This window comes from Callithrix jacchus, chromosome 19 (genome assembly GCF_049354715.1).
Source record: "Callithrix jacchus isolate 240 chromosome 19, calJac240_pri, whole genome shotgun sequence".
In the NCBI taxonomy this organism is placed as follows: domain Eukaryota; kingdom Metazoa; phylum Chordata; class Mammalia; order Primates; family Cebidae; genus Callithrix; species Callithrix jacchus.
The window spans coordinates 9172447-9619995 of NC_133520.1; the positions used below are offsets into that span (position 1 = coordinate 9172447).

Sequence of the window (447549 nt, forward strand, 5' to 3'; positions counted from 1 at the left end):
TCAAGTGCGTGGTTTGGAAAGGCCTTTATATCTAACATTATCAGAATCCCCCTGCTGAATTCAAGTCAAAGGACCAAAAACGGACATAAGAATTGCCAATGAAACCCTTCCATTAATGAATACATTTTTACATATTGCCTAAATTCTCACTATATTTGTTATAACATAAACTGTTTTATACCAACTAGACAAAACACTAAGTTATTGTATATGGTTTTAATTTCCTGGATCCAGGAATCTTCCAGTTTAATCAAATTCGACATGGACTCATTTAGTGACTACTCAAGTGTTTACGTGTTCTTCAACAGATCTGTCTCAGAGACCTTAAAACAATATAGTACATTTGATTGTTTCAGTTGTTAAAAGATATTTACAAAAACATATTTTACTTCAACATGTATGCAAAGGTAACCTAACAGCTACTACACTATCATTAAATATCTTTGCTTTACAGTGTACATTCCTGAATGAGATAAGCAGTTCTGTAAATGACCTATCAAACTATAACGTAGAATATACATACTTTCTGGTAGGCCGTATATTTGATAACTGATAACATCAGAAGTAAAAGTTTCACAGCATTAGTGAATAATAATCCCTCTCTGTGGCTCAGTTCCTTTTTATTTTAATTGGTGCTAATGAAGTTTTGAATCTGAATCTATTTCTATGACTGACAAAAGTTCTCTTCATTTGATTTCCCCCCTATCTGTTTCTTTACTGGTCTCAAATTACAGATTAAAGTAAAGCACTTGGATTAGCTGTGCAGATGTCTCTGGATAGAAGTATGACAACTTCATTCTCAATTATCCAGCAATTACTTTTAAAAGACTATTAAATACTTTATAAATAAAGTATGAATGGCAACAAGAAAGAATTCAACCAATGTGGTTTCCCTCTCAAAAAGTGAAAAGGTTGTATAAAAGAAATAATGAACTGCCACACTGGATAGGAAAAACTATCTGAAAATCCTAGGAATAATCATGCTTCCTAACCATAGTGACGTAGTGAATGATAAGAAGCACTTTGTTTGTTGAACTCTCCACAGGGTTACACTCAGAGCATGAATGCTGTGCATGTGTTCTAGCTCCGTTTTCACTGATGAGTTACTTAAGGCCTGATTCTCATCCACCTCTGTAGGACTCTCCGATGTCGAACTCTCTCTTGACCAGGAAGGAGAAGGCCTAATGCAGGAGGGAGCGGGTAACAGAACACTGGGCTTTGCGAACAAACCCACACACCTTTGGAAGGTGAGAAACATTCTGTTAACCTGTATCCTAAAGGATGAGTCTGCTATTGAGCACGATGTGTATGTCTAGCCAAAACCCTAGACAGAATCTTAAGAATATAAAGATATACACAAAGAAAAACTCAAAAGCAAAACTGAATATAAGTTATAAATAAGAAAATAAGTAAATCTCTCAGAAGTGTTCAGTGAAGAAGTGATGATCTCTTACAGGGACTTTGCCTCATCATAGAATGAACTAAGATGAGTTGTCACACACATGAGACTCCCTGCCCCACCACCAAAAAAACGGTCCCAAATGAGCATTATAAAATTCACCAGAGGAAAAAAAAGTAAAGAAAGTTACGTACCTTTTACACTAACTGTAATATAGGGATCGATGCACTGCCCAGCATCTTTCAAACCAATTTTCTCAATTCGGATAGTGAGCAATGTCATTCCTGGTTCCGATGGCAACCTTGGTAACAAAGTACCTGGCAACAGAGAAAAAGCAATAAAGCTCCTGTCATTTCAGAGTAAACATTTTAACAAACACAGAGAAGACACAGTGTTGCTCGTAACTGACTTAGTTACTAGCCAGGCATTATCTTGGTTCCCAAACTCCCAAACACTTGGCATTACTCTTTTCAAATATTTACTAACACACAAGAGAAATCTGCACTTCCGTGTCTCACAGTCACCATTAAATCAGAAATTACTCAAGCTTGTCAGAAATTCAAGTCACTCTAGGAAGCCCCATTATAAATTACCACATAATCAATAACTCATATACATATGCATATACTTTGTATATACTCATTTATATAATATACTTTGCATCTCAATATGAAGTGGTAGAACAAAGAAAAAAACTTTTTAAATATTTGTGATATTATCATAACGTTTGAGAAATATAACACCAGGGCTGATCCACAAATCCTTTAGTTACTTTGTTTTTTGACACAGGGTCTCACTCTGTCACCAAGGCTGGGGTGCAGTGGCATAATTACAGCTCACTGCGGCCTCAACCTCCCACGTTCAAGCAATCCTCCCACCTCAGCTTCCAGAGTAGCTGAGACTACAGGCATTTGCCACCAGTTACTATTGATGGAGAAAATAATTCACAACTCAATAGTTGTGTATTTAATTGAATAATTAATTGTACAGTCTAATTTCCCATTCTTTTCCTTATCAACATTGAGGCAAAAAAAGAAAAACAACAACAAAAAAATCACCGGTTGGAATTGCAGAGAAGTTCAGATCGATTTTAGAAAGAATCACATTTTTAGAAATTGCTTCTTCCGATCCACCAACTTTTTAAAGATTTCTAAATTTTCTCGATAGATTTTATTCTTTTCTTCACAAAAGTCTTATATTTATTTTGTTGGGTTTATTATAAGGTACTTGATATTTTCTGATACTATCATAGACATAATATTTCATTGAGCACTTATTGCTTAGAGAGATAGGATTACTTTTTAAATAATATCTCTGCTGGGAGAAGAAGTGATTTTTATGTACACATTTTATACTCAGGAAACCTACTCTCTTATTAATACTAATGACTTATCTACAAGTTTTCTTGCATGTTCTAAATACATATTCATAACATCTGCAAATGAAGAGACAGGTTTCCCCGCCCTAATTTTTAGATTTTATTTTTTTCTTATACTAGTACACTGGCCAGCACTTCTAAAGCACTGTTGAGGAAAGGAGATAATAGTAGACACCCTTGTCTTGTTCCTGATCTGAAAAGGTAAGTTTTCCATTTTATCACTAAATATGACTGAGGCTCTAAATGTCATTACAGTTACCTTTTATCAGATTAAAGATGTTCTATTCTTGGTCTGCTAAGAAATGTTTAAAATAATGAATGAAATTAGAATGTAACTGAAAACATTTTCTACATCTATTGAGAAGATGAGATTTTTGTCCTTACTCTGCTAATGTTAACTACCCTAATATATGTATCTTGTTGATTTCACAATATATTCGGGAAAAAAAAATCACTCAACACTTCATGGAGATTTTCCTAATTATTTTCTGCGATATTCCATATATTGGCTACTTATTCAGCCAGTGTTCGTATGGCACTTAGGTTGTTTCTAATATATCACTATCACCAAAAATGCCTCAATAGAGAACCCTGTATATATGGAAGGATTTTTTTTTTTTCCCCATTATTGGAGGTGAACCTTCAGAGTAAATTCCTAGGAACAGGATTGCCGAACTAAGAGGAACTGTCTATTTTTGTTGCTGTTGAGCTATTGCCGAACTCTCCTTTAAAGGGACTATTACCACTTTCTATTCCCACCAGTGATGAATGAGTCCATTTCCCTACTGCCTCAGCAACAGTTTTAATTTGAGTGTCTTTCATCATATGTGAAGTTGAGTATCTTTTAATATGTTTAAGGGCTATGTTTAAGGGTTTCTCCATGTTGGTCAAGCTGGACTCGAACTGCCAACCTGAGGTGATCTGCTTGCCTTGGCTTCCGAAAGTGCTGGGATTATTGGTATGAACCACCGCACCTGGCCTTTTATATTAATTTTTAGAGAATATTTCCCATGATCAGTTTTCTCTAGTTCTCAGTATACATTTATATTCCTGGAGATGGGAATGTTTAATAGCCCCTCTGAGTTTGGAGGCTTATCTGATGTAAGGTGAGACCCTTGGATTAAGGATGCTTTACGGACCTCAGAGATAACTGAAAGACAAGACTATCTTTTACAAGGCCAAGGACAATGAATAGGGCTAGAGGTTAGGAAGTTCTGCTCATGGATTCTGTAGTGGGGGAAGGTGGGGTTGAGACAGGGCCTTGCTATGTCACCCAGGCTGGAGTGCAGGGGCACCATCACGGCTCACTGCAGCCTCGACTTCTTGGACGAAAGCGATCCTCCCACTTTAGCGTCCTGATTAACTGGGACCATAGGCACACACACCTGGCTAATTTTGTGTGTGTAGAGATGGGGTTTCCCTATGTTGCCCAGGCTGATTTTGAACTCCTGGGTTCAACTCATCTTTCAAAGTGTTGAGATTACAGGTTTAAGCCACCATGCCTGGCCCGTGTATGGTTTTTTGTTTGTTTGTTTTTTGATGAAACGTTTTTATTCATTTCCAAGCCCAAACTACATGTGTATTTTTCAGGAATGATTAAAGTTTAGGGATTGGGGCTGGGGAGGGAGAATAGAGATGACCAGACTTCACCTTCAAATCTTCTGTGGGATGAGATAATGAGATAACAAAAGAAACCAACAGGCCGGGCGCGGTGGCTCAAGCCTGTAATCCCAGCACTTTGGGAGGCCGAGGCGGGTGGATCACGAGGTCGGCAGATCGAGACCAACCTGGTAAACATGGTGAAACCCCATCTCTACTTAAAATTACAAAAAATTAGCTGGGCACAGTGGCGTGTGCCTGTAATCCCTGCTACTCAGGAGGCTGAGGCAGGAGAATTGCCTGAACCCAGGGGGCGGAGGTTGCCATGAGCCGAGATTGTGCCATTGCACTCCAGCCTGGGTAACAAGAGCGAAACTCAGTCTCAAAAAAAAAGAAACCAACAAAGAAACCTAGGAGCCAGGCCTCCCAAACCTCCACTGCTGTAAGAGACCAGCAGCAGACACCCTTCGTCAAGGGTCCCTTCCTCAGCCTCTTCCAGAGTCCTGGAGGCAGTTCCCTTCTGGATAACTTTTATCTGGAACAGAGCCTCTTGTCAGTAGAAGAGTCTTGGCCTGGCACGATTGCTCACACCTGTAATCCCAGCACTTTGGGAGGCTGAGGTGGGCAGATCATTTGAGGTTAAGGAGTTTGAGACCAGCCTCGCCAACATGATGAAACTCTGTCTCTACTAAAAATACAAAAAATTACCTGGGCGTGGTGGCAGATGTCTGTATTCCCAGCTACTCTGGAGGCTGAGGCAGGAGAATCGCTTGAACCTGGGAGGCAGAGGTTTCAGTGAGCTGAGATCGTGCCACTGCACTACAGCCTGGGCAACAAGAGGCAGACTCTGTCTCAAAAAAAAAAAAAAAAAGTCGTTATTCGGAATAAACCTTCGTGTACTATCAGGTCATGCTCTCAGGGACACATGGGGCTGAATAGAATATTCTCTTCAATGGAGAATGAGACAAGTACACAGAGGAGGTCAGCCCTGGCTTTTTAGTGGCCAAGGGACTTGTGTGTATCACAGAGTAGAGCAGCCTTCAGTGCTGGGTGGGAGCGCATGCTTGCAGAAGTGGGGTCTGTGCACTCCTGAGGGCTGCCTGCGATTCACTCCAGGAAGGAGGCCTTGACAGCGAAGATCCTGAAGGGGAACGGGGACGCTTCTGTGCCATGAGGGGGTAATAGGAATGATCTGGCACCCTTTATGATGGCTGTGAGGAAAAAGAGAGGATTAAATAGCTTTATCCCGAGGTTAGGGGAATGAAGCTGGAGGGCTGAATGAGGGATGAGCTCACATCACGAAATGAAAAGCAGGAAGCATCTTCAAGGGCAGGGTTGCTCCAAGCCTGTGCTTCGGGACCTTGCACCTGGTTAGTATGGAATCTGCCCTGCAAGGTGCCTTTGGGCACGTACTCGAAGGTGTTCACGTCCACCGCAGCGAACACACCCCACAGCAGCCAAGGCCCTTATCAATGAGTCAGCAGGACACTGGCGACCCTGAGGGCTCGCAGACGAGGGGTGTCTGGGTGAATCCCACCTTTGCGCGGGGAGGGGGTCTGCGAAGATTGACATCCAGACACGCCCCCTCTCCTCTGCAGCGCCCCTCTCTGCACAGTCCTGTCCCAGAAGCAGAGACATCGGCTCGTGGCCACCTGCCAAGTCAGGCCGAGGCCGCGAGGGAGGGGAAAGGAGGAAAGGAGCCGCGGGAAGCGGCGCACGGGCTGTTCAGATACTGCCGCCGCCACTCCTTTAGACTCTGGCCGTGCGGGGACTGGCTGGGCTCGGCCTCGAGATATAAAAAGCGGCGGAGCCGGGCCGGCGAGACAGCCCAGGAGGCGGGTACCGGTCCTCGCGGATCCGCGCCGCGCCCCCACCTGTGGCTGCGCGCGGGGCGGGCTGTGCTTCCCGGGGCGGCGCCCGGTGCCAGCAGCTAGTGGCGAGATGGGCCGCTATTCGGGCAAGACGTGCCGGCTGCTCTTCATGCTGGTGCTCACCGTCGCCTTCTTCGTGGCGGAGCTGGTCTCCGGCTACCTGGGCAACTCCATCGCGCTGCTCTCCGACTCGTTCAACATGCTCTCCGACCTGATCTCGCTGTGCGTGGGCCTGAGCGCCGGCTACATCGCCCGGCGCCCCACCGGGGACTTCCACGCCACCTACGGCTACGCCCGCGCCGAGGTGGTGGGCGCGCTGAGCAACGCGGTGTTCCTCACCGCGCTCTGCTTCACCATCTTCGTGGAGGCCGTGCTGCGCCTGGCCCGGCCCGAGCGCATCGATGACCCGGAGCTGGTGCTCATCGTCGGCGCCCTGGGGCTGTTGGTCAACGTGGTGGGGCTGCTCATCTTCCAGGACTGCGCCGCCTGGTTCTCGTGCTGCGGGCGGGGTCGCGGTCGCCGCCTGCAGCAGCGTCAGCAGCTGGCGGAGGACTGCGCTCCCGGTGCTTTCCGGGGACCCCAGGGCCCGGAGGACCTGCGGGGCGCATCGGCCCCGACAGCCCCCGGCTTGGACTCGGCCGTAACCCTTCGGGGGACCTCGGTGGAAAGAAAGCAGGAGAAGGGGGCGACCGTGTTCTCAAACGTAGCCGGTGCCTTTCGGTTGCATTCTCTGGACCGCTTGGCCCTTCCTTCCTCCTCCCACCCGGTCCCTTTCCCTTTCTTCTCACCCCACGTCCTCTTTTTCTTCTGCATGCTTTTTTTTTTTTTTTTTTTTTAAATTAACATATTCTCTATCCTTTCTTTTTTCTCCTGGATCCTCGGGTAGCCCTAGTCTCTTTTCCCTTCCCCTCTTCTCTCTATAAAAGTATTGATTTTCTTTGGAATCAGTCATTATTGGGCAACAGGCAGCACTCTCCAACCCCTCCTCCCTCTCGTTAGTTGCTATCTGAATTTTGTTTTTCTCCCTTTCTCTTTGCCCATCTGTTTGTACTCTTGGGTGTTACAGGTTTGGGGGCTGCAGGTGGGCTCCCATTTGCCCTTTTTTTGTTTTAACTTAAAAGGATGTGTGTCTTCATTATCAACCCAGCACCTCTGATAAATCAAGAAATTACAATCATTCTGAATGTATGTGCTAAAAATATCTTTTTTTTTTTTTTTTTGAGACGGAGTTTCGCTCGTGTTACCCAGGCTGGAGTGCAATGGCGCAATCTCGGCTCACCGCAACCTCCGCCTCCTGGGTTCAGGCAATTCTCCTGCCTCAGCCTCCTGAGTAGCTGGGATTACAGGCATGGGACAACGTGCTCAGCTAATTTTTTGTATTTTTAGTAGAGACGGGGTTTCACCATGTTGACCAGGATGGTTCTTAATTTTAATGTATCCAATTTCAGGTTCTCTCCTTTTATACAGCGGGTGCTTAAGAAGCATTTTTCTATCCCAAGATCATGAAGACTTGCCTATGGTATATTCAAAAGATTTGTTTACCATTCAGATTTAGATATATAATTTACCTAGAATTAATATATGAACATTGTGTAAAGTTGGGGTCAGGTTTCATTTACTTTCTAATATGACTGACCAACTGACCCAGCACCATGTATTGAAGACACCCCAGTACTCTCCTGTGCTCTTTGTCATAAGTTGTGTCCACATGTACATGGATCTGTTTGTTTAGCCTTGTGTCAGTACCACACTGTCTTAATTACTATAGCCTTATAGTAAGTCTTTGAACACTTTTTAAAAAAAATGTTTCTTTTCCATTCATGGGGTACATGTGCAGTTTGTTACATGAGTCAATTGTGTGTCACTGTGGGTTGGTGCGTGAGTGATCCCATTAGTCATGTAGTGAGCATAATATTCAGTGAGTAGTTTTCCAACCCTCATTTATTCCTCATTTATTAGTCCCCAGTGTCTGCTGTTTCGTGTTTATGCTCATGTGTACTCAGTGTTTAGTTCCCACCTATGAGTGAGAACATGCTATATTTGGTTTTCTGTTCTTGTGTTACTTTATTCAGGATGATGGCCTCTAGCTGCATCCATGTTACTGAAAAGGACATGATCTCATTCTTTTTCATTCTTTTTATGGCTGCATAGTATTCCATAGTGTATGTGGACCGTATTTTCTTGATCTAGTCCACTGTTGATGGGACAGTGGACTGCATCTAGGTTGATTTCATGTCTTTGCTACTGTGAATGGTGCTGCAATGGACATAAGGCTGCATGTATATTTTTGTTCATGTCTGTATCAGTCAGCAGTTATTTTCTTTGAGAACTTAATATATCTCGTTCCTTTGTCTTTCATCTTTTGCTCTTTCTGTTGAAATGTCAGCTGTTCTACCTTCCTGAAGACAATCTTCATTTTTTTTCCTTTCCTTTTCTTTATATCTTCAAACATTTTTTTTTTGAGATATCCCCATAGCCTTTGGTCTTTCACAGCTGTACTATATATACCTAGAGTGTATTTCTCTTTATTTTTTCTGTTTGAGGTTTGTAGTTTTTGAATCAATCAGTTGCTTTTTCTTTTTTAAATCAGCTATTATCTCTTCAAGTATTGCTTGTTTTCCATTCTCCTTCTTTCCTTCTAGGTGTATTCATATGTTAAATCTTCTCACTGTGCCTTTCATATATCCTATTATCTGTTTCCCATCTCCTTATCTTTTGATGCTTTATTTTGAATATTTTCTTATGATTTCTCTTCCAACTCATTATTTTCATTTCAAGTGTATGTCAAAGCTGTCATACTCAGTAGTGAAGTTTTGTATTCTAATTATTTTACTTTTTGGTTCTTCAATTTTTGTTTCTTCAGGTACATGTATACATATTTTTTTGAGTTCTGTGCTGAATTTTTCGTGTTTTTTATCTTCTTGAACTTGTAAACTTATTTGTTTTAAAGAGTATCTCTGAAACGATAATAACTGAAGTCCTTGTTGATATTTATATACTCTAGGTTTTTTTTCTTGATTTTTTTGTTCATGTCATGTCGTCTTCTGCTTATTTTTGATTGTATGCTTCACATTTTATGGCATGATTTTTTGTATAAATAATTTGATGCTAGACTGATGTTATTTTTATGGCAGAGAAGATATCATCTTGCTTTTCCTGGTTATCCAGAGGGCACTAACAATGCTGGATCATCTCAATCCAATGTTACAGACTGAGAGGATTCGTAGCTGGATCGCTCTTCTATAAGAATCTATTTACATCTGATTTACACTTATCTGTCATTAGTTCTAGCACTGTCTCTAGATAGTGATGGATCTTTAGTGCCAACAGCTTGGCAGGGCAGAAAGAAATATCTGATAGAGTGGTGCTGTCTGCCATATTACTGGTGAGGAACCAACAGTCAGACAGGGTAACTTGTTAATAGACACACAACTTGTAGAAAGCACCTGGAACCTGAGTACTAGTTAGCTTAGCCCCAGCATTCCCGTGCTGACAGACTATCAAGTGCTAGATTCTCAACACCTGACAAAGGCAAAACCTGAATCCATAAAAGTGTGAGGAGGATACTAATAACCTTCCAAACCACAGAAGTGCAGGCTCAGGCTCTGCAGCGATTCGAAAAGGAGCCCTTACTGCTAAGGCCTAAGCCGCCTGAGCCTGGAATGAGGGGCTCGGAGTGGACAGTGGAATGGCGGGACTCAGTCTTCCTCGCTGCCACTTCTTGAGAGGTCCTCCTATTGCTTCTCCTCACTGTCGTCGTCACTCACGACAGGCTTGGCTCTGGACCCTCGGCTCCGCCGCCGCCAGCCGCCCTTCAGCCCATCCTGTGCTTTCTCCTTCCGGCCAAGCTTGATCTTCATTTTGACAGACCAGACTCAGATTCAGAGCCTTCCTCCTCGCCTCTTCCTCCTCCGCACTCTCCTAGCCTTCCCTGTCATCCTCCTCAATTTTCTGCCGCACACTGGTGAAGACCGACTGCAGGACGCTGTAGCCTTCACAGATCAGGGAGCCCTCCAGGCCGGAGGTCTGCGCGTTCTGGCACAGCAGCATGACGTCCTTCTCCAGGTCGCCGAGGCGGCGGTATCTGTGCTTGCGGATGGGCTCCTTTATCATCTTCAAGTCCACGGGCTTGCGGATGAGCTCGTAGTACTCTCGCAGCTCCTTTCGCGAGGGCAGCTGGACGAAGACCTCGCCGAGCTGACATCCACTGCTGCTGTCCTTGTGCTTGATCACGGCGTCCACAATCTTCTTCATCTTCTTGGTGAAATTGGGGGGTTCGGGGAGAGCCTCTCTGCAGGCGGCCGCCCGCACTTCTTCTGCTTCTTGCTCTCATCGTCACGGTCGCAGCTGCTGGTGCTGGTGGTCGCTGATGTCGCTTGAGCTTCCGTGGTGATTTCTTCGGCCGGACCTCCTCTTGCATCTCCTCCACCATGCTCTTCTCGATGGCCTTTGACGCACGTGTAAAGAACTGAAGGCTGCACTGCTGGCTGGGCCATGGATATCGTTTCCTGTCGTTTTCTCGAGCTTCTCCCTCAGTGAGTCGCTGTGGTCCATCTCCTTGCGGTGGCTGGAGCCGCAGCGGAACATCTCCTCCTCCTCCTCCTCGCAGGTCAGCAGCTCCACCTCCGTGTGGTCCCTGATCCACGAGGGGAGCTCGTCCTCCTCCGGGACGCGCGCTTCCGCTTAGGGTGGCGGTGTCGAGCTTCCTCGCGCCTGCGCTCCAGGTCCATGCGTATGAACCGATCAAACTCCTCCTCGTGCCGGGCGACCAACGGGTTGACGGTCTCATGGTCCGCACTTCGTTTCCTCCTCTTCCTGCTCCAGGATGGCCTGCAGGAAGGCGCATGCTCATGGCTGGAGGACTTCCGGTCCAACATGGCGGCCTGGGTCACCGGCTGGTTCGCGGTGAGCTCGTGCTTGTCCGCAGCCAGGATGTTCTCCTGCACACTGTTGACGGTGCGGAGGCGGAGCACGCGCTCCTCCTTCTGCTGCCCTGTGTGCTGGACTTGGTTCCGTGCTCGCTGGTCCTGGTGAGGCTTCCAGTCGCTGTGGAAATGATCACAGTGTCGGCTGACTGGAAGTTCAGGCCGAGCCCCCCGCCACCCGCCCGGGTGCTGAGCAGGAAGATGAAGTTCTCGGAGCTGGGCTCGTTGAAGGTTTTCAGCAGCTTGCCCCGGTCCTCCAACCTTCGCGGTTCCATCAAGCCTGAGGTATTTAAAGCCGCCTGCGATGCGCACAGTAATCTTCCACGATGGTCATAAGGAAGGTCATTTGGCAGAAACAGCAGCACTTTGTGGTTGGTTGCTCGGAGTTTGGGAGGATTTTTATGGAGAAGCTCAAATTTCCCCAGGGCTCAGTCCAGTCCTTGGACGATGCCCCCAGTGAACCCCAAGTACTCAGAAAAGGACTCGCTGTGCTGGAACAAGGAGGGGTGGTTGCAAATCTTCCTCAGCTGCATGATGGTGCTCATCAGGGTCTTGGTGCCGTCCTTGCCCTTCTTGTCCTTCTTGGAGCCCTCATCAGCGGCACGCCCTTGGCCTGCATGTCTCGCTGCAGCGCAGACATGTGGTATTTTATGATGTACTCCAACTTTTCGGGCAACTGGGCTCAACTTCCTTCTTGAGCTGTGGGAGCAGGAAGGGCCGTGGCATAAAGTAGCTTTTTCTAATTCTGTGAAGAAAGTCCATGATAGCTTGATGGAAATAGCATTGAATCTGTAAATTACTTTGGGCAGTATGGCCGTTTTCACGATAGTCATTCTGCTTGTCAGTGAGCATTTTTTTAATTAAATCTGTGTCCTCTCTTATTTCCCCAAGCATCGGTTTGTAGTTCTCTTTGAAGAGGTCCTTCCCGTCCCTTGTAAGTTGAATTTCTAGGTATTTAATTCTCTTTGTAGCAATTATGAATGGGAGTTCACTCATGATTTGGCTCTCTGTTTGTCTGTTATGGGTGTATAGGAATGCTTGTGATTTTTCCACATTGATTTTGTATCCTGAGACTTTCCAGTTTTATTTATTTAACTTCTTCCCATTACTTCTTTCTTCCACACTCTCCTCACCCCTTAACATTAATTTTTCCAATCCCATCAAGGCTCAAGAGGATGTAACTTAAACAACAACAAAAAACAAACCCACGCATTACCTATCCGTGTGAATGCTTTTGGTCTGCTTCTGAAAGTGTAGAGAAAAAAATGTACATTTTTTTTCGAAATGAAAAACAAAAATATAAAGTTGATCCAAAGTCTTTTTTATATTGATAGTTTTTGGGAAACGGGTGGTTTTTAGTTACATGGCTAAGTTTTTTAGTGGTGATTTCTGAGATTTTTTTGTGCATCCCATCACCCATGCAGTGTATACTGTACCAAATGTGCAGTCTTTTATCCCTCATCCACCCTCCACCCTTCCCTTTGAGTCCCCAAAGTCCATTATATCATTCTTATGCCTTTGTGTCCTCATAGCTTAGCTCCCCCTTACAAGTGAGAACATATGATATTTGGTTTTACCTTCCTGGGTTGCTTTACTTAGAATGATAGTCTCCAACTTTATCCAGGTTGCTGCAAATGCCATTACATCATTTCTTTTTATGGCTGAGGAGTATTCCATGGTGTGTGTGTGTGTCATATTTTCTTTACTTGTTGATAGATGGGCATTTTGGTTGGTTCCATATTTGTGCAATTGTGAATTGTGCTGCTATAAACATGCATGTCCATGAGTCATTTTCATATAATGACTTCTTTTCCTCTGTGTAGATACTCAATAGTAGGATTGCTGGACAAGTGGTAGTTCTCCTTTTAGTTCTTTAAGGAATCTCCATACTGTTTTCCATAGTGATTATATTAATTTACATTCCCACCAGCAGCATAGAAGTGTTCCCTTTTCACCACGTCCACACCAACATCTACTATTTTTTTATTTTTAAATTATGGCCATGCTTGCAGGAGTAAGGTGGTATCGCATTGTGATTTTAATTTGTATTTCCCTGATAATTAGTAATGTTGAGCATTTCTTTCCATATTTTGCTGGCTACTTGTATATCTTCTTTTGAGAATCAGCTATTCATGTTCTTTGCCCACTTTTTGATGAGATTATTTGATTTTTAAATGCTGATTTGTTTGAGTTCCTTAGATTAGTCCTATGGTAGATGCATAGTTTGGGAATGTTTCTCCCACTCTGTGGGCTGTCTGTTTATTCTGCTGATTATTTCTTTTGCTGTGCAGAAGCCTTTTTGTTTAATTAGGTCCCATCTATTTATTTGTTTTTGTTGCATTTGCTTTTTGGTTCTTGGTCGTAAACTCATTGCCTAAACCAGCATCTACAAGAGTTTTTCTGATACTATCTTCTGGAATTTTTAGGTGTTAGATTTAAGTCTTTGATCCATCTTGAGTTGATTTTTGTATAAGGTGAGAGATGAAGATCCAGTTTCATTCTTTTACAAGTGGCTTGCCAATTATCCCAGTACCATTTTTGTGTGTGTGTGTGTGTGTGTGTGTGTGTGTAGGTTGTCCTTTCCACACTATGTTTTTGTTTGCTTTGCTGAAGATGAGTTGGCTGTGAGTATCTGGCTTTATTTCTGGGTTCTCTATTCTGTTCCATTGGTCTACATTCCTATTTTTATAGCCTTGTGGTATTGTTTGAAGTGGGGTAATGTGATGCCTCCAGGTTTGTTGTTTACTTAGTCTTGCTTTGGCTATGTAGGCTCTTTTTTGTTCCATCGGAATTTATGATTTTTTTTCTAGTTCTGTGAAGAATCATCATGGTATTTTGATGGAAATTGCACTGAATCTGTAGATTGCTTTGGCAGTATAGTGATTTTCACAATGTTGATTCTACCCATTCATGAGCACTGTATGTGTTTCCATTTGTTTGTGTCACCTGTGATTTATTTCAGCAGCATTTGGTAGTTTTCCTTGTAGGGATCTTTCACCTCCTTGCTTAGGTATATTCCCAGATATTTTATTTTATTTTGCAGCTGTCTTAAAGAGGATTGAGTTTCTTGATTTGATTCTCAGCTTGGTTGCTGTTGGAGTATAGCAGTGCTACTGATTTGTGTACATTGAGATTTTGTATTCTGAAACTTTGCTGAATTCATTTATTAGACCTAAGAGCTGCTTGCACAAGTCTTTAGGGTTTTCTGGGTACACAGTCATATTATCTATGAACAGTGACAGTTTGACTTTCTCTACCAATTCGGATGCCCTTTCTTTCTTTCTTTTGTCTAATTGTTTGGCTAGGACTTCCAGTTTCACGTTGAATAGAAGTGGTGAAAGTGGGCATTCTTGGTTTGTTCTAGTTCTCAGAGGGAATGCTCTCAACCTTTCCCCAGTCAATTTAATGTTTGCTGTGGGTTTGTCATAGATTACTTTTATTATCTTCAGGTATATCCCTTCTGTGCCATTTTTGTTGAGGATTTTTATCATAAAGGGATGCTGGATTTTGTCAAATGCTTTTTTGTGTGTCCATTGAGATGATCATATAGTTTTTGTTTTGAATTCTGCTATGTGATGTATCACATTTACTGACTTGCATATGTTAAACTATTCCTGCATCCCTGGTATACAAACCCATTTGATCATGGTGGATTATCTTTTTGGTATGCTGTTGCATTCAGTTAGCTGGTATTTTGTTGAGGATTTTGGCCTTTGTGTCCATGCAGGATACTGGTCTGTAGTTTTCTTTTTCTGTATGTCCTTTCCTGGCTTTGGTATTAGGGTCATACTGACTGCATAGACTGCTTTAGAGAGGATTCACTCTTTCTTTGTCTTTTGGAATGGTTTAAGATTGGTACTAATTCTTTGAACGCCTGATAGAATTCAGCAATGAATCCATCTGGTCCTGGACTCTTTTTTGTTGACAACTTTAAAAATTGCCGTTTCAATCTTGCTACTAGTTATTAGTCTGTTCAGAGTTTCTATTTCTTCCTGACTAAAGTAGGAGGGTTGTATATTTTCAGGACTTTACCCATCTCTAGATTTTCTAGTTTGTGCACGTAAAGGTGTACATAGTAGCCTTGAATGATCTTTTGTATTTCTGTGGTATTGGTTGTAATATCTCCTCTTTTCATTTCTAATTGAGCTTATTTGGATCTTCTCTCTTCTTTTCTGGTTAATTTCACTAATGGTCTATCAATTTTGTTTATCTTTTCAAGGAATCAGTTTTTGGTTTCATTTATCTTTTGTATTTTTGTTTGTTTCAATTTCATTTAGTTCTCCTCCGATCTTTGTTATTTCTTTTCTTCTGCTGGGTTGGGGTTTGGTTTGTTCTTGTTGCTCTGGTTCCTTGAGGTGTGACCTTAGATTGTCTGTTTGTGCTCTTTTAGACTTTTTGATATAGACATTTAATGATATAAACTTTCTTCTTAGCACCACTTTTGCCGTATCTTAGAGGTTTTGTGTCACTAGTTATTCAGTTCAAATAATTTTTAAATTTCCATCTTAATTTCATTCTTGATCCAAAGATAATTCAACAGCTATTTAATTTTCGTGTATTTGTGTAATTCTGAGGTTTCCTTTTGGAGTTAATTTTCGGTTTTGTTGTACTGTTATATGAGCGGATACTTGATATAATTTTGATTTTCTTAGATGTATTAAGATTTGTGACATATCATATGGTCTATCTTGGAGAATGTTTCATGTGCTAATGAAAATAATGTAAATTCTGCAGTTGTTGGGTAGAATGTTCTGTAAATATCTGTTATGTCCATTTGTTCAAGGGTATAGTTTAAGTCCACTGTTTCTCTGTTGACTTTCTGCCTTGATCACCTGTCTAGTGCTGTCTGTGGAATATTGAAATCTCCTACTATTGGTGTATTGCTATCTATCTCATTTCGTAGATCTAGTAGTAATTGTTTTATAAATTTGGAAGCTCAGTATTAGGTTATATATAAGATTGTGTTTTCCTGTTAGACTAATCCTTTTATTATTATATAAAGACCCTCTTTGTATATATTTTTTACTGTTGTTGTTTTAAAGTCTATTTTGCCTGATTAAAGAAGAGCTATTCCTGTTTGCTTTTAATTTTCATTTGTGTGGAATATCTTTTTTAACCCCTTTAAGTTTATGTGAGTCCTTTGTATTAGGTGAGTCTCTCAAAGACACAGATACTTGGTGGATTTTTATCCATTCTGCCACTCTATATCTTTTAAGTAGAGCACTTAGGCCATTTACATTCAACGTTAGTGTTGAGATGTGAGGTACTGGTCTATTCATTATGCTAGTTGTTGCCTAAATACCTTTTATTTCCATTGCGTTATTGTTTTATAGGCCCTGTGAGATTTATCCTTTAAGGAGGTTCTGCTTTGGTGTATTTTAAGATTTTATTTCAAGATTTAGAACTGCTTTTTAACATTTCTGATAGTGCTGGCTTGGAAGTGGCAAATTCTCTCAGCATTTGTCTGAAAAAGATCTTATCTGTTCATTTATGAAGCTTAGTTTCACTGGATACAAAATGCTTGGCTGACAGTTATTTTGTTTGAGGAGGCTTTAGGTAGGATCTGAATCCCTTCTGGCTTATAAGGTTTCTGCTGAGAAATCTATTATTAATCTGATAGGTTTTCCTTTATAGGTTACACGACGCTTTTGTCTCACAGCTCTTAAGATTCTTTTCTCCATCTTGACATTAGGTAACCTTTGCCTAGCTGATGATCTTTTTGTGATGACTTTCCCAGGTGTTCTTTGAGCTTCTTGTATTTGGATGTCTAGATCTCTAGCAAGGCCAGGGAGCTTTTCCTCAATTATTCTCTCAAGAAAGTTTTTCAAACTTTTAAATTTCTCTTCTTCCTTAGGAATACCAATTATTAGCTTTGGCCATTTAACATAATCCCAAATTTTGGGGGGGCTTTGTTTATTTTCAAAAATTTTTTTTCTTTGTCTTTGTCTGATTAGGTTAATTTGCAAGCCTTGTCTTTGAGCTCTGAAGTTCTTTCTTCTACTTGGTCTAGTTTATTGTTAAACCTTTCTGGTCCATGTTGTATTTCTCTAAGTGTGTCTTTCATTTCCAGAAGTTGTGATTGTTTTTCTTTATGATATCTATTTCTGTGGAGAGTTTTTCATCCATACCCTCTATTGTTTTTTAAGATTTCTTTAAGGTGGTTTTTATCTTTCTCTGGTGTCTCCATGAATAGCTTAGTAATCAAGCTTCTGACTTATTTGCCTGTCAATTCGAAGATTTCTTCTTGGTTTGGGTTTATTTCTGGGGAGCTCATCTGATCCTTAGGGGGTTTTATAGAGCCCTATTTTGTTGTATTAACAGAATTTACTTTTCTGGTTTCCTCACATTTGTGTAGACTATTTCAGTGGAAAAGTCTGGAACTCAAGGCCTTCGGTTCATATTCTTTTTCCCCCTGAGCTGATCCCTTGGTGTGATATTCTCTTCCTTTCCCAAGGGATGGGGCTTCCTGAGAGCCATACAGCAATGATTATTATTGCTGTTCTAGGTGTAGTCACTCAGCAACGCTGCCAGGCTTTGGGCTGGTGCTGGGGAATGTCTGCAAAGAGTCCTTTGATATGATCTGTCTTCAGGTTTCCCAGCTATGGATAGCAGCATAGCTGCTGCTCTGTGTAGATGGCAGGAGAATGAGGTAGGCTCTGTGAAAGTCCTTGATTGTAGATATGTTTAGTGTGCTGGCCTTCTCCAATGCTGGTTTTGCTAGTAGTAAAGTCATGGACACACTGAGTACCACTGGTTAGCCAGGATGTTGTAGGCCTTGGACTTAGTAACTGTTTTCTTCTTTCTGGGAGTAGGGTTACTCTGTTAAGAGTTTCTGTAATGGTCTCCAGACAGGAGGTGGCACTTTCAAGAGAATATCAGCTGCAATAGTAGGAGGAGGATCTAAGCTTGCCCTTAGTTGACCAGGGCAAGTATTTTGGTTTCTCAGGTGATGAGTGGAGCCGTAAACCTCCCAAGAGTTTATGTCTTTTGTGTTTGGCTACCAGGGCAGGTAGAGAAATGCCATCAGGTCAGGGCAGGGTTAGACGGATCTGTGCTCAGGTTCTCCTTGGGTGGGGCTTGTCACAACCACTGTCAGGGGTGGAGGTATAGTTCTCAGGCCAATGAAGTTATGTTCCAGAGAGGATTAAAGCTGCCTCTGCTGGGTCATATAGTTTGCCAGAAAAGTGGGGGATAGTTGGTAGTGAAAGGCTTCATCCAGCTGCCATGCAGTTGGTAGGCAGTCTTGCTCCTGCAGTGTCCTGCTCAGACCTTTTTCCAGGCCTTATGCTTCCCTACTGAGAAAGCAAGCATAGCTTTCAGGCCTTGCCCCTCCCTTTTTTAGCTTTTTTTTATTAGAGAAAGCTAATAAAAATGGACATCCTAGCAAGGAATAGGATCTTCTCACCTGACTAGTTCTCTGTGTGGCTAAAGACACTCTGGACAATGGAGATTATGGAGAATTGGATTATGGATCAGGAGTCTGGGGTTACATGGAAGGAACTTGAAATCAGTGAAATCCTTTAAGACCCTGTCTTCATGTTGAGAAGAGGAAGGCTGTCATTTTCTTTTTTGTCTTATTATTTCTGCTTTAAAAAAATTGCTATTGTTTATATCACACACCACAACAAAAGGAAAATTTTTCTTCTGGTCCAAAAGGGCAAATGGCACGATGGTCTTTGTTCTAAAATAGGAGGATATCATCACCCAGACCAGAACATTAAAGAGGCAATGCCTTCTCAGAAAATTACTAAGGATTGTATCTTCTGAAAACATTGTGATTTAAATTTGATTATTAAATTTGACTTTTTAATCTGTTTTTCAATCTTTATTATTTATTTATTTATTTTTTTTTGGAAGGGAGGAAGGCAGGAAGGGAGGGAAGGAGGAAGGGAGGGAGGAAGGAAAGGATGAAGGAAGGAAGGAAGGGAGGAAGGGGGGAGGGAGGGAGGGAAGGGAAGAAAGGAATTCAAGCAATGAGAGAGACATTGCTGACCTGGATCTAGAGGTTTACAAGTGGATTTCTTTTTTTGAGAGAAGGAAAGAAAAAAAAATGAGTAAAGGAGAGAAAGAAAGAGGAAGAGAGAGAGGGAGGGTGAATGGAAATATTGCTTTATTCTGAAAAAAAAAAAAAAAAAAAAGGGTATTAATAATGGCCAATCAGTGTTTCATTTAAACCTATGAGTAGGTGTGATGTGGTATTGACAAGAATGTATATTTTATGTATTTGAAGTGGAGAGCTCTATAAATATTTATTAAGTTTACTTGTTCTGGAGCTGAGTTCGAGTCCTTGATATCCTTATTAATTTTCTGTCTCATTGAATCTACGTCTCTATGTCAATCTTTATTTTTAACAATACAATATAAATGTATTTATATATAATCATTTTCATGTAGTATATTCATGAATGTTCATAACTTATTTAATGACTACCTTATTGATATATATTTAGATTATTTGCAGTTTTTGGTTATAACCAAAGTTATAACCAAGCATTCTTATACCTGCAGCTTTATCTATTTACTTTTTATTTTATTCTATTTTTTTTCATTTCTTTTTTTTTTTTTTTTAAATTGTACTTTAGGTTCTAGGGTACATGCGCAGATCATGCAGGATTGCTGCATAGGTATACACGTGGCAATGTGGTTTGCTGCCTCCATCCCCCCGTCACCTACATCTGGCATTTCTCCGCATGTTATCTCTCCCCGACTTCCCTACCCACTGCTGTTTCTCCCTTGCCCCCCACCAGCAGACACCTGTGTGTGATGCTCCCCTCCCTGTGTCCCTGGGTTCTCATTGTTCAACACTCGCCTATGAGTGAGAACATGTGGTGTTTGATTTTCTGTTCTTGTGTCAGTTTGCTGAGAATGATGGTTTCCAGGTTCATCCATGTCCCTACAAAGGACACAAACTCATTATTTTTCATGGCTGCATGGTATTCCATGGTGTATATGTGCCACATTTTCTTTATCCAGTCTATCGTCAATGGACATTTGGATTGGTTCCAGGTCCTTGCTATTGTAAACAGTGCCGCTATGAACATACCTGTGCATGTGTCTTTATAATAGAATGATTTATAATCCTTTGGGTATATACCCAGTAATGGGATTACTGGGTCAAATGGAATTTCTATTTCTAGGTCCTTGAGGAAGCACCACATTGTCTTCCACAATGGCTGAACTAGTTTACACTCCCACCAACAGTGTAAAAGTGTTCCTATTTCTCTACATCCTCTCCAGCATCTGTTGTCTCCAAATTTTTTAATGATAGCTGGCATTTTTTAAAGTTCTAACTGGCATGAGATGGTATCTCAATGTGGTTTTGATTTGCATTTCTCCAATGATCAGTGATGATGAACTTTTTTCATATGTTTGTTGGCCTCATATATGTCTTCTTTTGAAGAGTGTCTGTTCATATCCTTCACCCACTTTTGGATGGGTTTGTTTGCTTGTTTGTAAATCTGTTTCAGTTCTTTGTAGATTCTGGGTATTAGCCCTTTATAAGATGGGTAGATTGCAAAAATTTTTTCCCATTCTGTTGGTTGCCGGTTCACTCTAATGATTGTTTCTTTTGCTGTACAGAAGCTCTGGAGTTTAATTAGATCCCATTTGTCTATTTTGGCTTTTGTTGCCATTGCTTTCGGTGTTTTAGTCATGAAGTCCTTGTCTGTGCCTATGTCCTGAATGGTTTCGCCTAGGTTTTCTTCTAGGGTTTTTATGGTGTTAGGTCTTATGTTTAAGTGTGTAATCCATCTGGAGTTAATTTTAGTGTAAGGTGTCAGGAAGGGGTCCAGTTTCTGCTTTCTGCAGTTGGCTACCAGGTTTCCCGACACCATTTATTAAACAGGGAATCCTTTCCCCATTGCTTGTTTTTGTCAGGTTTGTCAAAAATCAGATGGTTGTAGATGTATGGCGTTGCCTCCATGGCTTCTGTTCTGTTCCATTGGTCGATACCTCTGTTTTGGTTGTTTGACTTTTTACATGATATTTTATAGATGCTTGTCACAGGCATCTTCAGTGAGAGTTCAGTCCTTATGTTAACTAGGTGCTTTGAAAATTAAATGTCATGAACAAGGAGTACATAAGTTTTATCCACACTTTTAGGACAGAGTTTAATCAGGTATCTAAAATGCAAACTCAACAGATAATATATACATATACACCTATGATAATATAGGCACTGCTAGTTTTTACTGTTTTTAATTCATCATACTTATTATTAAATTTGCATATCTGGTACATATCTCATTTTCTCTGTCATCCAAATACTTTTTGAGCACATATTTCTTTGTGCTGCCAAAATATAATAAAAACGATATACTTGATAATGCTTTGCATTATTTTGGGATAATTTTTAACACGATTTAAGTTAACGATACTGCTTAAACTGGCTGCAATACTTGGTAGATGGTAGATAACAAATGAAATGTGTCTTGAAAATCTGGCAATAGAAAATCTTTGCAGTCTGCATTTCACACAAATAACAGGTCACGGTGATACCATTGATTTGCTTGAATTGAATTACATCTGGAGGTAGAAATTGTTGTAAAATATTAAAATGCATATACAATTTATTTTAGCTGTCAGTTGATTAGCATTTGAGGATTAATGGGTTCCTCCAAGCTTTTAAAAGAAAGACTTTGAAATTATAAGTTTGGCCAGGCAAGGTGGCTCATGCCTGTAATCCCAGCACTTTGGGAGGCCGAGGTGAGAGGATCATGAGGTCAGGAGATCGAGACCATCCTGGCCAATATGGTGAAACCCTGTCTCTACTAAAAATACAAAAAAAAAATAGCTAGGCGAGGTGGTGCATGCCTATAGTCCCTGCTACTCGGGAGGCTGAGGCAGGAGAATTGCCTGAACCTAGGAGGCGGAGGTTGTGGTGAGCTGAGATCGTGCCATTGCACTCCAGCCTGGGTAACAAGAGCGAAACTCTGTCTAAAAATAAATAAATAAATAAATAAATAAAGAAAGAAAGAAAGAAAGAAAGTCTGGATTGTAGCCACTGCTGGTTTCTTAGCTTTGAGAACTGTGCAGTGGTAATGTTAAATGGTTATAGTGGGGGAAGCTGGGTAAGGGGTATATGTGAGCTCTCTACTATCTTTGTAACTTTTCTGTAAATATAAAATTATTCCAAAATAAAAAATTCACTTTTTTTTTTTTTTTAAAAAAAGGGACATAGCAGCTAGCTTAAGGAGTTTTTATTTACCAAATCTGGACCAATTTTAACATGAAATTGGTATTATAAATCAATAAATTCAGTTAAGGGTCATGAGTTTGTACTGAGGTAAATGAATGGATAAATAAATAAATTGGAGGGACAAAAATGTTTTTCCTTTCATTATATTGCCAATTCATAAATGTAGGAGGAACAGTGAATTTAGCAAATTATCAATGGATGCTAAAACTAGTGATTGAAAGTTTGTTGATAAACAGTTATTTGCATAAAATTAAGGTATTTACTTGCAAAGGAAGTACAAAGGGGAAAACAGGAACATACTTACAGTTGAAGAAAATTGTTAGATGTTCATGAAGAATCAACATTAATGTGACCAAAAATGGACCAACTGGTGTTGTGTGCTCCTGGAAATGATGCACTGAGGGAACCACATCACTTTCGTGGTTTTCTTGTCCCTGCAAAATGCATTACCTGAATCTGAATCATGGAGAAGATCAGAAAAACCCAAACTGAGAGGCTGTCTCCAAAATAACTGGCTTATATTTTTTAGAAATTTTAAGGGTAGGAAATGAAAAAAATTGGCTAAGGAATTGTTTTGGGTTAAAAGGGACTAAAGAGCCATAACAGATAAATACATGATGTGATATAGAATTGGATCTTGCACTGGTTGGGGGCTATTAAAGGACATTATTGGGACAATCAATTACATATGACTATTGGCTGTGGATTAGATAATAGTATTAGTGCCAATTTTCTTGATTTTGATAGCAATGTTTTAATAAAATACACAGACAAGCATTTTATTAAAAAAAGATATACCTCTTGCTGCTTTGTGGAGAAGGGTCTGCCGGGGAGATAAGGAGGAAGCAGGAAGCCATTAGGAGGCAATTTTAATAATATGAGCAACAGACAAATGAGGCCTGGTGCAGGCTCATGCCTGTAATCCCAAAGCTTTGGGAGGCTGTGGCAGAAAGTTTCCTTGAAACCAGGAGTTCAAGACCAGGTAGGCAATATAGTGAGGCCCAGTCTCTACACACAAAAATAAAAATATTAGCTAGGCATGATGGCACGTCCCTGTAGTCCTAGCTACTCAGGAAAATTGCTTGAACCTAGAAGTTTGAGGTTGCACTGAATTATGATGGCACCACTGCAGTCCAGCTTTGGTGACAGAGTGAGACCCTACTCCTAAAATATAAAACAAAAATTAAAAAATGATGCTTTTTTATAGTTGGTGGTACTTGCAGAAATGGTGAGAAAAGCTTGTTCTCTTTGGAAAGTAGAACCAAAACGGTTTGCTGATGGATGGGCTGTGGATGGCTGAAAAAGAGACAAGCATTTTGGCCTGAGCAACTGGCAGAGTAGGGAGACGGAGGGGCTGTCACTTAACCAAAAGGGGAAGATCCTGAGAGGAGAATATTTTGGAGGTGGAGGAAGATCAGGATTTTAGTTATTACACATTGCAGCTTGATTGCTTTCACTCAAGTGTAGCTCTGATAATCCCATTTCCCTGGCTGATAAATTTCATTTTTTCAGTAGTTGAGATGTTACCACCAAAGAACTTGGCATTCGAAGTCTTTCTCAGCTTGGTCCCACCAAACTTTATAAAGGCAGTATTTGCTCTTCTGCTTAGTGTTCCTTTTATTTCAGTCTAATAGAACTACCTGTGATTGTTAACTTTTCTCCTGTTGGTGTTTCCCAAAGTAAGGTCTATATATAGTTGTTGATCTGAATAGTTGCTGTAAATTATAGTGGTGAAATATTTTCCTTTTTATAGTTACACAGTAATTTTAATGTATATTAGAAAATAACACTAGTTTATCAAACCTGTGATTTTATGAGTATTATTATTAGTACAAATCTTGGGAAAATAGTGTATCAATTTAAAGTCAATATAAAGAAAAATATTGTATAAGCTATTACAAAATAATACTATGATGAAGGTGGAACATGAAAACTTGGAGCTGGAGAAATAGAAATACTGTAATGTTAGGGGATAATTTTTAAAATATGTTTTATTGGATAAAATTTTAAATACACTAAAAATAGAATAAACTTGCAATTCAGCTTAGACTTGCCTCATGTCTAGGTTGAAGGTCCCTTTGGCTCACCACAGTCTACTCCAGCTTTGTCAGCTAGGAGAACCCTCAGGAATTCAGTGCCCCCAAACCCCTGTTTAAAAATGAAGAGCTTTCAAATAGCCAAAACAATCCTTAGCAAAAAGGACAAAGCTGGAGGCATCATGTCACCTGACTTCAGAGTATATACTACAGGGCTACAGTAACCAAAACAGCATGGTACTGATATAAAAACAGACACACAGACCAATGCAACAGAATAGAGAGCCCAGAAATAAGGCTGCACATCTAGGACCATCTGATCTTCAACAAGGCTGACAAAAACAAGCAATAAGGGAAGAACTCCCTATTCAATAAATAGTGCTGGGATAACTGACTAGCCATATCCAGAATATTGAAACTGGACCCCTTCTCATACCACATCCAAAAATCAGTGCAAGATCGATTAAAGACTTCAGTGTAAGACCTCAAACTATAAAAACCCTGGAAGACAACCTAGGCACTACCATCTTGGACACAGGAATGGGCAAAGATTTCATGACAAAGATGCCAAAAGCAATCACAACAAAAGTGAAAATTGACAAATGGTATCTAATTAAACTAAGGAGCTTCTGCACAGCAAAGGATACTATCAATTAACAGAATAAACAGACAACTTACAGAATTGGATAAAAGATTTGCAAATTATGCATCTGACAAAGCCCTAATATCCAGCATCTAAAAGGAACTTAAACAGATTTACAAGAAAAAACAAATAACCCCATTAAAAAGTGGGCAAAAGACATGAACAGACACTTTTCTAAAGAAGACATACATGTGGTCAGCAAACACATGAAAAACAATATCACTAATCATTAGAGAAATGCAAGTCAAAACCAAAGTGAGATACCATTGCACACCAATCAGAATGTCTATTATTAAAAAGTCAAAAAATAACAGATGCCAGTGAGGTTGTAGAGAAAAGAGGACAGTTACTGTTGGTGTGTGTAAACTGGCTTAACCATGTGGAAAGCAGTATGATGATTCCTCAAAGAGTTAAAAACAAAACTGCCATTAGACCCAGCAATCCCGTTACTGGCTATATACTCAGAGGAATATGAATCATTCAATCATAAAGACACATGCGTGTGAATGTTCATTGCAGCAGTGTTTACAATAGCAAAGACATGGAATCAACCTAAATGTCTATCAGTGACAGATTGGATAAAGAAAATGTGGTACATATACACCATAAAACACTATGCAGTTATAAAAAAGAACAGGATCATGGCTTTCATGTGAACTTGGATGGAGCTGGAGGCCATTATTCTTAGCAAACTAACACAAAAACAGAAAACCAAATACTACATGTTCTCACTTATAAGTGGGAGCTAAATCATGAGAAGTCCATGAACACAAAGAAGAGAACAACAGATACTGGGTCCTACTTGAGGGTGGAGGGTGGGTTGGGTACTAGGCTTAGTACCTGGGTGACAAAGTAATCTGTACAATAAACTCCCATGACTCAAGTTTACCTATATATCAAACCTGTACATGTACGCCCAAACCTAAAATAAGGTTTAAAAAGTAAATACATAAAAAGGAAAGACTTTGAAGCCAAGAGTGGTGGCTCACACCCATAATCCCAGCACTTTGGGAGACTGAGGCAGGAGAATCCCTTGAGACCAGGTGTTTGAGACTTGCCTGGGCAACATATTGAGACTCTGTCTCTACAACAATAAAATAAAAATTTAGCCAGGCATGGTGGTATGTGCCTAAAGTCCCAGCTACTAGGGTGGCTGAGGTGGAAAGATTGCTTGATCCTGGGAGTTCAAGGATGTAGTGAGCTATGATTGCGCCACTGCATTCCAGCCTGGGTGACAGAGTGAGACCCTGTCTCTAAAAATAATAATACTAGTAAAAATAAAAATTAAAAAAATGAAGGGCTTTGGATACTCATCAAAGAATTTAAACTTGATCATATGATAAAGGGACATTGGTGAAATTATTTGAAAAGAGAAATGATGAAAGGGTTACATTTCATTTTAGAAAGGACTCAGTAATATGAGTAGTATAATAACATAATGGCTGAGATGGTTGGTGTAAATCTGGGGCATATAATTTAAATGGCACTAATTATTAAGAGCCGTATCTTGCTATAATGCAACCATGGTTCCAATTAGAACTTAGCAGGGGAAATGCTCACTACCTCTTTACTATGGTGGACATGCTGGGGAGAACACTGGGTGTGGAGTCAGGCAGCTTCAAGCCTGTAAGACACCATATCCATATTTTGCTATTTTTTAGCTATATGGCCTTGGGGAAGTCATTTTAATTATTTGAGTTTTTCTTTCAGTTTCTAAGCGTAGTGTTTTCAATACACATCTATAGAGATAATAACAGTTATTGCAATGATGGCAATATTCTAGAAGCATTCTGCTCTCTGCAGATGCACCACTTAGTAAGTTAGCATTCTTTTACAGTGCCTCCCTCCCCCAACCCCTGCCCCAAGCCTATGTTTTCTCACTTTGGTGGGTGAGGAGATAGAGGTAACTACGGAGATGTACTTTATCATCAGTGAAAGAAGGGATAAATAACAGGAATTTAAAGCTTTGGTCTGTGAGTGTTTTGCTTCAAGGGATTCAGCAGGTTACCCTCTGTGGATTCCTGATATGCATATGGAAATAAATAAAGCCTGTTAAGGGAGAAGATGACATCTTTGAAGTTTCTTCTTTTAGCTGGCAAAAATAAGAACACATTTAAACGTATAGCAGTAACCCTCCTGGCATGTTTCTCACAGAGAAGCAGTGAAATCTTGGGAATATGATGTCTTTGGAAAGGGAGAACTTCCTCAATCAGAGGACATAAAACACTAATAAGCATTTGGTAAATTTAGGAAATCAACTTCAGCTTGGGAATTCCAAAAGGGAGCTCATTTTGTGGGGTAGAAAGAGATTTTTCCAGGGCAGACCCTTAGTAAAAGGAACTTCTGATTTTAAGTTTAAAAGCTTCAAGGGACTAATTCAAAGTGGAGAAGGAAAAGTTATTTTTATAATTCCTGCTAAGACATTTGCATACTGTAAGCCAACTGCTTGTTGGCTAATAGGGTTTGAATTTTTGAATCTGTGCGCTTTTTTTTTTCATTTCTACCACTGAGTGAAATTATTCCCTAAATCAATTTCTGTGAAATACGATGAAATAAATGTAAGCCAAATTAAATTTACTGGATTAAATCTTTATTTTTAAAGGGGAAGTTATAGTAGTTAGTAAAAAATTACATTTTTTTTAACTTCATAAAAAAATAGGACAGAAAGGATTTGGTAACTCTAAACTTAGTAAAAAGTGCTTCTGACTGGTTATATTTTGGCGCCTTCAGGAAACTCATAAGTAGCACTTGGTAGAAATAATCTCAACATAAACATTGCAGGGGTAAACTATTTGGCTGGATTCATCAGAGATTATCTTAATTTAGGCCTGACCAATCAAATTCGGTTTTGCGGATTCTAGAATTCATAAAGCTAAGCAAACTGGGTCAAAGATTGGAAATTTGATTTGATTTATCAGAAAAGTGTAGCTCACCATAACTTTTACACTGGTGCATGTGTGATTCAAACTGCAGCACTCTCCTCACCCCCCTAGCAGAGGCAAATCGCACCTTATCACTTTCTGGTCTATCAGTGATTCTCCAACAACTACAGCTAAGGTAAGTAGGTTGAAGCTCTTTAATGTGGCCAACTCCACCCCAGGCTGCCACTTTAGCTTGTCTCCCTTTGCTCATTGGCTTGAAGTTGACTCTCCAGGGTGGTCAAATGACTGGTAGTTCTGAACACATAACTCAGTATTTGACATTTTTTAGTAGCCTCATCATGTTGGCCAGGCTGGTCTCGAACTCTTGACCTCAGGTGATCCACCTGTTTCTGCTTTCCAAAGTGCTGGGATTACAGGCGTGAGCCACCATGCCTGGCCAATTCTTATAATTATACCTTTTATCATCTAAGGATGCTTAGGAAAGCTATGGGACTTGTTCAGGCTTTCTTCTGGGGACAGTGACAGGACTTAGTTTCAGGATGGACTTGAGGAGGAGGTAATGAAAGGATAAAGTTGTGTTTTGATTACATCCAGCTGTGGTCCACTCATCCCATAAACCTGTTAGTATGAGCAGAAAGAATGATGAAGTTCTGGTCAACAGTTTATTTAAAGTCCTCTGTCATAGGGCAGCATCCCAGGAACTGAAGAAATTAAAATTAAGCAGACTGAGTAGCTGTCCTTCCAGTGTTCATAGTTTAGTGGGAAGCAAAGCGCAGGTTGTCAGTCTGTGCAGCAGTGTGATCCCTGCAAGTCTCCCTGCCACTGATTTCTCCCCACTTCAGGCCCCCTTGTCCTGCCATGAGAGTTATGAGCCCAAATATGTTTACCTGTTGATTAAAGACCCTGGGCACCATCTGCAGTCCCCAGCATGCTCACTGGTTTTGAGTACCAGGGCCCAGTGGGTGAAAGCAGGGAAGGAGACTTAGACTTAGGTGTGAAGCATTTTCATGTCAGATCAATTACTGAACCATTCAAACTCCAGCTTCCTAATCACTAAATGGAGATAATAAAATACACCTTAGATTTGTGAGAATTAAATGAGATATTTGTTAAGGGTTCAGCAGAGTGCCTGCACGTTGAAGTGCTTCATAAATGGAAGCTATTGTCATTTTCATCTGGATCAACTGGCCTCTCTGCACCTCTCTTGTCTTCTCCGTCATGTATTTGAAACCCTGGATGGGCCTCTAATGAGTATAGTCTAAAGAGTATCTTTATGGTTAGATGCTTCTGCGGGGAAAGAATATTAAAAAGAAAATTTTTAAATAGTAAACTAAGGAGTAGTGCATGACATCATTCTTAATAAAACAAGGTTAAGGAGTCCAACTGGAAAGGTTTATGACTTTGTAGTAACATGTTTTTTTTTGTGTGTGTGAATATACCAGTGAGATTAGGGTGTGTCAAAGACATTTATGTTTTGTAGTAATGGAGTGATTTAACTTTTGCTTTGTGTATGACGTCCATAAAGCTAATTATAGCTGACATTTATAACAGTTGATCAATTTGGTAAAATGGAAAGACACTAGAAAGAATTAAAGAGTAAAAATGTGGTTATTATTTAACATTCATTCATCAGATAATCTTTAACTGCTCCTGCCAATCTGATATATGAGAGTTGATTTTTCCAGAGGTAATTCTGAGGCTCTTGATAATAATATTTTGTTTTCTATTGTGATCAGTGAACATCTTGCCTCTTCAACAGATTGCTTTGGTCTTCAGGACAAAGATTGTCTCCTCTACTTCATTTTTTTTTGTTCCATGGTGATATGGTTTGGTTGTGTCCCCACCCAAATCTCAACTTGAATTGTATTTTCCAGAATTACCACATGTTGTGGGAGGGACCCAGGGGGAGGTAATTAAATCATGGAGTCGATCTTTCCTGTGCTATTCTCCTGATAATGAGTAAGTCTCATGAGGTCTGATAGTTTTATCAGGGGTTTCTGCTTTTGCTTCTCCCTCATTTTCTCTTGCCACTGCCATGTAATAAGTGCCTTTCACCTCCTGCCATGATTCTGAGACCTCTCCAGCCAGGTGGAACTGTAAGTCCAATTAAACCCCTCTGTGTTCCCAGTTTCAGGTATGTCTTTATCCTCAGTGTGAAAATGAACTAATACATATGGAATTAGATTAGTTAATAATTACTCATTTACTTTGCCTGGTGAGTCTTGAATAATCAAAACTGGTTTAAAATAAGTTCACAGCATTTTTAGTGTTAATTTTTTTTTTTACATGTTTTTTGAACATAACTATTTAAAAATTGTCAATCTGTGTATTTATGAACCAGAACAGTTCATTCTCAAGTCCTGCCATGTAACAGGGAGTTCCCTGCATTCTTTTTATTGTTATGGCCCATAGGAGACCTGATGAGTAAATGGCATCCATCCTCAGACACATCTTAGCATTTGGATTCACACACATTCTGAAATTCAGAATTAGTACTTAATGTTAAATTCTGATACGGAAATGTGTGCCCACTGAGAATTCTACTGGGTTTGTTTATAGAAAATAAATATTAATTTTGTTAAACTGAATGCATTTGCATTTCTTTCCCTAAATTACCACCAGCTTGCTTAACAAAAGAGGCAAATAACCCTCAGTTAGTGATTTCTATTCTCCCCAGGATGCTTTTCATAGACTCTTGTGTGTGTGTGTGCATGTGTATGCTATTTATACATATATATAAATTTTTTTTGTATCACTTTACAGTGTCACTTGAAATGAGGGAGCTCTCATTTATATATATATTTTGGCTAATTTTCATTGCACTGTCTGCATAGGTGACTGACTTGATGAGACAATTTGTCAAACACACACAAAATGCTATATAAGGCCAAGGCTTGATTGGTTTGATTTATAAAGTAGAACAAATCACTTTTACATTCAGACCATTAATTAGACAGCAAAAGGAAAAGTAGGTGAAAGCACTCAGCTTCCTGAGGTCCTTATCCCACACACTAGAAAGGTACAACAATGAAACAAAAAAGAACAAACAACAGAAATACAACTAAAAGGATTCTCCTTTGCTAAGGAGCCAATTCTAAACTATAGTTTAATGAATTTATATCCTGCATCTCTGCTTTGAGGGAGGCAGGCCAAAATTCCTCATAACTCATCAGAACCTCTGAGGCAATGAGAAACTACCTTGTAACAGCCCCCAGAAGATTGAGGGAGGTGAATGGGTCTCAGCAGCTCATCTCAAGCCTCCCCTGCTCTCATGTTCAGGGAGGAGTGTGAGACATTCATTGAAGACATAGGTGAGCCACAGCCCAAGCCTTTGCCTGCATGGCCCATGCGGACACTACAAGGCCAACAGGGCACCATGGTGGAGTCATCTCTTACACCATCCTTTTGAAGCAGCCATCTCCTACGATGATCAAGTCAGATAGATTGTAGCAGGAACTCTCACTCCATTTTTTGAAGACTCTACCTTGTCTTGCTTGCCCAAATTTCTCGTAGCTGCTTGAAACCTACAGAGAAGTTTTCTTATGAGCAGATCTCAGTTACGAGGATAGCTTAGATCCACTCGATCACTCCTTACACTTGATTCCAAGAGGATGCTCAATGTATTAAGAAAGTAAAGCACTCTCTGAGTGCTTTGGTGCAGATTTTGCTGTAGAAGGCTTTAGTTGGTGAGCACAGCCTAGTGTTTAAGAACTTAGACTCTGCAGTTGGATGGTTCTGCCATTTACTAGAAGGGTGACCTTGAGCCAGTTATTTAACCTCTGTAAGGCGGTATTCCCTCATCCACAGCATGAAGACAACAGCACAAGAAACTTGAAAGTAGTGCAGGTAACATGCTCAGAATGGTATCTGAAACTGGGTAATACCCAATAAAGGTAGCACTATATGTTACTGGGAATCTATTGGTGCTGAACTCTTTACTGAGCAATGGGAAGAAAGACAAGGAAAAAAAACCCCAACATCGTAACTTACCGTATAGTTGAATGAACTGAATACGGACAGTCATAAAATAGCCTACCGATGAATATCAACCATGGTCTTTGCAAAGGAGAGGTCAACAGTCATAAAATTCATCCTTTGATTGGACTATGTTTAATTGTAGTTCTAAGTTGGCCCAGTAACTTGTGGATAAAGGCAGAGAGCAGTGGGTCACTCTGTAAAGGCTACCACCAGACTGCTGTCCACAAAATCTCTTTGTATAATGGTTTTGGCCAGGCGTCGTTCACTTACCTTCATTTTCCTTTCACAGTCCAGCCTGAGGAATGCCTGCAGAACTGGTTTGATCATTTTGACTAAAACAAGTGGTCATTTCATGTCCTATGGGATGCTTGCTGAGGACATTAAACACAGGTGTGTGGGGATAGAGGGTGAAAGCACAGCCATTTTCTAATTAGGAGCCCCTTGGTTCCCTGAAATGCATTCACATGGAGTGAACCAGACGCCCCTGTCTGGAGCTCTGTGTTCAACTCAGGATCCAACTCTCAGTGGAAAATTAAAAACAAAGTCATTATTATATATTAGATTTATTAAAAATGCAACTATTACCAAGAGCCTGTGGGCATGTGTGGAAAATGCCATAATTAAATTAAGTTAAATTAAATCCAGCAGTTAGAAGTAACATTTTCCACTAAGGAGGAGGAGGAAGAAGGAAAAAAAATAAGCCCATCAGGGAATTCCAAACCAGAAAAGTGCAAGAAGTGGCCAGGATTCTTCTAGGAGAAGGAAGATGTTATAACTGTTATTATTATTATTATTATTGCTGCCCTGAGATAATGGAAAAGTAATATATAAATTTGGACAAGATTGGAACTTTTCAGGCATTGGGAAATCATGTTTATTTGGAAGAAGGTGAATAACATTAAAACCAGAAGTGGATGGCTACTATTATACAGAGAAAGTTTATTTGTAGTGATTATCTTGAGTCATTATTCCAATAGTGACTATCAAGTCAGAGGCAAAGCAGTGCTCTTTCAATTTTGCCAAGGTCAGGGAAGGGTAAAATTGTCTGCTGGCAGTTGCAGCTGTCAGGCTTTGTTGCTAGAATTGGGTTGTGTTTAGATGATAGGTGATGGTTAAAGCTGGAGCTTTAGTCCTAGCTTTAAGACGAGCTATGTTTCTTGTTTCCATCCACATGTGGTAGAAGGAAGGCAGGAAAAAAGGCAGAGAGTTAATGTGATGACCCTATATGTATCTACACTTAGTTTTTTTCCTTTTTTGAAATACATTGCTACAAAGAGAGTTGCATGGTCCCTGCAAAGGCCTCTAAGCACGTCTCCATGTCCCTTCAGAGGCAGAAGCTCTTTAATTGGTTGGATTGCTGGATTACCACCTGTATGGCCCGATTCATTGGCCTCTTCTGCAAGATCAGCATTGGCTACAAGTGTGCTGCTTTTTCAGCAATGGGGATAGTTCTGGGGTATGTTTAACAAATGAAGTGGCCAAGGAAGCTTGAGGGCGAGGTCAGAGCCTTGCCACTGCTTTGGAAATGGCAGCTTTCTAAAATGCATGGTCAGAGGAATTTCCTGGCAGCAGCAACTTATTCTTGTGTTTGGTGGCCATGGACTGTCTGGCTACCAGAAATGTTCCACAAGTATCTGCTATCAAAAACTTTAATTTTGTCCTATACCTGGAAAATTTGTCATCCTTCTGGATTTTACCAAGGTTATGTTTTTGCTCCCATCTGGCTTTTTCTGATTTGGTTGAACTTATTGGTCAATTTGAACATCAGATTTGATTGATCTGATTTATAATTGGTCAAATAGTCTCATTCATGTCAGTCAAAATGATTGAACCATTTGCTTGAAGGTGAGCCTAGGTTGTCCCCAGGCTGCTTGGAGACTTTGATGGAAAGCTCTGAGGTCCAGAAAGAGTCCTATCCTGTGAATATGGCATACTTGGGGCATTCTGCACAAGGACTGGTTTCACTTTGCTCAGGAAGGAAGCCTGTGAGAACTTTTAATGATTTTAGGATTTTTTTTTTATGGTGAACTCATTGATTACATTCTAAAACTCTTGAGGGATGAGGGAGATGGTAAATTCTGGCACCTAGACTGGCTAGCCTTGTAGTCAGTGAGGCTCTTTGGCTCTGGAGTCATGCTAAGTTTATCTCTGTCTATGAATAAAGACTTCTTGAGTCTATGTAAAAAGGGGTTGGCTTTTTACATAAACTTCCATAAGAAGTTTTTCCTGAAACTATGGAAATCAGAGCCTTATTTAATATAATATAATTTAAATGCCACACACGCTCTACCCCTTTTACATGCGTAGAACTCAAGTGCCAATCTCCAAGCCTTGAGCAGGTCTGCTTTTATTCTTGTGCAGGTTTTCACAGGGTATTACTGTCAGGGGGGGTGGTCTGGCTGGTTACCATGATCTGAACCCTGGTTGCACCGTAAATTTTTTCTTGAATTTTAACCAAGTGGCAGAAGTCAAGTGCTGGAGTGCAAGGGGAATCAGATACTTAAAAATCATGTTTATCTGCTTGGATCAGATCTGCAAAACCACCCAAAAAGCCAACCACCCATTCCATCTGCCACATAGTGCAGGGAAAAGAATTGGTTTCACTTCTATAGAAAAACCATATTATTTCAAGAGACTTTGGAAAATTGCAAACAATTCTCAGAAGTTTCTTTGTAATATGACCTCCACTTCTCTCCACAAAAAACATAGGAAATACAGGACGATAATATCAGGAAATATAAATGATTACCCTATAATATATATATTTTTTCTGTGTATGTTTCTTTTTTTTTCTTGTTTTTTTTTCGTTTTCTTTTTTTGAGACGGAGTTTCACTCTTGTTACCCAGGTTGGAGTGCAATGGCGCGATCTCGGCTCACCGCAACCTCCGCCTCCTGGGTTCAGGCAATTCTCCTGCCTCAGCCTCCCGAGTAGCTGGGATTACAGGCACGCGCCACCATGCCCAGCTAATTTTTTGTATTTTTAGTAGAGAGGGGGTTTCACGATGTTGACCAGGATGGTCTCGATCTCTTAACCTCATGATCCACCCGCCTCGGCCTCCCAAAGTGCTGGGATTACAGGCTTGAGCCACCGCGCCCGGCCTTCTGTGTATGTTTCTAATGCCAATATGAGGAATGATGGAGAGGAAATGTTAATGTGGCATGGTGGCTCCATGTGGATGATTTGCACTCCGATGACCATGTGAAATCAGATTGCCAGACGCAAACTGGGGTCCAGACACTGAAATATAGGACACGGAATGGAATATCAGAAAATTCCATGCTGTTTCTAAGGAATTGTACAATTTGCAAAATATGCTGATAATATTTTGGATTGTGGCATCTCCGTGTCTACTGCTGTGTGTGTGGTTGAGTTGGAGTTTATAGGAGCACAGCTTGAAAATGTGTGGCTGACCACGGGAGAAAGCAGGCAGCTCTACAAACCAGCAGCTGAGCAGCCTTCCGGATGGGTTGGAGGAAGGACTTGTGGGGGTGCAGTGTGGTTTGAGAAAAATCAACATAGCAGTAGAAGGGTGAGACGAAGAGTAAAGGAGAAGCCCAAATAACATTTAATACAGATAGTGACTGCATATAAGCCCTGAATGAAATGATGGGAAAATATATTGTTGCTAATTCATTGGCTGCTCATTACTGGATAGCCAATTTCAGTAAAGTCTTTGAAGTTAAATGGTAACAGAACACCTAAATATCACCAACCAACCTTCATCCTAAACATGTGAAATGGCTCTGACAAGGCAGAAGGCAGAGCTGATCTATGTTAGCATGAACATAGTAACTTAAAACACTTACATACATTTTCTTTGTATCATGCCATTTATCAAAAAGTCCAAACATGGTTTTGAACACGGCTTCTGGTTTTGTTTCTCAATTCTGTGGAGGAGATAAGGCATATGGGAAGAAGCATGGACTTGGACAGATCTGGATCTGAGTCCCAAATCTACCATTTGTTAGCTGCCAGATTCTGAGCATACTGCTCAAACTGTTTGGGACTTAGATTCCTTATCTTCAAACCAAGGATAATAATAGGACATACCTTATTTATGGTTGTGAGGATTAAATAAAATGATGGCTCAAGAGCACTAATTTTTATTTTAATTTTATTTATTTATTTATTTATTTTTTGAGACGGAGTTTCGCTCTTGTTACCCAGGCTGGAGTGCAATGGCGCGATCTCGGCTCACTGCAACCTCCGCCTCCTGGGTTCAGGCAGTTCTCCTGCCTCAGCCTCCCAAGTAGCCAGGATTACAGGCACGTGCCACCACGCCCAGCTAATTTTTTGTATTTTTAGTAGAGACGGGGTTTCACCACGGTGACCGGGATGGTCTCGATCTGTTGACCTTGTGATCCACCCATCTTGGCCTCCCAAAGTGCTGGGATTACAGGCTTGAGCCACCGCGCCCAGCCTAAGAGCACTAATTTTTATTTTTTAAACCATAATCTACAGTACGACATACTGTTGTTTTACATTTTGATTTGGTGTTCCTAGATGTACACACACACACAGAGATGCATATGACTTTAACAAAAATTATGTGAAATCTTTTTTACATTTCTTTTTTTTTTTTTTTGAGACGGAGTTTTGCTCTTGTTACCCAGGCTGGAGTGCAATGGCGCGATCTCGGCTCACTGCAACCTCCGCCTCCTGAGTTCAGGCAATTCTCCTGCCTCAGCCTCCTGAGTAGCTGGGATTACAGGCACGCGCCACCATGCCCAGCTAATTTTTTGTATTTTTAGTAGAGACGGGGTTTCACCATGTTGACCAGGATGGTCTCGATCTGTTGACCTCGTGATCCACCCACCTCGGCCTCCCAAAGTGCTGGGATTACAGGCCTTTTTTACATTTCTATTTGGTGTTCCTAGATGTACACACACAGAGAGAGAGACACATATGACTTTAAAATTTCATGAAACAATGCTTACTCTTACTAATGATACACTCTGATAGTTTCTGTTCTATTCTATTTCACATTTACAGAAATTCTGGTCATGACCCACTAAATTTATTTTACAACCCACCAAAGGGTCTTGACCCATAGTTTGAGAAACATGAATTCGGCACACAGAACAGTGTCTGGTACACAGTCATTGACCTGTAAGGAATAAACACTGCTCTGGGGAAGGAATGATGTCATGTAGTAGGTTTACTGAGGCATAATTCTTTGGCCAAAGGAAGTTGTAATAAAACGCTAAAAGTTTCTTAATGAGAGTAGCGTGAAGGTTGCCAATATGATAAAAGCACTTTCTCCCTCTCCTCCTCCTTTTTCTGATTAAGGCACCAAATGGAAAAAAGTGAGGCAAAGAGATTGAAAAAATTAAAAACAAAACATTATAATCTTTTTCTTAAAATAATTTAATTAAAATGTCTAACTTGAAGTCCGATTTCAGAATGGTTGATATTGACCATTTTGGACAATAAATATTTAAAAGGGAGAAAATCCAAGAAGGTTGTTTATATACAGTTAACTAAAAGCAGAAAAAAGTAGGGCCTGTTGAGTTTCTATCCTAGATGATGGTAGAACATCCTTTTCTTGTCTCTTTCCTTCTGCATAAACAAGTAGAACATGGATTCAGAGCGAAGGAGACGTTAAAGGTATGGTTGGCGTATTGGTTTTCTACTACTGTCATAACAAATCGCTACAAGTGTGATGCTTAAAACGACACAAATTGATTATCTTACCATTTCCATGGGTCAGAAGTCTGGGTGCATCATGGCTCAGTTGTCCCTCTGCTCTGAGTCTCCTAAGACTGAAATCAACATGTTGGCAGGGCTGCTTTCCTTTCTAAAGTCTTGGGATGAATCCACTTCCCAGATCCTTGAGGTTGATGGCCCGATTCAGTTCCTTGCAGTTGTAGAATGGAGGTCCCCATTTCCTTGCTGGCTGGCCACCGGGGACCAGGCTTTTCTCCTAGAAGCTGCTCCATTCCTCCTCATGCTTCCTGTGGGGCCCCCTCCAGCGAGTGGTTTGTGAGTCTCCAGTGGATTGAGTGGTACCTGCAGAAGGTGGCTGGGCTTGAGCCCTTTTGATGCTACTTCACTTGAGAGAGCTAAACACAAGATAAGGGGACGCCGTCAGCAAAGGGCTGTGAGAGATGGAGCATGAGTGACAGGATATGGGAGGATAGAAGAGGTGAAGCCAGAGTAGCATTTCCCATGTCAACAAAATGTGTAGTCAGAAGGCCCCTTCAGTGCTCTCCAGTCAACATATTCATGAGCCTCACAAAAGAGTCGGATTTGGATGCCTGTGCATGTGCCCAGCCTTAATGGCCAGTCAGGGTTGGCCAGAGAAAGAATTTCAGTGACTCCAGTTAAGTAAGGAGCTGTTTGCTGTTCACCAGTCTCCTGTATCTCCCAGTCTCCCGTATCTCCCTTCCCTGTTCCCATCACCAAAGAATCCAGACCTGAGCATGGAGGTGGTGCGGTAATAAAAAGAGCGTCATCCTTCACTCTCCAAGTCCCTTAAGCCATAGGTCTGACTCTCAATGAGGGAGAGGAAAAGTTTTGAATCAAATATGAGTCCAGAGTTATTAACAGGATGGGACTGAATTTTAATAACTGAAAATAACTGAAAAGTTATGGCACTCGTCCAAGGTGTTAAAGGATTTACTACTGAGCGGGGAAGGAAGATTTGACAGAGTGTGAATGGAAACAGTGATTAAAAATTTTTGTTTGTCTTTCACTGATTTGAAATTCCAATTCCTCAATACAATGGTTACAAAATAAATGCAAAACAGAGGGAGTGGGCTATGATGGTGGCAAGTACTTTTCCTTTCTTGGACAACGTTTTGTTTTTTCTAGACGTCATAAACTTGTCTTAATTATTGGTTTGCTTAAGTTTCTATTTACATATTACCAATTCACCCTCAACCACTTTCTTCAGCTGTGAAAATCTCTTTCAGTATGTTGGAGAACATAATGTGTTCTGTTACATTTACCTTGCTGTAAATGTAATCTCTTTTAGATCCCTTCTGACCTGTTTCAATTTGAGCTGGTTGCTCTCTAGGCCTGCTTCAGAGCTGTCAGCTTGTGATCTCTCAAGAACATCAAGAACATTTTTTCTGGGAATTTCCTTTTATGGTGGATTCTCTAGTTTTTTTGTATTTTTTTTTCTTTTTCTAAATTTCAGGTCTTACATTTTTTTCTTCTTCTGGATTTACTACCTTGTTATGGTGGAGCACTTTCTCCAAGAAATTCTGAAAATCATTGCATGAGATGTTTGTTTTCGAGAACGTGCATATTATACATTTTTAGTGTATTTGTGGTAGTTTGTTTTCAAAATGGCATTAATTTCCCACTCTGTATTTATACCGTTAGGTCCAAAGTTTATTTGCCAAACAGCTACACTAATTTCCCTCTCTGTATTTATACCTAATGGTATAAACTGTCATACCATTAGGTATAAACTACCACCACAAGTAGACTAAAAACATTTTTGATATGCAAGTTCTTAAAAATAAACACCTCATGCAATGTTTTCCAGAAGTTTCTGGAGAAAGTGCTGCACCAAAAGAAGGTGGAGCAACCATACTGACTGCCTTTGACCATGGAATAACAGCAAGTAAGAAGCCAGCAGAAATTGAAAATGCTTGCACATTAGGGCATGCCCTCTCTTGTGCTCTTTGCGAACTGAAAGTACCATGGGAGGATGATGGGCTAGTTTGCTAGAGGATGAGTGATTATGTGGCACAGAGATACACTGTATCAAGTGAGGACCTCTCTTCCCTCTACCTTAGACCAGCCAGCCTGCCAACATGTGTATGATGAGGTTGTTCTAGATCATTCTAGATCATCCAGCCCCCCATAGAACTGACCTGACTGCAAAGATTTGCCAAGCCAGCCCAGACTGGAAGAACCATTCAATTGACCCACAGAATTATAATAAATAGTAAATGTTTTGTTTCCTTTAAGGCACTAAATTTTAGAGTGATTTGTTATTACCACAAAAGCTAGCTGATACCTAATCCTGACCATTCAATTGATAGTTTAGCTGGATAGAGAATTCTGCATTGAAAATTATTTTCCTTTAAATGTTTAAAGGCATTGTTTCATTATCTTCTAGTTTCCAATGTTGTTGATGGGAATTCTTTTTTTTATTTTTTTTTTATTTTTTTTTATTTTTTTATTTTTTATTTATTTATTTTTATTTTTTTAATTTTTTATTGGATTTTAGGTTTTGGGGTACATGAGCAGAGCATGCAAGACAGTTGCATAGGTACACACATGGCAGTGTGCTTTGCTTTTCTTCTCCCCTTCACCCACATTTGGCATTTCTCCCCAGGCTATCCCTCCCCACCTCCCCCTCCCACTGGCCCTCCCCTTTTCCCCCCAATAGACCCCAGTGTTTAGTACTCCCCTTTCTGTGTCCATGTGTTCTCATTTTTCATCACCCACCTATGAGTGAGAATATGCGGTGTTTCATTTTCTGTTCTTGTGTCAGTTTGCTGAGGATGATGTTTTCCAGATTCATCCATGTCCCTACAAACGACACGAACTCATCATTTCTGATTGCTGCATAATATTCCATGGTGTATATGTGCCACATTTTTCCAATCCAGTCTATTTTTGCACAGACTTCTTTTTTTCCTCTTTGAAAGTTGTAAAGACCTCTTTTTTTTTTTTTTTTTTAATTTCACAATGATATGCCTTAGCTTGTGTCTCTTTCCATCTTCATCTGTTGTGCTGGGTGGGCACTTGATGAAAATGGGTACTTTCAATCTGAAATTTGTGCCTTCTAGTTTGGGATTTATTTTTTCTCTTTTGGTGAATTATTTAGCTGATGACTTCTACTCATCTGTTTTCTGTGTTCTCTCTGAATTTATCTCTGGATACCAAACTCCTTGGGTTGTACCTTAGATTTTCTTATGTGTTTTTCCCCCCTTTCCATTGCTTTTAATTTTTGCTCTATTTTCTGGAAGATGATCATTAAGGTTTAAAAGACTGAGGTGTTAGAAATCTATTAATTAGACTAACAATGTATTTTGACAAGCATCCCCAAATTCCCTAGACTTTGGAAGAGAAGGCCATCTGAAGAAGCCATTTTAGTTGTTCTTCTGGTTCCAAGTACAGCTGTGTCCAAACAAATGGAAATAGCTTGAAATATTCTCTCTTTCTCTGACAGCCTCCAAAGGGAAGCATCATAGAACCTTAGGTTTATAAATATTTAGGGTTGAATGGACAGTTAGTGATTTATTGTGACACTCTTAGCAGTCGAGGGACTGAGACTCAGAATAGTAAAATGGCCCTCCCAAGGTCACACGGTTGGTTTGTGGCAGAGCAGGAACCAAAATCCAGTGCTCTATATTTTAAGTTCAGTTTTCTCTGCAAGAACCACATTATCATTCACAATCCCTGTGGAAATTTCTTCCTTGCATCTAACTGAAATTCTTCAATATGTGTTTGAATCCCAGTTTCCTACTGTCTCTCCCAAGAGTGATGAGTGTTGGCCATTGTTCCTGGCAGTAGAAAGTCTTTGTCTCTGTTAGCTGTATGCTGTATTTTCCTCTGCTGGGATGGGGCGATGTCCATTTCACATTTGCACTCCTCTGAAGTTAACAAGAATTCTCAATAATAAAAAACAAAACTGGGAGTTACTGCTGTTTGCAGTCATTTCTTAAATACTTGCATTGAAACCAAGATTAAGGACTGGTTCCTGTATGCCCGTAGGTTTCATGCAGATGTCCCCTCTCCGGGAACAGCCTATTTCATAACTGGCTGAAGGATTGTTTCCACCCTTCAAAACTCTCGCCAGGTGGACAATTCAATTGGGGTCCAGAACTTTAAATGGTAGCTTTGTCTAGGGCAATCCTTTCCCTACCATTCTGTGCCTTAGTTTTTATATTTATTAACATTCTACTCATTTTGAGTTGGGTTTTCTAAACATGCATGCACTACCTCTGTGTATACAAATAGAATTTGATATACCCATGCCTCCTCCTCTTACCTCCTCCCACCTCCATTTGGGTGGACCTTTTGCTATTTAAAATATGCGTTATCATTTAAAACCATGAGTGTATTATTTGATAAATATTTTTAAAAGATCTTTAGTCCAAGAGTCATTTGGTTTTGTTTCGGAATTGGGAAAGGACCGGGCTGCAGTCCAGCCACTCATTATTAGATGTGTTCCCTCTGATATATGAAGACAGCTCAGGTGGCTGTAGCTCGGCATAACCAGAAGAGGGCACGAGAGTCTAAAGAATGAGAAGAGGACCTGCCATGGAAACAAACTCCTCTTTGTTCACCTCGAGGCCAAATCCTCAGATGATCTGTAAAACCTGGCAACTCTCAAGAACAATAGAGGGACGTGTATTAAGTGACCAGCTTACTAGTCAGATCATCCAGAGGAGAGCAGCGGACTGCTGGGTCCAAGATTTATAAGCTGCAATCTTTGGCGAGTCGGCTGACCTCTCTGAATCTTTTTCTCCTCTGTAGAAATGGGCCTGGTATTGCCCATCAAGCACCTGCCTGTTTTCCTTCCACCTTTTCCCAGGGGTTGGTTCCAACGCCTAATGCCACTTTTTTCTCAATGCAAAATGTCACTCTGCTGAGAAACTTTCCAGATCCCGTCATCCTCGCTCTCATACTACTCTGCCCTGACCTGATAGTCTTTCTCTGGTTGCGTTTTTCTTGTTTCCAAGGCTGCTTCCCTCATTTGACTAGAGCTCTTGCAGGGCAGCTACTGTGTATCTTTCTACCTGGTGTTCAAGGAACAGAGGAATTCTAAGCATTTATCTCCCTCTTTTTTCCTCCCTCCCTTCCTTTATTCATTTATACAGGTTTTTGCTGCAAACATCGGGATAGGCATTAGGGAGGATATGGTCCTTGCTCTCATAGGCTTGCAGGTTAAAAATGTTTTGGTTAAAACTACTAGCATGAAAGAGTAAGCATAGCAGCCATATGATTAGTCATTGCATTTACTGAAATAAGCAATTGCATGATGTACAGAGAGAAGACATACCTAATTTGGTACATATTGGGCCTCAAACCACTCTTGGCTATAAATGTAAAAAAGATGTTTCTAAAGTAATATAAAAATATGTACAAGGAGGCTTGTGTTTTACTTAATCAAGAATGAGCAGGTGAAAGGAATTTAAAGTTCTAATAGATTCAAATATGCCAGAGGAGAGTGGAAATCCATTGTGCTGTGTGAAGAATGGTGCCGTTAGTGGTCAGGAATGGGGCTTTGGGGTTAGAGTGAGCCAGCTTCCTCACTTACCTACCTAGGAGGGCAGGCAAGGTGCCTCACCTTCCTGAGTCCCAGCTGTTTATTTGAATAATGAATAGAAAATAGGAGACAGTTGGCCAAAGATCAAGGATAATGCCTGGCACATGAGAAAGCCCAGGGACAGGTCGGTCAGCCTTTACTGATTGTGATAATCCTTCTTTTTTGTAATTGACTTCACCTCATTCAGTGACTTCCTACAATGAGGATGAGCCTTAGAGGAGGTGCCTGAACAGCTCAAGAATGGCAGCAGATTTTTCAGTTTAACAACCATGCTTGTTTGGTTTGAGGATCTTACAATGCAGCTGTAGCGTCCTCCCCTGAGAGTGAGAATAGACCCCCCAGGGTGGCTTGGTTGTCACCAAGATCTGGTGCTGCCCTTCTCACATTCTAACTCATTATGAGTCAACCGTCCATTAATGCATCTGAACAAATTAGCTTTGATTTATAATTCTATCTTGGGAGGTGGCAGAGTCCCATAAACTACTTTACTGCTTCATTGATGATCATTTGTGCCAAGGGAAACAAAGGAAGAAAAGAATCAGATTTAAGCACAAGTTTTAATCACACTCCACGTGTAGAAATGCAACAAGGAAGCCAGCCTTTAGAAATGACCGTTATTACAAAATGTATTGTGTGTCTGAGGCTTTGCAAGTGTCTCTGCTAGGACAGTATGATTGCAGAGGTGCATGGAGGTTAAATACAACTTCGGAGCAGCTTCACAGTGGTTTGTATGGCTGACATGCCTTTAGATGCCAGGTGGCTTGCTGGGCAGGGAAGGGGACCCAGTGGAGGTGCTGAGGTTTTCACACCTATCACAGGCTTCTTACTGTGAGTGTGGAACTTACCAGGGCTAGGTCTTCTAGGCTGCAATTTCCAGATGATTGGAAGTTATGTGGTGATGGTGGCCATTGGTTATTCTGGATTATTATGAAGAATCAGGGAAGACATTATTTATTCTTTTATTGGCTTTTCCAACATATGGCAGGGTTGGGTGTGTTGCTCTCTCATCTCCAATAAAGAATCGGCTTTCTCTTGGCCAGCAACTCTTGTGCGTAGGAGGCTGAATGCCTTGTTCTCTTGGGAAAGATTAACTTAGCAGCCAGGATGAGGAATCCAGCTATGCCTGGACAGGGTGGGGTCTCCAGGGAGTAATGTGAGGGAGAGAGAGGGATTAGACAGGAAGACCTGGGCTCTGGTGAAGTTAATTTTTAATATTTACTAAGGATCCCAGAGTTTAAATTGATAGCTGCATGATGTGTTTGCACCAAGTAAGCCAAATGACATCCCAGGAAGCTGTGTGACACAGGGTTTTGCAGTCATTTGAACACAGAAAAGGACCAGGAGCATTCAGACACCACACAATACCCAGTGGCACAGGCTTGGGATAGCAAAAGAACCTGTACTGTGGATTCATTCATGACTTCATTTGAGCGCAATGACATTATAAGGCACATTAAATTAGTGTAACTGATAGGAATTTTATTGGTTTTAAATTTTATTTACAAAGTTTATTTTCATTTCTAGTTACATTTTTGATCAATATTTGTACTTGTTGAGGTAAGGTCATGATAATAATAAGTAAACACCAGGAAATTAAAAGTTTTTTTTCTTGAATGAGTTCATTCATTACTCATGTTTCAGAAAGACTAAATTAAAGGATATTTAAGAGGGTGTTTTCTTATATCAAGATTAATCAGAAAAAAAGATCCAGTATGAGTGATATGGAATAGGGGGTTTATTATGCGACCCTTTGCAATGGTGGGAGCTGGTGAAGAAGTCTAAGGAGGACTTATCTTTGTGTCTGGTCTGATGGTCTGGTCTAAGTTGCTGGACTTCTGCAGAGCTGGCAGTTGGGGGATGATAAACAGGGCATGAAACAGCGCAGAAGACAATGAGCAAATGCAATTGAGAGGACAGTCTGGAAACTATAACCATCCTCTACCACCTCCAAACCTGATGTGCAGAACCTGAAGCAGGAAATGTGGTGGCAGCTGGGACAGCTGCAGGTTTGGCTGCAGGCTTCCACTGACAAGGTGACCCCACAAATTTGCTGCAACAGCCTCTGGTACCTACATCGACCTTCAGAACAAAATAGCCGCTACTTCACTTCTGCTGTCTGAATCTCGGGCAAACTTCTCTTGATGTTAACCCTAGCCTATACCAACTCTAGGAGGAAGTGTTGGGAATCTTAGTTCAAGATTAGTTAAGTGGATATAGTACAAAAGCCATTGCAATGATTTAATTTCAGCTATTCCTGGGATGAGTGTTTAAGCAGAATCTATAACACAGAGTATATTTAATTATTATTGAATGAATAAATGATTTGATGAATAATATTGAGGTTAAATGAGTCTCTTATGTCTTGGTGATCCCAATTTTGCAGTTTGGCACAGTGTTTGGTGTGTATTTGGCGCTCAGTGAACCTCTGTTTACTGTTACTGAATAGCATGGCAGGATGAGCAATGGTGCAATGGTTAGCCAGTCAGGAGGCTTCAGGGTGGTACAGGTGGCTACTACTTCACTGTTGGGGCCTAGAGCAAATCATGCCAGCTCTGTGGCCTTGGTTTGGTCTAAGGGACTGAGATGAAATAATCTCTATGTAACCTTTTTGCTCAGAAGTTGCACAGTTCAGAGAGTTTATCAGATTGCTTTTTAAATGGAGGGAATGTTTCACAAACTGGGTGTTTGATATGGGGAATGAGAGTTAGAGAATATGAGTGATCATTAAGCGAAGGAGGACTAGGTGGGGCCCCTTTGGGAGCCCTGGAATCCATCAGTCTGCAGGAAGACCTACCTGGAGAGTGCTTGATAGGAAGAATAAGGGTAGGTGCAGCTGGGAGTTGCGAGAGAGCTCAGGGCCAACTTTGCCTGTTTGAAAAATTGTGCCTCAACTGGCTCTGCTCCGTAAAACGACCTGACTCGATTCAAGTCTGGCTTCTCGGTTGTGTTAGTTTTCCTGCAGAGCTAATTTCCTCTGCACAGAGATCTTCGTCCCATAGCAAGTGGCAGTGTCATCTGAGGTTCCCAGGTTTCCGGGGATAGAGACCCTTGCCTTGAAAAGCCTTCTTTCTTGGCTTGGGCACCAAGCTCTTTGATCTGTCTCATTTCTGCCAGGTGCTTTCATGCACATGCTATTTGAACTGAGCTTGGCTGATGGCTCTAAAGTTTTAGATGAAAACAGGGTGGAAAGTCCTTTTTTTTTTTCTTTTTCAAATATGTGAGATAATTTGTAGTCTTCTGAGCATGAGACAAGAAAAGTCTTCAGTTTAGGTCATGGTAAGTGATAAAAAGCCATGGTAAGCTCATTTCTGTTTTAGACAGAATAACCATTTCCTTATGCATACTCCACCCTGGCCATATCCCAGGACCTTAGACACACGAGGTCCAATTCAAGCTAAATTCTACAGTTTATCTAGAACTTGAAGTCAGTCATCAGTTATTTACTGAGTTTCTACACTGTTGTTTGGCCAAGTAGGTGCTGGAAGAATCCTGAAACATAATTAAACATAATGCTTTCAAATAACTAATCATTTTCTTGGAAATAGAACAAACACATGAACAATTAGGAAATGACTGTGCATGACAGGTGGCTCTAAACATGGTAGGGCTCCGGGAGAGAGCTTTACAAAGCTATGTGATTCGCAGAAGAATTTTCTTTTAGGTGATTGGCATGGAACAAGGCTTTTAACAATTGTCAGAAAAAAGGAAATGTGTTTCATGTTGGAGATGGGAGTGACAAAGAGGTGATAAGAAGACTTGAGGGAAGACAGAGGAGAAATAGATAGAATGTTAGATCTTTACAAAGTAAGACTGCTGTATGTTTTCTCTCTTTTTAACATTAAAAAATGAAGTCTTTATTTTTAAGAGCAGTTTGAGGCTTGCGGTAAAACTGGATAGAAAGTAAACTGTTTCTATTTACCCCTTGTCCTCACATACCCATGGCTTCCCCCTCTATCAACATGCCACACCACAGTGGCACAACCTCTGTATGTTTCTGTTCTCATCTTTCCTTGATATTGCCAGACCCTTTTTTTTTTTTTTGAGACAAAGTCTTGCTCTGTCGCCCAGGCTGGACTGCAGTGGTGCAATCTCAGCTCACTGCAACCTCTGCCTCCCGGATTCAAGTGATTTTTCTACCTCAGCCTCCTGAGTAGCTGGGATTATAGGCGAGTGCCACCATGCCCAGCTAATTTTTGTATTTTTAGTAGATCTGGGGCTTCACCATGTTGGACAGGCTGGTCTCGAGCTCCTGAACCTCAGGTGATCTGTCCACCTTGGCCTCCCAAAGTGCTGGGATTACAGGTGTGAGCCACCACACCCAGTCCAGCTAGACTCTTTTAAGATAAGATGCTGAACTGGAGTTTAGGTGCTGCCTGGCACAATCCCAACTTTGAGATATGAGCCTCTGCTTTTGGAGGATATTTTCCGAAGAACTATTGTCTGAGACAACCAGTTTAGATTAGGAATCTAAGCCAAGAACCAAATTCCTAGAGCCCCTTCTATTTTTCTGGTGCAGACCTGTGCATATTGCCTCCTTCCCCTCTAGCAATTCAACATTTATCGGTTAGTGTGCTGAAAGAACTTCGCAGGTGGCAGAACTGAACAAAAAATATGCCTTTTTTTCCCTCCCATAAAAATACCTCTTTACTTTATGCCTTTCCATCATCTCATGTAGCTTTCCAAAAAATGAAACACGTACATAAAGACCAACTACACTCAAAATGCTGAGTGGGTCAGGGAGAGACTGAGATCTTGATCATTAACCAAGGCTCTGTGGAGGAATTAAGTTGTTTGACTCGTAGCTTCAGGCCTGGTGAATTAGGTAGTATTTCATTTCAATCCTTTATGGGATTCAGGCTGCCAATATCTAGGCTTTGAAGTGGTTTCCACCTCCTATGATGTAACTGGATTCCCTTTGCTCAGCCCGAAGAGGCGTTCTTATACTCCTTTCCCCCAAACCAGTCACCAGTGGTTTGCCAGCATGAGTCTGATGTGACTTCTCCTCTGGTTTCCAGCAATTCTCCCGCAAAGTCTACATTTCCTGCCCCGATAATTTAAGAAATGAAGATTGCAATACATTCTGCCTGTATGTGTGTGCTTGTGTGAATTTGGTGGGTGGTGGCGGGCGGGTGGCGGGTGCTGGGCTCCTAGCAAGTGCTGCAAATTTCAACCCTCAGAATTTAACTCTTCCAACTCAACTTGGGTTTAAGAGTGACTCTGCTAGCCCTCTTTCTTTGTTTTGGGCCATTCACACTGGTACTGGCTTTACGGACTCTTCAGTTTCCATTAGAGGAGAGTTGCCTTACCCTTTGTTTGGCTGATCATTGAAGAAAATGGGAAAAATTTTACTGGAATCATAGAGAAAGTCTTCGCTCCAAAATATTTCCGAAAGTTACAGATTGATCTTTCACCTGTCTACTCATTTTCCATGTTGTGAGAAATAGTTCGTATTGAGGCTTTTCTGAGAGATAGAAGCAGGCTGTCTATATGTCACTTTCCTTTTGAGTAAGGCCCCCACCAGAAAACTGTATGTTGGGATATCTTTTGTCTCTTGTATAGATGTATTCACTGACTTCACCATAGTACTCTACCTCTAGCCAACACTGAGAGATATATAGGGACAACTGTATGAAACTTTATTGTAAGAAAGCTTTTGAAACATTGTCCTTCATCATACATCGTCATTCTCAGACCAGGAAAGTCAGAAAACAAGCAAGTTAATAAAGATTCTATCATGTCTCAAATATGCTTCTTCTAAACTGTGGTTCCTTAGGAGGAACAATTTTATAATAGATACAAAATCTCATTGTATTTGTTCCTGCTGACATAAAATTTGTAATTGCTTGTACCTATGAGTTTGATCTCAGATCTAATTGGCTTTTACAATTTTATTTATTTTGATTAATTATTATTTTTTTTAGAGATAGGGTCTTGCTTTGTCGCCCAGGCTGGAGCATGGTGGTGCAGCCTCAGTTCACTGCAGCCTCGAACTCCTGGGCTTAAGAAATCCTCCTGCTTTGGCCTCCCAAAGTGCTGGGATTATAGGTGTGAGCCACCACACCTGGCCTGATTTTGATCTTAATGTAAGAGTGACATATCTTGTAACTAAAGCTAATGGTACCTTTTTTTGTCAAAAAGTCTTTGGCTGGTTCATAATCATAATTTACTGCATTTGACCGACAGATGCTCATTTGTTTAGTGGCTTATAAAATGGTCTGGGGATAGTAAATGGTATTTATTGGAAATGCTTTGCAATTTGGAGGTTAAATTGTGTTTCTTCTATCAACTCAAATTATTCTGTCTAGGTCTCTTCACACTAGGTGGCAGAAGGCGCTCGTGGAGGAGTCTAATTTCTTGACACAGGATTTTGATTGCTTTTGGGGGGCAGGGGCACTGAGGGCAGTCATAAGTCAGTTACTTATAATGGACACTGAGATGTCCTTCTCTGGTGAAGTGAGCAAATGTGCAGCTTAGGGGATGGTCTCTGATTCCGAACCTGTAGCCTCACTTGTCTTTCTGTCTCGATTCTTGCACCCAAGAGACAGAGGTGAGAGCAGGGAGAGGGAAAGAGCACTTTCCTATTTCCTTTTATTAAAGTCACCAGAATTACATTTAACAAATCACAAGAGAGATGAGAAGTTACAAGCTGTTGTGTACCCTAAATTGATCTGCCACTGATGAGCTGCAGGAGACAGCCGTCTCTGTCGTGGCCCATGGGGCTCTCAACTGTGTTGATGGATGCCAGGTTAGCAGTGTTCTTGCTTGGAATTCTGCTTACATGTTGCTTTTGGACCACTTCAGTTGTTTAGTGAGCACGGTGAGAGAGCATGAGAATTGGGTGGTGGTGGTGGGGGGTGCTGCAGCCTTCTTCTTTGATTTGTTCTTGTCTTGGGCAAATTACTTAATATTCCTAATACAAAAGTTTCCTCATCTGCGAAATGGAGTAGTACTTTATAGTGTGTCTTTGAGAATTAAGGGAGATGATACATCTAAAGTGTTTGGCACATGGTAAATAGATAATATATGTTTGTTTTCATTGTTTTTTTGATCAAGTCGAACTCTATGAATGAACTTAATTTCATAACTTATAAGATGATAGTTTTGAATAATATATCTGATGTTTTGTTAGCCTTCAAAACTTAAACATTTGTGTAAAATGTGTGCACTGTCTATGTAAGTTTTATATCACTCATAGGGCCTCACGCCTGGATGTGTACCCAATGGTTAATCATGTGTTTATTAAGTGCTTATTGAATTTTGGATAAATAAAGAACATAAGGAACTATGCTTCTAACATGATTTATTTTACATATAAGAAGATGGTTAGAACAGAAGTAATATTCTGTTTGTTCCTTCTTGTTCATGCATTTAATCATTATATTTAAAATAATGAATATTTGTGTGCCAAACCATTACTACATCCTAGGAACTGAGCAAGAAGCCAGCAGGTATAGAAAGCGTTTTTTTTTTTTTTTTTGTGTGTGTGTGTGAAATAAAAAGAGCTTTATTGTTCCCTCTGAGGGATTAATGCCAGGGAGTGAATGGTCCCCATACCCTCCAGCCCTGGGGGAGGTTGACAGAACAGTGCCAGGCAAGGCATGGCCCCTCCAATCCGAGCTGGACTTCTAACCACTGCAGCCATCACTCAAGCTGAAACGAGCAGTCCTGGTTTCATGTTGTCAATGACCTGCAGCCATCACTCAAGCTAAAATGAGCAGGGAAGTTTCATGTTGTCAATGACCTGACTTCTGGGTAGGAGACAGAAAAATGCAACGTGGTGCCACAAAACCCAAGTCTGCACAGATTCCATTGGAACCAAGGGTGAATGAGCTTTTTGTATCAGTAATTGCAAGCTGTTTGATGTAGCTAGTGTGTAGGGTGCTATGGGGAGTGGTCAGAGATAAACCTACTTACAAATATTTTCTAGGGTCTAAAGTGTTCATGGGCTGTCAGAATGGCCACGTTTGAAATGTGGATAAAGTTCAGAATTTTAAATTAATGAAAATATATTGACTTTATAATTTTACTGAAACTTTGATAGAAATGGTAACAACTGTACTGCATTGTACAGCTCATAGAACTTAGACATTATCTCATTTGATTAATCATAATAGTATATTTAATGAGTCCATATTATTTAGCAGGTACTATGTTGACACATGACATATGTTATCTCATTTATTCTTAATTAAAATCTTTCTATCAGGAGCCCAAGTTTACTAATAAGGGGTGTAGGTTAGGAGTAACCAGCTTAAGCTCTGTGAGAGCAGAGATCGTGTCTATCCATCTAGCCCTCTATCTGGCATGCTGCCTGGCACCTAGTAGGACTTTAAGTGATGTTTGTTGACCGACTAGATAATATGACTTGTTCAGAGTGGTAAACCTAGTAACTAATGGAAAAGAGTACAAAGGTACTTGATTTTGACAATTTAGTTTGACATGATTATGGCCAGTGGAAGTCCACTTTTTGGTCATGTAGGAGAGAATCAAACTCAGTATATGTCCTTTTATTCATTGATCCTTGATGGAAAGAAATGCACCCTTGGTAGTCAATTGCTTTTCCTTTGTCAAGGATGCTGACTCTGGTGAGACAGTCCTTAACTGTGCAGGAAAGGCTATCAGTGGTTATGTTTTTGAGGAGTCTAACGTTATATGTGGATTTTTGACTGCATGGGGCGTTACTGGCCTTAACTTCTTGTGTTCAAGGTCAACTTTATTGTTTCTGAGAAACCTTTCTTGTTTTTAGTTTGATCCAATAACCTCTAGTCAAAGATGTTCTATTATTGTGTCAGCTTCTGATCTTGGGAGTTATTTTGGTTGAGGAAGGGTCATCAAATTTTGGGAAGCCGACTTCATGACTAAAGAACATTTTTGAGACTTTTGAGTTTTCTTCCTTTCAAAATAATGTTTTTCTCCTGAATAAACTTAACTGAATAAGTCAGCCAATAGTTACTGATAGCTTACTCTGTGTTAGGTCCTATAATGGGTACTGAGGATATAAAGATGGTAAGACAGCTCTTGCTTTCAAGGATAAGAGGGGGAGACGAACTTGTAGGTGGATTACTGTTATACTCAGTGTGTTTAAGACCCTCAGTGGGAGAACATGAAAAGGCTTTTGGATACACAAAAGAAACAGAAACAGGCCGCAGTTGCCTTCCCAGCATTAGCAACTGGAAACTACTGGGAGGTAAAGAGGGGGAAGACCTTGTAGGAGGAGCAAAAACATCTACTGGGTATGAATGGGTGAGAAGGCTCAAGTCACACCAGCAGTAATCTGATACCTCTTTCTCATCATTTTGATTGGCCAATGGCTCGCCAGATTTTAGAACCAGATTTAGCTCTGTATGTATTATTTCTGTCCTTTTCGTATTCAGCAGCTGAAAGAATGCAAGTCCTTGTTGACTTGGATGGCCTCAGGTGGAGAAGCTGAAGCCTTTCTTCTTCCATTCATGGTCCACTGATGTATGATACCTTCCATGGTTGTTCTTGGTCTGGGCTCTGAGATGCGGATTTATCTTTGGCTATTAATCTTTTTTTTTTTTTTCTCTTTTGTGACAGGGTCTCACTTGCTCTGTTGCCCAGGCTGGAGTGCAGTGGAGCAATCATAATTTACTGCAGCCTTGAGCACCTGGGCTCAAGCAGTCTTCCCAACTTACCCTCTGATAGAGCTGGGACTACAAGTGCAAACCACCACAACTGGCTAATTTTTAAATTTTATTTTATGTAGAGACAGGGTCTTGCTATGTTGCCCAGGCTGGTCTCCAACTTGTGGCCTCATGCGATCCTCCCGTCTTGTCCTCCCAAAGCATTGGGATTACAGACGTGAGCTGCTGTGCCCAGCCTGGCTATAAATCTTCAATTGTATTACTAATTCTTCCTTCAATCTCTGATTCTCCAGTTTTCTTTGTGTTTATTTTGTTGTTCAACACATCATTGAGATTATCTCCATTTATTCTAAGAATCTGGTAAAAAGGTTGATGCAAATCTAAGTACAAAAACTGCTGGGCAGAATTATCTACACCTGCTATCAGAAAGTGAGGGAATCCCTGGAGAAGCAGGTGTGCCATCAGACAGTTAACAATCTGATCAAGTCTCAGCTCTTGATCCCCAAATTTAGTTTAGTTTAGCAGACAGAATCCATGACATAATAGACCAATGTTAAGTCTGAGGATGCCAGATAATAATTTGCTCACAATTAGAAGCTAAGGGCAGGTGGTAGCCATTCAGCAACCCTGAAATGGCAAAGTTAGGGAATTGGGTTTTGAAAAGGGTCACCCAAACACTTTCTTTCCAAACATCTGCAGGTTGTTAGCTTGATTTATTTTGAATTAAAAAATCTTTTTGAGCTGGCTGACAGCTTATTTTAATTCCCAGCTGTTAAAATGTTTCAGCAATTGGAATTAGGGGCCGTGCCATTGCTTTTGATGTGGTGGAAGCCAGTTCAGCACTCAGGTACACCTGGGGGACCTGCCCCTTCTCATCATGGCCCTCCATAGTTTTATTTTCTTCTGTTTAAGAGCTTGGTGCTTTGAGCTCTTTGTTTACGATCTAATTACTTGGGTCTTGTAGGACTGGTGGCCAAGGGAGTTTAGCTCATATTCCAGGATGTGGTGGCTTTTATCCAGCACATAGTGCTTTGTGGCTACCTTAGATTCCTTCAGTGACAAGTTGGGGGATAAACAAATACACAAATAAGTGTATATTTAATTAATATTGCCCCCTCCTTTCCCAAAATATGCTGAAGTAAACTTTCTACTCAAAGCTGTGGTTTCTATAAATGTTTTCAAGATTTTTTGTGCGGATTTTTGGCTTGGTAAAGGCCCATTTTCCCTGGTTTGGAACGAGTGCCTCTCTTTTTTGCTGTGATTTTGGATAGGGGATCTGGGGACCCAGTCTCCTCTCCTGATCCCACTTGCCACAAACAGCTGACACCACCACCAGCATCTATCGGTTCTGGCCACTCCTAACTCCCCTAAAATGCTGTCTGATCATTACTATTCCTTTTAATGTCTGATTTCCCCAAGGAATTATCTACACTAGCTACTTTCCATCTGCAGATTCCCTTTATGCCTGGGTTTTTTCAATCCCTCTGAGGCTCACTCTATGCTCTGCTGGACAGTGGGCTCTCAAAGGTCTTGTCTTGTCTTTCTTTCTTTCTAGAGCATGCTTTTATTTAAGTAACATTTTTCTCAATTAGAGAAGTAATATGGCTTGTAATATCAATTTAGAAAACAGAAAAATATAAAGAAAAACCATTCATAATCCTGCTTTCTAAAAATTATTCATAACATTTAGTTTATTTCCAGTTGAACATTTTCTCTGCATATGTGCATATATTCACAAAATTGAGCTCCACAGGATCTGTAGTATTCATTGTTTTTCAGTATCATGAGCACTCAGACCATTGGAGAATCCTCATGAACAAGGCCTTGAGCATTCATGACCTTTTCATTGGATCTCAGTGTTTTTGTTACCTGATTTTTTTGCTTATTGCATGACCTCCATGTATCTGCATTAGGGAAATTATAAAACCAACACCTAGAATATGACATATTGGGACATTAAATATTAAAGATTTATGGCTTTATTAAGTGGGTACTGAGAAATCCAATCCTGTTTTTTAAGCTGTAAAATGAAGGAGCAGATTAATCCAAAGATGAAGAAATGAATGGAAGAGGCCATTTTGAAGACAGTCACAGTAGTCTAGGTGGAGATAGATATTGACAGCATTAATGAGGCCGGGCGCGGTGGCTCACACCTGTAATCCCAGCACTTTGGGAGGCTGAGGTGGGTGGATCATGAGGTCAAGAGATCGAGACCATCCTGGTCAACATGGTGAAACCCCGTCTCTACTAAAAATACAAAAAAATTAGCTGGGCATGGTGGCGCATGCCTATAATTTCAGCTACTCAGGAGGCTGAGGGAGGGGAATTGCCTGAACCCAGGAGGCGGAGGTTGCGGTGAGCCGAGATCGCGCCATTGCACTCCAGCCTGGGTAACAAGAGCGAAACTCTGTCTCAAAAAAAAAAAAAAAAAAAAAAAAAAAAAGAAAGCATTAATGAGAATAATGATATAGATAATTGAATGTAAAGCAGAGTTTGGAGAGGCATTGAAGGAGTCAAATAGGTAAGATCAGGGGAATGATAAAATACCTAGAAGGAAACTGAAGAGAGATGCCTTTCTCTAATTATGTTCTTCATTTTTGACTTTGTATTGCTATTCCTGTTCCCTCTTTTTAGTATCCTTTTTTGACCATCTCTGTTTATTGAAATCTACACTTTAAGTTCTGGGGCACATGTGCAGGACGTGCAAGTTTGTTACAAAGGTAAACGTGTGCCATGGTGGTTTGCTTCACCTATCAACCCATCACCTAGGTATGAAGCCCAGCATACATTAGCGATTTCCCTGATGCTCTCCCTCCCCACGCACTCCCTGCCCCAACAGGCCCCAGTGTGTGTTGTTCTCCTCCGTGTGTCCATATGTTCACATTTGAAATCTATGCTTTTTATCAGGACTCTTCCTTTTCGTGAAATCTTTCTTGATTACCTCAGGCAGATATTATACCTCCAATTTCTTAGAATTCTGTAATACTTTCTGTATCTCAACTTTTGTCTCATTATTTTAGGGGAATGATCTCTTCAGCTGGAGTTGGGTAGACAGTGTGGTTCAGGCTTTAGATGAAGGTGTAGGAATAAGAAAAACTCAAAGAGGTAATTGAAAAGTATAAGATTACATGACCTAATGACCAAGATGAAATTACAAACTCCATTTCATGTGCGGTCTGAATTAAAAATACTTTAACTTGTGACAAAGTTTTTAAGTTAGCTCCTTGGGAGCTTTGTTAAGATAAAATGTATAGAAGGAACTCATCCTTTGGTAAGACAACACGTCATAGTTACCATGTCTCTCAAGGAACTGAAAGGGAGTACTGATTCTTTTTTCTGGAAATTTAAGAAAATTATATTAAACAATTTTTCCTTCCTTCCTTCCTTCCTTCCTTCCTTCCTTCCTTCCTTCCTTCCTTCCTTCCTTCCTTCCTTCCTTCCTCCCTCCCTCCCTCCCTCCCTCCCTCCCTCCCTCCCTCCGTCCCTCCCTCCCTCCCTTCCAACATGGTCTCCCTCTGTCACCCAGACTGCAGTGCAGTGGTGTGATTTCAGCTTACTACAACATGCTCCTCCCAGGTTCCGGCAGTTCTCCTGCCTCAGGCTCCCCGGTAACTGGGATTACAGGTGTGAGTCACCATGCCTGGCTAAATTTTTTTTGTATTTCTAGTAGAGACAGCGTTTTGTTATGTTGTCCATGCTGGTCTGGAAGTCCTGGCCTCAAGTCATCCACCTGCCTTGACCTCCCAAAGTGCTAGGATTACAGGCATGGGTAACCACGCCCAGCCTACTATTGTTTCTTGACAATCTTTCCTGAAGAATTTATCTTTTTGTGGCTGAATATGACTTAATTTGTTTTCTAGAAAGATGCATTTATACATTTATACAAAACATATTGGTTTTCCACTAGGCTTTTCTTTTTCTAAAGACCTTCAAATCTTAAGAGAAATATGACATTGAGTATCAAAGGAATATATTAGAGAAAATAAATTTTCCCTGCCTCCAGCCTTCCATTTTACATTTGGCTAAACTTTGGGAATCATCTTAGAAGAGTCGGGTGGTATTTCGAGTGAGATTCTCCCAGATGCAGTTTAGTTGGGAATGAGTCACATGGGTGCTTTCTTAATGCTATGTGACGACACATCAGCACATGAAGATGACTGAATTTTCTGTTTCCTCTTTCTTTGCATTAGCACATTATTTACTTTGTCTCTTTTTCAGTGATGAGTATCTAGCTTTGTCTTTTCACTTCCTTTCACATTTCAAGGCTGTTTTCACATTCAGAATTGATTAAAAATGCACATTTTTCTGAAAAATGCTACTTTCACCAACACATTCAATGATGCTGTTCAGAGTTCTGGGATGGAGTTTAAGAGGATATATTTTCAATGTCTACCACCGTCACTCACTGTCTCTAGAGGATGTAGGTACAGTTGGGCTGTGGATTATACTTTAAAAAATTCTGGACTAAAGGAGCTGATTGAATGTTATCTTTTATTACAGTATCTCTTCCCCAATTGCCTTGGCTCAGTATGTGCAACCACTAGATTTAGATTTGTAGGTTTCTTCCAACGCATTTATGTTCCCATTCATAGTTTACTATGTATCAATGGAGAGGATTCTCTGAAATTAACCTCCTTTTATCACTTCTAACCTCTTATTCTTGGGTTTTGACCACTTTGCTTACTCAGGGATTCCTCAAATAGCATTTTTAAAAAGTGCTCTAAAGAGTAAATTAAAGAAACACTTTTAATGATATTCAGTTATCTGGTAATGATTTGGACTTAATGATCCTGAAATTCTATAACTCAATAAAATGCATTTATGATGTTATACGTCTATATTTAAATTACCTATGAAGATTTAAATCACAGCAAAACTTCTTTTTCTCAGAGAATGCACAGTGGATGTTGTGAATTTACTTTTCGTTTCTTTCCAGCATTTCTTTTCCCATTTTGTTTGAGATAATTTGTTTTTATAATTTGACATATTATTTTGGTGTTTGCTGCTTAGATATTGCAACTATTATGGGTAAGTGAGCTGGCTATTGACATGGTTTGCCACTTATTATAAATAAGAAAATCAAGACAAGTCAAATTGTGAGAACCTGCTAATGATGAGATTGCAGTTATGGTTGGATATACATCAAGGATAGGGGTAGCTAGCTGCTATTTATTATAACACTGTACCAAGTGTGTTACCTTTGGTAATTTCATTTTTTCTCATTTTATTCTTATGTAATCATGTGAGTATAATCATTCTAGTGTTACAGAGGAGAAAACAGAATCTTGGAGAGTAACCTGCCTTAACCACACCAATGTAAGTAATAGAGGCAGAGCACGAATCCTGGCTTGCTTGACTTCAGAGTCTCTGCTTTCTCCACTATACTATGCTGTTGTGATTCTTAATTCATTTACTGTATGCCAACTCAATCAAAATAGGTTTTGTCCAGTGGAAACTCTTTATATGATACTATATTGGTGGATGCATGTCATTATACATTTGTCCAAACCCGTAGACTATAAAACACCCAGAATGAACCCTATTGCAAACTATAGACCTCAAGTGATAATGATGTGTCAGTGTAGGTTCATCAATTGTAAAAAATATTCTGCTCTGTCCAGGTGTGTGGATAATGGAGGAGGCTATACATGTGTGGGAGCAGGAGCTATGTGGGACCTTTTTGTACCTTCCTCTTAATTTTGGCATATATGTATTTCTTTTTCTTTTCTTTTTGAGACAGGGTCTCACTCTGTTGCCCAGGCTGGAGTGCAGTAGCACAAAATGCAGCAGCAGGATTCTCCCACCCTAGCCTCCTAAGTAGCTGAGACTACAGGTATGCACCTCCATGCCTGGCTAATTTAAATTTTTTTTTTTTTTTGTAGGGACAAGGTCTTAGAATGTTGCCCAGGCTGGCCTCGAACTCCTCAATAAAGTGATCCTCCCACCTCTGCCTTCCAAAGTGTTAGAATTATAGGCATAAGCCACTGCCCCTGGCCTAAATATATATAATTTTTTTTTTGAGACGGAGTCCTGCTGTGTCATCCAGGTTGGAGTATAGTAGCACCATCTCGGCTCACTACACCCTCTGCCTCCTGGCTTGAAGTAATTCTTGTGCCTCAGCCTCCCAAGTAGCTGGGATTACAGGCAGGTACCACCATGCCTGGCTGATTTTTGTATTTTTAGTAGAGACAGGGTTTCACCATGTTGGTCAGGCTGGTCTTGAATTCCTGACTTCAAGTGATCTGCCTTCCTCTGCCCCCCAAAGTATGGGGATTATAGGTGTAAGCAATCACGCCTGGCCAAAAATATTTTTTTTTTTAAGATTTTGTTCTGATTCTGATGGAGAATGGACTCTTTTCTAAAGTTAACAGCAGTTACTTAACTGGTTAGTGCTAAGTTAGGCATAGCTCATAGTTTTTAAGGTGGCATATATGTGAAAAAAGAGGGGAGGCGGACAAAATCAAGACAGCAGAAGTAGCTGTTTGAGGGATTTTGGAATTCTTGACTGACACTCACTTCCTGGGACAGTCCTGATTTTGCTGCTCTTTCCTCACCTCTTTCTTTTCAAGACTTACGCCCTGCACACTAACCCTAGCTCTAACCCTTCCTGCTGATGGACACCCCATTCACAGGGCGGCAGAGACTAGATGTGAGGAATAGAAAGAAAAGCAGTTGTTCCTTGATTGTTCCTATGAGTTATACATTCAGGCTCTTGGTTGGAGGGCTCCGATGTGAAAGCCTGGCTTCAGATCCACTGAGAAAGTAGCATGACTGAAGTGGTGAACTGGAGATGAAGTGGGGGTGGCCTACCATGAGGACTAATTTGTTCTTTAAGTTTATCTAATGGTTTGCAAGGGTGGAAATATCTCTGGGGAAATGTGATGGATTCTCCTAGGAAACTCACTTCACCAAATAATTCTTTTGAAACTGTTTTCAGAAACGAGACAAGTGGCATGAATCTATTTACAAAGAGAATCACCTCTGTGTCTGTGACCCGAGAGGCATTCCCGTGGTGATACAACTTGGACATTTGTTCAGGGGGCCAGTGCTCATGCTGAGTGATTTTCAAAGCTGTATGAGGGCATTTATCAGGACTTTAACTCTAGGTACTCTTTCCCACGGTGTGAAGACCAAGAGAAGGGATCCTGGGATCTCTTCCCTGGCCCCAGAATGGGAATTCAAGGGGAAAAGGTCACCTATTCTTATCCCACAAAAGAAAACTTATTCATCAGTTGTCAAGCAAAGGAGCTTCAGAGTCCACATGTAGGGAAATTGCTAAGAGCTTATCGGTAGTATCCACCTCCCACCCCAACCTGTGGCCACATGGAGAATGATGGTGGGGGCCCCGGATCTTGTCCTACCGCAGGTGAAAAGCGGGGGTGGGGTGCTTCATTCTGAAGGGCTCCTTTGTTAAAATTCCTTCCAATTCCAGGAAAAACATGCACTCCAAAGCCATTGTCTTTTTTGCTTCTTACTAGGGGACTTCCAGGAGAGAGAGAGAGTGAGAGCGAGAGCGAGAGCGAGAGCGAGAGCGAGAGCGAGAGAGAGAGAGAGAGAGAGAGAGAGAGAGAGAGAGAATGAGAGGAAGAGAGAGGAGAAAAGATGGCAAAACAGCTGCAGTGAATTTAGTCACCTCTCCAATTACTTTTCTTGTTGCAGAAGATTTCACATCTCAGGATTTTCTTTCTTGTCCTCTGGACTGTTGATACACTCAAGATCATAATAACCCTTCCATCACAGGTTAAAGACATGGCGGGGGCCTGGGTTTGGCGGGAAGGGTAGAAAATTCTATTTTAAAGTCCTGTTCCATTGTTTTACCCGCAATTAAAACTTTTTGTGGTCCCCACCCTGTTTATGACAGCAGGGACTGTGAGGCCACCCTGCTGTGAATTCAATCCAGCCTGACCAGCTAGGACAATGATCATATGAATTAATGGGTCTTGATAGACCTCAGTTACCCTCTTCTCCCCTCACTGAGCGCAGCCCAGGCTTCAGTGGCTGCACGTGTGAGCATTTACTCCCACACTCTACTCAAAGCACGTGTTGAATTCATTGCATGTGTGAGCCACACTGCTGCACCTGTGTTCTGGAGCTAGCACAGTAAATGTAGCCATGCACCTTTTTTGGGTGTCAGAGGACCTGAGGCTGCTCCTCTGCCCCAATGAGGGGCTCTTTTTTCTTTCCTCACATCTCTCCTTCTCTGTGAAGTTGGAAGCACGACTTGAACCCAGCCTCTTGGGAGAGGTGAAATGTTTTGCTTTGGAACAGCCGAGGTTTGCTCATGGAAGCGGTGGAGGTGCTGAAGTCACAACCTCATGGTGTGTATGATGCTGGCGTTTCTTAGTAATAAGCCTTGCTGACACATCCCAGGAGAGGAAGTTAGGTTAGGGTAAGGCAAGTGAATGAAATTGTTTAAAGGCTGCCACAGATGAAAAAATTAATTGCACTTTATTTAGGGTTATGATGTCCTCTTTCCTGGGTTAATCCAGAGGCAGTGTGGGATTAGGGCTCCTTAACGTATACCTGGAAGATTTCGTGTCAGAGGAAGGTAGGATGGGGGAATCTGTAGGGTCTGGGCTGTGAGCAAGCATTGAGAGTTGAAATTGAGCCTCACAGGGAAAGCCTTCCTTATCTCCCATAACTGGGAATTATGCTCGTGTCTGAGAAGGAGAGGCCTCCTAGATGCAGGGTTTACTGTACAACTGAAGGACAGCAAGGCTGATGGTCACAGGGATGTAAAAGTGCTTTGCATTCAGCAGTCACTTAATTAGCTATTCAATGACTCAGTTAAACTATTTTGTGATAAACTTTGTTTGATAGGCTGTTGCCCTGCAGTGGTTGGCAAATATGCTCATTTTTGAGGTTCACAGCTGTCTCTCCTTCCTAAGTTTCTACTCAGGCATCACTCAGCTCCTGGTAGGTGTGAGATGTGATGATCACTATAGGGTAGGCAGCTTGGAAGGAAGGATTGGTGAGCAGTCTTTTGCTTTGAGTTACTACTGCATTGTAGGCCAAATTCCTCTAATTTTTTTTTTAATGACAGAATGTAGATAGTGATATTGTTATTTCCTGTGAAGCTAGAATAACCCAGAATACTAAAACCCCTTGGGCAAGGAAAGCAAACACAACTCAAGACAAACCACTTGCACGACAGCCTTCAAACGGTGATTTAGATTTAAAAAGTTAAGGGATCTTGAAGACCACATATTCCTTGGGAAAAGCACATGATCTGGACAGTCCGAAATGCATCATCAGCCCCTTGGAGGAGGTCAGTGACCCATGTTATGTTAGGTATAAAATTCCAGGTTGGTGGTATTTCGTGGTGCAACTCCTGAGGGCTCCTGCATTATAACAATCTTCAAATGGTTTGATCAAGTTGAGAGTGAGAATTAGAGAAACAAAACTGAAGATTGTTTTTTCTCTCTGAGTAATGAGGCTCTTGGAGGAAAAGCTTATTCTATATATGGTTTTTATCTTCATTTCCACTTCCTGATACCCAGATCTGCACAGGGAGATCTTTAACCTGGATAGCAGTGTGCATTTCTAATTCAGCCTCAGGGTAGTCTCCTACTGTGTATATGAGATGTTGAACACAAAAAGAAATCACCTGAGAGTGGAAATTGTGGAGGAGGCTGGGCCAGATGCTTGCCTGAGTGATGAGCTGCAGATACCAGCTCAAGTGGAATACAGTCAAGGGCTGGTACATGACTCCAACATCATTGAATTTCCTTTTTGTCCTGCCAGTGGACATGACAGCTGAGGATAAGGTGGCTGGGAGACCATGAGGGACCAAATGTGACACAAGGCAGGAGTCTTTCGTGGGCTTGCCAGCTGGTTCGTGTTTCCTTATGTGGCAGGAGCTTTCTCTGGTAGGGCAGAAAGACAATGAGATCTCTACACGATTTTATGGATCAGTTTTCACTTTCCCAGATGCAAAGAGAGGAGCCATAATTACCTTGCATATGTTCTGATAGTATCCCTTGGGCAAGTGGAAGGGGTAACTCACAATAGATAAACTCGGCTTTTGCTCCAGAAATGTCTTCTGCATCTGCAACAAGGGGGTGTTGAGTGATGCTACAGGCAGCTGGAAGGGCTCATTTATTTGACCTAATTATTCCCAGTGTAGACCTGACTCATCATAACGGGCTCTTCTTCAAAGGAAATGAGAGCCAGATTGTCTCCTTGGCAGCAATGGAAAACAAATGCTATCCACAGAATGGCTGTTAGATTAAAAAAAGGTGCAACTTGCCTTTGGGGCCAGCTGGTGTTTAATGATGTTACCAAGAATAGAGGACTGGAAAGAGAGTAGTGTCAAATCCTGACATTCTAGCTTTCTAAAAATGTTCTTCATAAAATTAACTTACATTGGATGCCATGAACAAAAGTAACCACATACTCAGAATCCAAGGAAAAATGGAAGCCTTGGGATGTTTTTATTAATAATTGACAAACTCTCTATGGGTACAATGGAGGACTTTTCACACAGAGACCTTATTATTTCTTAATCCCTTTGGATTCTCTATTGAAGGATTAAAATGGTCTTTTTTTCCTAAGGGATGGAGAAATGGAGAAAGAGAGTTGAAATAACTCTCCTATTGCTGTCAAGCAAATCAAACACAGAATGGGGCCAGCATGCCACATTCCCTCTGCAAAGCCTTGGAGTGAAACTGCATTGGCTCAGTGGTGCATTTCCCAACATCGCAACTTCATCTCGGATCATTGCAAATTGTCTATATGGAAACCTGGGTCCAATGAGAATCATCATTTAAATTTTCCCTGCTCCCACTTTTCTGCTTTACAGTGGTAGCTGAGTATGTCCTACCCCTAAGGATATGGGAAAGATGTGTACTTGACTGATTGATCCCTGTGACATAGTCTGACACTTTGCTTTTGTTCAAGAATTCTTGAAGCACTGGGCTGCAATGATGCCCCCTTGATAGCACTGTTCAAAAGTTGACCTGTGTTTGCTGGAACCTCCAAGAACACTGTGTTTGATTTGAGCCGGGATCCTGTCTTGGAGGAGGAGAGGGAATCCCACAAACTACTTGTAAAGAAGATCCCATTGTTCAGTCAAATCCTCTGACACTGTAGCAATCCATGCATGCAGTTGCCGTTGGCATTCTGACACGTGTACATAGTGTTTTCATCTCCTCCCTGGAGTTGGGGCCAAAGCCTGAGGTTCCTTTCGACACCACCCTGAAAAAACTCTGGATTTGTGCTCCCCTCTGCTCTGCAATAACATAACAGCTCTGTGGTGTGGCCAATGTTTACCTAGTTGGTGGGAGGACTTTAATATCAAAAGGAAAACATTTTTTCCGCATTCCACATAGGTAAGATGTGGTTTGCTGTTCTTCAGGGCAGAAGATGTGGGGTGGGGAAGGGATGAAGAAAAGAAAAACATTCCCCCCCATTTTTTTTTTCTGAAATTTTCAGGGCTAAAGTGATGGGTCAGGGTAGGTGAGCAAAGAAACGAATCAAGCAATGGGGGAAGATAAAAGATAAACAGACTTTGTTTTAAAGAGTCACAGCCATGACTGAGCATATGTTTCCTTTGCATTCAGTTCCAAAAATAGATTATTAGTAGTGAGAAGCAACTGGTTTCTGATGCTTATCAGAGATCAGCTAATATCATTTCCAACTGTTGGGGTTAGATATAGGGTAGGCTGTATATCTAACAGAAAGAGATTACTAAGCTTCGTGATACCTTGGATTATATTTCACAAAGCTGTTTTCTGGCCAGATAAAGCAGTTAGCTAAGTAAGAGGAATTTGCCCACGGATAAAAGGGGCTGGTAACTTGTAGTGATCATTGTAGATACTCTCTGTTTTAAACAGTGTGAATCTACTGGCAGTTTATCAGTCATTGTGGAACAGGGTTATGAGTGAGTGAGGGATGAGTGGGAGGGGACACACTGCAGACCAATTGGGTGAAGAAGCGGGTGCAGTTGGGAATGAAAATCAGTGCTCTGCTTTTTCCATAGACCCTACAGATGGCAGCTTGTGGGCTAGAGATTCCCTGAACCTCTAATGCTACCTAGAAACCTGAAGAGGCTGAGGGTGCCCTGTTCTTAGGGAAAGAACAACCTTGCTCTAAGTTGTGTTGTTACATGATGTGTCGGTTTGCTTTAGTTTGTTAGTTTCTCAAGAGTAGAATCTGCCAAGGATATTCCCCAGAATCTGCTCACTTACTAGAGAAACCAAGAGAGTCCTAGCAGCACAGCGGGATCAAGAAGGTTGAGAACAGAACTGGAGGTGAGAATATGGCCACAGGAGGCTCCAGGACTAAAGAAGTGCACTGATTTGACTTATTTTCTGGATGTATGGAGTGCCTTTACTTCTCTTTAAAAAAGGGGCAGTGCTAGTGGTATTGACATTTCTCGAAATGTTCACAAGTCCTTACTATAGACCTCAGGGACTTGCAGTGATCTATGAAGACTGGATATGCTTCAAGTGGAAGGTTGCTAACTTTATTTTGGTTCCTAGGGCTAACATCCCACTTTATGGATTGTCCAAGTTAAACTCTAAACAGCTGTTAGTCCTTTGTACCTCCCCAGAGCTCAGTCTTTCAGTTGACTGCTCATTGCTGAGCCCTGTGCCGTGCACTCTGGGAGTGATACAGGAATTCTCCTCCTTAGGCAGTGATTTGCAGAGGCTGAGTAGGTGAGGGTGTGAAGGTGTGTAAGGGTATGGGCTGATTTTTTTTGTTTTGACCAGGATCTCACTCTGTTCCCCAGGCTGGGGTGCAGTGGCATGATCATGGCTCATGGTGACCTCAAACTCTTGGGCTCAAGTGATCCTCCAACGTCAGCCTCCCAGTAACTAGGACCACAGGTGCATGCCACCACACCAGGATGATTTTTTAATTTTTGTAGAATCAGGGCCTCACTATGTTATCCAGACTGGTCTTAAACTCCTGGCCTCAAGCAGTTCTCCTGCCTTGGCCTCCCAAAGTGCTGGGATTACAGAAGTGAGCCACCATGTCCAGTCTGATTTGTTCCTTTCTAATGTAGCTTTTATTCTGAGGTTGAGGGAAACAATATTGTGCAGTTATTAGTACATTCTATAAATACTTATTTGGCATCTATCCTGTGTCAGTCTGAGATTCAAAGTTTAATAAAAGACAGAGAAGCCATCAAAGAGTTTATCCTTGGTTCACATTTCTGTCCTCTAATGGACTCAGCTTGTCAAGCATAGCATTATTCCTATTTACTTCCCAATCTCTGGCATCTAGCATATACCCTGGCTTATGATTGGTACTCAGCAAGTATGGAAATGCTGTACAACAAGAAGTTTGCATTGATATTTTTCTTTTCTTTTCTCTAACAACTTTGCCTCACACCTAACAACTGGCTGTTTTTTTTTTTCTATCAAAATAGAACATTTCCCCTCTGAGTGGCTTATTTATCACTGTGCCTCTTACAGTTACTGTGAGGAGAAATAACCCTTTCCCTTTTCGGCATGACTGCCTTCCTGTTAGTACAGATTATATCCCATAGAAGCAGAAACTTTTTGTTCTTTTGTTCACTGCTATATCCTCAGCATCAAGAATATACAGGAATTTTAATGATTATTTGTTGAATGAATATATAAAATTGAAATCAGGAAAAAGGTCCTAACTATATGAGTCAGGTTAGGTTAAGCTTCGCTGCGATAACAAACAAACCTGAAAATCTCAGCACCTGAGCATATTAGGTTTAGTTCTCTTTTGCACAAAGTTGACTGTGAGTCCTGTAGCCTTCCAGGTCAGCTCCTCACCCAGTGGCAACTTAAGGATCTTGCCTGATTACATCCTGTAACTACCTAATCCGGAACATGCAGCTTTTGAGTTGCTGTATTATGGGAAGATAGGTACAAAGGTTGCATACTGATTCAAGTGCTTTGATTTGGCAATGATTCATGTTTTTTTCTGTTCAGTCTTTTGCTCATCAAATATGGGTAAGCCTATGAGTATTTGGTGAGCATGCCACACTAAGTATGTTATTCAGTGTTTCCTAAATGGTGCTGTAATTACATGGAAAAGTAACTTGGTGTCCCCTACTCACCGTTGCTACTTCATTGCAGACCAGTCAATTTCCAAATGTCATTTGCCTGAAGTCCATCTTGAGAAGCCAGACACTGCTTAGGCTCTAGCATAAGAGGCTCTCAGTGGCAAGTAACTATGTTATGTCAGGCCGGGATTCAAATTTTAATAAGACATATAGCAGTCATGGAAGAGTTTAAACTATTTAAATTTCTGGCTCCCAACTGAATTAAGCTTGTCAAAGGCAGCATTGACTCAACCAGTGACTCAGAGAGTTGATATGTAATATAAATACCTCAGATTCCTCACTACTCTGGTGAGATAGCCCTGAGGTGCATTTTCTATACTACTTCCCAGAGATGCCATTTGGATTAAACTCCAATTATCCACAGTGGTAACTTCCTTTATTGCCATCTCCCCTTCCCTGTCTCATTTCCCTATTTCCCAACTCTCCTGACCTTGTTTCTTGGAATTCTGTCTAAAATTAACTATTTGCACTTGAGTCCATGTCTTTGGGTCTGTGTATGGGGGAAACCCCAAACTGAAAGAGAAGGTTAGAAGGTTACCTAAATAGTTCTTGGTGTGTGTGTGAGTGTGTGTGTGTGTGTGTGTGTGTGTGTGAGAGAGAGAGAGAGAGAGAGAGAGAGAGAGAGAGCGACAGAGAGAAAGAAAGAGAGAAATTCATACAGATTTGGGAGGGGGCCTTAGGGAGGTCTCTTCCTCCACCATCTGCACTTGTAGAACCACTTAGGTAGCTAGAATGAAAAAAGTGAAGGAATACAAGTGAGGGGAAAGTAGAATCCCTGAGATACCAGAAACATTTTCTATTCTGTGTACTTAAGCACATAAAGTCTGGATCCTACTGTGAAATTATTGGCTACCTGAAGTCTCGGGGAGAGGAATTCCCAAAGGCATTCTAAAGCAAGCACTTCCTGGGCAGCCAACACGAGACCTGTGGTAATTGGAGCCTTGTATTTCTAAGCACTTCTCAGTGGGATTCCAGAAGGGGTGTAATTGGACAGGTTGACAAGATGCTATGGCTCCTCATAATTGCAACACAAGGTCCAGAGTCCAGGCTGGGCATGGTACTGACGGAGTAAAGCCTGTGGTTAATGGTCTTCCACCTCTCCTTTTAGTGACCTCTACTTTTTTTTTGGTGATCTCCTATTCACCAAGGGTCATGTAATGGTAAAGTGTCCTTATAATTTATCATCTAAACCAGGGCACTTAAAAAAATTACCTTCCCAGTATTCCAATGAGAAAAACCAAGAAGTCATACAGGGGCTCCAGAGGCCAGTAAGTGGCGGTGCCAGTATTTAAAGTAAGATTTGGGTGCTTTCTTACTGCACCACCCATGTTCAGTGTTGACACTGACCAGGCGCTTCCTGGCAGGAGAATGGGACTGGGGTACAGGTGAAGAACATGCAAGATTGTTGCATAGGTATATACATGGCAATGTGGTTTGCTGCCTTCCTCCCCATCACCTATATCTGGCATTTCTCCCCATGCTATCCTTCCCCAGTTCCCCACCGCACTCTGTCCCTCCCCCAGTTCCCCCCTACAGGCCCCCAATGTGTGATGCTCCCCTCCCTGTGTCTATATGTTCTCATTGTTCAAAACCCGCCTATGAATGAGAACATGCGGTGTTTGATTTTCTGTTGTTGTGTCAGTTTCCTGAGAGTGATGGTTTCCAGGTTCATCGATGTCCCTACAAAGGACGTGAACTCATCATTTTTTATGGCTGCATAGTATTCCATTGTGTATATGTGCCACATTTTCCCTGTCCAGTCTAGCATCGATGGGCATTTGGGTTGGTTCTAAGTCTTTTTTATTGTAAACAGTGCTGCAATAAACATATGTGTACATGTGTCTTTATAATAGAACGATTTAGAATCCTTTGGATATATACCCAGTAATGGGATTGCTGGGTCAAATGGAATTTCTGTTTCTAGGTCCTTGAGGAATCGCCACACTGTCTTCCACGATGGTTGAACTAATTTACACTTCCACCAGCAGTGTAAAAGTGTTCCTGTTTCTCCACATCCTCTCCTGCATCTGTTGTCTCCAGAGTTTTTGATGATCACCATTCTAACTGGCGTGAGATGGTATCTCTATGTAGTTTTGAATTGCATTTCTCTAATGACCAGTGATGATGAGCATTTTTTCATATGTTTGTTGGCCTCATATATGTCTTCCTTTGTAAAGTGTCTGTTCATATCCTTTGCCCACTTTTTTTTTTTTTCTTGTAAATCTGTTTTAGTTCTTTGTATGTTCTGGATATTAGCCCTTTGTCAGATGGGTAAACTGCAAAAATTTTTCCCATTCCGTTTGTTGCCGATTCACTCTAATGACTGTTTCTTTTGCTGTGCAGAAGCTGTGGAGATTAATTAGGTCCTATTTGTCTATTTTGGCTTTTGTTGCCAATGCTTTTGGTGTTTTAGTCATGAAGTCCTTGCCTATGCCTATGTCTTGAATGGTTTTGCCAAGGTTTTCTTCTGGGGTTTTTATGGTGTTAGGTCTTATGTTTAAGTGTTTAATCCATCTGGAGTTAATTTTAGTGTAAGGTGTCAGGAAGGGGTCCAGTTTCTGCTTTCTGCACATAGCCAGTTTTCCCAACATCATTTATTGAACGGGGAACCCTTTCCCCATTGCTTGTTTTTGTCAGGTTTGTCAAAGATCAGATGGTTGTACATGTGTGGCATTGCCTCCTAGGCCTCTGTTCTGTTCGATTGGTCTATATCTCTGTTTTGGTACCAGTACAATGCTTTTTTGATTACTGTAGCCTTGTAGTATTGTTTGAAGTCTGGTAGTGTGATGCCTCCATCTTTGTTCTTTTTGCTTAGAATTGACTTGGCTATGTGGACTCTCTTTTGATTCCATATGAAGTTTAAGGTGGGTCTTGCTCTGTAACCCAGACTGGAGTGCAGTGGTATGTGGGCATGAGCATAGTTCACTGCAACCTAGAAATCCCAGATTCAAGCAATCCTTCTGCCTGAGCCTCCCAAATACCTAGGACTATATGTGAGTGCCACTATTTACAGCTAATTAAAAAACTTTTTTTTTAGAGATGAGGTCTTGCTATGTTGCCCAGGCTGGTTTTGAACTCCTGGCATCAAGTGATCCTCCCACCTTGGCCTCCCAAAGCCCTGGGATTACAGGTATGAGGCATAGCACCTAGTCCCAGCACCTTTTGTTGAAAGGATTATTCTTTCTCTGCTCGATAGCTTTTACAATTTTGTCAAAAGTCAGTTGTCCACATGTGCTTGGGTCTACTTCTGCACTTGCCATTCTGTTCCATTGATTATTTTGGTTTGTTTCCATCAATAGGACACTGTGCTGATTGCTATAGGTTTATAATAAATCTGAACCAAGATAGTTTCAGTCTTCCAATTTTGTTTCATTTCAAAGTTGCTTCAGGTCTTGATTCTTTACATAGTCATATGAATTTTAGAGTCAGTTTAATAGTTTCTACAGAAGAACCTATTGGGATTTTGATAGGCATTTTGTTGATTCTGTAGATGAATTTGGAGAGAGTTGCCATCTTGAACCTGTGAACATGCAACTGGAGCACCTTTGAGAATGAAGGAGGACAGTATGAGTACACCAGGGCGGTTCTGGGTGGATTGGGAATTACGTTCATCCTACCTGGTGCCCTCTTGTCACTGCCTGTGATGACATCTCACTGGTGGCATGGTTCCCAGAACTCTCATTTACTCCTGTTGACCTCAAAATTTATTATGTTTCCAGTGATTTTAAGTATATTCCTGGCACAAATATATCAATAAATAAAACCTTAAAATCACAGTATCCCAAGGGACATTTTCCTTGCATGACAAAAGTGACAGTGGATTAGCCTGATAAGTCAATCCCTAGTAAGAATTATGTAGCCTATGTATTATTCTCTTACTCCTTCTTTCCACTCTCCAGTGCATCCAACACATATTCGTAGAGCACGTGTGTACTGGATATGATGCTTGGTAATATTCTTTAACTTTTAAAAATGAACTTTGAAGGCAGGTTAGTGGGAAGGGCTTTAGATTATCTTTAAACATTAATCTTTCCAAATTAAATAACAGATGTGAAATGCCCAGTACTGTTTCTGATTCATACAAACCCCCCTACAAATTCCCCTCCCTAGGAGCAAGCACATCAGACTCCTGGACAGTCTCTGCAGCCAGCCAGGAAGGTCTTTCCTGGGGAGGGAGAGAAGGATGTAAACCCTGATCTTCCTATATTTGGGGTCGATCAAAACCAAAACTCATATAAAGTTGGCAAAAGAAAACTCAAAATATATTGTGGCAAAAAATCTGGATGAGTTCTTCTTGGTGTCACTGCCAGCAATCTTGCAAGATACTTTGGGACATGACCTTCATCATTCTTTGCTGTCATACAATCAAGGGTCAGGGCTTGGGTGGAACAAGGAAGAAGGTGGTAACTTTGAAGCCCTTGCCATTCTTGTGGGCAGGAAGTATCAAGAATGTTATCCAAAAATTCTCTCTGCTGAATTTTGAATTACCGTGACTTCATGTGTGTGTCGTCTATACTATGCTCCTTGGGATGCTCTGAATCCATTCAGGTGGTCAAGATGATAAGCTCAGCTGGTTAGGCTATGGGGCTAAGGAAATCAAGCTCACAGCTGCAGTCTCTATATGAGCACAGTTAACTCGGCACACAAAGTAATCTGTCCAAGTCCTCAGATTGCCTCACTAACCCCCACCAGCTGGCTTGAAAGTACGTGCCATGCAGGGCCTGGAATATGGATGGCTAAATCACAGGCTCATCCCCAGTCCTGGCGAAATCCCCATGGAGGAGGCCCTCCAGACGTTAGAAACTGCTTGTTAGATTCTGGAACTGTTCATTAATCTGGCAGCACTTCACTTCAAGGCCTGGTGTTTATCTTGAAGTAATTTATGAGCGACAGAGGATTTTGCATTGTTTTAAAAATTGGATGTTGATAGTGTACCAGCCTACTTGATAAATGTCTGCTGGAATGTAGAGTCCACTCAATGGGACTTGAGGGAGGAGACCATGGGCCAGCCAGTGGGGGCTTCAGAGGTTTAGTTATTCATTTAGAAACTTCTGCTGAGTGCTTTCCATGAGCCAGGCACAGTTTACATGCTGGGAATTTAAGTTTTCGTTATTTCCACCAATGTTTTGTTGCCTGTTCCATGCTAGGCATTGTGCTGGACCCTAAAGCCTCAGCGGAGAATGAGGCACGCTCATGTCTTCAAGGAGACCTGAGCATGGGGCAGGTCATATTTATTTTGTGCGATGGACTTTTTTGGCAGCCTGTTGAAACCTGTGGAAGCCTTCTCAGAACAATTTCAGAGGCATACAGTAAAGCACATGAGATTATAAAGGAAGCCAGTGGTAATACAGTACAGTTGTCAAAACATTAAACAAATACATCAGTGCTAAGTGCTAACTATTGAACATGTAAACCATGGTTCATGGCTGTTCATTGCCTCCTTCTGAAGGATACTGCCACAATCTCAGCTCCTGCTGCTGGGGTGGTCCTCGCCTCGTGTCTCTATACACCCAGACACAGCTGAGTAAAGACAGGGAAGCACTAACCTGATGCTACTGTTCCTAAGCAACGGAGATGCTATCACCAGTCAGAAAGAGCTGCCTCATCAGAGCATCACTCTGAGGCAGTGTAGTTGGAAAGCAGAAAAAATTTTGGCACTGGAAGGGAACTGAAGATGAAGAAATACGGAAAGTGGACCCACGTAGAGCTGCAAGTCATGATGTGTCTGAGCAAAGTAAGGCTACAAGGAAGCTAAACCAGTGAACAGGCAGAAGCTACTGAAACAGGCAGAAGCAAGTGATTCAGTGACTTGTAGTGGGAGAGAGGTAGACTAACATGAAGAGAAGCAGAAAAACAGAATAGCAAGGTGGCAGAGTGGTGAAGGGCAGAGCCTTAGAGAATTCAGAAATCTTTCTTCTGAAATCCCTTGAATTGCTTTGGATTCAGAAGAATCATTTATTTATTTATTTTATTTTTGAGATGGGGTCTTGCTCTGTTGCCCAAGCTGGAGTGCACTGGTGCTATCATGGCTATGCAGCCTCCACTTTTTAGGCTCAAGAGATCCTCCCACCTCTGCCTCCTGAGTAGCTGGAACACAGTTGTACACCACCACACCTGGCTAATTTAATTGTTTTTTTATAGAGATAAGAGTCTCCCTATGTTGCTCAGGCTAGTCTCAAACTCCTGGGCTCAAGGGGTCCTCCTGCCTCAGCCTCCGAAAGTGTTGGGATTACAGGCATGAGCCACCAAGAACAACCAATTCAGTTTTTCCTAGGGAGCCTGGTCGTTTGTGTGTGTGTGTGTGTTTTTTTTTTTGAATTGCACTGAAGACTAGTTTCCTGGCTGACATTCCCATTTCCTTTATTACCATGCAGATTCTTATAATAATCTTTCATTTCCTGAGGCAACTAGAGTGGATCTCTGTTTCTTGTGATCAAAAGAGTCAAATCCAAACATGGCAGGGTAGGGGTGAGGACAGTGAGGCCATCCTACTCCACCTCCAGCAGCGGGTGTGGACAGGGACTGCTTCCCAGCTCCCTTCTAAATTGATTTTGGATTTGTTAGAAGTTACCCAGTTAGTTCAAAATTTTGGCAAAATATGTCATGGTTTATTAAAATACTGCTTCTTTTTCATGTTGTTGACATTTTAATTTCATTACACTGTGGTATTTAGGGTAAAAGCTTTATTTGGTATTTTAGGAGAAGGGTATGGTGAAAGAGAAAAGTCGTATCTTTAAAAAATTCAGGGTAATTAAAAGTGATATTGAAGTGGCCCTGCTGTCTGGGGTAAATTTGCAAGGTTCATTGCCTCATGCCAAGGAATTCAAGGACACCGACACGTGGAGTGAGGTTAAGAGCGGAGGTTTAATAGACAAAAGAAAGAGAAAGGAGAACAGCTTTTTCTCCTGGGAAAGAAAGAGGCACCCCAGTGGGACTTCCAGCCCATGGCAGATTACACAGGGTTTTATAGACAGGCTTGAGGAGGTAGTGTCTGACTTACATAGGGCCCAAAGATTGGCTGGACTAGACGTGACGTTTATGTAGCCCAGGGTCAGGGTAGGAGGGTTGGGGGAAGTGTTGAAGCTAGCCACCCCGCCAAAATCTGATTATGCTAATGGAGTCTTTGCCTGGCCTGGGCCATGCTGTCTACTCCTGACTGTACATGTAGTTGGCAAAGAGAAGGGAAGATGGAGCCACCATGTTGGACATGTCTGTCTCCATGTAGCTCCTTTCCTGTTGGCACAACTGCCAGAATTCACTGGTACGAGCTTCTAGCCTGCCTTTCTATGTCTGCAGCTCGATTTTAGAGGCTGCTGTTTCTTAGAAAAGAAAATGATTTGGGGGCTGCCTTTCATTAAAAGGAAAACCTTACCAAGGACTCTTGTATCCTCACTATCTGCCTAAATAATTTCTTTTTAACTCCTATATAAACATTTAATAATGAAATCTTATTCACGCCTTGTTCATCTGGTAATGGATAATAAGATAAGAAGAGCCGATAATGACATCTAAAATGTTGCATATGGATCACTTAGACTAGAAAGTATTGCCCATCCTATGTATGAAGGAAGAGGGTATTAGAAGCAGCAGGGACTCATTTATTTATCTATTGAGTAGCTACTATGTTTTCAGGCAAAAGCCAGACAGATATTCCCCCAAGGAGCTTACATTAATAAACAGGCAGTACATTTTTTAAAAAGCTAATAGATGAGATGTGCTAAGAAAGCTATAAAGAGGGATATAGGAGAAGAGCATAGGAGGAAGAGGAAGAGCCATATGAGTGAGCCAGGTGGTGAGTACCATTGGCTTAATAGCAATTTATGGAATGCTCGCAATGGACCAGGCTCTGTGCCAGTGCCAGCAATACAGCAGCGGACAAAATAGGCAAAAATCTTTGTCTTCATGGTGGTTATCCTCTAGAGTGAACCAGGTCCTATTGTGCCTGTAAATCATAACGAAGGGTTGGGACTTTTGTCTGAAGGTGATAGGGTGCCTTTGAAGTGCTCAAAGCTGGGAAGTGACACAATCAGATTTGCATTTTAGAAATACCAGCTTTGAGGTCAGTGCGGAGATGGCTGGGACAGGGTGGTCTAGAAGCAAGGAGACTGCTCAGAAGCAGGTGAAAGAAAGAAGATGCTGTTCATTATGTAGACAGTAAATTAGGCTGGAAGTGAAAACAGTCATTCTGGAGATACTAAGAAAGTACAGTGGACAAGGTCAGATCATGGACAGGCAAAATATCTAGACGGATACAGAAGTATACTGTCAGGTGTCTGACTTCAAATACTGGGTGGATATTGTTGCCATATGTTTTGTTGGCATTGCAGGCGGAAGAACAAATTTTTGGAGAAAAATTAAATTGTATCATTCTTTTCCTTGATGCAGTTTATTCTTTATTGAGGAGACAAATGAGCAAATAAAACCATTTCGTCAGCCAATGTACTAGTCAGGGTAAGTTAAATTTTGCTGTGCAAATAACCAACCATCAGAATAGCAGCTTAACACAACAAAGATTTATTTTTCTCTTATGCTACATATCTAAAGCAGACAGGGTTGAGTGGGGGTCTCTTTCACCTTGTAGTCACTGGACCAAAGCCTATTAATATATGTTCCATCTTGACACACACATCCACTGAGACATAGTTAAAAAAAGAAAGAGAAGTAGCGAATTGCACACTAGCTCTGAAATCTTCTGTCTGGAAATGGTTTGAATCACTTCTGCTCACATTTCATTGGCCAAAGCAAGTCATAAGGTTATACCTAATTTCTAAAGAGTGAGGAAGTGCTGTCATTCTGTGTACTGAAAGGAGGAAGACTGTTTGTTCTTGTTATTGCAGTCTATTACTGGTGCACAATTTCAGTTTGTCCTTCATTTACAATAGTCATTTTGATAGCTTGGTTAAAGTGGTATCTGCTAGACTTCCTCACTGTAAGGTTATGTTCCCCTTTGTAATAATAAATACATTGTATAGAGTTACTTTGAAACCATGTAAACTTACCATTTCTTATCAAACTTTTAATTAATATGTGAAGAGACTCATGATTTCTGTTTAATTAATACCCAAACAGACTCATGGCTATAATTTCTAGTCTACTAAGTGATCCATACGCAACCTCAGATTTTAAAGGTCATGGTTGCCATTGAATACTCGTGGTATTTTCATAGTTTCCATTGAGTATTCATATTCAATGCTCATATTCAGTGGAATACCATGAAAATATGGAATACCATGGAAATACTCAGTTTCCATTGAGTATTCAATGGAATACCCTCAAAATACGGAATACTATGAGTATTCATTGGATTATTATTGTCATTATTTATTGATGCTCAAATTGTCCCAGACTTGATTTAGTCAGTGGGAGCCTTTCTGTCTGGCTTCTATGTCTTTTGGTCCTGGCCCTCTATTCTTTGAGTACTTCCTTGCTCTAGAATGAGCTTATACTTTTCTTGCTCCAGCTCTGGCTTGGGTCCAGCCCTTTCTCCAAGCAGCCCTGATTGTTTAAGGTGGAGAATGGTATTAGAAGAGAAGATTGGCTTGCTTGGTGTGCTGCTTGCTATTGGGGTTATGCTGCTCCCATGCCCTTTCAGGGGACAGAGCTATAGGATAGATGCATGTATGGACACATACACAGACATTCAGATTTACATCTATACTTGTATCTACCTTTATGTTTTGTGTATATTTCAAACCATAAACTCACATTGATGCCTCATATTCCAATTCAAAACCACAGAGTATATTTTGATTTTTTCTCTCTCTCACTCTTTCTCTTTTTTTTCCTATTTACAAATCCTTTCTTTTCCATTGAGACCGTTGGTCCTCATATTCTAACTTGTTTCATAAGCCTCCCCTTTACTCCCTTACCCTGTGTAACTAAACTCTCACGGTTGCTGCTGTCCCCTCTTTCGCATCAGAGCCCTCCTCCCACACTGGCTTCTCCCCTCAGGTAGGTACTCTCCTCATTCTTCCTGGACTCTGACATCCCAGACCAGGCCCCCTCTCTTATCTGCACCTTCCCATTCTGATGTCCCCTTAGGTAGAAGCTCCTCACTTTTCTTGGGCTCTGTATCCTACTAGGTATCTGTTTGCAGTCCATTTCTACAGGGAATGTGTAAACCTGAGGATGGGTTGCTGCCAAATGAGAGTTAGAAACTTAAGTTTTCTGATTCCCAGTTTTTTTCTCTCTCTCAGTTTCCTGGCATCAATACCAATTAATGGAATCCATAGAGGCTTGCTGTGGTTCTCTTTCTCAGTTTTAGTCCCCAAACGGATTTATTTTGGAAAGCAAATATAAGTCCATTTACTCATTTCAGAGTTATCTAAAAGTGAAAAATGCTATTATTTCAGCAGTTCAGAAATTCTTTAAATGCTTTTTTGCCTTTGAATTTCTCAAAAGCAACTTTGTTTGGAAATTTTAAACTTGGCATTGCTGGTACCTAACCCTGAGTGAGGAATGTGTGCTTTGCCTTGTCTGAAGAAATTTGGTTTTGAAATAACAAAGTTATGGATGTTTAAAAATATTGCATGGAACAGACACTGTGGGTTATTTTCCTCTGGCTTTGAAACATACTGTATATTGTGAAGCTGGTAACTTTCATGGGTGGAGGAGTTTAATAGCATATACTTAACTGATGCAAATATGAGATCATTTTATAAGCCACATGGGGATCTAGTTGAGGCATCTTTTCAATTTTTACTCAGTAAATTCACTTGATCTCTGAATAACTTAGAATCCTGGGGCATAGTGCCTGTGTACATATCACATGCTCAGTAATTGTTGAGCTGATGTGAATTGAACATGCTTGTTCTCATTTGGCTACACATTTCGCCTCCAGCTCCAAGTGGCTAACTATGGTCTGGGAGAGAGGTTGACAAATTACAGTCCATGGGCCAAATCCAGCCTGCCACTGTTTTTTTTTTTTTTTTTTTTAAATGGCCTGCAGGCTGAGAATGGTTTTCACATTTTTAAGTTGTTGAATAAAAATGAAAAGAAGACTAACATACTATGATGTATGAAAATTATGTGAAATTCAAATTTCAGCATCCATAAAAGATGTTTTGTCAGAACACAGCCATGCTCATTCATTTATGTATTATCTAAGACTGCTTTCATACTACAACAGCAGAGAAGAGTAGTTATAACAGAGACTGAATGACCTGTCAAGCTTCAAGTATTTACTATCTGGCCCTTTACAGAAAGAGTTTGCTGACCCATAATCTAAGAGACAGAACAAACATTTTCAGTTCCTTTTTAAGATTTCCTGCTATAAAATTTAAGGAAGAGCCTTTTTGGGGGGGGGGGTGAGGGGAGCTTAGTAGATTTACTGTATTGTGCAACATGTGCAATTTTCTACTGTATTCATTGTGTACTATATACACTAGCACTAATAACAGATCATTTCTATAATCCTAAAAAGAAATGCAATACGTATTAACAGTCAGTCCCAGTGCTCTCTTCCTTCATATTCTCTAATCTACTTCCTGTCTATATGAATTCACCTACTCTAGATTCATATAAATATATATACAATATAATTATTTCATATAAAAATTTCATTAAAATGTTCATACAGGCCGGGCGCTGTGGCTTAAGCCTGTAATCCCAGCACTTTGGGAGGCCGAGGTGGGTGGATCACAAGGTCAAGAGATTGAGACTATCCTGGTCAACATGGTGAAACCCCGTCTCTACTAAAAATACAAAAAAATTAGCTGGGCATGGTGGCGGGTGCCTGTAATCCCAGCTACTCAGGAGGCTGAGGCAGGAGAATTGCCTGAACCCAGGAGGCGGAGGTTGTGGTGAGCAGAGATCGCGCCATTGCACTCCAGCCTGGGTAACAAGAGCAAAACTCCGCCTAAAAAAAAAAAATGTTCATACGGTATGTAGACTTTTGTGTCTAGTTTTTTTCAAAGTTCATCCATGTTCTCATATATAGTAGTACTTCATTCCTTTTTTACAAGGCTTTTTTTTTTTACTTTCTGCTTTCATACTTCTGGCCTGCCTCCTCTTTGACATTTGCTTGAATTCCAACCTAATACCAGTAACAGAAAATATTGTGGTAAGAACAGAAGTGTAAAGTGTGAATTCAAATATAAATCATTTTTTAAAATTCTTTCCATTTTGTTAATTATACTATTTCAACATTAAATGACTAATAAGCATATTATAAGTGGAGAATTTTGGATGATAACATCTGTTTTATACATCTCCAGGTTTATGTCTAATTGGTGCATTTGTTTTTCTTTCTCAAGATCTTTATAAGCTCCAGAAAGATAGCTTCTTTTGGATTTCATATGCATAGTGTATTAGTTCATTCTCATGCTGCTATGAAGAAATACCTGAGACTGGGTAATTTTTAAAGGAAAGTGGTTTAATTGGCTCACAGTTCTGCAGGGCTGGGGAGACCTTAGGAAACTTACAATCATGGCTGAAGGTAAAGCAAACATATCCTTCTTCAGATGGTGGCAGCAAAGAGAAGTGAGGAACTAAAGGGGGAAAAGCACCTTATAAAACCATCAGATCTCATGAGTACTCACTCACTATCAAGAGAACAGCATGAGGATAACTGCCCCCATGATTAAATTATCTCCCACCATGTCCCTCCCATGACATGTGGGGATTGTGGGAACTACAATTCAAGGTGGGATTTGACACAGAGCGAAACCATATCGCATAGTGTAGGGCACAGGACTTAGAATCACAAGTGTCTGATGGTACTCTTTCTGCATCTGCATCCCTGAGCGTTATTGGACATATTCATACATTTGTAATAATGACAAATCTCAATTGGATACTCCACCCTGCCTGATTATCCTGCAGACATCTCTAGTAAGTTCACTTTCTCATTCTCATCCTGAGTTGGTTGCCTCATCCCACACTTCACAGAGAACATGGAAAGAGCAGGATGAGAGGTCCATAATTATGCCTTGTGTACCTGCATGTGTATCTAGATGATGATACAGATCATCACCTAACAATGGGTCTCTTCACCAAAGGTAATATTCCTTTTATTTCTCTCCTGGATCACATTGCTCCTTGCCTTCTAAAGGACTTGGCTCCTCATTTACCATTTCCTTGTTTTCACTACCAGTTTTCCTCCTCTTCTGCATCATTCCAATCAGCATGAGCTAGTTTTAATAAGATCCGTGTTTTAAATGCCTGCTCTTCCCAAGCACTTTTCTTTAATTACTGCCTCATGTCTTTGCTGCTTTTAAGAGACCTGCTAAAACTGTTGTCTGTGTACTTGTTATCTTCACTTTCTCATGTCCTATTCTATTCTCCATCTATTCTAAACAGATTCTGTTTACCACCACTCATGACACTTGTTAAGGTCCCTCGAGACTCCATTTGACCAAATCTATCTGATTACGTTTTTTCCTTACTTTGCCTACCAATCACACACACTGCATTTTTCACTTTACTTTTAAAACACTTTCTTCTCTGGTATTCTTGGATACCACACTCGTCCAGTTTTCTTCTGACATCATTGCTGACTTTTTCTTCTTTGACAAGTCTTTGCAAGGATTGAACATCCCAGTCAGAAAATAAAAAATCTGAAATGCTTTAAAATGTGAAATTTTTGAGCACGGATATGATGCTCAAAGGAAATGCTCATTGGAGTATTTTGGATATAATGCATATATTCTCAAATCCCCTGAAAATTGAAATCCAAAATACTTCTAGTCCCAAACATTTTGTATATGGGATACTCAACTTCTACCTGGTCTCTGCTTTCTCCACAATAGGTGCAACAGTACTTGGCATAGAGTTGGTCTTGAAGATGACTTATGGAATGAATGAGCTCACCAACCTTGTTCCCATGTTAACATCTTTGTATTTGCGGCTTCGCTTGGAAGACTTCCCCACCAAGCCTCTACTTGGCTTCCTCATTGTCATTGTTCAGCTTTCAATTTGAGTCACTTTGGAGCAGGCTATCCCTGCTAGCCTTCTGCTTCCCATTCCCACCCCCGTGACTGTCTAGGACGGAAGTGGGCAAACCTTTTCTTTACAAAATCGGATAGTAAATATTTATGGCTTCTCAGTCCATCCAGCATTTGTCAGGACAACCTAACTTTGTCATTGTAGTGTGAAAGCAGCTGTTGATACTTCCTAAATGGGTGAGTATGGCTATATTCCAATAAAACTTTATTTACAGACACTGAAATTTTCTACATGTCATGTAGTATTAATCTTCATGAAGAGACCCATTGTTAGGTGATGATTTTCTTGATTTTTTTTCAATCATTTAAAATGTTTCTTTGTGAGCTTCACCAAAATAGGCAGTGGACTGGATTTGACCCAGAGACTGTGGTTTGCTAACTCCTGCTCTAGTGCGTTCCCTCTTCTATCTTCATTATTAGAAAATTATGTTATTTATTCATTTGCTGTTGTAATTTGTTTTCCCTTTCTTAGAACATGGTCACGTTGAAAGCAGGAATTCTTCCTTATTTACTATTCTATCCTCAGAGCCTCCAAAACTGCCTGGATGCCTCCTGCCCAGGCTAGAGCTACACCTGCCAGACCTTGCCCCTCCCCGTAGCCCTTTCTCTTCTAAGGCTTATTTTCTTTCCTCTTCTATATTGATAGCTTCCCTCTTAGCAATTCAGGGTTCATCTCAGGAGAGGGAGTCAGTAAATTTGGCATCTGATTGGACCAGGAACTGCAGATTTGAGTGTGGAGAGGCCCACTTATCTGGATTATAGCTGAATCCCAGCATCTAACTGTTTTGATTACATCCTGTTTATCCCAGTGGTAAAGGAGGGATCCCCCTCCACATAGGGTGAGATAGTCATGCATGAGACATTTGACACTGGGCAGATTAGTGTGATGGCAGTTTAATAGTCACATACATTCCCTCTGGAGGTGGAGGACACCGCCTGCTATGCGGGGCCAATGGGGTTGCACTTGGGAAGAATGAGCTGGCAGGGACTGGGAGGCAGGCTTCGTAGTATCAACAGGGTGAGGTGACTTGGTTAGCAAGTGAGCATGTGATTGGCTTTGTTGAGTAATTCATGGGATGTTAGTGACATCAAATCCACGAAGTTGAAAACTGGATAGGGTAAAGATGATTGGGCTGGTGGGGAACCAGCAGAGTGGGGTTCCTTTCCTGCTGGGTTGGGTATATCTGGTGAGGGCAAGAAAACTCATGGGTAGGTCTTTTGGGACCTGGCTCAGACCTAAAATGTAGAGTGCCACCTTGACATCTTTGAGCCAAGATGTCAAGGTGGCACTCTACATTTTAGGTCTGATATACTAGCACCAAGCTTGGAGCAATAAATATTTATTGAATGAGCGAAGGATTTTTTTTTTTATATTTTATTTTTAGAATTTATTGAAGGATTTTACTTAACCTTTATTCGTATCTGTATGTACCAGCTCCATACTTGCTAATGAGGACAAAAAGGGGATTGAGATGCAATCACATTTACATGATAGGGCTCTGACAGTTATAACAGAGAGTGATAAATGTTCTAATGAATTCAGGTCCCAGGATTTGTCAGAATGCTGATGATAAGTCAATGTATGGGTAGGATGGGAACAAAAAGAGGGAGTTGAACTGAATCAGTTCCACATTTTTGTTCTCATCCATTCATCCAGTATTTATTTAGAGTCTATCATGGGCCAAGCTAGGCAACTAAGCTTTTGTTTTTAACCAAACCCAGGAGACAAGCCACAATCGTTGAACACAGAAGAAGAATTGGAATTAGCATATGAACAAGAGTACACTAATGTGGTCTAAATAGTCTTCCTGAGAACTGTAGGAATGTGGGCAGCACATGTTCTCATGTGAGTGTGGCAAGTCAGGGACACCTTGGAGGGGCGTTTGGAGTTCAAGGCAGTGATGGACATGGATTGGCAGGAAGGAGAGGTAAGGCAATCCAGGCATGAGTCATTCTATGGTTGATTTCCTTGCTAAATAGATTCTTTCACAGGGAAGAGTCATCTCTCGTCCAACTACTTTCCTCTGTTAGATTTGCACAGCCATAGACCACACTGTGTCTTTGTTTATGGGGATTATAAGGCTGTGTTTGCAGCTGAATTTTAGTCAGGCAGAACCTCTCAGCATCCAGAGCCTGGTCTTCAACATAAAATGTGGGCAGGAAATGGGAACCATAACCTCCTGGCTCTCCTGAATCAACTTATTTTGATAAGACTCTCTAGTCCTCATTTCGCTCTTTGTGTGCTGGAAATTTGTATCTGTATTAATTTGTCACATATTTATTGAGTGAAGGCTTTGTGCAAGGCAAAGGGCCTCGGTCTGGGTAAAACAACAATAACAACAACAAACAGATCCCTGTTTTTGACAAACTTGCAAGGTAACAGGGAGAAATAGCAACAATAACAAGATAGCAAATAAAATTCTGTGTAAATAAAGTATAAAATACTGAATCTCAAACCCAGAAAACTATGGGGCTGAGTTTTGATTCAGCCTTCTATTTGCTGTTAGACCTTAGAAAGTAGCTTAATCTGTTTCTTGGCTCCTTTCTAAAATGGGAATAATAGTTCAACCACTTCATAATGTTAGTGTGAGGATGAAGTTGTGTAATATTAAATATTGTTAGGGGAGAGTATGCACATAGTGGTCAATAAATGTTAGCCCTTATTATTATTGTTATTATAATTATCATTGTGACAAAGACATGTTTGGTATGCAGTGTGTATACACAGGGTGGATAACTAATAGGGAGGAAAGGATTCATGAAAGTTTTTCCATAACTGATGGCACATGAATTGAATCTGGGAAGAAGTATAATGACCATTGTTAAAATGTATTGAGTGCTTATGAGAGGCCGGGGATTGTTCTGAGAACGTAACACGGATAATCTCTGTTAATTCTCGTTACCCTCTGAGGTATATGTTACTATTATCTTCATTATTATAGAGGAAAGACAAGTAGAACTTAACTAAGCAGAGAAAGGACTTTGGGGAAGGCATTTTAGACAGTGGTACAGAGATCCAAAGGTCTAGAGATATGAAAGATGAGCAGGTTAATGGAATTGCAAGCAGTGCAGTGAGGCTAGAACAGCAATAAAAAAAGATTTGTCGGCAAATGGTATGAGATGAAGGTGGAGAAATACGCAGGCCAGATTATTGCTCTCATCCCAGAGGCTCACTGGACCCCCAACTGAACATGGCCCAGCACGCTCTCTAGCAAAGCTCTGACCATCCACTGCTTTATTTTATTTTTATTTCTTTAATTTTCCATAAGTTATTGGGGTACAGTTGGTATTTGGTTACATCAGTACATAAGTTCTTCAGTGGTGATTTGTGAGATTTTGGTGCACCCATCACCCGAGCAGTACACACTGCACCATATTTATAGTTTTCTATCCCTTGTCCCCCTCCCACCCTTCCCCTCAAATCCCCAAAGTCCATTGTATCTTTCTTGTGCCTTTGCATTCGCATAGCTTTGCTCCCACATACCAGTGAGAATATACGACATTTGGTTTCCCATTCCTGAGTTACTTACTTTGAATAATAGTCTCCAATCTCATCCAGGTCACTGCAAATGTTGTCATTTCATTCCTTTTTATGGCTGTGTAGTATTCCATCATATATAAATACCAGTTTCTTTACCCTCGTGTTGATTGATGGGCAGTTGGGTTGGTTCCATGATTTTGCAATTGTGAATTGTGCTGCTATAAACATGAGTGTGCAAGTATCTTTTTCAAATAATGGCTTCTTTGCCCCTGGGTAGATACCCAATAGTGGGATTGCTGGATCAAATGGTAGTTCTGCTTTTAGTTCTTTAAGGAATATCCACACTGTTTTCCGTAGTGCCTGTACTAGTTTACATTCCCACCAGCAGTGTAGAAATGTTTTTTGATCACCACATTCACGCCAACGTCTGCTGTTTTTTGATTGATTATGGCCATGCTTGCAGGAGTAAGGTGGTTTCAATTTGCATTTCCCTGATCATTAGTAGTGTTGAACATTTTTTCATATTCTTGCTGGGCATTTGTATATCTTTTTAGAATTGTCTATTCATGTCCTTAGCCTACTTTTTGATGGGATGGATTGTTTTTCTTCTTACTGATTTGTTTGAGTTAATTTTAGATTCTGGATATTAGTGTTTTGTCAGATGTATAGATTGTGAAGATTTTCTCCCACCCTGGATTGTTTCTTTACTCTGCTGACTGTTCCTCCTGCCCTGCAAAAGCTCTTTAGTTTGATTAGGTCCAGGCTACTTATCTTTGCTATTGTATTTGCTTTTGGGTTCTTGGTTGGGAAATCCTTGCTTAAGCCAATATCTAGAAGTATTTTTCCAATATTATATTCTAGAATTTTTGTAGTTTTAGGTTGTACGTTTAAGTTCATAATATATCTTGAGTTGAATTTTGTATAAGGTGAGAGATGAGGATACAGTTTCATTCTTCTTCATGTGGCTAGCCAATTATCCCAGCACCATTTGTTGAAAAGGGTATCCTTTCCCCACTTTATATTTTTGTTTGCTTTGTTGAAGATCAGTTGGCTGTATTTGAGTTTATTTCTGGGTTGTGCATTCTGTTCCATTGGTCAATGTGCCTATTTTTATACCAATACCATGCTTTTTTGGTGACTATGGCTTCATAACATAGTTTGAAATCAGGTAGTGTGATGCCTCAATATTTTGTCTTTTGCTTAGTCTTGCTTTGGCTATGTGGGCTCTTTTTTGGTTCCATATGAATTTTAGAATTGTTTTTTTTCTAATTCTGTGAAGAATGAAGGTGATATTTGGATGGGGATTGTGTTGACTTTGTAGATTGCTTTTGGCAGTATGCTGCTCATTTTCACAATATTGAGTCTACCCATCTATGAGTATGGGATGTGTTTCCATTTGTTTGTGTTGTCTATGATTTCTTTCAGCAGTGTTTTGTAGTTTTCCTTGTAGAGGTCTTCTGACTCCTTTGTTAGGTATATTCCTAAGTGTTTTATTTTATTTTTGTAGCTGTTGTAAAAAAGGTTGAATTATTGACTTGATTCTGCTCAGTCACTGTTGGTGCATAGAAGAGTTACTGATACATTAATGTTGTATCCGGAAACTTTGCTGAATTCTTTTTATCAGTTCTAGAAGCTTTCTGGAGGAGTCCTTAGGGTTTTCAAGGTAAACGATCATATCGTCAGCAAATAGTCACAGTTTGACTTCTCATTACTGATTTGGATGTCCATTATTTCTTTCTCTTTTCTGATTGCTCCAGCTAGGACTCCCAGTAGTACTATGTTGAATAGGAGTAGTGAGAGCAGGCATCCTTGTTCTGTTCCAGTTCTCAGAGGGAATGTTTTCAACTTTTCCCCATTCAGTGTTATGTTGGTTGTGGGTTTGTCATAGATGGCTTTTATTACATTAAGGTATGTCCCTTGCTTGCCAACTTTGCCTAGAGTTTTAATCATAAAGCGATGCTGGATTTCGTCAAATGCTTTTTCTGCATCTATTGAGATGATCATATGATTTTGTTCTAAATTCTGTTTATGTGGTATATCACATTTATTAATGTGTGTATGTTAATCATCCCTGCATCCTGGTATGAAACCCACTCAGTCATGATGGATTACCTTTTTGATATGTTATTTGGATTCAGTTAGCTAGTATTTTGTTAAGGATTTTAGCATCTATGTTCATCAAGGATACTGGTCTGTAGTTTTCTTTTTTGGTTATGTTCTTTCCTGGTTTTGGTATTAGGGTGATGCTGCCTTCATAGAATGAATTGGACAGGGTTTCTTCTTTTCCTATATTGTGGAATAGTGTCAAAAGGATTGCTACCAATTCTTCCTTGAATGTCTGGTAGAATTGTGCTGTGAATCTGTCTGGTCCTGGACTTTTTCTTGTTGGTAATTTTTAGATTACCATTTCAATCACACTGCTCATTATTGGTCTTTTCAGGATATTCAGTTCTTCCTGATTTACAGGTCATAGCTGTAAAATCTTTGCCTAGACCAAAGTTCTGAAATATTTTCCCTGTTTTATTCTAGGAAAGTTGTATTTTTTCAGGAATTTAGCCACCTCTTCTAGGTTTTCTAGTTTATATGCATAAAGGTGTTCAAAGTAGATCTTTGAATGATCTTGAATGATGATTTGTATTTCAATGGTGTCCGTTGTAATATCTCCTCTTTTGTTTCTAAGTGAGGTTATTTGGATTTTCTCTCTTCTTTTTTTGGTTAATTTTGCTAATGGTCTATCAATTTTATTTATATTTTCAAAGAACCAGCTTTTTGTTTCATTTATCTTTTTGTTTGTTTGTTTGTTTCAATTTCATTTAGATCTGCTCTGATCTTGGTTATTTCCTTTCTTCTTCTGGGTTTGGGTTTGCTTTGTTCTTATTGCTGTATTTCCTTAAAGTGTGACCTTAGATTGTCTGTTGTGCTTTTTCAGACTTTTTGATGTAGGTGTCTAGGGCTATGAACTTTCCTCTTAGTACTACCTTTGCCATATCCCAGAGGTTTTGATAGGTTGTGTCATTATTGTCATTGAGTTCAAAGGATTTTTAAATTTCCATCTTGATTTCATTTTTGACCCAGTGCTCATTCATTAGCAGTTTATTTTCCATGCATTTGCATGGTTTTGAAGGTTCTTTTTTGGAGTTGATTTCAAGTTTTATTCCACTGTGGTCTGAGAGAGTGGTTGATATCATTTCAATTTTCTTAAATTTATAGAGGCTCATTTTATGTCCTATAATATGGTCTATCTTGTAGAAATTTTCATGCACTGTTGAATACAATTTGTTGTATTCTGTGGTTATTGGATGAAATGTTCTGTAAGTATCTGTTAAGTCCATTTTTTCCAAGGTATAGTTTAAATCCATTGTTTATTTGCTGACTTTCTGTCTTGATGACCTGTCTAGTGCTGTCAGTAGAGTATTGAAGTCTCCCATTATTATTGTGTTGCCATCTATCTCATTTCTTAGGCCTGTTAGTAATCCTTGTATAAAGTTGGGAGTCCAGTGTTTGGTGCATATCTGTTTAGGACTGTGATATTTTGCTGTTGAACAAAGCCTTTTCCCATTATAGTGTTGCTCATTGTCTCTTTTAACTGCTGTTGCTTTAAAGTGTGTTTTGTCTCGTATAAAAATAGCTACTCCTGCTCATTTTTGGTGTCCATTTGCATGAAATACCTTTTTCCACCCTTTTAAGTTTATGTGAATCCTTATGTGTTAGCTGAGTCTCCTGAAGACAGCAGACGGTGGGTGAGTTCTTATCCATTCTGAGGTTCTGTATCTTTTAAGTGGAGCATTTAGTCCATTTATATTCAATGTCAGTATTGAAATGTAAGGTACTGTTGCTGTCAGCATGCTCTTTGTTGTCTGTGTACTTCGTTTTTGTTTTTTAACTTGTATTTTGTTTTATAGGTCCTGTGTGATTGAAGCTTTAAAGAGGTCTGTTTTGATGTGTTTCCAGGATTTGTTTCAAGATTTAGAGCTCCTTTTAGCAGTTCTTATAATGGTGGCTTTGGATTGGTGAATTCTCTCAGCATTTGTTTGTCTGAAAACAACCCTATCTTTCCTTGATATATGATACTTTGTTTCGCTGGATACAAATGAGCACCAAAAGGTATTTTAAACTAAGACATATTCAAAGAAACATTTGAAAGGAAAACAGATGAAAGCATCAAATGAATATAGAAGTATAACACCAACAGCCTAACACTTAAGTCATGTCCATGATTTAGGGCAGGTAGTTGAGCAGGTGCTGGAGCCTTCTAGCTCTTAGGAACTCTAAAGGCACCTAACCAGGTGGGTGACACATTTGAAGATAGGCCGGATTCCCATGGCAGCTAACACTCTTCCTGTTTGTAATCCAAGAAAGAGAAGCTCACTAGTACTTCTCTTCTCCCATTCCCTGTCCAGTGCACCACTGGGGACTATCCTTAACAGCATCTTCTATATCAGTGATTTGGACTTTGATTAAACTTTATCTTTTTACTTCCCCTTCTTCCCCCTGTTTTATAAGACAGACATTATTTCTGGGGGTAGTGTTCAGGGTCGGGGACTTTTCAGGGTGCCTGTACTCAGTCTGATGGTGAGACCAGGACATCAAAAATTTTGTCATTTGCCTGGGTGACCTGATGCTTATAAAAATGTATATATCTCTCTCTACCTTCATGCTGACCAAGCTTCAGTTCCTCTGAGAATTTTATGCCAAGAAAAGGCTCATCTTCTAAGAAAATAACAATAATATTAAACAGTTATCTCTTGAAGGTCTGTGATAAGCAAGATGCTTTACACATCTTTAGTCAAGGGACGGTTTTCTTCATTTTTCACATGAAGGAACTGAGACTCAGAGCTTTTAAATCCCAGGTCTTCAGTCATACAGTATCTATCAGACCTGGGCTTTCAGACCCCAAAGTCCATGCATTCTGGACCACAGTGGAGCTGCCAGCATCTTGTTATAGAACACTTTGGAGTTCCCTCTCTTGATATGACTGAAAGTAACTCTGGCCTTATTTAATTATTTATTGAGATGAAGTCTCAGTCTGTTGCCCAGACTGGAGTGCAGTGGCATGCTCTTAGCTCACTGTAACCTTTACCTCTTGGGTTCAAGCAATTTTCCTGTCTCAGCCTCCTGAATAGCTGGGACTACAGGTGCCCTTCACCCCACCTCACTGATTTTTGTATTTTTAGTAGAGACAGGGTTTCACCATTTTGGCCAAGCTAGTCTCAATCTCCTGATCTTAAGTGATCCTCCCACTCTGCCTCCCAAAATATTGGGATTACAGGTGTGAACCATTGTGCCCATCCTAATTTAATGTTCATGCACAGTAATTCTTGTCTTTATATTTCTTGTTTAATTATCTCTCTTCTTATATCCTAAATTATTTTTCACCTCTCTGATTTTGTTTGTGACACTCTTTAAATATATATTGGAGTCTTTATTTCAGTCTGCCTCAAATTCTCTACTTTTTTTCGAGATTTGGAGTTTAGATTATAAATAGATGACTAATAAAAAGTCATCTCGTCTTCAGGTCTTTATTAAATTAATAAACTTCATTGGTGCTATTGAATTTTATGGGGTATTCATTTGCCATGTATTGCCTCATATTGCATTTAAATTTCCATTTAGCCAGAGGCCAGACTTTTAGGCGAGACACCTGAGAGCCAAGCCTTCTATTCTCCCTCTCTCACTCCATATGCAAGTAGTCACTTGGTTCTCCTGACTCTACTTCTTATCACCTCTATAACTCTCCCCTCCTTCCTCTCTTTTGTAAGCAGTTCTGGCCTTTGACGTCTCTCCACTGTTGCAACTACTTTCTGACTAATCTTCCTTCCTCTAAGCACTCTTTTCTTAGTACAGCAATCATCTTTTAAAAAATTTATTTTGTATTTTTAAAATTTTTAAGAGACAGAGTTTCACTCTGTTGCCCAGGCTGGAGTGCAGTGGCACCATCATAGTTCATTCCACCCTCGACCTTCTGGACTCCAGTGATCCTCCTGCCTTAGCTTCCTGAGCAGCTGAGCACCACTGCACTTAGGTAATTAATTTTTGTAATGTGCCTATCTGCTGAATTTTTCTACTTATTGTTTATACTGCTCTTTGCTGATCATGTGTTTATGATCAACAGATAAGAGCAACCATCTCAGTGAAGCCCACAGAATCATCTGAAATCTTGCCCCTACTTAACAGGTCCACATGGCCTTTTAATCCTCCATCACAAGCTCTCTGACAGCACAAAGGACTTCAAGCTATTGTGGTCCCAGAGGATGCCATGTGTTCTCACTCTCCGTGGTTTCCTGTGTGTTGTCTTCTCTGTCTAAACTGCTGTTCACCCTGAATGACCCACTCAAACAATTCTGTTTGTGAAGCTTTCTCTGCACCTCTTTCTGCCTCACATATATCCCGTATATTTAACCAGTCCCTCTTTTATGCTCATTTTATATGTTGGCTTTTTAATTTTTATTTTTTATTGTTTAAAATTTTACTTTAAGTTCTGGGATACATGTGCAGCACATGCAGGTTTGTTACATAGGTATACGTGTGCCATGGTGGTTTGCTGCTTCTATTGTCTGTCAACCCGTCATTTAGGTTTTAAGCCCTGCATGCATTAGGTATTTGTCCTAATGCTCTCCCTTTTCTTGCCTCCACCCCCGACAGGTCCTTGTGGATGAAGTTCCCCTCCCTGTGTCCATATGTTTTCATTGTTCAACTCCCACTTATGAGTGAGAACATGTGGTGTTTGGTTTTCTGTTCCTGTGTTAGTTTGATAAGAATGATGGCTTTCAGCTTCATCCATGTCCTTGCAAAGGACATAAACACATTCTTTTTTGTGGCTGTGTTCCATGGTATATATGTGACACATTTTCTTTATCCAGTCTATCACTGATGGACATTTAGGTTGGTTCCTGCAATAAACATACGTGTGCGTCTATCTTTATAGTAGAATGATTTATAATACTTTGCATATATACCCAATATTGGGATTGCTGGGTCAAGTGGTATTTCTGGTTTTAGATCCTTGAGGAGTTGCCACACTGTCTTCCACAATGGTTAAACTAATTTACACTCCCACCAACGATGTAAAAGCATTCCTCCTTCTTCACAGCCTTGAGATGTTGGCATTTGTTAATGCATCTGTCTTCTCCATGAATTTGTGGGTTCCTTATGGGTTTGGGAGCAATGTGGGCTAGGGTAGAGTCTACAATCTGGTAGCTAGTAGGCCAGATATGGTACCTAAAATATATTCAAAATACCTTTCATAGCATTTAAATTTCTTAAAAATTAGTTGCCCACTTTGAAAATTCAATTGATTTCATATGGAAATCAAAGCTGCTGGCTTTTCTTTAAACATGAGAAGATCAGCGTCCCAGATACCTTATTTGTACACAGCAACTCTCAGTTGGAGCAAGACAGGTGGCCTCATGTTTGCTTCTCTGGTTCAGATTCTATATCTGGTCCACTGGAGGCATTGGGGTATGGAAACCTTGAAGCAGTAAGGATAGGGGTGCTGGAGCTGACCTCGGCTCTAATTCCAGCTTTCCTGTTTACTGGATGTGTTACCTTGGGCAAGTGTCTTAACTTCTCCAAACTTGAGTTTATTCATCCTTAAAAGGTAAGCAGTAGTATACTGAAGGATTTTGAGAAGTTTAAATGGGAAGATGAGCAAAGAACACTTGGCATATAGTAAGCATTAAATGGTACCTGCCGCTTTGATATCATGATTGTTGTTATTTTGAATAAGTATCAATGAATGAACATGAGTCTTGCCGTCTAAATGCTAACCAGGTCTGACCCTGCTAGTTTCTGAGATCAGATGAGATTGGGTACATTCAGGGTGGTTTAGCTGTAGACTGAACATGAATCTTATTCCTCTAACTATGCTGCACAGTTTTTGAGGCCAGAGAACAGGACTGTTCTTTGTAAATAATTTGTAGGCAAAATTTGATATGTGGTGCCCTTGTGTCTTGGGGGTAGGCAGTATAAAAGAAGTTTAAGAAACAGTCAAGCAGGTCTGTCCCTTTAAGATTTCTCTGTGTCCCTATGGGCAGAGCTTATAATTTCTAGGTCTGTAGAAAAGTTTAAATGTCACTTTCTCAGGGAAGCACTGGCTAGTGCCCCAGAATAAGTAATATTCTCCTATGACATGTTCTTATACAATTTTGTTCTTCTCCCTTGCGGTGCTTTAACCATTTTGATTAATAATTATCCTTAGTGCATATTTCATCCATGAGACAGTACAGTCCACAGAGCAACGATCAGCCTGTTTTTCATCGTTGAACTACTGGTGAGCTAAGCACATAGTGGTTACTTGGTAGAAGCCATAGATGGTAGTAGAACCATTGCTCAGTTTCCTCATATGTGCAGTAAAGATAATAATACATACCTTGTGGTGTAGCTATGAAGATTAAGTACGGTAGTTAAGGTAAGATCCAGAGAATAGTGTTTGGCACATAGAAATACTTAGTAGTAATTTGCTGTTCTTATTTTCAGCAAATATTTATTGAATTTTCATGAATAAATGATTGCATGAATATACTCTTCCTTGTTGAGCACACAAGGGAGAATGATCAGATAGCACATACACCTGTGTTCTGGTGCAGTGTCTATCAGAGGAAACTTCACAGGGGCAGGGCCAGAACCAGGTCTTCTGGTGCCCATGTCAACTGGTGTGCAATGATCTATCATGAACCAATATTTGACTCCAGGAAAGGGACTCTGGCCCTTGGTCTTCTGCATTTACATGATATTTTCCATGTCACATATTGTATTTGTGTGAAACATACCTGGAACTGACTAAGCCCATGGGTGGCCAGGACCATTGGAACAGGCAACCTCTGTTTTAACAATAGAGCTCGACGAAAAAGAAGTTGGTTGGGGTTTCAGTGGCCTGGACAGTAAGGCACTTTGGAAGTTGGGAATGGCCTGGGCTGGGTCTAAGAATATTAACCAATCTGATTGAAGGCCCGGTTTGGTTTGGTTTGGTTTTTGTCTCTCTCTCTCTCTCTCCTTTCTTTCTGCCTTTTTTTTTTTTTGACAGAATCCTGCTCTGTTGCCAGGTGCCAGGCTGGAGTGCAATGGTGTGACCTCGGCTCACTGCGACCTCTGCCTCCCGGGTTCAAGCGATTCTCCTGCCTCAGTCTCCCAAGTAGCTGGGACTACAGGTGTGGGCCACCATGCCCAGCTAATTTTTCTTTTTTTTAGTAGAGACTGGGTTTCACCATGTTGGCCAGGATGGTCTCCATCTCTTGACCTCATGACCACCTGCCTTGGCCTCCCAAAGTGCTGGGATTACAGGCGTGAGCCACCACTCCCAGCCTTCTTTTCTTTTTGAAACAGTCTTGCTCTGTCACTCAGGCTGGAGTGGAGTATAATGGTGCCCTCTCGGCTCACTGCAACCTCTACCTCCCAGGTTCAAGTGAGTCTCCTGCCTCAGCCTCCGGAGTAGATGGGATTACAGGTGCATGGTACCACACCTGGCTAATTTTTGTATTTTTAGTAGAGATGGGGTTTCACCATGTTGGTCAGGCTGGTCTTGAACTCCTGACCTCGTGATCGCCTGCCTTGGCCTCCCAAAGTGCTGGGATTACAGGCGTGAGCCACTGTGCTTGGAAAGCCTGCTTTCTTAATGGGCAGATGAGAACAGTAGTTTAAAGCCTGATTGATTAGAATTGAATAGACTATAAGACAATCGAGGAGCAGGGATTCCCTAGTAATGGTGATACTTACAGTCTGATAGTATCTTTATCAAGGTTATAGTCAATTGTCCATTTTGCAACAGGATCCCAAGAATTACTGAAGACATGTTCTAGCTTCCAGAAGGAGCCCAGCAAGTGCTTGACAGGAACTCCCACCAGGTGAGTTGGGGGCAGAGAAGAGCTCTAGTGTCAGGTGAAAAATTGATGCAAAAAAAAAAAAATGAAAACAGCAGCCTTGTCTCAGTATAGAAAGGAAGATAGTGAGGGAATATAGCTGGCTGGAAAGAGGTGGCTGATGTTGAGTAGCCATTTAAGATATGCTGGCCATCAGGAACAGGTCACCAAGCAGCACATGCCAGGTCCTCCCTCTGTCCACTTGTCACCTCACATCCCCAAATGACAGCAGGCATCCAGTAGTAAGTACTGGCCTAGGGATTGGCTGAGGTTGAGCCTCTAAGTTTCATTACCCTTGCTAATCACTGGTGAGGATGGAGGGAACTGACCACCTCAACTTTGACTCCCACAAAAGCCATATTTCAAGATGTGAGAGTCCTCCTCTTTTCAGGCCCATCCCTGCGTGTCTTGCTGTCTTATCTTTTATTGATAGCTGTATATCTATCTATATCTATATCTATATCTATATCTATATCTATATCTATATCTATATCTATATCTATATCTATATCTATCTATCTATATCTGTATCTATATATATAGATATTGCACAGCCTTGGAGATGACCTCTCCTGGTCATCAGTACAGAAGGTTGTCTTCCTGGCTTCTGCATTCAGATGGAGCCAGGAATGACCTGTTAGCTCATGATCAAACCCAGTTCCCAAAATATCTTTACTTTCCATCCCCAAAAGATTGAGAGAAGCCTCATTAAACCCTCAGAATCTGTGATGTTTGAGTAAACATGAGCTGTTGGTCCATTCCAAAGTCACTCTTAGCAGGGTGAAGAGCCAGTTGGGATTTGTGTGGGGGTTGCAGGCTGAAAAACACTGAACAAGGGGCTGGCCGAAGTTCCTCTTCGGAATTTTGTCAATTACAGTGCTCAAGTCCTTGGCCTTTGATTTTATTTTTTTCTCTTCCCTTAAGGGAGTGAGGGCTAGTTAAAGCAGTGTTTCTCAAGCTTGAATGTACATGAGAATCACTGACAGTTTATTTATTAAACTGCAGTTGCAGATTCAGTTTGTCTGAGGTTAAGATCAGGGTCCCGATATTCTCTCCCTCCCTCCCTCCCTTTCTTCTCTCCCTCCCTTTTTCTTTTTCTCTTTTCTTTTCTTCTTTCTTGGTCTTTTTCTGTTGCCCAGGCTAGAGTGCAGTGGTGTGATCCTAGCTCATTGCAGCCTCAACCCTGTCATCTTCTTGCCTCAACCTCTCTAGTATGATACTTTGTTTCTAATAAGCTCTTAGGTGATGGCAATGCTGTGAGCCCTGCCACAGTTTGAGAGGCATGGATTTAGATTGTAGTTTACATTTATTAGCCAAATTGTTGCTTCAGAAAGAAGCAGACAAGCCTAAATCAAAGTGGATGTATTTGTAGAGTGAACAGCAGGCATTTTAATAGAATCAGTTGACTGAATGGTAGAGTCTCATTGTAAAGTGGATTTGGCTTTTTAAGTTATAATGAGAGAAATGCTTTAGTATAACTTTTAAAAGGAGGGACATCATTTGACCTGCCATACAACTGAAGTAGTATTCTAAGGAGGCTCTTTAGAAATGAAACTTCTCAGATGGATTAAGGTTTCCATTGCAGAAACTCCTTTTGAATAAACGTCCTCAAATTTCTCTACTTGAGAAATATAAATTTCGCGGGATGCAAAAATTGTGAACAAAACTGTTGGAGTGAAAGAGATGAAGAGGAACATATGTAGGATTGTAATGCAGCTTGGAAGGCAAAAACAAAAACAAAAACAAAAATCCAAACAGAAAACACCCAAACCCAGTGGGCCTGCCATTTAGATCTGAGCCAAAAGAACGGGCTTGAGATCAATCATCCCGAAGCCTCTACGTTCTGAAGGCAGGAGAACGGCTAAAGTTAGCATGTGCAGCTTCCTGCACACTGGGAGTAATCTAAAACAGATATTCTCCAAAGGACACTTCCAATGTTTCCTGGCCCTGGGCCAGACACTTCAAAGCTTCATTATCAGTGAATTGGTCCCTCTGTTGGGAAAGCTGGGCGATGTTCTGAGGAAATGTCAGCTCCTGGTCACAGTTTCCTCTCATTTCAGTGCATGGAGGTCAGAGGCGCTAAGGGCTGCCCACATTCCACCGGCTGTCCAAGTTTCCGACTCTTAACTGTGCACGTTGGAGCTCGTTTTGTCATGAGTTAGCATGCTATCTGAAGGGAAACTGGGTTTGAAATGATCTCTGCTAGCAGATGGATGATTCCTCTCCAGAAATGTGACTCTGCCAGAAACCTCTCACGTTTTCAGTGAAAAGAGTGCAGACAGATTCCATGTCCTTGGCTTTTCAGTTGCTCCTGGTTGAGTTGGTCAGTTGTCAGCGTTGGGCACCCCTGTGGCACTCAGTATTATTACATACAGAGTTTAGCAAGCTCACAGGACAGGGAATCTTAAGAAGTCTATTTTGAAAATTTGAGGACGTCGCATATTTGTTTCCACAGTTTCTTGAATTCTGAGCAGTAGCACTTGCACAATAGACGTGCGCCATGGAGCTGATATTCCTCAACCCCAAGAATTCCTTCATTGGACACCAAATGTCGTCTTTGTAGTTTAGTTCACACATTGCTATAAAGAAATACCTGAGAATGGCAATTTATAAAGAAAATAGGTTTAATTGGCTCACAGTTCTGCAGGTGGTACAGGAAGCATTGACACATCTGTAGATCCCCAGCATCTGGAGAGGTAGCAAGAAGCTTTTACTCATGGTGGAAGGCAAAGTGGGCACAGGCAACTTACCTGGCAGGAGCAGGAGGAATGGAGAGAGCGGGGAGGTGCCACACACTTTTAAATGACAAGATTTCATAAGAGCACACTCACTGTGATCAGGACAATACTAAGAGGGATGATGCGAAACCATTCATGAGAAATCTGCCCCCATGATTCAGTCATCTCCCACCAGGCCCCACCTCCAACATTGGTGATTACAATTCAACATGAGATTTGGTGATTACAATTCAACATGAGATTTGGTGGCGATAACGGATCCAAATCACGTCAGTGACTTAAACATGGCATAAAGATGGGATTGCATTCACATAGCAAGCCGGCATCCTAACTCTGGATCCAGGTACAAAGCTGTTCAGAAGGGTGTTAGGACAGCTGGATTTCCTCTCCTGGCCTTAAGGAAGTACCTCCGTTAACATGACTAATTGGGATCTGGGAAATTGTTCTGTTGTTTCTAGAACTAGTTGATTCTTGTTTTGGAGACTTGAGAGGAGAGGAATAAAAAGGGGGCACAAATGGTGAGAAAAATTGCTCCAACCCAGGTAGTACCCACCTTTTGATTCTACGTGGGCTTGAATGTCACCTTGAGTGAAAAGGAAATGTGCCTGAGTGGACCTAGTGTTATCTGCCATTGTAAAAACTTTTGCCAGCATTTTGGGCTGTTTAGTAAGTGTGTCAGCAGGGCCAGTTCTTGGAAAAATTAGGTTTGTTTTTGATGCCTATTTTTCATTCTCTTTCTGCAGTAAGGTATTAGTTGATAAGGCTTAGGGTGTGGTAGCTCTTGGGGATATTTGCATATTATTAGAACACTCTTGTTTTTTGAAATAAAAAATAATTTTATTGAGGTATCACCAATATAAACTACACATATTAAAAGAATACGATTTGATAAGTTTTGACATATGTCTATATATTTGTGAAACCATCATCACAATACAAATTGTGAACACATCCATCACCCCCCAGATTTCCTTATGCTCATTTGTAATGTCTTCCTGTCATCCCTGAATCTCCACTGATCTGTTTTTTGTCATTATAGATAAGTTAGCATGTTCTAGAATTTTGTACGAATACAATACATTCTCTATTTTGGTGTGGCTTCTTTCACTGCAGATAATGATTATTCGATTTATTCATGTTGTAGCATGTATCAATACTTCTTTCATTTTTATTGTATCAATATGCCACAATGTGTTCATGCATTCACCTGTTGATAGACATTTGCGTTGTTTCCAGCTTTTGGTCACTACATTCTGCTATGAACATACTAGCCGCTATGAACATTCTTGTTTGTTTTGTATGAACATATGGTTTTATTTCTCTGAGGTAAAGACCGAGAAGTGGAATGCCTGGATCATATTGTAGAAGAATGCTTAACTTTGAAAAAATAGTGCCAAATTATTTTCCAACATGCTGGTTCTATTTTATGACATACTCCTACCAGTGCTTTCAAATCCTCACCAATCCTTGGTATAGTCAGTCTTTTTAAATTGAGCCACTTTAATATGCATGTGGCTATATCTTACTGTGGTTTTAATTTATGTTTACTTATGACTAATGATGCTGAGCATCTTCATGTACTGCTTTGCCATCTATATTCCTTTATTGATGAAGTGTCTGTTCAAATAGTTTGTCCATTAAAAAATGTGGGTGTTGCTTTATTAAGAGTTCTGTATATATTTTGGATACAAGTACTTTATCAGGCATATGATTTGCAGATATTTCTCCAAGACTAACGCTTTTTTTTCGTTCTCTAAACCATGTCTTTTAAAAAGTAGAAATTTTAAATTTTGATTAAGTTCTAATTATCGCTTATTTTTTCTTTGATGGATTGTGCTTTTGGTGTTGTATTTAAGAAATTTTTGCCTAACAAGGTCAAAAGGATTTTCTTCTGTGCTTTTTTTCTACATGTTTTGTAGTTGTAGGGTTAGCATTTGGGGCTATGATTCATTTGAAGTTACTTTTGTGTATGTTATAAGATATGGATCAAATTTTATTTTTTTGGCATGTAAACACCCAAGTGTTCCAGCACCATTTGTTGAAAATACCATTCTCTGTCCACTGAACGGTTTTTGCATTTTTGTCAAAATCAACTGTTTATGTATGTGAGGCATGTATGGAACATATATCTGTTCCATTGATGCTTATTTCTGTTGAAGCCAATACCATATTGTCTTGATCACCTTAGATTTGATGAGGCTTGATAACAGATAGTGCTAGTCCTCCAACTTTATTCTTTGTCAAAGCTGTTCTGCCTATTCTAGGTCCCTTGCATTTCCAAATGAATTTAAGAGTCAGATTGTCAGTTCCTACAAAAAGAGCCTGATAGGATTTTGATTTGGATTGCATTGAATCTACACAGTGGGGATAATTGATATCTGAAGAATATTGAGTCTTCCAACCCATGGGCATATTATATTTTACCATTTATTTAAATTTGGTTTAATTTCTCTCTGCAATGTTTTGTAGATTTCAGGTATTGCAGATATTTCCTAAGTATTTCATATTTTTTTATTGCTATTGAAGAGTGTTTTAAAAATTTTTATTTTGAATTTTTTTGTTATATGATAGAAAAACAGTTAAGTTTTGTACATTGATCTTGTGTTCTCTAACTTTGCCCAGCTCACTTTCTACTAGCTTTTTTTCTGTTGACCTCATTGGATTTTCTACATAAACAATCATGCTATTAGAACGTTCTTTAAGACTAAAAAGATTTCAAGACCAATACTATTTTAAAAGCAGATTTTTTTTATATGAATATGTGATCTTAATGAAAGCAGCTCATGGAGAAAAGTGAGTACTTTAGCAATTCATTACTGATGATGGTTCTTTAGAGCACCAGAAGGTGATGAGTGGCACAGAAGTTTCCTTGGCAGACACGTGGATCCTATATCTTTGGTTTCTTGGCACAATAGTTGACTGTTTCACTTTCACTTGCTCCAGCCCAGTCTAGTGCTGGACTGTAAATTTCATTTTATAGTCATATTTTATGTGCACTTAGAATACCTCTACAAACCACACAGGAAAAACCTATATACATAGCTAGGTGCTAGCACACATTTCAAATTAATTATGGCTTTCAATTCATTGATAGTGAGTTATGACCTTTTTAAACATTTTAAGCTGCTTGTTTTATCAAAGGGGAGATAAAATTGAAGACAAAAGAAAAATAGCAATGGTACATCTGCATCTTTATCCTTTCTTTGCAGTCCTGCAGGTTTTTTTTTTTTTTTAAAATAAAAGTTCACTTTTTTAATTCTCTCCTCTGGGGAAGGGTTGCAGAGGGAGCTAAACCACATGGTGAAAACTCATGTGAAGACTGAGCTTTTGATGTGTTTATTTTTGCTGGTTCAGGGAGGCATGGCAATTGACTGGTGGAATTGCTTGCCTCCCAGATGGTGTAGGCAGAAGCATTACTGAACATGCATGCCCTCACCTCATTCTCTCACACTTAGACATGTGCTGCCTTGTGTTACCTGCAGAAATTCTCTGACCTGCATGTATACTCCACATTCCTCACCCCCCTCTCCTTTCCCTCATCCTCCCTGGCTCAATGTATCTCAATGTACTTGTTGATAATACTGCAGACTGTCAGCATTGCTCATGTGTGTGGTTCTAGAAGAAAAGGCAAGATTAGAAAACTCCTATACGTGTGTTTATGACAACATTTTAGACCTAGTGCCCACCATCTCCAAGACAATGGAAACATGAAGAAAGGCTATTGAATGGTCAGGTAGAGAACTAATGACCATCCATTGAGCATATTATTTGTGAGGCAAGGGTAGGGGGAGTGACAGGTAGAACAAGAAAGTCTTTCCTAGCGTTCACTTATTCAGCAAATATTTTTGAGTGCCAACGATGTGCTAGCCTTTATCTTAAGTGCTTTGGATATCTAATCAAAGATAGGGGAGAGGGATGACAAAGAATAAATAATTAGTGTAACAAGCAAATTATGTAGTGTATTAGAAGGTGAAAATTATATGGAGAAGAGGAAGAGCAAGGCTGGCTCTATTGCTTTTCTCCAAATAATTGGACAGAAAAGGGAATCCAGAGAGGAATCTGGAGAAGAGTGAAAAATGATTACAGTTTTGAATAAGGATTGCAGAATGATATTTAAGCTTGAAGGAGGTAAGAGAGTCAGCCTCACAGAAGTGCCATTTTACCCAGTGTGAGTACTTTAAATGGGACAATGCCTGGCATGTTTGAAAAATAGAAGTGGCTAGTGCTATGAAACTGAGACATGGTCAAATCCATCTCAGCCTCTGGTAGCCCTAAATATGAGAAGAAGCCTAGCTGGAGACTGGAGGATGGGTTAGGTATTTTCTTTAGGCCCCTCTTGTCTCCAGTATTGTGGTTTTTGACAGCTTTTGCCAGGAGGGCACCAGCTGGTGTTTGTTCACACTATGTGCTAACTTCCAATCTCTAGCTATTTCACTAAAAAAATAATTAAGAGTGAACAGTAATAGAAGCGTCAGACGTGGGAAAAAAAGTTTGAATTTCGTTGTAAAGGTATTTGGAGCTGTGTTGGATGGGGTGGTGTGGGGAATGTGTGTGTGTGTGTGTGTGTGTGTGTGTGTGTGTGTGTATGTGGATGTGTAGATACCGTTGCTGGACAACATTTCTGAATATTCTCAGTAATGAAAAAACTTTGGCCTTTTGTCAAGATCCAAGTCTGGTGTATATGATGGGTAGAAAAAATAAACTGTAATGAAGGCAACAACCTTGGGTGAGCCATAACTTTGATCTGAAGGCTATTTGCAAAGTGAAGTTTCAAATGATTTTAGCACGAGCAGGGCATTTAGGATGCATGTGGTTGCCTAAGGACTACTTTAAAGGGATACTGACTTGGGAAAACAAGCTTGATCCTTAAGGAAGGAAGACGACCTTAAAAAAATAACAGAAAAGGCAGGATTATTCGTTCTCAAAATGTGGAGTAACTACAGTATTCTGTTTTTTTAAAATGTGAAGGTGTTGGAGAAGGTTTTGAGGTGTTGAAGGTCAGATTGGTTGAGTTCAGGTCATCTGCAGGGTGAGGAACAATGCCTCCATTGCTGTATGTGTGTATTTCTTATTATTAGAATGCTATGACTGTTGTCTATTTTTTTTTTTTAATTTTTTATTGGATTTTAGGTTTTGGGGTACATGAGCAGAGCATGCAAGACAGTTGCGTAGGAACACACATGGCAGTGTGCTTTTCTTTCCTTCTCCCCTTCACCCACATTTGGCATTTCTCCCCAGGCTATCCCTCCCCACCTCCCCCTCCCTCTGGCCCTCCCCTTTTCCCCCCAATAGACCCCAGTGTTTAGTACTCCCCTTTCTGTGTCCATGTGTTCTCATTTTTCATCACCCGCCTATGAGTGAGAATATGCGGTGTTTCATTTTCTGTTCTTGTGTCAGTTTGCTGAGGATGACGTTCTCCAGATTCATCCATGTCCCTACAAACGACACAAACTCATCATTTCTGATTGCTGCATAATATTCCATGGTGTATATGTGCCACATTTTTCCAATCCAGTCTATTATCAATGGGAATTTTGGTTGATTCCAGGTCTTTGCTATTGTAAACAGTGCTGCAGTGAACATTCGTGTACATGTGTCTTTGTAGTAGAACGATTTATAGTCTTTTGGATATATACCCAGTAATGGGATTGCTGGGTCAAATGGAATTTCTATTTCTAAGGTCTTGAGGAATCGCCACACTGTCTTCCACAATGGTTGAACTAATTTACACTCCCACCAACAGTGTAAAGTGTTCCTTTTTCTCCACATCCTCTCCAGAATCTGTTGTCTCCAGATTTTTTAATGATCGCCATTCTAACTGGCGTGAGATGGTATCTCAATGTGGTTTTGATTTGCATCTCTCTGATGACCAGTGACGATGAGCATTTTTTCATATGGTTGTTGGCCTCATATATGTCTTCTTTCGTAAAGTGTCTGTTCATATCCTTTGCCCACTTTTGAATGGGCTTGTTTGTTTTTTCCTGTAAATCTGTTTGAGTTCTTTGTAAATTCTGGATATCAGCCCTTTGTCAGATGGGTAAACTGCAAAAATTTTTTCCCATTCTGTTGGTTGCCGATCCACTCTAGTGACTGTTTCTTTTGCCGTGCAGAAGCTGTGGAGTTTGATTAGGTCCCATTTGTCTATTTTGGCTTTTGTTGCCAATGCTTTTGGTGTTTTGTTCATGAAGTCCTTGCCTACTCCTATGTCCTGGATAGTTTTGCCTAGATTTCCTTCTAGGGTTTTTATGGTGCCAGGTCTTATGTTTAAGTCTTTAATCCATCTGGAGTTAATTTTAGTGTAAGGTGTCAGGAAGGGGTCCAGTTTCTGCTTTCTGCACATGGCTAGCCAGTTTTCCCAACACCATTTGTTAAACAGGGAATCCTTTCCCCCTTGCTTGTTTTTGTCAGGTTTATCAAAGATTGTATAGTTGTAGATATGTTGTGTTGCCTCCGGTGCCTCTGTTTTGTTCCATTGGTCTATATCTCTGTTTTGGTACCAGTACCATGCTGTTTTGATTACTGTAGCCTTGTAGTATAGTTTGAAATCCGGTAGTGTGATGCCCCCCGCTGTGTTCTTTTTGCTTAGAATTGACTTGGCTATGCGGGCTCTCTTTTGGTTCCATATGAAGTTCATGGTGGTTTTTTCCAGTTCTGTGAAGAAAGTCGATGGTAGCTTGATGGGGATAGCGCTGATTCTGTAAATTACGTTGGGCAGTATAGCCATTTTCACGATATTAATTCTTCCTAACCACCAACATGGAATGTTTCTCCATCTGTTTGTGTCCTCTCTGATTTCGTTGAGCAGTGGTTTGTAGTTCTCCTTGAAGAGGTCCCTTACGTTCCTTGTGAGTTGTATTCCAAGGTATTTTATTCTTTTTGTAGCAATTGTGAATGGCAGTTCGCTCTTGATTTGGCTTTCTTTAAGTCTGTTATTGGTGTAGACGAATGCTTGTGATTTTTGCACATTGATTTTATATCCTGAGACTTTGCTGAAGTTGCTTATCAGTTTCAGGAGTTTTTGGGCTGAGGTGATGGGGTCTTCTAGGTATACTATCATGTCGTCTGCAAATAGAGACAATTTGGCTTCCACCTTTCCTATTTGAATACCCTTTATTTCTTTTTCTTGCCTGATTGCTCTGGCTAGAACTTCCAGAACTATATTGAATAGGAGTGGTGAAAGAGGGCATCCTTGTATATGCCAGATTTCAAAGGGAATGCTTCCAGTTTTTGCCCATTCAGTATGATATTGGCTGTTGGTTTGTCATTAATAGCTTTTATTACTTTGAGATACGTTCCATTGATACCGAGTTTATTGGGGGTTTTTAGCATAAAGGGCTGTTGAATTTTGTCAAATGCCTTCTCTGCGTCAATTGAGATAATCATGTGGTTTTTGTTTTTGGTTCTGTTTATATGGTGAATTACGTTGATAGACTTGCGTATGTTGAACCAGCCTTGCATCCCCAGGATGAATCCTACTTGATCATGGTGAATAAGTTTTTTGATTTGCTGTTGCATTCGGCTTGCCAATATTTTATTGAAGATTTTTGCATCTACGTTCATCATGGATATTGGCCTGAAGTTTTCTTTTCTTGTTGGGTCTCTGCCGGATTTTGGTATCAGGATGATGTTGGTCTCGTAAAATGATTTGGGAAGTATTCCCTCTTTTTGGATTGTTTGAAATAGTTTTAGAAGGAATGGAACCAGCTCCTCTTTGTGTGTCTGGTAGAATTCGGCTGTGAACCCGTCTGGACCTGGGCTTTTTTTGTGTGGTAGGCTCTAAATTGCTGCCTCGACTTCTGACCTTGTTATTGGTCTATTCATAGTTTCAGCTTCCTCCTGGTTTAGGCTTGGGAGGACACAGGTGTCCAGGAATTTATCAATTTCTTCCATGTTTACTAGTTTATGTGCATAGAGTTGTTTATAATATTCTCTGATGATGGTTTGACTTTCTGTGGAATCTGTGGTGATTTCCCCTTTATCATTTGTTATTGCATCTATTTGGTTGTTCTCTCTTTTCTTTTTAATCAATCTGGCTAGCGGTCTGTCTATTTTGTTGATCTTTTCAAAAAACCAGCTCTTGGATTTATTGATTTTTTGAAGGGTTTTTCGTATCTCAGTCTCCTTCAGTTCAGCTCTGATCTTAGTTATTTCTTGTCTTCTGCTGGGTTTTGAGTTTTTTTGATCTTGCTCCTCTAGCTCTTTCAATTTTGACGATAGGGTGTCAATTTTGGATCTCTCCATTCTCCTCATATGGGCACTTACTGCTATATACTTTCCTCTAGAGACTGCTTTAAATGTGTCCCAGAGATTCTGGCATGTTGTGTCTTTGTTCTCATTGGTTTTGAAGAACTTCTTTATTTCTGACTTCATTTCATTGTTTACCCAGTCAACATTCAAGAGCCAGTTGTTCAGTTTCCATGAAGCTGTGTGGTTCTGGGTCGGTTTCTGTATTCTGAGTTCTAACTTGATTGCACTATGGTCTGAGAGGCTGTTTGTTATGATTTCAGTTGTTTTGTATTTGTTGAGCAATGCTTTACTTCCAATTATGTGGTCAATTTTTGAGTAGGTGTGATGTGGTGCTGAGAAGAATGTATATTCTGTGGATTTGGGGTGGAGAGTTCTGTAAATGTCTATCAGGTTTGCTTGCTCCAGGTCTGAGTTCAAGCCCTGGATATCCTTGTTGATTTTCTGTCTGGTTGATCTGTCTAATATTGACAGTGGAGTGTTAAAGTCTCCCACTATTATTGTGTGGGAGTCTAAGTCTCTTTGTAAGTCATTAAGAACTTGCCTTATGTATCTGGGTGCTCCTGCATTGGGTCCATATATGTTCAGGATCGTTAGCTCTTCTTGTTTTATCGATCCTTTTACCATTATGTAATGGCCTTTTTTGTCTCTTTTGATGAGAATTGCAACTCCTGCTTTTTTTTTGCTCTCCATTTGCTTGGTAAATCTTCCTCCATCCCTTTATTTTGAGCCTTTGTGTATCCTTGCATGTGAGATGGGTTTCCTGGATACAGTACACTGATGGGTTTTGGCTTTTTATCCAATTTGCCAGTCTGTGTCTTTTGATTGGTGCATTTAGTCCATTTACATTTAGGGTTAATATTGTTATGTGTGAATTTGATACTGCCATTTTGATGCTAAGTGGCTGTTTTGCTTGTTAGTTGTTGTAGATTCTTCATTATGTTGATGCTCTTATAACTTTTAGTGTGATTTTGGAATGGCTGGTACTGGTTGTTCCTTTCTATGTGTAGTGCCTCTTTTAGGAGCTCTTGTAAAGCTGGCCTGGTGGTGACAAAATCTCTGAGTACTTGCTTGTTCGCAAAGGATTTTATTTTTCCTTCACTTCTGAAGCTCAGTTTGGCTGGATATGAAATTCTGGGTTGAAAGTTCTTTTCTTTAAGAATGTTGAATATTGGCCCCCACTCTCTTCTGGCTTGTAGTGTTTCTGCCGAGAGATCTGCTGTGAGTCTGATGGGCTTCCCTTTGTGGGTAACTCGACCTTTTTCTCTGGCTGCCCTTAGTATTTTCTCCTTTATTTCAACCTTGTTGAATCTGACGATTATGTGCCTTGGGGTTGCTCTTCTTGCAGAATATCTTTGTGTTGTTCTCTGTATTTCCTGCATTTGAGTGTTGGCCTGTCTTGCTAGGTGGGGGAAGATTTCCTGTATAATGTCCTGAAGAGTATTTTCCAGCTTGGATTCATTCTCTTCGTCCCCTTCTGGTACACCTATCAAACGTAGATTAGGTCTTTTCACATAGTCCCACATTTCTTGGAGACTTTGTTCATTCCTTTTTGCGCTTTTTTCTCTAATCTTGGTTTCTCGTTTTATTTCATTGAGTTGGTCTTCGACTTCAGATATTCTTTCTTCTGCTTGGCCAATTCGGCTATTGAAACTTGTGTTTGCTTCGCTAAGTTTTCGTATTGTGTTTTTCAGCTCCTTTAATTCATTTATATTCCTCTCTAAGGTATCCATTCTTGTTATCATTTCCTCATATCTTTTTTTAAGTTCCTTAGTTTCTTTGCATTGATTTAATACATGTTCTTCTAGCTCACAAAAGTTTCTCATTATCCACCTTCTGAAGTCTAATTCCATCATTTTGTCACAGTCATTCTCCGTCCAGCTTTGCTCCCTTGCTGGTGAGGAGTTTTGGTCCTTTCTAGGAAGCGAGGTGTTCTGGTTTCGGGTGTTTTCCTCCTTTTTTCGCTGGTTTCTTCCCATCTTTGTGGGTTTATCCGTTTGTCGTCTGCGTAGTTGCTGACTTTTCAATTGGGTCTCTGAGTGGACACCCAGATTGTTGATGATGAAGTATTTCTTTTACTTTCTTTTCCTTCTACCAGCCTAGCCCCTTCGCTGTACGACTGCTGAGGTCCACTCTAGGCCCTGCTTGTCTGGGGTGCACCTCTAGCAGCTGTGGCACAGTGAGGGATGCTACCCGTTTCTTTTTCTGCTATCTTAGTCCCAGGATGATGCCTGCCAAATTTCAGTCTTTTGGATATAGAGGGGTCAGGGAGCTGCTTGAGGAGACAGTCTGTACTTTTTTGGAGCTCAATTGCTCAGCTGTGAGCTCTGTTGTTCCTTCAGGGCTGTTACGCTGCTATGTTTGATTCTGCTGCAACAGACCTCATTAAAAAAACCCTTTTTTTCTCAAATGCTCTGTTTTGGGGGGTTAGGGCTTTATTTTTCGATGTCCGATGAGGTGTCCTGCCCAGCTAGAAGGCAGACTAGCCACTGTTTGGCTGCCGAGGCTCCACCCTGCTGTTGTGTGATTCGCCCTGTTCCTGCAGGCTTTGCTGTGGTCTCCGCCACGCCCTGCAGCGGAGTCTCTTCGTTGTAGCGTGTTGCCTCGGCAACGGCAGGCTGCGTCAGCAGTGGGCGTGTATCTCAGTAGGGACGGGTTGCCTCAGCAACCAGGCTGCGTCAGCAGTGGGCGTGTATCTCAGTTGGGGCGGGTTGCCTCGGTAGTGGTGGACTCCCCTCCCCCACAGAGCATCTCGGATCGTCTGCTCGGGATAGTTTGAAATCGCGGTTTTGTTCGTCCCACTGGGTGTCCCAAATGATCTGTCCCTGCAATCCCCTGGGCTGGCCTACTGTCCAAGTCTCGTTCAGTCTCAAGTCCAGCCCTCTCAAGTCTCAGGTTGCCAGTTCAACAGGACACCTGGACAAGCGCGCCCTGTGGGGATTGCTGGGTAGGGCCGGCCGCCGCCGCTCCGGCTGCCGGCTTCACCAGGCAGACCTACTGCCTGGCGTCCCGTGTCTTTTTTATACTTGGGAGTTTCCCCATTCTGTGGGCAACAAAAATCAGTCTGGAAATGCAGCTCCGACTCACTGTTTGCAGATTCAACGAGAGCTCCAATCCTGGGTTGTTCTCACAGCGCCATCTTGAGTCCTCCCTCGTGTCTGTTGTCTATTTTTATGAAAATTTGGTGAGTCTGTAAAGGAGGTGTGGTGGTAAGGATTTTTTTTTTTCCATAAATATTTGTTTAATGTTTACTGTGTGTCAGGCACTGTGCTTGGGGATGTGCATGAATTAGCTCTTCTAATTTAATCTTCCTGGCTGCTCTTTCTGGAAGGATGTACCATACGAATCCTGTTTTGCAGATGATTAAAAACAAGTCTTAGGGCTGGGCATGGTAGCTCACGCCTGTAATCACAGGACTTTGGGAGTCCAAGGTGGGTGGATCACTGGCGACAAGAATGAGGAAGAGTCATGGTTCAGGTCAGAAAATGGCACTAAGAAAGAGATCATGAAATGACTTCAGGTGAGAATCTGTTTTATTCATCTGATACTTGGTCTTAAGCATGGATGAACATGTCGTGATGTTTCCAAGTGGGCCACCAGGTGGTGGGACTTAACACAGCAGCCAGAATTTAGAAGTGAAGAGTTGGGGGCATGGGGCATTGGGGTGGGGAAACTGTCCAGCTGTACCAGTTCTGTGGGGCTTAAGAGAGTGTGTTCAGTAAGTCAGAGTCTGTGAACCTTGGGAGCAAACAAACCAAGGTAGCATCAAAACTAGATTCTTTGTGTTTCTTGTTTTTTCTAGCCTATCTTAGCATTTCATGAAAAGATTTTGAAATTTTCAGCTATGCTAAGGGGAACCAAAAGTGCTGACAGAGAAACAACTGATCACAAGGGCCAGTAAAGTAGTGGTAGCAGGGATTAGAATTACAGGCTCTGGCTGGGCATGGTGGCTACACCTGTAATTGCAGCACTTTGGAAGGCCAAGGCAGATGGATTGCTTGAGTTCAGGAGTTCGAGATCAGCCTGGGCAACATGGTGAAACCCTATCTCTACTAAAAATACAAAAAAATAGTAGATGGCATACCCCTGTAGTCCCAGCTACTTGTGTGGCTGAGGTGGGAGAATCTCTGAGCCTGGGAGGTCACGGATGCAGTGAGCCGACATGGTGCCACTGCTCTCCAGCCTAGGTGACAGGTTAATATGCTGTCTAAAAAAATAATTAAAAAAAAAAAAATAAATGAGAGGACTCTAAGAGAAAGGGCAAAATCCAAGAGAAAATCAAGGAAACATGTTTATTCATCTCTTCTCACCTGACAGTTTGCTTTCTCAAGCTAAAAATCTCAAGTTGCAGTTCTGGCATTAGTTTTTTTAGGAAAGCTGAGATTGATTTACAAGATCTCGCATCTTCAGTTGAAAGTCAGACCGAGTTTCATGTCCAGAAATGTAGCTTCCTCTAATCTGCTGTTTCACTTTCTACAGTTTCATTTACCTGTAGTCAATGGTGGTCAGAAAATGGAACATTCCAGAAAAAACAATTCATGACAAAATCTTGTTCCATCCTGCTCTGTCTTCCCCAGGGAATCCTCCCTTTGTACAGTATCTCCATGCTGTAAGATCCAAGTTAAAAATGAGTCCATGAAATTGTGAAGAAGGCAAAAGAAATTCTGGTTTTGCTGTCACACCTCAAACTGCAAGTTACAAACATGGTGCGTTATGGGTGCTCAGTTAAGATGAAGAAGATGTTAAATTTGTGTGTGGAAGACACAGCTGGAAATGTGTTCCTACTGATGGCAATTAGATTTGGTACTATCCGTGGTTTCAGAAATCCACTAGGAGTGTTGGAGCATATCGCCCTGGAGATGGGAGAGACGCTGTGCTTAACCTGATGAGTCTCACACCCAGAGCTTGCTATTTGCATACAGTTCTCTATTATTGATGCATTTATTCACAGATTCACCATCAAGAGGGTTTTTGATTAATTGCTTGGCAGTGGTAGTTTGTCCTGGCTTACAAGAGGTGATCATGTGTATTTTCCCCCTACTCTTGTTCAGTACCATTGCATGGTTGATTGTGATTGCCCATGTTGGGAGTGTGATGCTACAGAAACTGGCAAACTGTACCAGTCAGGGTTTCCCCACCCTCAAAATCTGTATGTTAAATGTTTACCAGTGCAATATTTGTCCTAGTGCTTTTTTCACTTTTAATAGAATAAAATAAAAACATTTTTCCAACAGGTTCACAAGGTACAAAAATATAAAGCTACTAAAAATTTTTGTTATTTGGATCATTGTTCAGTTTCACTCACAAAACAAGAGAGGCATTTGATCACAGTTACTAAGAGCCATTTCAGAATTTTATGTGAATTTTGGTCTCATGTTCCTTTGGGTTGTGTCGTGCAAGATTTGGAGTATTTTTTTGAAGTGAGAAAACCCTGGACTTGGATCTTAACCAACTATCTTTAAGATGGGTGACAACAGAAAAGTTACTTAACTTTTCCAAGCGTTAGGTTTTCTTCTGTATGACATTAGAATGAAATATTTTTGTAGCGCTCTAACACTGTGATCTGTGATTCCATAAACACCTTCAGTAGGTATTAGTACTGTTACTCAGTTTATGCCATGAAAGTATTAAGGGCCAGCTTACGTTTTACTAGAGTATACAGATGTGCTTACATTTTTTTCACAGCTATTATGGTATCATACAATAGCCAAACATTTGACTAGTCAAGCCCTTCCTTTTTTGAATGGTGGCAGAGGAATTCTTTTAAGTTCCAATGAATAATTATTTAGCATTAACATCTGAATCATGGGAACCGTGCCTGCTTACTCCACTACTGATTGTCACCCTGTGAAATGGAGGATAGTAAAATATAAATACACATGGTTTACAGGACAGTAGAAACAAAGAAGGGAAGTTTTTCCATATTAATTTCCCTCTTTCTATACCCAGGCCTCTTCTCAGGCTGAACTTCCTTCTTCAACCGTTTTGGCGTATCAGTTGCTGATAATGACCTAAATCCAGGAGGGCACTTTAGTGAGGATGCCTGCTATTGATCAAAGTTGTATCATCCAGACCAACAGTTCAAAGATTTCTGACTTCCTCCCTTATCTTAGCAACTTCTCTGTTCTCCATCACCCCCATCCCTCTTCAGTTCTAAGTACATACTTGCAGTAGTCATTCCATTTTTTCCTCTCTTCTCTGGCTTTGCAGGTTGTTAGTCCATATATTGTATTCTCATTCTAAACATCCCAGTGTCCCCTTTTCTTTGCATTCATGTTGTATTTTAGTGTGGGCAGTAGATTTTGCTGTAGCCTTCTAATTATTTCATTTGTGTTTATTTTGCATTGAAAACTGTCTGCAAGCTGTCTGATACCTTCTCCTCTACAACTTTTCCAAGTGTTAATATCCTCATTTGTAAAAAGAAAAAAAGAGGATACTAATACATTTCTTTTAGAATTGTGTGGATTAAATGATATGATGTATGAGTATGTAGGGACCCATAACATGGTGTTCAGCACTTTGTAGGTATTCAACAGATATTAGCTATTTCCTCTTCCTTTGCTGTTCTCCTTTATGCCTAAGACAAATTTTTTTTTTTTTTTGGGACGGAATTTCGCTCTTGTTACCCAGGCTGGAGTGCAATGGCGCGATCTCGGCTCACCACAACCTCCGCCTCCTGGGTTCAGGCAATTCTCCTGCCTCAGCCTCCTGAGTAGCTGGGATTACAGGCATGCGCCACCATGCCCAGCTAATTTTTTGTATTTTTAGTAGAGACGGGGTTTCACCAGGTTGACCAGGATGGTCTCGATCTGTTGACCTCATGATCCACCCACCTTGGCCTCCTAAAGTGCTGGGATTACAGTCTTGAGCCACCGCGCCCGGCCCGCCTAAGACAAAATTTATCTACAAGTAAGCATTCAGAAAATTCTTATGGGGCCCATAATTATAACACCTGTATGGATAGTACTTATTCTTCCCCAGTCTTGATGTTTCTTTTTGTGTTGAGAGATTTCTATTAGTAGATCAACCTGGTTTCACATCTCCCTTAGGAAGGTGTGATGTATTGGTGAATAAGTTTTAGACGAAGAACTTTAGAATGGGGAAGAAAAGAAGTTTGTGATGAAGAACAAGACAAAGAAGTAGCTCAGTCCCTTTTTGCCATGTGTGTGTTTGTATGTGCGCGTACACACATGTGTAGCAGGGAGACATGCAAGGTAAAAGGAGATTTGACTGCTTATGAGCACATCGTGACCTGCTCCTTCATGCTGAAAGTTTTACAGCGGCAAGCTCCTACATGAGGGGTCTTTGTTTTTTCAGCCTTATACATGCCTAAGTCTGGGATTCAGTAAGAAAGTGTTCATTGTTGCTGCAAATGGGAGTCACATTCTTCAATATGAGATTGATCAAAAATTAAAGTGGTATTTTAATCTACATATACTACTCTTTTGTGCTTCTCTATTAGATCTGAAATTGGGTATGAAAATAGCATTTTTTTTTTTTTTAGAAACAAGTCTTTCTAATATCTCTAGCAATCTGTTCTTCCAGTTTGTGTAATATAAAATTATACCAGTCCCACAACATCCTGTTTCTTGTATCCTACTTTAAAAAGCCTCTTTCATATGAATTTGCAAGTGTTCCAGTGGAAGCCATAATTAATTCATTTTTTTTTTTGTAAATCATCCAAAGCACTCTTTATTGCTGTGACTTCTCAAAGATGGATGTCTCTCATTTAGCATCTTTCTGAAAATAATAGCTTGTTTTTGAAATTTTTGGTACACTTCTACCCTGTTGATCATTAGAATCACAATTGCTGTATTTTTCATCTTTCTATTACTTAAAAATTCTTTACATAAAAATTCTCATCTTCATCTTCTCCAGATGACAAGATTTCATTATAGAACATGGTTAGAGGCCAAAATTCCTAACTTTTGAGTGACTGTAAAATACTTCAGCAGATTCTTTTATCAGTTTCCCCTGATTCTGACTCTTAACCTCTGTGTAGGGTCACAGAGAAGAGGGAATGAGAAGGAGGTAATGATTAAAGAAAAGGCAGAAGAGATGGGCTAGATTTCCAAATAGGCTTATGACAGGGATTGGCAGAGAGAGATTTTTCTCTGTGCTAAGGTGCTTTTTCAGAGCTCATTGAGTCCTGGGACAATTGATCATCTTCATGTGACACTAGTGGGGAATGAATCAACATCAGTTGTTGGAAGGAGGGAGTTATCAAGCACACAGAAGTGTCAGTTCCGAGAGACAGACTGCGTGGCATTTTGACAGAGAGTAAGAGTGCCAATGAGCCACCAACTACAGAGCTCGATAGTAAGCTAAAGGAGAAACACCAGGGTTTTCACTCTCTTCTGAGTGCTGATGTGTGTGTGTGGGAGAGCACTTCTCAGAACTGAGTTTGGGGAAAAATTTATAATTGACTCCAGAGCAGCTGGAGCAATTTGTATTAGGGGCTACTTTTTCTTTCAGAACCATTGTGCTGTCCATTGCTCGTAGGATCCAAACACTGGGTTAATAAGAGGTCAAAGAATGCCAATTACAGGAGCACTTGGCCTATCCTACTTATGGGGTCAGCTATCAGACTTCCACTTCATCAGCCCTGCCTATGAAAAGCCAACAGAAATGTATTCTCAGGGTCATATTAATTTGTGAGTTAATTAACAGTTTATTCACTGAGCACATTTTGGACACTTGGCATTGGGCTTGATGATGGAAATATAACAAATTCATAAGCTGTGGCTCTTGCTCTGCTTTTGAAGGAACTCTCAGGCTTCAGGGGAGGCAGAAATCTAAACAGCTACGCCAGAAGCTCATATGAATCAAGAACAAAAGCTCATGGAAGCACAGAGGAGAGATCAGACTCTCACACAGCATGAAGACAGATGTGGTGCAGCTTTTTCAGGGGAAGAGTGACCAGCAATGTGTGCCATTTCTAAAATGTGCCTACGAGTTGAGTATCATTGAAATTTGCACTGCCTGTTTCGTTGAGTTTTCTCATACTGAGGAAACTTCATGGAACACATGGGTGTTAAGACAGTCAGTTGTGATCACAAATGACTTTAATATCTTACTAATTACTGTACCATCTAAATAAGTGTGTCATAAAAAAATAGATGCCTGTGAAGGAATTGCCTGAAAAAAATGTGATTGACCCAGATTATTGTAGTTGCGGAAAGAATTTCATTTTTCAAATATATTTCTAAACCATGCCCAAGCTTATCTGGGTGAACTTCTGGCAAGTAGCAAAGAGTAACACTAGCTCGGTGGTGTCTGGGAGTGGTGAGGCTTGAGTTGTTTAGGAGAAATAGAAGATACTTATTCTCCAGACACTTCTTATCAGATGCAGAGTTGGAAATATCCTGATAAATCTGGTGCTAGTTAAACATCCGCTGCATGATACACTCCCATGGGAAAAACCTACCCTTGAGAACTTGGGCTTTTTATTTGCTTTGAGAACCTCAATTGCTAACTGTACAATTCCTGGAAGCATCTTGACAGCATGAATTGATTATGAAGATGGTGTAAGTAACACTAAGGTTTCAGCGCGTTGGTCATTAGAGTTCTTCATTGTGAAAAGAATGGTTGGGACATTTGTTTAAAGGATAATGACATGAAAGAAACACCATTTTTCCACCAAATCTACAAAGGTTACTGTGGCATTACCTGCAAGAAGCTTGCACAATATAGCAGGCTTTAGACACATCATATTGTCATCAATGTTTCCAGAAGTAGCCACTGAGAATGGACATGACCTTTATTTTTGTGATAGTGAAAATGTGGCAAGTGGCTGGGCATGGAGACTAACATCATCTCAGCATTTTGGGAGGCTGAGGCAGGAAGATCACTCGAGGCCAGGAGTTTGACGCCAGCCTGGGCAACATAGAGAGACAACATTTCTACAAAAAAAAAGGAAAGAAAGAAAAGAAAAAAGAAAGCATTTGAAAATTAGCTGGCTGTGGTGGCTGGAGGTGGAGTTGGGAAGATAGCTTGAGCCCAGGAGTCTTAGGCTGCTGTGAGCCATGATGGTGCTACTGCACTCCAGCCTGAGTGATGGAGTGAGACTTTGTCTCTATTTAAAAAAAGAAAGAAAGAAAAGAAAAAGAAAAGACAAGGCAAATTATTATAAACATGGAGGCCAGGGCATGGTTCTGTGATTGAAGTACTGAGTAGAAGGAAGAAAAATATTTTTACCAACCACTTAAATATATATATAGATATATAGATATATATATAGATATATGAATATGAAATCATTTAATCCTCACAATAGCCAGTTAGACATCATCACTGTCGTTCATGAAGGAGGCTGAGGCACCAAAAATTAATGAATTGAGTCAGGGATGGAAGTGGAAAGGACACTGGACCAGACCTTGGAACCAGGAATATAAGCCCAATACTTATTTCTTGGCAATGTGATATCATGTAAGTTATTTAGCCTCCAATGTCTGTGTCTCATGTTTCAGTTTAATAATTAGAAATATAATAATTCTAACAAGAATATATTAGTGTACTAGGTTATACTTTATGAATGTTTTTCATATTTATTATCTTATTTGTTCTTCGCCTAATGTCTGTGTAGTTGCTGGGATAGTTGACACAAAATAGTGGAAGTGCTGGAGTTCTGGGTTCAAATCCTGGCTCTGCCTTCATCTGCCCTTTTGAGATTCAATCTCATTTTCACTACAGTCAAGACAGTAATACCTATTTGCAGCACTATTGTGAGATCTGCAAGAGATAGATACGGGTAAGCATGTTTAACAAATGGTAGTTCCTATTAAGGCCCCATTTGAAAGATGAGAAAAATAATACTCAGATATTCTATCAGTCCCTCAAAGTTTCACACAACATACTAGGCAGTGAGGTAAGGAGTTAGAAGCATAAGCTTTGAGTTAGGTAGATTTGGGATTTAATTCTGGCTTTATTTCTTATAAGCTCTGTGACCTTGGGCAAGTTACTCAATCTGACCGAAGTTTAGTTTTTGCATATGTACAATTATCTGTCAAATAATCATAGCTTCTTTAGTGGGTGGGTGATGGAGAAGATAAAATAAAAGCACCTAGCTAAGTGTTGGTCTTTTCCTTCTTTACGCTCCCTCCTTTCCTTTCTTCCTTCTGTCCTTTCATTTGTAGTCTGGTACATGCCCAATACATTTTAGGAGATCAGATATTATCTTTTTTAGAGGAACTAACTTGATGTTGTAAAAAGCCCACAGGATTTGGAGTTGAACATGTAATGGTTCAGGTTGAGGAGTCCTGATCTGACCCCCTCTAGCTCAGTGATTTTGTGCGAGTCACCTCACCAGACCATCAGACCCACTCACTTGTTAATGATCCTTACCATAAAGGGCCACTGTAAAGAGTACAGAAGGGGGATGATGATTTGGATGGTGCTTTGTAGTGTCATAGAGCTAGAGAAGTGTTATATTTATGAATATGGATTTTGGGCACTAGGCAATGAATTAGAAGACGTTTTTGTGAGTAAGTACAGGAGACCTAGATAGCAAAGTTTTTAGAACAAAAGGCAAATCCTATCTCAGAGCAGAGCAGTGGTTCAGCTCTTATCACGTTACTGTCTTTGATGGTATCATCAGCTCTGTCCTTCTCTGCACCTGGTACTGCCCAGACTTACCAAAAGGAATCTGTAAGTCCATATGCACATATGGATATTCCCAACCAATGAATTTTAAAAGTAGATTTACTATCATTACTGTTACCAAAGTTTTTGTCCTTCAAAAGAAGCTCAATGGCAGCAAATGCTAGAAGCTACTTCACTTGAATGGAGCAATTCTCTGGTGGCAAGGACTGAGTCTTACTTATCTTTGTATCCTAGTGCCTAGCACAGTATGTTAGGGACTTAATAGATGGTCAATAACTGGTGTGAATAAGTGAATGAGTAAACACATTTTTTTTCATTGACTTAGCACTATGCCTAGTTCCTCCCTTTTGAAGCCTACAGAGTTCAGGTGTGGTCAACTTGACCTCTGGTTTCCTTTGTTTTTTTCGTGTCAGTTGATCTGCCTCCGGGCTTACAGAGCTCTTTGAAGAGTATCCTGCTCCCTTGGAGTTGTTTGTCTTACTGACTTTTCCCCTCACAGGATGATGATATCACTTGAGAAATTCAGCTCTTAAAAATTTCATCTCTTCCAAAATAGGAAACGAGCTCATCTCAGTCAAGCTGTATGCTGTTATAATATCTCAATAATAGCCGGCCCTACTATCCCTTTTGTCTTTAGTGTTAAGAGAAAGAAGCAAAGCAACAACCCAAAGTGACCCACATGAAACATCTCAGTAGTTTTCAGCACTCAACTTAGTTATTATCACATCTCATGGGACAAAGCCTTAGGCCAAATGTGGGAAAATGGTCTCTTAAGTGGAAAAAATGAAGAAAGGGAAAAAATGAGATCAGTGAAAATAAATACAGTACAAAACTCCAAGTGATTCAGTTTTGTTAAAAGTAAAGTGATGATAGGTAGAGGGAGTGCACTGATTGTGGGTTATTTTCTAAAACCCCAAACAAGGGATTTGGAAAGCTGAAAGGCAAATCTGTCTCTTAAATTTGCCCAGAGACATCTTGCAGAGAGGACTAATATCTGTAGCTATTTTGGGAAGGTCACCTATTAAACAAGAACCTTGTGTGCCAAATTCATGTGGGGCTAGCACTCAAGGTCATGGACAGTCATGAATCAAAATGTTCCCAAATGTGGATTGTCTGCAGCCAATTGGAATCTGGTGAAATTTCTTCAGGAATTAGAACACCATACTTATCCCTACAGCCTCCACTGATGTCACAAAACTGCCAAGGAGCCCTTCAGTGGATCTCAAATCTATCCACACATTTGAATGGCAGATCCATTTTATTCCAAGGAATGTTCTCAGGAGCATAAATATGTGGCCCAGATGCTCACATATTCTTTTCTGAGTGGGTGGTTGTGAAATGCATGGTGTGGTGGTAAAGGTCTAGGCGCCTGACAGTTCTTGAATTTGGAGTTGGGCCAGTTGGTGCATTACTCAGTGTTCTGGGGGCAGAATACTGGGAGTTTGGTGTCATATAGCAGGTTAAAACATGGCTTGAGAATCAGACATGTCTCTTTCAGTCGCCTGCTGGTTAAGTGGCAGAGGACAAGTTAAGTATTTTGGAACCTATCACCCTGTTTAAGTAACATGAGTATGATATTTAGATCACAGGATTATGGGATTATTAAACTAAATTATGCATGCAAAAAGTGTCTCGGACTGAACTTGATCGGAATAAGTAGTAGATGTTGTTATTGTTATTATTCGTCAGCTAGAGAGCTGGGAAGAGAAACAGGGTCACATATAGGAGGTGACCGAGAGGATGTTCTATTGCTTTTGTATTTTCTTTTTATGAGGAATCATTGAACTTGCATTGTTGAAACATTGTCACAACTGGAGTTTTTAACGTTATTACAAATAGAATAGCATTGTGTCACTCCTTGAAACATTGATGCAAATGGAGTGTAGGTTCCAAGGCAAACCCAGAAGGTTGCTGAAATCATGTGTTTTAGCAACAAGATTTTGCTTCGTCTCTCTCTTCTCATTGCCAGTGTAAGTGATTTAATTTTTGTGAGCTGCTTTAGGAGATTTATCATACTGTTTTTATGGGCAAATAAATTCCCAGCTACAGACAACTGGAATATAACTTATTTGTGTGCTGGAGGCTTACAGTGCTGGTTAGAAGTACTGGTTAGAAGGCTTTTAATTTTGTTGGAAATCAGTACTCATTATGCCTGGTGAGTATTTTTATTTTTTTAATCCTTCAGGAAATTTCTATTGCTTTGGCCAAGTGGCTGGAGGGAATCTCAGCCTTTACCACAGCTACCTTTCGCTTTTCTTCTCTGTCTCCTTCCTCTTGTTCCTTTCCCGGGATCTTGGGTATGGGCAAATGAGCCTGCTTCAATGGCTTCTATGTGGGGCTACTGTTTTGATGCTGCCTTAAAAAAATGTCAATTTAATACTTTTACTAAGGAAATATTTTTATAGTAACCAGTTGGTTACTTAAGGTTAAAGTTATTTAACCAGTAACCTTAATCTAATTCATGGAGTAAGGCTATAATATTTCCCATTTCCATGTCCTCCCATTTTCTCCTCATCTCAGCCAATAATAGGTATTACTGTTGTTTTTAATTTTTTGTCTGATAAATTTTAAGTGTTATTTTCTTGCTCTTCCTAATGAATTTGTACCTATTTCCACATGTTTTATGGCTATTTTGATGTTCTTTTCTGGATTATCTATATATCCTTTGCCTGTTTTTTATTTAGTTTGTCTTCCGGACAATTTGGAAGAGCTTTTTTTAAATAAAAAAACTATGGACATTAGCCTGAATGTGTTCAGTTTGGTGAACAAATGGTCTCTCTCTTTCTGAGTTTCCAGTCTTGTTAAAATGGCGTCATCCAGTCCTATGCTGACTTAGATGACTTAGACTAGCTTTTCTTGCAAGATTGTGTTTTGCAACATATGTTTAAGCCATTAATCCATATGAAATTCAGCTTTGTATGTTGTATAGAGGACCAATTTTATTTTCTTCTGGATACTTGGCCAGTTATGGCAGCAGCATTAATTAAATAATCCACACCTTCCCATGCCTTGATTCTATTTTTACCTCTTATTTGTACTGGGATCTATTTCTGTATTTACTGTTCTGTTGTTGTGATTAATGTGTCTATTTCTACCATTATCAAGTTGATCTGATTATATTGGTTTAATAGTGTGCTCTGTATCTGTGTTCTCTTCTCTTCCACGCTCATTTATGTTCTTCGTAGGCATTCATAAATCTATATAAACTTTAATAGTTATCAAATTCCAGAATAACCCCAGCTTTGGAGATTCAAATTGGAATTGCTTTACATTATATATTCATTTGGGAGAGATTAATTTTTTAATAACAAGAAGTATTTTTACTCAAGAACCAATGTAAGGAGAAATGCAAATTAAAAGTAAGAAGCTTACTTCTCTCTGTAAAAATAAAGGAAGAGACTTCTTCCCTGTATTTCTTTCCTTTCATAATTTTTTTATGAAATTCTCTGTCCAAAACAGTTGGATATGTGAGTCTGGAATTGAAATGAGAGGTCTGGGCTAGATCTATAAAACTGGGAGTCATTGGCATATACTATTTAAAGCCATAATAATGTTTGAGATCACTAATCGAGTGCAGATGAAGGGAAAAAAAAAGGATGAATATTAAGATACCGGGGAGTGACAAAGAATGGCTAGATTACTGAGAAAAACTAGAAGATTATAGTTTTTTGGAGCTAAGTGAATACAGTATGTATTTCAAAGAGGAAGAATGATCAGCCATGTCAGTGTTGCTTACAGGCAAAGTAAGTGGATGTTGGATTTAGGGACATGAGAGTCATTGATGATCTTGACAAGAGGTCGCCAATGGAGTGGAATGTTTGAGGTGAAGGCTTGATTAGGTCATATTTAATGCAAACTTTGAGGATGACAATTAAATATAATGCATGGTTCTCAATCGAGTCCTGGATTTAAATACCACCATCACTATCACCATCACTGATATTGTCATCACTATCACCAACAGTAATCAAAAAATCTATAAAGGACATTTTTGGGGAAAATAGAGAAATTTAAATAGGGACTATAAATAATATTGTAGCAATGTTAAATTTTATGATAGTGATTACTGTATTACTGTCCTATTTGTAGGATATACATACTTAAGCACTTAAGGAATGACATAATGTTTGTAATTGACTGAAATGGTTCCTCCAAAAGAATGTATATTTGTGTTTGCATATACTACACACATAAATACATATATATGTGTATATAAAATATGTATTTGTTTATAAAGACTAAAGACATATGAAAATGTGGCAAAATATTAATAATATATGTAGATGGAGGATATATGGATTTGGCAATAAAGCCGAAGGCAAAAAATACAAGGCAAATTTCAAGAAAAAGAAACTAGAAGTTGTAAGAAAAATGTCACACAAGTAGAATTTAAAGATAAGAATATTAAAAAGAATGAATAAGAACATTAGGTTAACAAAGGTACAACTTATGAAAAAGATAAAATAGTGATAAACCTGGACTTAAATCTATATACAAACCTATTGTATATAGGTTTGTATATAGATTTAGATTTGTATATTGTAAACCTATATAGTATATAGGTTTTATATTGTAAACCTATATAGTATATAGGTTTTATATTGTAAACCTATATACAAACCTATATACATCATAACAAAAGCAGCATTTTGTTATTCTATGCTGCTTCAATGAGCTTGACATTTTCTAAATAGTTGCAAAGAAAAACATTGAGAATGGAAGAAGAGGAATTGGAAACTGTGTATAATTTACGTTTTTATCTAGTTCACAAGTAAAGATACTAGATGGGAACATCAATTGCTCCTCTTCAGTAAAAGGCAGGAAAGTGGAGTACATGAGTACGGATTTCAATAGATGCTGATAGAAATTTTCTTTTGGTCGTTCAACTTTCTTAGTGAAGTGGGAAATAAGATCATCAGCTGAACAGAAGGATGGGTGAGGCTTAAGGAGAGAGGAGGTCTGAAGTGGGAAAGTGAAAGCACGAGGGAAGTGCAATTACTGATTAATGTTAAGGGGCCACCTGAGGTTCAACCACAAACAGACTTAAAGTAAGACCAGTTGGTGTGGCTGTGTGTTTTTCCTTAGTCAAATTCAGATATGTGGTTGAAGGTATAAAAGTTGAAGTGGATTTAGTCAGAGGTGCAGTTTCCAAAGAAAGGACAAAATTGGGACAAGAATTGTCGAAGGTGTATGCAAGGGCATGATTCTTACCACTCTCGGAGTAAAGCTGGGAGAGAGGAGTGAGGCCTGGTGGCAAAATTGTATGATCAGTTGACTGGAGATCCTGTTGAGGGAAAGTGATAAAAGTTGGATACCAAAGAGAGTTACCTGGAAAGAGAGGAGGTGGTGGTCAGAGAGTAGGAGATATGAAGTGGAATTTGGATGGGTTAAAGTTATTGCCAGTAGTGAGCTACTCTTGTGTTTCTGGAATATCTTCCTTACTCATAGTGTATTATTCATTGTATGATTGCTAGATTTCTATTACACATTTAACTTATATTTTGTGATGTATATAGGTTTATCACTATTTTATCTTTTTCATAAGTTGTACCTTTGTTAACCTAATGTTCTTATTCATTCTTTTTAATATTCTTATCTTTAAATTCTACTTGTGTGACATTTTTCTTTCAACTTCTAGTTTCTTTTTCTTGATATTTGCCTTGTATTTTTTGCCTTCGGCTTTATTGCCAATCCTTCTTTATTATTTTTAAAAGTATGTTTCTTATAAATAGAATATAGCTTTATTTTTGTATTTTAGCTTAACCTGTCAGCCTCTTTTCTTGGTTTGTTGTTGTTTGTTTGTTTTTGAGACAGGATCTCACTCTGTCACCCAAGCTGGGGTGCAGTGGCATGATCGCATCTCACTGCAGCCTTGACTTCCTGTCCTCAGGCGATCCTCCTACCTCAGCCTTCTAGGTAGCTGGGACTACAGGCATATGTCCCTGTACTTGGCTAATTTTTTGTAGTATTTGTAGAGATGGGGTTTTACTATGTTGCTCAGGCTGGTCTCAAACTCCTGTGGTCTCTATTTTTTAAATGGGAGAATTTAGTTCTTTTCCATTGATTGTAAAGACTTATATACATGCCTTGTCCTCATACATCTTCCATTCTCTGGATGCTGGACACTGTCAGATGACCGTTCCACTTTGTGGGCTCCCTGAGGCTCAGGTCTGGTTGTAGGTATGCCATGCTACACTGTTAGAGAGGAGGCTGCTGGAGTGTCTTTTCTCCCAGGTCTAACCTTCCAGCCTCAGGGATGAGGACTCACTCCATTCCTTTAGCTTCTATCTAGATTTCTTTAGGCCAACTCTCCAGGGAGAAATGCCAGCCCCAGTTTTCTCTGCTTAATTTTCTTCAGAGTCCGAGGTCTTTTTTACACCTGAGTCATCATGAGCTCCAGCAGCAGTTTGGCTCAAGAGCTGTGTACAGACTGGAGTTAAGAGTGGAGTAGTTGTGAGGTGAATTGAGGGTGTCGTTTTCTGAATGTCTTCTAAGACCTGCCATAGATGTTTATAGTGGCAAATTTGTATTCAGTTTTGACATATCTGGTTTACCACACACTAGGGTTGTATTTTGAGAAAACTCTCAGTTGTCTTCTATTCTTTATATACTTCGGCTCATACTTATACAAAGTGTATAACTGTAGTTAGCCCAGTAGGGATACTGAACATTAATAAAATCAGAAAGAGAAAGTGGTTTATTTTTATGGTCAAACTGCTTGGTATTAGTTTTTAGAAAACACTCTTCAAGTACTTTATGCCCTCATACTCTTTAGACCAGTCAGCGGCTAAGGAGCAGTGTCAGAATGTCCTACTTTGGCTTGGGAATTTCTTCTTTCTGTATTTTCTAGGAGTCTATCTGCCATAAGCCTGTCCATTCTGGGACTATGACAATGGTTCTTAACTGTGATTGTGTATCAAGATCACTTACAGATTTTTTAAAGATACATATATCAGGGTTACATTGGCTGTAACTTAGTATCTATAGAGCTCAAACTTATTATTGTTTTTGGTGAAGACTCTTAGGTGACCAGTATGTTCCAGGGAATTACCTTCTCATCACTGCTACGCTCTTTTTCTTTCTTATTCCCCCTTTTCCTAAATACGCCAAGTCGCTGACTTTCATTACTAGGGCATTTCAAAGGCTTGAAGAGTTTTCCACATAGGCGGGACCTCCCTAGTCTCAGAACATGCATTCACTCTCCACCTACTGCACTTAGCATTATGAATTTGTTCTCTAGGGTGTGGTCTCAATTGTGGAGACAGATTGACCTTCATTCCCTTGTATGTAGATTTCTGGAAGTGGGAGCAAGCATGGAAGCTGAAAGTTTTGAGCAGTAAATGTCCCTTTAATTCTATGTCAGATAGCTTCTATTTGTGCCTCTGGATTCATTCTCTACTCTTATCTTCTTGCTGTCTGTTCCAGGAAGCTGAGACCTGTGTGAACTATAGCAATCCATTCCCTTGTTTGATGAGGTTGGGCCAACTGGGAGCCCTGGCAAGAAAGCAAGGTTGGTATATTCAGTTCCCATTTTCCCTCTTTGTGAGGACCTTGAATTGGCTGTGACCTCAGCTGAAGGTCTCCTTTCAACGTGGCTTTCTTTACATTGTATTTGTCTTCTGGGTTTCAGCCTTCTGTCCTTTCTCTTGCTCCTCTGGCCTAGTAGTAGTAATGGCTATGTGACTATCTTGCTCTTTTCTGTATCTGACTTATGTTTTTTCAAATAGCTCCATTATAATTAAACTTTTTGCCCTGTCTTGGGTGTGTCATCTGGTTCCTCGTAGGATGCTGACTGATCCTCCCTATTCCGCTTGTTAACAATGACCCTGATCTCCCTGCTGCTTGGGAGGAAGTTATAAAAATGACAGGATGGTCCTTAGTCTTTTTAGAAGATACTGTGGTGTGTTGCCCAGACTTCCTTTTTCAAGACTTAAATACTCGTTCCTCCAGCTGCCAAGAGGATGGGTGGCTGAGTTCCCTTCGGAAGACTGTCCTCCACTGAAGAGAACTGCCTCTACCAATAAAGCCTTTCCTGGGGCATCCTGTATCCGTTGACTACTCAAATGCAAAGTGACGATCAAAGACACGGCTCCTCATGACAATTTGGGATGACTGTGCAGGGCCACTTCAGCTCTTTTGTTGTGGCTGTCCAGCTTTTCCCTCTGCCCAGTCTTTCTTCCTTCACTCCTCTATAAGTTTTGATCCTGAGCATTCTAACCAATAAGCTTCCCGCAAGCAAATCTCTGAATTAGAGTCTGAATTCCCCAGGGAGTCCAGCCTATCATAGTCTTCAATCTGCACTCCCCCCCAATTGTCTTCCTGAGCTCTTTCTGCTTGTCCTCATCCCTATCTATGGGAGCAGACCTGGAGGGTCTTCATTTTGAAGGCATTTTCCAACACAGATGAAGGAGTGATACAAACATAAGGGAAGACCAATGCGTGTGAGTCTAGGCATGAAAATATACAGATGACTGTGTGTGGGGAATCCCTTAGGGTGTCTCAAACTTCAAGATACATAATGAAATTCCTGGAAAAAACCAGTGTGGAGAGAGGAAAGGGAACTAGGAACAACAAAGTATAAAGAAAAGTAGAAAGAGATGATGGTTAAGTGGCCTATTTGAAGATTTGTTTTAAATTACATGTTATTTTGATTTTTAGAGATGAGGTCTTGCTATGTTGCCCAGGCTAGAATGCAGTGGCTATTCACAGGCATGACAATAGAATACTATATACTCCAACGGTCCTCAAGTGATCTTCCCACATTAGCCTCCCAGGTAGGTGGGATTACAGGCAGGCGCCACCATGCCCAGCTTTGGGGGATTGCTTTTGAAGGATAGCCTGTCCCAAGAGGGATTCAAGATGTTCAACTAAATAAAGCTGTGTATGCTGTCCCATCACCTGCTAAGGTCTGGCTAACCCAGATTTGTAGGTCTGACTTCTGCAGTAAATGAGACATAGGAATGGCAAGGGTAAATTTCCTTTTCATATTGGAAATTTGGTCTCTTTCTAAAGGGTGAATTCTGAAAAACAAAGCTCTTTTTTCTTAAAGTGCTTATGGAAACTTCTTTGAGGAAATCATACATTTTAAAGTATTGAGCAGAAAAAAGAGTACACATTTTTCATTTTAAAAGGGCCCAGAACAGAGCCAAAAATGAGCCTGTGATCCAACCCTACACTGGTTTGGCTGGATTTTCAAGTTTATGAGCAAACCACCAATTTGTCACCAAAAGCAGATGGGTAGCATTGGACTCTTCTAGCCTGCTGTCTATTTCTGGGAAGGCAGACAGAGTCCCTATTCACCGCCTGCTTGGGAAAGCTTTGAAATCCTCCCCCACAGATAAAATCATCCTCCTCGAGATCCTTCTGATGAGTTTGCCTCCCACCCAGGAGAATAAATTTTGGCCTAATGGTGGTTTAAGCTGCAGTGTGGGCTTGATTAAGAAAAACGTCTATTACCAGTCAGATTTAATAAAAGGCAGTATGCTTTGATTAATAACTTGCAAAACATAATGTGTTGTTGAAAGCTAGAAGGGAAAGGTTAGGACCACTTCTCAAAGGTGCTTGGAAAGATCATTGAATATATTTCCCCTATTCAATTGCCCTTTATACTGAATCTGATTTCTGGACCTTACAAATTCTATATACTAGAAAAATACTCGACTTGCTTGATAGTAATTTAGGAGGGTTTGAGATTATTTTCTTAACTAATTTTTCCATAGCAGGAATCCAGTACCCTCAAGTATAGATAATGGGTTGTTAAGGCTTTACCTTTAAACTCTCTATGCCCTCATTGTCATTTACTTGATTTAATTTTTATAGTCATTCATTTTTACTATATTGCTTTGTGTCTCAAAATATTAATATTTTCTCAAACATTTTCATTATTGACAAATAATTTGTTTACATTGATAATTAAATAATGATCTATTTAATGTTTGTTTTCCATACCAAACTATAAACACCAATGATTGATTTATCCTTATTTCATAACATAGTGCCAGCATATAATATGCATTACAAAAATAGTTTTTGAATAATGGAATATGTTATATAATGCATTATAATTTACAAAATGTTTTCACATACATTTTCTTATTTTGAGTTTTATGAAGTACTGTTTTGTATAGTTTTTCTATCAGAAAGAGGTCCTGATTCAGACTTCAAGGAAGGGTTCTAGCCAGAGCAATCAGGGAAGAAAAAGAAATAAAGTGTATTCAAATAGGAAAGGGGGAAGCCAAATTGTCTCTACTTGCAGACGACGTGATAGTTTATCTAGAAGATCCCATCGTCTCAGCCTCGAATCTCCTGAAACTGTTAAGCAACTTCAGCAAAGTCTCAGCATACAAAATCAGTGTGCAAAAATCACAAGCATTCCTATACACCAATAACAGACTTAAAGAGAGCCAAATCAAGAATGAATTGCCTTTCACAATTACTACAAAGAGAATAAAATACCTAGGAATACAACTAACAAGGAATGTAAAGGACCTCTTCAAGGAGAACTAGAAACCACTGCTCAACGAAATAAGAGAGGACACAAACAGATGGAGAAACATTCCATGTTCAGGGTTAGGAAGAATCAATATCGTGAAAATGGCCATACTGCCCAAAGTAATTTACAGATTCAATGCTATCCCCATCAAGCTACCAACGACCTTCTTCACAGAACTGGAAAAAACCACCTTAAACTTTATATGGAACCAAAAGAGAGCCAGCATAGCCAAGTTAATTCTAAGCAAAAAGAACACAGCAGGAGTCATCACACTACCAGACTTCAAACTATACTACAAGGCTACAGTAATTAAAACAGCGTGGTACTGGTACATAAAACAGAGATATAGACCAATGGAACAGAACAGAGGCCTCGGAGGCAACACAATATATCTACAACTGTCTGATCTTTGATGAACCTGACAAAAACAAGCAATGGGGAAGATTCCCTGTTTAATAAATGGTGTTGGGAAAACTGGCTAGCCACGTGCAGAAAGCAGAAACTGGACCCCTTCCTGACACCTTACACTAAAATTAACTCCAGATGGATTAAAGACTTAAACCTAAGACCTAACACCATAAAAACCCTAGAAGAAAATCTAGGCAAAACCATTCAGGACATAGGAGTAGGCAAGGACTTCATGACCAAAACACCAAAATCATTGGCAACAAAAGTCAAAATAGACAAATGGGACCTAATCAAACTCCACAGCTTCTGCACGGCAAAAGAAACAGTCATTAGAGTGAATCGGCAACCAACAGAATGGGAAAAAATTTTTGCAGTTTACCCATCTGATAAAGGGCTAATATCCAGAATTTACAAAGAACTAAAACAGATTTACAACAAAAAAACAAGCCCATTCAAAAATGGGCAAAGGATATGAACAGACACTTTACAAAAGAAGACATATATGAGGCCAACAAACATATGAAAAAAATGCTCATCATCACTGGTCATCAGAGAAATGCAAATCAAAACTACATTGAGAAACCATCTCACACCAGTTAGAATGGCGATCATTAAAAAATCTGGAGACAATAGGTGTGGAGAAATAGGAACACTGTTAATACTGTTGGTGGGAGTGTAAATTAGTTCAACCATTGTGGAAGACAGTGTGGCGATTCCTCAAGGACCTAGAAATAGAAATTCCATTTGACCCAGCAATTCCATTACTGGGTATATATCCAAAGTATTATAAATCGTTTTACTATAAGGACACATGCACACGAATGTTCATTGCAGCACTGTTTACAATAGCAAAGACCTGGAACCAATCCAAATGCTCATCGATGATAGACTGGACAGGGAAAATGTGGCACATATACACCATGGAATATTGAGCAGCCATCAAAAATGATGAGTTCATGTCCTTTGTAGGGACATGGATGATCCTGGTTACCATCATTCTCAGCAAGCTGACACAAGAACAGAAAATGAAATACCGCATGTTCTCACTCATAGGTGAACAATGAGAACACATGGACACAGGGAGGGGAGCCCTACACACTGGGGTCTGTTGAGGGGAATAGGGGAGGGACAGCGGGGGGTGGGGAATTGGGGAGAGATAGCATGGGGAGAAATGCCAGATATAGGTGAAGGGGAGGAAGGCAGTAATCACACTGCCACGTGTGTACCTATGCAACTATCTTGCATGTTCTTCACATGTACCCCAAAACCTAAAATGCAATAAATAAATAAATAAATAAAAAAGAGGGTTCTTAGCTCTCATGCAAGAAAGAATTGGGGTGAGTCCATGGAGTAAAGTGAAAGCAAGTTTATTAAGAAAGTCAAGGAATAAAGAATGGCTATTCCATAGGCAGAACAGTAGCATGGACTGCTCAACTAAGGATACATCTAGTTATTTCTTGATTATTTGCTAAACAAGGGGTATATTATTTATGAGTTTTCATGGAAAACGGTGAGCAATTTCTGAAGATGAAGTTTTCTCCCCCTTTTAGACTATATAGGGTAATTTCCTGACGTTACCTTAGCACTTGTAAACTGTCATAGTGCAGGTTGGAGTATCTTTTAGCATGCTAATTCATTTTAATTAGCGTATAATGAGCAGTGGGGATGACCAGAGGTCACTGTTGTCGCTATCTTGCTTTTGATGGGTTTTGGCTGGCTTCTTCAACACATGCTGTTTTATCAGCTCGGTCTTTGTTACCTGTATCTTGTGCCGACCTCCTGTCTCATCCTTTGACTTAGAATGCCTTAACCTCCTGGGAATACAGGGAATACAGCCCAGTAGATCTCAGCCTTATTTTACCCAGTTTCTATTCAAGATGGAGTTGCTCTGGTTCCAACGCCTCTGACAGGGTCGATATTGCCATATCAATTTCACCAGCAAGGACACTGAAACTTAGATTAAGTGGTATACTTATGATTAAGTGGTGTACTTCTGGTCACAGGACTATGAAGCAGTAAAGAAGTGTTTCTCAAAGTGCGGTTCCTGAACAAGTAGTGTTAGCATCACCTGGGAACTGCGTAAGTTATGGCAGTTATGTTTTATAGGAATTAGTCTTTTTTGTCTAGGATGGGGGATTTAAGTGTGTAGAGTTGCTCGTGTTTAGTAGTGTTCTAATTCTTTTAATGTTAGCAGGGACTTTAGGGATGAGACATGGGAACAACAAGGATAAATTCCATTTTCATTCCTCAATTTGGCAATTTGTATCTTCTCTCTTTTTCCTTTTTTAGTCTTTCTAGATGTTTGTCACTTCTGTTGATCTTTTCAAAGAACTAGATATTTGTTTCATTAGTTTTCTCTATTGTTTTTCTGCTTTCAACTACATTGATTTCTGCTGTTATTTTTATTATTTCCTTTCTTCTCCTCCCTTTGGGTTTATTTTGGTCTTCTCTCCTAGGTTCCTGGAGTGGAAATTAAGATCACTGATTTGAGACTTTTCCTTTTTTTTTTTTTGACATGATTTTGCTTTGTTGCTCAGGTTGGACTGCAGTAGAGCAATCATAGCTCACTGTAGCCTTGACCTCCTAGGCTCAAGATCACCTTGCCTCAGCCTCCAGAGTGGCTCATGCCTCTAATCTCAGTACTCCTGGCCTCAAGTGATCCTCTTGGCTCTGCCATGCAAAGTACTGGGATTAGAGGCATGAGCCACCATGCCTAGCCTTTCCTCTTTTTTTAATGTAGGCATTTAGTGCTAGAAATTTTCTTTCAGCATTGTTTTAGTTGCGTCCCATAGATTTTGATGTAATATTTTAATTTTAATTTGATTAATTATATGTTAAAAAATTCTTTGAGACTTTTTGTTTGGTTTTAGTTTTTTTAACTGACAAATAATAATTGTATATATTCATGGGGTACATAGTGCTGCTTTGATACAAATGATGTACAATGATTAGATCAGGGTTAGCATATACATCACCTCAAATATTTATCATTTCTTTGTGTTGGGAATGTCCCATAACCTCCTTCTGGCTATTTGAAACTATATATTATATTATTGTTAATTATCGTCATCCTACAGTAACAGAGAATGCTAGAACTCATTCCTTCTATCTAGTTATAATTTTGCATCCTTTAACAAATGTGTCCCTATCCTCCCTTCCCGCTCTACTATTACTGTCTTCTGCTCTACTTTTTACTTCCGTGAGATTCACTTTTTTTTTTTTTTTTTAGTTTCCACATATGAGTGAGAACGTAATGTTTAAGTTTTTGTTCCTGGCTTATCTCACTTAACATGATGTCCATCAGTTCCATTCATGCTGCTGCAAATGACAGGATTTCATTTATGTTTATGGCTGAGTAGTATTCCTTGGTGTACATATACCACGTTTTCTTTATTCATTCATTTGCTGTTAGACACTTAGGTTGGTTCCGTTTCTTGGCTCTCAAGAATAGTGCTGCAGTAAACATGGGGGTGCAGATGCCTCTTTGATATAATGATCTCCTTTCCTTTGGATAAATTCCCAGTAGTGAGCTTGCTGGATCTTACGATACTTCTTTTTGTAGTTTTTTCTTTTTTTTTTTTTTTTTAATTTTTTATTGGATTATAGGTTTTGGGGTACATGAGCAGAGCATGCAAGACAGTTGCGTAGGTACACACATGGCAGTGTGCTTTGCTTTTCTTCTCCCCTTCACCCACATTTGGCATTTCTCCCCAGGCTATCCCTCCCCACCTCCCCCTCCCACTGGCCCTCCCCTTTTCCCCCCAATAGACCCCAGTGTTTAGTACTCCCCTTTCTGTGTCCATGTGTTCTCATTTTTCATCACCCACCTATGAGTGAGAATATGCGGTGTTTCATTTTCTGTTCTTGTGTCAGTTTGCTGAGGATGATGTTTTCCAGATTCATCCATGTCCCTACAAACGACACGAACTCATCATTTCTGATTGCTGCATAATATTCCATGGTGTATATGTGCCACATTTTTCCAATCCAGTCTATTATCAATGGGCATTTGGGTTGATTCCAGGTCTTTGCTATTGTAAACAGTGCTGCAATGAACATTCGTGTACATGTGTCCTTATAGTAGAACGATTTATAGTCTTTTGGATATATACCCAGTAATGGGATTGCTGGGTCAAATGGAATTTCTATTTCTAAGGCCTTGAGGAATCGCCACACTGTCTTCCACAATGGTTGAACTAATTTACACTCCCACCAACAGTGTAAAAGTGTTCCTTTTTCTCCACATCCTCTCCAGCATCTGTTGTCTCCAGATTTTTTAATGATCGCCATTCTAACTGGCGTGAGATGGTATCTCAATGTGGTTTTGATTTGCATCTCTCTGGTTTCTCTTCAGATCGTATAAATCTTTCGCCTTTTTGTAGTTTTTTGAGGGACCTCCCTACTGTTCTCCATAGTGGCTATACTAGTTTGCATTCTCACCAACAGTATATAAGAGTTCCCTTTTCTCTGTATCTTCCTCTGCATTTGTTAATTTTTGTCTTTTTGATGTTAGCTATTCTAACTGGGATGAGATGATATCTTATTGTGGTTTTGATTAGCATTTCCCTGATGATTAGTTATGTTGAGCATTTTCCATTTTTGTGCCTTCTTTCGAGAAATGTCTATTCAGATAATTTGCCCATTTTAAATCAGATTGTCATTATTACTATTTTTGCTATTGAGATGTTTCAGTTCCTTGTGTATTCTGGATACTATTCCCTTGTTGGATAAGCAGATTGCAAATATTTAATCCTGTTCTATAGGTTGTCATTTTACCTGTTGATTTCTTTGTTCTGCAGAAGCTTTTAGTTTTATATAATTCCATTTGTTTATTCTTGCTTTTGTTGCCTGTGATTTTGAGCTCTTATTCATAAATCTTTACCCAGACTGATGTTCTGAAGCATTTTTCTTATGCTTTCTTCTAGTAGTTTTATTGTTTCAGGTTTTACATTTAGGTCTTTGATCCATTTTGAGTTGATTTCTGTATGGGATGAGAGGTGACAGTCTGGTTACATTCTTCTGTGTATGGGTATTCAGTTTTCCCAGAACCCTTTCCTCATGGAGTGTCCTTAGCATCTTTGTCAAGCATAAGTTAGCTATCAATGTGTGGATTGATTTCTTAGTTCTCTGTTCTGTTCATTGGTCTATATATCTGTTTCTATGCCAGTATTATGCTGTTTTGGTTACTACAGCTTCGTAATGTGTTTTGAGGTCTTGTAACATGATACCTCCTTGTGGTTCCATAAAAATTTTAGAATTTAAAAAAATTTTTCTGAAGAATATCATTGATATTTTGATAGGGTTTAACTTGAATCTGTAGATTGCTTTGGGTAGCATTGTTGTCTTAACATTAGTTCTCTAATTCATGAGCATGTGATGTCTTCCTGTTTGTTTTTATCCTCTTAAATTGGTGTTTTATGGTTTTCCTTGTAGTGATCTTTTACCCCATTGGTTAAATTTATTCCTAGGTAATATTTTGTAGTTATTGTAAATTAGATTACCTTCTTGATTTCTTTTTCAGCTTGTTCATTGTTCATGTATAGAAATGTTACTTATTTTGCATATTAATTTTTTATTCTGCAGCTTCACTGAGTTTATCAGTTCTAAGAGTTTTTTTGGCAAAGTCTTCAGGTTTTTCTATACCCAAGATCATGTCGTCTGCAAACAGGAGCAATTTTACTTCCTCCCTTTCAATTTGGATGGGCTTTATTTCTTTCTTTTGCCTTATGGTTTTGGTTAGAACTTCCAGTTTTATGTTGCATAAGAGTGGTGACAGTATGCCTTCTTGTCTTGTTCTAGTTCTTAGAGGAAAATCTTTCAGCTTTCCCATGTTCAGTAAGATGCTTAGCTGTGAGTTGGTCATATATGGCCTTTATTGCATTGAGTTACTTTCATTCTATGACTAATTTACTAAGAGGTGTTTTTTAAAATCATAAAGCAATGTTGAATTTTATCAAAGGCTCTTCCTGCATCTTTTAAGCTAATCATATCATTTTTGTCCTTTATTTTATGAATGTGACTGTGATGTTTATTGATTTACATGTGTTGAACCACTTTGTATTTCTGGGAAAATTCCCACTTGATCATGATGAATTATCTTTTTGAACTGTTGAATTTGGTTTGCTAGTATCTTGTTGAGGATTTTTGCATCTATAGACATCAGGTGTATTGGCCTGTAGTTTTCTTTTTTGACTGTGTCTTTTTATGGTTTTAGTATCAGGATTGTGTAGGTCTCATATAATAAGTTAGGAAGAATTCTCTCTGCTTTAATTTGCTATGGAAAAATTTGAGAATAATTGTTATTGATTCTATCTTAAAAGTATGATAGAATTCAGTGGTGAAGCAGTTTGATCCTGGACTTTTCTTTGTTGAAAGACTTTTTATTACTGATTCAATGTCATTATCTTGTTATTGGTTTGTTCAGGTTTTCTATTTCTTCTTGGTTCAATCTTGGTTGGTTATATTTGCCCAGGAATTTATTCATTTTCTTCAGGCTTTCAAATTTATTGGAATATGGTTATTCATAAATGTCTCTAATGATTTTTCGTATTTATGTGATTTGTGTTGTAATGTCTTCTTTTTTTGTTTCTGAATTTGTTTATTTGAGTCTTCTTTCTTTTGTCTTAGTATAGTTAATGATTTGCAGTTTTGTTTATGTGTTCAAAAAACCAACTTTTTGTATTCAAAAAGCCTTGGTTATTCTATTTCTGCTCTGATCTTTATTATTTCTTTTCTTCTCCCAATTTTGGGTTTGGTTGTTCTTACTTTTGTAGTTCCTTGAGGTGTCTCATTAGGTTGTTTATTTGAAATCTTTAGTTTTTTGATGTAGGTATTTGTTGTTATAAAATTTCCTCTTAATACTGCTTCTGCTGTGTCCTATAAGTTTGGTGTGCTGTGCTTTTATTTTCATTTGTCTCAAGAAATTTTAAAATGTTATTCTTATTTTTTTCCTTCTCCCACTGGTTATTTAGGAGCATGTTGTTTAATTTCCATGTATTCGTATGGTTTTAAATGTTCCTCTTATTATTGATGTCCAGTTTTATTGTATTGTGATCAGATAAGATACTCGATATGATTTCAGTTTTCAAAAATGTTTTGAGACTTGTTTTGTGGCCAACATATGGGTAATCCTGGAGAATGTTTTATATGCTGATGAAAAGAATTTGTATTCTGAAGATGTTTGGTGAAATGTTTTCTAAATGTCTGTTGGGTTCATTTAGTCTATGGTGCAGTTTAAATCCAATGTTTCTTTATTAATTTTCTGTGTAGATGATTTGTCAAATGCTGAGAGTGGAGTGTTTAAGTCCCCAGTTATTATCATATTGAGGTTTATCTTTCTCTTTAAATCTAATGATATTTGCTGGATATATCTGGGTACTCCAGTGTTGGGCATATATATTCACAATTGTTATTTCTCTTGATGAATTGATTTCTTATTTTTATGTGATGTCTTTTTTTGGTCTCTTTTTACAGCTTTTAATTTGAAGAATGTTTGTCTGATACACGAACATTTTTTCCTACTCTCTGTGATTTCCATTCACATGGAATATCTCTTTCTATCCCTTCACTTTTCACCTATTTGTGTCTTTATGTGTGAAGCGAGTCTCTTGTAGGTAAAATATGGTTGGGCATTGTTTTCAACCCACTCAATCAGTTTATGTATTTTAAACAAGGAATTTAATCCATTTGTATTCATGGTCATTATTGAGAGGTGGGTTCAGTTTTATTATTTTCTGGCTGTTTATATGTTCTTCATTCCTTACTTTCTCTTAGTATTTATTTTTTGTAGTTGTGTAGTTATCTGTAATAATAAGGTTTAGTTTCATTGCCTTTCTCCTTTAGAATAGACTCTACCAGTGAATTTTATGATTTTGCATGTTTTCACCATGGTAGTTTTTTCCTTTTCACTTTCAGATATAAGAATTCCTTGAGCATTTGTTTTTAAAGGTCAGTCTGGTGGTGATTAACTCCCTTAGTTTTTACTTGTCTATGAAAGATTTTACTTTACCTTTATCTTTAAAGAATTGCTTTGCTGGGTGTAATATTCCTGGTTGACTGTTTCTTTTTTTCCTTCGAGACTTCGAATATAACATCCTGTTCTCTCCTGGTCTGTAATATTTATGCTGAGATATTTGTTGTTAGTCTAATGAGGATTGCCTTGTATGTGACTTGATACTTTTCTCTTCTTGCTTTTAGAATTTTTTTTTATCTTTGACTTTTGACAATTTGACTATAATCTACCCCAGAGAGGAACAATTTGTGTTAAATCTATCAGGGAGTTCTTTCAGCTCCCCAGACATGGATGTCCATCCCTCTCCCAAGACTTGGGAAATTTTCTGCTATTATTTTAATAATTAAATTTTCCTCACCTTTCTCTTTTTCTGTAACACGCATAATACAAGTAGTTGTTTGCTTAATGGTATATCATAAATCTTGTTGCCTTTCTTCCTTTCTTCTTATCTTTTCTTTTCTTTCTCTGCTCATGTTATTTCACAAAACCCATCTTCAAGTTCAGAAATTCTTTCTTCGGCTTGGTTAATGTGCCTTTGAATCTCTAGAATGTCTGTTTGGTTCTTTTTAATGATAACTGTCTCTTTGTTAAATTTCTTATTCAAATAATGATTTATTTTCCTGATTTTGTTGAATTATTTATCTGTATTCCCTTGTATCTCACTGAATTTCCTTAAGATATCCAGAATTTACAAAGAACTAAAACAGATTTACAACAAAAAAACAAGCCCATTCAAAAATGGGCAAAGGATATGAACAGACACTTTACAAAAGAAGACATACATGAGGCCAACAAACATATGAAAAAATGCTCATCATCACTGGTCATCAGAGAAATGCAAATCAAAACCACATTGAGATACCATCTCACGCCAGTTAGAATGGCAATCATTAAAAAATCTGGAGACAACAGATGCTGGAGAGGATGTGGAGAAATGGGAACACTTTTATTCTGCTGGTGGGAGTGTAAATTAGTTCAACCATTCTGGAAGACAGTGTGGCGATTCCTCAAGGACCTAGGAATAGAAATTCCATTTGACCCAGCAATCCCATTACTGGGTATATATCCAAAAGACTATAAATCGTTCTACTATAAGGACACATGCACACAAATGTTCATTGCAGCACTGTTTACAATAGCAAAGACCTGGAACCAACCCATATGCCCATCGATGATAGACTGGACAGGGAAAATTTGGCACATATACACCATGGAACATTATGCAGCAATAAAAAACGATGAGTTTGTGTCCTTTGTAGGGACATGGATGAATCTGGAGAACATCATTCTCAGCAAACTGACAGAAGAACAGAAAATGAAATACTGCATATTCTCACTCATAGGCGGGTAATGAACAATGAGAACACATGGACACAGGGAGGGAGCACTACACACTGGGGTCTATTGGGGGGAGGAGGGGAGGGACAGTGGCGGGGGGGAGCTGGGGAGGGATAGCATGGGAGAAATGCCAGATGCGGGTGAAGGGGAGGAAGACAGCAAATCACACTGCCACGTGTGTACTTATGCAACTATCTTGCATATTCTGCACATGTACCCCAAAACCTAAAATGCAATTAAAAAAAAGACTGTTCTTTCAAATTTTTTGGCATTTTATATATTTCCTTGAGATTGGGATCTGTTACTGGAGAATTACTGTTTTCTTTTGGAAGTGACATGTTTTCTTGCTTTTTCATGGTTGATGCATTCACATGTGGATTTCTATGTATTTGGTGGAAAAATTGCCTCTTCCAACCTTATTGTATAGGTTTCATAGGGAAAACCTTCCTATGAATGAGGCTTGGATTGTCAGTTTAGTGCATATGTGTTGGCCTTGGTTATAGGTGGATACTGTAGTGTAGTGTCTGTGTAGTTTCTTTAGCTGTAGTCCACACTAGTGGCATTTTGGAGTTTCTTAGTGGCCTAGGCTGGAAGAGTATATGTGGTGATGGTGGTTTGGCTTTGCTAGGAGTAGACTTGCTGAGCTGTTTCTCAGATTGGGGCCACATATGTGCACATGGTGGGGTGGCCTGCTTGGGGTCTGGCTCATTGAAGTTGGGGCCATAGGCTTGTTACTCTGGCTCTGAGCAACTGTCTTGAAGATGCCTGCTCAGGGGGAGTCTGCAGGGCTGTTCCTCATGCCTGTCGTACAGTTGCATGACTGCTCAGGTGGCCTGTGGGTATGTCTACTGGGTTTGAGCCATTGGCCTGTTTCTCAGGCTCAGGACATGGCTGCATGGCTGTTCAGTTGGCCTGGAAACATGTTTTCCAGGGGTGGCTTGCAAGGCTATTTCTCAGGCCCAGGACAAGGTCACATGGCTTCTTCGCTGGTCTGGGTGTTTCTGCTTGGGGGAGGCCCATGGGTGACCCTGGGAGGCAGGCACAGGACTGCTCAGCTGACCTGAGGTATATCTGCCAGGGTGGCCCATGGGCTGTTTTTCAAGTCCAAGATGGGGGGTCTTAGCTGCTTGGTTGGCCTGGGGGCATGTCTGCTACGAATGGCCTGGGGGACTGTTTCTCAGGCCCGTATTGGGGTTGAAGGACCATTGGGAAGGCTAGGGATGTGTCTGTACTGGGGTGCTGTGGGGCTGTTTCTTAGGTCCTCAGCATGGGTATGCAGCTACTCCACTGGCCCAGGGGCATATCACCTGGTTGGAAGCTCCAGGGCCTCTCCTGCTTGTGGGAGGGTACAGCAGTTGGGCTGGCTCACAAATGGGTTTTCTGTGCAGTGATGAGAAACTGTTCCTCTGCGGTGAAGTGCATGTGGTGGGGGTTGATTTTCCTGCTGTGCAGGACCAGACTCAAAGCCAAATCCTTGGCCCAAGTTCTGCACAGCTAAGGTTGCTGTATTGAGCCACCTATGTGGGCTTGGCACAATGAAGATAAATCCTTAGAGCTGGAGAAATGCAATGACTACTGGTTCCCCAGAGCAGGGGACACTCCAGAGGTGGCTCTTCTCCCAAGGTGATGCTGTACTACACAGCAGCTTAGCTCACGGGAGGTGGGCGATGGAAATGTACACCTTGTGCTCCTAATCTGGGACAATACAGTCATGTGAATTTCTGGTAGCTCTCCAAACTGGGCTCAGTGAGTGTAAGGACTGTTGGTTCTTCCATTGTAAAGACTGTAGGTATGAATTTTGGTGGTAGTGGAGGCTGGTGGGGATTTTCTGATTACCTTTTCTCTGCAACTGGAAATCCCTCCTGACTCTAGGCAGATCTGATCCAAGCAGGGGTTTGGGGCTGTAGAGGTCAGGTGTCTCCACCCTTTCTGCCTGGATTTCCAGTTGCCACAGGTATGTCTCCACTCCCCTGCTGTACTCCAGTACTCTCCCTTCAACATTCCTGTGAAATCTGAGCTGTTTATTCATTGCTTTCGTTCTTTCTTACTGAGACCTCCTTTCACCCCATGGATTATTTAGAAGTATGTTGTTTACTTTCCAAGTTTTAGGAGATTTTCTTTTTTATTTGTCAATTTCTAGCTTGATTCCACTGTGGCCATAGGACACACTGTATAGTTTTAAATCTTTTAAATTTTTTGTGTTTTTTAATAACCCAGAATATAATACCCTTAAAGATGTGAATTTTTCTGTTGTTGGATGGATTGTCTTATAAATGTTAAATTCTGTTTGTTGATGGTGCATTCGTGTGCTTGGACTGCCATAGCAAAATAACACAGACTTGATGGCTTAAATAGCAGATATTTATTTTCTCACAGTTCTGGATGCTGGAAATCCAAGATCAAGGTGCTGGCATGTTTGGTGTCTCTTGAGGCCTCTTTTTGGCTTGCAGGTGGCTGCCTCATTTCTGTGTCCTGATCAGGAAAAACTCTCTGCAAATGTGTTTTTTCTCTACTCTCACACCACAGCATTCATCAACATAAAAGACCTCTGTAAGCAAATGTGTGTGGGTTTTCCCCCCACACATTAAGCAGAAGACACCAATTCAGTCCTGACACTGTCTACTCAGAAATAGTGTTATATTCCACAGGTTGGGGACTGAGTCTCCCAGACTGCCACCCATACCCCTAGATACCAGTTGCAAGTCTGGGCCTCCAGAAGTTCTGACCAACTGGCTTCAAGTTGGGGTTCTCATGATCCACTCTTTGAGTTCAATTAATTTGCCAAAGTGGCTCATAACTAAGGGAAACACTAGTGTTTACTAGTTTATTGCAAGGGATATCACAAAGGATACAGATGAAGAGATGCATAGGGTGACCTATGGTGGAAAGGGCACGGAGCTGCCATGTCCTCCATGGGTATGCCACCCTCCAGGAACCTCCACATGTCCAGCTATCTAGAAGCTCTCTGAACACACGCCTCCTGGGTTTTAATGGAAGCCTTCTGTCTCTCAGGGTTTTAGGTGGGACCCTCACAGGGAGAGTGTTAAGACTCAGAATAAGAAAGGTGGGAGAAGATTGCAGTCCTACATTGGGGCAGGTGAAAGGAAGGCAGATAAGAAGTTCCATTTCCTGAGGCCTGCCTCTGAAGCCTAACACACCCAACATTACAACAAAAGACAGTAACAAGGGATATGGGAGTTATAAACCAGGACCCATGGATGAAAACATATATATATATATATATATATATGTAAACCTATAAGTATATGTATACCTATGTATAGGTATACATATATATAAAGGCTTCCATCTATGGGTCCTGGTTCATAATATGTATAGTTTCTATGTATCATAATCTACATCTATCTATCTATATATATGCCGGGTTCATGTATATGTAGTTCCTATATATCATAATACCACAGTCTCTCATGGCCTGTTTTGTGCCCACACGCATCCCTGGTGTGTGTCTCACTCTGTATATCCTAATCTTCTCTCCTTATACGGATACTAGTTAGATTGGATTAAGGCCTACCTTGACAGCCAACTTTTGTTAATTACCTCTTTAGAAAATCATATCCGAATTAACCATATCCAAATATAGTCACATTCTAAGGTGCTGGAGGTTAAGCCTTCGAAATACAAATTTTTGGGAAGCACAATTACAATTCAGTCCATACTCCATGGTTTTGTTGAATTCTTATATAGCTTTTCTGATTTTCTGTCAATTGTTGAGAAGAGGGTGCTGAAAGTTTCAACTGTAACTTCATGTGAATTGATCCTTTTCTCCTTTCATTTCCATCAGTTTTTGCATTCCATATTTTCCAGCTTCATTCTTTGTTGCATGCACATTTAAGGTTGCTCTACCCCCTTGGTTCATTGACCCTTTTCTAATAGGTAATATCCTTCTCTGTCTTGGTAATTTTCTTTGTTTGGAAATCTATCTGATATTAATGTAGTCACTCCTGCTTTGATTAATGTCTCAATGATGTACAGTAATCTGTCTTTAGCCATGACTTCAGTTACTCATGAGCAACCGTGGCCTGAAAATATTAAGACATTTTGAGAAAGAGAGAGAGAGACTACATACATACAACTTTTACTATAGTATATCATTATAATTGTTCTATTGCACTGTTAGCTAATATTGTTTATTATTGTACCTAATTTATAAATTGAACTTCATCATAGGTATGTATGCATAGGAAAAAACATAGTATATTTAGGCTTTGGTAATAATCCACAGTTTCAGGCCTCCACTGGGGGTCTTGGAATGTAAACCTAATGAATAAGACGGAAGTACTATATGTTTTTCCACCCTTTTACTTTCAACCTGCCGGTATCACATATTTGTGGTGAATTTTTTTGTAGCACGTAGTTGGGTTAAGTGCTTTAATCCACTTTGACAATGACTGTCTTTTATTTTTAACTGGCAAAAATAGACCAATTTACATTTTATGGAATTATTGCTATATCAGGGCTAAAATACGGTTTTTTATTTTTTGTTTTGTTTGTTTACTTTATTATCTTCCTAGATTTAAGGGGTACAAGTGCAGTTTGTTACGTGGATATACTGCATAATGATGGAACCTGGGCTTCTAGTGTAGCCATCACCCAAGCATTTTACGTTGTACCCATTACGTTGTTTTTCATCCTTTAACCTTCTGCCACCCTCCCACCCCTCCAAGTCTCCAGTGTCTATTAATCCACTCTCCATGCCCATGGGTACACATTACTTAACTCCCACCTGTAAGTGAGAACATATGGCATTTAACTTTCTGTTTCTGAGTTATTTCACTTCGGATAATGGCTTCCAGTTCCATCATGTATAATGCCAAGATAAACATATAAGTGCCAATATCTTTTTGATATAATGATTTCTTCTCTTTTGAGTAGATATCCAGTAGTAGAATTGTTTGTTGGGTTGAATCGTAGTTTTGTTTTTAATTCTTTGAGAAATCTCAATACTGTTTTTTATAGAGTTGTATCAATTTACCTTCCCACCAACAGTGAATAAGCATTCCCTTCTCTCCACATCCTCAACCGACATCTGTTATTTTTTGACTTTTCAATCAGAACCATTCTGATTGGTGTAAGATGGTATTTCATTGTGGTTTTAATTTGCATTTCTCTGATGATGAGTGATGTCAGGCATATTTTTCATATGCTTCTTGGCCATTTGTATGTCTTCTTTTGAAAAATGACTGTTCATGTCCTTTGCCTACTGTTTAATGAGATTATTGGTATTTTTTGTTGTTGTTGAGATGTTTAAGTTCCTTGTAGATTCTGAATATTAGTCCTTTGTCAGATGCATAGCTTGCAAATGTTTGCTCTCATTCTGAAGATTATTTGTTCACTCGGTTGATACTTTCTTAGGCTGTGCAGAAATAAGCCATCTCATCTGCCTATTTTTGTTTGTGTTGCATTTGTTTTTCAAATCTTAGTCATACATTCTTTGCTTAGGCCAATGTCTAGGTTTTCTTCTAGTATTTTCGTAGTTTCAGGTCTTGCAGTTATGTTCACATTATTTTTTGCTTTTCTGTAATTATTTCTCCTTGACCTCCTGTGAATTACTAGAAAACTTTTTAGAATCTCATTTTGAATTATTTATAGAGGTTTTAAGTGTATCATTTTGTGTAAATTCTCAAATGGTTGCTCTAGTTATTACATTGTGTATACATTACTTAACAGAGTCTAATATTGCCATTAGTTTACCATTTCAAGTGAAGTGTAGAGACTTTATCTCTCTTTACATCCCTTTGCCCTCTTCTCTTTGTAACTTAATTATATAAAGAATTTTCTTTATATACATTTAGAATCACATAAAATAGTGTTATAATTATTGCTTCAGCAGTCAAATATAATTTAGAAAAGTCAAGAGCAGAAGAAAACCTGAGTGAATTCACCCATATTTTTATGTACCTCACTTTTTCTTCCTTCTTATATTCCAAAATTTTTTATTTTACTGTTTAAAAACTTTGGTTAGCCTTTCTTTTAGGGTGTATCTGCTGGCAGTAGTTTCTCTTGGTTTTCCTTTATCTGAGAATGTCATGACTCCTCCTTCATTCCTGAAGGCTATTTTCGCTGGGTATTGACAGTTCTTTTCTTTCAACATTTAAAAAATATTGGGCCCTTTTTTTCTAGCCTTCCTGCTTTCTAATGAAAAATCTGTTGTCTTAGAATTGTCTTCCCCCTATTGCTCAGGTGTAGTTTTTCTCTGTGTTCAAGATTTTCTTCTTTGTCTTTATATTCAGAAGCTTAATTATGATGTGTTTCGATATTGATTTGGTTGAAATTATTGTTTGGCCTTCATTAAATTCTATGAATCCATAGGTTTATGTCTTCTCCCAAATTAGGGAAGTTTTTGGCCATTATTTCTTAGAGTACTTTCTTTAGACCTACCCTCTTTCTTCTTTCTTCTTATGGCTTTGATGACAGATTAGATCTTTTGTTGTAGTCTCACAGATTCCTAAGGCTCTATTTGTTTTTTAAAATTCTATTTTCTCTGTTGTTAAGATTGAATAATTTCCATTGGTCTACCTTCTAGTTCATGGATTCTTTTCTCTGTGTCTTCTATACTGTTATTGAATTCATCTTTTGAGTTTTTATTTTGTTTATTGTGTTCTGGAATTCTCAAATTTCCATTTGATTCTTCTTTATGTCTGCTGTTGCTCTGCTGATACTTTTATAGATTTTGCTAATTTTATTTTTTCATTTTTTTCGAACATCTTCATAATTGATTGCTGTAGCACTTTTATCATGGCTGCTTTAAAATCTTTGTAAGAAAAGTCTAGCATCTCTACTATCTCAGTTTTAGCTTTTATTGATTGTCTTTTATTAAACTCAGTTTGAGGTTCTCCTGGTTCTTGGTGTGGTGAGTAACTTTTTTTTACTGAGGTCTGGATAGTTTTGTGTTGTGTTATGAGACTAGATATTACTTAAACCTTCAGTTTTAATTGGCTTTCTATGTAACACACTGCTGTAATTGGTGTGGAGTGTTACCTCATTCTTTCCAGGTGGAAGTAGAAGTCCAGGTTCCCATCTGGCCTTTGTTGACATCTAAGGTAGGGAAGTTACTTGTTATTGCTGGCTGGGCTGGAAGCTCCAGCTCCCCATATGTTCCCCACTGACACCATTGGAAGGGACCCTGTAACTGGCTGGAAGAGATAAATGCTGGCTCCATACTTGGCTTCCTCTGATGTTACCTCAGCAGAGTCTTGGGTGTTTCATCATAGCCTCATACAGGTGGAAATCTGGGCTCTCCACTTGAGCTTTTCTTGCACAGGCATGGTGGGGGCCACCATTTTTCCTGTGGTGCTTGGCTGGAGTAATATGATTAATGTCTAAAAATTGCTGTTGTTGTTTTGCTGGGCTTTCTCTTGATTGTTTGGCTAGAAGGGGGACGCTTTTGTTGGAGCTCTTTTGTCTGGACCTGTTTTCGTTTCTGGGTTACCAGCTTCCTGCAGCTCCAAGTCTGGTATATAGGAGGATAAAAAGAAAACCCAGGTAGCTCACCACTGTGTCTCCTCACATCATGATGTCCCTAGGTGGTCTGCCTTCTCTCCTCCTATTTTCTTATGCTTATTTGACTTATAATATACAGGTCTTTTAGTTCTACTTAGTGGGAGAAATAGGGAAAGTCCATCTACCCAAAGTTCCTGAAAGGGGAAGTCATCTAACTATGTTTCTTGATATAGTTCTTTCCCTGAAGGAGAGAAGTGGGTTTTTATTTTCAGACATAATGTATTTTTTAAGAAAGTATGCCTAAATAAAAGTGCATTCCATGTAATGTTCCCAGTGCGTTGACTGTAATATTTGTGCAACATAAGCATGTCAGGATTTTAAAAGTTGACATTTTGCCTAGGTTCTCATGCTTCCTTTTTATGCATATAAAGCATTTACATCCTTTAGTCAGTTAGCCAGGAGTGCCTGTTGCCAATAGGTCTCTGATCTCAAGTAATTCTGGTTGAGAAATAGTATCCAGGAAGATGTTTAGATTTGTTCATGGAAAATAGATAAGCTTTCTAATCGACTAACATATAATCAGATAATAGAACAGCTGGGACTACTGTTGGGCCATGAGTGATTAGTAAAATTTAATTAGTGGTGGAAGAAAGGGAAGACTTTTATGTTCCAGGGAGTTGCTTAAGCGAACAAACTCTTTGAATGATAATTAGGTAACAGAACTGACAGGAGCATTCTGGACTGCCCTGTGAAGAACTCGTTAAACAAACTAGTTCAGTAGAGATCTTAATAGCTCACCCATCAAGCCTTCTGGCTTCCATAAAGACCACTTCAACACGGTGTAGTGAAACACTGAAATAATAATCTGTTCACCTAATATAGCAAGAAGCATTACCCAGAGAACTGGTAGAAGCACCAAAGTTTCCTAAGCTCTTGTGCTTCAGTCCTTTCAGAGAATGGCCCTTTACTTTCTCCAGTGACATTCAGTGGTGAGCAAGAAATATTTAATGCCAAGAAGTTTTTGTGACCCAGTCTGACAAAGTTAGTTTATATATCTCCTTCTTTCTTCTTCTTCTTTTTTTTTTTTTGAGACAGAGTTTTGTTCTTATTGCACTGGAATGCAATGGTGTGATCTCGGCTCACTCGCAGCCTCCACCTCCCGGGCATAAGCAATTCTCCTGACTCAGCCTCTCGAGTAGCTGGGATTACAAGTGTGTGCCACCATGCCTGGCTAATTTTGTATTTTTAATAGAGATGAGGTTTCTCCATGTTGGTCTGGCTGGTCTCGAACTCCCCACATAAGCTGATCTGCCCACCTCATCCTCCAAGAGTGTTGGGATTACAGGCGTGAGCCACCACACCTGTCCTCCTTCTTTTTTAAGTACTAAATTTTCTACACATAGAGGTGTATTCTCATTTTACTCCTTAGCAGTGATGCAAGACCTCAGGGCATGCATGTTAGTATGCTAACTTTATCCGTGTCTTCCTTTTCTATGCTGCCATGATTATCCTTCATTTTGGTTTTATTATACTGTTTGCTTTATGTACATTTCCATAGTTATTTAAATAAATTTTGAGTATGGATCCCTGTGTCTAATGTCTAATGGTGTGCTGGTAAATATTAATTACACCAAAAAAGATATGTATATATTTTTATCTATATCTATATACCCATACCTATAGTCTTAGTTCATTTTGTGCTGCTATAACAGAACACCTGAGACTAGGTAATTTATAACAAATGAAATTTTATTGGCTCATAGTTCTGGAGGCTGGGAAATCCAACATCGTGGCTCTAGCTTCTGGTGAGGATCTTCTTGCTATGTCATCCCATGACAAAAGGGAATAGGGCAAGAAAGAGAAAGAGAGAGAGAGAGAGAGAGAGAGAGAGAGAGAGAGAGAGAGAGAGAACAAGAAGGGGCCAAACTTGTCCTTTTATAAAGAACCCACTTCCACGGTAACAAACCCACTTTCATGATAACAAACTTAAACAATTCATGAAGGCAGAACCCTCACGACCTATTCACCTTCTAAAGGTCCCACTTCTTAACACTGTTGCTTTGGAAATTAAGTTTCCAACACATGCTTTTGGCTGAACACATTCAAACCATAGCACATATATATGTGTGTGTGTTGTATACATACATGCTTATGTGCTTTTATTATAAATATTACAGATATATGGATGTGTAGCACACATTTACAAATAATATATACAATATATTTTATTATAAATTCCATATAGCCAATTGATTCTTAAAGATTCAGTTCTGCTGATTTTTGCTGAACTCTTGTGTCTTTAGCCAACTTATGTTTGCAACTGCTACCTGAAAAATGAAGTTTCTTTCCAGTCTGCTAACTTTTCCCAGTATGGTCTATCATCATTACATTTGTTATATGTCTTATAATTAAACTATTTCTCATCCTTATACAAATTACATTTATTAAGCAGAATTCTTTTTTCAGCTTCAGGACTCTGTTTGTCAGAGTGTCACTTATTTAGTGATGAGTGACTTCTTTGCTGAGTCAGATAATAATTTTCAAATTGAGGAAAAATTTGTTGTAAGATATTTTGTGTTCAGAATGCAAGGCTGCATATATATACATTTTAAAGTTTATCTTCATTATTAACATTTTATCCATCTTTTTCTTAAGCCTCGACAATCAAAACAATAACTAAGACTCTGATGTTTAGCTTCTGTGGATTTCCATAGTATTAATACTCATCCCATGTCTGATTTCAAGTTACTAACGTGATGTTACTGAAAGAGCAACTGGGAAGAGGAGTACAGTAGCACACTATTTTATAAGATTTGCATCATACAGATAAATTATGTGTCTATAAATCAATAGCATACATAATTGTAAAATGTAGTAAAATTAGTGAGAATTTTGAGTATTTATTATCTTTCTATTTTGATGTAAAGCATTTAATTTTATGCTTATGTAATTTAATTTTTAAAATGGCTGTGTTTAACATGAGCTCACAAATTTCCTGACACTTTAACAGGTGGCTCTTTGACAGCCTGAGTGAGCCAGCTGCGTCACACCACTGCCGATGTCACTGTCAGAGCTAGAGTATTGGGCTAATTTTGGTTTATAAGGGGATTTCAATTTTCTCAAGCCAAGTTATCAAGAATAAAAAAGACTAGGTTTTTCCATGTTGAGATGTATTTACCGCTTCCTTTTTAACCTCATAGAGGATAGCACTGGGTGTATTCAGTTTCTTGTTTCCCTCTACTTCCTTCTTACATTTTACATCTTTTATTCTTTGTAAATAATTTTCCTGAAGGAGTAAGCTATACACAGACAAGTAAATGTTGCAATAGTGACTCCAGTAGCAAAAGACAATGGTGGTGTCAAAGAACAGTCCTTGGTTCCAGAACCTTCCCAGGGAATGAAAGCTTTCTTATCCTTGCAACCCTGATTGGGGTTAGGATGGCCTAGTAAGTCTTGTAAAACATAAACTTTCAGGAGGGTGGCAACATGTTTCTCTGGTTGATGGATTGTTTTTCTGATATCTGGCAATGTCAAGGCTGTGGCTGTCCACTCCACGGGAGATTTTAATTGAGTTTTCGGAGGCTCTCCTCTTGCAAATGCTTGGCATAGTAGGTAGAAACTGCTGATCCGGACCACTTTCTTTCGCCGTATGTATAGTTTGAAGTCACTTCCCGAGAGGAAGGGACCACTCTTATCAGTAGCCCTTGGCTCTTGCCTTCTTAGCAGGCATAGACTCCCCTTCCTACTCTTAGAGTTGCAAGACAACCTCTTCTCCTATTGCTGGGGGTCACCTCTGTGAATGACCTCATAGAGCTCAACCTGAGATTCTCTTCGTTATGTATATAATAGTTTTATTCCATCAGCAAAATATGTTTGTCTGACCCAATGTAATAGGCAAAGAAGGTTAACAAGCGTGAATTGGGAAATATAAAATACAATTAGGAATTATATAGAGGGGATTTGTAAAAACAATTTTTGACAAAGAAAACCAGCACTATAAACTTTTTTACTTTAAGGTGTGTTGAATTTATGGCAATTAAGTGAAATTAAAGTACTTTACTGTTTTCAAAACTTAAATGACAAGAAAACAGCCTCAGGAGACTTCTTTGATCCTTTTTGATCTTAGAAACAATGTAGATGCAGAAAAAAATAGACCTAATTAAGAGAATTCACAAACTATTTTTTTCTTTCATTCAAATGAGATATCAGTGTGTCTAGAAAAGCAGTTTGATGAGTTTTCTCTTGGCTGTTACCATGGATGTTATCCTATACTCTTAGAACTTAACACTTTTTCTCCTATAGTCCTGAGGTCTAGTTTCAGCGCTGTTGTCTCAGAGCCAAAAAGTAATACATAATTTTTCAGTATGTATTGCTTTCATTTAGAGTGCTGAGTCAGGCACAGCAACTGATTGAAAACTAGAAGTGAGGGCTAGCAAGGTCTAGGTAAGGGTTGAAAACCACGTCTCAGATTAAGGTATGTAGATAATTCAGAACCAGGAATGGATGAAGAAGATGGCAAAGAATTTGCCAAGCCACAGAAACAATCCCCACAAAGAGAGAATTTATTAGCAAGAAAGGATTTTCCATAGGGCCTGCCTTGGTTGAAAGGCCATTTATTTAGATGTTCCAATGATTGTGTGTCTCGTGAGATGGCCAGTCCCAGGACAACAGTGGGGAAGGTGTGTCTTTTCCTAAGTTCTGGTGATTTTGACAAACAGAACTCAGTTATGGCAGAACCTTTTAGGAAATGGTTCAGTATTATCAACATTATGACATTTCCTAATCTGTGGTTGTCAGTTTGGGGGCTTGCAAAATACTTAGTGGGATCACATTATTAAAGACAGAATGCCACATTTTAAAGTGAATACATAGGCCATTCATTATTTTTCCCCTTCAAAACAAATCAGTATGAAGGATGCTAAGGATGGACCTAGTGAACATGTGAGCGAGCTTGTTAAGACGCTGCTCATGATTCTGTTACTCAAGTAATTTATTTATCAGCCAAATACCTCTTTCCCTTGTAGTTGTGTAATTAAAAATGATTTTTATTCTTGCTTACATATTTTAAAATTTGTACCCATCATAAATTGTTGGTTAAATATGAGATCATAATGAACATTGATCCTGAAACATGGGTATAATTGTATAGATTAATTTCAAGATGATCTTCACTAAAGATCAAGATGATAAACATCGTTTAACTTTCAATTATTTAATGGAAATTCTTATAGGTTTTCCGTTCTTAACTAATGTTTATAAGAAACTGTGATGATGATTTTATCCACTTTATTGGGAACAAAGATATGCCAGCAATACATTATTTGTGGAGAGGGTTTACAAGTAAAAATCTAAAGCCTTTTTTCAATTAATTTAAAACTAAAATGCAAAAGTTATGAAGATGAAGAAGTCTGTTTTACTACCATAATGTTTAGTTAAATTTCAGTCTACATTTACATATACATATATAACTTTCGCACATACATACATTCATGTATAAAGTCATATATAGTCTATGGTCTCCAAATTATATATGACATATGCCATTGTAACTTTTTTTGTAAACTGTTTTATATTACAGAATTAATGTAATGAGGCTTAGGTGAAACTCTTCATATATTATGGTTATTATTAATGATACTAGGGCTTTTATAACACAGTGAATATTATTCCAATCTAAAATAAAGGTGAGTCTTTATTTAAAGTGATTATTTAATAATATACCTCTCAGTAGTTAAAAAATGTCTTACAAGGGTTTTGGAAGATTTATTTCTGTGGAGGGAGTTCATAGGAGGCTGTATCATGCTGGAAATCCTGAGATACAATATTGAAGCTGAAGGAATCCTTTAAGAACATCTGGACAGTCCCCTGAGTTGCACAGGTGAGGAATAATGCAGCTGAAGCCTTAGGTATTTGTACATGAAACACACCAAATTTGCCCAGGACACTGCCATGCACTGTGAAAGTCTGAGATATGACTTGTTAATAGCACAGATGGCATTCACAAAATCTTTCTGTGTTTTTCTCTTCTATAAACAGCATGAGACAAAATTTGTTGTTTTTGAAAGAAACACTGAGCAGGAAGCATCAACAAAACTAAATCTTCTGGCTTGAAAAACAGGGACCAATGTCTTCATTAGTGGATGCGATCCTGCAAACAATGAGTCGAGAGCCAACTTAGTGTGAAGTGACAAAGAAATACATTATTTGAGAACAATTTTAAAAATGAATATATTAAAAAAACAATTATCTGATAAGTATAAGTATCAAGTAAGGAAGGGTTAGTTTGAACTTTTATTCTGTAGTTTCTTTTTTAAAATTATATTTTAAATTCTGGGGTACATGTGCAGATCATGTAGGATTGTTACATAGGTATATACATGTCATGGTGGTTTGCTGCATCTATCCCCCCATCATCTACATTAGGTATTTCTCCTAATGTTATCCCTCCCCAATCCCCGCACCCTCTGCTATCCTTCCACTAGCTCCCCACCCTACAACGGGCCCCAGTGTGTGATGTTCCCCTCCCTGTGTCCATGTGTTCTCATTGTTCAACTCCGATTTACTAATGAGAACATGTGGTGTTTGGTTTTCTGTTCTTTTGTCAGTTTGCTGAGGATGATGGTTTCCAGCTTAATCCAGGTTCCTGCAAAGGACATGAACGCATCCTTTTTTATGGCTATATAGTATTCCATGGTGTATATGTGCCACATTTTCTTTATCTAGTCTATCATTGATGGGCATTTGGGTTGGTTCCAAGTATTTGCTATTGTAAAGAGTGCTACAGTGAACATATATGTGCATGTGTCTTTATAGTACAACAATTTATAATGCTTTCGGTATACACACAATAATGGGATTGCTGGGTCAAATGGTACTTCTATTTCTAGGTCCTTGAGGAATCACCACACTGTCTTCCACAGTGGTTGAACTAATTTATACTCCACCAACAGTGTAAAAGCATTCCTATTTCTCCACATCCTCTCTAGCATCTGTTGTGTCTAGATTTTTTAATGATGGTTATTATAACTGGCATGAGGTGGTATCTCAATGTGGTTTTGATTTGCATTTCTCTAATGACCAGTGATGATGAGCTTTTTTTCATATGTTTGTTGGCTGCATAAATATCTTCTTTTGAGAAGTGTCTGTTCATATCCTTCACCCAATTTTAATGGTTTTTTTTTTTTTTTTTTTTGTAAATCTGCTTTAGTTCTTCGTAAATTCTGGATATTAGCCCTTTGTCAGATGGGTAGATTGCAAAATTTTTTTCCCATTCTGTGGTTCACTCTAAAGATAGTTTCTTTTGCTATGTAGAAGCTCCTAAGTTTAATTAGATCCCATTTATCTATTTTGGTGCTTGTTGCCATTGCTTTTTGGTGTTCTAGTCATGAAGTCCTTGCCTATGCCTATGTCCTGAATCGTAGTGCCTATTTTTTTTTTCTAGGGTTTTTACAGTGTTAGGTCTTACGTTTAAATGTTTAATTCATCTGGATTTAATTTTTGTATAAGGTGTAAGGTAGGTTCCAGTTTCAGCTTTCTGCATATGGCTAGCCAGTTTTCCCAACACCATTTATTAAATAGGGAATCTTTTCCCTGTTGCTTGTTTTTGTCAGGTTTGTCAAAGATCAGATGGTTTTAGACGTCTGGCATTACTTCTGAGGCCTCTGTTCTGTTCCATTGGTCTATATCTCTGTTTTGGTACCAGCACCATGTTGTTTTGATTACTGTAGCCTTGTAGTATAGTTTGAAGTCAGGTAGTGTGATGCCTCCAGCTTTGTTTTTTTTTGTTGTTGTTTGTTTGTTTTTGCTTATGATTGTCTTGGCTATGTGGGCTCTTTTTTGGTTCCATATGAACTGTAAGGTTTTTTTTTTTTTCCAGTTCTATGAAGAAGGTCAATTGTAGCTTGATGGGGGGGGATAGCATTGAACCTATAAATTACTTTGGGCAGTATGGCCATTTTCACGATATTGATTCTTCCTAACCATGAGCATGGAATGTTTTTCCAACTGTTTGTGTCCTCTCTTATTTCCTTAAGCAGTGGTTAGTATTTCCCCTTGAAGAGGTCCTTCACATCACTTGTTAGTTGTATTCCTAGGTATTCTATTCTCTTTGTAGCAATTGTGAATGGGAGTTCACTCATGATTTGGCTCTCTGTCTCTTTTTGGTGTATAGGAATGCTTGTAATTTTTGCACATTGATTTTGTATCCTGAGACTTTGCTGAAGTTGCTTATCACCTTAAGGAGATTTTGGGCTGAGACAATGGGGTCTTCTAAATATACAATCATGTCATCTGCAAATTTTGGGATAAGCATTTTTCTCATTCATCTCACTCTAATCTAATGGAATAGAACCCAGCTATTCTCCACTCCTGAACCCTGTGGGCATTTGTGGAATTATATTAAAATTGTATCTCCAGCAACTATGGAGACTAGGAGTCCCTAGGTGTCATCTATGTGCTCACATGCAGTTTTCTTCATTTTACTTCCTGCCAATATCCCGTTTCCATTGGCTGCTAGAGGAAAATATGTGGTGGCCACTATTACAGGGGCTCTAGGGAGAGAGCTACTTCCAAGCCTGGAGCTGCTCTGGTGGGAGCCCATACGTACCCACTGTTGTTTCTCCCAGGTCCTCTCCAGTGCCCACAGCAACACTGGATTTTCTTTTAAACATGTCCCCACTCCCCAACAGGATGAATTTGGTTTCTCGGGCCCTGGAGTAATCCTGATTGATCCTGAGAGATAAATTCCACAGGAAACAGTGGTTTTGGCATCTGTCTGCAGCCTCCTTAAGGATAAGGCAGACTTGTCCTCTAGGCCTGGGCTGGGAGAAACATACTAAGCTGTCCTCTCCAGGGGCTATTTCTCCTGCCTTCCTCAAAGATACCACAAGTAAAACTTCCTGCCTACTTTCTGGACCTCCTTTCCATTGCTTATATCCACTCCTCTCCCAAAAGGCCAGACCTTTTAATCAGATTGTACTGGGGATTCAGTTTCAACATGAATTTTGGAGGGGACACCATTATTCAAACCATAGCAAGGTGCTTAGGTTTAAAGTGTTTCAATGCACCAGGCTTTCTTGAGATCGCACAATTATTGTTCAGCTGTGTTACTCTAAAGAAAGGTTGAACTACAGAGGTTGTATTTTACAAGTGGAAAGTTGTTTTCTGTTGCAGTAAAAATCACTGTCTCAGCAAAGTTTTGACAGAAGAGTTTGAGTCAGTGGTTATGTTGCTTGGGCAACTTAGCAAACATACCAACTCCATAGAATGTGAGTGGCCATTTACTTTTGTTTTCTGCTCTGAAAGGCCATTGAGAATGTGGGCCAGGATGCTAGAGTGAGTGTTTTAAAGTAGAAAAGTGCTTTCATGTGGGGTTTAGGGAGTTTAGAAACTCCAGAAGTTTGAAGGATGTCTAGGATCCTCTCTCCCTGGTCCCATCTGTGTTAAAGGAATGGAGAATTGCCTCCATTGATTCTGAGCACGTTGGATGTCTCAGACTAAAGGTAAAGAATTTGCCTTACAGGTATTTCTTTTATGATGATATAAATGTTAGTCCTGATCTCTGGCTATTAAGGATGAAGGTGGATGAAATGCTGGTGATTGTGTATTCCTGAGTCACATGACTATGATGGAAACTTTTTCTATCTGTGACAGAGGATGGCAGAGTGCATTTTCTTAGGAAGCTTCCTTTCATCACTCTAAGAAAGTTGGGGAGAAAAGTAGGGTGGGAAGGAATTTTACTTCATTAGTTTGGCTTGATCAGTGAAGCACAGCCTTAATAAATGATCTGAAATAAGGGGAGTATGATATGGATCCTCCATAACTGTGGGATCTAATAAACAACACTATGGGATGTTGTGGTTTCTGCACCTGGTGTAGGCTTGAAGTTGCTGTGGATGGGTAGGATGGGCTGTAAGGAAGGAAAGCCAGATGTGAAGTGGGAAAGAGCAAAACCCCCTTGGAACCCCTGAGGTTAAATAAAACCCCTCTGGGACAAACTGGCTTGGACTTGGGGAAGCAGAAGGGACCTGTCTGGTGGGAATGAGAGTTGCTGCAAGCCTAGAAGGTCCCATGTCAACAAAGTGAGCCCACAGATCAGTCACAACATCCAGGAGCTGCAACCATGCCTCATGCCCTTAACCTACCTTCAGTGTGTAAAGGCTGCTGCTTCACTCTGCTTTTGAAAACTTATGAGCATTTCTCTTGTTGTCAATCCTAGCCTCACCTCGCGCAGGGAAGGAAATTCTGAGAAACTTAGTTCAGCTTATCAAAGAGGGCACAGAACAAAGCCACCAACCACATTTTTTAGGAGCCCTTTTTCCCCTAGGTATTTAGATGAAGCCCCAGAGCTGGCTTAGTCGCCCACATTTCCCAGTGAATTCTTCTTTGCCCCTACTGAAAGAGAAAATAGCATCATCTTCTATTTCAGTTGATGCTTAGTGCTAGAATGTATAGACCCATGATATTCTGTGGCTCTTCTCCCTATTCCAGCAGCCCTGAGAGATAAGCATTGTATCATCTACACTTTACAGTGAAGAGTACTGGAGTGTTTATTCACCAGGGAAATTGAGTTTGAGAAAGAAGCAAGGGCAATAACTACCACAAAAACATAATTTAGCTTTTAGATCAGTAGCGATAAGTTGACAGTCACAAGTAAAGTTTGAAGGAAATTACTGCAATTGGGCAATGTTGCTTGGAGCCACCTTTTCTTGGATAGATATGCTTGAATTAGCTTCCTTGGAAGTGGCCATCAGCTATGATGTTCACTGGTTTCTCAGTGAGCCCATGAGTGGTTTATGGATGAGGATGGACTTCTGGCCATGCTCATTTTGTTGCCAGGTTCATCTGAGAAATAAAAGAGTTGTGCTGGCAGCCTCAACTTTCCTTTTTGCCTTTTCACCGCATCAAGAGCGTTCCTAGCATTTTAAAATATGAGGTTATGCTCATTTCAATCATAACTTGAAACAAAAATGCTGACATTTTCCAATACATTTATAAAATTTTCACCTTTTGGAATCTCTGTCTTCTTGCTAATGAGAAACATCTGATTCTGGAAGCATCAGTTGACAGAAAATTTTCTGGCATCGAAAAGCTCAGGAGTCTGTTGGGCACTTAGAACTCAATTTCACAGAGGAGCCATTTTTTGCTTTTTGAGATATTTATCATTGGAAACGCCAGCACTTTGCTTAGTCAGAGTAGTTTGAAAGCTTACCTCTAGGAAAAAGGGCTTGGGGGAACAGAAAGAAATCGCTTTAGTTAGGAAAAAAAAAAAAAAAAAACAGTCTACAAATATAAAAGCAACAACCAAGGGAAATTAATCCAACAACCATCCAGGATACTTGGACTAAAGATTCTGGGATCTTTGTCCTCTTTTTTTTCTGCTCATTATCAATTTGTCTGGGCACCATCATTGTGTTCTGAGAATTCATAGATGAGTAATCCATGTTTTCTGTTCCAAAGAAGTTTTCAGTCTCATAGAAAAAGGCAGGAATGTAAACAAATTAAGTATTCAGAGTAATATTAAAAAAATTTCCAGGCAGTTTTGGGGTCATAAAAGTAAAGAAAAAATTTCATAGAGAAAGCCACTCTCCAGCAAGACTCAAATGTTGAACTAGTATTTCCTAAGCCAAAGTTCCCCAATCTTGGTGATAAGCTGCATGGATTAGAGGTGTGTGAAATTATTGAATTCCTCAGTCGTTGGGCTCTTGGTGCTCCTCTTTATATTCTGGCCTGCTATATAAGTATTATCATTTTAAAATGCATGCCATGACATAAAAAAGTTGGTGATCACTGCTAAGCCAAAAGAAGGGGAGGGGAAAGAGCAAAGGGAAGGCTCAGAGCAAAGAAACTGAGGTGTGAGTTATTGCCATTTTTACAGGCACATAAAGGGTTTAGAACAGGGGAGAGACATGCTCAGATTTGTATTTTAGAGAGTTCACTCTTCTCAAGTATGTATGTTGGATTGGAATATAAATGTACCTTAAAGATATTGTGGGTTTTTATTTTAGACCACCACAATCAGACAAATGTTGCAATAAAGTGATTTGCATACATTTAAAGTGCATATAAAAGTTATGTTTATGCTATATTTTAGCCTATTAAAAATGTGCTATAGCATGTCTGAAAATTTACACACTTTGATTCAAAAAGTACTTTATTGTTTAAAAAAAATGCTGGCAGTCAACCCTAACAAATTTGCAAGAAAAAAACAAAGAACCCCAACAAAAAGTGGGTGAAGGATATGAACAGACACTTCTCAAAGGAAGACATTTATGCGGCCAACAAATATGTGAAAAAAAGCTCATCATAACTGGTCATTAGAGGAATGCAAATCAAAACTACATTGAAATACCATCTCACACCAGTTAGAATAGTGATGGTTAAAAAGTCAGGAAACAGCAGATGCTGGAGAGGATGTGGAGAAATAGGAACACTTTTACACTGCTGGTGGGAGTGTGAATTAGTTTAACCATTGTGGAAGACAGTGTGGCAATTCCTCAAAGATCTAGAAATAGAAATTCCATTTCACCCAGCAATCCCATTACTGGGTAGATACCCAAAGGTTTATAAGTCATTCTACTATAAAGACATATACACACGTATGTTTATTGCAGCAGTGTTCGCAATAGCAAAGACTTGGAACCAACCCAAATGCCCAAAAGTGATAGATTAGATAAAGAAAATGTGGCACATATATACCACGGAACACTGTGCAGCCATAAAAAAGGATGAGTTTATATCCTTTGCAGGGACATGGATGAAGCTGGAAACCATCATTCTCAGCAAACTAACATAGGAACAGAAAACCAAACACCGTATGTTCTCATTCATAAGTAGGACCTGAACAGTGAGAATGCATGGACATAGGGAGGGGAACATCACACATTAGGGCCCGTCGGAATCAACTTCTTCCATACTCCTGATACTGCTGATATTTTGACCTCTTCCTATGGATCACACATTTCCTAATTGCATGAGGAATGGCAAATTCTTTCCAGAAGGTTTGCAATTTACTTGGCCCAGTTCTAGGAGAAGAATAATTATCTATGGCAGCTACACCCTTACAAAATATATTTCTTAAATAATAAGATTTAAAAGTCAAAATTTCGTCTTTATTCATAGGCTTCAGAATGAATGTTGTTATTAAACATGAGAACAACATTCATTTCCTTATACTTCTCCATCAGAAATCCTGAGTGACCAAGCACGTGGTCAGTGAACACTAATCTTTTGAAAGGAATGTTTTCTTTTTCTGAGTAAGGGTCCTAAGAGTGTATTAAAATATTTGGTAAACTATGCTGTAAACACATGTGCCTTGTTCCAGGCCTTGTTCCATTTATAGAGCACAGGCAGAGTAGATTTAGCATATTTTTAAGGCCCTAGGATTTTCAAAATGGTCAATGTGCGTTGCTTCAACTTAATGTTGCCAGCTACATTAGACTCTAAAAAAAGAGTTAGCTCATTATTTGAAGGCAGGTACTGAGTTCTGTTTAGCTGTGAAAGTCCCCAATGGCATCTTCTTTCAATGGAAGGCTGTTTTATCTGTGTTGAAAATCTGTTGTTTGATATAGCTTTTTTTTTTTTTTTTGAGACGGAGTTTCGCTCTTGTTACCCAGGCTGGAGTGCAATGGCGCGATCTCGGCTCTTCCTCTGTTCAGACAATACTCCTGCCTCAGCCTCCTGAGTAGCTGGGATTACAGGCACACGCCACCATGCCCAGCTAATTTTTTGTATTTTTAGTAGAGATGGCATTTCACCATGTTGACCAGGATGGTCTCGATCTCTTGACCTCGTGATCCACCCGTCTCAGCCTCCCAGAGTGCTGGGATTACAGGCGTGAGCCACCACTCCCAGCCTGATGTAGCTATCTTCATTCATTATCTTAGTTAGATCTGGATAACTTGCTGCAGCTTCTCAATCAGCACTTCCTGCTTTATCTTGTACTTTTAAGTTATGGAGATGGCTTCTTTCCTTTAACCTCATGCACCAATCTCTGCTAGCTTTTCTTCTGCAGCTTCCTAGTCTCTTTCAGCCTTCATGGAATTGAAGAGTTTAGACCTTGCTCTAGATTAGGCTTTGGCTCAAGGGAATTTTGTGGCTGGTTTGATCTTCTGTTCAGACCACTAAAACTTTCTCCATTATCAGCAACAAGGCTGTTTTGCTTTCTTATCATTTGTGTGTTCACTGGAGTAGCATTTTTAATTTCCTTGCAGAACTTTTCCTTTGCACCACAAGTTGGCTAACTGTTTGACAAGAGGCCTAGCTTTTGGCCTGTCGCCTATCTCAGCTTTCGACATGCTTTCCTCACTAAGTTTAATCATTCCTAGCTTTTTACTTAAAGTGACAGACATATGACTCTTCCTTTTACTTGAATTTAGAGGCAATGCAAAATAATTAATTGGCCTAATTTCAATATTGTGTCTCAGGGAATAGGGAGGCCTGTGGAGAGGGAGAGAGGTGGGGGAATGGCCAGCTGATGGAGTAATCAGAACACATACAACATTTGTTGATTTGTGGGCCCCCAAACAATTACAATAGTAACATCAAAAATTACTGACTGCAGATCACCATAACAGAGATAATAATAATGAAAAAGTTTGAAATATTTTGTGAATTACCAAAATGTGACACAGAGACAGTGAGCACGTGCAGTTCAGGAACTGGTGCCGATAGAATTGCTTTACACAGCGTTGCCACAAACCTTCAATTTGTTAAAAGCGAAAACAAAAACCAAACCAAACAAAACACACCTCAGCATCTGGGAAGGGCAATAAGAAGAGAGGTACCTGTCCCAGGAGATTAGATAGATGAAGCCTCTGGGAGATACGCTATTTTGCTATTTCATAAAAATATAGCATATTCCAACCTTTGGTTTTTAAAGACTTGGAAAAAGGTAGAGTTGGAGAAAAAATCTTGGCTACATATTGTTGGAATAAGAATATAGTAGTCATTCATTTATTCATTCCATATTTTGTAGCTAGTTACAATGTACCAGGCACTATGCTAGGCTCTAGAGAAGTAATGGTAAATAAAACAGATAAAGTCTCTGCTCATGGAGGTTATATTTTGGTAGAGGACTTATAAGTCAAATAATCACAAATACATATAAAATCATAAGTGGTCTGAAATATGGGGGCAGGATGGTACGGATTGCGTATGTGTAACAGAGAGCCTAGCCTAGTCCACAGTTAAGGGGAGATTGCTATGTGGAAGAGAGGTTTAAATTGGGATCCTAAGGGTAGATGGAAATGGAAGGGATGTTGTGGAGGAGAGAATTACAGGCAGAGCCAGTATTGACAAAGGCCTGTGGCTGTGTATAAGAGTGAGAAACTGAAAGAAAAATAGAGGAGCTGGAATGTAAAAAAGTAGGGAGTGGTGTGAGGGACAGCTGGAGAGAAGGTAGACGGCAGCCACACAGGGCCACGAAGGTTGTGCAAAGTATTTTGGCACCTATCCTCAGGGAAAATATGAGGTTTTAGCAAAGTGGTGTGTGTGTGTGTGTGAGTGTGTGTGTGTGTGTGAGAGAGACAGAGAGAGAGAGAGAGAGATCTGTCCTTATTTCCTTATTTGAACTGTGTGAATTTTATAAAGATCACATTGGTTGCAGAACAGAGAATGTTGGAGAGAACAGGACTGGAGCCTTGTGTGAGATCCTTCAAGGCTGTGGTTGTCAAGGTGAGATTCAGGCAGCTGGAGCTAGGGTGGTGGCATTAAAGATGGAGGGAAGTGGATAGCTCGGAGAGACATCTAACTGGTTAACAGGGCTTGTGGATATGCTGGGAATGGGAAGTGAGAGAGAGAAAGGATGTGTTTGTAGGTATTAGGTTTGGGTGATGGGTGGGTAGCTATTTCATATTCTCTGAAACTGGAAAAGCAGGAAAATGCATGAGTAAGCAAGGAATATCTTCAAGTTGGACATGATGTGTCCAGTAACTCATTTAAAGTTCAAGCGTATGATCTGAGTAAAGATACAGACTTGTGAGTCATCAGTCTATAAGCAATGACCAACTATGTGGTAATTTAATATACCTGATAAGCCAAGGAAGATTATGCAGGGTAAGAAGAGAAGAGATTGAAGGCAGAAGCCTGGGCATGGACCCAGGAAGAGGAGCCATCCATGGAGGGTGGGGAAAAGGAAAGTCATCGCTGGTCAAAGCCACTGATAACATCAGAGGGGACGAATTTGTCAATCTCAAAAAGAAAAGAGAGAACCATTGATTGTTGAGTCTTCAGAAAACATTTATTTCTCTTTAAAAGCCAAACGCTGAAATATGCCACATTTTTATGAAATAGCCAAATAGCTTATTAAAAAGTGAGAAAGTAGGTGCTCAAACATCATCACTTCCTGCTGGGCTTGTCTTTGTCCCTGAATATACTATTTCCCTTCCGCCACTAATGTTTTGGGTACAGCATACTGAGGCTGAATATCTGCTCCACCCAAATATGTTAGACTGACATCAGAAGAATAAAAAAACAGCCCACAAGTAAATTTAACAAATGTAATCAAACAACCAATTCTTATGTCTTCTTCTTTCTGCCTCTTCACATGTATATAAAAGACTTTTTTTTTTAATTTGTGACGGAGTTTCGCTCTTGTTATCCAGGCTGGAGTGCAATGGCGCAATCTTGGCTCACCGCAACTTCTGCCTCCTGGGTTCAGGCAATTCTCCTGCCTCAGCCTTCTGAGTAGCTGGGATTTACAGGCATACGCCACCATGCCAAGCTAATTTTTTGTATTTTTAATAGAGACGGGGTTTCACCATGTTGACCAGGATGGTCTCGATCTCTTGACCTCGTGATCCACCTACCTCGGCCTCCCAATATAAAAGATTTTCACTATCCACATGTAGATGAACTGATTTGGACAAAAGCCTCCATCAGAAGCAATTGGGAATGTCAAGGCTTCCAGTTCCTCTTCAGCGGGTTGCCAGATGCTCAGGAAGGCACAGTTTTTCACTGGAGACATGTGGGGTCCCAAAACCTTGAAAAATGTTTAATGAATGCTTCCACTAACTGAAATCTTAGGGACGTTGTGATTGGTAATTTATTGAGAATTGTATTGGTCCTCGTTAGCCCCCTTTTGAATCAACATATAGTTATTATGTATCTATCATTTGTTAAACACTGGGGTGGCTAGAAAGGAATATAAATTCTGGCTTCCTTTCAGCTTGGCCTTTACTTCAAGGACTTTCTTGACGCCCCCAGCCCTCAGTCATACCACCTTCCTTTGTACTCTTGTTGACTTCATATGCTCTTGTAATATCTAGTTTTAGCAAGATGATGGCTCAGAGATGCTTTGGACTCTGTGGTTCTGAGACAGTGCTTGGCAGGTTAATTCTATATTAATCAGGGCCAGATGGATGTAATCAGACTTGTAGAAAGATTTAAAAAGGATCTGGACTCACCAAAATGTTTACCAGCCTGGAAACATTCTGATAAAGATAGCAACAACCCTCGGGAGGATTCTACATATTTATAGGCTGGGACACAAAGCAGTCTGATGTAATTGAGTAAAAATATTGACCTTCCTGATGGAATAGAGCATTCTTAGACCTACATGTGGGGTCGTCTCTCTCCTATGTTGTATCATCCAGTTCTTGCTGTAGGATCTGAACTCAGTTTTCACAGACTGCGTATGTTCATCTATCTTTTGTAGATTTGGCTCACACACAGTTACAGAGGAGGAGGTTTGCCTTTGAGGTCTTCCTCCTGTCATTGTGCTCCTTCTCTACCCGAGGTGCTAATGCCCTCCTCGGGATTCTGGGCTGAGAGTCTTCCCCTTTAGCCATCATCTGGGTGCACTGTGATCTTCTTCTAGGGAAGTTTGTCCAGCATCTCATTCCCTCAAAGCTCTACTCTGTGTTCTAAGGTGATGTCTAGTTATTTTTGACACAATAACCTGTGGTTGGTTTTTAATAGCTGGTAATGGGTTAACGTGCTACCCTTCTCCAGACCTAGAATGTATAGATATATAGACCTAGAATCACAGGGCTTAAAACCAAAAGTGAAACCAGATTTCAGAAACTTGATGGGGGAAACCATGGGCTATAAAGCTAGGCTTGTTCATTGTGGCTGATAGATGTCTCCTGAACAATGGATATGTTTTGATATGTTTTCGCAGATACAGAATGTTAAAAATTAGTTAACGACTGTTGAAATAAATTTGGCAATATGAGATTCCAAAAATTAGAATAATACCTGCTTAACTTTTAAGGACAATCTGTCTTGCATGCTAGAGTTTTGTTCTCGTTAATGACTTGAGTTGCTAATCTAGCCCATCAATCAGCAGGCTTCACATGGTACTATAATTAAATCAGTATACATTAATTATATATATACATTAACTTGTATTTGATTATACTTATTAAGTTTAGTTTAACGGCAGACTGTCTAGACTTCAGTTTCCTACCTTTTCTGATTGTAGGCACCTAATATAGCTGACATCAACACATTTGGTTTCTGCTTGCACTCCGTTTTCTTTTTATTTAAAAAATTATTATTTTTTCTTTGTAGAGATAGAGTCTCACTATGTAGTGCAAGCTGGTCTTGAACTCCTTGCTTCTAGTGTTCCTCCTGCCTTGGCCTCCCAAAGTGCTGGGATTATAGGTGTGAACATAGCAACTGGCCCCAATTTTCTTTTATATTCTCCTTTTTTCTTAATAGGGTCTATCTCTTCCTCCCCTTACAGGGACTCTGGCCATAGGCTGTGGTTTGTGTCGCTGCTGCATTGTATCAGAAATTCTGGCAGGATTGGGTCAAATCAGGGAGTGGGAGGTCCTGGCTCAGAGAAGGCTCCTTTTAGCAGCGTGGTGGGAATGGAGCACAGCAGTTCATATCTTGAAGTCCCCTGCAGGGCAGCTGTGTTCACACTTCTCCCCTTACTCCCTGTCTGCCCTCACCTCAGTTAAAACATTCACCAAGTTACTTCCTTGTGGTTTCTCCACATTCTGTTCACTTCATCGTGTTAGTCATCCTTCCTTTAGTTTGCTCTTGGATGGTGTTTATCGGTTACCTCAGCTAATCCCATGGAACGTGTTTCCTGGATTCCTACCTACATCCTCCATTTGCCCCACTATGTGTAGACATTTACTACTTGGAAAATAAGTACTTATATAAGTATTTATTTGCATATTTTCATTTAACCCTCATCACAACCCTGACACCTATTTTACGGATAAGCAAACTGAGGCCGAGGGAGATGAAGTAACTTTCCTGTTGCAATGTCCCACTAATTGAAAAAATTTGTGTTCCTTCACATTGTCCTCTGTTTTCTTCTTTCTCAGTGTCGTGGGCCCACATCTCTTCATTTTCAGTTCCACAATCGCCTCAGACCTGGAAGTCTACAAGAGCCTTCTGTCTCTTCACCTCTCGCACCCTATCTTTTAGCTAACGTGGAGCCGTCCTCATGGAAAGCCTCAGGGAGGGGAGTCTTCTTGGACTTTCAGAATGAGGATGATAAAACTGTTCCTGAGCCAGGAATGTCCTGATATGACTGCCAAAGGCACATAGTCGGTGCTTAGTAAATGATCATTGAAAGAATGCGTGAATGGACTGGACAGTGATGAAAGTCTTTTACCTTTGGAGTGTGTGTTATACTGTGATATGATACATTTAGCAGCACCTAACTATGATGTTTACACACAGTACTGTGTAGCAAACCATCCTGAGGCATGTTCACAAAGAGTTAAAACAGTTTGCCAATAATTTATTACAAAAATAGTTTACAGCCTAATTCAAGACTATCACTAAGAATGGGATAAACTTCTTGAATGGGAAGAAAGGAGTAGGATAACCCGGAATCTGTCTGGTGTTTTCACACTCTGAAATGAGAGATTTAAAGTTTGTTACACTATTTGTTATACTTCTCTTTCAATTTGAGGCTGAATTTTTTTTTCTCTTCAAAATCTGGCTCTGCCTGTAACATTAAACATATTGTGGCAAAGGCAGTGCAGTGTGCTCATAGGTAGTCATTAACTGCTTCATTTCCCTGTTGGGTGAGTCTCTCAGGCTCTTCTCATCACCGCTCAGGGGAGAGCTGTGAAATCAAAGCAGATTGTGATCTCTCACTCATTAAGGGAAATGAACTGTTACTTATTAGTGTTACTTCTCTTGACTAATACTATATAATGTATATCTGACAGAAAGGTAAAGAACCACAGGCATTTATTTTAACTCTAAGTTTACTCAAAAGTATTTCCTGACATTAACGTTTGAGAGTTTGGTTTACACCTGTAATCTCAGCACTTTGGGAAGCCAAGGCAGGCAGATCACCTGAGGTCAGGAGTTTGAAATCATTCTGGCCAATGTAGTGAAAACCCATCTGTACTCAAAATACAAAAATTAGCTGGGCCTGGTGGCACATGCCTGCAGACCCAGCTACTTGGGAGGCTGAGGCAGGAGAATTGCTTGAACCTGGGAGGCAGTGGTTGCAGTAAGCTCACGCCACTCTACTCCAGCCTAGGCGACAGAGCAAGACTCCATCGAGAGAGAGAGAGAGAGAGAGAGAGAGAGAGAGAGAGAGAGAGAGAGAGAGAGAGAATGAATTAGTTTATTCTGAGTTTATTCTGTTTTATTCCTATTCTTAAAACATAATTGTCATCATCATCATCATCATCATCATCATTGCCTTAACCAATTGAGCACTTACTATGGGTCTGCAGAATCCTAAGGTATTTCCACATAACCTATTAAATCAGTACCTATCATTTTCCTCTCCCTACTATGCCCTTGCCACACAGCCAGATTCTTTGATCCTTGAAAATTTCTACCTTAGGGCTTGACATTTGTTTCATCTTGCTGGAATTTTCTTCTCCAGGTCTTTGCTGTTTGGCTCATATGAATCATTCAGTTGCATATAAATTATGACCTCCACAGCAACACATTCCCTGATCATGCAGATGAAAGTATCCATCTGGTCTCTCTCTTGTTATAGCCCCATTTTATTAAATTCATGGATCATTTGAAATTATCTTGCTTCCTTATGTATTATCTATATCTTCCCTGGGTCCCACCCTGCTCACTGCTGTAGCCTCAGCCCTAGAATGATGCCTACCTGGTCCACAGTAGGTGCTCGGTAAATACTTGGTGAGTGAATCAATAAACCTTATATAGTAAAAACTATGACTTTTCTCTTTCTTTTAAAAAATGATACCTATTATATAGATGGCGTCTGTGACTATCGTGAAAAGTTCTGCCCACCAGCTAAGCTTTTTTCTGAATGCCAAATATCCAGATATTTAGAAATGGTATAGGTTTAGAATTGTGTAGATCTAGCTATTTGACAGATGGATTTAACCATTTGGATGGACGTAATACCTAAAAGCATGAAAATAAATTATTTGATGCACGTTTGAACCATGTTCATTATTTTAAATGTCTAGGTCTTACACATACATTTATTTTTCTTCACAATACAAACCTTTTCCTTCTGAGAGAACATGTTTCTTAAATATGGCAGTGTACACATTATAACTCTCTCTCTGAGATTCATCATGCTTATTAGCATAGGTTAAGGTTTTGAGAAGTCCTACACTTAAGAAACCTGTCTAATTTTATTTAATCCAGTATTTCCCAAATTATTTGACCCTGGGCTTCTTTTTGTCCACATAATGACTATTAATATTTAAAACAAAACTCACTGGGAAACATTGCTCCAGAGTATGCTAAAAATTTGTAGTGATTTTAATTGTTTCTATAAAGAGATTTGCTTTTTAAGTTTGCAGCTCTCTCTATTACAAAAAATATCTCATTATTTTGCAAACTTCTAACACATAACTGGAAATAAAGTATGCATTTTTATGTGTTTGCAGTTCTCTGTTTTGTTGAAAGGATCTTTTATTTATTATTTATTATTCTTACCTGCCCAATAGCTCACTCATATGGTCTAATGAACCTTCCTGTCACGGATAAGAACTTTCATGACTCTGTGGTTAACATGTTTTCTTTAAAAATGTAGCACTCATCAATTATGTTCTCTTATCTTAATCCAGTTCCACAAATGTGGAAAGATCTTTTTCATAAATTCAGAGATGAAGTGTTGACTGAGGAAGAAGAATATGATCCAGATTTAAGATCATCCTAACAAAAGATGTCTTTTTCCAAGGAATTTTCTGAATTTAAGGTTCCCAATCAGAAATCATCAATGTTTATGAATTCATTTACTATGGGTTCAGTTTTATAGTTTTTGCTGAGGCATCTGAAGAAATATAAGACAGTGTACCTGTCCCAACAACGCTTACCATCTGGTTAGAGAGAAATCATTAATACTCACAGAACAATTAGAGTAGAGATCAGTCTGTAAACTATATTGTCTGAAATTCATCAAAGAGCAAAATCCTTTGATTTAATTAGCCAAATAACAGATTTCAAGCTTATTGATACAGTTATCTCTTTACAGTACTCCTAATTACTTGTCTACTGTGACCGATTTAGTACACAGGAATTCTTATTTTATAATTTAATTTTATGTGTGAATCTGTTAAAGAAAAATGAGGATGTTTTGTCCAGTCATAGATATTGGCTTGGTCAATATGGGGGTCAATTTTTTCTTTTCCTTTCTGTTTTTTTGAGATGGAGTCTCACTTTGTTACCTCAGCTGGAATGTAGTGGCTCTATCTTGGCTCACTGCAATCTCTCCTTCCCAGGTTTGGGTGATTTTCCTGCCTCTGCCTTGCCAGTAGCTGGGATTACTGGTGCCTGCCACCATGCCCAGATAATTTTTGTAACTTTTAGTAGAGACAGGGTTTCACTCCGTTGGCTAGGCAGATCTTGAACTCCTGACCTCAAGTGATTCACCTGCCTCAGCCTCCCAAAGTGCTGGGATTACAGGTGTGAGCCACCACACCTGGTCAATTTTTCATAGTTAATATATAAAGGTAAATTCTTTCTCTCTCTCACTCCTTCTTGTTTTAGAGACAGGCTCTTTCTCTATCACTTGGGCTGAAGTACAGTAGCACAATCATCGTTCACTGCCATCTCACACTTTTGGGCTCATGCCATCCTTCCATCTCAGGCTTCTGAGTAGCTAAGACTGCAAGTATGTGCCACCACACCTAGGTATTTTTAAAATTTTCTGTCAAGTCGAGGGTCTTGTGACATTGCCCAGTCTAGTTTTGAACTCCTGGGCTCAAGCAGCCCTCCTGCCTCAGCTTCTGATAGCATTGGGAGCACAGGCATGAGCCACAGTGCCCTGCCGAATTTTCATTTTTAATTCTCATTTTCCATTGATTAATATATTCGGATTTTCTTGGGTCAATAACTACAGGAATATTTTTTTTTCTGAATTTCACTTCTCTTAGGCTGCATAAACATGTGAATGTGGTTTAAAAATTAATGTAAAGTTAAATATTTTAAACCAATACACACACACACACACACACACACACACACACACACACACACGTTATTCCATGGAGGGATTGGAAAGAGGCTGGGCCTGTATTCCCATAAAGCTGGAGAGCCTGAGAAGCATTGTGGCAGAAGTTGATAAGAGATAGGCCAGTGAATAACCTGAGCTCCTTACATGGATGGGAAATGTCTGTGAGTTTCCTTGGACTCAGAATATGAAGCAAAGGCACTAGCTGTGGATAGGATCCAAGAGGCCACTAGGCAAAGTGAGCACATTTCATGAATGAAGTCTACGCAGGAGACTAATCACTAGAGATGGGGGCTGTGTCCATGCTACCAGATCATTCAGGCCAGGAAGTTGCATGGGGACCCAGTTGAGTGCCTGAGTCTGTATCAGGTGTTTATTCTTAATATACAGCCACATGCCCATGTACCTGAGAAGATGAGCAAAATCACACTGAGAATGAGAATATACTACCCCCATCCTTGTCTTGTTTGCCAGATACTTGTTGTGCCTGACTGTCCAAATTTTCCCTGCTTTCAGTAGAGGGTGATGTGAGTGGGAGTATAGAATAAGCTTTGAAAACTCGTTTTAAAAAACTGAGTTTCAGTTGAGTTTTGAGTTAGATAATATTGTACCAGATTTTTCTGTTTCTGAGCCATAATGGAGGACCCAGAGCAGAGATCAGTGGTAGAAAATAGTTTTCAACATTGTAACCAAGAAATCTCATATCCACTACACATACAAGGAGCTTATGTATTCCATTCCAGGTATCACCAAAGTGAAATGGAAAGAACTGATCCACTCCATTTACACAGATTCCTGCATTAGGAGATTGCTGCTCTTTTGTGAATTTTTTTCATCAAAGATGAATCTTGATATACACTTGTATAAAAGGAGGCACATAGGAAGGGAAAAGTGGAGGAAGGGAAGGGAAGAGGTCCTATAGATTTGTTTGCCTCAGTAGATCCTCTGTAGCAATACTCATCAGCAAACTTCCAGGGTTGCTCCATACAACATTCATTCATTTATGGATTTTTTTCCCACAGTATTACCATTTGGAGCCTAATCTTAGCAAGGATTTCCCTATAAGAGCACAAAGTGTTAAAAATGAGTTCTGGCTTCCATAGATATTTTAATAAATTCTGGTGATTAGAAAATTTAAAACAATCCCGATAGGCAGCTATAATTTTAAATTTCTTAATGCATTTTCAAAGGCTAATGTCAATAGCAAAAGAATAAGGAAGAAAAAATATTCCCATGCAGCGTAACTGTGACGTGGCTCACTGAGTCTTCTCATCTCTTTGACCTTCTCCTGTGGTAATGTTCACATTATTTCTATTAAGGAAACAATACATGGCATTTTAATATGAAATTAGAGTTAAATGGATTTGGGGAGATTTCATCTGGGAAGTAAGATCAAAGTGTTTCTTTAAAAAACCCTTTTCTAACTTCTTTTTAGTGCAATGTCTTTGTAAAATGTTATTAAAATACAAAACATGTTTAAGAGCAAACTTGAGCAAGGGGATATAGGAATCCAGGGAAAATATTTCATAATAATATGGCAAGACTATTATGTAGCAACCCTCTTCCAAGATTAAACAAGTGGTAGGTGATCTGTTGAGCACATGCAGGAGTGGCCAGGATCCAGCTATTACTGAGAAGCAGAGATTGGCCCTGGAATACGTGGCTATGGAAAACTAGATTTTGGGGGATGTTTTTGTTATCCTCAGATATAGGAAGAGGTAATGCATCCTCAAACAGCTGTAATTTATACAGTAGAAATCTCAGCTAGAGAATACAAACTTTTTTTCAACCTAGAATTTAGATGTGTCTGGCCATTTCTTAGGATATCAAGTGGATTAGCTAGTGTTTTACTTACAGAAGGGATTGTGAGAAATTGATCACAAAATGACCCCTATTTTCCATCCTTTTCTTTGGCCACATCCTTTGCAAAGTGAGTTTGTAGCTTCTCTTATCAGGGATGGAATCTAGTTCCTCACCTCTGGAATTTGGGCTGGTCTTTTGACTTGCTTTGGCCAATAGAATTAATTGCAGGGGGAATTAAATTATGACAATGTTATGCCTGGGTCTCAAGAGACCATAAATGGTTCTGCTTTTCTTCTTGGAACCTCATCACTACCATAGAAACCAGCTTGCACTGGCCTACTGGAGGACAAGCCACACTCAGCCTGGTCACCCTTGTCACCACAGTGGACAGCCAGTCAACTACCAGGCACATGAGACAATTTGGGATCAGCCAGCCTTTGGCCAGTTGACCCCAGATACGTGATTAAGCCCAGCTGGAGAACAACTGAATTGGCTGAAATCAGAAACATTTTGCTGAATCATGGATTCATTAACAAAAATAATAATTTTTTAAACAACTACATTTTGGGACGATTAAGTCCTAAATGCAGCAATACATACTGACACAGAGACCAGGGTATCTCCTGGGAAAGCAAGTGTCCTGAGTAGGGATCACTGACCAACCTTAGTTTGGTACAAAGATAATGGGTCATTTCAGAGTGGAGGATGAAACAGAGCAGTTGCTCTCAAAGCTTGTGTCCAGGACTAGTAGCATCAACATCACCTAGCAACATGTTGGAAATACATACCTTTAACTGACACCTTGAACTCACTGAATCGGAAACTCTGAGGAGAGGGGCCAACAGTCTGTGCTTTAACAAGCCCTCCAAATGATTTCCATATATATGAAAGTTTAAAAACCAATATATATATTTTGAGATATATTTTAAAGGCCTGGGGTAGGAATAAAGGAATGAAGTTTCTTATACTTCTCCCCTGGAAATTCCTCAGGTAATACTTATGATTTGGTAATTTTAGAAGCACAAACTTATATGACCTAGATAAATACAATTATTTTTGAAAGATAGGGATTTCAGACAGTTTGAAGGCAAATCATTTCTGTTCAACTTGGTGCTACCTATTTTGTTTTGAGTATCAGAAACTTAGAATTGGCCTAAAAATCTGCAATAATAGTATTTAAAAATCAGTACTTACAGTAATTTTTGAAACATTGACTATGAGATGAATACTGCTGACACCATGACGCTGCGTATTACTAGCACATCACCTTGGTGCCACCCGCCACCATCACTATAGCCAGCTCCTTCCTAAGTGCAGGCACTGTGCTTAATAATTCACACTAATCATCACAGTTGGTGCTAACAATTCAGTGAAGCAGGAATGATTAGTTTTATTTACAAAATGAGGAGGCAGAGGCACTTACAGGGATTAAGTAATTTGTCTAAGGTAGTACAGTAGAATCCCCGCTAAGCAGGAAGTTTATGTTTCTCTCCTGAAACACAATAGGAAACAGTGATAAGTTGCAAAATATTTAAAACTAGCTTTCTGGAAAAATAAGAACCACTAAAACCTGCCCCTGCTGCGCCCTCCCCACCCCTGCTGCCCTGCTTTTTAGTGTTGGCTAATTTCCACGGTATAAATATTGATACTGTGACTGATTTCAAGCTACCATTGTGAAGATACTGGCTGTGGAGTTGGGAAGAGATACACACAATTGGCTCTTATGACCTGATATAAACCAGCTCCACCTAATTGAGGGGAAATATGAATGAATCCTACTCCCTGAAGTTCACAGATGTGATTATTTTAAATTTGATTTTTAAAGTAAGTATTTTCGGAAAAGGACCATTTTGTCACTTTCCAGTATAATCAAAAATGACATTGAAACCATTCTGTCTTAAGTTTGAATTTCAGCCCTGACTTTACAGAGAAAATATATTTTAAAAAATCATCTGCTTTCATAAACTTTTGGGAGATACTGATTTTATGGAGTTAGATCTGGGTGGGGGAACCTTAGGAAAACATTTTTTCTTGTTTCCATGACTTAGGGAGGGATGCTTATCCAGTAATTTTTTTTTTAAGAGATACGGTCTTGTTCTGTTGTCCTGGCTGGAGTGCACTCCTGCTGCACTCCAGCCTGGACAACAGAACAAGACCATGAAGTTTACTGCAGCCTCAAACTCATGGGCTCAAGTGATCTTCCTACTTCGGCCTCCCAAGTATCTGGAACTACAGGTGCATGCCATCATGCCTGGCTGATTTTTAAATTTTTAGCAGAGACAGGGTCTTGCTACATTTCCCAAGTTCCAGCTGGTCTTGAACTTCTGGTCTCATGTGATCCTTTTGCCTTAGCCTCCCAAAGTTCTGGGATTACAGGCATGAGCCTGCACCTGGCCTTATTTAATTTTTTTTGAAGATCTCTAAGCACGAAGGCTTTATCACATTTCTCAGTGTTCTAAATGAGTGCTTTATTAACCTCAAGAAGGCTCTCTCCTGGGTTGATATGAAAGCTCTTCAAGTGTAATTCAAACCTCTTCCCTTTGTTTTATCACTACAGACATGAAAAGTGATTGATTGGCATTCACCTCTTAGAAACTCTTCTACTTTCACAAAAGATGTTAAAAGATTCTTTAGTATCTAATTCCACCTTCTTTAAAAATAACCTTTCATCATTACATAAAGAGAAAGATTTCCAGTTAGTCAGGCTGTCATTATTGGTCCCATAAGAGTACATTCTTAAGACCTCTCAAATTACCAAGCAAGAATGTCCTGACCAATTTTTGACATACCCCCTTCTTCATTTCATCCAGTTTTGGAATTTTTTTTTATTGTGGTAAGAGCATTTAACATGATATCTCTTCTCTTAACAAAGTTTCCTGTGTACAATACAGTATTGTTGCCTATAGACGTGGTGAAGTACAGCAGATCTTTAGAACTTATTCATCTTTCATAATTGAGCCTTTACGTTACATTTTTAAAGAGCAAAATGCACCAGGCATACATTTCCAGTGCTGTCAATGGCTTCTCATTTATATTTCACTGGGTTCAGCTTCAAGAGATTAATCCATTTGGAATATCTTGGCTGTAATGCTGTTAGAAAAATAGGAAAAGTAAAACTGCCTGTGACTGACTGTGCCTTCCACAATAGAGAGGGAGATAATTTTTCCTATGCAACAAGTTTGGTTGTATGTGGAAAGGCGTAAGATACGCTATAAGGTATTGAATTATTTCGTTACTGTTATTTTCTACCTTCTCCCCTCAAGTAAGAGCCAGTGTTTAAAAATGTCTAGGTAACTTCTTTATTAAAGTGTATTGAAGGAAGTTATTAAAAAATGTGTTCTTTTGAAATCTCCTAGCAGGAACCCTCTTCCTACCCTCTCTCACTGCATGTTGGTTGGCTTTGTATTTTTTTGTTGCCGTCGGAAAATCAGATTCTGAATGTTTCACTTCAAGTTGAGTAGAAGTAGAAGATTCTTGAGAAAGTTACTGCCTCTGACCTTTATGTCCCTGGCAGTGACATCCCAAGGATAGGAAATTTTGGGGAAATGGTTCTGAGCTGACCAAGCACGTAAGAAGGATGCATAATAAAGGGCCTGGTAGAGAGGAAAGAACAAATTCAAGAGTTAAACCAACCAGGGTTAAAACTATGCTGCCCTTGCCTTCCTTACTTAGCTGAGACTTTAGAAAATCATGTAACTTCTCAGTGCTTTTAACTATAAAAGTTAGGCCAGTGCTGTGTACTGCAAAGGATGAAATGAGTTAACATATGTATTACCATCTAGTTTAATGTCTGTACATAGTGAGTGCTCAAAAATGCTTGTAGGTCATCTGTAGTCAGACTGCTTAGGATTTCCAGGATGCACTTGACCAAATTTTCATGTATTTTTCCTTTGTTGATAGAATAGCATGATTTTATGTAATTCGTGGGTCTCTTTGCCTTCTCCCCTAGCTGCTGACCTTTGCTTGTGTTGCTGAACTTTTACATCAAAACTTTTATATAGAATAGAAATGGAGTTTTAAATATAAGATTTTTTTCCCTTTCTTCTTTTATTATTTTTTCCTACCTACGCTGTTCTAACTCCTTCACGACAACTGAGAGGAATTTTAGTGTTAGTTTTCTGGGCAGAATTTTTAGGGAAATCAGTTCACTATGACCTCTGCTCTCTGAAACCTTAAAATGCAATTCAAATTTAAAAATGCAGAATCAACTCATAAAGTGTGATTTCAGGATTAGCCTAGCACTTTGAGATAGCAAAACTGTGGGCTCCTGAAATTCTACAGCCAATGCTTATCTGTGTTTAAGATTTTATTTGGAATTGTCACTTTGCTCAAATTCTAAATATCTTGTAATCATTTTGTTATTCATACTATCACTAACTCAAACTGTGCTTATCAACTTTCAAGACATAATGATACTTTCCTCAGCAAAATATGAAATACACTATGTTTGATGATAAAAAAAGTGACTATCACCTTAATTAATGTAGAATTTGATATCAAAAGTTGTGTGATAGCATCAAAGTCGAAATATGTGACACTGAGGAGCAGTTAGTTTCCTGGCAATGGGCAGTAGGGTAATTGATGGTGGAATCTGGAAAGTAGAGACTCATGCTATTTGGTGGCAAAGCATTTGGCAAAGCCATTATTTTATGAGAGCTTGGAAAACAGACAAAGTGAAGACGAAGTATACAGCCCTAGGAAAATAAGTTGGAAAATAGAATATTGTAAGAGTGTGTTAATTATTGATGGCTTCATTAGTTAGTTTTTCAAAGAAAGATATGATCTCAGGCAAGAATTGGTTGGTTAACAAGCAGCAATTTAAAAACGTAGGGAACAAAATGGGGGGACCTAAGACATTGTCAAAGCCAATTGCTTCTAGATCTGAAACAACAGGAAGATTGAAATAGCCAATTTCAATAGAGTGACAAAGGCCTATTAAAAACTCAGCTGTGTTTCAAAGATCAAATTAAGCTGGGAGACTTTCTTTTCAAATCTCATGGCGGTAAGTTCTTTTAGGCTGACTGACAGTGCCATAGACTACACCAGGGTAACCTCTGTGACCTGCATGTACACTCCAGATGAATTCCTGAAACTAGAAAGTCTGAAGTAAGTGGAAAACCACAACAGGAGAAGAAATGATCAACTCCTGTGGTGCCTAATTAGCTATGAGACATTCTTCTATAGTTTCTTATTCCCATCTCAACTAACAAGGCGATTAGACTTTGTAACCAACCTGGTCAACCTTGTGACTTTAGAACGTATGACCCCCTCTCAGCTTGAAAAAGCAGCCCTGAACTATAACTTCTGTAACTTTCCACTGTCTACCCAAAACCTATAAAACCAACTCCTATCCCACCACCCTCCACTGACTCTCTTTTTGGACTCAGCCTGCCCACACCTGGGTGAATAAACAGCCCTGTTGTTCCCACAAAGCCTGTTTTGGGGGTCTCTTCATTCAGAGCTCACGTTTAACAGTGGCCTCAAGATAATTGTCATTAAATTGAGAAAAATAGGTATGGTCAGGAGAGGGAGGGTGGCAACAAGTCAGAAAGATAAAACAGGTTTGAGAATTATATCTAGCAAAAACAAAGGCACATGAACTTGACTGGAACAAATAGATACAAAATCTACTCAAGGGCCAGGCACAGTGGCTCATGCTTGTTATCCCAGCACTTTTGGAGGATGATGTGGGAGGATCACTTCAGCCAAGGAGCTAGCCACAAGCTGGGGCAACAAAGCAAGACCCCATTTCCACCAAATATAAAAATAAAAAAAATTGGCTGGGTGTGGTGGCTCATTCCTGTAATCCCAGTACTTTCGGAGGCTGAGATGGGCAGATCAGGAGGTCAGGAGTTCGAGACCATCCTGGCCAACATGGTGAAATGCTGTCTCTACTAAAAATACAAAAGTTAGCTGGGTGCGGTGATGGGTGCCTGTAATCGCAACTACTTGGGAGGCTGAGGCAGAAGAATTGCTTGAAATCAGAAGGCAGAGGTTGCAGTGAGCCTCTGAGATTGGGCCATGGCACTCCAGCCTGGGCAACAAGAGTGGAACTCTGTCTCAAAAAAAAAAAAAAAAAATTAGCCAGATGTGGTGGTGCACACTTGTAGTCCCAGCTACTCGAGAGTCTGAGACAGGAGAATCACTTGAGACTAGGAGTTTGAGGATTCAGTGATTACACCATTGCACTCTAGCCTGAGTGACAGACCAAGACCTTGTCTCTAAGAAAAAAAAACCCAATAGCCTATCAATATTAAGTTTCAAGAGAATTCTACTGTTAAAGAGATCATAAATGTGAACTAAAAAGCCTTGATGATTTACATCTTAGAGCTGTCAAATGGAACTGGGTGGAAAGTGAACTGTGAAAATTGTACTGTCTCTAAGAAGACCAGGCTCTCCAACTTCCTGTGTTGTTTTGAGGATAATATGTACAGAAGTGCTTCTCTGAAATCATAGACAAGGCCTGTAAGAACAATGGACAAGGGAGTTCTCTCCAGGGAGTGTCTCTTGGGATTGCGGATGGTTGAGTTCTGGCAAATAGGAAGTGGGTGGATCTGATGTGTGCACATTTCCAGGTGTGGCTCAGAAAAACCACCCATGTGCAAATCTTTTTTTTTTTTCTTTATCTGCTGATAGGGAATCATTGGCCAAAATAACCTTGGAAGCCAATAAAATATCAGGCAGGGTGTTTTTGTTGTTGTTTTTACAGCAGTTATCAATGACCTAATTGGTACACAAACTAAACACATTAAATTGGCCTCATTCAAACACCACTCCCTTAAATATCAGCATCTAGCCTGATTCTTAGAGCCAATGCCTTTGTTAGTCAATTTCTTGCTAACTATAAAATGTTATAAAGTGAAAATCAACTGCAAAGTGATTTTAAGAGCCTGGTAATATTGAACAATAAGAATCAAGAGGGAAAGGGACCTTCTTACCCCTCCATTTAGCAGGAGGGTTTGTGAACATTCTTTTTAGAGAGCTGCCCCTTAACACTCCACGGATTGAGGGTCTGTGTTTCCCAGTGTTGGCTTTCATATTCACAGAAGAGACAAATTCATTGTCTAAGGAACAACCAATCTAGAATTAGGCCGATCCCTTTTTTTTTGTTTTTTTTTTTTTTGAGTCTTTCCACAACATTTGAGTGCTTCTGCTTATATCCAATTTTCATGTTAAATTTGCTGAATTCCTTTAACTATCCTTTTATAAAGACATTTTCCAGACTTTTTTTTCACAGTTCAGGTTGCTTTCTTCTGAATGCAATCCATTTTGACAGTTTTCTTAAAATGCGGTGCTATAGATTGGGCTGAGTGGTACAGAGGATACGAGGCTTTCTTCTTTCAATATGCTAATGAACCTCATATTTTATTAACTGCCACTGCCTTTAATAGCCAGGTCAACCTTGTAGGCTAATTTGAAATTGGAGTCAATTCATTTTAAGAGTCTTCCTTTCGTTTACTTTTTAAACACTCCTTTTCTCCCTCACTTTCTCTCTTGAGCAAGCTTTTCAGATAGACCTTGCTTCTCTTGCTGTTTTGCCAAAGACTTCTCTGAACCATAACACTGAACTTCACATTCATTGGATTTCACTGTTGTTTTCCACTCACTATTTCAGTTTATCCAGAGTATTTTTTTTAAACTCTGAAGGCTATTTCTTTAACTACAAAGTTTTAATTTTTCAATTTTTTAAAAAAATGAAATTGGCTCTCACTATATTGTCCAGGCTGGCCTTGAGCTCCCAGGCTCAAGTGAGCCTCCCACCTTAGCCTCCTGAGTAGCTGGGACTACAGACATGTATCACTACGACCAGTTTCTTACAAAAGCAATTCACTGAACATTTGCAGAAACTTTGGAAATAATGAGAAGGATAAGAAGAAATTAAAAGTCTGCTATGTAGTCCCATTTCTTAGGAACAAATGATACTTAAGTGTACTAATTACTTTACTGTATGTTGTCACAGTTTGGATAGCAGCACCCTATGAAGCTCTCATATTTTGACTTGTACGGTCATTTCACTCCTCATTTCTGAGACCACATGACTCCGTGAATAGCTCCACAGGCTTTTACATAGTTTTGCCAGTCTCTGCTGTGATAACAGATGCACTGAGACTCCAGAGAGCCCCTCAGGCTCTTTATTGATTCATCATCTTAGACACCAGAAGGACTAATGGGCAAGCAGAGACATCTAACAATCAACCAGTTGTTCTAGCTCCATGATGCAAAACAACCAACTTCAGAGTGTTTTCCTTCCTTAATTGATGAGTTACTTGAGACTTATTCCCAAGGTTAAGAGACTCACATCAAAATGCTCATGGTAGGAATCTCTCAGTCTTGCTTAAACAGCCCTGTTTATATGCATTAAGGAGTTATCTGCTGAATGAAATTCCCCAGGTCAGCGAGAACTCAAATTATTTTCAAATAGGGTTAAATTTGTTATTTCTGTGGCTTTCGACGGAGAAGAATGGGAAGTCTCTGGAGCCTGCAACCTGATCAGCTCTCATCTCTCGTGTTTCCTTCTAACAGACAGGGTGTGATCCATGTGGCATTACCTCATGTAAAGCATGAGCCCACTGTGTCCTTTCGTCATCTGCGGGGTATGATAGTGTGTTGTTTGAGAGAGAGGGGTCCTCGTTTGGTTGAATTCTGAAAATTGATCTTGGAGCAATCGTTTTTTAAAGGCAAACCATAGTGTTTATTTGCACAAAAATCAGAGCTTGGTGACTTCTTTACAATGAGCTAATTTTGGCTCTTTTCCAGAACAAAAGTGAAGTGGTGGCAAAGTGCTGGACCAGATGTTAGAAGTCTTCAGTTTGCTCTTGACAACAACAATTCACAATGTAACCCTGAGAAAAGTCATCTCTGTTTCCCCACTGGTAAAATGATTGTGAGAAAAATAGGGTCTAATGGGACTTATGTAGAGGACTGGGAAGCTGAGCTGTGAAATGACCCCAAGGTTTCTGGTCACAATGGCTTCTCTTTTGTACCCAGTTCTTTGCTCCTCAAGGAGCCTTGTTTTCTGTACTTGTGAATATTTGAACCAACCAATAAAGATTTAATGGCAATGTAGAAAGTTACTTTTCCTCCCTGGGCATTCATTTCTTCATTTTGTGAAATCAGAACATCAGACTCAGTTTGATATAAACAGACTTTTCTGAAAAGAAGATAAACAAGTAGCCAACAAACATGAAAAAGTGCTCAATGTCATTGTCAGAGAAAAACAGATTAACCACAGCGAGATACCCTGTTACACTAGTCAGAATGGCTCTTATTAAAAAGTCAAAAAACAACAGATGTTGGCAAAGATGCAGAGAAAAGCAAATGCTTATACACTGCTGGTTGGAATGTAAATTGATACAACCTCTGTGAAAATCAGTATGGAGAGTTCTAAGAAAACTCAAAATAGCACTGCTATGCAACCCAGCAATCCCATTGCTGAGTATCTAAAGGAAAATAAATCTTTATGTAAAAAAGTTACCCAAACACATGTGTTTATCACAGCACTATTCACAATAGCAAAGTCATGGAATCAACTATTAATCAACAGATAATTTGATAGAGAAGATGTGGTATATACACACCAGGCATAAAAAATGAAATCAATTTATTTTTAAGGATTTTCTTTTTAAAGCTGTGAAATTTCTTTCTTCAAATGAGCCCTTTCATTTGTCCTTCTTTGTGTCTCTACAACTTGTCAGCATTCACCACTGACATGACCATTCATCCCTCACTTGCATTATGGAAGAAGCCTCTCAATGGACACACACTACAACATAAATGAATCTCCAAAGTATGCTCAGGGAAAGAAGCCAGACTCAACAGTCTACATACTGTGTGAATCCATTCGTATGATAGCCTGGAAAAGGCAGCATTACAAGAAGAGGAAATAGATCAGTGGTTTTCAGGGGTTGGGGATGGATGGAAACAATTGGCTGTAAAAGATCACAAGGGAACTTTTTGATGTGATGAAAGCATCCTGTTCCTTAATTGAGATGGTGGTTACATGACTGTATATATGTGTCCCAATTCATAAAACTGTACAACTAAAAATGGAAAATTTTACTGCATACAAATTATATATGAATATGCATGACTTTAAAAAAGTCATGTCTTTAAAGGTCAGATCTTTAAATAGATGATTAGAGGGTACAAATATATCATTAGAAGAAATAAGATCTAGTGTTTGATAGATCAGCAAGGTGATGATAGTTTACCATATAATACATATCAAAGTAGCTGGAAGAGAATTATTCAAATGTTTCTAGCATAAAGAACAGGTAAATATTTAGGGTGACGGATATCTCAGTTACCCTGATTTGATCTTTACACATTATATGAATGTATAAAATTATCATATATACCCCAAACATATTTGTATCTTTTATATATTAGTAAAAAATATATAGAAAGCAAATTGATAGAAAACTCATACCTCCCTTTGCTCGAGGGAGAGCAAATAGGTATCTGTATATTAAAAGGATATGTGCGATATCAACATTCTTTGAAAGATGGGGAAAGGGTATTCTTGCTTGTTAGCTTTACTTGAAAGATTTGCAAAGATGCAAGAGACCTAGGAATAGCTTTCCCCTGATTCAAGTCTCCAAACCTCTAGTCTTTTCCTTCTTTTTATGTTTCCACACACAGCATTGATAAACCTCTAGTCTTAATGGTTCCTAATTTGATAAATTGGCCTTTGTGTTTATGAAACTTAAGAAAATGAATTTTACCTCAATATTTCTTCTGGCATATTGTCTTCTGCCTGTATGCAGAAATGTCTTTTTTTCCCCCGAAGGTGCTTTTCCTTTTATTCTGCATAGAAATAATGGAAGGAATTATTTAGACTTTTTTTCTGGTTTTAGGATGGAAAGAGTAATTTCAGTTAAGCAGTATTAATATATCTCCAAGTATGTAAAAATCGCTGACTGTATCTGAAAACTGGTTTGTGGAGACTGTGTTGAACCTAAATATATAGTTACCTAGAAAAGAATGGGCTAAATAAAACGTGTTTTGCATAGTACTTTTATTTTTAAATAGAAAATATTTGTAAGTATGTTTGTTAATATATACATTATTTCTTAAGTGTGATAAATTATCTAAAGTTTGATAATATGATCATTTGCTGCTTTCTATAATAGATGAATAAATCTATAATCTACATTAACGTAGTTATATAGATCTAATGCCAACATTATATTACTACTGATTTTCTAGAAATGGAGAAAAACATTTACAGGATGTGTGTTTCTTGTTGTTGTTGTTGTTCTGAATTTGTTGCTAATAGCTCACACCTGAAATCAACAGGAGCTGTGTCATCCTTCACATTCTGATTAGCCTTTGCAGGCGGACCCATCTGCTGACTTGAGCACAGAATCTATGAAAAGAAAGGCTGAGCCAGCTCTGCTTCCTCTGCCCTTCATGCCAGTTTTTTTCCTCCTTCCTACATGCAAATACTGTGAGGAGGGAAGAGAGAGCAGAACTGGGAATGCAGTGTTTACAAGAATGTGTCGTCTTCCTTTTTTCATGGGGTGGACAAGCACTCATTGAGATTGGAACTCTAGGAGAGGAAGGCTTTTTTTTTCTTTCCTGGGTGATGCATGCTGTGATTAGAGCCCATAGACCTATTCTGGAAGTCTTGAAAGTGCCACTGAGCATGGGGCTGACTTAGGTTATGAACTTGGAGTCTGGTGTCTGCATTTCATCTGGAGATTACTAAGGTGGCGGGCGGTAGGGGCAGGGGGAGGTGGGGTCTTGATGAATTTAGCTTAGTCAATGAAGGAGAAGGTACTATGAAGCTGTACATGGGAAGAAAAGGTGTCTCTTTATCTTTCCCAAAGCTTTTCGAGGATCTCAGTGAGTCCAGTGGATTCACAATGAAGGGGCATGAGTTTAACAAGATTAATAACAAAAAATGTAACATGAGGTTATGTAAATTCTAGTGAGTTGAGTCTTGGAGGGGACTTGTCATGGAAGGGAGTTGGTTTATATTTATAAATTCAATTTCAATAACTTGCCAAGTGTAGATTAATCAAGTGTTATACCTCTGTGTGAATTTATATAAGGTTTATTATATATAATACCTACATAGACACACATATATGTGTATATATACTGTGTAGATACAAACATGTATAGGTTTGTATTCAGAAACATGTTCATATATTTTTGAACCAAATTTTCCCATAGTGTAAGGAAACCAGTGGATTTGCAGAGGGGGCATTCTTGGTTGAGGTGAATCCAATTTTTGTGATTTCTCATTTATTGATCATGTTACTAGATGTTTACTTCCAGTGTTGCTGTTTTCTGTTGTTCTGAAGTACTGAAACTAATCTCTTGTTTAGTTATTTTAATAACTGTTTGACAACCCAGGTTAGAGAGTTGCCTTTGGTAACCATGATTGCCCCTTTGTTCTCAACTTCAGTGTGTCCAGAGAGAAATGGTGTCATTGTATACACTATCTAGTTTGTTATCAAGTAGGAGTCCCTGAGATAGGATATTTTGGATAAATATTTTCTCTTCAAACTCTGCAAGCCCATAATTAGAAATAAGAGCCTACCCTTCTTCTTTCTAACTAGTGTTTATTTAACCTTACAATAAGGAGCACATAAAATTTTTCTTTGTTTCAAAGAAAACATGTTGTAATTTAGACCAATATATTCTCATATACAGTTACTCTTTTTGTTTCTTTTCTATGGCAATGATTCTCTTGATGCTAGACGTCTCCTTTTGTGTTTTCCACATGGGGTAACAAGGGACTTGATCTGTTATAAATTTAGATATGATAGATGTCATAAAATATTCTTCTCTAAGCTTCCCAGTTTTTGGATAGTTTTTCAATAATTTGAAGATTGATTTATCCCTCATCAATCATGTGTGGAACGTGCTCATAAGCTCTGATAAGGGTATATGTCATCACGTTAGTTTGCTTTCTTGAGAAGAGAGAAGGCATTGTTTTTAAAACAATTTTATGTAGATGAAAAATATTGGTGAATTATACAAATGAGCCTTACTAAGACTGAAAGATTGCTTCATTTTCTTTCAATTGACATTTCTTTGGCTTCTTTTGGGAGGCTTAATTATCTTTATCAAGGTATTAATTGATAATTAATTGATCTAAAGAAACTCCTTGGGGTGCTATCATGTATCAAGCACTGCATTAGGTACAGAGAATGTAGAGGTAAATAGAAGTCGTCCCTAACTCAAAGATGTATGTGGTACAGAGAGGAGAGCATGACCAGTTTTGCTAGCTGGGTATCCTGGAAGACTTCATGGAGATAATGTTAATTTGCTTAATCTCAGTTTAGAAGAATGAGTATGAGTATTTTAGGTAAGTGAGGGGCAGAAAAACTTTTGAGGTAGAAGAAACTACAGGTAAAAAGGCATGGAAGAATGGAATTGGCATGTCATGTTTCGGTAATGACAAATAGTTTGGTGTTTCTGAAGCATGAAGTGTGAGGAGCTGTCTAAGGAGATAAAGTGGAATGGATTGTGAAGGCCCTGGTTCGCCAAGTGTGTGAGTTTCCTAGTGTTCCCATAGCAAGTTATCAAAATCTGAACAGTGTATAACATTAGAAATTTATTATCTCATCATTATGAAGGCCAGAAATAAAAAATCAAGGTGTTGGTGGGGCTAATGCTCCTTCCAAAGTCCCTAGGGAAGAACTCTCCCTTATCTCTTCCCACCTTCTGCTGATTGCTGGCAGCCCATGGTGTTTGCTGGGTTATAGCTGCATCACTCCAGTGGCTGCCCTGTCTTCAAATGGCCTTTTTCCCCTCTGTGTGCATGTCTGTGTGCCCAGATTTCTCTGTTATAAGGACAGCAGTCGTTGGATTTAGGGCCCACCCTAATTGTGTATTATCTCCTCTAAAACTTGTTTGTATCTGCAGAGACACTATTTTCAAATAAGGTCACATTCACAGGTTCTAGGTGGATATGATTTTTTTCCTCCATTTTGGTACTTATTGTTGAAAACCATTTTAAAGAGCAGTTTTAGATTCACAGCAAAATTGAGAGGAAGGTACAGAGAGTTCCAAATACTCCCTACCTCAACATATGCACAGCCTTCTCCATTATCAGTACCCCCTACCAGAGTGGTACATTTGTTAGAATTGCTAAACCTACAGTGATACACCATTATCATGTAAAGTCCATAGTTTACATTAGGGCTCACTCTTGGTGTTGTGAACATTCTCTGGGTTTGGACAAATGTATAATGACATGTGGCCATCATTACAGCATCACACGGAGGAGTGTCACCCTGACAATCCTCTTGGTTCTGCCTATGCATCCCTCCCTCTCTGTTAACCCTCAGCAACAACTGATCTTTTTATTATCTCTATAGTTTTGCCCTTTTCAGAATGCTGTAGCTGGAATCGTGTAGTATGCAGCCTTTTTCACTTTGTCTTCTTTGATTTGTAACATGCATTGAGTTTCCTCCATGTCTTTTCACAGCTCGATAGCTCATTTCTTTTTAGCAGTTAATAGTGACATGAATTTTGGGGGGGACACAATTCAACCCAGTATACCATATAAAGAGTGTACAATGGATTGTAGCCATTGATAAATCTCCACACTGTTAGAGTGGGGAGGAAGCACCTGAGAAGTAAACCACATGGCAGATCATTTAGGACAGGGGTCTTCAAACCCTGGGCCACAGACTGGTACCAGGGACTGGGGAACCTAATGGGCCCAGTACCAGTCCATGGCCTGTTAAAAACTGGGCTGCACAGCAGGAGATGAATGTTGGGTATGCCAGTGAAGCTTTGTCTTTTTTTCCAGCTGCTCCCTACTGCTCACATTACTTGAGCTCCACCTCCTATCAGATCAGTGGTGGCAGGAGACTGAGACCATCCTGGTCAACATGGTGAAACCCCGTCTCTACTAAAAAGACAAAAAATTAGCTGGGCATGGTGGCGCATGCCTGTAATCCCAGCTACACAGGAGGCTTAGGCAGAAGAATTGCCTGAACCAAGGAGGCACAGGTTGTGGTGAGCCGAGATCACGCCGTTGCACTCCACCCTGGGTAACGAGCAAAACTCCATCTCAAAAAAAAAAAAAAAAGATTCTTAGAGGAGCACGAACCCTATTGGGAACTGTACATGCAAGGGATCTAAGTTGCATGCTCCTTATGATAATCTAATGCCTGATGATCTGTCAGTGTCTTCCATCACCCCCTGATTGGACTGTCTAGTTGCAGGAAAACAAGCTCAGGGCTCCCACTCATTCTACATTATGGTGAGTTGTATAATTATTTCATTATATATTACAATGTAATAATAATAGAAATAAAATGCATAATAAGCATAATGTACTTGAATCATATTGAAACCATTCCCCACCCCACTTCCCTGGTTTATGTAAAAATTATCTTCCACAAAACTAGTCCCTGGTTTCAAAAAGCTTGGGAACTGCTGGTTTAGGAGACCATTTGAGTATTGGAGGCAACAAGTTATATATGTTCATCAAAAGTTGGATTCAACCCCTTCCTTCTATTTCCCATATATTTTTTTCATTATAAACCCTACTGTCTTCTCCTGACTTTTCAGTTCTGGTTATTTTTGATTGAAACCAATTGTAAATGCTCTTGATAGCAGTTTTTAGATTTCATCGAACAAAAATATTTAAGAAAACAATTTTTTTCTAAAATCTTATGAAGAGATATTTTTTTTTTACTAGTTAGCTGTTGTGCTATATGTAGTCCCAAAACTTCCAACAGGTAGCACCTACTGATCAGAAGCTTTCTTCAACAAGGTGGTAGAAATTTGAGCATGCTTTTATCCCCTTTGGTATAAATGTCTAAGTTGTAGGGATTCCATTTTCAAGGGAAGCTGGTCAGCGGATACAAGGAAAAGTCAGTACTGTAAAAATTAATATTCGGCACTTGTATTGAACTTTTGGTATTACAGCACATTAAAAAATTGTAGTAAAATACACATAACATATAAAATTTATCTTAATTTTTTTTTTTCACATCCTGCTCACCATCCACTCTGGCCCAGGACCCCATAGCATATGCGTCCTTCTCCATCACCCCAGTTTAACCATTTTTAAGTGTACAGTTTAGTGGCAATAAGAACATTGTTTAAGGTTGTACAACCATCACTACTATCTATTTCCAGAACTTGGTCATCATCTCAGAAACTCTACCCATTAAACAAAACTCAGTACTCCCTATTCTACTTTCCGTCTCTGTGAATGTGCCGATTTCGGGGTACCTCACGTAGGTGGAATTATACAGTATTTGTCCTTTGATTTCTGGTTTACTTCATTTGGCATGATGTTTTCAAGGTTGATATTGTCGTATGTGCTAGAATTTTATTTCTTTTTCACATGGAATCATATTCTATTGCATGTATATACCACATTTGTCCATTCATCTGTTGATAGAAATTTGGGTTGTTTTCACCTTTTGGCTATTAAATATAATGCTGAGCTGAATATTGGTGTACATGTCTGTCTGAGTTCCTGCTTTTAATTCCTTTGGGCATATACCCAGGATCAAAGCATTTTGCATAGATCACCTTTTTTCGGTTCTGTGTGGTAGCTGGGTCAGATGCTATTATTTCTATTTTGCAGACATGCAAATGGAGGGGGATTTATTAAGTGACTTGCCCAAGGTCATTCTAGACATTTAAAAATAGAATTGGAAGGAGAATTAGCACATCCTAATTCATCCACTGCCTTTTCCACTATACCTTGCTACCATCCCATTGAGCTAATTTGTTGCAGAGGCTGAATTAAAAAAAAAATGTGGCTTGTTGAGTATGGTAGCTTCTGTGAATTTCTAAGGAGTCCCGTCTCACATCCTAGTGATAAACCATCCTATCTAGTTGCACATTGCTCTGCATTCTGTGTATCAAGCCCATGCCAAGAGCTTTAGTTTTTGTTTCTTTTTAGCTACGCCTGAAAATGTTTCAAGATGCTGTTTACACCATAAAAACTTGCAAGAAAACTTCTCTTAACCGACATGCATCACTGCTGAGCTGCCAGAAGCACAGCCACTGTCTTCATCATCTGAAAACAACTAGTCAGTTCACTCAGTTCAGAGCATGCACCGCTCAAAAGTTGTTCTAGAAGGTTGTAGATCAAATAAATGTTAGTGAACTACTTTTGTGTTCACATATTATCTAAAACCTCTGGTGACATCTCTTGGAAATGTGATGAAAAGATATTTGGTGATTTGCAGAGTGATGAAGACTCACTGTCTGTACAGTCTGGCCTTGTGTGAGTACCATTTTCATTTTACATTTGTTTTGGTTGCATGATAAAAAATTCTTAACAGTTTTGGTTAAGCATTCCATTAATGTAATGCTCATATGGAGATGAGAGTTCCATATTATGGAACTGGAGATTTTTAAATGCTTTTTTCTCTTTGTTTTTGCAGGGACTGTACATTCTGGGGTTCAGGTCTTGAGCAAGGGTCCTGTTTATTCAAAGAGAATTCTCTCTTCATCTCCCGTAGGAGTTTGGTTTTCATGTAGGACTGAATCATGTTGGGAGCTATCTTTCAATTTCTGGCTACCACAGCCAGAAAACTGTGTTAGCTAATTGCATTTTTGTCTAACTACGAACCCAGAGACACTATAAAAAGTTCAGATCTGACACATCAAGGGGAAAAAGAATAAACAAGCGAGCTGTGAGCTTTCTACTGTGTGGGTACAGACTCACTAGGGTTCTCAGCATCTTTTACGTACCGTGGCCACAGTTTGAAAGGTCTCCAAGTTTGACCCGAAGTTAGACTTTAGAAGTATCACACCTCCCTCAAGAGCATTGTCACTGATCTAAGACACAGATTGCATTTCAACCGAGTTGTCTTTGCTATGTGGCTAAATCTGGAGCAGAGAGAGAGAGATAATCACTTTGCTCCTCCTCTGAGCAAGTCTTCCCCTTGTAATGATGAACTTTGTTCTGGGGAGTACATTTCTCAACTTCACTCTCATGCTTGGGTTGCTTGGCAGTTTTTCTGATGCTTTGGGGCAATCTGAATCACACCTGAAGCTGATGGGTTGCTGACATATGGAGCTTTAATTAAACCAAGCTGAAAAGAGAGAGCATCTGGAAAGCAGGGCTGGACCTTGGAAGGGCCTGGGTGGTGCCTTTTTGATTATGTTTTTTTTCAGAGACCATGTTTATCTTCTCTACCAAAAAAAGTTGGAATAACATGAATAACCAGATTGAACTTGGTCAAAATGTTGTGTCAAGAGAGATTTGTTTTCTTTTGTGAGCATTATAGGCAGTACTTGAAAGAGTTGAAGTGGGATTTGGTCATGGAAACAGTTGTTTGAAGGGCACGTTGCTGCTTTGTCTCAACAGAACATCTCCCAAGGTTGATTTTCATTGGCCCTAAGGGAAAGTGGTGGAGGACCACTGAGACAAAAGTCATCCAAAAGCTCATACCAGAAGAAGATTTTTCAATTCAGAACTTGCTCCAGATGACCAGTGTAAAGGTTTGGTGAGGCAAAAGGTACCTCCTTGCTCCTGAACATGAGCTATCTGTTTATAAAATGGAGTCTATTGCCTTTGACTATATGAAACATTAATTGTAGCTTCTATGTGGGTCAAAATCAAATTGTTACTAAATTATAAGAAGAAAGCAGTGCACATTTCCATTTAGGAAGTGCTTATTCTGATCTAGACTCTGCACTTGACCCTAGGGATACAAGTATTCATTTATTCATTCATTCACTCATCCAGCAAATACTTTCTGGATGAATGCTATACGCCAGGCACCATTTTGGGCACTGGATAACACAGTGAACCCAACAAAGTCTCTCCTCTGGTAGAGTATACATTCTAGAGGGAGAGTCAGACAATAAAAGGAAACAAAGAAAGCTATACTAAGGCTTGAGGGAGTTGTTAGAGGTCTGAAGAAAAACAAAGTGAGGATAACATGCTGCCTACACCCTTGTTCATTTTCTCATTTACCCAACCAATTTTTATGGAGGCCCTACATGTATCAGGCAGGCACTGAAGAGCCAATGAAGTCTCAGCTTGTCCTGAGTACTATGAAGAAACCAATGGGTTGAGATTGACAAGAAGCAATGGCTGGATTGGAGGCCTGTGGGGGCCCAGAAGTATGAAAATAGTGGGTAAGGAAGGGGTTCTCTGAGGACCTGAAGTATGAGAAGGAAGTGGCACTGAGAATGGTTGAGTGTGTGTGTTGGTGGGTTTGGCACTATAGGAGAGGCAAAGAAGATTACTGTAGGTAGGAAGAGCAGTATATTCAAAGGTTCTGAAGCAGAAAAGCTTTGGTGAGGGTTGGTGATAAAAACTAAATTTGTTCATGTTTTCAAAGACCTGGATAATGAGTGTGGCTCAAGATAAGGTTGGGGCCAGATCATACAAGACTTCAAAGGCCATATTAAAAATTTTGAAGTCGATTCTAAGGATAATTGAAAGACACAAAAACATTTTGAGAGAGAGTGGTATGATCTGATGGGTATTAAGATCCCTTTTACCGCAACTCAGGGAATAGATTGGGGTGGGTAAAAGTAGAAGCTGGGAGAGCAGCATGGAGGCTTTTTCAATAATCTGGGCAGGAGAATTGGAGAAAGAATTTACTGGTAACCTTGTGTGCAGTAAACACTTCTTTGACAGTCTTTCTCCTGTCCTTAATAGGATTAGTGAGAATATACCAACTGTTCCAGACTCCTGCCTCCGGGCCACTGAATGTCTGGACTAATTTGAAACCTGTGGAGTTTGAGGTATCTGGAAAGACAGCTCCTATTTTAAACTTAATTGTATTCAGGGTGTTTCCTAAGAAGTGTAATTCCTTCTTTTGATGAGACTCTGACATTAACAACAGCAATAATAACCCAAGCCTATAACTCCTTAGTATGTCAATCAGAATTTGAGTTTAAAAACTAAGGATCATATAATTTTCTTTGGGAAAATATTACTCCTTAATTTTTTTCTCTACCATCATTGTTGGAAAGAACAGAGAAAATAAGAAAAGCCATGCAAATGATTTCTGGATCAAATTTGACATCTCAGTTGTGGTGGTAAAAGGTGAATCTTAGAGACAAACAGAGCTGGGTTTAAATATCAGTCCCACTGCTCAACTGACTGTGTGACATGTGGCAGACTCCTGAAGCTCTGGAGTGTGTGTTTCTTCAGAAAGTGAGGTGATACGGCCAAAATGATTGGTACAGCATCCATATTCATGATATGCCAGTTTCTGTTGCTGCTGTGGTTTGAATGGCTCCCCCGCAAAAGCATGTGCTTTTAACTTAATTCTCAGTACAACAGAGTTCATAGATGGGATCTTGGAGAGGTAATTAGGCCATGAAGACTTTGCCTTCATGAATAGATTAATGCCAATTATAAAATGGCTTGAGGAAGTGAGTTTGATCTCTTTTTCCCCGTCTTTGCCCTTCTGCCACGGGATGACACAGCAAGAAGGCCCCCATTAGATGCCAGCCACTTGATTTTGGACTTCCAAGCCTCCAGAATTATGAGCCAATGAATTTCTGTTCATTGTAAATTATGTGGCTGCGCCAGGCATGGTAGCTCATGCCTTTAATCCTAGCACTTTGGGAGGCTGAGGCAGGCCGATCACTTGGGCCCAAGAGTTCGAGAGCAGTCTGAGTGACATGGCAAAATCTTATCTCTATAAAATACAAAATTAGCCAGAAGGGTGGCACATGCATGTGGTCTCAGATATTCAGGAGGCTAATTGGGAAGGATTGCTTTACCAGGGAAGCTGAGGCTGGAGTGTACTATGATTGCGCCACTGCACTCTAGCCTGGGTGGCAGAGCAAGATCTTTTCTCAGTAACTAACTGACTAACTAACTAACAACTGACTAACTAACCTGGCTGGTGAGTTGGCTCATGTCTGTAATCTCAGTACTTTGGGAGGCTTAGGCGGGAGGATCACTTTAGTCCAGGAGTTCATGTCCAGCCAGGGCAACCTCATGAGACCCTGCCTCTACAGAAAATTAAAAAATTAGCCAGGTAACGTGATGCAAGCCTGTAATTCCAGCTATGGAGGAGGCTGAGGTGGGAGGATCACTTGAGCTTGGAGATTGAGGCTACAGTGAGCCATGATTATACCACTGCACTTCAGCCTTGGTGTTGGAGCAAGACCCTGTCTCTAAATAAATAAATAAAAAATAATCCAGTCTGTTATATTCTGTTATAGCACACAACAGGACCAAACTGACTAAGACACTTGTTTTTCTTCCTGCCTTCCTCTTCCCTCTTCTAAAGGGCATCTAACTTTTCTTGGCTGCAACACAGCCTAAAGATGTTCAGCTAAGTTTTCTTTCATCATCACATAAACATGAAGAGGCCAAAGTAAACCTTCTTTCCCCTCCTTTTCTCTTCTCTTCTCCTCCGCTCTGCTCTTCCTCTTTCTTTTTATTTGCAGGAATATTACAGGTTAGCAATTACATTCTGACCATAAAACTTGGTGTCTGGCACTAACTCATTTAATTTTCACAAAAGCCCCAGAGGAAGGTGCTAACATGATCTCAATTTTGTAGATGAAGAAATTGTGGCTTGCAGAGGTTTAATTGCTTACCTAATTTCACACAACCTGTAAGTGGTGGCATGGAATTTGAATCCAGGCAGTCTGACTTCGAGATTTGTTTGTGCGTTTCTTAGCTTTCTCTGTCCCTTTAGACATCTTTACTGGATGTGGAAAGTGAGGACATTGGTACTGTTGATGTTGGTGGAGAGCTGGGGAGTTCTGCTGGGAAGTAAGGAGGATTTGGTGTTTATGAGTGCCTGTATCTATGTGGCTTATTTATGAAAAATGGTTTCTCCCCCTTTATTGTCCACCATCTGTGTCACACCTGGAGGCACTCAGTAGTTTTTAGAAATATGGATGATTCATACAACTATTTTCTTATAATGTCTAACCTCCCAGAGGAGGGACTGGAGGGGAAAGTTCATTTACAAAGATCAGCTATGCTCGTAAAGGTATCTTAATTTGGTGAGCTGGAGAAAGCCAGGCTGCTAATTGATTAGCTTGTTTCTTGACCTGCTAATTGAGGCTTGGTCTTTATTCACATGGCTCCTAGGCAGTTTTGGCTTCAGTTGTGTGTCCTGATCTAAGCTTGCCAAAATCAGATGCTATGGGGTGTAGAGTTAACAAGCTGGCAGAGCATCTGGAGATGTAATGTCCATGCCGTTATGGAAAAATGAGGAACTTCCCTTCCAATTAGAGATGATTGTTCTGTTGTTACAAGCTTGTTCTCTTAACTACCTCTACTGTTACAATTCTAAAATATAAGACAATTTCTTGTTCAATAAGGGAACACTGTGTATGTTTAAGTGTTATTTATATTACAAACTAATACTCTCAAGTAAGTGCTTTGCAGTCACAAGTTGACTCGGTTAAAATAGTCCATCTAGGACTAGGTTGAACAACAGGGAAAGTTTCTGTGGATCTTAACCACCCTTTTTGGAGAGTTAAGATATGCAATACAGTTTGTAGAGAGGGAAGCAGGGTCAATTAAAGGATTTCTGACAGGGCATCAACCTTTGTTGAGCTCCTTGGGTCTCTTGTGCACTCTAATTAGGAGTAAGCTATGCTCTGTGTTCTTGGTATCTTCCTCTGAGTCCTCAGTCTGCTGGGAGGTCAGCTGCCTCACTCAGTGCTTTATAGACATGGGCCAATCATAAGGCAGAAAGGAGGCTGGGTGCAGTGGCTCACATCTGTAATCCCAGCACTTTGGGAGGCTGAGTCTGGCAGATCACTTGAGGTCAGGAGTTCGAGACAAGCCTGGCCAACATAACGAAACCCCATCACTAACAGTACAAAAATTAGCAGCATGTTGTGGCACATGCCTGTAATTTCAGCTACTTGGGAGGTTGAGGCACGAGAGTCACTTGAACCTGGGAGGCAGACACTGCTGTGAGCTGGGATCATGGCACTGTATTACAGCTTGGGCAACAGTGTGAGACTCTGCCTAAAAAAAAAAGAAAGCAGTAAAGATTTGTTTTCCATTTTCAAAGTAATGCTTCCATAGTACAAGAAGAGAAAAGAGCCACTTAAACCTTCTGAAATAATAAGAAACCATGAAGGTTTTTTTGTTCAAAAAATATCTTTCTTTGAGGTCTGACATGAAAATATCTTTAAAGCATAGAGTACAGAGCCTAGTCCTCAATAAATGGTTATGACCATTTAATTCATATTTTAGTGCATTTTTGGATGGTAACCTGTTTGTCTTCCCCCACTTTTCTTCCAACCCACCCCCACTTCCTTCCTTCTGTCCTTCCTACTTTCCAACATACAAACTGTGGTCTATATACAACTTGGTAACCAACTTATCATATGTTATTTTGTCTATTTAAACTGAGTAATCATTATTAAGAAAGCAGGGCCCCACACCCCATTCACTTTTTTTTTTTTTTACAATGACTACTTATCATTGTGTTCCTCTGTGTGGAGTCAGGAATGGAACTGGATCTGGCATCCCACCTGCCCTCTGTCCTTATCTCCCATCCTCATTTCCTCCTGGCTTTCCAAATGGCCAACAACTGGAAGCAGCCAAGTCCAGGAAACACACTAATACCAATTTCAAAAGATGTATTTGACTGGGAAGCACTTGCATAAGCAGACTATTCTTAAAGTTAAACAAAATGAAGCTGGCCAATATGTGGTTGAGTAATAAAAATGTTGTCAAAATTGGACTTACCCATTTGTTCCCTAGTCTTCATTTCCACTCCAGCTCTCTTCTTATTTGATTAAGCATTTGAGTCACAATTTGAAATTTGGGATCTTCTTGCTCAGAATCATTTTGCCTATGGAATCAATGAGTTAGAAATCAGGTTGGGGTGAAATGATTTTTTATTTTTTTCCCAACACTGTGATTCTGTGAATTTTATGAACAGGAGGGGGAAAACAATGCCATCAAATAGCATTTACTTTTGAAATTTTCCTGAGAGCTGCGCAACTTGAAGTCTATTTATTCAATTCCGCTGAAAGTTGTGTAGTCTTTAAACACGTGTCAAGGCGGCCAGGCTTAATGCCTGTATATTTTACTAAGAGGTTGGTGGGCTTATTTGATTTAGCTCATGTGAGAAGTTTAATTGTTTTCTTCTTCTTTCTTTACTGGCAGTGACTATATCTGGTAGAATAAAGCTTTGTCAGCCACCCCCTTTCATTCTTTATACGCGAGAGGTAGGAACTATGGATGGCTGGTGTTTTCTTGAGGTTCCCAATAGACCATGTGTTTCACATCAAGTGAGCTAATACCTTTCCAGCTGAAAACCTTTCAACGGCCTTAAGTTTCCAGACCAGACTTTACCTCTGGCTCCAAACAGATCTGGTCTTCATGTTGGTTCACCCTTAATATTGGCACAATAGATGCTGACTCATGGGAGTAAGTCCTGAGACCTGTTTGGGATTATGCCTCAAGTCTTATGCCCATTATTTCCCCAGCCCAAGTCTTGCCATCCTGTTAAGGGAGGCTCTTTTTTTTTTTTTTTTTTTTGAGATGGAGTTTCGCTCTTGTTATCCAGGCTGGAGTGCAATGGCGGGATCTCGGCTCACTGCAACCTCCGCCTCCTGGGTTCAAGTGATTCTTCTGCCTCCCGAGTAGCTGGGACTACAGGCGTGCGCCACCATGCCCAGCTAATTTTTTTGTATTTTTAGTAGAGACGGGGTTTCATCTTGTTGACCAGGATGTTCTCGATCTCTTGATCTTGTGATTCACCCGCCTCAGCCTCCCAAAGTGCTGGGATTATAGGCATGAGCCACCACACCCAGCCAACGTTGGGAGGCTCTATGCATATTGATGATGTTAGTGGCATTGTAGATAATTATGCCCCTGGATCTTCATAAGAACCCAACAAAGTAAGTATGGCTATTATGTATATTTTACAGACAAGGGAATAGCCTTAGGGAGATAAGGTCACTTTGTCAAGGTAGAATAATTCGCATGCAGAACAATGATTAAAATTTAAGTTTGTAATACCAAAGTTTACACCCTTAGTCCCCAAATCACACGTTCTCTGCAGCAGGAAAGGTAAGTGCCAAATCCTGGGAGGGTAAGACATTATCTTTTTCTTGTTTCAGTCAAATTAATTTAGAGCAAAAGTGATCTTTGAGATCAACCCCAATCCCACCTTCTTTATAGATGAAGGAGACAAGATTTGTGATCATAAGTAATTTACTCAAGGTCGAGCTACTGACAGTGGTAGCACCAGAAAGAACAAAGGCCACCTGTGCTCTTTTCAGCAGTGTGCTGGGAAGGCCAAGAGTCTGAAATGACAGAGGAGCGAGATGGTGTTGACTAAGAGTTAAGAGAGCTAAGGGTTTTTGTCCCAAATTAAAATGAGATTACACTTTCTTGAAATACAAATATAAATTAAAGGATCCTACACATGTAAGAAATCTGTAAAGCTTTCCTGATCTTCTAGTCCCTCAGTAAAATTTATACTCCTTTTCAGAATCTCCAAGGCAATGCCTGATCACTCTGGCTGCTCATCCTAAGCTCTGATGGTGCTAGCCTCTTTTGAGTTTTAGAAGCCAAGCTCTTTTGCTGCCATCTCACCTGCTGATTGACCTAGTCTTTGTAGGGCTGGCTTCTTCTGTAAACCTAAATTTAAATACCTGCCCTCAGAGAAGTCTTCCATGATATCACTGCGTGTATGCATGCCCTCTGCCCCATCTTTTATCATTTGATCTTTTATTTTTCTTTCGCTTTTATCACTATTTGTAATTATTTCTATATTAGTTTGCTTGTTGAATGCTTGCCACTTCTTCTAGATTCAAAATTCAGTGAAGTTAGGGCCATGATTGCATTGTTCAACATCCATACCCTGGCACATTTGTTGAGTGATGGACTGGCTGGCTGGCTGGTTGGCTGACTAGATAAATGAATTAATACATTTCCACCTGCCAAACCCTAAGTATCCACTGCTGAGAACAATTGCCTGAAGCTCCCAATGGGGAGAACTTTACTCCCATTCCAATTCCACTGTATTTTCTAAGACTAGTAAAGTTAAGTTACTAACACTTCCTTGCATAATTTTTCTTTTCAAACAAACTAGACAGTCATTTAGCAAAATCGAAAGAGAAGAGGGGCAGAAGGCAGACATCAGTTTTAGAGTAGAGGTGAAGAATCAAGTCCTGTCATCCATGGTACTGCACGTGAACAGTGTGTGCATACAGGGGCCTGCATAAAACTTCCTTTTTCAAATGTTTAACAGTTTAAAAAAAAAATCTCTGAGCTTCACTTAATGCCCACTTACTTCTTCCTAAATCAAGCTCCTCCTATGCCGATCAGCTTTCCCTACTGAAGAGACTCTCTGATGCCTCCTGGCATTCCTGGGGCCTTGTTCAGTGGCAGGCACCCCACTGATGTTTGTCAGACTGGCTTCATAGAGGAAATGAGTATATTTTAGAAGAACATTAGTCCAGAAGTATTATATAAATATGAAGTTAATGATAATCACAATATGAATAGTGATTATTGATTGAGTGCTTACCATATGCCAGGCAATATGTGGCTTTGCTTTCAATGTTATTTAATTATTATAATGACCCTTTGGAAGTAGGCACTTTTATTATTTCTGTTTCATGGATGAGAAAACTGAAGCTAAAGTAATTAAAAAACAAAACAGGTTGGGCTCTGTGGCTCAAGCCTGCAATCCCAGCACTTTGGGAGATTGAGGCAGGTGGATCACTTGAGGTTGGAGAGCAGCCGAGCCAACATGGCGAAACCTTGTCTCTACCCAAAAAAAAAAAAATATATATATATATATATATATATTGGCTGGGTGAGGTAGCTCAAGCCTGTAATCCCAGCTACTCAAGAGGCTGAGGTGGGAGAATTGCTGAGGTGGGAGGCACAGGGCACAGGTTGCAGTGAGCCAAGATCGCACCACTGCACTCCAGCCTGGGTGACAGAGGAAGACCCTGTCTCTAAAGAAAAAAAGAAAGAAAGAGAGGAAGTGAGGGAGAAAGGGAGGGAGGAAAGAAAAAGAAAGAAAGAGAGAAAGAAAGGAAGGAAGAAAGAGAAAGAAAGAACAACAGAGAAAGAGAGAAAGAACAACAAAACAAGAAAACCAAAAGTGCCCAAGCTCACAAACCACATTAGTGCAGAGCCAGCATTCCAAGCTGGTCTTTTTGGTTCTGGAGCCTTTGCATCTAATCACTCTGTCATGAACATAAGTCTTGTCTCACCTTCCCTTTTTCCTGATGACATGGGTAGATACATAAGATTCAGGAATGATCTACTTGGTGATATATTCTGAAGGAACCACAGCAAAGAGGCCTGGTGACCTTTGGGTATGCAAGAGGGGCAGGGACTTCTCCCTCCTGTAGCCCTGGCTGTGTGATTCTCAAGGAACTTGTACCACCCTTGGGAACATGGAACTCTTCCAAGGAGAGCACCAGGACCAAGTTCCTTGTTAATGCTCACAGCTGATGGGCAGTGGAAAGAGACCAGGCCTAAATGTGGCTCTGGACTTACCAACTTTGTGATTTGGGGCATAGCATCGAATTCCTCTGAGGTAGAGTTTTCTCATCTGTGCAGTAAGGACGAGAGTAGCAGCTACCTAGTGGAGCTGTTGTCAATGAATAACACGTGTTATTCATTTGCACGTGTTTTGCAGGCAGCACTATTTGTACAATGCAAAATTTGTTACTAATGATGGCACTTTCAAGTGAAAAACCTGATGTCATTTGGACCTGGTAAAAATGATCAGTCAGCGTTTGCTGATTGATTGGCACAACACTGAGGGCCCAAGAGTCCTGAGGTCCATGCCTGTTGTCCAGACTCCAGTGAGTGCTGGGTCCCAGGCTTCCAATGCTATGGCCCCTGCAGTGGCTTCCATTGTTGAGAAAGATAAACAAGGCCAGGCCATAGGTTCTCAAACATCTGAGGTGTTTGCTCATCACAGCATGCTCTGGAGCATAAATGTGTACTTTAGTCCTGCTCACTGGCACATTTGTATTCATTGAAAACAATTGTGAAAGTCGTAATAGTGATAGCAAAATACTCTGTCCTTTACTGACAGTCAGCCAAGCCTTGCATAATGATCACACCGGAAATCACCATGGGCGACAAATCTGCTGGCTGAAGAAAGGAAACACTTCCAATCATTTCTGAGTCAGCTTTCTGACTTACTGGTTTTGGTCCTTTCCACATGAAGCATTTATAGAAATGTGCTTGGCTGTGAGAAATAGACTTCCGTGAATGGAGAGACGCATGCCTCAGTTAGGGGTGTTGAGTGGTTCAGGAGAAGTTCTAAAGTGAGAGATGAATGGTTTCGTGTTTTGTGGTTCTGAAAGTTGGGGGGTAAGACTTTTTTAGAAGGGGGGTTGAGTGAACCAATCAGACTGAACACAGAATGCTTCCCCTTAGCAGGTCCAAACCAAACCACTTCTGACTTAGATTGGAAAGCCAAGCTCTGTCCTCATGTCACCGTTTATGAAGCCATTGCATTCTTTGGCAAGAGGATATGGAGGCAAATCACAAAAGGAAACAGAAATCATATAAAATCTTACTTTCAGTGGTGAGGTCTCTACTTCTTGTTGTCCGTCCTGGGCAAGAGAGAAGAGATTCAGACCCAGAGCATGTGAAGGGCCCTGGGTCTGAATCCAGAACATCCTTCACCACCATTTTTGTAACGACTCTCGGTGAAAAGAAAGGGAGCTGTATGTTCTATCACTAAAAGTAACCAGGATGCCAGTGACGCCACTTCTCTGTCCCAGCAAGGCCGCTTCTTATCCAGTCTGATAATTTGGTCTTAGCCCCATGCGACTGGAAGGCTGGACTGTCCTGGAGTCGTGAGCTTATAAAGCAAAATCTGTGCAGCAGAGAGTGCTTGTGCTGCTGTGTCTATGTCTGGTAATGCCTGGTCTTTCAATATATTTGTTCTCAGTATTTATTCAGAAATTTGAAGTCACCAAGAGCAAACAGTCCCTTATACAGTTTAGATGACACATGCTTTTGTAGGATATTGTGTATACATTTTCTTTCAGAAATAGAAAAGTATTTCCTCGGCAAGTCTGGAAACAAGAGAGTTAATTTCTCCAGCCCGACAGGTTTTTGTTTTTCTTTTTGATGAGGTTCCCTGAGACCCACTGAAAGTCATCTCAAAATCCCAACAGGGTCAGCACTGAATGTGAGGTGTGTGCATCCAGAAGTGGGTACCTGTGATCCTAGCTGAGTCAAAAACTTGGAAGATGTGGGAGGGGAAGCAACGGATTAGAAATTTGATGACTATGACTGTTTGTGTGTATACGTATGTAAATATAGCATCAACATCTGGATTAAAAAATAGAAAAATTTCTACATTGTTACCCATATATGTAGATATAAGGTTATACTTGTAAATATATAAAATGCTAAATATCTGGTTGAATAGTTTATTTGCTTTCTTAGTTTTATTTAAACTTAGACTAAGTGTAGATGTAGCATGTGAATTCTGATACAGTTATGTAAATAAGATACTGTTTGTTTATAATTCGGGGTCTAGGTCTTTTTTCTTTTTAAGAAGCCACTGGTAACATCTGTGACATTTCTAATGCATTTGAACATACATGACAATACCCTACCTTGGTGAAAGGGGTGAATGCCTATGCCTTTTAGGGAGCAGATCCAAACTTGAAAGGCACTGCACCGCTGTACAGCTAGCTGGATCTTCCTTTGCAGATTTGGAAACGTTTACTTAACTGATCTGTGTGGCTGCAGTTTCTAGGTATTTGATAAGGAAGAAGAGGAGTGACATGCCTCTCTTCCAAATGAAGCCGCAATATAGTGTTGTGTATTTTTTATGTTTTGAAGTTACACCTAGACCCAGGGACATGGCAATATGGTTTGGGGATCATTAGTAATCCCCTGGGAGCCTCTTGGTTTCCCCAGGCATGCTTTCTGAGGTATAACAGTATGACTCTGTGGAGGCATTGGTTTCTGGTATGAATTAACTTAATATATTTATTATATTACTTATGATTTTTAATGAAAACCAGACATAATCTCATTGGTGTTTCACCAAAGCACTGCCACATTTACTTATTTATTTACTTTTGTGGTCAATGAGGTTTTGATTTTTTTTTTAATCTCACTGATCTTACATTAGTGCAAAGGTAATGACAAAAACCGCAGTTACTTTTGCACCAACCTAATACTATCCATAGACAAAAGCATTGTATCCTGGTTTATTCTACACTTTATAGGTTGGCGCAAAAGCAATTGTGGTTTTTACCTTTTTTTAATGGCAAAAACTGCAATTACTTTTACACCGACCTAATAAGCAATTCAATAAACATTTCTTGAGAGCATCACACACTTTGATGAGGGTGACAGTTACCAAGATAAAAAGACATAATTCCTGCCCTTAACAAATTCAGAGCCTAGTAGAGAAGCCAGAGGACAAATAATCAATGCAGATTCCTGGATTTCCATCTTAGAGTTTTTGATTTAGTAGGTCTAAGTGGAGCTTGGGCTTCTGCAATTTTAATAAGCGCACTTGGTCAATTCTGATGCAGGTGCTCATGGGTCACATTGGAGGGGAGCACTGGTATGCTGGAGGCAGAAGCAACATTGAGAAGCTGGGACTGTGTTTGTTGAGGAGTGGAGTCAAGAGTTTTGAAGGATGAATAGGAGTACAACAAGTTGAGAGAGCAATAGCACTTGCAGAGACAGGGTTGTGGATCATCATGGTATATTTGGAACACTAGTTTTTTCATGTGTTTGGAGGTTGGCAAAAGTTGTGTGTGATGAAGTTAGAAAGTGAAAGTAATTTCTGGAGAGTACCTGAGGCCACCTAATTAAAGCATTTCAGTGAATAAATGGGTCAAATTGGTTTTTGATTTCTTGTGGACGAAAACGAGGGATGGATTAGAAGTTTGATCTTGCAGTTAGTCATGATGGTGATAAATGGAAACAGTCATTACTGTGCTAATCAGTATGTCATATTCTCCTCTGATAACCAGCACTGAGTATTTCTAGGGATAATTCAGCTTAGATGCTAGTAGTAGGGATATTTAGACACAGCAATGAGTTAAAAATAAGAATGAGGCCAGGTGCGGTGGCACAAGCTTGTAATCCCAGCACTTTGGGAGGCTGAGGTGGGCAGATTACAAGGTCAAGAGATTGAGACCATCCTGGTCAACATGGTGAAACGGCATCTCTGCTAAAAATACAAAAAATTAGCTGAGCATGGTGGCGCGTGCCTGTAATCCCAGCTACTCAGGAGGCTGAGGCAGGAGAATTGCCTGAACCGAGGAGGCGGAGGTTGCAGTGAGCCGAGATTGCGCCATTGCACTCCAGCCTGGGTAACAAGAGCGAAACTCCGTCTCGAAAAAAAAAAAAGAAAATAAGAATGTGAGCTCTTTTCCTTTTCCTTATATGAATATTCCCCCCAAAGAGTAGGCTTTCACCTGTCTGAGGTGTTTAGATATTTGGATACTTGGATGCCTGGGAGTACTTAGGTGATGCCTCAAAATGTCTACTCCGTAAAATGAGAAGGGATCTTGGGGAAAAAATGTTGCTTTCTCTCTCTTTAGCATCAATAAAGCTATGAAAATAATGGGGAATGGTCAATGGTCTTACAGTACAGATAAATAAATAATTTCCAACAGAATATGTGATTTTCTTCTTGCATTGTTTTAGATGAAATCAGATGCATTCAAGGTGGTATGGCCATATACCTTGCATTGTTTTAAACCAAGGGAATTTTACAGTGAATCTGAACAAGAAGAAGATTCCATGCAAAATCTGGCCATTGCTTTCCAGTTAACCTTTACATTGCTTTATGTTAGAATAAAACTTTTGGTCAATTGTTAGGTGGGTTCTGAGTCACTTGATCCAGCAGGGGAGAGAAAGGAAATTCTTTGGGAAACCTTGTTTGGTGACATGCAGTTGTTGGTGAGGTAAAGAGAAGGAAATAAAAATGTAGTCAGAAATTGATTAGTTGTCAGAGACATTCAAGAGTCATTTTTCATTTTTCTTTTTTAAAATTGTCATTCTTCAGACATTCTATAGACACTGTTTATTTATCATGCTATTAGCAGAAACTACGCTGCTCTAAAAAGTTACATCATCAAACCAAATCCTCATCCAGTTTCACTGCAGTGGGACTCTGCCCACTGCATGCTGCTCCATTATTATTGTATCAGCTTTTAGCAATAACTGACACCTATCTGACATAAAATTGATACTTGGCAGAGAAAAGAAAGCCTGTTCTTCTGTGCTTAGGGCAAGTGGATTGAAACTTGCTTAAAAACCGTTTGGGAGTCAAATTGGAGTATCTGTCAGCAACATTTCCTCACTTAGGTACAGTAACCAGAAGGTAGCATCCAAAAAATGTTAACCATTGTTGGCTCTGAATGTCTCTGAGAGAGCCCCTGTTTAGATTAATGGCCGGCCGACTGAATAGGGGGTCATAATGGGTGGCCAGACTCTTTGCAACACAGTAGGCCTATTGTACATGTAACAGTGACTAAATTCAAAGCGTTTCATGGTTTGGATGCTTCTGTAAATATACGTTAGCCTTTAAGTAAACCAGAAATTATACCAACTTTTAGTTTTTTTAAGAGAATAAAGTAAGGGAAAAAAAAAAAAGATGAAACAAACAAACACCAGAGAGCTTTCTTTTGCAACAATGCCTTCTTTTTTTTTTTTTTTTGACATTGCTTTTTAAAGGTGCCGCGGTCCTGGGCGAATGAATATGGGTTTTTATCCCTTGAAACAGAGGCCTGCTGTCTGACGGAGGATTCTTTTTCCTGCTTGACTGGCAGGACTTTCTGTCTCACTCCCATTAGAGAAGAAATACTGTTTAGATTTCGACACAAGATATTACCAGTGGAATAAACAGTGCTATTTTCATGATCAAGTGGATGTTTAAGATTAAGGGTTTATTTAAGCCCACTGGTGAGTGACATTGCACTTGAATTAGGAGGCACTCCTACGGGAAACAAGTTTTATCCACCTAATTTTGCTATTTTCTAAGTTTTTCCTCTGCAGCAGACAGAAGCATAGATACCGCCATAACCTTCTGTTGATCCGGAACGCAACACCCAGAAGTAAGCGCTTGCAAGTTTAAGACAAAGAGCTCCCATGTAAACGGCAGGGGGAGCTCGAGGACTGGCTGCGAGGCCGCAAAGCGGCCACGCACGGGAAAGGCGAGGAGCAGTTGGAACAATTACCCGACTTCCCTGCTTCTTTTCTTCTCTTTTTTAAATGTAGAAAAGGAAAAAGAAAAGGATCATCAGCCAGAAAACGAAGGGCGCCAAAGAACCAAATGTATGTAGCTGAAGAACTTGAAAAAATATTCTGGGGACTCAAGAGAGGAACCCATATTCTCTTTCTCGTTGCCTGTCATTTCCTGCTCTCCTGGCCTAGTATCGCCTTCTCTTCTCCATCCACACTCTCCCCTCCACACGCTCAATTTGGTCCTGTTCGCCAGCACTGTAGGCTGCCTTTAGGACAACCCATGGCTCTCTTGACGTCCTCACGCTCAGCGGGAGCGAAACTTCCTAAGCATCCCCCTGGATGGTGCTAACAAAGGTTAAGCACTGTCCCACCTCTTTTTTGCAACTGGGGTATCCCCCCTCACCCACTTTTTTTGTAAGGGAGGGGAGGTGGGAAAAGCTGACCTGGGGACACCTGGTTCTCAGCCCAGCGCTTACCCCCAGTGACCTCCCTTAGTCTTTGTACTCCTGTTCTTCATTTGTACAGTGAGGGATTTGACCTAAATGTTCTCAAAGCGCTCAGGTAGTGTCTGTTCATAAAACCAGAAGTGAGAGGTGAAGTCACCCCAAAGCAAGATTTTTAGTGCAACATTTTGAGGGAATTGAGGCAAAGTGTTTTTCCCGTCTTCTTCCTGGAGCATGAGTTACCTGATTAAAAGTCTTGAATATTTTACTCCTATCTCTGTGGTGTATTGATGAACAAGTTTATTGAACTTTTACCCTATGATCAAAATGGAGATGAGGAGATTAAATTATACCTTAATAAGCAGTTTTTTTTTTTTTTGCTAATGGATTATTTATAAGTTCGCAGCAATTTCTTTATTAAGTAAAAATATTGCTGATAAATTGACAGATTACACTTGCATTTGCTCTTTTGTTCTCAGAATAAACTTTAAATAATCTTTTTGGGGAGATGTTCTAATTTAATTGGCCCTAATGAGAACCAGATTGCTCATTAGAATAAAAAGGAAAACGGCAATCTGTGTCACGTTTATCAACCTCCGCGATGGGCAGCGTTGTTCTAAGGTTTACAATAAGTAGACACACGTGGAAACTAAGAGAGGCTCTGATAAACAGATATTGAATGTAGATCATAAGTCAGTCTTAAAATTAAGCATGTGTTTACACTGTGTTCAAAGACTGTGAGGCCACTGGGAGACAGAATGTGGGAAGAGTTTAGCAACAGCCCTCTCAGCTGGTGACTTCAGGGCAGAAACCTATCAGTTCTCAGTAGGGACTCCTTAAACAGCGGGCATAAGTGGGTTAGTCAATTTTGTCAAATACAGGAAAGTATCTTATGTTTCAGAAGAAGACCAAAACATTATTTCAATATGAGTAAGGGTTTTCTCTTTTACCTTGGAAGTGAAATGCTCCGCAGTTTCTGGAATGTCAGTGTGGCCCATTTTCCCTTAAATGTTTGTACCAGCAATTTCACAGTTTCCTTGAGGGCATATTTTAAAATCTATTCATCTCCACAGTGCCTACTTTGCAGGGGGGCTTTTGCAGTAAGAGGTGTTCAAAGGCAGTTGTTGAACTGAATGTTCATATTAGTTTTTTCCTCTTTAATGCAACAGAACAGCTACAGAAACAAACAAAAAAAAAAAAAAGGAAAAAGAATAAAAGGCCTTGCATGAAGTCATAATTTGGCTCATACTAGGTGCTGAGTCCGTTTCCAGCTCTAATGACTGGATACTCACCACCAGCTTCATCTAGGCTGCTGGGAATGAGCTGCACCAGTTGGGCGACGCAATGTGTATTGCTCAGATCATTAAGCATGAATGTGCTAAGCACCAACACTCAGATTTACTGCAAGCTTAAAGTGGCCATTGCTTAGATCCAGCTTTCTGAGTTTCAAAGAAAGACTTTTAATGTTAATACTAATGCTGCTTCCCATCTGAGTCACTTCTGAAAAAGAATTCCGTGTGAGGGCAGTGCAATATATAGTTCTGCGACATTACCGAGTGAGAACCAGAGGCATTGCGGCAAAGCCCTTAGTTGGATCAGAGCCATACGGAATCATATTTATGCTCTCATAGGCACTGTTGCATTTGGGAGGACTTGTTCATGGGAAATGGTGATGATGGTGGTGGTCGATTGGTGATCAAGTATGTGATGTGGTTAGAAACTCTGTGTTTCCATTCATTGTTTAAGCTTCTCTTCTTCATCTGTAAAATGGGACCTCTTGCCACTGAGTGTTTTGAAAGCTGAGAAAAGTATATGTGGAGTCCCTAGAACCTGTTCAAAAGTAGGTATTCCAAAATAGGCAATTTTTGTTATTTAAGTTCAAAAAGCTCTTTTCTTCCCAACTTACCTTTTGATGAAGACTGATACTTTCCAGAATGACTGGGACAGAAACACTAACTACTCATTAAAATAATCCTTTGTGCCTTCAATCTTTTAGTTCTTTTCCTCTTCCTCTATTTTCATTCTGCCTCTCTCCTCAGAACAGTTTAATTTCTGCTTTTACCACATCTATTTGATAATAGTCTAATATGCTACTCTTCCTGAGAATGTTTAATTATTAGTAGGAACAAATCTATCCACTAAGAAATAAAGTATGGAATGGGAATTTTAAGCATTGGTCAACACATTGGAACATTTTTTTTAGCGTACTGGGAACTTTTTAATGTTCTTGAAATTAAATTCATTGGTGGTAACTAAGGCATGATACATATCGTCTATTAAATCACCAGAACTTAAAGATTAAATAATTTATCTCACTAGTTACTTATCTAGAAAGACCATTAGATAAGAAACATTTACATTCACTCATTTATTAAAAAGAAATTTTTTTTTTTAAATGGAGTCTTGCTCTGTTGCTGAGGCTGGAGTGCAGTGACATGATCTCAGCTCACTGCATCCTCTACCTCCTGGGTACAAGCAATTCTCGTGCCTCAGCCTCCTGAGTAGCTGGGACTAAAGGTACAAGCCACCATGCCAAGCTAATTTTTGTGTTTTTAGTAGAGATAGGGTTGTCCCATGTTGACCAGGCTGGTCTCGAACCCCTGACCTTAAGTGATCTGCCCACCTTGGCCTCCCACAGCACTGGGATTACAGGTGTGAGCCACTGTGCCAGGCCATTTATTCAATATTTTTAAGTGATGGATTATTATAAGCCAAGAACCATTGGTGCTGAAGAGTTAAAAGGTTGGCTTGATGCACGGTCCTTGTATAGAGAGGTGCCAGTCAAAATCAGAGAGAGCTACAATAATGCACTGATAACCTGGAGGCAAAGTGGAGATGACTTAAAGAAGGTTGTTGAGGAACCAGTTCTGACCACCATGGTCTCGAGAAAGCACACTGCCTCTCTCTGGAATAAGGCTGCACAGGCCATGCCAGGTATAACCTGGGCAGTCAAGAATTTCCACTGGGCCATGTATTTGTCCATAGACCATGGACTGGATCTGTCTAGAGAATTATTTTTTGAGCAGAAAATTCTCTCAAAACATGAGCAAGATTATGGAGTCGGGGGAAAGTGATGTGACCTCTGTTTAACCTTGGGACTATTTATAATTTTAAACTTTTTCACTGCCTAGGTGAACAGGGGAAAGGTCTTCTATTTCTACCCTTATATCCTCTATTATACTAATTGCAGGAAGAAGGCTTCTAAAGTCCACCATTAAAAGCAGTAAGGAAACTCTACCCATGACATGAAACACTACACCAAGCCAATGTAAAATTGAGTTACAGGCTCACAGGCTTGTGGCCTTTATTTGAAGTTGTCAGCTGTGCTGTTGGGGGTTAAGTATTCTGAAAGCGTACATCTTTTTTTCCTAGGCAGTAAAGCTGTTTCGGTAGTCTTATTTTATTTGGTAACTATGCTGTGCTTAAATATAGTTTGTGGGTGAAATTATTATAAGTTGGCATTTGTACTTTATATGGTTTTGTATTAGGAAATTTTAGCTAAAGAAAAACACTCACAGGAACTCGGGCAAATGTCCCTTCTTCAGAGCATTCTTTGTAGGTTCTCACCATGTTACATTCTGAAACCATAAGTTTCCTAAGAAGCAATGCAAATAGGAAACAGTAAATAGGGCGGAACACAAGAGTCAAAGCACCATGGGATCCAATTCGTTCTAACAATTTGATAAAAACAAATTTTAACATCATGTACCTCCTTGTTAAGCATTGTAACAAATGTCCACTTATTCTGACCATGCCAATATTGAGGGTTTGAACTGAGGAGATATGAGGGAAGGCTGTCACTCGAGGAGCCATATATGGAGCCCTACATACGTAGGAGCCTTCGGAATTGAAGCTGCAGTCATCGTCACTTTTTTTTTTTTACTTTCTGTATTTCAGATAATAAGGTATTAGACATTAAACATTGCATTTAAGTACATGATTTTGAGATATGCAGTGCAGGCTGAAGATGTTACAGTTGCTCAAACCTGTGGAGAGAGACAGAACATTAGAGGATGAACTGAAGAGAGTATCATCGCAGGAAACACACATACCATTTCATGACAGCCTTTCTGTGTATTTTCTCTGTGGCTTTGTGAACTTGCTGAGTCACTGGGCTTCTAGTCAGATCACCAAATGAGGAGGCAAAGGCAATAGCATTGGTAGCTGGATGGCTTTTCTTATCGCCTTCAAATAGGGCTCAAAGCTGAGGACAAAGAAGGATCAAGCATTTCACTTTCTAAAAAGAAAAACCAATAATTGGTACAGGAAACCTCTTTAGGGGCTTCTAGGTGCTGTTACTACCATCTTGAGGCTCTGCCAGCCTGCTTTTCAAGGTCATCCTTGGCACATGCTGCTTTTGTTCATTTTCCATTGGCCAGAAACAGTCACATGGTTAGCCTGACAGCAAGGAGTCAGAGAAATGTAAAGAAGTACATGGAAATTAGTGATAATCAGCTTTCATTTTGGTAGACTTATTGGCATATTTGGAAGCACAGTAGCTTCATCCGTTTCTCAATACCAAGTGAATGAAGGCTCCAAGGATTCACTATTAGAGATTGAGGATAATTGAAAGAAGGGAAGACTGTCTCTCATAGGTCACCTGCTTAGGCAATAAACTTATTGAAGTACTCCTTGTGTCTATCTTAGCAGAGAAAAGACAATTATTAAAGACCAATAGGAAGACAAAGAGAGGAGATGGCATTGGGACACTCCACACTCACACTGGTTGGAATGTCAAAGATACAGGAAATAACAACAGCAACAAAGTGAGATCTTTTCATGGGCCAAATGGACCTGAAAAAAAGTTGTAGTGAAGTCACTGAGCAGTTCCCTGTTCAAGAATATGGGCCACAATGCGAAGGCATCAAGTATCAAGAGACTGTGGGATGCTTTGCCAAGGCAGAGGGTTATAAAGAACTACAGGATGTCAAGCCAGAGATAGAAATCCTACTTCAGAGAACTGTGCAGCATAGATGATCTTGCAGAATGCAATTGAAATTTGTAGATTCTCCCTTACTTCTAGAAGTTCAATCTCTACCCTCAGAGAGTCACTCAGTGTTGGATGTGGCTTCTGGAGAACTGAGCCTTTACAGTTGGTGTGGGTTACCTCCGTATGGCTTTCTCTCTGGACTGACCTCATGTCCATGCTAGCGTCTGATCTTGTATCGCTCTTCTTCAGTCTGTTTAAGATCTGACTATGGGCTACTGTGATAACCTGATATCAGTTTCAGCCCTGGCCCACCCTTCTTCTTACTGACTTCTCATTGCATGAACTACATTTCACCATCCTTTCCTATGCCCCCACTGAATTCAGCATTTGTCCTCCTTCATTTTTAGAATGTGTCTCCTGTATCAGCTTTGAGAACTGACCTTAGATGTGTTGTCAGAGGTGTAACTCCCAGATCAAGTAGAGGGAATTCGTTGGGTTTTAGGGCACCTTTGCTAATCTTAGATGATGTGAAGAGAAACTTTCATGTCCGGACTGACATATCCCTATGTGCCACTACAAGATGAGATATCTGACATATCCTGAAAAAACATACATATATTTAGCAACAATTTGTATCACTAGCTAAGGGATCATACACATGTACACAAATCCACTTTGACTTTTGAAGTTTTCCAAGAGTATAAGTAGATGCAATTTGGTGAAATTGTCAGTACCTTCTAAAAAGCTTACTCAGAGTTAGTTCATGAAACAGGCAGGCATTTGGACCTCACAGTTTGAAATCATGAGCTATAGAAGACCGGTGGCATGGGGTTTTGGTGAAGCAGGAATGCTGATTTCTCTGCTGTTAGCCACACATCTTGTGAGGGAGCCAAGCTCACTGCCCAGCATATGCCTCTCACTGATCTTGCCTGTCATCTACTCATCACTACAGGGACTTTTTATGAGGTAAATTATATACTACTCTTGAATTTGGGGGTTCTTGAAGATCTTGGGTTTTTATCTAGATTCTCAAGCTCTTTGTTTTCTTAGTCACTCCCAGCCAAGGCTACTGTTTGTCACATGCTACAAGGGAGACATCTCTTTCTGCCTGGGCCATTTCGATCTGTCTCTTCAACCTCTCAAAATGCCTAATTATCCTTTCTCAGAGAACAGTGTAAAACAGAGAACCTGAGGTGACAAATGGGATGTGAGACTTGGCTCCAAAATATGCTTATTCTGTGACCTCACAAAAGCACACTGCTTTTCTGAAACGAATTTTCCTTGTCAGTAAAAAAAGCATAAAAATACCTTCCTTATAGAGTTTCTCAAGAACTTAAATGAGATAAGATATAGGAAAATGCTTTCCAAAGTGTAAAATTATTACAAATGCAATGTGACATTATTCCCTGGCAATCTATTTCTAAAACTTAACATAAGGAATTTGTCTACCTTATATCCTCTATGGAACAAAGTAGAATAGAAATACAACTGGTTATTTTACTCTAACTTTTTCTTGTAACTTTTATATGTTTTTGAATGGTAATCCAGCTCCCTCTTTTTATTGGCAAATTTTGTCAACCTTTCAAAATATTAGTTTGAATAGGAAAATTTATCATTCTTCAGTATAGTAACCCAAATATAAATTGTGTTTTAGGACATGTATAACATGACATTATCTAGCACATATTATATTTACCTATCCCACCAGCAAACTACTGGAATCATGGTGGACACTGCAAAGGATATAAGAAGAAATGGGGAGGTATTCTTCAGATCTTATTGCTTTCCAACAGAGAAGCCAGCACACATGAAACAATTCAAAGCAAGAGAGTTACTGAAAGATTACTTGATTATAATCACTATATATGGAGAATTTTAGTGGCCACCTTTAAATCAAACTCTCTGTCGCTTTTAAAAATGTCACCTAATTTTTGCATTGCAATTCAGCAATAGATGCAGCTATTAGGCACCACTCACAATTTATTCTATGTCTCTGTAGTTTCTGTTTGTGTCCCACCTTAGAGATTTACAATGTGTACGAGTAGGAATTTTCTGTATTCATTACTTAAATTTTATTTTAAAAACCCCTACTCAATTTCACCTCTTCATGTTTTAATTTGGGATTGCAACTTGACTTGTAAATTTTGCTTGCAAAAGTCACACCGCAGATAGAGTAAGAACAGTTCTAAACCTCTTATCATTTTGAGCCAAAGATGCTTTCTTCTCAGTCACTGTAAGAGTGAAAAGGGTTAATGAATTAGTTCTCCGCTCTTTGCTCAGTTTCCGGTGGTAACCTAAACCCAATGGAACCACACAGACCTGCACTCAGCTTTTCCATCGTTTATATTTCTGGTGCCTGAAACAATGTCCTTAAAATGAAAGGAGTATTCTTGGCAAAAACAGACACCTGCTGTTTGGGTGAACTTGAGAATCCTTTGGTTTGCCTTAACAAAATAAATACTTCAGGGAAGAGCAAGTTCCAGGTCTGAAGATGACCTAGGTTGGGCCGGCTCCATGGAGTACTAGCCAAGGCATTGAGGATAATGGAAATAGATGGTCTCTGTAGGAGGGAAGTAGGAAAGAAGTGAGAGGGAAGCTCTGGATGAGATTATTACTTAGAGAAAGTATGGTTTGGCTGGAAGAATAGGAGCTGTGCTCCTTAGATGGATTCAGGAATCAAATATATGGGTAGCTGTGGTTCACTTCCCAGAGGATAGTCCAGACTGGAGTCACTGTTCAAGGTTTGCTTCCAGCAAATACTAATTACAGACCTTCAGAAAGTTAGGAGGCTGTTCATAGTGAAAGAATGTAGATGAAAAGTATTAAAATAAATATTAGTGTAGAAATGGTAAGAAGAGACAATAAAAATTCGTTATGCCTGCTGTATGTCAAATGCTATGCAAATGTTTCTTTCACTGACTCCTGTCAACCAACATAGGAAATATCTTACTATTGCCATCTTACACAGGAAGGAACTAAGGTTCAGTTAGGTTAAGTTACTAAAGGTGGCAGAACAAAAAATAGCAAAACCAAAATTTGAATCCTGATTTGTTTAACTCTAAAGTCTAGATTTTCTCTAGCACAGGGTTTGACCTTCCAAAGTCTGTCCACTGTAAGATCATGCTCCTCCTGGCTTGTCATGATCTCTGCTATCCTTTACTGAGCAATCTGTTGTACATTTTATATCTATTATTTATCATGCTCACAAAAACCCTAAACAGAAGTTATATTATTCTTATTTTACAGATAAAGAAGCTGAGGGGTGGGCTGGTTAAGTTGTACTTAAAGGCATACAGTGGGTGGAACCGAGACTCATACCCTGGGTTGTCTCTCTCCAAAGTCCATGTGGGTTTCTGTTTTAAAAAGTATTATTCTGAATACAATGAGGTTAAAAAATTATTCCAGATCTGATAGATTTATTATTTTAAGTAACTTTTTACCTTAATACTTTGGGAGACCCTAGCAATCATGAATCACCATGTAAGGGTAGGCTGTTCATATGGTTGTCAGGAAGACAGGAAGGAAAGAGTGTGTTTCAGTCTATCTATCCATTATCTATCTATCTATCTATCTATCTATCTATCTATCTATCTATCTATCATCAATCATCTGTCTATCTGGTCCATCTATTATCTGTCTATTAATCTACCATCATCTATCATGTATTTATTTTGCCATTAAGTAGCAATATAGCAATTAACTTCCATCCCTAAGTTGAAGGTATAGGTAACTTTAAAAATTCTTAATAAGCTCAAAAACAAAACAGCAGCCTGCCAAGAGATGGATTCAGTGGTAAAATGAAGGATGAAGCCAGAGGCAGAATATACACAAAGCTGTTCTTCTTTTCCGGGTGACTTCAATCCTCTTCCTCCCAGTTGTTAATGTGCTACTGAGAATCAGGGCTTCAGCTGTTTCAACACCTGATTCTACAGTCTTACAATAGGATTTAATTCAATACTTATGTTTGCTTGAGAAACAGTTATTGGGAGGTTACTATATTCTGGCACTGTGCTAGATGTTTTAGATACACAGCTTTACATTCTCTGTCTTCAAGGAGCTCACAGTCTACAGGGGGACATAGGTGTATAAACTTAAATTGTGAAGGATGCATTCCTGAGAAGCTCTCATAATTCAAAACACCAGAATTCAAGAAACTACCATCTTTAGCCAATGAAAGATATTCCTGGTACCTTCTCTTGTCTCTGGAATCCAATCAAATATAAGCACATCTATGGAATCCTATAGGTCAGGCAAGAGCCATGATCCAAGTTACCAGGTTGTTCCTGTGGGTGAGAAGATACTCTGAGACTAAAGTTCAATCAAGTGTAAGTGCTATCTTTCCAGTACAATTCATACTTTAGTGTAACCAAAATGTTGATGAGGAAAAATTTCTCTTGATAGATATATTCCAGCTAAGAAATGCTGTATGAATTATAGAATTGTGCATTGATCTTACTTGGATTTTGCTTCAAATGAATATACTGTAAAAGCAAATAAGCAGTAACAAAAGTAATAGCTTGCAACTAAAAACAACCCAAATGGCCACTAAATGGGTGAGCAGTTCAATAAATTGTGGTGTATCCTTATAATGGGAATGGTATTCATCAATAAGAAGGAACAATCTATTGGTTCACATATGAAATGGAGGAATCTCAATTATGTTGTAGGAAAAAAGCCAGTCTGTCCTTTTCCAAAAGAGTATATATTGTATCATTATATTTATGTCAAATTTTAGGAAATGCAAACTGATCTGTATTAATAGAAAGCAGGTGAGTGGTTGCCTGGAGATGAGGGGAGCAGTTCAGAAAGGGTAGAGGGAGAATCACAAAGGGACTAATGCCAACATTTGGGGGTGATGCATGTATTCATTATCTCGATTGTGTTGATGGTTTCATGAATGTATGTTTTTGTCAAGAACTAACCAATTTGTACTATGAAAACCTGTTGCTAGTTATATTTCAATTATATCTCAAAAGTTTATTTTTTTTAAAAAGTGTAACAAAATCCTTTCCTATTATGTGTGCATATTTGACCATCAGTTAACTTTCTAGCTGTGTTCCTCCAGCAGTTGTGCGGGATAGCATGATACCTATGTTGCCAGGCAACATTGGTTATGGCAAAAATGCCCCAACTGGAAAATTGTGTTTGGACTTGGAGGAATTAAAAACACACTGTAGATACCTGACAGGGACATGAAATAAAAATAAAAACAAAATTCAAGACAATTTTCCCCATAAAATTAGTCAAAGATGGCAGTTCTTTCTATTTACCAGTCTAAGTGGCAGTGCCATTGTTTAGTGGTAGAAGTATGAAGAATGATGAATTTGAAATTAAATAAAACTTGATGAATTAAAAAATTGATAATGTACATTATTTCAAATTGGGTGAAGAGGTGAAATTTTATTATGTTGGATTACATTTCAAATTTGCATATTTTAAAGTATCATCCAATGTGATTACCATATAAAGCAATATGAAGTGTGCAGTGACAAAGTTAAGCTCAAGATGCTTTCGGGGCACATGTGCACGTGCACGTGTGTGTGTGTGTGTGTGTGTGTGTGTGTGCGCAGAAGGCAATCAGGGAAAACTGCCAGAAGTTCGGTTAAGTTTGGGACGAAGGGATAAATGTGGAGGATATCTCGGAGGACAGAGTGTCTGAAAAGGAGAAAAAGTAAGAAGTGGTGACTATGGAGACCTGAAGGCTGTTTGATGTTGCTGATGGAAAAGGAGAGATAGTAAATAGAGGGGCCAGGTTGCAGATGTCGGTGCAGAGCATCTTGTCTAAGCTGTTACAAAAAACTTAGACCTGAAGTAGAGGGGGAGATCTTCCCCCAAATCTCCCCTTGACTCCCTCTCTCTAATCATTTTGCTTACCCCATATGCCATTTCAAAAAGGCCATCTCTGAGCACTCAATCTACAATGATACTTCTTGACAACTTCTATTTCTTTACCTTGTTTTTTTCATAGCACATATTACTTCTTGAAATATTACCTATTTGAAAAACTGTGTTACTATTGTCTTCTTCATAGAATGCAGTTCTATGAAGACTCAGTAAGGCTCAGTTTGTTTTATTTTCCACACTGCCAGTACCCTTCCCAGTCTCTGGTAATCATCTTCCTACTCAATATCTCTCTGAGTTTAATTATTTTAATTTTTAGCTCCTGCAAATAAGTGAGAACATACAAAGTTTGTCTTTCTGTGGCCTGGCTTGTTTGATTTATAATGTCCTCCAGTTCCATCCCTGTTGTTGCAAATGACAGGATCTCATTCTTTTTAGACCGAATAGTACTCTATTGTACATATGTACTATGTTTCTTTATCCGTTGATCAGTTGATAGACACTTCGGTTGCTTCCAGATCTTGGCTGCTGTGAACAGTGCTACAACAAATACCAGAGTGCAGATATCTCCTCAATATACGGATTTGTTCTCTCATGATTAATGATGTTGGGCATCTTTTCATATGCCTACTTGCCATTTGCATGTCTTCTTTCGAGAAATGTCTTTGCAGATATTTTTCCTATTTTTAAATAAAATTATTAGATTTTTTCTATAGAATTGTTTGAGCTTTTTACATATTCTAGTTATTAATCCTTGTTAGATGGGTAATTTACAAATATTTCTCACATTCTGTGGGTTGTCTTTTTATTTTGTTAATTGTTTCCTTTTCTATGCAGAAGCTTTTTAACCTCATGTGATTCCATTTGTCTGTTTTTGCTTTTTAAGTAATACCCCACAAGCACAGGGGTGTTTGTGGGGTATTACTTAAAAAATCTTTTCCCAGTTCAACGTCCTAAAGAGTTTCCTCAATGTTTTTTCTTAGCAATTTCATATTTGAAGTCTTATTTAAGTCTTTAATCTGCTTTTGTTTGATTTTTGTATGTGGTGAAAGGTAGAGATCTAGTTTCATTCTGCATGTGGATATGCGGTTTTCCCAGTACCATTATTAAAGACATGGTCCTTTCCCCATTGTATGTTCTTGGCACATTTGTAAAAAATGAGTTCACTGAAGGTGTGTGGATTTATCTCTAGGTTCTCTATTCTGTTTCACTAATCTATGTGTCTGTTTTTAGGCCAGTACCATGCTGTTTTGGTTATTAAAGCTCTGTAGTATAATTTGAAGTCAGGTGATGTGATCCCTCCAGTTTTGTTCCTTTTGCTCAGGATAGTTTTGACTATTCTGAATATTTTGTGGTTCCATATAAATCTTAGAAATATTTTTTCTCTTGCAGGGAAAATGTCATTGATATTTTGATAGGAATTACATCGAATCTGTAGATTGCTTCAGATAGTATGGGCATTTTAACACTAATGATTTTTCTAATCCATGAACATAAAATATCTTTCCACTTTTTTTATCTTCTTCAATTTTTTGCATCTATGTTTTATAGTTTTTATTGTAGAGATCTTTCACTTCTTTGGTTAATTCCTGAGTACTTAATTTTATTTATAGCTATTTTAAATGGGATTACTTTCTTGATTTCTTTTTCAGCTTGTTTGCTGTTGGTATATAAAAGTACTACTGATTTTTTGTATGTTGATTTTGTATCCTGCAACTCTACCAAATTTCTTTATCAGTTTTCATAGTTTTTGGTGGAGTCTTTAGGTTTTTCCAAATATAAGATATTATTATCTGCAAATGAAAATAATTTGATTTCTTCCTTTCTGGTTTAGATGCCCTTAATTTCATTCTCTTGTCTGATTGCTCTAGCTAGACCTTCCAGGGATATGTTGAATAATGGTGGTGACGGTGGACATCCTTGTTGTGTTCCAGATCTTAGAGGAAAGGCTTTCAGTTTTTCTTTGTTCAGAATAATATTATCTATGGGTCTGTTGTATATGGTTTTTATTTTTTGATGTATGTTCCTTCTATAACTAGATTTTGAAGGTTTTTATCATGAAGGGATGGTGAATTTTGTTGAATGATTTTCTGCATGAACTGAAATGATCATATGGTTTTTGTTTTTCATTCTGTTGATATGATGTATGACACTGGTTAATTTATATGTTGAACCACCTTTATATCTCTGGTACAAATCCACTTTGTTATGATGAATGATCTTTTTAACGTGGTTTTAAATTCAGTTTGCTAGTATTTTGTTGAGGATTTCTGCATCAATATTTACCAGTGATATTGGCCTTTTCTTTTTCTGATGTGTCTTTGGTTTTGGTATCAGGGTAATAATGGCTTTGTGGAATGAGTTTGGAAGTATTCTCTTCTCTATTTTTTGGAGCAGTTTGAGTACAATTGGTATTAGTTCTTTAAATGTTTGATAGAATCAAGCAGTGAAGCCACTGGGTCCTGGGTTTTTTTTTGCTGGAAGACTTTTGATTAAGGTTTCGATCTCATTACTTGATATTGGTCTGTTTAGGTTTTGATTTCTTCCTAGTTCAGTCTTGGCAGGTTGTATGTCTTTAGATTTTCCAATTTATTGGTGTATAGTTGTTCATGGTAGCCAACAATTCCCCTTTGAATTTCTGTGGTATCAGTTATAATGTCTCCATTTTCATCTCTGGTTTTATTTATTTGGGTCTTTTCTCTTTTTTTCTCAGACTGGCTAAAGATTTGTCAATTTTATTATCTTTTATAAAACCAACTTTTCTTTTCATTGATCTTTTATATTGTTTTTCTTTCTTCAAATTCATTTATTTCTGCTCTGATCTTTATTATTTACTTTCTTCTACTAATTTTGGGTTTGGTTTGCTTTTGCTTTTCTAGTTCAAGATGCATCATTAGGTTGTTAATTTGAAGTTTTTCTTCTTCTTGGTATAGGTGCTTACAGCTATAAACTTACCTCTAGGTACTGCTTTCTCCGTATCCCATTGGTTTTGGTATGTTATATTTCCATTATCATTTGTTTCAAGAAAATTTTCAATTTCCTTCTTAATTTTTTCATTGAACCACTGGTCATTCAGGAACATATTTTAAAATTTCCATGTGTTTGTATAGTTATCCAAAATTCCTCTTGTTATTGATTTGTAGTTTTATTTCATTGTGGTCAGAGAAGATGCTTGATACTATTTCATTTTTTGGAATGTTTTGAAACTTGTTTTGTGATCTAACATATGGTCTATCCTTAAGAATAATTTATGTGCTGAGGAAAAGAATGTATATTCTGCAGCCATTGGATGAAATGTTCTGTAAATATCTATTAGGTCCATTTGATCAATAGTGCAGATTAAATCCAATGTTTCTTTACTAATTTTCTGTTTGGAAGATCTGTCCAATGCTAAAAGTGGGATATTGAAGTCTCCAGCTATTATTGTATTGAAGTCTGTGTCTTTCTCTGTTTGCTTTATATATCCGGGTGCTCCAGTGTTGGGTGCATATATATGTACAATTATTATAACCTCTTGTTGAATTGACCCCTTTATCATTGTATAGTGACCTTTTTGGTCTCTTTTTATAGTTTTTATCTTGAGATCTATCTTGTCTAATGTAACTGTAGAGATCTTGTCTGATGTAACTTGTCTGATGTACTCCTGTTCCCTTTGGTTTCCATTGGCATGGAACATCTTTTTCTATCACTTTATTTTCAGTCTACGTGTGTCTTTATAGGTGAAGTGTGCTTTTATAAGTTACAGATAATTGGATCTTGTTTGTTTCTTTAATCCATTCAGCCACTGTATGTCTTTTCATTGGAGAGTTTAGTCCCTTTAAATTCAATGTTATTGTTGATAAGTAAGGACTTACTCCTGTTATTTTCTAATTTGTTTTCTAGTTTTATGGTCTTCTCTTCCTTCTTTCCTTACTTTCTGTTTTCCTTTTAATGAAGGTGATTTTCTCTGGTAGTATGGTTCAATGTCTTCCTTTTTGTTTTTTATGTATCTGTTGTATGTATTTTGATTTGAGGTTTTTTTGATAAGGCTTACAAAATACTATCTTGTAATCCATTATTTCAAACTGTTGACAACACTGATTGCATAAATAAACTAAGAAACAAGAAAAAACTAATAAAAACTCTACCCTTTCACTTTGCCCCTCCACTTTTAAACCTTTTTTTGTGTCTATTTACATCTTTTTATACTTTCTATGTCTTGGAAAGTTGTAGTTATCATTTTTGATAGGTTCATCTTTCAGCTTTTCTACCAGGACATAAGTAGTTTGCATATCACAATCACATTGTTATACTATTCTGTGTTTTTTTTTTGTTTGTACTGTTACCAGTGAGTTTTGCACCTTCAGATGATTTCTTGTTGCCCATTAACACCATTTTCTCTCAGACTGAAGAGCCCCCCATAGCATTTTCTGTAGAATAAGTCTGGTGTTGATGAAATCCCTCACCTTTTGTTTGTCTGGGAAAGTCTTTATTCCCCCTTCGTGTTTGAAGGACATTTTCACCAGATAAACTATCCTATAATATGTTTTATTCCTTCAACACTTTAAATATGTCATGGCTCTCTCTCCTGGCCTGTACGGTTTCCACGGAAAGGTCTGCTGTTGGATGTATTGGAGTCCCATTGCATGTTATTTGTTTCTTTTCTTTTCCTGGTTTTGGGATCCTTTCTTTACCGTGGTCTTTGGGAGTTTAATTATTGAATGCCTTGAGGTAGTCTTCTTTTGGTCAAATCTGGTTGGTGTTCTATACTCTTTTTGTACTTGAATATTGATATCGTTCTCTAGATTTGAGATGTTCTCTCTTATTATCCCTTTGAATAAATTTTCTGCCCTGATGTCTTTCCCTACCTCCTCTTTAAGGCCAATAACTTTTCGATTTGCCCTTTGAGACTATTTTCTAGATCATGTAGGGATGCCTCATTCTTTTTTATTCTTATTTTTTTGATCTTCTGTGACTGTGTATTTTCAAATGGCCTGTCTTCAAGCTCATGAATTTTTTCTTCTGCTCAATCAATTCTGCTGTTAAGAGACCCTGATGCATTCTTTAATATATCCACTGCATTTTTCAGCTCCAGAATTTTTTTTTGATTCTTTTTAATTATTTCAATCTCTTTGTTAAATTTGTCTGATAGTCTTCTGAATTCTTTCTCTGTTTCTTTTTATTGAGCTTCCTCAAAACAGGTAGTTTGAATTCTCTGTCTGAAAGGTAACATACCTCTGTCACTCTGGGTTAGTCTCTGGTTCCTTGTTTAGTTCACTTAGCAGTGAAGTCATGTTTTCCTGGATGGTCTTGATGCTTGCAGGTATTTATCAGTGTCTGGGCATTGAAAAGTTAGGTATTTATTATAGTCTTTGTTTGTACCTGCCCTTCTTGGGAAGGCTTGCCAAGTATTCAAAGAGACTTGGTATTGTGATCTAAATCTTTGGTCACTGCAGCGATATCTGCATTAGGGGTCACCACAAGGCCAGTAACCCTGTGGCACTTGTACACTCATAGAAGTACCACCTTGGTGGTCTTCGGTAAGATCTGGGAGAATGCCCTAGATTACCAAGTAGAAACTCTTGTTCTCTTCCCTTCCTTTCCTCCAAACAAATGGAGTTGGTTTCTCTGTGCTGAGCCTAAAGTAGGGGGAAAGGTGACACAACAATCTCTGTGACCATCACCGTTAGGATTGTACTGGGTCAGGACGGAAGTCAGCATAGCAGTGGGTCTTGCCCAAGGCTCACAGTTACCACTGCCTGATACTACCTGTGTTTACTCATGGCCCAAGGGCTCTACAGTCAGCAAGTGGTGGATCCAGCCAGGCTTGCATCCTTCCCTTCAGGGCCGCTAGTTTCTGCTATCTCAGTGCAGGATAAGAGATGTCTTTGCAGATCCAAGGCCTGGAGTCGGGAACCTTCAGAATCCACCTGGTGCTCTATTCTACAGCAGCTGAGCTGGCACTCAAGTCTCAAGACAAAGTTCTTCCCACTCTTCCCTCCCCTTTCTTCAAGCAGATGAGTCTCTCCCTATGGCCACCACTGTCCCAGGCTGTCAGTGAGTACCACCAGGCTACCGCCAATGTTCACCCAAGGGCTTCTTCAGTCAGTTTGTGGTGAATGCTATCAGGCCTGGGTCTCTCCCTTCAGGCATGTGGGCTCCCTTCTGGCCCAGGAAAGATCCAGAAATGCTATTCAGGAGTCAAGGCTTGGAACTGGGGATGCCAGGAATCCACTTGATGCTCTACCCCACTTTGGCTCAGCTGGTACCTAAGCTGCAAGACAAACTCTCCTTTACTTTTCATTCTTGTTTGCTCAAGCATAAGCAGTTTCTCCCCATAGCCACCACGGCTAGGAATGTGCTGGGTCATAACCGAAGACAGCACAATTTTAATTTTCCCTTGGGCCCACAGTGAGTACTGCCTGGCTACCACGGCTGATTACTCAGGGCCTGAGGGTTCTATAGTCAGCAGGTGATGAATCCTGCCAGGAATGGAACTATAATCAGCTGTAATTATCTTTATATTCAGGTTTTACTATACTTCCCGTTCATGTGCCTGGATCTTATTGCTGTTTTCATGATTGTGTCATGGGATAGTTTGGTCAAATGACTCTTGTTTAGCAGTGCCAGAAAGATGTTTCCAGTATTATACTAGGGATTCCACCAGTTCTCATTGAATAGAAGTATGAAAAACAACCAAATGCAAATCTAATACCCTGTAACCCATCTGCCATAACCCCATCCCTTTGACTACCCTTAACTCCCATTGCTCTTTCAAAAAGGAACAAACAGGTCGGCAAACATGTGGACTTTATAACCTCTGCTATTTTAACTTTTTGAAGACTCCTTGTAATATTGGCAAACGAGTTAGAGCTCCACAAGTATCCTTTTGATTGCAAAATACACGGGAACTTGCTCTTGACTAGATTATTGTTTTTCCATACACAAATAAATGGCTTTTCTTTGCAAATTGTGTTTAGGAAAAATGTCCAAAACCATCTGAATTCCCATGATTTTGTACCCACTTTTGTTCTCTATGAAGGTGAATGGTTTAATATTAAAAAATCAGGCAAGATTAGGGATTTCTGCATAGTATCATTGCTAATCTGATTGCAGCATATTTATTCACAGAGTGGCATTTGTTTGAGGGTAATTTGGGTCTGTTATATTACCTCATAGAAACACTACATTTTCTATGGCACAAATACACTACAACTTTTCTTTTTCCTCAAGATCAGGCTTTTCATTCTATCTAATAGTCCTAAATTGCAATATTTTATATAAGGCAATATTTTTAAGTTCACTGATATCAAAACAGTTCTCTATTTAGGTTTGTAACTATCCATTGCAATTTCTACCATGTACAACCTGAAGAGGCTCTTTGAATGATCATTTGTTACCCTTTAACTCCAGTGTTTAACTTAAGTCCTTGGCAGGTTGAGGTAAGGATAGTGATAACGGTTATACAGTGCTGGACATTTTCTCGGTTATACTGTGGTCAGAGTTCTGGTCCCTTTCAGAAAGGTAGCTAAAAGCTTTCTTACTGATGGTTACTAAACACTATGGCTGCTGGAAAATAGTTCTTTTAAGTATGAGCCTCAGTTGTCATTTATTATCCTTTTCCCAGGAATAGAGATAAATTTACACTGAGTCATCACTCAGAAAAACATCTTATACTTAAAATCGTATATTAATAAAGGCAACCTTATGCTTAAAACCTTATATTAATAAAGGCAACCTGTCACTTTCCAAAAAGTGTTTGTCTACTTTGATTCTCAAGCCAAGAAAATTTATTTCTTTGGAACTTGTATTCCAGGAAGAACAGAAATTCAAGTTCTGAATAAATGATTCCATTTGAAATCAAGATGTCATGGTTTGGAGTAATTCTTACAGTGTTAATTCGTGTACATCAAATCATCACGCAATCATGTTGCTTAAAGAAACAATGCTACTCTCCTACAGTATGTCCTGTAGGGGTGTGTTATTTCTGGAAGATTCTTGGACCCAACTAAGAGTGACATTTTTTGTATTTCTATGTCCATAATTAGAATGTCCTCTAAAAAAAAAAAAAAAAACAAACGCTAAATACTACAATAGACTTCACCCAATATCTTTATGTAAATATTGTCCACATGAAGAACTAGACATATTTCCATTTCCATGATCATTGATGAGTATACATGGGCTAGTTTTTACAAAGACTCTGTAAAGTTCAGACTTAAAATATTCCAAGTGGAGAATTTTGCATTTCATAAGTGAGGGAAAATCCTTTTAACTACTTCATGGGTATGGGAAGATAATTACTAATGGATTCATCAACTGCAGAAGATAGTTAGGCTCACTGACTTGGAATCTATGTTTGGCTTCAGTGGGCAATTATAAATATTCTCTGCTAATCTGAGTTTTCTTGGTTGGTAGCTCTATAAATCTAGAGGTAGCCAAAACTTAGTGACTTCTCAAAACACTTTTAGGTCCCACCTCTTCCATATGTAACATGATGTGACAGGATGGATACCAGCAGTTGGAGAATATCTGTGTAATGCTGTTGTAGCTAAGTGATTGATTCTAAGATATATATTTTCACCTCATCTAACAGGCACATAGACTGTCAGTGTATGGTTGCTATTGGGTTTAAAAGTAATACCTATAGTTACGTGAGAGAAATCCTCTGCATTATTTAATAGTTATCAAAGACATGGTTTACCTCACTGCTAAACCATAGTATAATTATAAACTTATATTAGGGGTTTATGAAAATGTTTCTAGTAACAAAGAGTGCAATTTTTTAAACAAGTGTTATTAAGTTCCTATAAAATGGACTCATCTACTTTGTTGATAATTTAAGAGGTAATTTCATATTGCTATAGCCCAGAGATTCTCAACCAAGTGATTCTGCCTTCTAGGATACATTTGGTAATGTCTGAAGACATTTTTGGTCGTCACAACTGGGGAGTGCTACTGATGTTTAGCAGGTTAGAGGCCTGGAGTGCTGCTTTACACCCTACAATGCACAGGACAGCTTCTCTCCTCACTTCCCAACAAAGTATTATCTGGTCCAAATTGTCAATAGTGTCAGGGTTAGAAACGCTGCTCTAGCCCTTATAGAGGGGTGGTTCCAGGAAACTCTACAGTCTTGTGGGATAAGCATTGGTCTGGGAATTCAGAGTAAATATTGGACTGGGAATTTGGACGGACTTCTGGGTTTGAATGCTTAGTAGTAGCCTAGGAAATTTGTGAAACGGCATTTTACCTTGCTCCGCTTACTTTTTAAATAAAAATGATGACTTATTTGCCAAGCTGAGATAATCATTTTGAAGTAAAAGTCGAGTGAAATTGTGATGACTTTATTATTTTTGATTCTGATTCTCGTGGGAGATTGGGAAGAAAGTACTGATCACCTTTAGCACATACAGATTAATGATGGTCCACATCTTCCTTTGGAGATAACCTGGATTGAATAATTGGACATTGTTCTAGCATTCTTCTTTCTGACAAATCACTTGGTTGCCATGGTTGTGCAATGCAGGGATTGGATTCCATTCTTTCCATGCTTCTTTGGTGGACCACAGGGAGGAAAGCGTGTTCGTGTACTGGCGTATGTATCCTGCTGATTAACAAAGACCACACACACTATTGTTTTGGCATTTGTGGAATAGTAAGTGTCTCATTGTTGCATTCTGTTGGGAGCTGCCAAAAAGTATAGAGCTAGTAACTGGTGCTTAGTATATGGAACAAATTGAAGAGACTCTATTCCAGTGAGGCATATTCAAATTGATTTTCCTTTATGGCTGAACATTGAAGTTTAAAAATAGAATATCTCAGTTTTTCCATAGATGTGAGCGCTGACTGAAGATCCAGTATCCAAATATATTCTTTCTCACATATAATTTTCCCTTTTCACATAATCTAGCTCTGGAATGAAAGCACAGCTTTTTAGCCATTTGGGTGGCACCAGGGCTGCATGTAGCAGTTACATCCAGCTTTATATTCCCTAAACAGTGGACTGGGTACAGTATTTGTTCAGAGATAAATTCATTATTGTTTTTAGGATAAAAATAACAAAACACCCGAAATCCTAATCCTCCCATGCAAACATTATTAATTTAAACTTTTTTATTTTATTTTTTGAGACAGGGTCTTGCTCTGTTGCTCAAGCTGGAGTGATGGCATGATTAAAGCTCACTGTAACTTCCACCTTTGGGTTCAAGTGATCCTCCCACCTCAGCCTCCCAAGTAGCTGGGAATACAGGCGTGTGCCACCATGTCTGGCTTGTTTTTTATGTTTTTCATAGAGATGATGTCTCACCAGATTGCCCAGTCAAGTCTTAAACTCCTGGGCTCAAGCACCCTCCCACTTTGACCCCCCAAAGTATTGGTGTTATAGGCGTGAGCCACTGTGCCTGGCCCAGTTCAAACTTTCGATTCAGAGACATAATTTTGCAAAGCAGAGACATAATTTCACAAGGAGTCGTCACGGACTTTTTGGGCTCCATGCTCTCTGACGCTCCTAAACATTCTTTGCTCTGAAACAGGTTGGACAATTGTTTGCTTGAAGTAATTGCATTCTTCTATAACAATTTAAATGTGACTTCTTATGAATCAAATTTAAATTGTTGTCAATTAAAGCAGTATTTTTTTCTCATTTCTATGGTTTTCGATTCCCTCCTTTTAGTCTGCTAAATTGTTTGATGTAGCTTCTACTCTTTGGCTGATTCATTTATGTAAAATATTTTAAGAAGCACCAGAACACAAACTCTTCCTCTGCTCTGTTCTGAGCAGATAATGATTATCCTGTGATGTCTCACCCTTTGTTATACAGCTGTTCAGGGTATCCTGGGTCTGCATTTTTTTTCTTGGAGCTTCACTTTTATTTATCTTTCTCGAGAACATTCTTATGTAATACTATTAACTGAGCATACATTGGAAGGGACAGACCAGTTGTCATAATTTTTACTTTACATCTTACATATGTTGACATAAAAGAATGACTTTTTTTCCCCCTCTTTTCTTTCCTTCTTGGCAAGAATTCTGAGGAGATCTTTCTGGAGATGGATTTTTTTTAATTTCTAGGGAATCCTCCTTAATATATAGATAACCTTCCCATAGCTTAGAGGGGTTGTAGTCCCACTTCAGCATGATGTTGTAATGAAGGAAATGACTCTCCCATGTTTAAAATAATTGAAAAACAACTTACTTTTTGTCTGTGTCATTATATCATTTATAATACAGAAACACTTCTTACAGTGTTTTTTTGTATTTGTCTTTTTTTTTTTCTGGAGATGAAGAGTCTCTGTCACCCAGGCTGGAGTGTAGGGGCGCGAACTCGGCTCAGTGCAACCTCCATCTCCCAGATTCAAGCAATTCTTCTGCCTCAGCCTCCTGAGTAGCTGAGATTAAAGGTGCACACCACCATGCCTGGCTAATTTTTGTATTTTTGTAGAGATGGGGTTTCACCATGTTGCTCAGGCTGGTCTCTAGCTCCAGACCCTAAGTGACCCACCTGTCTCGGCCTCCCAAAGTGCTGGGATTACAGACATGAGCCACCGTGCCCAGATTGTATTATTCTTATTCTTAATGTCTCCTATACCTTACTTCACTCCCAACTATTCCTCAGTAACCATGTCAGGCTTTCTCAGTCTTTTACAAACCCACCTATGTTTCTTGCCTCTTTTCTCCTCTTTCTGGCTCAATTACTTATTAGGTAAGCTGGTTTGGTCTCTGAGATGTCTTTTAATTTCTCTGCTGGAGTTTTTTCCCTGCATTCCTTGCAGCAAAGGAGGATCCAAAAACTGAACCTAAAGGAAAGAATCCTTCTTTCTTGGAAAGCAGGTGAGGGTGGGGGAGATGAGGAGGGTGACAAGCACATAACTTAATATAGAATTTTCTTCTTTTATTCCTGTCACATGCAGTGCTTTTATATTGAAACAATATGATTCTCGATCACTGAACACGACTGGAATTCAGAACTAAAAACAAGATCATCATCTATTCTTAGAAGTGTATAGTCTGCCTCATCCCCGCCTTCAATTTCTCAATTATTTTTCCCAGATCCCTCAAACCTACCTGCTGTTGCCTTTATGGCAGAATGTTAAGGTTTTAAAATAGAAACAGTCAGCACCTTTCAGCTAGATAACTTTACTTTCCACACAGAAAAAAAAAAAGACTTCATTTGTTTTAAGTTTTTGTCAAATGCTAAGATAAGTATTTCACATTCCCTTGCTTGAAACCCTTTAATTGCTTCTTGTTGCCTTCAGAATAATGCCCAAGCACATGCACCTACATTCAGTGCCCTCCGCCATCAGAATCCTTCTTACCTCCACCACATTTCCCTGTCATATCCTACTCGCTAGCCATATTGTCTTTCAGTATATGGATTGCTACGATCACTCTTATCTCAGAGACTTTCCATATCTTGTTTCCTCTGATGAAATACTCTTCCTGTCCCACTCTGCTTTACATGGCCAACTCCTTTCCCTACTTCAAGTCTCATCTTAGATATTATTGCCTCCCAGGAAGCCTTCTCTGACCCTTCTGGACTGCACTAGGCAGCCCTGAAATGCATTCCTTTAGCAACCCCCACCGTTTGTTTTTGGCTCGTAAAATCCAAACTATAGATTATCTTTCTTGGGGTATATATTTTACGTAAAGTGGTATGAGTTAGGCACCCAGCACATATTTAGAGAATGCTTGTTGCATGTAGGAACTAACATTCTTTGAGCAGCTCATATGTGCACTACTCATCAAGCCAAGAAAGGCATCTATCAGCTAGCATAATTCATCCACTGGAATTACTCTGTGCACACTCCACAGTGATGTGGGATAGTGTTGTAGTGCTCTCCTTCATCTCATCTAACGTTGCCACTGTGACCTATTAGTGATTATGATGACAGAGCTAACCCTTATCTCTTACTACATGTCAAGCATTGTCCTGAGTGCTATATGTAAATTATCTTATTTAATTTCCATCTAAAATATTTAGTGTTTAGTATGTTGGAAGTAGGTACTTACAAGTTATGATGAATAGAATGGGACAATGGAAGATTTTTGCTTTCTGATCCACAGAATCTGAATCTGGATGGCCGGTTCCTTCCACACCTTTCAGTTTGCAATTTATTCATACTGATAATCACACTCTTGCAAATGACAAATAGATAGTAACTTCACAGAAGCACAGGAGTGAAAATAGCCTGTTTCTTTGGTGCATAATTGAAACATCCTAAGCTCTCAGACACATTAATAGACAACATCTGCTAAAGTCAAGAGAAAGAGTGAAAAACAGGATATGAGGCTTTGGGGACTAGAGTGAAGGGTATCCAGCATGAACAAAGCTCCCATGACCGTGGTAATTGAGGCCAAGTGATTTGGTTAAGCAAAACGAAAACAGCTAAAAAGAAACTATTGAACTGAATCAGAATTTATTTTATTCATTTTTCATCTGTCTCTTTTAGCTTAATGGATAATGTAAAAAGACACACAAAATGCTTTTTTAGTCAAAAAAGAGAGTCAGAATGTGTGGTCTTCAGGGAATTATGTTGAGAGAGCTAGAGTATAATTCTCTCTACATTCCCTCCTTATCATGAAGACTGCTTGAAATTAAAAAAAATAATTATTAAAAATCATCATGGCCTTTCCACAGTCTTCAGATGATTTCTAAATAGATGAAAATGATTCAGTAAAAATTCTACTTAGTTCTGAAGAAAACACATGTGAACAAGCTAAGATGTCTTTAAACATTCTTCAAACAAAAGCTATTGTAAAGTCCAGTTTAATTTACAGTATACAAAGACTGAATGCCTTCGTGCCTTTGCCCGTGCTCCAATATGTAGAATAGTTGGCCTCTATCAGAGAGGAAGTAAATGTAGAGAACTAATTTTATTATGCAGAATAATGTACATACCTCTAGAGACATATTTAACCTAAGTCCATTCAGAGGAGATTACTTTTGTCTTTTAAGAGATATTTGTCTCTGTTTCAGAATTAAAAAGAACAAGTTATAGCTTATCCAAGGGTCAGCAAATGTTTTCTGAAAAGCTTCAGATAGTCAATATATTTCGGTTTGTGGGCTATATGGTTTCAGTGGCAACTAGCAATTTTGCCCTTGTATTGTAAATGTACCTATAGACGAGAAGTCAGTGAATGGACATCCTGTTTCCAGTGATACTTTATTTATTAAAAACAGGCAGTGGGGCCAGACCCTGGGTTATAATTTGCTGACCCTTAGCTTATTCTAAGAATTTACCAATATTTAAATGAAGCAGTTTTTCTCTCTGGATTTTCAGCAAGGTTCAATTATTACTGAAGAAGCTTTTCTAGTTGAATATATGGCTTTTAGTGGCTGCATATCATAAAAATAGTTGCTCTCTGGTTATAAAAGATAGCACATATAAAATGCTACTGACAGCTGGCTGTTTTGTCCTTTGGCTCTTAAATAAATGCCGAAACCTCAGGATGATGTCTTAATATCGAATGGAATCCAGTCTGAGGCAGGATGATCTTTGATACCATTTGAGGGGAGTCAGAAACCGAAGAGGCCAACAATACCTCATTATAAGGTGCTGTTACTTATGAGGCATGAATCCCAAGGGCATTTTTTGAACAACAATGCTCCTAATGTAGAGAGCTATTTTCTCAGAGGGATAAAATTTGAGGACTGCATTATTTTTCTTTCAAATGTCTTTGAATAGAAAAAGGAATATATTGTATTTCAGGATCTACTTCCAGCCTGCAATGCTTGGACTTCACCCACCCAGGCAATAGAGTAGTTTCCTCTACTCTCTGTGGCTGAGTTATCACCTTTTATTTTATTTTGTCCTTAGGGATGGGATTAACCCTACCTATTGCCGTCCTCTACTCCCACAAAGTAGTTGACCTCCAGGTGCTTTTTGGAGATCAGTAACTCATTAAGCTGTCCTGAGTGAGCCCCCTTGAAGTAGGTGTACTTACCACTTACCTCTGTATGCCTGCTGCCACAGAAGCTTCATTTGAAGTTACAGGCAACTTTCCCTAGGGAGGAGCACCATATTGAAAGCATTGGAGAGACAGAAATTTTTCTTTTTCTTTCTTTCAGTCCCCTTCTCCTCTCATGACTCTCTGGGGCCTGATGACATATGGTCATTCTGCACCATTAATCGCTTAAAAAATTTACAATGAAGGAACTTTTATGTAAAAGATACACACATAGAGTACAGCTATAGATAATTTGTTTTACAGTTCATGTACCACCGTAAGAGTTGTAAAAGTTCTTATTTATATTTCAAATTGGAATTTGAACTGCATAGGATTTCTCTGTTCCTTTGAAGTGATGTTCTGAGATTGGAATTTAAATCAATATTTTAAAATACAGACTGGCTGTGGCTCACTCAAGGTTTTCTAAGTGTATGGTATCAGATATCTTGCCTGCCTTTGGCTGCCTTGCCCCAGGTAAATGCTGACCTGTCCGCGTGGCAGCTTTCACCATCCAGCAGTTGGTCCAGTCCTTGACTCATTTTCCCAGGCTCCATGCAGCTACAGTCCATGGTTAATACTTATTTGTGGAAGATAATGGCCATAAGTGAGAGGAGCAGTCCTGCCCCTACTAACTGCTCTTTTTTATGCTTCTTGTTTTATTTTTGTGGCAATGTGTCCAAATAATAAAAGAATTGGATGAGATGACAAACCCTGGCACGAAAATTCTATTTTTATGTGATGCTATTTGATTCAAATAAACCAGTAGTACAGAATGCATGATATGACTAGGACTAAGATTCTGGAACATAAAGAGGGAAAAGCGTTCCCAAAGTAGCCGTATTTCCTCTAGAGGCATGTGAGATTGTATTTTCTTAGATAACCTTCTCTTTTCTTTCCTCCTTTTACCACTTTGGCTCCACTGGCCCTGGATGGAAGGAGAAGCTTAGAAAGGGGAAAGGCAACTGAAAAGACCACGAGACCATTTATGACTCCACCTCTGCAAACGACCCATAGAAAATCCATCTGTGAATATCTCTCTGCTTTAAAGTGGAAAATACATATCCTTTCATTTCTCCATGTGTGAGCTACTTGGTCATTGCCTTTCTGGGCTGATAGCCATGCCACTATGTAGGTTTTGGCAAATATTTTGTTCCTCAGATTTGGCTTTGATAACTTACAGGAATGTATTTTGGGCCTATGAGTAATCTAGGTCCCCTGGAAGGGAGTCATCCCAATTAAAGGATAGCAAAAAAGTTATCCTTACAGGGTTCTGGTCATGGGCTGAACATTTTTTTACTGGGCTGCAGGATGGTAATCTCCAAACACAAGGGTAACAGAGTCATGCCAAGGGGTACTTTTCAGAGGAAACCCAATATCAGAGCAAGGGAATTGGGTGACTCAGGGGGATTTCCAGTTTTGCTGCAAAAACATTTTTCCTTGGTGACAGCTTGGGCAAGGGTAACAGCATGGGATACTCTTGATTACTAAACCTTATTTTGATGCAAATAAAGTAGAAATTGCAGGACTTCTCCCCCATCCTAGTAGTGTTTGATATAGCAGTAAGTGGGTTGAGGAGGAGGTGCTTTTATTTCAGTGCACCATTTTAGCAGAAAACTGTTGAACACTTGTATCCAACTGCCTGTAGATTATAGCTATAGACCTCTAAAGGCACAGACTAACAAGACTGCAAAGGAGGGAAACAGAAACCAACCACGAGCTAAAATTCTCTGTGATGTAGTCCCACTTCTCTGTCTGTCTTTCCCTTCATTTAATATCTCCTTTTTGCTCTCTCTCTCTCTCTGAAATTCTCATTCTCTATAAGGCTCTGTCATCTTTTGCACATCTCATCTTTTGAAGTATGAATGTTTTATTTTGGAATAACTTTGGATTTACAGAAAGTTAGTACGGATCTTTACAAAGTGAGTACAGTGAGTTCCTGCATGTTCTATACCCAGATTCTCCTCATTTTAACTTCCTACATAACCATGGTTTATTTGTCAAATCTGAAAAAAATTAACCTTAGTACATTACTATTAATTAGACTACAACATTTATTCAGATTTCACCAGTTTTTCCTCTAATATCCTACTTATTTCCAGGATCCAGTCCATGAAATTATACCTCATTTGGTATCCTCCTCAATTTATTTGTATTTTATAGTCCTTTTTTTTCCCCCCAGCTAAGGATGTAGCAGTGCTTCTTTGTTGGGAAGGACACATCCTGGCCTTATATAGAAAGAACTTACCGTATTTCTCAGATCTCTACTTGAGGCACAAGCCAAAAGCATCAAGGATTTGTTTTTGCCTAAAGTTAATGCCACATAATAACTGTCTCTCATATTTTTTCATTTGTGGGAAGTGTCTTCTTCTTACACACCTTGCTCTCTATTCTGTTTCAAACCCAGCGGAGATCAGAATTTAAATACTACATTTTCTCTGAGAAAAAGCAGTCATAAGGAGAAATAAGATTAGCTCTAGGGGCACTGGAGGGCTGGAACATTTAAAAATGTGCTACGTCAGGACAGTAAAAGTGCAAATGATTGTTAGTTAACAAGTATTTATTATGGGTTTGCATTGCACCAAGGGCTTATGAAAGTTGGTATCATTGATTTGCAGAATGCAAGGGCTTGGTGTGGAGGGCGGATGGGGAGGTATTCTGTAGAGAGACCTAATTTACCACAGTTATTTGAAGGAGTATAAAACTGGAGCCAGGCAACGAATTGTCTTGACCAAGTTCCGGTGAGAAGGCAAAGCTAGAAACCATGTCTTTGTCCCTCTTGTCCAGTGTTTCTTAGGTTTCTTTTGCCAACAAAAGCCCTATTAACCATGCTTATGCTATGGAATAGATAGTTGACAGGTTAATTAAGTCACTTAAAGCAGAGAATCATTAAAAATGGTAACATTTTAATATTTTATTTTATTTTAAAAACATAACAGCACAGAATAACTTAAAATGTATAATGAAGATTAATTTATGTTTTCTTTTTTTATTGCATTTCAGGTTTTGGGGTACATGTGAAGAACATGCAAGATTGTTGCATAGGTACACACGTGGCAGTGTGATTTGCTGCCTTCCCCCCCTTATATCTGGCATTTCTCTTCATGCTATCTCTCCCCAACTCCCCACCCCCTGTAGTCCCTCTTCTGTTTCCCCCCAACAGACCCTGATGTGTAGTGCTCCCCTCCCTGTGTCCATGTGTGCTCACTGTTCAACACCTGCCTATGAGTGAGAACATGTGGTGTTTGATTTTCCGTTCTTGTGTCAGTTTGATGAGAATGATGGTTTCCAGGTTCATCCATGTCCCTACAAAGGACACGAACTCATTGTTTTTGATTACTGCGTAATATTCCATGGTGTATATGTGCCACATTTTTTTCTGCCCAGTCTTTCATCGATGGACATTTGGGTTGGTTCCAGGTCTTTGCTGTTGTAAACTGTGCTGCAATGAACATTTGTGTGCATGTGTCCTTATAGTAGAACAATTTATAATCCTTTGAATATATACCCAGTAATGGGATGGCTGGGTCAAATGGAATTTCTATTTCTAGGTCTTTGAGGAATCGCCACACTGTCTTCCACAATGGTTGAACTAATTTACACTCCCACCAACAGTGTTGAGTGTTCCTAATTCTCCATATCCTCTCCAGCATCTGTTGTCTCCAGATTTTTTAATGGTTGCCATTCTAACTGGTGTGAGATGGTATCTCAATGTAGTTTTGATTTGCATTTCTCTTATGACCAGTGATGATGAGCATTTTTTCATATGTTTGTTGTCCTCATGTATGTCTTCTTTTGTAAAGTGTCTGTTCATATCCTTCGCCTACTTTTGAAGGGGCTTGTTTCTTTTTTTCTTGTAAATCTGTTTTAGTTACTTGTAAATTTTGGATATCAGCCCTTTGTCAGTTGGGTAAACTGCAAAAATTTTTTCTCATTCTGTTGGTTGCCGATTCACTCTAATGACTGTTTCTTTTGCTGTGCAGAAGCTGTGGAGTTTGATTAGGTCCCATTTGTCTATTTTGGCTTTTGTTGCCAATGCTTTTGGTGTTTTGTTCATGAAGTCCTTGCCTACTCCTATGTCCTGAATGGTTTTGCCTAGATTTTCTAAGTATGAATTCAGGGTTAGATGGAGCTCATGTTATCTTCTTTACATAAGCTATGATTTCCAGTTGGATTTCTTTGAAGTGGAGCAAAAAAAGAAAAATACTCCTGAAGCCATCTGCATATAGGATTCTTCAAATTTTAGTAAAAGTTACCTATCTTTGCAGTTATTTCACCAATACCCACATTGGAGGATACTTTTAAGCAACTCACCTATATCAGCAATTTTCAAGGAATATAACTTAGCTTTTCTAGGAGTGCTGTTTTTTTATTGTTTCATCCATTTATATAATATTTTACTCAACTGCAAAAACAAATCCAGCTGGTATAAAGATGTTCACTTTTAGAAGCAAGCCACTACGGACTAAAAGTGATCAGCTGCTTGCGGGTATTGGTTAATATGCTTTACAGAGAACAGGAGATTGTAGGTTAGTCTGGGAAGTCACTTAGATGAAAAATTAAGCAAGAGAGGTACTCGCATTTCCAAACTTTGTCTCATCTCCTGCCTGAAGCCTTTTCCAGCTACTCTAGTCTGCAGATGTCCCTGTCTTCTTTGATTTCTTCAGTGCTTCTTCAGTCTTAGTGTCACTCAACAAAAGCTGTTTCACTCTTACCTCTTTAATATGCATGTCTTATTTTTACTTCCAATATTTCAGCAACTTGAGGCTGATAATGACTTAAAGTTTTTTTGTTTCTGCCAGCACTTAGCCTAGAGCTGTGCAAATAAGAGTTACTGAAAATGTACTTGAGGTCAGTTGAATTTGATGCAACATCTCTTTTGAGGTCAGCCAAGAGCACATGTAACTCTTCTCCTCATGGTCAGAAGAGTCAGGAAGGGCTCTATGAAGGCCTCTTCTTTTATGGTTCTGTGATGGGCACATTAGATAGTAGCCTAGATACACCACTACCATACTGAGGTGAAAGTTGGCAACTCATCTGCAAGGACCACTCAAGGGTGTGGTATATTCTCGCTCCTATAGGAAAAGATATGAATATGACATATGAACTTTGAGCCTAGGAAAAGGAATTCCCTGATAGCAAAGGTTGTTAAGTACTAGAATGTATTACCAAGGCAAATTCCAAGAACACATTTCTTACAGGCTTTTATAACAGGATGCATTCATCTCTGTCTTGGGTTATCGGGCCACAAGATCCCACTTCTGCATTTTAGTCACAGAACTTCTTTATTTATGCCATTCAAGACAAAGGAAAATCTCTTACGGAAGCTCTGTAGCAAGAAAAGCTGTATAAACTCTAGAAGAGATCATTTTACTGCTTTATCACTTAAACCTTGAAAATCCTTTTTTTTTGTCCAGTGGTAAACTCCCTGGATATAACTTAAACACAGTTTCTTTTGTTGATTCTCTGTGGACATGGAACATGATTATTTACTGCCTTTAGACAAGAAATCTTGAACCAACGCAAGAGCTGTGCACAAATCACTGCTTCTCTTCTGTAGGTGAAACACCTCCAGTTCCTTTAACCTTTTCTTACAAGAACTCTTCCAGTTTCTTTCATCACATTGATTGCTCTTCTCCCAAAAGAGGATGTGGGAGGCCGTGGATTAATTCATGCTGGAGCTTGAGGAGTCTCTGTCGATATGTGGGTTGTGGATTGGACACCCAGCAATCTGACTCTGTGGACAGTGCACATTCTTGGAACACGCAGAATGTGCGGAAAGTAAGACAAAGGAGAGAGGGAGCAGAATATTACCCATATGAGATGTCTTGTAAAAGGCTCTATTTAAAAAACTTTAAAAGACATTCTCTAGGCTTAACTACAGTGTTTTTAAAAATAGATCAAATGGTTTAAATATGATACTGTTCCTCCACTTTGCTGAAACTCAGACTTTCCTCTGGAGTATAAAATGTTTCCAACACCAAGCCTGGTATCATGAAAATGCAGTTTATAAAAAGCATGCTGACACTGTAAAAACTAATGGTTTTTTTGGAAGTGGAATCTTTTCAATTCTCACAGTGATAAACTGAAGAGAAAATGGACGTTTTTTCCTCTTCTGTCTTACAAAGTTAATTAACTTTCTTGTCTTAGTTTTCCCATAGGAAACATTTTGGGTAGTGCACACAGCAAATGCTCACCACCAGGTACCCTCCGAGCTTGTCATTCAAATGCTCAGCCTTATGTCCTGGAGCTCCTTAGATCACAGCTGTTAACGGTTACGCTGGGAAAGAAGGTAGCCAAGTACTCAACCTTCAGAATAGTTACTTAGATGAGTTTATCCTACTTTCCCATTTTCTTAAATGTCATAGGAAACCGTGACTGTTATTTTCTCCTATCGTTGGATTCATTTCCCATTTCTTGCTATTCAATTGAATAGTTAAAAATCCAGAAAGGAAAGAAGAAATTGCTTGTGGACCTTTTTTAAAAGACTTGGGCAATGTGTCTATGCCGAAGGATATTGATTACAAATTGATGAGATGCTTCAAGTTTAGGCATGGATTTCATTATATATTTCAGTCTTACAGAAAGTAACTTCCATGTGGTCAGGCAGACCTTTTAGAAAAGTCTGAGAAAAAACAAAAGTATCGAAAAGTTGATGTCAAAGCCAGAACCATCTTTGACATTGAAAACTTTATATTGGGGCTTTCCAAACCAGTTGTTAGTATTTGTACATTTCTAAACTGGTGGAGATGCTCTGAAGGAAAAGGTATGGTTAGGCCATGGCAGAGAAGAACACAGAATCTCATATCTAGAAAAGATTTTGAGAATCAACTAGTTCAGCAGTCTCGATATAAATCTGACTATAAAACATATTGGCAGTTGTTCACTAGCGTTCTAATTTATTTGAAGAGTGGTCTTATGCCCTTAAAGTCTTCTTATCTTCAGGCTAAATGATCCCAATTCCTACAACATTAAGACATTTAGATTCATTCTCATCTAGATTTTTCCCCACTGGAAACACTTTAGTTTGCCGACTTTCCTCTTAAATTGTGGCCTCTTTAAAAATTCCACTTTTTCCTGTGTATTTATATATCTACATACATATATTTTATACCTAAGAAAAGCACTTTTATTTTTTCTTAAAATTCATTGTTATTAGAACCAGCCATCCGTGTCATTTAGTAGATTGTCCTGCCCTTTTATTTTAATATCTCACACTTTATCTCATACTTTATAAGCATCTGAGCTGCCTATATCTCTCATCTAAGTCATTGATAACTATGTTGATAGAATAGAGCCTAATAAAAATAAAATACCAACTGTTCTTCGTTGTGGAAGTAAATGTGGAAAGGGAGAGAGTGAAATCAGGAGAGGAAGAAAGAAGGAGCAAGATTACTATGGAAAAGTGAAGAACAGAGGGATTGTGTACGATGACCAGGAACCCTACCTGCTGGGTGAGATCAGCTCTGGTAACCTCTATGGAAAACTGACTCACCCATCTGAGGAAGCACTGTCCTTTCTTTGTGGGGTTAAGGAACCTAATTGCCACAGTGAAAATCTACTGAAATTTATGGCCTTGAAAATTTGAAGAGAAACTGAACTTTTCATGATTGAGTCAATTGACAACTGGAAATGTAGCTTCCTGTTTTTATGAGGAGATTGGATTGAAAAAAAAGTTTTTGAAAAGGCTCAAAACTCTTTGTGGACGTTAAATTTCTCCTGGAAAACAGAGTTTGATATTACAGTGAAAATGATCAGTATTACATGGGCTATATTTTTGCTCAAATACACATGCTTTAAACATGAATGGAAAAGTGGTTACATCTTGTAAGTTTCATAGTTTTCTTTCTTTCTGATTCTCCAAGCCCCTCCTCTTCTCTCTGGGAAGGATGAGGGAGGGTTTAAGAGCTTCACAAAACCTCAAATATACCTGGCTTTCTTCTTTCTGTTCTTCGTTTTATCACTGAAGCTTTATGGATGAATTTTTTATTCCATAAATAAATGTAGCTGTGGAAAATTAACAAGCATGCCCAGCTTCACCAGGTGGGTCTGATATCTAAAGAGCACAGTCTGAAGTCTTCTTGATTTCTTTATTGTTTCTCTATTTGTCCAGCTTTCAGATTTTTCTACTTTAGGATTTTAAAATTTATGTCTCCACATACTTTCAAGTATTATTAAATCATATTTATATTTTATAACTTACAACCGTAGAAAATTACTTTCTTAGTTGATAATAATACAACAGTTCAATAAATTTGATGACCTCTCTTGTACCCGAGGAAGGAGAGTAGATGATAGAAGTGATTGCCAGGCTCTTGAACCCTGAATCTTGTCCTAATCTTTAGAGGTAGGTTACAGCACTCTCCTAGATGTAACTATGTGCCAGCCCAGCCCCAGTTCTGCCTTCTAAGGGCACCTCAATAATTCATCATTAAGAATACTGTCTTGTGACTAGTACTGCTCAAATTTCAGTAATGCTCTTCCAAGTTATTGGGTTCTTATATTGTTTCTAAGTCCTGGTGTGGCTGAATCTCTGCCCTCTAATTACTTCTCTAGAAAATGAATTCTCTATCCTCTTGCCCATTTTCTTAATGGCAAGATTTCTGCATTGTGACCCTAGTTATTCTTTCTTTATTCTAGTGACCCGACATAGTTCCAGTAGCCCATTCCCTAAGGTTGGGTGTACTGTTTCCAAACCCAAAATTCTTATCTTATCAGGCTGCTATAATAAAATACCACAAACTGGGTGGCTTATAAACAACAGATGTTTCCTCCCCACAGTTCTGGAGGCTGGGAAGTCCAAGATAAGGGTGCTGGCAGATTCAGTGTGTGGTGAGTGGCTGCTGCTTGGTTCATAGAGAGCAGTTTACTTGGTGTGTTCTCTCATGGTGGAAGGGACAAGGGATCTCTCTGGGCTCCGCCCTCATGACCTAATCATTTCCCAAAGGCTCCATGTCCTAATACCACCTTTGTGGTTAGGTTTTCAACATATGGATTTTAAGGGGACACAAAAATTCAGGCCATTGCAGTCTCCATCCCTATAATTGGGTCTCCCAGATTTCCACAATGTGGGGTACATTCATTCAACCGTTGCCTGCCACTTGTAACCTCACACCTCATTTCCCCAAATTTCCTGTGCCTCTCATTTGTTGCACTCACTTATTTTCTTATTAATTAGCTATTCAATGTATGTAGACTGTCTATTATGTTACATAAACTGTACTGGGTGCTGTTTAAACAAAACAGCATTCAGCCAGGTAAAATGTTGGAGGAGGACAGGCATTGTATGCAAAATGAATAGCATTTATCATGAATTATGGATATAACACTATGAAAAAAGCAGACAGAGTCCTTGCCTCATAGAATTATACTGTAGTTGCCAGATGATAAATTTTACCTGGAGAGCTCATTAAAAACACAGATTCTTGCATCCTTTCCCTGGTGATTCTGAACTGTAGGTCTGTGGTAGGATCTGGGAATCTGCATTTTAAAAAGCATTTCAGGTGAGTCAGCCAGCTTAGAAAACTGTAGTGTAGAACATGATAAGGTGAGGAGTGTTTGGAAACTGAGCAGCTCCATCCGGCTAGAATTGGGAGGTGTGGAATGGGAGTCAGTGAGAGATGAGGTGAATAGGAGCCAGGTCACAGGAGACCCTGGAGGCCAGCCAAGGACCCCTGGCATTAATCTAAAGGCTGTGAAGGCCATGGAAGCATTTTAAGGAGGTTAAGAATGTGACTATTTTTAAAAGTCTTAGAGGAATTGGGAGTGGGGCTGGAATCAGAAGATAGAGAAAAAAAGGAGATGTCTGCTGCATTGAGCTTCCTACAAAGGTTTGGAATGCAGATGTGCACAAGTCATCCTGACACACATGGAAATTGAATGCCTTGGTCAAATTGCATCTTTTCCATTTCTTTTATCCAACCCATGTATTGATCTACCCATGTGTGACTGTATCTACAGCCAACAACCTGTGACCTTGCTTCTGTGTCCCTGGTCCCAGTACCTGTCTGCTGGGTCTGCCTAGACTTCTGCTTTCATAACTAGTCTGACTGATACCTTCATTCTCATTAGGCATTTCTATGAGGGGTGAAGAGGCTGCTCTTCTGTTTTCTTATCTTATATGCTGGGTTAGTACTTGATTGTGGGAAAGAAGTTTTCTACAGCTCTAAACCTCTGTAGTTTCTTACAGAACAATGGAATTAGGCCCAATTCATGATGGGAAGCCTCACCTACATCTGGCTGATTAGCAGCTGTCAGATGAAAGATTAGGATGTCTTTTAGGGTTTGGATTTAGGATAAGAGCAGGTAATTTAGGAAAGCTGACTCAGCTGTTTTACCTCTCTTCTGGAACCTTTATCTTTGAAATCAGACTTTTGCTTTGGAAACATTGTTCTTGTTTATCTAGTATTGCTTTTTATGGTACTAGTAATAGAGTAACCAGGGTATTGAAAGAGTGGTGCTACACTGGGTGCCAGCCACAAAGTATATTATTATTTTTTTCTCCCTATCCCTTTAGTCAAAATCTGTGGATTATTTTTTTCTTGCTTTTTAGTTGACATTTTGGGCAGGGTCCTAACTTTTCAAACACTTTTTGATAATTAAAAAGTCCACTAGTCGCTTTTATCCCCAAGATACATAATTAAAAGTGGCTGTCCTGTTTAATAATCAGCATGGCAATACTAAAACATAATATTATTTTAGGTTAGAAGGCAACAGGGGAGGAGAGATTTATGGTAGATTTCTCCTTCCAGATGAAGCTGTCTTCTTTCATGGGACAAATAAACTCTCTGTGTGGTCTTCTTAGAGCCTCTTGCTGTAGATCGAGATGAAGGAGAAATTATGTCTCCCCACCCCCAGTTAAAAACACTTTCTGGAGAAAACTCTTCTGTCCTTTTGACTTTAAATTTTTTACACCCTAGAGTTGGGTGATGGGTTAAGGCTGACCTGCCAGTTTCAAAACCACATAGGCAGCTTAGCCTTGCTCTGTATAATGTGGAGGTCCCTGGCATCTGGTGTTTTGTTCTTGGTCTTTATGTCTTGGAAAAAACTGAATGAGAAAGAGTCACACATAAGATTCCATTAACAAAAGAATTTTGGCCAGTACTACATATTTTACAAAGTGTTTCACATGCATTGATTTCATTTGTTTTGTAGTAATTCCATGAAGTATGCAGGATAAAAAAATGAGACTCAGATAGGTTAACTGGCTTATAGTGTATGAGGCCAGGGAGATATTCATGGTGGAACCTGGATTGAAACCTAAGTCTCAAATCTCTAGTCTGGTTTAGGACTTATCCTAGTGAAGTGGAAATATACTCAGTTTTAAAATGGGCCCAAATCCAGCTTAACTCATTATTATCTTGTAACTTTTTAATAAATGCCTTAACCTTCCTGATCCTTAATTTCTTAATGTAAAATGGAGATAATACCATCTTTATCCAGGATTTTGATGCAGATGAAATGATATAAATGCAATGCTGAGGATCTTGTTAAAACGCAAGTCTGAATGGCACCTGAGATTCTGAATCTCTAACAGGATCCTAGGTGATGCTGATGCTGCTGGTTGACCATGAATGGCAAGAGGATTATTCATTTCCAGCGCTTGGTACACAGGAGACACTCAGTAAATACGTGTTTCCTTCTCCTTTCTGAATAGTTTATCTGCCCTGCTCTCCATCTGATTTGAGGATCCACTAGCTTGTTATTTGGAATGTGGTCAGAGGTAACACAGAATTCACATTTAAAGAACACATGTACACAGACTCCTTGTCCGGTCCCCTTTGAGTCGGTTGGAGGGCAGAACGTAGCAGTACCATAATTCTGGCTCTTTGTAATATGGCACCACCACCAGAAACATAAGAAAAGCTACCTACATCATATAGGGGATGCTGGATTCCAGGTTCTCAAACAACTTTATCTTCATTGAGCTAAGAAATAAGTGAAGGCTTGCCAGAAAAAAGTTAAAATATTTTCTGAGAGTTATTTTAAAGAAATGAGATGATTGTCACAAATAGAGAGATAGCCTATGACACCGTACAGGATGGCCAAAAGCTATAAACGAGTTATACTTTTGATGATAATTTTTCAGTTATGATTTACTGAGGAGGGAAAGACAAAAATATTTTCAAATCCAAGCTTGAGCTTGCTCCTGAGCATATCTTTGAATTCTGACATGGCAGTATATTGGCATATGTTTAAGCTTATTAATCTTTGAAAAGGTGTGAAGGGATCATGAAATAATCTTTTTTGCCTGTAAAAAGCTGCAAATTTTGCTTTTAGTATTCAGTTCCTTTATGTCATAATTGAGTAGTATCTTCAGTTGTCAGCAGTTTAAAAGATAATATGAGGAGGGAGGGGGCATTTCTTTAATATATATATTATATAAATGTATATAATTTTTAAGTTGCCTTTTTATGCTTATTTGGGACACTTGATCTTTCCTCCTAAGTAAAAGCCCCCTGGCTATTAACAAACCAAATATATTAGCAACTGAACTAGGCTGAGATGAAGTAGAATGAATCCCTTCCCTAGGTAGACACAATCAGAGAAGACTCCGTCCCGTTTCCCCAGGTGGCTGTGGTCTGTGTGGCTTACAGTGTGTAGGAGGGAACATTGACGTATTGAACACATGCAGTGGAAAAAAACACAAACAGGGATAAAATTGTGGTATAGGAAAGCACATTTTGTTTATTAATAGAAAAGACTAGAATATGCAGTAATTTTCTTGTAAAAGTAACAGAAATTTATAGAAGTTAGAAGAGTACAACAGAACAATTTGTTGTCCCTGGAAATTTTTTCATTACCAATAAATGCAGACCATAATAACATGTTTGCCATATTTTTCCATTACAAAAGTAATACTTATAAAACAATATTTGGAAATATAGAAAGTTAGTGAAAGTGTATCCATATTTTTGGCATTTAAAGGCAACTAGGTTTAACATTTTGTAATGTTTCTTTTTTGCCTTTTCTTTGCAAAAAAGAAAATGGTTTTTGAAAATGTTTTTGACCAGAATGTGGGTTGATGGCCTCAGACCCACCAAAAAATGAGGTCATTGACCCTACTATAATAAGACAGTGCTATGTGCCTATAATTTCCAAGGAAGGTAAAGTTTCAGCAAGTAAATTCTCAATGTCTTACACACCTTGCCAAACAGTGTAAACCTTTTATTTTATTATTATTTTTTTAGATAGAAACTCACTCTGTAGACCAGACTGGAGTACAGTAGTACTATCCTAGCTCCCTGCAGGGTCAAATTCCTGGGCTCTCGCCATCCTCCAGCCTCAGCCTCCTGAGTAGCTGAGTGCAGATGTGTGTCACTGCACATGGCTTTTAACAGTTGTTTAGAGATTGAGTCTCTCTATGTTGCCCAGGCTCAATGTGACCCTTTTATAATTTCTTCCTGTTTTATGGACCCACTCTGAGCTCCATCTAGGATGTGTTACTGATCCTTCTTTTGAAGTAGCCTTCGTGAAGTTTCCTTTCTTGAGACTACCGAGTCAGCTCTTCCCCAGCTCCTGCTGAGTATCATGAAATTACCCCTGTATCCCTGACTCAGAGGAGGAGCCTCTTTCCCTCCTGACCACACACACAAGTTTTTTCAAGGGTCTTAATTTGAACTCTTGAGTGGAAGCAAACCCATAATTTTCATGAGTTAAAAAACTGGTAATCCCCAGCCTCTGGCTGGAGAGCACCCTCCTTCCTTCCTCAATGTGGACTCTATAAACAATAAGGTCACATTTGAAAAATGTGAACTCTTCTGAGTTCATGGTTTTATTTTTCAGAGACAAAAAGATGAGCTTTAGCATCTTGTTTTAATTAATCTTTAGCTACTCTGAAACCAAATTTACCCAATTTCATTGGCTTTGTGTATTACTAAGTATCTATATTTGTTGACTACTTTGGACATTATTTTTCATCAACTTTATTCAGGTAAAATTTATATACAAAATATCTTCCAGCTGGATGAGTTGCAGCAATTGTACCTGCCTGTGTAATCAACATCCCACAACTAAGATACCTGATGTTTCTATCCCCCCCAATTTACCTGATGTCTCTTTGAAGTCAGTCCCCAGTCCCCGCTTATATCCCACCTTAACTCTAGACAATGACTGATCTCCCTGTCAAGATAGTTTTGCCGCTTCTAGAATTTTGTATAAATAGGATTATCCAGTATGGACTCTTTTATGTGTAGCGTCTTGAATTTGGTATATTATTTTTTAGAGTCTTTCATGTTGTTGTCTCTTCCAGTGTGTTGTTAAGATGTTACTTTTTATTTTTCCATTGTAGGGCTCTATCACAATTTCTTTACCCATTCATCTGTTTATAGACACTTGGATTGTTTCCATTTTGGTCATATGATTAGAGCTGCTATGATTATTTGTGGACATGTCTTTGTGTGGGCATGTTTTCTATTGGGTAAACACACTGGAGTGGAGTTTGCCATCTGTACATCCCCTTTATTGTCTTTTTGTCTTAATGCCATTTTCTTATTAGATTTTTAAAATGTTTTAGCTGTTAAGTTTTGAGAATTTCATAATATATTCAAAACAGTGCCTCAGATATGTGGTCTACGAATATTTTCTCCCAGCTTGTGATATACCTTTTTATCTTTTTTTTTTTTTTGAAACGGAGTTTCCCTCTTGTTACCCAGGCTGGAGTGCAATGGCGCAATCTCGGCTCACCACAACCTCCGCCTCCTGGGTTCAGGCAATTCTCCTGCCTCAGCCTCCTGAGTAGCTGGGATTACAGGCACGCGCCACCATGCCCAGCTAATTTTTTGTATTTTTAGTATAGACGGGGTTTCACCATGTTGACCAGGATGGTCTCGATTTCTTGACCTTGTGATCCACCCACCTCGGCCTCCCAGAGTGCTGGGATTACAAGCTTGAGCCACCGCGCCCGGCCTTTTTTTTTTTTTTTTTTTTTTGAGACGAAGTTTCTTCGCTCTTATTCCCAGGCTGGAGTGCAGTGGCGTGATCTCGGCTCACCGCAACCTCAGCCTCCTGGGTTCAGGCAATTCTCCTGCCTCAGCCTCCCGAGTAGCTGGGATTACAGCCACACGCCACCGTGCCCAGCTAATTTTTTGTATTTTTAGTAGAGACGGGGTTTCACCATGTTGACCAGGAAGATCTCGATCTCTTGACCTCGTGATCCACCCGCCTCGGCCTCCCAAAGTGCTGGGATTACAGGCGTGAGCCACGGCGCCCGGCCCCCTTTTTATCTTTTTAACCGTCTTTGACAGATCAAAAGTTTTTAATTTGATCAAGTCAAATTAATTAATTTTTCTTTTATAGATTGCACTTTCGGTGTCAAAACTAACAACTCTGCCTAGCCCTAGATCCTGAAGATTTTCTCCTATTAAAAAAAAAAGGCTTCATAGTTTTACATTTCACTTTACGTCCAGGCTCCATTTTAGGTTAATTTTTATATGAGGCGTAATACTTAGGTCGAGGTTTTTGGCTGTTGCCATGCAGTTACTCCAGTATCATTTGTTGAAAAGATTATTCTTCTTTCATTAAGTTGCTTTTGCACTTTTGTCAGAGATCAGTTGTGTATATTTGCGTGGGTTTATTACTGGGTTCTCTATTCTGTTCCATTGATTTATGTGTCTCTGTGTCCATGTGACACTGCCTTGATTACTGTAGCTACACAGTAAATTTTGAAATTGGGTAGACTTACTTTTCCCAGTTTATTCTTCTCTTTTAGCTATTCTATTTCCTTTCCTTTTACCTATAAACTTGAAAATAGTTTTGTTTACATCTGTAACAAATATTGCTGGGATTTTGATAGGAATTGCATTAAACTTAAACATCAGTTTGGTAAAAATGGAAATCTTTGTTGTGCTGAGTTTTCCAACCTTCGAAGCTGGTGAAATTTCTTCATTTATTTAGATCTTCTTTGGTCTTTCATTAGCATTTGAGATTTTCAACAAATAAGTCTGTACATTTCTTTTTTAGATTTACACTTAAGTATTTAATGTTTGGAGCTATTATTAATAATACTGTTCTTTTGAATTTGGTATTTCCATGTTCATTGGTAAAATATATGGAAATACAATTAATTTTTATATGTTTATCATGTATATTGCACCCTTGCTAAACTCGCTTGTTATTCTAGAAGTTTCTTATAGATTCCTTGGAATTTTTGATGTATACAATCATGTAATCTTTAAATAGAGACAGTTTTATTTCTTTTAAAAAATTATCTGTGTGCTTTTATTTTTTTCTTGACTTATTGTGGTGGCAAATACTTCCAGCATTATGTAAAATAAGAGTAAATATTCCCTTGTTTCCAGTCTTAGGGAAGAAATATTGTCTTTTATTATTAATTATGATGTTATCTCTAGGTTTTGTGTAGATGCTTTTAATCATGTTGAAGTTTCCTCTATTCCTACATTTCTGAGTTTTTTTTTCTTTATCATGAATGAGTAGTCAATGCTTTCTCTGAACTGATCAAGATGATCACATAATTTTTTTTTCTTTAGCCTGTTGATATGGTAGATTATACTGACTTTTCTAATATTAAACCATTTCTGGATCCCACTTAGTCATGATACAGAATTCTTTACATATATTTCATAAGTTTTTGCTAATACTTTCTATAGGATTTTTGTATCTGTATTAATAGAAGGCATCATTCTATAATTTTCTTATGCTGTCCTTGTCTGGTTTGATATCAGGATAATGTTAAACTCATAAAATGAATTAAGAAGTGTTCCCTTTTCTTCTTTCTGAAAAAATTGTAGAAAATTGGCATTAATTCTTCTTTAGATATTTGATAGAATTCTCTAGCAAAATACTCTAGGATTGGAGATTCTTTTAATCAAAAGTTTTAGAGTTAAAAATGTAATTTTCTTAAGAATTATATGGCTATTCAAATTGTCTGTATTGCATTAGGTGAGTTGTGATGATTTGTGTTTTCTAAGGAAGTAGCCCATTTTATCTAAGTTGTTAGATTTATGTGGGTAGAGTGTATTATATCTGTAGTGATATCACTTTTCTCTTTCCTGAAACTGGTAATTTGTATCTTGCCTCTTTTCTTTCTTTTCTTGACAAATCTTTGTCAATTCATTTTTTTTCAGTCTTGACAAAGCTTTGTCAATTTATTAATTTTTTTCACAGAGTTAGCTTTGTGTGTGTGTGTGTGTGTTCCATTTTTATCCTCATCGTGTTTTTAATCTTAAAATCCTTGTGTACAGCTCTAATAACTACTTTAAAGTTCTCGTCTGCTGATTCTATTATTTGTTTTCCTGTGTCAGTTTATATTGACTGATTTTTCTCTTTTATGGTTTATACTTTCCTGATTCTTTGCATTTTAAATAATTTTATTAGGATGCTAGACATTGTAAATATTTTATTGAAAGTCTAGGCTTGTAGTCTTCCTTTGGAAAGTTGAATTTTGTTTCATCAGTGAGTTAAGTTACCATTCAATTTGATTCTTTTTAACTTTATTTTTAAGTTTGGGAGCATGAGTCTACAGTAAGTTTTTCTTTAAAAAAATTTTTTTAAATTATACTTTAAGTTCTAGGGTACCCCTTAAGTTTGGGGGTACATGTGCAGAATGTGCAGGTTACATAGGTATACACGTGCCATGGTGGTTTGTTGCACCCATTTTCCTGTCTACATTAGGTATTTCTCCTAATGTTAGCCCTCCCCAATCCTCCCACCCACCCTGCTATCCCTTCCCTAGTCCCTCCAGCCCTGACAGGCTCTGGTGTGTGATGTTCCTCTCCCTGTGTCCATGTGTTCTCATTGTTCAACACCCACTTATGAGTAAGAACATGTGATGTTATGTTTTCTGTTCTTGTATCAGTTTGCTGAGGATGATGGTTTCCAGCTTCATCCATGTCCTTGCAAAGGATATGAACTCATCCTTTTTTATGGCTGCATAGTATTCCATGGTGTATATGTGCCACATTTTGTCTACCCAGTCTATCGTTGATGGGCATTTGGGTTGGTTTCAAGTGTTTGCTGTTGTAAACAGTGCTGAAATGAACATACGTGTGTGTGTGTGTGTCTTTATAATAGAATGTTTTATACTCCCTTGAGTATATACCCAGTTATGGGATTGCTGGGTCAAATGGTATTTCCATTTCTAGATCCTTGAGGAATCGCCGCACTGTCTTCCACAATGGTTGAATTAATTTACACTCCCACCAACAGTGTAAAAGTGTTCCTATTTCTCCACATCCTCTCTGGCATTCTCCAGATTTTTTAATGATTGCCATTCTAACTGGCATGAGGTAGTATCTCAATGTGGTTTTGATTTGCATTTCTCTAATGACCAGTGATGATGAGCTTTTTTCCATATGTTTTTTAGCTGCATAAATGTCTTCTTTTGAAAAGTATCTGTTCATATCCCTTGCCCACTTTTTGATGGAGTTGTTTGTTTTTTTCTTGTAAATTTGTTTAAGTTCTTTGTAGATTCTGGTGATTAACCCTTTGTCAGATGGGTAGATAGCAAAAATTTTTTCCCATTCTGTTCATTGCCAGTTCATTCTAATGATTGTTTCTTTTGCTGTGCAGCAGCTCTGAAGTTTAATTAGACTCCATTTGTCTATTTTGGCTTTTATTGCCATCACTTTTGGTGTTCTCATGAAGTTCTTGCCTATGCCTATGTCCTGAATGGTACTGTCTAGGTTTTCTTCTAGGGTTTTTATGATCTTAGGTCTTATGTTTAAATCTTTAATCCATATGGAGTTAATTTCTGTATAAGGTGTAAGGAAGGGATCCAGTTTCAACTTTCTGCATATGGCTAGCCAGTTTTTTCAACACCATTTATTAAATAGGGAATCTTTCCTCATTGCTTTTTTTTTTTTGTCAGGTCTGTCAAAGATCAGATGGTTGTAGACGTGTGGCGTTACTTCTGAGGCCTTTGTTCTGTTCCATTGGTCTGTGTCTCTGTTTTGGTACCAGTATCATGCTGTTTTGATTACTGTAGCTTTGTAGTATAGTTTGAAGTCAGTTAGCATGATGCCTCTAGCTTTGTTCTTTTTGCCTAGGATTGTCATGGCTATGTGGACTCTTTTGGTTCCATATGAAGTTTAAGATTATTTTCCCAATTCTATGAAGAAAGTCAATGGTAGCTTGATGGGGATAGCATTGAATATATAAATTACTTTGGGCAGTATGGCTATTTTCACAATATTGATTCTTGCTAACCATGAGCATGGAATGTTTTTCCATCTGTTTGTGTCCTCTCTTATTTCCTTGAGCAGTGGTTTGTAGTTCTCCTTGAAGAGGTCCTTCACATACAGTAAGTTTTTCTTTAGGGTTAATTTAATTCTTTTGAAGCACGCCTCTTCAGTAGGCTCTCGGAAATATTCAGGGTGGTCAGCAATGCCTCCATTCTGGCTGGCTGCAACTCAGCTCCCAGCTCACAAATCCCAGTAGTTTTTGCCTGACCTCACAGAGTTTCATTTCATACATATGTAGCGTAATATCCAATGAAAGACTCAGGATAGTTGCTTATGTAGATCTGGAGTTCTTTCTGTCTGCCCACAACATTTCAACTCTTTTAGCCCCCTCTAACTCTAATCTCTGTCTATTAAATTCAGTGAGATGAATCTGCCCTGTCATAGTTCCTCCTCTTTTGCTGCAGTCTGCGAAGTACCTACAGCCAGAAAGCCATGTTGGTTATAGGGCTTACCTCATTTCTTTTCATGTTCACAAGACTTACATTTCTGTGATGTGTCTATTTTCTACGGTCTGAAAACAGCGGAGTCATATTTTGTCCAGTTTCCTAGCTTTTTATAGCAGAGAGACAGATATAGTACCAGTTATTCAATCACATGGAGAAGTGGTAGTCCCTAAACTTTCTATAAACATGTTTAGATTTAATTTGAACAATTAATGTTTCCATTTTCAGTTTCTCTTAGCAGTTTTCAAGAGCTTCAATTCATTAATTCTCAAATACATCCACAAATCACTTGGAATATTTTAATTTATTGTATAAAAGGTAATTTCTTCTCTGTACACCATCATCACCACTCTTCTCTTAAATTGTGTGATATGTTTTTCTGAGACTGTGGCTTTAGAGTGTAGGAGAAAAAAATCAGTTGTTATTTCCTCATTCTGGGGAGTAAAAATCATAAGAATGAGGAGCATTATAGTATCTAATCTTGTCCAACACAAACCTAGGTAACTTTGGAGGTTTTCTTCTCTCTCCACAACCCTCCCACTTCTTTTCTTTTCTTTCTCTCTTTCTTTCTTTCTTTCTTTCTTTCTTTCTTTCTTTCTTTCTTTCTTTCTTTCCTCTCTCTCTTTCTCTCTCTCTCTTTCTTTCTTTCTTTTTCTTCCCCCCCCCTCTGTTTATTGAATAAAAAGCCTTTTATTTTTACTTATGTTTTTGAGATGAAGTCTCACTCTGTCACCCAGGCTGGAGTGCAGTGGTGCAATCTCGGCTCACTGCAGCCTCCATCTCCCAGGTTCAATTCTGCCTCAGCCTCCCTAGCAGTTGGGACAGACTACAGGTGCACACCATCAGGCCCGGTTACTTTTTTGTATTTTTAGTAGACATAGGGTTTCACTTCTTGGCCAGGCTGCTCTTGAACTCCCAACCTCAGGTGATTCACCCACCTTGGCCTCCTAAAGTGCTGGTATTCCAGGAGTGAACCACTGCCGCAGCCTCAGTAAAGAGCCTTTTAGATAATGTCTTGCCTGACAAGTTAAAAATAACTTTCTTACCAGATATGCCATAATAAAAATATCTAAAACATTTTACTTAGGATATGTCTCAGTGGGCCATTTAATACTGTATCAATGAACCTTATCACATGATAAGATCTTGGTGTTTATCAGAAAGGGATTTGAACGAAGATGTTTTAAGTGGGTTAGTATCTTGAGTGAGAAAGATCTCTGTTTTCATTAGCCCTCTCAGAAAAATTTCCCCCTATGTATCAGGAATGCCAGATGTTTCAGATTAAAGTGGGTACCCAGGCATAGCTCAACATTATAAGAACAGGTGCCAAGGGGAATCTGTTTTCTTTTGTATCTCTCTAACTCCAGCTCCTATGAGTACTTAGAAAAACTGGGATTGATATCGTGATACAGTTTGAGTTGTATGTTGCCATAGAAAGAGGCAAGTTGGTAACAAATAATTACTTTGGTAAACCATTTCAAGATAGCTTTGAGGAGGTCCTCAAAGCTTAGTATTATACAAAGAGCAAGAGGATTATATGAAGAGAAAATTTCTTCTGATTTTCTAAGGAAGATACTGTTTAAGATCCAAGACTAGAAAACCAGTGGAATAGTATAATAGTAGTGTTTGGGTGAATCAAGCCTTCTGGTGTGTTAAGTTTAAATTCTAAGGAGGATGAGGAAATCCATGGAACCAGATGGCTCCTAATTGTTTACAAGGAGAAAAAAGTCATGCAGAAATTGAGAATTGCAGTGTTATTAAAACCAATAGGGTTAAAAATAATAAAAATCTAATATGCAGTTTGGAGTATTTCAACTGGTAATCAAATACAGAATGTTATGAGATAGCTGGTGAGATATTCTTTCATTTGATTTTCTCAAATAAATAAAGGCTGTTGATGGTTCCATCAAGACAGTTTTGCATGTAGGGAAATAATTAGCATGTGTTTTATTTCCACTAACATATGTTCATAATTGCACCCATACACTTCTTTAGAAGGGGAAAGTTTGCAGGCCTCTGAAATGACATATGTACTTTCATAGCAGAATTCAAAGCCAATAAGATAGAACGCATCTATAGCTGCCTCAAAAAAAAAAAATGGTGAATCAACCAAGTGTGGTAGGAAACATGGGACCTGATAGACTTGTTCTATCTTGTTACAAATGTTCTCAAAAAACCATTATTCATATGCCTCTGATTCCTATGGCTAGGTCTCAGATGTCACCAAGTCTCTGTCATTGAGGAGCATATAGTTTAAAATAGGGACTTTTAAATAAGTAAACCCACTAGACATTAATCAGTTCAACAACTCCAAAATATTGGAGCATTATGAAGAACTGAATTTGAATCTTGGCTCTGGTACTTAAAGTGTGATTATCGGAATGTGTTTTAATTTTAATGAACATCAGTTTCCATCTCAGTTAATAGAACCAACCTTCCGGGTAAAAATCATACGGTTATCCTTCCCCTTGCCTCTTCCTGCCAATTTAGCAGCAAGTCCAATTGACCCGACTTTCAAACAGATGTGACTACTTTTCTCCCTTTCACGGTTACTGCCAAGATCCAGGCATCAACGTCTATTGCCTAGACAAGTGGCCTCCAAACTTCTCATTTTGTCTTCCTCCCTCTGATTCCTATTCAATTTTTCTTGGTTAAATAGCCAGATTGATCCTTTCAGTATGTATTGGATCACAGTACTATCTTGGTCTAAACCCTTCGGGTCCTTCCATTGTACTGGAGGATTATATAAACTCTTGGCTGGGAGCAGTGGCTCACGTCTGTAATCCCAATACTTTGGGAGGCAAAGGCGGGCAGATCACTTGAGGTCAGGAGGTCAAGACCAGCCTGGCCAACATGGTGAAACCCCATCTCTACTAAAAATATAAAAATTAGTTGGACGAGGTGACATGTGCCTGTGATCCCAGCTACTCGGGAGGCTGAGGCAGGAGAATCGCTTGAACCTGGGAGGCAGAGGTTGCAGTGAGCCAATATTGTGCCACTGCACTCCAGCCTGGGCAATAGAGTGAGACTCTGTCATATTGTCATATATATATATATATATATAATCAGTGAGCAGCCTCCAAGATGACCCTCAATAATCTTGCCTGCCTCTGAGTACCCACACTCTTGTGAAGGTCCCTCCCACGTACACTATACCAAGTATTAGTCAAAACTAACCCTTGTTAGTCAAAAATAAAAATAGAAACAAAAACAAGAAAACAAAAAGCCTCAAACTCTTCAGCATGCCCTTCAAGGCTCCATGTGACCTTGCCCTGTCTCCCTCTTCTGTCTCATCTGGACCTTGGCTCCTTCCACACCCTTTTCATTCTGAAACAGTCATCTAGTTCCTTCTGTTCTATAAGCAGCTCATTTGCTAGGCTTATTTCTTCTTCAAGGAATGTCCCCACTTCTCAAGACATTCCCATTTCCATTTGCTGGCTTATCGTCATATAAGCTCCATGTCTGACTCAGATGTTACCACTTCAGATGGGTTTTCACTATCGTATCTAAAATAGCAGCCACTGTCTGTCTATCCTCTTGCCCTGTTTTATTCTTCATGGAAATATTGCCAACTAAAATTTTATTATTATTATTTAAAAATATTATTTCTTACTAAAAGTTTCTGTAATGACCAACTTTTTCTGTCTTGTTCACTATTGTTTTCTAAGCACAGAATAGATATCCACTAAATGTCTATCAAATTAATAAAATAGGCTGGGTGTGGTGGCTCATGCCTGTAATCCCAGCACTTTGGGAGGCCGAGGCGGGTGGATCACGAGGTCAACAGATCGAGACCATCTTGGTCAACAGGTGAAACCCCGTCTCTACTAAAAATTACAAAAAATTAGCTGGGCACGGTGGCACGTGCCTGTAATCCCAGCTACTCAGGAGGCTGAGGCAGGAGAACTGCCTGAACCCTGGGGGCGGAGGTTGCGGTGAGCCGAGATGCCGCCATTGCAATCCAGCCTGGGTAACAAGAGTAAAACTCAGTCTCAAAAAAAAAAATTAATAAAATAAATTATTTTTAATAGGGATGATGATAAAATATCATGTTTTTGAGGAAGGAATAAGAGAACATATGTATATAAGTACTTAAAAACTATAAAGTAGTATATATTAATATTCATAGATATATAAGTAAAAGGGTTGGATGGTAAAGCACTTGGACATGGTTCTCGTAAGTTTGTCTATGATCTGGGACATAGGTTTTACACTTAAATATGTAAGCATATTACGATTTTCTATGTTAAAGGAGGAAAGGTATTACCCGTTGAACAAATAGACCCGTTACTCAGATTTCACAATTAGCTGCTTTATACATATTTAACAATATTGTGCTTCCAGAAATTACATATAACACTGAGTCCTGGACTTACAGATGGTTTGACTTACGAATGGATTTATCAAGACATATGCCATTGTAAATGGAGAAGCATCTGTATTTCAGCCATCTGGAATATTGTGAACACAGCAGAATATTGTGTTCTCAATAATACTGCCTATTTACAAAAGCAGCATTTCCATCCTTTTCATTAGTTAAAAGTGAATAGCTTTCACTAATTAATATTTAATTTTGTGCCAATTAAACATGCACAAATTCTGTACAACCCTCAGCCCCCTTTTGCAGACTCTGATATGACAGTTGAGCATTATTTTAGGGGAAATTGTAACTGTCAGGGCCAAGGTAAGCAGCAACCACGTGACCTACTAATACAATATTATACTTTGTCTCTTAGATTTTCTGTTTAGCAGGGCTCTCCAAATTATCACTCATTATGTATCCTAAAGCAGAAACTAGTGTAGGTAGCATTAGTAAACTTAGCAAATAAAAATATGGGATGCCAAGTTAAATTTGGATTCTAAAAATTCTAGTATAAACTTATCTTTTCCAGCATATATTAGAAATATAGATAAGTTTATCTTTTCTAGTACATACTAGAAATATATACTAGTATATTCTAGTATCTACTGGAAAAGATAAGTAGGTCCTATGCATAAGTATGTTGGGGAACACTTGTGCTAAAAGTTATTTGTTATATATTTGAAATTTAAATTTAGCTGGATATCATGTATTTTATCTGGTAAACATATATATATAGGATATAGTGAATCATTCCTGATGCTGTCACTGGCCCTTTGGCTCAGATCACAGTATTCCTAATATCAACAAACATAGCTTGATTGTTCAACTGTTGCATCTGTTAAGGTAGTTTGAAGATGGTATCTCATGGAACAAGAATATTTACTATGCCTTCCTTTATATAATTGCCTTTAATATGTTTCCTTTTATTTGAATAACTTCAAGTGAGAAATAGACATCAAGGAGAGTTTTCCTATGATGCTTGACTAACTCTGAATGCCTCCTGGCATTTGTAAGATAAAGTTGGTCATGATAAATTAAGTGATCAGTTATTGCTTCCAAGGTTTCTGTCATTTAGCTTTACGGTAAGAGGTGGATTTTCTGTGAAGTTAAGAAAACTACAGCTTTAATGCCATCTCTCTCATAGGTCACTTCCAAGGCCCCATGCCCAATTTTATATTCTTTTTATTTTTTTAAAAAAAGAGAGAGAGACCTCCCAAACTATATAACCTCCATGAAAACCTGGATTCTGTCCCCTGATGCCCCACCCATCTCTAGGGATAAGAAATCTAGCATGCTAGCTTTAGATAATTGCTGCTTTGGATAATTTCCAGATAAAATGTCCAAATTGACAAGACAAATGTTTCACGTGTAGACTAGTTGCACTTACTTATCTTAGGCTCCTAACAACCTGATTCATTTCAGCTATTGGCTTTTTTTCTTTTTCCATGGCCACAGTTATCACAATATGCTCTCAGGAACACAGGGGCAAAGCTTCAATGTTAAACAGATCTTTCTATTTTCACGTTCACTGGGAAGCACCTCGTTCAATGTTCCTGTAATCAGTTGTAACTTATGCCAATCTCAAAGTTAAATTCTGGCTCTTTAGGAGGGAGCTTTCATCCTCTTGACCTGGGATCTTCAGAGTATCACTGCGTTATCACTTCCCCCAATTTAACAGCTGCTTGTTTTGCTTTATTCCAGTCCTCAACCCCAAGGTGACGTAGTAGAGATTCCCTACTACTTTGTAGGACACCAGCAACATGGACACAAACCCTGAAGGTAAACTCCAGCTCTCCTCACACCTCTTAAAGTAGAGGATCTTGAACCCTACAAGTCGAGGTGGCCCTGGTCTACTATCTGGGGGATATTTTTTTTCCCCATAGGTAGAGCTGGTAACATGTTATGTTAGAGTCACCCAGGGCCCTATTCTTGCACCTCTTCTCTATTTTAAGGTACTTCGATTCCCTTGGCGATCCCATATTTCGTTCTGGCTCTAAAAACCATCCATATGTTGACAGTTCCCTAGTTTATAGCCTGGGAAATAATAGGAGGGTCTAGAATAAAGAAGTGACCCCATACATGCATGATTAATACATACTTAAAGGATCAGCCCAGAATTCTCCCTTGACTGCAAACTTACTCAGCTGTCTATCTGGGTATCCATTAGGCGTCTCAGACATACTGTGATCACAGCTGAGCTCCTGATCTTGCCTCCAAATACGGACTTTCTGCAGTTTTCTGCATCTCGATAAATGACAACTCCATCTTTCCAGTGCTTCCTGCCAAAAATCTTGTAGTCATTTCTCATTCCTCTGTTATTCTCACATCAGCTGTTCAAACTATCTAAATAACAGTCTACCTACTAAATATTCTTTGTCTCTACCTTCAAAATATATCCAGAATTTGATCCCTTCTCAGTATCTTCATAGCAAACACCTGGTCCAGGCCACCTCATTTCCTACGAGTCCTTGTAATTGCCTCTGAACTGGTCTCCCTGCTTCTCTTGTCAGCCAACTTTAGTCTGTACTCAATGCAGTAGTCAAAGTAGTCTTTTCAATATGTAAGTCAGAGCTTGTTAGTTATCCTCTGCTCAAAAACCTCCAAGAGCTTCCCACATTAATAGGAATAAAAGCCCATGTCCTATAATAGCCTGCAAGGTCATACCTGATCAGACCCCCTGCAATGACTCTGTCCTTATCTTCTAAAACTTTATCCACCACCCCTCCACTCCAGCCTTGCTGACCTTACTGTTTCTTACTGTTCTTTCACAGAAGCCAAACATTTCCCTATTTAGTGCCTTTCCATTGGCTGTCCCATCTGCCTGGACTGGTCTTCCTGCAGGTGTATCGATCCATGTAAGTGTGTGTGCATGCATGTGTGTGTACATGCTTACTTATATACTTCCTTACCTCATTCAGGTATTTCCTCAAATGTTATCATCTTAATGATCACCCCATTTAAAATTGGAAACCCTTCTCCACAATTGTTAATCCTTGTTTTGATTTTTCTCCATAGCATTCATTACTTCTAACATAGGTTTTTAAACATTTTTTATTCTGTCTCTTCCAATTAAACATAAGCTCCATGACATTGGGGTGTTTTCATTCCTGCTGTATTATTCCTAGCACTTAGAATAGTGCCTGTCACAAGAAATGGAGGGCACTCATTAAATATCCATTGCATGCATAAAACAGGATAAGAAAGTCTTAAACATTTGCTTAATGTGTCTCTTTATCAATCCTTAAAGGATTCAAAAGCACTCAGCCCTTTTTCTCTTCTTTGGACTTCCCTTTATGGGGTGTGTGTGTGTGTGTGTGTGTGTGTGTGTTCCAGCTAAAACCTAATATCTTTGAGTTATACCATTAAAAGAGTTGCAGCTAGCTCTTTACAAATCTTGTATCTACTGAACTCCAGGAACATCTTTCATTCAGTACCCAAGGATGGACATAGCCAATGATGATAATGGGAAGATTTTTAGGAACTGTGCTCACTCACATAGATTTTTGTTAATGAAATACATTTCTGAAGGTCTGTTTTTCAGGGTAAAACTTCAGTCCTCTTTCAACTAACAATCCCATACAGAAGGGTCATTGTTTATATTTCTCCAAAACCTGGTCAGAGGTAACTTTGACGAATCTTATTAAATTGATTGATAACTCAAAATAAATCATATCACCAAAACACTTTTCATTCCAGTGCTTGATAGTTGTGGAATTTGCTGAGACCACCCACTTGAATACCTGTTCAAATGAATGGAATCTCACAGAGCAAACAAAATCATCTCTGACTTGTAGCCGTAGGGATACATTAGTACCTGTACCTCATACTCAATGGAAAATCACCAGTTGTCTGGTGGATAGTTTAGCACATGTCAAATCTGAGGTCCAGTGTAATAGAAGATCTCCTACCCATCACTACTCCCTCTTTCCTCCTCAATGTAACTCCTATCTCCTGTCCTCTAACACAGGAGTTTAGTTGTGTCTCCTTTCCAACTTTATATAAATAAAATCATTCTGTATGAATCTTGCATCTGGTTTTTCTTGCTGCATATTATGTTCGTGAAATTCATTCATGTTACTGAATTAAAAACTGTGGTTCATTCAGTATGACTGCTGCATAGTATTCCACTGTATCAATTTATCACAATATATTATTTCTAGTTTTTCATTTTTATAAATCATGCTGCTCTGGACATTTTTGGAAATATTTTTTGGCTTCCATGACCCGTTTTCTGTAGAGTACATACTTTGGAGAGCAATATCTGGGTCATGGGTATGTACATGATCAACTTTAGTAGATAATGTAAGCAGTTTCCCTAAATCATTGTCCCAGTTTGACTCCCACTAGCAATATAAGAGACATCCCCTACATACATATCCATGTCACACTTGGGATTCTCTCTTTTTTCTATTTTAGTTATTCTCCTTGTTAAGTAGTAGTATCTCACTGAGGTTTTAATTTGCATCTTTTCTGACTACAAATAAGATTGAGAATATGCAGATATTCTGAGAGATCCCCCAGCCAATGAGAGATTCCAAACGGAATAGAGAGTGCTGAGAAGACAAAAGCACATGTAGTCTGATAAGGGCATGGTCTGATATGGGAGAAATTTCGGTGGATAGCGGAGGAAGCAGATGGTGAGTATCAGTTGCAGCCCTGGGACTGGTGCGGGGTGTGTAGTTCTTCCTATTAACTTCCCCTTTTGTAGATTTCCCTGGGAAGAGATGCCTCCTGGTACAGTGGAGGAACTGCTCCTTGAATGTATATGAGGAAGTGGATTCAAGTTGCACTAGGGCTAGATTGTGGTAGAAACACAGATGTGCATCCCGGAAGGATAAGTTGTCCCAGTTGCCTGTAGTGCTACCGGTAGATAGCCTCTAAGGCTCAGCTCCTTCAGGGATTGTTTTAGCTGCAGAGGTGCAACTTAAACACGTGGCCTTAAGGTGGTTCTTAACAGGTGGCCACCCCCAACCCCCTAGAGGTTGGCATGCAGTAACTGATGCACATGTTCACTCTAAGTGAGGCAACGCCCACAGGCACCTTCAGCTCCGGGGCTTCCTGTGCAGTCAGCTAAGGAAGTCAAGTCTGCATCACAATCTGACTTCTCCCTCTGCCCAATCCTTTTCCCTTCTTTTTCACAGCTCTTAGTCTCAAGGGGTGCCCTAGGAACATACTAATAACTAAACATTGTCTCAGGTCTGAGGCAATGTTGGACAACCAAACCCATGGCAGTGCTCTGTAAGACTACGGAGATTTTTGTGGAGTTAAAACTAATAGAGAGTATGAAAACCTTGGTGGTTTTTTTTTTTTTTTTTGCAGATGCAGTATTCTGAGAAAGGGATTAACATGATTAAAAATGGTGGCCAAGAAATATGATTCTTGTTGTTGCATTGGAAGGCCTGGAATTGTAAGAGGCTAAAATATAAAACAGACTGGGAATTTGTTTCTGGAGTCTAAGAATAAAATCCACAGGCTAAAAGAGGGTTGCAGTTGGAAGGAAAAAATATATAATTGCTATTTTTCAAAAGGAATTGGAAAGATTTGGTGTCAACCTGGATGTGAGGATGAAGACAAGCCAGCTAGAATAAATATTGATTCCAAGATTGAGGGCAGAGCTTTCTGGGAGGGACACTGATGGGAACGGAAAAAATGGAAAAAGACTTAGTGAAGAAGATAATATCCTCAAGTTTTGACATCTCTAATTTAAAATGTCAACAAGCTATTTACAAGGAAGTTTCTTTGTGTTGGGAGTCACCTTAGCTGTCCAGCCATATTAAGGGGCTGCAGTACAGTCATGGAGGCTATAACCTGCACTGTGGTACCATGCCCAGGGTAAAGGGAGGCTGAGCTCTGGCCAGTGTGGGGCTGCACGTGCCAGGTAGAAAGGATGCCTTTTCTGACTGGCACAAAGGTGTTGTGTGAGCTAGTAGGGGGCCTGGCCATTATCTCAAAATCGGCAAAAGAGGCAGTTGATTCCGGATGAAATGCACAAATTTGGTTTATTAGAGATGGGAAGTTAATGAAGGAGGAAAGGCTTTACTAAGTTAGATTTCTTTAGGGTCAGAGACTATGCAAGTCACGTAGACCTTCTGAATCTCATTTTTCTTATTTGTGTGGCAGGATACTTTCCTATTCTCACCCCCTCACAGCTTCCTCATACCAAGATATGATAACTGAATAAGATATTTGCAAGGCAGAGAAAAGAGGTGGAGATGCTTAGCCTAAGGAATGTGCTAGACTTATGCAAAGAAGGGATTCTGTGCTTACCTAACAGATAATTTACCCTGTAACTGGACTAGGCAGGTCACCATTTTCTTCATTCTCTCCTTGTATATGCGGGATCTAATCATCTGGACGTATCCACAGAGAGAGGAGCCAGATGAAATGCAGAAAGCATGGTCGCCTTAAAGAGGAAGAAGTAAGACTGGAGTTTCAAGCTGAGGCATGAAAGGTACCGATTAACAGTGTCACTTTGTAACCATGGGTCTCAGGAGTTTTGGGAAAGTTAGTACCAGCTTTTCACCATTATTTCTTAATAACAGTGAGACTGCTACTTTGCACCTAATCTCAGTCAGACCTCAAAAGCACTGCCACTGGGACTGGTTACACAGCAGGGATATATCCATGGGACTAGCAGGGTATAAGAAGGCCAGGCCAGGCACGGTGGCTTATACCTGTAATCCCAGCACTTTTGGAGGCCAAGGTGACCTCTCATGAGGTCAAGAGATCGAGACCATCCTGGCCAACATGGCGAAACCCCATCTCTACTAAAAATACAAAGTTTAACTGGGCATGGTGGCATATGTCTGTAGTCCCAGCTACTCAGGAGGCTGAGGCAGGAGAATGGCTTGAACCCAGGAGGTGGAGGTTGCAGTGAGCTGACATCATGCCACTGTATTCCAGCCTGGGTGACAGGGCCAAACTAAAAAAAAAAAAAAAAATTCCAGGCCAGGCTCCATCTCAGGCTCACTGGTTCTGAGGTGTTCCACGCACACCTCAGTGGCTCCTGATTTGTGGTGAAAAAGGCAAATCCTGCTACAGTGGTCCTCTAAAAAGGGGATAATTGAAGTGTGGGCCTGGCCCTTGCAGACCCTTGCTGTAATGTACATTCTTTACTTGAATGCTGCTGCTCTATTGTATCCTTTTCCCATAATAAACCATAGATTCCTAAATATTGTCATTTTCAGTCTCACGAATCTGTTGCTATCTTTAGTCCAGGTTATAAATAATTAAACTAATTTGCAAAAATCAAATATCTACTTGATGTATCTTATGTATAGATAATACACACAAAACATTAATTTTTGCCCTTTTTCCCTCATAATTTTAACATATTTATTTTCTTGTCTCATGTTTTCTCTGAGAGATTCAAACTCTCTTTGCTAAATGGATATAGGAATAAATATTCTTAAAATATATTTTTCATTGTATTGATGTGGAAAATGTAGAAAAGCACAAAGAATTTTTTTTTTTTTTTTGAGACAGAGTTTCGTTGTTGTCACCCAGGCTGGAGTGCAATGGCGCGATCTCGGTTCCCCGCAACCTCCGCCTCCTGGGTCCAAGCAATTCTCCTGCCTCAGCCTCCCAAGTAGCTGGGATTACAGGCACGCGCCACCATGCACAGCTAATTTTTGTATTTTTTTTTATAGAGACGGGGTTTCACCTTGTTGACCAGGATGGTCTCGTTCTCTTGACCTCGTGATCCACCCGCCTCGGCCTCCCAAAGTGCTGGGATTATAGGCCTGAGCCACCGTGCCCGGCCAGCACAAAGAATTTTTTAAAACTCTGCAATATCATCCACCAGTCATAAGCACGATTAAGATGTTTTCAGGTATTCTCGGCTTTTATTCTATAAATAAGACTCTCTCATGATTTCCTTATCCCTCACTTGTCTAACCAGTTTATGCTTTTTGATGCACTAAGATTCTAATATGAACCATAAAAGCTGGCAGACATATTTATAGTAATCAGCTTTCTTATTTAAGAGGATGAGGTAGATGAGTGTAAATAATTTTGCTATACTCAAAATTGTTTCTGCTACTCAGAATACAGGTGTTCTTACCTCTCAGTTTTCAAGTGTATATGCAATACAGTTTCATGTGAGGTTGGAGACTTTGTCTTGAATAACAGGAAAACAACAGGAATAGCCTTTATACAAATCATCTCATTTCGTTTGTACTGTGGTTTTATGAGGTTGGTACTGTTATCTTCATGCTACTGATGAGGGACCTGAACCAGGAGGGGCAAAATATCTCAAATGAAGTAGCCCAGCTGCTAAATGATTCTGCCTTTGAAAAATCGCTTGCCATTGACACCTTTGTCACTGTCACCTCCATCTCTGAGCCACCACTTTTTTTGACCTATTGCAAAATCAATTTAACTGCCACCTGTACCTTGGCCCCTGTGTAGTGGCCAAAGTGAGTTTTTTAAAAACCTAAAGCAAATCATGCCATTCCTCTGCTGAAGCCTTTCACAGGCATATACCTTAGAGTAAAATCCAAAGCATTAGTAGGGCTTCTAAGGTTATATATCATGTATTCCTGACTCCCTCACTTTCCCAGTCACCTGGATCTCACCTCTCCCTCTTGCTTCCTGAACTCAGTGCTGCCATATTCCACACAGCTTGACAAGTTCCTACCTCAGGGCCTTTGCACCTGCTCTGTCTTCTTTGCCAGTAATCTATCACTTTTTTCCCATCTCTGATTAAATGTTGCCTCTCCTTCAAACCCATCCTTAGCTACCCTATATAAATAACCCCTTTCCCAACTTTCTTTATCATTACCCTGATTCATTGTTTTTCTCATGGTGTTTGTTACCACCTGGCTTTTATCTGTTTATTTCTTCGTTTGTTTATTTTCTGTCTTCTCCTGCAAGAATATTACTGGATGAGAGCGGGGACTTTGTTTTATTTATTATTGTATTTCCAGGCCTGAAACAGAGCCTGGCGCCAGGAAAATCCGTTAATGAATGATAGAAGGGAAGGAGCCAGATTTTCAATTCACGTCTTCATCCTAAATCCAGGCTATTTTCTCTATGTATTCTCAAAACCAGAGCCCCTTAAAGGAAGGAACATATAGCAAAACACCGGTGATATTGCGAACCTTCCCTGAAACTGTTTGCTCGCCTTGCTGAGATTGGGAAGACTGGAATGAGTCAAGGCCAGAGTCCTTCCTCCAGCATTTGCTCTTCTCCACTGTCAGGGAAGAAGAGAAAGCATAGACAAAATGGCACCTATAACAGTGAATTCACAGGAAAGAGATGAGACCATTTTATTTCACATAAGTAACCTGGACTTTGGATCAGATGATCCTGGCTCTGCTGTGTGACTTCAAAAAACTTTTTAAAAACCTTGTTTATCTCATTTCTAAAATGGGGTTAAGAATCCTTCTTTTGGTCATAAAAGAGTCGGGTTCTCTAAAAAGCCAAAGGACCTGTTTTCTCACAAAGTGTCAGAGAGATTTTTGAAAGAGCTAGATACTGCATCTTTGGGATTGAAGTGACAAAGCATGGCATTTAAGAGATCAGAAGTAAAAGATATTACAGCACAGTGGATTGACAGTCTGCAGTAGCAGGTGGTGGATGGGCTTTCAGCAGTCACAGCCCTGTAACTTCAGTTAGTGGCAGCACCATTGGTACAAGTATACCCCCAGGCATCTGGCTGTGGCACCAAGGTGGCAGCATGGGGAATTCACATTTAGAGGCAATGAAGGTAGGTAGCCGTCACCACCATCATAAACTTCTCCTCCTCCTCCTTTACTCTTCCTCTTCATTCTCCCTCTTCTCCCCTCCTCCACTCTCTTTTTCAACCTCCTCCTCTGTCCTCTTCATCTAGTCATGACTTTTTTTTTGTCCTGTACTTAGGTTGTACTGGTGAGGATAGAGACATAGCAAATCAATAATAATATTTTAAATAAATATTTAAGCACATATACATCAAACGCTGCATTTGATACATACGCTGTCTCATTTCATCATTATTTAATATCCCTTAAGGTAGGTATAGTAACTCTGCAATGGAGTTGAGAGAAATGAGGCATAGGAGAAAGAACGACTTGTTTAAAGTCTCACAATTCATAAGTGATGGCAGGAGGATTTGAAGCCAGGTCTGTTTGACTCCAGGATACTTGTTCTAACGTCACTCAGATTCAAAAGGTAGAATCAGATATCTTAGTGATTGGATGTGTCAGGGGACAGGGGACTGTGAGGAGGACATGGGGTCTAGAATGATTCCCTGTTTTCTGATTTGGGTGGTCTGTTGAAATGCTAATGGTGCTTTACCCAGGGTAAGGACACTCTGACTCCTAGAAATAGTTCCAGTCTCTAATTAGTGTCAAGATCATTTTTTTTTAGGTTAAAAATGAGCTTTGGGCTAGAGTTACGGGAATTCTTATTTCAGTCTTTCACTTGGTTTTGCCTATAATAGACTGCCTAAATTGTAAGAGGCCTCATATTAATTTAAAACTGTCTTGAACCCAAAATAGTCAAACTATGAAGCTAATGAAAGAGCAGTGTTCTTGTTACCTTTATGTTCATTTCCCTGGAGTCTTTCTCCCGATAGACAGCAGGTATGATGTTATGACCCTGAAGGCGTTCAGGCAGTGGTTACAGAAAGTCTTGAAAAGTATAAAAGTCAAGCATGCTGGAAGAGCCCTGGCCTATTAGAGAGAGAAGTCTGGTTCTGATTACTGATAATTATAGATAAGCTGGAGCCGACAGTCATTTTCTGACCACAAACTCAAATCAATCAATTAAAAACTGCATGTAGCTGCACCACGGCTAATCAGTCCCAGGCACTTGAGGATGATCCATTAAGTCCTACCTCTACCGTGTCATGGTTGCTGTGTTCCATCTGCTACTCTGACAGTAGATCAAATACACACCTCATTTTATACTTGCCGGCTAATCAAGAATGCTGTTCACAGTGTTAGTCTTCCTTCTACTTCCTGAAATCGCCAGCCCTGTACAAGAAGCTTGATGATTGAATCATTATTTCCTTTTCTGGACCTAGGCATGCAATACTAAGAAAAATAATTACTAGCAAGGGGAAGCAATCATCTTTGAAATATTTTGTTCATTCTGTTGCTCTCCCAGGAAAACAGATGGTAGTGGGGGCTTCTAGAGGTGGGTGGTTGCAGCACTGTGAGATATAGAAGCCATTCTGTAGAAGTAGCAGTTGAATGTGTTTTGTCTAAGTAGTCTCCAAAAGATACTTGGGGAAATGTGATCCACCTTCAATCTGAGATATATGGAAGAGGGATAGTGATTTTTGATTCCTCTGTATGTGTGCATTCTCAAGGAAGCAGATTTCAACACAATCAAATGAAGAAGTCTTTTCTTCAGAGGCTGCAAACTAGCTCATGAGCCAAAACCTACTAACAAATGTGGCTTTTTGGCCTCACAGAGTGTTTAAAACAAATTTTGAATTAGTTACTAACATTTAAAAAGCAAGAAATTATACATTTTTTATTTCTGGCTTTTTTTTTAATTGGAAGATCCGGTGACACTGAGCTCAAGCTTCCTCTAGCCTGGAGGAAAGCACATGTGCTTTCCAGCTCATCACATTCCCTACAACTTTCTTTGGAGGATGTGCATCAGCCTCCTTCCGTCATTTATGTTACCGTGTGGCTCTTCTAGCTTTTTGAGTTTGTGGCTTTTGCTAAATACTGAAGCACCTTATGTAGTGATGAGTCTTTGAAGTGTTTAGACAGGTCAGAAGAACATTTGCTGGAGAAAGAGTGGACAGTATATCCTTGAACTCCAGAAGCTTGGCCCCTTCTGAACTCCAATCTTTAAAAGACCCTGCTTGGGCTTTCCTCCCCACCCATGGAAGAGTAGGCCATGAGGTCAAAGGCGCAGGTCTTTTCAGACTGTATTCACCGTTGACATTCACTGCTCGCTCCAAATACTTATCCGTCAGATTCTCCCCATGTTTATCCTGCTGAAGAAGGACTGTGCTGCTGGTGTGTATGTACCCTAAGTGTGAGGGGTAGGCAAGAGGAGACAGGTAGGCAGGATGTATTTGATACTTAGATATGTGGGTTGTTGAGTCCATAGACATGTATGGGAGACCCCTTGTGATGTAGGGCATGGTTCAAAGGAGGAAAAGAAGGTGGGCTAGGGGCCTCTGTTAGAACCCTGGGAAGGGCATTTAACTTCTTCCCAGGGCTTATCCTAAGCTCATATATTTAAGTGCTATGTCTCTAAAATTCTATGAGACATAGGGCTATGTTCCAGCAGTGGCATGAATTTTATGCTTTGCAAAACACTAAGTAGATGGTGGGTGGACTCAAGAGAAATAGGTACACACCACTCTAAAATATGGTAGACCATAAAGAAAGGCCAAAACAACAAATAGATAACCATATGTCAAAAGAGTGCCAACGGGGGAACACTGGATTTTAGCAAAGAAGAGATAAAGACCCTCTGACGCACAAAGACTCAGGACAGTAGAACGGGGAGGGAAGAAAAGTACCCAGGTAGGATTGGCTAGGAGTCAGGAGGAACTCTCCCTTGCAAGTAAAATGTAAGCAGATATCTCCAGCAGTCCATATTCCCACCATGAATACCTGCAATTCTAGCTACAGGAGAGCCCCCTCTTGTAGGACCTGAGTTCAGTATAGGAAGGTGCTTGAAGTTCGCATGATTGCATTGTCACAAAGAGGAAATGCATGCTGGGTACACCATTGTGCCACTATTTTGAGAATGGAGTAACCACCAGAGTGCATCCTTCCCTAAGGCTCCTGCATCTCCATATCCCTCATGTACCACTGATGTCCTGTCACATCCACCTAGAGGGCTGTGATGTCACAACATCAGATGAACCGAGCTGTACAGCCACAGCCTTGATACTGGAGTGCACACAACACACTACTTCCCGAAGCACAGGCCATTCAGCTCAGAAAGAATGCTGCCCCCAGGACAGAGAGAGCCAACATGCATGCTCCCCAGGACCTGGGGACTACAGCTGCCACCACTAGTGACCTCATTTTTTCTAGCAGCAGAGTTAGCACCCTCCCAGGATCCCAAGAACTGGCCTTCCCAGGCCCACTGATTCTGTCAGTGACCCCGTTTCATACAGAGCAAAGTTTACGCATGCCTGCACATGTCCCCAAGTGGTCTGAAAACAGGCTCCCTCAGAATCTGCTGCTGTTGCTGTTGACTCCTCCCCTCCAGTGGTGAAGCAGCCGTGGATGGGCATGCACCTCTGAGAGGCCCAAGGACTGGCCCACCCAGTGCTCTGCTTCCCAGCAGTCTCACCGCAACCTCCACAGTTGACCACAGCCTAGGCCACTGAGGCAGTCACAGACACCACTGACATTGATTAAAGCTTAAGAAACCATAAAGAGACTATGCTGCTGAACTTACTGAGAATGAAAGCCAAAGCATCTCACCCAACCAATGCTATAGGACATGCTAACAGAAATAGCTTTCATATCTTTTACTATGAAAGATTCTCAAAAAAATTGGAAGAAGCTACTGATATACAGATATACAGATATCAACATATGGACAGAAGAAACATGAAAAAGGAAACAACACTTTCAAAGGAACACATGAATTCTGCAGTAATAGATCACAAAGAAAAGGAAATCTATAAAATGCCAGAAAAGAAATTTAAAATAATGTTCTTAGGAAACTTAGTGAGATACAAGAGAACAGAGATAGTCAATTTAATGAAATCAGAAAAACAATACATGATTTGAATGAGAAATTCAACAGAGATAAATATAATTTAAAATAGAACCAAATAGAACTCTTGTTACTAAAGAATTCAATGAGTAAAATAAAAATACAACTAAAACCTTCATCAAAAGACTAGATCAAACAGAAGAAAGAGTGTCTGAACTTGAAGACATGTCTTTTAAGATAACCCAGTCAGATGGAAAAAAAAGTTGGGGAAGAGGGGAAAGAAAAAGAATGAAGTCTATGGTACATATAGAACACCATTAATACCACTAAGCAAATGAATTCTCACATTTTGGGAATTTCAGAATGAGAAGAGATAAGAAAAGGCGCAGGAAATTTAAAACGGATAAATTTAGCAAAATTTCAGGATACAAAATCAGTACACAAAAATCAGTAGTGTTTCTATGTACCAATAATAAACTAGCTGAAAAATAAGGAAAGCAATTCCAATTACAATAGCTATAAAAATACCTAGAAATTAATTTAACCAAAAAGGTGGGAGATACCTACTATGAAAAGTGTAAAACACTGATGAAAGAAATTGAAGAGGACACAAAAAATGAATATATATCCCTGCTCATGAGTTATTAAAATGACCATATTACCCAAAGAGATTTATATATTCAATGAAATCCCTATCGAACTACCAATTACATTCTTCACAGAAATAGGAAAAGCAATCCTAAAATTTGTCATGAGCTGCAAAACACCCTGAGTAGCTAAAGCAATCCTGAACAAAAAGAACAAAACCAGAGGCATTACACTACTAACTTCAGAATATACTATAAAGTTATAGTAATCAAGACAGCAAGATATTAGTGTAAAAAAAGACATGTAGACCAATGGAACAGAATAGAGAAATCAGAAATAAATCCATGTATTTATAGACAACTGAGTTTTGACAAAGGCAGCAAGAACACATACTCAGGGAAAGAACGGCCTCTGCAGTAAAAGGTGCTGGAAAAATTGGATATTTACATGCAGAAGAATAAAATCTATCTCTTAACATATATAAAAATCAACTCAAAATGTTTTCAATACTTAAATATAAGATCTGAAACCATAAAACTACTAGAAGAAAACATTCGGAAAATTCTCTAGGACATTGGTATAGGCAAAGATTTTATGGGTAAGACTTCAAAAACACAGAAAACCAGGGTAAAAATAGACAAGTGGGATTATGTCAAACTAAAAAGCTTCTGCACAGTAAAAATCAACAGAGTAAAGAGATAACCTACAGAATGGGAGAAAATATTTGCGAACTATTAATCCAATAGGGAATAAAGATCCAGAATGCACAGGGAACTTAACAGTAAACGAAATAATCTGATTAAAAAATGAGCAAAGGACATGAATAGACATTTCACAAAGAAAACACACAAACGGCTATTCAGATCCTTTGTCCATTTTTATGATAGAGATTATTAGAATATCTCTAATCATCAGGGAAATGCAAATAAAAAACACAATATATTGTTATCTCACTCCGGTTAGAATGGCTGTAATTAAAAAGACAGAAAATGACAAATGCTGGCAAGGATGTGGAGAAAAGGGAACTTCTATGCACTTTTGTTAAGAATGTAAATTAGGGCCAGGTGCAGTGGCTCACGCCTGTAATCCCAGTACCTTGGGAGGCCGAGGCGGGTGGATCACGAGGTCAAGAGATCGAGACCATCCTGGTCAACATGGTGAAACCCTGTCTCTACTAAAAATACAAAAAGTTAGCTGGGCATGGTGGCGCGTGCCTGTAATTCCAGCTACTCAGGAGGCTGAGGCAGGAGAATTGCCTGAACCCAGGAGGCGGACCGCCGAGATCACGCCATTGCACTCCAGCCTGGGTAACAAGAGCAAAACTCCGTCTCAAAAAAAAAAAAAAAAAAATGTAAATTAGTACAGCCATTATGAAAAACAGGGTGGAGTTTCCTCAGAAAACTAAAAATAGAGCGATCTTATTCAGAAATCCCACTACTGGATATTTATCCAAAGGAAAAAATGTCATTCAAGAGATAGCTGCACCTTTGTGTTTATTTCTGCACTATTCACAATAACCTAGTTGTGAAATCAGCTGAATGCCTATCAACAGATGAATGAATAAAGCAAGAAATGTGGTACATAGACACAATAGAATACTATTTCCCCTTAAAAACAGAATAAAATCCTGTCATTCATGGCAGCATCAATGAGCCTTATGTTATATGAAATAAGTCAGGTGCAGAAAGATAAATACCACATGTTCTCACTTCTAGGAGGAAGCTGAAAATTGAGCTCATAGAAGTAGAAAGTAAAATTTTGATTATTGGAGGGTACAAAGGGTAGGGATAACTAGATAAGGATAAGTTCTAGTATTCTGTAGTACTATAGGGTGAATACAGTTAAGAAAAACTTATTGCTATGTTCAAATAGCCTGAAGAGAGGATTTTGACTTTTCTCAGAACAAAGAAATGAGACATGTTTGAAGTGCTAGATACCCTGATTTGACCTTTACACATTGAGTGCATGTATCAAAATATCACTCTGTCCCCCATAAATATGTGCAATTATTATATGAAAATTAGAAAGCAAAAGAAAAAAGTGATAATAAATGTGTTGATGGATTTGGTCCTTTAAAAAGTCAATTACTGTCAGAAATACAGATTGGAAAAAAAAGTATAGGTTTCACAGAGACAGGAAGTAGATTAGTGGTTGACTGGGGTTTGGGGGGTAGAAAGGTTGAAACGGGGAGGGATAAGGGAAAGGGGAATTACTGCTAATGGGTACAGGCTTTTTTGGGGGAAGGGTATGCCAGAAATGTCCTAGATTGTGGTTGCATAATTCTATAAATATATTAAGTCACCACAACACTGTACATTTTAAATGGGTGGATTTTCTAGTGTGTGAATTATATCTCAGTGAGGCTGTTTTTAAAACATTTTAAAAAATGATAGCTTTTCTTGCCAAGAAGAAATGAAGAAACACCAGATCATAAAGCACCTCTGGGACACTTTTGTTAATTCTTCTAGTTATAAAATATTCAGTCCTAGAATGTGATACTGCCCTGGATATACTGGAACCATGTGGTCTTAAAACACAGAGAGTATTTTATAGTATTCTACCTCCTTTCAGCATCATTGCTCATTTCTCATGGCTTTTCCCTGATCATGAATACCTAGGCTGTGCCTATTTTCATGGTTGGTCTCATTCCTTTTGCTGAAGTCTTCACTTTTACAACCAAGAACTTTTTCTTTTAGGATTAGAAAAACCATTTGCTAAAACAGCTTCAGGTTTACCTGGTTTCCATGGCTTCTTGTCTTTAAAGAAGTAACCGATCCTGAGACTCCCAGTAGCTTGCCAGATATATACAGATTTCTCAACTGCAGCCCCTCACACTGTTGCAATGTCACCGTAGTGCATGACTCTTCAATGAGAAAATTAAATTTTGGTGACGTTGGCATCATCTCTCAAGTTATGATGAGAAGCACATTATTTTTCAAGTTAAAAAACCAACCAAACAAAAAACCGGGTTGATTGGGCCAAAAGATTTGATTAATTTGTTTTCATCAAATTTAATTTCATGCAAATTGGTTGAATGAATTGGCCAGTTATTAATTCAGTCAAATCCTGTATAAACACAGTCACGGGCTATCAAGGTTATACCATTGCTTACAACTGCTAAAAAGGAGAGCTATCCTCCCAGTGTTTCAAAAATGTACAGTTTCAACGTTATTCCATTATCTCTGATCATTTGGTTATGCTGAAAGTTACCACACCATCAAGTAAATGTCAATATTTGGCCACAAATCACAGAGTTGTAGAAATAGTAATAGCAAATAGACTATGATCACTTTCGATAATTAGAGTAACAGAAATCAGACATCTAAAAGTCATCTCTTCGGTTGTCAACTTATGCTTGTCATCTATTTTGACCTTAGGAAGAAAATGTCATCCTGTATTGGCTTAAATTATTTGTTAAAAGAACTGAAATTTGTTAAAAACACACAATTTGGATTCAGCGTTTACTCCAAGCCACTCCTGAGAGACTTTTTAATCCACTGAACATTTCAAAAAAAAAAAAATGACAACTTGCTGTCATGGTCCTTGTTCATTATAATTTCAAAAGATGATATATTTGGAAAATATGTTAGATATCACTTCAAGTATCTTTGCCTTGTTTTGCAGAAACATAGAATTACTGTAGAAAATTATAGAAAGTTAGCACTTTCACCTTCTTTAATGAATCAATTTTCAACTTGGTCTGCACCATGGAATGATATGGGAAGTTTTTAAGAAATGCTAATCTCTGGGTTTCCAACCCAGAAATGTGATTTTATTGATATGCCTGTGGTGTGGGCATTAGAATTTTTAAAAGCTCCCCAGGTGATTCTAATGTTTAGCAATCTTTGGAAATCACTGGTCTTGTATAGCCCAGTGCTTCTGAAATCTTTTTTTAAAATTTATTTTATTTTATTTGTTTAGATTGAGTCTCTGTTGCCTAGGCTGGAATGCAATGGCATGGTCTTGGGTTACTGCAACCTCTACCTCCTGGGTTTAAGCTATTCTCCTCCCTCAGCCTCCCATGTTGCTGGGATTACAGGCATCCACCACCATGCCCAGCTAATTTTTGTACTTTTAATAGAGCAATTTTTATACTTTAGTAAAGATCGAACTCCTGGTCTTGTGATCCACCCGCCTTGGCCTCCCAAAGTGCTGGGATTACAGGTGTGAGCCACCTTGCCCAGCTGTGCTTCTTACATCTTAGTGTGCATATAGATCACCTGGAGAACTTAGGGTTAAAACACATATTGCTGCTCTGAATTCCTAGAGATTCTGATTCTCTAGATCTGAGGTAAGACTCTTGAATTTGCTTTCCATACCAGTGTTCTGGTGATGTTGATGGTACTCATATTTTGATTAGCACTGGGGTGGCCCATCAGTTCTCTCTCTTTCCTGCATATGGAGCAGGCAAAGAATATTGTAGAGATGTGAAATGTGCTCACCTGAATCTTTGAAAGGACAAGTAAAATTATATAAAGGAATGAGTCAGAAGCTTTGGATTTTATTGAAAGGGGTGCCAAATTAGTAAAAAAATTCTTGCCAAGCCAGTAAACAAACTCCTGAAATCCTATAGGATTGTTTTAATAAGTAGAATATCAACACAAAGCTTAATTTATGTAGGAAGAAAACTGAGAATGAGCAAAAACAGAAAATCTGATCACACAGACTACATTTTCACATTCGATTTGCAATCCAGTGATAACTAGAAACAGAGGAAGGATAGAAGGACAAAATTATGAGGGATGTTAAAAAAGAGAAATTTTCATTATATAACCACATTTGAACTTTGTACTAGGTCTATCCACACTTGGGCATGGGAGCTAGAAAGACTTCAGTTGGATTTTTATTCTGAGATTGTTTTGTGACCTGATGGGGCCACCAACCATCTTAGTTTGAGGCGTTCCCAGTTTTAGTACTGAAAATCCTGCATCCTGAAAAATCCCTCAATTCCTTGCAAGCTGAGATGGCTGGTTCACCCTAAAATAGGCAAGGTAGCTCATTCTCTTCACCTAGGTAACGCAGACAATGATACTTACCCGGAAGAACTGTTAAGAGGATTAAAAGCAACAAAATGTCAAGCACCCAGCACATACCTGGCTTGCAGGAGAAACTGAGAAATACTGGCTTCAAATAATAACCTTTTCCCTGCTATGAAACTTTGGAGTTGGAGGCTCCTTAAACCATGTCGATCACGTTAGCATGTTCTGAATTTGGTTTGATGGGCTACTTGATAGGGAAGGACAGTTTTCTACACCAGAGGAGAGTTCCAAACATTTGCTAGTTAATTCTTAAAGTCTTCTGGTGATTGAATAGTGTATGCTATGAAATGAAAATTTAAGTTTATAGGCATTCTTTGATAAACCTATGCACACATCTGACTCCTTAAAGAAATCTCAATAAGAGAATTCAGACTTCAAGCAGAAATCTTAAGTGTGCTTGTTCACATTATAAGGATCCTTTCTTTCAACAATCAAGTTTCCTGGTAGCTTCTTTCTGCATCAGTGGAAATGTTCTATATCTGTGCTATCCGGTGTTATGCCACTAGCCGAATGCAGCTCTTGAGCCTTTGAATATAGCTATGGAAACTAGGGATAAGATTTTCAATTTTGTTTAATTTTAGTAAACAAATTTAGATTGTCTTCTTGTGGCCTAGTGGCTATATTGGAGGGAGAGGGGCTCTAGTATATTTGTTAGTTGTTAGAATTGATGATTAATAGAGAAGCTAAAAAAATGGAGGAGGAAACACTGATAATGCTATCTTAATTAGAACAGAGGATTGAACTATTTCTGAAATTATGTAATGCAGTAGACAAGGATTTATTGGACAGAAGGACAGTTAGTGAACAAGTTTTCAGAATGGCTGTCGTGTCACCCAGGAGTTTGGGTAAAGGACCTCAAGGAGAGGCTGGAAGTCGTGGAATCTTGAGTTTTACTTGTAGTTCTAGCCTACCCTAACCTGCTAAATATCCCTGTATAAGCCACTTAGCCGACCTGGGCCATTTTTCTTTAAGATCTTTTAAAATCCCAATATCTTTTGAAAGAAGAGTACTTCCTCATTGTAACTAAATTTTTGCCCCTGGTAGGCATATCTAAAAGTCATTCTGATTCTAGTATTGTTAAACTAGTAGGCAAAGAGAGAAACTTACTGTGAGAAGAAAACCTGACAACTTTTCTCTGGAGAGAATCTGGGTTAATGTAATTCAGATTCATAGATACTGAGTCTTTACTATAAACACAGTCCCATACAAGATGGATAAAATAAATTCTCTGCTCTTTTATTGTTTATAACCTGGTTGAGGAGGCAGGTAAGACAACTGAATAGGATCCAAGACAGAATGAAATAAAAGTGCATACAGTTTAGGCAAGGCCACAGAGGGAAGGTCTTTTGTCATAGGGATATCCACAGGGTGGGTGGCATTGGACCACTCAGGCCTTGAAAGAGAGACTGATGCCTTCAGCAGGGAGAGAAGACGAGGAATCAGTTTCAACAGAACTGTTTGGGTTTAAGGACACAGTATTTGTGCATGGTATAGTCACTTTCATTTTTTATGTTGCTGAAACAATTCAAATTTGATATTACTAGAGAATGAATAGAATCCTAACTTTATTCATTATTTGCATGGCTCATTTCCTTTTCTTTTGATAATTTTAGCACATTTCTAATGATGATTATAAACTTGACTTCCACTTTCTTCTCAAATATATCTATTTTAGAAGGGCATTCTAGGTGAGGGAACATTGTGAGAAAATACAGGGAGATATGAGTGATGATTTCTACCAGGTACTCATTATGATGCAATCACTCAACAAAACAATTTTGAGGACCTGTGGTGTCGGCTATAATAGGATTCTACCTGCTTTTGATCTTGCAACCCCAAGTCAGCTGCTAATTAGACTGCATATTTATCTTTTTCTCCTCCTAAGTGCCTATTAGCACTCAGCTGCCCACACACAAAAAGCCTATGCAAACAGCTTCTGCCAAGGCTCCTGTCCCTTCTGGTGGCTTTCCAGACCTCCCTCACACAATTTTCTTAATTATATCTTCCACCATCCCCAGCTGGTACCCCTGGAGCAGCTGCCACTAATCCTAAATAAATATTTCCTGTTCTCTTTAGAAACAGTTAAACCTAGCCTTTACCAAACCTTTGGCATCTGAGGCTCACATTGGTGGTGGTGCAGCAGTTGCTTTTTCTCCTGGTAAACTGAGCAGAGACTAATTCTATTCTTAAAGTCCTTTTTCTTGAAACAGAATCACCTCTGCTGATGTGTCTCTAGCCTTTTGGTTACGCATACTGAATTGATATCTTAGAAAAAAACCTCACAGCAGCTTTCTGCCCTCCAGGCAAAATAGAAACAAGAAGGCTATGTGTGAAGATATATGTATCAGCTTTGGATGAAGGTTGTTTATAGACAGAAGTTGTGGGCCTGGGGTTGATTGAGGCTAGTGCAGAGCCTGACTTTTCTCTGCAGTAGTGGTTGCTGATGGTCAGAAGCATTGGTTCCCAAACTTGGCTACATTTTGGAGTGACCTAGAGAGTTTTGAAAATGCTGATGCTTGGGTCCACCCCAAGAGATCTTATTTAATTGCTCATGGAGGTGACCATGGGCACTGTGATATTTAAAAATTCCGCCAGTGATTCTAATGGTAATAAAATATGAGATCGGCTCGCCTAAATGAACTCCCTTCACACACCTCCTGGCTCTCTGTCTAGGTCCATTTTTTCCTGTTTTGGTTCCCTCTGGTTGTCAGTAAGACCAAGGCAGAAGAGATCAGTCTTCAGACCTTCTTTGTCCACCTAGATCTGCTTTTAACTGTAGGTCTAGCCCAGGGAGAGAATATCTAGCTGGTATATTCCCCTCTGCCCCAGCCAGACCTCTACTTTCCTTTGCTGAACCACTCTCCAATTAGCACTTTCTAAGAATTTTCCCAAGAAGCACATTTAGTTCAAAGGGACTCCCATGATGGTAGACCAGGCAACGTTTCCATAGTCCAAATGCAGCTGCCAACATTTGACGCCGGAGAAGTCTTTAGGAGAGGATGCTCTTTGGCAGGCAACATCAAGTCTCTGCAGGCTGAGCCTGTAGAACTAATATGCCTTCATGTGGCCTGTCAGAGCCTTTTCTCTGCAGTCTTTCAGTTCCTCCTCTGAGGCCTCACTTGCTGTGAATTGAGACTAACTTTTAGGGATGCCTTTACTTTGTTCCTTATCAATATGAAAACAGCAGATCCAGGAAGAGATATAAGTTCGTCTTGTAGCTAAGCACTGAGAGCCTAGCTTCAGGTAGTCCTGGGAAGTCTCTGTTCCACCCCTTCTTAGAAGCTGCCAAGCCAGCCTTTGGAAAGTCTCCTAGATGAGTGAGAAATCAAACGATTGCAGAGTGGCAATTCCCTGAAAGGCAGCTCATCCATCATTTTGACTTCATTCCATTTACAGTAAGCACATTCAATTTTCCCTTTAATTAAGAACTTGAAAAGCACATGATCAGGCAGAAATACAGTGCAGTGTGAGTTCTGGGTAAAATCTATGTGTCGTTGACAACAAGAGCAATCTGAGTGTTTAGTTTTTCCTGGTGTTCCTGGGTGTAGAGTAAAGCAATAGTTTCAGGAACCACAGGTGGTAACTGTTGAACCTAATAGTTCTCCAGCTCTCCTGCAGTTTGAGCTAGCAGTCAGTCAACAGCATTTATTGAGCCCACACTTATTACTGAGCTGTGGAAAGTTTCAGAGTAAGCCAATAACGTGTGCATTAAGGTGCACCATGATTCCTTCAAGCTAATGTGAGTGGGTATGTGGATGTGTGTTCTCCCTTAAACATGTATGAGGAGATCCTGTAAACTGCATGCATTCTCTAATTCAGCTAACAGCTGTTGAGCTCCTACTAAGCCCTTTACTGCTAGATTTTGAAGGAGTTACCGAAATAAACAAGACGGATGTAGCTACAGACCTTACAATGTAGCACAACAAGGGAAATGGGGGGCAAGGAAAGTGTAATGAAAATGTAGTACCTGCCATGCAATGTTCTTGGCAGTTTACATTTTTTAGTTCATTTAAATCACACAGTAGCCACTTGAAGTAAATATTTATCATGCACCCCTTTCTTCCAGTTGGCTAAGAGATTAAGTTAACTAAGGGTACACAGTTCATAAGCAGTGAAAACGGGTCTGACTTCTTCTGTTCTCTTAGCAGTCCAGCGCTTCTTTAGGAGCATCCAGAGACAGAAAGGTAGGGCATGAAGAGGGAAACGTTCATCCTAGTTTCAGGAATTATGGAAGACCTTTTCTAGATCAGGGACCCCAAACTCTTTTTAACTCTCAGTAATTTTTGATTGGGTATCCCTAGAAGTGCTTAATACAAAACATGTGGGGTCTTCCCAAGGGGAGTGGAAAAGATCAAAGGTAGCAAAGGGAGAATAAGAGATGTGAGTTACAGCATGTTAAAATCTGGCTGGCAGCAGCTGCCACTTGTGAACTTAGCTGCTCTCCTATCTGAGAAGTTACTTAGCTTCATAAGTGGGTTTTCCCCCCTTGCTCACTAAAACCAGCTCTTAATCTTTAGATCAGTTTACCAAACACTCTAATGATAAGGCTGATAATGAAACCCCTTTCCTGAGCACCATGAAGGAGCTTGGAGAATGTTTTGGATGCTTGCTCCTTTTTAGATCTTTGAAGACAGCACCTTGGAATTCCCCACCAGGAGGGCTCCCTACTGTGCCTTCAGGAGCTCACAGAAATATCCCAGGGCAAAGAAACACGTGGGGTTTCTCAAGATGAACTCACTACTTTCTGTTATGGCCATGTTGAAAAACGTAGAACCTCTTTTTTGGGGTGTGTGTGTGTTTTGTTTTGGAATACAAATGTGTTTTCATGATCCTTGGTGCAGGTTAAAAATATATTTTTTTCTTCATTCATTCATTCATTTTCAATGAGTTTCTATTTATAATGAGCCAAGAAGCTATAAACGCTTTATTTGCTCTTCCTTCCATATTTCTTAGAGTTAAAGTCAAAACCCTCACAATGGCCTCCTTATTCAACAGACATTGTACCTTCTTCCCACCCCTTGCAGCATCGTGCTCTGATTTTTACTGACTTTATCTTTGATAACTTTCTTCTCTTTCATCCAGGCACATCCTGTTTCATTTCCGTTCTGCGCATATCCAGGCATGTTCCTGCCTCAGGGTCTTTGCACTAGCTGTTTCCTCTCCTGAAATGTTTCTACCCCAAAAACCCACATGACTCTTTCAGTTTCCTTTACCATCCTCAGGGGAGGCCTTTTCTAATCACTCTATTTAAAATGACAACCTCCTTCTTTCCTGTTCTTTTTCCAGACTTTAGTTTTCAAGAGTATTTATCACTTTCTAATAAACTAATATACTTACTTTTTAAAAAACTTAAACCCCAGTAAAATGTAAGCCCCATGAAAGAAAAACCATCAGCATAGTACTCATGGCTGGGTGTCCAGTATAGTTCCAGACAAATAGGGAGTATTAAATTTTTTAAAAATCTGTAATTAACATTTAAAATAGAGCCAGATCACCCCAGTAGCAAGGAGTATACCTACTTCTCAGGTCTTGGTTTCTTTTATTTATTATTTTCTTTTTCCCACATTCATTCTTTATTTCTCCTGTGAATTGCCTGCTTCGGCTCTTTGGCCATTTCTGCTTATTTACTTACTTATTTAGTTGACAAAAAGTACATATGCTTATGGCATACAACATGATGTTTTGAAATATGTATACATTGTGGACTGGCTAAATTAAGCTAATTAACATATGCATCACCTCACTTATCATCTATTTGTGATGAGAACACTTAAAATCTACTCTCTTAGCAATTCTCAAACATACAATGCATTGCATTGCTATTAACCATAATATATTCACCATGTTGTACAATAGATTTGTGAACTTATTCCTCCTGTTTAACTGAAACTTTGTAACCTTGGATCAGTCTCTCTCCAGTCACCTCCTGCTCACACACATTCAGCCCCTGGCAACCACTGTTCTACTTGCTGCTTCTATGAGTTTAACTTTTTTAGATTCCCCATATAAGTGAGATCATGTAGTTTGCATCTTTCTGTGTCTGGCTTATTTCATTTAACATAACGTCCTCCAGGTTCTTCTTCCATGTTGTCACAAATAACAGGACTTCCTTGTTTTTTTTTTTTTTTTTTTTAGGGCTGAACTGTATTCTATTGTGTATATACATATACCAATATATACCACATTAAAAAATCCATTCATCCATTGATTGGCATTTAGATTGATTCCACATCTTGGCTATTGTGAATAATGTTGCAGTGAACACATGAGTGCAGATATTTTTTCAATATATGGATTTTCCTCTGGATATATACCTAGGAGTGGGATTACTAAATCGTATGATATTTCTCTTTTAATTTTTGAGGAAGCTTTATACAGTTTTCTGTAATGGCTGTATTACATTCCCAACTGTGTGCAAGAGTTCTCTTTTCCCCACATCCTCTCTAACACTTGTTATCTTTCCTTTTTTTGATAATAGTCATTCTAACAGGTATGAGGTGATATCTCATGTGGTTTTAATTTGCATTTCGCGGATGATTAGTGATGTTGAGCATTTTAAAATATACTTGTACGGCTATTTGTATATAATCTTTTGAAATATGTCTATTCAGATCCTTTGCCCATTTTTAATGGGATTATTTATTTTGTTACAATTGAGTCATGTGAGTTCCTGATATATTTTGGATATTAACCCTTATCCATAAGTATGGTTTGCAAATATTTTTTCCCATTTCATAGGTTGTTGTTTCATCTTGTTGATAGTTTAATTTGCTGTGTAGAGCTTTTCTCCTTCCTTCCTTCCTTCCTTCCTTCCTTCCTTCCTTCCTTCCTTCCTTCCTTCCTTCCTTCCTTCCTACCTTCCATCCGTCTGTTTGTCACCCAGGCTGGAATGCAGTGATATGATCACAGCTCTCTGAAGCCTTGACCTCCCAAAATGCTAGGATTATGGGTATGAACCACCATGCCTAGTTTGGAGATGCTTTTTCATTTAATGTAATCCCATTTTTTAACTTTAATTTTTAACCTCTCTACATTGGGGTAGATCTTGGTTTATAATACCATTTTCTAAGAAAAAGAAGCAGGGCTACTCCGAGGAATGGCTGATTCTAGAACTGGGTAGGAAATACACAAGATGATCCTAAACTATCTTGTAGTGCCAGAAAGTAAGGAAGTACTAAAAAACCCCAAACCCAACCAACCAACCATCCAACCAGCCAACCAACCAATCAAACAAACAAAAACACCCAAATCCCTACATTGATGGGGGGTATGTGAAAAGGACAGAAACGCCAGTTCAAAGAGTTCCCAATAGCCAAAGCTGAAACATTTTGAGCAAAAATAAATAAATTAATATGTGTTGAATTATAATGCAAAGCATGAAATAAATATTCATGAGTCCATACTGATATACGTAAATGTGTGAATAAATACATAAATAAGAGAGAAGAGACAAATCTTCCCTGCAGAAGAATTTAAAATAAATGATGTGATATTCTGCCTTTATGGGAGGGCATACTTCTTTACTGCTTAAGTGTGGCCTATGCTTACTGCCTTTCCATCCAAAGAGTACAGTATAGAAAGGATCGGGGAGTGGAGAATAACTTTACAGTAGAGGAACCTGATAAACACGACCTCAGCCTGGTGTTCAAAGTCAGCATTGACAGTCATAAATCATGACAATAGTATGTACCCGTAGTAGGATATGATGAAAATGGCACTTTACCTCTGTGATCTTTTCTATAATTTATAACTCAGGTTTAATTATCAGAAAAACTTCAGACAAATCCCAATTGAGGGATGTTCTATTAAATACTAACCAGTACTCCTCAAAACTGTCAAAGTCATCAAAAATAAGGAAAGTCTGAGAAACTGTCATAACCAGGAGAAACCTACAGAGACATGACAACTAAATACAATGTGGTATATTGAATGGATACTGGAAAAAAAAAAACAGACATTAGGGAAAGAACAACTAAGGAAATCTCATATGGACTTTTTAGACTATAATACTGTATTAATATTGGCTTATTAATTATAATAAATGTACAATATTCATGTAAGATATTAATAATAGAGGAAACTGGATGTGGAATATATGAAAACTCTCTTTATAATTTTTCTATAAATCTAAAACAATTCTTAAACAAAAGTCATTTAAAAAATAGAGCCAAGTCCAAATTAGTTAGGAAGCCAGAAACCATTATTATATCTTGAATATGTCAGTTCCAATTGGAAATGAGCCAACTTTCTGAGAATTATCACACCGACAGCTATATTAATCTCCTGATACCAGCAATAACGGAACTCCTTTTAAATTTAGAAATGAAGTAAATGGTCATTTTTCCCTCCACTATCTTTTTCCTTGCTCTTGATATTACAGCCTTAAGGCACTCTTTAATGCACATTTATTTTCCAAAGAATGTGATAATAATTCTGCATCTTATTCCTTAAGCTTGCTACCAAATTCCATTTTTTCACTCAACTTTTATCATTAATTTATTCTAAAACAGTTCTTTTTCTCTTGGTCATAAAATTCGAGACTTGTCATGTCTCAATGTTCTAAAAGAGCAAGTTGCTTCTAATGTGACCCATAATCTGTACTTACCTATAATTTTGCTGCAGCACATTTGAAATAAATAGTCCATAATCTCTCCAAAGATGAAGTTTGTTCCTTTAGAGAATAATAATACAGTGATATGGAATTTCGTATTTTTGCTAAAAAGTTCACATTTTCATTTGGAACAAAATTCATCAATTAAAAAATAGAATTAAATAAAAATTAATGATTACTTTGTTAGGTTTTAGATGCTGAACAAAGGCCCATCCCCCAAAACATTCTTTGGCTTTGGTTCCTTAGCATGTGCTGCGACTCAGTTGTTCTCCTGTGATCTCCTACCCTTAGTACTGTACTTTGTTTTAGAGGGGGTGAAGGAGAGAATATTAACAACATTGGCTTCAGTCTGGCTGAGTCTCTTTTAACCATCTATTTTAGCTACACCTGAGAAAGGCAACCTCGGGCTTATTTGACTTTTCCAGGATATATAAATACTGAAAAATAAAAGTAATGGAATCCAAGTACAGAAGCCTGCTTATGTTCCACATCTGCACACTCATGAAGCGTGCAACTCTAGTCAGGACACTTGACTTTTTGAAACCTTGGCTCCTTTTCTTTTCTTTCCTTTTTCCATTCCGTTCTGTTCCCTTTTGTTTTTTCTTTTTTTTGAGACAGGGTCTTGCTCTGCCACCCAGGCTGAGTACAGTGACATGATCTTGGCTCATTGCAGCCTCCACCTTCCAGGTTCAAGCAGTCCTCTACCTCAGCCTCCCAAGTAGCTAATACAGGTGTGCACCACCACACAGAGCTAACTTCTTGTATTTTTGTAGAGTTGGTGTTTTACTATGTTGCCCAGGCTAGTATCAAACTCCTGGACTCGAGCCATAGGTGGCCACCCATTTTGGCCTCTCAAATTTATATAACCATAAGGCAGAAATAAAGGTAAATAATTATAATTAGAAATATTTTCAGTTATTAACGCATTGTCTTATCTTGCAGTTTTTAAAATGATAGCTTTTGGAGAATTTTTAGAATTACCATTTCTAATTGGTTTAGAATACTTGTATCTGTTGTGTCCAGGCTTTTATTTTATCTTTTCTTTCATTTCTGGTCCCTCTCAGACCTCCAACCTCTCAGAAGATATCTTTATCTTTATTTTCACTATTTTCTCCTATCAGTTCCTTCCATGCTGTTGACAGGTAAGAAAATTTGTTTCTGGGTTTAGACACTGATGTTACCTTTTTGCAGCTTAGCTTCCTCATTAGTTATTGTGGAGTCAGTAAGTGGATTTTTTTCAGTGGATTTCCAGGTACATCATGCCCTCTGGGCTGATTGTGGGGCTCGTGAAAACTGGGAGTCCAGTTTTCCACCACCTCACAGGGGCCATGTCCCGGGCCTGTGAATGTGGAGGCAGTGCTGGCCCAAAGAGGCCATTCAGATGACTGTGAGTGAATGAAATGTATCATCTAGACAAACTCTTGATCAGATCCTCTCCTTTTTTGTCAGGTTCGAATTGGCTTGGTCAGCAGGAATATACTGTAAAAACTTGATGGAATTAGGATAAAGGGAACTGTTCATTTTCCTACTTCTCCCTGGTTGTTCCACTGTGTGTACAGCCTGTAAGGTTGATCAGGCAGGGTTGATTCAGGCATCTGGGCTCTGCCCTTGTGGAGACAACATGGCTTATCAGTCCTCTCAGCATCATTAGGAAGAGGGCTGACCTCCAGGAACTTTGCTGTGAAACCTCCTATCAGTGTCACCTGATAAGAATTCGCAGAACAGTAGCTCTCAGAAGAAGACCTGTCAATAACTGTCCATCAAAGTGAGACGTATGTGTGGCAGCCAAGCTTCAGAGATAAAGGCGGATCAGGAAGTAGCTGTTACCGTAAGGAAGGAAAGAAGGAAAGGCAAATTAACATTTTCTGAGTGTGCGATGTGTGCCGAACACTGAAGTCGGCCCTCCCAGCCTGTTTTCTGCCTGGGTTATATTCAGCATCTCAGCACTCAATTCTACCTTGTCTTGTTTGGTTCTTTGATTTATCTCATGGGGTGTTTGACCACCCACCTACAGGAAGACAGGGACAGATATTTTTAAGCAGCAACTCTTCTGTTTCCCTTTTAGGAGTCTGTAGGGACAAGGCACATGGACCCGCAGTAGGAAATTAGCAAACCCTGAGAGTAGGTGAAGGACACATGACAATTGCTTAGGCAAAGTTCATGGCTTGGAACATATAGGGCTCTTTTGCGTTATGTCTCATGCAGGAGGACCTAAAAGAATTGTTGCTTCCTTTTATGAAACTGTCAATGGTAGTAGAAATCTCTGGAGCATTCAGGAAAGGCTTCTACAGGGAAGACTTTTAAAATCTTGGCTTTCTTATCTTTGCCCTGTTTGGGATAGAAACGAGAACTCTCTTTCATTGTGTTCTTTTGAAGCTCCTACTCTTCTAGAGAGTGAGAAACCAGGAGTTTTATTTCCTATCCCTCCTTTGTGTGGTGACCCATGTCTTTTTAGTTTCCAAAATCTTTCCATTTTGCCACAGTTAGAAGGCACCTATGTGGCTGTTTTTAGATTTTCTCGAGGTGGGGATTCTCAGTGACATGCATCTATAACCTGTGTGCTATTTGTGTTACATGTATGTTTAATTTATTTTTTTGGAAAACTCTACACTGACCCAACTAGGTACCATAAATCTATTCTCAAATGTCATAGTTTGGGTTAGGTTCAGGTCTATTAGACTCTAAGGACTGTGCTAGATCAATTAGACTTTCTGTTCATTCCTTCTGTGCCAACCCGACCAGAATTGCATTGTGATTTTAAAATGCACCCGGCTTTTCAATATGCTTCCAGCTTCTTGGCTTCATCTTTGGTGCTCTGGGGAGCAATAGGGAGCAGTAATGGTTAACATTAACCTTCTGGGAAGTAACTACTGGGGACCTGGGGAATTCTGTGAAGGCTCATTTCAAGCAGGATGAGACCCAGAGATACCTGTAAAATAACTTTTAGAAACATTTCTGAATTGAATTGCAAAGCTCAATATTGACCAAGCCAAAATCCATTTTTACTTGGGAATGTCAAAGCATCCAGTAGCCAAAAGGTGGCACTCCTTATCCACTATTCATTTTGTTCCAAAGTAAGGCCATCTCCACATGTTCTTCTGTTCCTTCTATTCGTCGTTTCATAATAAAATATTATATCCTAGTCCTCTCCTGGTAAAACATACCAATAAAACAGACCTTATTCTCTGGATTGATATGTGTTTTGATATATACCGTTTCTTATCCCTCCAATGGACAATGTATAAGATAAACTGTATTTTCAACAGAGTTTGGCTTATAGCTCTGTGTGCATCTATAGACTATGCCATATAACTGAACACCTTTATACTGTAAAATCATCTCTGACCAGATCCAAGGTTTTAATTTGTCTCTAGAGTTTGCCTCTCTCAATTTCATAAACTGTGAAAACACAGCTGGAGCAATTTACAGACTGTGGAAAAACTCTTGAGTATTTTTGCTGAGGTACTAATTCAAGGATCATGCTTTGTTATTTCCTGTTTCATTGTTGTTTGTAAAACTAGTTAATGGGCAATGGGCTGTTTCAAATTTTCCTAGTCCCTCAGTACTGTTGCATGCACCTCGTGTCAGGGCATAGCATGAATTCGGTGCAAGCATGACAGCAAAATGGCATTGATTTGAGCAGACACAACACACATCACTGGGAATGAAATCACAGCAACATTTGGAAAGAGCGAGGCTTATACTTTTTGAGCTATATGAATGTGGTCCCTAAGGCTTTTAAAAAATCAGATCCTACTCAGTTATAATTTCCCACCAACCCATAATATTTTTGAGATATACTTTCAGGATCAGCACTATCAAGTAAAGAAAAGTCTTTACTGTCTCCTGGCCATTAGTCCTTAGAAACAAAGACATAAAACATGATGGAGAGAAAATGCTAGCACTGAGTAAAGATATAAAGCAAGGAGATTAACTTCACCGATGCCCTACTAACCTACAATTTGGAAATCTAGAAACTTCAGTCATTTAGGAAACAAACATAAAATCATATATAAGTTAAAAGAGTTCCTGAGCAGCATTGAAAATTGTTATAAAGTGCAAGCCCCTTTCTCTACAGGAATAAAGCTTCCAGGAGTTTTGTGACTTTAATGCCTGATATAATACAAGGTAGGTGCTCAAAAAGTACTTGAGGAATGCACGAATGATGAGTAGAGAGAAGCAGAAGCTGAGGGAAGCGAGCTTACTGAGCCCAAAGTCAGGACGGAAGCATCTAGTGTAGGGAAAAAGTGCTTTACTCTCCTCAACACTGTCCCTGAAGGCATCATCATCACTACAGCACAGTTAAATGATTGTGGCTTTCCATGTAAACTTGATACACTGCTAAAACATGAAAATATATTTAGAGTGCCCTGTCCTTGAAATGTATGTAATAAAATGGTTAAGATTAAAAACAACTAATGCTATTAAAAGGACCAGCTTAAATTGCTTATTTTGAAGATCTACTGCTTGCCAAGACCTGAACTAGATTCTAGCATAGAATGGTAAACAAGTTATCTGAAGTGTTGCCTTCGATTGCATATTTTACATCTTTATGATTCCAAATAAATAAGACATTAGTGGTTTGTATTCTATACATAGGAAGAACAAAGGCACTTGAACATGACAGACCTAAAATACTTACAGCTCTAGTTCAAGTCCTCTGTAAAGTGGTCATCAGTGGAAAGCATTCAGTACTACATCAAGATTGATTTATCAAATGGATTTTCCTATACTGACAAACTGTGATACAACTTTCTTAGTGATCAATGAGATGAAGAAATCAGGTAAAGTGCTAAGAAGCTACAGCTTTCATCTCTTAATAGAACAGAATTGCATTATAGAAATTATCTTATTGCATAAAATATTGCATTATAAAAATTATCTTGCTGGGCGCGGTGGCTCACGCCTGTAATCACAGCTCTTTGGGAGGCTGAGGTGGGTGGATCACAAGGTCAAGAGATTGAGACCATCCTGGTCAACATGGTGAAACCCCATCTCTACTAAAAATACAAAAAATTAGCTGGGCATGGTGGCACATGCCTGTAATCACAGCTACTCAGGAGGCTTAGGTGGGAGAATTGCTTGAACCCAGGAGTTGGAGGTTGCTGAGAGCCGAGATCGCGCCATTGCACTCCAGCCTGGGTAACGAGTGAAACTTTGTCTCAAAAAAAAAAAAAAATTATCTTATTTGTCAGGTAGCTCATGGGCCCACCCAATATTTTGGCTTCTAGTACTCTTTAGGTCTGGGTGGAAAATCTCCTGTTTGATGTGAGGGGGATGAAGTGTCACTGTTTGGAGTAGAGAAGTGAGATGAATTTAGTCCCCCTTACTCAAAATGTTTTCTCATCATGCTTGCGGAAATGTCTCTGGAAGGTTCGAGTGTAGGTTTGAACTCAAGTTTAGTAGTTTGTTTTACCTCTCTAAACACTTCGAAGAGTTTGTTTATCTCTTGTGTACGAGACTGAAACGAGACCTCAACCGTTGTTCCTACTTAATTCTTCAATATGCTCAACCATAAATTCCCAGTCATCTTGATGAGATTCTGTAGTGTTCCTTATTATTTCCTTTGTATTTCAGGGATAAAGTCACCTAAAGAGTTTGCATATTCAACTTCAACCCACACAAAATCACAGAGCAGGCCTGTGTATCTTTAGGACTTCCACTGCTAATGCCCAACTCTTCCACCACTGTGCAGAGCCTATACATTTGCTAACTGATTTCACATTGCTGTAAACTAGAAGATGCTCTATAATGCATTGGATTGGTATTTTAAATATAAATTGTTTTCATCTTTATAGGCTGATAAATTTTCAGAACACTCTTTAAGTGGAAAAGTCTGGGTCTCTCCAACATCGACTCAATTCTAGTATTACAGAAACTGAAGAAGCAGTTGCTTATCTAAGTTTTTCACTTCCCAGTAAGTTTTTGTAGTGATTGTAAGATCTGGCCTAATCTCCGGACAGTTCGGATAGGCGAGGGATTAGTGTTATTCCCGCATAGCAGCGCTGGTTCACTCCTCATTTCCAGCTGTTCCAACTCAGTGAGATTCAAGAAAGCAATGCTGCTGTTCAGGCCACCAAACTCAACTCTTGGGTATGACTCATTTTCTCTCTACAGAGATTTTTTTTTCTTTGCCTTTGACAATCCTTGATTCAGGTGAACACAAAGGTCACACTGACTTCTGTTTCGAACTTATATACTTCCCCAAAAGAATAATGAAGTGCCAAAGCCAAGCCAAGTGAATCCTAACCCGAACATAGTTGACAAAGCAAGTCCACTTTCAAGAAAATTCACTTATCGATTTGAAAACCTAAAGAGAAAATTATTTCTGGATAACCTATTCTATAAGTCAGATTTACTGGTGGGCACAATTAAGAGCCAACTATGTGTATTTTTGTGAGCCATGCGTCTGCCCACACAGTCCAGATTGTTTTTAAAACTATGGAAATTTCCATCCAGGATGCACTCTCCCTGTTTGCTTCCATCAACATTTCTCTGCTCAAATAGTTCCTTTTGTGGTTCAGTTTTTCCATCTTTTTAATATAGTGGGTTGAGCCCAGCTGTAATCGTGCATGGTTATATACTGACAGCCCACACAAACAAACATCAACAAACATAGTCCTTTGATAGGGTGATGTCATCACAATGAGAGTTTCAAAAGCAAATACAAGTGGGCAACTTGGACACCTGTGTCAGCTCTTCTTAGTCCTCCCTCCCCTTGCCCTTGATGATGAAAGAATTATCTTTACTGAAGTTGGAATGCTGTGTTGACACCAGCTCCCCTAGCACCAACCCTGGAAGATCAATTTCACGTCAAGTTGTTTAGATTGATAGTGAGACCACCTGGGCATCAGCTGTCAGGAAACTCAGGGCTTTGCTTAAACAGCAGGCAGCTATCAAAATAGGAGAGTGTAAGAGAGAGAGGAGAGAGGCTATCAGACTTAATACTGGCACACATTAGAGAGCTACAGAACTCTCTCAGGTCTGGTAATGTTGCTGCTACCATTTGTCAGGTGTACAATCGACCTGAGAATACGGATAATGGGGTCTTTGTAGGAACCTGAATCAACATTCTAAACAATTCAACCACTGTTCGCAGGTTAGAGCCATACCTCCCTGACCCTTCTTCCCTCTCTTCTCAAAGAAACCATTACTCCTCCCACCTCCTAGGAGCATTACATCAATGGGTACATTCACTTTTCCTCAACATGACACCTGGTTAAATGACACCATGAGATTCCCTCCTTAATAGCTCATGTATAGAAACAGCTGTTGGAATGATTTCTTACGTTGTTCAACCTTGTTTCCAGCATCGGAAGATTTAGAGTTTGGATTTTGTGCATGTTTGGAAAGACTTTCCTCTTTTGTTTTAAATTTTTTAAATGTTATTAAGAAAAAGCGAATGCCATTTATGGTTTAAAAAATGAAGGGAGGATAATTTGCTTTTGAGGTTTATAAAATAATCTTTTTAATCATTTTCATCTCAGTATTGAAAATGGCACATATCACATGTGCCTTCATAATTACAGACACAGGGAAATTTGGGCTCAGCTGTGACGAGTGACTTGGGCTGGTTTGTGGCTTGAGACGTCCCAGCAGCCTCAGTTTTGCTGCTGCCCTCCTCTCCAGCCCATCTTCTCCCCAGCTCCATCTCCCTTTCCATTTACTTCTCACAAGTCCCTTGTCTCTTTTTAAAACCACCAAGCCAGATTCACAACTTCCTTGAAAGAATTTATTTTCCTCTCTGTTAGTAGTGGGAAGAAAATGGAAGTAACTCAAAGAGCAGTGTCAAATAAACAAGTAAACATCTACCTTCTTGCTCACTAAAGCCAGCAGACTCTCATGCTGGAAGTCCAGGGATGTGATTATGGATTTCCAAAGGTTAAAAAATCAGAAACAACACTGGACTGACAAATGAAGTGTAGGAACCAAAATCATGTTTTTTAAAAGTTGTTCTGTGTATAGCTTACGGCAAACTTCCCAAAGACTTAATTGGAAAACGTCTTTATTAAAGTTTTTCAGACATCAAGAAAAGAAAAATGTCTTTCGTGACAGGGCTTAATTCCCAGAACACATTTTTGCTTCCCTTTAGGTTGCAATTCTGTCTCTTGCAAAGGGGACTAATTTTAGTTTGCTCGGTAGGAGAAACTCTGATAGAGACTTTCAACTATGCTATCTCCCAGTTCCTTCCGAGATCCATGAAACAGTTATAAGAAGGAAAGGTAATTGAAGTTTTTCCTTGTACATGTAGACATTGTTGATGAACAAATATTATCTTGAGAATGTACTTCATGGACTTGAATTCACACCAAGGCACAAATTACATCTATCTAGGAGAGGAAAGAAAAGCTGGAAGTACTGAATCTCATAAAATATGCTTTGTGTATGTATAGCTTTTTCCTGAGCCCAGCAGACTGTATCAGTTTGAGGACAAATATAGTAATATGATGTTTTTGTGATCTTAATTATTGCATCATGAAAGAATTCTTTGGGCTCAGATCTGGGAGGCCCCCAAAAATCCATCTTCATTGGTGAATGTACAGTGGTGCTCAGTAGCAAATTTAAATTCATCCACATAGGATTTGGTTTATATGGCCAATTAGAGCCTTCTAATGCAGCTATATTGTTAAATGTACAAATTAACAACCTGATTCTGAGCCTAGGAATAAAACAGTTAAAAAAATTGATTCTGTAGTATATCCACATACTCACTTCATGAACACAGTTGTTGAATGCTGACCATATTTATTTAACGGTGGGGAAAATGTGCCTCGCAAACTCAAGATCTAATGTTTCTTTCATCTTATAGTCCGCTCCAAGTTCTTTAGTATGAGATGTGTGGGATTCTTCCCCCCCTCAGGTGTTAGTTGCCTCATGAGAAAGAGGACCCAAAATACTGTAGTTCCCTGGGTATTTGCTCACCTTTCTCCAATGCACTTAAGAGAAGAAAGTGAGGGAGAGGGAGATGGAAAGGGAAAAGGAGAGAGAGAGATTATTATTTAGATCCTTGGGAATCCCTCAGTGGTTTATTGTTGTGCAGAGCCAGGAAACAAATCCATTCTAAACTTTTTTTTGTTGGCAGATTTTTTAAAGCTGAAGTTTCTCTGCTGACTGGGCATGTCCTCTTATCATGTGTTTGGTTTTTTAAATATCTAGCCATTTCACAAAGAAAAGAAGATTTATTTTCAATTAATAAACCACCCTGCAGTTACCCTTTGTTCATAGCCATGGGAATGCTTCTGTGTGTGCAGACGACAGCTTACACATTAAACAACCCTTTCTATCAGCTTCCTAAGCTGTCCCAGTTCCTGGCTATGTTTTTCAGGTTGCCTTCTTACTGGCACGTTATCCCTGCATACTGGCAAATCTGCAGAGAAACACCCACATGGCCGTGGGCACATCACATCTCATGTTCATTTACAAACTGAGAATTAATGTCTTTTATCCCCCCAGGGCCTTGAGAAGATTTTCATCACTGGTATCTGTAAATTAGGTGACTTATTTTTAGTAGACCTAATATCTTCCCCTAGAAAGTACAATTATGCTTTGAAAAGAGACATTTACTGATTTTAGTGAAAGGAGTGATTATTTTTAAAACAGTTAGTGCTCTGGCTAATTCTCCTGTTATGGCAATCTCTGTGTGGAACTCCAGGACCACGTAGATGCAAAATGAATTGCAAGAGCCTGAGAGCAGCGTTGGCTGTTTCTCATCTCTGTATTTTCATATTAAAAACAGATTTGAGAACATAATGGCCTATCATGCTGATGCACAGATATAGGTGTAAATGAGGAGATGACCTAGAGAAGTATATTTCACCTGGGCTGCAGTGATCTAGAGAAAATGTATGTCATTCTCACTGTTTCTTCTGCTGCTTCCTTTGGGTTTTTTTTCCCACTCATTCTAACTTAGCAAGACACAATACAATGTTCTTTCGTTTCTATTATCCTGGGAAAAATGGTTAAAGGACTAAACTAAGATTAGAACACATATAGAAATCAACCCTGATGTTTACAAAAAGAAAGCAAGACTCTAATTCTGAAAACCTCTGCCAATGTGAATATAGTATATTCCACTTGTTTGAGTTAAATATCAAATCTTCCTCCGGGCTGTTTACAGTTCTTTTCTTTAAAATATCCTGTGGGAGGTAGAGATTCTCCCAGCACAACTGTTCCAATGACATTATCAACAGAAACAATTCATGATTATCATACAAAGTTCAGCAAATACAGAAATATGCAAATGAAAATTGCCATATTCCAACCATTCATGAATCACTGAAACATTGTACCGTATGTCATTCTAGTTTCTTTTCTATAGATAAATGTGACTACCAATCCATCCATTCTTTACTGTTTATTTTAACTAGCATACTGTGCACAAGTTTTGTAGCTTAACTTTTTTCCCTAAGCATTGTATACATTTGCCTCATCATTTTAATGACTATAGTATTCCAGTATATTCCTACATCATAATTAACTTAGTTATAATTACTACTTACAATTAACTAATCACCTATAATTAACCAGTCCCCAAACAACTGATCTGAATGGTTTCCAATATTAATATACTTTTAATACTTGTTTAAAATATTGAGGATAAGGCTGGACAACATAAGCAGGAATAGAAAGAATTATTTTGGCTGAATCAGAGGCTCAGATTTATTTATAATTTGATGGGATGTTGTATTAATCTGTTCTCATGCTTCTAATAAAGACTAATTTATAAAGCAAAGAGATTTAATTGACTTATAGTTCCATGGCTGGGGAGGCCTTACTACTATCATGGTGTAAGGTGAATGGGAACAAAGTCATATCTTATATGGCAGCCAGCAAGAGCACTTGTGCAGGGACCTGCCATTTATAAAACCGTCAGATCTCAGGAGACTGACTCAGGACTATGAGAACAGTATGGGGGAAACCACCCCAGTGATTCAGTTATCTCCACCTGGCCCTGCCATTGACACCTGGGGATTATTACACTTCATGGAGAGATTTGGGTGGGGACACAGCCAAACCATATCAGATGTTTATGTACTAAAAATTAAATATTATGCTAGTTTAAAACTTATGAAGTTCTTCTATAAAATTTGGTATACTTATTGTATATAAATTAGGGATTATGGAAAAACTATTATCGAAATATTAGGTATCTTTATTAAAATATAGTTATAAAATTTATAAATGATATAAGGAACAAAGGGGCTAAGTGTTAGTGTTTCAATTACATAGTGACTATTTAGGAAAAACAAGCTAGAAATTACAGTTTCTCTCTGAGCCTACATCTGTGTTCAAGATGCTCAGAAATCTGCTTGAAGAGGCTGAAGTCTGTGATTGCCATTAAGATTCATTTTGGGTTCTAGCGATATGTTTTTCAAATTGCAAATGGTAGTTCATACTTTTTTAAAAAAGTAGATGTAATAATAGAAAATAAAGGTGTAAAGGGGAAAACTACATATCTCAGGGCCACCATACATGATTGGAAACGTTCTGCATTGCACAAGGGCCCAGCAGCCCATGGCGTTCCTGTCATGGCAGACAGGGAAGATTTTTATATTTATTACCGTAATTTTTTTAGTAGATGACAGTATATTATGACAGTATTCCAACAGATAGAAATAAAGTATCTTGAGTAAGAGGTATCTTTAATTGGCGGTGTCTCTGGTTATTCCCCAAACTCATGTCCCTTCATCCCCTTCTTATATTGCTGAATCAATAATATTTGACTGAAATTGTTTAAGTCAACTGATATTTTTAATGGATGTGTCCTATCTCTCATACAACTTAGGACATGAAACTTGAAAGGCCTAAGGGGATGTAGTAGCTACTGATAGCTCATATTTCAAGCAATCACATATATGAAATCATCAGAATTTTAACTTCTGCCATGTAATTCAGTGAAACATTTCCATAATTGATCCTAGTATTAATGGTAGAGAAAAGCATTGCCTTATCTTCAAATACTTTCTAAACCCTCAGAGAAAGATTAAATTATATTCAAGATTTGTGTAGTTTTGGATTTTTCTTGTTATGCTCTTTGAAAATGGTTGATCCTTTGCTTATATGTGCAATGAGTCTTTGTTTTTGAGACATGGTCTTGCTCTGTCACCCAGGCTGGAGTGCAGTGGCATGATGTCTGCTCACTGCAACCTCTGTTTCTCTGGCTCAAGCAATTGTCCTACCCCAGTCTCTTACATAGTTGGGACTACAAGCATGCACTGCCACACCTGGCTAATTTTTGTGTTGTTTTATAGGGATGGGGTTTCATCGTATTGCCCAGGCTGTTCACTAACTTCTGGGCTCAAGCAATTGGCCAACCTTGGCCTCCCAAAGAGCTGAGATTACAGGTGTGAGCCATTGTGCCCAGCCTGTGCAATGAGTCTTTATTGGAATAAATTAAATTATTTATTTATATGGGGCTTCAAAACTTTCAGAACATCTTCCCATAACCTTGGTTTTTTATCTTAGCAACTGCAACAATATGAGGCAGGAAGTATCCGTTTCCTTGTAGAAGAAGAAGCATTGGCTTAGTGCTGTGTGGTTTGAATGTCCCCTCCAAAACTCATATTGAAACTTCATCTCCACTGTGGCAGTATTGAGAGGTGGGCCTTTAAGAGGTGACTGGTTATGACGGCTTTGCCTTCCTGAAGGGATTAATCCATTCTTGAGTTAATGGGTTAATGGATTAATGGGTTATCATGGGAAGGGAACTGGTGGCTTATAAGAAGGGAAGAGAGTCCTTAGCAGGCACATGGGAGCACCCTCAGCCCCCTCTCCACAGGATACTCATGGGCCACTTCAGAGTTCTTACCAGCAAGGAGGCTTACTCTCACCAGATGTGCCCCCTCAACCTTGGATGTCTCCATCTCCAGAAGTGTAAGATATATATCTTCTTTCTTATAAAGTACCCAGTTTCACATATTCTGTTATAAACATTCAAAAACAGAACAAAGACATTTTGAGAGGAAGAGTGTCCTGCCCAAGGCCCTATGATCACAAAGATGTAGGGTCTGATGGGTACTGTCTTTACAGGGCCCACAGTGCTTTAGAAGGGAAGTAATGAGAACCCACCATTTTCTGAGCACCCTAGTTAAATGGGGATTTGCTCTGCTTTGGGTATTGCAAAAGACAGCAGCACAGCTGAGGGGATCAATGTCCTTTTCTTTGTTAGAAGAGTCCTTGGCTGTGATTCTCTTGGATACATTTTAGGGCTTTCTTCCATGTTTCTGAATGCCATAGGAACACATTGGCTTCCAATCTCTGCCCTATCCCACCGATCTCCTTCCCTACCTCACATACACACTTGAAAGGCAGAATGAGTCTGCTAACGATTTTAGTGACTGAAATGCAATCTAATAGAGTAATAGACTATTACTTAACATCAACAAATAATGTACTTTGGTTCAAGATTATAGTTATAGTGTTTGATGGCTATGAACACTTTACAGTTTACAGAAACATTTTCCTTCATTAACATCTAAAAAATAATCTTCTGTTGTTGGATTGGATAGACCTGACTTTAGTTAAAGAAGCCTCATGATTTTAGCTTTCTGGAGTGGGGAGAGGGGCATATATCAGAGAATAAAACCATTTCAATAAAGTGTGATGAAATGAAACTCTTTCAGGTCACAGTGTTTCGTTAACGTCTCAGGAACACCACCAACAATGAAAAGCAAAGCCTTCTTCCTTTTAAATTCAATAATGAACAGTTGGATATTTTTGTTAGGAGCTGGTGGGTAAGGTAACTGCACTTATTTACATTTTAGCATTATGTGATAAAGACTAATTAACTGGCTAGCGCACATGCAGCGGACCGTGGCAGTCTGCAAAGATTAACAAATTAATTAGTTATTTCCATCCATTACGTTTTTATTCTTTTCCTTGGAAATGAGTGGCCTGTTTATTTCAGCCTTTAAAAGTTTCAGAGCAGGGCTGTTCATTCAGCTTTCTGAATGGCTGAATAGAACAATAAGATTGTGTAACAACTGAGACACGTCAGTGCCTTCGTCGGGGATAATGTAAGCTATAGAAAGCCCTTTTCATCTCTTAGCAAGGGCCCATTATTCCTATGTATCTCTCTTCTCCGCTTTATGAAAGGTTGGTACAGTAGATAATGACCAACTATGTAGTAGTTCTTTCTTCTTTTGCCAAGCTCTTTTTAGCTTTGGCAGCAATTTTGTTTTCCCTGTCATCATCTAATGTCTATTTATTTTACATTGCTACAAAGCCAGTGAAATTCCCTTATAAATCCCTGGTCATGAAGATGAAGCGGCAATTCAATTCCTTTTATTAAACGTCTCCAGTGTCCTCTGCTTTTTCTAATTAGGTTCAAAGTGGTCAGTGGCTTGAAAAGCCTCTGGGCAAGAATCAAATCTGTTTGAACAACGCATTCCTAAAGGCCATGCATATTAGATCCTTGGATTTAATTAGAGGAGAGGTATCAAAACTCAGATACTCTCTGGATGCATTTAGGGTTGCCACTGAAAGGTCCTGTTTCTACACAGGCAATTTGACCAAATTCCTCTCCTCCCTCTGGCTCTCCCTCCCACACACACATACAATAGGCATTAGGTATTCAGAGCCTGGGGCTATTACTCACCACTGGTTCTCAAAGGCTGCAGTTTTCTGTTGTCAGCACTACCACAGCATGAAGGTGAGAACAAGAAGCTCTGAATCTGAAGAGAAAAAGATAAAAGGAAAAGTATGCAGGAGAAAAGAGAGGCTCTTGAACTGCTGTGTCAATTCAATTTCTCTCCTCTGCCCCAGGCATGTTCTGAAGATGGATGGGCATAGGTACAGCTGTTACAAGACAGCAGCTGTGATTTCCATCTGGGTACCATTTAGTAGCAGATAGATTTTTCAGGCCTAAGTCTCTTCCAATTGTTGTGGTTAGAGAGCGAAAGTGAGAGGCCCACTGTGTTTCTTCCACCTCAGATGCTGCTGTTCCAAACCACTGCTTCTCCCAGGGTTGGCTTATTATTAAAGAAGATAATTAAAACAGAAGGGAATTATTTAATTGGGGTGAGTGGATGTGGGAGTTAACTGATGAGAGGTGGTGGAGCTCAGACACAAACCATCTCGTGAAACACATTAAATATTAGATTTATCCAACACATACTCCTCATAGTGTCTATTTTTCTCCTAAGCTGTAAGATTGTCAGGGGACACGGTGCTCTTCTCAGGAGTGATAGACACATTTATGTCTGCACAGTGCTGAAACAACTGGTTGAAATGTGAAAAATTCGGTACATTCAGTAAAGCTCATTTTTGGTTGTGCTAAGAAACCAGCTTCTCTTTTGCCTCTATGAAAGAATTGTCAGTGTCTTCATGTGATGCCAGGACAACAACCCCAGCCAGTGGGTTCTTCCCAACAAAAACATTTTAAAAACACTGCATATCTGAAAATACTTTGTTAGGTATACTATTTGATTACAAATGTTTTAAAAATCCAATGTGCTATTTTTTTTTTAATTGAGCATTTGTGTTTTTAACCAGCTGTATCAGTGTAACATGGACATGATAGAATTAAGTTCTTGTTTTGGAGTAAATTTGCCCTATACTTTGTTCTTCTATACGTTTTCAACTCACTTGTCAGGGACATCTACAAGAGTCAGGCTGTTTCCTGCTCTTCAAAGATGTTTTTGGAGGTGAAAGCTGGTGATTTTCCATCAACTAAAAATGCTTTTTGTCAAACAGAGACAGCACTAATGATGTGCTCAAGGGCCCAGTTCTTCATGTGATTTGGATTTGAGACCTGAGGTGTTTCACAAGCATTCACAAGCATTAGCAAATCTGATCAAGGGAGAGATTGCAATATCTTTTCTGGCAAACCAAGCTCCTTCTTCTTTGCTAATGTGGACATTTTCCAATGTTGACCCAGATTCTTCAGTTTTCCTAATGTATTCAAGGTCAATGTTTCTATCCCTAAGGAAAAACCATTACTGAGAGCCGTGATGAAGGTTGATTTTATTTTGCCCCCTATTTGACTGCCTTTTACCTTCAAAATCCAGAAGAGAAAGTATGAACATGTTGGTAAATATGATGAGAGTACTTGATTCTTGCACTGCGTTTTGGAAGGAAGAATTCCTGGGCAGGGGGAGGCTAAGAGTAAGGTGGTGATGGCGGATGAGGTTGGGGGGTTTAGCAAATACATAAACAGAACGTCTGGAGCTGTGATCCAGGGTTTTTTTAAGAAGTTGTGCTAAAAAAAAAGTAAAATTGAACAGGTGTGATTAATTTTAATAATATATTTTATTTAACTTTATATAGTATATCCAAAATAATATCATTTGGACACGTAATTAATATAAAATTATTAATGAGATATTTTATCTTCCTTTGTTTACTAAATCTTCAAAATCTTGCGTAATTTTAGCATTTGTAGCTCATTGCTCAGTAGTGGTGTGAGGCTAATGGCTACGGTATTGGACAGTATAGATCTGGAGGGAACAGGGAAAGAAGGAACTAGTTTTCACTGAGAACTTTCTATGTGCAAGGCATGATAGTAGTTAGTAATATAGACTACGGCTAGCTTTTGTAACCACCCTGTGAGGTGCCTATTATATTCATTTTCCCGAAGAATGGAAGCAGCCATAAAATTTATTATCCAAACTGGGGCCCTTTCAGAATGATAAGGCAACTTCTGCTAATTACCAAGGGACAACTGGTTTAGCTTGTACTGTACAAAAAAACTGAAATCAATGGTCACCCTAGATGGGGAAACAGGCTAGACTAAATTAACTAACTTGCCCAAGATCCTAAAGCTCAGAAACGACAGCATGATTGAAGATTTAAGGCTGTATCTGTCTGTGTCAAAAGCTCATGCTTGGAAGGAACTTCCAGTCTTTTTTCTAGATTTCTCCCTTGATGATTTGGTTAATCGTTCTAACTTGAAAATGTTGGTCTCAACTCTGTTGGCAGCATGGCTTTTCATTAAGCAAGAAACAAACAATCACAACAACAAAGAAAAGAAGCCAACTCAGTCTACCTCTGTTCTTGGAAATACCCTTCCAAGGAACCAGAATGTACACCGAGATTGGCTACGCACCTATCATTTTTTAGCTACATTTATTTGGTGGGAGGTGGGAGTGTGGTGGACATTGCAGGCAATTTTCTCTCAATGTTTTGGTTTACCCCATTGCTTTCCCTATTGGGAAACATATCATTGGAATCTGTTTACAGACATAGAAGAGGGCCAGAAATCAATATAGGAAACAAAAAACATCATGCCCTATTGTGGGAAAACTTGTCTATTCACAACACTTCTGACACCAAATGTGTGTGTGTGTGTGTGTGTGTGTTTTCATATCAAGCAGTTCAAGTCTCTGGACACCAACCAGGTGTCCTACAACTCAATTTAATACTAACACGCATTCTGTGGAGTTAGCACATACCCCACAGGTTAAGGGCTTAGCCCCACAAGACTGCCCTTTACTTTAGATGCCAATTGCAATCTGGATCACTTTCAACTCTGACTGATCTTGAGTTAATCAGGGATTCTCATCACCCTTTCCTCGGTTTGCTAGAATGGTACACTAAACTCAGGAAAACATTTACCAGCTTATTTTAAAGAGTATTATAAAGGATATGGATGAACCCAATGCAAAGGTACATAGGTTGAGGTCCAGAAGAATCCTGAGTACAGGAGCTACTGTCCCAGGGATGTTGGAATAGAAATTGGCTTCTTGTGAATAACAAAGACACTCCTATCACTTAGGAAATTCCAAGGATGTTAAGAGCTTTGCACCAGAAACTGGAGACAAAGATCAAGTATATTTCTTATTAGAAATATTATAATTATACACCTACTTTCTCCAACTCCCTTTAGATTCCCAGAATAATAATACTTCCTTCATCTCCAATATAAGCAAGTGGATTCTCTGGTGCTTGGTCAGCATTTCTCCATTTGCCTCACTGTTCTGAGATGGTCTTCTCAGAAAGACATTCATTGTCTCCTTTAAGTGATGCCAGAGCTAATATGACTATAGGAAATCAAGATACAATAGAAGGAAGGTCTAGGACTATTAATGAAAGCTAGCATTTATTGAGTGATTACTATGTGCCAGTAATCTGCTTTAATTGCTTTGTATCTTTAACACATTTAATCCCAACAAAAAGTATGGGACAGGAACTATATTCTCATTTTACAGATAAGGAACTGTCTCAGAGAGATTGGGGAACTTGTTCAGTGTCACCTTGCCAGTGTTTCATGTTAGTGCCGAAACTGGGTTTCCAACCCAGAACTGGCTAAGTACAAAGTACTCACATTACATTATGTAAAAATATGCATTATGTAGAAATCAAACTCACTTCTGTTACCAAGGGCAATGCTTGGAAATATTGTATTGTACATTTGCCTTGTTATACTATTAAATCTTTGTTGTCCCCAAATCCCCTGGAGAATATATGGCTACCAAATTGAATGAGAAGGGCGATATTTTGGTTTGCACTTGAGTTTCCCATAATGGGACAAGTTCCTTGGTATGTTTGTACAAAAATGGGCAGCATTGTTAAGTAGGTGGATCAAGAAGAGCCTGAACAGCTTCTAAGTATAACTGGCAAACTTAATTTAGGATAAAACATTACCGTCCTGTCTCTCTCTATTTCTTAGTTATGCCCATATTCGAACATTTAGAGGTTGATGTGCAGTGCCATTTTTTCTCATTTACATTCTTCTACTCAGTAGGGTAGCCTCATCTAAGTTGTGTGATGATACATGTTTACTATGAAATGTTATAAAGCTGTTTTGAGGTGGAATTAAAGAAGTGTGATCCAACATTAAAAACGAGAGAAAAATTCCCATGCATTGTTTATCATGATGCAAGGGATGCCCGGGTGAAGCTGAACGCCTGAGCACCTCCCCTCTCCCGTTCTGGCATAATGCCTTATTGGACCCTCTAAAGCACAAAGGAGAGACTTGAGTAGAATGCTAATAACAAGATTTATTGTTTATATTAGACATATTTTAGAATAGCCTGTGAGTTTAATATGAATGGTTTGGTATTAAGTTTTATATTCTAATTGCCGGTAAAAAAAGTTGGTCTTTCCCTAAGGCAGAAACAGCCAAGATCCTATCTGTTCCTTGTGTTAATTGTTGATAATGAGCATAAGACATGCAATGGCAGACACTGACCAAACTTACAGACTGTCCCCAGATAGAGAAGGGCTGGGTCTTCATTAGACTGTAAAAGTAGAAGATTAGGTCCACTGACAACCGGCAGCTGGCAGGGCGTTTCCAACTTATACTCCTAAATAGCGCAAGGTGGGTCTGCAGAATGTTATTGCCAAGTACCCCCTGAAAATAAATGCAATAATCTTCCTCATGTTCAACCTTTGTGGCAACCCTAGGGCTGGGGAAAAAATAATATAAAAATTGCATTTATAGGCCTGGAAAAAATAGGAGAGGATTATCTCCCTCATAAAACCCAACTTCTAGACCTGAAATTGTATTTCTTCCAGACTAATATTGCAGTTTATCTTTGATCATTATAAATTATTCCTTTTTTTGTTTCTTTCTTTTTAAAGTCCTGGTTGAGAAAGTAGTTGGCAGTCCTTTCCATTGCAGCTTAAATGGACTTATTTGTTGAAAAATACTCAAAAGTAAAAATTCTAGAGTGCTTCCCTTTACACTCCTCTGAACCCACCAGGATCGCTGCATGGAGCTGTCTGTGTAAAATTATGGGCAGAGTCGGGTAACCACCTCTGGCTCCAGACTCAACTTTCCATAGCTCTCAGTGCCAAATACGTTTGCTTACTTAGATTTTCACTTGAATCATAATCTTTTTTTTTTTCTTTTTTCTTTGTGGGTGATTCCAAGTTATGAGGAGATGGCTGGGCAACATTAGGGGTAGGGGTCTGAGATAAGGCCATTGGGAGAGGGATAGAGGAGCTGGGGGGCAGGTGGCCAGGTCCTTAAGCCTTTCAGGTGGGAGAGATGATCTCAGTGGGATTACTGGAGCTTTCAGCAGCAAAAACCTCCTTTCACAGTGTGGATATGTGGGTGCCTTATCAATGATAATGAAGAATAACTTTAACAGTGGAAAGTTACTTTTAGAGTCAGCTGAGGTCCTGATGACCTCTTGTAAACACAGCAACTCTTCCAGGAGACTAACGCCGTGATGGTTAACATCTCTCTTCCCCGTGTCTCTTGCAGCTTCCATATCTACCTGAGGCACTGCAGCCTAAATTGGAACTCTGGAGCAGGAAGCTTGGTGATTCATTTTATTAGTAGTAGTAACAATTCTATTAAATAAATTACGAACAATAATGAAACAATCACTAACATTTAAAACTTTATGGTTTACAAAGCATTTTCTCATTCATTATCTCATCTGAGATAATGGCTCTGTATCACAATACTCCTGCCCCAGAGAGGACTTTCAATGTACTTGTTTTCAGATCAAAGGGGAGGTTTTCCTCCCAGCCCCTGGGAGTGGTGGTGAAATGTATCTCTAAGGGTACTAGCCTGGCCACCCTGGAGAACACAGAAGGGAAAAGGAGGGAATCAAAGGGAAAACAGTGGATTCGATATCATTATGTGAAAGGGCTTTGTTTCTTCCACATATATTTTTAACTGAACCCTTGGGACTTGGGGAGGTGGTTGGATGATCACATGCTCTTTGAATGCTGTATTGTGTTTGAAACATAAAGCTGCTTCATAAAAAGTTTGTATTGTGAAATGTCAGATTTTTGGCATGTATTATATTTGTCAAATGAAGTTATATAAGCTGAGCTTTCCAGCATGGCCTCCCTTGTCTAGCATTGGAGAAGAGGTTCCTAGAGAAACCTCTAGAGAAACTTTCCTAGAGAAAAGGCTAAGCCAGGTGAAGCCAGCTTGTGCTGAGTTTCCAAAGTTGTGAAAACCCACTCAGACTACTCTGCAAGGAAATCTTGGGAAAGAGAAACTATTGAATCCTAGAAAAAAAACTAGGACATCTAGCAAGTTTGTATGCTTTTGAACTATCAGGAGGAAGAAAAGTGACTGATCATAAATGGCTAGTGAGTCCAGGTAGGGAAGAGTGGGATCATTTTTGTATCTTATAGATGGAGCATAAGTTGATGAACTGCATTCTTCATTTTAACCACTTCCTTTCCCTCCCCACAAAGTCATTCCACCGTTTATTGAATAAATAAATCTTCTAGGCAAACTTCAGTGGTAAATTAGCAAATGAAATACATGGTATCGAATCCCAAACTAAAAGTAAGATCAGGTAGTGATCTGGGGAGCAATTACTTGCTGGCTGGCTTGTGTCAAGTTTAAGGAAAATAGGATTAGGGTGGAGTGAGAAAAGTCACAGACAGGCTTTTGCAAGAGACCATAGGCTGTGCTTCCTCACCTGCTATGCAGAAACAAAATCCTAGTTTACTCTTGGTTGCACAGTTTTCAGAGTGACACAAAGTGGAGCTGAGCCCCCGGTGTTGATCCCTGGGTTAATTCCATCAATCAAAATAATCTGGGAACCAAGTAAAAGGGTGAGCGGCAACAGATACTGCTCTTTATTGCGTCAACTCTGATTGCAGTAACAATTTCCTCAGATCTGATTCTGTCTTAGGTCCGATTCTCCCAGGTACCAATCAAGCTGCTTGTTTGCTCCCCTGTATTAATCCTCACCCTTTAGGTTTACCTGCTGGTAGGTGCTGCAGGGCTTCCTCTCCGTCCCCATTTCCATAGCACCCCCTTAGGCTGCCCTGCAGTCTCTGCCACTGACCCAGCATGTTGTTCTCTCACTAAGCTGAGTCCATCAGCTCTTGTGGGAACTGGAAGCCTCCTATTCCAAATCCAAGAAGATTTCTGTCACTGTGACATGGTTTGGGCATGCCCCCAACCAAATCTCACCTTGAATTGTAATAATCCCACATGTCAAGGGCAGGGCCAGGTGAAGATAATTGAATCATGCGGGTGATTTCCCCCATAGTTTGCTCACTGTAGTGAATAAGTCTCATGAGATGTGATGGTTTTATAAAGGAGTGTTCCCCTGCACATGCTCTCTTGCTTGCCACCATGTAAGTCGTGACTTTGCTCCCTGTTTGCCTTCCACCATGATGTGAGGCCTCTCCTGCCATGTGGAACTGTGAGTCCGTCAAACCTCTTTCCTTTATTAATTACCCAGTCTTGCGTATGTCTTTATTAGCAGCATGAGAACATACTAATATATATCGTGTGTCCCTCACCCATTATAATGGAGAAGGAAGGGGAAAAGAAGGTAATCATCAATTGCTAGGCGACAGGCAAAGAAGAAAGTTATAATAGAAAATATCTTTTCAGTTGCAGTTAGTCTGTGTGTTTGCTTATTGCTTGAATAATAGTAAATAAGAACTAGTTGATTAGCCATGATGATAGGGTCATATCATGTTTCTTGGGCACTTAGTAAAGAAGGAGGTTGGGCCCAATCACATAGAGATGGAAAAGAGACAAAACATTCAGACAAAAAACATAGGCATTAGGACAGATAAATATAAAAACCACAACACTGCACACTGAGGAAGGTGGATTCGGGTTAGTGCTGGTGGGTTGGAGGAAGATCAATAAGAATGAAGCAATGCTCCCCAGCAGATGACCAACTTGAGATACGTTTTGAAAGGAGTGGTGTGATTTGGCGAATATGAGGCCTCGTGCATAGTCTAAAAATCGATTCCACATTCTCAGTGCCTTTTACAGGGTGTTCGCACTAAAAGTGGTGTGGTGTATTTATTTTCAGGAAAATTCAATTTAAAAGCAGGAATAATTGAAAACATGATTTTGAATGATGTGGTTCTAAAAATGGAATTTAAAAAAATGTTGACAAGCCTCTGAGCTCTCACCACTCTCGCCGTCTTGACTGCAAGAGCAACTTCTGAAGACTAAGATTTCTTTTGTTATCAGAGACACTTTATAATTCCTTTTAAAAGTGTGCATATGTGCTGAACTAAGCCATGGTTACCTTCAGCTCCTAGGCCAGTAAGCCAGTCAATTTACAAATGCCTAAGTCTGCCTTCTAAATGCTTACAGTTCAGTTTCAGCAAGTTGAGGACACACCCATTAAGAAATTGTGTATGATGCACTTAATGACCACCTATAGGCCTAGCTATTTAAGGCATCAGGCCCAGAACTACTGTCTTCTTGTAGTCTCAAACAGGACTTTTGTTGCCCAAACTACTCTTTTATTAGTGAGGAAACACGTGGGGCAGTGCCTCAGTGGATCTAGGACATAAATTGTCTGCCTGTATTAATAATTTCCTCCTCCTACTTCTCAACCAGCTTTGTGATGCTCCTGATATTCTTTCCTAAATTCTTCCTTTTCTATCAGGATAGGAACTGGAGTGCTCGCAGATCTCACAATTATACACTCGCTCACGCTGAAAATCTTGGATTCAACATGACCTCTTTCTCATCCAGATTAAATTTGGCCAATTAAATCCTGCTTGTCCCACTTTCTTGCTGCTCTTAAATTCATCCCTTTTTTGATCCGCACAAGTGTCTTTATCTTTTCTTAGGTAGGTTACTCCAATTACCTTCAAGTTGAATTCTTTACTCTTTCTAATCCATTATCCACACTGCTGCCCAAGTTAACTTTCTTCAGCGCAGATCTTTTTAAAAGCCATCAAGGGCTCCTTATCACCTTCGGAATAAATATCAAATTCTTCATTAAAGCATAAAAAGTCCTTTATGGTCTGCTCTTTCCATAACTCTCAATTCTAATTTTTTCATGTACCTTCCTGTTTTCTTTTATAAAGCCAGATGGCACTAATGTGCTTGTCTCATATAAGGGTCATGGTTTCAAGCCTCTGGGTTCTAAATTCAGCTGTTTCCCATGAAATGCCTCTTCCTTAGCCCTTTGCCCATCTTGTCTGCTTAATGTCCCCTATTTGTCCTTTGGTAATCAATACAAGTCCATCTTCCTCTAGGCCACCCTTCTGCCTATCCCCATGACAAGCAGGTGCTCTGACTCCCTGCTGCCTGTGCTCACTCAGCAGTCTGCCTACCAACTAGTATACCATTTTCACACAGTTTGGTAACTGTTCATCTCTTATCTGTGTCTTCTTAGGGACTTTAACTGGCTTAAAAAGAGAAGTTGAATTTCGTTTGCATCCTATCCATAGTACCTAGCACTTGTCACAGGAAATGTATATGGAGTGAATAAGTAAATCATTTGCAGGTGAGGCACTGCCAATTTCTATGAAATAGAAAAATTTCTCCATGTTTGTATCTTTTGTTGGACAAACCCAAGCCTTTTCTGGCATTTGCTTTGGAGATAGGTCATGGGAGCAGAAGCTCTCATAACCCCACCCTGGTTTGAAAAGCTGTAGTTTAGAATCCTTCATTTATTCCATGATGACCCTTGGATTTCCACAGACCTCACATGTTTTACATAACTTTGCCACTTACTTCATTAATAATATGAAGTTTCAAAATACTTTCACAGTAGTATCTGTTTTCACCCTCACTTCAAATATATGGGAGCCAGTGAGCAGTTATATTCATAATCTACACTTGAAGGATGTGAAAGCTGAAGCTCAAAAGAGTTGTTTGACCTACTTGAGGTCACACAGTGGGTAAATGAGGACCTACAGCCACTCCGCTCAGGCTATGCATTAGTATCCTACTTCTATGTCACAAATTACCACAAACTGAGTGGTTTCAAACAACAGATGTTAATTATCTCATCGTTTTCTTAGATCCTCTGCTTGAGATCTCAAAGGGCTGAAATCAAGGTGTCACCTGGTTTGGTTCTTATCTGGACCTCAGGGTTCTGTTCCAAGCTTATTCATGCTGTCGGCAGAATCCAGCTTCTTGTGGTTATAGAAAATGAGGTCCTGTTTTCTTGCATGCAGTCTTCCAGGAGTGGTTGTCAGAGACTAAATCAGGACTCACATGTAAAACATGTAGCCTCATCACAATATGGCAACCTACTTCCTCGAAGCAAATAGGAGAATCTCTCTCTGGTCTGTTAAAATGGAATCTTATAGCACACAACCTAATCAAAGGAATGACTATCCCATCATATTCATAGGTTCTGCCCATTCTCAAGGGAAGGAGATTGTACAGGACGTGTGTACCCAGGGACAGAGACCTTGGATACGCACGTATTAGAAGGTATTAGAATTCTACCTTCCACGGTCCTGATGTTATCATTGCATTAGGCTAAGACTCCAAGGACCTGCCAATATCCCAGTCATAGAATGCCACTGAAAAGTTGCCATCTGCTCTGCGGTTTCAGTTTGGATAATTTCATGCTGAAAGAGGAATCATTATTGTGTGTCCTGTGGGTAGTTTTTGTTCTGGGTAATTATGATCCACTGGAATTTGTGACCTGTATGCTTAGGAATACCTCAATTAAACATCCCAGATAGTCACTAGAAATTAATGTCCAGGAAGAGCTGGGCTTTAGAATCTGAACTTTTCAGTTTTCTTCATGCAGACTTCAGCTGAAGAAATACAGATGGTCACTGCAAGGCTGGCCCTTGGAATAAAGACCTCTGCTAGATGGTCAGCTGAGTGGTTTATCTCAAATTAGATTATGTCATCCAAGGAGTCTGAGTAGTCCAGAGTCCACTAAGGATTTAAGCTTCCAAGTTTTTTGGTCTTGTGTTTGGAATAGGAGGCAGTAGGGCATTTACCCATTTGCCTTTGGGCAATTTGTGCCTTGTGTGCTTTTGTGGGTAAAAAGTGTCTATTGCTTGTTTTTCTGAGTAGCTTTTTAAGAATTTCTCTCAATGTATGCTGCTTTTTGATCTGGTATGGTGATAGAAGAGTGGTAACATGGGACTTTGGAAGTGCTCACCTTAATCTTGGCATAGAGATTCATAAATATAGAATAGGATGATAGCAGCTTTTTTTCCTAGAGTTCAACAGAGACATCTTTTGCTTACAAAAAGCCAGAGCAGCTATTGTTTAATTTTTTTCTCATTAGAAAACTCACCAAATGTTTTGGCCCTAAATTCTCTATTTCTTCAAGCCAGCTGGAAAACACCACAAGTTGCAAGGAAACACTAACCCACTAAATTAGTCACACACAAAAATTGATGTATAAAGTCTCTGTTGACCCAATTCTTTCTACTTGCTTTGTTCATTCCACCAATCAGGTTTTATTTACTTTCATAGAAAAGAAATGGAGCCTTTTGAGTACTTGCTTTTACTGTAACTTCCCTCAAATTTATGCCCGCTAGGTCATGCCAGTCACACTGATACCAACATGTTATGTGCATGAGCGTTCAGCATCTGCGTGATAACTGTTTTCAGTGTTGTAGGCTCGGAGTATAATGCAGACCACATTGTGTAGCTCTGGAAATTTCAGATCAGGATACTTCGGACTTAGTGTGGCTTATTTACCAAGGCAATATCCATCAAGAAATACATTCTTGAGAAAATCAATAGTGGTTGTAAATAAGGTAGCTAGCACTTACTCATTACTCACTGCGCTAGGTGATCTGTCCAGCAGATATCACACGTTATTTTATTTAAACATCACACCCTCTGTGAAGTAGGGACTATTGTTTCCCTAATTTTGTGTTAAAAGTTGCTATTTATACTTCTTAAGAGAAAAAACTTCAAGTATGCTCATATAGTTAAAAAGCCAGCTACATTTTTGGTGTGATATTTTCAAAACATTCTTTTGTTTTCATTACAGAAGGTCTTTGAAGGTTTTATTAGTGACAATGTATACCAGGAGTTACAGAATCATTTCCACAGTTAATTGGAGCAACCTGGAGATGGACCCATTCTTGATCCCTGTATTGATCAGTTATATTTATCTTATCTCAACCCATGTATGTTTCCCTGTTCTCAACCAACCATCAGAAGAGTTTCCATAGTGCTCTGTGTGGAGAATTAGAAAGGATTCAGGCATCTCTGGTCCAGCCTTTCTTTGATGAATTCCTGTTGGGGATATAAAAAGATGGTCATCCAGCTTCCATTGACATACCAGGGACAGGGGCAGCATAGAACTCTTTTTCATTAGAAAGTCCTTCTTTGTCTTAAATTGAAGTTTCTTCTTTTGTATAGCAGTCATACCTATCTTTGTAATTCTTGATGTGAACATTTGCTCTTCTATTATTAAATAGTTCCTAAGGATAGACACCATTTCACCTGATCCACTACACTGCACATCTAGTTTGAGTTCTATAGCTCCATCCTTTCTATTAAGAAAACAGCCAAAGCTGAAGTTCTTCTTATGGCTTCTCAGTGACAGCAGTGCTTATTGGAAGGAGAGGACATTGCATCACACAAGTCCCCTTTAAGAAAATTTAGAGTGGACTTGTTTTCCCTATTTAACTTTGGCCTTTTATAGTAAGTTAATAAGGTTTGCCATTAAGCTGAGGGTGGAAACAAAAGGTGGAGTGTGTGTATGGAGTAAAATGTTGGGAGGGTGGGCACAGGTAAGGGGGGATTAGTGCCCAAGAAGTAAAGTGCTTGAAGTGGAAGAGTTTAGATATATGTTATGTGACATGGAAGAAGCCCACTGAATCAAAAAATTCTAACAAAACAAATGGCTATTTTCTAGTCATGTGACAACAATGGAATTGCTTCCAAAAAATGAATCCACTAGGAAGTGGCAACAGCCCCAGAGTTTCTTGCTTCTCTGTGGGGTGGAATCACACAACGGGATTTGTGTTGTTCAATGAGTTCGTGGATTCAGGGATCGGAAACCTTGTGAATTTCAACATAAGTTTCCCAAAGGACACATTCAGGTGTTTGTAATAGCTGGAAGTGCTACACAGTCATACACAGTATTTGCATTCAGTTTGCAAGCAAATGGCTGGCTGGCAACGTGAATTGTTTGCTATTTCTTGCCAACCTATTCTAACTGATGATGAACTCACATTTGTGCTATATTCACAAAAACAAAGCACAAGTGTGTGTGTGTGTGTGCATGTGTGTGTTGTGTGTGTGCACAACTGGAGTAGAGGATGAAGGGCAAGGGGTATACACAAAATGATGGGAGATTATTCATGTCTAGCAAACATACAGAATGACATTTAGTGGAAATAAGAATGGGTTAGGAAATAGATCTGAATTTTAGGCTCGGCTATTCTACTGATCAGCTGAGAGATCTTTGAAATACCACTTTACTTATCTGAGACATAATTTCTTCATTTTATATATTGTGAAATTTGAACTGGAAATTCTCTGAGATTACTTCCAGTAATAACAAGTAAGAGATAAAGTTTTTTGTGTATGTTTTTTTCCTGAATTGACCCCAAGGCTTGGAAACTTGTACAAACTCATCCCTTCCGCCAAATACAGGGTATTTAATGGAGCCCGAATCTAGGACTGCTAGCTCTTAACAGCTCCTTAACATAAGCAGAACTTTCTTGTTTCTCATTTCCCTTAATTTTTCTGCTATTTACTCTTCCTCCTCATTTCTTCTTGTTACTTACTTTTAAGTTTCTTTTGTCTATCTTCCTTCTTCCAATACCTCAACTGAGACACGGGGTCAGTAAATATTACTTGGCATTCTTTGCCTGATCAAGGTTACTGGGATAAAATCCATCAGAAAACTCATAAATCTTTCTGCTTTGACTGAGGTTTATATGTTTTATTTCTAACCTAAGCTGCTTCCCTTCATGTAGGTATTTATAGAGGTAGAAGTCAGTGAGAAGCCACTCTGCTCTACCTTTTTGACTATAAAATTGTTACATTAGAAAAAAAAAATAAAAGCATATCCAAGAGTAGCAGGGCTTCCAAGAGTGAAATCACCATCCCACCAAACAAAGCTGGTTGGGTGTGTTTGTATTCATAGCACTTGTGCCTATTAGTTTCTTCAGTTCATGTATGGGTGAAAGCTGCACAGGCTTTTTACTACAGTTATTTACATATATTTTAAAATCCATCAAAATTTCACTGAACTAATAAACCCAAGGCAGACATACTGTAGGATTTGTGAGGTAATGAATAGCACCCTTTGAAAACTCCATTCTGTTTTGCAGGCAGCCCATAGTGGTCAAAAGTTGTCTAGCTCCCATGTGTGAGAATAATGCTTTCAATAGACCAAACTTTGCTTTGAGGAAGAACAGACCAGCTAATTGGATGATTAATGTTCAGTCCCAGGAAGGAGAGAATTACAGCCCAAATGCATGATTTCATTACTTGATGCACTGAAATACACACACACAAGAAAAATTTTTTTGTTTGGTAACAGAGTTGCCTTCCACATACCAGGATGTGAAGCCCCCTAAGGACTCTTAAGAGTTAAAGAAATACAATTATGAAACTAGAGTATTAGTAATTCTATTCACTTGACAAAGAATGTGTGGCTCTTGACCATCTTTTAAGGACTAACGTATTAGCATAAAAGTCCTTGAGTGTAGAAAGTAGCACTTAGAAAACTTTCTAGCTGCTGATTGTAGAACTTTAAAACCCGAGCTTAGATTGGCCTGGCACTAGTGAATTCAGAGCTTATTCACATTGTGTCAATTTACTGTCATGTATTTTTGATTAGCTGCTTGATATACATGAATATTGCCTTCTCAGCAAACTGCAAGTTGCTTGAGGGTGAGTAAGTGTTTTATTTTTCTAATTTCCCTAGTTTCAGCAGCTGCTGATTTTGGCTATGTCTGGGCATTAAAAGGTTTGGTGTCAAGAAGTTGGGGTGCTAACTGTGGTTTAGTTCTCAGAACTCTGAAGGTATCTGCAAGGGGGGGCCAATAGCTAATCTAAAAAGACTGGAAAACTCCTCAGAACCAGAATGACCAGGGCAAAAGGAAGACCTTGCAGGTAAGATACCTTTATTCTAGTGGGCTCTGGATATTAAAAAGAAAAAAGTGAGAAAAGAAAGGACAGACAGAAGGAAGGAGAAAAGGAAGTAAGGAAAGAAGAGAGGGAGGGAAGGAAGGAAGGGAGGAAGGAAGGGAGGAAGGAAGGGAGGGAGGGAAGGAAGGGAGGGAGGGAGGGAGGGAAGGGAGGAAGGAAGGGAGGGAGGAAGGAAGGGAGGGAGGAAGGGAGGGAGGGAGGGAAGGAGGGAGGGAGGGAAGGAAGGAAGGGAGGAAGGAAGGGAGGGAGGGAGGAATGAAGGAAGCGAGGAAGGGAGGGAGGGAGGGAGGAAGGGAGGGAGGGAAGGAAGGAAGGGAGGAAGGGAGGGAGGGAGGGAAGGAAGGAAGGGAGGAAGGAAGGAAGGAAGGGAGAGAGGAAGGGAGGGAGGGAGGGAAGGAAGGAAGGGAGGGAGGGAGGGAGGGAAGGGAGGGAGGAAGGAATGAAGGAAGCAAGGAAGGAAGGGAGGGAGGGAAGGAGGGAGGGAGGGAAGGAAGGAAGGAAGGAAGGGAGGAAGGAAGGAAGGGAGGAAGGAAGGGAGGGAGGATGAAGGGAGGGAGGAAGGGAGGGAGGGAGGGAAGGAGGGAGGGAGGGAAGGAAGGAAGGGAGGGAGGGAGGAATGAAGGAAGCAAGGAAGGAAGGGAGGGAGGGAGGGAGGAATGAAGGAAGCAAGGAAGGAAGGAAGGGAGGGAGGGAGGAATGAAGGAAGCAAGGAAGGGAGGGAGGGAGGGAGGGAGGGAAGGAAGAAAAAAGTTATAATCATTGGAAAGCAGATAATACTCAGGCCATTTCTACCCATCTATTTCCTTGAGAATCCGGGACATGTTTTCTTTTTAAAAAATATATCTATCCCACTTTACTGACCCTATTCCCCACTGTTTTCCAGTAGCACATCCCCCATGGAAAATGATAAACAAACACTTGGGGTTAAAAGTGGCTAGTTCTATCACTCAGAAAGGAGCAAAGCATCCTGGGAAGTAGAATCTTCCCAGGGGCTCATCTATAACCCCCCTCTGCTTAAGAACTTGTATGCAAGCAACACTATGCTATAGTACAAAGCAGTAATACTATAATTGAATAGTATTTGAAACTCAAAAACTGAAATACAGAACAGTCACCAGCAACATTTTTTTCCTTTCTGAGAGTAACGAATATTTGGAACAGAATCCCAGGCCCAACTGTAAGCAGCACAGAAGCAATTAGATGCTGCCCTCGGAAAAAAAGAGCTTATTGGAAAGGAATGGCCTCTATGGACCCTACTGACCTTCTCCTGTTCCCTGTGTTTCTTACACTCATATGAATAATGAGTGAATTTGAGACCACTATACACCAGGGCTTAGCTCTTTCTGCTTTTTATGTTCTTCATTTGCTACTTCCATATGGTAGAGTAATTCTCCAAAAATTTAGCCCTGGAATATTAACTGGCCATTCTGGGTGGGAAGGGAATGTTAGGCTTATAAAGCAGCTGATAAAAGAGTCTTGCACTGTGCTTAAACAGAGCACACTCTTCTCATATTTACATAAGCAAATGGGATTACCCATTTGCTGTCTACTTCAAAAGTAAAGCTGGCCTAATCACTGACGCTGGGTGCAGGAATTTGTAGATGCGTGCCTTACAGAGCAGAGACCATGATCGTTGCTAATTTGAGATGGAAGCTGTTCTCTGCGGTTTCTCACCCAGTAAAGAGTGAAAACTGCCTAGATGTTCTAAGTGAGCTGAGTGGGGCCCACAGGCTTCTATGATTTAGCAGCTCCAGAGCCAAGAGGTCAGTTTCCCAGGATTCCAGGCCCCCAGCAGAAGCTGACTCTACAATGATAACAGAATCAGATAAGATAAGCACAATTAGCTGTCCTCCTCAGTGCAGCCAAACTGCTTAACTCCGTGGGCAACAATGATCATTCCTGTCATCCTAAAGCCTTTTTTAGTAAATTAGATGTATTAATATTTTCAGCTGGGTTGATGCCTCACAGTGGCAGGGCACTGATCTTATCCATTGTTCCTCAGAAATTGAAAAATAGTGAGGATGATATATTGGCATACTGGTCCATTACCCAATAAAATAGTTTTTCCTTGCTAGTTTCTATGCCATCATGCAATGGAGAAAAGCCACTGGGGCAGATAAAATTTCCATCATTCAGGAAATTGATTTTGTCATTGTCTTATCCAAATGCATTCAATTATTGAGGTTTTTTTGGCTTATGACATTGGCTGAGGTTTAGGGCAGGACATCTAGCTAGAGTCATATTCCATCCTCTTGAAACTTAATGTCTCTGTGTTTTTATGCTGTTTTATGAGGGGATTAACCTCTCCAAGGTTGGAATTTGGCTGCTTTGTATAAACTAACCCTTCCAGAGGGTTTTGATAATTTACTGAACACCACTCCTGGAAACACGGATAGCTGTGTGCTGACAATCCACATTGGCTACTTATGTTTTAAAAGAACAAAGATAAGAATGGTTGAGTGACTTGTCCAAAGCCATAGAATAAATCTGCCTTTGAGATGGTAAAAAAGGAAAAACAAAAACAGGTTTTCTAAGTTCTCACTTTTGTCAAATGCTGAACGGATTGGATTTAGCGGTAAGAAGTGGGATCAGACAGAGTGGATTGCAAAGAGATGCCAGCCGGGCTGCAGACTGTGCTTTGGATCTGGAGAGAAGCAATTTAGCTGAGTAGCAGGTTCCTTTAGGCTTCATACAAAAGGACAATAAAGAATGGCTCAGAAGCACACCAGAAATCTAAAGTCTGAGGGCAAGGCTGTGGTGGGAGCCTGAACTCATTGGAATCAAGAGAAGTGAATCAGCCATAGGTTGGCCTTTTTCACTCACTAATGTTCTTGCTGAGGAGGCTCATTTGTATTGACTCAACTAATCTTGTGACCTGGATCCGGGGCACTTTGATAGTAACACGAAAGTCTGATCTAACCCTACTGAGATTGACTTCCGGTGTGCTTCTGAATGAAGACAGTTTTGACTCGAAAAGGTCATTATAAAACAGACATGTAAGAAAAGTTAGCTGCCAAAATCTGAAGATTTTGACTGCGATTGGGATTAGGAGGTTTGCTTCCAATATCTTGGCAGAACTAGGTATAGGAGGGCAAGAAGCATCATTCTCATGTTCTTCCCAACTCTTCTGTTACTGGGGTCATCATCTTGTTGGAAGTTTCTTTGCTCTGACAAAAGAATGAATAGATGGCCTGAGAGACCCTTCTGCATTCCCAAATAGTTGAAACAGTGAAGTGTTATGTGGTAATCTTCTGTTTAGTAGTGGCTGGTGAATTTCCTGGGTCTCTCTCACCCTTTGCTTTCCTCCAACATATACTTTCTCTATGCTCTCTAAATGAAAATTTAATATTCAGTTGAGTGTTTAACTCTGGTTCTCAAGGCAGCAGATTTCTCTTTTCCATTCGATTCTGTCTAGTAAGGGTTGGAACTACTATCAAACTGAGCTTCCTATGCGTTCATTTGAAATGACTCTGTAGATGATAATGACCCAGGTTCAACCAAGCAGGAGGGGAGCTGAAAGATATTTCAGACTTCTGTGGATAATAAATCAAGTCTAGGAGACAATGTTTTACATTTACGTTCATTTATTTTATCCTTACAATAAACACAAGGTTTCTAGGTCAGCAGCAGACTGATGATCTGTGTCTCCGTTCTACATGTCCATTTCTTTTTCAGGGCACCATGATGACATTACAAATCTTGGAGCTCATACAGGAGCAGCTGCACAACTGTCTTTTCTTCCCTCCTGGGAGAAGAAATAAAACCCTTTGCTTTCTAATGGGAGCAAATCTTCTCTAAGTAGAGAAGGGAAGGGCCCTAGGGTGTTAGAATCCTTTGAAATGTGAACATATGGCTCCAGGGGAGAGAAACTTGTAAATCTATCCTAGGTAACTTACTATCCTTAACTGTATACCCTTGTTTGCCATTCACTCACTTTCTAACCCAGATTGCTCAGAAACCCCAGAGCATGCAGAGCTGTGAAAATATTCCCATTGTTTTCTGTTACTAGGCGGCTCAACTAAGGAGTCAAGTGCCACAGATTAAAAGAGGCAAGCAGAAATTCAGAAGTCAGTCAGGAGGAATGAGATTGTTGGACTCTGCGGATGGTGGAAGGGCTATTTTCTCTTTCTGTCTGTTGGTTGTGGGTAGCCCTAGGCCAGGGGGTATCAATAAAGTTGGTGGTGGGAAACACTGCCTCAGATTGGGAAGATAAGAGAAAGTAGAATGACCTGGTAGCTAGTTCTAGTCGCGGCAGAGGTAGCAATGGCATAGTTACTAGGATATGGTATTCACAATTAAACAAAGGGAAAGGAAACTAGAATTTATTATCACAGCTACATGCTAGACGCTACATTCCACATGTTCTTCTGTTTTCATTGCACACCTACCTATCCTGTTTTACTGATAAGAAAACTGAAGCTAATATAACAACCTTCGAAAAAAACATAATGCTACATGGTAGTAGAGCTAATGTAAGAGACCAACCTTGCCTGACTGCAGACTCCATGATACTTACATTCTACCATGCTGTGTCTGAGCAACTGCTCTACAACCCACTTAGCTTATTGGAGCCTTCATTTTCTCATCTGCAAAATGAAAATAAATAAAAATCATAAATTGGTCTGCTTTTTGTTAGGCTGCTTACAAATTAGGTGATGTAAATATTTTACAAAGTAATATGCTACACAAATTCTAGTTGATTTTATTATTGTACAAAGCTAGTAAAATATTGTTACGGTTTTAACGTTTTGGAACCTAAGTCATTTCTAATTTTTTACCATTATATTTAGTGCTCCTATGAGCATCTTAGTTCATCTTGTTTTTTCTTCCTCCTATTTAATTATTTCCTTATATGTGGGCAAACTGAGATCCAGAGAGAGTAAGTGATTGTCTAGGATTCCACCATAGGTGGGAGTTTCCACATTATTTAAAATTATATCCTGACTGTGGGATAAGACGTTGTTCAGTATAGGAGTGGAGCCTGGGAAAGGTTGCTTGAAAAACTGATCTGTGAGCTGGTAGTCTTGTTCTCAAACTCTAACAACTAAGTAAATGAATAAGTTAAACTATGTTTCAAAACTGGGGTGGGTAAGTATTATTTAGAATTATATTGGAGTAGAGGAGGAAGGAAATTCCTGAGGGAAATGCCTTTGAACCAGTGGAATGGAGATGGTGATCTTTGTCTTGTAGCCCTAATAGCTTTGGCTGTGGAGAAAAAAAATTAATTCTTAAGCGATGCAGTTGAATGGATTGACCAGGAAGCCCCAAGGGAGGTGGGTGTGGAACATGCAAGGAAGTACTTTTCATAAATTAAAACAGAATATTTTGTCACATGGTGGTTCTATTAAGCCCACTACATAATTCGTTTCAGCTCACTTTTCTGGCACACAATTGGTGCTTCCTCCCCATCTCTAGGGGTTAGAAGGGATTAAAATTTCCAAAAATCACATGGACTCTCTTGTTGGCTTTAAAAGATGATGAAACCCAAAGAATTTCACAGTGCTTAACTTACCATCAGCTGTGGTCTGAAATTAGGAACCTGGGACATAGTATTTTAAGGAAGGACTTTTTTTGTTTTTAAGATTGTTACTTTTATTTTTCTTTTTTTAAAATTATACTTTTGTTCTGGGGTACATGTGCAGATCTTGCAGGTTTGTTACATAGTTATACACATGCCATGGTGGTTTGCTGCCTCCACCCCCCATTCACCTACTTTAGGTATTTCTCCCAATGTTATCCCTCCTCAGTCTCCCCAACTCCTGCTATGCCTCCCACTAGCTGCACACCCCCTCAACAGACCCAAGTGGGTGATATTGCCCTCCCTGTGTCCATGTGTTCTCACTATTCAGCACCCATCTATGAGTGTTGAAGAGATCAACAATATAGATAGACCGTTATCCAGACTAATAAAAAAGAAAAGAGAAGAATCAAATAGATGCAATAAAAAATGATAAAGGGGATATCACCACCAATTCCACAGAAATACAAACTACCATCAGAGATTACTACAAACAACTCTATACACATAAACCAATAAATCTAGAAGAAATGGATAAATTCCTGGACACTTACACCCTTCCAAGACTAAACTAGGAAGAAGTTGAATCCCTGAATAGACCCATAACAAGGTCTGAAGTTGAGGCAGCAATTAATAGCCTACCAACCAAAAGAAGTCCACGTTCAGATGAGTTCACAGCTGAATTCTACCAGACATACAAAGAGGAGCTGGTACCACTCCTTCTGAAACTATTCCAAACAATACAAAAAGAGAGAATCCTCCCTAATTCATTTTATGAGGCCAACATCATCCTGATACCAAAACCTGGCAGAGACACAACTAAAAAGGAAAATTTCAGGTCAATATCCATGATGAACATTGATGCAAAAATCTTCAATAAAATACTGTGAAACCAAATGCAACAGCACATCAAAAAGCTTATCTATCACTATCAAGTGGCTTTATCCCAAGGATGCAAGGCTGGTTCAACATATGCAAATCTATAAATGTAATCCATCACATAAACAGAACCAAAAACAACAAATACATAATTATCTCAATAGATGCAGAAAAGGCCTTCAATCAAAATTCAAAGTGCTTTATGCTAAAAACTCTCAATAAACTAGGTAATGATGGAATGTATCTCAAAATAGTAAAAGCTATTTATGACAAACCCATAGCCAATTATCATACTGAATGAGCAAAAACTGGAAGCATTCCCTTTGAAATCTGGCACTAGACAAGAATGCCCTCTCTTAACACTCCTATTCAATATAGTATTGGAAGTTCTAGCCAGAGCAATCAGGCAAGAAAAAGAAATAAAGTGTATTTAGTTAGGAAAGGAGGAAGTCAAATTGTCTGTATTTGCAGACAACATGATTGTATATTTAGAAAACCCCATCTCTCAGCCCAAAATCTCCTGAAACTGATAAGCAACTTTAGCAAAGTCTCAGGATACAAAATCAATGTGCAAAAATCACAAGCATTCCTATATACCAATAACAGACAGAGAGCCAAATCATGAGCAAACTCCCATTCACAATTGCCACAAAGAGAATAAAATACCTAGGAATACACTAACAAAGGACGTGAAGGACCTCTTCAAGGAGAACTACATACCACTGCTCAAGGAAATAAGAGTGGACACAAACAGATGAAGAAACATTCCATGCTCATGGTTAGGAGGAATCAATATTGTGAAAGTAGCCATACTGCCTGAAGTAATTTATAGATTCAATGCTATCCCCTTCAAGCTACCATTGACCTTCTTCATGGAACTGGGAAAAACCACCTTAAACTTTATATGGAACCAAAAAAGAGCCTGCATAGCCAAGACAATCCTAGGCAAAAAGAACAAAGCTGGAGGCATCATGCTACCTGACTTCAAACTATACCACAAGGCTACAGTAATCAAAACAGCATGGTCCTAGTACCAAAACAGAGATATAGACCAATGGAACAGAACAGAAGCCTCAGAAGTAATGCCACACATCTACAACCATCTGATCTTTGACAAACCTGACAAAAGCAAGCAATGGAGAAAGGATTCCCTGTTTAATAAATCGTGTTGGGAAAACTGGCTAGCCACGTGCAGAAAGCCAAAACTGGACTTCTTCCTTAACACCTTATACAAAAATTAGCTCCAGATGGATTAAAGATTTAAACATAAGACCTAACACCATAAAAACCCTAGAAGAAAACCTAGGCAATACCATTCAGGACATAGGCATAGGCAAGGACTTCATGACTAAGGAAGGACTCCTTTTATTGTTTGCGGAGATAGATTTTGCAGGAGCAGTGGCAATGGGCAATGAAGAGTGCTTGATGGCATACTGTCCACCTTCTATATGTAAAAACTCCTAGATCGCAGGTCAGATTTCTTGAATGTGTGGTATGAAGGTGTGCATATGCTTTAGGCTTTTATTATTTTAAACTTCTACTTAATTATAATGTCACATATTATTCTTCAAGCTTCATATTGTAGCTAATTTTAAAAATAAGAACCTTATAGGTCTGATTCTGTCAAAACAGTGTTTAACAGATGGTTGCATACACGGTAGGAGTGGTGGTAATGAAATCTGAATTTCTCATCATGGTGTACAAGACTTCTGGTGATCTGGACCCAGCTTATATCTTTGATCTAATCTCTTGTCACCTCCCTTATTCCCTGTTTCTGACTTCCACGGGCCTCTGTGTTGTTCCTCTGCTCTTCCCACCTTAAGGTTGTGAAACTCCCCTCCATGACTTTTACTTGCTAACTGAGAAGGTCATTGTCCAAGAGGGTCCTCTTTAAAGAACCTTCCCTGACCATCTTGTATCAACTTGAACCAACCAATTCCAGTCATTCTCTATCCCATTATGCTGCCTTACTTTGTTTCTAATACTGACCTTTCTGTGACCTTATTTTATGTATCTGTTTATGTGTTTAATGTTTATCTCTTCTATCAGAAGGCAGGCTCCATAAATGAGGGTCCCTGTCTGTTTTACTTGCTGCTGTACCTACAGTGTCTAGAACAGTGCCTGGAAAACCTTAGGTATTCAATAAATATTTGTTAAAGAAATGAATCAGAGAAGGAAAATGATATGAGGAGAGACTGAAGGAGAAACATATCAGAGCTATTTTCAGTGAGTTGGCCCTTGTGCAGTGCCAAGGTTAAGGGCATCAAACCCCCTGAGCAGTCAAACATCTATGTATAACTTTTGACTCCCCCAAAACTTAACTCCTAATAGCCTGCTATTGACTGGAAGCCTTAAAATACCATAAACAGTCAATTAACCCATATTTTGTATGTTACATGTATTATATACTATATTCTTACAATAAAGCATACTAGAGAAAAGAAAATATTAAGAAAATAATGAAGAATAGAAAATATATTTCCCGTTTGTTAAATGGAAGTGCATCATCCTAAAGATCTTCATCTTCATCATCTTTGCCTTGAATAGACTAAGGAAAAGGAAGAAGAAGGGGGGTTGGTTTTGCTGTCTCAGGGGTGGCAGAGGTGGAAGCAAATCCACACAGACGTGGACACAGGCAACTCAAACTCATGTTGTTCAAGGGTCAACTGTAATGACCACTTTTATTGCACTGATGAAAATAATTCTAGGTAACCTAATTGGCGAGTTTCCTTTCCTTTTGATTGCTAAGATACTTGAATTATTAAATAATTCCATACCTGCTTTTATTTGCACCATTAGATTGAACCAGCTTAGATGGAGGTGTGTTTTATATTCCCTAAGAGCACTAGCTTGCCTGATTTGTTTGTTGGTTTGTTTATTCATTTTACCATTTTACTTTTTATTTGATTTTATGATTCTAAATAAACTCCTTCATCTACTCTGGATCTGTTTGTGTTGATCCTCCAAATTAGAGTGAATCACAAGAAACAAAACCATCGTGGGTGTTTTAGACAGAAGGTGATTTAATACAGAGAATTACGTGCCTATAAAGTTAGTGGAAGGACTGAAGGGGTTAGGATCAAGGTCCCAGCACATGACTGTTCATGGTTGTGGCCAAGGCATCAGCAGGCTGCTGCTGTGCTGCTGTGGTCCCTGCTGCTGCCTCCTGACATTCATGAGACTGGTTATTTGATACTGCAACCCTGCAAGTGACCAGCTGCTGTGGTTTGGATATGGTTCATTCCCACCAAAATGCATGTTGAAATTTGATTCTCAATGTGGTGATGTTGGAGGTGGGGCCTAGTGGGAGGTATTTGGGCCATAGAGGCGGATCCCTCATGAATAGATTAATGCCCTCCCACAGGGTCAGGGGTGAGTCAGTAAATTAGTTCTTAGGACAGAGTGTTGTTCAAAAGAGTCTGGCTTCCTTGGTTTCTTTCTTTTGCTTCCTCTTTCCCTATGTGAGCTCTTGGCACGGGCCAGCTTCCCTTCCATTTTCCACCATGAGTAGAAAAGCAGCATGAGGTTCTAACCAGAGTCAGCGGCCCAATCTTGGACTCTTCAGCCACCAGAATTATAAGCCAAATAAAGTTCTTTAATTTGTAAATGACACAGACTCAGATATTCTGCTATAGCAATACAAAACAGACTAAGACACCAGCAAAATGGCCTCTCAATAGTTACATCTTTATGGCACGATTTGCCAGAAGTGACAACTGCATGAAAATAGCCTCCTTTGCTTATCTCTAAATCTCAGGCAAATACATCTGACTGGTAGAATCTAATTTGTATTCACTACCCCAGTAGCTAAGAAGTGTGGGAAATGTAGACTTTAGCTTGTCTCACTCTGCAGATCAAGGAGGAAGGAGGGTTAAATAGGGGTTGAACAAAGAAACCCACAGTACCTGCCGTACTTCTTTGACTGCTAAATGTCATCTGCCTTTCTCTTACTTAATCTGCACTAGTCCATCTCTAAGGCCCTGTTCTGCCATTAGACTCTTGCCCTGTTGCTGTCTGATTTCTTACAAGATTACATTAGCAAAGGTGATTTTTTTTCTTCCCCATGAAGGGATGACATGTTTCCTGACACATGAACAGAAAATTCAGGCATTTGGAAAGGTGTAGTAATCTCAGATTATCACCAGAATAGAAAACAGACTCAAAATGTCTCATTCATAAGTACAGGTGATCATGTTCGCTTTATTAAAAGCTAAAAACAGCCACATTTTCGGCTTAGAGTGACTGCAGAGACATAAGAATTCTGTAGAAGCCTTCTACTTAGGAGGAGAGCTGAAGGTAGACTTTTTTCTCAGAGCAAGAAACTTGCTGTTCTGATATGGACATGTGGGATATGTTATAGTGCACAGTTGCCCTGTCCTCTGAAAAAAAATGCTGATTCTGCAACTGAGTGTGGCCTGAAAAAGCTTGTCCATGTGGAAGACACAAGCCCAGGTCTTAACCACTTTTCCCTTTGCACAGCCTTATTCTCCAGGAGGCCACAAGTACATCATGTTAATTCAGACTTTTCAAAACCATGAAACCACTGAATATCTCAATATCCGCGTGTGGACCCTCATTTGCCTACTCTGTGTTAACAGAGAAACATTTGGTTTTAAACAAGACTTTATTTAAGGGGAAAAAGTGTATAGGATTACATTTGAAAATGCAATTACTGAAAAGATAAACCATATGTTGTAGTCTTTGTTTTACCTCCTTTTCACTGAGGCCTGCTTTCAAGAGTTCATTTGGAGGTGTATGGAAATTCTAATTCTATAACCAAGCTGGGTAATCTGAGTGTACTTACTCACCAGTCATATGTGTTTACATCTTGATGTCGTTACTGCCAGAGTATCTTATAGTCCAGTGATATACTTTTACTTAAAAAGAGCACAAAATATCGACTCAGAGATGCTGAGCTTGGGGCTCCACACCTGCCTCCCTCCTCTTCCTACTGCCACCTTCCTCACAGACCAAATAAAGGGAGGTTTTCATCAAGATAAAGAGATTCGGGGCTGGAGGAGTGGGGGAGGAATAGGTAAAGAATAAAAATTGTGTTTTCTGGTCCCTTTGACTTCAGGTTGAGTAGGTTGTGTCTGTGCCACACTAGGACTAGACAACATGTGAACCAGGAGCAGAATATTAACAGCCAGATGTGTGCTCACAGATGTCAAAATCCATTATGGGTCCCCACTCAAAATCTTTTACAAATGCTACTTCTGACTTTTAGTAAGCAGAATTGATAACTTTCTTCCAAAAGGGGGAAAAAAAGGGGAACTAACCATGGCAGTAATTTATGCCTGTTGTAAATTTACCTGTCAATTTTTTATGTACAACTTGGGTTCTTTTTGATAGATAAAGGTAATAGCCCAAAATGTTTGAAGTTGATAAGGGCTACTTTTCTGCCACAACCTTGTTTCAAAGTTATAATGAAAGCAAGCTTTTGGTAAATTTCATTGTTAGGGTAGACATTTTTAAACAAACCTTTATGAGCAGGCAAGCACAGTACAGTCTGCTCTGTAAGCCCAATGTGATCCCAGTTCTCTATTTTTTCAGTTGCTCCAAGCAACATTCTTCAGGAAAGGTTAGCCCAAGGAAAAGGAGACAGCATTCTAGAGGCAGACTTCTATTATCTCTTTAGCAGCAACAGGTAACAGAAATTTAGTGATAACTGAGAAATCCTTGTAAACCAGTGGTTGAATATAGGACTATAGTAAGGAAAAATTGTGAAAGAGTTATAAATGAACCAAAAGATTAGTAGGTGTTTTCAGTAGAAAAATATGCATTTTTTTTTTTTGAGACGGAGTTTCGCTCTGGTTACCCAGGCTGGAGTGCAATGGTGCGATCTGGGCTCACCGCAACCTCCGCCTCCTGGGTTCAGGCAATTCTCCTGCCTCAGCCTCCCGAGTAGCTGGGATTACAGGCACGCGCCACCATGCCCAGCTAATTTTTTGTATTTTTAGTAGAGACGGGGTTTCACCATGTTGACTAGGATGGTCTCGATCTCTTGACCTTGTGATCCACCCGCCTCGGCTTCCCAAAGTGCTGGGATTACAGGCTTGATCCACCGTGCCCGGCCTAAAAATATGCACTGTTTAGAGCAGGAGTCGCCAATCCCCAGCTGGTAGTGTCTGTGGACTGTTAGGAACCAGGCTGCACAGCAGGAGGCGAGCAGCAGGTGAGCAAGCATGACCAATTGAGCTCAGCCTCCTGTCATTAGATTCTCATAGGAGCCCAGACTCTATTGTGAACTGGGCATGTGAGGGATCTAGGTTGTATGCTCCTTATGAGAATCTAATGCGTGATGATCTGAGGTGAACATTTTTAGCCTGAAATTATACCCCTCCCCGCCCCCTGCATCCTGTGGAATAATTGTCTTCCACAAAACTGGCCCCTGGTTCCAAAAGTGCTGGGAACCACTGCTTTAAAGAACACCTTTTTGATTATTGGATTCTATGTAGTGTCTGCTTTTCATTTTCTGAGCTATTTTGGATATAAGTGAACTTGTAGAAAACTGGCGGTAGGGCAGATAATTCTTATCTATACACATGCAAATAAATTCTGTCTAGTGGAGGTTCAATTGACTTCCCCTCCCTACAGTGGAAGAAACCAGTTTTGTAACTATTTAAGAAATTCATTTCAGCATTACTCATGGGCTTATGTTTGTCTGGTCTTAGAGGTCTTCTCTGAATAAGCTGTTACTTCTTCTCTGGTTTCCTCATTAGTTAATGAGGCAAATAAAATCTTTCATACATACATGTTCTTTTTATATTATAAAGAGTCATGATTTTACTGATTTTTAAAAATTTATTCTCACCACCAAACATAAGGGCTAATTTGGGCCTGGCCAGATTTTTATAGGCTGTTCACCACAGAGTGAGGAGTGAATCCAAAATATTTCATCCAGTTTCCAATCTATATATCTTAAATATCTTTAATTTTATAAAATATTTTATTCAATCTATATATCTTGAATATATTTAAATTTCACTAATAAACTTCCACTTTTAACATTTGTCATTCTAAATGCTGATTGGAGAATCTAGCTTATTATGTTCAATATCAAAGCTTCAGGGGTTGATCTAGATATGACTAATAGAAGTGCTTGTATTTCTAACGTTGCCTTCCTACTAAAATTATAATTGCTTTCCCTGGAGTGCAGATTTTCAGTCAGAGGAAGTGACTGACTCTCTTTAGAGCTAAAGCTTAATTTTTTTTTTTAAGATGGAGTCTCACTCTGTCACCTAGGCTCTGACTCCTAGGCTAGTGGCATGATCTCAGCTCACTGCAACCTCCGCCTTCCGGGTTCAAGCAAATCTCCTGCCTAAGGCTCTAGAATAGCTGGGATTACAGGCAAGCACCACAATGCCTGGCTAATTTCTATATTTTTAGTAGAGACGGGGTTTCATCATGTTGGTCAGCCTGGTCTCGAACTCCTGGACTCAGGTGATCCACTCGCCTTCGCCTCCCAAAGACCTGGGATTACAGGCATAAGCCACTGCACCCGATCTCAAACTTAAATAGCATATTTATAGTAGTATAAGACCTACGGTGGTGTATTTTAATATATATTACAAACATCATAACATTGGCTTTTAAAGAAATTAAGACAAATCTTCAAGTTGAAAATTTCACATTCTAACAGTGCATTAGTTCATGTAATCTTTAAACAAAGTAATTTGGTATTCATATTGCTAGAAAATGAAAAGTTGATAAAATCTCAGTTGAGTTGAAGTGAGTTCTAATGAGTATTATAAAGCTATTCACAGAAATCTGCAGAAACAATTTGAATATTCGACCTCAATATAATGTATTTTTGGAAAAGGGAGAGGAAAGATTTACAGAAAGTAGATAGTAATTTACATATAATAGTGCTTTACATTTATATGCCATTGATAATCATTTCAAAGTGAACTTTGAAATAGCAGTGACCCCCAAAAAGACAACAGCATTTCAAGCCCATTGGGCTAAGATTATTCCTAAGGAGAAGCAATTTTTCTTCAGTGTGAAGGGAGGTGAGGAAGACATATTTAAAGAAAGAATATTTGTGTTACAGCAGGAACTTAGCTCAGAAAATGTTTTCTTCTCGCCTAATGCTACAGAGAAACCCACATGAATATAAAGGAGAGTTTCCTACTTAAAGCCATAGGACGGAGTTCATCTGAATCTGAGAGGGACCTCACTTACAGGTTTGACACTGTATGGAATTGTGCAATAAAAATCAGGAACAAGCTTACCAGTTAGAGACACAGTAAAAGTTCTATTGCAAATCTTGGGGCAGTTGAAGCCAAAGTCCCATATAAGATGGAAACCTTCAACAGTTCCAGAGAAATTGAGGACTGACCACTTTATGAGGGACACAATCAGAGCAGCTTGGTTCAATGAGACTTGTAGCTATAAGCAGTCTGGATTAGAGAAAGTATGGAGACAACAGAAAAAGGAAATGGGGGAAAATATTTCTCTCAACAATTTGGCTAAGGGGCTCATTAACACTCTAGATAAGGTTTTTGATTAATTTTCATCAGAACTACATTCTTCAATTTGCAAGCAATATGTAATTTGCTGTACACTTTTATTCTTGGGATGTTACAAACTCATGCTCTTCCAGGATATTTTAGTGTATATAAAATTTCAAAAAAGTAACCAAGTTAAAGAAATAAAATGCAGCTTAAAACCTTTTAGGTTATGTTAAGAAGTATTTGAATCAGGAGAACCTAATAGTGTTTTAGTTCTGTCTTCATAGATCTATTAAGGTTCTTTTATAAAAAATGGTTAGAACAACAGAGTTTCATTGGATCAGTCAGCTCTTATTTCCACCCTGTGGTTTTTCACCTCTGTTATTTTGCCATGCTCTCCCTTTTGTCTAGAATCACCTTTTCCACTTCAACATCAGCACTCTTCTGTCTCCTGCCTCCAAACAGCAGGATAACTTATCCTCTCAAACAGCTTACATTGAATTTTTGCTAAAAACCTTCACTGTCCCACACCTGTGTGCTACCCTGTGCATGACCCTATGATTGCATTCGTGCATTTTACTTAAATTATATTTCCAACTCAGTATTCCCAAGCTGTGAACCCTTTGGGGTCAGAAGCTGTGTCTTATCCATCATTGTACCCTTAGCACCTTGCACTGTTTGTCCAGCACACAGTCTCCCAACATTAAGTGGAAGATTGGAGGGGTGAGTGAACTGTAATTTAGGGCTCATTGAATTCAATTGTCTTCATTTTGCAAAATAGAAAATGAAGGCCCACCCTTCTTTCTTTGCAATGTGCCAGATTGGAGAATGTTCTATAAAACACTTGAAAATGGCATATAAAACATCATTAACATTATCTCCCATGCACAGAGTAAGTCGCAATTACCAGGTACTCAGTTAAAATGGAAAATGAAAACCATGTGGTGAAGGGACATGGAGGCCACCACTGCTGCTGCCCGCGTTTGCTAAAGATTTCTTAACCTGATGATGGTTTTGGACAGTTAGTTCAGGTGGGCATGGAATTCAGTGCAAGGCCTTGGGTCAGGGCAAGGAGGGAAGTTGGGCTGTTTGATGGGTGTTTTGCTTTTGTGAAAGTGAGAACTAGGAAAAAAAATTCTCACACAAAAGAGATGATAAGGAAACTATCTTTTTCTGCCTGGACTCTGGTAGAAAAACATCTCTGAGAATTTATAATATAGATATTCCCTTGCAGGGGATTAGAGCCAATTTTATGTGACCTCCCTGGTTTTAAAAACCCCAACCTCAGGTGGCCTATTAACATCCTGGGGTGCCTGGCTGAGGCAATGTAAATTTCCACTATAGGGGAAGATTTCAACCCTGATGCACAGGCTTGTCACAGAGATACATGGGCTGAATGAACACTAACACACTAATCAAATTTTATCTAACACACAGGAAACAAATGTCCACAAGGCAGAATTATTGGATAAAGGACATAAAATTAATATACTTCAAATGTTTAAAGAAAAATGAGCCTCACTTTGGTTAAATAGAACTCAGCAAATTTGTGGCAAAAATCTAAACTGTATTCCATCCAGGGCCAGGTACATAATTTACAGGGTCCTGTGCAGAATAAGATTGCAGGGCTCCTTGGGAAAAAATGTTATAAAACTTGCTAAAAGAGAAAGCTTTTTCTTTAAAAAAATTTTATTACTTGTAAGCCATAACAGGAATAATAGTAATGTATGAGTAACAATACAAACTTACAAATTGCAATCATATTTTGGTATCATAATTTAAAATAATTAGTAATATAACAACTAATTATGTAATATTTTTGACTCAATTTTCTGTAAATTCATTTATTAGGTCATCAAAATTTATACTTTTACCAATTTGATTTTCAATTAATATAATTTAAAGCAATGTCAGTCCTCTTAGCAAATGCAAGGTTGCAAATACTTCTTGATAGTATCCAGTTTTTAAAGGGACCCTTCTGTTGATGCAACTATTAACTACACCTGCTACTATTATTTTATAGGCTGTGAGAACATTGAGATAAATTCCTGATACATTATTTTGAAATACACATTTTAGCACATCAAGAGCTAATGATTCTTTTTTTTTTTTTTTTTTGAGATGGAGTTTCACTCTTGTTACCCAGGCTGGAGTGCAATGGCGCGATCTCGGCTCACTGCAACCTCCGCCTTCTGGGTTCAGGCAATTCTCCTGCCTCAGCCTCCTGAGTAGCTGGGATTACAGGCACGCGCCACCATGCCCAGCTAATTTTTTGTATCTTTAGTAGAGACGGGGTTTCACCATTTTGACCAGGATGGTCTCGATCTCATGACCTTGTGATCCACCTGCCTCGGCCTCCCAAACTGCTGGGATTACAGGCTTGAGCCACTGCGCCTGGCACTTTTTTTTTTTTTTTTTAATGGGATTGAATCTCACTTTGCTGCCCAGGATGGAGTACAGTGGCATGGTCTCAGCTTAGCAGCCTCCACCTCTTGTGTTCTGTCTTAGCCTGCAAAGTAGCTGGGATTACAGGGATCTGGCATGACACTAGGCTAATTTTGTATTTTTAGTAGAGACGGGATTTCACAGTGTTGGTTAGGCTGATTTCAAACTCCTGACCTCAGGCCGTCTGCCTGCCTTGGCCTCCCAAAGTGCTGTGATTATAGGCGTGAGCCACAATGCATGGCCGAGAGCTAATGATTCTTGCAAAAAAACTTTTCTAAAAAGATTTAACTCTATTCAAATTGGTTTACCGTAAGTCTAAATTTAATTTTACATGTAAAGATATACAAGAGCATTTTATTTTATTGTTTTCTCTACCATTTCTCTAAAATATTGTTTTATCTAATATTTCCTATAATTTATGGCAGTTATACAAGAAACAAAAGATGACTTGATAATTTGTATACAATTCAGAACAAATATTTATGGATATTCTATCACTAACATCACTTGGCAGAAAAATCAGTCTTAAAATTGTCTTCCTTATTAATAATTGGTTCATCCAAAGCTTCATATAAGAATAGTATTTTTTTCTTTTGAATGTGATGACTTTAAACTGTTTCTGTTTCCGAGTCTATGGATATTTGCTCTGCAATGTTGCAGAAGTTTTTAAAACCAGATAGTTATAATAACTCTCTGATATGTTTTAGTGCAATGTCCATGAGCACAGTTTATTTTGTAATAATTTATTGACAAAGTTTATGACCTGAGTACAGGGAGTTCCTGTCCTAGTACTCAGACCAGTTAATTTTGGTACAGAAGCTATAAGGACAGGCTTTGGGGATAGAAGGGCGAGCCGTGATCTTGGTGCTGCCCCATGCAGAGCACATAGTCTCTCCCTGAGCCATGGCAGCTGCTGCCACTGTTGATGTTTCTGCCCATTGCTCAGGATTCCAGAAGACCCAAGCCTGCACACAGCGTGTTCACATCTGTCATGTCTGCTGATCATGTTTCATTGTCTCATCAGACTTCACCTACGAAACACAAGTAAAAGGTAAAATTACTATGAATTTCAAGTGAATGACAACTAAGCATTAAGCTGTGGCCCTTCAGTTGAGCAAACCCTGCGAACTGCAGACAGTCTCACCATAAGCAGAGAGCTGCACTGATTATACAGTTTTATTTTGTTCCCCCAACCACTTTAAAAGTAGATACAGCAAATTTATTCTCCCCAGAGAAATACTGGAAAAATTGATATATGGAATAATTAATTTATTGGCCTCCATTCAAGCAAGGTGGTAATAAAGTTTAAGTGTAGAACCTAGACCATCCATTTGATTTTAAACTTGAGGTTTTAGATGTTTAGGCTGTTTTTGCATGGTCCTGTCAGAAAGTACACAGATTTTCCTTATCTAAAATTTTTGATGTTTACCAATGTTTCCCTCAGTTTACTGCTGATTCTATCCAGGAGAGCTAGGACTTCATCTCAACTCTAAGCACAGCCTTGAAAATCCTGCTTAATATACAATACATTTGATGAAACTCAAGACAATTCATTATACTCCATGATGAACTGCTTTATATAGAAAGTCCATAGTATTTTAAAAGTCTTTCTATAATAAATGTGCGCAACTGTGTGGTTATGGGTGTGGATCTACCACCGTGTGAGTATGTAATCTCTCACACTAGATAACACTTTTTGATATGTTAGTGGTAAAGAATGTATATTTCATATGGTCTTTATATGCATATGGAAAAATCCGGTATGTGGGCCGATGAATATTTACAGCATATTCATAAAGTTGGTCTACAACCAGTTTCTATGAAGAATTGTGTAATCCTCACATTGGATCACTCCCCAATCTTTGCTATTTCCATCAGTACCTGAAACTAACTGAATCTGGGGTTGAGACAAGAAACACATTTATAGGGGAAATTTTGAATTTTTATTCTTCATGATGATTTGATAGAAAGGTACATTGGAAATGGCTTTTGAAAAGCTGGATGATTGAAATGATACTCTAACAGCACTATTGGAGGCTTTGCAACTAGCTAAGTAAAGCCACTTGGAAAGAAGGGTAAACTAACCTCATTCTTTCCAATGTCTTGTCTATCAGGAAAGAAAACATAAGGGCTACGTCTTCACTTTCAATATGATATGATAAACACAGACATGGAACGGCATTCATTTTGTTTAATATTCCATGAAGGTATGTGAGCAGGGTGATATTTTATTGTCTGGGAATATAACAGATGTCTATGTCATTTCCCAGTAATGAAACATGTCAAGAAATTATCATTGCTTGGGAAAATGAAGTTTAAAAGAGCATGCTTTTGCTAATAAATCATAGAATGTAACATAATATAGTGTGACTATGTTAAACAAATAATTATATCTACAAATGGAATCTGAGCCAGAAGGGAAACATACACTCTTTTGCTGTAGTTTGTATTCCACCCACACTCACACACAATTCACACATACATATCATATCATGCTTCAAGATCAGGGATGTGCTGCTTGCTGGCCTAGAGAAACTAGACTAGTGGGAAACACTGATTAAGATTTGGTAACCTTTGCCCTGTCATCCCTTCTCTAAGTCCCCATGTGTATGCCACACTCCCATATGAAATTTAGAGATATTTGTGTACTTGGTGTACTGAGCCTGCTTACTCATCCTTAAGCCAGAGAGTAGAATTTGGTGAAATTGACTATGCCACTGAATTGAATATCCAAAAACCCCAGTCATTTTCTATTCCCCAAATACCATAACACCAAATGTTCCATTTAGAATCTTCAGGCTTGGTATTTCCATGCTCATTTCAAAATTTGCAATTTCCCTGCTCTTCTCTCTGCCCATCAAATTCGAGGGGAGGTAATCCATACAGTGCCCTTTATACAATAAGCACACAACAAATGTGTACAAGGGAAATATACTAAAATGCCTTTCTGAAGTGCAGACCAATTATTTTTTTCTCTTCTCTTTACCCATTGGACAGACACTGGAGCAGATACTCAAAGAGTTTCCTGAATAGAATTAGTTATTCTTGTTGTGAAGATAAACTTCTGAGGCACCAGATAATGCTGATTTTTTTTTTTTTTGTCTTTTGAGGCTGGGTCAACCTGCTTTATGTTCTGAGTGAGCTGTGTAGATGTGTGTCTATGAGCTGGGGTGAGGTTGGAGGAATGGGAGACTATATTCAGCAGGCCTGACAGCATTTTCTAAATGTTACTACTGTTGGCACAGTCTTATCTTAGATGAGGTGGTAAATTAGTAAACTGCCATGGAGAAGTATGATTTTGTAAAATTAGATGGGATATAAAGAAACACAATTAATTCCAGACCCGCAGGCAAGAGTGATGAAGTAACTGGAGTCTTTGTTCTTTTCAGGCTATCAGATACACCATCTTTTCTTCTGAGTAATAGCAGGCACTCTCGGGCTGTCAGATGATATGCCAGGTATGCACTTGCAATGTCGACAAGGCCACCCCAGGGTTACATGTTGGTATCTTTAGGGAAAAAGAGTGAATCACCATCCAGCTATCTATTTGCTCCTGTTAACCCTAAACCCCAGTGTTACATCTTGTCACATTTTTAAAATGACCACAGAGTGGTTATCAGCTGTTTTTTTATTAACTTACACTCTAAATTAACCAATGAGATATATGTTGGAAGACCCAGAAAACCCCATCCGTATGAAAATACAACTAAGGCCCATGCAATAATTCATATTTTAAAGAAATGCTGGAAACACTTTAGGTAGATGGTGACTGAAAAAAACCATTTGTGCACAGCCTCATGCTGAGAAAAGAGAAAAAATAAACATAAAAGAATAGGGTGCAGAGTTGTGCAAACTGAGGGCCACACATATGAGCTTAACACTATGTGGGGACTTCCTAGTAGCTATTCTATGGCCTGTGTGAGGCTTGCCCTCCTTCTGCTATTGTATCTCAGTTTTTGCATCTTCTGAGAAAGTGAGTTCCCAGGTCTTTCAACAATGGGTCTCTGGAATGCTGTACTCTAAAAGCAGGACTCACTTCATGTAGGTATTATGCATACAGGTTTTCATTCTTAACCCAAACAACTTAAAATTATTTTCTCCTGCCTAGAATCCCAGCACTTTGAGAGGTTGAGATGGTAGGATCTCCTGAGCAAAGAGTTCAAGATCAGCCTGGGCAACACAGGGTTTTTTGTAGAGACAGGGTCTCTACAAAAAATTACAAAATTAGCCGAGTGTGGTGGCGCATGTCAGCCGCTCACTCGGGAGGCTGAAATGGCAGGGTTGCTTGAGCCTGGAAGGTTGAGGCTGCAGCGGTCTGTGATGGGGCCACTGCATTCCTGACACAGCAAACCCTGATCTCCTAAACACACAACTCCCACCCCCCAAAACAAAAAATATTTAGAAAGAAGGGGTCTTGGAGATTAAATATAGGTCTCATACACTGCTAAAGTCCCTTTTCAGTGGTTTTCTGGAAAGTGTTTCTAGAGACACTTGTTAAGAAAAATAATCACAAAAATGTGAGAAAACAGACTTACATTAATCATCACTGGATGAATTACTTTGTCTTTAGGTAGAAGCTTTCTAATGAGAGGGAGGATATACAGCGGTGCTCATCTGATTCAGAACGTACATGGGATTCACCAGTATGACACCTCAACAAATGGTCTCTTCACACAGGTCAATAACACTCATTTCACAACTATTTATTGATCTATAATTTGCAAGTTATAGTCTGAGCACTAGGATATAGCAGCAGGCTCTTTTCATGGAAGATAGACAAGTAAGTAAGTAGTAGAGGCAGCTCTTTTCATTTGAACTGTGAGGGAAAACCTTTCTGAACAGGAGGCTTTGAATGAATTTCTAAAAGGAGTCAGTCAAGTGAAGACATGGGACGTGGCATTCCAGGCAGGGGAACAGCCCACTTAAAGGCCCTGAGGCAGAAACAGTAGTTGGCAAAAGTGAGTAAGCAACAGAGACAATTGACTGACAGGAGGTTGGGTGGTAAGTCATGAACTAGATCATTTTAGGTCTTGTAGGCGCTGGTTAGAATTGCTGACGTGATTTAGTTACAGTGGGGAGCCCTTGGAGGATTATAATTCAAGAGATTACTTGATTTTATGTTTTAAATGTATCATTCTTACTATGAATAATATTCTGTGAATAAGAGATTATATGGGCAAGTGAGGAAGCAGGGACACCAGCTGAGTATTGAAATGATACAGGATATAAATTATAGCAGTAATAATAGCAAACACTTAAACATGCTTACGATATGTCAAGTACTATTCCAAGGACTTTAAATATGGCAACACACTGAGTCTTCATAACAACTCTACCATAATTTCATGTTATAGATAAGGTAACTGAGGCACAAAAAGCTTGAATGGCTTGCCCATAGCTGTTAAGTAGCAGAAATGCAATTTGAAGTCAGACAGTTTGTGCTCTCAGCTGGCCCTCAATTATGGTAGAAGCAGTGGAGACAGAGAAACATGGATAGTGGATTAGTGCTCTATTGCTGTTGTGACAAATTGCCACAAACTCAGTGGGCTATAGCTTATGTCTTTATTATCTTAGAATTCTGTAGGTCAGAAGTTTTACTGGGATGAAATCAAAACCTAAGCAATTAGTTCCTTCTGGAGGCTAAGGGAGAATTCATTTCTTTGTGTTTTCTGGCTTCTAGATGTCAGCCCCATTCCTTGACCTGCATCATTCCGTGGCCCTGCCTCACATAGGCTTTTTTCCTCTCTCCCTCCACTGCCACCTTTATCACCTTTACCTTAGTGTCTTTCTTTTTGTTCTCTCTCTCCCTGATCTAACTCTGATTTTCCTGCCTCCCTCTTATGAGAAGCCTTATGGATTACATTGTTCCTACCCAGGGAATCCAGGATAATCTTCCTATCTCAAGATTCTTAACCACAACTGCGGGGGCCCCTTTGCCATGGAATATTCACAGGTTCTGGAGATTAGAAGTTTTTTTCTGGGGCATGGGAGGAGAGTCATTGTTCAGCCTACTATGCACAGGTTCAAGATGTGTTTTATAGGTACTATACAAAAAATTTTGGAGATCCATTGGATGTGGGGATTGAGAAAAGGATTTATGAACCAAGGATGCCTTCTGGATTTTTTTGGCTCGGACAACTGGCTGGATGATGCTACCACGTAACCAGATGGACAAAACACTGGGGAGAATCAGTTTTGTTGGGGTAAGATTGAGTTCAATTTTGTCTGTGATAAGTTTGGGTTGCCAAGCTGAGTTTTTCAGTAGTTGCTTGTAAGATAGCCATTGTGTATGCAAACCTTGAATATAGTAGAAGGAACAAAGCTAGAAAAAGGAATTTAGGATTTAGCATTTTTATGTTACTTAAAAAGAGTAGATTGAATTTGGATAATCAAAGAAGAGTATTGCTAGAGGAGAGGAGAGACCCAGAGACTGGTACCTTTGTCACTGATCCCTAAAACATACTTAGAGATTAAGTAGAGTTGGGTCAGCAAAGGAGATGGGAAAAAAAAATGGTCAAGAAGATAAAAAGAAAACCAGGCAAGTGTGGCGATAGATCATCCCAGAGAGGAGTGGATGGAGACTAAATGTCCACCGAAGGCCATTCCCTCCTTCGTCCACAGAATTAGACTAGCAGCTGGGCATGTGGCTACCCACTGAAAAGCTGTATTTTCAGCTCCATTGTACCAATATGTGACCACGGGACTAAATCTTCACAATGACATACGCTGTTTCCAGGCCATAGCCTTACCACGTTGCACGTGTTCCCTCCCACACCCAGCTTTCATCACGCTATGGAATGGTGGAGAAATAAGAAGGAGAAATGGAGAGCAGTGCAAACCTCATGTACGGTCTGTTTTGTGGGAGAGAAATGAACATAACTATTCTTTAAGGCAAGGTATTGTTAAGGCTTTTTTGTCCCTAAGCCACTATGTTGTTTGACTAGCTATATTTTAGTTAATTCAGACATTGTGTTAAATTAAGTTAAATTTGGCCCAAAGGTGTGTCTTGTCTTTGAGTTCCTGTGTAACAAACTGCAACCTAACTTAGTATGTAAATAAATATGCTGCAAACTAACCTAAAAGTATATTGTAATAAATAGCTGAGTCCCAGCCACTCGCAGTAGCTGAGTTTCAATCACAGACTGCCAAAGATCAGACCACGTCCACATGAGGCAAATGCCCAGCTGTAGCCAATCGAACTGGTTCTGTATGCCACTTTCTCTTTCTGTTTGTAAATACTGTCTGCCCACATTGATGAGTGGATGTCTGTGAACCTTTTCTGTTTCAGGGTGCAGCCTCATTCATAAGTTGCTTTTTGCTCAAATAAACTCTTGCTAAATTTAATTTATCTAAAGTGTTTCTTTTTAACAATTGATACTAGAAGTGGGGCTTTTCCTAACTAAGCCAATATATATGGTAGCTGCATAGCGGTCAGGCGGCAGGTGGCCTAGACATACTAGAATGCTTATGACCTTTATAATGCTATAACAAAACATTTGGTAAGCCGTGGCCTGCAACAAACTATATGGCCTGCACTCACCAAGACTATAGGGTAAAGAGAAACAACTGGATGTAGCTAGATTACTGTGTGTTTCTAGCGCCTTGCTGCTTTAGAAAAGTTTTTAAAAAGATACAAACTCAGAAAAATAGTGTCCAGAAATTTACACCCTCTGATAAACATAAGAGGAAAAGCTAACTCCTATACCTTAAGCAAAAAAGAAAAGATAGTTGTTACATGTAACCTTGAAGAAGAATAAAAAACAATACAAAAACATTAAACTCCCCAGGGAGAAACAGGCTAGGTAGGCAAAGAATGGACCAAGGGTGTGGCCTTCCAAACCAGGCCTGTTGGTTCACAAGACCCAAAAGTAGCTGCTATTAAGGTAAGAAAGAGGTGTGTGTTAAATAAGGAAACGAAGCAAGAATTAGAGTTATGCCCATAGAAGAACTTTAGTTAGGTTGCTAACATATGGGACTGCTTATGAGCCAAATCTTAATTCTCTGAAGTTGTTGAGGGAATTGTATTTTCAAAGAGATAATTGCTTAAGCTTTAACCAATATACAGGACATCAAAACTGTATAAGCAGAAAGTATGATACAAAGTTGTACGGTTGCTAAGAGTTCCCACCACCTACTTTAGATATGGCCTTGAAGGATAATGCAGTAACAAAAACTTAGCAATGTCCCTGGGGATGAAGGAACAATGATCAAGAGTTCTAGGGAGCAGAACTAGTGTCAACTAAGGAACTTCCTCAGGTGCCAAGGCAGGGAATCTTCAAAGACCTGTCCAGTAAGAATTCCATAATTCCTGTGGACAAGTGACTGACGTATTTTCCATTATTCTCTTTTAATTATTTATTAAGTTTTTTGTTTTAAAATAATTTTAGACTCACCAAAAAGTTGCATGAATATAAAGTTTTCTTATACCTCTCACCTAGCTTCCCCTAAAGTTAATATTTTGCATAACCATAATATAATGATCAAAACTAAGAAGTTAATACTGGCAAAATCATATTAACTAAATCAGAAACTTTGTTTTAGATTTCACTAGTTTTCCCATTAATGTCTTTTTCTTTTTCTGTTTCAAGATATGATCTGGAATTCTATATTGTATTCAGTTGTCACATCTCCTCTAGTCTCTTGACAACCTGTGACAGCTCCTCAACCTCTGGCTTTTCTAGAAAACAGTATCGGTCAGTAATTTTGAGAAAAGAAAATTTTTCTCCAAAATTACTGACCAATACTCTTCAAAAGGGCAAAGACATTAAGGACATTTTCAAGGTCTTTTGATAAAGGTTTTTCTATTTGGGTTTGTCTCATGTTTTCTTATGATCAGATTGAAGTTATTCATTATTGGCAGGAATGCCACAGAAGTGATTATGTCTTTTTCTGTGTATCATATTGAGGGCATATGAAATGAATATGTCTCATTAGTGATTATGTTAACTTTGATCACATGGTCAAAGCAGTTTCTGGTAAGTTGCTAACTTTTCCTTTGTGATTAATAAATGTCTTTGAGATGTTGAGAAATACTTTGTGACTATGCAAATATCTTGTTTCTCATCAAGCTTTTTTCTAATTATTTTAGCATCAGTTAGTAGGACTAATGGTGATTTTCATTTCTTCTGTATTTATTAATTGAAGTTTCTTATCAGGAAGTGTTGTCTCACATTATTTATTTATTCAATTATTTATTCATATCAAGTAGACTGACATTTATTATATTTTATGGGTATAAGATAATGCTATCATTGTTTATTTTGTTGCTCAAATTATTCCAGCTTGGTCATGTGACACTCTTAGATTGGCTTCTGGATCCCTTTGACATACCTCTTTCCTTGAGTACCATTTCCTTACTTTCTGCTGCCATGCAATGCTCAAAGTTCACCACTGTATTTTCCCTGCCAAGCCCTGGAATCTACGTCTTCTCCAAGGACTTCTAGTTCCTTTTGTTGGGGAGAATTATGTTTAAAACCAAGAGGAATAGATACGCTTATTTCTACAAGTGTGTCATTACTTCTAGATCCTCTCAGTGCACAAAGATTGAATAGAATATAGGTATATATATGTACATGCCTCAATTAGTGTATATATACACACACACACATATATACATACATATGTGTATATACAATTAGTGTATATATATATATATATATACACACACTGAGGCATGTACTTATATACATAATATATATACACATATATACACTAATTGAGGTGTGTACATCTACACTTCTGTATCTATTTGTATTTATATTTAAAAAAACATTAATTGCTACTGATAGATCTGATTTTAGTCCAACACCACAGTGTTTATTCTAGCTTTCTGCATTTTCTTATTTGTGACTTCTTTCACAGTGAGAATCCTAGTTCTCATTATATACCAAATATTCACTTACGTATTTATAGTACAAACATAAAGTAGTTTCAGGATTGCTAACTCATTCCCCCGAGAGAAGACAGCGTCCTTACTAGAATATAGTAGTGTACTTTCTTTTAGTATTTAGTCGTACAGCATCTGATCAAAATACTAATTTTCAAAGTAATTCAGTTAAGTCCTTTTCTTTCCTACACTCTTTAGCAGGGTCATGCTATTCATTTGTAATATAGTTAGGTTCGTTTGTTAAGTCTGTAGTCCATTTTGGGTCCTTCCACAATATCCTGGTTTAAAAAAAATTTTTTTTTACATTCAGTAAAATTTGCTCTTTTTATATAACTCTACAGGTCCTGACAAATACATAGTTATGTATCCACTTTTATAATCATGATAGAAAATAGTTGCATCAACCCAAAAGTTATCTTTGCTGATATATTTCTAATTAACCCCCTCCGCATCCCCATCTCTGAAAACCACTGTCTCATTATCTGTCTGTAGAGTTTTGCCTTGCCCCGAATGTTTTATTAATAGAATCATAAAGAGTTTTCTGTATCACATCTTAGGTCTGGCTTCTTTCACTTAGCAGAACACATTTTAAGATTCATCTATGTGGTTGAGAGCATCAATAGTTTGTTGCCTTAATTGGTGAGCAGTATTACATGGTATGAATTTTTTTATATTAGCCATTCAAATAGGTGTCTAGTTATATCTAATTGTGGTTTTATTTGCATTTCTCTAAAGATTAGTGATGCTCATTTTCTATCCATGTATCTTCTCTGGTGGAGCCTGTCTATATATTTTGTTCATTATCAATTGGGTTGTCTTCTTGTTAAGTTTCAAGAGTTCTTTATGCATTCTGGAAACAAACCATTTGTCAGAAAGATGACTTGAAAGTATTTCTCTCCTTCTGTGGCTTCTTTTTATTCTTAACTGTGTGTTCACAGCATAAAAGTTTTCAACCTTGAAAAAGCCCAAATTATTGTTTTTTTAAATTGAATTATTCTTTTAGTGTCAAATATGAAAGTGCATTGCCTAACCCAAGGTCAAAAATTTGTTCTCTTATATTTGCTTCTAGAAATTTTATAGTTTTATGTATTATATTGTGTTTTATCATCCCTTTTGAGTTAATTTTTATATAAGATTTAAAGGACCCATGAGGTTCTTTCTTTAACATACAGATGATATGGTAAGCAGAATTCTAACATAGTCCCCTCAAGATTTTCTACCCTAATTCCTGGGTCTATGAATATGATGAAATAATATACCCTGATTATGCTACTGTACAAGGTGTAGAAGATTATGTGGATGTCATTAAGGTTACTAATATGTCGATTTGCAGGTTTACCAACAGGGAGGTTAATAATCAGGATCTGTATTATACAAACAACCATGTGAACTTAAAAGCAGATATTTTTCTCAGAGTCTTCAAATACCAGTCCAGCCAAGCTGACATCTTGATTTTAACCTGGTAAGTTCCTGTGAATATGTGATTCTTTCACTAATAATTATTGGATATTCATTTTGCATTTCTGAGATAAACACTGCTTGGTTATGATATATTAACCTTTTTATATGGCTGGACTTGATTTGGTAATTATTTGGCTGAAGACTTTGTATCTATGTGCCTGAGGGATATTGGCCTATAGTAAGTCTTACATCAAGTCTTGAAATGGAAGAGATTCCTTTAATGTTGTTCTTTTTCAAATGTGTTTTTGCTATTCTAGTTTCTTTGCCTTTCTGTATACCTTTCTTTTAGAAGTAGCTTGATGATATTTACAAAAACGTCTGCTGAGATTGCATTGAGTGTATAGATTTAATTGGGAGAGAAGTGAAAGCGTATTAGTATTGAGCCTTCCAATTTATGAACAAGTTATAGCTCTCCATTTATTTAGATATGATTTGCTATTTTAATAAGTGCTTTGTACTTTTTAGCATTTAGATCTTGTACATTTTTAATAAATTTATATCTAATAATTTTTTGGGTGCTGTTATAAATAGTACTTCAATTTTTTTTCAAATTCTCACTGTTGTTAGTATCTAGAAATACAGCTGATTTTTGTGTATTGACCTTGTTTTCTGCAACCCTGATAAACTCATTTGTTACTTTATTACCTTTTTTGTGGATTCTTTGAAATTCTCTATATCTATTATGTTGTCTGTGAATAGAGACTTTTTTCTCAAATATGTATACATTGTATTTTTTATTGCATTATTACACTGATTAGGACATATGCATGATGCGAAATAGTTTCAGTGAAATAAGACATCCAGTCTCTCACCAGAAAGTTTGATGTTAGCTGCAAGGTTCGTGTGTGTGTGCCTTTTATCAGGTTAAAGTCATTCTTTTTTATTCCTAGTTTGCTGATCTTTAAAAATCATTAATGTGTTGATTTTTTCCCCCAAATACCTTCTCTCTCTCTTGACATGATTATAAAATTTTTCTTATTTAGTCTGTTAATATAGTGAGTTACCTTGATTGATTTTTATTTTTATGTATGAATTATTTTTAGGTTCTAGTGTACATGTGCAGATCGTGCAGTTTATTGTATAGGTATACATGTGCAATAGTTGTGGCTTGTTGCATCCATTGCCCCGTCATCTACATTAGGTATTTCTCCTAATGTTAGCCCTCCCCAATCCCCCAACTCCCTGCTATTCCTCCCCTATCTCTCACCTCCCAGACCATGAGGTGTAATTTCCCCTCCTGGTGTCCATGTGTTCTCATTGTTCAACACTCACTTATGAATGAGAACATGTGGTGTTTGGTTTTCTGTTCTTGTGTCAGTTTGCTGAGAATGATGGTTTCCAGTTTCATCCATGTCCCTGCAAAGACATGAACTCATCCTTTTTTATGGCTGCATAGTATTCCAAGGTGTATATGTGCCACATTTTCCCTGTCTAGTCTATCATTGATGGGCATTTGGGTTGGTTCCAAGTGTTTGCTATTGTGAACAGTGCCACAATAAACATGCATGTATATGTGTCTTTGTAATAGCATAATTTATAATCCTTTGGGTATATACCCAGCAATGGGATTGCTGTGTCAAATGGTATTTCTATTTCTAGATCCTTTAGGAATTGCCACACTGTCTTCCACAATGGTTGAACTAGTTTACCCTCCCACCAACAGTGTAAAAGTGTTCCTATTTTTTCACATACTCTCCAGCATCTTTTGTCTCCAGATTTTTTTAAGGATCGCCATTCTAACTGGTGTGAGGTCATATCTCAATGTGGTTTTGATTTGCATTTCTCTAATGACCAGTGATTATGAGCTTTTTTTCATGTGTTTTTTTGGCTGCATAAATGTCTTCTTTTGAAAAATGTCTGTTCATATCATTTGCCTACTTTTTGATGGGGTTATTTGTTTTTTCTCTTGTAAATTTGTTTAAGTTCTTTGTAAATTCTAGATATTAGCCCTTTGACAGGTGGGTAGATTGCAAAAATTTTTTGCCCATTCTGTTGGTTGCCAGTTCACTGTATTGATAGTTTCTTTTGCTGTGCAGAAACTCTTAAGTTTAATTAGATCCCATTTGTCTATTTTGGCTTTTGTTGCCCTTGCTTTTGGTGTTTTAGTTATGAAGTCCTTGCTCATGCTTATGTCCTGAATGATATTGCATAGGTTTTCTTCTAGAATTTTTATAGTGTTAGGCCTCATGTTTAAATCTTTAATCCATCTAGAGTTAATTTTTGTATAAGGTGTAAGGAAGGGATCCAGTTTCAGTGTTCTGCATGTGTCTAGCCAGCTTTCCCAACACCATTTATTAAAAGGGAATCCTTTTAATTAGCGCCACCATGCCCAGCTAATTTTTTGTAATTTTAGTAGAGATGGGGTTTCACCATGTTGAGCAGGATGGTATCGATCTCTTGACCTCATGATTCACCGGCCTCGGCCTCCCAAAGTGCTGGGATTACAGTAATGAGCCACCGTGCCCGGCCTGTTATTTTATTATTATTATTATTTTTGCTTAGGATTGTCTTGGCTATGCAGGCTCTCTTTTGGTTCTATATGAGGTTTGAGGTGTTTTTTTTTCCCCATTTCTGTGAAGAAAGTAATTGGTAGCTTGATGGGGATAGCGCTGATTCTGTAAATTACTTTGGGCAGTATGGCCCTTTTCAGGATATTGATTTTCCTAACCATGAGCATGGAATGCTTTTCCATCTGTTTGTGTCGTCTCATTTCCTTGAGCAGTGGTTTGTAGTTCTCCTTGAAGAGGTTCTTCACAACCCTTGTTAATTGTATTCCAAGGTATTTTACTCTCTTTGTAGCAAGTGTGAATGGGAGTTCGCTCATGACTTGGCTATTTGTCTGTTATTGGTATATAGGAATGCTTGTGATTTTTGCACATTGATTTTGTATCCTGAGACTTTGCTGAAGTTGTTTCTCATCTTAAGGAGATTTTGGGCTGAGACAGTGGGGTTTTCTAAATATATAATCATGTCATCTGCAAAGAGGGACAATTTGACATCCTGTCTTCCTTTTCGAATACCCTTTCTTTCTGCTGCCTGATGGACCTAGCCAGAACTTCCAGTACTGTGTTGAATAGGAGTGTTGAGAGAGGGCATCCTAAAACTTGAACCAGTCTTGTATTTTTGCAAGAAAAACTATTTGGTCCTGGCATAGTAACTGTTTTATATATTGCTGGACTTTATTTTGCTAAAGTTTTATAGAAGATTTTTGTGTGTATGCTCATGAGGGTGAGGGATATTAGCCTATATTTTTCTTGCTTTGTGTGATGTTTTTGGTTTTGATTCTAAGGTAATGACGGCCTCATAAAATGTGTTGAGGAGTGTTTTTTCCCTTTCTACTTTCCACGAAAGATTGTTTATAACTGGTATTATTTCTTCCATAAATGTTTGATGAATTAACCGGTGAAATCACTCAAGCTTGGAATTTTCTTTGTGTAAACGTTTCTAGCTGCAAATTTAATTTCTATAATAGAGGTAGGATTATTCAGGTTATTTTTGTTTTCTTGAGTTAATTTTGGTAGTTTGTATCTGTCAAGGAATCAGTTCATCTCTTCCAAATTGTGGAATTTATAGGCATGGAATTATTTGTAGTATTCATTTACTATTCTCTTAATGTCTGAGAGGTCGGAGTGATAATCTGTTCTTTCATTCTTGTTAATAAGTTATAATGATTGTGTTAGCCATAAACAACACATTTCCAAATTTCATTACATAGTATTTTAATTACGTTTCAGTTTAAAGTATCTTAAAATTTTCTCAAGACCTCCTCTGTGAATGATAGGTTGTTTATAAATGTGTTCTTTCATTTTCAAAGGTTCAGATTTTTTTTTCAAATATTTTTCTGTTATTGATGCCTATTTTAATTTCTTTATGATTCAAAAACATGTTTTGTATGAATTCTACTCTTCTGAATTTGCTAGTCTTTGTTTTGTGGCCCAAAATATAGTCTATCTTGTTGAATGTTTTGTGTGCAAACTATCTTGTACTGTTGCCGTTAAGTGTTGCATTTTACATAGCTTCAAATTGAAAGTCTGTCTAATGTTTATACTGCTCCGTATTTTGGTACTATGAGCTATAAAGACAAAATGTATACCTTTTGGCTAAGGTTTCAGTTTGTGGATGGAGCAAGCACAGTAAGTGAAGGAATACTGTAACTTAGGGAAAAGGAAAGATGCTCCTCTCAAAACAGGTTCTCTGCTTCAGTGTGACTCTATCAGGTTTTGCCTGCTATTCTGGCTCTGTTTTTTCCATGACCAGGGTTCTGTAACCTTAACCTGACACTGAGGCTTGTACATGACCTTGGAATCAATTTTGACCAAAGGCGACAACGGGATTTAAGCAATTTTATCCATCACTAATTCTGAGCCTCAGGTCTTCTTCACTGCCATCAGTCATTGCTGCTAGGAGCCCTAAATTCTGGTAGAGGTCCATTTTGCTGAGAGTCTTCTCAGCAAACACTTCAACACACTTCAACAGAACCCCAAGTTAACTCCTAATGAGATGTCTACCACAGGAGTGGACTCTGTAGAAATTGCAATGTCTTGAGTCAAAGTTGGCAAAGGCTTCTCTGCTCTAAATACTAGCAACATCTCTGAACAGCAGACAGCATTTTAGAGTGATACATCTGGAAAGTTGCAAGCGCAAAAATACATCTGTTTCCGTTGTTATAGAAAGATAAACAGGACCAGACTCAAGACACTGTGGGAAAAAAGTTCTTGCGTTAGTCTGCTTACTGTTTACTGCCTTTCTGGAGGAAGAAATGTCACAGATGTGTCAAATGGAGAGGACAAACTGGTATATACAGTGCAGTCATCTCAGATATTTCCTGTGAGCGATAAAACAAGATTGCATCAACATGACGGAAAGAACACTCAGCTGGTTTTTTATTTACTCATATTTCCCCACATTATATCAAATTCAGAAATAACAAGAAAGTCACATTTAGCTTTGCATTCTGGCTCTTTGAGCCATTTTGTTTAAAAATGGGTTAATTGTCCTTTCAATGTTCATCTGATTATAGATATTTTTAGGATTTTCTAGCTTTCTCCGGATAAACTATATGAGGTTCATTAACAATAGATTTATCTAATGTTTTCTTAGAGCATTGGATATTTTTAACCCATGCAATATCTTGGAAGTAATTTGCCACTCACTAATTGAAGAGGTATTTACTTTTATTTGCCTGAAAGTGACTGGTCTGACTGTTTTTTTTTGACTGAATTAAGTGAAAGTTTTTGCATGCTGATGAAGTCAGAAGGGGCCAAAAAGTCTAGAAGAAGAATATCATTTTTTCCTTATGGGGTCAAATTACGAGCTTCTTGACTCCAAGTGATCTTTGGAATATTTTTAGCCAGGAGCCATCGATAAGTAGAGAAACTGGTTTACTCTGGACTTCTGAAGAGAGAATGTACCGTCCTCATAGTTACCTCTGCTGGTTTCACATTGGCCAAGTCCAGATTGAGGATCTATTAGTCATGTCTGACAAGAAAGCATACACTGTATCCTTGGCCTTCAGGGTGATGCATGGCATTTGGTAGGGTATTTATTTCCCCTGACAATTCTCAGCACCTCCTTTCCAGCCAACATCACATAAGCAAGGATCTACGAGTGCAGGAGGAGGGGCTGCTTTTCAAGTGCTGGATTTTTGTTAAACCTAGGATCAGTGGGACCTAATGAATCTGCCACTGGAGGCATGCCCCAATGAGAGGCAGAACTGCTGGCTACCAAGAAAACCACGCGCTGTTCCCCTTGCCTGAACAGCAGGGCTTTGAGCAAATGCCTCGTAAAACCCAAAGACAGCTAGAACTGGGGAGGTATGTGTGCTTGAAGGCCCTCATGATCATTTTTCCCCCTTTTAAACTCTGTTCAGCATGTTGACCCCCTGCTTTTCTTGCCATGGATTCAGAAGAGATGAAAGCCAGTGGGTTTTTCACCAGCAGGGTAAATAAATGAGGACTCAACTTAGAAAAAGGACAGCCTTTCTTAGGTTTTCTGGCACAGCTGTTGGGCATTCAGCATTAAATTGAAAGAGAGTACAAGCGATGTAGAAAATATGATCGAGATCACCTTAGGTAGGCAGGGATTTCTTTAAATGCATGGAAAGGCTTGTGTGAAAGATTTCACCAGGAGGGGGACCTTTCCCAACTAGACCCAAATTGTCTGTCCTATGGCCCTGAACCTTTTTTTTTTTTTAATGTACATCCATATATTTACTTATTTGTGGGGAATGCTGAAACCACAGAGTTCCTGTTTGCCCTATTTCTTAGGCATAAAGTTATTCTGTGGTCAGAGACACCTAAGACCATTAGACACGCACACTACAGATCTGAAGAAGGGCTATTTACCTGAGCTTCCAGGAAAAATATTGACAAGGCAGTAAAAATACTTTCCTTGATTACTCAGCCTCGTATTTCAAACCTAAAATTACAGGAACTTTTCTCTTTTAGTCATTTATTTTTAGCTTCCCTATTTTTCCACCTTTTTGGGTTTTTTTTGGGCTCACCTTTTAAAAAACTTCTTTATTTATAGTGACTGCAAATCGAGGAATAGCAAATCCTTTGGAGTGTTGTCACTGTTTTCTTCTGAGCAGCTTTCAAGCTACTTGGGGACAAGTGAGTCTCAGCTTCTGCAGATAAATGGGAAAAGAACAATTTGTTACAGGGCTGAAAGAAACTTCAAAGTTCTTTAGTGCTGGTTTTCAGGAAAGTCACCATGTCAACCATTCCTTAGTGTTTCATCTTTGACCAACAATAGGAAATAGTTATGAATCTGAAAAGGAGAAGTTGAGTCTTACTATCAATGTCATACAGAGAGACCTCACTTGACTTCATTGTGATATTCCGGAAACGAGATCCATCCCATTTGGCTTTCCCTTACAGCTCCACTCCATCAACTGTACCCCTTATTCTTCCCCATTTTTATTCATTGTACTATCTAGAATTAGACTATGGATTCATTTGATTACTTGTTTATTATTTGCCATTTTCACCAGATTGTAAACTACAAGAACCAGGGGGCTTCTCTCTATATCCCTGACTTGTAGAAAAGGGTTGAGCACAGAGGAGGGGCTTAAAAAATGCTCTTATTGTCGAATGAATATGTCACGGTTTGTCAGTTGACTGACATTTTGAAATCTGATCTAATTATTCATTTACAGCAGCCAAAGCCTATTTCTTTTGAATTTCTCATTGACAAGGGCTTCTCTTTTTTCCCTGAATGCAGAAGGTTGGATAGGATTTTTCACAATTTGAGAAAACTGCTCACAGAAACAATGAATGAGGCTGAGTCCTGCCTTCGATTTCTTCCTGAATATACCTACATAATTTTCAAAGTGAATGAATGAATCATGCCTGCACTGTCAGCTTCTGCTGAGTCCTCTCAAGGGTTAGGTACCATTTTTACCACTTCTGCCTAGGGTCCCCTAAAGTGCTCCTGCTGCTTCAACCTGCCCCTTTGTATTTTATATGACATTGCTTACTATATATCCCACCATAAAAGTACATACACTTCTGGCGAAACAGCCATTCAGAACACACAGAGAACTTTGACTAAGATAAAAGAGTATTTGCTCACCTGGCAATGCAACACACAGTTGCCTCTTCCTGGAATGGATAACTGATGCGCAAGAGAGAAAGATGGTTAGTTAGATTAGGAGGAAAAGTGTTGCCACTTAGCTTTGGAAACCCTAAAGAAAAACTTGTGCATAATGAGCCAATGCCTCATTAGCTGTCAGGGATCCACCTAAAACTTGTTTTCTAGGTAACAGAATCATATGTTTGGAAGAGGTCTGAGAGGCCAAACCACCTTCTTCTTAACATTCAGCAAAGTTTTGGCCTTCTCCCCTCACTGATAGCTTAGAAAGTGCCAAGACCAGGCAACATAATTAGGAGAGTAAATCTATTGCAAGAAAATGCAAGCTAAGAAACCATTCCAATGCCGGGTAGATGTCTGTGCCGTCGTCACTGTTGAGAACACCTGTCCAGCTGCTCTTACTGCATAGTGGGCATGATAAAGAGTTGACAATACTTAAGTAGTAATGAGGAACATTTATGGGGCATTTAGAATATCACATATGCTGTTCAAAGTGTTCCAAAGCCTTCTCTGACTTCTTGCCATAATGTCTAAGGTAGATGCTCTTATTATCATTCCCATTGATAACACGGGAAATGAAGATTCAAATAAGTTCATTTTGCTGCCATCACCAAGATTTGAAACCAAAGAGCTTTCTTCAGAACCCACCTAATGACATTTCTAGTCCTGACAATGACTGAGAAGTTGTTTATATGGCCTGCGAAGTACCTCACCAAAATGACTCATTCTCATTCAGCTTCTAAGATTTGGCCGCTTCTCTATTTTCAAATCCACAAATATTATAATTTCCACAAGAAACCTCAGAGGTCCCATTTCTGGCACAGCAGAGGGTTAACACACACTCCACCCAAGAGTCTCTCAGTACTGGGCTTCATTCATTTTCCAAAATATAGCATGTTCTGTTTATTAGTCTGCTCCACATCATTAAAGGAAACCCACACACCAACAGTGAGCTGAACCCTGGCCAGGCAGTGTTGCAGTGACCTTGACCTCATCGCCCCCTGGAGCACTTGGACTTGTTCAATTCGCGGAAACCAAAGTTCTGTAGTAGAGGCTTCTGACTAAAACAAATGAGGGTGTTTCAGCAGCCTGCTTTCACAAGGAATCAACTGCTGTCTTCTGAAATGTCTCTTGACATTTACCATTTACCAAGAATTAAAAATAAAAGTTTGCAGGAGAAAATGAGTGGTTTTTTGAGTTGCCGATTTATTTCACACGCAGATAAAAGTGGCATACATTCTATGACCTGAGGAATGCTGAGGTGAGACCTTGGTCCCAGTGCCTCTGCCTCATGCCTCTGCTGCCGCCCGTAGAGCTTCATGCCTTAGAAATCATTTGCTTCTGCTCTGAAAATCAAAATGCAAACACAGGGGCTTCTGTCAATCTCTAACATCCTTTTGTGATTCAGTTAATCCTTCTAGGAATTGGGTCATAGAATCAGTAAAGTATGGTCTACAGAGAGAATGGGAGAAGGAAAAGGCACATTTGGCTCAAAGGAACCAGACTGGTGGATGAGACCTGGGAGAAGTTGGCAAGTGGAGACCTGGGACAGTCAGCACCCCTGAAGAGGACACTTCACACCTGAAGGAATCTTAATTCCCTGGCTTTAGACCTCTCCTGGAAGGCTTCCTTCCCTGTCTCAGTCCCAACCATCCTCACAGCTGAGTCTATTTGAGTTAGGACCTTCAGCATATGAAAATGGAAAGGTGACCCTGAAACTTTGTTAATTTAAAGAAAAGGTAGGTAAAGGGAGTGTTCCCTTATGCTAGGAAAGAGAAGTGCTTATGATGTCGCAAAGAATGAACTCTATCCATCTTCAAAAGATCCTCTCTTAATTCACACGAACATCTATTTGTCTGTATTTATTTGCTATGTTCTTTAGTCTTCCTTGAAAAGAGAAAAGATTATCATCTAGCTAAAGGACTAAAAGAAGTAGCTCTTAGAGCCAGAAGAAAGGCCCATTGATTTCCAAAGTATTCTGCTATTTACAAAATCTAGACAAATGGGAACTCTTCACCATGTGATTCATGGCACTGTTGACCTTGCCGACCCAACAGTTCCACACACCAGGAGGTTTCCTGACCAATTGTGATAGAGGAGTTTTTGTTTACTATGTCTAGCACACAACATACCTGATGCATGGTGAATTTTTAATACTTGTGACTTAAATGGGAATCAATTCATGGACAAATAAGTCCCTTATTTTGAGGCCTACATCTGTGGGGCTGACTGACCTTGAACTTAATTATTTATAACAGGTGGAAAAAATGAATGGCACAGTGCTATACATTTTTGGCAAAGATGTCCATCAACAATTCTTCCCATCTCCCGGCATGAATGACAAATCTCCCATCAAGCGGTAGAGTCTGACGGGCTTCTGACTTGTACTGACCAACTGAATGCAGTGAAAGTGATTTTCTGGTGCCTCTGAGCTTAGACCTTGGGAAGACTTGCAACTTTTGTTTTCTTCCTTTTGGTATCTAGATGTCACTGAAAAAAACCTGGGTTAGACTTCTACACGTAAAAAGAGAGAAGCCTAGCCAACTCCCAGCCATTCTAGCCACTTCAGCTGAGGTGCCAAATATGTGAGTATACTATCCTGGGTGCTCCAGGCCTAGCTAAGCTCCTAGCGGAATGCAGCCACATGGTTGACCCCAGTTGACACCTCATGGAAAAGGGCCCAACTGAGTCTAGCCAACCCACAGGGTCATAAGAAATAGAAAACTATCGCTGTCTTAAACCCTATGTTTAGAGGTAGTTTATCAAACAGTGATGAATAACTGAAGCTCATAGCAAACCAGACTCACCAAGCCCAGAAGCACTTACTTACCTATGGGGCAGGAATCTTTAGTGATGCCACTTTTGCTGTGTATATTTTGTCCCTCTTGTGATTTGTGGTTCCCCTGCACATCAAATGGCTGCAAATGTCACCAGGGATTAGGATGACTGTGTAGGCCTTATCACCTGGGATTTAGTTGAGTGGACTCTTGCAATGGGAAGAGCAAAGAGAAAATATGCTCAAAGGGGCAGGAGTAAATTATAGAAGTAGAGTCTGACTAATAAGTTAGCTGTATCAGCTTCCTGACTTAACAAACTAGCCACAGAGAGAGTAAAAAACAAGGATATATGTATATCATTTTATGGATATGCCCTGCATCATTTCATGCTCATCTCAAACCTCTGATATAATGTTTTTTTAGATGGAGTCTCACTCTGTTGTCAGGCTGGAGGGCAGTGGCACAATCTCGGCTCACTGCAACCTCCAACTCCCTGATTCAAGGGATTCTCCTGTCTCAGCCTCCAAGTAGCTGGGATTACAGGAATGCGACACCACGCCCAGCTAATTTTTGTATTTTTAGTAGAGACGGGGTTTCACCATGTTGGCCAGGATGGACTCGAACTCCTAACTTCATAATCTGCCCACCTCGGCCTCCCAAAATGCCGGGTTTACAGGCGTGAACCACCCTGCCCAGGCCAAACCTCTGATATACTTTTAATAGAAATTCAACTTTTATTGAGATGTAATTTACATAAAATGAAATTCTCACAGTTTAAGTGTATGGCTTAAAGACTTTTGACAAATATATACACTCACGTAACTCCACCTGAATTGAGATGTAGAACATTTAAATTCTTCAGAAAGATACCTCATGCTTTTTTCATTCAATACTCTCCACTACACAACTCAGGTAGCCACTGATTAAGTTTCTGTCACTGTAAGACAGTTTTGCCTTTTTTAGATGTTCTTTTCTTTCTTTTTTTTTGTGATAGGGTCTCTCTATGTTGTTCAGGCTGATCTCACACTCCTGGGCTCAAGCAAAGCTCCTGCTCTAGCCTCCCACAGTGCTGGGATTATAAGAGTGAGCCACTGTGCCTGGCTCTACTTAGAATTTGATAACAGAATGATATCCTATGTACTCCTTTGCTCCCAGTTTCTTTCATCGAGTGTAATGAATGTAAGATTCATCCATGTTGTTGCATCAGTCAGTCCTTCCTAAGAGAAAGAGCTTCGTTCTCCAATTTTACTGAGGTGGAAACTCAAAGAGGCAGGCGATTTGTCTGAAGGTCTCAGCTCACAAGTAGACTAGGACTCTCACATTGATTTTACGCTTCCTAGATTACTTACCATGATGCTGCTCTTGGTGCTGAACTGAAAGGAAGAGAACTCTTGCTTTGCCAAACGTTAATCATATGATGGAGGCATATGGAACACGAGGAAAGAGCATATTCTGATAGTCTGATGCGAGGACCACTCAATGGCTTACAGGATGAGCACCTAATGTAGTCAAACCAATCAGAACACTTTGCCTGGATTTTTAAATAAAGAATAGAGTAAAACCTTTTCTGATATTAAAAGCTGTAGCTATGATACTTTGATGCTTAGGACTGGCCAGAAGGCATGTTTCTTGCCTCGTGGAAGAAATTTAAAGAAAAAAGCTGTAGCCATGATACTTTAATGCTTAGGACTGGCCAGAAGACATGTTTCTTGCCTTGTGGAAGAAATTTAAAGAAAGAGAGAAAGATGTCAACATACAGAGAAAAGCAACTATAAGAGTCACAGAAAGTCCTCACTGTTTGAAACTCAGGTTGCATCTGTTTTTGGGGACAAGTAGCATTCTTGTCCTTCCAGTTAATTGGTTATTTAACCCTTCATTTGATGACTTGAGATGCTTGATTATCTATGAGTAAATTTCCTCTAAGTTAATTTGATTTAGTTTTCTGTCACTTGCAATCAAACGACCCAGAGTAGCACATTTCACTTAAAAGAATTTAACTGGAATTAGTCATTTGCATGATGTTGCCACATCTTGTAAAAGATCCTCAGTTTTCGTAGTAACTCAAGTTAAATATGCTGCATCACTATCGTGCCAGGAATGAAAGCTCTGTATTTACCTTTTCAAACAATCTTCGTTTCCATTTGGCATATACAGAGGTTGAAATATTCACAGTGCTTCCCAGGAGAAAACCTAGCTCTGTTAGGTCTATGGGTGATAAAATGTATTATATAAATACACTGTCTTCAAGATCAGCAAATTCTATACATTTGTTTCCTCTGGGAGCTACTCATTTTTATGGAAAATCTCCCGGCCCACTATAATAAATGTGAATAAAACTGCTGAGGAATAGTCTAATTCTTCTCATATCAAATGCAGGTAGTAAATAATGTCTTATATATTTGAGATCTCATTTATGGAAGTAGAATACTCATATGTGGGAAAGACTGGAGGTAGGTAGTTCACTTCCCTTTAAATAGAACAAATGTCAAGAGCAAAAGTAAGTCCTTCTTGTTTCATGCAAATAAAGGCCCCATTTTTTGAGGATCAGTTTCTACTCTTTTATCAGTGGTCCCAAAAGAACTATACAAGAAGTAGAAATTGACCCCTGGTTGAGTTTCTCTTTGGCTTCTTTTTGTGACTTCACTCTTCTTGATTTTAGTGTGTCCTCTGTTTTGCTGATTTTTCTTCTGTCATTGTTTCCCTTTTTTTCTCATTTCCCCAGGGATTCTTTAGAGTAGACACAAGTCCTCCATTTCTCTTCATTATGCCCATTTGTGAACAGGAGGGAGTGTCCTTGTCACCTTTCCACAAGCAGAGGGCTCGTTCAACAGTTTCCAGTTTGGATCTCCATGCTCCAGCATGTTGAGATGCTCGCAGAATAAATGTATGAAAAACAGAGGGTAACTGAATTACCGATTTCTATTGTCTTCAAGATGTTAGCTCTTGCACACATGTAGCAATTCTTGATTGCTTAAGAGGTCCCTGGTGTGATTTTGGCAAGTGAAGACCTTTACATGTGCCTGGCTCTTGGCCAAGTGACATGCAAAGTTCTGGAATTGCTTAACTATTCATCTGCCTGTGTTTTCTTCTGATTCCTTAGAAAGAAAACTAAAAAACAAAGTTAAAAACAAAAAGGGATGTTGACCTTGGTGACCAAAATAATACCTTTTAGATAAATTCTAAAATACACTTCAAGATTGAAAAGATAAGACACTCCTCAATGGAGTACTTGCAGAAAATAAGAACCAACACAGACTTTCTTTAAAAATCAGAAAAAAAACTCAAAATACTCTAACCTTTGGAAATGTGTATGTATATGCAGGCTTGGTTTCATCTTATGAGCTTAATAGTGATTATTAATGTGACTTTCAAATCCGCCCAGGATGAGGAACTAAGTGAAAAACAATCCTGAATAGAGGCTGCTTTAACTGGATGATAATGCTAATCCAATTAAGAAGGCACTTATGCAGTAAAAGAAATAAATGTAACCTGCTGAAAAAATTCAAAAATATAAAGATTACTTAAAATGTTTTTTATATGTAAATCACCATATAAGCACATGTATTTGTTACATGTAGCTAAGAAACATATCTGAAATTCTAAATGGAAAGAGGAAAGAAAGGAGATCAGAAAGTATCTTGAGGATCCTAGGAAGCCACGCCAATCTGCATCCTGGAGGATCCAAGTTTTTCTCTCTTCTCTAACAGGAGCAGTTCCCATCTTTTGTCCTCTAAGGGTCTCTAAGAGACAGGAACATCCCCTGCCCTCCGCCATCCCCCACCCAGGAACTGGAAAACAGAACATGTATTGTGTTTCTTGGCTTAGGGCACACTGTTTCCTTTACTCTATAGAAAGAGTAGTTCATCTTCTCTCTTGCCATAAGATCTTATATGAAATACAGCAACATGCTGTCAAACTCCAAATAAAAAACGGGCAAGAACGGTTATGAAACTTGATGACAGTTTAAAAGGGGAAAGTGGATGAACAGTCCTCAGAAGCTGTGAAAGAAACCTCTCTGTCCCCTTCCCTGGTTGAGACCTGGCCACCCTATCGTGTGATACATGCTCAAGGTCTACTCTTAGAATGAGATAAGTTATTCCCATATAAGTCAACAATCTGAAAAGTATATGAAGAAGGAGGAGGGGATGAAAAGGCGGTTGCTTAGGCCACCTACCGCTTCATGTAGACTAGCTTAATTGGCATTTTCCCCCTAACACCATTGATATTGAAGAAATTGGGTGTCATAGGGAGATTAGTTGCAAGTATGAGATATGATTTTGATCACAGAGCCCTTCAGGGTTGCATGATGTTAAGTGGGTGGTGAAAGGTCCAGATAGGGCTTTGGCCATCTGCAGCTCAGGTACAAGAAAAGGCCAAGAAGATATAGAAAAGATGGAGAAGGGTGAGAAATAAAAATACAAAGTAAAGTAGGAGAGAAGCTCAATAAGGGAGAAGAATGAGGACCATCAAAATCTTCTCAAAGTGTTTGATCTCTATCACCCCTATTATAGAAACTATAAAGTTGTTATTTGTTTCACATAGATTATTTAAAAAGATATTTTCTTTATCCAGTCTATCATAAAGGAAAATTTAAAAAATAATCTATGTGAAACAAATAACAACTTTATAGTATCTGTAATACACCAAGGAATACTATGCAGCCATAAAAAAGGATGAGTTCATGTCTTTTGCAGGGACATGGATGAAGCTGGAGACCATCATTCTCAGAAAACTGACCCAAGAACAGAAAACCAAACACCACATGTTCTCACTCATAAGTGGCTGTTGAACAATGAGAACACATGGACACAGAGAGGGGAACATCACATACTTGGGACCTGGGGGGTGGCGGGCTGCGGGGGGAATAGCAGGGCATGGGTGGATTGGGGAGGAATAGCATTAGGAGAATACCTAATATAGATGACAGGGTGATGGATGCAGAAAACCACCATGATGGCACGTGTATACCTATGTAACAAACCATGATCTGTACATGTACCCCAGAATTTAAAGTATAATAAAAAAATTCCTATGATACTGAACACTTTAAGGACTGAGCCAGGCTACATGCAATATGCCTTCTGTATTCTATCACCTCTCAGCCCAGTGCCAGGAGGAAGAACAGTAGTACCCCATAAGTACTTATTTTTTGAAGGCTTGGTTAGAGATGGCTAGAAGACTAAGCCCAAAATAAAAAAGATGGAGCAACCAGTTTCTTCTTTGCTCTATTTTTTTAAGGGAATTTTTCTTCAGTGACAACTTGCTGTGGGAGATGTTAAAAAAAAAAAAAAGGAAAGACAAAGAGGTAAAACTATTCTCCTTCCCTAGTTCTCCGAGACTCCAGAATTTGTTGTCAGCACAGCCAAGAAAATCATCAGCTTCTTAGGTAAAGCGATTTCTCAGAGCCACCCTGGCCCTCCTACTTACTTTTGGACTCTACTTGTCTCTTGAACCTTTGCCATTGACAAAATCATAAGCCCAGGACAGAACAAGGAGCCCATTAGACTAAGAACGAAACTCTGCCAAAAGGGAGACATTAAGCATGGGACATGCGGGGCCATTATATTCTTCACACTTGATGTTTAATAGGCCACGTGATATGAGTCTGAACTGCGATGGAATAGAAGGCCTAGTTCAACATGGTAAGGTTCTTAAAACATCGCGCTGACAAATGGTGAAAATTACGTTTGACACTCGGAAGAATACTGAAGCATCAGATCTGGACAAATAAAAACAGTAGAAGCTGCCCCCCCACCCCCCACCTGATAGTTATGTGAGACTTTCAACAGCCACGAAGAAGTTTATGGAGCAGCAAACTTTTCCTGGTGGTGGGGGCGGCAGACTGGAGGGCACCATGTAAAGGTTTATGGGAACCATAGAGAAAAATGGTGTTGGAATTTTTTCTTTCTTTCTCCCCATCCACTGCCCCTTTTTGTTTAGCTTAGCTAGTTCTGAAGTCTACCATAGAAAAAGCCTTGATTATCAAATGTAATATTCACATAAGATTTTGCTGTTCAGCCTCACATTGGGGAATATACAGGGCTTCAGTGTTCCTTAATAAATTACCTCTTCATGTAGCAATTAACCCCCTTCTGTGAAGGTTCAGTGTTTCCTTGGTCCCGTGCCAGTGCTAACAGCTATGGCTTAGCATTCTTTTTAATGGGCTGCCTTTACTGCTGAGAGTGGGGAAACATAAAATATTAACACTTAAGCATCTTTTACACTTCTTTGAACGTGAGATTACGTTGAAAATGTAACTGACTTTTCATTCTTAAACCTGATATTTGCTTAGAATTCCACTGGACCCATGAAAATGTTTCGGTAAGTGGTTTCTGTTGATTTATTAACTCCCATGAAAGCTTCATGGAAATCCCTTGCCACCAAATATTTAATAAGTTTTATGCATGCAAACGAAAGTCTTGTTTACCAATTCTAGCTTTCCCACATTTTTAAGATGATAAATGATTTGGAGCACAGCATGATGTACTCTAATTTTTCTCCTTCCAAACTGTGTTGGGGAAAAGAGGACTCAAACTGATTGATAAGTACAAGTAAAGTTGACTTGGTCTCTCCATTACAAATCTATTGGTTGTTATCTTCACTCAGGTGTTTTTTTTTTTTGTATTACCTTTTCTGTATTATGTTTTGATGTGAAGTTTTAATGAGATGAATAATGTGGAAGTGTTTGTAATATGTACGTTATTTATTATCCTTCATTCTTTATATAGTATATACATATATATATATGGACATACAATACAATTGGCTCTCCACATCCATAAATTCAACCAACTGTAGATAAAAAATATTTGGAAAAGATAACAATACAACAATAAAAAGTAATACAAACAAAAATATAGTTTAGCAACTATTTACATAGAAGTTACGTTACATTAGATATAAGAAATCTAGACATGATTTAAAGTATATGGCAGGATGTGTGTATGTTACATGCAAGTAGTATGGCATTTTATATAAGGGACTTGAATATGTGTGGATTTTGGTATCCATGAGGATCCTGAAACCAATCCCAGGTAGATTTTGAGGGATAACTCTACATATGTGTGTGTGTGTGTGTGTGTGTGTGTGTATATTACACATACTGTATACATGGTATATATGTCTATGTAAACACTATGTTTATATTATATAAACACTGTACTTGTATATATATATATAGTATGTGGACACAGTATATATGCACACACATATACACACTATATATGCTATACAGAGAACAAATAAGTAATGTACATATAAATGTTTATGTCTGTGTATGCACACATACTTAACTACACATATATATTTATTTTGTGTCTGTTTCACAAAACTAGAGCAATAGAGGTAAAACTAATTTCAAGAGTTTATATGCATCAATTTTATTATTTCAGATGGTTAAAAATCTTAATTTATAAAGATTGATCTATTTTCCTCTTTGCTCTATCTAGAGAAGGCTGTTACATAGAAATAAACAGTTTTAATTACCACATGATAATTTCTCATAAACTAAATTTAGTTTTCTAGTATTTGTTTTTTTCTTTTGCTTTCTTTTTTATCTTTGCATTTTTCCACTAGAACTTACATACTGCATGGCCATTAAATATGTTTAGATTGACTCACTGGTGGTGAGCTTTATTCTGGTTCTTCTAAACATTATTTTGTGTGCTAACATTGCCTCTGACATGCCTTCTGATGTTTAGTTAATCTGACAGGTTAGGCAATTTGCCTTGTAAATTAGTTTTATATTTTAAAACAAGTTTCTTTTCTTATAATCATGATTTAATACAATTGAAAGTGAAAATGAAAACCATGTTGAGGGCTGGGCACGGTGGCTCATGCCTGTAATCCCAGCACTTTGGGAGGCCGAGGCGGGTGGATCACAAGGTCAAGAGATCGAGACCATCCTGGTCAACATGGTGAAACCCCGTCTCTACTAAAAATACAAAAAATTAGCTGGTCATGGTGGCGCGTGCCTGTAATCCCAGCTACTCAGGAGGCTGAGGCAGGAGAATTGCCTGAACCCAGGAGGCGGAGGTTGCAGTGAGCCGAGATCGCGCCATTGCACTCCAGCCTGGGTAACGAGAGCGAAACTCCGTCTCAAAAACAAAAAAACAAAAAAACAAAAAAAAAAAAAAGAAAGAAAACCATTTGACATCCCTCCTTTATAAAAATGAGATTCAAGTGTTGCTTAAAATTTAAATATATCTATTTTTTCTTGCTCGCTGTATTAGTACTCTTTTAGAGCTTTCTCGCTAAAATGGGGTTTAGTTCTCTAACACTGGGGCTGGCAAACTTTGGGCAATGGCTCAAGTTCGCTGCTGCCTGCTTTATACATCAAATTTTATTGGAACACAAGTACGCCCATTCATGTATGTTTTGTCTATGGCTGCTTTCATGTGACAACAACAGAGTTAAATAAGTGTAACAGAGACCCTATGACCAGCAAAGCTGAAAATAGTTACTGTCTGGTCTTTACAGAAAAGATTTGCCAATATCTGCATAGAGATGAACATTTAGCAGCGTTAATGATGTTGCTATGCAAACAAGCCTTCATATAATTGTTTAATACATTATTAGCTATCTTAATAAATTCATCTATTTAGTAATAAGTATATCAATTTTGTCTCTGTTAATAAATTATAATAATAAATTTATCTACTAATAAATGTGTCCAATTCCGGGATAGCTTCAATGTACATTTGAAGATTTCTCATTATACATGTTTACATTTAATTGCTTGTGTCCAAGACAGTTATGCTTTCTAGAGCTGGAATCTGCCAAAATTTTTTCAAAATTTGAGTTCTGTTGCCTTTTCTTTGGGTTACAGAAATATCATTTTACATGATAATTAAAATTATGGCTTTGGGTGTCTGATAGGTCATGATTAAAGGCAAGATCTGCCACTGAATGGCTGTTAGTGCCTGCAAAGCACCTAGAAAGGAACACATAGGCTGTGGTATGTCACCTGAACCCTCCAAGCCTTGTTTTCTTCATTTATGAAATGGAGGTAATGAGAGTACCCATCTCACAGGTTTAATTTGATAATTAATATCAAAAATATATATTGGCAAGGCACTGTGGCTCATGTCTGAAATCCCAGAACTTTGGGAGGCCAAGATAGGTGGATCACTTGAGGTCGAGAGTTGGAGTCCAGCCCAGCCAACATGGAGAAACACTATGTCTATTGAAAACCCAGAAATTAGCCGGATGTGGTGGTGGGTGCCTGTAATTCCAGCTACTTGGGAGGCTGAGGCAGGAGACTTGCTTGAACCCAGGGGGTGGAGGTTGCTGTGAACCAAGATCACGCCACTGCACTCCAGCCTGGGTGACAGAGTGAGACATTGTCTCAAAAACAAATAAATAAATAATGATATAATGATACAGTGATGTTCATGGATAATGACCAGAGCACATGCTATATGTCCCATATGTAATTAGTGTGTTTTTCTATATTAAATGGAGTACATGTACAGTAAAAAATAATTACAATAACATTGTAGTTGCCTCTATTCTTCCCCTGGTATATTCCATATAGCCCTTAGTCTAATTCCTAAATCAGTGGCCTTGTCTGCTTCTTTGACTCAGAATAAAGCTCGGCAGTTTATTCGGAGCCATAATGATATGATGTGAGGCAAAGCAGAGCTCCTGGTTTATTTATGTTTCTTAATTACTCTCCCTCATTCAGTCTCGCTGTCTCCAAGCACAATTAAAATGCTCTGTGCTTCTCTAACACACCAAACAATTCTCAGGCCCCAACCACACTAGAATCTCAAACTGATCAAAGTATTAAGGCAGAGGAAATCCCAGAGGTGCCCCGTGGTGGTATCTAAACAGAAGAAAAGATCAGGAATGCTCACATTCGTGGGGACACATGGGAATCTGAGTGCCCCGAGCCACATTCTAACAATGCTGTGTAGCCGAAACACTGTCAGGGAACATTCTTATTCATCCGGCAGTTTTTGGTGTTTATACTATGCTGGCATTTTTATCTCTTTTACATAGTTATTGTAGTATCTGAAGCTCTATCATTAGAGAGACATTTCTCCAAGGATAGTCTTTTCTCTCTACAGAATAGGCAAGTGCTTTTTTTGTAGAAAAACTTTTTCCCCAGTAAAAAATATTTTTTTCTTCCACTAAAGTTGCTGCATTTTACTTGCTGCTTTTTCATAGTATGCATCATATACTACCTTATAGTCATGTGCTTATTAATCTGAATCGTTTCTTCATCCGTTCTCCGTACTGCTCGAGAGACCTGGGTATGAACTACACACACTTAACTGTCAGTATCGTCCAGACCTGCATATCAGCATTTTTCAGCAACTATTACCAAGATTAAAGCTGCTTCTTTCCTTTCTAAAAGAGCTCATTACTGAAAAAAAAAAAAAAGCTTTAGAAGAATTCTAAAGCCAGTTAATAAAAGTTATACTATATTGATCAATAATCCCTTCTGCCATGAATTGAATGTGATATCCCCCTTACATTAATATGTTTAAACCCTATCCCTCAATGGGATGGTATTCGGAGGTGGGGCCTTTGGGAAGTAATTAAGGTTGGATAAAGTCATGAGGGTGGGCCCTCATGATGGGACTAATACTTTCATAAAAGAGGAAGAGATATGACATATTGCTTTCTCTGTCATGGGAGGACACAGCAAGCGGCATCTGTCTGCAAACCAAAAAGCAAACCCTCACCTGGAATCAAATGGCAGTCAGTTTGATCTTGGACTTCTCAGTCTCTAGAACTGTGAGAAATTTTTTTTTATTTGTTTAAGCTGTTCAGTTTATGATATTTTCATTACAGCAGCCTGAACAGACAAAGACTCCATCTTTTGAATATTTACTTTCCATAGATACTGTTGGGTGGCTGGCCTTGTGCTCATGCCTGGTGCTCTTCTCCTTTGCCCATTTCCACTTACAGATCCGCCAAAATAATTGCTTGCCTTTGCAGCATCCCTTGGAGCTATGTATAGTCATGTGACACAGATCTGGGCGATAGAATATGAGAGAAATCTGCTGGGACTTTTGAGAAAGCCTTCAGTTTCCTAACAAAAGGGATAGAGTCTCTGGCTCCTGGCTTCCACCTTCATTAGACTTGAACATGAACCTGACGCTTGGCCCTCTGTTCCATCTTGCACCGAGCAGTTCTCTTCTGTGTTAAGAATGGTGAATGGCTTTACAAACTTTGTTCTGTCTGCTTCTTTCTTGACATGTTCCTATCTTGGAATGTAATTTCCATTAAGTCATCTATATTAGTGGGTCTTAATAGATACAGGTTACCTCAGCCTCAAGAGAAATGAAGACTGGCAGGTAAGGCTGGTGGCACAAGGCTGGTGGCACTCTGAAAATTACCCTAAGATGTGTGTGAACTTATGTGGGACTTGGAGAATTTGTTTGGGACCTTCCCTTTTGACATACTTCTGTTAGACTAAAAAAAAATTGGCATCTAATTTCCTGACAACAAAAAAGTCTATATATTAGGATTTTTGAAATTTTATTTTTATATTGTGATGAGATATGCACAAAATAAATTTTACCATTTTAACCACACAAAAGAGTGGTGAATAAACAGAGGAGCACGGGTCCTTGAAAACATTGCTGAGCTTCTTAACCCACTTCAGTAAACAGGTACCCCAAACCTCACGTGATATCATAGAATGAAGCCAAATGTAGTCTTAACTGTTGAATACATGATAACAAATTCAGCAGGATTCTATGAAAACACTTAGGCCAGGAGATGCAATCGGAACTCATACTCTATTCTGACCATTGTGTATAAAGAATAATAAAATAAATAGCACAGTGTTTAAGAACAAGGGTTTAGTTTCGATCACCAGCCCCACCACCCTCTAGTTCACTTAGGCAAGATGTTTTTTTCTTCCTAAACCCCAGTTTCTGTATTTGTAAAATGGACAGGTTTATGTAATAAAAACTATAAGAATTAAAAGAGAAAAATGCATGGGAAACAGTCATTTGGCCCATAGTAAGAACTCAATAAAGATTATATTTTTAATATTTATAATTTTATCTATGAAGTCATGCTAAAGGTTTTAATTTATAAAATCTGTTATGGTTTATTGAGGTTCTACTTTACAAATTCCGAATTCAAATTTTTAGATGCTATAATATCCTGCCTCAATTTGGCATCTATAAATCAACTCAATTTTATTTACTCTTTCTTTCAAAAGTGACATGAAGTGATATTAGTTTATGTTTATTATGCTATTATTATTACTATTATTATTCTACTAGCATAATTCCAATTTATCATAGTCCAATTAGTTCAAAACCAAAGAGTCATTACAGTGAGGTTTGTTAGAATTAATTGCCATTATTATTAATGTCAATTGCCAAAGTGAATTTGAATTGCCCCATCCATTCACAAGAATGCTGGTTACTTCCCTTGTTCACTCAGTGTTTCAGTTTTTATTTGTTCAGCTTTAGATGAAGGAAAAGCCCTTAATAATTTTCTTTTCTGTCTTTCTTCTCTCTCTCTCTCTTTTTCTCTTTTTTTTTCTACTCAGTTTGGAAGAGGTCTTATGCTTAGTTACCATAGCTAAAAGAGGAGACACAAAATGGAAGAGAAGTATGATTTATATGAGAAAGAATGAAAATAAAAATCACACCCCACTTAGAGGAAGAGACTGGGACCTAGTCAAAATAGTCAGAGATGAAAGCTTACCAACTTCGCACATTTTAAGCACTGCCTGGAATTCTGACTGATGGGATATTCTGGAAGGAGGCTTAAGCAAATAAGTAGGCTAAGAGGAACACTGAAGTTGTTTCATGCTGTGGCTGTTTTAATCTTCGGGCATGAACTAGCAATTATTTTCATAGGAAGTCGGGGCAGAAGTAACCAGGGGATTTCTGAGGCCCATAATGGACTTCTGTGGTGTGAGCTGAGAATCTAATGTTATACCACAAGATTACCGAGCTCACCATCTCTTCAGACCAGTGAAAATTTTAATCCAAACTCCAGCCTCAGTGTGTCCTCTCAGCTTGGGTCTTCAGAGGGGGACTTTATCTCACTGCCTGGGCTTTGGAATAAGTAAAATGGTATTAGCTGTTGTCATAGAGGAAAATCTTAAGAGATTGACTGAATCCAAGGCTTTCAGGAAGGTATGCATAAGATGCTTCTATAGTTTATAGTTTGTCTACAGGTAACTGTAAAGTATATGAGATTAATCATCCAAAACAGAATAATAACTCTCAAGTCTCTGTTACTTAAAAGAAATTTAAATTATCCAGGATAATAACAAATAGTAAACTCCATCCAGTTACATTCTTCTTGTGCCAACAATATACATACTTTTAGGCATTGTTAAAATTAATAACAAAAGTCAACACGGATCTCAGTCTGCTCTCTCCTGTATGGGAAACTGTTTCAGGACAGAGTTCTTGAAACTTACCCTACTGTGACTTTGCCTAGTCCTCTGCATCTTATGCCCAGGGTGATATTAAAAGTGTCTATAATGGAGAATGAAGAGGAAGAAAGTGTTCAACTTCTTAGAATGTCCCCTTCTTATCCCGTTACATTATTCTTTATTTCAAACACTGTATCTATCTTTTTTCCTAAACATATATGTGACATAAATATTATCTCATTTCTCTTCATCTCCTCATTGCAGGTACAGGATATTAAAAGTAATAATATCATCCTTGTGGTTTACATATTTGGTGGGGCATTTGATAGAAGAATATCCCCTAGGCTAAGCCCTGTTCTTTGGCATCATAGTTTCCCTACACAACCACAGCTAGATTAATCTTCCTAAGGCATTATTGTTATTGTGTCAGAAATGAACCTTGGTTTCTGCTGTCTGCAGTATAGTTTCTTCTGCAGTCTGGCTGGCGCTAACTTTCAAGCCTTGTGACTTCCTTACTTGAACTTGATTACTAAGGTTCAGACAAACTTGGCTACTAATTATTCTTCCCACATATTGTGTAATCTTTCAGTTGTGAGGTTTTGGTTGTCCTTCACTTTGGAATCCCCGGTCATCTGCCTCTATGTCAATCTGGTTTATGCACCATGGTTTAAATTAAAAGCCTTTTCCTCTAAGAGTCCTGTTGTGGTCACATTAGATCTGCCATTTTCCTCCATGCCATTTTCTAAACTCCATGGTATTCTGCTTGTACCACTATTGGTTCATTTTTTACTTATTGACCTTTATTAAGCTCTCATTAATTCAGTGTGTATGTATTAACCAACCTCTCTGTGTCAATGGCTGTCCAAGGAACAATGAATATTATAAGTGACCTATACTCATGAAGCTCCAGGATACCTCTTCTATTAAACTGTGAACTCATGAGGGCCATGGACAACATCCATTTTACTTTTATATTTCCAATAGGCCACTGCTTTGAACATGGAAAGCAATTAATAAGTTGTAAAGTAAATCAGTGGCTTTTAACCCTATAAGACTCAATACTGTCTTTTAGACAATATTTTGTAGTGCTCCTTTCGATATACTGTAACAGAAGTAACAAATAATGTACTCTTTCTACATAATTTCAAAAATATTAATAAAATATCTATGCATAAATATATTGCCCTTGAAAAGGACAAATAGAAGAAAAACGTTTTATCACAAAATAACATACATTTTATTATGTAAGTGCTTAGACATGACTACTTAGATAATATGGTGAGGTAGTCAGATTCTTGCCCCAACTTCACGATGAATAAGTTTGAGTTTTTCAATAAGTAAGAAAGTAAGAAATCATTCCCTACACAAAAAGCAGGAAAATGAAATAGTAGAGCTGTAAGTGACATTAAATAAAAAGTAGTGTTTGAATAGGTTATACCAACCTAGATTCATTTGTGTATAATAAAGGAAGGAGAGAAGTAACTTTAATTGAAGTTGGGATAACATGCCAAGAAAAATTGCTGGCGAAGAAAGTGGAGAAAATGAGGAAGTAGACAGTCCAGCAAAGAGCTGTATCTTACTTGTAAGTGGAGGGTCAAAATAATTCCTATGGAATGACCTGGGGCAAAGTAATGACAGAGCAGCAAGAAAACATATCTTCTATTTTAAATCCTGCCACGTGTTGGGGAATACTTTCAGTTTCTGGTATTTATTAAGACTTTGAAGACCAAATATTTTGGCAGGTGGTAGGGAGCAGAGAGTGGATTAGGAAAAAAAAAGTAATACAGGAGGCTGTAGAAAACTGTTTTACTATACGCTTCTGGGGGCAGTATAAGCCAAAGATGAAAATTCGTAGGCAACTCAATTCTGCTTCTGGTCACAACCGAGGAAATAGTTCCTGTGGTAAACAATGCATATCTGTGCAAAATATATGAGACAAATGTTTTCAGGTGTTGGACAAGAGCCAGCACAAGACCAATTCCTGAGAGAAGCAAGACCAGTAAGGTGTGTCATATGATTACTCTGGTTTTCAATTTGGAGGCATGTCCTGGAACCGCGGCACAGAAAGCAGGAAGCCAAATGAAGTGCAGCCATCTTGCTGAGCTGAGGAGACAGAGATCAGAGAACCAGAGAGAAATGAGAAATGAAGAGAAAGTTCCAGAAATCGACATCAAATGTCTCTTTGCATCTGGGATGGAACCTCGTGTGACTAGAGAAGAACAACTATGGGGGAAAGAACAAATACCCAAGAACTAGAAACTGACCAATGATGTCCAATCTTTTGGCTTCTCTAGGCCACGTTGGAAGAAGAAGAATTGTCTTGAGCTACCCATAAAATACACTTACAGTAACGATAGTCAATGAGCTAAAAAAAAAAAAAAAATCTCAAAACGATCACATAAATGTTTTAAGAAAATTTACAGATTTGTGTTGGGCCCCATTCAAAGCCATTCTGTACTGCATGTGGCCCGTGGGCCACAGTTGGACAAACTTGTACTACGGCATGCACAGGGCTTGAATGTGAGAAGGGCTTGAATTTAGTCTAGTCACAGTCGAAAGATCTCACTAAACTCCTGGAACATTCAGCAGAGACCCTAGCAAAGTAATGTCTTAGGAGTGGTTCACAACATAGTTACTCAGGGCTTGACCTAACAGAGCTTCATAACAAGACTCCAAAGAACCAAGCTAATCCTCAAATAATTTAATTGATGCTGGAACAAAAATTCAATGATATCTAAAGAAAACAAAATTTAGAAAAATCAGCAACGTAATTAAATCAATCAAAATGTACTTGACACACAAAGAAACAAAAATATGACCCATAATTTAGAGAAAAAATGATAGAAATAGACTCAGAAATTGTAGAAATGTTGGAATGAATAAGCGTTTAAATAAAAATATACATGAAAAACAGAGATTAAAAAAAGGAGAGATGAAAAACAATATCTGAAAGAAAAAAATTCACCGGATGTGCTTAATAGCAGAAAAGATACTGGAGGCAAAAAAGATTTATGGACATGAATACATAACAATAGGAGCTTTCCACACTGAAGCATGGAAAGACAAAGATGGAAAGAAAAAGCAGATTCTCCTTTAGCCTTGTGATAATGTAAGAGAGCTAACAAATGTGTAAATGGGGTTCTAGGAAGGAGAAGAATACAAAAAAATTGAAAAAATCATGCTCAAAAATTTCCTGATGATGAAAACTATAAACACACAGGTCCAAGAAACCTAACATCCCCTAACTAGGACAAACACATAAGATCTAACCTCATGACATGAGTTTAACTATGTGACAAATAGGCACATGTCCCCTGAACCTAGAATTTTTTTAAAAAGAGGCACATTATAACAAAATTCCTGAGAATAAGTGAGAAAGAGAAAAAACATCTCAAAAGCAGCCAGAGGAAAAAAAGACACTTTATGTGCTAGGAACAGAGATAACAGTTAGCACTGACTTTATTAGAAACAAATGCAAGCCAGAAGACAAGGAAGAATATATTTTAAATCCTGAAAGAAAATCAAACCTCTGTTAATTAAGACTCCTCAATCAACAAAATCATCCTTAAAAAAATGGAGACAATAAAAGATATTTTCACACAATCAAAAGCTGAGAGAATTGTTCCAAGTATTACAAGAAAAGTTAATGAATATTCTTTTGTCTGAAGGTGAGCAATACCACTGAGACACTTGATCAACATAGTAGGACATTGGAATTGGTAAATGTGAGGCAAATGTTAAAGATGCTCATTTTTCAGTTTCTCCAAATGTTTGTGACCATATAAAGCAAACAGCAATGCAGTGTGGCATTTGTAACATAGGTGGAAGTGAAAAATGAAAAACTCCTGCTGTAAGTTTCTTGTGTTATTTGTAAAGGGAGTATAACATTATTTGAAGGTAGACTGTGATAAGTTGACGATGCACATTTAAATGAAATATAATGTTTTAAATGAAAACAAAAGCTGTCGATGATTCTAACTTTCGAAGATAACTGGCTCAATAAATACCACGTTTATAAGAGAATGAGCAACACAAACAAATACTCATTTTTTTGCAGCAAAAATTTTCTATCATTAAGCTATAATACAAAAGACTTTAAAAATAATCCTTAAAATAAAAGTATATTTGGTTCATGTGACTCCACTAATTTGACAATATTTGTTTTGGAATTTGTTCACACTGTCTATATTTGTTATATTAACAAATATATATAAGTTTTATAATAACTGCACTTTTAGTAACTGTGATGTAGAACTGAAACTTTTTCTCCCTAAATATGAAGTTCAAAATTCTCTAATGAGTAACTCAACTTCTTTCTTTAAAGAAGTGGGCTTGTAGGAGAAACATGAGTGAATACACACAACAGATAATTCCTTATGGAAAAATAGATAAAGATTATGGAATAGTCTAAAGTTTTAACACTAACAATGAGACACTTAAAAAAGATTCAAAGGAAAGTGACAAAGATTGAAAAGAGGCCAAATTTTGAAAAATGCAAATGAAGGAGTCCCTGAAGAACTAAATCAAAGCCAAGAAACAGAACAAATACTAACAGTATAATTTGAGCAACTTCTCCAAAATAGCAACAACAATAATAGAAGCTGCATATTGAAAGAATAGATCACATACCTGAGAATATGAAGCCAGACAACCAACCCTCAGATGAAGTCTAGAAAAATTTTTAGACATAATTGGTCATTTTAATCCCCACAGAACTGACTGTTAACTACAAAGAGGAGAAGCCAACTGTTATCAACAGGCAAGAACTTTGGATATCTCTATCCCACGAACCCTGGAAGGAATGCGTTAAAGAATGAGCGTCACATAACCAAAAATACTAGAGATAATTATGATAAGTACTGGTGGTGAGCATTAAATATATAGTTACTTACAGAATTAAAATCAAATAAGGGTCAGAAAGGAGGGAATATAATATGTAATAGCTATGTGCCCTGGCAATGTAGACATCAGTCCTTTAAGTAGATTAAGAGAAAGATTGAATAAAAGTTAAGTGATGTTAAAACTATTTCATTAAACATATTGTTCATTGAACATTATATTAGAATTGAAAAAAAATCAAACAAAAAAAGGAGTGGGTTAACTTTGTGGTAAGAGTGATTGAATTCTTGGGCCCTTGTCTTTTCTTCCTACCTTAGGGAACGCTCTGTAAATGTTGGCTGACATGCCCTTTTTTCATTTCAAATGAATGGATCATGTATTAATCACTAATTCATCCAGATATTTACATCTCATCTACTGGTCATTAGAGAAATGCAAATCAAAACCACATTGAGGTACAATCTCACGCCATTAAAAAATCTGGAGACAACAGACGCTGGAGAGGATGTGGAGAAATAGGAATGATTTTACACTGTTGGTGGGAGTGTAAATTAATGCAATCACTGTGGAAGACAGTGTGGTGATTCCTCAAGGATCTAGAAATAGAAATACCATTTGACCGTGGCAATCCCATGACTGGGTATATACCCAAAGGATTACAAATCATTCTGTTATAAAGACACATGCACACATATGTTCATCACAGCACTATTTACAATAGCAAAGACTTGGAACCAACTCAAACGCCCATCAGTGATAGACTGGATAAAGGAAATGTGGCACATATACACCATGGAATACTATGCAGCCATAAAAAGGATAAGTTCATGTCCTTTGCAGGGATATGGATGAATCTCATCATTCTCAGCAAACTGACACAAGAACAAAACCAAACACTGCGTGTTCTCACTCATAAGTGGATGTTGAACAGTGAGAACACATGGACACAGGGAGGGGAACATTATACACTGGGGTCTGTTGGGGGTAGGAGGCTAGGGGAGGGATAGCGGGGGCTGGGGAGATTGGGGAGGGATAACATTAGGAGAAATACTTGATGTAGGTAACAAGGAAGTGGAGGCAGCAAACCACCACGGCATGATATGCCTATGTAACCGTCTTGTAAGATCTACACATGTACCCCAGAAGTTAAAGCATAATTTTAAGCATTAATGAAAAATAGAAACTGCTAAAACAAGGTGATACTCTACATTGTTTACAAAGCCTTGTTGGCAAATCATAGCTGGTCCCATTTTCTTGGTACAATCAATGACTGGAAAAAGAACTTTTTTTTCTGTTTAATATTTTTTAAGAATTCTAACTCCTGACATAGTTTTCTTTGTACTTGATCGGTAATTTGAAAAATATTAATTTATCTGCAACTCTTCTTTTGTGCAAATCCCTTGTATATGAGCGGTAAATCTTCATTATTATATAAGACGCTTTCATGTATTGGACATAAAAGTTTGCTTGTTGCAGTTCATATAATGGCTAATTTTTCAACACTGCCATCAACTCTTCTTCACACAGTAATACTGCTCAAAGGAAAAGTAAAAAAAAATTGTATTTTTCTATGATCATTTTACTAAATTCTTGCATAGCTAGTAAAGTTAGTTTTTCCCCAGTATTGTGTAGCTTACCACAATTTAGCAATCATTTGTATTGTTAAGATTTGTCCTTTTTTGATTAAAAGACTATTTGTAAGTATTCCAGGGACAAGACCCCTTGGAAATGTGATATACTTTTGACAACTTTATTATGATGTTTCTTTGTAAAATGTTTCTTTAATCTTTATGACTTTGTTACTTCATTAAAAAAATACATTGGGAGAGAAGGCATTTCTATAACTTTTCTTTTTTTTTTTTTCCCCGAGACCAAGTCTCACTCTGTCACCCAGGCTGGAGTGCAGTGGCGCAATCTCGGCTCACTGTAACCTCCGCCTCCCAGGTTCAAGCGATTTTCCTGCCTTCGTCTTCTGAGTAGCTGGGATTACAGGCATGCGCCACAATGCCTAGCTAAATTTTTGTAATTTTTAGTAGAGACAGGGTTTCATCATATTGGCCAGGCTGGTCTCGAACTTCTAACCATGTGATCTGCCTGCCTCATCCTCCCAAAGTGCTGAGATTACAGGCATGAGCCACTGTACCCGGCCCGTAACTTTTCTTTTATGGGCAAAGCTATACAAGCGAATTTCAGATTGTCAGCTGAATCTTGTTGCCATTATCTTTTATATTTGGTATTTTGAAACAAGTTCTAAAGATACGTATGTATACATATGTTCAATCATCATGAATGGAACAACTGCTAGTACAGATGATTATAAGTATCTTGTATTAGAAACAAGAATCCTATGATCTGAGTTTCTCTTGGTGGCGTGATTTTCCAAAATATTGAGCAAATCTTTGTAAGTTAACAATGTACAGTCTTCTCTTCATTTATACAGTAGTGCATTTTTGGAAAATTAATATATATATAAACTATCAAATAGATTATTTATGAAGGAATTAGGGTCAAACTTCAGGTAATTGTTGAGTTAAAAGTTTTTTAAATATATTTTTTAAATCTGAAGGTGTGGAACAATTTTTTGTAGTTTAGTTTTTTTCCTCAACATCGTAAGGCCTGTAGTATTCCTGGTCTCTTCTCACTAAATGCTAGAAACTTCCCAAACTTTGTCTCAACTGAGAAATTATGACAGACTTCTGAAATGTTTCCTGGAGATTTTCCATCAAATGACAGTGGGTAAAAGAATAATTGTGAATCGAATATGTGCAGTCCTTTGGGCTACATGCTTACGGTTGCACATTCGAAGCCCTGCCTATAAACGCCGGATGAAGGGAGTGAGTGGAAGGTGTGACCCAGACTGTGCTCAGTCCTACCTGGAAGAAGTGGGTAGGAACCAACCACCTTTTTCTTCTGTAAAAAAGTATCTTCCTCTTGCCAAGAAGTCATCCAGAGTGGCCACTGTTTTCTTATTTGTAGGAAGGCACTATAAAATCAAATTATGTACAAAATGGCCAAGCAGGATTCTTCCACATCTAATTAAATATATATGGATAAGAAGTAGGCAAAAAGCCTTACAGCTTTTAAAATGGAAAAACTATTTGTCTACAATATTTTCTTTATTTCAACATCATTGTAATTGTGGATAAATGTGTCTTATAGCTTCCCACTGATCATTTGAGAGACATGGAGGGCAGAGGGCAGATGAAATTACATGTAATCATCTGTTTTTTTTTTTTTTTTTGAGACGGAGTTTCGCTGTTGTTACCCAGGCTGGAGTGCAATGGCGCAATCTTGGCTCACCACAACCTCCGCCTCCTGGGTTCAGGCAATTCTCCGGCCTCAGCCTCCTGAGTAGCTGGGATTACAGGCACATGCCACCATGCTCAGCTAATTTTTTGTATTTTTAGTAGAGACAGGGTTTCACCATATTGACCAGGATGGTCTCGATCTCTTGACCTCGTGATCCACCCGCCTCGGCCTCCCAAAGTGCTGGGATTACAGGCTTGAGCCACTGCACCCGGCCCATGTAATCATCTTTTACCTGAACTCAGACTTCAGCTTTTGCTCATTTGTACCATATATCATAGCTGGCTTTCTAGTGAAAACTCAGTGCATCATTGACTAATTGTTAATAGTTTTGTTACAGGTTGGGGGCATGCGTAGAGAGAAATCCTATTTAAATACATGAATAGATCATATTTCATAATCTTTCTTTACTGAGAACACTAGACATGTTTATTTTGTTTTACCATGACATTCATGCTGATCTCCTCCATGTAATCCTAATTTGCAACCAGGGTTGAGCGCCTCCTAGCTGGAGTGGTGGGCTGAAGCTGTAGCCTAGAATAGAGAATGGTATGTATCTGTTGTTTTCTCTAAACAGCACAGTATAGTGACCTCAGAAAACTGGAAAGAATATGGTTCCAACTCAGGAGGAGAGGCATCGCAACAGAAGGAAACTTGACTGAGCAGATCTAGGTGATAAAAATAGTTCTAAATATTGTTTTTTGAGTCATTATTGCCACTGAAAAATAATGGTAACAAGCCACAAGAAAAGTTTTATTTGGCTGGAATCCTCATCCAAGCCCAGTTCTGACATTTCCAGACATTCTTGGTAACTTGGCAATGAAATATCTTCTATTATGGAAAGGCAGTGTACTTGAATACATATTAATTCCTCTCCATGGTGTATGGGGCCAGTTACCACATGTAGTTGTTGCAGCCTATACTGTGCCCCACTTCCCACCTGGCTTCGTTCCTCTGCCGCAGCCCTTTCTCTCCCCTGACTCCTACCTGTGGACTGGTAGGTACCTCCTCAAAGAACCTACTCACTGCCTCTGCTCCAGACCTCTTTGGTCACCATGTCTGTGAGTCACACATGTATGTCTCTTGGCCAGAAAATGCACTAGGGCCAGGGGTGGGGGTAATGGGGTGTTGTTACAAGTTGGCAATTAGAGAAGGCAAGGGAATGCTCTTTATCCTAGGGTTTCCTTGCTTTCTGGAGCTTTGAGTCAGAACTTTTGTGTCTGTGACGTGTTGCTGATAGGGAAGACGTATCATGAAGGACGTGAGTGTGCAGGTTCATCTGAATTTGAATCTTTGCTCTTCTACCCCCTGTGCTAATGAATGACCCTCCCTTAACTCCAACCGCTTCACTCAATGGGGATAACACTAGCTACCTTATGAGTGACTCCCCTGCACCCCTTTTTGAAGGTGTCTTAACCCAAATGTGTAGATACTAATCTAAAGTCCCCAGAATGTAGTTCAGTTGTTGACCTCCTGGGTATTCATGGGGGCTCTTCCAGACAACCTGAAGCCAGTACCTCAGATACCCCTAAGGCAAATTAGAATAGAACTTATCTCCAGGGTACTTGTACTGGCGTCAATACTGTGTTATTTAGAGGAAACAGGCTATTGATGTGCAAACAGAACAAACAGAAACACTGCAGATGAAGAAATGTTCTGCGATTTTATAAAATTGTCGGAAAGTAACTTACAGCTCAAATTCAGACAATTCCAGTTTTCCTCTAGAGAACAGGAGATGATGACAAGCAAAACTATAGAACAGAGATTATAAGTGGAATTAACATACTTTTGTTGTTTCCTAGTGGATTTAAATGTAATAATCCTTTATTTTTTGGATGGGCCGGGCTGGGCATGAGGAGGAGGATGGTATCCTCTTCCAAAATGCCCCTTTTACAAGCATGCCTCTGTTTCTTTGTCTGAGAGTGCCTGCACAAATACAAATACCTAATCAACGCATTCATTTTTAGGACAATAATTTCATTGCCGTGAGTCTCCTTCTTAGAATAAGGCAGGTTATTTTGCTAATTGTCTGGCTCCCTGGCATCACCTGATGCTAATCATCGGACACAGGACACCTCGCAGTTCTCAGCAGCGAGTTAAAGTGATTGAAAGGAGAATTGGCTTGGGCTCTCTCCTCCCGGCCCCCACACTTTTGTGTGGTTTTGGGCTGCTTTTATGAGACAGATAGATTTTCTTTCAGGAAAATATGGTGAACTGAAAAGTCCTTTGTATCTTCCATAACCTGGGGAGAGGGGTTTCAAATCTCCTTAGTCTGGAAGGCAGGGGTGGCTGAAAGCTAACAAAGAAAACCATTTTAAGCTTGATGAGCTGAGAGAAGGGAGACCATTTGAAGCTCTGGAAAAGTCCCAGAAGGTGGCTTTTCTCCCTTTTAATATAAATATGTGACTAGACTCTAAGAGCTGACTTGATCTATTGCTCTTGGTGGGCACAGGCCTTGAAGGCTGCTACTGTTAGCAGCTAAGTGTCATGCGCACCCTCTCTTGAGACCGAGCGAAGGATGTGGCCTTATGCTGGACAGGTTTATGCGTGTGCTAGAATAACCTTTAGCATCACCTAATTCAACATATTATAATGTCGGTTCACGGTGCAAACACTTTCTCTTAGAAAAATATAATACTTATTCTGGAATGGGAAAAGTCTTTTTTTTTTGCATTTAATATCAACAATTTACTAAGCTTTAGAATTTTTTTTGTTAAAATTCTACGTTTTGCATTTTCTCAAGGTTCTTGATTAATTTCCAAAGCGTGGAAAGAAATCTTGGGCTTCCCACCTCCTATCACAGGCTTCCCGCTTCTTTCTCCACTCTAGTGAAATCATGCAGTCCAGCACTTAACTTGGACAGTATTGCTCTTTGAACTGCTGCTGCTGAGGCCTTGGGGGTGGAGTTGATTATTTTTGTACAGGGGCATAAAAATGCCAGACATCAGTTTCTTGTCTCCTGGTGAAGATATCTATACGTTGAAGAGGCATGCTTCAGCCCTGTTCAAAGAATTTTTGCAAGTGCAAATTATGGGAACCCAAGAGAATTCGCTATATTTCTTTAAATAAATCCCCTCAAGGTCCATCTGAAGATGGTTGTGGACATGGCTGTGGTTCTCTAAGAAGCAGTAAATTCTGCCTGGGGGAAATGTTGCACCAATCCCCCTCCCCACCCTCATTCCCTAGCAAGTAGCCAGCGGTGTGGGGTGGGGCTGCTGCAGGGATGGCACATATTAGGTAATACCCCCCGTTAGACTGCAGATGTGTGAACTAGTTTAAAACTTTTATTAGGGTTTTTATTAGACTCCACTGCAGTCTTAGCCTCTTTACAGTTGCCAACTTAGCCAGTTGCTCACAAGTTATAACAAATTAGGAATACCTAATGCCTAAGCTATTCTTACACTTTGGGGGCAAAATCCCAAACAAATCATAGTCTTCCTTGTGAATCTAGTCTCCCTTTTAGAAATTGCACTTACAGGCAGAATGGCGCTTGACCCAGGGTTTTGTTATGGCTTTGTAATAACAGTGAGGTTCAATTCTAAGCACATAAATCCCGGATCCTTTATCATTTTCTGCCTGGCCACGGAATGCCCTCTCTTAAGTCTTTGATGGCCTTCCAAAATTATTTTTTTCCCACTTCTTTTTATTGCATATATTCCTTAAGTGACCTTAATTCTTCTGTGAGTGCCAGATTGGCATCTCTGAAAGCTGACATTGGCTGGCATAAGAGGTACTTATAAAGTAGAAGATCCCCATCCTTCCTCTGCATGGGGGAAGAGGTCGGAAAGAGGAGGACACCTCTCTTACCTAAAGAGGCAAAACAGCCTGGTCCTTGGCTTCAAAGTTTTTTATTATGTGCCAGTGAAACAAGCTTACCGGACTGTCTAGCTCCTTCATCTGAGAAAGACATTAATCTCCTTCTATTTAGACTGACTTATATAGGAGTGAATAAGTACAACGTACTTTTTTCCCCCCTTGGAGTTAATAGACATATGTTGAAAAGTGTCCATTCACCAGTCCTCAAACTTTTTTTCTAAAGGTCTCAATCTAGGCACAGAAGTGAGATTACTGTGCACTAATAGCTTCAATAAAACATACGTCTTTTGGACAAACTAAACAGTAGGATATCATAATGCTTAAAATATGAAAAAAAAGTTGTTGAATCACTAAAATATTATACCTGAATTTATTTAAAATATATTTAATGCAATACACAAGAGTGATATATGAAGATTACCTGCCTTGTCCGTGATCCAGTATTGCAAGAGATAAACTCATTTTTGTATATCTCATCATTTTGTCTATTTTTGACAGTGTCTGTTTTACTTCTTGCTGCAATGGTTACTTCCTGTGGTAATGGCATCAAATTAGGGAATAGTTTAAACATTTCTAGAAAAAGTAGGCAGGTGTTAAATCATGTACACCTAATCTCTTTCTTTTATAGATGAAATTGAGGCTTGGAAAAAAGGAAAAACCTGAGTACAAATTTTCTGTTACATTCTTTATGTTTGGCCTCGGGCAAGTTGTTTAGCTTCTCTGTTGCCCCAGCTATGAAAAAGAGGCAATGTTACCTATGAGGTCAAGCTATGATGCTGATTAAATAAATGACATACGAAGTGTCTGGCACAGAATAGGTGCTCAGCAAACCACTAGTTGCCTTCCTGTTTCCTAAAATTTCCATGGAGTTGTTACATACAACAACATGGAGTTGTTAAATATTTGGGAGCAGAACCCAAGAGTCTTGGCTCTCAATCTTGTGTTCTTCCCATTCCACCATGCTGCTTCCTGCTGAGATTTATAGGGAAACTACCTGGTCGAATAGCTAGCTGCTGCCTCTCACTCGAGAATGTGTTGGGGAGATGGCGTGAGTGAAAGGCAGAGACGTGTTACAAACCCTCACCACTGCCACGGCTGAAACTGCAACCACCAACTACAGGCGGGTCATTCATTGTAATAGAAAGGGGCTGTTGGTGGCAGAACTGTGTTTTCAGCATCCACAGCTGACAGTCTCCCTGAGGTGATGGAACTATGCTGCACACAAGTTCACAGTGAGCCTGACAGCCATGATAAAGCAATAATCCTCTCTATCCAATATGCTTCCAGGTTGGGGGGCTGCTTACCTTACCTACATAGGTTTTGTCTAGACTTACATTTGAATGCATTCATTATACTCACAGAAACTGATGGTGGCTGGAATAAACTCCTCATTTTCCTGGAGAGATATCCTGAAATCATTCACTCATCATTCATTTCTTCCTTAGAAATGTCCTGAGCCCTATCATGTGCTTAGGATTTAGCAGTGCACAAAGAAAGATACAAAGAAGGAGCCCTTTAAGTGTTTTATAAGTCTGGAGTTCGCTAACAGACCTGGAAGCTTAAACAGCAAACCACAGCAACAATTCATTCATGCATTCATTGAATATATATTTATTTAGAAAGAATGCTGACCACCGACAAGGCTTTGGGCTATGTGAAATGTAGCATAGAAAGATGAATTTGATTTGTTTCTAAGCAGCTTATGGTTAGATGAAGAAAGGACATTAGAGTGTTGAAGACAAACTTTAATACCTGGTATATTATATATATACTTATATACGTAGTATATAAGTATGAATAAGTGTACTAGGTAAATGATGCAAATTATGGTAAATAGCCAAAGAAATGAAAATAAGTTTGCATTTGGCAAAGCTTCTGTGATCCAGTCAATCACTCTTAATCCCTAAGGTCATTAAGTCTTGCACATTCTGCCTCCACAGTCACTTCTTCCTTCATTCTCGTTTCCTTTTTTGGTTCCACTATCTTTGATCCTTGTCGTTTTGGTGAAATGAGTGACAGACGTCTTCTCAGAAGGAATGCTGCCTGGAGGATGAGTGAGAATTAACAAGTTAGAAAGAGGAGGACATTTTAGGGAGTGTGCAAAGGTCTAGAGAAAGGCGGTGGGGGGATCGTGGTGTGTAAGGGACTGAAAGAAAGCAGGACAGTTAGAACAAGGGGCAACATGGGGTGAGGTGAGTTTGAGGTGTGCGGAGTGGGCCACAGAGTTTGTTCAGTGAGGCCATGCAGTACTCGTGGGTCATAGGAGATATTTTTGTTTTCATTTGAAGAGCTCTGGAGATCATGGCAAATCACCACAGACTATCATAGTTTCAATCTAGAAGGAATCTTGAGTTTCTCTAGTCTAAAACTTGACTTTTTCTGTCACTCTGTCTCTCTTGAGTGAACTTCTGGCCTATGCTGAAGATAACCTGCTCGCTAGGGAACCTGGAAGTCCGTGATTAGTCATTCAACATTTTTTGTTGTTGTTATTTTTTTCTCTCTTATTTCTAAACTAACCATTTGAAAGTGGACAATTCAGTGGTGTTTAGCCCATTCACAGCACTGTGCCACCACCACTGCTATCCTGTTCAAAACATTTCCATCATTCCTAAACCCTTTACCCTTTAAGCAGGTTATTGTCTTTTCCCCTCTCCCCAGCTCCTGGCAAAAACCAGTCTGCATTCTGCCTCTATGGATTTATCCATTCTGAATCTCTTTGTAAATACAATCGTATGGCATATGGCCTTTTACCTGGCTTCTTTTACTTAGCAGTTTCTCTTGTTGTAGCATGTGTTAGTGCTTCATTTTTATTGCTGAATAATGTTCCATCCTCATTCCATTTTGGAATAACTCTGATAAAAACCTATTTTTTTATAGATTTACATATGACATCCTGTACCTTCGACTCATTGGCCTAGTTTTTTTACACCTTGAGAGGAAGGCAAAGGAGGGACAATCAGGTAATCACCATATAAGAAGAAACTTATGTGTCTGTTGAGTCCCTGTTGGTTATCGTAGCAAGGAAAAACGTAGTTTGTAACATACAGTGACTTATGGTTATACAATTCCACTACGTAGGACAATTTTTGACAATAATTTTGTTTTTAAATGTGGTACCTTTTAAGTTCACAAACTTATAATTAGGATCTTTATACCCATTTTCATTCAATTTTCTTAGAATATCCATTCTTTCTAAAGTATTCTTCAAAATATGTAAGTAAATTGTTATGGAAAGCAAATCCCTTATGTTTACTGCTTTGACAAGGCAGCGACTACAGCTTTTCTGCCTCCAATAAATCTCTCCGTAAACTCAGTAGTTACCAAAAGCTACCATGTGAAGTGCCTTCTGGAAGAAAGTGACAAACTACTTAAATTTTGGATACAAGGAAGAAGGACGTCTTTACTTGTTTAGTTCTGGCTTTCATCTTCTCAGATGTTTGGCTCATGGAATTTCTTTTTTTGTTGGGGGGGGTGGATTTTTCAAATCCACTCACTTTATTCTATACTATTTCAATTATATGATTTTGGCAGACTTTAAGAAGGAGAGGTGACAACATTTAACAGGTCATCCAGACCTGGCTTCTGCCACAGTGGAAGTTCTTACTCGGGTGGATGACTATTAGACTTATTGAATCTGTTTGCCTAAATCGTCTGGTAAGTGAACCCAACCCACCATGACTAGTTAGTTTCTGTCTGTGGGTCTTCTCTGCCCAGTGTCTTTCTGTCCAAATACTGAAGGCCAGAGAATCCCTTTGGAACTTGGAAGAGTTTGAACCCCATCAGCCACTCCCAGGTGGGGTTGCACAACCTTAGAGGCCCTGTTTGTTGACCACTATATAGTGTCACACTGAATATCAGACTTGTTTCAGTTTTGTTCAGTGGTTTTGTATAAACAGAGCCTGCTTTTGTCTGGCTGCTGCAATGCGACTTTCCAAGTGTATATTATAGGTTGTTGCTTGGGGAATTTTCTGTTATTTAAAGTTTCGATTGAAGCCTCAAAGCTGAGAGCAGTAAGTTCTAAGTATGCACACTCTTAACCTAAACTTTCAAGATTTATCATGAGATTACAAAGCCAGTCCTGAGATCCATGTCCTATTAGCTAATTCCAGAAAATACAATAGAAAGTAGAAGTTAGAGATTTATTAGAGGAGGCTGTGTTTGGAGGTCTTTCTTTCTTTCTCTCTCTCTTTCTTTTTCTTTCTTTCTTTTCAGACGAAATTTCACTCCTGTTACCCAGGCTGGAGTGCAATGGCATGATCTCGGCTCACCACAACCTCTGCCTCCTGGGTTCAGGCAATTCTCCTGCCTCAGCCTCCTGAGTAGCTGGGATTACAGGCACGTGCCACCATGCCCAGCTATTTTTTTTTTGTATTTTAAGTAGAGACGGGGTTTCACCATGTTGACCAGGATGGTCTCAATCTCTTGACCTCGTGATCCACCCGCCTCAGCCTCCCAAAGTGCTGGGATTTCAGGCGTGAGAGGTATTTCATAGAAGAAAAGAATGTTACTGTCATTCCATTTACCAAGTAAGTCAGAAAGGGCCCCAGGAGAGTCATGGGTCGGATACTTTTGTCGTACAGGAATGAAGCATGGTAAGAGATCACTCTAGAGCACCTGAAGTGGGTTCTGTTAGATTTGGGGATATTGGAGAATTGAAGAAGTTATATGTGCTTTTGCCTGGAGAATTCTGAAGACAGAAGGCTAGCTAAAGTCACCTGTGATGATAGGAAAGGAGGGCAGATATAGGCCAGTGTAACCAGGACAGATATGATACTTTAATCAATACTACTGACATTTTCATATCACTTTATTAGGTCTAGATCAGGGTTTCTCAGCCTTAGCACTATTGCCATTTGGCATGAAATAATTCTTTGTTATGGGAGGTTGTGATATGGTTTGGCTGTGCTTCCACTCAGATATCACCTTGAATTGTAATAATCCCCATGTGTCAAGGGTGGGGCCAGATGGAGATAACTGAATTATGGGGGCAGTTTTCCCTATACTTTGCTCATGGTAGGGAATAAGTCTCATGAGAGCTGATAAGTTTTATAAATGGGAGTTCCCCTGCACACGCAGCCTTGCCTGCCACCATGTAAGATGTGACTTTGCTCTTCACTCACCTTCTGCCATGATCGTGAGGTCTCCCAGCAGTGTGAAACTGTGAATCAATTAGGCCTCTTTGCTTTCTAAATTACTCGGTCTTGGGTATGTCTTTATTAGCAGTGTGAGAAGAGAGTAATATAGTTGTTTTGTGAATTATAGGACATTGGGCAGCATCCATGATCTCTACCCACTAGATGCTAGGAGTAATCCCCGTTGGAAGAACCAAAAATTTATCCGGACATTGCCAAACGTTAGGCATTTGAAGGGCAAACTTGACCTTGGTTGAGGCAAGTCGTCTAGACAGTCAACAAAGCAAATAGTCCTGATTCATAGTGTTTGCCAATTTTGTGATATTCATACCTCCACCTTCGCCACTCTCAAGCTATCAGTGTGATGCAACTAAAGGCAGAGTTGGAAAGGGAGCAGGACATAGTGTTTCCATCATGCCTGTCAAATAGATAAAAGTAACTTCAAGAGTGCAGATGATAGTAAAATAATAACAATTAGGAAGTGGTGAGTTTTGAAAAATATATTTTTGTTTCTGATAAAATGTATTTATTTGGTAGTTTATATACTTTAACTTTTAATGATGCCTGTGTTTAACAACTGGTTTATAAAATTTCTGAGAATTTAATGGTCTGCTCTCATGTGCCATGTGACTTGCCTGTAGCACACATTTATAGCCAAATTAGGAATGTAGAGAGGTGAGATTTCTTCTCCCCACAGCCTCCGGTATAATGTCAAACTGACCCTAATTTGTAAACTAAATAATTCTACATGCCATCTATATTTCAAGCATCAGCCATTCCCCAAGGGAGTCTTTGCTTTGTTATCTCGTGGTAATTTTTTTGTCGTCTAATATTTTTACAAGTTTGTATCTGGCATATTTAGGGAATTGGGGGGTTGTCTTAGTTCTTTTCCATGTTCATCCATTTGACAGCTGACTCTCAGTATTCTATGTTCTTCATAGCCATTTCCAGTGTCACTGCCAGCCCCTGGTTGTTTGCTGTTGTTTCACTCCTGGAAGTCTGGATCTCTTGCCTTTGATGATGTGCCTCCATCCTGAGCAGTAGAGAGATCAGCAGAGGCCGCAATTTCACGTCCAAGCCATAGATGTTAGCTTTGCTCCTCTGCCCCAATATATGCATTTACTTTCTCTTAAAAATCATATCCTCTGAAATTTCATTAATGTTAATTTCTTTAGCCTCTTCCCAAGGGAGAAAAGCCCAATTCTGTATTTGCTCTTATCTTAGATACCTTCTTTCTCTTCATCAATCCTCCTGGTGCAACACAGAGAAATCACAGAAGAATATGTACAAACTCTGAGATAGTCATTTTAGAATAACACCAGCAATGGGTGGTATGGGTACACTTCACATCTATAGGTAGATAGATAGAGAGAGAGATAGCAGATGAATATATGTATGAACCCATATATATGAATTATATGTATTTCTTTATGTATCTTGTATATCTTGTATGGCATACTCACACATACACATAACCTCTTTGTATAGGCATAGAATACCGATATTCTATAAGTGTAGCTATAGTGAACAGTAATTATTTCTGTGAATGTGACCTGTGAATGTTTTTGTAAGTTTGTATCCAGTTAGCTAAAACAGGTGCCTACCAGTCTTAATTTCTCCAGGCCTCTTTGAGACCAAACCCAGAAAGTCCTTCAGCCTCCATTAGGTTGGTTCTAAGTGAATGAGAGTGTTTGCTGTTGATGTGCACTTTTCTCTTTTGTCCTCTTTCTCTAGAGTGATTTTACTGGTTCGTGGTTCTGCCCCCATGATTCAGTTATCTCCATCTGGCCCCGCCCTTGACACATGGGGATTATTAGAATTCAAGGTGATATTTGAGTGGGAACACAGCCAAACTGTATCAACAACCTCCCATAACAAACAATTATTCCATGGCAAATGGCAAGAGTGCTAAGGTCCTCTTTTCTCTTTGGTCTCTTTCTCTAGCATGATTTTACTGGTACTGGTTCTCCAATCCGCTCTCATGATCTTCCTGCTTTACTATATTCTCTGAGAACATTTTGGTAATCGTCCCAGAGAAGCCCTAGTGAGGATTATCGTGTTAAAAGGGACATGGTAATGTCATGCTTGTGTGGATTTCCTTCAGCAATGGGCCAGCTCCCTTGTGAAACTTCAAGAACATGGTACTCAGAGGGATAAAGTTCATGAAGCGGAGGGATGAGAAGACTTCGGACACAGATTGTGTGGAGGCTCTGAGTCTCATAGTGACCTGGCTGTGGGAGAAGGAGGAGGCATTCCATGTTGGCTTCAGTGAGGAAGGTTACTAAAATTTAACTTTATCTTCCCTTGGGTTAGGTGTGTGAACGTAAGTGTTTAAAAATATAAGGCTTATTTAGAGTTGGTTTAAACATAGGAAAAAATGAGGAAAGAAAATTTAACTCATTTGCAGCAGAAAAAAAAAACAACGTTGTCAGTGAGACAGACTGGTTATTTCATCTAGATTTTCCCAGCTTTAAATATAATGAAAGAAAAACAGACCAACTAATACTACGTTTATTTGAATAGGTGAGCTCAGTGATCAGATGTCAGCTTTCAAAAGTTATCATTCAGCCTAGAAACCCAGTTTAATTATTTGCAACTTATTCTCCTACTATGTTTTGGAAAAAGATGACTTTATCAGTTTTACTTATAGCCTCCTTTGAAAATGTAAGTTTTCCTTCTGTTGGTGATTCAAGAGTTCCTTTCTGCCATCATTAATGTATTTTTTGAGATTTTTCTTTAGAAAATTTTATTTCAGTAGCTTTTGGGGTAGGAGTAGTTTTTTGTTACGTGGATGAATTGAGTTTTTAAAAATATACATAAGCAAAATGTCAAAGACGTGATAAAAAATAATTAGAAATTACAAGAGTTTAAAAAACAGTTTTCTCAGTCTTAATTGAAACTAAACTTTGAAGACCAAGTTGACGTTTTGGAAAAAATCTAAATCCTTTGAGAGAAAATAAACCTATAAAGTATCTTAATGTGCATAATATAAAGTAAAACAGAAAAAAATGGATCTCTAAAATAATATTAGTTTCTGCCTTAGTTTTTCTCTGACATCAACCTCATTTTTGACTGTTTTATTGAAAACCCTGTAGACAGTAGCTTATTTTTCCACCCACCTAACCACCTGAGACTTTTGGCTGATGACTGTAACACCAGTAAAACTGGCCATAAAATGTAACTTTATAACATAACTTAAACAATGCTCATAGAATGTATTCTAATATATATTTTTTCCAAAAGCAAACATCTCAGTGTGTATTCATGACATTACAATGGACAACATTTATGTTTTTGAACAATAACACTTGCTCTGTAGTTATTTTGTTTAGTGTTTTGTTTATATCAGTGGATAAGTGTGAAAGGAGGGAACACTGATTTCACTTAGCGTAAAATTTTTGAGCCTAACACGAAGGAAATAGAGTAATATTTTATTTGAACATGTTTTATTGGCTTGCTTTTCCAGTACTATGGCAAAATCATGTCCTGACTTTCCATACAGCCCGAGATAACATGGTCAGCCAGTGCACCTGGTGTTATCTCACAACCGTGTTCCACTTCAGGGTCTTTGCCTGGAGTAGTATTCCTTTCTATCCATTTGGTTTGCTCTTTAACCTTTTTAAATTCTTTCCTCAATATTACATTCTTCGATACCCATGATCATTCTATATTAAATCGTCCTCTTGTCATCCTGCACCTCTCATCTCTGTTATCCTAAGTATTGTTCTCTGAAATATTATGTCATCCAATTGTTTGTTATATTATGTATTTTGTCTCTTCCATCATTGAATATTTATTGTAAAATTCATGATAGAGAGGATTTTGTCTTTCACTTTTGTTCCTTTTTCTTCATTGCTGTATTCCCAGTACCTATACAGTGCTGGTTACATAGCAGGAGTTAACTAAATATTGGTGTATAAATGAATAAACAAATGAATGGATGTAGGTTGCCTTCTCTACACATTTGATGTATTCAATAGTTAATTTCTTAGAGAGTTTAAAAAGAAATTTTAGCATTACACAAAAAATAATAGACCTACTGTATCGAACATTGAAACCGAGGGCAGTGAACATTGTAATAATTTTGAGAAAAAGTCCAAAGAAATGGAACCAGTGATAGAACAAGCAAATTTTCTGAAGATCAGAGAATTCTTAACCAGAAAAAAACTGTAGTGTTACCCTGCCAAGTATGACAGAACTAGAGTTGTAAGCATTTGACTCATCTAGAAGAAGGAAATTGATGTAGATATTTTTAAAAAATGACTTGATAGAGATGTGACTTGTTACTTACCTATCAATACTGCTCAGTATGGTTTCTCAGCTCTTGGCATTTCCATGTCAGGCACTGAAATGTGTTTTGGGCACTGATCTCTTTCCCATGCAATAGAAACCAGGTGGAAAGCACAGCAGCCTCCTACAGTGAATTTGTAATTAGTCAGAGACTTGGAGGGAAAATGCTATGTCTTTTCTTCGAGGGCCAAGAAAAGGAGAGAAATAGACCATGCTTGCCCTTCTTTTTTCAGCCTCTGCACCTCTTCCACCCTCTACCAAGCTCTACTCCTTGTACAGCTCCTCTTCTTATTTGGGTCTAAAAGGGAAAAAATAATACCATCTTTGTAGTTTAAAAGAGAGAGTGTGTATGTTTTTTTTTTTTTCCTTTACTGAAGACAATTATTTATGGAGGAAGTAAAAGCTGAAATAGGTATTAGGAAAAATATATTAATAATTGTAAGAAATAAGCAGTGGAAAGGATGGCTCAAGGAGACGGGAGTGGCGACTTGACTTTTAGGGATATTCATATTCAACCTGCTAACCCTGAAGCACTGGGTCACCTGAGTTGCTCTCCTCATATTAGAGTCTCAAATTAATATCTGGAATATATTCATGAAGGGACAGAATCATTGATATATTATTACTAACATGTTGCAAAACCGCATTGCAATGCCCTCCAACAATTTCTCCCTGAGAATAAAGCTGCATCATTATAAGTGATATTTGGTAGGTCCAATGACTATTTTGTTTACATCTGACCAAATGTCAGTAACCAAAGATATAATAAAACACCTGTAAAAGAGAAATATGACTTGTTTTTACTGGAAGAAATGACATGAAACATGCATTTTCTTCTGAACAAATTCATTCTTTTTTGTCCTAGGTTTTGCCTGTCCACATACCCACACATCTCTTTCCTTCCTCCCAGCATGCACTGTGTTCATCTTCAACTCCACCACCTCCTGCAGAAAAACACATTAATATTAAAAACAGTGAGTTCTAGTTCAATTCTAATGATTCCATTCTTAGAATATGAGATTCTCATGACTCTAATTTACCATAAGCATTAAATGTATTGTTAGTTTTTCTAATAATGAAAGAATTGGGGGCTATCACACACCATTAGAGAGTACAGTGCAAGTCTTTCCACTACATGTAGCTGTCCCTCTCTCTTATAAATTCCCCAATCCGTATGAGGGAGTTTTACGTATCTTGCCTCTTCTACCTTTATAAAACTGGTTTTGGTTTTTCTCTTTTATAGGGTAAAAAATCAATTTAGAGACACTGATTTTCCCAGAGTCACACAGCTCATGCCTGACAGAGATGGAATTCAAACTCAAATCTGATTTCAAGGTCAATGTTCATTCGGAAAAGAGAGCTTCTGTGTAACATGCATCTCAGAAAAGCGAGAGTATATTCGTCTTAGTGGCAATGGGAAGAGAAAAAACTTCCTGTTGTGTGTTTCTAGAACTTGAAATTTCACCCCTTTCACTGACATGTGAACTCCTTTTTTTATGTTTCATCCTTTTTTTATGTTTTCACATTTCTATTCTCTTTCTTTTATTGTGATTTGGGTAAAAATTGTTTACTTGCTTTGATGGTTTTCCCTTAAGACATGGTGTGTATACTGAGGGCAAATTGTTATCTTACTCATTTCTCATTCTCTCCATGCAAAGCCTGGTTCTGTGCACATAAGTAAGTGCGTAATAAACATTCATAATGAAACAGGAGCTCTGCATGAAGGGAGGACCCAGCACCAAAGCACCTCTCAGGTCCTGTGACATCTGTATTAGCATTAAAGATAGAAGGAACCATTTTTTTGGCACTGCAGTTTAGTCTGCTCCAGCCAAACATAGAAAGCTGTCATGCGAATATTTTTGAACCTCAAAAACAATTTTGGTTTAAGTCTGGGTGGGGGAGGAGGAGAATGGTGGCTCTTATTTCTCCCACACCAGTCCACCCATCTCGTATTAGAACATGTAATTCCAACAGTGCTGACTGTCCTAAAATTTGTGAACAGAGTGTCCTCTGAACACTGTTTGGTACACACATTGCCTCTTTAAGAAGCTTACTTGTAGCTTATAATTAAATTAAAGAACTAGCAGCTGCTGAAAAAAGTATAGCCTAGAGGCCATGTTTATGAGTTTCTCAGGCAAGAGGTAGTCATGTCAGAACCACTATTGTTATGAGTCTGAATGTTTCCAATGAAATCTTTGCACGAAGCATTTGCTCAGTACCAGTCATCCACTGCCTCTTGACTTCAGCCCACTGTTTCCTCTTGGAACTGGCAAAAACAACTCTATAAAGAAAAACATTTTATACAAAAAATCATAGCCTTCTGCTTTTTAAACCACAGATGACCTGGACTCTATGACCAATTCAAAGGGGTGCTGCCTCTAGTTCCAAAGGACAGGGGAGAAAGACTACAACAATCATTAAGCCCATGGAGGCAGAAACTCTGGCTTCTGTTTCCTTTGTTTCCTTTCAAAGGGATTTTTATGCATTGTAGGTAGGAGATCAACTGCCCTGGTTTATACAGGACTGCCCTGGTTTTAGCACTGAGAATCTCATATCATGACCCCATTCTTGGTCAAATTGGGACAGGGGGTCATCCCAGCATTCAGGGCCTTATCCATGCTGTTAACCGAAAGTGAAACATTTGGGGATCAGTTTATGATTTAGAAGGTTTTGAACCGTCATACCCAAATCACACATCAGTGGTCATGTCCCAGTAAAATTATACTATAAAGAAGTCATAGAATCTCCAAACAGTCCTTAAATACCTTTTACTCCAAAGCTTCTAATCTGGTGTGCCCAGTGGTAGATGTGAACACATTGTGCCACTAATGCAGGTGTGTTGAGGTGTTAATACCCCAGCCCTGTTTTGGCTGGGCAGAGTCTGGGATGCCTCCAGTCCTCAGTCCCTTTCCCCTAGCCATGAGCTATCTTATCTCTCTCTTTAGACCAGTGAGTGCAACTGAATAATATCATTTTCCATATGTGCCATAATAAGAAGAAAAGGTTGGAAAGTAGTGCTCAGATCCAACCCACTAATTTTATGGGAAAAACCTAACTTCATTTCTATTAAATACAGGCTGTATGAAGCTAAGGCAAAACTGCTTGCAATTTGTCTTGTGCTCAGGGTGACTTAAATCATTGCCTGGGAAAGCTGAGGAATTATGGCGTGAGTTGTGAGTGGCAAAACTCAGCAAGCTACATTTGCATCAAAGGCACATGGCTGGATAAATGAGGAGAAAAAAATAGACATTTATCTGAACAATATCAATAGAAATTCTCATGTTGCTTCACTTACCTGTGTTTTTAGTAAACACATACCATTTATATCTGAATTATCTTTGAGTTTGAGTTAACCTGATGTTTCATTTCCACTCTTGACTTTGGACATATGCAAAGTTATCATTTCAAAAATCCAGATATCCAGAAAGTAAAGAAAGCTAAGTAAGAATTATACACTTAAAATCCAAGTTTCCAAGATCAACAGGCATTTACACCTCCTCTTAATTATTCCATAACAATTTACTCAAGTTCAAAATGGAGAAAAGATACAGAGTGAAAGGCAACATGCAAATAAAAGTCTACAGTCTTGAGGGTATTTGAGTTCTAAATTCCCATTCCCCTTGCTAGTCTTCACAGGCATGAGTAGAGAAAGGACAGATTCTGTGTATAAAGCTCGGCCTTTACAAATCCAAACTTTACATTGTGCCAAATTTGAAGCCTGCCCAACTTCTGGCTCTTCAATTGCTTAATACATTAGTGGACTTGTTCCAGTTCCCAGCGGTCGGAGTTCCACATCACACAGCCCCTGTCCCATCTGGTGCTAATTGGCACCCTTGTTGGTAGTTTCCAAAAGCAGAACAGGAAAAATAAAAGGGACTATCTTTCTATCCTTAGAAGTTAGAAGCTGAGTACAGGCAGTCCTCAGTTTAAAATGAGCTGTGTACTAAAATATTATATGTAAATCAGCTGTTTAGAACCCAGAACAAATTTTTCCAATGAGACAAAGTCATGTTTGATTGTTGGTTCCCCAGGTCAGCCCAGTTCACAGAAGCCTGTTGGACCCATAATATACCCAATAAATTGTTTCCATCTTAATAGCATAGAGCCATCATCAGTGAACCAAGAAGTAGGAAGAGGTGGTGAAAGCATCACTACCTTTGGTAGCAGAGGCCAGGCTGGCTTCTCACCAGTTGTGTGATTTTAGGCAATTCCCAGAACTCTTTTTAGCTCTGAGTTTCTGTAACTGAATGGAGAGGGGCAGATGGTAAAAGTTGCTTTTTGCCTTCACTGGGTTATTGTTGCAAGGCTCAAATAAGACAACACATATGAAATATCTTAAAAACTACTTTCACCTTCCACTGAAATAATGGAATCACAGATTCTCCCTCTGTTTCCTTCCTAAACCTTGTCGGCAAGAGGACCAGGGACTACTTGGAATTCAAATTCCACATTGTGGTTCCCATTTGAAGAAAGTGGTTAGAAGGCAATGAAATAGTAAGAACAGTGATGACTGAGGGTGGCACCAAGGGGTGGCTCCTTTAGGTCGGAAGACCGTTTATTCCATATACGGCCTCAAAGGTGATTTCTTGGCCCAGGCTACTCTTTGAGATCTTTTATTTTCTTCCTAGAACCCCAGGGACTGGCCTGGTGTTTACATTGTCAACACTTGCTGCTTCTGAACAGCATATCTTCCTTCCCAGTGTTATTGAAGACTCAGCATCCTTTCCGAGGTTTCATAATGAATTTGATTACCTGATTATAAGAGAAGGGATATAGAAAGTCAAAAATCTCACCTCTGTATGTACATTTATCTATACATGACGTAGATGAAAAATAAGACCATACATACATTTTTTTTTTTTTTTTTTGAGATGGAGTTTCGCTCTTGTTCCCCAGGCTGGAGTGCAATGGCACGATCTCGGCTCACCACAACCTCCGCCTCCTGGGTTCAGGCAATTCTCCTGCCTCAGCCTCCCGAGTAGCTGGGATTACAGGCACGCATCACCATGCCCAGCTAATTTTCTTTTTTTTTTGTATTTCTAGTAGAGACGGGGTTTCACCATGTTGACCAGGATGGTCTCGATCTCTTGACCTCGTGATCCACCCACCTCGGCCTCCCAAAGTGCTGGGATTACAGGCGTGAGCCTCCGCACCCAGCCCACCATACATACATGTAAACTGCAGACTTTTATAATCTAAGGACAATCTTATTTTGTTTACACCTGAAAGATGGAGCAGCCTGAGGGAATTTAATCTCAGAATCCCTCTGGTGTGCTGGAGATGGAGAGAATAGGCTTAAACCTCTCAGTGAGGACTGGTGACAGAACAAGGAGGCATCGCGGAGGCTGATAAGCCTGGGCAACAAGGCAGACTTCTGGAAGAAGTGAAAAGAAGAGGTCGTCTGGGATGAGATGATTGCCCTTCCCTGCCCTCCTCACCTTCCTCCCCTTCCCACAAGGAAGGGACTACTGTCCACACCGTTATGGCAGCATTTACTCCAACTGCAGCATTTCACTGACTTCTGACCACTTTCTGTTCTGTCTTCATCTTAGTGATCCTCCTTCTGAGCTTCCCCTTGTCTTATCCTGCAGGCGCCTCCCATCACACTGTACCATCTTCTGTGATAACGCCAAGCAGTCTTTTCTTTCCCTCTTTCTCCATCTCCATTCTTTTCAGCTACCAATAACCTCTCCCTCCTTTTGCCTCATTTCATCCTCAGGCTTTTCCATTAGCCTTCTGCCCGCTCAATTTGATTTAACATTCATTACTCCATTAGAAATGTGAGGATGGTTAAACCCTAATTCCTAGCATTAGGCAGCTGACACATTTACAGATGCCATCAGCATGATACAAAGCAGCGAATGCAGAAGTGGAGTCTGAGGACACAGAGGAGGGAAATCCAAATTCCCAAAAATGTGGATTTTTTTCAGATGGGGTGTGAAGAATCAAGGAGAACATCATGGAGGTGGTGGCATCTAAGGTGGGCCTCAAAGGGTATATGAGAGTTCAACAAGGAGAGAAACTTTTAAGTAAAAGAAAGATACCCTTAGGAAAATTTCCAACTTGATTATTACATCTGAAAAAGGATCAGAGACCTAGTAAGCCACTACCACTTCCCAGGAATATGTCCATTATATTTTCCCAGGTTAAGTGAAAGAAAATCTTTTCCTTTTCCTTTGTGGAGACTTCAGCTGCACATGGAAAGCTCTGACAGGAGAGGGTTGGAGTGGCAGAGACAGCTGGATCGTGTAAAGGACATACTCGTATTTTTCTTTTCTCCTCAATATGTAGACACAGGTTCCTGAACGAAACCCACTAAAGTGGAACTCTTGAGGAAAAACAGCGAACCAAGGGTGCGCTGCAGCAGCCCAGCCAGCCCTGCAGTCGGGGATACTGGCTCATGCTAATAAATTCTCTGCTAACAACCCCCAGCGGCAAGGTTGCAATCATGTGGTTCTATTTAATGAAAACATAAACAGAGGCCAACCCATTCTAATTTAGAAGAAGAGAATAGTTAGAATCTGGGGTTCTCAGGGCAATGACTCAGACTTCTGAGCCATCAACTCAAGAGAGAGCCGGTGTTAACATGTACACATCGGGTTGTCTGTTTTGACTTGACTGGTCAGGAAAACAGGCAGGTTAGGTTAAAAACAGAAAACAGGCAGGACAGTCAAGAAACAGTGGAACCAACTGTTTGACAGATGATGATTATTTCCGTTTCGGGCTGTCACTTATGTCAAGTAAATCATACCAGTTAAAACAGATAAACTTCACGTTCAATATCCTCTTCATGGGGTTCTCCCCCCCGTCTCATTCATGCAGACACTCCAGGCTTCTCAGTGGCTCTTTCCTCTACTTACTTCCTCCTCTGTTTTCATTCCTCATTCTGGTTCTTGCTTTTGCTCGCACACCTCCCTTCTTCATTCCACCCCTGCCTCATGTTTCATCCATTCCTCAGAGAAAACAAAGAGCTGTGCACACGTTTTCTGTTCTGAATCTAATTCTAATGGTGTTTCTAATTTTTAAGGCATTATTCCAGAAATCAAGTCTGGCATTTACATTTTTAAACCCACAGACATGTATATATTCACATTCAAGGAAAGAGCATTTTAAACATTCTACACATATTCCCCACCTTGTTTTTATTTGTACAGAATGGCTAAAGATAAGTTATTTGCTAACACTTTCTAGGATCAAATGGTCAGGCTTATTATTTCTCATTAGGTCTCCCTGAGTCTTCAAAGACTCCCTGAGTCTTGCAAAGATCCCTGGGTTGAAAGTCAGAAGATTTCTGTACTTCCTTTTCTACCACAAGTCAGTGTTTGGCTTTCTTTCTTCAAGGTCTCTCTCTCATATTTGAACATCAGAGTGTTGGTCTATTTGATTTCTATCATTGTAACATCTTAGTATTGTGATTCTCTAAGGCTCCTTATATAATAGATAATCAACATGGGGCATTTAGACACTTGCTATTTTTGGCTTTGTTATAAACCTAATAATGAACACCAGAGATAAAGTCTGTCTGTCTTTCCTATACTTGCATTGAGAAATGACTAATTGGATAGCCCAGATTTCTCAAGATCTCTCCTTCCTGCAGATATCTGTACAGCATGCTAAGATTAAAGACTCAAATGTCACTATCACGTGTCCTCTTATGCTGACACAGGTCCCCTCAACCCCTGGAAGTTTTTATCCTACAGAAGATTTTGCCCTGCTTTCTCATATGGCCACAGATAAGTTGGATCTTATGTTGTGGGACACAGCTGTTTTTAAGCTGGGGTTGTTACTGCCCTACTGGGCATGGCTGATACATTTCTGCTGTTCCATGCTTGACATTTGACTAGTTCAGCAATCTCCCCCTGGCTGCTGCTAATGCTGTGCTAGGTTTAAAAGCCTGCACCAGATGCTGCCCCTATTCCATTGTTGGGTACCTTGCCTTTCTGACTGATACACAAGGCATGGCATTTTCTCCTGACTGACCACCCTTAGGCATTTGGCAAGGCATGGCAGATAACGTGCCAGCTCTGCCAGGCACCATGCTGTGACTGCAGGGCAGCAAAGCTGTGTGATGACTTATATCCTATGGAAAAGTTTTGAGGGGAAACTTCTTCTTTCTGCTAAGTTCTGCTAGAGGGAATCTCAAAGCAGAGTTGCTTATGTCACAAAGTAAAACTACTTCAGCATTTACTTAGAACTCTCTGCTTCCCATCATACTCAGACTAAGCTGAACTGCAGTTAACATAGGGATGAATCTCAGACTTGCTGTGTTCAGAATCATCTTCCTCATCCCATGACAAAGAGTCAGCCTAATCGTTTACTGAGTCAACTTAATCGTTTCTGGATTTTTCCTCTGTCAGGGCCAGTTCTCTTCCAGAAACTTTCTCAGTCTTTATGCAAACAAGATTTTGGGGGCTGACACTGCTTTTTGCCAGATGTCCCCAGACACATCTGAATCTCTTCTAGCTTCAAGCTGGAGCCTTTATCACCATTGCATAAAAAGCTGGGTATAGTTCAAATTCCTGAGTGTATATTCTTATTCCCTTGGGCATTTACACTCTGCCATCCCACACAGTTCCTCCTCCTGTGTGAGGGTCCTATTGCAATTCATCAGTGTGCCTTTTTTTTTTTTATGGTTTGCGATGTTTACATCTGGTTTCTCCTTTTGAATGGTAAGCTTCTCAAAGATAGATCTTGTTTTCTTCTGTATGTCCTCTCTTGTGTCTTGCAAAGTGCTGCTCACATATTAAGATTTTGCTTGGGACAGAGATATGAAAGAATATCACTGGTGCTTTTGAAACAGTAAATTAATTTAAAACTTCAAAAATCAGAATTCTGAAATGATAGAAAGAAAAATGTGCCTCCTGGGGCCACAGTAACTCAATGAGCCCAAGACACTGGGACAGGTCCTCTGCCAGATTCCCACATAGCCATACCCAAGAGTGTTGTTCTTTTTTAAGTACAGAAAGATGTTCAGCTTTGAATGACTGGACTGTGTCTGATGATTTAATATGTAGAATAATTCCCTAGGAAAAAAGTCCTAGGGAGGTCAGTATGAAACAGTGGGAAGATGGTAATTATGCAGAACTTTGAAGGAACTGCAACACTTGGGTTAACTTAATGTTGTGGTTAATTGCAGGTTAGTCAGAAAATCATTATTTCAACACTGTTTGAGTAATCCTTACAAAATGCCTTTAGCAAATTCCCATGTTGCAAGCATAGCTACATCTTTCTTTGTTGTCTGAGGATTTTTAGGGCCTTTATGTGAATATTGCAAACACAAATATTCATTTAAGTGTAAGAGGGCAAGATGGTGCAGGAAATTGGTCTTTCCCTGAATTAACCATTTTATATTCCCTAGACATTGGTTTAGGTGAGTTTTTGATCTCAGGTTAATTTTTTGTAATTATCTCTTCTTTACTATCCCACTCTTAAAATTACATTTGTAACATTTTATGATTGAAAACTATGCATATAGAAAATTGGAGAACTATAGGAAAGTATTGCCCCAAATGATTTCCTTCACTTAGACAAAACCGCTTTTAACATAATTAGTTTTTGGTTTTTGTTCCTGTTTCCAATTATTTTTCCCTTAAATATTAACATTTTAAAACTAGTTTGAATGGTTTTAAGGAAAAGTATACAGACTAAAGTAACATCTGTAAGTGACAAGAACACTGAAGCTTCACAGAAGAGTGAAAAATGTATAGGTAAAAACAAGTCTTTCTCTGCATACATCTTCAGCCTCCATGACTTGCGATAATTTTTAACAGTTTATATCTATTTTTTTTACGGTTTAAGATGTAAACTTTACAGCATTTATGTAGGACTTCAGTTAATAATGGTAGGTTGAATATCTCTGTTTAGTTCTAATGCCTCCCGAAACCCTCAAAATGACTTTAAAAGAGATTGAATGTGAACGTCAAGGTTACAATAAGTTATCAAGATCAAACAAAATGATAACAACCAAATCTTAGAAGGTGGAATTAGTGGTTTCAACTTGTATTATACTAAACCTTGATTTCAAGATTTAGATTCCACCTGCTATATTCTGTCCTGTATACAATATGTACTTCTCAAGCTGTATTCTGTTTGCAAACTAACAAGTTAGCCTGACATAATACCATGAATTCTGGTAGAAGACACAAGTTTCTTGGGTCAGAGACAAAGAACTTTATTACACATGACACAACAGATGGCAGATCTTCTTCTGTGCGATGCCCTTGCCCCTGAGTGATGCAGAACCATGCAGGCAGATGCTGTCCACTTGAAGGTTAGCATCACAGCTGAGGGATTCAGCTTAGAAAATCCCAGTCTTCTATAATGGCTGACTAGTACGTCTTCCTAACTTTTGCCCTGGTGATAAACATTTTCTTTATTATCTTGGACAGCAATCAAATCTGTCCATTGCTCCAGAAAAAGACTATCTCTATTTTCCAGGGCTCTCCATTAGACAAATACCCTTGTGCATAAACACGAGATCCATGTAGAATCGTCTACCAACAATGATAAAACTCAATAATAATTATTTTAAAGCAACAGGATTCCAACATTAAGAAGATTAAAGTTGCAGTTTGACTGTATACTATGCAAAAAAAATGTCAAGACTCTGGTTCAAGATAGCAGATTTATATCACCCATTGTTCTTCCCAAGTAGCCAATGAAAAATCACACATATATACACACACATAGACATAGACATGCATATATAAAATCTGCATATTTTATATATTCCTCATACATAGTTTTATACATGTAAAATATGCACATTACATATGCATATATATAATTGTGTGTGTTCACACAGACACACACACACACACACATACTAGTATTTATGTAATAATAGACACAAAAAGCAAAGCAAGTAAGGTAGATAAGGAAATTAGTGACCACCAGGTAATAAACATACCCGTGAAAGCACATTAGATAGAGCATGTTGAGGGAAGACAGTGCATGAGAGCCACTGCTCCGAATATGCCTCAAGGGAGCTTCAGAGAAATGGCAGTACATATGTTTGAGAGATCAAACTATTAGAAATGAGGAAAACGCAAGAAGATTCCCTAAAGGAGTGTTAATAAGGAATAGTTGCTCACAATCTCCCTGAGCTCAGGCAGCAAAGCTGCCATTTCTAAGGAAGTTGAATGAGCTATTTAGAAATATGCCTAGTGTAGGTGTTGGCATCACAGGTTTAAGTCCTTCTCATTACATTCTTACAAAAGAAAGGGTAACAGTCTGAGAGCTTTGTCTTCTTCACTGAAGCAAACAAAAGCTGACTAGCTGACATGTTCTGCTCTGTCTCCTGCTGGCAGCGAGGAATATTCTCATCTGAAAGAGACTGAAGGGAAAAGAGACATAGCAGCAGAGGAGATCCTTATTAGCTACGCAGTTATTTCTTAAATATAAATAAACAAGTAAGGATTACTAGATATGTAAGAAAAAGTGGCACAAAAGAGAAAGATTTTTGAAATAAAAACAGAAAACCCATCATAGAGGAAAAAATCAGAAAACAAAAGCAACATAAAAATAATATAACTTGAGTAATTTGAGGTTTCATTGCATCCACAAAACAAGAGCAAGGTGTTTTTTAAAAAAATCAAAGGATGAGAATGAGCTTTAAAGAGAAGCGATAGGGTTCCAAAGTTAAAAACAAAAGCTAAAAGTTCATGGAAAATAAAGCTGAGGAAATCACTCGGTAAATAAGCAAAAAAGACAAGAAAAGAGTCACGGATGAAATAATTGGAAATCTAGAAAACTTTTAAACTGGGAAATAAGCCATTAGGAATAATGAGTGAAGCTTGCAAGAACACTGACTACAAGGTCGGTATACAAAATTCAAGTATTTGTATGCACTAGAGGTACATAAACGAAAAAAAATTCAAATTACCACTTACAATAGCTGTAAAGTAATCAAATATCTAGAAAGAAACTTAATAAAAATTTTGTAAGATGTAGAAATATACAATATTGCTAAGAGAAAATGAATGTGTCTAAAACAATTAGAGACTAATTAAAAATATGGCACACTTATGGCTTAGGAATTCAGTTTTGTTAAGAGCTCAAGTCTACCTGCCTAAAAGGTAGATGCAGTGCAGTCCTTATCAAATACCAACACATTTTTCTTTATGGAAATTGACAAGCTGTTTCTAAAGTGAGTATGGAAATATAAAAGTCAAAGACTTTCCAAGACAATTTTGGAGAAGAAAAGATAAAGTTGCAATAATTAATCAGATTTTAACATTAGCAGTAATAACAGTAATTAAGGGAGTGTGGTATTGGTGCAAGACTAGACAAGTCAGTAAATGGAACAGTATAGAGAGTCCAGAAAAGGGCCCACATGTATATAGTCAGTTGATTTTTCAGCAACACTGGTACTGCAATTCAGTGGGAAAAGTGGCATTTTCAATCAAAATGATGCTAGTGACTCTTCTCTCACGTCATACACAAAAATTAATGTGTGTGGATCGTAAATGTAAATATAAAGAATTTTTTTTTAAAAGGGTTTTAGATGAAAATGTAGGAGAATATCTTCATGAATCTGGGAGTAAGAAGATATATCTTAAATAGGCACTAATCATAAATGAAAAGATTAAGAACATGTGTGTGTGTGTGTATATATATATATATATATTTATTTTTTAGATGGAATCTTGCTCTGTCACCCAGGCTGGAGTGCAATGGCACCATTTTGGCTCACTGAAACCTCTGCCTCCTGGGTTCAAATGGTTTTCCTGCCTCAGCATCCCAAGTAGCTGGGACTTCGGGCATGCCCACCACCATGCCTGGCTAATTTTTGTATTTTTAGTAAAGACAGGTTTTCCTCATGTTGGTTAGGCTTCTCTTGAACTCCTGACCTCTGGTGATCCACCCACCTCCACCTCCGAAAGTGCTGGGATTGCAGGTGTGAGCCCCTACACCTGGCTTCTTTATACTTAAACAATTCTATTAATGTAAAAACATCATTAAGAAAAAAGGCAAGCTATAGCGTGCAAGAAGATAGTTGTAATACATATATCTAAAAACTACTTCTGTCCAGAATATATGGAACCTTCTACAAATCAATGAGAAAATGCACATAACTCAATAAAAATGCATAAAAAATACCTGAGCAAAAATGTTATAAAAGAAGATATCCAAAGGGCTACACATATAGAAAAAATGTTCAACATCATTACTCATTAGAAAAATGCAAAGCAAAGCCATAATGAAATGCCATTTATACCCACTGGAATAACTAAAATTAAAAACACTGAAAGACTGACAGTAACACATATTGGTAAGGTGGTTGAACAACTGGAATTCTCATACAGTCTCCTAGCAGGAGTGTACATTGGTATAGTTACTTTGGAAAAAAGTTTGACAGTTTCTTATAAAGTTAAACATAGAAACCCAATAATAATTCCATTTTTAGATACACACGTAAAAGAAATAAGGAATATATTCTTCAAAACTAATATACAAGAATGATCACATTTGCATTTTTCATAATAACTCCAAACTGAAAACATGTCCACCAAGAGGAGGTCTAATAGTTGTGGAAGATGGAAAATTATACAGCATTTTACCAACTACTGATATTTTAAATCACATAGATGAATCTCACAGACATTATATTACATGAAAGAAGCCAGATAAATAAGAGTGTATACTGTATAATTCCATTTACAGAAAGTTCAAGAACAGGCAAAACTAAATGATGATATCTTGAAATATGAGGTTATTGACTTCTGAGATGCTGGAAGCATTCCATATCTTTATCTGGGTAGTGTTATATGAGTATATAAATGTGTATATACATTTAAGATTAACACATTTCATCGTATGTATGGTTAAATAAAATTTAATCAAAACAAGAGACCAATTCAGGTGATCCTGTCTTAGTCTGCCTTCTGCTGCTGTAACAGAATAATACAGACTGGGCAATTTATAAAGAAAAGAGATTTACTGTGCTTATAGTTCTGGAGACTGGGAAGTCCAAGGGCATGGCACTGACATCTGCTCAGCCATCTGGTGAGCGCCTTATTTTTGTGTCACCCCATGAAGGAAAGCAGCCAGGCAAGGGAGCATAGGAGACAGGAAAAAGGGCTGAACTCCTAAAATAACTAACCTACTACTGTCATAATGGCTTTAATCCATTCTTGCTCTATGACCTAATCACCTCTTAAAGGTCCCACCTATTAATGCCACCACACTGGCAATCAAATCTCAATATAAATTTTGGAGGGGACATTTTAAACCAAAGCAGTTTACAAACTCACCTACACCTATGACATCTAAAAAAGAATGGTAAAAATAGGGGAAGGGGATTGGTTTTTACTGTCACAAGAGACTTCCCAGAATATTCAGATGGAAGGGGTTCACTGTTAAGCAAGATGAATCTAAAATCAGCAATATAAAATATTCTGATTAAATTATAATGTACCTAGGATCAAGGCATGTTATAAAATCTTCTGGACATGAAAAAAAAGCCATAAATAAAGGAATAAGGTACATATAAATGTCAGACTTCTCATGAACAATAGGATATTTTCTCATGAAAATGAAGCAATGTTCCCTCAAAGTTCTGAGCCAGCATATCAATCAGAGAACAAAATATATATATATATTTTTTTCTGACAGGCAAGGGAGGGTAATGTTTAGCTTTTAATCATACTCTTTAAGGAAGTTAATTGAAGATATAGTTAAGCAACAGGAGGAAAGAAACAAAAACTGGGAGACATGAGGTTCTGAGGATCATGGCTCCAACGTATGATGGTGGAAAAGGGGAGTTGCAAAATGACTGCTACAAAACAGACTCAAAAAGAAAACATTCCACTTTCGTGTAGGAGGACGAAAGAAAAAAATATGAAATAGTGTCCCCAAACTGAAATGTGTGTTGGAGAAAGTTATTATGCAAATAACACAGAAATTAAAAACATAATCAAAAAAGTAAAATAGAACAGATTCTATTTAGCCTTGCTGCAAAAGGACATTTTACTTTGAGTAGTGTAGGGATCTGCTTTGAGTAACCCACGGGAAAGGAAATATGATGTTAGCCCAAAACTTGAGCCAATGGTGAACTAATTTTGCAAGTTCAACATATAATATGTAAAGAGCAGGAAGGCCTTATTTATTGTTGAGGGACACAGTATGAATGTTCACAATCTTAACAATGCAAAAGACAGAGATGCGCATGACAGAGGAAGTGAACGAAGAACGGGTAGAGGAGTTGGAAAAGCTAAAATTCTTCATAGAAGAAAGTTGAGATACTAACTAAAATAGACGGGAAAAGAAATACAAGTATATTATTTAAAGTCACAAAGGTAAACAGTAAAATATTTTAAAATAACAGCATTACCATCAAACTTTGAAAAGAGCGAGTGGTAAGGATGGAGAAGTAGAAGTGCACTGGCATGAATAAAACTGAATTCATAAAGAAATTAGGTCTAAATTGTTAGAGTTAGGACAGCAGTCCAGTGGGAGAGTCCAGTGAAGATTGAGGTAAAAATATTTTCCTCGGCTGGGTGCGGTGGCTCAAGCCTGTAATCCCAGCACTTTGGGAGGCCGAGGCGGGTGGATCACGAGGCCAAGAGATCGAGACCATCCTGGTCAACATGGTGAAACCCCGTCTCTACTAAAAATACAAAAATTAGCTGGTCATGGTGGCGCGTGCCTGTAATCCCAGCTACTCAGGAGGCTGAGGCAGGAGAATTGCCTGAACCCAGGAGGCGGAGTTTGCGGTGAGCCGAGATCGCACCATTGCACTCCAGCCTGGGTAACAAGAGTGAAACTCCATCTCAAAAAAAAAAATTTTTTTTTTTCCCGTAGGAGTTAAGATTGGTGTTAGTGAGAGTGGCGGTTGCTTTTCTCCCCGTAAACTCTTCAGCACTACTTGATCTGTCTGTTCTTTTGTTCAAAAATTAAAACTAAAATGTAATGTCTATTTGCTATGGGTGCTACCCCTTATCCCCCAGAATTCATTCGCTGCTTCTTTTCAGTAATAACAATCAGATTTTCAACCCTCTGAGCACAGTTCCTAAGCTTTAGAAGAAGGAAGTTCAGCCACAGATCCCATCCTGTCTGCCCAGTGCTTAGAGAAGGTCGCAGAACATGCCCCAAATGAAGCCTGTACAGCATGAGTCAGAGAACTCTGGCCAGGATGTCTGGGGAAGAAGTTTCCTCTTTCTTCTCTGGGACCTACCTAGAGAGGGCTGTTTTAAAGCTGGATGTGAACATCCACTCATGCAGCCCCCGAAGCCGCTCACAGACACAATGTGACCATAAGGTCTCAAAATAAAGGTGACACTGCAGGAATCAGGGAAAGGAGGGAAAAAAAAAAATGTTTAAAGCCTCATTTAAGGCAAACCCTACCACCTGAATATTTAAGTTACTTGGGCCATTCAATTTTATTTTTAAAGCCAGTTCAAGTCAGGTTTTTTTTTGTTAAATAACCAAAAGATTCCTGAAAGACAAAAAAACCAAACAAACAAAAAACCAAAAAAACCACTTTGAGAATGTTTATGAAACAACCTAAAATATTTCAAAGAATTTTATAGATGAAAAAACAGTATCACAGATTTCCCTTTTGTCTTCATAGCATTCTCATGAGGAAGGAAATTGTTATCCAAGTGTTATGAAAGAGAAAACTGAACGGAATGGTCAGATGACCTACTCGAGTCCCCTTAGTTATAAATGACCAGTACTTTTGACTAAGTACTGCGCTCTTACCAAATTACCACCCTGCAGGTGTAGACAAATGAACCGATGGAATAAATAGAGAGCCCAGAAATAAATTCATGCCTATGCGGAACTTTAATGAGGACAGAGATGGCCTGGCATTTCAGTGGAGAAAAGAGGGATATTCAATAAAAGGAGGTGGAAAAATTGGTTGTCCATTTGGAAAAAAAGGTGAATTTGGATCCCACCCTTACACCATACCCATAAATCAACTCCAGATGGATTAGAGGCTTAAATGTCAAAAGCAAATTTTAAACACTTAGTAGAAAAATATAGGGGGATATCTTTCCAATCTTGGGGTAGAGAAGGATTTCTTAAACAGGCACAAAAAATACAATCCATAAAAGATTTTCGATTATTGACTATTAAAATTAAGAAATTCTGTTCATCAGATGAATTCTTAAAGAAGATGAAAAGGTAAGCTACAACCTGAGAAAAAATTTATTTGGAACACATAATTGAGAAAGGTTTACTGTCAAGTATATATAAAGACACATGAAATAATAAGGAAAGGTCAAACAGCGCTACAGACCAAAGAAAAAGTAACAGTAAACATTTTGTAGAGGAAAAAGAGAAGGAGAAACACATACAATTAAAAATATATGGAAGGATCTTGAGTCTTATAGCAATATTGATGAGCAAATCAATATGTAGAATAGCAAATCAAGACTATAATGGATATCTCTTTAGCTTCAATTTATTGGCAATAATTAAGAATTTAAACTACAAAAAAATTGAAAAGTATATGGATGAACCATGTTTCTTATATAGTGCCAGTATAAATTGGTTAACCACTTCACATTATCTTTTAAGGATTAATATTCACACACCCTCTGACCCAACAATTTTCTAGGTGTGTATGCTAAAGGAAATGATTACCTTCGTGTACCCAGAGTAACACATAAAAGTGTTCATAAAAGTACCGTTTATAACAAGAGCAGAGAGCAAAGGCCCATCAAGAGAGAAACAAATTGTAGTGTATCTGGAATAACACTGCAATGAAAATAAATGAACTACAGGTATACGTGATAATATGATGCTTAGTAATAGCAATTTCTCAGATGATCACAGCAATAACATTTTTGAGCCAATGTATATTTGCTAAAATTATCTTTTAAAAAATGAAAGAAAATAATATACAAAATTCAGCATGTCAGGGTTGTTGTGCAGGAGGGATGGGGAAGACTGGATAGATAGGTGCAAGCATTGCTCATGTTCAAATTCTTGGGTTGGGAGTTGGTTTTTATCACCAACAAAGTAATAAGCCAGGGAATGTAATGGGGAAATGAAGAAATAAAATAGAGTTATGATTAGACCAGTGATGATAGTATATCAAAAATCAAGTCTTCTTACTTTTAAAATGGAATTAATAACACTACTTAGTCTCCTAGGGTTGTTATAAAGTTGAAATTCTTAGAATAATGCCCGGTATATAATAAGTTTTATATTAGTATTTGTGAAAGCTGAAAGAGAGAGAAGAGAGAGAGAGAGAGAGAGAGAGAGAGAGAGAGAGAAGTAAAAGTAAGAAGGAATGAAGAAAGGAAAGAAAGAAATAATAAATAATCAAATTTTGTGCACTCGAAGTCCATTATTAAAGCATTAACCCAATGCAGAGGTGTCAAATAGTGCAAATAAGAGTGAGCCTAATGAGGGAAATTCCCGAGATGGGTAAAGATTTGAAATATTTTTTTAATGTAAAAAGTATTGCTAAAACATAAATACACCAGTGGATTGGTTTACTAGTTAACAGGTTAAAGTTCCAGCTTCTATTTTCAGAGTGGAACTTAGTTGCCACGATAATAGGAGGTGACATTTGTTTGATTTTCCTCCCTCGAGTTGTGGAAGAATCCTATAAACTCCTCTATAAATAACCAAGTAGAGGCCGAAAGGTTTCCTGTAACTTACAGCCTAAAGCCAGTAACCTCTGATGGCAGTCTGAGTGGTGGTTGAATCAGCAGGGTGGCAGCGATCACAGGGGGAATTCCGCATCCTCCAAGGAGGCTTGACTGAGCATGAATGGCTTATACTTTGTGTCCCTCAGTCCTCAGTAGTAGCCCATTAAGAGGCAATAAACATGAAATATTCCACTTGGCGCCTTAGAGCTCTTGAGCCAATGAATACGACTCAGCCCCTTTGGCCTAGGAAAACAATGTCCAGTTGTTACGTGAGAACATACAGAGGACATACTCTATTAACTGAGCAACACACTCCATCTCCCAGCTAGGAGCAGTGACCAAGACCACAAACCCTTCATCTGAGCAAAGTGCAGACTTCAATAAATTCGAATGCTTAGTGAAATATACCTGTCTTATTCTGTTTAAGGTGGGATCGCCAGGGAAATATGTGTTTTGGGGGCATGAGTTAAATTGGTGACGGGGTTTAGGCCACTTACAGAAATGGATTATTCAGATCCCAAGGTAAATAGGCAGACGCTTTTAACTTCTTTGCTGTAGCAGCCCCAAACCTACCAATTATCTTGCATTTATCTTCTAGCTTTAGTTCTTTCTCCCCATTGTCAAAGTGCTTCTTGGCTGCCTGTGGGGTTGGCATGAAAAGGATTGAGCGTCAGAGTGGATGTCTCTTTGCCCACTTTTTGGGTATGTTGTTATTTACATTATACCCCAATTCCGCAGATTATAAGATTATCTGTTGCTTATAAAAACAAAACGAAACAAAAAAACGATCTTAAATCTATATCCTACAATAAATAAAGTTCCAAGTAATACAAAACACCAAAATAATTTAGTTTTACCTTTTTTTCTCTTACAATTACAGACTACTTATTAATTTTTTTCCCATTTGAGAAAACTTACATTAGGAGCACCAAGAAAAACACACAGAATAATCTGTGTTTTTTTTGGTCTGACTATGAGAACTGACAATGCTTGGTCAAGTTCAAGGACTTCCCCACTCACCAATTCCATCTGATCCAGGATGTTCTTTCTCTTCTCAGTCCTTTCCAACAAACCAGTTTTGTGGAAAGACCAACTAATAGTTACAAATGGAAATTTGTTATTAAAACAAAAAACTACAGTATAGGGATAGGTCTTCCCCAGAATCAAAAATAAAGTAGAACATGAGTCAGAGATACAATGATTTCAAATGCGTGTACAAAACTGAAAAATACCTTGTTTTATTTTTTATTCACAGGATTTTTTTTCTTTCCTTTTCAGGTTGTGGTCTAGAAGCATATTGTGATTTCTACAAGACACACGTTCCCATTTGGAGCTTTAACAAATTCAACCGTTTCATGTTCTGTGTAAGTAAATTTTAGGTTGCCCATCATTGAAAGCCAGTTTTTAAAAAAATCACAGGAGTGGATAATCCAGAGAACATTTTCTACTGTGTTTGTGATTCCAGTGGTTGGAAAGTAAAATTGTGGAGGAAGGGCTGGGATATCTCCAGGGGCTTACTTAGCATCATCAAAGCCTCTCCCGCTTCCCCCTTGCACGTTACCGTATCTGCTTTACCAATCAGAGGGAAATTTATCATGTAGGATTTAGAGGAGATATTTATGGCCTCCGTAAGCACAATGACTTTGACTGGTAAGACGTCAGTTATTCCCTTTAGGAGATAAAAGGCCACAGCTGGTGAGATAATAGAACAGGAACTGTTTCAGTATTTCAAAACAGAAGACCCAGTTGAAGAAGGGATTTTATATGGCATTTGCTTTTATTTTTTTCCTTCTATGATGAACAGGTGTGGGAGTCAATTCGAGAAGGCTGCTTAGATGATTGTGGGACAAGGGAGGGAGGTAAATATTTTTGATGGTTGGGGAAAGATTCAGATTTTCAAACTTTAAACCAAATATGTAGTCCAAGCCTTTTCTACCTGTGTACACAAAGGAAAGAGGAAGCTGGGTCAACATAAAATAGGCAGTTGTTGTTTAGATTATTCATTAAGTTATGAAATCTGCATGGCTACACAAAACAGAAAGCCGCTATGTGACAAGTGTTTGATGTGAGCATGCAAATGCAGTTTTAAATTCGTTAAACCTAATGGAACAAGGTATCTGGATGCGGGGGGAGGGGTTCTACTATTTCCTGAGCTTATACAGCAGGTTCTTGAATAATGTCATTTAAGTTCAATATCATTTCCTTACAATGTGGATGAGAAACAATGAATTCCTAGCTGAAGTCATTGTGTATATGGACTTTGCAAGTCCTCCCCATGTCTGGTTTCCTCCCAAAACCCAAAGCTGCATTCGGTAGATGAATCAGTGTGTCTCACTGGTCCCAGTGTGAGTGAGTGTCAGTGTGTATGAGTGTGCCCTGCAATGGGAAAGGTGGCCTGTCTGGGGCTGGTTCCAGCCTGGTACCGCGAGCTACCAGAATTGTCTCTGGCCACTTGAGCTCCTGAACTTGAATAAGTGGGTAGATGATTATCTTACTTGTTTTTGTGAACCCTTCTTAAATGTATGTGTAACTCTTATTCATTTCAAAGTTATTTTGATATTTATTTCAATATTAGAAATGTTTGGGTCTTTATTTTAGAAGTTTGGTGATTTTTTTTGTGACCAGAAATATGCTGTAGCAACTTAACTCTTATTTAGATCAATTAGCCTACGGTAAAGCTGTTTTTGTTATATGTCCTTTCATTTGAAGTCCCAGTTTCCAAGAACCTATCGTCAAAGGTCTTAGTGTACTTCTGGGCACACACTGGGCTAAGCATCTTACATTATCAACTAGAAGATGAGGTGAAATAAAATATGTTAGTAAAGTGATCTTGAAAAAGTTATCTCATTCTAATAAATTATAAGATTATTAAAATGACTTAGAACATATTAAAGCACTGTAAAAAGTAAATCTTAGTAGATGCATTAGGGGTGTGATTGGCATTGCTAACATTATTAAAATCTTTCAGTGCTGGGCTATTTCTACCCTTACAACCCCATAGGCCTGTAGAGTATCTTATAAGAAAACCCACAATAAATATTTGATAAATTGCTGAGTAAAAGGTAGGTATTTTGCACTTAAAGTGCTTGCAAAGTACCTCATCAACAAGAGAAAAAGGCAAGAGAATAACCTTGCTTATGAATAAAGTATCGATCACTTAGGCATTACATTTTCCATTTGTTCTATTTTTTTTTTCCAGCAGAAACTCTTGGAGAAATTGCATAGCATTATTTTAAACAATTCCCCTCAGGGGACCATTAAATAGGCTTTTCTGCAGACAGGATAGATGTCTTTTACAGCTGGTCGGTGTTTAGTTCTCTAAATTCTTGACTGAATAAAGAAAATGACTGGGATGTAGGATATCTGACCTATAGATTGCTCATTCTCTGCATGAGTCAATGTTTGAAGTCTGAAGATAAAAACCACCATTAATCACAAAGCTTTCCTATAGTCCTAAGGTCATATATCCCAGGGCCCTTCCAAAATTACCACGTGGACTGGCATAGGGAGAGATCTGCTCAGCTGTGGTCGCTTTTATGACACAGAGCTCCTTCTCTCTGGTTGATATTGAATGAGCAGGAAGGAAGAAAAGAAATAAAAGTCAGCTAACCATGGTTGAGTCAATTCAGTCCATGCCATTCAAAGGCTGAAGGGCCACCTGACTCTCCAGAGGCTGCTGGAGATGCAAGGCTCTTTCATCCTGGGGTGAGTTTCTGGTTAGAGGAAATACTGACTTGAATGAAACAAAGCGTCTGTACCTTGCTTTATTGGACAATGAAAGTTCCCATCATACTGACCAAAGATTGAGGATTTGAGACATGTGGGGATGCATTAATATCTCACATGTGGCTGTGTGTTTCCAAATGCTAATTTCTTTTCCTGCAAAACCAGGTATGTAAGGCTAAGGCGAAAGGAAACTTTTTCTCCTATGAAAATCTGGATCCAATTCAATCCCATTTCGTTTCAAAAACATTTATTTACTTTGTGTCCCTTAAGTAAATAGAATATTATTCTGAAAACACAAAGGAGGTAGGAACTGAAGTGAGTTGGGAAGTTAAAGGAAAGAAACGAAGGGAAGGGGGGAAAAAACAGAGAGAGGGTGGAAGGAAAGATTGCTGGGTGATCTTCTGTGCTGTTTAATAGACACCTTATTGCTTTCAATCCTCAAAGCAGTCTTGGGAGAATGGTGTTGTTTAACCATTTGCCAGAGGAGGAAACTGAAACTCAGGGAGATTGCTACTTGCCCAGGGAGGTAAATATTGTTCATTCAGGTTGGCTTTTTGATGTCTGAATTCTTTTCTGTAATTTTGGAATTGCTCTCATTTTGATTATTTACAGTGGGGATGGGACAGGAAACCTCTTGTAATTGGAACAGAAAATACTAGATGCTCACTTTCCCCTTTCCCAGACTCCCTTGAAGCTATGGCAAAGGCTCCGATAACCACAGGCATCTGCCCCAGATTTTTCCTCAGAAGTGTCTGAGAGGGAATGAGTAGAGAGTATGCGTGTGCTCTCTGACAGTGGCTCTTTGTCTGTCTGTCTGTCTGTCTGTCTGTCTGTCTGTCTGTCTGTCTGTCTCTGCTGTAAAAGCAGATAAGTCCAATGATGCTAGTGGTGGCTGCAGGGTTTTCCTTATGCAAGTGTTTTGGATACTTAATTTTGCATTATTCCTAGAAGTTGGATCTTATGCTTTTGTTTTCTAGCCCTTCTAATACTCTATTAGCTGTTCAGTATCTTTTTCAAAAATGCTTTGTTGTAGACTATTTAGCACATGCAAAAATATGGAGAGTGGCATAATAAGCCTCCATATATCAATTTCCTTCTTAAACAATTATCAATACATGGACAATCTTGTATTATCAGCATCTCTATCAGTTTCCACCCGTATCTGTACTATTTCAAAGAAATCTCAGGCCTCATATTATTTCATCTGTAAAATGTTCATTCTTTATCTCTAAAATATAAATATTCTCTTACAAATGAGCACAATATCATTATCCTACCTAATGATAGTTTAATATTAAATCTCTGTATTCAGATGTCTCTATCTTATAATTTTGATAAGTTTATAAATTATCTTCAAATCAGGATCAAAATAAGTTCCATACATTGCAATTGGTCCGTATGTTGTTTAAGTTTCTTTTAATGTGTAGATTTAGATTCAATTTTCCTCTTTTTTTTTTTTTTGAGACGGAGTCTCGCTTTGTCGCCCAGGCTGAAGTGCAGTGGTGCGATCTCAGCTCACTGCAACCTCTGCCTCCTGGTTTCAAGTGATTCTCCTGCCTCAGCCTCCTGAGTAGCTGGGATTACAAGCATGCATCACCACTCCAGGCCAATATTTGTATTTTTAGTAGAGATGGGGTTTCACCATGTTGGTCAGGCTGGTCTTGAATTCTTGACCTTGTAATTCAGCCGCCTCGGCCTCCCAAAGTGCTGGGATTACATCAGGAGCCACCACACCCAGCCACTCTTTTGTTTTTTAAACACATTGTTTTTCTGTAGAAATTCCCACTGTCAGGATTTGCTAATTGGATCCTTGTGGTGTCATGTGTCATGCTTTTCTGTCCCATGTGTTTTCTGCAAATTATTAGTTGGATCTAGAGACTCAGTCACATTCAGTTTTGATACATTTGGCAAGTCAGCTGCAGAAATGGTGCTGTGAGCCTCAATTAGGGCATATAAAATGTCCGGTTGTCTCCCTTTTTGTGAAGTCAGCAGTGATTGATGATTATTATTTAATATACTGTATCATTAGGAGTAGCAAAAAGATGATATAATTCTATCATACTCTTTATTTATTTTACTTTTTTATTATTATACTTTAAGTTCTGAGGTACATATGCAGAGTTGCAGGTTTGTTACATAAGTATACACATGCCATGGTGGTTAAATTTGTAACCTGGAATCCTTCCACAAAGAGAAAATTCTGATACATTACTTGGTTGACTTGAAGTGTTGGTCATATGGAAAAGTCAGAATAAATGCTTAATCTTTTTTATTTGCTAGTTTTCAAAATAGTTAAATAACTCGCTGGTCAAACATGTCCAATTGTTTGTATTTCTATAGTCGTTATTAACTATATAAGAAATTTAAATATATTCGATGCCTTTCAATCTGTTGCCATTATCTTTACTGATATTTAAATTGACTCATCTATGGCCATTAAGAGGCTTCTCCAGATGGCTCCTGAGTCCTTTTTACACACTTTCAGTGGTCTTTGATTGTATCTGTTCTCTGTGGTACACAAAGATCCAGGCTCATTTGTATATTGTACATTTCCTTCCCAGACCTGATGTCAGCAAATTTAAGACTAGAATTTTTGCTTAATCTAATTTATGTTACATATGTTTTTTTCTTTTTGTAGGCTGAAAATACAGAATTCCCAATAGATGAATCTTAGAATAACAATACCAATAGCACTACCAATAATATGATTACTGAAAAGAAAGAGAGATAGAGTGTTTGAATTTTTTAGTATCAGGGAAAATCAAACCCCACTGAGCATATATATGTAAATGTATATATACATATATATGTATATATATAGAGAGAGAGAGAGAAAGAGAGAGAGAGAGAGAGAGAGTTAGTTTTGTCTTCTTAAGACAACTAGAATAGTTTCTCTGTGTATGGTTATGCCACAGCGCAATGTCTAGTTGAGTTTACTTGTTTTAGTTTGCTTTTGTCCTTTAGAAATTGCTTTTTTCAAACTTAATTTTGTTATATAATCATGAAAAATATTTGACGATTCTACAAAAGCCACAAGGCCATAAGTTATAATAGAAATCTTTCTCCCAACAGCAAGAATGCTGTGTAAACAGTATATATTCACAATACCAGATCCTGCTATTTCTTCTTTCACACTAATTCCATTAGGCTGAACAGGCCTTGATGAAATAGCCACTATTTAGTGGGTCCAATCCTAGGAGTGTCCATACTATTCTAACTATTTTGATATATCTAACATTGTGGTTAAAAGATAAGGACTGTGTTGCACATTTCCTTGAAAAGAGCTGTTCACAAAGCAAAATATAAACAAGTGCTATGGCAGTATAATTTGTTTTGGAGAGTAGGAATGTAAGGGAGTATTCTGGGCTACTGAGGTTGGATAACATATCATGGAGGAGGCAGGATTTGAACTGGAGGGATTCATGAGGAGGGTTGAACACCTGCAAACTGGTTATGAAACGAGGAAGGCAACTCTGGTCCTCAAAAAACTTGTAATCTGTTGGGGAGGTTACCAAGAGTTCCATGTTATCTATACTCTAATAGAGACATGTGGAAGGCACAAAGGAAGTGTGCAAGAGGCTACTTCAGTAAGCCCAAAGGAAGTCAGAAAAGTACCCATGGAGCATTTGAGGCCCAATCTGAGTCTTGCAGAGTATGAGTTTGTCAGGTGGGTGTGCAGGATGGACTAGGTGTAGGTGAGACTGGAGTGTAGAGCGAGGCAAGACCAGAAAATAGTTCTGAAATGAGTTTGAAGGTAAAAAAGCATTTGAGTGGGTCTGAGAGCAACGAGAAAAAAGTTGAAGGAACATGCAGGATGAAATGTCTTCCTTATATATTGGGTAGGCAAGGGAGAGCATGAAAAAAATTTAACAGGGTTATCAAGTGCTTAGCTTTCTGTCTAAAGAAATAAAAATTGTAAAATGTAAGCTAAACTATAACCATTGACATACTCATGTCCTTTGTCATTGCAGTTTCATTTTTGATGAGTGGATATGTACTCAACAGTGGCTTAAAACACTTCCCATTTTAGATTTTTCTCCTCTGAATTATTTAGTGATCTGGAAACAAGACTTGAGTAAGGATCCTTGTGATCTGCTATTGTGAAGCATCTTTCTGTAGCATGAATAATTTCACCCTCTAATTTATCTCTTTGCAAATAAAACATTTAAATGCAAAGTCAGAAACGTGTTTATAATTGTTGCATGGGAATCCCCAAGAAACTTTCCGAATAGGTGCTGATGATAACGTGGCAACACTATTTGACTAGTTTTCATGTTTACTACAGAACAATGGAGAGTAATACACTCCTCTTAGTCCTTCTTGTTAGTTACTTGCATGTTCAATAAGAGGAATAAATCATGTGCAGGTACTTTGCACGAGGAACTAAATACAAAATATCTTATAGACCTTTCTATTGGACAAAAGTCATGGAGCTCATCCCTTTCCCAAAACCCTACCTTAAGAAATATAATGAAAAGAGTCCCTTCTGTTAGCTTGAGTGACAGCCTGGGAATTCCCAACAGACACTTAACCATAGGTTAAGACTCTCCCTCTGGGTGTCTACTCTAGAGGTGTTACCACCAAAGTCTCAAATTTCCAGATGAGGACTGAACATAGTGCTGATGATATCTAAATAGCTTTGTGATTGTATTTGATAGGAAGTAAAGGGTAATTAAATTCTTTGATGGGCCTATGCCTCTTGCTATAAGAGGGGTCTTTTTTTCCTCACTGAAATTAAAAGAGACAGAGTGGGCCGAGTGGTGGTTCACACCTGTAATCCCAGCACTCTGGGAGGCCAAGATGGATGAATCGCTTGAGGTCAGGAATTCGAGACCAGCCTGGGAAACATGGCGAAACCCCGTCTCTACTAAAAATACAAAAATTAGCCAGGCATGATGATGGGTACTTGTAATCCCAGCTATTCAGGAGGCTGAGGCAGGAGAATCACTTGAACCTGGGAGGTGGAGGTTACAGTAAGCTGAAATTGTGTCACTGCACTCCAGCCTGGGTGACAGAGTGAGACTCCTTCTCAAAAAATGAAATGAAATGAAATGAAATAAGGTAAGATAAGATATAATAAATGAGACAGAGTGTCTTTGGACAGAGGGAGGAAAGAGACTTAATTGTTGCACTCCCTAAAAACAATAGAATGAAAGATTGTACCAATGGGGGCAAGAGAAAATATATATTTAATATCTACTGTAAGGTTTCCTGAAACTCCAGTTTGGGAGAGGTACCTGGAAGCACAGATAAGTTTCTATGTAAGATCCCTCCTATTGCCATTTAATATGGAAATGTAGGGAGGGAGAGGAAGGATCAGAGTCAGAGAAACCAGAAATGGGTCTATTGCAAGAGTTCAGGTAAGAGATGGTGAGGTCCTTAGCTGGGATACTGGCTTTGAGATGAAGAAGAGGTGGAAGATTGAAGGCCATTTAGGAGGGATGGAGTGGGGTGGGAGCAGAGAGGGAAAACAAGATGTCGTAGTTATTAATGCTTTTTAGGTGCGACAATGGGTAGAACATGGAAAGATGGTGTGAAAATGGCAGAGTCCCACAGGCTAATGGTGGCATTCCTGCTCCCACTCTGAGCTCTCCCAGCCCTGTGGCACTCTGACTTCTACTAACTGGTGGGGTCACACTACCATTCTTTTCCAGAGAGAAGTACTGAGCAGCTTAAAGCATTTGAATGGGAGGAGGAGAAGAAACTACAGCTACTTCGGAGAATGACGGTAAACACCTAGTCCACTCTGTATACACTAGAGGTAGGAGAGGTGGTTCATACAACTCCACGTGTGCTCAAAGTTTTCCCCTGGCCTTCTTGGTTAGTTCTGTGTTGTCTAATATTTCAGGAAAAAATAATGTAACAGAGTTCTCAATCTCAAACTAAACCCTGAGCTTTATTTTTTTTTGAAACACTGAAGCAAAGAACCTGGAAAAGCCATTATTTAGAAGTTGCAAGCTGTTGTTTTGACTCCCTAGAAGTTGTTTCATTTCTCAGGGCCAGCTGTCCTCTTACAGAGGGAGAGCCACCAGAATGGGATCTTTAGTAATACAAATCAGAACAAGCATTAATTCAGTATTCTTCATAATAATAAAATTCACTGCCCACTTGAGTGCACAGGGTTTATTATGAAATGGTAACACCCTTAGCCTTGTGGATGAGGGACCCCAGATCTGAGCCCTGTGATTTAAGGGTCCAGAATTCTAGCTCTGCTCTGGCTATACCTCTTCTCATGGGGCAATGAATCTGTAGGCCACATTAGAGCACATTCTCCTTCCTCCTTCAAGACTAAGCTCCAGGCAGGCAGATTCAATAGGTGCACTGCCAAGGGTCCCTGTTACTGTTAGGGGCCATAAAAACATTCAAGTTTCTTTTAAAATGAGAAGGAAAGAATGAACTTTTAAGTTGAAAACATATCTGACATCATATCAATATATTCATTCCTATACCAACACAGTTGTAAGATGTAACTTGTGATATAGTTTATGGAAAAGGAGGGCCACAAATACAAAGGCACCTAGAGTTCATTAAAGACATAAAGTGGTTCTTTCTCTAGCCAGCCAGAACCCTAGACTTTTATGTCCAAGAGGTCCAAGCCTACTTCCAGGGCCTACGAGGGTCTCTTCCCCAGGTGTCTTCTTTGAAGAGCAGACAGCACACTGGTATGAGCACCCCGAAGCACACCAGTGACTACGGCTGATCTTGTATAGTCTGTGTCTGAAGTGTGGGTGTATGGCCTAGCGTGTTCCTGTGTCTATGTGTGAGGCATCTTGTAATAGGAGATGGCGTTAGGGGCAGTATGAAAGGGAGCGGAGACAGGGGCTGGGGCTAGTTCTCTTCACAAGATTGTGTTCTGGTGCAGAGTGTGTAGACAGCATCATTTGAGCAAGCTGTATGAGAAAAGACATCGCAAATGCTTTGAATCTGGGAAGCGTCACTGATCCTTCACTGTTATTAAGAAGATAACATTGTACACTAAGCCCGTCAAAGAGATGCAAGTTAAGTGCAGGCTAATAACAATTTTCTGTAAATAACTTAATGGTGAATTTTATCTATCAGCTGCTGTTAATTTTCTGGTAGAGAAGAAACTGTCTTTAGAAAAATATCTCAAAAAGCCACTGAAGTAGAAAGTTTCAGCATGCTGAAGATGGAACGTGGAAAGGTGGAAAGTTCTGGGCCCTTAGTGACATCACTGAGTTGCTGGACCTGGAACCACTGTGTGTCATAGTATTAGATAAATATTCCCACTAAAAATCTCCTTACTATCTCAGAGATTTTTAGTGGGAATATTTATTTCTGGCCTCGAGTAAGACCTTGCAGGATTAGCAGTTTCATCTGTGTGTTTATTTTCTTTGTTGTCTGCTCCACCCTACTTGATTGTGATCGCCATGACATCAATGACTATGCACGTTTTGTTCACCCAGGAATATCCAGTGCCTACCACGCAGAGCGTGGTGCGTGTGCATGCCCACTTGGCATCTGGTGTAGCAAAGAGTGAAAGAAGGAATAAATGCCTTCTCCCATGATGAGGGGACATGGATCCAGACAAGCTGGACATCTCCCCAGGCCCAGCACTCTGCTTTATAAGTTCTTCCAGTACAGCATCACATGCCGTTACAACAGAGTGAAATCTCCCAAGAACACAGCTGATTGTTTCATGCTTGCAAAAAGGGCTGACTAATCTTTCCTTCTCCTGTAAGGCAAGCCAGCACTCTTCCAGTCTTCCTTTAGGTGGCGCCTCTTCTTGTCAGTCAACACATGGATCCATTATAGAAACATCTGAGCTAGTCAAGTTAATCCTTAACTAAACTGGAGTAGTGCTGATCATTCGGCCTTAAGAATTGAAAAATCACAGCATTGCTGAAAGAGAAGGCTTTCTTTTTTCAGGTAGAGAGGCGTAAGTCTTAGGCCAGGAAGCTTCAGTAAGAAGACAATAATTTCACAGAAATGCATTAGCTTGGGGAGTCCAACTGCTGTTCTTGCATGTGAGAAATTCAGAGGAGAGCTCTTTGCTTCCTTGCTCATTTCAATGTTAGGAGTCAGGCCTTGCCCCCGAGTGCTCAGCTTGATACTTACTCACTAAGCCTTGAATTAATCCAGTGAAGCTCTAGGCCTTTTATGGGATTCACAGGAATAAATAGCATTTAAATGTATGTTCTCAAAGGTCAAGTCTTTGACCCAAATCTGAAGATTGAGAGAATTGTTCACTCTAATAATTCTGCTAGATCCCCAGCTTCACACAAACCATTTATTTCAGACTAAACCTTTAACAATCTTTTCTTACCTGTAGTTTTGTTGTCATTTAGAAAACACAGAAATACTCGATTTTAATTGGAACTAAGTGACAAAAATAAGCCACTTCATGCGTTTTCTGGATAATGGTAAAATGTAAGGGAAAAAGCCACCTCTTGTTCCAAGTGGTATTTTACAGTGATTTTTTTTCCTTTTGACTGCATCGTAGAATTCTACTGGAGGCATTTCTGGGCAACTTTTTCTTGTTAACGAATCATCCCCTTTGAGAATCAACAGGTAATTTCAGGAACCCAGGTGTAAGTGATTTAAAGTGGACTTTGTGGGTGGAACCAATGTTTACCCAGTGCATTCATTCGACAAACATTTGATGAGCACCAAATTAGAGTTCAGCTACAGATAACAAACACCAGTTGAACTAATTTCATCAGAAAGCTACTTGATAGGAGTAATTAGGTGCTTACAAAATAGAAGGGCTGGAAGCCCAGGCTCTAGGCTGACGCCCATGTAGCTAGACCCCGGAAACGGAGACTCCAGCTGCTGCAGAACAGCCAAAGGTGTTCATGACTGTGCTTGTTGGTCAGCAGGCGCGTGGCCCTGCCTCGTGATACTGTGTTTTTCAGTTCTCGCGTGGGTGAGTCTATTTGGAGAAGTTGGTTCAAGATGCAGCTTGACTCTCAGGGAGTCTCTGTAACAACGCTTAATGTTGTTAGCTTTCTGGCCTCCAGCATACAGTGTGGTTTTCTGGAAGAAAGATTTAATGTAGTTAAGGATGCCAACGTGTAATATCTGATGTCCATTTCTGCCCTGCTTGGGATACAAAATAAAAAAGTCAGTTTCTGTCCTTGAGAAGTGTGCAGTTTAGTGAGAAGACAGACTCTTGAACAAAGAAGTATACTTCACTATTGCCAGCCCAGGATTCGAGACAGGTATTAAGAGGAACCGTGGTGAGTGATATTTTGCATCTGGTGTAGGACAGTTCTCCAGATGGCTGTGGACCAACCCAGTTCTCCCCCTTTCTCACTGTAGTTCTTAAGAATAACTAGAATGTGCTGGGAATGCAACATCCTGAGATAAGGCCTAGGCTCTGTTCCAGTCCCCTCTAGAAACAGGATGTCCTTCAACACATTAATCCAGCAGGTCATGTTATCCCTGGAGTAGAAAACCCAGAGAGGGTTGCTTTCCAGGGTCCTTCGTCTGTGGTGCAAGTGAGGCACGCACAGACGAGACTCCACCTGCCCTGGGCAGCTTTCCTGAGCATGGGAAACCTCTGACCATGAATCCTAGGTGTCTACTGTTCCTTGCCGCCCCTTCACGGAACCCGTTGTATGTACGAGTGTTCTCTCTTACTGGAGCAAGTAGTGAAAGTTCAGCCCAAGATTCAGTGGGCTGAAGTGGCCAGTGCGCAGTGAACCTGCTCACTGGGATTTGATTGTGAACTTAAAAATGCATTATTCGAAGTGCTTACCTTTAAAAGGGAAAATATTCTACTATGAATGTGGACTCCCTAAAACAGCAAAGGAGATTAAGGGAAGCCTGAAGGTGATGAGCACTTTGATTCCTGCTTTCCCAAGGAGACCCTCTGATTCCCTGTGTGGTCCCTCCATTTCCCCTTCGGGAAGCTGGATGCCATCGTGTCCCTTAGTTAGACAAAGGAGTGGCGTGGGTTGCTTGGTTGCAGTGAGTCATCAGGGCACTGGTAGAGTAGACTGGCACACAGAAATCCTGAAGCTGAACTCACTGTTAACCTTTGAGTCACAAAGTTCCACCCGCCGCCCCCATGACCTCCTTCCACCCTCAGTCTGAACCTGGATCGTATTCAAAGATGTTTTCCCCTTTCTTTCCACTTACCTTCTGAATTCATTTTGGAGGAATGTACCAAGATCCTTTGAATCCTCCAGGAATGTTGAACTCAGTGAAAAGCGACGTGGTTAAGAAAGCAAATAATATGCTGAAAGATGTTCACTGGAAGTGGCTAGGGACATCAAAGAGACTGATGCATCTGCGTTTCAGAAAGCCAGCAGGGGTAACATTTTAGCTTACCTCATATTCCTCCTGCTTCTAAATTGACTATTTATTGCCCATGAAGTTTCTTCCTTCCCATGGGGCAGAATACTAATATAGTTAGCCCCAGGAAAGAGATGTCTGGAAATGGTATTGTCTTCTTAAATCAAAGCAGCTGAAAGAAATTTGTCTCTTTTATTAACAATGAAATATAGTTGCTATCAATGAGCATCTACTGTATTTCAGGCACTGCAGGTAAACGTTCTGCATGCGTTATGCCATTTAATCCTCAATCATATTGCTAAGATCGACAATATCATTGGCCCTATTGTATAGTTTGGGAAAAGGAGAGTCGAGAAGTTAGAAAAATCCCCCCACTTGGCAAGTGCTGGAACAAAGGTTTGACCATATTGGGCACTATATGATGTTGCTTCATTGCCTTTAAGCAACACTAGGTTGGGTTAGGGTAGCAGAGGATGTATATAACACACACTGTTTAGTGAGAGTAATTTTCCGGAACAAGCAAGAAAGGAATACTTCCATAACCTTCGGAAGTTTAGTTTCCAGGGACAGTTATAGATTGCTAAGAAACTGGTAATAACGGTAAGGGCCATGGCAGAAGCAGAAATAAGCTACAGAGGACAGGCCCCGTGCTATTTGTCAGTTGACAGAGCCACACTGTCCCCTTCATCAGAGCCCAAGGTCTGAAGACCCTGTAAAGAAGGTCTGGCACAGCAGACCCCTCAACAAGGGCTCATCCCGACCCTGCTTCAACATTGTGAGCAGCAGGACATGCTCCACCTCCGCATGTTTTTGTTCTCAAATAATTCTAATTGCCAAAAATGTACTGTGTTCAGCCAAATGGGTGTCTGGGTAGCATTTGCAAGCATTCGTTGTTAGTCTTGTCTTCTGACAACATCCAACCCCTGTCCCACGTGATAGTTGGATATTCAAAGCCTTTTCCCACACCCCCAGCTGGTTTCTTAACCGTCCTTCCTATTGTGTGGATTCGAACCATTCCCCATTGTAGTCTTTCTCCTTCAGGCACATTATAGTGCCAGTTCCTTTTTGGGAAAACCATTTTGTTAGGCGAAATATACAAAATTTGAATAAGGCATGTTTAGTGTCTATAAGTATCTCTTAAAAACGATTGTGTAATATTGACTATTGTCAGAAGCCCCCTTAAAAACTCTACCTAGGTTCTGGGTATGGTGACTCATGCCTGTAATCCCTGCACTTTGGGAGGTCAAAGCAGGAGGATCATTTGAGGCCAAGAGTTTGAGACCAGCCTGGGCAACATAGTGAGACCCCATCTCTACCAAAAATAAAAATAAAAAATTAATTTAATTTAAAAACTACACCTAGACATAGACCATTAGACATGTTCAGAGTGGAGCTATGATGTCCCTAGTTCGGACAAGTACACCTCCTTTAAGGAGACCTAAGTTTACATTAGCATTTTGAGTTGTATTGAGTCAACTAAGCCTCTAAGTGTTTTTCACACTGACCGCTGCTAAGCCACAAACCAAAGGGCAATCACCACAAAGACATGAAATAGGAAAGAATGTGGGTTTTCAAGGCTTTCTCTCCCATTTAGTGATTTGTGTTAGTGCTACCTATTCATTCATTAATTTACATGCTTGTTCACCCCACAAACATTTACTGAATACTTAAGTCTGTCTAATTATGTGAACATACTTGGGTGGGCTGAATGTGAAAGAAATATCAGACATTACTGCCTGCCTTTAAGAGACTCATAGTTTAGCTACAGAGGGAAAAAGAAAAATTACTATAAAATAAAGTAAGCCCTCAAAGTATCACATGATGGAAAAAAAAACATAGAATTGAATCGGGAACACCTGGGTTCTAGACAAGAAAACAAAAGCTTTTTTTTTTTTTTTTTTTTTTTTTTTGCTAGGATCTGGTCTATCACCCGGGTTGGAATGCATTTTCACTGCTCTCTATAGCCTTGACATCCTGGGCTAAGGTGATCCTCCCACCTGAGCCTCTGGAGTGCTAAGACTACAAGCATGCACGATTATATCCAGCTAATTTTTGGTAAAGATGGATTTCACCATGTCGCCCAGGCTAGTGTCATACTCCTGGACTTCAGCCATCTGCTTGCCTTGGCCACCCAAAGTGCTTGGAATATAGGCGTGAGCCACTGTGCCTGAGCTAGACAAGAGCATTGCATAAAGGTAGTCACATGAACTCTTTAGATCTCAGTTATCTCATTTAAATAATGCGGCACTTGGACTTTGGGTGGTCTTTTATTTCTAAGGATCTGTGCTTCAAAGTGCAAGATACTTGTGTGCTTCTTGAGGGCAGGGATCACACTTCATGTACAACTGAATTTTCCATTAAATTATGTTACAGTTTTAACTCACAACATCACTCATTATGTATTTATTGAATGGTCTAATGAATTCAAATTAAATTGACTTCAGCTTGGGATCCAAAATGGCACCCCATGGCAATTGGAAAATAGGGATGGGAATTTTTTTATTTGTTTTTTTTTCTTGAGACAAGGTCTTACTCTGCCACCTAGGCTGGACTGTAGTAGTGCCACCATAGCTCATCACATCTTCGACCTCCTGGTTTCAAACAATCCTCCCGCCTCAGCCTCCCAAGTAGCTGGAACCACAGGTGTGTGCCACCACGCCTGGTTAATTTTTAAATTTTTTGTAGAGACAGGGTCTTACTTAATTGCCCAAGCTGGTCTTGAACTCTTAGCCTCTAGGAATCCTCCTCCCTCAGCCTCCTAAAGGGCTGGGACTATAGGCATGAGCCACTCTGCCCTGCTGGAATTCTCACCCCAACTATCATATCATGATGTGATCGTCCAAGGATAGCTATATGCAATCTTGATGCCCAAGTACAGAGATGACTCATATATTCTCACACATGCCGTAATTAGTGGGTGAGATCTGAAGTACAAGCTGGCTACATACTGTCTCCTATTCCTCTTCAAGTTTGCTGCTCTCTCCTTTAGGTCTTTCCAGCTCTGAAAAGCATGTTTTGCTTCATTCTCTTACCAAATATTTTGGAGACACAAAATGAAAAGTTTGATGGACAATCTGAAAGTGCCCCACTTGGCAACACAAGAAATACTTACAGTCTCACAAAGGTAAGGTAGGCAAAATTCTCAGCGAATCTGGCCAGATTTCTGAGTATGGAAACACACACACACACACACACACACACACACACACACACAGATGCACAGACAATTTTTAGACAGTCACTCTGCCACGCTAGTCTGTCCCCAGCTAAGAATCCATGCATCAGAAGGAAGGCTATGATAAAAGTATGGGCAGAGTTTTGGAAGATAAATGAAAATGTACTGCCAAGAGTAAAGGAAGAACATGCCAGGTGGAGAGAAAGAAAAAAGGCACATGCTATTTGAAAGATTCGTTTGAAGAAAATTACTTGTGTGTGGAAGGGGAATGATGATTGTTTGAATATTAGACTGTTAAATTCGAATTCAATATAAGATGGAGCCACTACAGGATCATAAACTACTGTCAGATCCTGTGTGCCACATGGTGTACTTATCTGTGCCCATATCCAATGTATTCATTAAATTGTAAGCTCCTTAAGGTCAGGGGCTGGGTTTTGTATATTGCACTGAAAAAAAGAAAAAAGTACAGGAAGTAGGAGGACTGGCAAAGAACCAGTCTCATTAATTCTGATGGGTGATGAAAGGCCACTTTCTACAACACTTTTAATGATGAGATACTTGGTTGCTGAAAATAAAGACTGTTGTGTTACTTAAAGTAGCTACTTAGCATTTACACACTTTTGGTTCTGAAAATAAATTAGACTTTGGGAGTCATGTTTCCCTACAATCCATGTGAGACTGAAAAATAAAAGCTCATGAAACTTTGGAAACACTTATGTAAATGGCATTTTGATGAGATAACTCTAAGTAGATCAGGAACACATGGATTAAATCTTCCACTGAATACCCACTGCTTGGGGGAGTCAAGGTCCAGCATTGTTGACATCACGGAGTTTGGGTTTTGCTGAGCTCCCTATCTTTGGAAAAATCAGTTTGACTGTCATCAGATGTATGCAGCTGTGGATTTTTCTCAGATCGGCTTTATGGTGTTATGGCTTTCGCAGAGAAGCCAAAAGTCTTCCAACAGTCATGGCAAGATGAAGGCCTGGAAATCTTTGAAAGCATGTTCCCAGGCAGACCCATCATGGTCATTGCCTTTTATAGTTGGTAGCTGCCTAAGGGCCAAAGTTGCAAGAAAAACTAATTTGGGATTTTATGTTTAGAGATTGCCCGGGGTCACAAACTTTGCTGGGATCCCTTAAATGGAAAACTTGGCCATTTCTGGTTTTCCTACAAACTTAAATTACAATTTAAATGGAAAACAAAACTCTCAGAAATTTCTGATCTCATGAACACAAGAGACAATTGTAATGCTGTTTTTCATCTCAGAGGAGAAACAATCACTGAAAAGAATGAAGCAGAGCTTGGAAGTTGATGAGCTTCTCTTCCAAGCATGCTTCTCTAGCACTGGCAGGTTAACAATGACAATCAGAGTCACTGTCGTACTTTTGTAGAGAGGTTGTGGGGTAGAGCAAAGGCCAGGGAATTTCTAACTTTCATACTTTTAAATTGCAGAGCAGCTTCAGTGAATATAGTACCTTTCACATTTAAGAAAGCAATGTTGAATTTGCACACACAGGATGGCTGCATATACAATATGCATTTCTATGAAGTGTGTGCATATGAAATTCGAAAGCTCACACACAAAGCAACCTGGTATTTTCAAAAGAGCTAACCCATAAAGTCATATTTATGTTTTCTCTAGACCTATTCATTTTTTCCATGTTTCAAATACGACTGAACCTGACATCTGTAAAGTAGGAAAATCTTTTTCATTTGAGTTCCACATTTTTATACTTTAATAAATGGTTGTAAAAGCTGCTACATACCATGTGGAAGGCAGTTTTGACCATATTGATGAAGATTTTTTATTAATAGGGCAAAGAATGTCTAGAAAGTCCATAGGACTACCTTGGAAATCTTAAAACTTGAGGATGCTTAACACTTATCTGAATAAAGATGACAATTATTTTAAAATATGATGGATATTATTATAATATGGGACTAGGAGATAGTAGAGTGAAGTAATCTGATTCTCAGTTTTGTTCCCTCCTAGCCATATTGCCTTGGGCAAGATAATCAGCATCTTCTATCTTTCTTCATTTGTGAAATAAGGATATAAAAGTGCCTACCTGGGCTGGTTCTATGGCTCATTCCTGTAATCCCAGCACTTTGGGAAGCCAAGGCAGGCAGATCACCTGAGGCCAGGAGTTTGAGACCAGCCTGGCCAACATAGCCAAACCCTGTCTCTACTAAAAATATAAAAATTAGCTGGGCCTGGTGGCTTGCACCTATAGCCCCAGCTACTCAGGAGGCCGAGGCACTTGAACTGCTTGAACCTGGGAGGCAGAGGTTGCAGTGAGCTGAGATCGTACCACTGCATTCCAGTCTGGGTGACAGAGTAAGATTCTGTCTCAAAAAAAAGTACCTACCTGATGAAGTTGCCATGGTAATTATGTAAGATACGAAATAAGTCAGAGTCTTAGAAACATGCCTCAGCTAATAAATTTTGGCCCTTCCTGCCGCTAATGTCAATAATCCTGCCGCTGCCACCACTGTGACAATGGCAACAACTAGTACTTTAAATGGCAACAACTAGTAACTACCACAAAAGCAAAACCTAAATCAGACAATTTTTTTTCCTGTGAAACTTCTCTAATGTAAATAGTACATTTCTGAGGAACAGAATTAAAAGCTGATAGCACTGAGAGAACAAAGTGAGAGGAACATTTAAAAAGCCACTAATGGCATAAACTCCTAGATGGCAGAATTCTTTCTGACTTCCTCTTAGGACAACTTTACCAGAGAGTTTGGTCATAAGCTTAGATGTCTATGCACGGTCATCTTACAGTTCACCTTTTTTTCTCAGCTCTCTGCAAACAAACCCAAATTACCCGCGGCCCAGACAAAACATAAACACACCCATTTATAAGACTCAGTTGTCGGTTATGTTAATTTTCCCATGCTGAGCCCTAAAAACTTCTTGTGAGGTTTCTACTGTGTGGATCTTATACCTGCACAGAACTAGAAAAGCAATTTTAAGTTGTTTCTTTAGAACAACAGTGAGGAGAAAAACTCTTCAACAATGGAAGCAGATCTCAAGAACTACAGAACTTTCCTGAAATGGTAAACATGTTAATTGTCTGAGTTTAAAACTTTTTTTTCTCTTTATAGGCTACCTGAATTTAGGCAACAAATCATATAGCTCAAGTGCGACGAAACACTTAGATAGAATATGTTATCTTTGTACAGTAACTATAGGAAAACAAATGCATTGGATCACTAAAAGTACAAATTTCATGAGCCACCTAGAATTCAGCATTCCCTATGGCCAGGTCCTATACTAAATTCTTTATATGTACTTTTTCCCAGAAGCTTAAAAAATACTCAGTGAGATTGGTGCTACTATTATTGTCCCCATTCTACAAGTGAGGAAATTGAGGATTAAAAAGTTTGGAAAGCTTAAGTCTAGCAAGGGAGCCAGATGTTACACTAACAATCACACAGATATTTATATGATTTTAAACTATATTAACTTTATAGTTAGACCCAGTAGAGGATAGAGGTGAAGAATCAGGATCTGGCACCTTACTGCTTATATTTTGAATCAAAGCTCTCCCACTAGTTAGTTGTGAACTATGGCAAATCACCTAGCCTGAGCCTCATCTATAAATGGGTTACTAATGGTGCTATGCTCTGAGGGTTTATGTCTTCCCCAAATTTATATGTTGAAATCCTCATTCCCAAGGTGATGGTATTAGAGGTAGGGCCTTGAGAGGTGACTAAGTCATGAAAGTGGAGTCCCTAGAAATGGGAGGCCTGAAAGGAGCCCCTTGCCCCTTGCACCATGTGAGCACAGTGAGAAAAATGCCCTTTATGAACCAAGCCCTCACTAGCATCTGTCAGTGCCTTTGTCTTGGATTTCCCAGCCTTCAGAACCACCAGAAATAAATTTCTGTTGTTTATAAACCATCCAGTCTATGACGTTTTGTTACTGTAGTTTGAATGGATTAAGACAAATAGTAACAGTTATTGCATGGATTAAGTTAGTTAATATATTTTGAGTGCTTATAAGAATACCCATAATAAGGCCTCAATATATATTAGCTATATTTTTATTCTTCTCATATATAAGAAAAAACAACATAGAGGAGTCAAAGTAACTTTGCCATGGGGTAAAAGGCAAATCTCAAATGTGTCCAAATCAGGTCCTAAGACCTGCTGCCTTTAGCTATCTTTCTCCTTAAATGTCAGTCTCAGCTAAGGAGAGAGATGGTCCTACTGGACTAAGCAGGAAGGAAGGGCCCTAATGAGATGACAAAGCAGTGTTGTGGCCTCTGCTGCAGTGAATGGAAGGATGATGATGTTGGTGTGAGGATGTCATCAGGACCTGTTATTTCTAGATGGAGAAATGAGGAAAGATGTCCTCCTGTGATTCTTCACTATCCCCTGACAATCTCATTGTTGTCCCATGCCTGGTTCCATTCATCTGACATGGCCCAGGGCAAAAAAAATATCCAGTTATGATTGTGAACAATTTATCTGGCAGTTACACAGCTAATGCGATGTGGTTTTCAGTCCTCCAACTTGAGCTCACAAGGAGCCTTAGATATTGAATGACTGTACTTTCTTGACCAAAGTTAGATTACCTTAAGTCATTTGGGATTTTATTTTAGAAAGTTTCATATCAGAGCCTAGTATATTTGACTTTCTCCTAGAATGATGTCATGGTTAACCTAGAATGTCAATACTAAGTTTATAGTTTATTTAATTAGATAAGTCATTAAGCCAAAATTAACTGGATTGAAATTCTCTTACATAAATCTGCCTTCCCTCACAAATTTTCAGAAACAATTTTTTTCTCCATGTGATTTTTTCTAATAAATCTACAGTGATCTTAATTATTTTCTGTATAAATATGCCTAATTGCATATTTTATAATATAGTATATTATATAACATATATAGTAAATTATATAATATAGTGTATAGTGATATATATACACTGCATTTATAATATAGTATATAATAAAGAATGATATATACTTTATAAGAGATTGGCTTATGATAAGATTTATTTGTCTTTTACTTAAAAGTTTATAAAACCTCGAAGGATCAGGGAAGGATGAGAGAGAGAGTAAGAGAGTGAAAATATTTCTATTTTCCATAACACCTCACATTTATTTTCCACCACTTACTAAGTATAGTGTCTGGGTGATGCCATTAAAACTCTCTGAGCTTCAGCTCTTCATTTGTAACATGCTTTAATATCCTTTCAGGGTTATTGGGAGGTTTTAATTAAAGAATGTTCAAATAATTTCTCCATAAACTCCATATAATTGTATCAAAGTGGTTATCATTAATGTATACCTAGTCAACAAGTAACTATACTATGCAGTGAAGTTGTACAACTAAAATTCAGTCCTAGTGTTTAGAAAATGACATAGAACCTGGATGTAATAGATTATTATGGGTTTATATATCTCATTCAGAAATTCATTTATGTACTTGATATTTGCCTATGTTCAGTCTACTGCTCAAAGCACAGTGACACATTCAGCCTCTTCAAGGAGCTTATTAGTAAAGCAGGGACACATAGCAGTAACAGAAAGTTGAATGGCACTAACGCTGGGATGTGATGAGCTCAAGCCTAGTTCTGTGGACATTTTGCATGGGATGTGGGCCAGAAGATTACTTCCAGTTGGTAAGAGCAGAAAGCCAGAAAGTTCAAGAACGCTGTATGAAGAACAAAGGTTTTCCTCAGCCCTGAGTTGTGTTGTATGTGTGGCTGCCGGAAGTAAGGCACAAGGAGAGGATGAGTGAGTGGAGAGGGATGTTCTAGGCAAAATGAACTCTGTGAACAAAGACATCAAGGTGGGAAAAGTTTAGACTGCTGTTTCTCAAAGTTTGGTCAGGGGGTTTCCTGATTTGTGAATGATGAACAATTGCATGCTCTGTCATGGGTTCTTGTGGGAAGGAGGGATGTGCAAGCTCATGGATTCTCGTTTTTATAATGACTAAGAACAAATCATTACTAACTGAGTAAGTGAATGACTAAAGATGACTAACACTTGGTACATGTACACCAAAATTTGTAAGTTACTAGAATTTCCATAGGTCGATAAACTCCATATCCTACTAAGTCTGAGCAGCAAGATCAAGTTTCTGCTGTCTTTGCACACACACAGATAGTTAAAAGCCCGCCCCCACCCAACATCCAAATGCCAATTTTATCCAGAAGCAAAATAGTTATTTGTGCATCCTGGGTATTACTTTAAGTTCATCTTGGCTTTCAGTTTTTGCTGTCCTATTATTAGTTAGTTTAAGATGTACTTAAAAAAACTTTTTTTTATTCTTGTGTAATTGTTGGGCTCACGCTATTTTCATAGCGACTATATTTTTCTGTATTTCTTATCGCCAAGTTATTTTCTTCTGGGCAAAGGGAAGAAATGATGCTGTGTACCCTTTGTCCTGCCATAATCTGTCTCTCCTGCCCTGTGCCTGGCATTTGTTTTAATACTCTCCTCTGCCACCCTTGGGAAGCCTTATATTTCTGGAAGGAAGCTGATGTGAAGGAAATATATAAAGTTTTTTGGTTCTGTAGATCAAGGGCTGGTTAATTATGACCAACAGCCAAACCGGGCCTGCAGCCTGTTTTTGTAGATGAAGTTTTACTGGAACAGAGCTATTTCCACTCATTTATATATGATCTGTGGCTGCTATTCCACTAAAATGACAGAATTAATAAATTCCAACAAAGTTGAAATCTTAACAATTTACTAGTTTCTCTTTTACAGAAAACATCTTCCAGCTCGTGTTCACCATAGTACTAATAACTATTTTCCAAACAGAAATGTGATGGTTAACCTTGGGGAAAAATGCTATGTTGTTTCTTAAGAGACCAACCAGCATAGGTTGTGTTAACATACTGGTTGATGTTTTCCAACCTTAGAGTGACTGACCACTTTTGGAAGGACAGTGTTATAAACTCCTCTGTCATCCTGAAAGGGCACAATCAAATTTTTGTTAGTGGAAGAGAAATACATGAAATGCAAATGATTCCTTGAGGAATAATAGCAGAGAGTACCCACTTAAAAAAAGTTAAAGTGGGCTGGGCGCGGTGGCTCAAGCCTGTAATCCCAGCACTTTGGGAGGCCGAGGCGGGTGGATCATGAGGTTAAGAGATCTAGACCATTCTGGTCAACATGGTGAAACCCCGTCTCTACTACAAATACAAAAAATTAGCTGGGCACGGTGGCGCGTGCCTGTAATCCCAGCTACTCAGGAGGCTGAGGCAGGAGAATTGCCTGAACCCAGGAGGAAGGGGTTGCAGTGAGCCAAGATCGCGCCATTGCACTCCAGCCTGGGTAACAAGAGCGAAACTCCGTCTCAAAAAAAAAAGTTAAAATGATTCTTTAACTTTGTAAGTTTTTCCTATTCTTTCTGTATTTCTTTATTTACATCATTTTGAGTCACTCTCTAAATCTACCTTTTTTTTCCAAGAAGCTAACTCATCCTGAAACTCCCTTCATCCTCCTGCCATCCCTCTCCTTTTATTCCTTCATCTTCTGTGTTGTCACATGTCGATCTCATGGCACTACTCATATATCTTTTAGGCTAATAGAATCCCTAGATGTTTTCCAGTGGCTCTGAGGATGATCTTTGGAGTCAGTGCTCACATTTGAGTTTTATCAGCAGAATATTATGTAATTAATATGATAAACATGGCAGAAGGATTACTCACTTTCAATAGTAAAAATATCTTAAACTCCACAACTTTGTGAAGAATCTATCTGAGATTTCAGGAAGTTGAGTGGCCAGCTCAGGCGCTTGTAAATGGTAGAATTGGCTGTGAATACAGCTTTGGCTGACACCATGCTTTTCTCCAGGGTTCTCCAGTAGGGTCTTCATGTTATTCCCTTATAATCTGATTTTCCTATAGTGAAGTCATGGACTTGTACCCTGAAAAACATGATGGGCCGCTGGATTGAATAGTTAAAAATTCATTTTGTATTTATGCTATTTAACTCTGACAGTTCTGTAGCTGGATTGATTAGATTCCTAACTAGTTAATAAATTGGGCCTAACCCTTTATGTCAAAATCATTATTGAAAGATTACACTCTGTTCACAAAAGTTGTGAAATATTTCAGATCATACTGAGAGGTATTTCTGGTTTATTGGCCATGTCAAATCTCAAGTACATTGTTTACTTCTCACTTGAATTTTTATTTAAAAATCCAAATTTCACAACTGATTCAGATTTCCCAGGAGTATTTGCTTAATGTAGACTCCATTTAAAAAGAACTGATATATTTCCAAATTAAAAGAACTAAGATATATAAATAAAAATTTAAGAATAGACTTAAATTACTCTATTTTGAAAGAGGATGCTACATCTACTTGTATGAAATTCACCTTTAAAAGTAATTCCTGAAGCTCAGAGAGCCAGAATTTACAGTAATGGAATTTTGTAGTTAGAAAAAAAAAATTTTAAAGATGCCACAGTGAGAAAAAAGTACAGGGTTCTATTTATCATGCCTTTTTTTCTCCTGAGATGTGTTTTTCCTGATACTTCAATATTTCTTTTGCAGGTGGTCAGCAGTTTTATTAAGAAATCACAAACCCACTCATACAAAGGAAACATTACCAAATTATAAAACAAGTCACTGGAGAGAAAAAGAATCAGGCTGTGGGTACACTGCTCCTGGGATCTGCAAAACTATGAGTGTGTGAGCCGCTCTGAACTCAACGGTAGACTACAAGGTTCAGGGGAATACGTGGGCGATTTCTACTTCCCAGAAGAGCTTCCGACACTAGTTTAGAAGCACATGGAAACTGAGAATATTCCTGATTTCGCAATACAATGATGATCTTTTCTCAGGATTATGAAAAGGTAGAGGATGCAATCAAAATAGAGTGCAAATTATTAGGGTAAATAATGAAATGATAATCTTGGCTCATACAGCAGTATCCCCACAAACGTTTTATTTGGTGAAATTAAATCTTGAATACTGTAATTCTGCATTTTCTGAATTTCAACAAGACTTTTCTTGTTGGGGTAACAAATGAATATTTAACACTGTGAGTGACTTTCATCTGTTACTTGGCGTGGCTGTTCTTGGAGTTCACGCGTCAGTTTCTTTCCTCAGGGGCTTTGCTCCACATCTTCCTGCCAAAATCTGTGGTCCTCTCCCTGCAGAAAATAACCCCCCTGTGAACTCTGCCCACATTCTGTAGATAATAAAGAATGTGGAAGAAGTGAAGATAGTTGATCCCTTTCCCCAGCAAGGGGACCTGGTCCCTGTGGTTTTGGCACCAGCTTCAGGCCTACCAGGTAGTGCTCATGAGGATTCAGTATAGAAATTAAGAACTCTTGACTACCACTTTTAGACTTTGGGAAGCTAGCTGTAAACATATTTCCTTCCAGAGACTCCTTAATTATACAATGAAGGCAAGACACTCCCGGTTGTTTACCTGAATGTCCCAAAAATCTGCTATTTTTGGTGATGTCCTGGGACACCTGTGCAGACGCTGGACCCCTTACCCCACAGTCAGGACATAACAGGAGAGAACCACTGCCCAGCCTCAGAGGGGAAACAGCCATAAGGCCCTCTTGTTCCAGCTAATAATGTGTAAACTAACGAAGTGGAAGCTAAAGCACATTTCTCTCTCTCTCTCTCTCTCTCTCTTTCTCTCTCTCTCTCTCCCCCTCTCTCCCCCCCTCCCCCCTCTCTCTCTGTCTCTCACCCTCACCCCCCCACCGTCTCTCTCTCTCTCTCTCTCTCTGTCTCTCTGTGTGTGTGTGTGTGTGTGTGTGGTGTTAAGGTGGGGCTCAGAAACTCAAAAAGGAACCAGAGCATGTACCAACTCTGATCTCTGATGAGCACAAGCCCAGTCATCAGCATTCCTTTTTCTCAATAATCAGAAAGAGGAGATATCAAGGCCAGACTTTCATTGAGAGATGACTGCCTGGCTCTCGTGGGTCTGACTACTCACCCACCATAGTCCTGAGAACTCCCTCCCGATCACTGGCGCAGGGACTCTGAAGATGCAGAGACATGGCTATAGAATTGGTCGAGGACCAACTGGACTTTCTGCTAGTTTTAAAATCCCTAAAAGTTGGAAGACGGTTTGGCAGTTTCTTAACAAAACTAAACATGCTCTTACCCAATCCAGCAATCACAATCACTCTTCTTGATATTTACCCTAAGGAGCTGAGAACTTATGTCCACAAAGAAACCTGCACATGGATGTTTATAGCAACTTCAGTTGTCATTGCCAGAACTTGGAAGCGACCAAGGTGTCCTTCAGTAGGTGAATGGATATATAAACTGAAATACATCCAGACAATGGAATATTATTCAGTGCTAAAGGGAAATGAGCTATCAAGCCAAGAAAAAAAAAATGGGGGAAACATAAATGCATATTATTGAGTAAAAGAAGCCAATTTGAAAAGGCTTCATGCTGTATGATTCCAACGATATGACATTCTAGAAAAGGCAAACTTTTCTAGAAATAATTAAAGGATCATGGGTTGCCAGAGGTGAGAGGAGGTGGAGAAAGGAATGAATAGGCAAGGGCACAGAGGATTTTTAGAGCAGTGAAACTACTTTATATGTTACTATAATGGCAGATGCATGCCACTAAGCATTTGTCCAAACCCATAGAAAGTACAACACAAAGAGTGAACGGTAATATAAACTATGGGTTTTGGGTGATATTGATGCAGGCTCATCAGTCATAACAAATGTACCACTCTGGTGGAGGAGGTGGATAGCTGGGGAGGCTGGGCATGTGTAGGGGCAGGAAGTGTAAGGGAACTCTCTGTATTTTCTGCTCAGTTTTGTTAACCCAACACTGCTCTAAAAAATAGTCTGTGTTTAAGAATCTTTAGTCTTTAAACACAGACTGAGGCAGAACCACTAGGGTGGGCTAGAATCGGTGCTGGAAGGACTGGGGAGGTTCAAGTTCTCATTGGGTCAGTGTATGTATTACATAAATTACGTAAAATTTAGAGTATTATATATCCTAGAGAGCCTACAGGATATATCCACACAGATAGGGTAGTTTTATGTGTGGGAAGTGCTACCCTTTATCTTTTATTTGTGAATGGGAGTTGTCCCACTCTGGACAGAGACCTAGGATCCAGCCTCTCAGTGGGGAACATTAAAATGGGAAGTACAGGCCGGGCGTGGTGACTCATGCTGGTAATCTCAGCACTTTGGGAAGCCAAAGCGGGTGGATCACCTGAGGTCACAAGTTCAAGATCAGCCTGGTCAACATGGTGAAACCCTATCTCTACTAAAAATACAAAAATTAGTGGTGTCACATGCTTGTAATCACAGCTACTTGGGAGGCTGAGGCAGGAGAATCGCTTGAACCTGGTAGGTGGAGGTTGCAGTGAGCCAAGACTGCACCATTGCACACCAGCTTGGGCAACAAGAGCAAAACTCCTTCTCAAAAAAAAAAAAAAAAAAAAATAGGTAGTACATTCTCTTGACTGAAACAAATTTACAAGCAAAGAAAATGTCAGGATAACTTTTTTTGAGGTTTTAAGTTGTGGTTTGATCCCATTTTTTTTTTTTCTGATTCTAAATACTTAACCAGGCATTTTAGATTTCCATGCCCCAAATATTCCTGCAGGGGAGAATGCAGAAGCCGATGAAGTCAGGGTCCTATTTGTTTCATCAGCTGCAGTTACTTAATTAAACCCATTAAGTATCCTGGGCAGGGGGAAGCTAAGGAAGAGTATCCAAAAGCCAGTTGAAAAACAGAATTCTTGATACAGTAAAGGAGAAAAGGTCCTGGCTTCTACTCAGTGTCAGCACCTGAGGCCATTAAGCTCTCCTCATGGTAGTTCAGTTTAGTTTTCTTAACAAAACTAAACATGCTCTTACGCAATCCAGCAATCACAATCACTCTTCTTGATATTTACCCTAAGGAGCTGAGAACTTATGTCCACACAGAAACCTGCACATGGATGTTTATAGCAACTTCAGTTGTAATTGCTAGAACTTGGAAGCGACCAAGATGTCCTTCAGTAGGTGAATGGATATATAAACTGAAATACATCCAGACAATGGAATATTATTCAGTGCTAAAGGGAAATGAGCTATCAAGCCAAGAAAAAAAAATGGGGGAAACATAAATGCATATTACTGAGTAAAAGAAGCCAATTTGAAAAGGTGCAGGGCAAGGCCCAGAGGGATGACTGCCTGACATGCCTTGGAAGGCCACACTTTGCCATATGATTCCTTGGCAGCGATTCCTGTGTTTCAATTATGGGATCGAGGTAGCAAAGCCACTGGTCATGAAGAGCCCTTGCATTATGAAACAAAGGACACCCATTCCTGGTGTCCAGAAAGGAGTATTTAAAACTCTTAAGACTTTTGTCAGACCCAGTAATAAATGAGATTGAACGGATTCAGGGTTAGATTCATATTTATTTAGAGAAAAATCAATATACTACTTATAGTGTATCAGTGGCTCTGGTTGCAGTCTCATCCATAATATCTGCCCATACCATGAACAATCTTTTATAGAATGTTATACAGTGTAATTCCTTAGAACAATTGCCCTCAAAAAGCTCAACTTTAAATGATGATCTTTGCTACCTGTGCATGACAAATAAGTCCATTGCTATGAAAAAAAAAACTATTTGCAGCTTTAACATAGATTGTTTTTCATGTTTCTACTTTTTCCTATCAAAGTTGTAAAATTTAGAGTATATTAGTTCAGTCCAATAATAACGGTATTACTAGACACGGGGTTGTGCTAATAAGGCTGCCTCACAAAACAAAAACAATAGAAGACAACTGAACTGACTTTGAGTTGGCCCTACTCTACAAGGAGCAGTGCCCTTCAACAGAAGGTTGATGTCTAACAGCACCAGCTCACTCCTGGATTCGTTACTGGGCAAAGCCAAGAACTCTCCTGGGCTAAGACCAGCCTGTCCTGTACCATACTCATGAGGAAAACATGGGGCACATCCCAGCTGAGGGACATTCAACAAAAATCCCTGACCAGTGCTCCTCAAAACTGTCATGGTCCTCAAAAACAAGGAAGGTCTGAGAAACTGTCACGACCAAGAGGAGCTTAAGGAGACAATAACTAAATATATGTGGTATCCGCGAACAGAAAAAGAACTTAGGGAAACACTAAGCAAATCTGAATAAAAAATAAATTTTAGTTAATTATTAATATTGGTTCATTAGTGGTGACAAATGTATGTTAATAACACGTTAATAATAGGAGAAACTGACTGGAGTACCGGGGAACTCTATTATCGTCACAGATTATCTATAAATCCAAAACTATCTCAAAATTTTATTTTAAAAAATAGCAGAATTAATCAGAGCAAAATTTACCTGTCAAAATGGATTAAAAATGACTGCTGTCCTTAAAAGGAGAGATAGACACTGTGTGAAGACAGACACAGGGAGGAACCCTGTGGTGACAGAGGAAGAGAGTACAGTGATTCAGCTGGGTCGCTCGAGATTACTGGCCACCACCCAAATCTAGGAGGAGGCAAGGAAAGAATCTACTTCAAGTTCCAGAGGGAACATGGCCCTGCCGACATCTTGGTTTTAAATTTTAAGACCGTAGAACCGGGAGAAAACAGATTGCTATTGTTTGAAGCCACACAGTTTATGCCATGGCAATGACCCTTGCTAGAAAGTTCTAAATAACCCATCCCTCAATTTGCATTGAAGTGCAAGAATTCATATTTCTCAGGTATATTTTCTCAATAGTGTCTTTCTTTGGTACCTTAAGAAACTAGTGCAAATGCTTGGTTTATCATACAATGTTAATCTTCGTTCACTGCAGAACTAAGTGGTGATTCTCCTTATGACTATGGACAGTATTTTCTCCTGCATAATTTTATACACTTTTCAGAATGTATCACTGCATTATCTATTCCTTTAGGTCCTCACACTTTTCATGAAAACCTCTCTTCCAGGGATTTCTTCCTCTTGCTTCAATCTGGACAGTTTCCTCTGTGAAACTGCTCTGTAGTTGTCACCCCAGGACTTAGTTTCACTGATTTTTGGGGGTTAAAACTAATGTTTCCTGGGTTTTACGTCTTCTTCTATTATTGTTTTTCTCATTTTGCTGGTACAGGTCTTCCAATAATTTCTTAATCAACAGTGATGACACATAAAAGACTTTTGAAGGCATTTCTCCCTAGGCATCCTGCACTGATGTTGCTGGTGAGAAGGCTGTTGGCATTCTGCTTCTCTGTGTGTGTCCTGTGTTATTCTTTTACTTTTGACACCTTCCCATTATTCTTGGTGTACTGAAGTCCTGCAAATGATATGCTTTGCTGTGGTTATTTTTTCTATTCATAAGCTGGATACTCAAGGATTTTTCAGCCTAGAGAGGAATGTTCTTTAATTCTGGGTCCCACTGGTTTCTCCTGCTAATATTCATGAGGGTGGGACCCTTGCCTGCCATATCCTCAGTGCCTAGCACAGAACCTTCAGAATACTCAGCATTCATTAAATAATCGTAGAATAAAGATGGAATCCAGAAATAAAGAACTGCAGTGACCTTTGAATTGGTCCTTCAGATTTCTCTGAAAGTTTTAATGCTGTCAAGAACAAATAGTGAAGCCCAGACTTGGAAAAAGTGACCTAGTCAGTGTATGTATTACAACCATGAAAGAAATAATAGGAGGAGTCATACAAACTTAGGTAAGATAGTTCCAAAAGAGAAAAGCAAGATTTACTTCCACTAGACGTGAAAAGAGCTGACTTACTGATCGCTTTCTTTTAAAATGAATACCATTGTCCCATGTTACAGTTGACTAAACGAGGGCTCCGAATGTTCAAATAACAGCTAGGAAATGGCAGAGCTGGAATTTAAGTCCAGATATTTGCTCATTTATTTAACAAATATTTATTGAGGCTCCATTGAGTGCCAGTCAGTGTGCTAAGGCTGTCTTAACTCTCAAACTCATGCCCTTTTCACTATCCCTGTTGTCACCACGCAGTGCCAGCGATGGGAACTGGCATAGCTTAGTTACATGCAATAATATAGGACTAGGTCCCTATAAAGAGACAGAACTAAAACTTAATGTTGGCATTTCTTGCAAATCTTAGGAGCCATAATCAAACTGAAATTCAGTGATAATGGGAAAAATGGAAAGGGCCGATAAAGTCTGACCATTCTAGTTAGGGTCTTATCCAAACCCTGCTGCATTCATCCTTCCCTCTCATCCATCCATCCTTCCCTCTGCGTTCGACACGTACTCGATGGTGTCTGGGGGCATATTAAAGGTGCTGAGAAGTACTCAAGAAATGAAAATTGCATATATGGTTTTTAACCTATTTCTCAAGTGTTTTTGCTCACAGAAGTCTTTACCATTTTTATAGATCACAATTTATATTATGCTGTAAACTTGTTTTGCAGAACACAGTCTGGAAAGTATTCTTCTACCAAAGGTTGCCTGGTATGGTTAGACTGTGAGCTTGTGAGAACAGGGCTTGTACTTCTAGTGCCTAGCACATGGCGTGATGTATCAGTGAATGTGTGCTCAGTAATCAGTGAATGTATGAATGCATGCATGTGAGAATTGTGAGCACCTTCAAGGGCTAATGGATGTAAGTGGTTTTTATTTTTGTTTCTTTGTTTGCTTATTTTAAAGAGTAGGGAGCTGTCACAGAGCCCTTCAAATGACAGCAGACAGCTGCTTACATTTCCTAGTGTAAGTACTGAGAATTAGATTAAATACTCTTTTTTGGGGGGGAGGGGATATCTTTTCAGTCAGGCCTCAGAGGTAATTTCAGCCACTGAAATAAATAGGAATTTCTCTTTCCCTACCAAAAGATATTAGGAGTTATCTAATTCTTAAAACACTGCTTTTAAGTAGCTATCCCAAATGGATTGAATTTGGAAGATGTTTTGTTTATCTGGTACATGGATCAGTGGCAATCCAAAAAGCCCATAGGAAAGAAGATGAGGATCCCTTATCTGGATGGAATTTAATTAAAAATAAACAAAAGATGGCTACTGTTTTAGCATAGCATAGCCTCTTACGGCAATTTAATTTCCTTTCAAGAAGGAAGATGATATGAAACCTTTTCAGATCCCAATGTAGTAAGGCATATTCTACATCACAGTATTATTCCACGGGTGCTTCCCCTACCCCTAACCTTCCATTCTTTTTGTAAAGAAATTTTTCTTCAACACATGAGTTCCATTAGCTGACTCAGTAACATCCTGCCCAGTGTCTCTAAGTAGTTAATTTTGACAACACTAAGAGCTGGAACTCTAAGCCAACAATTCCAAAAATAGTTTCTTTGAACACAAAGATGCAATCACAAATAGATTGGATTGAAAAGTCTCTGGATAATGTCTTATAGGGTACTTTAAAAAAAAAGCAAATGTATTGAGCCAACTCATCATACCAGAGATCTCAAGAAGTAAACCAAAAGAAATGCATTTATCTCTTTTGTTGTACTTAATGTAAATTCTTAGCGTGGAGACTTCATTTTGATTTGTCTTTGTTGTGCATCTTGCATGTGTCGGTAACACTGGACTCTCATGGAGGCTCCCAAAGGACACTTCTCATTTTGTATCACCATACAAGTGTTACGTAAGTAACAGCATCCTTAGGGATGAACTTTTCAGTTAGGGGAGGTTCTGTATGAACGTGAGAAAGGATATGGATTCTTTGTCGTGATTTTGAAGACATTTTGAGGCATGCTCCTTTTATTCTCTCTGAGCAATAATAGCAGACATTTACCTCTTTATGGAGCTTTTCCTGGGTGACAGGTATCATGCTATGCATCTAACTCACAGTAAACCATTTACTCTTGATTATAACCCTATAAGGTCCATACTATTGTTTTTATTATTTTAAGTATCGAAATAGCATTATGGAGGGATTATTGCCCAAAGTCATGAAGTCAAGGGAGAAAGTGACAACATTAACACAAGAAGAGAAGCCACCAAATAAGGCTGGGTACAGTGGCTCATGCCTGTAATCCCAGCACTTTGGGAAGCTGAGGCAGGAGGATCATTGAGACCAGGAGTTTGAAATCAGCCTGGACAACATAGTGACATTGAGTCTTTACAAAAAATTAGCTGGGTTTGGTGGTTGTACCTGCTGGGAGACTGAGGCAGGAGGATCACTTGAGCCCAGGAGTTTGAGGATGCAGTGAAATAAGAAGAAGCCATCTCATTCCAGACTGGGTGACAGACTGAGAGCTTGTCTCTTAAAACAACAATGACAACAAACAGCAAACAAATAAATGGAATAGGGAGTCCCTAACACTATACACAATGCTGCTTTTAAGCAATTCCATTTGCAATATTCTTCTAAATCTCCTCCCCCAAATCTCTTTTCTCAACCCCTTCAGTTTTTTCTTTTTTTGATCCACACTTTCTCTCATCTTTAAATGAATCCTAATTGTAGGAAGCAAAAGATTCTTCGACATCAGACCAAACAAAAGCCATGAATTAGGTGTCATTTTCTAAAAGGTGCCACCACACTCTGAGGGCCCCCAAAACACATGTGCTGCATGCAGAATCAAAATAAAATATTCCTATCTATTTTTCAAAATTAAACTAGGTTCTGTTTAAATGTACAGAACTGTACAAATGTCACATTTTTTTATTTCAAAACAAATTATTTTGATAATATAAGTATTCCTCTCATAAAGTGAATGTGGAAGAGACTGCATGTTGGGTGTTTGCCAAAACAGAGTTAGATGGTCTGTCCCAGACTACCCTGTTGTTAGTTGTGAGAACAGAAGTAATGGTGCTCTTTCAGGGTTGGCTCATTGAAACCTGCTGTGCTCAGCCTCCACTCACCTTCCCCTTCTACTGGCTGGAAGCAAATGATAACGAAGCCTCACGACTTGGAGGAGCCACACTGTTGAGTAGAACCTCAAGAGTGAGAAATCCTTGAAGAACCATTTGAAGAGACCCATCCTCGCTAAGAAAATCACATAAGCAAGAAGTAAACTTCATTATATCTATGTATTTAATTGTCCTAGCAGTCTACTTTAACTGATAAAGCAAAAATTTATCCTTTTCTGGACATCCAGTTTCAAAAGCTCAGTACTTTTTTACTTCTCTCTTTTCAAATTATTTAATTAGTTAGTTCAATTTAATTGTGTGTGTTCAATTTAATTGTGAGTGTGTGTATATGTGTGTGTGTGAGAGAGAGACAAGGTCTTACTCTGTTGCCCAGGCTGGAGTGCAGCAGCGTGCTTCCAGCTCACTACAGCCTTGACCACTAAGCTCAAGTGATCCTTCCACCTCAGCTTCCTGAGAAGCTGGGAATATAGGTATGGACCACCCACACCCAGCTAATTTTTGTATTTTTATATAGAGACAGGGTTTCACCATGTTGTCCAGATTGGTTTTGAACTCATGGGCTCAAGCAATCTGCCCGCCTCCACCTCCCAAAGTGCTAGGTTACAGGTGTGAGCCACTATTGTGTGTGTGTTTTTTTTTTCAGTTTTCTTTGCAATGTTGTTCACATTGTTTCCTTCCTTTTTATTCTCATTGCCACTCCCAAGTTCAGGCTTTTACCTTTTGTGTTTAAAGTATTGAAGTACACTTCTAAGTCATATCTGTGGCTTAAATTTATTTAATTCACTCCATTCTGCATTCTACCAGCACATTAAACATTGTTTTATCATTTCAAATTGAAATTGAAACTCTCCAAAGCTTTCCTGTTGCTGAATGGGCAAAAATCTGAAATCCTCAGTAGAAAATTCACTTCCTGGAGTAAACTGACCTTTCCAAATATTTCCCATTATTCTCTAAGAGAATCCTCCTCACATCTTCACTATTTTTCACATACACTAGACTCTTAACCACCTAAGGAAAATGTCCACACATTTTCCTTCCAGCTAGAATATTATTTTCCCTTTCTCACTTCCAAAAGTCACAACTATCATTCATGGTTCATCTCAAGCTCAGTCTTCTCCATGAAACCTTTAAACACACCCTCCTGGTAAGTTGTTTCCCCATCCCCTGCCCCCAATCTCCTATAGGGATGATTATTTAGCCTGCTTATTGTATATTTATAAAACACTCTCCTGAGATATTAATGACCTTTTCCTTGCTTGTGAAAACAGGATCCGTCTCCAAGGTGGGACCATTTTTCTCTAACACTATGTCTCATACACTTCAGCATAAGCTCTTAGTGACCTGTGCTTTCAACTCCCATGCAAAGCCACTTCCTCCAGGCCTACCCACAGCCAGCATCCACATTTTAAAAGGGGTTCTGTCATCAACCCAAAGTTTCTCCTCTCTCAAGTAAACTAGATCTAGAAGTTGCGTCTAGGCTACTGGTCTAGGATACAGTAGTCAACTTAACATATTTCATTGCATGCAACATCATGAAGAGCCTGACTGCAGACCTCATTCTTTCAAAGCCAATTTGCCCCTTCCGCTTCAGAAACCTCGAAGAGTGGTTATTGGGAGTGATGATAAGACTCCATCTGCTTAAGGAGCTCCCCTATCCCAGAATAGTAGATGTAATATTATTATAGAGATGACATATTATTATATTAGATGACATATTATTATAGAGAGAATGTTTGTGTTCCCCTCCAATCCATTTATTGAAATTCCAAACCCCAGTGTGTTGGTATTGGGAGGTGGGACCTTTGGGAGGTAAATAGATCATGAAGGTGAAATCTTTATGAATGAGGCTAGTGTCCTTATAAAAGAGACCCCAGAGAGCTCTCTTGTCTTGTTTCTGCCATGTGAGGACACAGAAAGAAGTTGGTCATCTGCAACCTGAAGAGGCTCCTCTCCGGAAACAGAATCTGTTTGGGTCTTAAACTGGGCTTCCCAGCCTCCAGAATTATGAATGTAAATGTTCGTTGTTTAAGCTGCCCAATCTATGGTAGTTTGCTGTAATACCTGAAACTGACTAAGATACATATGTATGTCATCCACTCAGTTGTTTCCTAAAATTAATGAAATCAACTCCAAAGGTGAATTTTCATCTCTTTTTGTAGAGATGGATACTATTATCCTTTTTAATAAACATTTACTCACAAATTAAAAATAAAACATACATGTCACATCCACAGAGCAAATACTTACACTAATATACATACATACTCACAAGCTCATTATGTTTCATGTTTATTATTCATTGATAACATTACATTTACCAAACCTCCTGTTTGTCAAGCACAGTGTTCTAGTTAATGTTAGGGCATCTCTTATATATGGTCTCTAACTTTGTTTTAACTTCCTATAATAAACAATATTAGATACTTAATAGTCATTTTCTAATCCGATTTTTCCTTGCAAACAACTTCAAATTTGTTTAGAGAGAAAATGTGTCCAAATCAAACAACACATCACCATTTCTTTGAACCATCATCAAGATCTAGTCATTTTCTTGCTTTTATAGCCTCCCTTCTAGCCAGAGATGCTGAATAACACAGTTCTGGATGAGAAGACAAGAGAAGAAATCTGCTAAGCATTTCTGGAAAAAGTTTTCATTTGCTGATGAACGGGAGCTGACATACTGGTTGCCTTCCTTTTCCCTTTCAGCTGCCTAGTCATCATTTTGCAATGTGAAACAACATCATTAAGGAAAGATCAAAACAGCTGCAGAGATGTCAACCATCGTGCCCTTGAATTCATGCTCACAGGTGTCTACCTCCAGATTTCAGATATATTTGAGGTACTCTCTGAATTAAGATCATTCTCATTTTATATGACTTGCAGCTGAACACACTCCCCACTGATTCACCTTGTAAGGTGAATGTCACTTAAGGGAAGGAAATGTAAGTCAGGGAATGACACATAATAGTAAATGCAGGGTTTTGTTTTTTTTTTTTGATTAAGGATATAGACATACACAACTTCTATTTTCTTGACATTGTACCAATTGCTACGTACAAATAAGACATAATCCGTAAAAGCTTGGGTTACAAAATCTGGGTTCACCATAGGATTTCATGATACACAAGCAAACAAACACAAATTGTTTTTTATTTCATTTCCTTCTTCTTCACATCTTGTGAATCTAAGAAAAATATCAGAATGGTCATTTCAGCTCTATTTTAGAAGAGCCCGATCTCTAAGTAAAAAGAAGCTGTAAATGTTTGTAAATGTAACTAGAGCCTAGTAGAAAATAAAGCCGTGCAAGTGTGTTTAACTCCTAATCTTATTAACCAGATTAGTGACACACAGTCTGCCCAAAGTTAGTGAAAGCAGTGAACGTCTTTGACTTCAATAGATTTATGTCTGAACCACAGAGGTAAACTCGCTTCAAACCTGTGTGATGTTTTTCTAAGCATTTGTGCCAAGCATGATAGCTCAAACTTCAATCTCAGTTTCAAAGCTTCCCTTTCCTGAATAAGAGGCAGACTGTCACATTCGTTTTTAGCAAATTAAAATCAGTTAACTTGAAAAGCTCTTGGCCCCAATGCAGAGAAAATTGTTTGCATAATAATAACTTATTTCCTCTTTTAAAAGGTGGACTTCTGCCTGAATGCGTCTATAACCTTTTAAGAAAATGACATTCTCAAATCTCAAGCGTATTGGGTTGCAGTTGGCACTTGAAGCTGGGGACATGCAGAGCTGGCTAATGTCAGCAGCTGTAGGACTGTCAAGAAAAATAGGCAGAAGGGACACTTTAATTATAAGTAGGCTTGCAAGGCATTCCAACTTTCAGCTACTCAACCCAGTGGACCAAACACCTCTGACTACCTCAAGTGTGGCCTTGCTGAGTGCTTCCATATTTAGGGGTTATTAGAAAGGCTTGAAGCAAGTGACCTATAACGAGGAAGGACTCAGGGCAGGCTCTGAACCTCCTCAGAGGTACTGTAATGAACTGGCCTTGGAAGGGCTTTGATGCTGCCTTTGCATACTGTATCTGAGCTTTCTGCTCAGTCATTTCCTCTGCACTTTGGTAGCACAGCATGAAGCCCTCTATTAGAAAAAAGGTTTATTGCTACCTTGCAAACATTTATTGGGTAATATCTAAAACATGGTGTCAAGTTATAGTAATGTGCTGTTCTGGGAACCTTTTTGAGAATTTTAGTGTTTCAGAAAATGGTCCTTTGAGAATTCTTCTGTTTTAGAAATGAAAAGTAGTAGATATGTATGTGTGTGTATATAATATGCTCACGTATCCTCGATTACTTACTAGAGATGTACCATTTTTCTTTCAAGAGAAACATCTATTCCTAAGATAGATCATTCTTGGAATTTTCAAAGAGTATACCTCAGAGAGCAAATATACAGATTTACCTTTGGCCTGCAGATACTATTTGCCTGTGTTTATGCTAGGTCACTGGCACGACACACATTTTAAACCCCAAGGGAATTTATTTGGTGGTGGTATCTACTCAACCAAGCTGAAGCTTATCTAGTGCATAAGGAAATAGTCAATGTGAGCTCCATGCAGACTTACGTTGTTAATGCAGAAGAGGGAAAGAGAATTCACCTTTAACTGCTATGATGGAAATGTGTGCAATGACACTTAACTCTGTCTGTGCAAATCCTCTTTTCTTCCCACACAGGTATCTGGAAAGTACCTTATATAGCGAGGTGCTCAGAAAATGTTTACTGATTAAATAGATGATGATTAACAGATTAACAAAAGGTGAAAGCTTCTATGCATCTTTTTCCTGTTTGATGTTCAAAGACTTACCAATGGATGGTGAGTTGCTTTTCATATACAATGTATAAAGCACTGTCCTGGATGAAGTTATGAAAAGGACGTGGGGTCAAGGAGGACTCAGTGAAGTTGAGGTGAAAAATGTGTAATGAGCAAATCATGGTAATTGGGATATTCATCATTTCAAGCCCTTATCATGTCTTTGTGTTGATGGCATTTCGAATCTTCTCTTCTAGCTATTTTGAAGTATACAACAAATTACTGTTAAGCATACCACCCTAGTGTGCTCCTGTACATTAGGGCTTCCTTATTCCTTCTATCTAACTATATTTTTGAACCCATGAACCAACCTCTCCTCAATTTCTAGCTTGGGCTTCGGTGTCTTTTTTTTTGTGTTTTCATAGTGCCCTATACTTATCCTTATTTGGGCTCAACACATTACAAAACTGCAGGGGAGTTTACTATTATGCACAGTTTTTATTCTTTTTTTTTTTTTTTGGAGATGGAGTCTCGCTCTGTAGCCCAAGGTAGAGTGTGGTGGCATGATCTTGGTTCACTGCAACCTCTGGCCCCCGGGTTCAAGTGATTCTCCTGCCTCAGCCTCCTGAGTGGCTGAGAGTACAGGCACCTGCCACCTTGCCTGGCTAATTTTTGTAATTTAGCAGAGACGAGGTTTCACCATGTTGGTTAGGCTGGTCTTGAACTCCTGACCTCGTGATCTGCTCACCTCGGCCTCCAAAAGTGCTGGGATTACAGGCATGAACCACCACATTCGGCCAATAAATTTCTATTCTTGAAGCCACCCAGTCTGTGGTATTTTTTATGGCAGTCAAACTAATAAGATATATATCTAAACTGAGCTCATTAAAAGCAGTTCCTGATTGGCAGAAACGTTATATATATATGGCTCTTTGAAACTTCTCACTGCAGTGATGGGAAATCCCACATTGAGTTTCTTAAATTTTAAAAAATAGAAATAAAGGAATTAATTCAACAGCCTCCTAATCTTTCTGCCTTCAGTTTTTTTCTCCTTTGGACTATTCTCTGGACACTGCATCCAGAGGTGATATTTTGACACAAAAATTCAAGTGATGTGTATTATTTTCCACTCAAAATCTTCCCACTGGCACCCTATCTATTGTCCTAAAGCATAAACTGCCGTTTCAGTCAGTTCACCTGCAGTAAGCTCTCTTCCCCCTAGGCCTTTTGCATAGGTTGCTTATCCTTCTTGTGATCCCAGTTCCCTGCTCCTCCCTCTCCTGCACACCTTCAATAATTAAATTCTACTCAGCTTTCAGAGTTCAGTCAGGATATCCCATCTTCTTCGGTCAGCCCTCGTGGTTTTCTGAAAGCTGGAAAGATACCCTCTTCTGTAATCCCCGCCCACTCTAGACATCCCCTTTAGGTCCCCGTGTTGTGAGTAACTGTTTTCTTGGCTGTCTCTGGCACTATATTATACACTCTTAGAAGGCAAAGACTATTTGTCTTCACTTTATATCTAGAACTTCAAGCAATAACTGACATGTGCATGTACCCAGGTTTTCACTGAGAAAATGATTGCATGAGTCACTTGCTTTCCAGGTCTTTCTGACTACTATGACAGTGACTTGTAGTCACAGCCTGAAATTGGTTTCTGTACCTGAGGATTGTATCTCTCTAGTTCAAATGACCCCTAGATTTCAATCTCTGTTTATTCTCTCCTGATCCTCGGGTTCCAGTATTTCTCTGGGTTTCAGATATAAGCACAGTGTGAGAAGCTCTTCATTCTCAACATAGAAGTTTCAGGCAGGAAAGAAATAGATTCTTGGGAATGTCTGTATTCCCTCTGGCTCTATTCCTCACTCGCAAAACAATTTACCCTTCTCTTAGGTTTTATTCTCTCTCCCTTTTTACTTCTTCCTCCTCCTCACAATTATGTGAATTAACTGCCTAGATTAGTTTGAATTCACTGCATTAACATGTGCTTAGTTGACATAAAATATTTCTTTCAGTGCTCTTTAATCTTACCAAATGATGCATACTATACAATGAAAAATGGCATTTTTTTTTTCTATTAGCTTTTTTCGTTGGGTTTTGGTAGAGTTTTCCTTTATTGGTATTTTGGCAAGTAAGACCATCCAGTTCTTTTTAAAAGCATATTAGTAGAAACTCACCAGAAGTCAATATACTGGTCCAAGAATAATTAACTGATTGACTTTATTGTTTATGAAAGTTTGTAATGTTCCTTTTGATGTGAAGGCTTATCTTAGGGGAAATGCACTTTTCAAATAAAAACGATCATGTTTAAACAAACTGCTTCTAGTATCAAATGTGGTACTAAAAAACAAAACAAAATAAACACTCAGTTTTTATTTAAAATGGTGGGCAATTTACGCTCTTTTTGTTTGGATCTAATTCAAGTGCCTCAATTCAGCTTATTGCAGAACTGACTACAGCTCAAAGGAAACATTTTAAAAATGATTTTATAGCGGTGACATCATTATATAAAATGCTGGCATTTCATATTTTCCAAACAGAAACTTGGAAATAACAGAATACAAGTTAAATGAAACAAATTGAAACTAATCCAATTCTCTGTTTTTCTTTCCTTTTTTAAAAAAATTAAAAAAACAAGCTTTTTATTGCCAGCTTTTACTTTGCATAATAATATATGATGAATTGTCCAAGAAAGACCCAGTGGGTACATTTCTCTTAGAAATAAGCCTCTCTGTGCAATAGGAGGCCAAGATCTAGGGAAACATACTTACATAATCATGTAAGATTTTCCTTATTGCTAACAATTGACCAACCTGGGCATTTGTCAAATATGTAAACACATGGAGGTCACTGATCACTGGAGGATTGAAAACACAAATCACTCTATTCAAATCCATCCCTATTTCTAGAAAAACAATACCAACTTAAAGCATATATCTTACTAGCAATAGGACTAGCAAAATTATCTTGGTATACCAGAGCTACATATTATACATTTTGCTACTTATGGATTTAATTACTCTGAATCATTACACACATGGCTACCACTGTAAACTTTATAATATTTTGCTGGCATACCTTCTAAAAGAGTTTTTGAAAAACTATGAATCCACTTCTGTGTTTGCATGTGACATATAAAGTGTTTCATTGTAATTTAAAATTGTAGTCAAAGATAGACTTTTCATTATAACTATTACTACTTTATAATACTTTTATAAAATTTATCACAAAACTGAAATGTTTTATAAATAGATATCAAATAAAAAAGAAAAACATTATTGAAAATATATCTCTTGATAGATGTTTGGGATTTCATATCACCAGTTATTCACTAATCCATGAATGAATATTTTTTATTGTAAGAAGGAGGCAGGGTTAAGTGGAAATTTAAAAGAAGAAAAGGCATTAGGTCACCACATGGCATTGGGCTTATAAACATTATTAATAACTTTTATTAAGAGCATTATTTCCAGGAGAATTCATTATTTATTTGTAAGTTATACCAAATAAACAGTATTAATAAACATACATTAGTGACAAATTAGCAGATCAAAAATTAATAAGTGAGAGCAATTTGGGGAAAAATTATTGAAAATGTTTTCTGAGTCTGAATAAATAATTAGAAAAAATAAAATGTTAACAAATCCCAATATATATAGATATACATTTTTAAATATTTTGTTGCATTTTAGGTTTTGGGGTCCATGTGAAGAACATGCAAGATTGTTGCATAGGTACATACATGGCAGTGTGGTTTGCTCCCCATCACCTCTATCTGGCATTTGTCCCCATGTTATCCCTACCCAATTCCCCACCCCCTGCTGTCCCTCCCCTAGTTCCCCCCAGAGACCCCAGTGGGTGATGCTCCCTTCCCTGTGTCCATGTGTTCTCGTTGTTCAACACCCACCTATGAGTGAGAACATGCGATGTTTGATTTTCTGTTCTTGTGTCAGTTTACTGAGAATGACGGTTTCCAAGTTCATCCATGTCCCTATAAAGGACACGAACTCATCGTTTTTTATGGCTGCATAGTATTCCATGATGTATATGTGCCACATTTTCCCTGTGTAGTATATTATCAATGGGCATTTGGGTTGGTTCCAAGTCTTTGCTATTGTAAACAGTGCTGCTGTGAATATTCGTGTACATGTGTCCTTGTAATAGAATGACTTATAATCCTTTGGATATACACCCAGTAATGGGTTTGCTGGGTCAAATGGAATTTCTATTTCTAGGTCCTTGAGGAATCGTTACACTGTCTTCCACAATGATTGAACTAACTTACACTCCCACCAACAGTGTAAAAGTGTTCCTATTTCTCCACATCCTCTCCAGCATCTGTTGCCTCCAGATTTTTTAATAATCGCCATTCTAACTGGAGTGAGATGGTATCTCAATGTAGTTTTGATTTGCATTTCTCTAATAACCAGTGATGATGACATTTTTTCATATGTCTGTTGGCCTCATATATGTCTTCTTTTGTAAAGTGTCTGTTCATATCCTTCGCTCACTTTTGAATGGGCTTGTTTGATTTTTCTAGTAAATCTGTTTTAGTTCTTTGTAGATTCTGGATATTAGCCTTTTGTCAGATGGGTAGATAGCAAAAATTTTTTCCCATTCTGTTGGTTGCTGATTCACTCTAATGACTGTTTCTTTTGCTGTGCAGAAGCTGTGGAGTTTAATTAGGTCCCATTTGTCTATTTTGGCTTTTGTTGCCAATGCTTTTGGTGTTTTGTTCATGAAGTCCTTGCCTATGCCTATGTCCTGAATGGTTTTGCCTAGATTTTCTTCTAGGGTTTTCATGGTGTTAGGTTTTATGTTTAAGTCTTCAATCCATCTGGAGTTAATTTTAGTGTAAGGTGTCAGGAAGGGGTCCAGTTTTGCTTTCTGCACTTGGCTAGCCAGTTTTCCCAACACCATTTATTAAACAGGGAATCCTTTCCCCATTGCTTGTTTTTGTCAGGTTTGTCAAAGATCAGATGGTTGTAGATGTATGGTGTTGCCTCCAAGACCTCTGTTCTGTTCCATTGGTCTATATCTCTGTTTTGGTACCAGTACCATGCTGTTTTGATTACTGTAGCCTTGTAGTATAGTTTGAAGTCAGGTAGAGT

The 447549-nt window shown here is 39.1% G+C and overlaps 1 protein-coding gene across 32 annotated transcripts; it reads left to right on the forward strand.

The window, feature by feature from the left end:
- The first annotated feature begins 10893 nt into the window (after window positions 1–10893).
- On the forward strand, window positions 10894–445606 carry LOC108589162 (uncharacterized). Of its 32 annotated transcripts, XR_013529709.1 has the most exons (16): window positions 108744–118814; window positions 124085–124169; window positions 254501–254578; window positions 255571–255654; window positions 257285–257436; window positions 259166–259250; window positions 260449–260630; window positions 328633–328737; window positions 329801–329893; window positions 331076–331144; window positions 332257–333889; window positions 334466–334582; window positions 338906–339034; window positions 403350–403453; window positions 404030–404115; window positions 412132–412178. XR_013529709.1 is itself a non-coding variant. In XM_078356545.1 (5 exons), the coding sequence occupies exons 1-4, from the start codon at window positions 11035–11037 to the stop codon at window positions 412201–412203; spliced, it is 666 nt and encodes a 221-aa protein (XP_078212671.1). In that variant the 5' UTR covers window positions 10894–11034; the 3' UTR covers window positions 412204–412205; window positions 428445–428867. The 32 variants fall into 32 exon arrangements, 3 of the variants coding, with proteins under 3 accessions (XP_078212671.1, XP_078212672.1, XP_078212673.1); XR_013529708.1 differs by lacking the exons at window positions 108744–118814; window positions 124085–124169 and adding an exon at window positions 202574–202748 and having other exon boundaries at window positions 229734–254578; XR_013529710.1 differs by lacking the exons at window positions 254501–254578; window positions 255571–255654; window positions 257285–257436.
- Window positions 445607–447549: the final 1943 nt, after the last annotated feature.

Bases quoted from the DNA above. Each gene is read 5' to 3' on its own strand.
- LOC108589162 (XM_078356545.1), top strand. From the start codon at position 11,035: ATGGTCCGCACTTCGTTTCCTCCTCTTCCTGCTCCAGGATGGCCTGCA. The intron at 11,458-124,084 runs GTATTTAAAGCC...TGTCTGTTCCAG, and splicing joins GCGGTTCCATCAAGCCTGAG to GAAGCTGAGACCTGTGTGAA. The intron at 124,170-404,029 runs GTTGGTATATTC...TTTCCTTTTCAG, and splicing joins AGCCCTGGCAAGAAAGCAAG to GTTGTGGTCTAGAAGCATAT.